The sequence below is a fragment of the Pleurodeles waltl genome, chromosome 7, assembly GCF_031143425.1.
Source record: "Pleurodeles waltl isolate 20211129_DDA chromosome 7, aPleWal1.hap1.20221129, whole genome shotgun sequence".
Lineage (NCBI taxonomy): Eukaryota > Metazoa > Chordata > Amphibia > Caudata > Salamandridae > Pleurodeles > Pleurodeles waltl.
The window spans coordinates 1,309,980,896-1,310,557,611 of record NC_090446.1 but is presented as its reverse complement, the minus strand read 5'-3'; the positions used below and the strand labels follow the sequence as shown (position 1 = coordinate 1,310,557,611).

Here is a 576,716-nt window from a genome sequence, read left to right as displayed (position 1 = left end):
ATAGAGTGGTGCAGAGTGGTTTATTGTAGAGTGATGCAGTGCAGAGTAGAGTATAGTGCCTAGAGTGCGGTGTCATAGAGTGCAGTGGAATAGAGTGAAGTGATGCATAGTACAGTGGCATAGTAGTACAGAGTAGAGTGGTGTAGAGTGCAGTGTTGCAGAGTAGAGTGTCAGTACAATGGTGTAGAGTGGTACAGAGAACAGAGGCATAGAGTACAGTGGTGCAAAGTAAAGGACAGTGGCATACAGTGCAGTTGTGTAGAGTGCACTGGCATAAAGTGCAGTGGCATAGAGTGTCATGGAACAGAGTAGAGTGGCATAGAGTGCAGTGGAATAGAGTGTATGGGTGCAGAATGTGGTAGTACAGAGTAGAGTGGTGTAGAGTATAATGGTGGCCAGTGCAGTGTTGCAGAGTAGAGTGTCAGCGTGCAATAGTGTAGAGTACATTGAACTTGAGTGTAGTGGTCAGTGTGGCATAGAGTGCAGTGGCATAGAATAGGTGTCTGGCACACCTCTTGTAGGGTTAGTGCTAGGAGGCAGATATGAAATAGGGCATCTAGGGCCAGATGTAGGAAAGGTTTAGCGACTCGCAAACGACGAAAAACGCCGTTTGCGAGTCGCTAAACCCCATCTGGTATGTAGAAATGCATTTTGCGAGTCGGAACCGACTCGCAAAATGCATTTCCGAGTCGTAAATAGGAAGGGGTGCTCCCTTCCTATTTGCGAGTCGCAGTGGTATGCAATTCCACTTGAAGTGGATGGTAACCCACTCGCACCTTTGTGACTGGACCCAAAAATAATTTTTCAGAGCAGGCAGTGGTCCAATGGACCACTACCTGCCCTGAAAAATACCGAAACTAAAGGTTTCGGTTTATTTTTCAAAGTGCAGCTCGTTTTCCTTTAAGGAAAACGGGTTGCACTTTGAAAAAAAAACCCTGCTTTATTTAAAAGCAGTCACGGATATGGAGGTCTGCTGTTCCCAGCAGGCCTCCATCCCCGTGAGTGCCCTGAGTCGCTATGGGGTCGCAAATTGCGACCCACCTCATTAATATTAATGAGGTGGGTCTTTGCGACCCCATAGCGACTCGCAGAAGGTGTCTGAGACACCTTTCTGCATCCCAAATTGCGACTTGCAATTTGCGAGTCGCAGGGACTCGCAAATTGCAAGTCGCAATTTGGGAGTTTCCTACATCTGGCCCCTAATGATTAATTAAGGTGGTTGTAAGTAAGGAGTTGACCGGGGTGAAGATGGTAGTCTGCCACAAGCGTTTGGAAATTTAGTAGCTCGCCGTCCAGAAACAAATCCCCCAATTTTAAGACACCTGCAACATGTCACTGATGGAGTTACTCTGAGCACAGCCGTCCTGTGCGAGTGGGAAAGCTTAGCAAAGGTAGTGCAGGAGCACAGGGTTTATTCGTGTCAGTAAGGTTACAGGTTCTAGCAAGCCAAGAGAAAGCTGTGCATGATTACCACAGATGGTAATCCGTAGAATGGTCAATAGGAAAGAATGAGCAGTGCATAAAGCCTTCCTTAAAAGTCTTTACTGATAAACCCCATCTCATGCAGGGAGATTGGCAGAAGGCCAGCGAGCCACCCATTGGACATGTGCAGCTGAATAATATCATTCTAAATCCAGAAGACCTAATCCACCAGCAGTCATGGGTAGCTTTAGAGTGGAAAGAGCTACCCCACCCCGCTGCAGCGATCAAATCAGATGTGTGGCGTGTCTGAAGTAGGATTGAAGGACAAGCAGGGGAAGGTTTGCAAAATAATACTACCATTGGGGTAGCACACCATCTTCACTAGTGCCACGTGGCCCACTACAGAAAGCAGAAGAGAAGACCAAAAAGCAAATTGGGCTTGGAGGGACTGTGACGCTCTGCCGAGATTTCCATCCTCCAAATCAGTGGGAGAATGTTAGATTTTAATCACTGGGTATCAAAGTTCAATCTGATATCTAATTGTATATAAAGGAGAAAGCAGTGCCATATGTTAAAGAAACACTAATTACATTTTAACATTTTTACATTTTGTTTGTGCAATTTACATCCCAAATATTTTGAAGATTCTATGTGTACTTGGCACTTAGGTATAACCTAGATCACTAATTTGGCTTTTGCTCAATTTCAAAACCATTTAAAGACATGAACAAAGCGGGAAATTGTCTTGCACAACCTTGCAAGGGGTCTTTCTTCTACTCACCCTTCACAAGCACGAACAGCGGACCAGAAGAGTTTGCCAAGGTGGATGGGTGTTGCTTGTTCAACCACTTGACAGTGCCTCTTCTGTTTCTCTCCTGTCTGCAGAGACAACTCCCCAGGTACCCAAAACCTTCCGATAATCTTGGTGGATCCATCTTGTCTGGTTTAAGGAATTGTCCTACCTTGTTCTTCTCTTCCTTATCTATCCAGTTCTTAGCGACAACCGTTTGAATCACTTGCTGTGGATCTCCCATTTGATCTCCATTTCATCCTCCTCTTTTATTATCTTTGACTGGTAGTCCGGGCTCTCATTTCTGAGATAAATGTAAAGTCCCAGACATACACTCTAGTGGTGTGAGACTACAGACAAGTTGTGGGTACCTCACATCCTGACATTAGGTGTGAGACTGTTGCCCGCACCATCAGCCTTGCATCATTAAATTATTTTTAGGATGAAAATCCATGGGCGGTTGGGGTGAGCCAGATGTTTTTGTTCAATTTGTTTAAACTAGCACAAGGTTAATTACCTTAATGTTTCTCAAAATGTTTGCCAGTGGTTTTAAAATGTTCAGAAACATAATCAAAATGCTGCTGTTACTTTCTCTTCAAAAAAGATTGGGTAGATTTGGGTAGGGGTGTTGGCCTTGACACAGTGCTGAAGGGCATTAATTTACTACTGAACAAGGGAGTAATGTGACACCGGAATGTAGCATACCAGGAGGCAATCACAAAAAGACCACAGCAAAAAAATAGTGGTACGTTAAAAATGAGTAAATACATGCACTGACAACATAGTGAGGCATGGCCTCTCTTGGGTGTGTCTGTAAAACTGACGTTTGTTCTTGAATTTTCGTCCTGAATTTGGACCCTTTGCCCTGAATTTTGTCCCTTTGTCCTGAATTTTTTACAGTCCTGTCCAGAATTTACCTCAATACCAGGTGGTGTTGGAGTGTGACTTTTATAATCAATATTAACATGAAAAGCTTGCAATGTAGTGTCGAATGAAACCACATAATGTAATACTAATGCACACGTTTGAAATGTGCCTACGGGGAGTGGGCACCAATGTATACGATGATTAATGAAACTGACTAATAATGAATTAATGATGTACTCATGTATGATTTTGTATTAGCACTAAGAGTTATGTATTAGGGCTCTGCTAAGTTACTCACTAGGCCTTAGTTAGCAGGGGTCTGGGCCCAGCTGCCTGGTCTCATATTAACTGTGTTTTCTAACGTGCAATGTGCTGCTTTTCTGAAGGACACAAAGCTGTACTTTTCCAGAAGCTAGAGATATGTGTGTAACTGTAGTAAATTCTTTCTCATGAGACCCGACTTGCTCAAGGAGACATTCTTTCCGAATGCAACAGTGTAATTCGCAACAGGTGCAAGGTCGCCTAAACTAGGAGAAGACAATGGAACTACTGACTGGAGCGACAAGTGTAACTTTTCTTACCTGACAATCTACCCGTTAAAGACGTCAATCACAGGAGCCAATAAACTGCATGAGAACTGTCTTAGGTGAAAATTCTAGTAAGGTGTGTGACGGATTATTGGACAAAGATAACGATGCACCAAATCCTGCCCAATGGAATATTAGAGACTTGTTCGACAACTTCAATATAACAGTGTGACACAAGGAGAAATCAGCCATTCTTAGGCATTCTTCCTGAAGCCATTACCTGCCGTCCCTGTGCCATTCTGAGAGACTTTGTCTTTAGCTGTCTTATACTTTAAACCATCCTCGCCTTACCCCGTACCTGATATGCACTTCTCCTCCTTATGAGGGAAAAGCCTTTTGCTATACCTTGCTGAGACTTACCTGCTTATCCTGGCTGATGGCGAATCGACTGATGTCCTGAGGACGAAGACTGACACTGTATGCTGCCCTATTTGGATGGGTAACTATCTGATGATATATATTGTCATTTTCTGTTTGCCTTTTCTTTTTCGGTACCAACTTCTCTTTTGATAGAGGCCATAGTTAGATGTTTTCCAAATTCAATTGTTTTGCATGAAGCCGAACATGCTGATGCTAATTAGAGGTTAGTAGGAGTTCACAAATATTGGATGCAAATAGACCAATGACTGAATATTTGCTTTGTTGAATAATGTACTAATGATACTCTGCTAAAGTTGAATCATGTTAAAGTCGTGCTTTGTTCAAATGTCATGACTTGTGCTTTGATAAAGTCTTATTCAAGTTGCCAAATTATACTAGTATTGATGTGCTTATTGATATTGTGACTAATAAATATTATATTAGAGTGTAACTAATAGGGAATAAATATCCTAACTCTTACTAGATTTGTATGGTTATTCATGGCTGAAAGGTCATGGTGTGTTTCATCCCTCTTATATGTTATTGATTAGTGTGATTGATTAGTTATTGCGAATATTGATTAGGTTATTGATCTATTGATTGAAATGCTAAACAGATATCTCACTCTGGGAAGTCCCCAAACACGGTCAAAAGATTCATTGGCGTAAAACGAGTCCCCTTGTAAGTTAAATTAACAAGGTTTGGATGCGTTATCCGTGGTCACCCTAGAATATATTTGAATGGAACGTGGGACTGAGCGACGCAAAATGTACTGGTCTATTGAATTACCCCTGTGCACCACTGAATTGCCCTTTGTGGCTAAAGTATTTCAATAATCTTTGATAAATGAGGTTCCTGGATTCTATACCGGATTAAATTAGATTGCTAGCCGATCGTGAGACTTCCCCCATCAAGTGAGAGAATTTTGAGGCGAAATCTAACACTGAAGCAGGGAAGCTTGAACTTGTAAAATATTCACTTTTGCAACATGCATGTAAGCACAAAACTGTCCAACATAATGAAATTTGTTGCATCATCACATTCACGTGAGAATAGTGACTTTTACAGCTGACCACTTTGGATGCTCAAAATAGTCGAAATGTGTCTCGGAGAAACACTGGGGGAAATCAGAGGATTACTGGGGGATTCGCGATATTTCTGATTCCAATTGTGATTTCTAATTTCTGAGGGCACCTTTAGGCCATTACCCAGAATTCCATGGTTCTCTTGCCCAGTGCTCCATATATTAAAAAAAAATGTATCAGGGTCCTCCTCTTGAGGCCTCCGCAGCTGGCACCACATATTGTCACTGTCAGCGCTGCTGCTGGCAGTACCTACACAACTCCTCGCCCACACAGTGCAGGGGGAGCTCCAGGGGTCCCCTAACCATAGCACCCGGGCTGGTGAGCTCCTGAGTGAGTCTAGAGGGGGCCCCTCCATGTTCTTTGCAGGATGCCCCCTTAAGTTTTGTTCCACCACTTACTGTTCGAGGCCACCAACGCTACATTGGAATGGTATGGGTGGCAGGTATTAGTTGTTTACAATGTAGTTTTGCATTAGTAAACAACTGTTGTTCTTCTCATCTTTAAAATAGAAAAAACAGCTCCACAATGTGGCAGCTGACAAGTGCCGGTGTTGGCAATTAAGTGCAGGGTACCGGAAACCACAGGCTCAAATTAAGAACTGCTCTTGTCCCTCTTCCTGGAGTTGATGCTGCCTCCATTATCAGTAACGTAAGGGGGGGTCAGCGTGGATTTCAGGTGATGGGGGGTGAATACTAGCCCGTATTCCAGCCCATTGACATTTTGAAGCCCTTAGTGTTCTTCTACTGCGCAATACCATTATGCATAGAAAAGATAAACATTCTGCACACATTTGCCATTGTTCCAAGAAAATAGGCAATTCTATTGGTCACAAAGCGGAAGTGGAGACCAAATACACCCCTTTCAGAACTGGATCAAGAAAGTATACTTTTATTGACACACAGCTAAATATTGCACACAGAATTACAAATGCGTATACGAAAAAATTGAAGCAGCTAGATGTAAAACAGAGACAAAAACTGGTTCAACAAACCTATATGCACACTTACATTCTGAGAGCTGCACTACAAGTATTTTAAATGAGCCAATAATGACTGCAGGGTCATAATGATATTTGTAAGATATAAGCATCTCTTAACAACCTGGCAGACATCTGTGGCAAGGCTAATCCCTTGCAAGAACTAACAGACAGCCTATTCATTTCTTTATAAAAGGTTGGAAAAATCTGAAACAATTTAGTAAATAGGGCTCAGAAGAGTGCAACCCAAGGATCATTTGATGTTAAATGAGAGTTGCTCAGACTTTAAGCCTATGTCCATTAAAGGTCATGATGAATTCATAACATTTCACTGCCCTTACTGGGTATAAGTCATGTTCACTGGATCAATTCAGTTCGGCACTCTATAGCACCATCAATTATGCATTCATGGATGCATCTCTGTGCTCTGCTACTGTGCCTTGATAATTTAATGCTATGTGCTATTGAACACGCCCTCTTTATACACAGAAAATCTAGCAAATGTATAGCCAATTTACTAGGAAGGTTGCTTGAGAAGGAGGTATAGTCTGAGCAGAAGAAAAATGGATAGAGGAATAACAGTCCAGGATTCGTCCTCACAAATTGAAGGCTATCAAGAAAAGGTGTGCAGTTCAGTAATAAAGATACAACTGGCCCAATAGAGAACCTCATTCTGGGAAGTGGGGCTGGTTGGACATCTGCAGTGGGTGCCCAATGAGAAACACTACCTGATAATGAAGCAAGCAACTTTGATGGATGAGGGTCTCTACAGCCTGCAAGCAATATCCCCATTGACCTGTAGTGGTTCCTGGTTTCTTTGTGTAAGGGGATAAAACAGTTGACTGACCTGTTCACAGATCTGCTTTGTATGTGTACTCCATTCCTTGTGCTGACATTCTGTGTGCATGTCATGTTTATGGCACATGTGGTAGTAGTGTTCTGTGTGTAGTGAGAGTCTGACTAATGAGATCAGTGGTTTCTTTTTGATGATTCTTTGTTTATCATGGAATAGGATAGAGGATGGATACAGCTTCCACAGATTCATTAATAGGGAGTCAATAGTGCATCTAATTACATATCATAGGGCCTCCAATGGCCCTCCACCCCCCAGGTTGCACGTCATGACTCACCAGGGAATCCCTTGGCATGTCCAGAGAGTCCAATTGCTCTTGCAGAGACACTTTTATTTGTGTATTTATTAATTTATTTACAAATTCTTATAGAATGCATGGCTACCCAGAACTGGGCTTCCCAGCATTAACAGGATTCTGCAGCTGCATGTGAGCTGATTATACGAAATGGTGGGTCTTCAGATGCTTCCTAAAACTTAGCAAATTGCCATTGGTTCTGAGGTGAATAGGAAGGGAGTTCCAGAGCTCGGACACTAAATAGGCAAATGACCGACCTCCACTTCTAGCTCTTTTGATTCTAGGGATAGCGAAGAGAGAGAGATTGTTTGATCTTAGTTCTTGTGCATTATTATTTGGGTTGATAAGGTGACTAAGGATGAGTGAACCGTGGCATGCTTTACCTTATGCGCAATGCATAAGGCTTTGAATTCAATTTGTTTGCTCACCAGCAACCAGTGGAAGTTTGCTAGAGCCGAACGTGCAGATTGCATTTTTGATAGGCCTAGCAATACTCAGGCTTCAGCATTTTGAATAACTTGCAGCTTCCTGATGACACAGGCAGGCCTGCCTAGGTAAAGAGAACTGCCATGGTCTAGGCTTGAAAGTAAAAGGCCTTGTACCATTGTTCCCCAGCCATTAGAGCATCTTTGTTGATGATTAGCAATAGGATATGTATCATCCTTTATAAACAAAGCACATAAATGTTCTTGTCAATGTGCTTTTAACATCTTCTTGGGGGATCCTACACATGGTTGACCACAAACACCAAAAATAATGTTTACACTATATGTAGAGTTACAATTCAAGAATGTTTAACTCTGGCTAGAGGAGGCGGATGATAGTCACATGTTGATGCTGTGCCCTCGGATTTCATATTTTTGGAGGGAGATTTTTTAGGTCCTATCTAGTGTGTTACAGGTACCGTTGGCGGTTTCTCCAATCTTAGTTTTATTTGGTGGTACTTTAGAATTACAAAACCTCCCGAGCGCTCATAGGAATTTGCTATTTTAATTAATACTTTTAGCCTGGCGGGAGATTTGCAGATATTGGATTTCTCCTACTCCTCCAACTCGATGGAAATGGGTGAATGCCATAATAAACATATGTAAATGAGATCTCTGTAAAACTGGCAGTAAAAATGTTAAAGAACTTTGGCAACCTTGGGTGAATTGGCTTTCTCTGAGCATTAGTTCTCCAGTTTGTTGTCCAATGATTATTTCAAATGAGGGGCGGCACGCAGAAATCCCACCCTCATGATACTGGTCTTCCGGATGTTAACTGCCTTGGACCTATCCAGTAGAGTCTGGAATACAGACCGGGTCAGATCATAATGGAGGTACTCTAAGAAATATGAGGACAAAAAATAAAAATTAAAAACAAATTAAAAAAAGAATGTTTAACTCTTAGTCAGAAAGTATCACTCTTGTTTTCAAACTTATTATGACATTCTGTATATCTAGCCATAGTATATTTACAACATATACATGATCCATATTTATAAAAAAATATTTGAAAGAGCTGATAATCAGTTCATATCCTTTTGTTCAATATATCTTGTAGTTTAGCTACGGCTTAACATTTTTTTGTAATGAATACGCCTTTTTAAAAGTAATTAATAGTCTTCTGGGTAGCATCATTTTTAGGTCAGTATTGAAGTTTAACAGATTCTAATGTTTTCCTAAAATAATCATAATTAATCTACGTTCCATACAGAATCAAGTCACAAATCTCAAACCAAGGTTCACACTTTTTCTGACCATTATTCTGTCTTTCAATAAAGACTCCCTATCAATTAAAGCTGCCTTAATTTTCGCCTCTAAAAGGGTTCTCTCGGGATAGCCTGTTTCACTAAAATTCTCAAGTGTACAGTTTCTCTTAGTTCTCAAAAGATCACCATAAGGGATATCAAAAATCTGATAATGGGGAATGACAGGAAGTGATATAAAGCAAACTATTACAAGCAGTGGGTTTCTTATAGATTCTGCTTTTCAAATGAGCATTCTCAAGATATAGCTCAATATTCAAACAATACAAAACTGCTCACACTATGCACCAAGGTCAATCATGTATTCAAATCATTATTGTACAAGATTAGAATGTATGATAGCCCTCCAGCTCAGTAGATGTTCCCTTGCAGATTACAAAACTTTCATCAATAAATCTAACCCAGAGAAGTATCCTGTATGCTTTTGACAGAGATCCTCATTCCAGTCATAAGTTCAAAATATCCCATGAATAAATGAGCACACACGGAGTCCAATTGCTGTACCTCTCCTTTGATAGTACAATTGATTTTGAAACAAGAAAATAATTATTTTTCGTACAAAACTAAATTCCAAGAACATTGAATGTGTATTTCCAAGCACTCACTGATCTCATAAATATCCCTTGATCTGTCTCTTGCCAATTTCAAAACTGTCAATCTCATTTGTTTTAGCTCTGCTAAAAAGATAACCCTTGTCTCAAGTTAGTATTCTCTATTCAATCACTACTAAGCCACTTTTCACATCAGATTCACTGATTGAGCTAACATTTCCTACAGGTATGGCTACTGTCCTAATTGTTTAATCAAATCTATATGTATAGGAGTAAACAAATCCCTTTTAAATGTATTTATTTTTTATTTTTCAGTTCAACCTGATATTGTGATAAGATTTCTTTAAGGATATCATAATTATTCTTTGTACCTTCCTCTAATGTAAGTTCTGAAATTTGTTTCTTAACGTTTAATATTTCAATATGTAGTTCTTTCATGTTATCCTCCGCTTGTTCAACCAATTGTTTCATAAGAATCCTAGACACTTCCCTCAAACTTATCTCCCATTTCCCTGATTTAATTTCATGAAGATCCTCTACAGCAGAGAAAATATTAATACGTAACTAATGAGGGATTCTATCCACCTACAGGAATTTATCTAATGTTGGTGCATCTATCCATTTAGAGGATTTTTCTTCATTAGATTCACTAACTTTATAAATAACTCTCTCAAGACCTTAGCTTTCTCTTCACTTCTCTCAACTCCACCAGACATCAAGGGCACATTACTAAAATGTCTCTAGCTAATTCCTCACATTTGTACAAAAATGTGGACATATTTAAAGTTTAAATAGATTTGAGTTCAAAACGCTGTGTCAGACCCAATTTATCATAAATAAGAAACATAAGGTAAATATGGGAAGCTCAATCAAAATCATTTTGGACATTAAAGGACACTGCATTTTGTTTATCCTCTAGTGGTGCCTTCTGTCTAGAATGAAATAATTTTAACTCTAAGGTGACAGGCGACAACTATCACCCTGTGGTGCATCTACATGCTAGACACAGCTTCTCATATTTTCCCAGGTAAGAAAGTGCTGCACCCACACGAAAGGAGACACTCTACTTAATGTGCAAATAGGAAGTTTGTTGCTAGAACACGAATCTTCGAAAAGACACGTGTTTGACCTAAAGATAACTGCACTTACCTATGAGCTCATATTTAGGGTAATTCATCTGCACTATGCCCGAACCTGTACGTTTGCTCAAGTTACCCTAGTTGGGGAATATTCCCCAAGAGAAAAAGAGAGGGCAGGGGAAGTGCACACCACAGAGGGAATGTGTTTTTCACCAGAATCTCGAAAAGAGATTCCAACCCTTTACCTGAACCCCCTTTGTGATTGTGTAGTACTTTGTTTTGCTGTTTGATTAACACACTTTAACTTAAACATAAACATTGGAATGGATTGTACGTTTCAGTGTATGAATATGTATTTGTTCTGCTTTTCAAATGTTGAGTTCTGAGCTTTTTCATCCCACGCTATCTCCCTGCAAAGTACTTGTCCACTCACCTTCTCTACTGTGAGAGTCAAGTGCCAAAAGGGTGTACTTGGCCCAGCTTGCAGTGCCATTGTACAGTGGACCCAAGGACACCACGGGCAAATGACCAGATCCACCACCGTTAGGCCCAGTAGCCCCTAGTCTGTGGTTCCCCGAATTTGGACTGACAGTGACAAAAACATGTTTCCACCATTTTTGTATGTGATGCAAAATTTTCCCATTTCTGGCTTTCCATCCAGAATAATGATCATCAATACATGTATTCAGTGCTGCAGTTATAATGGACACTGCACTTCTGGGACTTAGGGGCATATTTAAGAGCTCCTAGCTCCACTCTAATGCCACGTTAGCATAAATTGTTTACACTAATGTGGCATTAGAAGTCCCAAAACACAGTGCCATATTTACAAAGTGGCGCAATCCATGCATTCTGCCACTTTGTAACCCTTTGCGCTACATCATGTGCCAGGCATAATGTATGCAAAGGGGGCATTCCCCCGTTAGGGGGGTCGAAAAAATGGTGTGAGGAAATCTAACATATTTCCTTGCATCATTTGTTTTGTCACTTTTAACTGCTGCTCAAGAGCAGGCATTAAAAGGGGGCATGCCATTGAATACAATGGGCCCCGATGTACTCTGCAGGAATAGAGCCAAACGTTTGGTGCTACTCCTGCAGAGTACATTGGTAGCGTAAAACAAATTACGCTACTGCCCCCTACCCTGTTCCATGGTGTGCTGTATTTTAAACATGCGCACACATGGTGGTGGTAAGGGGGCGCTAAAGGACGCAAAGTGGGGCTGCACACAGTGCAGCTCCACTTTTCTTAACTAAGTGTGTTCCGTAGATGCAGAAAAGGCAGAATGCTGTCACTGTCAATCTAAAAATAATGTGATAAAGTCTCAACTCACATTCTCCAAGTTCATTAGCTCTTATTTTCAGAAAAAATATTTCTTAATCAGCTTGGATGGTACTTAAACTATTTCATGGCACTAGTGCTGTATTTCTAGCAACAGGTTTTTCTAAATAACCTCCTACTCCCTCCTTGGGATGTAACCCTCACCTTCTTCTTAAGGTCTCTCAACTACAGAATAAATAAAAGGATGGCAGAGGATTTTAGAGTGTTTAGGTACAAGTGTGGAACAATCTCTTTTAAAATTCACATGAAGTCCTCCCGAATAATGTTCAGGAAGAAATGAAAAACCTGAATAGTCAATGACTCGCAATCTCTACTATGTCGCTAACACTCTTCGTGCACTCAGTAGATGGGTAAATCGAAAGTGCCAAGAGGCTCTTTGCAAATGTATGTTTGTTCATTAGAAATAACCACTGAATAACATAAATAATAAAGCATTGTTTGCGGACTGCATTTGTCATAAGTATTTCATAATAAACCAACTTAGGGCCGACCCTTTTTGTCACACACGTCTCATAATACACCAACTCACCTTAAAGAAATATACACAGAAAGTGAATCAATGTAACAGATCACTTAACAATGTGTCATAAGGTCTCTAAATTATGGGATCACTCAGCTCATAGCCAAGCTTTCTTTCTGCTCGCTCCATCTGTTTGGAAATGGTAATATTGGTTGGCAAATGCCTCCAGAGCGACCGTCGCTCCAGTGTAAATGTATGCAGATGGCAGCTGGGAGCCTGGGTCTTTTTGCAGCATTGCCTTGATGTTGCCATGCACTGCTTGCTTGCCTGGGGTATCTCAACAACTTCTGTTCGCTCTGTTTGAAGTCATTCTAAGGCAGTGAGAGGAAACCACTGCTCCCCATTTCACAGTTGTGCAGTCTGCAGGTCTCTGGAAGAATTTCTGAATTAAAAGTCCATGTACTTTTGACAGTGCAATTCCTGAAAAACAAGCACACAGCTATGCTGTGCTCAGGGCCGGCTTTAGCGCTGGCGGTGCCCTGTGCGACAGACTTTTTTGGCACCCCCCACATGACCGCCTCCTTGGATTCCCTAACTACCACCCGGAAAATTTGCACATCATCTCTCATCAGTGCTTAATTTGTGCCGGTGGTTTGCGGTGCGGGACACCAGCACTTATTTTTGAAGGCCAGCACTTATTCTTCTGCCTCAAGCATTTCCTGCGAGCAAAAAATACAAAAAAGTGTCACAAAAGGAGAAAACTGAAAGCAGCTACAGTGAGCTGAAGGGGCAGGGAGTGTCAGTAAATGAATTAAAGAGGCCCGAGTTGGCTTCAGTATTACACTGCCTCAGTATTCCGTGGTCGCACATTAAATTGCAGCAGGTGTTAGTTTCAGAGAAGGGCTTTGGGCACTGGCATGTTTTTATTTACAAATTAGGCACTGCACTCCATAACCCCCCTTTCACATACATTCATTTTTTTTTAAGCGCTTGTAAGGCTGGCTTTACTAATCCACTCAGTTATCCACAAAAAATATAGATCTGTTCTTTGCAGCAGGTGTATTAACCCTGCACACTACTTTATGGTGAATCAAAGGTGCCCCTAGACAAAACTCCCATTTCTCTCCCTAGCAGGAACATTAATCACAAGAGTTATCTTCCCATTTTAATTGCTTCTTGAAGGCTGGACGCACAAGGAACTTATCAGCAGGTGCTTTTAACTCGCAAGTTTCTAAGTTATTGCTGAACACAGCGCCCCTATGAGGTCAGCACCCGGAGCAGGTGCACCACTCGCACCTCCCTAAAGCCGGACCTGGCTGTGCTCAAAGGCACCTGTTCATGATACAGTCTCTGGAAAGAAATTAGCAGGATCTGTTCTGTGCACAATCTACGCCACACCAGCATTCACATTTCGAATAAAATGGAGACTGGAATGCAGAGGCATCCCCATGCATCCCTAAGTATATTGAGGCGGAGTAATCAAGCCTGTCTGTCACACCATGGCTGTATCAGCTCCTAACAGACTAATAATGGAGAACTATTTTAAAGTCACGGCCACCAAAAATGGCTTAATGACACTAAACACAGATGCCATGGCAACAGAAATATAGAGAGTCTTACATTTATTGTGGAAGACAAATAGATCAGACGTAATTTGTAGCTCCAAAGAGTTCCAAAATGTATTTATGTATTTGTTAATAATATATATTTAGTTAGTGTACATTTCACCTGGAACCATCTGCATGATTTTCAACCCAACAATGAAGCATATGCCTCTATTGACAAATTGTGTTATATACACAGACAGCATGGGGTCCCTCTGAGAGAAATAGATCAACAATTATGAGCTTGAAAAACATTTGAGCACATTTATGAGCGTGGATCTTAAAGAAAAAAACGAAATAAAGCCAAAATAATGATGTGTTCTAACCTGGAAGCATGGCAGGAAGAAGCTTAGTTAGATATTCTTTCTTTTTCATTTTTGGGATCATCCAAATTTGTAATTTATTTGATTCTCATGTGCACAATTCTTGAGACAATCAACGTGTTTGAGTTTATAGAGCTGTGTACACAGAATGTGCATATTTGGAAATTGGTGCTCACATCTCACAGGAGAAAGGTGATATGAGTGAGGATAGATGTTATGTGATCACTTTTCTTTACGCTACTAACCACATGTGAATCTGTGTGTCTGACTTCCTTCAATGGAGAGAGGATTATTTGGAGAGTCCTATGTGACTAGGGGCCAGATGTAGCAAGCAGTTTTGCCATTCTGTGTCTATGGGAAAATGTGTTTGTACACATGTCCCTAGAGTTCCATTGACTAGATGAAACAATTTCAGACATTTTCTAATAGTTTTTGAAGTCTTCATCAAAAATCAGGACTATGAATCTTTTAGTAGGTATAAAAAACAATGAAAGATCAACTATGCATCTAAACACCTCCAATTTCAAGGAAGATTTGCTGGCCAAGTATTGATCTGGATTTCAACCTTATAAATTCTCGATGATGTTGAGAACATCCTTGAGAAACATAATGCTTGTCTGATCCTGTCATAAGATCTGGTTGCAACCTTCAACTTAAACAACCAGAACAGACTACTCATGAATATCGCATGGGAATCTGAGAAAGGTTCTAAATTGGATTTCATCCTATCTGTCCAATATACACCTAATAGAAACCCAACCCTATCTGGAAACTTCAACAATAGAAGGCAGAGCTATCCTAAGAATCTGCCTCTCCCAAATGCAATCCTGGATGAGGAACGAGTTTCTGCTCCCTAGTCCTCAGAAAATGGGCCTCTTTTTATATCCACTTTGTTGAAAAGAAAACGTGATGCTTTTTTATTGGACATATTGAGCATAGAAGGCTTTTCCATTTTATTCATACCCTCCACCTACTCCAAAAGATCCATTGCAGACTTGATTATTAAACTCATTCCACATTTTTATTAAAGTGGGAAAAGGTACCTATTTCCACCTACTCACCCAAAAGAAAATCTGCACCATCTCAAAAAAGCTGTACACTCACTAATTATGGTCAGACTGGACTTTGGAAACTGCATTCTAGCTGAAGCACCTCTATTGTTCATTGCCACAATCAAAGTCATCCTACACGCTGCTGCATACTCCAAGAAGTGCACTTGTTCCCAAATCTAAGCCAGAATTCAATTTAAGGTTTGTTGCAGAAACGCATATGGAAGCCCACTATACATAGCAGATCTTCTCTGTTGGTTCAAGAAGGCTAAGAGTTAGACATAGGCTCCTCCAGTGAGTCCCAAATTTTAAGACCTTCTTAGCTTGCGAGCACTCATTCTCTGTGGCAGCCACTTCAGCCTTGAACACTGCCTTCTGTCCTATGAAAGTTAACCACAATCATCATCTTTAGGAAACATCTCAAGATACATCTTTTCATGCACGTCCTGGGCTAATGCTTTGACTTGAAACATTTTGTTTCTCTAGACCTCTTCCTGCACAATGACCATTATTTGCCCCTGAAAGCGCGCCTGGTCCTTAGTAAGTAAACTTACAAGGGGATGCGTATTGGCCGATGAACCTTTTGGATCGCATGAAGTATCCTAGCTATGTAGTAATCGCTGAACATCAATTATCAATGTAATCAATCAACAACCACTAAGAGAATCATTAAGCATGAGACAATAAATCCACATTTCATAATAACCACAACTCAATTATAGGTTTTATCAATTTTATTTCTCTATTAGTTACAATACTAGGTCACCAAGTTAGATCAAACTTTATTCAATCAACTCAGAATTTTAATCGGCTCCACTACCTTGATTAAGCCCACTTCTTTACCTGTCAGGTCCAAAACATTTTCTTGCAGTGTTCCCTGCAAGTCTGCATGTAATTTCTTTTACAGTAAACATCAGGAAAAACCCAATCAATGGGTATTCTTTGTTAAAACTTTCAGTCTCAATTTCAGGTGACTGTTCTTCCTCATCATCGCTATTTGTCTGAACCTCTATTCCTGCAGTCGAACAACTAATTGAACATTTAGTCTTACACAATAAGTCCCTTCCCAGTAGGGATACTGGACTTGAGTCACAGTTTACAAACCTATGCAGTCCCTGGAAATTACCAATCTCAACCTGTACTGGATCTATGATCTGTGATCGGATTCGTCAACTGTCTGTTTGCTACTCCCACAACTTGAACTGTTCTGCCTGAAAGAGGTAAGTTTGGAACTTCTGCACTTCTCACTGTAGAGCGTGTAGCTCCTGTGTTCACTAAGAATGAGACTCTGTGACCCATCACCTTTCCCTTCACAAAAGGTCCTCTCTGATCTACTTCTACATGGCTCTTCATCCGAACTAATACTCATCCATTCATCGTTTATTTCATTCTTACTATGTAATGGGAATTGGTGCACTGTGTTATTACTTCTGTTTTGTCTCTGACCTGTGACCTGTGGAGTAAACATCATGTGTTGCTGTTCCATCGAGGCTTGAGGTATCTGCATTTGCTGTATAGGTACCGGAGGAACCTGCTGCTTCATTGGTTGCAACTGTGTCAGTTGTGCACGGAGCTCTTGCACCTGCTGCCTGGGTTGAAAATTCTGCACCTGGTTCTGAACATTCAGATTTAGTCCTCTCATTCTAGGAACTTTCACAGATTGAAATGTATTGACATCACCACCTTGCTGAACAACACCATCCTGCACCATCTTCGGACACTCCCGCTTCCAGTGTCCCATGTTTCCACACAGATGACATGGTAACATCTTTTTCATCCCTTGCACATAATTTTGAACCACTACAGTACTCAAATCCGGACCACAAGTCATGTTGACTCCACAACCCCTACCTCTCATCTGAGGTTGGAACATGACGGTTCCCTGCTGCTGCGGTAGCTGTTGCACTAAAGCTCCTCTCACTCCTGTCTGAGCTGCCCTAACTTGCATCACCATCGCTTTCTCCTTCAGCTTTTTCTGCTTCAACTCAATCTCATCACTACAGTATTTTGCATACTGCAGCAACTCATCAATTGGCTTCGCTTGCCAGCAAATCAAATGACTTTTAATCATCTGCCCTATTTCTGGTCTCAATCCTTCGACGAACCTAAACACAAAGTGCAACATGTCTTTCGGCTCAATTGCTTCTTTACCTCTGTATTCCTTGAACGCTTTCAACAATCTCTCATAATAGGTATGTATTGACTCTTTCGCCTCAAGCACTGTCCTGTCAATCCGCTGCCAGTCAATATTTTTAGGCAAGATTCTCGTCTTCAGGAACTCAATCACCTTATAGTAATGTTTCATCACTTCAGGTGATGGTGCACCTGTAACTCTAGCCCTTTCCGGGTTCACTCATTGGCCAATCCACTGCTCTCTTACATTCAACCAACAAATCAGCTGGAACCATTCTTTCCAACAAGGTATTCAGGTCTTCCCACAAACATTTAGAAAGCTTCACAAATCTATCAGTCTGCTGGTACCACTCAACCAGTTTCTCTCTCAGTTTTGGATAATCATTTGTGAATGACAGGATATCACTCCTGTGCCATGGAACATGAACAAACTGCTCTCCTGCAATTTCCCTCATCAGTAAAAATTTGACTGAATCCTTTTCTTTCTGAGCACCTTCAGACCCTTCTTGTGAATCTTGTTTCCGGTTATCCTTCTTCTTCGCCCATTTTCCTTCCCACTTTTCTAATGCTCCCCAAATCTGAGCACTCTGCAGTAATTCTTTAAGGTGCGCCTTCATTCTTGCTGACCTCATATGCTCAAAATCCTTTGCCTCAAAGTCTAACCTATAGAGCTTTATTTCAAATGCTTTTTTTTCTTAATTTCTGTCATGCTTATCTTCTAGGTCTGCCAATTTCTGGTGGATCCTCGGATACAAGTACCTCAGCTCTTCTTCTGCATAGGAGTCTAACCTATTCACTCCCATCGTCCCTTCAACTAGCTAGGTTATTTCTGTAGCCAGCCTTACACGGTTTATCTGCTCTTCACCCTTTTTGAGGGAGTATTCAGACTATCCAACCACTCATTCAATTGTTGTGCTGTCAATCCGTGTAGTGAGATATTGCTTGCATTCGGCAATGGTACTTGTTGTACCACTGCACCTGGAGTCTGCGCAGTCAAAAGCTTCAGGCTCTGACTTGCATTCTTGCCATTTACCGCATCTGGAAGTGCAACAGGGTACTAAGAGCCATTAATGGTCTGGATCCATCAAAGGTCTGACCCCTAGACGATACCACCTGCACATGATCACTCACTCCCCTCCTCATGAGGCTCTTTGACATTCCACCCTGTTCTCCTGCAATTGTTTTCTTTTGCGCAAACAATGGTACCGCTGGACCAACAGTAATCGGTAGTGATATTGCATCTGGTGCTGCTCTGACACTTGCATTTTGTGGAAGGATTACTCCCATGTTCTGATTCATCACTGGTGTCACATCTGACTGTGTCCCTGTCATTGGTGTGAACTTCGGCAAACCCTGTGGCTGTGCCTGAGGCAACAACATTGGAGTCTGCTCAGTCTGAACTAGACTAGTCACTACATTAAGAGTACTCTGCACTACCCCTTGTATCTGTCCACTATCTGTCTGCACTCGTCCTACTGTTCCCGTCACTTGTGCTGGAGCTGTCAGAACAGAACTAGTACTTGGACCCCCTTCATGCGCCGCATATGGCGGAGGTTGATCCCTCAATATCTGTGTAATAAGATCCTCAACATCTGAGTCATCTTCGTCTACATAAGTGTTTTTCTTCTTCTTATCTCTTGAACCCTTTTCACTCTTGTCATCATACTCTTTTTCATCTGACTCATCTTCCTCTGCAATAGCAGGAAAAAAACCAACACCCTGTAATGTTGTCATTCTCCACTTCTTCTGTTCTCAATCCCACCTTGCTTCTGCCAAGGACTTTTCTACCTTCCTTATTCTCCTCTGGAACTTCATCTCTTGCTGCTGTCTGGCTACGAGTTCCCAAACCGCTAAAGACTCAAACTGTGATGGTCTAGGAAGTGGCTTCGTCTCGTATAATGTCATTCGCAACTGATCCAAAATTCTCAAATTAAGGGGGTCATTCTGACCCTGGCGGTAATTACCGCCATGGCGGAGGTCGGCGGTAGCACCGCCAACAGGCTGGCGGTGCACCGCTGGGCATTCTGACCGCGGCGGTTTAGCCGCGGCCAGAAACGGAAAGTCGGCGGTGTCCCGCCGACTTTCCGCTGCCCTTGAGAATCCTCCATGGCGGCGGAGCGCGCTCCGCCGCCATGGGAATTCTGACACCCCCTACCGCCATCCAGTTCCTGGCGGTTCTCCCGCCGGGAACAGGATGGCGGTAGGGGGTGTCGCGGGGCCCCGGGGGCCCCTGCAGTGCCCATGCCAATGGCATGGGCACTGCAGGGGCCCCCGTAAGAGGGCCCCAAAAAGAATTTCAGTGTCTGCCTAGCAGACACTGAAATTTGCGACGGGTGCAACTGCACCCGTCGCACCTTCCCACACCGCCGGCTCAATTCTGAGCCGGCGTCCTCGTGGGAAGGGTGTTTCCCGCTGGGCTGGCGGGCGGACTTTCGGCAGTCGCCCGCCAGCCCAGTGGGAAAGCCAGAATGACCGCCGTGGTCTTTTAACCGCGGAGCGGTCTTTCGGCGGGAACCGCGTGGCGGGCGGCGACCGCCGTCCGCCGCGGTCAGAATCACCCCCTAAATGTTCCATGCTCTGGAAACGCTAAAGCTCCCTGTTTCTCTGTCAATTTGCACCACTGCTTTAACCAAAGACATGGCGCGACACCTCGCTCCTCCATCACAATAAATTCCGGAGAATTTTCCGGTGGGGTAGGCTCCCCAACTGTCGCCTTAATGTAAGAATCACCCTTCATGGCACTTCTGAACGCTTTGAAAAACTTCATTTTGCTATCTTTTGTGTATTCGATTCAATGAGGAAATTACTTTTACTCACAAGATTCCTTTCACCTGCTTGCTCAACCAATTGTCTCTTACTGATGGCTGCCAATCTGCTTGTGACTCTTCTCATTAACCAACCTATCCCAGCGCGGCTCACTCTGACGTCACACTCACACACTGCGGCTGACAAAGTCTTGCGGCTTGACCTCCTAAACTTCAACTCACCCGGAACTAATGCAAAATATTGCGAACACTGACCAAAAAACAATAACCAAAACAAACCTGCTGGTTTACTTCAGGGAAGGTACACAATCGATTCAGAGACCTTACGGATTTTCACTGATGGCCCTTTCGCTCATGCAGCTATTCCACCTTCTCAGTCTCCTGCATTCGCAAGCAAAATTCGACCTGCGATTTCACTCTCAACTGATCAATGGGTCTGTCCTGGTGCACATAGGACTCACCAAATCTCAGTCGAAAATTTCTCTTACTCACTTAACTCACGCACCATCTTGTTGACCACGCCCGATCAACTTACTAAACCAGACAGATTGCAACATATAACCAAGTGTCTCCAACACTTGTCAATATACACCGGAGTCTTAGACCACACAGGGTCCGTACACCACCAACAACCACGTGGGCAATTTTTGAGCACAAAGCGCTACACACATATGAAGTTTGACGACTTCCCTACTCTCATACTGCGGAGTATGCACACTCCTACTAAACCTCAACTGGAGTACACAAACTCCCTACTTCCCTCACATACGTCACAATTCACCTGCAATTTGCATAAGCCTTTGCAAGCACAATCCTACCACTTTCACACTATCACAAATACGCCGAGAACATACCCATCTTTTCTAGCGGGATCCAGGATCTGGGAACGTCATTTCTGGGCTAAAGGGGACATCATCTTTGCTACAATTGCCATTTCAGAAAAACAAAATTCAAACCTCATAAAAATGAACAACTAACCCTAACTTAAACTACCACCATAACCATTGGTCACCACATAACTAGTTCTCCAAGAAAACTAACCATCAAGCTGATACCAAAAACTTAAAGCGCGCCTGGTCCTTAGTAAGTAAACTTACAAGGGGACGCGTATAGGCCGATGAACCTTTTGGATCGCATTAAGTATCCTAGCTATATAGTAATGTATGAACATCAATTATCAATGTAATCAATCAACAACCACTAAGAGAATCATTAAGCATGAGACAATAAATCAACATTTCATAATAACCACAACTCAATTATAGGTTTTATCAATTTTAGTTTCCTATTAGTTACAATACTAGGTCATCAAATTAGATCAAACTGTATTCAATCAACTCAGAATTAGGTCATTAATGCCCACCAATAACATAATCTAATCAAAACTTAAGAAAACATATGCTCGAAATCTTCAACATAAGCCATCAAGTATGAATATAACAGCATTAATAGCACAGTTCAGCAATCAGTCCTTCAATCATTTGTCACTGTCAGAGTCACCCAAAGAATCCTTACCTAACCCAAATTAGCATCAGCATGTGGGACTTCATGCAAAAACAATATAGAAAATGTGAATTTGGAAAACATCTAGCTAAGAGAAAAACTATAAAACAGCGCAGTTGGTACCTAGAAAGAAAAGCATAAAAGTTAATCAGTCACATTGTCATAGCTACTTATCCACGAAATAGATCAGCAACAAAGTCAGTTTTCGTCCTCAGGTCATCAATCGATCAGCAATGCATCAGGCTCTCAAGAACATGAGCCCAATGTCAGAATCTCGAACTGCGTCTCTTGATGTCATCAGTTCTTCCCTCGCATCTCGAATTTGCCCTCGTATCTGAAGTTTTAGCCCCTTGTCATGACTTTTTATTAGAATTTTTCAGTCCATCCCCCTAATTCCTAATTGGTCAATCAGTTCTCCATATGTGACATTACCCAATACTTTTTACTGTACATATCTAAGAGTTCTAATATTTCGTCTTTCTCAGTTCATGGATTGGTCCACTGTACGATGTCTTCATCATCCGGCTCTCCAGGTATCGAAAATGTTGCATGTTCCTCTTCAGTCAGTGTCTCTATTGTTCAAGTCCTGGAAAAGTACATTCAGCCTACTCTACACATAATTGTATCAAATTGAGTTCATCATCTTCTGTCCGTCGGTACATGGCAGAAAATTCTAGCTAAGCACACAGTTCACGGTCAGTTCATAGACATCAGCAACTTCTACATTGTGCGTTATTTAATTCTGCTTCTGCATGAGGCCTGTCAAGTAGGCCACGGCTTCGGCTAAGTTAGCTTCTACGATATAATGCAAAACATAGGTTATACATCTCATTATGGCACATTACTACATCATTATTATTACACATTTTCATTATTTCACGCATTTTTAGTTCTTTTAGTACAAGTTTGTATAAGTGGCTGACATACCCGTGGACACATTTTAAAACACGCACATTCATTTTCTCTACAATTAATTTCTCTATGAACTTTTATAAATCATAGCATATACACATTTATTAATAATTTCTAATTAGCATATCTGCGTCAACGCCCCGTCTACTAACCCCATGCTATGAAATATCTCTTTGTACAGAGACCTACATAGTTTATAGTGGAGTGCTATAAAAAATGTTTCATATAAAAGAATGTATACAATACATAAGCAAATAAATAAGGCACTGCTAATGTTAAGGTTTGCTGCTTACAGTCCTTTTTTGGATCTCCATTCTGTTTTCTTCAGCAACTACTAAAAAAAGGGTTTTTCATTTTCTTAGCTTTAGTGAACACAAGTCCTTGAGAATGGTGACTGGAAGAGGGTAGAATCTCCCAAGCAAAGTAGCTGATAAAAGGACGGGCTAATCTCTAATCAAACAAAAAGAATCAATTTTATACTCTGGGTTTCTCTCAATTGACACTCAACCACAAAAAAAAGGCCCATGGAGTCCAACCAGACTGAGGAGCACCAGCACGTCTCTACCTTTGACAACCATAACCTTAGATCACTTTAAAAAAAACTGGCTTCAAATAAAATCTGGTCACCCAATGATCTAGGGGGAGCTTGCAGTCTGACAAATAAATCTAACATCTTCAAATGCATTTGAAAGCACCTTTACCATCTATCTGCTTGATCGCTTGTTTCTGTCAACATCCCACAATCACCAAACCCTCCAGGGGAACCTCGTCTGCCTTGGTGAGGATATGGCCTGAGCCTGTCCACTAGCCACATTTAATTGTCTCTCAATGAAAAGTTGTTTTCTGGGTTGATTTAACATGTTATATATGGGTGGGGTGACCTATTACCATCAACATGTGTGGTAGTGTGTGATTGCCATACCGTGCCAAGGATGTATGCTATACCTTGAGTATGTGTATTAGGAAATGGGATCTGTGGTGTGCCATTATCCTCCTTGTCTTTAGAGGGTTAACTTTCCAGAGTGGTAGAAAGTTTCTGACACCAGTCTGCCTGTAAAGGTCCCTGGCTCACATACGATTACCATGGGAACACATTTGCTGAGGTTGTGGGTTGCCATGGAGCTCCAAGTCTGTGCTATAAAAGTCTCTCTTCACTGTAGATGGGAAGGTGACTTCCAGGACCCACTGCATGTGCGGCACCTCAAAGCACAAAATAAGCACGTACACGCTCATGCCCACAATATCGTATGATGGCTACTTACCTGCAAACAATGTGCTCTAGGACAGTCATCATATGCCAACTCAACGATAAGCAGCAAAGTAATTAAGGCACAGCCATCCACCCAAATAACACAGTACCAATATCTTTAGCAAAATCAAACACATTTTACTCTCACAATAATCATCATTAACCATGTCAAATATCAACCAACAGTACAGAACCAAACACAACTGGTCACTGGAAATTCCACAAGTGTACTATTAATGGGTGCCCAGATTAAGATCAGGACCACTGGAATTATGCATCAGAAGAGGGACAAATTATGCGTCAAGGTTCAGTAAATAATGCAGCAAGAAAAGCACATTTTATGATAGTTTTAGTTCTTTATTTTGTCACTTTTTCCACTTGTTAACATTGTCTGGGCATTGGTTGCGCCTTATTAGAACCAGTTTAACACACATATATAGCAATAATCAACAGAAAGGTGACCAGTCAATCTTTGTAAAGAGCCTTTCGCTGTGCAGCACCACATGTTGCTGCATTTTTAGTAACTTTTGAACCGTTTGAGCTACAAAACAATTTTTTTGCTAAAATCTGCAGATTATGCAGCAGATGATGGATTATGTGGCAAATTCGTAAAATCTCAAATTATGCAAAAAATGCCATGGCCGCACAATTGCATAATTCCAGTGGCCCTGATTAAGATTAAGAAGATGGCACGGTAACGTACTGGTGGTAGAAGGAGCTATACAGCTTCTGTCAGAAAAACATACAGACTAAAAAAAGAGCTCTTTCATTCATTAATACAGAGGCTCTCAGATGATGGCCTTGTAACAGAAAGCTGAGGTCTAAGATACTGGCACACATTTTGTAATGTTCAGCAACATGCTTACAGAGCTCGAGGAATCAGCTCTCTTATGATGCACCCTTTCAGCAGCTATTCACAATCCATCACAGTTTGTATCCAGGGGATATTTCAACTATGATACACATAAACATTAGAAGGAAACTAAACGACCACTCAGATCCAAACCTGGAGACTTGTAATTTTTCATTTAGGGGCATATTGAAGAGCTCCTTAGTGCCCCCGGAGCGTCACTTTAAGTGACACTCCAGTGGCGCTATGCACTGCACGATATTTACAAGGTGACGTTAACCACTTCGCTGCCAGGCCTTTTCCCCCTCTTGTGCCAGGACTTTTTTTGCCTATTTGGGGCAGTTCGCGCTTAGGCCCGCATAACTTTTTGTCCACATAAGCTAACCAAGCCAAATTTGCGTACTTTTTTTCCAACATCCTAGGGATTCTGGAGGTACCCAGACTTTGTGGGTTCCCCTGAAAGAGGCCAAGAAATTGGCCAAAATACAGGGAAAATTTTGTTTTTTTTAAAAAAAATTGGAAAAAGTGGCTGCAGAAGAAGGCTTGTGGTTTTTCCCCTGAAAATGGCATCAACAAAGGGTTTGCGGTGCTAAACTCAGCACAGGATATGCCCCAAAACACAACGTGGACATATCACAGAAAACAGAGCTGTTTTTAGCAAAGTGACTACCTGTAGATTTTGGCCTCTAGCTCAGCCGCCACCTAGGGAAACCTACCAAACCTGTGCATTTCTGAAAACTAGAGACCTAGGGGGATCCAAGGAGGGGTGACTTGCGGGGCTCGGACCAGGTTCTGTTACCCAGAATCCTTTGCAAACCTCAAAATTTGGCTAAAAAAACACATGTTCCTCACATTTCTGTGGCAGAAAGTTCTGGAATCTGAGAGGAGCCACAAATTTCCTTCCACCCAGCGTTCCCCCACGTCTCCCGATAAAAATGATACCTCACTTGTGTGGGTAGGCCTAGCGCCCGCGACAGGATATGCCCCAAAACACAACGTGGACATATCACAGAAAACAGAGCTGTTTTTACAAAGTGACTACCTGTAGATTTTGGCCTCTAGCTCAGCCGCCACCTAGGGAAACCTACCAAACCTATGCATTTCTGAAAACTAGAGACATAGGGGAATCCAAGGAGGGGTGACTTGTGTGGCTCGGACCAGGTTCTGTTACCCAGAATCCTTTGCAAACCTCAAAATTTGGCTAAAAAAACACATGTTCCTCACATTTCTGTGGCAGAAAGTTCTGGAATCTGAGAGGAGCCACAAATTTCCTTCCACCCAGCATTCCCCCACGTCTCCCGATAAAAATGATACCTCACTTGTGTGGGTAGGCCTAGCGCCCGCGACAGGATATGCCCCAAAACACAACGTGGACATATCACAGAAAACAGAGCTGTTTTTAGCAAAGTGACTACCTGTAGATTTTGGCCTCTAGCTCAGCCGCCACCTAGGGAAACCTACCAAACCTGTGCATTTCTGAAAACTAGAGACCTAGGGGGATCCAAGGAGGGGTGACTTGCGGGGCTCGGACCAGGTTCTGTTACCCAGAATCCTTTGCAAACCTCAAAATTTGGCTAAAAAAACACATGTCCCTCACATTTCTGTGGCAGAAAGTTCTGGAATCTGAGAGGAGCTACAAATTTCCTTCCACCCAGCGTTCCCCCAAGTCTCCCGATAAAAATGATACCTCACTTGCGTGGGTAGGCCTAGCGCCGGCGACAGGAAACACCCCAAAGCGCAACGTGGACACATCCTAAATTTTGGAAAAAAACAGAGGTGTTTTTTGCGAAGTGCCTACCTGTAGATTTTGGCCTCTAGCTCAGCCGGCACCTAGGGAAACCTACCAAACCTGTGCATTTCTGAAAACTAGAGACCTAGGGGAATCCAAGGAGGGGTGACTTGCGGGGCTCGGACCAGGTTCTGTTACCCAGAATCCTTTGCAAACCTCAAAATTTGGCTAAAAATACACATGTTACTCACATTTCTGTGGCAGAAAGTTCTGGAATCTGAGAGGAGCCACAAATTTCCTTCTACCCAGCGTTCCCCCAAGTCTCCCGATAAAAATGATACATCACTTGTGTGGGTAGGACTAGCGCCCACGAAAGGAAAGGGCCCAGAACACAACGTGTACACATCACATTTGTTTATAAAAAGCAGTGCCTACCTGTGGATTTTGGCCTGTAGCTCAGCCGACACCTGAGGAAACCTAGCAAACCAGTGCATTTTTGAAAACTAGAAACCCAGGGGAATCCAAGATGGGGTGACTTGCGGGGCTCTGACCAGGTTATGTTACCCAGAATCCTTTGCAAACATCAAAATTTGGCCCAAAAAACACTTTTTCCTCTCATTTCGGTGACAGAAAGTTCTGGAATCTGAGAGGAGCCACAAATTTCCTTCCACCCAGCGTTCCCCTAAGTCTCTCGATAAAAATGGTACATCACTTCTGTGGATAGGCCTAGCGCCCACAAAAGGAAATGGCCCAAAACACAACGTGGACACAACATATTTTTTCACAGAAAACAGAGGTGTTTTTTGCAAGGTGCCTACCTGTGGTGTTTGGCCTGTAGCTCAGCCGGCCCCAGGGGGGGGGGGGGGCAGAAATGGCCAAAATATAATTTTCCCCCAAGGGGAGCGAACCTTGCCTAAGGGGTCGCTCCCCACCTCAATAAAAAAAAATGAAACAAAAAAAAAATTAAAAAAAATTAAAATGGTCCCTGGTGCCTAGAGGTTTCTGCCCCCAGGGGGGGCAGAAAAGGCCTTTTCAAAAAAATGCCCCCCCTGGGAGCGACCCTTGCCCAAGGGGTCGCTCCCTTTTGTCAATTTCAAAATAAAAAAAAAAATCCCTGGTGTCTAGTGGGGTTTCAAAAGCCGGATTGCAAGCAATCCGGCTTTTGAAACCCTCGGAGGGACTTCAAAGGGAAGGAAATACTTTTCCTTCCCTTTGAAGCCCCTCCGGGCCTCCCAAGTGATTGAAAAAGAAATGCTTTTGCATTTCTTTTTCAATCGCGCTGGAAGCAGAGCTTCCAGCGCGACGAGGGAGGCCCCTGTGACACATCAGCGCGCGCGCTGACGTCACAGGGGGGGGGTGGGGGGGGTCGGGGGTGGAAGGGGAAGGGATTCCCCGGTCAGCCCTGACCTAGGGGGGTGGGGGGGTGGCCCTCGGAGGAGCGCTAGCGCTTCTCCCGAGGGAAGCATTCAGGACGTAATGGTTACGTCCATGGCGCCACACGGGCGCTGCCATGGACGTAACCATTACGTCCGTGGCGGGGAAGGGGTTAAGCACATTTTTGCGGCTAAACGCCACCTTGTAAAAATGGCCCCTTCACATGCAGCACTTTGTGTGGAAGGGGCGTGCAATTGGTGTTGCTGTGGGTGTGCCACAGCAACACCCATTGCATTTTGGTGCTGCCCCAGATTTGCATGTTTTCGTAAACCTGAGGTAGTGCCAAAATGTAACAGGGCGCAACGAGGGGAAATGCAGTAGGCCTGGGCACCAAACCTGTGAGTGCAGCTATCCCCAATGGGGTCGTAAATCACAACCTACCTCTTGAATAGTGATGAGGTAGGTCATTTGCGATTCTATTGGGGATCGCAAACAGTGTACTTAATACTGTTGACCATTTTGTTTTACGACTTGCAATTTGAGATTCCAAAACAGATCACAAATTGTGAGCCATAAAAAGGTCTTACATCTGGCCCTCACTGCTATAATGTGCATGAAGCAGGGAAAGGGTGCAGTAGTACAGGCTGCCCCTAGGTGTCCCTAGGGACCTCTTTTGGCTGCATAAGATACTGCACCCTACAATCTTGATTTAAACACATCCCCTATTACTTCTGGGTGCCATGCTTAATTTTTCATTAATTAAGCATGGTACCCATTTTGCGAAAAGTTTTAGGCTGCACATTCAGGTTATGAAGGAGGGCAGACAAGAGTAATATGCTGTTAAAAATGAAATAATAGGAGGTTGCGCTGTATGAAACTTCACGTAGTGATGTTAAGCACTCTTCCAGTTGAGTTTGCGCTACATGAAACTTCACATTAAAAAAAAAATAACAACAACCGGGAAAAATCAAACACTCATGGAGATTGAAAGATTGAGTAAAGCATGTGAAATGTGAGCAGGAACAGTGTGGTTAAGTTAACTCTTTTGTACTTGTAATATGCTGTCTGAAAAAAACATGCAACATTTACTGTTGTAACGTGCACGAAGCAGGCAAAGTGTGCAGTACCACAGGCTGTGCCTAGGTGTCCCTTGGAACCTCTTTTGGCCGCATAAGGTACTGCACCCTGCAATGTTGAATTCAACACATTCCCAATAAGTTTCGGGCACCGTGCTGAAAAATGGAGCGCAATGCCCGTTTTGATAAAAGTTTTACACTATGCTTTCAGGGTATGAGGGACGGGAGACAAGAGAAATATGCCGTTTGAAAATAAAGATAAGTATGAGGTTATGTGGTGTAAAGCATTCTTCCGATCGAGTTTGTGCTATATGTGCAGTCATGTAAAGTGCTCTTCATATCAAGTTTGTGGTATATGAAACTGCACATCCTCATGTAAAGCGCTCAGACACTACAAAAAAAACTGTGGCATGGCCAAAACAAGGAACATGAAGAAACAACATACAGCCACGCAGCGTGAGGCGGCGATGCAAAAGAAAAAAATAATGCACCACACTAAGCTATTTGGCCAGTCGTGCAATAATCCATTTAAAAGGGTCAGTCTGCAAGGCGGTAACAAAGCAGCCTCAAGGTGGGACAAAGGTGAAGCGTTTACCTATGAAATCAGGGGAATTTTGAAAAGCAGGCAAGGAGCAAATGAAAGTGATGGGAGTGAGATGGGCATGGTTAAAGCCCACAGATGTAAAATAAAACATGTTGAGGGACAGCGCTTGAACGCAGGGTTGGCCTAAAAAGTGGCCCATGTTTGCAATTTAGGACACTCTTAAACCTGTAAGGATAAACTGTATAAATGTTGTGCAAGGTTTGGAAGATTTCTGGATTTGAACTGCCTGCAAGCAGTGTTTGTTTTAATATCAGGGAAATCGAAGTAAATACTGTGGCCCAACTGCCCTAAAACAAGCCAACAACAGCAAAAAAAACACACACTCAGATGTGTCAGACAGCCGTTGAGTCACTGCTTGATTGACCTGTAGGCCAGTTTGACCCTGGGCAGAAGCCCAAGTGGCACAGCCAAAGGCGAAGAGGGGGAAACCAAGCACACACAATGAAAAGGTGGAGAACAGGGGACCAACCCAAAAGAAGTCCATAATGGTGAACAGCACAAAACTCAGTTGGAACAACCAAAGACCATGGGAATGCTACGAGAAGCAAGGGTCCAGATGTACAATGCTTTTTCCTTGTTGAAAACGGCCTGATTCACAGAATAAGGCCGTTTGCAACCAGGAAAAAGCATTTCTGGGAGTACAGACCCCATTTTGTGATTTGGTAATTAATTCTCGAATCGCAAATGTTTTTGCAAGTCGCTTTTAGGAAGGGGTGTGCCAAGGGCATCCCTTCATAATAGGGAGTCACATGGCCATGTAAGATTGTTTTGCAACCGTGAATGCAGTTGCAAAACAATCGCAGTTACCACTTACTTAAAGTTGGTGGTAAGCCATTCGTAAACAAGAAGGGATCCCCACGGGGCCACTCCCCTTTTGTGAATGTAAGCAAAAATATTTTTTCAGAGCAAGTAGTGGTCCCACGGACCATTGCCTACTCTGAAAAAATGAAAAGAAAACATTGAAAAACGGGATGCATTTAAAAAAGAAATGAACTGCTTTATTTAAAAAGCAGTCACAGACATGGAGGTCTGCTGTCCCCAGCAGGCCACCATTCATTTGAGTGCAGCCTTTCGCAATGGGATTGCAAATTGTGACATACCTCAAGAATATTAATGAGGTATGTCATTTGCACATTTCATTTTGCAAGTTTCTAATTGTAATTTGCAATGAATCACAATTAGAGGCTCGTAGAATGAAATGGTCATACAATTGGCCCAGGGTCCATGGCTCAATGACAAACCAAACAAGAGGCCATTGTAAAGGATGTCACAAACAGGAACCTAAATCACAGGCCCACCAAAGCAGGCGATGCACCCCAGGGGCCAAGACAGCCAAAAAAAGCTTAACAAGGACATTGGCAACTGACAGACCCAAGGCAAGACCACAATAAAGGCATACATGCAGTGAGAAACACCACATGAAGCACCCATGACAGTGAAGAGGCTTCTGCCCCCATAAGAGCCCAGAGGCTTGCTAGTGTGAGCGCTGGATTTCTACTAATTAAATATTTTATGTATTCTGTACTTGAATTTGCTTAGAAAATATATTGACGGAGAAAATACAGTGCAGCCTGAAAATGTGCCTACTTGAATGGCCACCATGTAACATGTAATATTCTTAATAAAAGCATGCTAATGATTATTTGAGCGTTATTTGAATATCAAAATGCAGCAATATGTTATACTTACAATTAAATGCTATGAATCTGCTTAAATTTACTGCAGACCTCACGTTAACGAGATCTAAGCCTTAGTATTACACAGCTTCATATTGGAAAATGCAACGTCAGAATAAAATGTGATCTCATACTTGCTGAATAATAAAACGTTTTGTTTAACTAAAAAGGTTGACCAAATCATTTAGTGTAGCAAAAATATCTTTCCTGTTTTCACGAGAACTGCTTGTTAGGAAATGTTAGCTAGAAACAATGAATGTTCTAAATTGTTGCAAACCTCAACTAGAGATTTGTAAGAAAGAGATGTTCCCAGGAATTAACATTGGATGTACTGACGGAAGGAACAGAAAGATACAAATTGATCCTTGAAGAGTCGAACGATGTGCGTTGAGGAGAAGAGACAATCATCAACGTGTCAAAGACTGTCTAGTTATATTTTAGATTTAGAATATTAATTTTATTGGACTAAAAGCTATAATATGATTTTCTGACCAATGACAACATGGGACAACTTTACCCTAACCGCACTGCACTCAGAAAAGTTGGAGTAGAGAGAACTAGCATGGCCACTCTTATGAGCTCCTCCTCTGGGTCACTTCGATACTTTCTGCTGAGGGCTTACTCTACTGTTATGTTTGTGCTCCATGCGTGATGCTGGTGCTTACTCTTGAGCTTGATGCTTAGAGCTCGATGCACCTTTGCTACCTGCCTTAGACATTTTCTTTCTAATGGTTCGGAGAGCTTAGATTCCCCGATTCTGAACCATTACGCCTTTATGTCCCAATGCTGATGCTGACCTAACTGATGTCCGCTTGACAAAGATTAATCAACTGCTTGTTGGTCCATAAAAGGGCAGGTATATTTGAAAATGTCTTTCTTGTTGATTTGTCTTTTGTTTCTAGCTACCAACTGCTGCCTTTTGATCGAGACATAGTTAGATGTTTTCCAAATTTATGTTGATTAAGTTCTTTTGCATGAAGTTCAAACATGCTGATGCTAGTGAGTTTCCTGCATTCAACTAAATTGTTGTCTGATGTTACTCAATTGCTGAATTTCAATGTAAGCTCTTACTATTGCACAATTACTCTTATTGCTGATCTGTACCTTAGTATTAGAAATAGTAGTCGTTAACGCATTAGCTAAGTTGAGATTTGGTCAACCAGTATTATTATCATACTTACATCATGCAGTTTTGAGACTAATTTACGTGAGACTACCATTGTTAATGAAGGGAAATACATTTTCAATTTGATACTAAAGGTTTGGTTATTCATGGCCTAATGGGTCATGGTGTGTAAAGTTATTGGCTCCAAGAATCTTATTGATTTTTTGGGTGATATTCATGTGGTATGCAGATTTAGTGGTGCGAAAATCTTAAACGAGTCAAAAGGTCCATCGACCTAAGAACGCGTCCCCTTATGAATTAACGTAAATAAACAGATAAGGTAAGACGCGCTCACAGGAAATGGCAGCAGAGCATGATGGTTTGTCTCTTTAGGAGCACATCATTAAAAACAGTTTGAGGTTTGTCTCCTTAGAGACATCACTACAGAGTCCTGTAGATAAGATAAGGAGACAAAGGTTGATTTGGTTAAGATTTTCCGATTCAATGACACAAAGTAGAGAGAAAATGTATTCCTAAAAAGCCTAGGATGACTTTCCCAGGTCCTCTGAGTTTGCCTAGGCTTGTTTGAAGATGTTCTCAGCGTTCTATTGACAAGGTGAATTAAATAGATTTTGCGCTTGCACAACTTTTGCGCACGCAGGTGACTTGAGTTGTTTGTCAGAAGTTAGGGAGTTTGCGTACTCCAAATGAAGTCGTAGAGGGAGTTTCCATACTCCAAATGAAGTTGTAGAAAGAGTGTGTGTACTCCGAAGTGTGAGAGTAGGGAAGTTGTTGAACTTCACATGTGTGTAGCGCTTTGTGCTCTAAAATTGTCCACGTGGTTGTTGGTATATGGGCCCTGCGAGGTCTAAGACTCCGGAGTATATTGAAAAGTGTACAAGACACTTGGTTTATTGTTGTAATTTGTCTGTTTAGAAGGTTGATCTGGCATGGTCGACAAGTCAAAGTGTGAGTCAAGGTGAGTGAAAGACATTTTTCGACTGAGATCTGGTGAGTCCTATGTGCACCAGGACAAACTCACTGATCAGTTTAGAGTAACATTTGCAGGTCGGATTTTGCTAGCGAATCAGGGAAACTGAGAAGGAAAGAGTATCTGCTAGAGCGAAAAGCCATCAGTAAAAAATCTGTAAGGTTTCTGAAGTGATTGGGTTTTCTGGATTTTGTTGAAGTGCTCGCAATAATTGTGCATTAGTTTGGTGTGAGTGTGAGTGTGTGGAAGACAAGCCACAAGACTTTGTCAGCCGATGTACGTATGAGTGTGACATCACTGGAGCCTCGCTGGGATAGGTCGGTTAGTGAAAAGGGTCGCGCATGGATTGGTAGACAACCATGAAGCGCAATTGGTTGAAAAGGTAGATGAAGAGGATCTCTGGATTAAAAGTCACTTCCTGATTATCAACACAAAACAAATTTGCGAAAATTAGGTTTTTCAAAACTTTGAAGAGTGCCTAAGATGTGTATATTCCACTGACAATATGGGAAGTTACTCCTCCAGAAGGTACTCCTGCCTATATAGTATTTGAGGAGCGGGGTGCTGCGCCATGCCTTTGGTTAAAGCAGTGGTGCAAACCGACAGAGAAAGATGAGGGTTTTACGTTTCCTATTCGTAGTACCTTTAATTTGAAAATTCTATGGAACCTGAGGAGGATGATGTACGAATTAAAACCCCTCCTGAGACCAGCTCAGTTTGAAGTAGTAGCAATCTGGAACCTAGTAGCCAGACAACAACAGCAACTGAAATTTGAGAGGAAAATGAGAAAAGCAGAGAAGACACTAGCAGAGGCTAGGTGGGACAGTGACCAGAAGTTTTGGAAATGAGACACTTTACAGGGAATCAAATTGTTTCCTGCAATTACACAGGATAGTGAGAAAGAAGGGAGGAAAGCTACCAGAAAGACAGATAGAAGCCCTTCCATGAAAAGAGAGCCAAAATCCAAAGAGACTAGGAAGGCTTTGACTCCTGACAAGGAGTCAGATGATGACAAATTCCTTTTACAGTTACTGAGAAATCATCCCCCTCCATATGCAGCACAAGAGAGTGGACCAAGCACTAGTGTAAACCCCTCTGCACCAACACTGGTTAACATGACACAAAGCCTGATGCAGAGTAGTCCTAATCTACCTACTGCATCAGCAACACAAAATCTGATGCCACAGCGAGTATTCCCAGAACCTACCCAGATGTGCCTATTGTAAATGCTGCAACCAGTTTAATGGTGCCGACAGGACAGGTTTACCAGAAACCACCATTCGTTCAGATGGAGTCTACTTCGCACTTACTGCCTCAAATGCAGCCCCAAACGATTAAAACTATACCTCTATAACAGAAACACAGACAGAGATGTTTGTATTGATGAGCCAGAACACAGGAGTGATGCACCCTCAGAACTCAAATGTTTGACCAAGCCCAGGTGCAGTGTCAGTACCTGTTACCATTCGTCCAGTCATACCATGGTTTTTCCAGGGAAACAACAGCACAAATGGCCAGGGGATCCTGAGTCAGAGTTTAGTGGGAGGAGGACTCAATGAGAGTTCCAGAATAGTCTCTCCTGTGGGACAGACCTTTGGTGGAACAGGATCATTGTTAGACTTAAGTCCTTACAGAGCTCCTCGAAATACTGAAGCAGGGTCACACATCAGTCCCAACCTGAAGTTAATGACACCACAACCTTCAAAATTAACTGTACAGCAGTTGCCAAGTACTCAGCCCAAAAACATTTCACTGCAAGGTTTGGCAGCTCAACAATTAACTGAATGGTTAGAAATGTTGGGTAGCCCCCGAGATGCTTCTAGAGGAGGAAATTATCTAATCTATACTTGGCTAAAGATGGAAGCAGATGAACTCATCTCAGTGTAAACCAACTCGAGTCATTCACTGAAGAAGAATTGTGTTACCTGTGCCCTTTGATTACAAAGGGAGCAGCATTGTGCACCAAAACCTAGCAGAAATAGCAGACAAATATGATATAGACCTTGAGAAAATTAAACATTTGAAAAGGAGTAACAGATTAGAGTTTAACGCAAAAGACTTTGAACACATGAGATCTGCAGGAATGAAGGCACACCTCAGAGAATTGCTTCAAAGCATTCAAACATGAAGAGCTCTAGATAAATGGGAAGGCAGATGGGTGACGAAATGTGACAAAAAAAAAAAGATTTTGAAATTCCTCAGGCAAATATACTGTAGGCTGAGGAAGCAGTAAAAATATTACCGAAGAGTGAGATTCCAAGAGGGAACTTTGTTACCGTCCCTTGGAGCAGAAGTGATATTTTGTCATTTACCAATGACTACCGTAGCTTGAGAGAGAAACCTGTAGAATGGTACCAGCAGGCGGATAGGTTTGTGAAACTTGCTTAGTGCCTAAGGGAAGACTAAAGCACTCTATTAGAGATAGTAGTCCCAGCATACTTGTGGGTGGAGTGCAAGAGGAGTATAGATTGGCCGACGAGGGAACCTGAGAGAAATCCAGGGAGGTGCAACATCTCCCGAGGTAATTAAATATTACTATAAGGTGGTTGAATAGAACATTGACTGGCAGCGCAGAGACAGAACAGCACAGGAAGCGAAAGAGACAATACATGCATACTATGAGAGATTGCTGCAGGTGTTTAAGCATTACAGTGGTACAGAAACAATTGAGCCGAAAGACATGATTCATTTTGTGTTCAGATTTTCTGAAGGACTGAGACCTGAAATCAGTCAGATGATTAAGAGCCATTTGATTTGCTGTCAAGCAAAGCCGATTGATGAGGTATTGCAGTACACAAAATACTGCAGCGATGAGATTGAGTTAAAGCAGAGAAAGTTGAAAGAGAAGGCGATGGTGATGCAGATTAAAGCAGCGCAAACAGGGTTACAAGGAAGCTTTACACAACAGCAGCAACAGGGAAATGCGCTGTTTTAAAACCTAGGCAGATGTAGAGGTTAGAGTCACTGGAAATGCCTTACCAGCCAACATTGGTAGAGTACATTGCTGATTTGTTGATCCCATCCAAAACAAAGGAAGAGTGCAAGTACAATACTATTGCCTTACTGAATCACTTAGGGGAAAAATGGTTATAAAGTGTCCATAACAAAATTACAGTACTGTCAGAGAGATGTGAAATATTTGGGACACCTGCTTGAGAAAGGAATTCGAAAGGTTTCCATAGAAAGGGTTGCAGCTATATTGCAGATGAATCCCCCAACCATTCAGAGAGATCTTAGGATGTTTTTGGGAATGGTGGGCTACTCCCGCCAATGGATTCCAAATTTTTCATCCATTTCAAAACCCTGCAAAAGCTGACTCACAAGGAGATTTCTGACCCCATAGTGTTAGATCAAGACTGTATGAAAGCATTTACAGAATTGAGAGAGTCTGTGTCAAGCATCAGCTTTGGGTATGCCTGATTACACAAAACCCTTCATGTTGTTTTGTCATGAAGGTGATGCATGTTCTTTGTCTGTCTTGACTCAAGCACATGATGGTGTAAATCGCCTGTAGCCTATTTTTCAGTTACGTTGGACCCAGTTGCAGCAGCCTTACCAGGTTCTCTAAGGTCCGTAGCAGCAGTTGAGCTGAGTCTCACTCAGAGTGAGAGCATTGTGATGGGACACCCCCTTACAGTACTGGTCCCTCACTCAATTGAAGTGTTACTCACCAGGTCAAAGACCCAGCATTTAAAAAGTGCTCGATTGACTAAATACGAGTCCATCATCCTGGGGTCCCCATATGTGTCAATTAAAAGATGTACAGTGCTTAACCCAGCAACTCTACTCCCGAAGAATGAGAATGTTGAAATTGACAAAGTGGATGACTCTGAACATGACTATCTAGAGTTAACTGAATTATGCACACAACCAAGGCCCCATTTGAAATACTTGTTTGGAAAAGAATGATCAGATTGTCTTTGTTGATGTCTCCTGTCTGAGAGATATGGGTGTATTGAGAGTAGGATATGCTGTATGTACTATCTCTGGGATTCTGGAAGCGTCCTGGCTTTAAGGAGTAAATTCTGCACAAGTGGCAGAGCTGGTATCTCTTACTAGAGCGTGCCATGTTTCTGCACAACTTAAGGTCACCATTTATACAGACAGCCAGTATGGATTTGGAATAGTCCATGATTTCGGCAAATTGTGGTTGCAGAGAGGTTTCCTAACCTCTTCTGGTTCACCCGTAAGAAATGGCGAGAGAATTCACGGGCTGTTACAAGCTATTCAGTTGCCTGAAAAGATTGCTGTGGTTAAATGCACCTGAAATCGCAAGAGTTTGTTTAAATGGGAAATGGATAGGCAGAACAAGTTGCAAGGTTTTGCTCATTGAATTGTATATCATTTAAGAAGAAATGGGAATTGCTACCTGATGACGATGAAATGAATCCTAGTTATGCTTTGCATGTCATAAATACACTGAAAGAACTAAAAACTTTACAGGACAATGTACCCAAGGATGAGAAGAGGGAGTGGGTCAGAATGAAATGTGTTCAGAGAGAAGATGATATCTGGACCTCAGAGGAAGGACTGGTGGTTTTGCCAAGTAGGTTACTGACTCAATTAGCTAGATATTATCGTGGTCAAGCACATATTGGGAGGTATGCCATGGTTCGCACTTTCAAGCAACAATGGTTCAATCCGAAATTTAGACAGGTTGCCGAAGCAATTTGCCATAGGTGCATGATTTGCCAGCAGATGAATGTGGGAAAAGGAACAGTGGCTAATATGGGCCATATTGGAAAAGCTGAAGGGTCACTCAGCAGAATGCCAACGGATTTCATTGAAATGCTTGCATGTGGAGGATTGAGATATGTGTTGGTGATTGTATGCATCTTTAGTCATTGGATTGAAGCCTACCTCACACAGAGAAATGACAGCCTCACAGTAGCAAAGTTACTGCTTAGGAAACTGATACCACGTTTTGGGTTTCCGGTCTCTTTTGAATCAGATAGAGAAAGTCACTTCGACAATGAAGTAATGAAATTGCTATGTTCAGCTTTAAACATTGAGCAGAAACTGCACTGTAGTTACCGCACTGAAGCATCAGGACTTGTGTAACAGATGAATGGTACCTTGAAATCAAGAATGGCAAACATGTGTGCGTCCACAAATCTGAAATGGCCTGATGCATTACCATTAGTTTTAATGTCAATGAGAAGTACATCGGACAAGAAAACATGACAGTCACATCACGAAATCCTCAGGGGCAGAGCAATGAGGTTACCAGCGGTTCCTACAAATGCTCTTGTGAACGTTACAGATGATATGGTGTTGGACTACTGCAAAGGCTGGCTGATGTGGTTCGCTCTTTCTCTCATCAGGTGGAAGCTACCACACTGCAACTGTCACAAGGCCAAGGACACAATGTGAAAGCAGGTGATTGGGTTGTGATCCGAAAGCACATGAGGAAATAGAGCTTGGAGCCTCGGTAGAAGGGCCCCTACCAGAAAGTGCGGATCACAACAAGAGCTGTAAAGTGCACTGGACTTCCAAACTGGATCCACGCCAGCCACACTCGGAAAGTACCAAGTCCCTTGGATGAGGTAACAGAGTTGTTGAGAATACCAACAACGTCCAGGCAAACTCCAGGCTTGGAGAGAGGAGAAAACAAACTGGAAACTGTACCTGAGAAGACCACATCCAACGCAAACACTCCTGTGAGAGACAGAGTGAAAGAAATACAGGAGAGTGACAATGAACCAATCTCAACTGAGGTAACAGGAGAGTTTGATCAGAGGACGGGTCTCCCAGAAGCAGACGATCTTGAAAGACCAACAGAACAAATGACAAACCCTACTGGGGAAGGAGTTGAGGTGGATCCAAGCCAAAACAATTTGACTCCTCCGCAACCGGTTGCAGGTACGTCAAAAGAAGATATTCCAAACCAAAGAGGATCTGTAAGTCCAGCACTGAAAAGAGCAGGAACGAGAGGACCACTGCAAGGTAACAAGTGGCCAGAATCAAAGCTGAAGGCAAAGAAAGCAATCACAGTAACAACAATCGAGGAAGAAGTTGATACCATCAGAAGGGAAGGCTTAAGTGAGGGTGAACTAAGAAGAGATCGAAAACTAAAGAAAAAAAGATTTGCAAATCGAAGGTACTCAGGTCCTGAATGGGCGTATGTATCTACCAGCAAGTGGCAGAAATAATTTTCGTCTTTTGGTTTTGATCGAGATATTCCAGGTCAATATTTCTGGATGTGAAAAAACTAATAAACTGAACTGTTGTAAAGCCTGTAAAGTGAGGAAGTGCAAGACAAGGAGACTGTTGAAAATTTACCTGGAAAAGACATTTTTGATAACCTAATTTGACAAGCTGCTAAAGTGGTCTTGAGAAGAAAAACTACCTATTTTTGAAAAGGGTCCTGGAAGAAAGATTGAAGGCTGTAAGTAATTGATGAAGATAAGTTGAAATTTTTGTTTTGTGTTTTGATTTTTGCTGCAGAGCCACACATTTTCCATTGCTTCTAATTTCTGATTCTTTACAGACCATGGATAATCATAGCCAGCAGGGTAATAAAAATAGATGCTGCAAAATATATGGGTATTGGTTTGGGGATTGTTTGTGTGTTTGCGTGCCTGATATTGACAGTAGGTGTAACTGTTCTTGACAAGAATGAGGCCAACCATACCACAGATATAGAAACCACTACTATACTCTCAAACATAAATAAATGTAGGTTAGATGAAAAATATCTACATGTACACAACACTCAAGGAGAACTTTCTTCTAACGTTTTCCATCACTTATTGCATGAATATGTTGACACAATGAAGGTGAAACAGTGTTGTGTGTGTACACACATTCCTGCCTCAATCCAGGAAGGAGTAACCTGTCATAGTTTGCCTCTAACTTACGGCATAAGTTGTAGTCTTTTACTGACAGGATTTTATAACCTGGAGTATATCCAATAGTTCTATTCTAACTATTTTAATTTGTCCCTATAATTAAGTAACTGAGTAGAGTAGCTAAGGAAAATAACATAGAAATAGTAAGAGGATTCTTTGAACCTACATTGACATTTGGAACTGCTTATGCATGAAAACAATTTAACATGCTTGCTTACACCTATAGAAAAGAGCTTTTTAGATCACACAGAGGACAGGAGAAGGGCATTAATAGCAAAAATAGAAAAAGGGTTAGTGATAAGGACACCAGGAAATAATCATGCATTTAGTGGCATCAACACACAAGGGAACTTAGCTTTAGATGCGCAGCATGTAGGAAAGCTTTGTGTATACAGGCCTAAACCTAGAGTTGATAAAGTGTTTGTGGGAATGAGTGAATGCAGACATGTGTTTTTGTTTCAGTATAAATGGACATTTATGTTGAATGGTCAGGATCCAGCAGTTCCTGGATTTTATTACATCTGTGGGCCAAATGCATATTACCATCTCCCTAGTGGATAGTATTGCATGTGTTACTTAGGGACAGTTTTCCTGAAAATGTACCTACTTGAATACTTGAACAAATTACCTAAAATGACTGAATTACATCATAAAAGACAAGAGCGAGAATCCGTTTCCAGCACTGTTGGAGACATATTTGGAGCAATGATTCCTTCATTGGGAGTTGCTTTGAATGCCATAAAAATACGGAAGTTGTCTAATATCGTGGATAACGTGCCGAAGTATTATTCAGGAGCCATTATCCTAATGGATACAGAGATGGCTGTGGTAAGAGCTATGACTCTTCAGAACCGCCTTGCGTTAGACATCCTTTTATCAAAAGAGGGCGGTGTTTGTAAATTGCTGAGTCCGCAACATTGTTGCTCATATATACCAGAAAGTAGTAAAGAAATTAGAGGCCTTATTAACAATCTAACCAAAGATAAAGCTGATTAGAAAGAACTAACTGAACCTACTTTACGGAAAAATGTTGGCAAAGGAATTGCTTCCTTGGGGAATTGGCTTGGCAACCTGGGAAAAGGGATATTAATGAAGATGATACAAGGGATTATGATTATTGTAATTTTCTTAATTGGAGTATGGGGAATACGTAAATTGTACAATGTGATTAAAATGAAAAGATTGAAAAGGGATAGGAATCAGAAGAAGGAAATAATTAGAATGGAAAAATTGTTTAGGGAAACTTCAAAGGGAAAAAGAATAAATAAAAACATGAAAGAGACAAAATTTTGAAAGAAAACTGTATAACAAAATAAATTTATTTGGGAAATGTAAATGTGATGACATATTTAGTCATCACAGGAGGATTGTAAGCACTGGATTTCTACTAATAAAATATTTCACGCATTCTGTACTTGAATTTGCTTAGAAAATATATTGACATAGAAAATAACGTGCAGTCTGAAAATATGCCTACTTGAATGGCCACCAAATATTTCACGCATTCTGTACCTGAATTTGCTTAGAAAATATATTGACATAGAAAATAACATGCAGTCTGAAAATGTGCCTACTTGAATGGCCACCATATAACATGTAATGTTCTTATTGAAAGCATACTAAAGATTATTTGAACCTTATTTGAATATGAAAATGCAGCAATATGTTATACTTATGATTAAATGCTATGAATCTGCTTACATTTACTGTAGGCCTCAAGCTAGTGAGGTCTAAGCCTTAGTATTACACAGCTTCAAATTAGAAAATGCAATGTCAGAATAAAATGTGATCTCATACTCACTGAATAATTAAATGCTTTGTTTAACTAAAAAGGTTGAACAAATCAAGAACTGCTTCTTAGGAAATGTTAGCTAGAAACAATGACTGTTCTAAATTGTTGTAAACCTCAACTAGAGATGTGTGAGAAAGTGATGTTCCCAGGAACTAACATTGGATGTGCTGACGGAAGTCAAGGAAAGATACAAATTGATCCTTGAGGAGTTGAACGATGTGCGTAAAGGAGAAGAGCCAATCATCAACGTGTGAAAGACTGTCTAGTTATATCTTAGATTTAGGATATTCATTTTATGAGACTAAAAGCTATTGTATGATTTTCTGACCAATGACAACATGGGACAAGTTTTACTTAACCGCACTGCACTCAGAAAAGTTGGAGTAGAGAGAACTTGCGTGGCCACTCTTATGAGCTCCTCTTCTGGGTCACTTCAATACTTTCTGCTGTTATCTTTGTGCTCCATGCGTGATGCTGGTGCTTACTCTTGCGCTTGATACTTAGAGCTCGATGCGCCTTTGCTACCTGTCTTAGACATTTTCTTTCTAATGGTTTGGAGAGCTTAGAGTCCCCGATTTTGAACCATTACCCCTTTCATGTCCCAATGCCGATGCTGACCGAACTGATGTCCGCTTGATGAAGATTAATCAGCCGCTTGCTGATCCATAAAAGGACAGGTATATTTGCAAATGTCTTTATTGTTGATTTGTCTTTTGCTTCTAGCTACCAACTGCTGCCTTTTGATCGAGCCATAGTTAGAGGTTTCCCAAATTTATGTTGACTAAATTCTTTTGCATGAAGTCCAAACATGATGATGCTAATCTGACGTTAGTGAGTTTCCTGCATTCAACTAAATTGCTGTCTGATGTTACTCAATTGCTGAATTTCAGGGTATTCTATTACTATTGCACAATTACTCTTATTGCTGATCTGTACCTTAGTATTGGAAGTGCTAGTCGTTAACGCATTAGCTAAGTTGGGATTCTTTAGGAGGTTTGGTCAACCAGTGTTATTCTTATACTTCTATCATGTGGTTTTGAGACTAATTTACGTTGTACTAGCATTGTTAATCTAGGGAAATAAATGTTCAATTTGATACTAAAGGTGTGGTAATTCGTGGCTTAATGGGTCATGGTGTGTAAAGTTACTGACTCCAAGAATCTTATTGTTTTATTTGGTGATATTCATGTGATGTACAGATTTAGTGGGGTGAACATCTTAAACAAGTCAAAAGGTCCAAAGACCTAAGAGCACTCCCACTAGCTAAAAGCAGAACAAAATGTGCCAGGAAATGGAGGTCTTAAAGCAGCTTGGGCGTCAGAAACAGTCAACAGGCCCAAGTCAAGAGGGGACCACAACACAACATTCAAGAAATAGAACACCCACAACAAAGCAGAAGGGAGCTCACAGTGCTGTCCTGGTGGGCGGAAGCACAACTTGAATGACGCGTGTGCATCTTTAATATATTTTATTTCCTGAAGCTGGCGAAATAGCTAAAGAAAACTTCTTTGTTTCATGCGTGACTAATCATAGCCACTCATTTAGATAGATGTTGGAGAGCAGCCAAAATGGATTCAACAAAGAAGCGGATGTGCTGTGCGTGAAGGCAAATGTAAGCGTCTCTGTGAAAGACGACGTGGCCTGGACAACTGAAACAATTACAGAACTCTGATAAAATAATATGTTTGATTTTTTATTTTTAATATTTATGCGACTCGACATTCATCCAAGGGTATCTTGACGCCAGAACTAAATGGTTGAAGATGTGTCGATGCAGCTAACATGCAGGAAAGAGCCAATTTTTCAGAAGTGTCCTAATTTAAAAAAATAGGAAAACTTCCCCTACCCAGATAAAACATCTTTTATCGAGCAGTGGTCCAGTGGAGATAAAGAAGTGAGAGGTTCGCTCATGGGCGAGTGCTAAGGGAACTAACTACTGCGCCGCGCTTTCTCCAGAGTCCACTCTAACCTAAAGCGGAAGTCCTTCCTTAGTCTCACGTTAGGAAGAGCTGCTGTGCGCCTGTTATCACTGATTAACCTTTGTCTCAGTCTTCCAATTAGCACGCTACCACTCGACAGCTCCTAATATTCAATTATTATTATGGAACAGAACATTATCCTTTCCAGGAATACCGCGAGAGATAAGGGGCGCTTTTGTAGTACGTTGGTTTCCTGTACCAATGTTTCTAGTAGTGCTGTGAAAGGTGCACGTGTTTAACAGATTGATGTACAAGGTATCTCAGCGGGGCCAATAGTGGTGGGGTGTGGGGACGAGACGAGTACTGCCTTATGCAGGCGTCCAGCTAGCCGTGTGGGGCAAGAAAGCATGCCTCCCACGTGCTAACAATGGTTCAGATCCCGCACGGAAATGCCCACTGCTGTCTCCAGTGCGGTACTTGTGTGTGATACCCTAGTGCATTCTGGGTCCTGTAGTGTTGTTTTGCTTTCATTGAGTGAATTAGATTAATGTACCTGAAATCATTGATTTGTAACTAAAGAGCTCAAAACTTGAGAGAGCGTCCGTAACCACCAGGAATGACCTGAAAGCTGTGCTTAATTTGTGATTGTTGTTTCCGGTGCTGAGCACCAGCACTTATTTTTGAGGGCCGGTGGTTGTTCTTCTGTCTCAAGCATTTACCTCAAGCAAAATACACATATGGGGAAGACGAAGGAAGAGAAAAACGAAAACGCATCACAATGGGAGAGAGCAAAAAGCTGCTAGAATGAGCTGAAGGGGCAGGGAGTGTCTGTAAATGGATTAATGAGGCATGAGATGGCTTCAGGATTACGCTGCCTCAGTATTCGGTGCTCGCACATTTAATTGCAGCAGCTGCGTGTTTAAGAGGAAAGCTTTGGGCACCCGCACGTTTTTGTTTACAAATTAAGCACTGCCTGAAAGCATGTGCAATACGGGTTGACCTTTGGGCCTCTCCTTAAATTAAGATTATACTTATTTAAAACTGGCGACCTCTTCGATGATGACAAGGATCTTAGTGACTCTTGCCCGCCACTCTAGAGGGTGATCCTCACAGAGGTGAGTGGGAAGCCTTTCAGCTGGTGACCAGTCTGGATTGGATAGGGCGACCCCCCCAGGGTCTGTGTGTTACCCAGAGCTGGATGCACCACTGGGGCCTTCCATTGCATTGGGATATGCCATACTTTCTTCCCACTTGATAAACCTTTCTGAGAGCTAGACTGCTCCATCCCATTTAATCTATAGGAAGCCCACAGTACAATGTAGACTACATTGGGAAATAGGTTGATGGTGAAACAACACATGTATATTACTAGATTTCAGGACAAGTCTCACTGGGAGTTGAATTACACATTGATGATGGTGTGAAATATTGCACCCTGCATTACTAAGTAAATTATAGGCAAAGATTGTTTCATTTTACTGTACATATGTTCTGTCAATCTTAAAAAGGCAGCTGGTATAGAAAAACGGAAAAACAGCCTCCTGAAGCCCAGCAGCAAGATGATAACAAACACAAGGGGATTAAATACAAGTGTCCAGTGATGGGTGGTAGACAGCAGGGTGGCACCAGCTGAGTGATTGGACATCCTTGCAGGGAAAGCTATAGATTCAGTGGTGGGATGGCTGTATACATACATACAAGTGCTAACCAGTTCAAAGTTACATTGGGACCAAGTTAACAAAGCAGTATTTTTGCTTAATTCAATGGACTACTCGTTTCTAGGGTCAAGCATGAGCTAGCGCATGTGTGTTGCTTGCGACACACTATTGTACACAAAAAGGGCTTGGAGCCCACCCATTGCTTACCATTTGTTGGCTTTGTGTCAATCTTCTTTGCAGCCGCCGTAATTGGCCAATGAAGGCAAATTGTAATTTCCAATAGTTTCTGTGGAGCAGAGACCAAACACAGATTGATTCAAGTTAATTTGTGCCTGTCTGCTGCTCTCAATGTAATTAAGGAATTCTTTCTTCCCCCTTCTCTCTCCCACTGCCTGCTCCTCCCTCCATAGCATTCGCACTTTTTTTCTTGTTAAACTGACTGTTTCTCAGGGGTGGAGCCTAGATGGCCAAGATGGCAGACACACTCTTCTGAGTTCACACCCAGCTTTGGTGAAGGAGTGATCTCCTGGGTGCTAGAGTGCCCTGCAGGAGGTTTGTCTGGCCCCAGGTAGAAGGGGTGCAGCGTCACCCTCAGCGACCCAATTGCGGTGGAGATCCTGTTCGGCCATGGAGATGGGCTGCACCTACGGCAATATGGCAGCCCGGCTTAAAGACTGGGCCAGCACGCACCCGGCATCCGTGGCAGGTGCTACAGTGTCTCTGAGTGATGATCTGCCAGATGAAGGAGGCAAATGCAGCGGTCGGCCAGGGTAGCCCCTCTAGGTATGCAGGGCAAAGGGGGCAAAGCCTAACTCTGGCGCTTGAGTTCAGCCAAGTCAGCAGTGAGGCCCTGTCAGGCCAGGAAGCCTTGTGATGAGGCCCTCGAGGAGGCACACGATGCACGGCCCCCCCGGAGGGAGCATATATTATGCATACTTGACAATTGGAGTGGGGGCCACATAGGATCTGATGAGCGCCCCTGAGGAGTGCACTGGGTGTTCTGGGGTGCCTCCCTGGCTGCTGAGAAGGACTTGGTGTGGGAGTTGGACACCTGGCCCCAAAGAGACTGTAGATGTCCCTTTCTCTGGGTCAGAATCACAGTAACAATACCTGCCGCCCATCCTCCAGGATCTGACTGCTCACGCTGCCTCCCATTGATGACTCCGCAGGGCAAGCGGGTCAGATTCCCATCCATCACCTGTTCTGGGAGTTGGTGGCCCACAGTGAAGAGAGGTGGGCTGCAGAGCTGAGGCCCGCTTGCAACAGGACTCACCCCTGGCTGCAATGACAAATACTATGGGTCGTGACAAGGAGCTCCTGAAGGGGGCTGAGGGCACCTCACCAGAAACAGTTTTGGAACAGTGGGGCTCCTCCTGGCTCAAAAATCTTTGTTAGGAGCATTGCCTCACCCTATGATAGCTTGATTTCTGAACTACTAGGACAGGGATGAGATCCAAAAGGGGGCAAGGGAGAAGGACCACCTAATGCATCAATCTGGCCACATTCTGATTTTCTCATATTACAGTCACCAGGTCCAATCCGGGCAAAAGTCCTAGGATCAAGTGAAGCAGAAACCTTGCAACCTGAATCTTTCCTATATGCTCCTTTAGCCTACATGATTGTGGGTGCTTTACGACTCCAAGTCACACTTCTTTGACACCCCAGATGAGGCACAGGCCTGGCTCACGGAGTACTGTCCTCTTACACTGCACCAGCTTTGCTGGTGGCAGACGACCATTCCCTCACTCCTGGGATGGTGAGGACCTTTGCTGCAGTGCAGTAAATGATCCAGATGGCAGAAATAGGGCTTGGTTGACACCAAAGCCTCCACGGAATCGGAGAGAGGACGTCAGAAGAGGAATGAGGCCAGTGGGCCACAATTTCAAGGGATGCCCCAGGGTACTACCACTACTGATCATCCTCTGGTGACCCGATCAGAGCTGTAAAACTATGGGTGACTCTAGCGTAGGGGTGTGCAAAAAATTCTACCCTGCCGGTGAAGTTCACAGAGTTTTGCCCACTCCGTGCACCACTTACAGCGCGGAGTTCCAGCACAGCTCCACCAACTGCTTTGTGGCAGAGTTTTTTCTTGCATGTGGTTCACCAACATTTAGTTGGTGAGCGCATGTGAGAATTTGCATCCCCTAGCACCATTTTTGGGTGCTAGAACACCTCCCGGTGACAGTTCTCAATGCAGGCGGTTGCAGGAGATTGCAACCGTTCGTGTTGACAAAGCTGCTGTTCGAGTCACAAATCAATTGGAGCAGCTGAAAGCAGCAGTGCCACTACCACTAATTTTACAGTGAGGCACAAGTTTGCGGTGTTAACAATTAGCCTAAGCAGTGCAACATGCCCGAATTTTGCCAACTCGTGAACTGCACAGACTCTCGCAGAGCTTTTATGTAACTCCGTGGAGCTTCGCAGAGTGAAACTCTGTGAGTTCCATCCAGGCCTAGTCTGCTGATGGCCATGACATACACCTGCGTACTGCACACTAGCACCATTGTATACTACTGATATACCCGTGCACATCGCTCCTCCTGTGGAGCCGGGGCGGGATTATTGTTTTTGCTACTTAGTTACAACATTACCATGTTTGATCTGGTTTTAGTTTGGGGGTTTAGGTGACAGATGCTTATTCAAGAAGGGAAATATAGGGTGAAGGAAAGTTAGGGGGAAGGGGTCTGTTGTGGTTTTCGGGCTATTTTGCCCACTTTAGTTGTCCACATGCTCTCACTACCAAGCAAAAAAATTCACATACCAACATACCCCACTCTGTGAGCCCCACTGTGGGCTCCAATGCTGTGGCACCTTTCATGATATTGGACAATATGTGCCTTTCCTTGTCCTCCGTCATTATCATCCACAACGTGGAACATTAATGGGCGTCAGTGGGCTTCTGGACCGAATTAAGAGGGGGGCAGTAAAGCAGTTTGTGCATCAACCTGATGATTCAAATGCTCCAGGAAACTCACCTCCAGGGCACTAACTGCCCATTCCTGACCCACAAAGATTATGACAGACTATTCCATGTTGGTTATTCCTAGGTCTCTAGGGGGGTAGCCATACCCTTCCATAAAACTCTGCCCTTGGAAGTTTCCGGGGTCTATCGAGACACATTGGGAAGTACATGATTTTTGAGGGCTCCTTGGAAGGTCCCCTCAATAATTTGTCATGTGTGTATGTCCCACCAGCACTGGCCCGGCTCACAATAGAGAACCTTCAGGAGCTCATACTTGTCCTGCCCCATGGGGTGACGATCCGTGGGGGAGACTTCAATTATATCATGACTGAGCAAGACTGCCACAGGCCTACAGTGGCATCACAGAGGAGAGGGAGAGGGTTGTCTGACTAGCTACTGGATTGGGACTTAGTGAGATGTGGAAAATATGGAATCCCAGATGTCAGGGCCACACACATACTTCAGGGGTACATGGGCTGCTATCACACCTCACCTACCTTTTACTCTCGGCCCGTCCTCGTGCACATCACTGGTACCACTGTACTACCCTGGGGATATCTGTCACGCCCCAGTGACAACACACTTCAGTGCCCCTCCTTCTGGGGACAGACCCATATGGCATCCAAATGCTTGGTTCTTGGTAGAAGAACACTTCTCCTCCAACTTGGCCATGGAACTAAAGGCATTTTTCAATATAAACAGAGACACTTTAGATTCCCCTAGCGTGCTGTGTGGAGCCTCCAAGGCCTCCATGCAGAGGAAATTTCCATTCCTATGTTCAGGATAAGGGTCGCAAAAGGCTGGTGAAGACCATAGAACTCGAAACTCCATATTGTCCCAAGAGCATAGAGCACGGGGGCTCCAGATGGAACAAATGCAATGTCACCTGGCCTTAGACAGGGCCTCCCTGCACCAGTTGCTTAGAGGAGGCCTGCAGCTGCTGGATGGCTTCCACCAAGCAGGCCTATGACTGAGCGTACAAATCTGGTCAACTTCTTTATTGGTTAGGTACTGAAGACACAGAGACCAGGGTAGTTTCCAAAGTGACTGATAGGAATGGGGTGACAGTGGAGAAGGCCACTGAGATCGCATCTGCCTTTACTCAATATTACTGGAGTCGGTATGCAGAACGCACCCGCTTGGCTTGTGAGACCAGTGCTCCCTTGGTTGTAGACGTGCCATTGCCTTATCTTTCAAAAGCTGACAGAGGTGACATAGATTGACCACTCACTTTGAGGAACTGGGCAAGACTCTTTCTGACCTTAATTCAGGATAAACCTCGGGCTGGACAGATTTACGGTAGAGTATTATCGTAAGCTCTGTTCAATGACCTTCCCTCTGTCCTAGATACCTAGATATGTTTGCAGAAGTGGGCTTTACAGGATAATTTTAATTGGAGATAGATCTAGTGCTGCTGGTGGTCTTGCCAAAACCAGGCCCTCCCCCAAATCAAAGCGCCTCATACCACCCCATCTCACTTATTAATACGGAGGTCAAGCTTTATGCTAAGTTGTTGGCTAATCGTCTCCTGAGGTAATTGACCCACTTCAACAACGCAGACCGGTGCAGTTTATTCCACACCACAGCACCAGACACTGTATGATGAGAGTCCACCTGCCACTGCCGTATGTTCGCTCAGTTGGCGGTTCAGCGGTGGTTGTGCCTATCGACTTAGAGAAAGCTTTTGATACCCTGCTTTGTTCGTTCCTGGAGGATACACTTATTAAGGTGGACTTCGGCCCACAATATTGGGCGTTTATCCGGGTCGTATAAGCAACTCAGCAGGGCCTGGTTAGGATAAATAGTGTGGTATCCCCCACATTTTCTATTCAGCAGTGCACCTGGTAGGGTTATCCTTTGTCCCTCCTCCTATTCTTGCTTGCCATTGAGCTCCGAGCAGCCTGGGTGCACTGCACCAGGCAGGTATGGGCCATCATCTGGGGATTGGCAACGGAGGACAGGATTGCTCTATATCCTGACAATGTATCCCCGTTCCTCTCCCAGGCTGTTGTGATAGAGCCTAGATTAATTTACATCCTGAACACCGATGGCTTGGCCTCTGGACTGAGGGCTAACTGAGGTAAGTCTCTCTTGGTCCCCTTGTGGGGTGCTTGTCAGGATGAGGCCTAGCAACCTGGGATCCTCGTACCTCGTGTTATTTTCCTCTTCCTGGAAGTGAACATATTATGGGAATCAGAACTCACATGGAGTTTGAATCTCCGACCCTTGATACATAGGTCCTTGGAAGACATGCCCAGGTGGGATAAGCTGCCCCTTAGCCTTGTAGGCAGACTCACGCTATTCAACATGATGATACCCTCTCTGCTGCATTACTTTCTTCAAAACTTCCCCTTTCATATTCTGTAAGCCTGGTTTAACACCCTGGCTTCACTAGTAAGGCAGTTCCTGGGGGCTAATAAGCCCTCCCAGAGTCACCTTTGGTAAATGCGTCTGCACCACCTATGACTGAGGACTCTCCATGATGGATATCCATCTATAATATTAGGCGGCACACATCCTGATAGTAAACAATAGCTATGATTGGCCTGGAGAACATAACACATATTTTATATGGGGCACCTATCCCTGAACGGCAGTCAGACCTGACTAAACAAGTGTTCCAAGTCTGGAGAGCTGCACTGCATTGGACAGGTTGGGACCGACGACTTACACTGGAGACTCCCCTGTGGGAAGTCCAATGGTTGGTGTGTGAGGCGAACCTTGAGGGCTTCCGAGGGTGGGACCAGCTTGGCATTTTGCACCTGGAAGATATATGGCACACTGGTCATATTCGCTCCTTTCAAACCCCCCATCCTGAGTTCCATATGCATAAATCTCAATTCTTTTGATACCTGCAGCTCAGACTCACTCTTTCTGACTATCACAGCCACTTTGGCGATGTCCCGCAATTCAGCTCACTTAAGGTTTGAGAACTTACGGAAAGGGGGTATCTAGCAAATCTACAAAACCCTGGTTGCACACTCCCCTGACCAGATGGGTACCTTGAAAGCATGGTGTGCAGAATGGGTGGCCATATGGATGAGACAGACTGGTGGGACACCATTATGGCGCCCGGCGTGCTAGCGAGCTCCACACAGCTCAGGCTCATTCAGTTCAAATATCTCCACCAAGCATACCTTACACCTTACCACCTTTGGAAGGCCTAGGTTTCTTCTTCACTTACATGCCTTCGATGCCGAGAGCCTACAGGGGATTTCTTCCAGATGGTTTGGCACTGCCCTGTTATACAGCAGTACTGGTCATGCATGCTCTCCATATTCCACAAAGTGGTTGGATCACATATCATGATAAACCCTAGGCTTGCTATTTTGAGTATTCTTGAGAACATGGGAGGTCCCCGTGGTGATAGGACATTGCTTGGGATAGTACTTTGCTAGCTAACAGGGAAACACTGGAACTCCTCTAATGCTTTTTTCATTGTGACCTGGAAGAAAAGTATGGACTTGTGCATAAAACTGGAAGATACTATGTATACTGTACACTGGTATCCTCTTTAGCATAACAAGGTCTGAAGCAAACAGTGGGCTTCCTAAAGCCTAGAAGGGCATGGCTGATGTAGGTGGTGGAAGACTCTGTGCATTTTACACCTGTGAGACTGATGGGGGACGTAGGTTTCAATGTGAAAGGTTGTATAAATGTGCTTCTTCTGTTAGAGCAACATGTTCTTATAAACTGGCTGTTTCTCTTCACCTGCCGGTTTGTAGTGCTTTTGCCAGGCTCTGTTTTGTCTGCATACTTCCTTTTCACCTTAAGGACAGCTTGCAGAGGTACTTTTAATATAGCACTACCTGTCTCCATGGCTACTTCAGAGCGCTGATCGGTTAATTAGCCATATATTTCACTCCCAATATCAATGCTATTTCAGGTGACCTGGTATTGCAAGTCTTCTGTGTCTATTTTTAAACGTTGAAGTTCGGGAATTCTAGTGATTAATCCAGTAACCTTAGTCAGCATGCTTGGCGAAAATGTATGTATTCTGGTTGTGTACTCAGTCCTGATTTATATGAGACATAGGTTGGCATTTAAAACATAACGTGATCATAAATGTATGAACCAGGCTTTGAAACTACACCGACAATCACTTAATTTCGAGGGATATTTGGTCACATGGTTGATTGTTATGCTAATTGGCAACTTGGTTGATTGTTGTTCACACTTAACCCCTTGAGGGTTAAGGTTATTGTGTAACCAAGGAGGCAGTGCTCAACACCTGATGGCTTAGCTTAACAACCTAATGGTTTCCGGGAGATGTAGTCTGGGATGGTTTCAGTCAGTACATCAAAAAATAATGCTTTTGTAAAGAAAACCCCATATATGCAGCATTGTGTCCTTAGTTGCATGGAGTTGTCTGGTAAACGTTTTGTGTGTGCATTGTTGGCATGTTGAGAGAACTTATCCTTTATTCTGAAGGCAAGGTATCTTGAGACATCAACCTCAAGGTCATGTAGCATTAGTACTGAGTGGTTGTTGGAAGAATCGTGGCCTGAAAATGAGCTACAATTTGCAGGCGACAGTGGGTACGATACAGACAAGGTGGGATCACAGTGGAAGCTTCTGTGAGCGACATGTCTCTCATCTATCTCACACCGTTTCTTATTTTCTTTGGATAAAAAGTTAGCTTTATCATGCTCCCTTCTAGGCCTTAATTAATTTAAGGTCCAATCCAGTCTACCAACAAACTATTCTTCTGAAAGGCCAAGCAAAAAGCACCACAGGATTTAATCAACCATATTTGACTGCACCCCCAAATGCTTTGGACCCTGCCCCCTTCTTCAGAACAGCTTTCGAGCCCATTTTTTGGAACATTCTCCATACTAAGGCTTGATGTCTGCTCGAATTCTCATTACACCTAGAGACAGAGCATCCAAAGAATTTTCTCTTTCTTTTTCTATGCACTGGCTTTGACTTAAAGATGAATAAATTAAAAATAAAAACAAAAACTGGAAGGAGGCAGTAATTATAAGAGCTATGTGACAGCACTAGACGTCTGTTAGGGGTGAGTCTTCTGGGAGCCTGGACCAGCTGCATAAATGGAGTGTGTCCTTGGCACGCTTCAGTGAGAAGTAAGGAGCCCGTAAGGGGCTACAAGAGTCCTGATGTTGGTGCGGACGCATGGATTCAATATTACTGATTGAATTAAGTGGATTTTATAGTGCTACGAATCATCAGATATACGTGTTTTTGCTATACTGTTTTATATAGCATCAAGAAGCTGTTTGGTGAGAAATACTGTACAGCATGGCTAAAACTCATTGGCAAAACCAATAGGTCCTAAGGGTGGGACCTGTTGGCTTTGCCAATGCTTGTGTAATGTGAGATACTATTTAACTCTATTTCCTTTTAGGTCGGAATACTCTGAAAGTGCACCTTCAAAAAGGTGGGCGCACACCAGATTAAATCCGGCAGATACCGAGGCAGACGTTCTCAAGCGATGCAGTGCAACCACACTGTTTAAAACCCAGTCGGACCTCTTCTTTCTCTATATGGAAAACATTTTTCATCCTTTTTTGAGTCAACTTTTTGGTAACAATAATAAGTTTACATTAACGTCTTAACCAAATATTTTTGTTTTTTTTCTGAATTGTTACCCACAATTGCTCAGAATTTCTATGCATGTTTCTGATTGGAGATTTTTAGCCTCTGGTTCTAAATAGCTGCCCTTTTTGGTAATGTGAGAGCTGAGATTTTATTGTAACTATTTTGTCTTTACATAATTATACTCACATACTAATGTATGAGTTGATTTAATTACAAATTGATGTTTACGAAAATTGTGACCTACTTAATAGCCGCCAACTAGAAAAAGGCATGCATTTGTTTTCTCATGCTAAGTTAACATTGTGATGAAAATATTCTGTCTCTTTAAGAGCGTGTTCTTTGCTAAAATAAATGCTGAAATAAAATGAGTATTTCGTGGCCTCTGCTAAGCAGAAGCAGATGCAAGGTCACTGTGCAATGTTATCTATATTAAATGTTTCTAGTGTGTTCTGTTTTCTTACTGCATTTCCGCAGCCTAATAGACTTCATTCATTGTATTCGCATATTTGCTTGTAGTTATGTTTCTATCTTATGTTTTTCCCTTGAGGAAAATGGTGAAACGAGAAAATGTTTCCATATTTTGTAATCACTATCCTGTGACAGCGTATTCGGAAGATGCCAAACAATGGGTCCACAGAAGCAACGGGAGAAGAGGATGTACAAGTGTATTAGTTTGAGTTTCGTCAATGGAATAACAGCAAATAGAAGAGGTTATAGCTAATGTTTTATATAATTTTGATATCTGTTAATGTTCTGATTGGACATAATTTTCTCAAATTTTGTTATAACCAATCATTAGAATTTAACAAGTTTAATTTAATGTTCAATCACCATTGGTTCAAGGTCATTCTTTTGGGTCTCTTTTGATCCATTCTTCATTGGTATTCTCTTGTATCCTGAGTTCCAGAGATCTTGCTTCTTATGATCTGTCACTTTGACATTTCATGCTTTGCCAGTTAGTCTACTTACATACTGGTGTTTTATTATTTTCTGACTTCACTATGTCTGTTCATTACTGAAGAAATGCCTTGATGGTTTAGTAATCTTGTAGTCCAAACTCTAAACCATATCCCTCACCTTGTTCCTGTTCTGATGCTGATATCTGATGTTGCTGTCCCCCTGATGAAGTAGACATTGTTGCTTAATACCTTAGAGATTGTGTAAATGTATGAACTGTGTTTTGATTTTGTCTTTTGTTTTTCGGGTACCAACAGCTAATATTATAATACTGCTGTTATTTTGTGATAGCGCCTTAGCTAGATGTTTTCTAAATGCATGTTACTAAATTCTTTTACATGAAGTCCAATATGTTGATACTAATTAGTGGTTAGTGAGGTGTTATTCTCATACACATGAATGGTCATTGATTTCCTCTTGTTTTGTTATTTCAATGTATTCAATTTCTTTTGCTCAGATTCTATTGCTATGGTTTTGTGTATTAGCCATTGAAGTATTACGTTTATTTACATTAATTAAGCTTAGATTCATACGCCGACAAAATCAGCCTTTATTGTTTCTTTACATGTATCATTTGAGTTTGAGAATTATTTTTGTGACCTTAGCATTGTTAATATAGGGCAATAAACCTTTAACTTCTTAACAAACTGGTGTGGATACTGACGTTCAAATTAATTATTAAATGCTTAATTTGATGTTTATGGCGTATTTCCTATGAAGTTTTCTTTAAAGCAGATTCATTTCGGTTCATCGACCCAGAGTATGAAATCCACTATCTAGTCTGCTATGATTAAATATAGCCAAGATTTCTGCTTTAACAGTAATACCTCTGTGTTGAATATATTCTTCTGTATCTTTAATGGCCATTGCACGCAATTGTGTTAATTGTCCCTATGGTATTTTTTTTAAGATGAGATCCAGCTGGAAGCTAATCACCTGACCTTTTGTGCAATTGTAAGTTTCAGAAAAATTACTTTTCTTCTTAGTAAGTTTTGCAAAGTAACATAATTTGTTTTGAGTTTTTCATTGTTTCATTTTTGTAGATGCTTCTCAGTATGTTAGTCCTGACGATCAACCAAAAAGACTGAAGATGATGATCTGTAGATGTATACTGCTCAGTGGGAGGGCAAGGCTGAAAATCCAAAGAGTACCTGCTAACTTAGAATTTTTCCACCAATATTTTGGTTGCACTTTAATGAACTGTTGCTCTTACCAAGTGCTTAATTTGTAAACAATAAAATAAAAATTAAGTGCCAGTGCTACTGTCAGGATGCGACATCAGTTTGCACCAACCAATTGCCCATACCAGCGCTGCCAATGACCCTCTCAACACAACTACTAACCATCACACTACTGTAAGTGTGACAACTCAGACTATTCCAGGCAATTCCAGGCCCCTAAAACTATAAGAATGGTTTGGGCAGCAAGTATTAGTCATTATCAATGTATATTGGATTAATAGGCAACTATTGTTGTGCTCATCTCTAAAATAAACAAACAGTGCTACCATGTGGCAGATTGTCAGAAATTATGGTGCTGAGCACTAGAAACATCGGACTCAAATTAAGCACTGCTCGTATCACTTACATGTATTATCATCAATGTGTTTGTTTTCAACTGTCGAGGCGGGGCCACTCACCTGAAAAGCAGGATGTCTGCAGGGGCGATGGTATGCCCCGACCTCCTGGAACACCTCTCGGCACTTCCTGGTGGACACAGAAACCTCAACAGGTGTCCCAAAAGGAAAGGGGGAGTGGAAGAGAAAGAGACAAAACACTGCCACGTCTTGCCGGTCCAGCCAGGCACCCTGTATCTTCGGGGGGCAGGTCATTGTTGACAGAGTGATAGTAGAGTTAGTGCTCTCAACTTCCTTGAAACTGAATGTCTCTTTCTGATATGGGTATGGGAGCGGTAGAAGAACACTGGGATGCTCCAGCACTTTTCTTGGATAATAATAACTGTTGGCACAATTACTAGCACTGCATTACAAAAAAAAACAAACTGAGAACCATAACAATAAGTACTGTGACACTAGGGCTGGCTTCACAGAGATTCACTGTTGCACACTGCAATTGGAACTGTGGTAACACTTATCATGCACAAGAAAGACAAACAAGGGCATTAATTATATCACATATAACTTTCCTGCATGTATAGGGTTAAACTAAAAGGAACAAAAACAATCCAAGAAATACAAATGTTCACTCTGGGTTCAAACAGTTAGGGTGGCACAGTTTGGTTTGGTTTCTTTGTGCGTGTGAAAAACCCTTCAAAAAGCAAATTCCTCAAACCTGAAACACAGGCATGAATGACACAATTTAAATCCAAGAGTTATGCTATTAGAGAAAGAAAAGTCACGTAAATGCTCTTTTAAAATTGCACTGGCACTTTTTGTAGTACTTGAGCTCAAGCAGATTTCCTGAAGCACATTTAGGCAAGTAACACAATAATAATGTAGAATGTTCAGAAATGCATTTGTCTCTTTAAGATAAGCACTCTGCCAAAATACGAGGTCTGATATACACCAGCTATTCTAGGAAAGCACGGCGCTCAAAGAACATACTCCCTGGAGAATACTAGTCACTTGGCTGCAGTCATTTCCGGAGTGCTGGAGGAACGCCTGGTGCCAGCTGGTACAGGAATGAAGAAAAGAATTGCCTCAAAAGTCCTGAATACGGGGATGACAGCAGGGGCTGGACTGCCAAGTTAGGTGGTGAGATCAGGAAGCAAAACAAAGTCAAGCAGGGAGGCATGCTTCACTCTGCTATTTGTAGCCAATCAGGAAAGCAGTTGAGTTTCCACATGTGGATCAGTCACCACACCCAATCAGAAGCACATGTCTACACTTGCTCACATTAGCAAACAAGCATTGATAAAACCAATTGTGTAACACAGCACATTATGTTTACTTAGAAACATGAAGGTTTAACCAAGAACAGAGATATAATTTAACCCTAATCCCTGGGGATGCTGACAGATAATGCAGGAGGCATCTTGGGGATTCCTGTCAGTCCTCCCCACCAAGGACCCTCTCAAAGGGCGGGGCTTGGAAGGGTGCAGGAGATGGAATCTTTTAGTAAGACATGGAGCATGAACTGTGGACGCGGGTTCCCAGGAATTGTCCATAGCCTTTCCAACTCAATAAATAGTGTAGAACACCGTGGACGCACCTGGAGTCATGAATTTTAGCCACTTCGAATTCCTATTGCCCGTGTACTTTCACCGGGGGAGGTGGTGGGGCATCGCGGGTATCGGGAATAGGGATGGAGTAACGAAACATGAAACACGGGATGTACCTTGAAATCATCTGGCAATGTCAGTTCTACTACCACAGGATTGATGATTTTGGCAATAGGAAAGGGGCCTAGAAATTGGGGTTTTAATTTTCTGGATCCTGTAAGATGGAGATTTTTTGATGAGAGCCACACCTGATCTCTTATCTGATAAGAGGGAGCAGGTTTCCTTCTTTTGTCTGCTTGTTTTTTTACTTGAGCTTGGTAGAGTTTTAAATGGTGTTGTACTTGTTTTTGAATCTGTAACTGTTTATGGTGTTTCTGTACTGATGGGACTCTTGTGGATGTTTGGGACCCAGTGATAGGTAGCATTCTTGGGTGCAGATTAAACAAACAGTAACATGGGCATACTCCTGTAGCCATGTGGACACTGTTGTTCTATACAAATTCAACAAGAGGTAAAGCCTTATCCCACTCAGTAGACCATGTATCAATGTAACATCTCAGGATTTGCTCCAGCGATTGGTTGACACTTTCCGTCTGCCCATTCATTTGTGGATGATATGCAGAGGACAATCGGACGTCCATACCGACAGGAACAGAAGCTACTCCAAAACCGTGATATAAATTGGGGGTCACGATCGGAAACAATTGTGGTGGGCAACCTATGAAGCCGTACAATGTGTTGGACAAACAAATCAGAGAGCTTGGAAGCCGTAGGGAGGCATTTTAATGGAACAAAATTAGCCATTTTAGTTAGGTAATCTACAACCACCCATATGACAGTGTGTCCATTGGAAGCTGGGAGATCAGAAATAAAATCCATATTTATGGTATGCCATGGGCCACCGGAATTGGCATGGGAAGTAACAATCCTGTGGCTGGAGTATGTGGGGTTTTAGCCTGAACACAGGTGGAACAAGTCTGGACGTAGCTTCTGACATCCTGCACAAGTGTGGGACACCAAAACCATCTTTGACAGAGATCTAACATCTTTTTCTCACCCGGGTGACCTGCAAGGACAGAATCATGTCCACAATGTAATACTCTATCCCGTAATTCTTTGGTAGGGATGTACAACTGATCAGCATGGTATAGTAAACCCTCCTTTTCATCCACATCAGTTGAATAGGGAACCTTGTGTTGGGCTACCCATATTTTCTCAAGGAACTCTTGGGAAGTTCACACAGACACGATTTTTTCTGGGGGTATAATGCTTCTGACCTGTTCTAGCACAACATCAGAGGAGAAACCCATCCTAGACAACATGTCTGCCTTTTGTTGTGTAGTACCTGGCCTATAGGTGATTACGAAGTCAAACTCGTTAAAGAATAGAAGCCAGCGTAATTGACGAGGTGTCAGGGCCTTGGTCGCTTGAAAAAACTGAAAATTACGGTGATCTGTGTAATTAGTTACGGTGTGTCTAGCTCCTTGTAGGTGGTGACGCCATTCCTGGAAGGCAAGCTTGATGGCCAGAAGCTCCCGCTCCGCCACCGTGTAATTTTGCTCTGCAGGTAGCAATTTCTTTGAGAAGTAAGCTACTGGATGGAAATGCCCAGACTCAGGATCTTGTTGGGACAAGACACCACCCACTGCCATTTGGGAAGCGTCTTCTTCCACAAAAAAATGGCTGAGCCGGGTCGGGATGATGGAGAAAGGGTGCTTTAGTGAATGTGTTTTTGAGATGTTGGAAGGCTTTCTCTGCTTCTGCATCCCAGAGGAACTTAACCCCCTTTCGTAGGAGACAATTTATGGGAGATACCACGGTAGAAAAGTGGGGTATAAATCGCCGATAAAAATTTGCGAAGCCCAAAAACTGTTGCACTTCCTTGATGGATCTTGGGGCTACCCAATCAAGGATGGCCTGTACCTTGAACCTATCCATGGAAATTCCATCGGGAGTGATCACATATCCCAGGAATTCTACAGTTGTAGCTTGAAAAACATGTTTTTCCAGCTTGGCGAAGAAATGATGCTCACGAAGCCGTTGTAAAACCGCTCTTACATGCCCTATATGTTCCTCAGGATTGTACAACGGAACACCGACTTTAAAAACAACTACTGCCTTAACAACGAGGTCGGAACACTGACCTCGTTCTTACTACTAATGATTTTACCACGAATGCCTTAGCAACGATATTTCGTTGTAAAGGCATTCCTGATAAAAGCATTAGTAATAGGCACCATTCACCCTACATCCCTCACCCCACCCCCCCAACCCCACCCCAAAACCTAAAACCCCCTAACCACCCACCCCCTCCCCAAAACCAAAAACGCCCCACCCCCCCAACCCCACCCCAAAACCTAAAACCCACTGACCCCCCACCCCCTCCCCAAAACCAAAAACACCCCACCCCCCCAACCCCACCCCAAAACCTAAAACCCCCTAACCCCCACCCCTCCCCAAAACCAAAAACGCCCCACCCCCCAACCCCACCTCAAAACCTAAAACCCCCCACCCCCTCCCCAAAACCTAAACCCACCACTTACCTTAGTCGACCCCTTCTCACCTGCGTCGTCCTCCTTCGCCAACTCCCTTCTTTGTACCTTAACCACGCATGTTCGTTGTTCAGAACATACGTAGTTAAGGCACAAAATAACGGAGTCGTGGTTAAAAAAAGCGTTGTTGCGCTTTCGTTAAACACGACTTTCGTAAAAAGAAAGTCGTAAAAAAGGATGTTTCCCGTTCCTCAGTGGAAGACGAATAGATCAAAATGTCGTCTATGTATACCACTACACAGATACCCAGAAACTCCTGCAGCACTTCATTGATGAAAAATTGAAACGCTGCAGGAGCGTTACACAACCCGAATGGCATCACTGTGTACTTTAAGATTCAAAATTTAGTTTGGAACGCCGTCTTCCACTCAGCCCCCTTCAACACTCGGATCAAGAAGTAGGCGCCCCGGAGATCGAGTTTAGTATAAATGGTTGACTGACGTACTTGATCTAAAAGTACTGGGATCAACGGAAGTGGATACCGATTTTTTATGGTCACTTTGTTCACTGCGCGATAATCTATACAGGCGCGCAGCTCGCGATTCTTCTTGGGCACGAAGGACAAAGACGATGGTACTGGTGACGTTGAATGACGAATGAAACCCTTAGCCAATAGATCATCCAGGTAGTCTCGCAGGAATCGATTCTCAGGCTCAGAAAGAGCATACACCCTACTACATGGTAAGGTTGCCCCTGGAATCAAGTCTATACGACAATCGTATGACCTATGTGGTGGCAGCTGGGTGGCCTTCTGTTCACTAAAGGCATCATGGAAGTCTTTGTACGGTGCAGGCATGGCCAGTGTGTCGTCCGGCTTGATAGCCTTACTATGTGTGGACCCACAATGCAAGGGTGTCACTAATAATGGTTTGTCTTGGTAACAGGCGTGCCAGCAATGTTTAGAGACTAATGTCACTGTCCTTGCTGCCCAGTCAATTTTGGGATTGTGTAACTGAAGCCAGGGTATCCCTCAAATGGCTCCAAATACTGGGGTATCTATGAGGTCAAACTGAATGTGTTCTGTATGGTTGTTTGCACAAAGCATGGACAAGGGTGTTGTTTGATAAACGATAAGCCCGGAGGACAATTCTGAGCCATCCATGGCTCTGACTGGTTCAGGGACGTCTTTTCTGACGGTCGTAATATTTAGGTTTTAGCCAAACCCAAGTCTAAAAAGTTTCTGGTAGCCCCAGAGTCAAGCAATATGGGAATGACCTTACAAACCTGAGGGGACAATACTAAGGTCACAATAAGAGTTAGATATCGAGGTATTGGACTGGTGGTATTAGACAGAAGATGTGAGACCATATTGAAAGAAGCGCTCAATAAAATAGTCTCAGAAGTTATCGAGCCAGTTAGTTTTCCACCTGGTCAAGAAGGGAGAATACAGGCCCTGTTACCGCTCCGATGGCTTTCTTTGGAGCAGTAGGCTTGTTAGGACATTCCCGAGCAAAATGCCCTGCCTTATCGCAGTATAAGCACAGTTTAAATTTTTTCCTACATTCTTTCTCTTCCTTAGATAGTGGGCCCTGCACACTGCCAATTTGCATGGGCTCAAGTGTATCATGAGTGGGAACGATGGACTCCTTTTTCTCAGTTTTGAGCACCACTAAGCGTGTGTCACCCCGGAATTTTTCTCCCTTACGTTCACTCAAGCGGTGATCCAATTGTACCACCAGGTCAATGAACTCGGAACACTCCGTAGGAGGTTCGACAATTTGGGCTAGAACATCCTTGAGATCGTCCCCAAGGCCACAATAGAAGAGGGAGGTCCTCTTCTCCTCGGGCCACTCAGTCTCTGCCACCAACCGATTGAAAGAGGTGATATAGGACAGTAGATCCTTGTTTCCCTGGTGCAAATTCAGCAACTCATTGTCACTGGCTTGCATGAAGAGGTGTTTGGCGAACAGTTTCCGCAAGGCTTCCTTGAACTGGTTGAAATCATACAGTATAGGGTCATTGCGCTCCACCAGCGGAATAGTCCAATTAGCTGCATTGCCTCCCAAATAAGAGATAATAAAAGCTACCTTTGCAGCATTGTTGGGGAATGCAGCTACCTGCACAAAAACTGTAGCTGGCACTGGTTAAGAAAAATGTTGAACTTGGCACTATCTGCAAAAAACCATTCAGGAGGAGCTAAGGGCACAGGGGTTGGTGTTGTGACCATTACCTGCATGGGTTGTGTGGTGGAAGTCGTTGGGCCTGAATCGGGTCTAGGAACATGATTAGACGGGTCAAACCGAGGGGCCTGTAATACTGGAGATCTTTGTTTTAGTTTGACTCCTCCCCAGGGGGTGTCTTGTGGTTTATACCGCTGTAGTTCAGTGTGCAACTCCAGGTTCTCTTGCTTTAAGGAAAGAACTTCCTTCTGTAATCCCACCAGGGCCCTAGTTAAATCTAATAAAGATGGAGCTTCCTGATCAACTGGTAAAGCCTGTGCTAAATCTTTGAAAGTACCCATTGAGGAATCCATCACCCAGGCAGCCCTGTATGTTGTGGCTTGACTTTATGTTGAGGCGGGCCACTCACCTGAAAAGCAGGATGTCTGCAGGGGCGATGGTATGCCCCCGACCTCCTGGAACACCTCTTGGCACTTCCTGGTGGACACAGAAACCCCGGCAGGTGTCCCTAAAGGAAAAGGGGAGTGGAAGAGAAAGAGACAAAACACTGCCACATCTTGCCGGTCCAGCCAGGCACCCTGTATCTTCGGGGGGCAGGTCGTTGTTGCCAGAGTGATAGTAGAGTTAGTGCACTCAACTTCCTTGAAACTGAATCTCTCTTTCTAATATGGGCATGGGAGTGGTAGAGGAACACCGGGATGCTCCAGCACTTTTCTTGGATAATAACTGTTGGCACAATTACTAACACTGCATTACCAAAAAACCCAAACTGAGCATCATAACAATAAGTACTGTAACACTAGGGCTGGCTTTGCAGAGGTTCACTGTTGCACACTACAACTAGAACTGTGGTTGCACTTATCATGCACAAGAAAAACAAACAATGGCATTAATTATATCACATATAACTTTCCTGCATGCTTAGGGTTAAACTAAAAGGAACAAAAAAAATCCAAGAAATACAAATGTCCACTCTGAGTTCAAACAGGTAAGGTGGCACAGTTTGTTTAGGTTTCACTGTGTGTGCGAAAAACCCTTCAAAAAGCAAATTCCTCAAACCTGAAACACAGGCATGAATGACACAACTTAAATCCAAGAGTTATGCTATTAGAGAAAGAAAAGTCACGTAAATGCTCTTTTAAAATTGCACTGGCACTTTTTGTAGTACTTGATCTCAAGCAGATTTCCTGAAGCACATTTAGGCAAGTAACTACAATAATAATGTCGAATGTTCAGAAATGCATTTGTCTCTTTAAGATAAGCACTCTGCCAAAATACGAGGTCTGAAATACACCAGCTGTTCTAGGAAAGCGCGGCGCTCAAAGAACAAACTCGCTGGAGAATACAAGTCACTTAGCTGCAGTCTTTTCCGGAGTGCTGGAGGAATGCCTGGTGTCAGTTGGTACAGAAACGAAGAAAAGAATTGCCTCAAAAGTCCTGAATACGAGGATGACAGCAGGGGCTGGACTGCCAAGTCAGGTGCTGAGATCAGGGAGAAAAAAAAGTCAAGCAGGGAGGCATGCTTCACTCTGCTATTTATAACCAATCAGGAAAGCCGTTGCGTTTCCACATATGGATGAGTCACCACACCCAATTAGAAGCAGATGTCTACACCTGCTCACATGAGCAAACAAGCATTGGTAAAACAAGCATTGATAAAACCAATTGTGTAACACAGCACATTATGTTTACTAAGAAACGTGAAGGTTTAACCAAGAACAGAGATATGATTTAACCCTAATCTCTGGGGATGCTGACAGATAACGCAGGAGGCACCTTGGGGATTCCTGACATCAACTTCTCTTACAATCACACAAGCACTAATGCCCTGTGTCACATTCTGCTATTTAGTTACAAGTTTGTTCCTGATATAACGGGCGGAATTATGCATGTTGTGCTGTTTGCACTGCTATTTAGTGCAGTAGCGCAAGCAGCTCTGAAAAATCACTGAGAAATGCACCATGCGGTGAGCAAGAGTGCGCAGACATTCAAGTTGATTTTGCTGCCACTCAACTAGAAGGTCTACTTGAGCAGTGGCAATTGTACTCTAGAAACAGCCCTCTGACCGCTTGCAACTACTCGCATTAGAAAATGGTGCTAAGTGATGCCAGATATCACTTGCATTCACATTTCTGGGGCCTCCCAGGAAAAAGTTCTGCCACACAGCAATTGGCAGGATTTGGCCGTAACTCTCTGTTACAAGACTGACGCAGAATTGCCAAGTTCTGCCAATTCCTAGGGTGTAAGGCAGTGGTCTCCAAACTTTTTAATGCCATGTCCCCCCTAGCTAAAAAATAAAAATCATTGGGCCCGTCAGAATTTTTCACAATTATTTTTTAAAGATGGCAATGTTTAAATATGTCTAGACCTATTTAAACATTGCAGTTAAGTACTGTTACCTTTTTAAAAATGCAATAAAATGCTTCTGCCTAAAACAAAGGCCTGTTATCTGAATAATGCTTCTTTTGGCCAGAGTCTGGGATCCCCCCTGGGATCACTTGAGGCCCCCCTAGGGGGCCCCGCCCCCCCAGTTTGAAGACCTCTGGTGTAAGGTATCATTCCACCCCTCCTACTTCAGACTCGCTGTGTGAACACCTATTCATTTATTGTATCACAAACATGCTCCTTTAAAAGATGCCTGAAGTGTGATTTGCTCCTGAGGAACCACTGCTTTTGTTATTGTATTATTTACCCAAGTATTTAGCAGCTTACACTCTTAAAGACTAGTGTCTGATATGACACCTAGTTAAGGATCTCCGATCGCAAACTGATGGAGAACTCCAGGTCTTGACTGTTCTGGTCTGCCAGAAGTAAGGTTGACCCCTTTGAGTAGCCATGATGCTGCAGACGCAGCAAACATTCAAGCAGTAAAGTGCCCTCCAGAAGGAATCCCAAAGGAGGAAAAAGCTTGAGAGCAAAAAACTTCCAACAAGGCAGTGAAATTCCAGAGGAAGAAAATAGGATAAAGAACCAGAGGGATCCATGCAGAGGGAAGCACAGGATAGTATGACATGACTTTAGGAATAATGACTTGAATTGTTGGAGAAGAATAACTAATAGAAGCAGGAGCAATGAATACTAGGGAAAGAAGCAGAAAGCATCGCAAAACAAAGAATAGGCTGGATAGACTTCTTTATATAGGCCCTAAAATAGCAAATTAGTAAGAAGCCATCTTGGTTTGGGAAAAGGTAATGGATGACAAAGCAGGGGCAGCCATCATGGAATGAGCTTTGTTTGAGCCAAAAATTCCTCCTAGGGAATTTTGGGAAGGAAAAAACCTGGGAAATGGAGGCACCAATTGCATCCCCCAGGAACAGCCCTCCTCAGGCCACATGAAGAGGCACAACTACACCGGCGGGACAGCCACTGCAAGGTGACTGTAGGCATGCAGCACAGTGACCTGCTGGTGCATTGCCCATGCTCCTTGACAGCATCCTGCAGAGTGTTCCGCATGCCTGATAAGAGCTCAGGCATCAGGATCAGGCAAAATGCAAGAGCAAGATCCCCACAACTAGAGAACTCCGTAATGTATGGCATTCTAAGAAACAATAACCAACCCCACTTCTCACTCCCACAGGCACATCTTCCATAACCAATTGACAAGAAAAAACTTTCATTACACTTTTCTGACAATTAACACTCTAATATTCTAGTGTTCTATTACAAAGAACTTAGGCTAGAATGAAGTTCAGATTTTGCAAAATACATCATGAGTGGCACTGGTACCCAGTGAAGTTGCACAGAGCCAACAAGAGTCCCTCAACTTAGTGCTGGAAGTATAAACACCAAGAATGTGACATACCTCATATTCAGTGGTCTTGCTCAAGCCTGGCACAACAGCAGTCACAAATCGGGTCTTTTCTCACTATATCCTATGGTTCCCAATTCCCAATTACAGCCTCGCTAATTATGCTACATAACATGTCGGGGATTCCAGAAGTAACATCCCTCAGTGTTTGTTTATTTGCAAATCTGTGCATTTTACAGCTTTGAGAAATTCAACAGTACTGACTTATACCATGAGGTAAATAGACATGTTTACCATGGCAGTGCATGAACGTATTACTTGTACACTTAATTGTAAAGCGGATATTTTTGGGGCCATGTGTGGTTGATTTCTCAGTGACTCACATCTATAACCTATGAGCTGAGTATGTCATATGCAGTAAATAGGCACAATAACCTAATCTGAGAACCCAACAGTATTTGTAAAAAACAAAAATGACATTGCCTTATACATTAAAACAATCAAAATATGTTACCATAAAATAATATGGATTTGTTTTTTATATATAGATTTTTAGAATTATATTAAGTTGATATATATTTTTAAAAAATCTAAGTGAATTCATTTATTTTAACATTGTAAGAAATTGGGTTACTGGTTGAAAGGAGTGAAACATTACTCAAGAAGGAACCACCATTCTTGTCAGGGTGAGGCACCTGCAAACCCCAAATTAACCTGTGCTCAAACCTCTGTTATCTTGGTATTCAGCAGTCAGGATTAGCTTAGAAACAATGGGTAAGGTATTCATGCAGCATTTCAAACAGTAATAATGTGAAAACACAACAAAGAAAAGATCCCACTTCAACTTAGAAAAGAAATATAGAGTGAATTTGAACAAATAAATAAACACCAAAATGACAAAAATCCAACCAGTTGATCCGTAAATATGCAAGTTTAAAGATTTCAGTGAAAATAATGTAAAAAAAGCACAATGCATGAACTGTGAACATCTGGTCACACTAGACCGGGACAAAGTCACAATTTCAGGCCGACTGTAATGGAGCACGGGCCCGCTACAGGGACCCAGTTAGGCCCGATGAACAAGAGTACCTTAAATACTAGTTGCGAAGAGTTGTAGAGTCCCGTGTTGAAGATGCATTACTCAGCTGAGTCAATGCGAGTTCAGAGATGTGTTGCACAGTGTAGGTCCTGAGGAGTTGTGAGACCACAAAGGAAAGTCTTACGTCATTGTCAAGGATGCCGTTGATGAGGAGGGCTTGCGAAGTGAAGTCCTGCTTCGAGGATGCATTGCACGCTTGCTGGTTCAGAGAAAGCTGCATGGCTTTCCATGTGAAGTCCTGCATTCTTGTTGAGGCTGAAGTAGAGGAGATGCTTGTGAAGTGAGGGCCTGCATTAAGGATGCATCATGCAGCGGTGGCTCCAATTGAGGCTGCGGGCTGTGATGCAAGTCCTTGTGTCAGGAAAGTCCATTCAGCAGTGGTGATGAGTTTCTTCTGCTTGGGGCTGCACCGTGCAGCAGAGGAGATGCGTTGGTTCTGCTGGGTCCACAGATGGGCTGGCAGAGCATCTTCAGTTCCACTTTCAAAGGTCCATGATTGGAGTGGCACCACTTGGCAGGGTAGGACTCACAGATGACAGAGTCCAGTTGCTGGTTTGACGGTTGGAGCCTTCTGTCGTTGAGGCTATAGTCAGGAGGCCAGACAACTAGACCTTGGAGTCACTCTGGGGTCCTAGGTGCAACAGATGCAGGTCCAGTCCTTCTCATCCAGGCAAAAGGGCAGCGGGCAGCAGGTCAGCACAGCTGGGCAACAGTCCAGTAGAGTGGCAGCCCTTTCAGCAGCAAAGAAGTCCTTCTTCCTGGCAGAGTCCAGAGGTCCAGAAATGTGCTGAAGAGTTGGGGTTTGAGGTCCAATAGTTACACTTGGTGCCCATTTTGAAGTGGAAGAAGCTTCTGGAGGTTTCCACCCCCGGAGGTGTCAGGCATCCCCATACTCTCTGTTCTGGCCCCAGCTTGTCTGGGGTAACAACAAACCAGTGTCAGGCCCCCTGTGTGAATGCTCAGGCAGAACCTTTGTAATGGGCAAGTGTTGTAGTGACAGCTCCTCCCCCTCATTAACTCAGAGTGGCCCATTCTGCCAATACCCCTTTTTCCAGCCACTCACTTAGACCCTTCCACATTTAGTACTAAGTAGTAAACCTACATGTGTGAGGATTACCCCTACTCGAAAGATAGGAGAGGGTGACATTTACACTCATAGGTTTGTGAATTGCCCTTTATGGTAAGTAATCAGTAATACTGTAGTACTACTTTATGTACTACAAAATACAGTTTGTGAATAGGGTCCTTAGTGAAATGGCCTTGTCCCTATTCAGATCTTTGGGGCATGGGCAAATTTTAAACCTGCGAAGGTGGGCAAAGTCAGGAAATGTTGACAATCACACAGGTGATAGATGCTTTGTGACTTTGCAAATCTCATGAATCTTATGAATTCCACAGGTATAATGCAAAAAGTCACACATCCCAAAGCCAATATCATAATCTCGTTGATGAAGCGCATCTATCAGAGTTGTCATCTATACCCGGTCCTTTTTCAGACTGAACCACTAGCATTTCAGCTGTAAATCTCCCTTGAGGTCAGGGGTAAAGGTGTTATCATGAAGACGCATGGGGACTATATGCAGACAATATGTCAATTTGCTGTTCACCACCAGCTGCATATTAAGAGTGAGTTATGTAGCCAAGAATCTTGCCTAGATATAGTCACAGGAAGATCCACTTCATCTCGAGCAAGTATTAGTTTTCAAGATCAGTAATTGACAAAGAAAGAGTGTTGTTTAGCCTATTCTCTGCTGTCTTGGAATGTAGCGGGTCTTCGCCCAAAACATATCGAACATGAGGGGGTCCTTTTTATTAACCAATTTGAAATTATCTTGATCCAAGAGACATGGTTATTACAGCAAGTTTTTAGACATGGTTGCACCAATTTAATTGCAGAAGCAATCCGGTCTAAAGCTGGTTGTACCTCTGGGGTTTTATTGATAAGGATAAAGAACTTGGTAAATATGTACATAAAAAAGATAGAAATAAATAGTAAAGACATCTTGGGCCTGACTTTGAGAAGAAGTAATGATTGCAAGGTAAATGTGGTAATGTATACAATTGGACAGTACACAGAAGTAAAGAATCATCTGTAGGAAGCTGGCCTGGTGTGTGGTGAGCACCTATGGTGTTATCACCTTATACCAGGTCCAGGTATCCCCTCTCAGTGAGGTGTGGGCAGTGTCTAGGAAGCCAGGCCTCTCTGGAGGTAGCTGTGGATGAGCAGCCACGACTTATCTAGGAGACATGAAAAGCTTATTCAATACCATTGTAGTCACACAGCACTTACACAAATGAAAGAACCACACAGTGTCACAAAATAAAGGTACTTCATTATGGTAACACAGTCACCAAAATACTATATAGGCAGCACCTCTACTGGAGGTAAGTAAACACACTATTATATACACATTAGGAGTCAGGAATTAGCATAGAATATAATAGAAAACATTGAAAACAATAGTAAGTACTGAATGCCCTATGAGTGGACCAAACCATATACTAAGAAAATGGAATGCAAAAGTCGGGTCCCCACCCAAGTAAGTGGAATTGGTAGAGGGGAGCTGGAGGAACTAGGGTTCCCAAAAGGTAAGTACCAGAGTGCCACCCAGTGACTAGGAGAAGAGAAGTAAGTAGTTGGTTCTTCCCAAACCCACCAAAAGGACTTCAGAAGAGGATTTTGCAAGACCCAAACAAGACTTCAAGAAACCAAAGGTGGATCCTGGTACAGGAAGACCTGTAAAGGAAGGGGTCCAAGTCCAGTTCAAGTTGGAGTGTCCGGTTGTGGCAGGAGCCACTACCCACCTGTCTGTGGATGCAGGACCTGGTCGACGCTGGACAAAGACAGTCGATGTCCCACACTAGAAGAAGGGTTGCAGTCAGTCAGTGGTGTGCAAAAACCACCAATAAGCCTTGGCACAGCTAATGTTGAGGAAAAAGAAATGCGGAGCTGCCGGGGACCAGCAAGGTCCTGGAGGACTCAACCCATGAAGGGGAGTCCCAGGTGACCCTCAGCAGTGAGGAGAGTCACAGGAAGAGGCAGTGGCCTCAACAGACGACCCAAAGGCAGCAAGCACAGGAGTCGCAGTGAGGTCCACGAAGCACACCTTGGAAGGAGTCCCACGTCGGAGAAGCAGGACACAGAGGGCTTTGCTTCGCAGGGAGGAGTGCTGGGGGCTGGGGCTACATGGAGCCTGAAGATCCCTTGGAGAAGATGCCAACAAGCCTTGGTAGCTGCAATAGATGCTGTTCATGGGGGTACTGTCCTGCGTGGACAGGCAAAGGCTTACTTCTCCCAAGTTGGACAGCTGGTAGAGAGGACCAAGGGGACCACTCCAGACTGCCACCCATGATGAAGGATCCACGCAGCTCTGGAGGAGAGGAGTTCCACGCAGCGTTTGTCGTTGCAGTTGGTGCCTGCGGATGCAGGGGAGTGACTCCTTCACTCCAAGGGAGATTCCTTCTTGCTTCTTGTGCAAATGTAAGGCTTGTCACGCTCAGAGTACGCACAGCCGGGGCAATGTTGCAATTGCTGGAAGGAGCTGTGGGACCAATGTTGCAAGCAGAGTTGTCGCTGTGGGTGCAGATTGTCGGTTCCTGGAGGGTCCAGTTGCAGTTCCAATGGCCAGAAGATGAAGTAAACGATGCAGAGGGATCCTGCTGGAATCTTGCACTTTGAATCTGAGGACCCACTGACGAGGGAGACCCTAAATAACCCTGGAATGGGGATCATTCACCTAGCAAGGTGACCACGTATCAAGAGGGGGCTGTGATGTCACCTGCCTGACCTGGCCACCGGGGGTCCCTTGGCTGGTGCAAACTAGTTTATGAAAGGAGGGCACCAAATGTGCCCTTCAAAGCATACCAGTGGCTTGGGGAGGCTATCCCTCCCAAGCCATGTAACAACTATTTCCAAAGGGAGAGGGTGTTGGCTACATCTCTCAAAGGAAATCCTTTGTTCTGCCTTCCTGAGCATGAGCCGGTCAAGTAGCAGAATGACAGAGACTTGTCTGTAGGATGGCAGGAGTGCAAGCTGCCTGGGAAAACCCTGCAAACACATAAAAGCAAAGCTGGGGGTCCTCTAAGGGGCCCCCAAAGTGCATGGAATCAAACAATCAATACTGGCAACAGTATTGGAGTATGATTCCAACATGTTTGATACCAAACATGCCTAGGTTCAGAGTTACCATTATGTAGCTGGTCACAGGTAGTGACCTATGTCCAGTACATGGGTAAAATGGCTTCCCCGCACTTACAAAGTCCATCAGAATGGAGCTGGAGTTCATAGGGACACCTATGCTCATGCTGGGGTGCCCTCACACTCTGGACTAGGAGGGGCTGCCATAGGGTTGACTTACAGTGACCTGGTGCAGTAACCTGTAGTGAAAGGGTGCATGGACCTTTTCACACAGGCTGCAATGGCAGGCCTCAGACACATTTTGCAAGGGCTCACATGGGTAGCATAATATATGCTGCAGTCCATGGGGAACCCCTGGTGCCCAATGTCCTGGCTACTTAGGTACCATGTACTAGGGACATTGGGGCACCAGTATGCCACTTGTGGGGTGTACTAAGTCAGGGACAACCAAATTTAGGGGGAGAGAGTACAGTCACTGGGGTCCTGGTTAGGAGGATCCCAGTGAACACAGTCAAAACACACTGACAGCAGGCAAAAAGTGGGAGTAACCATGCAAAACAGAGGGTACTTTCCTATATCATCCAAATTACAATTGCTTGTCCAACATGTGGCTGAAAGCATAGATAATGCGCCTCTCATTATCACTGGTGATTTCAATACCACTTTTGAGCCCCAGTATGGCCTATCATTAGCAACTGATATGGAGGACGAGGCAAGTGGACTTCAGAGGCCAGCCTCTAGACCTCTTCAATCTTGCTAAAGCTCTGCAATGCAGCTAATGGAGGTAATCAGCAAAATAGATTACATTCTTTTAGATCTTGGCATGTGGAAACACGCCATAAATGTGATTCTGCCTAGTCCAGACAGTGACTACAATGCTCTCAAATTAACTCTAAAAAATGGATTTCTGAAGAAAAGCTCACACCAGGGTTATTATTCTGAGACTGTGCTAACTTTAAGTAGCACTATAAAGACAATAAAATTGTCAATATCTAGTCTAAATGGTGATATACAATCAGAAATGTATACAAAATTTCGTACCATAATGGATTCCTGTACTCATGACTCTTTTGACATGTCCTTATTTGTGGGCTTGCATAGCGAGTTGTTTAAGGCGTTATGTCTAGTGTGCACCAAAGAACCCCCAAGAAGTAAGAATATGACTCCTTCTGCACTGTCTTGGTATTCATGTGAGTGACGAAAGACCAAGGAAAAACTAATTAAGACCATTAAACTGGAAAATCGAGAGTCAATCAGAACCTTCCATGCCAACTATAAGTCAACCACTGCTGTCTCCAGGCAGGAGTGGATTGATTCTAACTGAAATGCACCTGCCTTCTGTTTCGACTTCAAGGACGTCGTTAGTTGCTGTCACATCCAGAAGCTCTTGAAGATTCTGGTGAACTATTGTGACCTCTGCCTCATTGTCTAGCAGAGTCACTGCCCATGTCCTGTTCTTCAGTAATGTTCACATTATGTGTGGCATGTTTAGCCAAAATTGCTGCAACCTTTTTCTTTTTGAATTGGGGTTTTTGTTGTGGAAGTTTCTCTCCTTTTTCGTGAAAATCTCTGAAGAGCATTGTGACTCCTTGTTTTAGTTTCACTTACTCATTTCAGTGTTCTGACCACCCTTCCCTCTCACTTCATTTTTCATGTGAGTCCTGAAAGGAACAAGATAAGCGAGTATCAGTTTACTGATATCTGTCAGCAGTTTAAAAGTTTCACAATTTCTAATGCTGTATCTTTTTTCTGAGGTCTCCGAATATAGAGATTCTCCTCTTTGTTTTTGTTTATCTTTGTTCTTTTTTTTGTTTATCCCAGCGTTTTTTAGAACCCTCTTGTGCTTGCTTGGTATTATCCTTACTAGATTTACTTTGTAACTGTGCTTTACCTGGTCTGGTCCCCAGAGTATTCCGACATCTACTAGTCAGCAATAATCTTTGGGAACTCTCATTCCTGATCTTGTGGAGGAATGTCTCGGAGCCACTGGCGTACTGGCAATACTACTGCTTTCCCTCTAATATTACTTAATATAAATGAGGATACTGTGGCAAAATTGTCCATTGATTGCATCCCCAAATCCAGGCCAGGGGCGGCCCCATGCTAATCTTGAATTTGTTTTAACACTATAGGAAGATTTGCAAGTGTTGGTGTACTGTGTGGTTGTGTAGAATGCATCAAATACTGTGCCCCAAATGGCAAATAGTTATCTACTGAGGGAACAATCCCAAAGGCCAAGCACATTGTAAGAATTCTATGTTTATCTTGGGGTCCAATATGGGGAAACACTGCTTCCAGCACATTTATTTTTTGTGCTATCCAAAACATCATGTTTGGTGGAAACCTTACCCATTACTGAGTGCACGGTCTCTGAGTTTAACCCGATTGTAGCCAAATGTGGTGGTGCTGGAGCAACCCTTACTGGGGCGCTATTTAGAGTCCTAAATTTCAAATTGTATTGTGTCTACATATATCTACTAAATTATTGTATAAACAGTGTATATCTGCTACTAGCATGTTTTGTACATTGGGATGTGGTGTATATGTTGCTAATTCTGGCCATGTAGGTCCATCATTTCTTAGGGACCTAATATAACGTTTTGTATAAAGTGTTGGAGGGCACCTTCAAACCAATTCTACTGCTCTTGATAAGAAATAGTATTTCTAAATATGAATAAGCTCTGTATTGTACAGGTACATTTGCTAATGTGTAATAATGAAACTGGTCTATGTCTACATCTGCTGCTGGAAAGGTGGCCCAGAAATAGAAAATTTCTGTTTTGTATGCTGCATGCGCCTCAACTACGAACATAACACCTCACCCTCATCAGTGAACCAAATAGCTAATAAATATTGTATGAGAGGCTGACAGAAACACCAGTTTGGGGAATCCTTTTAAGGTCCAAGCTTGAACAACCTATTGACTAAGAAATGTACTACATATTTAGCTGAGGAGGATTTTTCCCCAATTCCACAGACATCTTCATATAAGGTATTTAGGGTACCATTAACCCCTTCGCTGCCAGGCCTTTTCCCCCTCAGGTGCCTGGCCTTTTTTGGGGTATTTGGGGCAGTACGGGCTTAGGCCCTCATAACTTTTTGTCCACATAAGCTACCCAGGCCAAATTTGCGTCCTTTTTTTCCAACATCGTAGGGTTTCTAGAGGTACCCAAAATTTGTGTGTTCCCCTGAAGGAGACCAAGAAAGTAGCCAAAATATAGCAAAACTTTTGTATTGTTTTCTAAAAATGGGAAAAAAGGGCTGCAGAAGAATTTTTGTGTTTTTTTCCCTGAAAATGGCATCAACAAAGGGTTTGCTGTGCTAAAATCACCATCTTCCCAGCTTTCTGGAACGGGCAGACTTGAATCAGAAAACCACATATTTTAACACAATTTTGGCATTTTACTGGGACATACCCCATTTTTACTATTTTTTGTGCTTTCAGCCTCCTTCCAGTTAGTGACAGAAATAGGTGTGAAACCAATGCTGGATCTCGGAAAGCTAAACATTTCTGAAAAGTAGACAAAATTCTGAATTCAGCAAGTGGACATTTGTGTAGATCCTACACGGTTTTCCTACAGAAAATAACAGCTGAAATAAAAAAATATTGAAATTGAGGTAAAAAAAAACAGCAATTTTTCTCCACGTTTTACTCTGTAAGTTGTTCCTGTGATGTCAGATTTTTGAAAGCAATATACTGTTATGTCTGCTGGACTCTTTTGGTTGTGGGGACAAATAGGACTTATAGGTTCATCAAGAACCCTAGGTACCCAGAGCCAATAAATAAGCTTCACCTTGCAATGGGATTTCATTGTATACCGGGTATGCAGCAATTCATTTGCTGAAATAAAAAGAGTAAAAAATAGGTATCAAGGAAACCTTTGTAGTTCCAAAATGGGCATAAGATAGGGTGTTGAGAAGCAGTGGTTATTTGCACATCTTTGAATTCTGGGGTGCCCATACTAGCATGTGAATTACAGGGCATTTCTCACATAGATGCGTTTTTTACACATAGTCTTACATTTGGAAAGAGAAAATGTAGAGAAAGACAAGGGGCAATAACACTTGTTTTGCTATTATGTGTTCCCTCAAGTCTCCCGAACAAAATGGTGCATCACTTGTTTGGGTAGGCCTAGGGCCTGCGACAGGAAATGTTCCAAAACACTACGTGGACACATCACATTTTCCCAAAGAAAACAGAGCTGTTTTTTGCAGAGTGCCAAGCTGTAAATTTTGGCCTCTAGCTCAGCCGGCACCTATGGAAACCTACCAGACCTGTGCATTTTTTTAAACTAGACACCTAGGGGAATCCAGGATGGGGTGACTTGTGGGGCTCTCACAAGGTTCTGTTGCCCAGAATCCTTTGCAAACCTCAAAATTTGGCCAAAAAACGCTTTTTCCTCACATTTTGGTGACAGAAAGTTCTGGAATCTCAGAGGAGCCACGAATTTCCATCCACCCAGAGTTCCCCCAAGTCTTCCAATAAAAATGGTACCTCACTTGTGTGGGTAGGACTAGTGCCGCGAAAGCAAATGCCCCAAAACACTATCTTGACACATCAAAATTATCAAATACAAAACTACCTGTTTTTGCGGGGGGATCTGCGTTTTTGGTCCTGGGCTCAGCTGCCATATAAGGAAACCTACCAAACCCAAACATTTCTGAAAACTAGACACCCAAGGGAGTCAAGGGAGGTGTGACTTGCATGGATCCCCAGTATTTTCTTACCTAGAATCCTCAGCAATTTTTCCCACATTTCTGTGTGGGATCACCGCACGGGGACAAATTTCCAACCACCCAACAGTCCCCTCAGCCTTCTGGTAAAAATGATACCTCACTTGTGTAGGTGGGCCAAGTGCCTGTAGCAGGGAAGAGGCAAAAACATGTCGATATTGAGGGGGAACCAAAGCGGATCCAAAAGGGCAGTTTGAAAAAACATTCTTAGGCTGACAAGTGGGGCAGAATTTTTATCGGTACAGTTGCAACAATAATGGGTGGTAGGAATTTTGTGGAGTCCTGCAGATTCCGAACGTTCCATCAGAAAAATGTGGGAAAAAAGTGTGATTTCCAGCAAAAGTGGAGGTTTGCAGGGCATTGTGGGTAAGAAAATGGTGTGGGGTGCATGTGTAGCACACCACCCTGGACTCACCAAGATGTTTAGTTTTCAGATGTGTCTAGGTCTTGTGGATTTTTCTATATGGCAGTTTCCCAAAGTCCAAAAGGTGCAGCACTCACCATTTCAAGTTGGACGATTTTGAGAGTTACCCAAGCTCTCATTGCCGAAATGTAAAACCAAAACCCAAAATAATCAAATGTCCTCTTGCTTGCCATGGGATAACATGTTTTAGTGTGCAGGGGAGAGCTGAAAGACTGTTACCCCCTTCAGTTGGGGTGGGGGAATAACCATGCCCATACTGGTTGGTAGCCAGTGGCATCTAGTAGGCTTTCTGCCCCCTTGGGGAGTGGATCGGGGGCAATTGTCCCCTCTGCCCACCAGTGGACAGAACAAATTTGTCCCCATTTATTTAGGGTGGGGGTGTGGCTATACCCCCACCCTCTTTTTATGAAAAAAAACTTCCCTGGTGTCTGGTGGGGTTTCTGCCCCCCTGGGAGGCAGATGAGCCTTACAAAAATAGGACGATCTTCCCCCAAGGTGGGCAGAGATGGCCTAAAATAAATTTGCCCCCCAGGGGAACGACCCTTGCCTAAGGGGTCGCTCCCCATCTGTAAAAAATAAAAAAAATCCCTGGTGCCTATTGGTTTTCGGCCTAATTAAAATAGGCTGATCTGCCCCCAAGGGAGGCAGAAATGGCCTAAAATAAATTTGCCACCCCAGGGGAGTGAACCTTGCCTAAGGTGTCGCTCTCATTGCGTGAAACTAACCTACAAAAAAAATACACGGTGTCTAGTGGTTTCTGCCTCCCATGGGGGCAGATTGGCCTAAAAAAAATAGGCCGATCAGCCCCCAAGGGGGGGCAGAAATGGCATAAAAACAATTTGCCCCCCCCAAGGGAGTGACCCTAGCCTAAGGGGTCGCTCCCCTTATCAATGTAAACAAATTAAAAAATAAAATCCCTGGTATCTAGTGGCTTCTGCTCCCCTGGAGGCAGATCAGCCTAATCAGAATAGGCCGATCTGCCCCGTGGGGGGCAGACAAGACCTAATGAAAAAACTGCCCCTGGGGAGCGACCCTTGCCTAAGGGCTCGCTCCCCTTATGCCAATATATATATTTTTTAATCCCTGGTGTCTAGTGGCTTCTGCCCCCCCGGGGGCAGATCGGCCTAATCAATATCGGCCAATCTGTCCCCGGGGGGCAGAATAGGCCTAATAAAATTATTTCCCCCTGTGGAGTGACCCTTCCCTAAGGGGTTGCTCCCCTTATCAATGTAAACAAATAAAAAAAATCCGTGGTGTCTAGTGGCTTCTGCCCCCATCGGCCTAATCAATATAGGCCTCGTGAAATTATCAATATATCAATATAGGCCAATCTGCCCCCGGGGAGCAGAAAAGGCCTAATGAAAAAACTGCCCCCTGGGGAGCGACCCTTGCCTAAGGGGTCGCTCCCCTTATGACAATTTAATAAAAAAAAGAAAACGTTGGTGTCTAGTGGCTTCTGCCCCCTTGGGGGCATATTGGCCTAATCAATATATGCCGATCTGCCCCTGGGGGGGGCAGAATAGGCCTAGTAAAATTATTGCCCCCTGGGGAGTGACCCTTGCCTAAGGGGTCGCTCCCCTTATCAATGTAAACAAATAAAAAAATCCCTTATCTAGTGGCTTCTGCCCCCCCGGGAGCAGATCGGCCTAATCAATATAGGCCGATCTGCCCACGGGGGGGCAGAATATGCCTCGTAAAATTATTGCCCCCTGGGGAGCGACCCTTGCCTAAGGAGTTGCTCCCCTTATGCCAATTTCATTAAAAAAAATCCCTGGTGTCTAGTGGCTTCTGCCCCCCAACCCCCCCGGGGGTAGATCGGCCTAATCAATATAGGCCGATCTGCCCCCGGGGGGGCAAAATAGGCCTTGTAAAATGATTGCCCCCTGGGGAGCGACCCTTGCCTAAGGGGTTGCTCCCCTTAGGAAACAACACAAAAAAAAGACAATCCCTGGTGTGTAATTGATTCTGCACCACCTCGTGCTCGGCACCCAAGGGTTTAATATGCGAGAGATAGATACGTTTTGGAGATCCATTACATTTGTGCCTGACTAAACATTGGTGATGCCATGTTGTAGGACATTACATTGGGGGTAAGACTGCTAATTTTAGGGCAGCAGCACCACCGAGTGTGGGAGACTGAGTTAGTCCCACACCAACTAGAAGCTTTCAGCTTGAATTCGTCGGCTGGCTAGCAGCACCCCACACAAACCTTGAAAGTAAAGGTGATGTGTAGGAGCCTAGAAACATGACCCTCTGACTCCTCAGGGAAGTCATGATGGACAGATTATACCCCTTTCTCTCAGTTACACAAAGTCTCACACATTATAAGACAGACAGAGAGATGCAGAGTAAGTTTCAATATTAATTGAAGCAATTGCGTACGATGATAAAAAGCATGAGCTGTGATTATTAGGCAGATGAAACATCATACAGTGATAATTGTAACGATAAAAGAACAGTCCCCCCCATCCTGATCTAATCATACGGTCTAGTGTTACCTACCTACACCCTAATGTCTAAACCTGAGAACATAGTGGTGTTAGCCCTTCTGCCTGTGACTTTGGAAGGAACCCTGACCCCATACTTGAAAGGTGGGCAAGGGTCTACCTATTGTCTGCTGGCAATCTCCTGATTGGCTGGAAAGACGAGATCAGGATCAGCTAAGCTCTCAACAAAGTGGTGTTCACCCTCAAGGGCCATGGCTGGAATGCCCTTTATTCTCCTTAGGCCTATGCAGTGTTTATATAACAAAACATTGTGTTCTAAGAACAGGTCTCACATGATGATCTGCCTATCGTTGAGGTTTGACTCTGTAACTCTTGGAGCGACAATACTGGGTAAACTATTGTGTACGAAACATGACAGACTTAAGCAGGGCACAGAGTGAAATGTCTGCAAAGGACTGATAAATGTAAAACACAAACAACTATGCCTTCTCAGAAAGGCAGCTGATTAAAATAAAAAAACAGCCAGGCTGAAAAGCAAGCTGTACTAAAATATAATAAAATGAATTAACAAATAAAATGTGTATGTATGTAAAAGGACACAGGCTCCGTGCCTAGAGCTAAAATAGGATGCCCAATCTAGGGTACAAAAGGAACCCACCACAGTACTTGAAGCTCTTGCAAGGCCATCTGTTTATGGTGTTTGTGAATATGTGAGCAGTCCTCAAGGGCATTTATGGTCCAACCTTGCTTAGTTGTGGATTACTATCGAAACATTAGATAGCCTAAATAGATGATGCACAAATACCTATGCACAAGTTAGGTGGGAGCAGGGGACGAGCTTACAAATTGCATACCTATCAAACGGGGTGTCCGACAGGGGTGTGTGATCGCCCTGTCTTAATATTCGCTCCACATGAATGATGTGATAAACAATTTTTGTTCATGCATTCCTAAATTGGGGCCACATTGTTATTTGCAGATTATACCTTATGTTATCTTGCACACCAAAAGGGCTCCAAAATCTGCACAGTAAATTTGTTGACTTATGTGCTCTTTGAGGCCTAGAGGTAAACACCTCAAAGACAAAAAGTATGATTTTGAGACCCCATAAATAGCATAGATGAGACTTCCAATTGACGGAAGTGACATTGCAAACTATGGAAAACATTGACTACTTGGAATTTAGGTTGGATAAATCAGGTACATGGAAGTCCCATCTCCAAAAAAGGAAATGACCCTACTACATAGCGCTTTCGCGGTTAACAAGAAGTATAAAACAACCACCCCAAGATCCATTATGCAAGGTATGAATTGTTATCACATACCATGGCTCAGTTATATCAAAATACATCTCAGCAACCTAGGGATGAGCTTCTACTGGAACAACCTGACACTGATAAACAACAGTACCAGATTAAGGATCAAGGAGGCATTTTTGAAAAACAAAATAATTGTGAGCCAAAGCACCACAAAGACAGAAGGTCTGGTTGATTATTTTTTAACTTTTAGACCAGCTTTGAAATCTTTATGGGTGTGTATGTACCTCCTCATGCACGAACCTTCTATAAAAATTTAGATTGGGCATATTGAAAATGAACAGATTTACAAACAAGTGTAAAACTAATCTAGTTAGATCAACACACTGTGCACTTTGTAAATATGCAGATGAGGATATGGATCATTTATTGTTTTTTTGTCAAGCATATGTAAAACCAAGAAGGTCTTGGGTAAGGCCTCTCTGTAATGCTCTGGGGATAAGGAATTTCAAGGTAGCCCACTGAGTTTTTAAGTCCAATAGTAACCGTAATGTATTCATAAGCAATTTAAACTCAGCATGGCTAATACGGAAATCTAGGGACCTTTTTCTTTAAACTGACAACTATCTGCTCCTTGTTACATATGGCAATATTTAACTGCTGAGATATATGTATTGTTTTTTAATGAATCTGTATTGCGCACACAGGATATAATTGTGAAGGTATATATATATATATTTTTTTTTTATATGAGTAATTGTTTTATACTTTTAGTAATCTGTCAGCAGGGTTTTATATGAATTATGCTGCAGGATGAAATGAGCGATTATGTTTTATTAATGTATTGTAATTTGAAATGGCTTATTTGTGTGATCTTTTATGGGTGTAGTCCCGAAATAAACAATCATTTGCAATACAGTGGGTCTCATGTTTGCGCGAGTTAGAGCAATTAGCGTTGTAAATTCCTAACTGGACTTTTCTTGCCACTTAAATTGAAAATGAAAAGTAAAACAGTTGACATAAGCGAGCCTATTCAAAGCACCATGGCCGCCATGAGCATGAGCGCGAAGGAGAGACACAAGAAGAAAAAGAAGCCACTTGTAATCAAACATATCAGCAATCGTGCAATTATCCATGTAACAGGGGCAGTCTGCAAGGTGGTAACAAAACCGCCCCAAGGAGTGACAAATGTTAAGCATTTACCAATAATAACCAAGGATTTTTGAAAGGCAAACCCAGGAACGAGTGAAAGTGATTGGCGTGTAGTGAGTGTGGTTAAAAGTGTGGTTAAAAGCCCCCAATACATACTCGCTCAACTAAAAAAGGAATTACTACTACTACTGTATGCAGACAATGTTCTGGTAGAAGTATTAAGCAAGGAGTCACTTAAAGATCAACATTCGTCCCTGCTTTCCTAACATTTACATGGAGCACCTCGGTTCACACTCAAGACAGCCCAACATCTCTGTGCAGCTGACATGCAGCTTTATATAAAAAACACCTCTCCAATACATGGAAGGCCTGAGTAATTCACTAACAGCACTCAGATGGTGAATGTCTCTTCATCATCTCCAACTGAACCTTTTGAAGACAAAATTCTTCCTCATTGCTTCACCAAGCTAATTTAAGCATAACTTCACTTAACTATGGCATCTCCCTTCTAAAAGACACACCTATGCCCCACATCTCTTTAAAAACATTTTTCAATGCCTCTGCACTTCAGATATCTGGCACTAAAAGATATGACTATATTATGTGAAAGCTGAATTAATTACTAATGATTTCATTTATTATGGATTAAGAATTTGCATGGAATTAGGCTAACATAGAAAATAATGTGCGACTTGGAAAAAGTGCCCACTTGAGTGGCCGCCAAGAAATACGTAATGCTTTTAGTGAATGCATATTATTAATTAGTTAATGTGCACGTGTAGAGAAAAATGTATTAGTATGTCATATTAACGATTTCATGTTATGTATTTGTTGTATTAACTTTAGGCCTTAAGTTAGTGAGGTTTGGGCCTAGTCTGCACAACCTCATGTCAAGCTGCCATGTTTAATAAAATAGTGGAAAATGTATTGTATGACTAGACAATTAATGCTTTCATTAATTAACACTGTGCTGACCAAACGATTTGCAGATGTCTTTAACTTTCTCATGAGAATTGCCTGCTAGAATGTCTTGTACTAGGAAATGCTACTTTCCAGAATTTGATGCGTGCGACAGCGATGTTCCCAGGAACCAACAATGGATGCACTGACTGGACTATGAGAAGAGTTACCTGACGAGCCTGACAATGGGAACAGGAGAAGAGGAGCACATCATCAACATGTGAAAGACAGTTTAGTTATGCCTTAGATTTTGGTTTCAGTTTCTATTGGGCCAACTGTAAACATACGACTTCCTGATCAATGACAATGTGGGAAGATTCATTAGGAAATTCTAACTTAGCCTGACTGCACAGAGGGGAGAGAGCTCTTTTCTATTCTGATTTTCCCCGTAGTGGTTTTGTTTGAGGTGCTGAACAGTTCCTGATGACTTTAATTTTCTAACATTGACTTTATTGCTTAAATTGCTAATGGTGGATGCTGATCCCTTAGAGATTGCTTCCCAAAATGGTTCAGATAGCTTAGAGCCCACCCTGTCTGAGCCATTCCCTTTCACTGCCCTGTTGCTGAAGTTGACCAGACAGATGTCCAACTGACGAAGAGAATCACAGCTTGCCGATCCACTGAGGAGAGGTATAACAAAATCTTATTGTCCTTGTTGTAGGTTTGTTCTTTTGTTTCTAGGTACCAACCACTATTTTGATAAAGCCATAGTTTAGATGTTTTTCCAAATCAACTTTAACTAAAATTGTTTTGCACGAAGCCCAAACATGCTATTCTAATTTGAAGGTTAGTTGGGGAGTTGTGGAAATGTTAACAAATCGTAATTATCAAAGTGTTGATCATTTCACCTGTTGAATCTAGATGTATGTCATTTCTATTGTGCAGTTATTTTTGTGATTAATTTGTACTGTGACTCTTGAATGCTTAATGGTTATTGCTTTGGTTAAATTGAGATTCTTTAGAAGATTCGGTCAGCCAGTGTTATTCATGGAGAAAAATTGACGTGACATTAGCATTTTTAATCTAGGAAAATAAACGTACTAAATTTATAATAAAAGGTGTGGTTATTCATGGCCAAATGCGTCATGGTTCGTAAAGATTATTGACTCCAGATTAAATGTTTGTTTATTGGTTATGGTAAAAGGATTGTCGTTAAAGGAGCAACTTACAGTGGAATCACTCCAACCGTAGCCAAAATGTCTATTGAACCTCAAATGTGTCCCCTTATAAATTAAACTATAAAGGACCAAATAAGGTCCAATGCGCTCACAATTATCACAATCCTTTTTGCTCTCTTATGCCTTCCCAAAGAAATAAGAGCTTATTCAAGCTGGCTGGCACAGTACATAAGATGCACACATGACACCTCTGAAATATCTGTTATACAAACTAGTCATCTCTGTAGCTTGTGTGCTTTAAGAAGTCCAGGTGTTATCCTCCTGGAAGTTTCAGGCTTCAAAAGATCAAGAACACTGAAACCACCGCTTTCAAGTGATGGACCAAGAGTCTGGAACTCTATGCCTCCAGCCATCAGGACAAATCCTTCCTATTGCAATTCCAAGAGGGTTCTTAAAGCCTTGTTATTCCAATGATTTTTTGAAATGAGTGTATCTACCTGAGAAATTTCTTGTATTGGAGTGGGGGTCTCTCAACCTGAAAGTACTAGTATAGGATTTTAGATGGGACATAAAATAGTCACTAATGGGATGTAGCCTCTACTGTTACTTCGGGACCCTCTATCTCTGAATTCATTCTTTAGTCCATACATTGGACTACAGTACTTACTCATTATTTACTCTTGCTCTCCATGTGAAGTGGACCCTGGTGGGTCTGGTTTGTGATATACAAAGCTGCAAATAAATAAATAAATGATTAAATAAACTTCTTTACTGTATCACATTGTCTCTGGTCATTTTCTGCCAAGCTGTTCATCTTTTCCTTTTTCAGTCCAAGTTTAGGGATATCATCTATGGAGTGCCACAGTACTCATTCCGCAGTCCTACATTATAATACATAAAGGCTCATCCAAGCCTTTGGTTTTTCATTAACAACTTATGCGATATTACCCCTGTAATCATCAACCTTGACAACTGTCTTTCTAAGAATAGGAAACAGTTTCAGAATTGTATCACAGAAATTGTAGCTTGGATGTGTGCCAGCTCTCAAGCTGGACGCTGACCAGATAGAAGTGCTAAATGTAGGACAGACGGACAGAAAAATGTAGCGAATGCTTCAAAGCTTGTTTTGATTTTTGATCGCTCACTTTCTGTTTCTACTTATATTAGTAACATGTCATCTTCTTGCTTCTTTTACATTCATATCCTACACAAGATCCTTCCCTTCTTTTCACATTCTACTCATTAGGTAGTAACCCAGGATGGTATTGTCGCTCAGTTAATGTAATTCACGTTAACTGGAAACTCCATCTTATTTCATTGTGAAGACTCTAAATGCTTTGGCCCTGCTCAATTACAGTTTTGCTCGCCATACGTACATTTCTCCTTACTTACTTTCCCTTCATTGGCTGCCTGCGATGAAGAGCATAATTTAAAAAAACAGTGCATTTGACTGCTGTAGGAAGCTGGCTCTGTGTATACTATATCAAAGTAAGATATAGGCCCTCATTATAACATTGGCGGTAAAAACCGCCTACCTCCCCGGTGACAGCCGCCAAAAGACCATTGCCGCGGCTACCAGCCATCTGCCATATTATGACCACAGCTGGATTTCCGCCATCCTTCTGTGTACTGTGGCCATGCCGGCGGATGGCGGTAAGGTGGCACTGCTGCCAGCAGCAGCGCCACGCCAATAGACTGCTGCCGGCCGTATTATGAGAATTAATACGGCCTAGCGGTGCTCTGCTGGGAGATGCTGCTGCTGGCAGCAGCACCCTGTCCCATCTCCTGCCGGAGGACCCACTGGACACAGCTAAGTGGGTGCTCCAACAAGGGAGGGGGTCGGGGTGTTGTGTGTTGTATGTCTGTGCATGTGTGGGGGTGTGAGTGCGTGTATGTTGAGTTGTGCGAATGTGTATCTGCTTGTATGTATGTAAGTGTGTGTGGATTGTGTGTGAATGGATGTATGCATGCGTGGATAAATGTTGGAATGGGTGTGTGTATGCATGGGTGCATGTGTGAAGGGAGGGCCGTGTATGAAGGGGGTCTGGAGAGGAAGGGGGGAACCTGTGGAGGTGAGTGGGGGTGTGGAAGACCCCTATCAGTGCCAGGGAAGGGATTCCCTGTCACTGATAGTGCCTACCACCATAGTTTTCGTGGCGGTACAGAAGCCACGAAAACCATGGTGGTAGGTGGGGTCATAATCCCGCAGGCGGGCAAGTGATGGCTGCCGGGCTGAAGATTGATGTCTCAAGCCCGGTGCCCATTACCGACGTGGCGGTCGGTGTGGTACATTGGCAGTTTGGCTTCAGCCAAACTCCCAATGTCATAATATGGAGGAAAGTACCGCCAGCCTGTTAGCATTACTTTCCTCCATATTACCGCCGACCGCTGGGGTCATAATGACCCCCATAGTGTGCAAAGAGTCCAGGGGTTCCCCAGAGGCTTAACAGAGGCTAAAGTAGATAATGTTAATGCTCTCTTTTGTGGTAGTGTGGTCGAGCAGTTAGGCTTATCAGTGGGCAGTGCAAAACATTTGTTGTACATACACAAACAATAGAAGAAGCACACACTCAATGACTGAACTCCAGACCAATGCTTTTTTTATATCAAAAATATATTTTCTTAATTTATTTTTAGAACCACAAAATTCAAGTTTCAGGTACGTACTTCAATAGATTCATATTTCACACAGTACTTTGTTTGAAATGGTTAAGTTATACAGTTTTTGAATTATTTGGCAATAATCTGTTTTAAAAATGGACACACAGCGATTTTCAGAAACAGTTCTTGGGGGGAAGAAATATTAGATTATTTTACAGGTAAGTACAACACTTACAGCTTCAGTCTCTGGGTTTTAGGAAGTCCACCGGTTGGGATTCAAGTTAACTCCAAACACCCATCACCAGCAACACGGGGCCGGTGGGGTGCAGAGGACTAAGATGAGCAAATTTAACGTGGGCTTCTATGGAGACAGGAGGTACTCGGACTCAGGTCTGCTTGCAGGTAAGTACCTGCGGCTCGGAGGGCAGGCCAGGGGTGAATGAAGGAGCACTGGCAGGGCCACAAGAAGGCACCAAACACACACCCTCAGCGGCAAAGAGGTGGCCGGGTGCAAACAGGACATTGGGTTTCCAAGCTGGTCTATGAGGAGACTCTGGGGGTCACTCGGAGGCTGCAGACGAGGTCCAGGGGGGTGTCTCCGGCACACCACCAGTCAGATAGGGAGGAGGGCTGCCTGCTGAATATAGATGCACCAGGTGTCGATTTCTCCAAGGCCTGGGGGCTGCAGGTGCAGTGTGTCTTTAGGCGTCGGATATCTTCCTTGGAGCTTCGCGGTCATGGGGGCCCTCGGAATTCCATCTGCAGGAGTCATTGTGGAGGAGTGGAGAGGTCAACCCAGGGTGTACACTTGATTGCAATCACCTGGGGACCCTCTCTTGCAGGGTGAACCACCTAGACAAGGGCCGCGGGCGTCGGGTGCACAGGAGTCAGGACTCACGCATCCAGAGTGAGGTGGGAGTCCTTGCTTTTAGGTTTTTCTTAGACAAAGCCACTGTCCTCAGGAGTTCTTGGTCCTTTTGGGTTCAGGGCAGTCCTCTGGAGTTGGGCAGAGGTCACTAGTCCCGCTGGACACGTCTCTGGTCTTTTGCAGGATATTTGAAGCAGGAGACAGGCCAGTAGGGCTGGGGCCAAAGCAGTTGTCGTCTACCTTCTTCTCTGATTGGGGTTTCAGCTAAGCAGTCCTTCTTCTTCTTGTCAGGTCGCCAGGAATCTGGTGAGCTGGGTTCAGGAAGGCCCTTAAATCCTAGATGTAGGGGTCAGAGGGCAGTAGCCAATGGCTACTGTCCCTGAAGGTGGCTCCACCCTCCTTGTGCTCACTCCCTTAGGGGATGGGTGCACAAACCTAATCCTATTGGTCCCTGTCCTCCAAACCAATATGGAGGATTCTGAGGGAGGGGGTCACCTCAGCTCTGGACACCTTAGGGGTGGTCCTGGCTTGGGTGGTCACTCCTCCCTGTTTTCCCTAATTTTCCCGCCGGACTCTCCACCAAAAGTGGGGCTTTGTCTGGGGGGCAGGGAGGGCAGCTCCACTAGCTGAAGTACCCTGGGGCACTGCAATCCGAGGCTTGAGCCTTTGTGGCTAACCGCCAGGTGTTACAGGTCCTGTAGGGGGGAGGTGTGAGGCACCTCCACTCAGGACACGCTTTGTTTCTGACCACAGAGTGCACAAAGGCACCCACCCCATGTGGTCAGAAACTTGTCTGAAAGTGGCAGGCTGGCACAGACCGGTTAGTCCTACACTAGCAGTTTGGCTAACATACAAGAGGCATCTCTAAGATTATTTAAGGTTTTTTGCAATAAGTACCACACTGGCATCAGAGTGATACCAAATTTCCCAGTATTCAGTGAAGTCATTATGGAGCTGTGGAGTTCGTAATGACAAACTCCCAGACCATATACTCAATATGGTTACACTGCACTTACAAAGTCTACAAATTGACTTAGGCACTGTAGGGGTATATTGCTCATGCAGCTATGCCCTCACCTGTGGTATAGTGCACCCTGCCTTAGGTCTGTAAGGCCTGCTAGAGGGGTGACTTACCTATGCCACATGCAGTGGTTTGTGGGAATGGCACCCTAAGAGGGGTGTCATGTCAACTGTCTTTTTCTCCCCACCAGCACACACAGGCTGCAAGGCAGCTTACATGTGGACATGTGGTGGTTGAGGGGTCCCCTAGGGTCGCATAATACATGCTGCAGCTCTTAGAGACCTTCCCTGGTTACAGGGCTCTTGATACCATGGATACCTTTTATAAGGGGCTTAACTGTGTGCCAGGGTCGTGCCAGTTGTGGAAACAAAGGTACAGTTTTTGGGAAAAAACACTGGTGTGGGGGCCTGGTTAGCAGGATCCCAGTGCACTTTCAATCAAAGTTGGCATCAAAACTAGGCAAAAAGTGGGGGGGTAACCATGCCAACAGTGGCATTTTCCTACAGCTCCCTCCCGGGGACTTTCAATAAATTGGTCCTATGTATTTTTAATCTTTTATTCATGACTTCCACTCCATAGGAAGTTTTTAAAACCCTATGCATCTATCTTCGTGATGTCCATTTCAGACATGTTCAAGTGGTACAGACTCTCATGTTTGCTTTTGCAGCTGCTCCATCCATCCCCAGAATGAGGCAATCTAAACTTGGAAGCCGTTTCATCTACTGCCTTAATGCTAAATCTTGGAATCAACTACCCATCTCTGTACTTACAATTTCGCTTTATCTTTAGTCACTTTATAGTTCGTCTAGCCTTTTTAATGTATTCTCGTGGTTGCCACTTTGTATTCCTAGTGGCAGGAAAATAAATCACATTTAATGAAGCAATCAATAATCAATCAAATACTATGCTGTTGTTTTCTCTCTTAGGTTTTCCTCTTTTCCGCCTCTCAAGTTCCGTTGGTGTTGAAGGACTAAGGGCCATATGTAAGAAAGCTTTTTCCCATAGACGCAGAATGGGTCAAATCCTTTGGTACATCTGGCCCTAAGTCAGGTGTCCTTTTCTTCTAATGCCTCAGAGCAAATCACTGTCACTTTTTTTACGATTCTGTCTATTTTTTCGATGATCCTCACTCAAAACATGGCCCTTTTCGATACATTAAAATTACATGTACAATAGGATTGCTTTATCAGTAATATACACCCTATCACTGCCAGAATGCGCTTAAGGGTGATGTCGCTCCAAAAGCTCTCTCTCATTCATATCTTCTCATTCTTTTACCATCAGAAAGGGGCTACCAGGTACTTATGTTTGCATAAAATCTTCTGAATATGAAAGTTGAGAGACAGCAGCAACAAAATATTGATTATCTAACACTAAGTTCAGATCAATCAAATCAGAGTCCAGAAGAGCCACATATGCCAATTCTGATTAATATTTTCAGAAAGACCTTTTTGAAGAACTAAACGTTGGGTTCTCTCAGCTCAGTCAGTCTCCATAGCTAGTTTCTTGGCATGGTTTGTAAATCATTGTATGTCTATACCCTAACTCGAAATCATACAGTACTTGCTCTGCAGACAAACATCTGTTTGGACGAAGTGAAAAAGTAATGTAGTCATTCAGAGAGGAATTATTAGCAGAGGCAACTCCAAGGACAACTTAGCACCAGTGAGGCCATTTATGATGTAAGGCACATTGGCTCTGAGAAGAAGGTGAACAGTACCAATAGGTCATCCAGAAACATGGTGAGTGTGAGAGGATTTCTATCAAATTTGGGACCTCCAGGACTCAGTTGTAAGTGGTTGCAAAGTTGGATTACTGCATTGTTAGAGTTTGCACAAGAGTTAATTCTTATTTTGTAAGGTTTGTGCCTGAAACCTCTCCGGATGAAGAGCTGATAACAACCCCTCCATTTAACCCATGTGAATAGAGGGACCAAATTCTCCGGCATCACGGTACGTCAGGCGCTGCTCATAGAGGTCAATTAATCTTCGGTGTCAAGATGGCTTTGAAGTTAGTGCTACCCTTCCTGATGCACATTGTCTGATCCTATAGCAACACAGATTACAGAAAACCACTCACTGGAATGAAGTGCCGTAAAACTAGAAAGCAAAAATTTAAGGCATTCACATTTTTTGGTCTACTAGTTCCAGCAGAACTGGTACTTGCAGCTTAGTATTCAGGACTTCAATTATCAGCACAGGTTTTCTGCATTGACTGTTCCTAGGCTCTAACATGCAGGACTAAAGCTTGCAGTTCTGGAAATTTGATCACAGAGCTCTCTGAGAAACTAACAGCTTTATGGTTCAAGGCAGCTGTGCTCCAACAATATATTAAAATAATACTGGGGGAAGAATACACAAGAATTGTAGCCGCCTGCTTGTGGAGCTGAAACTCTAAGTGCCAGCAATACCTCAATCACCACGACAAAGAGGAATGAGAATCACAAAGAGGTGGACAAAGGCATGATTTACAAGGAGAGCAGTTTTGAGAACAAAAGTAAGTGAGCAAGTTGTGTAGAAACACAAGCAAGTATGGAGTATTGAGAAGAAGCTTGTGGGGGCACAGAGGCAATCCTTAAAGAAAAAGAATATTCCTGCATCAGTAAAATTGATCGAAGCATCGGCAGAATTCCACATCCAGAGTTGGCTTGTGAAACCCAATGTTTAAGCAGAATGGATGACAATACTTTTCTACGCAAGGGTAGACAACAAAAGAGCCTTACAATTTAAGAAAGGTTTTGAACCACCCCCAAATTGAACAGACAGTCAAATACCTGTGAGGGTTGCTTTAGAAGATTCTGGATGACCAGATTTAAAGTCCTTTTCTTTTGCTCTTTGGTACAAAAGACATTCAGGCGGTCATTCTGACCCTGGCGGTCAAAGACCGCCAGGGCGGAGGACCGCGGGAGCACCGCCGACAGGCCGGCGGTGCTCCAATGGGGATTCCGACCGCGGCGGTAAAGCCGCGGTCGGACCGGCAACACTGGCGGTCTCCCGCCAGTGTACCGCCGCCCCATTGAATCCTCCAAGGCGGCGCAGCTTGCTGCGCCGCCGAGGGGATTCCGACCCCCCCTATCGCCATCCAGATCCCGGCGGTCCGACCGCCGGGAACCGGATGGCGGTAGGGGGGGTCGCGGGGCCCCTGGGGGCCCCTGCAGTGCCCATGCCACTGGCATGGGCATTGCAGGGGCCCCCGTAAGAGGGCCCCTACAAGTATTTCACTGTCTGCTTGGCAGACAGTGAAATACGCGACGGGTGCCACTGCACCCGTCGCACAGCTTCCACTCCGCCGGCTCGATTCCGAGCCGGCTTCATCGTGGAAGCATCTTTCCCGCTGGGCTGGCGGGCGGCCTGAAGGCGGCCGCCCGCCAGCCCAGCGGGAAAGTCAGAATTACCGCGGCGGTCTTTTGACCGCGCAGCGGTATTCTGGCGGCCCCCGACAGGCCGGCGGCGACCGCCGCCGGTCAAAGTCGGAATGAGGGCCTCAGTCTCTTCTTTGGCTATCTTTGTAATCTAGGACTTTCGCTCAACCTAGCTAAAAATGTACCTTTAGTCTATTGACTTAAGGCTGGTAAAGATCATGTTTAGAGAAACTACAGTACAAATGCCTTCCAGCAACATATGTCTCTTCCTTACTTGCTGGCATCAAGTACTCTTATCTTAGAAGGGAACCTGGAATCCTGTGGCATTTGGTTCAATTATTGGAGATCCTCAACACTAGACTCTACCATTCCCAGACCTTTGATCAGACAATGAGCTACTCTTACTGTGCCATTGTTCTCAGATCATCTCAGAAAAGTCAGAAAAGGCAGCAAATACCTTGAATGAAAATTGTTGGATAATAATGACACCCATCTGGACAAGCTGGTCTATCTTACCAAACTAAAACAAAGAACTCTAAGCCAAGTACTTTCAATTAAGTATCAATTAGATATAGAGATGGCAACACAATCCAACCAGAGATGTTCTTTAATCTATAGAAAGTTGACCTCTCCCACTACAGGCTATTCTCCAATCTCCTTTTCCCTCAGCTGTACTATGATGTCTCAGACATCTCACAGTCTAAGATTGAAGAAGCTCTGGACTCACTCTCACCAATAATAATGAAATGTTTTTCCTCCTGCTGAAGATTTATTTAGGAAAACATTTGAAACCCGTTTTTCTGGCTCTCCCTCCCCAAAACTCATGTCCCATAAAAATACTGAAAGAACTTAGGCCCGTATTTATACTCCGTTTGCGCCGAATTAGCGTCGTTTTTTTCGACGCAAATTCGGCGCAAAACGAACGCCATATTTATACTTTGGCGTTAGACGCGTCTAGCGCCAAAGTATGGGCAAATAGCGTCATTTTTTTGCGTGAACGCCTTCCTTGCGTTAATGAGATGCAAGGAAGGCGTTCCCGTCTAAAAAAATGACGGCGACGCAAATGCGTCGTATTTATACTCCCGGGCAAAAATCACGCCCGGGAGGTGGCGGGTCAAAAAACCCCGCATTTGCGCCACTATTTAACGCCTGGGTCAGGGTAGGCGTTAAGGGGCCTGTGGGCTCAAAATGAGCCCACAGGTGCCCTCCCCTGCCCCCAGGGACCCCCCCTGCCACCCCTGCCCACCCCAGGAGGACACCCAAGGATGGAGGGACCCACCCCAGGGACATTCAGGTAAGTTCAGGTAAGTATAATTTATTTTATTTTTTTTAAAAAATTGGGTGGCATAGGGGGGCCTTATTTGTGCCCCCCTACATGCCACTATGCCCAATGACCATGCCCAGGGGACAGAAGTCCCCTGGGCATGGCCATTGGGCAAGGGGGCATGACTCCTGTCTTTACTAAGACAGGAGTCATTTAAATGGCGTCTGGGCGTCGAAAATAATGGCGCAAATCGGGTTGAGGCGATTTTTTTGCCTCAACCTGACTTGCCCCATTTTAAGACGCCCTAACGCCATTTTCCCCCTACGCCGGCGCTGCCTGGTCTACGTGGTTTTTTTCCACGCACACCAGGCAGCGCCGGTCTGCTAGCGCCGGCTAACGCCATTCCATAAATACGGCGCCCGCATGGCGCTTCAGAATGGCGTTAGACGGCGCTACATTTTTTGACGCTAAACTGCGTTAGCGCAGTTTAGCGTCAAAAAGTATAAATATGGGCCTTAGTTCAGTAAAATCCTGAGAACTCTCTGCAGCTTTTCTCTTTCTGTAGGCTATGTCCCACATAGTTGGAAAACCATCACCCTTACCACCCTTACTAAGAAAAAAAGCTACTGCATATCCTTCTGTTCTAATCAATTACAAGCCAATTTCTCTTCTTCAGATTCCATCAAAAACCACTGAATGCTTTGTGAACAGACAGCTCTCTGCCTTTATTGATGTGTATAACATAACATGCTTAACCCTTTCCAGTATGGATGTCTGGATTCTGTGCCTCTTTTAGTAAGGAAGTCATCCTAATTTGTGTTGCCAATGATATTCACATGATTTTTGATGCAGGTGGAGAGCCTGACTTTATTCTCTTTCACCTCACCACCGCTTATGACACAGCCTCTTAGACAGTGCACTTTAATAGTTCTCATTTCTTAATGCTATTTCTCAAGCAGTTTTTTGACCCTTTTGTAGCTCTTTTAATGCCATTTTTGGGCGCCTCAGGGCTGTATCCCTCAGTCATGATCTCCCAAGTGCCTGTGTTTTGCTCCTCTTGCTGCCTTGATCCCGTCCTTTGACTTCACTTTCTATCATGCAGATGACACACAACTCACCCTTTGACTCGGCTCTTATCTTGAACTGATGCCCTTTCAATTTAAACACTGTGGCAGAATGCAGCACACATAAAAAGAGGAAAAAACAAGGAGAAATAAATATATTTCTCCTTGTTGCCTCCCCCGGAAGCCATAAGGTTTTGGCACATCCCTAGGTTTACAAGGTCTTGTATATCTTGGGATGCATCAACATCCATGGATGTTGCGTATGAGCACCCACCACAACACCCATAGAATGCCTCCCTTGCGCAGAGTACCAACCTCTAAAAAGTGATGCAACTGCAGCACAAAGGACTCATAAATATGCCCCTATGTGTATGTGTGTCAGCTCTTATTGGATGAATACAAACTCACCCCGTCTCAATTCTGATAACACTGAGATCCTTGCTTTTTGTAAATCCTTAACTTGAAACTCTGGTTGGTGGTCCCTAGAACTAGGGGCCAGATTTACTGAAAAGTTGCAGAGCTCAGTGCTGCTGCAGCGCTGAGTCACTTTAGAAACACAGGGATGCATTGTATTTACTAAAATACAGTGCACCCCTGTGTTTCCCCCTGCGCCAGCACTAAATTCAGCTGCCAGTGCAACGCAGGCATCCTTGCATCATAGTGCAAGGGTGTCTGCATTGACGGGATTGATTGTTTATGTGCAGGATTCCCTTCCTGCACATAAACAATCTGCAATGGTGATTTGGCACTTCTATGTGTGCTGCATAATGCAGCACATATAGAAGAACCAAATCGTTATTTTTAAATGACTGTTTATGTACAGGAAGGAAGACCTTTCTGCACATAAATAATCATTCATGGGCTTTTGCTCTTTCTATGTGTGCTGCAGAATGCAGCACACATGGAAAAAGCAAAAACAAGGAGGAATAAAAGTATCCCTCCTCATTGCGCCATGCTAACGCCACCCCTGGGGTGGTGTTAGATTTTGGTGCTGCTACAGATTTACATTTTCTTGTACATCTGGGTCCGCGTCAAAAGCAATGGGTGTTGTGGTGGAATGCCCACAGCAACACCCATTGCACGCTCCTCTGCTGCAGAAAACTGCGCCAGAGGGGCCAATTTTTCAGTGTTGTAACAAAACAAAACTGGAGGGGGGCTCACTGTACAGGGCCACAAGAAGGTCACAAAAAGTGATGCTCCGGTTGCCTTGAAATTTGGCCCTTGGTCCTTCTCTACCCCAGGACATTTGCACACAACCTTCTTCTCAAGGTTCTACCGTTTCTTCCTTGAACTTTTGCAAATGGGTTGTACAGGCACTCATTTTTTCTCACCTGGATTACTGTAACTCTTTTTATCTGTTTCCCCAGGCCACCTAATTTCCGAGCTTCAGTACAATCAGAATGTGGCAACTATATTAGTGCTCGATCTGAATTATCGCTCTCAAAGCTCTATCCATCTCAAATCATTACATTGGCTTCTGGTGAGAAAAAACATGGCATCTTCAAAGCACTTTCTGTTGCAGTGTGTGGCCATGCTCCAATCTATCCGAAAATAATTTTCACCTTCTACAATACCCCTCTTCATTCCTCAAAAGTCCATGCAGTGGTCATTATAAAAATGTAAAAAGTGCGAGCAGGATGTCGGGCCTCTGCAATCACTATGGCTAAAGACTGGTTTGGGCTCCGTTTTTTAATGTGTTGCCTGAAATATCATCCATTCATCTGAAAGCTTCTGAAAACTCATCTCTCTTCCAATTCATTTCTTTCTGCTGTGCACTCTAACTTGTCAGCGCCGTGACACCTGAGAATTACAAACCCTCTACTCATTCATTCAATGAGGCAGGTCCATTCCATAAGTCCAATTCTTAGATCATCAAATTATTGTTTCATTGGTTACTGAGTGCGGTCTCGGCACAGGTTTTGCTCAGCCCCAAATTAAAAAAAAACAATATTACAATTCTGCTTTTATAAATGTATGTCCAAAATGAGAATAGGTTAAGGCCTGGGAGAAAATTTCGCAGTTTTTACAAGTCTCTAGAACACAAGAAAATAAGAAGAAGTGCATGTAGCAAAGGGAATTATGGCTCCCCTGGACTAAGACATTTTCCCATAGGCACAGAATTGCAGAAAAACCCATCGATACACCAGACCCTATGTGTGGTTATCTGGTTAGAGATACAGCAATGCGCTTGTACTTGTGGAAGGCCTGTGGTGATGCCGGCAGACGGAGCAGAATCACCACGCACCATTGCACATCGCAAGGAGGTGTTAGTAGCTGGCAAGGGCATGTGTGCCAGAAAAGACCGTTGGCCCTGACTGTGACCTGAATAAGCTGACCAGGTGTGGACAAAGCTTTTAGCCTTTTACCATAAAAGAGTTTACATTTGCATCATACTGAGGTATTTATGAGCAGTGCTATTGAATTTCTATTATGCACATCTGCAATGCCATGAAGGGCACACTGTGCAAGAGATATAAAAAAGTCACTTTCTATGACAGGTTAATTGCTAGAGCCCTTTATAAAGGGAAGAGTGTCAGTGTCAACTTTCTTAGCAATAATGGTACCAATCCCTGCTCAGTGTCCCCTCTTTTCCGCAGAAGCACCACCCACATATTTAACAAAGATGTTTGTGAAGGACCATAAGGCTCTATTTTTAGGTCTCACCTGAGACAGTGCATGTATTGTCGCTTGCAAAACATTTTGTTACTAACTAAAAGGGGCTTGGAGCCCTCATATTGCTTACCATGTGTTGGCTTCATCATCACTCCTATTTGATGGCTCGTGATTGGTCAGCATGTGCCAGTTCCACTAACCACCGCCACCCTTGGCACCTCTACCACCCTTTAACCTAACCATCACCACCCTAACCACCACCACATACACCACAACCCCACTCTAACACCACCCTAACCACCACCCTAACCACCACCCTAACCACCATCCTAACCACCACTATCCCAATCACCACAATCACTAATCACCACTACAACCACCCTAACCACCACCAACATAACCTAACTACCATCACCACTCTACCCATACCACCACCACCTAAGCACCAGTAACACCCTAAACACCACCACTCTAACCATCACTCTGCCCTAACCATCACCACCCTACCCTAACCACCACCACCAACTAACCCTAATCACTACCATCTTAACCACCATCCAAACTACCACCACCCTAATCACCACAACCACCACCACCCTAACCACGACTGCCACCACCCTAACTACCATCACCCTAACCTAACCACCATAACCACCCTAAGCGCCACCACCACCACCCTATCCTAACCATAAGCACCCTACCCTAACCACCACCATTCTAACCACCACCAACTGACCCTATTCACCACCACCCTAATGACAACTACCCTGTCATCGCCACACCATAATCACCAACATCCCACTCTAACCACCACTGCCCTCCTAAACACCATTACCACACTAACCATCACTGCCACTGGTTTAACCACCACCACCCTACCTTAACTACTAACACCTAACCACCACTAACAACCTGTGTACAACTACCACCTACCCTATCCATTGACACCCTTACAACCACCATCCTAACCACCAGCACATCCTTCACCAGTGCCACCTTCACCACCTTCACCCTAACCACCACCCCAACCACCAGCACCACCCCACCCTAAACACCCACCTTAACCACCACCACCCTACTGGCCAGTGCCACCCTAAACACTACCTTGAACACCACCACCCAAACCAATACCACCATTCTAGTACCACCCTCACCACCATGATGGTCAACAACCTTACCACCACCATCCTGACCACCCTCTCACCATCCTCATCACTACTACACTTACCACCACCAACAACCTAATCCCCCTACCCTAACCTCTACCCCCCTTTCAATCAGCATGGCTCTCAATTCCTTCATTGTTAATAACCATTTTAACTAATTACTTGATTGTTGTCTTCATGGAAAGTTAGTTTACTCTTGAGTAACTTAATCTGTGATGAAACTATGCATCTATCTGTCTTGTAAAGCTAAATAATATCAAAGATTAAGAAACATTTATACCTCATCTATAACTATTTATTGACCTGTCAGCCTTATCTATGGCAATCAGTATGTGAACGTTGATAAGGAAATCTATGGTAGGATGTTGCTTTCATCCCTAGGGCTAGTGGTCGCTGGGCAAATTCCCATTTGCATAAACTTCAAATTTGATTGCCTTGTACATTTTAATTGCTGTGCAGATGGAATAAGAAAATGTAATGTTCATCACATTATGTGATACACTTTTAAAAACGCTGCCAATCCTGTTTCGAAGATTAGTTGGGTGGGCTTTCTTTCCTCTTTTTATTTTTGTCACTCCCATGGAGCATGGACCTATTCTTGTGTCCTTCCACTCCTTACTTTTCAGACACTCCTTTCTTTTTTTTTGGTTAAGCACTCCATGAGAGTGCTGTGCATGTCTTCTCCAGCTGTCTTCCTCGAGTATGTCTCTTTGCCACTCTGCTCCATGTTGCCACTGCCTGTGCACTTCTCCATCATGCCCCTCTGTGTTGTGCTTTCCCTTCTGTGCTTCTCCCCCCCATTGCTTCATAACCCTGTGCATCTCCCCAACGTTGTGCTCTCTCTCACATTGCACTTCTATTCCCCTGCACTCCACATTGCGATCTGCATCCTGTTGCGAAGTTCTCCTGCTGCCCTCTGTGTTGCCTCTGACGTGTCCTCTACCACCCTTCTCTCCACCCGTGCCCTCCATGTTGCTTCCAATCCCACTTTTCCTGTTGCTTCCCACAATCACTTTAAAAAAAGCACTTTGACATTACCTTTTTTATTTACCAATCCAACTTAGCTCAGTAAATAAAAATGAAAAAAGCCCCCGCACAGTTTATAGGCGTGTGCACACATGGTGCATGTGCCTACAAAATGACGCTGTTGTGGCTGCTTCATAGGACCTTTATTTTAATTTACTGTTTAGGCATGCTGCACAGCATCGCTAAAAGTCACTGGCAAAGCCAATCGTTCCTGGCTTTGCCAATGCTTATTAACTAAGTAAAAGTACCTTATAATAAGTGCCCATATTGGATGCTGGATCTTCCTATTCAGGTAAAACTACAGGCAACTATTTGAGAGACCACATGGATTCTATGGTTAATCATTCAAGGTATTTGCCATGCTAGCTCTCATGATAACAACAGAGAGTTTGTCTCTTGCATAAACGAACCTTAAAAGAAAATCTGGATCCCATGTCCCCAAGGTAGTTTTCACCAGCCTGGCCTTTATTTTGTCAATAAATGAGTCCTGTCTGGCATCTCATTAATCCATGGTGATCAAAACGGAAGGACATCCAGGCTCTTTACCCCAGGTTCCACACTTTTTGTGGCCCCACACTCATGTTACAAAATGTATTAAAAAAAGCAAGCCTGGCCTGCTATATTATGATTCAATTAATGTGGCCACAACATAGGCAGCTCTAAATATTCTGGGACATATTTACAAGATACTGGTGCGTCAGCACTGATGCACCAGTTTTCTTGCGTCACCCCTGTCCCACCTAATAACACCATGTGTGCGCAGTATTTACAATACGGTGCACCATGGCGGTCGTTAGGCCAATAGTGTTAGAATTTTTTATTCTATTGTGGCGCTTTGCTGCACTAGCACCAAAAATATTGACGCTAGTGCAGCAAAGTGCAAGCATGCTCATAGGTTACTATTGGTGCATCATTTTAACGCCTGCTCTGAGCATGCGTTAAAAATTATGTTAAAAATTTCACAGTGAAATCTTGTAGATTTCACTGACCCATTTTTGTGGGCCTCCCAATGTTGGAATGCCCCCCTGCACACATTATGCCTGACACAGTCATAATGTGGAGCAAGGGGGTGCAAAGTGGTGCAACACAAGCAGTGCACCACTTTGTAAATAAGGCACTGCAAAAATGACTCCTTAATGCCACATTAGTGTAAAAAAAATGATGCTAATGTGCCGCAAGGAGGCGCTATTGGCTTGTAAATCTGCCTTTCTCTTTCCTCATTTTCCAGTGAATATATTTGTATAATGATGATATGCATTTGATTACAAGCTGGAATGGGCCCTGCAAAGGTTTTTGCCTCGGGCCCCACAAAAGCCTATGACAAGCCGTCACTGATTCGTATACTTTGTCCATGTCTCACACTGTGATACCCACCGGCCCCTGGCACTGGAAGCATGGGGATGCTGCATACAAACTGCAGCCCATCATCTTCTGCGAGCCCAGGTTGGTCTGATGCACTGGTAATGCTAAAATGGCGCAGAGGGTGAGGAGAGGTAGGAAACGTATTCAAGGGCTTATCTTCAGAAGGGTGTATGGGGTGGAACACCACCCCGCCCACCAATAATTTTTCAGAGCCGGGTTTAATGAGGCCCTAATCGGAGTAGTCTGGTAGTAGGTGGGTCCTTTCCTCCCCATCACTTCATTGTCGACAGCACTGCTTTGAGAGGGTTAACGTTTGTCCGAATGACAAGCGTATGACTGGGCTCCAGGGTGGCCGGAAACAGGTATACTTTCGCTTTAAATTGTTGTTCCAGCACCGCAACCCCCTGCTTAGAACTTACTCTGTACGGGTGTCTCCGTGTGACTCAATGTGCAGGCGCTAATGGCGGCGCAGGGGCTGTGTGCCAGGTGGTGTGTTTCGGGTACTTCTCAGCGCACCAGCTGCCAGTGATGTGTGTAGGGTCGGATTTCACTCTGTGCCCTCTGCGTTAGCTTTGGTTGCTCCCACACCTTTGTCTGTAAGCACATCAGGCCCGCGTGCCAGTGATCTCTGGAGACACCTCAGCTCGGGATATAATCAGCCTTGCATCCCTAATCCCTAAATAGCTCAGGTGCCGCCTTACAGATAGCATATCCTTTCAGCCATCCTGCCTGCATGTGAGGTGATGTAGGTGCTTAGCAAAGTCCTGACATTGAATCATTGTGGTCCTATCCAGAGAAGGGTTGGCAGAAAGGTTAGTCAGAATGTGCGACACTATGAAAAATTAGTTTTGATATCGAGCGTTATGCAGCAGTGGCATTCTTAAGCTCTGTAAATAGTGGATGTTTATCATGCTCGTCATTACTCAGTTATTAAGTGCACTCACGAGTCATGTTTCAAAGTGTAACTTCTAGTGGCAGGTTTGAAGCTTCAAAAAGTAACTTGAAGGGTTAATGCGCCTGTTACCAATACATTCCATATAATGTTAGGTCAGACATTTGCATTCTATGTAAGATGGATCAGTGGGGTACTGCTTGTGTTGCTCTACGAAACCTAGTGTACCTTGTGCGTAACAAGTAACAGTCCTGGAAAAAGAGCTCAGTGAGTTATACACCCACTGCAAACAGCTGCATATAACATGTAAGGCAGAAATCTGTATCCTTGCTAATTTTTACTGAATTGGCTTAGATGGGTGCTAACAAAATGTTAACACATTTAGGCGGTGATTCTAACCGCGGCGGGCGGCGGTCGCCGCCCACCATGCGGTTACCGCCAAATGACCGCACCGCGGTCACAAGACCGCGGCGGCCATTCTGGCTTTCCCGCTGTGCTGGCGGGCGACCGCCAAAAGGCCGCCCGCCAGCACAGCGGGAAAGACCCAGCAACAATGAAGCCGGCTCCGAATGGAGCCGGCGGAGTTGCTGGAGTGCGACGGGTGCAGTAGCACCCGTCGCGAATTTCAGTGTCTGCAAAGCAGACACTGAAATTCCTTTTGGGGCCCGCTTACGGGGGCCCCTGCAGTGCCCATGCCATTGGCATGGGCACTGCAGGGGCCCCCAGGGGCCCCGCCGCACCCCCTACCGCCATCCTGTTCCTGGCGGGAGACCCGCCAGGAACAGGATGGCGGTAGGGGGTGTCAGAATCCTCATGGCGGCGGAGCGCGCTCCGCCGCCATGAGGGATTCTGCAGGGCAGCGGGAAACCGGCGGGAGACCGCCGGTTTCCCGCTACTGACCGCGGCAGAACCGCCGCGGTCAGAATGCCCAGCGGTGCACCGCCAGCCTGTTGGCGGTGCTACCGCGGTCATTCGCCCTGGCGGTTTTTACCGCCAGGGTTAGAATGACCACCTTAGTATTAGTTGCCTATATCAGTATCCCTAAGTGGAAACCACTCTGGCAATTACAGGTTTTTTTGTGTCTCAATCTGGAATTTTATCAGGCCTGCAAATATCAGACCCAATAATCTCAGGTCCTAAAACACCAGGTATGGACCGGACAGAGTAGTTAGTGGGGTTGAGGGACACTGCAGCACCTTGTCCCCCCTCTCCCACTGAAGCTAGCAAAAAGTTATTCGCCTGCTCTTTCCTCTACTCGTGGTCTTTCCTTTGCTCATTGTCTTTGCTACTTACACCATCAGGCAAATCAAAGCCCCCACATCCATTTACCACTTGTTTAAATCTGGCGGTAAAGGGATGAAGATTTGAGTCCATTACTTACCACGGAATATGGAAATACACATACATAATTGGACCCCGTACTCCTAGGTTCACATGTGATTTCCAATTCTAGGGAGAATAATTTGTAATCCTGTATTTTGGTACTGGAACATAAATGGTCTAAGTACAAAAAATGTCAGTTTGGATTGTGCTGTATAAAAGCTAACTATTAGTGTATAAACACATAAGCATGTTTCTACTGACTGGTTCATGTTCCTGCCTGCACTGCCTGCCTCTGCTGCTAGTATGTGGTCCCTGAGTGAGCTCCACCTGACATATACTCAAGAAGTGGGAAGAGGAAACCGATCACACTACCCTAGTATTAAGGACTGGCCTGCTGCTTGGCATGAGAGTTCAGCGGATTAATGCGGTTGTTGCAGAACATCCTTGTGCAACCTAAAGGAGATAAGTTACGATAATGGAAAAGCAGAAGGGATTTTTATGCCATCTGCAAACAGCTGCATATACCATACAAGGTAAATTAGGTGTATATTGACGTAGGGACTTGTGTAGCTCTTGCACCACACAAAGTGGTGCAAGAGTGATTCATGCCCAAAATGAGATTTATGAAGCCACGCAGGGCCACCTTGCGTGACCCTGAGTGGCTTTATGAATCTCTAGTAATGCAACGCAGTGCAAATTGCCGTGTTGCACTACTCTGTGCTAGGGAGGCATTTCTGTGGGTGTTGCGTGGGTGTTCCCACACAATATCCATGGATTTTGATGCATTCCCAGATGTACCAGAAGTGGTAGACCTGGGAATGAGCCAAAAACCTTCGCCTCCCCATGTCATTTCTCCTTGTTTTTTCTCTGTGTGCTGCATTTCGCAGCACACATATAAAAAGGAGAAAGCCTCTCAGCATTGTTTTATATAGGAAGGTGCCCCTTCCTGCACAAAAACAATCCGGATTACAATGGAGGCACTCTTGTACCATGGTGCAGGGGTGCCTGTGTTCACGCTAGGCAGCCCATTGTGCGTCAGCACAGGGGAAAGGACAGGAATCTGCTGTATTACCTTGAATAGGGCACATTCCTGCCCTCTCCTTGTGACGCAGCGCCACAAGGTGGCTTGCTGCGCTACACCACAATTTCATGAATATGCCCCAGGGTGTTTTGTGAATGTAAGGTTATTAAAATGAGTTCTGTTGGATGGTATTAACATTTATTATAGCCTATTATTACCCTTTGTAAGCTAGCACTTGGTTCAGCCAGCTGAAGGCTTGCTCAAGAAACATTCAGTGATCTGCAGGTCAAAATTTCAAGCAGTCCCCACCCTTCTGGAGACCAACCTGGTTTAATATTATCTTATATATGGTGGAAAGGTGTAACTGTTAGGTCATGGACAGGATATAATGACAACTCGTATGCACATCGGTCAGAAATGCAGCAGTTGCGCTATATTAAAAAATACACCTTTAAGGTCTGTCTTCTGTCAGTGTATGACAACACAATGTGTCTTTGTTCCATTGATGGGCTGCTGTGTCTGGAGGCGTTGTCTATTTGGCCCTCTAAAACTTGCTGCCAGTCTAGTAAAATATTCAACAACGAGAAGTTTGGCATCTGCAGCCTGGCGGGAGCTGCTGCATGTGTTTGCACTCTCCAACTATAGGTACATAGGTGGAAGAATTTTTGGGCAGTCTCCAAAGGTCAGGTCAACAGTAGCTGCTGCAATCAGCATCAGAACTGCTCCGAGTTTTCTCCAGCACTGCTTCCGGTCACATGCAAAACCCATGTCCTTCTCAGTTGGGTATGCCACTTTGCTTGTGGGAAATCTCAGACTCACATCCTTCTCCCCTTCAACATTGGCTAAGTCACGCCCCCGAATTTACTAAAGAGCATCCCTTAGAAGAGGGCAGGAGTTGAGCAATGGCCAAGGTATCAGCAGTAAAAAGCATTCTGAGAGACAGATGGTCATTTTTCCAGTCTGAAGAGAAGCAGGCAGCACAGCCTTCCCAGTACACCTGGGAGATTCCTTAAGGTATGTCTCCACCAAAGTCTACATCACTTTTGATAATATGCCCTTTAAAACACTTGTTTTTCGGGGAATTTCAGGTGACCATTGAATGTCTGCTTTTTTCTGATTTCTCATACCTTCAACTTTCCTTTGAGTAATTATTTTATTATTTGTTTTAAATCAGCCTGGTTGCCAGCCTTTGAAGCTGAAAACGGGTTTCGGTGTACATAATAGTCGTTTGGCACTGTACAGGCCCTAATTAAAACTGTCAAATCGTGTTTTGGCAAACAATACCAATGCAACGTGAAAGGGGTCTGTTTCAGGCAAAGCTATACCAATTCATTAATTCATAAAACGAAAAAATAGGAAAACGTGTGCTTGCATCTATTTATGAATTTGGCAACTATGCCTAATCGTGGAGAGCTGTAAAACGGATATTAAGAGTGATATTACAATATTTTAAAGAAGGGTGAGGTTTTTAATCTCGTCAAACTCCTCACGTTCTTACGTCTCCCGACCCGCGCCATGTCTCTCCATCCTCAGCACGACCGAGGGGTCAAGACGGTTTAGACCATATTGGAAATAAGGCAGTAGGGGTCACACCGAATCGAAAACACGAGACTTCGGTTTCCATGAACATTACCAGCAGAGGGCAGTATATCCCAGGGAATAATGCAGAGGCCAAGACCTGAGCTACAATAGCAGACCATAATAAAACAATATAAAACAGGCACTTTGGATTACACAATAAAAGAAGTTCAAAGCAGTTCGTGAACGAATTCATGTAGTTCTGAGAGCTCCTTAAGAATTCAGCTATTATCAATGTATCTATAATACGAACATGCTGGGGAACATTCCAAGGTGACCTTACGGTAGGGCTGAAAGTATGGATATTTAGGGTGAAGACCTCAAACCCTACGTTATCGGTCCTTCATGTAACATCAGCCCATACCCATGTATGCCAAACAATTTTTTGTCACACATCTGAAAGCACATTGGGGTCAATATGATGGAAATTAATACTTGGAAACCTTCAGTTACTCTTACGTTGTCAAAAGATGCTTATGAGCAGTTCAGTGCAATGTCCGATTTTTCTGCCATCGTCTGCAGAGTGGGCCCTTAATGTCTGCTCTTCATAGATGATAACCATTTTTTAGGAGACGGCACCACCACCATTACAGCACCAAGGCTAAACAGATGGGCCTCTCTCATTAGCTGACCCCTATGAGGTTCCAGGTTGTGTTCCAGAGTAGAAAGCAATGAGAAATGCCTATTCTACCCCAGTTAAAGATCAAGCTGCAAAAGCATCCTTTTCTGTGCTGGTATTTTGCTGTAGCCTGGCTGGACTGGGGGGTGGGTTGATAGAGGGGTCTCTACAGTGGGTTCACGAAGGTTACCAACAGGGCTGAGGATCTGGACACTGGGTTCATTGACTGGTCTATGTCTGTATATCCGGTCTATCTCTGTCTGTGATAGAGTGGAGGTGATGTTGTTTTAGGTTTCAACCCTATTAAGTCACAGGGTGATGTTGTAGGTATGGTAAGGTATGAAAGGGAGATCCAGGGGGGTAAAGGAGGTGAGCTGGTGGTGTCACAAAATTGTGCATGTTTGTGGAATTGATGGCATTGTGTCTAGTAATAATTGATGTTTTCCGGGCATTGAATACTCCAGACAGTGTGAAGTAGATATGAAGACCTAAGATATGAATACAGACACCCTTCCCATTATCGTACAGATTTATGCGGAGTCACATTTTTACTTATGGTAATGGGTGGTATCAAGATTTTACGTGTAAAGAATTTTAGACAAAAAAAGAAGCATCTCTCTGTAAGGATATGCTACTTGGAAAAAGATTGTCTATCTTGATGGTGCCTAGTCTGCACCTGTAATTTTTACTTAATAAGGGATTCTGAATTTACACTAGGGTTTCGTGATATTTTACTATTATCTTCTGAAAGGCTAGGGCACAGGAGCATCTCTGATATTGTTGCATGCATTGTTGAGTCTGATCAGGTAGTATGATTTCTTCTTTTTGGTTGGTCTTCTTTTGGATTGGTTGGACACAGTTTTAAATAAATGTTGACTTAAATGGTTATCTGGGGAAATTTGAGCCAAAGAGCAAAGAGCATAAAAGGAACAGAATTATACTGAGGAGCAAAATGACATAAAAAAAGTGCACAATATTTCAAAAAGCAAGATTACACTAAGATGCAAAACATATCAAAAAGCGGAAAAAGCAGAATTACAAGAAGAAGTAAATTGCTTCCAGGAGCAAGATTAAATGGAGGAGCAGGAATTGTAGTAATGAGCAAAATTGCGTAAAGGAGTACAATTGTGTCAAGTAAACATACTACTTGAAGCAGCGAGATTATGCGAAGGGGTAAAGTTATGTCAAGAACCAAAATTTACATGGAAGAGCAATATTATCTCAAAAATCTAAATTACTTGAAAAACAACATTACACGAAAAAGCAGACGTACATCATGAAGAAAAACTCTATGAAGGACCAACAATTAGCACACAAAGGAAGAAACGCTGAACTAAAGAATAGCAGTGCGTGGGATGCATTATGGTGTTTAATTCCAGAATCTGAAAGCACATCGTACGCAATCAACATGAACACAGTCTGAATCATGGACTGGCATTATTTCTGCACACTTACATTTCAAGAACATTCCTGGGGAGTGACCTCCAAAGCTCCTTTGTCTTCGGTAATGTCACGTTTATTTCTCCATTTTCATTCCTAGCCCACATTTGCCCAAAGTGATTTACAAATAAAAAGATGGTGCAATTCATTCTGTACAACAGCAGAAAAACAGCAGAATGTTGATGCGACTCAGGGGGCTGAAAGAGTAGAGAGGAAGCAGGGAGAAGCAGAGTGGAGATGTTTTGAACAGCTTGGTTTGCGAGGAACATTTTGACGCATAATTAGCTACGAAGTCAGATTACCACCACTTCGCTGTCTTCATCCAAATTAAGGGGGTCATTCCTAGATTGGCGGGCAGCGGTCGCCGCCCGCCAAGCGGGAACCGCCAGAAGACCGTACCGCGGTCAAAAGACCGCAGCGGTCATTCTGAGTTTCCCACTGGGCTGGCGGGCGACCGCCAGCAGGCCGCCCGCCCGCCCAGCGGGAAACCCCCTTTCACGAGGATGCCGGCTCTGAATGGAGCCGGCGGAGTGGAAGGGGTGTGACGGGTGCAGTGGCACCCGTCGCGATTTTCAGTGTCTGCATAGCAGACACTGAAAATCTCAATGGGGCCCTGTTAGGGGGCCCCTGCACTGCCCATGCCAGTGGCATGGGCAGTGCAGGGGCCCCCAGGGGCCCCACGACACCCGTTACCGCGGTAAGGGGGTCGGAATCCCCATGGCGGCGCTGCAAGCAGCGCCGCCGTGGAGGATTCCCTGGGGCAGCGGGAAACCGGCGGGACACCGCCGGTTTCCCGTTTCTGACCGCGGCTTTACCGCCGCGGTCAGAATGCCCCCGGAAGCACCGCCAGCCTGTTGGCGGTGCTTCCTCCGTCACCTACCCTGGCGGTCATAGACCGCCAGGGTAGGAATGACCCCCTAAGTCCTTTGGGAAAATGGAAACACCAATGTGTTCATGAAAATTGAACTGATTATTTATAATAATTCATTTCTGCCTGTGGAGGTTTTATCTGATTTAGCAAAGAGTGGTAACCTGTAATCGCCAGAAAATCAGTGGTGAGATAATTGTTTACCTAAGTATCATCGTAGAGTTCTCTTCCATAGGAATTGAGATGGGGTAGGTCATAAGTTGTTCCTTCTTTTATTTCTAATACATCATATTGGTTTTAGGCGTATGTAAGTACCATTTGTATGTCCAACAATGTGTCCATTAGCCTTTGCTAATTCATGAAAGAATTCTACAGCCCATATTTATTAAGGGCTTTCATTGTCCTTGTGTGATGCAAATCATCGCAAGCCCTTAAAAGGGATTTGCAAAATGATGCAAGGGACTATTTGAGCTCTCTTCCATGACCTTGGAAAGAAAAGTAATGCAACATATTGGCTTGTGCTGCCTTGCATTATATTTTGTTGTGGTAGGCATTCCATGGGAGGAACATTGACATTTCCATTAATTCACCCATTGAAATTGATGCTATTCCAGAGTTACTCACAATATTGAACCTGGGATTGTGCCAAAATGGTGCACCTACCACAGAGAGGCGTAATGAGGAGAAATATGTTTGATTCTCCTTGTTACTTCATCTTTCTATGCCTGATGCATCCTGCATTATGCATAAAAAAGGAAATTAGTTCTTAGGATTGGTGTGCCTTCCTTCAGAATAACAATCCTGCCTGTAACACTGGCACCCTTGCAGCAAGGCACAAGAGAGCTTGCATTGGAGCAAGACAGCCTCAAGTGCACCAGCACATGGAGAGAGCTGAAAAGTCACATATTCCAGCAGATATGGCACGCTTTTAGCTCTCTCCAATTCACGGAAGACAGCGCATCCACCTCGCTTGCTGCCTTGCGCTGCATGAACTTTTAGTAAATAGTGCCACTGCATGTGTGGAAGCTGGCAGAGTCCAGAGTTGCAGATTTTGCATATGCTTTACAGGGGCACATTTCAGGGGGACGGATCCCAAATATGGGCTATTTGATAGTAGCACATAGAACTTCGGTAAGGAATATTGTTGACTGCTATTAGGGGACTCTAAGGTATGGGGTAAAGGGAAGTGACAAAGCCAGCTGAGAGGTCATCTGGGGATAAAAAGTCTTTTGTATCTTTGCAGTACCTACAGAGTCTTTGAATGCAGGGCTAAACTTAAAAAACAATTCAGCCATCAGCCACCTGTGTACAATACTGTCACCATTTAACAAAGCAAATTAAGCATGTAGACCAACCCCTAGCACATCACTGCATGCCCACAACCAAGGAGTACGCATTCACTTTCCTTGATATGTAACATTCCAGCTAAAACTGGGAGAGAAGGGGCTGAAGGGCAAGTGGAATGTGCTCACCACTCGATGTTATGGACATTTCACATCTCCCTAAAGCTACATGGAGACAATAGTATCGTACAGGCATTTTTATAAGGGGCACTTCAAATTAGACTTTGCCAGGCTGATACAGGCATGACTCAATGTTGATCAGGTGTGCTGTGCTGTGTTTGGGCCTCACCAGTCAGATGCAGATGCAGTCGGCCCCATTAGAGAAAAATAACACACAATGGAGGTCTAACACTCAGGGGCATATTTACAAGCCCCATGCACCATTGGTGCATCATTTATTTGTGATGCACTGGCGACGCATAGTGCAGACCCATATCTACAAGGTCACGCAAAGCCACTTTGTGTTACTTTTCATGGCCTTGTAGATATGGTGAAAAGCAATGCAGCACAAGTAGTTACGTTGCCTTACACTGCGTCAGGGAGGCATCCCATGGGCGTTGAGGTGGGTTTTCCACACAACACCCAGGGGTTTTGACGCATACCCAGATTTCCAAGAATCTGCAAACCTGGGAATACATCAAAACGTTATGCCTCCCCAGGGCAGGTGCAACAAGGAGAGTATCCTTGTTGTTTCCTCTTTCTATGTGTGCTGCATGATGCAGTAGACATAGATAGAGGATTGTTTTTGCAAGCTGTTTTTATTGAGTTTTAACAGCCATATTATCAAATAGAGATTCTTCGACACATCATTAAATCAATGATCCTGCAAAACTGACTGCTATTGTGCTGTTCAGGTGCATTAGCAAGATACAGTTATGTACACACAAGTTGCAACCTTCGATTTATGAATATCATTTCAAGGTTACTATTCTGAGTATTATGCCTAACTTTGCCCCCCTACACACAATAAATGAGAGTTTTATGAGAGTGCACTTACGGTTTTAAGAGCTTAAAAAGGGAATGGGCATCAGGGATGTGGAGTGTAAGATCCTGGGGAGATTATAAGTCAGCCTAAGTGAGGTGTATGAGGTCTGGAGTGGAATCAGATTTGGAGTAGGCGGAGTGCTATTGTGTGGGTGGGGCAGGCCATGAGAGTAAGGCCTTCGGATAGGAACTGTACAAGGGGTCCCCAATTGTATTCAACCAATCAATCAGAAATGTGTAAAGTGCACTACTCACCCGTGGGTGTCTCAAGGCGCTGAGGTAGGGGGGCTGCTTTTGCGCGAACAGCCAGGTCTTGAGAAGTTTCCTGAAGATGAGGAGGCGTTTGATCTGACACAATTGGGTGGGAAGAGTGTTCCATGGCGGTGAGGTGCGAGAATGATCTGCCGCCAGTTGTAGTTCTACGGACGCGTGAGACAGTTGCGAGGGCGGCGGAGCGGAGATGCCGGGTCGGGGTGTAGAAGGAGAGCCGTCTGTTGAGGTATTCTGATCCGGTGTTGTGCAGTGCTTTGTGAGCGTGGGTGAGGAGTTCAAAGGTAATTCTCTCGTTGACAGGAAGCCAGTGCAGGTCTCTCAGATGGCCTGTGATGTGGCAGTGGCAGGGGATGTCCAGGGTGAGGCATGCAGAGGCGTTCTGGATGCGTTGCAGTCTCTTCTGGAGTTCGGCCATGGTTCCTGCGTAGAGGGCATTTCCGTAGTCCAGTTTGCTGCTTACGAGGGCTTGGGTGACTGTTTTTCTGGTTTCTGTGGGGATCGATTTGTAGATCTTTTGGAGCATGCAGAGGGTGTTGAAGAAGGAGGAGGAGATCGCGTTGACTTGCTGGATCATGGATAACGAGGAATCCAAGATGAATCCTAGGTTGCTTGTGTGGTCGGAGGGAGTCGGAGTGGCTCCGAGAGAGGCAGGCCACCAGGAGTCATCCAATGCGGAATTGAGTTTGAGGCAGCTGTTATTCATCCATTCGGCGATGGCCTTCATTCCTTCTTAGAGGTTGGTCTTGGCGGAGTCCTTGGTGAGAGAGAGGATCAGGTGGGTATCATCGGCGTTTGAGATGATGTTAAGGTTGTGTGATCGGGCGGTGTTAGCAAGCGGGGCCATGTAGACGTTAAAGAGGGTCGGGCTGAGGGACGAGCCCTGGGGTACGCCGCAGGTAATTTCGGTGGCCTCTGAGCAGAATGGGGGAGGCGGACTCTCTGGGTTCTGCCGGTGAGAAAGGAGGTGACCCAGTCCAGGGCTCAGTTGCACATTCCTGCATTGCTGAGGCGTGAGCTTAGGGTGTGGTGGCAGACGGTGTTGAACGCGGCTGAGAGGTCCAGGAGGATGGGCTGCGGTTTTGCCGTTGTCCAGTATGGTTCTGATGTCATCGGTGGAAGCGATGAGGGCAGTTTCAGTACTGTGGTTGCTGTGGAATCTGGATTGGGAAGGGTCCAGGGAGCAGTTCTCCTTGAGGAAGGGGGTTAGTTGCCCGTTGATGGCCTTCCCAATGACTTTTTCCAGGAAGGGGAGCAGGGAGATAGGCCGGAAGTTCTTGAGGTCCTTTGAGTCCGCCTTGGTTTTTTTGAGGAGGGCGTTGATCTCAGCATGTTTCCAGATCCCCGGGAAGGTGGCAGACTCAAAGGAGCTGTTAATGATTTTCCGTAGTTGAGGTGCGCTGACGGAGCTTGCTTTGTTGAGGATGTGGTGAGGGCAGGGGTCAGGTTGTGAGCCGGAGTGAATGGTGTTCATGATTTTGATGGTGTCATTGATGGGGGTCTAGGAGAGCAGGAGGTTGGTCGGAGGTGAATCTGTGGTGTTGGTGGTTGCCGGGGGGGTCTGGCTGAAGCTGTTGTGGATGACTGCAATCTTGTGGTGAAAGTAGGAGGCTAGGGAGTTGCAGAGGTCTTGAGATGGCGGGTTGTTATTGGTGTTGGAGCTGGGGATGGAGAGTTCCTTCACTAGTTAAAGAGCTCCATGAGGCTGTGTGCGTTGTTGTTGATTCGGTCTTGAAGGCGGTTCTCTTGGTAGTTCGGATGAGTTGGTGGTGTATGCGGATGGTGTTTTTGAAGGCAGTGTGGTTGTCCAGAGTCTGCTCTTAGCGCCACTTTCTTTCAAGTCTGCGGCAGGTTTGCTTAGATTCGTGGAGGTCGGCGATAAACCAAAAGGCCCTTCTTCGGTGCGTCTGTTGGAGGGATTCTTGATCGGGGCGAAAGAGTTGGCACAGATGTCGATCCATTGCCTGAAGTTGCAGGCAGCCGCGTCAGTTTCGGTGGCGTCGATGGGTGGATTCCGGGAGAGGGTCGCGATGAGTTGGTATTCGGTGACCTTGTTCCAATTGCGGTGGGGGATCCGTTGTGGGTGGTGGTGTGTTGTGGATTTCTTGAAGGAGAAGTTGATGCAGTGGTGATCTGTCTATTCGAGTTCAGTGGTGTGGCTGAAGGAGACGTGATTGCTGGCGGAAAAAATAGGGTTTGAGTGTGTGTCCTGCGGAGTGGGTTGGTGTTGTGACGAGTTGTTTAAGGCCGAGGTTGGAGAGATTGTCGAGCAGGGTGGTGGTGTTGTGGTTGTGGGTGTTCTCAAGGTGGAAGTTTAAGTCCCCGAGGAGTATGTAGTCAGTGGGTGTGAGAGCGTGCGTGCTGATGACGTCGGTGATGGAGTCGCTAAACTGCTGTTGGGGGCCAGGCGGCCTGTAGATGATGGTCCCTCGGAGGGTGGTGTTTGGGTTGGTGTGGATCTGGAAGTGCAGGTGTTCGGCAGTGCTGAGGGTGTCTTCGGTGCTGGTCGTGATCCTGAGGGTGTTCTTGTGGATGATAGGGATGCCTCCTCCTGGTTTGTTGGGGTGGTTACTGCGGGTGATCTTGTAGCTGTCCGGGATGGCTATGGCGCTGAGGAGAGGTTCATCCAGGTCTTGGTCAGGAAAGCGACGTCTGGGAAGGCTGAGTCGAGTATATTCCATAGCTCTACTGCGTGCTTGTGGACGGAGCGGTTGTTGAGGAGGATACATCCGAGATGGTTGCGTCCTGCCTTGGTGGGTGGGTCATTGGTGTGGAGGCTGGTGAAGGTGCAGTTCCGGCAGGAGAAGGGTCCGCGGGTGGTCAGCGGGGAGGCTTGAAGGGAGGAAGGAGAGTGACCGGTGTTGAGGGCGCGGAGGGTGGTGGCGTCATAGTGAAGACGTGTGTGGCGGGGTGGGTGGGACAAGAGCCAGGAGTTCTGGCTCTGGGCGCAGTCCAGGCACAGGTGGGCTTGCCTTTGGTACACCTTCGGCGCGCTAGCAGTGCGCAGGCAAGGGCAGAAAACGGTGCGAAAAAGGTGGTGGGCCCAGGGGGCAGCAGCGGCGGGGGAGAGTGAAGTGGGAGAGAGAGAGAGCGGAGTGAGAAAAAAAGGAGAAGAGTGAGCGTGAATAAAAGGAGTACAAAAAGGGACAGACAGGCGGAATGGAGGGCAAAGCAAAAAATAGGAGGAGAGAGGCAGAGGGCAAAAGGAGCACAGCAGGGACAGACACAGAAGTGCAGCAGAACAGAGGGCAAGCAGACAAAAGGAGGAGGGAGGCAGAGGGCAGAAGGAGCACAGCAGGGACAGACACAGACGTGCAGCATAACGGAGGGCAAGCAGACAAAAGGAGGAGAGAGGCAGAGGGCAGCTTAGTGGGAAAGCAGAGCTCTCCCACTAGACACCAGGGATGAGGCACAGGCAGAAGCCTGTGGGTGGAAAAGGGCCTCAAACTCCTGACAGGAGTCAGGAGTTCAGAGGAGTGAGGGGTGAGAGGCTCTACTTACCAGGTGGAGCCACAGGAGGCAGAGCAGTGCACTGACCAGTTCTTGTGGGTGTCTATTAACACATCAGCCATTCTTTTCATTGTGAGACTTTGCCAAAGTCTAGTGTGCCATTGTGAAAGAGATGGGGCTGCATACTTTTTACAGTTTGCCACTATGGCAGTCTTAGCCGTCCAAAGGCAGGGCCACAGAATGGAACGATCACTAGAGGTTTGATGCTTAAGGGTATCATTCTGTAGACCCAGTAGAGTGCAGCCCATTGTAGGAGGGACCAGGTAGCCTAATATCGTTTTGATCTGTGCTAAGACTTTGGACCAGAGGGGCCTAATAGTGGGACAGTCCCACCATATATGTTTGAAGTCTCCCAGCAGTCCGTAACCTCTCCAGCACAGCTCTGAAGTATTGAGGTATATTAATTTAAGTTCCGTGGGATATAAGCAGTGGCGGCCGGTAATTTTAGGAGTGATGGGGGCGGGCGGTAAGCACACTCACACTCATTCATTCACACATGTGGGCACACGCACATCAATTCACAACACTCATCAAATATTCAAACATACATGCACGCACCAAGCATTCATTAAAAAAAACACACACACTTACCTTCAGCTCTGCCTCGGAGGTCCCAGGAGTGTTGGGACTGCTGCCTTCCCTCACTGGCTGACCTTAGGTCAGCCAATGAAGGAAGGCAGCAGTCTCAACTTTGTCACAGAGTGGGATGGCGTCAGTGAGACTGCTGACCCCACCCCACTCTGTGACGAGGTGTCACTGATTGATACTTGCCCTGGACGCTTCAGGGCCTAAATGTGAAGCACCCAGGTCAGAGTCAATGGGTGACGCTTCCCCTAATCACCGAGGGGAAGGGCCTCGAGGCACCTTTGCTGAGCTGACTAGGTCACAGCCATAGGAGCTGTGACCTCTTCAGCCCAGAAAAGTTCAGCTCAGGCAGCCAGGAGTCTGCGCAAATCGTGCATGTCTCACTCCTTGCTGCCTGAGCTGAAAATGAAGAGTGTCTGTCAGGCTGACCTTTGCTCAGCCTGACAGGCACTCTTCATGAGGGGCAAAAGGTCGGGTGCGTGGCCGAATTCAGCCTCGGGAAACCTTCACAAAACAACGAATGATTGGAATTTTGCGCTTTCCATGAAAAAACCTACCCTTAATCAAGGATGGTATGTCTCAGTTCCTCTAAATCAGTGTGAACTGTTGTGAGTATAGCCTCACCATTGTGTGTTGTCCAAGCAAAAAAATGTTTTAACACAGTGATCGATTGACTTGTTGTATAACCTCTGGAGAAGATGTCATTTAGTCCTGATGAAGAGCCAATTGATCCACTTGGACGTTAGTGGGCGCAAGTACTGGATCATTGTTTCCTTAACTCTAACTGTGTTTTTCATCTGGACCAACGCGTCCTCTTACTAATACAATTGTTGATTAGGGAAGCGTTAGAGTAAATTTTAGCATTCTTTTCTTTCTCTCCAACTTTTTTCACTTTCTGGCAAAGAGGCCCCCACAAGGGTCCCATCAGACATTGTAGTGCCAGTCTGACGTGGAGCAAGCCCAGTAATGATACATGAGGGCCTTTGCTTCTGATCCTTAAGACACCTTTTGTGTTTGGAACAGTGCATTCTGTTGGTTGATTCATTATGGGTAGGGATACGTGCACTGGACCAGCTAAAACTCCCAGTACCCCCCCCCTTCTTTGATTTAAACATCTCCAAAATTACTGCCATTGTTTAGTAGATACATTGGTCTCCAGAACAGTGTTCCAAAATGTAATATGGCATCCAAGGAGATGATCCTTCCGATGTATCCTAGGGCCTGTCCAGAGGAGGGCCAAAGAAGGAGAGTCAGCGAATCTCCCTATTCACAGCACTGTCAAGGAGCACGGCAATCCCCCGCAGTGACAAGGACAGTATGAGAGGAGTATGTATACCAGTCAAGAGATGCGATTTCCACTGATCGGTCCTTCCACTATCTAGTGGCAGTCCTATCTGTGCAGGTCAATAATGTTCCAGGGGGAAGCTCAACAGTAGCATTCTCTGGAGCCAGTCACTCCCCTTCTCTGTGGGTTTGAAGGTGGCTCTCTTTTTGACTATTCAGGCTGCTCGAGTGTGTTGAACATGCTGTTGGGATGTAATGGGGTGAGAAACCCTTTTTTCCCTGGAAGGGATTCATTTTGTAGAGTATTCATGTGGAGTCGTGGGTGGGGGAGCCGTGGACCTTACAGAGCACTGTTGGTATGAACAGGGTTCAAGGTGGCCCTCCTTCTGGTGCCCCTAATAGGCTTAGAGTGCAAGGCCCAGTCTCCCAGCGGCCTATCCAGCTGAGGAGTTCAATCTTTGATGTTGGGATCTCTTGGGCAAAGGACGAGGCTCTCCTCGAGGCGATGAGTGAACAGTTTGGCCACCATTTTAAAGTAAGGCATAGGCGATCGATAACCAGTGGTACACAATGGAGATGAAATGCTTATCTTCCCCCGCACTTCCTGGTGTGGTGCTGAGGGAATGGAGTCATCTTGAGCAGAGCTGGCAGTGAGTGGTAGAGTAATCGGATTGCGGGGAATCAGGGTGGCATGCCGGGCAAAGTTGCTAAGTTTTACATCAGCAATGGAAAAACGCCCTTGCTCCCTCAAAGTAGTGGGTTGCTGAGCGCTGGCCCTAGAGAGGCGGTCTGGACTCTCTTAGTATCCGCAGGTGGGTTACCTCTCATCTCCTCGTGCACTGTCCCATATTCAACAGACGGTCCTGTAAGCCTCTGAACAGCCAGGATTGCGCTCCATCGTAGGCCGCCAAGTGCACTTTTGCAGTTTACAGTAATTAAAGGGAGCGGAAGGTTCTCCTGGGCATCTTCACACCTCCGTGGCTCGTCCCCATTGTCTGGGTGTCAACTATGGTGTTAGTAAGCAGAGATTACCATGTTTAAAATGACAATGCTGCATAGCCTCTCTGGATCACGTCTGAGCTGCCATGATGGTTGGAAACGCCTCCCCAGCATTGTTTTTGTGCAGGATGGTGTCCCTTCCTGCACAAAAACAATCCTGCCAAAAACATAGACACCCTTGCATCATGGTGCAAGGGTGCCTGCCTTGGCACTAGGCAGCAATTTGTGTGCCGGCCCAGGGAGAAAGGGCACACATAAACCATAGCTTGTAAATACAGTGCGTTTCTGCCCTTTCAAACTGGCATAAGGCAGTGCAGCAGACAGGCTTGCTGAGCTGTCCTATGCCAATTCCTTGTAAACATGTCCCTACTGGTTTTAATGAAATGTCGTATAAAAATATATGTATGATACATGAAAGAAAAGCAAGAGGGATAAGGGAACGCAAAAGAAAACAGAATATGAAAAACTATCACAAGAGTAGTAATGTTAAGGAAATTGAGACCTTATGGAACCAGTGAACAAGGGAAAGTGTCATTGCATGATTTAGATTCAAGAGCAACCAAAAAGAAGGGTGAAAAAAAAGTGAAAATGTTTTCACCCATTTTTTTAAGTTAAAGAAAATAATTCAAGTGAAAAACCTACAATTAATAGTTATTAAGGAAGAAAAAACGTGCAAAACCTTTAGCAGCAAAAGTCTCCCTTAAAAAGAAATTCTCCCACAAAAAGGAAGAAATTTCAGCTAACTGTACAAATCTTCCCATTTTTAGAAAGTTCTGAAATCACAAAGGAGGCACAACTACGCCAGTGAAAAAACACATGTTTGTTTTGCACAGCCATAATATATTGAAAAAAGAAGGTAACTCTGCTACAGGGAAAGCAGGGAATTTCACCAGAAGCTCAGGCAGCTTAAGCGTCTGTAAGGATGGTGCACACGTGAGGCCGGTCCATGGTTAATGGGACATAATATGTTGCTCTGCACGCCCAGGATGGTTGGGTCAGGTTCAGTCACATGTCAAGCCTATGCCTAAGAAAAGTCAGGAGGTCCCACATAGACTCACACATATTATGTCTATGATTCTGAAATCCAGGAGGGCTGGGGAAGATTCTATTAAGTCCAGCCTATGCCTCCAAAATAAACAGTAGGGCTGGAGTTGATTCAATTACATGTCATACCTATGTCTCTGATTGACCAGGAGGGCTGGAGTTGATTCAATCGCATGTAAGGCCTATTTGAAACTTGACTTAATTTTCTTCCAGTTCATCATGGCTTGCAGAGGTCCCTTCTTCTGACAAATCTCTCGATTTCTTGTAGCACACACTGCTGTTTCTACAACGTGACGGTACATCCAAAATGTCAGTGGTATATTTTTTCCGATTCCAAATAACTTTAGAGAAACTCCAGCAAAATAACAAAAAATGATATGCATTGTAACAAATTTTTAAGGGAAAATTATACAGTACGTCACTTTTTTGGCAAGAAATTTCCACCATAGGCAAAGCTGTGAGAACTTAATAAGCTTTGCAACTTCAGGAAGCTGTGCAGGTCGACAAAACCACAAAGCTGTGGCTGGTGGAATTTTAATTGTCAACAGTCCTTCTCTGATCATGTTTTTTCATACAGTTGCCACATTGCTGAGAGGAAAAATATAGCATTTCTGGAAATCTCAGTTTTAGGTTTTACTTAATATTAATTTGGCATTTCCAGCAGATGCTTTTTTCTGTGCGTTGTCATTTTGTTTATAATATTTAATAACGTTTATTATCATGACCCGAAATTCCTAGAAGAATCACTGTTCTTGGCTTGAGCTTTGTCAGAGAAACTCTGCACTGGATTTTTACTGAACAAGTTCTTGCTATGTTAAGCCGTAAACTTGGCATTTTTTCAGTAGCATGCCGTGTTAAAAGAGCCAGCTTGCTTGCTGTCTATATCAGGGGCATGCACATTTGCAGAGCTTTCTTGCAACGTTTGCCTAGTTCTATGAAACGCCTTTCTTTGTAGATTCTTGCCACTTCGGGTTAAAATTGTGACTTTCAAAACAAAATGTCCCTGCATAAGATATCCTACATAGAAAACATCTATATTCTTTTATTGTGCAAAGTCACTATGTATACTAGAACTATGCAAAAAATACATCTGCAGATAAAAATATGTGCAAACATTTGCAGTTGTTCTTACTAAACTGCAGGAAGTCGTTCTGAATATATTTTCAAGCCTGACTGGAAAATTATGTCTTTAGGAGACAGAAACGATTTTATATGGTTTTTTTAAAGCAGTTGATTTAGCGGGAAAACGAAAGCCAAGGAGACCAAAGCTTGGCGAGGGTCAAAAATAAGTGACTTTGACAGCAAAACAAAAAGCGTTGCATACCCCTACTTTGTAAAGTGAGGAGGAGATGGATCTAAGAAGATTAAAAGGGTTGTGGGTGGCAGAAATGACGGCTCTTGAAAGAGATTCCAAAGAACAGCGATGGAGGTTGAGGAAGAGGCTGTTGCAGTGGTCCAGATTGCTGAAGAGTAGTGACATTTTCTAACTTTTGGCAGAGGAAGGTGATGTGAAACACATCTTGCCGGAGTTGAAACTTGGCTTGTGGGTGCACTGTTTAGGCCAAAAATCTTCCCACTTCAGATAATGCAGATTAAAGAGAGTCCCTGGGAACCGCTACGACTTGCACTGCCGTCTTTTTGTGTGTGGGCCTGACCTCTAAAGGCGGTCCTCATTGAGGGGGGCTCTTGTCAGAGAGTGCGGGTCTCCGCAGTCACTCCAGAGCCTGACCGCCAAGTGAGGAAATCTCTGAACCCAGGTCTTCTGTGAGAGATGTAAAGTGGAATAAAGAGGATTATCTGTCGGAAATGTGTTTGAAGGTTCAGAAGGGGCCAAAGCACATTGTCGAGTAATCCGATTAGTTCCTGGGGATCCCTAATCCTATTATGTAGGGGATTTCAGGGCTGGAAGTGACTGAGGCCGGGAGTGCTTCTCACCCATCTTTACAATTCCATCACAGCTTCCTTCCCTCTCCCTCTGGATGTCTCTATTCCTTCCAACTGATTCCAAAACATCTTCTGAGGCTTTCCCTGAGGCGGGTGCTGTTGTACATTTAGCCTGCAAATTAATTTGCATTTATTTCATTGTAATTATAGAATCAGACAGTGTTGGACTGGCCTTTGGGACAATTTGGCAGTGCCCAAATTGCTGGTCTGACAGGTCAGTATGTGTCACAGTTGTTTCGCTGATTGTGACTCTGTTTTATGCTTTGGTGGGTAGTTTTTATTACTGATTTCCTTGCTAGTAAAACAAACATAGCCGGCAGTAACCTGATGTCCATAGTCCTTCATGCCTTGCGAAACATTTATACAACACACCTTTACAAGTTCAAATCTACCCCAATTTGCACACATGGACCATGTGTTTTAGCTATCTAATTGACTAATGACAGCCACTTTTATTTTGGTACCCATGCCTATTGTCTGTTCCAGTCTGAGCCTTGATTCTGCTCCATCTCAAGCAGATTTTAGCAATTTAATTGACCATTTATATATTGCCAGACCACTGACCAACCAAGAGCTATTAAAATTGAACTCTAGAGATCCTGATTCATTTATTCAGGATTGTGGTAATGTGCTGCATGTCGCCTCTCGGGTGTTTCAGAGCAGTAAAACAACTTCAGCACATTTTGGTAACCCAGAAAGATGAGAAGTGGGACTAAAACCTGGAGTCTGCAGTCTAGATGCAGATCTTTGGTGAGGACTCAATCCGCTGCTTTACATTCAGGTAGCAGGCATCATTGCAGGGAAGGACAAATAATAATATGAGTATGTGTACAGAGTATGTGTGTGTGTTTGTGTAAAAATAGTACTACAACTAATACTGCCAGTACTAGAACAAATAATACTCATAGCCTCATCGTCACCTTCGGGTCACGTTAAAAGGACATGCTTCCCAGCTTATCAAAGGTACCTCCGTCACACATGTAGCATGGACAAGCTCCCGCCTGACCTGATGCACACAGCTCCTCTCGAGGGAGTGAATATAGGGGCTTTAGCTGTTCAGACGTCGGTGTGAATTAGGGGGCGTTGGCCTCTCAGCTCACGATGGGGAGAGGTGTTTTGTTGTGAGTGTTTCTTCCTTTGCAGTCACTTGATGTGGATTCACCGCGGTGACGAGGAAGAGTTACTTCCTGTGGGTGAGAGGAGGGGGGCCCTCATTCACACCACTGCCGAGTGGACAGTGTGGCCAGCAGATGCCGCACCTGCCCTCTCTTCCCACGTCCATTGCTCGGTACAATGTTGGCCGGAGGTGCCGAAGGGAGAAGGAAATCAAGCACTCGAGAGCCACAAAGCGCTAGATGTGTGAGGGCAGTTTATGGGCCTAAACGGCATATATTGATTTACACAAAGGTGCCTTCTTTTCTTGTTCGAAGTATTTACCCACAAAGCAGAAAACACATTGTGACCCTCTGCGAGCCTAGTTCCATCGGTGACCTTCTTATAATGTGGAAGCAGCGTGGACATTAGACACTTTTTAACAAATTCCGATGGGCCAGACAGGTGTCCTCGGACTACTCATGCGAAGCCTTTTACAAAAGCCCCCTGTTTAAATAATTTCACAATTTGCATCTCACTTCCTTTTTTTGTTATGTAGCTAGCTCGTCGAAGGGTGAACACCTCTTACTTTAAATAATATTACTAATAACAACAACACATAATGCATAACACTCAGTGCTCTTTCTATGCACAATACCCTCTGTTTAATCTATAAATGTAAAATGCAATTACAGTCATGTATTTTGAATTTTCAGTGAAGTGTCTTAATGTTAGTTATTCAGAGGACTGAAATGTGGATTTATGTATCTAACCTTCAACGCAGAGTTTTACTCACACTACATTATTCCTTATTTGCAGGTGCATTCTTCTAAGTATACAGTCAATGACAGGCATATTGTGTATGTGAGATAGTGGGGTATAGGAGGATACTTTGACAAGGACAAGGAGCACTAGACAATTAAGAAGAAAAGACTCCTGTTTGTGCACTGTGCTCCTAGAAGCACTTAAAGTAGTCCTGATGTTCGACTTGTGGGATAAGGACTTGTTGTGTAGCCATTTTAGTTATAGCTTCATTCATGTTATTTTAGCAAACTAAGCCTGCCGCTGTGCACTTTAACCAAGATATATTTTATTCAGCTTCGTTTTATTATTTTAACAATAGCCACATTTGCGGTCTTGTTTTATTTTCTTTATCTAACTGTTCTTTGCCTTGGCTAGCACTGCGTTCTTAAACAAGACATTTCTTTCACTCTATGCTTTTCTCAAGGCTGCAGTAAAGATAGGTTGGTGGCAAAAGTGGTATGCTTTTGTCTCTAATGTTCACAGAAACATACACACTCTTACGTGGGGATCTTTTCTTGGAACATCAGCTATTTTAGTATAACAACACTGCCTTGAACCTTGTACATTAGAGTGAGATTCCAGCCAGATGACCATGACTGTATGCTGATTGCTGAGTGCTTCGCTGCAGCTGCTTAAGTAGACTACAGGCCTCTTGCTCAGGTATGAGGGATGATGTCTTCCCAGGGGAACCTGAAGGGCAGAATTAGAGCTTAACATGTGCTCTAACATAGCCTAGGTAGGAGCTATTTTTAATGATCTTAGTGACAATATGATAGCATTATTTTTATGTTTCACTCTCAATCACAATTATAATCCTGTGATGCTTCATCGTCCTAGTTATTGCAATTCGTGCTTTATTATCTAAGATACAGCTGCTTCAATAAAATCTTATTGAACTATACTCTGCCTCTGGTTGTCCTTGCATACGTGAGACTAATGTAACTGAGAGAAACGGATGAGATCAGAGTGACCATGATTTCCCTGCGGAGACAATTGTGTCATGCGCTCGGTTGCCCAATCATCCCTGCTCTTGGGTGGAGATGAGGCACTACTAGTTAGCCGGAGCAAAACCTGGATTAGGCCAACAGGTGTCACCTGTAGTGGGTTCAGACTCAGTCCCCCACAGTGCAATTGATTCTGCGGACCCAATCCAGTAGTCTCATTAGGATACTGCAAACCTATGCTACAGACTTGATGAGAGTTGCCTACTTCAACTGTGCCAGGAAGATGGAAACTACTGGTGTGGATGGTGTAAATGTCTTGAATGTTCTGTAGATTTAATTGATATTCACTTAGTTAGACAAGGGCAGATTCTCTTTAGCTTCTGATGAGAGCAGATTCCCTTTAAGACTAGGAGGGGTATTAACCTCTCTACTCTGTATCCCTTAGTGTGGCATTATGCTACACAACACCTCTCAATATCAGAACTTCTACTGAGGTTTCTGTTATGCTGACATTTTCCTATATTTCCCTGAAACTTGATTAGGATTTCCCCTAGTTTAGTTTAGATGAATTAGGTTCTCCAATGATTAGGCAAAGGACTGCAATTTACATACTGATCACCAGTTATTGTTCCTTATGTTTTGTAAGACTGCAACAGAAACCCATGCATGCCTTATGCTTGTACTGTTTAACCTTTTTGATGCTTTACTTCACCTTTGGTGATTTAGTACTTTTCTAGCATGTTTTTGAGATTCATTTACATAAGTTTGGCCTTTAATTTGTGATAAACATTTTAACTTTATCTGCTGTCTCTGGGATTTAATGTGTGATCAAATAGGTTACACTGTTAATTGATTTGAAGTGTTGTTTTTATCTCCCATTTACACCTCAAGACTCCTACAAAGGCCTGTCGGAAGAAGGGAAGCAAGAATAAGGGCCCAAGTGTCATCACCGCCAAATACTCTTCCAAAAGACACCAGCTGGTGCTCATGTAATGAACATCACAAGTCCTCACCTGAGGCATATCAACCAGTACTCCTTTGTGATTCAACACTCAGTTTTCACCTGAGCACACCAACCAATGCTCCCTTGAGACACAAAGCACCCAGTCCTCCCTGTGGCACATCACCTCATAATCCTCAAATATGTTTTTCTAGTGATCCTTAAGAGAATATCACTGGTGCTCCCCTGGTACATAGTTCCCCTGTGCTACCCAGCTGTACATCATTTCGTGCTGTCCTCAAATACATCACAGATTTGTGCCTGGGTTTCAACATAATCCTGTGGTCAGTTCATGTGTATGTGGTCCTGTATGCCTACTGGACTCTGCAACAGTGGGTGCTGCTCTATATGCCTTCTACATGTGACACCATGTACTGGGTGTCTCCATGTGCATGCAGTGTACTAAAGCCATACCAGTAGGGGTTGTTAATACCACTTTCAAGTTATGGATACTGTCTATGCCTCCAAGTGCCGGGTTCAGTTGATCCTTTCATGCCTTAGTGGCATTGATGCTCTTATTTGGCATAGTTTGGCGCTATTCAAAGTCGTCCATCCAAAGGCAAGGGTGCGTAATAGGTGGTTCACAGAGGCTGATTCACAGGCAATGCAATTATTTTGGTGCTGGTGCAATGGAAGAACATCTCAGGCAAAGTTGTGCTGCTTAAAATAATATTATACATTATCTTATTATTTCATGATGATATTATTTATTAATTTATTTTATGTTATATAAATGTATGAAACCAAGACCAAGAAAGACCTGTTGAAGGAAAGAAGCCTCATAAAGATTTCTGAAATGAGGGGCCCATGAGGCGCCTTGGGACTATATAGAGATTCTGCTTGCATTAATTGGGCAAATGTAATTTTAAGGCACTGCTGCCACTATTAAGCATCAGGATAAGGAACAGATACATGGCTGAAGATCCTGAAGGTTAAGGACAAACATCGAATAATCCTTGTGAGTGAAAGGGATGAGACCAAATACTACTGGGTCGAATTGGTATTTGTAGAGCCGTTGGAGGCACGAAGCACAAGTCCTGATTTTCCTTAACATTAAAGTGGTCGCCAACGCCATTTTGCTTTCCTTGGCTAGCCATAGTACTAAACGGTCTGCTTCTGCCATATTAAGCCTCACTTTCTTGCTTGGCAGTAGTAAGCGAGAACTCTAGTAACTTACTCAGAATAGGAACTTTACATTTTTGTATTATTTTGAAGGTCGACTAAGCTTTGTCTCGTGGACCCCAACTACACCTGCAACAGTTCCGTAGTATCGATTTCAGCTGTGTGACTCCATGCGTTTTCGTATATGGAAACTTATACATTTGTTCTATGTGCATGTAGCAATTATGCTCACTGGTTGGGGAGGTGCTGTTGTGACTCACAGACTCTTGATTTTTCTTTTAATAAACTTGTTCAGGCTTCAAGTAGGCGTGAGGCCAGATTACTTTCTAGACACAGGGTATACACTGAAGGATAGCATGAACATGGAAAACCAGTAGGGTATCCATTTCTTTCAATCAGATGGCCCTGCCAGGGACCTCTCTGACTCAGCGGACAGCTGCCCTCCTTCAGAAAGGCCATTTAGGCGTACCTTTTCACAAAAAAAGACTTCGGGTGGTACATGCGCTGGTTCGTAACTATTAGTAATTATCTACCCCTCAGTCCTGGATGCAGTGCTCCTTCCTGCTGTCTGGCAGAGCTGCGTCATCTAATACCCCCGCCATTAGCGGCTCTAATTCTGCACCCCTTTCCTTCCGAGGTCATAGCTGGGCTGCCCCTAGAGCTTAGCGCCATCTGCCGCACTTGAAGCCTCGCTGACAAGCAGAAGAGTGTCGCTTGTCGTATCCTACTTGGAATGTGTTTTCATTGTATCTAGGGGGCAGGGCCTATTTTAGCGTGCCTACAGGAAAGAGTGCGCAGTGATATTGTATCTAACTGTGATGATTTAAACTCGATTGACCAGGAATTCTGGAGTGTGCAGGCAGCACCAATGCGCCTTGGGGTGTTTCCTCTAAATAAGACATTGCGGCGCATTCTTTCAGCCTCGTGTTGAGTGCAGGAAAAAAGAGGTTAGCCAACCACTACATAATTTAATTTAATTTAACACTAGCGTGTTAGAGGAATCTAACGTGGCTGTATACCCTCACCAAAGTACAGTTAAAATTCTCACCCATATAACAAAGAAATGAGACGTTGAAGAGTGCATTCCAAAAGTGGGTGATGATGAGGAGCAGAACTAATGATGATGTATACCACTGTGTGTGGGTGAAGGGTGCCCATCCTTTTAAGGGAAAATCTACAAGTCCAATTAATATACTAATAAGCATTGCGGCCCAATGAGGCAGAAGCCGTGTGTCTGTTAGGCAGAACCTTAGTACTTTTTTGTGGTTTTCTGTAGACGTAGGTTGTGGGAGGAAGTACTGATGTTTCTTAAAATCCTCTTGTTCCCCCTCGTGGGACTGAATATCGTAGGCGCACAGCAAATGGAAGTTCAGCTACTGCCTGCTATCTGTGTACTACAGCTAGCACTAGGAAGACCCACAGCACAGTGGGTCAGGACTAGAGCTCCAAAACTGTTCAAAATGTTTCTGATGTTCAGACATTTGTCTAGGCTATGCTACGGTGGTTTCTAATGGGGGGCCAGCAACATTTCTATACAACTTCAATAGTGCTCAAACTAAACCAGCTGATTGACACTGAACATCAAAATTAAAGTACATACCCAGGACTTCCTGTGTTTACTCCTCTAGCAGCCTATCACCTCTAGTGTGATGTTTAAGGTGCTCTGCCTTATTTATTTTGACTATCGGAGCTATGGTCCACTCTATATTAACCCCACTAATAAATACATGAACATGTCTAGGGACTGTGATCTGCACACAATAATTACCCAATATAATTAATATAGGCCCTCATAACAACCCTGGCGGTTGGTGGTAAAGCGGCGGTAAAACCGGCAACAGGCCGGCGGCAAAAAAATTGAATCATGACCATGGCGGAAACCTCCAACATAGACAGCCGCTTTAACACTCCGACCGCCATGGCGGTACAAACAAACAGCATGGCGGTCACCGCCAACAGACAGGCGGAAGACAATGTACCGCCCACACTATTATGACAGGCCAATCCGCCACCTTTTCCAGGGCGGATTCAACGCGAACAAAAACACGGCAGAAACAGGACTTGGAAGGGAAAACACTCACCTCTACACACCCCACGAGGAACCCGGACGCCATGAAGCCTGAACTCCAAATACTCCCTGCGATAGTCTTCCTGCTCCTCTACCAGGAGCACGACCGACAGCGGCGGCGACCACAGTGAGTACAGCACCTACAACACAGGGGATGGGGGAGGGAAAAGAGAGTGACACACACACGCAACACCCCCACCCTCACCCACAACAACACACACACCAACACATGCTGAAACATTACATTTACACCTCCCAACCCCCCTGGAAGAACGCAATGACAAAAGGAAATTATTTAAACAATTGTAATCATGTAAAATCCATTAGTCAAAACTTTATATACACTATAAACAAATACGTACACCAAGAATTCAAGTCCAGGTACTGCACCTATATAGTCCGTGGACCACTGAGCCACAAATGCATAGGCGAGGCCCACATTCGATACTCGATTGAAATGGAGAGAACACTGCAGGGGCATCAGATCGAAATAAAACAGGCACCTCAGGGGGAAGCGAAGGGTGGGCACCTCAGCCGGATGAGTGCACGACGCCAGCACTACGAGGGGGCTCCATGCCCATTGATGTATCCTGGGGAGTGCAAAGCCACAGTCTCCCAAGTATCTCCAGTCGGTGGGTTGCCCACTGCTTTATCCTGGGGAGTGCAAAGACACAGTCTCTCAAGTCTCTCCAGTGGGTGGTTTGCCCACTGCTTTATCCTGGGGAGTGCAAAGCCACAGTCTCTCAAGTCTCTCCAGTGGGTGGTTTGCCCACTGCGTTATCCTGGGGAGTGCAAAGCTACAGTCTCTCAAGTCTCTCCAGTGGGTGGTTTGCCCACTGCTTCATCCTGGGGAGTGCCACGGTCTCTCAGGTGGATGCCTTTCTCCACTGGTTCTGGAAGGGTCTTGGTGCCCAGAGTGCTTCATCCTGCCAAGGACTGAGGTAGTGGATGTGATTCTCCACTGGTTCTGGAGGGGGCCTTGTGACCAGAGTGCTTCATCCTGCCAAGGACTGAGGTAGTGGATGTGATTCTCCACTGGTTCTGGAGGGGGCCTTGTGCCCATAGTGCTTCATCCTGCCAAGTTCTGAGGTAGTGCATGTGAATCTCCACTGGTTCTGGAGGGGGCCTTGTGCCCAGAGTGCTTCATCCTGCCAAGGACTAAGGAAGTGGATGTGACACTCCACTGACGGTGGGGCAACATCGAAGCTGCCCAGGCCCCTGGAACTGACCACCAGCCTCGTACGAATTACCACTGGGGATGGCAGCCATGTCTGCGGTGGTGCCACTGGCTCAGGAAGTCGCGTGGCCGCTGGCGGTGCTTGCAGTGGGGTTGTAGTGTGGTTAGTTTTACGTATTCATTGCGCTTCAGCTTCAGGCTTTAGGCCTTTGTGCACTTTGCCCTGAATATATTTTATTCATTTGCTAACAGCTTAGAGCCTCTGTGCACTTTGCTCTACATGCTTTTTATTAGGCTTCGTACTGTTATTTTTCAAATAGCCAGTTCTACGGTGTGGTTTTTTATTTCATATCACACTGTTTTGCCTACTTCAGCACTGGAGTTCTCCATAACATATTTACTCTGTTCTTCAGTCAAGGATACAGTCTGGTACATTGCCGATAGACGTGGTAGGAGTTTAGACTTGGCATTCCTGCGTAGGGACATTTTGTGATCACGATGACATGTTAGTTATAAAATCACTTCCTTGTCCCAATACACGCAGGAGGGAGATTCCGACCAGGGAACCACAACTAGACGCTGACTGCCTCGTTGCAGATGCTGAACCAAGATCACAGGTCTTTGCTCAGGTATGAGGGCTGATGTCTCCACAGTGATTCTAATAGGCAAGCTAGAAGCTTAACATGCTGTGCTCTAAATAGAACAAACAGAGGGAGAGTAGAAACTGTTAGACAATATGATAGCTTTGTTCTTATGTTTTACTCTCCTGGTGACTATTTCAATCCTACTGTGTTGTATCGTTCTGGTTATTGCGGCTCATGCCTTAATATCTAAAATACAGTCGTTTTATTAAAACATTATATAAAACTTATACTGTCTTTGTCATTTGTATATGAGATCATATTGGAAATAAGAGAGTTGGTTTGGATCTGAGTAACCACGACTTCCCTGAGAAGTTCCAAAGATGTCATGCGCTCAGCTGCCGAATCATTCCTTCCACATGGGTGAAATGAGGCACTGCTAGTTAGCCGGAGCAAAAACCGGATTTAGGGTGACAGAGTTCTTTACACGTGGGTCAGACTCAGTCCCCCACACCGTTATCGATCCTGCTGCCTAGAAATCCAGTAGTCTCATTTAGAATAATGAGAGCCCACGCGACAGGGTCAGTAGCGGCGGTGCTTGCAGCGGTCATTGGGGCAGCAGTGCTTGCGGCAGTCATTGGGCCGGTGGTTCTGGTGGCGGCCTCACTGACTGCGGTGCAGGTGGCTGGCTCACTAACTGCCGTGCAGGTGGCTGCCTCACTGACTGCCGTGCTGGTGGCTGGCTCACTGACTGCTGTGCTGGCGGTGGTGTCAGTATCAGAGGTGCTGGCGGCGGGCTCACAGACTGCAGTGCTGGCGGCGGTGTCAGTAGCGGCGATGCTGGTGGCGGCTCACAGACTGCGGTGCTGGCGGCGGTGTGAGTAGCGACGGTGCTGGTGGCTGGCTCACTGACTGCGGTGCTGCTGAAGGGCACAGTGTCTGCAGTGCTGGTGAAGGGCTCAGTATCTGGGGTTCTGGCGGCGGTGTCCATGGCGGCGGTGCATGTGGCGGTGCCGGTGGCGGTCTTCTCCGCTGTGCAGGTTGGCGGCGACGTTAACTTGCCTTTCTTTTTCAGGCCCTTCCATACCTTTGATGGTGGCTCAGCTGTCTTGCCACTCCACTCCCAACTATTGTCTTGGCTGAGCCCTTGGTGGCAGGTGTTTTGGCTTTCTCCCTCCGGGATGTGGGCAACTTCTTCTGTTTTGGAGGTGGGGGAATGTCCTTGGACTCGCTCCTTGTGACACTGGCAGCCCTGTTGCTTGGCGCACTCCAAAATCCGGATATTGCTGGCACCACTGTGCCCGGTGATGTGGTGGCTGAGGTGCTGGGTTGGGACCTGGAAAGGCGGGCCCTAGGGGACGGACGGGGGGGAAGGTGTAGGGAAGAGGTCAACATTTGAGAGGAAAAGCTTTTTTGACACACTGGGATGGTTAGATGGAGGGGGTTTGGGAGTGGAGGAAGAGGTAGTGGTTTTAGGAGGTGTTTGTATGCTGACTTTGGGTGAAGGCGCATGGGCTGGAGGCTTTCGTGAGGTGGATGGCTGTTGGGTGGGTGTGTGACTTCGTTTGTGTAGTTTGGGAGGAGGGCTCACAGTCACACTGAGAGAGGACACAGGGGATGTGTGAATGGTAGTGGGGTGGTGAGTGCACGTGAGCGGTGTGTGGTGATGGGTGTGCTGGTGATGGAGGTAGTGGCTGAAGATGTAGTGCATGCAGGTGTGAGTGAAGACGTGACAAGGAGGGAGGAGGGAGACGTGGAGGAGGGGGACACAGTGGAGGCAGTGGATGTTGGTATATGTGCATGGGTATGATGCTTGTGTGAGTGCTTGTGGGATGTGTGGTGCTTATGTTTGCCAGAGCCACCCTTGTGTGTTGAGGTGTGTGCATGCTGGTCTGATGGTGTGCTTGGGATAGGCTGAGGTACTGGGGATTGGGTCTGGGTGGAGGAAGTTGGAGGGGGGAGGTTGGACACAGGGACAATGGGTGCCATCAGTGCAGAGGCCAGAGCCTGAAATGCTCGCTGTTGGGCTGCCTGGCCAGAATGAATGCCCTCCAGGTATGCATTTGTCTGTTGCAACTGCCTCTCTACACCCTGGATGGCATTCAGAATGGTAGACTGCCCAACAGTGAGGGATCTCAGGAGGTCAATAGCCTCCTCACTGAGGGCAGCAGGGCTGACTGGGGCAGGGCCTGAGGTGCCTGGGGTGAAGGAGATGCCCACCCTCCTGGGTAAGCGGCCACGGGACACACGCTGAGGGGCTGCTGGGAGGGCTGTGCTGGTAGGGGGGTGGTGGCTGTACCTGTAGATGCGGTGGGCACAGAGGAGACCGCCACCGCAAGCAAGCTCCCATCAGAGGAAGAGTCGTGTCGCTGGTCTCAGCTCCTGTCCCTGCCGTGGCGCTCCCCTCGCCCTCCGTCCCACTGGTGAATTCAGACTCTGTTGTCTGGCCCTCCAGGGCCATGTGGGATGCAGCTCCCTCCTGCTCCGGTGGCACAGCTCCTCCACCTGATGATGCTAATGCACAAAAGAACAGGGAGACCACAAAAGGGGGGTGGAAGAAAGAAGAAAGACATGTTCAGTGCATACAATACCACTACCGTCGGTGGACACTACAGACACAGCAGCCCTCTACACTACGCCATGCACTTAGAGTTCCCTAATTAATCACAGGGACATGGGGTACATGGCCTATGCCCGATTGCTGCACACATGGAAGTCACAGGAGCCTTACTAGGTGTAGATGGCTCTTACCACCGGTGGGGATGGGCTGCCACTTAGCCTGCCCCACAAAGGGTCCTTGCCTACAAAGCTCGCCCTAGCCTACGGGAACCCACTGCCCACCTCCCCCACCCAGACACCTCCAATGCGCGCAGAGTCAGCTGAATGACAGTGTACTCACCCCCTTGTGGCTGCTGTGATGCCCTCAAGTGCCCATCCAACTCCGGATACACCACCACCAGGATCCGGAACATCAGGGGGGTCATGGTGCGACGGGCACCCCTCCCACGTTGGGAGGCCATCCCCAGCTGGTCCTCTGCCGTCTTCTTGCTCCAGCGGCGAAGGTCCTCCCATCTTTTACGGCAATGGGTGCTCCGTCTGTGGTGGACCCCCAGGGTCCGGACGACCTTGGCGATGGCACGCCAAATATCCTTCTTCTGGTGGGCGCTGACCTAGAGGAATAGTACAGGGGAAAATGTAAAACTTTTACCGTCTGGACCGTCACAGTCATTGTCCCACGTTCCCACCCTTGCCCTGAAGCACTCACCGTCATCATGCAGGCCTTATCTCCCCCCGTATCTTCCATCCACACCATTCCAAACAGGCATTGCCCATACAGCATGCTCATAGTGTACTCACCTGTTTGTCTGGAGGACCGTAGAGTAGCGTGTACTGGGGGAGGACCTCATCCACTAATTTATCCAACTCCTCCGATGTGAACGCAGGGGCCCTTTCCCCAGACACATCAGCCATCGTCGCTTCCAGACTGAGGTCACAGCAGCAATTGCAGTGTATGTCCTCTCCTGTCAAAGATCAGGTATCAAGTGAGTGAACAGAGAGAAAATGGCGGTCACGTCCGCGGCGGTGCGTACCGTCACCACCGGCATACATCGTCATTGGCTCCTGGAACCCATAGGGCCCAATGTTAACCAATGCAGGATTGTGCCGCGGTCTTCGACCGCCTACCGCGACGGTGTACAACGCCAGCGCAGTTACCTCATATCCCCTTGTCCCACATTACAAGTTAGGCAGCCGCCATTTCAGGGGGCCACATGGCATAAATATTTTATGCGTCACACATATGTGCCTTGAGACAGGCACATAGCGTATTAACAAATGTGTGCAATAAAATTATTTTTTTACTACCTCAGTGTTGGCTGACTCTGTGCTCGCTGTTCTCATCCATAGAGCACGTCCGCTGGGGCAGGTGAGGAGATGGCGGCATCCTCCGGTGTACAGACCGCTGGTGGACCAGTCGACAATGGAAGAGAGACATGTAATAGTCACCTACAGACTTGATTGTGCCACAATCCAGGAACTGTGTGCCCAGTTGGAGCCAGACCTGATGTCAGCTATCCGCCATCCCACAGGAATCCCCCCTCTAGGGCAGGTCCTGCCAGTACCCCATTTCCTGGCAAGTGGGTCTTTTCAAACAACAGTGGCCATAGCATCAGAGTGTTATCTGCCCTGCTGAAACACATGCTCAGCTACATCGTGTTCCCTCAGGTGGAGGATTTGCCTACAGTGAAAGGTGACTTCTATGCCCTGGGACATATCCCTGACATCATGTGGCCTTGGTCCCCCCCGCAGGAGTGAACAGGTGTACAGAAACCGGAAGAGCTACCATTCAATGAATGTGCAGATGGTGTGTTTGGCCGACCAGTACATCTCCCATGTGAACGCCAAGTTTCCTGGCTCAGTGTATGACGCTTATATTCTGAGGAATAGCAGCATCCCTTACATCATGGGGCAGGTCCAGAGGCACCGTGTGTGGCTAATAGGTGAGGACAAGGACCCTATACCCTGTGAATAGTTGTCCGGGTCTGGGGCTGTCCCTAAGGGTTAGTGTGTGTCTAACAGATTTCCCTCGACATTTGCAGGTGACTCTGGGTGATCCAACCTGTCATGGCTACTGACCCCAGTGAGAAATCCCAGGACAAGGGCAGAGGAACGCTACAATGAGGCACATGAGCGAACTAGGAAAGTGATAGAAAGGACCTTCGGCCTCCTGAAGGCCAGGTTCCAGTGCGTCCATATGACAGGTGGTTCCCTATACTACTCACCAAAGGTGTGCCAGATCATCGTGGCCTTGCGACGACAGGTGCCTTTTCTGCAGGAGGATGGTCCAGAAGGAGTTCTTGTGGCAGCTGAGGAGCCTGTGGACAGTGAAGAAGAGGAGGCAGAAGAAGAGGACATAGACAACAGAAACAACGTGATCCAGCAATACTTCCAGTGAGACACAGGTAAGAAGACATCACTGCCTCCTACATCTGATAACATTGTTAGACCTATCATCTGTCTGTCACTTTCACCTAGTGTATGGACCCTGAATTGTCACTTTGCCTTTCCATTTCACAGATGTGGCTCCCACTGTGTGACCTCTGCTATGTTACCTCATGGACTAGAGCTGTGTGACATAGGTATGTTGACAATAGAATGGACATTGCTATTATCCTCAGTTATTGCAAATACACATTTGTGAAAGCACAGACTGACTCCAGATTGTTTTGTGATTCAAGGGTGTTTATTTAAGTGCTAAATAGTGGAGGGGGTTGTAAAATGGTCAGGGGTGATGGTGGAGGAATGTCCATGGCAGAGTCTAGTTATTAGTCTCACAGGTGCATTGTCCAAAGGGGCATAGGAAGTGGAGCTAGGGCAGTTTAAGGATGGACAGGGTGACAAAGTGGGACAGAAGGATGACATTCAGGGTGGTCTCATTTCCTGGCGGGGGTCTTGGCATTGTTCTCTGTCTGGATCTCAGGGACCACTTGCGGGGTGGTTCTCCATCTGCAGGGGGTGGGGTGCTGGTGTCGTGGTCCTGTGGCGGCGCCTCCTGTTCACTAGCACCGGCAGAGGTGGTGGGCAGTTCATCGTCCAGGCTAGTGTCAGGGGCCCCTTGTTGTGCCACAGTGTCCCTCCTGGTGTTCACAAGGTCCTTCAGCACCCCTACAATGGTGCCCAGGGTGGTACTGATGGACTTGAGTTCCTCCCTGAACCCCAAATACTGTTCCTGCTGCAGCCGTTGGGTCTCCTGAAACTTGGCCAGTACCGTTGCCATTGTCTCCTGGGAATGATGGTACGCTCCCATGATGTCGGAGAGGGCCTCGTGGAGAGTGGGTTCCCCGGGCCTGTCCTCCCCCTGTCGCACAGCAGACCTCCCAGTTCCCCGGTTTTCCTGGGCCTCTGTCCTCTGAACCGTGTGCCCACTGCCACTGCCCCCAGGTCCCTGCTGTTCTTGGGTTTGTGGGTTTGCCTGGGGTTCCCTGTAGTGGTGGACACACTGCTGATTGACATGTCTTGGGGACAGAGGGATGGGCCCGCTGGGTGGGTGCTATGCTGGTGTTTCCTGTTAGGGGAGGCTCTGTGGAGGCCTGTGACTGTGTCAGGGGAACCGACTGTCCCGAGGTCCCAGATAGACCGGGCTGGTCATCTAGATCCAGTTAGACAGAACTGCTGTCATCACTGTGGGCCTCTTCTGTGGGGGGAGTGGACATGTCTGGAACCTCCTGTCCGGTGACGTTGTGTAGGGGTCCTGCAGGGGTGTAAAGGCATGATTATTGCATCTGTGTGTGCCATGGTGTGCAGTGGGTGGGTGACCCTGTACCCCAGAGCTTACATTCTTGTGTAGGACCATGTGTGATAATTGTTTTGGGGTCTGTGTGGGTATGTGTAGTGGACATGCTTTGGTGATGGGTGTACATGCTTTGTTGTTGCATGCAGGGCTTGGTGTTGGGATGTGTGGTTTGTGATAATAGGACATATGTGAGGAGTTGGAGTGATGGGGGTGAGGGCGAGGGTGTGGGTATGTGTTGGCATGCAGGTAGGGTGGGGGATATGGTAGTTAAAGATTTGACTTACCAGAGTCTATTCCTCCAGCTACTCCTGCGAGGCCCTCAGGATGCAGTATAGCCAAGACCTGCTCCTCCCATGTTGCTAGTTGTGGGGGAGGAGGTGGGTGTCTGCCGCCAGTCCTCTGAACTGCAATGTGGTGTCTTGAGACCACGGAACGCACCTTCCCCCGTAGGTCGTTCCACCTCTTCCTGATGTCATCCTGTGTTCTTGGATGCTGTCCCACTGCGTTGACCCTGTCCACGATTCTGCACCATAGCTCCATCTTCCTAGCTATGGAGGTGTGCTGCACCTGTGATCCGAATAGCTGTGGCTCTACCCGGATGATTTCCTCCACCATGACCCTGAGCTCCTCCTCAGAAAACCTGGGGTGTCTTTGCGGTGCCATGGGGTGGTGTGGGTGATGTGTGAGGTGGTGTGTGTTGTGATGTGTGAGGGGATGTGTTTGTGTGTGTTGTGTGAGGTGCGTGGATGTTGTGTGGGTGATGGTGTTGAGTGCCTGTGGATACTAGTTTGTTGATGGTGGTGTCTCTCTCTGGCCTTCTGTCGCAATTCTGGTTGTAAGGGATTGTGGATGATGTGGGTGTGTGTTTTATATTGCATTGGGTGTGTGGGAGTGGTGTGTGTATGTGTATCAGGTGTGTGTATTTCAAATTGTCCAATGTGGTTGTGTTTTGTAAATGCGTGTGTATTTTGAGCGCGGCGGTGTGTACCACCATGGTTTACCGCGGTTGAAAGACCACCGCGTGGATTCGTGGGTCGTGATAGTGTGGGCGTATTCCTGTTGGTGTGACGGTGGAGGTTTTTTTATCGCCAGTTTATCACTGACGTTTGGTGTGGCGGACTTGTGTAGGTGTCTGGATTTTGGCAGATTCCGAGCTGTGGGTCGTAACAGCTGTAGCAGAATTCCGCGGCTGCGGCGGTGTGTTGGCGGTCTTCTGCACGGCAGTAAGCGGGATTTACCGCCAATGTTGTAATGAGGGCCTTAAACTCTGATGGTTGGTCCTTAGCAACATTGGGATTGTAAACCTGGAATGCCTTTACCATCAAAAATATATAAAATCATGCCCTAAAAAGAAAACGTCAGATGTGCCCAGAACACTCTTCGTTTCAAAATGCCATGTCCATGAATTGAAATCGTTAAAGAGAATAGGGTGCACAGATGTTTATCCCAGCTATAGAATTTTGCCATGCTGTTGGTAGGCCATAAAAGTTAGTCTACATTTTAGCAGCATTGAAATGGCCCAATCTATGACAAACCTAGACACTAGTTACATTGCTCTGCAGCATATCCCTAGGCAGCTGTGGAGTTGCAAATATAACACCTCTGTAATTAAGATGCTGTGTTTCCCATTTGGCCCATTTATTATGACGTTGCCAGCTGGTGTCAGTGATTCTCCATTTATGTTACTGACCCATGTAAAATCCATATGTCTCTTTTAAAGGGACTCTTTCTGTACTCACCTAATGTGTTGGAAGTGTGTGTTTTCCTGTGCGTTTTGGAACACAGTGCATGTGTGTCAGATGGCTACAGGGTCAGAACCATCACCCTACCCCCTTCTGACTAGCAGCATGTGCATGTGGCAATCTGACACATGCACCTGTTGGGATGAGAGGGATTCTTGTTGTTCTTCAAAGACTAGCTCAGGTCAGGGAGTCTAGACCCTGACTCAGATATATGCATCTCCCCACTTGGGGATAGAAGAAAGCTCACCATGATGCAGTTAGCATATGTGACAGGTAATGACAGTTTGAATCATCATTTGAATGTGACTGTCAGTGATCTTCTGGTCCAGCTGCCTCAACTCTCAGCTAAAGGTATAAGCTCAAGCAACTGAAGAGCTGTATTGATCTCTACCATTTACGACTCCTAGTGCTGCATGGAAAGGTGCAGGAGACGCCTTTCTTTTCCAGGCTGTTGGCAAACTTGATACTCATTCCATGGTTTTGATGCTTTTTGCAAACCATTTGACAAGAACTGCTATTCCAGATGACGCCATTAGCCAGCTCAACAAGGCCTAAATCGTTGGCCCAGAGGTCATTGGAGCCCACCAGAATCACCTTGTCAGAGGCAATGGAAATGAATGATGGTAGCATCACAGTGCCCCAGGACTGGTAGTCTGATTGGTGATCACAGGATAAAGATCCTATATTCCACACTGGTCCCTTACCTGGCTTGGACCTAGGTGCCTTGAATGTGTAACCAAACCAAACTATGGACTCTACTTAATCATGTCAGGCTGCACAGGGGTGGAGCAACTAGCTTTCACCTGCATTCCAGTTTCTGAGTCCCTGAAAGGGTAAGTTTTGTGTAACTTTGGCCTACCCAGGCTGTGATCAATAATCTTTTACTCATGTTGGACATAGTCCTAATCCTAACAATTAGCAAGAGGTGTGCTCTTTGATTCTGTGAAAGTTCTCCCTGTGTGGGGGGCTCAGGTGGCTCAGTGGACTAACGCATCTACTGCAGGGATTTTTGTATGACCTTGTGATCCCTAGTTTCACTCAACCTTTCATCCGTCTGAGTACCATTGAGTTGGATATCAAAAACATGTTATTTCCAATGTACCCTTCAGGGATAACATTTACTTTCCAAATACACATGATATGTTTTCAAATACACCTTTTATGTTAGAACCAAGTAGGCCAAAAGGAATTTCCTCCCAAAGTCCAAAAGTACTTAATCCTTCCGCAGTCACATTGAAAGCTTTCAACCATGACCAGCAGTTGATAAAGTACAACCATCTTAACTTCTTTGTGTCATCAACTTCTTTTAGCAGGTAAACCTATTTGCTCAGTTGCTCAGAGAAAAAATTGGTCACATCAGTACCAGTAGTCTCTGAGAACCCCTGACCCAATTATAAGATCCTAGTACTTGGACTTTTATTTAAGATTTCTGAGGCTTGCGCCAGACTCTATCATATTGTTTATTTCATTAAAATCCCAATAAGAAGTTAAGAAAGTGTGGTGGGGTTTATTTGTGAGCCCTCAGGTGTAGAAAAGTACCATCTTTCTTGGCATGTTACCCCCATTTTTACCTGTATGTCAGTATGTTTTTGCATGTCTCACTGAGATCCTGCTGGTCAGAACCCCAGTGCTCATAGTTTATGGCCTAATGTGTGTGTCTGTATAGTGCTTAACTATGTCACTGAGGCTCTGCTAATCAAAACCTCAGTGATTATGCTCTCTCTGCTTTTACATTTGTCACTATAGGCTAGTGATTTAATTTACCAATTTCAATTGGCACACTGGACCCCCCCTTATAAGTCCCTTGTATATGGTTCCCCAGGGCCTTGGGGTTCAAGGAGATCCTTATGGGCTGCAGCATTTCTTTTGCCACCCATAAGGAGCTCAGACAAGCCCTTTCACAGGACTGCCACTGCAGCCTGCGTGACATAGTGCACACAATATTTCACAGCCATTATCACTGCACTTAAGTAACTTGTAAGTCACCTATATGTCTAACCTTCATTTAATGAAGGCTAGGTGCAAAGTTACTAAGTGTGAGAGCACCCTTGCACTAGCAAAGGTGCCCCCACATAGTTCAGGGCCAATTCCTGGAACTTTGTGAGTGCGGGGACGCCATTACACGCGTGCACTACATATAGGTCAATACCTATATGTAGCTTCACAATGGTAACCCCGAATATGGTCATGTAAGGTGTCTAAGATCATGGAATTGTCCCCATTCCAAATCTGCTATTGGGGTGCCAATTCCATGCATCCTGGCGGTTCCACCATAGACCCCCAGTTCTGCCAAACCAGCTCTCTGAGGCTTGCAATGCAGCTACAGCTGCTTTCACCTCACATACAGGGTTCTGCCCTCCTGGGGTCTGAGTAGTTCAGTCCCAGGGAAACAGAACAAAGCATTTCCTTTGGGAGCAGGGTGTTACAAAATTCCTTAGTGCACAGCCTGACCCAGGTCCCCTGCACTCTATCCTGGGACGCTCAACTTACTGAGGCGGCATGGGACCTTCCTTTGTAGTGCTGCAGCAACTGGATTTTGGACCTCCTTTGTCCCCATGTGCTGTGACCCCCGTGGGTGCTATTTGGTGCTCTGAAGGCTCTCTGAAGTGCTGAGAGCCCCTGCTTCCTCCTCACATAGAGTTGAGGCCCCCAGGTCCCTCCTAGGTCCAGATAGTGCCTACTTGATGCAAAACACAACTTTGCCAGAACCAAGGCTTGTTGGAGGAATCCAGCGCCAAAACTCATCTACATCCAACTTCACTCCGTGGGACATCCAGTGCATCATGCAGGAACCCGTTGACATCTTCCTAGGGTGCATTTCTGCAGTCTTCGTTCAACTGGGGACTCTTCTTTTGCACCCTCTTCTGGATTGGCAGGGGCTCCTGTCCTTCCTGGAACTTCTTTCGACTTCTTGACTTCTCCTTACTTTGCAGGTCTTCAGGTCCTGGAATCCACCATTTGTTGTTTGCAGTCTTGGTTGGTTCTTGCAATAACTCTAATCACGTCTTGTAGTGTGTCCTAAGGAAACTTGCAGTACTTAACTCCTGCTTTTCTGGGCTCTGGGGTGGGGTAATTTACTTACCTTTACTGTATTCTTACTCTCCCAGCGATTCTGCACACACTGCACTTGTCTTGGAGGGGAATTCGTGATTCGCATTCCACTTTCTTAGTATATGGTTTGTGTTGCCCCTAGACCTATTTTCTCCCATTGCATTCTATAGCATTTCCTATTGTTTGCACCATTCTATGTCTAATTACTTACCTTATTTTGGTGTCAAGTGTATATATTGTGTATATTGTGTATAATACTTACCTCCAGAAGGAGTATTGCCTCTAAGATATTTTTGGTGCTGTATCACCCAAATAAACTACCTTTATTTTGGGTAACACTGAGTTTTGTCTTTACTTGTGTATAAGTACTGTGTGACTCTAAGTGGTATTGCAGGAGCTTTGCATGTTCCTAGTTCAGCCTAAGCTGCTCTGCTATAGCTACCTCTACCAGCCTAAGCTGCTAGAACACTACTACATTTCACTAATAAGGGATAACTGGACCTGGTGTAAGGTTTAAGTACCCAAGGTACCCACTACAAACCAGGCAAGCTTCCTACACCAGGGGTGACTTTTGAATTTGATACTTGTGTCCTCTGTTTACATCAACCTTTCCACACACACCGCTGAATCTAGATAGACTTTAATATGAAAGACATTTAGGCCCATACTTATGCTCTGTTTGCACCAGATTTGCGTCATTTTTTTAAAGCAAATTCGGCGCAAACTTAACTCCATATTTATACTTTGGCGCTAGACCTGTCTAGCGCCAAAGATATGGAGTTTGAGTAATTTTTTGTACATGAAAGCCTACCTTACGCTAATGACATGCAAGGTAGGCGGTCCCGTGCACAAATTGACTCCAAGGCATGTGCGCCTTATTTATCCTCTGGTGTCAAAATGACGCACAGGAGGAGGCGGGCCTTAAAACATGGCGCACTGGGCACGGCCATTGGGCAGGGGGGCATGACTCCTGTCTTTGCTAAGACAGGAATCATTTCCATGGGGGTTGTGCATCAAAAAATGGCGCAAGTCAGGCCAGAGCCAATATTTTTTACTCCAACCTGACTTGCACCATTCTTTGGCGCACAACCCCCAGTCTTCCCTTCGCTTCCGTTGCCAGGTTACCATCATTTATTTTGATGTCATTCCATAAATAAGGTGCCCGGCTGGTGCGTTGGACTGGCGTTAGCTGGCGGTAAACATTTTGAGGCAAATCTGCCCTAGCGCTGATTTGCGTAAAAAAATATAAACATGGGCCTTAGTACTCTCAAATTCTCACAAGATGCTCAAATCATATGGAATTCTTACCCCATTCTTTCACTAAAATGAAGGACATGGCCCTTGTTAAAAGGATGATTTTGTCATATATTTTCAATGTTTAGTGGTAAAGACTTAATACCATCATTCTCATCAATTTTTACTGCACTGAAGTAAAAGTGTTATTTCTCGTCAAGCAATAATCTGGAATGGGCAGTATTAGTTATTGAGTGGTTAATAATTGTATGATGCTCCTCCTGACTCAGCCAGTCCGCATTGTATGAGCTTAACTACTTGACCAGACTTCTTAGGCAAGTAGATAACCCTTTGGAGACCAAACTTCAATTTTTTACTTTTTGTTCCCGGAAGTATCCTGGTAAATATGAAAATATACAGTTTCGCCTTTGATACTGCTAAGTAGTCCCGACCACCCCGTAATTTGTTAAAAATCGAAAAAGCAGCTTTTCAGAATGTGGCATACTACAAAAAACTTCATAAAATTAAATATTGGTATTTTGTAGATAACTATGACAACACTTGAAGGATCTAAACGATCATTTTGCTTTTCCCTAAAAGGATCAGACATTAGGACAGCCTTCCTCCATAAGCCACTTAAGAGCTGCCAGTGGAAAGGATTTCCTGGAGTGAAAAAGCAAAGACCATGGGGCATATTTATACTCTGTTTGTGCTGAAATTGCATCATTTTTATTGGCACAAATTCAGCGCAAACGTAACTCCATATTTATATTTTGGCGCTAGACTCGTTTAACACCAGCATTTAGGAGTTAGCATCACTTTTTTGGATGCGCCAAAACACCTTGCGTCCGATTGCGGCAATGATATGCAAGGTAGGTGTTCCCGTCCAATAAATGACGCTAACCCCCCTAGCGCCATATTTAACCCTGACGCACAACTAAGAAGCGAAGCGAAAAAATGAGGTAAACCCCGATTAGCGTAAAATTTTAATGCCTGGGTCAGACCAAGCGTTAAAATGAGCCCCACACACCACTACTTAAGGCAAACTCACAGAAAGCAACATTGGCAATCCACAGGACAAGATGGAAGTGTTACTGCTCCAGCTTGGGACATAATGCAGAGGACAGCAACCACAACAGCACCCTCCACCACTACCGCAGCAACCACAAGCACCACCATGGCACCCACAAAGGCAACGTAGAAGGCAGGAGATGATATTCCGAATAGGACAACCCTCCTTTGCCTCAGGGAACAAGACCTTATCATCTCAACCGGCAAGCCATGCTGCCCCTGCTGCACCACATTGAGCCAGAGATCACAGCCAGGCTGCAGACATCACATAACATACCACCTGTCACAAAGCTGCTAGCTGTCCTGCATATGCTGGCAAGTGGCTCATTCCGGACAACTGATGCACTGGTTGCTTCTGTGTCACAGCCATCTTTCCTGGTCTTTCTGCCGAAGGTATTAGATTCAATCATCTCCCTGACACCCCGACACATCTGCTTCCCAAATACCCAGCAAATGCAGCAGGAGATAAAACAAGGCTTTTACCAAATTGCTGGGATTCCCCATGTGCTGGGTGCAATGGACTGCACCCATGTCTGAGTTGTCCCACCTGCAGCAACAGAACACTTATACAGGAACTGGAAACATACACATTCCATACGCATTCCGTAAATGTGCAGGCTATAGTGGACCACGGTGGGCTACTTATGAACATTTTAGCCAAGTATCCTGGTAGTGTCCATGATGCCTACAAATTCAGGCACTGCAGGATCAACGAACACTTCCAGGATGGCTAATATTGCAATGGCCTGCCTATGGATAAGTCAACAAAACTAGCAATATACACACAACACACCAGCTCTGTAGGACACACAAGACATACACCAGTCCAAAAACACATGGCCAGGGTAATACAGATGTGCGGTTAATAATACATATGCACGATGCTGTAGCACAGCACAATCAGTGCACAGCACAAACACATACATCCACATGTACGTAAATCACCCACAACTTGACAGGCACACTACGTGAAGGACAGGCAGAGCTATTTACCCTTTCCTTACAGACACTTGAGCCTTCTCTTTCCTTTCCACTTGGTCTTCTGTGTGTCCTCCTGGCTGGTTCTTGGGTATATGGGGTCACTCTCGGGCCTCTCCTTTGCCACCTTTTCTGCTTTAGCATCTAAAGTTGACACTAATGCAGGGTTAAATTGGTACATACCCATTTGCGACATGTTTATGTGGCTCAAAACGGTTAGAGTCAGTTTTGCAGCATTAACGTCAATTTGCCTTATGACAGGGCATAAGGGTTTACGTCAACATTTTTGACTCTAACCATTTTTCAGTGACATCATGCGTCTTAGTATAAATAAGATGCCTGGATGGCGCTAGAAAATGGCGCAAGCCAGCACTAAACTTTTTGACGCAAAACTGCATTTGCGCAGTTTTGCGTCAAAAAGTATAAATATGGGCCCATGTCACCAAAAGTGAACACAAATATGTCAAACAGAAGTCAGAATTTTAGAGTCCCTAGTGTTCCACAGAGTGGATGTCTGCCCACTTGGCACAGCGGACCCCGGTACTTAGTTCTAAATCCCATAGAGGCTCATTGCAAGAATAAAAAGGCCTCAAAACCAAGTAGCCAGATTGCGCTTAAGCTCTTGAGGATGCAATTACATTGATGTAGCCCCAAAAATATTTAATTTGCTCCTGATAATTGCAAGCTTTTAATTCACAGTTTTTGCACTATGCATAACGTTGGTTAGGGCAGAGGGTAGGGGTACCTGCAGATGTTGTGCTACACTACCGTGCACTGCCTAGGAAACTGTCAAGGAAACTTATTGGATGCAATAACATGCCTCAAAGTAACTGAAATATGGAGGGAGATCCCTGTGAGTCCTCGGCAACAAACCATAGAATGTCCTGAACATTTACCCCAGGACAGCATTGAAGAACACCTCAGCAAGTACCTGAAAACTGAGCTTTTAAACTTGTCCTCAATTTGCCTCTTGGAAAAGGTGGCTGCTAATGTGGATCATGAACATTCAAACAGACTCTGTACCTCTTTCCTGCTGTACGAGCAATGCCTGCAACACACCAATCATAGCTGTCCAAAGATGAGAACACATATTTATTAGAGACAATAGGTGAAGATGACAATTGCATGAATTAAAACATGCAGTTCTCCTGGACTACATATGCATGAAATTCTCTGTCAGTATCCATTGTTTGCAGGCGCATTCAACATTTGTGATTGTGCACAGGTAAAACAAATATAAGATATATCCGAGATCTGCAACCTTGGCCCAGAAACCATAGTTTGCTTCAAGCTTAAAAGAGACAAAATGGAAAATAAACTAAAATCTAACAGAAACTCTTTCAAGCTGTTAAAATGTGCATCAAGAAGGTATTGTTAGATCTTTGAGGTTTCCAGCTATTAAACAGAGCTTGGGGGCTGGAACATGAGTCAGTTGGTGGCTACCTGCAGATTGGGCTTAGTTTCCTGTCTAGCTTAATCGCTTCCACTTATTCCACTGTGTTAGACCTGGCAGCTCTTGGCATGGTTTCCCTGTACTTTTTTGCTTCTGACCACTTGTTTTTGGATTCTGTGCTGTAATTAGTTTTTGCTGGCTAGGATACTCTGGCCACTTTACCACTGCTAACCAGTGCTAAAGTGCAAGTGCTCTCTGTCTAAATTATATTTGTAATTGGTTTATCCATTATTGGCATACTTGATTTACTACTCAGTCCCTAGTAAGGTGCACTAGAGGTGCCCAGAGCATATAAATTGAATGCTACTAGTGGGCCTGCAGCACTGATTGTGCCACCCACATGAGTAGCCCTGTAAACATGTGTCAAACCTGCCACTGCAGTGTTTGTGTGTGCAGTTTTGCATTGCCAGTTTGACCACTTGCCATGCCCAAACCTTCCCTTTTACTGCATGTATGTCATACCTACGATTGGCTCAAGGCAGGTCCATGGGCAGGGTACAAAGGTAGGACATCTAATTATGTGGTTTACATGTCCTGATAGTGAAATACTGCCAAATCCGGTTTTCACTAGTGCAAGGCCTATCTCTCCCATAGGTTAACATGGAGATTGCCTTGAAATATATTTTAAGTGTAGTTTCTCATTGGGAGCAGATAAGGAGTATGGGGTCTCAGAATTCACAATTTAAAAATACATCTTTTGATAAAGTTGCTTTTCAGATTGTCTGTTTGAAAATGCCACTTTTAGAAAGTGGGTATTTTCTTGCTTAACCATTCTGTGCCTTTCTTGGCTGCTGAATCTACATCTGGGTCAGACTAACAGCTGGACCGCCTGTGAATTCACTATAGACAGTAACACAGAGGGAGCTGAGGTGTGACCTGCATTTCCTGATGAGTCTTCCTGGGCTAGAGTGGGAGGGAGAGCTGTCACCTGCACTTCAAAGGGCTGTGCCTCTCCTCTCACAATACAGTCTCCAACCCCCTTAGTGTGTGTCCGGGACAGGGCAAGGAAGAGGCAGGTACTACAAAGACTTTCCTTCGAAGGTTGCCTACTTCAAAGGCAGTAGACTCAAAACCCCAGACATTTAGATTACTTCTAGATCAAGAGGAAACTCTGCCAAGGAGAAGAGCCTGCTGCTTGAGAAGGACCTGCCACTCTGCCTGTTGCTTTGCTGTGCTGGCCTGTTGCTTCTGCCTGAAGATGGAAAGGACTGGACTTTGCTTTCTGAAATCCTGCTTGTGAAGTTTCCCCAAGGGCTTGACTGAGCTTGCCCCCTGATCTGAAGTCTCAGGGCCATCGAAAACTTCATCTGCCAGCACCTGGGCTCTCTTGCTGAGACCCCTATCCTGCCAAATAGTGTCATATCCAGTGCCAGAGCCCTTCAAAGGAGAAGCTGTGTGAACCCAAGGTGAAAACCCACACACCAGAGCCTAGCAACATAAAAATTGATGCAGGGCCTGCACCGCAGCTGAAAAATTGATGCAACGCCAGCAAAATCGACGCATCGCCAGTTCAATGCAGATTCATAGCTGCAGTGCATCCAGATTTTCCACGCATCATTCCTGGGTGTCAAAATCATCGACATCACCACACGGACCTGTGGTGTCCAGAAATCGCCATACCCCTTCCCTGCAGAGAAAGAATCAACGCATTACTTACCCAGCATAGAAAGGATCGACGCACGGCCTAACTTGCTAGAGAGGAATCAACTCATCGCTTGCTCTTCTGAAGCACCGTGTATCTTTATTTTCGAAGCATACCAGGTACTTTTTGCTAAAACATGCATCCCTTGATTTCTATGGATTAAGACTCCTTTTTTACTTTAAAAATTCATATCTTGTTTGTTTATGTTGGATTTTGTCATTTTGGTTTCGTTTGGCTATTTTTCTAAACTGGTGTGGAGTCCTTTTATGGTGTTTTCACTGTGTTACTGTATGTGTTTGTGCAAATACTTTACACATTGCCTCTGGGAGAAGTCTGACTGCTTGTGCCAAGCTATCAAGGGGTGAGCAGGAGTTATCTGAGCTATGTATCTCCCTTACCCTGACTAGAGTGAGGATCCCTAGTGGGACAGGGTGTGAACTGACTGCCAACTAGATACTGCATTTCTAACAAACTGAATGAGGAAAAAGTGTTTATATATTATGCTCCTGAACTGATAATTTGAATGTCTTGCATTATTCTCATTAAAAATGCAAATTTATCTGTATAGGATTAGATCAGAAAGAAAGCCACTAGTATTTCCACATATAATTTCAATAATTGTGCATCACTCAGTAGACTATCCAATCAAGGAACAAAGCTGCCACTCACTGGGCAAGTTAGATTGATACCATCACTGGAGAGAACCATGAACCTAATCTTATTCATGTGTATAAGAAGCATGATGCCATCCATGAGCGGCAGAAGCATGCTACCACCTGCTATTAACAAGCAGGATACCACACATTGATCAAAGAAATCACACGTATCCATAAGTTACGGAAGCACTATAACACCTATTGTTCAAAGAAAATGCTGCCATTCAGAGGGGATAGAAACAGGATACCATGCATACAGGAGAGGAACACAGAAGTTGTCCTGAAAATCGTCTAATTTCAGCCAACTATATGTTCCTTTCCTTTGTAATTTCTTCTGTATCACTTTGGTCACACTTGGATGACTTGTTTGATATTTGTTTAACTATGTTTCTCTAGTAGCCTTTGAACATGGGCTGTGCTTGCTCAGTCTAGTACACTCTGTTGTCCTATCTTATTCACAGTAACCATGAGTCGGGCAGGGCTTGTTTGAGCACTGCATGCTAAGATTGTTTAAGTTGGTATACGTAGCGTTCTTTTGTTGTTTGCACTGTGTAATTTGAATGCACTGCAACATTTGTTAAAAGAAACCGTTTTCCGGGCCCAAACCTTCCTTTTTTATACATTTAAGGCTATTAAGGACCTCAGGTAAGTCCTTAATAGCCTAGAGGGCAGGCTGCAATGCATTTAAAAAATACAACATGCACTTTTAAGTTTTACATGCCCTGATAGTGAAAACGTCATAAATGTGTTTTTCACTATTGCAAGGCCTACTTCTCCCATGGGATAACATTAGAGTTATCTTATTACATTTAATGAGCTGTAACTTCTAAAAGGGAACAGGTAAAGAGTTCATGTTTGGTGTCTTTGAAATTGTAATGAAAAATCCTCTTTTATTGTAAAGTCGGATTTTCAATTATAAGTTTGAAAATGCCTCATTTAGAAAGTTGACATTTTGCTGCCTTAGCCATTTAGGGGCATAATTAAGAGTGGCTTGTGCCGACTTTGCGTAACGTAGTGTGACCCAAGGCCGGCATAAGCAGTAAGTCATATTTAAATATGACGCATCTGCAAAAATGCATATTTTTTAAAGGTCTGCATGGGAATAAAAACTGCACTGAATCCAGCTGTGTCATGCAGGAATTAATATATGCAATGTAGGTGTTCCCCCCGCAAAATCCAATGCAACTGTAACACAGTGGTATTTATGAGTTCAGCACTGCATCACACATCGTGGAGTAGTGCAATGCACAGCTAGAAATGCACCAGAATTGCTGTGCATCGGCAAGCAAGGCATAGGAAATGACACAGTACCTACAGGATAGACACCCACCATCATAGTACAATCTGCCAAGCTCAACTACTGAAACTGGAACTAGCTAGTAGACCACCCCCACATAGACAGTGAAAGAGGAGGGAGTGTGTTTTCCTGCAGTCCATATCCATCATTGACCACAGGGAGGAAGCAGTCATATAGTTCTACAGACGCAAGAGAGAGTCAAACATGGAATTTCTGGAGAAGACTGGGCCAAGTCTCCAGCCAGCAAGTCCAAGTAGCAATAACATCGCAGCATGTGTAAAATTGATGGCTGTGCTCCACAGGCTGGTTATCAGGTTCCTTACAAGTCACAACAGCCAGATTGGTTGAAATTTAACAGGGAGCATTTTCTGCCTTTTTCCCATCTGATCTGTTCTGGAGGCCATCATTAACTCATTCCCCAGTACATTCGCTTCCTCAAAACCACCCAACAACAACTGGATACCGAGTAAGGCTTCTACACCATTGCTGGATTTTTTAGTGTGCTTGGTGCCATTGATTGCACACATGTGCAATAAGTGCCTCCTGCTGCAACATCCCACCAGTACAGAAACCAAAAGCACACCTACTCCATCAATGTCCAGGCCATAGTGGACCAACAGGAAATGTTCATCAATGTTCTGGCAAAATATCCAGGAAGTGAACATGATGCGTACATCTTCCACCACAATACCATCAATGAGAGGTTTCAGAATGGCAGATATGGAAATGGCCTACTCATTGGTAAGGAAAGCAGAAATATATAATATACTAACTTGGAAGTTGTAAAGTATGACATTATAGACATCTCTGTGTTTATATATGGATCACTTGTCATGTGCACATAGTGGAAATAACTTACTCAAACATGTAGTAAGTGATGCCCCATTGTGTCACTCTCTCACTAATCCTGCAATGGAAGTAGGAAAAATCCCCCCAGTGACAAGTATTGTATTATCTTACACTGTGTGGATGGACAGAACCACATTTTCTGGAATGTAGAACAAATCAACAGACAAATCATGTGGTCCACAATTAAATTCAATGTGAGTAGAAAGGATACATATTAGCAAGTTTGAGATGAGGGTATGTGCACTGGTGTTTCATATCTGGATTATTACTTAAAGTTCCAGTAAAATAACGGGTGTTGATCAAATCATGTTTTCCTAAGTATATGTGTCACACATGGCAGCAAATATATAAGCTGAACAATGAATCACGAGCAAAAATGGAAAAAGAAGTTCTAAATTTCATATATGTCCTGCACTGAACACAAAACATTAAATCATGTGTAAATGTCAACTCTAGGTACACATGTGATACCAAAAAGCAGAAAGTTCACCTATTTCTCAGGCATTTCAACATTCTAGTACAAATATATAAATAGATAATAATCCACATTGACATACTTCATGAATGTCATAGATAAACAATTTAGTGGGTCAAGTTACCTACAATTCATGCATCTCAGTCCCTCAATGTAAACTGGCATAGTCAGTGAATGTGCTGTGGAATGTCATACACTAGGAAATAACATATGAGGAAATGCAACCAAGGTAAAAGTGTACTCATGATACAAATCTGAACCCTCTCATACTAAATCAATGATGTCCAAATCAAGGCATATAAGTACAGCATTACCTAAAAGGCAACATCAACTACATACATGTGAATACAGAAAGTGTTGTGTTCAGGTCTGTAGTATAAAGTTATTTATATCTATGTTAAATTGTCCTAAATGAAAAAGGCCTACATTGCCATACCTATTTTTCAATCTAAGTTCAGCACTTCAACTTACCATACAAAAAGCATTAGCTGATGTATGAAAATTTCCAATTTGAATATCCATGTCACATGCTGACAATTGGTTACATTATCTAAGCAAATAGTCATGCTAAATTAATTTAACAAATCAAAGGCTGTGTAAATGTCATGTAGGCAAGCAAGGACGTCATATGTGAAAAAGGAAAAATGTATGTGTCAGTGTCAAACATGTTGGCACTGTCACAACCTATATAGGGCTAAATGTATGCAAGATAATCGGACCATAGGTTTGATACTTTGCAGACATATCGAGTGAAAATCACAAATAGCTGTTAAAAACATCCTAAAGTACTTATGATAGTAATCTGCTGCCTAAACATGAAAGTCAGCATGTAGATGTATTCTATGTGTCACACTCCGGACAATATGTGCAAAGACACAAAGTTGTTAAACATACATGTGTAAAGCAATGGTCCACAGGACCTAATACATATCTGTTAAAAGTGAAAGAAATGTGTATGAGCTTGCCTGCATACATAACACACATAGTTATGTCTAAGTAACAATGTAAACAATGAAGTAGATTAACCTTATCTTCTGTGATCCCTCTGCTACAGGAAATCATTAGTAGGATCCTGGCATATCTTAGATATTTTTGTAGGATCCTCGCCCACAGGCGCAACGCAATTTGTTAGCAGAGCACTTTTATAGGAGAGATTGCCTTCTAGATCCTCTCGTCCTTTAATCTGTGGTCCTTTGGAAAGGTTAAAAATAGAACGACTTGACTGGGTAAAATGGCCCAAAACATCCATAGGTCGACATGTTTCAGCCTCTACATGCCTCTAAGGGTCAACAGGCTTTCTTCAGGACCTATATAAGTCTAGTCCCTACAATATACTAACTGGTATCACCAATTATCTCAATTCTTGGGGGTGTGACACTGTCACACATACAAATATGAAGCATGCATGCTAATATAGACCACTACTGACTTTTTCCTCTGTATCATACTTTGTGTTGATTATTTTTAGCTCCATAAGGTGCCTGGGGAGCTGATCCATGTATTGACACATTCAATACATGGAAGTTGTCCTGCCATTCACCTACTTGGATTTCCCAAGCCTTTGAGGTAAATAACAATGTTCAAAATTATTTCCTGATGGTATTTTCCACTTTTCAGGTGACAAAGAATATGAGTTGCTGCCATGGTTCACTACCTTATTCCACAATCCACAGATGGAAGGGGGAACAAAGTCAACTGTGCTCTGAAAAGGCAAGGAATGTCGGTGAGAGAACTTGTGGTGTCCTAAACTCCTGGTTCCGCTGTCTGGACAAATCAGGCGAAAGACTCCTGTACTTGCCTCCTATGGTGTGCAAAATCATCCTTGTGTGCAATATTACATAATATCTGTTTAAAAACCAATGTGCTGTGGGACTATGAGCTACAAATCCCACATGAACAGGAACAGGATGTAGACAATGATGCAGACACAGAGCACACAATGGCAGGTTGGTGGAGTGGCACATTTTTTGCATAATGAATAGAAAATGATGACAATACTGACAGAAAATATTTCAAGTTGTCATCCAATAAATCTTTTTTTTAATTCACCCATTGTGTTGTGTTTGTGTGAAAGTCAAGGTATGTATCTAGTCACACAACTCAACTAGATGTAAACCTCAACGTGTATGAATCTTGATTTCTGAGCTGTTGATAAACATGGGGCCGTATCTCCAACTAAGAACAAATCAACACAGCAAGCCAATGTAATGCACAGCACTGCATGAAAGGGAGAGGGCAGTATTGCCCATATCTAGATAGATATGGGGCATCCCTGTCCTACCTCTGTACAGCACAGCAAGCTGTCTTACTGTGTTCTGCTGCATCAAAGTGTGTTTAATATGGCACTCAATGTATGATGGATCACAAATCTCCCAGTAAGTCAGTCCCTGAGGCAATCACCTAATTGTAGCAAATACCATCACAGATCATGGGAGACAGATGTCATGGCCAAAGGCCTAGTCTCAGGTGTACATGTCAAAATTACATTAGTAAAACAATGCCTTCATGCATGTGTTGGGATCAACTAAAGAGCACACGTACCACCTTTCCAGAGCTGACTGATGAAAAAAGACTACATTTGCCCACACCTGATAGAATACACATTTACCATGCTTGACACAGCAATGCAAGAAGGCACAAAGGCCCATAAAAAACATGATAAACTTCTGAAGTAGCAATGTGTGGCATTTTTCAGAAAAGTAAGATGTTTGCCAATGTCACATCACACCAGGAAGACAGAGATGGGTAATGTGTGAAGCATGTATGTTAAAATGCAGTCACAAATAGTTGTGGACATACACAGTTACATTAAATATGGTGCAATGGAGGTGTTGGGTAGGATATTTCCCCTGCATTGTAGGAGTTGTGATCCCTGGCTTGTGCCCAAATGTGTTTATTGTTGTCTGGATCACTAATGCTGGTATATTCCCACAGGGGAACCTGAAATATGTGTGCGTGCCATGATAGAGGCCTGTGTCATGAATTGCAGTCTTGTTGGACCAGCAGGGCCACCCAAAGACATACCCTCATAGTTGTTGAATGCTACTGCTTTCCCCAGCGGTAAAACAGAGCAAACACAGGGGTGGAAGCATACTCTGTAGTGACCAGTAGTAGTGAACATGTTCACTCACCTCTTCTAAAGATCTGCTGCTATGTGTTTCAGTCACCCTTGCCCACCATCAGGTTGATCTTGAAGTGTGTGCATGAGGAAATCATGTGCATAGTACATGTGCCTGTGCAGGACATACACAATGCATAGGGTGAACAGTGTGCACATGGTTAATGTGTGTGCTTGTAATGTGTATTCAAAGTGACATACTTTGGTACGGTACAAAGGTACTGTAGCACTGAACAGTGTGCGTAGACTGAGTGTGTGTGCTGCATTTCATTATGCTGGTGGTAGTATGATACAGGTGGATTACAGTACTGGTCACTGAATGTGCTGTGACTGTACACTGAGTGCAGAAGTGCCTGCACCATTATATACCATGGAGGACCTTAGGTTCCTTTCTGGGTAAGGTCATGGTTGCCTGGGGAAAACATGAGGATCAGAGGAATCCAAAAATATGGAGTATGATGGTCCACCAAAGGGGTGGGACATCCAATGGAGTATGGGACAGCCAGCCTGTCTCTGTGCTTTGCTAAGTGTGTGTTGAATCAGTGATACATCACAAGGAAGGGGCCTGGACACGTCTCAGGAAGAGAGAGATTGGGCTTAATAGTGAACCTAAAATAGTGGGGCAGAGGGCCCAGGATCAACTTTTTAATTTACATAAGACTGTGGCTGACATCCAGGTGTGTACTCTGGTAACTCATATGAATACTGATGTGGGAGCAATCAGCTCTGGAGTCCTGCCTTGCTGTGCTGCCCTTCTGCCTGGTGTTCTCCTGGCGTGGTGATAAGGACTGCAAATGCATCCCTTGAACCCAGATTGACTCCAAGGGCAATCAGCCTGTTATGAAGTCTTCAGGGAGACTAAAGGCTTCCATCCACCCTGCATTAACACCTGGACCCTGCCACCTGTCAGTCTGCCCTGCTAAGTTATGCCACCCCGCCCAGAACTCATGGAAGTAGGCCTAAGGTGTTTGATCAAGCAGAAGCCACGCTCCTTCTGTAGATCCAGCTCATCACCTCTGTTGTGTGGGTGATTTGCCCCGGTTGTGAGAGTCAGAACCTGCGCATTGCCTCTGTCGCATGGGTTGGACCCAGCACATCACCCCTGTTGTGCAGCTCAAACCCAGTGCATGAACCTTAGCGTAGCTGCATAAATGCAACTGCACAGTGCATCACGCAATGTACATTTGGATGGCATTGCGTCATAAAATTTGACACAAATGTCAAAGACGTGCTGGTTATACCCAGGAAAAGATGCAATTGGTGTGGCAGGCTGCAAACTAGGAAGTGTGAAAGTTCAAAATATAAAAAAATACCAAAAAAGGATATATTTGTTTAGGCTTCTTATTGTAGTTAATATGTATTTAGGATGTAGTTGATGTTTGTATTGTACTGAGCTATGTTTTTTAAGGGGATGGGGGATGATGTTTAACTTGTCATGTGTCAATAGTGGTTAACATAGGTTACATTTTAGATAGGTTAGTATAGGTTAACACTCTTGCACCATTGTGCAAGGAGTTCTGCATTGTTGTGTGGATTTTAATTGTGCAGGAAGTAACACCTGTCTGGACAGCGTCCATCATAATTTACTTCTTGCTTAGCCTGCCACAGCAGCCATCTCACTTAGAAAAAGCTGACAACAATAACTTTGCTTACCATATGTCTCCCATTTACTTTATGTTGGTGAACTCACACTCAACACATGTGAGGGTTTTTTGGGACAGAGTAACATAAGCCATCTATTTTGGTCTCCGTTGAATTATTCAACACTTAACAGGATGTACAAGGGAGGCCAGGTGCATCTGCATGTCTTGGTCACTCTCATTTACAGTATTGGGTTGCCCTTGTGCGTCCTGCTGTGGCAAAAGTACAATGCTTATTCATGAGGACTATGGGCATGGCTACCTGGCTAGTATCGGTACAATCATCTAGAGTTTTGTACTGTTTATTAAGTTTTGTGAGCAGTGATGTATTCACATTTAGAAACAATGTTGTTATCTTTATTTTACAACGTTGATGTTGACGTTGGTTACAATGTTTTGATCTCACATGCTTCAAGCATCTCATTTATCGGTGGCAGGTTTGTGTGTACATTTTCACTGTGTGTCTCTCAAGAAAATGCTCCTTGTTAATACTTTCTGACATGACATTGATTGCTCATCATAACATTGCAAGGGTTGAAATTGGTTAATGTGCACATGCAAAGGCAGCATGTGCAATTAAATTGAGCTCTTTCTTATTCTGCTTAACAAAAGGTGTTATAGTTACAATATGTAGATCTTTGAGGAACAACCATAAACATCTCAATAAGCTTTCAAAACTTCATATTTATTTTCTTCTAGAGGTTTCTATCCTCACATTAAATCATGTGAGTAGGTTTATTTTTAAAATGTTTTACAAAAACATGTCAAATCAAATAGGTATTGTGTATAAAAATACATTCGTTTACACATGTGACAGCACATTTGCATGCAAGTAGTGAGATCAATGAAGAGGAAAACATTGCCATTATCAGGTGCTAAATAGGATTTAGGGGCGCACGTAGACAAAATAAAGTACAGCACAAAGAGTACTGTTGTGGGTTACAAAGAGGGTTGCATGATATCCTACACAGGACAGACTGGACAATTGGCCAGCATGCATTGGAATGTTCGTCATTAGAACGCCACATCTCCCCCCTCTTATGCTTATTCTGCCTCCCCTGGAAGTTGTGGGATTTGAATGGGAGGCAGCTGAGAGATGTTACTAGCCTCAGGCATACACACATCAGAGGCAGAAGATGTGACTCCTATGTTCCTAACAACATTTGTGAGTGCCCTTTAAGGCAGTATGGTAGTTCTTGCCAAGGGTGTGCTAGTTGGTCAACAAAGCAATGGGACTGCTATAGAAGGCAGTTGTTGTGGCAATGAAGGAGTTTATTTTGACCTCCAGGATCTGGACGCATGTATTAATGGCCCCCAGCTGCCTGAAAACTTCACTGGTGCCAGATGCAGAAGGCTGGTGTTGTTGTTCCTTTTGCAGCATGACACCAGCAATGTCAGCTAGGGACTCATCAATCCCATGGAGCCAAGTGTAGGTGTCAGTGATAGCCTCTGTCAACCTCTTATTATGGCTGAGATACCTACTGACTCCTTCAAGAGTACCTGCCCAAAAGGACCTCATCAGCCATCTCCTGCCAGACTCCTATAACTCACCATTGAAAAGTAAATTTGTGGTCCTCAGAGTCCAAAGCTGTGATGTCATAGGTTGATGGTCCATGTCCAGTGTGTGTCGGTTCATCTGGAACCTAACAACGTCGCCTTCCCATGCCAGTTCCGGAAGTGAATTGTCAAAAGTGTCCAGGACCTGCCGGAAGATGTATTCATCCATGGGGGACAGACAGGATGGTGTCCACAATAGGTTGAGCATCAGGGACAGACTGATCTCTAGAAGGAATTGTTTGTCCCTCAAGAAAGAAACAGAAATATGTTAAGAGAATTTCATGATTGATTATGACATAAGTCATTTCTGTTACATTGAGACAATATTTTTCTTCACTTTTAAGTACACAGGGACATGTGGAATATATGTTTCCACAAGTGTATTTGGCCATGTTGTACTATTGTTGCTTATCACAAGGCAATACATGTATGTTGTTCTCACAACCTCAGTATTCAATAGGGGGTCTATTTGTGTTAATTTCAGACAACACAACACGGCCCTGTAGCTTGCTGCCCTGCCTGAATGGGTGAGAGCAAGAATGGGCCACATTTTACATGTTTGTACTGTCTGCCTGCACTTTTGCAAATTTGGTTTCTTAGCACCACTACAGAGACCATGGCACCATGTAGCAAGGTTGCCTGCATTTGTTCTAGCCATCTGTTTGTGGCCCAGCACTGACCAAGAGATGTCAAATATATTTATTTAGGATGGATGGAACTCACAGAGTTTTACCCAGTGGAATTCTGCAAAGTTACATAAAAACTCCTCAAATTTCCACAGAGTACCACCAATCCCTTTTAAATAGGTGAAGGTAATCATGAGCATTGATGTACCTCCTGATAACAACATGCTTGCTGAATGGTGTTCTATTTGCCTTGATATCGGTTCAGAGAGAGCCCTTTGTGATTAACCAGTAATCTCTGACGGGAGCTGCGACACACACAGGACGGTGATTTAGTGAGTCAAAGTGGTGACACAGCAGCAGAGGCTGGCAGCATCATTTCCCTGCAGCAGTGCAGGGCTGCGAGTGTACCCTGTATGCCCCCGTCCCCTCTCCTGAAGCTCTAGGTTCACTCTGAAAACCAACTCTTTTCTGAAGATGTGTCCTGCCCCAGCTGCTTTAGTGTTCTTGCCCACTCCAGCCCTGGCCCGCCTGTGACACAAGGTGGGCTGCACTGTGGGGGTTGGGGACATCGAAGAGCCGACAAATGACAAGACCCCAAAAGGGCCACAGATAGTTCTGTGAACTTAGGAGTGGGTAATCCCAGGCAGCAATCATCAGATCCCCTCAGCTGTCCTCCTCCTGCAGTGACTGATCCACACTCACACAGTGCCCACCACTGTGAGGGCATCCTCATCACACACCCTCCACTATCTTACCTTGTGCAAGGCTATTAGCAGTTGGTGAACAGTTGTCTCATCAATAATTTTATTGCAAATGTTGCAGTGACAATATGAAAGATGGCATAGAATATGTCATCAATTATATAATATGTGGAGTAATTAGCTGTAGATGATGAAGGTGCAAGTTATAGTTACCTTAGGGCGTGCGTTTTAGTTAATTGAAAGAACTCTAACTATAACTGCTGAATTTCTATGGTTTTGTACAAGTAAATTCAGAACCTAACTATAACGCCCATGTTACCTATGTTTTTTTTTCAGTGAATGTCTATGTTTTTTAAGGTATAGTAATTATTATTATATGTGAATCCAGCCACCACAGTGCATGGCCTGGTCTGTGGCCAGGCCCTGAGGCGAACACCTTATAAGCATCCAACCTTTCACAGCCTTCTCCCGTGCACAGTAGGGGTTGCCCGCAAGGGCTGGCCTGCAGCTAGTCCCAGTGGCAAATCCCACTAACCACCCAACCTGATCCTATGTATGGCCCTTTGTTCATACATGGGGGAAGTTGGCTGCGGCCCCTCTGGGAGTCTGGATAGGTGTGAGAAGCTGTATCAGGGGTTGAGTGGCTGTCAGAGTGTTTGTCTGGGTGTGTACATCAGCGTTTTAGTGGGTGCGTCAGTATGTACGCGGGTCAGGCAGTGGGTGTATGAGGGTGTTTGGTCTGTGAGTGGGTGTGGGACAGTTTGACTGGATGGGTGAGTGTGCGCGTAACAGTCTGATTGGGTCTGAGTAGGTGTGTGAGGGTCTGACTGGAGCTGTGAGTGAGTGCAGGAGGGTCTGAGTGGGTCTGTGAGTGGGTGCGCAAGTGTCTGAGTGAGTCTGAGAGTGGATGCGTTAGTGTCTGAATGAGTCTGTGAGTGGGTGCGTAAGTCTCTGAGTGGGTGTGTGAGTGGGAGAATTGATTGAAAGAGAGACAGAGAGAGAGAAAGAAAGTGAGAGGGAGGCAGAGAAAGTTTTTTAGGCTTTGATGGCTGATATACTTAGAATGAGCTATTTGTGTACTATTTAAAATTTAAAATATTAAAAAGTATTCATTCAAAAATATAATAATTTGTACTTTTTTAAAAAAAATTTAAAAAGGGTAACAAACCCCCAATGGGTCTACCACCTCCACACTGAGCTACAGCCTTTTCTTTTTTTCTCAAGGGCTTCCCCGCAGTCACTCCTTATTTATTTATTCATTTTTTTAAATAAAAGGCCCTTAATGAGTCACCTGATTCTGCGGGGGAATCCTTAAGGCTTCCCTCGCAGTGCATTGCTTCAGCAAGCAGGGAGCTGCTTTAACAGAAGCTCCCTTCTTGCTGAAGCATTTCATCTCTGTCCCCTGCATGTGTGCAGGGGACAGAAATGAAAGCTTCAGATTTTGACAGCAGGGCCTGCTTTACAGCTCCGCTGTCCAAACCCACAGTGTTTGCTATGGCTTGGCTGCAGCCACATATGATATAATAGAAGCCCCTGGGGGTGGGGGAGTTGTGGTCCACAGGGCACGGGGGCCATGGGCCCCTCATTTATAAAAATGAAAGCCCTGGGGATGTGGAGGTCCCCAGTGCAGCGGGGACCTCCACATATAAAAAAATGAAAGTTCTGGGGGGTGGTGGTCCTCTGGTCTGTGGGTGGGGGCCAGGAGGCCCCCCCATACAAAATTTGTAATGCCCCTGGTACCTTGCCCACGCGGGGGCCTATAAAAAAACACGAATGAGACACTAATTAAATAAATATATATATGATATTATATTATAAATAAATAATAATTAGAAGAAAAGAAAAATCTCGGGGGATGCCTTTGGGACCCCCTCATCAGTGCTAAGGGGTCAGGGTCTCTCTACCCTGGCCCCTTTTATTTATTGTTTTACTTTTTTTCTGGGCTCAAACCGAGTCCCAAGATGCCTGTCAAAACTTCCTGGTTTGAAGTGTAGACAGCCAATCAGGGCTGTGCATTTCCCTGAACAAGCTCATCTTTGTTCGTGAATACTTCGCAGCCAGAGATGTACAAATTTGAACTTCCCTAAACTTCTGAAAATCTACTGAATGGATTTACACCAATTAACAAAAAGCACAACCTGCGTACCGGCAGTTAGCTTACTGCCAAATTTGGTGTAATTCTGTCAGTGGTTCAGGCTATAGATGTGTTGACTCCACATTTTTGAGCCCCCTTTTTCTCAGCCCCCGCTTGGCGGATGACCCCGAAACAAGAATCACTGGGACACTTTTTTCTAAAAGTTTTGTGAAGATTCGTCAAATGGGGCCAAAGATATTGGCAAGTAAAAAAACTATTTTTCTATGAAAACATGGTCTTAACTACATTTATATATATATATATATATATATATATATATATTTATATATATATATATATATATATATACATATATGTATAAAACCAACTTTAAAGTAGCGTTAGGTGAAATGTTTAGTAACTAATTCACCAGTTATAGATATCTTAAGTAACTATAACTCGTGCTCTAAGGTAACAATAAGTCATGCACTCTACTATAGGCTTGGCAAGGGGCCACACTGTCCCACCATTATTAAATGATTGTCCCCAGTAGATGGGGTTCAGGGGGCCTCGTAGAGGCTTGGGGAGGGGGGTCACATGCTTTCCCCCCCTTAAACAAATGCTATGACTTCCCTTCCAGCGCTGGCCCACCAGAGTTTTTTTTAATGTGCAGGAGTCTGCTCTTATTTTGTTTTTTAATTTTGCAGCACATGTTCCGATCCTCTGCAAATTCATGCCAAAATTAAAAAAAAATCATTTGTGGCCCCAGAAAAGGTCCCAGAGGGACCCAATTGCCAGGCCTAGCGGGCAGCGTATCTGTCCCCTGCCTCCTCATGCCTTTTTTTGTGTTTTTCTCAGGACCAAGTCCCGAGTCCTAAGATGGTTGCGCTGTAGCTATGTCTAAAGTTCCCATGGGAAAATTAATGGGGAAAACACATTTTGGGACCCTTATGTTTCCATATATATATATATATATACATATATATATATACTGATTGCCAAGTGGAGGTAGGCACTAGGCACTAGGTAGTTATAGAAACATCTGTTTCTCCATAGACTGAGTATATGTTGGTTTGCTATTAACTTTGGCCCTGTTTGATGAATCTTCTCCAAACTTTCCAAAAAAAGTGCATCCACCTCAGCTCTTTCCTGGAAAGTTTCAGGGTGATCCATCAAGCATGGCAGGGGTCAAGAAAAAAGGGGGTCCCAAAATGCAAACAGCCCATGCGTTTTTCATAGACCTCTTTATGACAGGTTTTAGCAAAAACCACTGAATGGAATTACACCACATTAGGCAGGAAGCTAGATATTGGTCCACAGATTGTACTTTTCGTTATGGTGTAAATTCATTCCGTAGTTTTTAAGAAATGTAGTCACAGGAATAAAAAGACGACACAACTTCTATTGGAAATATAGTATAGGTTTTATCACAACATGGTCGGGAGGTCAGACCGCTATGTGGAACTGAAACTGAATTAAATTGCAACATAACAGGCAGTTTCTTTTATAGTCTCAAAACTGCAATGTGTTTTTCATCGTGTTAGCATATTAAATCAAGCACATGCTCAAGCAAATTGTTATCTCTTATAATTTCAGCAAGAAGCAATACCTTTCTGCAAAAACATCTACCCACATGTTACAGGAATGTGACTCAAGTGCACATGTTATTGATACATTTTCATGTACTCTACATCACCGGCATCCTTGACTGTCTTGTGCTTTGAAGCCTACGAATGCCCTCCTCCTTACGCATCTACTGTTCTGCAGTGTTTAACAACTTGCTTATCTTTTTCCTGTGAGTCTACTTTGAACTATTTTATTTACATATTTTCTCAGAAACGTGTCCTTACAGAACGTGACTGTGGTGCATGCTGTAACTTCCATTTGTGCTGATTATTATTTATGTCTATCTACTATAACTCATGTCTACTTCTCCCCAGGCCTCCACTCTATTCTTGCTTTCTATTCAGGCATTGTAAACTTGGACCGTGCTTTTCCTTGACCGCATACATTTCTAGACTTCTTTCTGCAGATGCTTGCATTATCATGGGCAGGCCTTCTCTCTTTTTTACATTCTCTATAACAGAAATTAAGGGTAAAAAATAATTGTACATTTTGGCAGTTGGGTTTGTACTGGCAGCCTCCCTCGAGAACGCAAAATAAAAAAATGGAGCCCTATGATTGATTGAGAGCCCCATTTTTCTTGTAAGCCTCAACTCTGTCACAGGAGTGAGAGGCTCCCAGGAGTCTTGCAAGAGGGAGTGCTCTGATTGGCTGGCTGTTGGAATGCTAGAAATGAAATGGCTGCCATTACTGTTTACAGAGAAAAATTGTATGTGTTGTGCAAATTAAGTTCAAAAGCTACATAAGAAGGCAGAAGAAGGCCTGCTGTCTCCCTAGAGTTAGAGAGGAGATTTCTAAGGGATAACTACTGTGAAGATAATAAATGTATATTGTTTTTAACTAATCGTTTTATCTCATGGGACTCTTGTGGGATCGTGAATAGTTAAAATGAGTAGATGAGTTTTCAATGCACTCTAATAGTAGAAATGGATATTGTGGTCACTGTTTTTGAGAGGAAGTGAATAAGAAATATGTGCTGTGATCAGTAGATGATAAAGTCTTATTTTTAGAAAAAGTTACGATCTTGTGAGACTCTTGTGGGATCATGAAAAGTAGAAAGGAGTAGGTCATCTTTGAATGTACTGTGTTATGTACACTTGCTGCTGTGGGAGGAGTCTTACTGGGGATGGTGTTTATCAGAGGCTACTATTTATACCCATTGGCTTGGTGTGAGTAGAGTACAATCTCTTCCTACACCCTACTATGCACATCCATTATCAGAGAGAGGGGTGTTAGTAGGGAGGACAGCCCCTGGACAGAGAATATTATGCACACTTGCATCTATGAGAGAGGCCTCAACAGAGAGGGCAGTTTCTCTCCAGACAGCCTACTATGCACACCCGTCATCTGAAAGAGAGATCAGAAAGGACAGGCTAGTCTATGCACACATATTACTATGCTAATCCGTCTTCTGAGAAACAGGTCTGACAGGAGAGGTCAGTAATTGTACATACCTTAACATGCACACCCGTCATTTGAGGGAGGTCTGAAAGGAGAGGCCAATGCATGCACACACCTTACTATGGTAATCCGTCATCTGAGAGAGGTCTGACAGGAAAGGCTAGTACATGTACACACACACTAATATGCACACTCGACATCTGAGAGAAAAGTCTGAAAGTAGAGGCCAGTCCATCCACACACCCTACTATTGATGCCCTTCATCTTAGAGAGAGGTATGACAGGAAACATCAGTCAATCCACATCAATCCACACAAGCACGCCGTTGAACTTTGGAATCTACTCGACTCAGCTTCCCCAGACGTCACCGTCCTAACCGAGACCTGGATGAACCCCTCCTCAGCGCCCGACCTCGCCATAACCATGCCGGACGGTTACAAGATCGCCCGCAGGGACCGCATCAACAAATCAGGAGGAGGCAACGCCATCGTCCACAAGAACACCCTCAGAATCACGACCAGCACCGAAGACAGCCTCGGCACCGCTGAACACCTGCACTTCCAGATTCACACCGACCCAAACACCACCCTCAAAGGGACCTTCGTTTACAGACCTCCTGGCCTCCGATAGCAGTTCAGCGACTCCATCACCGACATCATCAGCACGCATGCTCTCGCATCCAGAGACTACATACTCCTCGGGAACTTGAACTTCCACCTCGAAAACGCCAACAACAACAACTCTACCACCCTGCTCGACAACCTCACTAACCTCAGCCTCAAGCAGCTCATCACGACACCCACCCACTCCGCAGGACACACGCTCTACCCCATTTTCTCCACCAGCAAACACGTCTCCTTCAGCCACACCACGGAACTCCACTGGACCAACCACCGCTGCATCCACTTCTCCTTCGAGAAACCCACAACACACCATCACCCGTAACGGATTCCCCACCGCAGATGGAACAAGGTCACCAAATACCAACTGATCACTACCCTCTCCCGGAACCCACCTATCAACACCACCGACACTGACACAGCAGCTCACAACCTCAGGCAATGGATCAACAACTGTGCCAACACTTTCACCCCGATCAAGAATCCCTCCAACAGACGCACCAACAGAAAGGCCTTCTGGTTCACTGCTGACCTCCAAGAATCTAAGCAATCATGCCGAAGACTCAAAAGGAAGTGGCGCCAAGATCAGACACTGGACAACCACACAGCCTTCAAGAATGCCATCCGCAGACACCACCAACTCATCCGAACCACCAAGAGAATCGCCTTCAAAGAACACATCGACAACATTGCACACAGCCACAAGGAGCTCTTCAACATTGTGAAGGAGCTCTCTAACCCCGGCTCCAACGTCGACATCCCGCCATCACAAAACCTCTGCCACTCCCTGGCCACGTTCTTCTACCACAAGATCACAGGCATCCATGACAGCTTAAGTACTCAGACCCCCCCATCAACCACCGACACCACAGAATCACCACCCACCAGCCTCCTGCTCTCCTGGACCCACGTTAACGACACCATCGAAATCATGAACACCATCCACTCTGGCTCACCATCCGACCCCTGCCCTCACCACATCTTTGACAAAGCAAGCTCCGTCATCGCACCCCAACTCCGGAAGATCATCAACAGTTTCTTTGAGACTGCCACCTTCCCGGAAAGCTGGAAACCTGCCGAGATCAACGCCCGCCTCAAGAAACTAAGACAGACCCAAAGGACCTCAAGAACTTCCAGCCCATCTCCATGCTTTGTCAACAAACAACTGACCCGTTTCCTCAAGGAGAACAACACTCTGGGCCCATCCTAATCCAGGTTCCGCAGCAACCACAGCACCGAAACCACCGTCATCACCGCCACCATCGATATCAGGACCATACTGGACAACGGCGAAGCCACGGCCCTCATCCTCCTGGACCTCTCAGCCATGTTCGACATCATCTGCCACCACACCTTACTCACACGCCTCAACGACGCAGGAATCTGCGACAGAGCCCTGGACTGGATCACCTCCTTCCTCACCCTGATCCTCTCCCTCACCAAGGACCCTGCCACCACCAAGACCAACCGCCTCAAAGGAATGAAGGCCATCCCCGAATGGATGAATAACAGCTGCCTGAAACTGAATTCTGACCAGACTGAGATCCTCATCTTCAGCTCCACCCCCTCCACATGGGATGACTCCTGGTGGTCTGCCACACTGGGAACCACACTGACACCCACCGACGACACATGCAACCTGGGATTCATCCTGGACTCTTCACTATCAATGACCCGGCAAGTCAAAGCCATCTCCTCCTCCTGCTTCAACACCCTCCGCATGCTTCGGAATATCTACAAATGGATCCCCACGGAAACCAGAAGAACGGTCACCCAAGCCCTCGTAAGCAGCAAGCTGGACTACAGCAATGCCTTCTACGCAGGAACCACAGCCAAACTCCAGAAAAGACTGCAACACATCCAGAACGCCTCTGCACGCCTCATCCTGAACATCCCCCGCCACTGCCACATCACAGCCCACCTGAGAGACCTACACTGGCTCCACGTCAACAAGCGAATCACGTCCAAACTCCTCATCCACACTCACAAGGCACTGCACAGCACCAAACTAGAATACCTCAACAGACGGCTCTCCTTCTACACCCCGACCCAACAGCTTTGCTCCGCCAACCTTGCCCTCGCCACCGTCCCACGCATCCGCAGAATGCCATCTCCCATCTCGCGGCCAAGACGTGGAACACTCTTCCCACCCACCTGCGTCAGACTAAGGAACTACTCACCTTCAGGAGACATATCAAGTCATGGCTTTTCGAGCAGTAGCAGCCCCCCCCAGCGCCTTGAGACCCTCACAGGTGAGTAGTGCGCATTACAAATTCTCTGATTGATTGATTGACGCCTGTCATGTTTATGTTTAATACTCACACATATTCTAGAAAGATTTTGCAAACTATCATCTACATTCTGGCGTTCTTACAAAATAATGTCTGAACACAGCATACATTATAAAATCTTTCTACCATACATACAGTATAATAATGAATTTACTGTAAAAAAAACAGAAATCAACTGAAATAAAAAGTAAGGTTATGGTTAGGTGTAATTAAACTATCTGGTTTTCTTTTTTTTTTTTTTAAACCTTAGAAATTCACTGAAAAAGCAAAGGTTAAAGTAACATTATAATTCACCTAACTATTGTACTACCTAAACCTTTGTTTTTTCTCAGTGTGTATATATATATATATACATATATATATAAACACTTAGGCCCTCATTCTGACCTTGGCGGGCGGCGGAGGCCGCCCGCCAAAGTCCCGCCGTCAGGTTACCGTTCCGCGGTCGAAAGACCGCGGCGGTAATTCTGACTTTCCCGCTGGGCTGGCGGGCGGTCTCCTTCAGACCGCCAGCCAGCCCAGCGGGAAAGAGGCTTCCACGATGAAGCCGGCTCGGAATCGAGCCGGCGGAGTGGAAGCTGTGCGACGGGTGCAGTTGCACCCGTCGCGTATTTCACTGTCTGCGCAGCAGACAGTGAAATACATGTAGGGCCCCTCTTACGGGGGCCCCTGCAATGCCCATGCCAGTGGCATGGGCACTGCAGGGGCCCCCAGGGGCCCCGCGACCCCCCCTACCGCCATCCGGATCTCGGCGGTCCGACCGCCGGGATCTGGATGGCGGTAGGGGGGGTCAGAATCCCCGCGGCGGTGCAGCAAGCTGCGCCGCCGCGGAGGATTCAATGGGGCCGCGGTACACTGGCGGGACCCCGCCAGTGGTGCCGGTCCGACCGCGGCTTTACCGCCGCGGTCGGAATCCCCATTGGAGCACCGCCGGCTTGTCGGCGGTGCTCCCGCGGTCCTCCGCCCTGGCGGTCAAAGACTGCCAGGGTCAGAATGAGGGCCTTAGTTTGGCATTTCTCTCTCTGCACCTAATCGCCAATGGTGCTGGAATGGGACGCACGCCACCTCGTCTTTACTTAGAATACAATTCCTTAAAGGATCATTAAGGCTCCAGCACTCCACGATGGTTTAAAGGGTTTATTATAACAAAGCAGGAACGCGTTTCGGCGTGACCGCCTTCTTCAACCTACGGGCCGCCATTTTGGCCCCCTTTATATATCCTATGTAGTAACATTCACTTAAAGCAATACACGGCCTTTGAAAATATAATAACAACTATGATACACTCCATGTGAAAAAATTTATATGAAACAAGTGACCAAATATAATAATAAATGTGGCATAATATACAAGTATATATTGAAAAATCACTAATAAATATTTACAAATCTTGGTAAATCTTAATGAATCTAATTGAATTAAATATTTCTAAATTTATCACAGAGAAACTATTGCGTATATGATATTGAAGATATTATATTGAAGAGATCCACCAGGTCCAATCAAATTTATATGATTGTTATATAGGGCATTATTTATTTGGACAATCGTTAATGGTAAAAATCTCATATGACCGTTCACCATCTCATAAAATAATTAACACAACATAATAAACTTGTTCATGTCACTGATTATGAATTATCCGTAATTAAATTGACCATATTAACCTAAATGTATATATAACTCTTCACTTGAATTAAGCCCCACTGGTTCTCTTTTGAGCATATGCCAATGTTGTCGTGCGGGATTTTACTCTAGTGATACTGTTCTCTAAAATCTCATTAGCATTACCCCTCTGTTTCAATCTTTTTAGAGAACAGTATCACTAGAGTAAAATCCTGCACGAGGGAACAGTTGTTGTTCACTACAGACAATAAAGCCAATTCATCGGAGATTAAGAAAAATAAAAAACGAAAAGATACAGGGATTGTGAGATTCATTACCACATTTAATACTGCTCATGACTCCGTAAGAAAGTTATTGCAACAACATTGGCATATGCTCAAAAGTGATCCAGTTATAGGCACACTAATAAGCAATAGGCCGACGATAACTTACAGAAAAGGAACATTGATGAAGGATATTTTGGTTAAAAATGATGTGAGACAAGAGAAACCTTCGAACAAGAGTTGGTTAAAGACACAAGATGGATTCTTTAAATGTACCAAATGTAAGGCATGTAGGAATGGGGAAAACATAAAAACCATTGAACTAACTCATAGAATAACACATACTATCAAAGGCAGATATGACTGCAAAAGTGATTATGTAATTTATATTCTAAAATGTAGTTGCCCAAAGCTATATGTAGGTAGCACAAAACTTCAAGTACACAAAAGAATTTTACAACATCTGAGGGCCATAGTCAATAGAGATGAGTCTTACCCGGTTGCCCGACACATGCATGAGTTTCATGGAGGTCGCGTAGAAGAGGTCAAATACAGTGTAATAGATGGTATCAGTAAGGACATCCGTGGAGGAGATAGGGAAAAGCATCTGAGGAGATTAGAGTCCAGATATATATTGGCATTCGATTCAAGAGAACCAGTGGGGCTTAACTCAAGTGAAGAGTTATATATACATTTAGGTTAATATGGTCAATTTAATTACGGATAATTCATAATCAGTGACATGAACAAGTTTATTATGTTGTGTTAATTATTTTATGAGATGGTGAACGGTCATATGAGATTTTTCCCATTAACGATTGTCCAAATAAATAATGCCCTATATAACAATCATATAAATTTGATTGGACCTGGTGGATCTCTTCAATATAATATCTTCAATATCATATACGCAATAGTTTCTCTGTGACAAATTTAGAAATATTTAATTCAATTAGATTCATTAAGATTTACCAAGATTTGTAAATATTTATTAGTGATTTTTCAATATATACTTGTATATTATGCCACATTTATTATTATATTTGGTCACTTGTTTCATATACATTTTTTCACATGGAGTGTATCATAGTTGTTATTATATTTTCAAAGGCCGTGTATTGCTTTAAGTGAATGTTACTACATAGGATATATAAAGGGGGCCAAAATGGCGGCCCGTAGGTTGAAGAAGGCGGTCACGCCGAAACGCGTTCCTGCTTTGTTATAATAAACCCTTTAAACCATCGTGGAGTGCTGGAGCCTTAATGATTCTTTAAGGAATTGTATTCTATATATATATATATATATGTGCAGGTAAGTATATTTAAGGTAAGTGAAACCCATATATGTGCATATATATATGTATGTTGGAGGCTGGTTATTGGTAGAGGCAAGCATGCATCTATCACCTATCACTAGCAATAATGCCCCAACACGGTTGGGTCCAGTCAAGGTCCCACAAAGTAGCCCCTGGCTCACCCCCTGGTAGCAGTCAGGCTTGACTTAGGAGACAGTTATGTAGAGCATTTAAATACACCAATACAGTAAATAAGAACAACACAACATAGAATACAAATCCCACATCAATTTATAAAAATAGTATATATTTTTATCTTTAAACTGACACCAAAATGACCAACATCCAATACAGGGAAAATTAGTTATTAATTTTTTTAAGACTAAATAAAAAAGTGCTTTCTAGTGATTAGGCATCAATAGCGCCAACCGTGGACCTCTGGTCGGGCTCTTAGGTGAGACTGCTGGTTAAGGGATGACAGCACTTTTGTTTGTAGGCAGCTGAGTCACTCCTACAAGTCACAACTGTCGGCCCAACCCTCCCGGCTCAAAAGCAGTACTTCACCAAAAACCCAAACAGTAAAAGGTGCAGCCTTATGCATGGACTCTAGTTTGCGACATCTCAGTGGAGTTGTGGAGGAACTGAAGTTGCCCTTTTCTCTACTTAGCAACAAGTCTCAGTCAAACACAGGTAATGAAGAGGATGCAGGAACGTTTTCAATAGGTTTATTGAAAAGACTGCAATCTACAGTAAAATGAATGAGCTGCAATGATTAGGATAATGAAAAATGAAAGAAGCATAATTGTGAAGATGAGAATCGTGAACACAAAGACCTTTACCATCTTACAAAAAACGTGAGATGTGAAATCCCTAGCAAAGAGAACCTAATCTTTAACCTAATTAGAGCTAGGTATGATAAACCTAATCTGCCAGTACCATGTCCATGAGAAGCACCCTCTAACTCTTGTTACCTTGGAATGAGGTCTCTAGGTCAGACTCCTTGGACACATGAAGGCTGATTTCTGCAGCGAGGTGACGTGGAGCATAGATGGCATCTGGTAGGAATCCCTCGGATAACCTTGTCTGTGTGAGATGTATTTATACAGATCTTGTTGGACTCCTGACACAGGTATGTTCCTAAACAATAGATAAGGGGACAGACTTGTGGCGGCAATTACGTAAACAATTCCCAAAAAGTGTACTTTATGTTCCTGTCACACGTAAGTGAGAAAGGGACATGATGTGAATATCTGCATACATCACTTGATTATGACGCTGACAGAGACGCCTTCACAGAGTGGCACTGATAATGCAAATCAAAACAATTCTTTAACTATACACAATAGCAGCCATCTTAAAAGAAATAATAAAACTCATAGGCTAAGACAGAGCAAGCTGAGTAGGTTAAAAGTCCCTAGGTGACAGGGGCACAGGCCTGCACCAAGAGGTTAAGCTAATCTCCTGAGACCCAATAAAAGCTAAATTGGATTCACTACAGTGCTTGCCTGGGAAAAAGTCAAAGTTTGAGGCTGCCCGCGATGGAGCCCTGCTCAGATACACTGAGTGGAAGGCCTTGGTCAAATTTTGACCTTCACACTTAGAAACTTTTCTGGAGCTTTTCTCTCTCACTGTCGTGCAGTCATCCTCAGCAAGTGGACTGCCTTTCTAAGAGGCCCCAGTCAAATCCTGGAAGTCTGGAGCTTTCACTGGGACGAACCTGAAATACTGGCTGCATCACGGTTGAAAGTAGATGGCTTGACTCACAATGGCGAGTCGGTCCACTTATGGACTTTTTTCCAAATGTTATCCAAACTTCTCCAAACTTCTGGATGTCCCTCCAGAAGTTCTCCTTTGAGTCTGAGAGTGGCCAAAACACAAATCCAAGGGTCTAGGAGCCCTGAGATGGTCCATGTAAGTTTGGTAGTTCAATTCCCACAATGCACCTGGTGCAGGCAAGCTCTGTTAAATTGTTGCTTTCAGGGACCCAACTCCTGAGTCCTTTGTGAAGCAAGGCAAAGTCATTTGGGCTGTTGTTCCAGTGTTCAACAGGAGCAGTACTTCAGTGTGCAGTTAACTGGGTTGCAGACTAGGGTTGTAGCAGGGCAATTTTTCTTCTTGTGGTTTGAGGCAGCAGATCTGAATTCCAATGCAGATCAGCCACTTTTATTCAAACATCTTGGGGAGGGCAATCAGTGGGCATCCTTGTCAAGTGAGCTGCAGGGTGCCACCCTGAAGCATGACAACTTCCTCGAAAGTGTGGCATTTTCTTGATCCATAAAGCACTGCACTTGAACACTCCAAGATAGACGAGTTTTCTCCAGAGAAACAAGACCTGGCTACACCAACCCACTGGTGTAGCTCATTTCCATTAACTCCCCCTCTGGACATCTGTGAAATCCCTTACTGAGCTCACTATCTATCTATGGGTTACAGGGTGAGAGGGCAGGCCTGGCCGCACACCTTCCTGACTGATTTCCCTTTGAAATCTCCACTTGATTTACCCATCCTCTTTCCTGGCCTGGTCTCAGCATCTGCCTACCTCCCACATCAGATAACCTCTGCTCAGTGCAGGCCACGTAGCACCTTATCAAATCAGCCTAGTTAATCCTGTTAGGGCTGACCAGTCAGGAAAGACCACTTGCAGGCTGGAATCTGGCTTGTAGAAAAGAAGATCTTATAACTTATTTTCTGTATTAGTCATGATGATTTCAACAAAGACAAGTGGTTGGATTTATCATTGCCATTTATTTGAGTCTTTCATTCCATATTTGGCTCCTTCTTAGCAATATTTATGTGTATGTAAAATATTCCCATTTTAGCCTATGGAGCTAACTTTCTACAATGGGATAAAATGAAAGGTACAGTTTTTTCCGCACCAGGGCATATAACACATCTTTTATAAGTATATAGTTACATGGCACCCCACCCCTGGGGCATTTAGGGGAGATCTTGGGGGTGACATATTTGTAAAAATAAGGTATATTATCATTTTGGAAGTACCTTTAATTCCAAAGTCGAATTTGCATTCATTTTACTTTTCAAAGACAGTCTCTGCCTTAACCATGCATGTGCTGAACAACGCACATGCGTGGTTAAGGCAGAGAAGAAGGGAATCAGCATCGGGAGAGGACGCAGTCAGGTAAGTGGGACTGGGTGTAGTTTTTAGGGTAGTTTTGTTTTTAAGGCAGGGTAAGGGGGTTGGGGTAATTTTGTATTTAGGGCGGTAGGGCAGTGGGTTTTTAGGGGTGGGGTGGGTGTCAGGGTAATTTTGTTTTTAGGGGCGGGGTGGGGGGCAGGTAATTTTGTACTTAGGACAGGTGGGGAGTGGGTTTTTAGGGGTGGGGTGGGGGTAATTTTGAATTTAGGGCAGGTTGGGGGACAGGTTTTAAGGGGAGGGGTGGAGGGTCGGCATCATTTTGTATTTAGGGTGGGTGGGGGGTCAGGTTTTTGGGGCAGGGGTTGGGGTAATTTTGTTTTTAGGGGTTAGGGGTCAGGGTAGGACGCAGTCAGGTAAGTAGGGCTGGGGGAGAGTTGGGGTCGTTTTTATATGTGGGGTAGTTTTTGGGGGTGGGGTGGTTGGGTTATTTTTTTTTAAGGGCAGGGGTGGAGGGTCAGATAGTTTTATTTTTAGGGTGCGGGTGGGGGGTTGGGGTAATTTTGTTTTTAGGAGTGGGGGTCCAGGTAATTTTTTTATTGAGGGTGGGTGTGGGGTGGGTTTTTAGAGGCGTGGGTGAGGGGTTGGAGTTATTTTGTATTTAAGGTGGGTGGGGAGGTTTGGTTCTTAGGGGCAGGGGTGGAGTTCGGGGTATTTTAGTTTTAAGGGGCAGGGTAGTTTTATTTTTGGTGGTGGGGTCAGTTTTTTTTAGGGTGGGTGGGGGTCGCTTGTTTTAAGGGCAGGTGGGAGGTTGGGGTAGGTTTTAGGGCTCAGGGTGAGTAGGGGTATTGGGGTAGTTTTTAGGGGCAGGTGGGGGTTGGGGTACTTTTATTTTTAGAGCGGGTGGGAGGTTGGGTTGTTTTATTTTTGGGGTGGGGGCAGTTTTTAGGGCGGGTGGGGGGGTCTGGCAGGTTTTAGAGCTCAGGGTGGGTGGGGGTATCAGGGTAGTTTTTAGGGGTGGGTAGGGGGTCTGGTATTTTTATTTTTAGGGCAGGTGGGGTGGTCGAGGTAGTTTTATTTTTAGGGCAGGTGGGGCGTCAGGGTAGTTTTGTTTTTAGGGTGGGTGGGAGGGTGGGGGTAGTTGTTTTCATAGGGCGGGTGGGGGGTGGCTTGCAAAACCACGCATGCCGCTCCCAGACATGCCTTTACTAAGCATGCCTTTACAACAAAAAGGCATGCATGGTAAAGGCATTCATGGAAACAACGTGGTTGTTGTTCCGATCGCGTTGTTCAGGCATGCTTGGTTGGCACATGCATTGTTCCCTCATACATCCATTTGACTCCCCCTTGCCCTATTATATTCTAGGACTTATATTGCCAATTGGACCATATACCTTTTACTAAGAACACTGGTCCTGGGCTTGTTTAGCAGAGCCCAGGGCACAGTCAAGGTCAGTTACCATCAGTATCAGTCACAAACATTGGGGTGAACACACTAAAAGGGTGTCTTTCGCACTATATATACATAAATAGACAGCGAGATATAGATATATAGAAAGATATAGATAAGTATAGACAAATAAAGATACATAAGGCATCTGCATGGTAAAGGCCTGTGTGATAAAGGTAAAAGGCAATGTATGGTAAAGGCGATGGGTGGTAAAGGTATGCATTTTAAATGCATGCATGGTTATTTCATTTCACCATAAAAACAGTGTGTCACATAAGGCAGCATAATGCCAACTATTGTACAAGGGTGCATGTTACCGTCATTACACCCTTCGTTCAGGGACATAGCACTCCAAATGAGCAAGAATCCATAAAACCTCTCAATGTTAAAGGAAGCATGGCCAAGTAAGTATGACAGCAGGCTTTTCTTAAGGACCACAATTAGCCTTGGAAGCATGGCTCTACTCATTAGCCCTGCAAGAATATTTTGTTATTTTTATGCAGTTTTTATATAGTATACCTTGGCCTAAAGGCATTAGAGTCCTTTACATGAGCACCAGATTTCACTTCACCAGTTATTTTATTTTATAAATTCATTTTAGCCAAAGGGAGATTATATCATTTTCCCAGAATCACAGGATGAGCTGTCACAGGTAGTCAAACCGGGTTCCCAAGTTCCAAAGTTGACACCTCTGGTCATTGGGTCACATCTACCCCCTAGAATAATACAAGATTTTTCTCAATGAAGGATCATGTTGTCCAATTGTGAATTAATCCAATATCACACATGGATCAAGGAAGTACCATACTACCCATTGGTTATGGATGCAAAATTGAAACCATTATTCAATGAAGAACAATATTACCCATTGGCCAAGTAAGCAGGGCCGGCTTTAGGGCGGTGCGAGTGGTGCGGCTGCACCAGGTGCTGACCTGGATTGGGGGGCGCTGACCTCAGGGGGGCGCTGTGTATAGCAAAAACTTACGAAACTTGTGATTTAAAAGCACCTGCTGAAAAGTTCCTTGTGCGTCCAGCCTGAAGGAAGCAATTAAAATGTCAAGGTGCCTCTTGTGATTAATGTTCCGTCTAGGGAATGTGATGTAAGTTTTGTCTAGGGGCAGGTTTGACTCACCATAAAGTAGTGGAGAGAGTTTATACACCTGCTGCAAAGAACCGAATTATGTTTTATGTGGACAGCTGAGTGGATTAGTAAAGGCAGCTTTTACAAGCTCTTTAAAACAAATTTATGTATGTGAAAGGGGGACTGTGGGGACGTGAGGGGCACATTTGCTGGGTGGTATTGAGGGAATCCGAGGAGGTTGTCATGGGTTGGAAGGGTGCGCCAAAAAAGACTGTTGCACAGGGTGCCACCAGCGCTAAAGCCGGTCCTGCAAGTAAGGATATTACCTCTCTTTTTTATTTATGACAGATGAACAATATAATAAATTAGTCAAGGGAGTACTATACAACCCATTGGGCAAAAGAAAACAATGCCATCAATTTAGAAGAGAAGGAGCATAACCGTTTATTAAATAGAGAAATAAAAGCTGCAAGATAACTCCAAGTAGCGTGTTTATTCTGGACTCGACAATTACAGCCACCTTCAGTTTGCATTTCTGCAAACCTACTCCAACTGCCAAACTATCACAACCAAAGCAGAACAAGACATAAGCAACACAAAGGACTACACCCAAGAAACAACACATTCACTGGTGAATGGGGAATGATGCCATACATTTTAGAAGGAAGCATGATTCCTTCCATTGGGTAAGAGAGCTTGACACAATCTGTAGGGTTGTGGCACTTTAGGCCATCCATCCAATAGTACGGGGCACATGCTTGAATTTTCCTGTATGTTGTGTTTTGCTAAAGACAAGTATATAAATAGTAAAAAAATTTCAGGCTTGGCCAGAAGTTCAGCTAGACGTCTTGGCCAATGGAGCATCTATGCTTGTCTTGATGTAAGCACACGCATGGTCCTTCATTCGGTTAAGAACAGGGGAATTAGGACTCACAAATTACACTTAAAACACTCCACGAGTAAGAGACCATTATCACTACACTACACAAACTGGTAGGAAAGAAAGAGAAGTCTCATTTCCTATGTGATCTTCTGTGTAACTTTTCTGTGTAACTGGATTGATAAACACAATAGCGTTGGAGGGATGTTCACAGGGTGTCATCACTGTAATAGTTAGTCCCTGCTTCACAGGGTGTCATCACTGTAATAGGTAGCCCCTGCTTCACAGATATATTGTGTTCACCATACACTATAGATAGCAAGACCTGTGAGGGAGAAGCTGGAAGCAAGCACTTCTGGTGCAGCCTCTAAAACACAAAAAAGCAGGAGCTTTGGGCCAGATGTAGCAACCTTTTGCGAGTCGCAAATGGCCCGAATCGCAATTTGCGACCACGCAAAATTGGAAATGGGATGCAAAAACCCCATTTCCGAATCACAAATTGCGCCGCGAGCCATTACCGCCTCGCAAAAATTGCGACCCCATTGTGCGACCCGCAAATAGGAAGTCGCAATTTGCGAGTCGCAAACCATATGCAATAGCCACTCGCAAATTGCGACTAGTCGCAAAAAGCCCATTTTGCACTTCCAATTTACCACTAACTCAGAGCATGTGGTAACCAGAACCAAAGTATAAAAGGAGACCCAGAAGGCACCTGGGTAACTCAAGATGGCGGAGATATATGTGATAGCAAGGAGGAGGAGAGCCCACGCCGCACAGCAGATGAGGAGGAGGAGCCAGAGACAGGAGAAGATATACAGAACCAGAAAGACACTTTTCCAACAAACTGAGGAGGAGATCTATGATAAATACAGACTCAGCAGTGCAGCAATATTAGAATTAATAGATCTACTCAATCCGCAGCTTCAACGCCAGACTGTGCGTGGCAGCGCCATCCCCACACATGTGCAAGTGCTATGCTCACTGCACCTCTTGGCCTCGGGTAGCTATCAGGGGGTCATTGCTGTGGCAGGTGGGGTATCCCAAAGTGCACTCTCACGGTTCTTCAGATCATTCCTAGATGCCATACTCACACACATGTCCAGATACATATACCTACCCAGGAGTGAGGCAGAAATCAACAGCACCAAGTTGGAATTCTACAGGATTGCCAACTTCCTGCATGTAATAGGGTGTGTAGACGGGACACATATACAAATATGCCCTCCTGCAAATCTGGAATATCTGTTCCGCAACCGGAAGTGTACCCACTCACTGAACATCCAGGTGGTATGTGACGCCCATTATGTTATAACTGACATGGTAGCCAAATTTCCAGGGAGTACACATGACTCTTACATTTTCAGGCACAGTGGGATACACCAACGCCTAGAACGTGGGGAGTTTGGAGACGGATATCTCCTAGGTATAGCTGAATACACCTTGCAGACATACACACAGGTCAATGTGGAACCCATCCATGCCCAGCTAACATTGTTCATTTTTGCCCAACAGGTGATAGTGCATATGCACTACGACCATGGATACTTACCCCATACTTAACACCCAGCAATGAGACAGAGATGCGATACAACAGTGCACATAGGAGGACCAGAAATATTATAGAGAGGACCTTTGGACTGTTGAAGGCAAGATTCAGATGCCTCCACAGAAGTGGAGGTGCCCTCCAGTATGCCCCAATAACAGCCTTCAAGATTGTTGGCGCATGCGCTATACTGCACAACATTGCCACCAGACGTGGGCTACATCTCACCCCTGAAGACCCAGATTCGGAGGATGACGAGCAAGAGCTACCACATCGCCATCATGGGGATAGAAGCATTGCTAATCAAGGCAGACAGAGACTGGCCCACATTGCAAACCAATACTTTGGAAGGTACGTGCTAACTGTCACCACACACACTAATGTCACACACAAAGAGCCCAGGTGTGAAGTGGAACAAACAAGAACTTTAATGAAGTGAACCAAAAAACTATAGAAATGAACTATTGATCAGGGGCTGTAAAAGTCCACCTGCTATGAGGACACATTAACCTCATGTGCCTCCATTGTTTGTCAGTGCGTAGCTCACATCCTACGCCTGGGACGCCCAGCATGGCTGGTGCCTGGAGCGTCTGCAGACCCCTGCCGTACACTTCCACTACGCAAGACCCTGGTGTCTGTGGCTGAAGCACTACTGATTGTAGAGCCCTCCTCACTGTCTTGCGGCGTGTCTGCCGCGTTCCTAGCCACCTGTCGTGCCTCCATCATGTCCACAGCGTGGCTTATGCGTCCCAGGCCGCGAGCCACATTGCTGGCAAAGTGGCCCATGTCGACCTGTAGGCTGACTGTGCGGCGTGACAGCACTGTGGTATTTACAGCCAGGCGGACGATGGAGGCAGCCATGCGGTCTAGTCGGTGGATTAGTTGGCGGTCACGGCGCCTTGCACCCTCTCTCTCTGTGACAAGTTCAGCCACTAGTTGCCTGATGGAGAGCGCAAGGTCACCTACATTACTGTTCAGGTGTTGTAGCTCTGTGTGGACCTGTGCCAGCCCTGTTGTCTGATTCCTCTCCATTCACCGCATGGCCCCTGAAATCAGTCTCATTTGTTTTGTTTGCAGGTGCTGACCTTCGATGAGTGCAGCCTCAGCGGCGGACATGGAGGAGTCCCCTACATCTCCCTGTGACACTGCAGGGACAAGGACACGTCGCCTGCGACGCGGTGTGCATCTGTGTCCTGTTGGCTGGCACTGTGGCTGGGACCGGGTGCTGGGTCTATCTCCACTATGGCCACTGGTGCATCTGGAGGGGACTGTGGTCGGGTGGTGCAGGTCCCTGTGGTGGCTGCTCCTGTGTCCTGTGCTGCCTGGTGGCTGACCTCTGACCCCTGGACGGTGTGGCTGGTGGTGGTGTCTTGTAGGAGACCTGTGGGACATAGGGAACACACTGTCAGTATCTACCATCTGCTGTATGCTTCCTAATAAACTGTTGCCTATCAGCTGCCTACTGGACTACATTGCCCATAATGCACCATTCTGGTGGTTGCTACTCTGAAATGGAGCTATTTTGGTTGTGCATGCTGCTGTGTACTAGGTGGGTGGGGGTATGGCAGATATGGGTGTACATGCATGTTTCATGGTACTCACTGGTTGATGGTCCTGGCGCTGACGTGTCCAGCTCTCCTATTCCAAACACTGCCTCTGGCTCCTGGGTCTCTTGCACTCTTTCCTCCATGGGTGTGGGTGGTGATACGGTAGATGGGCCTCCTCCAGTGCCCCTCATCTCCCGGAGGTGCTCTGCCACCCTCTCCTTCGTCCTGGAGCGCAGGTCATACCATCTTTTCTTAAGTTCATCAATGCTCCTGTGGCTCACCCCCATTGAATTCACCTTCTCCTGGATTTCCATCCAAATCCTCCTTTTCTCCAGCTCAGGCACACTGAGGGCTGCTCTTCCAAAGAGTTGATCATGGTGCTGGCAGCATTCATCCGTCAGCACCTCCAGTTCCTTTTCAGAAAATGTGATCTTCCTCTTTCTGGCTGATTCCTTCATTGTAGCTGCTGTCCCTCCTGTTGGCTGTTCAGCAGTTGGAAATGGGTGTGGTCCTCCCTCCTCCCAGGTGTATTAGTAAACTTCCTCGCTGTTATGTCATCATCAAGAGCCAGGAAGTGTTTTCCAGAGTGTTCTGCTGCACCTGCATGCAATTTGCGGCACAGTCGCAATTTGCGACACCCACTCGCAATTTGCTTGTTCGTTTTTAGCGAGGTCGCAAAAAGCGACCTTGCAAACAGCAGACTCGCAATCTGCGGTGCGACTTCATTTGCGAGTCGCAAAATGAAGTCGCTTCTTCTTGCTGGATACCTGTTTGCGAGTCGGAAATTGCGAGTCGCAAAGACTTGCAATTTCCGACTCGCAATCTTTTTCCTACCTACATCTGGCCCTTTGTATGGTATTAGCATACATGCCATTAGACCCGATTCAGGCGGGAGACCTCCCGAATTGCAGGACCAAAAGTGGCTTTATTTTAAGGTGTCTCTCGACAAAAACTGCCTCTACTGCAATATAGGCCAACTGGGAAAACACATTCCCTCAAATCTATTTTCAAAATCTCTTACTTCCCAGTTTGAAAATCTTGGCATATATGTGTGCGATAAACTGGCACAGCTTTGTGGCAAGGCCCATATATAATTCAGGGGATATCATATAAAATGTGAGGGTGCAGATGGTTTGTGTGCTAAGAATTCCAGAGACAAAGGGTAAAAAAATAAGACAAAGGGTAAAAAATAAGGGATGAATAAGACGCCTTAAAAACTAAGGACAAAATGAGAACAGAAAATAACTAAGCAACACAAGTGAAAGAACGTTAAGAAAACATAGTTTACTTGATCGTTATCGGATCTAATATCTGACTAGAGACGGTGCCTGACATGATCTTGTTCCGTTCACAATGGATAAAAACCGAGAGTATAAAAGAATGGAAACAAAGCGGTTTCGTACATAAAAGAAATAATAAGCCTGACCTGGAAATCATAAAGCGTGAAATAAGCACCCATGTGGAACCCGAGCGTCTCGTTTTCACAAAGGTGGCTGCAGATCAGCGAGAAGAGACTTTAAATTTGCTATTTCATCTGCTCTCTTAGGCGGTAACAAGACCCTGCCCCTGCTGCCATTTTGCATGAGGGTAAGGAGCGCACAGCAGATGCTGATTTCACGGTTCGGGGGCCTTCGCGGCCCACGCTGAATTAATATTGGTCTCGGTCAGCAGAAACAAGGCAGGGTTCACCTGCGACACATGTTATCCTGGCCTGGCCCCCCACTCACGCTCAACCCTCTGTGCGCCTTTCACCAGAACGATGCATTTTATTTCAACATCTTGGAAACCATTTGTGACTTCTCTTCCGTTTTACTCTATGACGCCAAAGCTGAGCTGTTTCCCTTGGATGTTGCTAATGGGAACGGATGTCTTTCTTGTTCGCATGATCTTGTTTTGGGCCATTCAACGATCCGTATCAACTCTGCTCATGGCTGGCTGCACTTGGTTGTGGCCTAAAGAAAACCAAACATGAAGTCACTGGTTTACTTTTGATCCCCAGAAACGGCCTCTGCTCGCAAGCTTCCGGCTATTTACGGGTGAACAAAAGGGGTTTACGCTTGTGGGGGCAACACATAAACCATATGGCACACAGCAGAGGAAGATCTGCCAATCAAATATGTTCCCTATGGGCCACCCGTTGCTGCAAACAAGTCTTGGATAGGATCAAATGTACAGTAAACTCCCTCTCAGTTACTGGCCACAGCTGGTTAGCAGAACAACATGTGATGAGCACTTCATTTTAGATGTTACTAGAAAAGGAGTTTGTGCCAATCCCACAGGGACATCATGGGGCCTTTCAAAAGACAGTCTTTCCATATAATTGTTGTGTGTCAGGCACATCTGCTGGCACATTAGTGAGTGGATTGGAGTAGCTAAAAGTGGCGCATAATCGCAGTGGTCCAGGAGGAGTGTACACCTTTGAGGAGGTTGGTTTGCAGGGGTTGGGCCACAGACCCCTTATACATTTTCTGCAAGACAATGAATTTCAAATGGAATCATGGATTTTCATATGGAGAAAGTGGAACGTTGGATCTTGACTGGTAAACTTGAGATTACATCCACAAATCCATATTTAATATTCAGGAAAGTTAAACAGTTTTTTAGAAGTATATGGCCTTACAAATAATCTAGAACCTAACACAGCTTTCGGGATGACAGCTACAGGAAGTGTTTGGGTTTCAAAGGCTTGACACTTTCCTCTTTTCTGCAATGGCTTTCATCCCAGACTGTTCATTATGTGATATCCTGGGCAAGTTTTTGGATGTTAATTCATCAAAGTGTCAAGGGTCGCAGAAGTGACATTATGCCTTATTTGACCCCTGATGACATAATTGGGTTGACACTTCAACTCTTAGAGCCCCATTTCCGCAGCAGAGGAACTATGAGCAGGTACAGGGAGAAAATATGGCTCTTAAATTCTGTTCCAGAAACTGTCTTTGTGACCACTGAGACCAGGGCGTAGCAACAGAAATGCTCCAGGTTACGCCGCAAAGATGCTCACATCTATGTTGCACAACTGGCCACTCTATCTTTCAAAGAAGATGTTACATCGTCTTTTGACATGTTTCCACGCTATGGGATGTGGATATCAGCCTGCACTTGGAATGACTCGTGGTCATTTAAAAGTAGAAGTTCTATCCTTGACAGTCGGCCTTTGTCAATTGTTGCAAATGCCCATTTGGTGCATGAAAGACCATTGTGCACTAATTGGGCATGTTGATAAGGAATATTTTTTCAGTGGAAAAATGTCCCCAAGAAGCTGGTTGGGGCTTAGTCTAAAGCCTGCAACATTCATTTGCTTGTTTAACCAAGGAAAGATTTGACCTGGAGTATGAGCAGTTTTTCTGCTCCCCAGATGTTATCCCTGCAAACGGATCTTTTGACTCATGTTATTTCTCTGAGACAATAAATCACAAGGAATGGTGCCAAAGACAATAAAAGGACTCTGCAGTTGCTTTTGAGGACGGAACAGATGTCAAAGACATTGAGATGAAACTTCAATTACTATTGCAGGCAGGTGGCAAACACAAAATGGTGAAATTGTTGGGAAACCTTCACTTCAGATGTCAGCCATCCAGTCAACTATTTGTAGTTACCAGGTGGCTGTGCTTACCAGCTCATGATGCAGCATCAGCTACAACTTCCTTGTTGTCCCTGCCTGGTCTTCTGAGAGAGAGGTTGATGAGCACTCGTTTAAGATGCAAAATTAGGTTGCTTGATGCTTAGTCAAAGATCTAAAAGAGTGGACAGGCCAATGGCGACAACAGCTTATGGGCAGAGGGGCAATGATTAAACAGGTCTGATCCTTAAATCCAGAGAAATTCAGGCTACCAATACAGCTAAGTGACATAAAGCTTTGGGTTTAAACACACCTGTGGAGGAAGACCTCTTTCAGGAGGTTCTGTGAGGATTGGATTTCTGTTACAAGTAGCAGCTTTTCCAACTGAGGAAAAGTGGTCCCACTCCACTAACAAGAACCATTAGCATCTACTTCAATATTGGGAGGTCTTCATAGATTATGGTCATGGTTAATACCTAACCTCAGAGAACAGGTTTTAAAGGAACCCTACCCTGCATACATATCACCTCCTCCCTTACCTAACTACTCTCACCTATGTAACATCTACATCTTGTCCCAAAGTCTAAAGAGTCTCACACAAGAAATCTCACAAGATCTTAGTTTTGTCCCGTAGGTGTAAATGAAAGTGTTTCATGGAAGCTAAAAGTGAAAAAGGAAGAACATTTGATTTTTTTGTACATAAAACATACCATGTAAAATTGATACCAAATGTTTGAAATACGTGTCTGCATATGACAATGTTGAGATTACCTGATTAATAGGACAGCACCTAAGGTAATCAAACATAATAATACAAACAGAATGCTCAACTCTTTTAACTCAAGATAGTAGTAACATAGGAGCACAACAAGCACGGAGCAAGAAAACTATGTGATAATCCGTTTTCCAAATATTAACATGGCCTGCATCTTCTATTCTAATCTGACTGTATCTGCCAGGAGTACTGCTGGTCCTATCACCTTTCCATATTAAGCTCATCAGCCCACAGATGCGCCACCGTACAATGTAACACCAAAGTTTACTCAACTTGGATGTAGATGCACCTCAGCTTTACCAATTAGTTGATGAAGAGACTCTTTTAAAGTACTGTATTGGGTTTACACTGCTCCCAGACTTGAAATTTTAGTGTCACCTTCTAACAACATGCCCCTTTCGACACTAAGGCTCAGAATTAATAACATTTGACACAGTGCAAAGCAGTAGGACAACTTGCTGCAATGCGTCAAATGAAGAGAGCAGAAATGTGCTGTAATTACTTACATATGGCTCCTTCCTGCTGTCACTCTGCTGTAGTACACTTGTGACTGTCAAGTACCAACATAGTCACCCTTGTGCAATGGTGCAAGATTACTTATGTTACAGCCAGGTTTGTGACACCTTCCTGCACAAAAACAATCCTCAGAGGCATTGCATTCTGCAGCACATGTAGAAAGAAGAAATAAGGAGAAATAAACATATTTCTCCTCGTTATGTCTCACCTGGGAAGGTGTAGCATTTTAACACATTCCCAGGTATACTAGTTTTAGTAAATCTGGGAATGCACCAAAAGCCATGGATGGATGCATGGGACCACCCACACTCTGCTGATGGAACGCCTTCCCCACAAAGAGTAATGCAACACAGCAACTTACACTGCCTTGTGTTACTTCAGATTTGCTATGACACTCAGAGCCACATAAAGTGGCTCTGTATGGCATAATAAATCTTACTTAAGGACTTGTGTTTCCTGCGTCACCTTGTGTGATGCAAAGGCAAAGCAAGCCATTGATACATCTGGTCTTTAATGACTGCTTCTGTCAAAATCAGTCAGAGAGTCATATCATTAACTGTCCACCATTAGCCACATCATCAGGTGAAAAGAAGAAATTCAAGACAAATGTCCTCAATGTACACCCATAGATGCTGATAGTTTTCAATTACTGTTGTCTAATCAACAACACAATAAGGACTAACCATTATACAGCCATGAGACTGGCATCAGTTTTAAAAAGTGCTAATCCAGCCAAGGAAATAAACGTATACACCTCCATTAAAATAATGATTCATATCAATCTTGTCCGTCTGAACTCCTTTGACAAACATTTTCACCTACTATAACTCATCTTCTTTATGATGAAAAACAATTTCCTTTCTAATTCAATGAAGCAGTCTCCTCACATCAACAGCCTGTCATACTTAAGTCATCAGTGTACATCTAATATCATCCTCGCAATCAACCTCCACTTACTAGGGAGTGATCATCCTGGACTTCTCATGAGCTCAAGGCAATTGATTAGAGTAATTGAACTATGGGAGCCCAGCAGCTGGCTTTCTTTAGTCCTATTCTCTCCCTTCTGCAAGCCATCCTACTGTACCTCATCCAGCTCATCCAGGTAACAGTTGTGTAGTGCACTTTATATATATATATATATATATATATATATATATATACACACATACATATAGGTTACTGGGACGTTATAGTTAAGCTTACATTTTAAGTGTATGAAACCAAAGAAATTTACCAGTTATAGTTAGAGCTACCTCAAGTAACTATAACTCGTGCCCTAAGGTAACTATAAATTGCACCCTCCCTATGCACTGTTAATGACCCCACAAATTATGGCACTCATGACATCTTTGATAGCATCATTGATATATCAATGCAATATTTGCACTAAAATGTGTGACGAAAAAATGTGCATGGCGGGGGGGCCGCACAGTTTTTCATTATATATAACTTAGAGCACGAGTTATAGTTACTTGAGGTAACTCTAACTATAACTGATGAATTTCTATGGTTTTGTATGTTTAACATGTAAGCCTAATATAAATTCCCTTTAACCTTTGTCTTTTTAAGTGAATTTCTATGTTTTTAAAAAAAGAATTATTTCCTAACTACAACCTCCCTGTAACCTTTGTTTTTTTCAGTGAATTTCAAAAGATTTTTTAACGTATAGTAATTTTTATTACTATACGTTAATCCAACCACCGCCATGAAGGGCCTTCGGCTGTGCATGGTGAGGGTTGCCCACAAGACCTGGGCTGCAGCCAGACCTTACACCCAACCCTCCCTAACCACCCAACCCCGTGGTGTGCACAGCCCTTTGTCTGTGGGCGACGGGAGGTGGCTCGGCCTCTCTGGGTGTGAGAATAGGTGTGAGAGGATGTATCTGGGGGTGAGAGTAGCTGCGAGACTGTCTGTCTGGGCGTAAGAGTGCGTACATTAATGCTTTAGTGGGTGTGTCAGTGAGTGTGCAGGTCTGTGATTGCATGAGGGTGTCTGTGAGTGGTTGTGTGACAGTATGAGTAGGTCTGTGAGTGGGTGTGTAACTGTCTGAGTGGGTCTGTGAGAGGGTGCGTGAGGGTCTGACTGGAGCTGTCAGTGGGTGCAGGAGGGTCTGAGTGAGCCTCTGAGTGGGTGCACAAGTTTCTTAGTGGGTCTGTGTGTGGGTGCATAAGTGTCTGAGTGGGTGTGTGAGTGTGAGAAATTGATTGAAAGAGAGTCAGAGAGAGAGAGAGAGAGAAAGAAAATGAGAGGGAGAGAGGGAGTTTTTTTAGGCTTTGATGTATGATATACTTAGAATGAGTTATTTCTCTACAATTTGAAATAAAAAATGTATCTGTCATTTTTAAAAACTAAAGAGGGAAGCAAGTCTGGCTGGACTCACACCCTGAATGCTCAGTGAGAAGGTCTAGCGACCTTCACACTGAGCTATTGGTTTTTCTTTTTTGTTTAGCCCTTTATGGGCTATCTGGGACCGCGATGAAGCCCTTCACTTGTGGTTTCTCCATATTAATTCTTTTCTTTTTTTTTATATGTTGCAGAATGCCCTTACGGGCTATATGGCACCGTGGGGGAAGCCTTAAGACTTTCCTTGCGGTGCCATTGCTTCAGCAAGTAAGGAGCTGCTTTAGCAGCAGCTCCAGGCTTGCTAAAGCATTTCATCATCAGAGCACACACACATTCATACACAACAACCCCCACCCTCAACCCCCTCCCCTGATTGAAGCCCGACTTACCTTCTTCGAGGAGATCATCCGACTGGGAACGGGAAGTGGCGCTGCTACCGCCAGCAGTGCCCTGCCAGCAGGACACTACCAGGCCATATGAATGGCCATAATACGGCTGGCGTTGTCCTTCTGGCGGGGTGGTGCAGGTGGTAGCACCTCCCAGGCACCTCGCCCGCCAGAATGGCTACTGCCGGATTTCTACCCTAATTGTGGCGGATATTCGGCAGTGTCCATATTATGGCGGGCGGAGGACCGCCAGCACTGGCGGTCTTCTGCCGCGCATGGCATCGGCGGTCTTGGGAAAAGGCTGCCGATGACATAATGAGGGCCTTAATTTCTATATTGTTCACTGTTAGTTGCTGCAAAAACCTCAGTGATTGAGAGTTTCCTTGAACAATATTAGAAAGGAAGTGGCAATGAAACTTAGCAAATTTATCAAACAACATTTTGGATCGAGTGCAAAGCCAATAACAACATTCTTCAACTGATCCTTTCAATCAGCTTCAAAGAAAATAAGCAGGTTATTCATTATTTTTTAGGAAAGAATGTCAAAGACAAGGCAGGCATTCATTGATCGACCTTGGGACTGTGGGGTGACAAAGGCAGCAAGGAGATTCTTTCATTCGTTCTTGGGAAGTGAGTTATAAAGGCAGCTGGGAGAACCTTTATCCTGTCTGGTCTTGATAACTGGTCCTGTAAATAATATGGGGAGGACTGAATTGCTATTTGCTGGAAAAATGGCTAAAACTATTAGGATATTCTTAAATCGATCTTAGGGATGCATGCCAAACACAGTAGAGGGCTTTTAATTGACCATGAGGTAAGAATGTTAAAACCATAATCAGATGTATTGGTAGGACATTGTGGGCGAGTGGTAAAGATGTTATGGATGGGCATTCTTCAACTGCAGATACGTGCAAATGTAACCAAAGGGCAGCAAATGATCATTATGGAAACCAAATAATTTATTTTAGATTTGTACACCATGGGAGTGGCTCGAATCAGAGCCCTGCATCTCTACAAGGCATGTATATGTTCTTGAAACTTGTCTGGAGGGCTCCAGAAGCAATCCAGAAGAATAAATTATTTTATCACAGTCAAACTAGCAATTCAGAGCCTCCTTAATCCAGAACGACTCTATCCAACGTGCCCACTTCAATGACCATAGCCAGCCTCTGCTTTAATGTACTTCTGAGTAGTTAGATGCTGTAGAATCGTAATGTGAACTGTTGGTGTGCATATAGTTTATGATATTGTATTTGTTCTAAGCAGCATTGTGCAATTGGAGCACTCTAATTCCATGATGGCAGTGGCTTCATGCACAATTATGCTAAATTGCAAACAGTAATGCAGTAATCTAATGTGTACTGGGCAATTGCTATGTCACACTCAAATGGAAATACTTTGTATTGGGAAATTGCATTGCAGTAATCCTATAGGAATCGTAGTGTTTGTATACGAGATTCATTGGCACAGTGTAGCACATTAGTGTATCCTGTGGATTTCGCATATTATTGTGAATATCCTTATGTTAACTTTATAGATCTATATATGACAGAGCAGGACCTCTACAAGAATTAAAGCAGTACATCTACAGGAATTCTACACATAGCAAAAGCCCTCTACTGTATTCGGAAGGCATTTGTTTTGTTTACATTAGAATGTTATCTTTTAATATTCATATGTGATTTCTTTGGGTATTTGGGACACTATCATGCACTGATCCTAGATTGTTCACATTGGCACACTAAAATGTCAATAGACTTTTAATGTGCATGAAATGAGTTGTAAAGTTTTACAAAACTCAACTTATTGAAAATATTTTTTAAACTCTGGCAGAGTTGCAATGTGCATATCTGGCACCACATATTGTTGTTGTGCATGCATCTAATTCCCCCTTGCTGGAAGTCCCAGTGTAGGACTTGTGAAAGGTGGGAATGAAAGGTACACTGATGTAGAGCAGTGGCTATTGTGATTCCCTACTATCACTCAGGTCTAGAGTGCCAAAGGAAGCACACATTTGTTTAGTCTGAAGTTCTCTCCATCTTCAGCGGGACATTCAAGGCGATGCGTCGAATACAGCAAACCTTCTCTATGGCAAAGTAAATTTTTACAAAAAATTATGACTTTTCAAGGCTTTGCGCATAAAGGTATTTATTTGGATAGCACTTTATACCAAAGGGTGGCTGGAAGGGAGCAGGTGGATAGGAGAACCTGGAAATCAGCAGCGACTTCTCCATTCGGGCAGAGGAGCATCGTCTATTAACTAAAATGCCCACAGAAAAGCCCCAGAGATGAAACATAAAATGGTAATAAAGTTAATTTATTACCATTTTATTTTTCACTCACCCCATCCTGAATCGAGTGTCAGGACGGGGTGGGGCCACTGCTGCTCAGTGGCAGCAGCAGGGAGAACTGGAGGGCTGGGCACTTATGTTTAAAGTGTGCATGTCACTTTGTCCGGCTGTCTTGCCATGGCCAGCCAGACATACATGTGCACTTTAAACCTCTCTAACACAGCTGTCTTAGACAGCTAGTTTGAGAGCAAGCACAGGCCTCCAAGGCCCTGAGAAGCACTGCGAGAGCCGACTCCCTCCAAACCTGGTGCTTTTCTCATGCTGGCTACCAGTATGAGAGCTGCACCAGGATTGGTTAGGGGAGTTGGCTGGGGCCCACGCTGGAGCTTGGGACGAGAGGAGAAGACTGTGCGGGACCGGAGAGAGGAGGACGTCTTGTGCAGCAGCAGCAAGCAAGGTAAGTGACTATTTACTTTATAATTTATTTATTTTGGAATATATAATATAGGTGTTGCCGCCTTACATGTAGCACGTATATCTAATAGAGGTGCCTGACATGTAGCACGCATGCATGCACCCACCCACCACCCATTTGCCCGCTCCACCACTGTCCGTAGTTGCCAGCTGCCACTGCTGGAAATGAGAACCAATTGAGAAGAAAGAAGTGGACAGAAATGAGGAACCTTAAGGATAAAGATGTCTTCCTGAACATGTTACTGTTTCAGCAGTTAGGGACATAGTGCATCATAGGTATGAAGTCTTCTGCACCCGACTGACCTACAGCAAGAGGGAAAGCGGAGATGAGGTGGGAGAGGGTGGCAGGTGAGGGCAGGACAACCAAAGAGGGAAGGAGGCAGAAGGAGGATGAGTGACAGTTAAATCAAAACCTTGGACGTCATTTAGGGTCACCAGAAGTCGTGGCTGCAACCCCTGGCTTGCCCCTTGTATCCCTTGGCACTTCATTTGCGACCCTTGGTCTCAGAGGTGGAAATTCAGCACCAGGAACACAAGGAGCAGCTCGTCCTTCTGAAAATCGGTTAGTGCTCCAACCTCCTTGCTTTTGTCATTTTTTTAAGTTACAGTAATTCTGAATAATATATAGTTCATTACCAGTGTAATAAAAATGTAACACAGCTGGAATATGACCCTCTATGGCAGCACAGGTAAGTAAAAAATACTTTTAAATGTATGTTGCGTGCATGTGTGCACGTGAGAGTGTGTTTATGTGAGAGCGAGCGTAGTATTTGTGATTGTGTATGTAAGTGTGAGCACGTCTGTGCAAGTTAAAGTAAAAGTCAACTGACTTGTGATGTCACTTCCGCTACCCCTGGACTTTCAGTGAACAGCCTTGACAGAAAGTTAGAAATCATGGTTCAAGAGGAACGAGAGAAAGCCAGTGTATACTGACCATAAGTATACAATTGCCACCTTCCGTAGAATCTCAACAACACCGACCTGTATCACAATGCTGCGATATAGGAATAGCAGAACGTAGGCACACCACACCAGCGTGGTAGTGCAACATTCCTACACATATTGGATATATTTTTCCCAGTAATCTAGCCAAGAAAGGAGTTCTAGTCTAGTGGCTCAGTCGTCCAACACAGGCCCTGGCAGACTGACTTCTAATTCTGCCTTCTTCACTAGACCAAATTGTGTAAACCTGGGAAAGTCAATTTTCCCCCGTAGGCATTAGGTGTAAAAAAAAAAAAAATGAGAACAATGTGAAACAGTACCATATACAAACAAGCATTTGCAATGCAACGGGTCTCGCATTTCTCCGAGTTAGAGCTATTAGCAGTTGTAAACTCCCAACCGGATTTTTCTTGCCACATTAAATGGAAAAAAAAGCGCAATGGTGCTGCTACAGTTCACTCGTAGTGAAACCTATCAGCAAAAGTGCAATTATCTACATAACCAGCAAAAGTGCAATTAACTATGCAACAGGGTCGATGTCATGCAAACCGCTCGACTTCTGCCAAGCGAGATCGCGCTGTGAAAAAAGATAAAAAGTAGTCCACAAACCGGACAGAAAACAGCGAGCCTTGTATGTTTTCAGTACTTCGTCGCTGCGCTCGAGTAGGGCTAACCACCAGAAAAGGCATGACGTATGCACGCCTTCCAATAATAAAAGGAAGCAGATTTTAAAAGGCAAGCCCACGAACCAGTGAAAGACACTGAAGTGACATGGACAGGGCTCTGAGCCCTTTTCTAATTACTAACGTGTCTTGCAAGTGATACGCATGCGCAATCACATGCGATGCAGGCTCGACCCTAAAAAGAGAAAGCCTGACCTTTTGCATGTTTTTTCCTCAGTTTATGGCATGGTTTTGACCCCTTAATCAACATCATAGTCCATTCTGTAAATGCGTTAAAAACATGCCCCAGCTAATGAACGAGGAACGAGCAAGAGAGAGAGAGACGAAAATATGGTTTTATTACTTTTTGTACTTTCGTTATCAAACACTGAAACAGTACAGCATGCATCATTAGCTCTGAAAGACAACCGCTGCCGCATCTGGTTCATATTCAAAGGCACAGCGAAACAACACAGCTCCTGACAGAGGGAGCTTCTCCCCTGACTAGAAGTGTTCTCTTGCACAAGCGTCTCTGCCCCCAAACAGGAAGTGGAAGAGCATCCCTTGAGGAGTACCTAAGGCTTGCTGGTATTCGTTAAAGCAGCTAGTAAGAGCATAGAGTCGCAAAGAATCAGGTGGTATGGTGGTGAGCGAGAGGATTGTTACCAACTACCATTGAGGGGCTTTGGAGTACAGAATCCTATTACTTTTCTGTGACCCTGGCTCATTCAGTGACGATATGTTATGTTATGTTATGTTATGTTATGTTATGTTATGTTATGATCTAGCACACGTTTTCACATTAGAATCGCCTAGCAGCAATGGAGTCTGATTTTCGGTTGTTTGATTTGGATTATCAGTAGTACACTGGTGTATAACATGCTGCTTTTGTGTGATTGATTCAATGTGTGTTATGGTGGTGGAACTGGGTACGCTATGGAAGACTTGATGGTCCATGGTAACCACCACTTTGAAGTGAAGGGACAAAAAAACGGAGTGCAGTAAGTTTTTATACAGATTGTGAGGTTCCTCACAGGCCATCACCTTTGCAAGAACTCTAAGACTGAAGCAGAGTTAGAGGCATGTCAGGAGCTCGTAACATGTGATTTACTATAACCTAGTCTCCTGTCTTTTGGGGAAACGGCCTGGCAGCAAGCTACCCATGATCACTATAGGTCTGTCAGTGCTGCCAAGAGCAAGGTGTAATGGAGGTCCTAGGAGTGTGTTTCCTGTGGTGCCTGGAAATGAAACTGAAGGGAAGTGGGGGGTCCGTATGGAGAGGAGAATTGAAACAGGTTGCAAATGATTTTGCCTGCACACAGTCTGAATCTGATCTAGGCACAGCCTGGCACTGTGGTGTCACCAAAGAACACTTGTCAGCTTGAAGCAGTGTGAGGAGCAGAGGCCAACCAGGAGGGATGGGGATAAAGGGAGAGATAATTTAGTTGATCCAGGATAAGGCTGGATAATGAGATCCAAAGGCACTGGAGCCGCTCTAACGTCCAATCACTCGTTGCAGGTCACAAATCAATGGTGTGAGCTGAGAACCTTTACAATCCATTCACACTAGGATGGGAAGAAACAGGATCCGTTCAAGAAGAACTGGGAATCCTAAATGTTCATTCACTCTAGGCAGTTCATCGAAAAAGTGTCCTGCGTGGTCCAACCTCCTGGAAGACCAAGCGAGTTTCAGCAAGAAAAGGTTGGCTCTTATCTAGATAGGAACACCTCCATCTTGAACTACTTTTCTGCGTCAATGATAGTCAAAGTGTGGCTCATCTTCAGACCCTGCCAAAGTCTGTCAGACCGCCTTGCACTTCCCGCGCCGACTCTGCTGCTGAAAGCGCCGAAGTTTGTAAGCCCACACGTCACGCCAAGGCAAGGCCATGCTGTTCTTGTCCAACACCAGTCGGGCGGGATCTGGGGATTCTTCATCATTCCCGATGATCAGGTAGGATCGGCCCACCTGGACCCGCAGGCAGTCGCAGGCTAGGTCCTGCTCGGGGACCCAGAGTGGCTGGTCACCCCGTCTGATTGGCACCCTGCGTTGGCGGTACACTGTCAGGACAGTGGCTGTGAACTGCCACCACTCGCCCGATTTTTCCATGGCAAGGAGCTGAGCTCGAAGGACTGGAAAGAGAAAACAAAAAACACACAAGACTTACTGGATCGCAAGCAATCGTTTCAATAGCTTTCAAAGTGCATTCTACCCAGAAGTGCTGCAGCTATTATGGACCCTTATAAACCTGGTAGCACAGTGCATAACATTTCTAACTGCAACTGGAGGTAAAAAAATGACGGAGAACTTGATTAGCTGGAAAAATTTAGCTAATAAATGACAAAGTAAAAGAAGAGAGAAACAATCTGCAGGCAGATCAAAGTATATCGATAGAAAAAAGAAGTAAAAATTAGAAAGAACGACTGAGGCGGGAAAAATATATGAAAAGGAGTATGGAAAGCAGGGTCATGACTAGAAAACCAGAAAAGAGGAAAATTAAGAATTAGGGAAGCAATAAACAAAACGAAAAGGTTGAGAATAGAGAGGGAGAATGGAGTGTAGTTGTCAGGGAGAGGGAGAAGAGGGTGTGAATGATATAAACGCATGAGAAAGAGGGGAAAAGAAAGAAAGAATTAAACAAGGACAGAAAGGAGGAAGAAAATAAGGAAGGAGAAGAGTTTGAAAGGAGAGAAGGAAAGAATGATTAAATGATGGAAGAAAGAAATCAAGGAATGAGTAAGGAAATTAGGAAGGAAGGAAGGCATGATGGGGAAAGTTAGAATGTTGTAATAGAAAGAGAGGGTAGGAGACAAGGAAGAAGGCAAGTGAAATGATGTCTTTCACTTTGCATGTGGCCTAAAAGCGGTTTATTGGCAGGAAGACCTACAAGGGAGTACTGCTGCTGGCTCTCCTTGCAAGTGACAAATGCCCTTGGAGACTCTTGATGGCCAGTTCTTCTAAAGAATCCAGAACAACTGCAGGGGGGACTGTACACACAGCATAGTATGGGGTTGGGCCACACACTCCGCTGATCTCACAGCTGTGTATGAAATCTGACCAAATGGAAGGCGAAAGAGATGCTATTTCAGTAGGAGCACAGAAGGGATAGTAGGATGGAAAAAGGGAGGAGGGGGAAGGACCATGAAAGAAATAAAGGGAGAAGGCAGCGTGGAAGGGAAGGTGACAGGAGAAAGGGAAAATAATTTAATGGACAAGGGTATTAGGAGGTTACAAGCAAAGAAGAAAAGAAACGTACAGGAAGAGGGGAGAAATGAGGCTGCTGTTGGCAAGGAAGGAAGGATTATTAGAAATAAAGGAATTACAATGAAAAAATACAAATACATGGATCATGGATAAGTGAATGTGTTAGAAGAAAGTAGAACGCAGACTATGTGGGAAGAAAAAAGGAGTTAAATTGGCCGCATGGAGAGGAAGGGGGAATAGAACAAGGAAGGGCAGGGGACTGGACCCCTACCTTGTTGTGGCATGGTGACTATCCTGTATTCTGTAGATTTACTTACAAAACCTTTTAAAAATAGCACTACCCATAGCTATGTAATTGTATCTAGGGCAGTCAGTTAAATATAAGTAAATATAAATATATGATTGTGTGAAACCGGGTAATGTTTTCGTGAGCTATCACCAAATTTCTGAAGATTACACAATACAATAAGAAATCTGCTTTACCAGCATCTCAAGGAAATTTTTTATCCGAAGGGTATACTTTGCACAACAAGGTCGGCCATGTGAGATACGTTCAAGTACAAAATGGCTCTCAAAGGAGACACTTTCTGTATGAACCAGACCCATGGCTGAAAAGTATGTGGAATAATATGATGAGGAATTTTGGGAACCTTGGCAAATTTCACGTAAAAGAAAATTCACAAATTTTGCCTAAATCTAACACATAACCAATTTTTATATTTCACTGGAAGGCCTTATACCAACCCTTTACAAAGCTCCAGTGAGCCTGCGTGCCACTGATGTGTTTTATAAGGGTGCTGGATGAAAAGTCCTATTAGCTGGTACATTAGCTGGCACAGTGCAGAGATCTAGTTTCCGTGCAGAATAATGCAAAATGGTAAGATAGTTTAGTGGATTTAGGACCCACTGCAGACATCTCACGCAACTGAATCACACCAAGGCCAGCTCAACATCTCATCATTTCAAGGGGAGTAAAAGAAGCACTAGTGATTTAAGTAATCACATAATGACATCTGCTATTGACAGTACAAGAGACAGGACGATCATGATTTGCACTATAGAATGGCTAATATCGATTTTGTAATGTGCTTCTTGAAGAGAGCTTTCTTTACAACCAGGCTGCTAGAATATGCAATAAAAACTGATATAAAAATGTTATCAATTCATTTTTTAACAGACTCACAAAGGTTGATGAATAATTTTAGTAAATTAGTTTTTAATTTGTATTTTAAATAGCACCATTACTAAATGGGTGGGATGCATACTATCAAAATGTGTACACATGACAACTAAATTGGCTCGAGGTGTTTGAATGTGCGCAAGAATTTGCAAGAATACATTTTGAAAATGTAAATCCTACTGTTTTCTATTGTGCATGACGAGCTACTGACAATTCTTAGCCCATTGGGCACTAAATGTTGTTGTCATATAGAAACACCTGCCTCTCCAAAATGAGGCACATAGTTTAGGATGTGGTGCTTCACAATAATGGATGATTATGAACCAAGATGAATTTGTCAATAGGAATGTTCAAACTTATTATATGGAATCTCTTCTGGTCATATTGTGTCCTCCTCACCACTATGCATGAGACTTGCAAGCCGTTGGAAGCCCCAGAGAGCAATCTTTCACCTTCAGAATGGTGATGTGCCCTCTAACCCATCACCCTGACAGCTCCAGATGGAGGTCTCCCTCTATGACATTAAAAACTAAAAGGTGGGTAGAGATTCACTTTTGCCTTTGGACCTACATGCCCCTTAAGAGAAAAGCAGCTTGTCTCGCTCATTTACATTGTACTCAAATCGCCTTCTGTCCATCGCACTCCTGATCTTCTCCCGACTCTTTCCTCTCCCGTCTCACTGCCTTCTCTGCTTCCAGTCATGCCTTTATTATGGGTTTAGGCACCTCCTTTCGAAGATTTTCCTTTCTAAGCCTACTTTTACATCGATATTGGAAAATATGATTTGTTTTCAATGATGGGAGCATTGATTATGGCCCAAGGTTCCTAGAGCTACCGATGTATTGTGTACATTTGGAGCCAGTTAATTTTGCTGTACTCTCTTTGCTAACGAACTACTTCATTACATTTCTTCAACAAAGTCGGGAAAAGGTAAAATGGCAAACTGTGCAGATGTAATCGAACCTTATTGCTGAAATTCAAAAAGGTTCAACAAATACCATTTCATAATGCCCTTGTAGAACAGGACGCTGAACAGTTGATCTTTTTAAAATGAAATTATACCCAGAAATTTGTCGGATTGACATTCCTTTCGTAATCGATTAAAGAGTTTAACATTCTTACAAAAAGTATGAAGGTAGAGTTGGTTTTAGCAATACTTTTCCAAAAGTCTGATTTTTTTCATAATCATTGCAGTCAGTAGCTTGCCTTAATGAGATCTCGGAAAAAAGTCCTTCACGAGGGACTTTCTCCAAGGGAAACAGAATCAGGCATCAGAACTCTTCTTGTTAGGTATATCTCTCTTCATGTAGACCTGCAAGGCCGAGTCTCATTTTCTAATCTGAAAAAATCATTGCATGTGAAATTATATGTAATGGAAAGTGCAATATTAGTTGTAAGTCCATGATTGAGTGTTTATGTAGTCAGTATGTGATGGAAAAGCTATAGGAATGAATTTCAGACGATGTTCACCTGTACTGCTACTGCCTTACTGCTACTGCTGTGACAAACTTCGCAAACGTGGACACTGCTATCAAGGGCATTCTTACACTAGATGATGCCTTTCAGACACCAAGTATAATAAGGGGGGGGCACAAATGTCCTATTTCCTATTTAAATAGAGAAAGCAAAGCATCTCCTTGGCTGGTGGCGGAGTGAACTAATACTTCACCATAGTTGTCTCTCCTTGACTCTTGTCTAAGCAGCAGCCACTATATATATTTTTGTCTCCGGGATGAGCAGACCTTCGGATACTTCCCTATTCCTTTCTTAGTTTGACATCTAGCCACCCCAGTCTTTCTCTTTTATCCCACTTCGCCTCTCAGCTTTGGGATTCCCCTAGGAGTGAAACATTGTGATGGTTCCTGGGACAGTCACATTTCCTGGGGCATGCACTCCTGGATCTTGCTGTCTTCCATGCAACACCAGGCCTCAGTTACATCGGTATGCTCTTGATGTGTGCATCACACATCGATCACCTTAGTATGCATTTGCTTGTTTCTGATTCACAACAGCAAGCCTTCAGAAATGTAGGTGGATAATACAGGCTTTGCTATAATAGCAAGACAATCATTATATCTATTAAAAACGTGCAACATTTCAAAGGTCCTACCTTGTTTTAGGCTAATACTTATTTTTGTTGCTTGAGGTTGACTCAAATTAAGGCTTTTCTTTATGTATTTACAGAAAAATAATAAAGATCTATGGGCCAGATTTACAAGGCCCTAGCGCCTCCTTGCAGCACACTGGCATCATTTTTTTAATGTTATTGTGGCTCAAGGAGGGAATTTTCGCAGCACCCTATTTACAAAGTGTCCATGCATTGCACCACTTTGCGACCCCTTGCTCCACATTATGCCTGTGTCAGGTATAATGCGTCCAAGGGGTGTTGGGGTGGGGGCCTTCTGGCTTTAGGAGGCCCACAAAAATGAGGCAGAGAAATCTACAAGATTTCACTGCATCATTTTTTGCATCATTTTTAACACCTGCTTAACATATGGGCCTCCTTGCACTTTGCAACACTAGCGTCAAAATGTTTGACGCTAGTGGAGAAAAGAGCCACAATAGTGTCAATAATTCTGACACTATTGGCCTACCATGCACCGTATTATAAATACAGTGCATACCTGATGTCGTTAGGTGGGGCGGGGGTGATGCAAGAAAACTGGTGCCCGTTTCTTGTAAATCTGGCCCTATATTTCCTCTTTTTACATTAGTTTGGCCTCTACTTCACAAGTCACCAACTTGTTGATCGTTATATGTACTCTGCGTTCTTCCTCTGTAAGCCAATATGACAACAGTGTTTCATGAAGAGGGAGCCAGAGAACAGATGGGACAAAATGCATCTCCAGATCCCACCATCTATACTTCTTAGAAAGAAGTATTATCTTTGCATCACCGTGTATGTAGGCCCAAGTGCCCATTGGTCTAGGCACAAGGCGGTTTTCTGTTTTATGCAAATTCATTCTTCACCATATTGAAAAATGGAACAACTCATCCAAATAGGAATTAATCAATACAGTGTTTGCGGGGAGCATCCAAGGATTTCCAGACTATCACACAGCGGCCCACAGTCTGCTTATAGTTCCCTCAATTCTTTTATCTGTCTTTCCTCTTGACACTTTACATGTGCCTCATCATTCATTAATATTATGCACCTCTTGTGACTTTTCTATCTTCTCTCTGTCTTAGCTTACTACACACTGTTTCTTTTTCTTATTTTTCTGCACCCCTTGCATTGTTCTCCCGGCCATTCTATGTTTTCTAAGATGTGCCAGACTCCATCACCTAGACACCAGCTGACTGCAAGAAGTATTGTTAGTAATTCTTTAAACTATAAATAGAATGTTCTCTGGTTCTGCTCAGAGAGTATAACTCTCGCACCTCAGGCTATTGGCTGTTGGGTGACTCATTCTGTTTCCTATTGAGTGCTTGCATTGCAATGCACGAGGTCCTATTTTACATTTGAAAAATATATTCTATCGTCACACGTACTTCTTACATGCATCATTTACAGAATGCAACCTTTTTTGTATTTTTTAAAGTCATTTTTTGTCTGAACTGGAGTGCAAACCATTATCACCACAGCATTTTCTGCCATCATCACTGCCACGACTATTATCGCTACCACCACCACCATTAGCCGCACCACCATTAACTTCACCAACACCAATGGTGTCTCACACCATTACTAGTACCCTTATCAACACCATTGCCACCGCCATTACTACCACCACCCCAAATATCCACAGCACCATTACCAAAACTATTACCATTACAACCACCAATGAACATGTGCATGCCTGTGTTTGCCTGCTAAGCTGATGCTTGTTTCATATTGTATGTGCAGAAAACAGGACTGTGGAAATACCATTTGTTGGACTTGGCCCTTTCTGCAGGGTCATCCTGAAACTTTTGTGCTTCACCCTCCTGTTTTATAAGCCTGTTTTTATTGGCTATCAGGACTCTGCACACTTTACCACTGCTAAACAGCACTCGCTAAAGTGCTTGTGCTGTGCTAGAATTGTATTGCACCCAATTGGCACATGTAATTTACTTGTAAGTTCCTAGTAAAGTGGTACTACGTGTACCCAGAGCCAGTTAATTAAATGCTATTAGTTGGCCTGCAGCACTAATTGTGCCATCCACTTAAGTAGCCCTTTAAACATGTCTCCGGCGTGCCATCGCAGGCCATGTGTGCAGTTTCAAATGGTCATTTCGACCGGGCAAATTAAATATTTTGCTAGGCCCAAACCTTTTTCATACATATAGGTCACCCCTGGGGTAGGCCCTGAATAGCCCATAGGGCAAGATGCACTATATTTAAAAAGTTGGACATGTACTTTTAACTTTTATATGCCCTTGTAGTGAAAACATCTTAAATCAATTTTTCACTACTTAAAACGCTACCTCTCCCATAGCATGGCAATGGGTTAGCATATCACTTTTAATATCTGCAAACTTTCAATTTGGAGCAGATGGGAATCTCAAGTTTAGTGTCTAAAGAACTGTACTTTAAAGACCTCTTTAATGGTAAAGTCGGATTTTAAGTTACAATTTTAGAAATGATACTTTTAGAAAGTTGTCAGTTTATTATGCCAATCATTTGGTGCCTGCAGCTCTTTCTGGGTCACATGATTGGGTGCAGTTGGCAGTTGTATTTCATTGGGGGGGACGAGATGGGCACAGCCCACTTGCAACTGAATTGGCTATGTCCCGCTTTCACACAAAAGATTTGTCACCACTGCATTGTTCATGCAGCCCGGTTGCACCCATGGCAGGGGAGTCAGGTAACTTCTGAGACTTCAACTGAATTCTCTAGAAACTTCCTCTACTTCAAAATGGGCACCAGTTAAAAATATTGATCCCTCAGACCCAACTCTTCAGTTTTTACCCTGGACCTGTGGATACTACAGAAGAAATGCAGTGCTGCTCTGCTACCAGACATACTGCCACTCTAGTGCCCTGCTACTCTGTTGCTATGTTGAATGCTGCCCTGCTTGCTAAGAAGGAAGACTGGGCCTGCACCATTCATACCTGGCTGAGGTGATTCCAGAGTCCTCTGACTGACCTTGTATTGTGATCTACAGTGACCTAACAACCTCCAGAGGCTCCCTGCATCTCCCCAGCTGACCTGCAGACTGGACTTGCAACTGGACCTGCCAGAACCCTGCTGGCCTCTGCTGGGGTGAGTACCTGACCCCATGAGGTGCCCCTCAGGTTCTGGACCCTTGGAGACAAATTTACAAAATGTTGGTGCAGGGAAGCTTAGCATGTCATCTTGCTGCGCTGCCCTGAGTCAAGGGAAAGGGCAGGAATTTGCCATATCTATACGATACAGAGCATTCCTTTCCCTTCCAACTGCCCTGGTTTCATTTTGGCTGCCTATCATATCGCATATGTAGGCACCCTTGCACGATGGTGCAAGGGTACCTGTATTGTCGGCTGGATTGTTTTTGTGCAGGAAGGCACACTTTCCTGAACAAAAACAATCCCATGAGGCATTTTCCTCTTTCTATGTGTGCTGCAGAATGCAGCACACATTGAAAGATGAAAAAACAAGGACAAATAAAAATATTTCTCCTCGTTACGGCTCACCTCAGGAGGCATAAGGTTTTGGTGCATCCCCAGGTTTACGTGGTTGTGGTTTTATAAATCTGCGGAAGCGTCAAAAACCATGGATGTTGTGTGGGAATACCCTCTGCAATGCTCATGCAACACCTGCCGAGCGCAGAGTAAGGCAACACAGTGATTTACACTGCCTTGCTTTACTCCAGATTTATGAGGCCATTCAAAGCCACAAAATGTGGCCTTGCCTAGCCTCATAGATATGATTCGGTAGTCTGCATCCCTGGAGAATCACAAAAAGGGACGCTCTGGCCATGCAAGGGGCTTATAAATATGTTCCTTGGTGTGGCCTTAGTTGAGCTCCACTCCAAACAAAAATAGAAATCCTAAAGTTTTGGGCTCTTTGCAAATATGAACAGGCCCATTCTTGCTACGATCTTGCCCCCTGCACTGCCGCCAAAGTGAAGTTCTGGCAGACCCGACTCTTCACACCACAACAACCTTCAATGACGCCCAACAGTGTGAGAGCTGCACTTTGCACTACAGCATCAACAGCTTGCAGTGACCATCAATGTGAAGCTCTTGCAATAACCGTCCGTGACACCCAACAGGATCTTTGTGCTACAGCAATCCCCATCCACAATGCCCAACCTGCTCTTCCAGCTACATTGACAACCGTCTGCAATGCTCTCCTTGTACCCTCGTGATCCCTTCCACCACAAACGGATCTCTTTGTACTAGACTTTGAAGGTAACTCTTTCAGCTGGACTAACATGGTCCTTGTATCCAGGCCATGCTCCATCACTGATGGCCTGAACTTGTGACTTTCACCCTGTCTCACACTACCAGATAACCATGAGTGGCACTTTGTGCTTTCTAGGTCTTTTACTTACCTGAAATCTTTAAAACTGCATATCTCGAGTTCTACTGATTGGATTCTAGTCATTGTGGTGTCAAATCATTTATTAAATCTTACTCTATTTGCCTAATTTGGTGTCAGATCTTTCTTGTGTTGTGTTTTCTCTTTATTACTGTTTGTAGTACTGCATAAATACTATATACATTGCATCTAAGTTAAGCCTGACTGCTTTCGTACCAAACTACCAGAGGGTTGAGAACAGGTTAATATGTGGTTGCTTGTGTTTCACCATGATAGAGATTGTGGTTGCTGCTTGGGAAGGATTTCACCCCCCTCAACCAGTAACCCAAAAGCTAAAACAAAGCTGCAGTACAAGAGTGTGATGTCTCATGATTGGGGGTAGTTGCAAAAGAGTTAGGTAAGGAACTCAGAAAAAGTCACTCCAGGTTTCTCTCATTGCAGCCCGGTTCTCTGGGCAGGCTTGGATGGTTGAAATCTCTCTTCAGTCAGTACTCTTACAGTGTTTAGTGCATTTGACCCCTATCTCGGTAGTGGGTTTTCCCACATGTGATGGTGCTCTTCCTCACCTTTTGTGTCCCGGCAGCCTGCCAATTGATCACTGAAGAGCATTCTAGCACCCTGGGTGCAAGTGGGGAGCAGGTCACACTTCAGTGCTCCCCATAGGCAGACAGAAAGCAAACATCCTTTTCTTCTCTTTTTATGTTTCTGAAGGTCGAGGAGTGCACCTGGTGGTGCGATCTTACTTTTTTCAATGGTCTAAACAGTGATTGGCCCAATCACTTCAAAATTTCCATCAGAACACAACGTTTATATTCCACACGTTTACTGTCTCGCGTTATAGTAAACCTTCCAAAAGTCCAATATTGAATATGGTGAAGTTAGGCTCCCCTTTCAGAAATATGATTCCCACTCACACAAAATCTAGTCTTACAGAAATGAGGAACTATCCCTTCTTCTAGGACCAGTTTCCTCTCCTTCTGAGGACAAACACAAATTTCTTCTGAGTGGCTCCTCTGAATTTTAAAAGCTTATATCACATGTGTCTCATTAAAGCTTCTTCATGCAAAAAGAAAGGCTGTTGCTCTATTGCTCCAATCCTTTGTGATGCCAGATGTTGATGTCTACTCCCAGCTGGCTCATCCCAGCTAGGTGTTCTAATGTGTTCCCCACGTCAATCCTCCTGCCCTTAGATGTGCTACACTGTTTCCTGACAGCACACCTCTTCACACAAAACTGGACTGCTAATTACTGCAGCAGGAGGAAAGGAGAGACAACAAAACTATGGTGCCTCTGTTTGACTTCTAAGCAGCAAAGCATACTAGTTTTAAGTGTTATCTTTCCACTACAGGCATGAAAAACATATATACTCACAATTTAACTTGATTTGTGGTATATTAGTAAAAAATACATTTTAAACAAGTTTATATTATTTTACTGGATGAAATTATAATAATAACAAGGGCTTGCGGTTTTATGGTATTAATTTTCTTACATTTCTGACTATTTATCCATATTTATTTTTTGCTCATTGTTTCTGTATTTATCCATTTTTATTTCGTGTTTACTGTTTAAATAAAGCTGCAATGGGATTTTTTCCACATTTTTTTAACCGATAAATGTATATTTGCACCTTAATGTCCAAAAGGTTTCAGCGATATACAGTGCTATGCCATTATCTGAAAACACTTGCACTGTGCAATAGCATAAATACCTGTACATCTGCTCTTAATGAAGCTTAATTAGGAAATGTATTATCCTTTTTCAACACCCTTACCTCTCAGTCTGTACCCCTACTGACCTGGCACTCGTGATTGACAGTAGTGAAAATCATCCATAGAAGGCCTACTTTCCCTATTTTTCTGTATTCAAAAATATATACAGAGAGGAAAAAAATAGTTTTCTGTCTGTATTTATCTGTACAAATCCGTAAAAATGGAAAACTGGGAGCCCTAATAATGATATACTTTTATTAACTGTTAAACCTTCTCATAGGAAAATGCAATTTGGCAAACAGCCTTTGTTACCCCTCGGTGCGCAAAATCTAAGAACTCGTAGGGAAGGAGACATTGCTGTAATAGGGAACTCTATTTTATTCCCCAAAACTATTCACTTACCATTGTTGCTCTCTCAGAAAATGTGAGCTTTCGTAACCAAAAGGGGCAATCAGGTTTTTTTATTTTTTATTATTTGCTCCTGACTAGGCAATGGTAATGCCCTTTATTAGGGACATCTCAAACAATTACTCCTTCAGAGTTAGGGAATACAAAATCAGGTTGCTTGATTAATAGTTGGCTTTCCACTTTCTCTTTAGCCTCCTTAGCTGTTTGCAGTTTTTTTGTGGTTTCCAGGCAGTCCTTTGTGTACTAGCTGGCTTGCTTGTTTGATCTTCTCTTTTTACTGAGTTTGATGGGTGATAGGGAGTCTGTGCAGTTCATGTTCCAGTTATTACAGTTGTTGACGACCTTGTTGATTTTGTCGGCAGGGTTAGGTAGGCATTGAGCCATTCTGATTCTGAGATTTTGCTCCAGCTGGGGATGACTAGGCTGACATTGGTGTATGCGTTGGTCTGCAGATAGTATAAACTGTCAATCTACTAATTTAACAGTGATTTTTAGGTGTTTTAGCGTATAATTAAGGCTCTGTTTATTGTAATGGTCTCTTTACTGAAATAAACATTTCAGAGTTGGTGGAGTGTCTATGTCTCTTGCCAGTGTCCCAAAGTTTCTTTGGGAACATTATAAGGCACTGCCAGTACGCAACTTAAAGCATTTCACTATAAACAGTCCGTAAAACTGTCTTTGTCAATGCTTGTTTAGATTTTCTGAGCACTTTTTGGTTTTCCTTTATTTTAGTGCTAAATTCTTTCCTCTTCATTCTATTTAAGGTTCAGGGCCTATCCTTTTCTTTTGCGTATCATTGTCTTCAGATAAGTTTATTCACCTGGATCAACTACATTGAACTGGGACTGCTGCTCCCACATTGCACTGGTTTGGGAAATGGAACTCTAGGTCGGAAGCACGATATACTTGGTAAGATGGAGTCATCTGGTAACATTACTCTGGTGTCTATGGCCAGGGTCAAGGCCTAACTCCATACGAGTTTCATACCAGTACAGAAAACACACAAGCAGCATGCAGAACGTTTACAAGCTTAATGTCCAGATAAAGTTAGACTTAAAAAAAAAACAGTAGTTGTATTTGTTAAATACAACCAAAAGGTCAAGGATGGAAATAGGCTCAATCAGCAAAAAATGAACTCCTATCTAAACATTAAAAATTTTTCGAAAGAATAAAAATAAGTCTGGGTGGGATACACATCTCCCAAATACATCACGACACAGTCAAAAAGAACATGAGGAATAATTCCAAACACTAATATTTAAGTAGAAAAAAGTCCTTCAATGAGTCTAGTTGGACAAAGTCCACAGACAGTTGTGGAGTTAGGCCAGCCAGTAGTAGTCTTTGAAACCTTTGCCAGATTTCCATAGGCTGCAGTTCTGAACCGTATAATGTTATTTTCTCTTTCTGTGAAACTTGTACCAGTCTGGAGCTGGCTACCTCAGAGTGCAGTTCAGTTTTTATAACCCTCAGAAAAAACTGAGCTTGGCGAACAAACTTATTAGCTAGCATTCCGCAAATTCCCCGGGAAAGGACCTGTGGCAGGTCTTTGGATTAGCAAGATGCTCTGGCATGGACCAAGCTCTCTTTGGAGCTTCAAGCTTGCAGTAATACTAAAATTTATAAAAAGAAACTTAAGACCTGGCTATTTGTGCAGAGCTAGGGCTGGTTATGCATTTTGAGCTGATCTACTGGTACATGCCGGGCCACTTATGAGTAGCTGTGCACGCTGTAAGTTGCCTCTTCATCATCATCAACTGCAGGGCTTGCTGAAGATCACCCTGCCCTGAGGGCTGAATTGCTCAAGTGCTGAAGCATTCAAAATATGCAAATTGATCAAGCACTAATCACACCTGTCCTTAGGACCTTTGCAGTTGGATAGGAGAGCTAGTTTTCTACCAGCCACTGGAAGTACAAACCAATCTGCCAACTGGAGTGATGCACCGCTAAGAGGCAACATGGTTTGGGGATTTCACAGATCCCATACAATGCAGTGTCACATTATTATGGCACAGGCTTCACGGTGACCAGCCAGGGAGGACCCAGAGCCACTTTGGAATCTTTTAATACATCATTTTAGTAGAAGGTCCTAGAAAGACAGAAGAACTGTTAGAAGTGAACCAAAATGGCCTGACTTACTAGTTGCATGGTCCTGGGGTGACTAACAGTTCTCATACCACAATGGTACCAATTACGAGTAAACCCCCATGGACTGAGGAATTACTGTCTGGGGCTGATGTGTCCGTCCGTAAAACCACATGGAATCCCTCGTTCCATCTGGGTTCCAGCTCCCATTCCTCTCCACTAGTTATCTTAGCCCTGTGGAGACAGACGCCTGCCCTCCTTGTGTGATCACAAAAGGGAGCTGACTGATGGAAGAAGGCAGCTATCCCAGAAGTTTGATACTGAGTCTGTGCACAGTCCCTCTACAGATAAAACGTTATGAGACAAATGTAATTAGATAATAAATTCAGCACGTTTTACCAATGCCCTTCAGAAAAAATCGAAAAGGATTTAAAATTGAATTAATCCCATATATGTCCTAAATTAATCACAGATGCTCAGCTCTCATTGAGGTTTAGAGATAAAAATGTATTGATATGGGCCGTTCTTTACACATAGCAGGTAGGTCGCGTGTAAGGGATGTGCTGGTTTAAGCCAGCACAACACGAAGTAAATGTCTAAAAATGCACTTGCATTGTCACTTTGTGGCATCTTTAAAATTCACACTCTTGCCTAGCTGAATCGGTGGCTACATTTTCCTCACTCAAGCAGATGTACGAATTATAGTTACATTATCACTGATAAAAACACAAGGGGTGCTGGAAAAAGAAGCCAGGTCAGAAACCGGAAGAAATTTCAAAATGGAGGTACAAACGTCAAAATATTTTGGTTTTCAGCGGAGGCAGATGGATGCCAACGGCACTCCACTCTCCGTCATACTGGGAATGCCCATCAATCATGCCACTGCAACCCAGGTGTGAACCCAGGAGAGAGTACATCTGCAAAGAACATACACTTATCGCAGTTCATGCTATCATCACTCCTAGTAGGGCCATCCCAGCACTGGCGAAAGGAAAACAATGCATTGAATTGACTGTGGTGGGAGCAACCCTGCATAAGTGAGAGAAAACACAGAAACGGGATACAGAGAGAGGGCAGAGGAGCGGGGGGAGGCCACGGGTGAGTGGAAGGTAGCTCTGCTGACGTCTCCTCTTACCATAGTCTTTCTTGCAGTACTTCCTCAGATTCATGTGCACCCGGCTGTGGGAAGGCTTGCAGTACGACTGACATTCCGTTCCTATACAGAGCTCATAAAACACACAAATTAGGAGTGCAAATAGCAATATTTCCCGTGGTTAATGCTAAGTTACCAATTACACAACCATTAAAGTGATATGTGAGTGTTCCCTTCCGTGTCATAAAATATAATTCTCTTTGGACAGTTACAGCTCACCCACAAGCTAATTCATCCAATTTCCTAGAGTTGGTCCTCTGCCACCTCTCGGCTGCCCTCCTACCTGTGTTCCACTCCATGGGTGGCCCCACTGTGGTCGGTATGACTTCCTGGATCCCTAGAAGAGAGGAAGAGAAGAGTGGCACGATCTGAGACATGAGTCGATGATGACAGGATGCTCATCTATGGATGATCTGTACAGTCTGAAGTACTTCTCTCGGGCACTTTCAGTCCTGCCTTAGATGCTATAGTCTATCAGTGTTCTATTATAAAACTTTTCTGTTTGAAACTCTGCTAAATAAAGAAATGCAGAGACGTCGCACAGAAGGGCAGAGACCTGTGTTTAACTTGCGGGTTGCTGGTTTTGATTCTAAGGCCCTAATTTAAGAAAAGAGATGCTACATCCAATGCAGCGCCACTTTTCTTGCGCCCCTTAGTGCCCCCTACCGCCACCATGTGTGTGCCGTATTTAATATATGGTGCCCCATGGGACAGGGTAGGGGCAAAAGCATCAACATTTTTGGCGCTACTGATGTACTGTGCAGGATTAGCGCCAAATTTTTTGCGCTAATCCTGCAGACTACATAGGGGCCATTGAAAACAATGGTATGCCCCCTTTTAACGCCTGCTCTGTGTAGGCATTAAAAATAGCCGCTAAAAATGGCGCAGTGGAATCTCTGAGACTCCACAGAGCCATTTTTGCAGCCCCCCTAATGGGGGAACGCCTCCTAGCATACGTTATGCCTGACGCAAGCATAATGTGGCACAAGGGGTAACAAGGTGGCGCAATGCTTTGTAAATATGGCGCAGCAAATTTGGCCATGTTGGGCCACATTAGCGTCATAAAAAATAACGCTAAGGTGGCGCAAGGAGGCGGTAGGCTCTCTTAAACCTGGGCCTAAACGCACAGACCTAGCGGTTTCTTCTTTAGAGATGCAATTAAACGAGTACAAAAGGGCACATTATGAAAATGTTTTCTGGTGTAAAACAAAACAAAGCCTTTCACATCAGCCTTGCTGTTCGCATAATGGAGAAACAGATGATGTTAGAGATCACAATATGTAAATATTTTTGCACCAGAGAACAAACGTAGGAACCAGACCACGAAACCAGTGTAAAACCTAAATATGACATGTGTAATATTAATCACTTTACAAATTTCATAGTTTTTAATGAAAAAAATGTGGGCCATCTGAGACACTAATTTCTGGAGGAAAAAACGGAGGAGAGTGATTTTGCTAGAAAGATAGGGCAAGCGTTATGCACTATTTATAGAGCAGCTGAGGCATCTACCAGTGTTTTGGGAGTGGCCTTCATGTGCCAGACTCTAAATAATCCCCTTTCCTCCATTTCTGAAGATTGGAAAGAGGATGAGAGTACTCTAAAGCTGCTCAAATTATGACCAAGTAATCACCAAAAACTAATGTGAAATTGATTTGCTTCATTTTTGACATGGGCTCCATTTAATAACACATGCCTAGGGTGGAATTTAATATTTTTTATTCCATTACATTTTTTCTTTTAAATATTTATATAGCGCAGACCGACACATGAAGACAGTGGAGCACTTTATATGTAACAAAAGAGCACAGAGGCATTGTATCAAAAGAACAGTAATATTGTGGAGGAAGCGGTTAATATTTTACAGAAGGCAAAAAAGGGGTGCATATTTTTGGTCCTTTTGGAATGCAAGGAGATCAGGATTTATTCTCTTGTGGTCAGCGATGGAGTTGCACAGTCTTGTAGCAAGGCATGAAAATGTTTGCTTTGAGATTGTATCTTTTCTGGCTTTAGGGATTCCGAGAATTAGTTGGTTCCTGTTTCTGGTATTTTCATGGACACCTGAGAGTTTGCGGATGTTATTCAAGTAAGATGAAATGCTGCTGTGAATTGTCTCAGGAGTCATGCAAGCAAACTTGAAATTGATTTTAGCCTCTCAAGCGGGAGCCCATTAAAATGTTTAAGGATGGAAGTGATGTAATCTGGGTTTTTGGCTCCTGAAACTAGCTAAGCAGCAGCTGATTGCATTTCCTCCATTAAGGTTTGTCGGAATAAGACAAGTGCCTACAGTGTGGGTGTGAAATCCAGGGGCACATGGAGGCTGTCAGCTTACTGAGGAGATGTAGCAGATAGGAGGCAAATGTACCTAGGCTTGTGATATGATCATTTAGGATAAGGTTGTGATCAATGATGAAGCAGAGAGACTACGGGGCTGATTTAAGGAAAGTGGTGCTGCACCCAGTGCAGCGGCACTTTCCTTGCACCCCTTAACGCGCTCTTACTGCCACTATATGTGGGCCATATTTAAAATACGGTGCACCATGGCCCAGGGTAGGGGCAATAGCATCAGAATTCCTGACACTATTGATCTACTCTGCAGGAGTAGCACCAACATTTTGCCGTTACTTCTGCAGAGTATATAGGGGCCATATTCAATGGCTGCTCTGAACAGGCACTAAAAGTGCCGAACAAATGGTGCAAGGAAATCTCTCAGATTTTCTTGCGACATTTTTGGACCCCTCTAACAAGGGGACGCCCCCTTGCATACATTACGCATGGCACAGGCATAATGTGGCGCAAGGGATCACAAAGTGGCGCAATGCATTGTGCCTCTTTGTAAATATGGTGCGTGTAAAAAGCCACTCTAGCACCACCTTACTGTGAATAAAATGACACTATGGCGGCGCTAAGGTGGCACTAGGGCCTCTTACATTAGGCTCTATGTTTCAACCAAGGATGGATAAATTCCTGGAGGAGGGAGGTTGTAGATTGGTACAGAGACACTGGAGAACAGGAGGAGGAATTCCATTTTGGTTGGGCTTATGTTCAGAGAGTGAAGGCATCCAGTTGGTCACATCCTCTAGAAATATTTTAGAGTTATACTGTAGAGCCTGAGATTCAAAGTTAAAGTTGAGTATCACCAGTGTGGAGTTGAATACAGAAAGATATATCCTGAGGTATTCTGGCCAGTCATTTTTTAATCCGTGCAATTTTACATATTAAGGTCCATACTTATAGTTAGGAGTACTTCTCCAAATGTTGTATAGAGTCTTTATATAATCATCATCATCTTCTTTTTCTTCTTTTTTTGTATTATTGATTATAATTATTATTATAATAATAATAATAATTATTATTATTATTATTAGTAGTAGTAGTAGTATCTAGTGGGTAACTGTGTATTATGTTGAACCAATGCTATAAAGCGTTTCTGGTGATGAAATAAACCACGTTTGTTATTAGTAAGTTACCTGTAATGTATTTGAGATATTTTTTTGTTTGGATGCAGACTGCGTAAAATACAGTAAACACAAACATGATTCTTTTAAAACAATAAATTAAAGACCGGAACCCACTGTTTGGAAATTTAAAATAAAAAGGAAGGAAAGTGTTTCAGTTATTCAAAAAGTGAGGTTTTAGTGAGTTAGTGTTTTGATGATTTAAGAAACACATTCTCTCTGTTGACTTAGAGGTATTTTAAACTTCTGTCTGCAATAGAAAGCTTTACAGTGGGCTCTGAAATCAGAATATTCAGAGTTTACCTTTTATGACAGGAAGCCGATTAAACAAATGCCTCTAGGTCATAAAATACAGTATTCACAACAATGGTGGCAAATCCACAAATGTTGTAAAAAGTTACATCCTTATGACATCATTCTTGAGAACGTGGGTTTTGAATTAACCCTGCTTTTTTTGCACTAAAATCTGCCATACATGTTATGCTACGACTACTACTAGTTATATTAACATTAATAGTAAAAGAAAAAACAAGTTATCTTTAACAGGATGGATTGAAAAATATCCAGGATAAACGGCTCCACAAGCCCTCACTCAGGCTAATGGCCATTGCTTAAGTGTTATACTTCTTGAGGTCCCTCCAAAACATCTGCAGCAGTGGTTCATGTGAGATGCTTCAGATATGGCACCGGTAAAAAAACACCATTGGAATAAGACAGACGGTTGATATAAAGCAAATAGAGGGAAAAGGCACGGGAGTCCCTCCTATGATGTGGACTAAGGATGTTACAAGCTGATCATTGTCACAGGAACACATACATAGGGGACGTTGACCTGGAGATGATTTGGGCAGAGGTACAGAAGGTGTACATACAAGGTACCAGAGAGGGTGAGCAGTCAGACTCAATTGAGTGTCATACAGTATAGAAGACCACAGCTTTTTATCAGTGACTTAGAGAGGGTGTGGTATGGTGCTTGGTAGTGACAAGAGCTGTAGGGTACTTTTTGTTTACCTTCTGCTATGTGGTGTTATCTGTGTGTATACTAATTCCAATCTAAATTCCTCATGCATATATTAACGTAAAAATCCAGAGGAAACAACCAGATACGTGTCCAAGTACATGCAGTGGAAAAACAGTACACACCAACTAAGTAGGAAAGCGGAGAATTGCACAAAAACGACTGACTGACAATTAACCCATTTATCTGAGAACCGAACATTTAAACTAAATTAACCGTATGAAAGTGCTGCAAACAATTTTGGTACACGGCAATGTGAGGAGGTTTACGGGTGACTATGGAAGAGTTAAAAGTGTGGGAACATTGGTGGAGCTGTGAATATAAAATAATCTACAAATGTGTATTTTCCCTATTTTCAGAAACCTATAATACAGACAAATGCGTACATTACACAAAAATAAATCACCTCTCTTTGAGATTAAAATGCAGCTCTATACAGTGGTTTTGACCTGCATAATGTCCACTTGGAAATTAAAGAAATATTTGTGATGAACCCAACTCCTTCATATCCTGCACATGCACTGACACAAATTACATGGCACATCTTATTGTGAATCATGCACGTATTACTAGATATTTGTCAATTTTCCAGAAACATGAGCTGGTTATTTCTGGGAATTTATAAGGTGTATGGATCAGTGAAGCCTACAGGCTCTTCCTTCTCATGTCTTTTGAGGCATTTGTGTGCTCTTTACCTAACCGTGGTCTCAGTGTTCTCTTCATCGCTCTATTGGATGGAACTTATTAGGCATTAGCTTCATCCTGAGAGTGGCCAACATTTGAGCCAATAATAGTGGTTATTTGGCACGAGCTTCTTTATAAATGAGCCAAAGTTTGTGTTAGCAATAGCGATGAATGGGTATAGCTGACTAACCTTATCTTCCCCCTGCAGGAAATCTGGTTTAAAAGTTCATCAGCCTCAACCTCATCAAGCTCATAAAGTTGGCAATGTTTTCCTTTCTTTTCTTTCCTGTTTTTTTGGAGACTAACAAAATGAATTCTCCCAAATCACATTTTGCAGGAAAATTCTCGTTCTGAAGAAAAAACATTATTTAGTGAAAGTCTGCAAGAGATGGTGTGAACAGTTGACAAACTTCTCAACTTCCCAAAGTAATAATTTGTGACTCGCAGTCATGATTGACCACTCAGAATTTATAATTCACACAGCCATAGTCGGTCCCACGGACAACCAGGCAACAGACCCGTTGGTAGCCTGGCATCCTATGAAATTCACCAACGAATGCATGTCGCTACAAGTATAAATAGCCATATGTTTAGTCCTTTGTTTCATTATGGTCACATGTGTGGTTGGCCATGATCTAATGATCTAGAGATATAAACAGTGTTTGGATTCTTGCTTTTGCTTTCCTCTGAGTGGCACCCCTTCTTTGCTGCAGCCACCTAAACAAATGACTGCAATAGCAATTTCTGTGAATGCCTTTGCGACCGGTGTTTTAACTTCATGGGCCGCAGTATTTTGGGCGGGTGAGTGGATCAGAGAGGTCCCGGGCTCGGCCAATACCAATGTCAATGATAATGACGCTGTTAACTACTACACCACTGAGTCGAACACTATTACTGTTCCCTGGAAACCACATGTTACAGCCAGACATACTTATTCAAGAGCAATTACGTTTATTTTTTATTTATTAACGTGTTCTGTAGTATGGAACTGAACTGGGAGCACAGAGGCATTACTGACTATAGAATATTTAGCAATGTTTGCATGCTATGTTACTGGGAGATCACTGACACAACTGAGGGTGCCTATTCCGTGCTGTGACGTCGCAATGCTGTAAACCTAAAGTTTATGCTCTTGTTGCATCAATGAAAGATTGTATGTTAAGATGTCATCCCCCTCTTCCCTGGGTCTCTGCAATGGCACCAGGGTAGCAGTGGAAGAGCCTCCTCTGGTGTCAACAGATCACAGGAAGGGTCTGGATCTACAAGCTCCTGCATACTCCTGTTGTACCCCTGATCTCTGGGAGTAGTGTTAGAATGGCCAGTGATGTTTGGTCCCTCTGCATTCCCCTCGTTTAGCCAGCATTTCTACAACCCTGAGGGAAGGGCTAGAATGACAGGAGCAGTGGCATTACATTACACCCGCTCCACCATCACCCCAGGTTTGAATAGTCTCATGAGAAGCAAGGGATCTGGACCATGCTCAGCAACAGCGCCCTCTGCCTGCTGACCACGGAAGCTGCTCTCTGCTCTCTAGTAGAGAGGGAGAGGGAGCTGGGAGCAAAGCTCTCAGAGAGTGGTGCAAACACAGGCCCAAGCCAAGAGACGGAAGGAAGAAAGATTTCCATTTGCAAAGAGTTGCAGAGTTTTGGTTTAAGTCAGGCTGGTGCCTCCATCAGAGGTCTGACATGCTCTGTGTATACTGAGAGTCTGCAGAAATGTGGACTTTGTCAGCAGTCAGGAAGACTGATTATCGTAGATGGATTTGCAAGTAAAACCAGTTTACATTAAAGGCGAGAAGGGCCTTCAGGAATGGCAGTGAAGAGCACTCAGGCTTTGGGTAATGTAGATAAAGCAACAGGTGTGAAGGATAAGGTAAGAGGCGGCATTGAGGGTCGCTTGGAGTGGGATTAGTATTGTTATCTGGAGAACTAGGAACAGGGATATAGAGAGCTAATTCCGTAAACGACATGACCCTACAAAAAACACTTGTATATGTTAAACGATTGCTATCGGGGAGCGCCTGTGGGAATGTAATGCAGCAGTATTTGCAAAGAGGAAGTTTGAGGTGCATAGTTATTAAGTGGACAAAGTACAAACCTGGAGTTCCCCTTAGGCCGAAAGGCACCCTATTGTATCTTGACTATGCCTTTATCAAAGTTGTTGCTTGTGTGGAGCGGAGCAGAGCATTTCCTTTAATTTTTGTGACTTGATTCTTTTGCATTAGTAACATTATGGGGGTGATTCTGACCCCGGCGGGCCGGCGGTGCCCCACAGGGCATTCTGACCGCGGCGCTTTGGCCGCGGTCAGTGCAGGAAAACCGGCGGTCTCCCGCCGGTTTTCCGCTGCCCGTCAGAATCCTCCAAGGCGGCGCAGCATGCTGCGCCGCCTTGGGGATTCTGACACCCCCTACCGCCATCCTGTTCCTGGCGGTTCGCCCGCCAGGAACAGGATGGCGGTAGGGGGTGTCGCGGGGCCCCTGGGGGCCCCTGCAGTGCCCATGCCCATGGCATGGGCACTGCAGGGGCCCCCGTAAGAGAGCCCCGCAAAGTATTTCAGTGTCTGCAACGCAGACACTGAAATACGCGACGGGTGCAACTGCACCCGTCGCACCTTCCCACTACGCCGGCTCCATTCGGAGCCGGCGTCCTCGTGGGAAGGTCGATTTGCCCTGGGCTGGCGGGCGGCCTTTTGGCGGCCGCCCGCCAGCCCAGGGCAAATCCCAAAATACCCTCAGCGGTCTTTTGACCGCGGAGCGGTATTTTGGAGGGGGAACATTGGCGCCAATGTTAGAATCACCCCCTATATCTTTGTTTCTTTATGATGAAGTATAGCTCTGATAATGTATACCTGGGTCCTTTGCATTTTGGAGTGTCCCTATGGCAATAATGTGTATTTGTATATGTACCATGGAATATTATTCTAGAGATATTATGGCCCAGATTTAAGAGGGCCTAGAGCCTCCTTGCGCCACATTAGCAGCACTTTTTAATGCTAATGTGGCCAAACGAGGCCAAAAACGCTGCACCGTATTTACAAAGTGATGCAATGCACGCATTGCGCCACTTTGTAACCCCTTGCGCCACATTATGCCTGCACCAGGCATAATGTAAGCAAGGGGGGCATTGGATGCAGCGCCACGTTTCTTAAATCTGCCCCTTTGTCTTTCCATGCGTTCAGTACAGCACTGCATTGGTGGTGCCTCACCTGCAATCTGGTAAATCGGAATAGTCGTGTGTTAGTGATATGTTTTTATATTTGTATTTAGTTAGATTATGATTTTATTCCTCCTTGATCAGGTAGTCCCACAGTGATGCTATGTCTTTGCCGTGGGACAATTCAGTATTCCTAGAGCAATATATATTTGTATCTGTACAGCGGAGAATTCACATCGCAATATTAAATAAATTAAATAAATTATGTTGGTCACCATGGTAACGCAGTGTCTTTGTCTTTTCATGGACCATGGGAATATTTCTATGATATCAGTACGTGCTTGTGTCTGAACATGGAAGCATTCCTTTAGTAATGAGTTGTTCTACCTGCTCAGTAAAGTAAAAAATGATATGTCTGTGGAAGTTGGTCAAGCAAGACTCTAATGCCAATCCTATGCCATTTCAACATTTGCAAACAGAATGTTTGCAGATGACTTTGGCGGAACGATAGCTTGAAGTACAAGACCTAACCAAAATAGGAAGGTACCAAAGGATAACAATTTGTCATCACTCACGGACACAAGGGATGTGGGCAGTGCGGCTCTGCTGGTAACCCTGGTCACAGCGGTTGCAGGTCAGGCCCGTAACGCCACTCTTGCACTGACACTGGCCGGTGGTCTGGTTGCACATGCCGGTGAGGGCTCCAATAGGGTGGCACTGACATGCTGAAAACGACAGGAGGAGAATTCAATCAACACAAAACGTGAAAGCATATAAGTGAACACGCACACACAGCTGTCAGGCAGTCTATCAAATTTCTTTACACTATTTCTCCTCTGTCCCTCACACCTTGAGCCATATTAGACAAGGTGACTTGGGGGTACAACAGGCATTTGCTATTATAGAATGGGCCACAGACTCTTGTGTGGCCCCTTCTGCAATACAGATAGCACTGGTGCACATATAGCGCCAGCGTTATCATCGGAGGGAACTCTCTCATTTGCATAGGGGTGTTGCCCATGCAAATGAGGGAATCTCTTTGCCTCTGTGACCATGCCATATTATAGATGTGGCAACAAAGACAAAAAAGCCATCAGGATTCACACTGACAGTGTGCCACAAAAAGGTGGCGCATTGTCAGTAAGTTCCCTGATGGCAGCCCGGTGGAGGGGGTGCCATGGAATCTCCAGATATCCCCTTGCAGGCGGGTATAGTCACTCACTCCACCCATTTACAAAGGGATCTCTCTCAGTTCTTAAAAGTGCAGGTAGGTTGTTGCCTGCACGGTGAAACATGGAACAGCTGCTTCAAGGCCACTCTGTGGGGGTAGTGCCTTGGATTCTAGTACGGTGCACGCTCCTTATTTACGCAGGATGCATCTTTTGAAAAGTATGCCTGGAGCATATTTGTAGTATGGCCCCTGGTGCTTAAGACATGGTGGAAGGTCATAATTTTGTCCATTCATGAATGTCTGATTAAGCCAGAACTTAGCCTAGTGTCATATTGATAACCTGTGCTATGGGTGGCTCTTTAATAGCAGTATTTGAAGACAGAGGTGGTCATTCCGACTCTGGCGGGTGGCGGTTGCCGCCCACCAGACGGGAACCGCCATTTGGCCGCTACGCGGTCAGAAGACCGCTGCCGGCATTCTGACCTTCCCGCTGGGCCTGCGCCCGCCGGCCCAGTGGGAAGGAGGGCTGCAACAGAGAAGCCGGCTCCGAATGGAGCCGGCAGTGTTGCGGCCGTGCGACGGGTGCAGTTGCACCCGTTGCGCTTTTCACTGTCTGCTAGGCAGACAGTGAAAAGCCGGCCGGGGCCCTGTTAGGGGGCCCCTGCACTGCCCATGCCAGCGGCATGGGCAGTCCAGGGGCCCCCAGGGGCCCCAAGACACCCGTTCCCGCCAGCCTCTTCCTGGCGGTGACAACCGCCAGAAACAGGCTGGCAGGAAGGGGGTCAGAATCCCCATGGCAGCGCTGCCTGCAAGCAGCGCTGCCATGGCGGATTCGCCCAGCCGGGGGAAAACCGGCGGGAAACCACTGGTCCCGGTTTTCTGACCGCGGCTTTACCGCCGTGGTCAGAATGGGCATGGAAGCACCGCCAGCCTGTTGGCGGTGCTTCCGTCATTCGCGACCCGTCAGAATGACCCCCAGAATGTGTTAACTACATATACATACAATAAGACAGTAGAACTGATACTCATCAGCAGACAGAAGGATAAGGATTTCAGTGATTCTCTCGAAAGCAACTAAACTAACAGCACTTTGTGAAGATTTGTAAGATATTCATGCTCTTATTTACTAAAGTCTTGTGCAAGCATTTGTGTGACGCAAAGCAATGCAAAACAAACCATTAATTCACTAAGGGCCAGATTTAAGAAGCCCCTTGTGCCACCTTGTGCCACATTAACATCATTTTTCTGATGCTAATGTGGCGTTAGGTTGGCAAAAATGCCACGCCATATTTACAAAGTGGCGCAATGCATGCATTGCGCCACTTTGTAAATCTTTGTGCCACATTATGCCTGTGGCAGGCATAATGGATACAAAGGGGGCGTTCTGGCGTTAGGAGACCAAGAAAATAGGCGCAGTCGAGGCTCCCATTGTTTTCAATGGGCCTCCTATCACTTTGCAGGATTAGCGCTAATCCTGCAAAGCGGCAAACTAGTATCAACATTTTTTACACTGGTTTGCTAACGTGCGCCATGGTGCACAATGGTGCGCAGAATCATAAACATGGCACACACATGGTGGCGTCAGGGGGCACAATAGGGTGCAAGAAATCTGCCCATGAGTGTTTTGAAAGCCTTTACACATAGTAATAAGCTCTAAATAAATAAATACAATTACAATACACTACAATAGCACTAAATTGCGAAATTGCATTGTGTTGCACAACTCCTTAGTAAATAAGGGACTTATGGGTTAGTTTAACCTTTGGCAGGCTATACTTCATTCCACCAGGGCAGCGGAGTGATGTACTCCTTTGCCCCAGTGGACTACATCCTGACATGTTTACAGATCTCTGCCTTCTTGGTGGAAATGTCTGTGCCATCAGTGGCTCCTGATCATGGTGGCTCCTCTGAAGACACTGAAGATGTTTGGAGATTGCTGCCTGCCTGGTAGAAATATCTGTGCCCTCAGTGGTTCTGGTGCACGGTGGCCCCTCTGAAGGCACTGAAGATTCTTCAAGATCTCTACCTGCCTGGTGGAAATCTCTGTGCCATCAGTGATTCTCCTGTGCACAGTGGCTCCTCTGAAGGCACTGAAGCTCTGCTGTTAGGGTTCCATATTATGTGGGCGTGCAGGGGAAAGCCTGTTGTTTTTTGTTTTTTTGTTTTACTTCTTTTAAAAAAAAACAAGCTTCAAAAACAAATTCCCAAAGTGTGAGATGCTGGATAAAACTTCACACCTCCAGCTCGAGTCAAAACTAGAAGCATGCTCATACCTACTCCAAAGAGACATACATATTCAAGCTGGAGAGACATACTCACGCTTGCAAGCTTTGCGGCTGGTGATGGGCTTGCTGAGGTCCCGTTTGAAACCTTGCTTGCAATAGTGGCAATGCCGGCCTGCTGTGTTGTGCTGGCAATTAGAGCAGACCCCGCCACTCTTGCGGCCGGAGAGCTTGTAGAGCTCCATGTTGAAGCGACAGCGATGGGAGTGGAGGTTACACTCGCAGGCTGGAATAGAAAGGCAAGTTTTTTAAGTTTTACCCCATTGAGACATAAGCAGCACAATGACATTAGTTTGTCATTCTAGACTCCAAAAGTGATACTTCATACTTTTGCCTTCGCAAGAGAGTGAATGTACTGCCGTTCATTGTGCCAGATTGCTCATTAGTGTGCGTGCCTTATGCAAAGCAATACTTACCAAAAAATATATATATTGTCTCTACCCTTAAGCTTTCTGAAAAATTAACACCAACCATTATGCCAAAGCAAATACAGCTTGCAAGGAAATCACTATTTGTGAATTTCATACACTAACAAGCATTTGCAATGCAATAGGTAGTTAGAGGTATTGGTGTTGTGAATGACAATGTCTTTTATCTATGTGTTTTGGTTTAGAGTGCAGGGGAAGTATGCCAGGTGCCATAGCGACCCTCCCAGGCCTGTCACTGCAGGAGAGAGGACACATCATTGCCACCATCTTCAGAGTGTTTTTTGCCTAATTCCTACAGACTGGCTGTGACACTCTAGAGATGCAACCCTTTCTAGTGTGTTTACCTAAACTTTTCTGGCATTTACCTGAAAATGAGGGGGTCAAAAGAGTTAGGAGCAAAGAAAAGGGGGCAGCCATTTATTTCTGTGTGTTAAACTTTTAAAGGAATTATTCAACTATATTGGCAATACCATCCTAACTTTTAAAAACATTGACTGTCTACAAAGTGAATAACAGAAGTGGCAGCTTAACTGAACAGGAGGCTTCAAATGTGTGCAGATTGGTGAAACAGAGCTTCAGTGGTACATGGGCCGACAGCATAGGTTCCAAAGGTGTAACATCTTTGATCTTGGGTCAGTGTTTTAAATGGAAATACAGAAGGGCCATTACTCTATATTCATTTGAAGCACTGCCTTGGGTTAATAGTCTCATGATAGCCCTTGTCTCAGAACTGGACACTGTAGAAAAGATGTGTGTACTTCCATCTCCTGGGCCTTGACGGTATCTTTTTGGTGCATACATTTGTGCACTGGCTGATGGTTTTGAAGTGAGAATTATGTCTGTTGGGGTGGCTACTCAATATTTGAAGTCTTGGCCTTGCCATCTGAACCATTTGGAGTAGAGCGGGAAGCCTGGGTTTGCACGATAGTGTTATTTTGCGTAGACCAGTGGTGCCCAATGAGGCTCCTACAGGCCTGGTTCATTGGCATTTTTTCAGGCTATGAAAAGGATTGATTCAAATGTTTGCTTTTCTTGGAAATCCATGGTAGGTCAAGAACCATGTTTCTTGATACCCACACAAGAACAATTACGGGAAAATAAATTATATGGAACTTATTTACATAGTGGTTACCCTGCAGGCTTGGCATGGATCCTGCCTTCCCAGTCTTTTAATGGAAATGCGTGTTCTATAATGACATGCAATAAAGTGCTCTAATAACCTCAACTTATACCTATAATATGCATATAACACTTAAGAACCGCCACATAAAAATGAAATAAAAATGCTGCTGTGCAGTGCACTGCTTCCTCTGTCACCTCGTGTTCAATAAATAGGCCACTCACTCTATCAGTGCATGAGGTCACTGACGTCTCTCCTCTCTGAGTGAGAATGATGACAGAGGCCCAAAGCAAGTATTTCCAGCAAGTAGAAGAATCCAGTGTTCAAAATATCTGAAAAGAAAGTACTTTAGGCCCATACGAATTATGAAGAGAAAAGGTATCCAGACCAAAGATGCTACGAAGCAGCCGTGGCTTTGCAGCTCAAGTGTCGCAGATGACTGTTTCAGAATGCAAAGACATGCAACTAGCAAATTAGGACAAACGTCTGTGTACAGAAGCAAACAAAGACTGTCTGACCACAAATCACCAGCTTGATTTTAAATCGCAAGTTAGAACTACAGAAGCAAAACTGTAACATAACTATTCACAAGGAGAAGGGGGCATTTGGCTGCCACCAGGCCTGGAGTCATGGCTCCACCAGTTATATTCTACACTTGTGTGTGTTGTTTTCAGATCCAAGGGGCCACAATCACTAAGAAAACCTACAGTCTTAAATTTACTCCTACATTAAGGGGGAGATTTCTGATTCTGTTTTAGAATTCTCAAATAATCCTGGGAGTCTGCCGCAGTCAAACCTTTTCAAAAGTACTCACAATTGTAAGCAGCTACACATACATAACTGCTAGAGAAAAACAATTTCATATGAGAAAAAAAAGATTATTAAGACATTTACCTTTTCTAAATTTGTCCCCATTTTTCACTGAGAAAATGTTTTTTTCCCAGTGAAGAAGCAAGATCTCCTATAACTCCATACATTTTGGGGATGGTCGCCCTCATTCTGTTACTGAGAAATGATTTGCTTCTGTCTGTAACAACAGTAAGTCTCTAAACATTTCCAGGCTGAGAATGTTTGTGAGTAGTTACCAATTCCAGTGTGCACAAACTCTCCATGGCAACCCCACCGTGGAATGCACACTCCACACCCATGAGAACAGATTTACTCCAACCTAATGTTACATAATACAAGTGTTATAGTATGTGTGTGTAAATTGAGTTATAAGCTCAAATTCATATTCCACTTTTGTAAATCATGCCATTTACACAAGTAAGTTGAACCTATACATGCAAATAACTGGGAATCGGACAATGAGTGCTGTGGGGGCAAATAAGCCCAATTTTCTGCTTTCAGGGAAATCATTTGACAAGTAAATCTCATGGTGCCCAATTACATGCTAGGAAAAGCTTTGCATTCAATATATACCTGTAGACCAGGATGTGGACATTGATCCAGCCAAGAGTGGCCACTTTCCACATTACTGCGGTGGCACTGGATACCACAGTGGAGGTACCTTATGTTATATCACACTGATGTTTAGTCTCCTTTCTGGTTTTGACACAATTTGGTTGTGTGGCACAGTCGTAAATGAGAAATCGCACAGACATTTTCCAGCTGGCAAGCAGCTCAACATGAATTGTAATGATGAATTCAATATTCTGAACCATGGCGAGGCACATACTGCTCCGTTGCTTTTAGCTTGTCTGTCCCATTACAGGCTGGGAAAACCATGTGAGAATTAATTTGGCCCAGCCATTCAATGGGCGTTCTGTTGGAACAGCTGGGCCCGGAAGCAGTGCAATTTTCAGCTCCTTGGGTAAAATAGAACTGTGCCAGTGGTGCGGTCCCCATATAGATTTTCAAGGTAATTTGACAATTTTTTTCACCTAACCACTAAGTGACTCGATTAGGCATCTTCTTTACGCGACAGGGCGTGGTTAGACCATATACCCTCTGAAGGAGAACTTGTGCATCCCGAAATGCATGCAGCATTAGTGTACTTGTGGTGTGTAGTCGTAAAAAACACAATAAGAATAAACTAAGACAGTCAGTGACTAAGCTCTGATCTCTCCTAAAGTCAAAGATGTCCAGAAATAGTCTGGTCACGTGACAGGAATATTTGTGTGCTTTGAAGACGCCTTGAACTGCTGCTCTGAAATAGATCATGTTGTGGTGATGGTGAGAACGGATGTGTCCAAGTCTGTGAGTATAAATAGATGTTGCGCCAGGCACAAATTCTCAGTGTCTCACAAGTCCTAAATAGAAATCATGTATTATTTTAAAGAAAATGTTAATTCTTGTTTTAGAAACCTAGATTGCATTATGTATATGTAGTGCAGTCGTAAAGATGGATTAATCTTCATAACCCCATCACACAACTAATGCAATAACAATAATAATAAAATTATAACAATAATTTATGTAGCCCACATTGGGCATTCAGCGTCTCCTCTTGGTCCATGTTAGTAAGAGGAAGGACCACGGGAATTAGGCAGTTCTGTGACTCTGGCATACTATGCAGATCCTTTGCAGAAGTCATCTGGTCACTTTTTAGTTGCTGACTCTTGTGATCATGCGTTAAACTGGTACTAGTAAAGGAGAAATCTTTGCTCAGACCGTACTGTGTGTTAAATGACACACCCCGGCTCCACATCCTGTGATTCTGGGCAAATCACTTAATCTCCCCTTGCTAACAAAAATGAATGTGTTCTTGTGTAATGAAACCAGTGCTATTGGGTTCACTCTAAATGAACTCTATTTGAATAGGCCCAATTTTACATCCAATGGCTAGATGTTTTTTTGCTGTCAAGCTTGAGGATGCAAAGTGCTTGGGTCTGGAGTGATGACTCCTTTTCGACCATTTTGGAGACAACACTTTTCAACATCTTCTTGCCTAGAACTAACCTATGTGCTTGGTTGGTGACCATCCAGAGGTTATCAAGAGTGTGTGCTATCACCTAGGATTAAGCTCTACTCAAGTTAATTAATGCTCCCACTGCAGAGGTTTTATCAGAATGAGAATATCACAGATTACAATCCAGACACAGCTTTTCCACCTCTTCATCTCTGCAATCAATTTGATGCAAATGAATTATAGCGATTTTGTTAAGAATAGCACCTGCTGTGCAGAGCTATGAAATGAAAGAATCTGTTACCAAGTGCTGGACAAACAAATGAGTTATGTCCTGTCTGCCCAAATAAACACCAGACAAAGAACATAGGGGAGAGGATGTGGCGTCAGGACCAGAGTTTCCGACTTTGAAACTGGGGAACACGGTTTGACTCTCGGCTCCAGCTCAACATCCTGTGATTCTGAGCAAAACACTTAGGGCCTCATTACGATTTAGGCGAACAGAAAAGCCTGTCCGCTGTAATTCTGATGGGGAAGTTGCCGCCATTGTGGCTACCTCTCTGCTGGGCCCATTAAGAGTTTCCCGCTATGTCGGTGGGAGGAAACCTGAGTATCTGCCCACTGGCCTAGTGGGAAACACCTACAGCATTGTCTCCGGCTCGTAATCAAGCCAGCTACAATGCTGTAGGGCCCAGGGTGCAGTAGCACCCTCTCAATGTTCACTGTCTGAAAAGCAGGACAGGGGGGCCCCTGCACTGCCCATGCCAAGCACATGGGCAGTGCAGGGGCCCCCCTGGACCCTCCTGCACCCCTTCTCCACCAGCTTTTTCATGGCAGCAGTGCCCTGGCAGGTTAGGACCGCCACAACCGCCAGCCAAATCCTGGCAGTGCTGACAGTCCGATCGTGGCAGAACCACCGCTATCTTAATGTTTAGTTTTAGTTTAGGAGATTTATAGAGCGCATGGCTACCCGAAGGCTTCCCAGCGCTACAAGGTAGGTAGATCTCGTATAATGTGGTGCTCGGTCGCAGTGGTCCGACTGCCACCGCGAGTCTGGCAGTCAGTAGTTCGCCAGACTCATAATGAGGCCCTTAATCTTCCCTTGCTACCAAAAATGAATGTGTTCTTGTGTAAGGTAACCAGTGTCATGTAAAGCACTGTAATACCTTTGCATCATGTTTGCGCTATATAAAACTGCAAGAAAAATAAATAAACAAGCAGGTGCAATGCAATATGGCTCGCATATTTTTGTATTAGAGCTGTTGGCTCTGTAAATCCATAGCTGGACATTTCTTGTCGCATAAATTGGTCAACCCTATCTCATAATTTCCTCTTTTCCTGCCATATTTTGGTGGTCACTGGCATCTACTGACATCAGAAATCACAAGCCCTTGAGAAGAAACAATTCAAAATAAGGCTGCAAAAGTATTTTCTTTTTATTTTAACAGAATGAAGTCCTGCAAATGTTCTTTTCTGCATTTCAACAAAGCTCTAATGAAGTTAACAACAGCACAGCTAACTGTGGCTATTTATGGCCCAGGTGTAGGAAGTTGGCTCTGTATGTGCTATTTCAAAGTAAGGAATAGCATGCACAGAGTCCAAGGGTTCCCCTTAGAGGTAAAATAGTGGTAAAAATAGATAATACTAATGCTCTATTTTGTGGTAGTGTGGTCGAGCAGTAGGCTTATCCAAGGAGTAGTGTTAAGCATTTGTTGTACCTACACATAGACAATAAATGAGGTACACACACTCAGAGACAAATCCAGCCAATAGGTTTTTATATAGAAAAATATCTTTTCTTAGTTTATTTTAAGAACCACAGGTTCAAATTCTACATGTAATATCTCATTCGAAAGGTATTGCAGGTAAGTACTTTAGGAACTTCAAATCATCAAAATTGCATGTATACTTTTCAAGTTATTGACAAATAGCTGTTTTAAAAGTGGACACAGTGCAATTTTCACAGTTCCTAGGGGAGGTAAGTATTTGTTAGGTTAACCAGGTAAGTGAGACACTTACAGGGCTTAGTTCTTGGTCCAAGGTAGCCCACCGTTGGGGGTTCAGGGCAACCCCAAAGTCACCACACCAGCAGCTCAGGGCCGGTCAGGTGCAGAGTTCAAAGTGGTGCCCAAAACACATAGGCCAGAATGGAGAGAAGGGGGTGCCCCGGTTCCGGTCTGCTTGCAGGTAAGTACCCGCGTCTTCGGAGGGCAGACCAGAGGGGTTTTGTAGGGCACCGGGGGGGACACAAGCCCACACAGAAATCTCACCCTCAGCAGCACGGGGGCGGCCGGGTGCAGTGTAGAAACAAGCGTCGGGTTCGCAATGTTAGTCTATGAGAGATCTCGGGATCTCTTCAGCGCTGCAGGCAGGCAAGGGGGGGATTCCTCGGGGAAACCTCCACTTGGGCAAGGGAGAGGGACTCCTGGGGGTCACTTCTCCAGTGAAAGTCCGGTCCTTCAGGTCCTGGGGGCTGCGGGTGCAGGGTCTCTCCCAGGCGTCGGGACTTTAGGTTCAAAGAGTCGCGGTCAGGGGAAGCCTCGGGTTTCCCTCTGCAGGCGGCGCTGTGGGGGCTCAGGGGGGACAGGTTTTGGTACTCACAGTATCAGAGTAGTCCTGGGGTCCCTCCTGAGGTGTTGGATCGCCACCAGCCGAGTCGGGGTCGCCGGGTGCCGTGTTGCAAGTCTCACGCTTCTTGCGGGGAGCTTGCAGGGTTCTTTAAAGCTGCTGGAAACAAAGTTGCAGCTTTTCTTGGAGCAGGTCCGCTGTCCTCGGGAGTTTCTTGTCTTTTCGAAGCAGGGGCAGTCCTCAGAGGATGTCGAGGTCGCTGGTCCCTTTGGAAGGCGTCGCTGGAGCAGGATCTTTGGAAGGCAGGAGACAGGCCGGTGAGTTTCTGGAGCCAAGGCAGTTGTCGTCTTCTGGTCTTCCGCTGCAGGGGTTTTCAGCTGGGCAGTCCTTCTTCTTGTAGTTGCAGGAATCTAATTTTCTAGGGTTCAGGGTAGCCCTTAAATACTAGATTTAAGGGCGTGTTTAGGTCTGGGGGGTTAGTAGCCAATGGCTACTAGCCCTGAGGGTGGGTACACCCTCTTTGTGCCTCCTCCCAAGGGGAGGGGGTCACAATCCTAACCCTATTGGGGGAATCCTCCATCTGCAAGATGGAGGATTTCTAAAAGTCAGAGTCACCTCAGCTCAGGACACCTTAGGGGCTGTCCTGACTGGTCAGTGACTCCTCCTTGTTGCTTTCTTTGTTCCCTCCAGCCTTGCCGCCAAAAGTGGGGGCCGTGGCCGGAGGGGGCGGGCAACTCCACTAAGCTGGAGTGCCCTGCTGGGCTGTGACAAAGGGGTGAGCCTTTGAGGCTCACCGCCAGGTGTTACAGCTCCTGCCTGGGGGAGGTGTTAGCATCTCCACCCAGTGCAGGCTTTGTTACTGGCCTCAGAGTGACAAAGGCACTCTCCCCATGGGGCCAGCAACATGTCTCTAGTGTGGCAGGCTGCTGGAACTAGTCAGCCTACACAGACAGTCGGTTAAGTTTCAGGGGGCACCTCTAAGGTGCCCTCTGGGGTGTATTTTGCAATAAAATGTACACTGGCATCAGTGTGCATTTATTGTGCTGAGAAGTTTGATACCAAACTTCCCAGTTTTCAGTGTAGCCATTATGGTGCTGTGGAGTTCGTGTTTGACAAACTCCCAGACCATATACTCTTATGGCTACCCTGCACTTACAATGTCTAAGGTTTTGTTTAGACACTGTAGGGGTACCATGCTCATGCACTGGTACCCTCACCTATGGTATAGTGCACCCTGCCTTAGGGCTGTAAGGCCTGCTAGAGGGGTGTCTTACCTATACTGCATAGGCAGTGAGAGGCTGGCATGGCACCCTGAGGGGAGTGCCATGTCGACTTACTCGTTTTGTCCTCACTAGCACACACAAGCTGGCAAGCAGTGTGTCTGTGCTGAGTGAGAGGTCTCCAGGGTGGCATAAGACATGCTGCAGCCCTTAGAGACCTTCCTTGGCATCAGGGCCCTTGGTACTAGAAGTACCAGTTACAAGGGACTTATCTGGATGCCAGGGTCTGCCAATTGTGGATACAAAAGTACAGGTTAGGGAAAGAACACTGGTGCTGGGGCCTGGTTAGCAGGCCTCAGCACACTTTCAATTGTAAACATAGCATCAGCAAAGGCAAAAAGTCAGGGGGCAACCATGCCAAGGAGGCATTTCCTTACACAACCCCCCCCCAAACGAAAGAGGATGAGACTAACCTTTCCCAAGAGAGTCTTCATTTTCTAAGTGGAAGAACCTGGAAAGGCCATCTGCATTGGCATGGGCAGTCCCAGGTCTGTGTTCCACTATAAAGTCCATTCCCTGTAGGGAGATGGACCACCTCAACAGTTTAGGATTTTCACCTTTCATTTGCATCAGCCATTTGAGAGGTCTGTGGTCAGTTTGAACTAGGAAGTGAGTCCCAAAGAGGTATGGTCTCAGCTTCTTCAGGGACCAAACCACAGCAAAGGCCTCCCTCTCAATGGCACTCCAACGCTGCTCCCTGGGGAGTAACCTCCTGCTAATGAAAGCAACAGGCTGGTCAAGGCCATCATCATTTGTTTGGGACAAAACTGCCCCTATCCCATGTTCAGAGGCATCAGTCTGCACAATGAACTGCTTAGAATAATCTGGAGCTTTTAGAACTGGTGCTGAGCACATTGCCTGTTTCAGGGTGTCAAAGGCCTGTTGGCATTCCACAGTCCAGTTTACTTTCTTGGGCATTTTCTTGGAGGTGAGTTCAGTGAGGGCTGTCACAATGGATCCATATCCCTTCACAAACCTCCTGTAATACCCAGTCAAGCCAAGGAATGCCCTGACTTGAGTCTGGGTTTTTGGAGCTACCCAGTCCAGAATAGTCTGGATCTTGGGTTGGAGTGGCTGAACTTGGCCTCCACCTACAAGGTGGCCCAAGTAAACCACAGTTCCCTGCCCTATCTGGCATTTGGATGCCTTGATAGAGAGGCCTGCAGATTGCAGAGCCTTCAAAACCTTCTTCAGGTGGACCAGGTGATCCTGCCAGGTGGAGCTAAAGACAGCAATATCATCAAGATAAGCTGTGCTAAAGGACTCCAAGCCAGCAAGGACTTGATTCACCAACCTTTGGAAGGTGGCAGGGGCATTCTTTAAACCAAAGGGCATAACAGTAAACTGATAATGCCCATCAGGTGTGGAGAATGCTGTTTTCTCTTTTGCTCCAGGTGCCATTTTTATTTGCCAGTACCCTGCTGTCAAGTCAAAGGTACTTAAGAATTTGGCAGCACCTAATTTATCTATGAGCTCATCAGCTCTTGGAATTGGATGAGCATCTGTCTTGGTGACAGAATTGAGCCCTCTGTAGTCCACACAAAACCTCATCTCTTTCTTTCCATCTTTGGTGTGAGGTTTGGGGACTAAGACCACTGGGCTAGCCCAGGGGCTGTCAGAGCGCTCAATTACTCCCAACTCCAGCATCTTGTGGACTTCCACCTTGATGCTTTCCTTAACATGGTCAGACTGTCTAAAGATTTTGTTTTTGACAGGCATGCTGTCTCCTGTGTCCACATCATGGGTACACAGGTGTGTCTGACCAGGGGTTAAGGAGAAGAGTTCAGGAAACTGTTGTAGGACTCTCCTACAATCAGCTTGCTGTTGGCCAGAGAGGGTGTCTGAGTAGATCACTCCATCTACTGTGCCATCTTTTGGGTCTGATGACAGAAGATCAGGGAGAGGTTCACTCTCTGCCTCCTGATCCTCATCTGTTACCATCAACAGATTCACATCAGCCCTGTCATGGAAGAGCTTAAGGCGGTTCACATGGATCACCCTCTTGGGGCTCCTGCTTGTGCCCAGGTCCACCAGGTAGGTGACCTGACTCTTCCTTTCTAGCACTGGGTAAGGGCCACTCCATTTGTCCTGGAGTGCCCTGGGAGCCACAGGCTCCAGAACCCAGACTTTCTGCCCTGGTTGGAACTCAACCAGTGCAGCCTTTTGGTCATACCAAAACTTCTGGAGCTGTTGGCTGGCCTCAAGGTTTTTGGTTGCCTTTTCCATGTACTCTGCCATTCTAGAGCGAAGGCCAAGTACATAGTCCACTATGTCCTGTTTAGGCTCATGGAGAGGTCTCTCCCAGCCTTCTTTAACAAGGGCAAGTGGTCCCCTTACAGGATGACCAAACAGAAGTTCAAAGGGTGAGAATCCTACTCCCTTCTGTGGCACCTCTCTGTAAGCGAAAAGCAGACATGGCAAGAGGACATCCCATCTCCTTTTGAGTTTTTCTGGGAGCCCCATGATCATGCCTTTTAATGTCTTGTTGAATCTCTCAACCAAGCCATTAGTTTGTGGATGGTATGGTGTAGTGAATTTATAAGTCACTCCACACTCATTCCACATGTGTTTTAGGTATGCTGACATGAAGTTGGTACCTCTGTCAGACACCACCTCCTTAGGGAAACCCACTCTGGTAAAGATACCAATGAGGGCCTTGGCTACTGCAGGGGCAGTAGTCGACCTAAGGGGAATAGCTTCAGGATACCTGGTAGCATGATCCACTACTACCAGGATATACATATTTCCTGAGGCTGTGGGAGGTTCTAGTGGACCAACTATGTCCACACCCACTCTTTCAAAGGGAACCCCCACCACTGGAAGTGGAATGAGGGGGGCCTTTGGATGCCCACCTGTCTTACCACTGGCTTGACAGGTGGGGCAGGAGAGGCAAAACTCCTTAACCATGTTGGACATATTGGGCCAGTAGAAGTGGTTGACTAACCTCTCCCACGTCTTGGTTTGTCCCAAATGTCCAGCAAGGGGAATGTCATGGGCCAATGTTAGGATGAACTTCCTGAACAGCTGAGGCACTACCACTCTCCTAGTGGCACCAGGTTTGGGGTCTCTGGCCTCAGTGTACAGGAGTCCATCTTCCCAATAGACCCTATGCGTTCCATTTTTCTTGCCTTTGGACTCTTCAGCAGCTTGCTGCCTAAGGCCTTCAAGAGAGGGACAGGTTTCTTGTCCCTTACACAGCTCCTCCCTTGAGGGTCCCCCTGGGCCTAAGAGCTCAACCTGATAAGGTTCAAGCTCCAAAGGCTCAGTTCCCTCAGAGGGCAGAACTTCTTCCTGAGAAGAGAGGTTCCCTTTCTTTTGCTGTGTTGTAGTTGGTTCCCCAACTGACTTTCCTGTTCTCTTGGTAGGCTGGGCCCTTCTTCCAGACTCCAGCTCTACTTGTTCACCCTGTGCCTTGCACTGTGCTCTTGTTTTCACACACACCAGTTCAGGGATACCCAGCATTGCTGCATGGGTTTTTAGTTCTACCTCAGCCCATGCTGAGGACTCCAGGTCATTTCCAAGCAGACAGTCCACTGGGATATTTGAGGAGACCACCACCTGTTTCAGGCCATTGACCCCTCCCCATTCTAAAGTAACCATTGCCATGGGATGTACTTTTCTCTGATTGTCAGCGTTGGTGACTGTGTAAGTTTTTCCAGTCAGGTATTGGCCAGGGGAAACCAGTTTCTCTGTCACCATGGTGACACTGGCACCTGTATCCCTCAGGCCCTCTATTCTAGTCCCATTAATTAAGAGTTGCTGTCTGTATTTTTGCATGTTAGGCGGCCAGACAGCTAGTGTGGCTAAATCCACCCCACCCTCAGAGACTAGAGTAGCTTCAGTGTGGACCCTGATTTGCTCTGGGCACACTGTTGATCCCACTTGGAGACTAGCCATACCAGTGTTACCTGGATGGGAGTTTGGAGTGGAATCTTTCTTGGGACAGGCCTTGTCTCCAGTTTGGTGTCCATGCTGTTTACAGCTATGACACCAGGCCTTTTTGGGATCAAAGTTTTTACCCTTGTACCCATTGTTTTGTGAAGAGGCTCTGGGCCCACCCTCCTGTGCAGGTTTTTGGGGGCCTGTAGAAGACTCTTTACTATTTTTAGTTTTGGTTGTCTCATCATCCTTCCCCTGGGGAGTCTTTGTGACCCCTTTCTTTTGGTCACCCCCTGTTGAAGTCTTGGACACCCTTGTCTTGACCCAATGGTCCGCCTTCTTTCCCAATTCTTGGGGAGAAATTGGTCCTAGGTCTACCAGATGCTGATGCAGTTTATCATTGAAACAATTACTTAACAGGTGTTCTTTCACAAATAAATTGTACAGCCCATCATAATTACTTACACCACTGCCTTGAATCCAACCATCTAGTGTTTTCACTGAGTAGTCAACAAAGTCAACCCAGGTCTGGCTCGAGGATTTTTGAGCCCCCCTGAACCTAATCCTGTACTCCTCAGTGGAGAATCCAAAGCCCTCAATCAGGGTACCCTTCATGAGGTCATAAGATTCTGCATCTTGTCCAGAGAGTGTGAGGAGTCTATCCCTACACTTTCCTGTGAACATTTCCCAAAGGAGAGCACCCCAGTAAGATCTGTTCACTTTTCTGGTTACACAAGCCCTCTCAAAAGCTGTGAACCATTTGGTGATGTCATCACCATCTTCATATTTAGTTACAATCCCTTTGGGGATTTTCAACATGTCAGGAGAATCTCTGACCCTATTTATGTTGCTGCCACCATTGATGGGTCCTAGGCCCATCTCTTGTCTTTCCCTCTCTATGGCTAGGATCTGTCTTTCCAAAGCCAATCTTTTGGCCATCCTGGCTAACTGGATGTCCTCTTCACTGGGGCTATCCTCAGTGATTTCAGAGGTGTTGGTCTCTCCTGTGAGGGAACCAGCATCTCTGACTATTATTTTTGGAGTCAGGGTTTGAGGGACCCTGTTCTCCCTAGATAGGACTGGTAGGGGGGAATTTTCCTCCAAGTCACTATCCTCTTCCTCTGAGTTGCCACCCTCAGAGGGGTTGGCCTTTTCAAACTCTGCCAAAAGCTCCTGGAGCTGTATTTTGGTAGGTTTGGGGCCCATTGTTATTTTCTTTATTTTACAGAGTGACCTTAGCTCCCTCATCTTAAGATGGAGGTAAGGTGTGGTGTCGAGTTCCACCACAGTCACATCTGTGCTAGACATTTTGCTTCTAAAAGTTGGAATACTTTTTAAGAATCTACAACTGGTTCTAGAATCTAATTCAAACTTTTACAAACTTTTAAACTCTAAAAGAAATGCTAAACAGGATCTAACACAAGGCCCTAGCAGGTCTTTTAAGAATTTAGAAAACTTTTCAAATTGCAAAAATCAATTTCTAATGACAATTTTGGAATTTGTCGTGTGATCAGGTATTGGCTGAGTAGTCCAGCAAATGCAAAGTCTTGTACCCCACCGCTGATCCACCAATGTAGGAAGTTGGCTCTGTATGTGCTATTTCAAAGTAAGGAATAGCATGCACAGAGTCCAAGGGTTCCCCTTAGAGGTAAAATAGTGGTAAAAATAGATAATACTAATGCTCTATTTTGTGGTACTGTGGTCGAGCAGTAGGCTTATCCAAGGAGTAGTGTTAAGCATTTGTTGTACCTACACATAGACAATAAATGAGGTACACACACTCAGAGACAAATCCAGCCAATAGGTTTTTATATAGAAAAATATCTTTTCTTAGTTTATTTTAAGAACCACAGGTTCAAATTCTACATGTAATATCTCATTCGAAAGGTATTGCAGGTAAGTACTTTAGGAACTTCAAATCATCAAAATTGCATGTATACTTTTCAAGTTATTGACAAATAGCTGTTTTAAAAGTGGACACAGTGCAATTTTCACAGTTCCTAGGGGAGGTAAGTATTTGTTAGGTTAACCAGGTAAGTGAGACACTTACAGGGCTTAGTTCTTGGTCCAAGGTAGCCCACCGTTGGGGGTTCAGGGCAACCCCAAAGTCACCACACCAGCAGCTCAGGGCCGGTCAGGTGCAGAGTTCAAAGTGGTGCCCAAAACACATAGGCCAGAATGGAGAGAAGGGGGTGCCCCGGTTCCGGTCTGCTTGCAGGTAAGTACCCGCGTCTTCGGAGGGCAGACCAGAGGGGTTTTGTAGGGCACCGGGGGGGACACAAGCCCACACAGAAATCTCACCCTCAGCAGCACGGGGGCGGCCGGGTGCAGTGTAGAAACAAGCGTCGGGTTCGCAATGTTAGTCTATGAGAGATCTCGGGATCTCTTCAGCGCTGCAGGCAGGCAAGGGGGGGATTCCTCGGGGAAACCTCCACTTGGGCAAGGGAGAGGGACTCCTGGGGGTCACTTCTCCAGTGAAAGTCCGGTCCTTCAGGTCCTGGGGGCTGCGGGTGCAGGGTCTCTCCCAGGCGTCGGGACTTTAGGTTCAAAGAGTCGCGGTCAGGGGAAGCCTCGGGTTTCCCTCTGCAGGCGGCGCTGTGGGGGCTCAGGGGGGACAGGTTTTGGTACTCACAGTATCAGAGTAGTCCTGGGGTCCCTCCTGAGGTGTTGGATCGCCACCAGCCGAGTCGGGGTCGCCGGGTGCCGTGTTGCAAGTCTCACGCTTCTTGCGGGGAGCTTGCAGGGTTCTTTAAAGCTGCTGGAAACAAAGTTGCAGCTTTTCTTGGAGCAGGTCCGCTGTCCTCGGGAGTTTCTTGTCTTTTCGAAGCAGGGGCAGTCCTCAGAGGATGTCGAGGTCGCTGGTCCCTTTGGAAGGCGTCGCTGGAGCAGGATCTTTGGAAGGCAGGAGACAGGCCGGTGAGTTTCTGGAGCCAAGGCAGTTGTCGTCTTCTGGTCTTCCGCTGCAGGGGTTTTCAGCTGGGCAGTCCTTCTTCTTGTAGTTGCAGGAATCTAATTTTCTAGGGTTCAGGGTAGCCCTTAAATACTAGATTTAAGGGCGTGTTTAGGTCTGGGGGGTTAGTAGCCAATGGCTACTAGCCCTGAGGGTGGGTACACCCTCTTTGTGCCTCCTCCCAAGGGGAGGGGGTCACAATCCTAACCCTATTGGGGGAATCCTCCATCTGCAAGATGGAGGATTTCTAAAAGTCAGAGTCACCTCAGCTCAGGACACCTTAGGGGCTGTCCTGACTGGTCAGTGACTCCTCCTTGTTGCTTTCTTTGTTCCCTCCAGCCTTGCCGCCAAAAGTGGGGGCCGTGGCCGGAGGGGGCGGGCAACTCCACTAAGCTGGAGTGCCCTGCTGGGCTGTGACAAAGGGGTGAGCCTTTGAGGCTCACCGCCAGGTGTTACAGCTCCTGCCTGGGGGAGGTGTTAGCATCTCCACCCAGTGCAGGCTTTGTTACTGGCCTCAGAGTGACAAAGGCACTCTCCCCATGGGGCCAGCAACATGTCTCTAGTGTGGCAGGCTGCTGGAACTAGTCAGCCTACACAGACAGTCGGTTAAGTTTCAGGGGGCACCTCTAAGGTGCCCTCTGGGGTGTATTTTGCAATAAAATGTACACTGGCATCAGTGTGCATTTATTGTGCTGAGAAGTTTGATACCAAACTTCCCAGTTTTCAGTGTAGCCATTATGGTGCTGTGGAGTTCGTGTTTGACAAACTCCCAGACCATATACTCTTATGGCTACCCTGCACTTACAATGTCTAAGGTTTTGTTTAGACACTGTAGGGGTACCATGCTCATGCACTGGTACCCTCACCTATGGTATAGTGCACCCTGCCTTAGGGCTGTAAGGCCTGCTAGAGGGGTGTCTTACCTATACTGCATAGGCAGTGAGAGGCTGGCATGGCACCCTGAGGGGAGTGCCATGTCGACTTACTCGTTTTGTCCTCACTAGCACACACAAGCTGGCAAGCAGTGTGTCTGTGCTGAGTGAGAGGTCTCCAGGGTGGCATAAGACATGCTGCAGCCCTTAGAGACCTTCCTTGGCATCAGGGCCCTTGGTACTAGAAGTACCAGTTACAAGGGACTTATCTGGATGCCAGGGTCTGCCAATTGTGGATACAAAAGTACAGGTTAGGGAAAGAACACTGGTGCTGGGGCCTGGTTAGCAGGCCTCAGCACACTTTCAATTGTAAACATAGCATCAGCAAAGGCAAAAAGTCAGGGGGCAACCATGCCAAGGAGGCATTTCCTTACACCAGGTAAAAGGGATAAGCAATGCCCTGTGTGCAGATGTCCTGAGTGCTGGCAGGGAGGGGCCCTGGAGGAGAGACTCCATATGTGAGGCTAAGGAAGTTTCACATCATTGCTTCTAGGTTTAGCTACATTACACCAGAAAGGGTATATTGTGGCTTTTGTGAGCAGTGATCTCAATGACCGGGTGTTTCTTTTGTAAAATAAGTTTAGTTTAGGAGCCAGAGGTGAGAACAGCACTAGAATAAAGGCAAAACAAATTTCAGCAACATGGGAGGAGGTGGGAGGAATAGAATGCTGCAATAAATCGCAGGCAGCTACCAGTCTACAACTCCCACAGTGAAAATGGAGCACCAAAGAAATGCCAAAGTAGTCCATCACAGCAACAGATAAAGAAACCAAAGTGGAATAATACAGTAGTTGGTCAGTGCTCTGAAACAGAAAAAGGAGGTGAAAAAGTCACTACTGACCACTAGCGAGCAACAATTTTTAAATGACACTTCAAGCAACAAATGAAATGGCCTTAAACCATAAGAAGTATACTAAAAGTGAGGTCGAATACTGACACTCAACCTAAAAAAGCGCTCCAATACATTTGTGTCGAGCTACATAAAACTGCAAAAAATAAATAAATAAAAAAGACCCTTCAGACATCACAAAGAAACAGCAAGATGTCCAAAAACAAGGAAGAGGAAGAAACAACATACCGTTATGAGCTCGAAGCGGCGAGGCCCCAAAAAAAAATGGTGTGTCACACTAAGGTACATGGCCGATTGTGCAATAATCCATGTAACAGGGTCAGTCTCCAAGGCGGTAACAAAACAGCCTCAAGGTGGGACAAACATAAAGCATTTACCAATGACATCAAGGGATTTTTGAAAGGCAGGCCCAGGAACGAATGAAAGTGATGGCCATGAGATGGGCATGGTTAACGCCCACAAAATAGATTACAACATGTCCAGAAGAGCAGAGCTTGCGCGCTGCTATGCTTGACCTAAAAAGTATCTTCAAACCCTCTAAAATTACATTAAAGTCTAGTCATGGCTTCCTTTTCTTTTCGACATGATGAAATGTTATGAGATGGGAAATGTACTTGTTTCAAGATATTCAATTCAGACTCTTTGCTTTCTCCCAGTTTTCCAGTAATTGCTGCTTTACTGATTTTTTTAGAAATCTGTGCTTTTATTTCCATCTTAGATAAAGAGACTCTGTAAAACATAGGAGAGATCTTGTGTGCATTCAGGCTGTCATGCAACAAAACCAGGCGGTGGGCATTAATAATGTTAAAATCATATGCTTTCACTCCAAAAGGAAGAAACATCTTTTACACATTGCACTGAATACCTATTAACAGGCTACTCTCTTTGAGGCTTTACTTTATACTCCAAGGCTGAGTTGCCTAAACAAGTAATTGCACAAGTTATATATTAGGCACAGAGGGTGATTTGCTACCACGTGTTTATGCTATAGACACAATGAAGAATAATGGGGTGCATGTTGTTCCCACGCAGATGCTAACCGGCAGTGCAAACCGGATGGATCAATCAATCAGCCATTTGAAGAGTGCGTCACTGTCACCCCTTGGGGTATCTGGGGTGCGCTGTCACTGTCGAAAAGCTAGGTCTTGAGTCTCTTCCTGAAGTCTGCCAGTGAGGGTGAAGTTTGGAAGGGGAGCAGTAGGCCATCTCAGACCTTAGCAGCAATGTAGGAAAAATAATGGCCACAGCTGTGGCTGTGCTGGGTTTGGGGAGTGTGTGCAAGAGCCAGAGAGGAAGAGCACAGGTGTCTGGTGGGTATGTGGAAGTGTAGATAGAGGTTGATGTGTTCCAGTCGTAGATCGTGTAGAGCTTTGTAGGTGTATGGGGATCTTAAAATGACATATCTTCTGGCGGGGGAGCCAGTGGAGATTTCTGAGGTGGGTAGTGATGTGGGTGCACCTTGGAAGGTCCAGGATAAGTCTACAGTGGTGTTCTGTATTGTCTGCAGTCTCCCTAGGAGCTGGGAGGCTATACCAGTGTACAGGGTGTTACCGTAGTTGAGGTGGCTGGGGATGAAGGCCTGGGTGACAGTTTTCCCGGTGCTGGCTGGGACCCATCTGAAGATTCTTCAGAGCTTGCAGAGGGTGTGGAAGCAGGAGGAGGTGACCCCGTTGATCTGCCGGTTCATGGTCAAGTTCACTGTCGAGCATGATGCCGAGGCTGAAAGCGTGGTCTGTAGGCAGGGGGGTTGGGGTGGATGCTGGTGTTGTGGCAGGGTGTGACTTTATGCAATGCTGCTTACATTAAAATTGAAATATTTCAGTTGTATGGTTATGGCCAGCAGCTGCCAGTGTTCCCATAATTGAATATATTCAAGTTAAATGTTAGTTACAGTACATAGAAGCAGCCTCTGCTGCTTTACCTATGAATAGGGGATGGGTCATATGAAGATCCCATGCCTATTGCACTCTCTTTCGTGCTGCAGTAAAAACATTTGAATAATGCCCAGTAATTATTTAGGTACTACACTATTTCACAGTGGGACAGTCAGCTAGATCCTCATTTCTATAGTGGGTGTAGGCATATAGTAAAGCACATAATGTAGGCACCCCAACTCCATTGCATAAGTTTTCCGCTCCCCTTATTTACCTGAACTTACCACTGGCTTACTCCAATCACGTCGTCTTCACTTTACTTCCTGTTGCCGTCTTCGTCTTCTTCCCCAATCTTGCCGTTGAGTTGCCTGTGGACCAAGAACTCCTTCCTGTCACCTTCCATTGGATGCTGGCCAGTGTCCTTCCTCTGCTACGACTCTGAAGGTACTTCTTTTTTCTTCCTGATGCTGTCTTCTTTGTTCCCTGATGTCTTCTTGCTTCACTGAGGTCTTCTCTGTCTTCTTTCTGGCAGTTGATATGATTATGGAGTCTGCTGGGACAGTGCCTTTAACATAAGCAGGATCCTTGGAAGAATAATTGTATTTTTTCTTAGCCTTTGGAGTCACTGCTCTACAAGTGGCTGGCTCTTTAAAACCTTATCCTGGTCCAGGATTCTTGAAAGCATAGGTAGAAACAATTCCTTGCCTGATTGGGCAGCATTGCTTCCAATAAGAAGCATGCCTGTACTTTATCCTCCTGTAGCTGTACATTAAACCTGTCAGCTGAATTCTTTATTACCTAATTGTACATCCCAATATCATCTGAAGGTGAGGGCCGGATGGGTAAGATTCGACTCCCTCTTTATGTAAGGCTGTTTCTATGTCTTCCCATTGTGTTTCGATGTATTCACCTTCCTCTAATGCCTAATACATCCCTGTTTGATTTTCTTCCTCTTCATTAAAGAGCTCTTTCTCCTCCTCCTGGGGTGTGAATGGAGGCTATATTTCTTCAACTTCAGTCTCTGATGTCTCGGCGCTGAAGTCGTCTAACTAAATTCCTTCTTCTGAAGAAGAAGCGCAGATATTTTGGCCTCAAGTTGCTTCCTTTTCTTTTAGAAATCAACAGCCTGTTCTTCAAGGTTCGAGCTTGGGGTCTTTCTTTTTGATGTTGAAGTTTCTTTCGATGACGAATCAGTCATCAACCTTTGGTGTTCCACTATTGACTGGTGTAATTTCAATGTTGATGCATCTTTTCCCCGAATGTCCTAAAACAAACTGTTTTTTTCTGAGTTTTACCTCCACTGGAGTCCCCATTGAGGGATCCACAAGACTCCTTATCATGGGCCGTGCATGCAGGCGGTGAGTGTTTTGAAGTCGAGACTCCCTTAAGTGTCCATGAAACAAATTTTTTCAACTCATGCATTTTTGAGGAGGCTGAAGTATCTCTCAGTGCCAGTTTTCGTCTCTTCTTTGTCACCTGTTCCTCAACATCAATGATCTTGCTATCATCCACCAATGTTTCTCCTTCTGCCCCTTCAGTGATGTTCTCTTCATCATTACTCGAAAGACCAAGGTTTCTCAGGGATGGTGTAGACTTCTGTCCTTGCCTGTTATGATGGGCCACTCTTTGCTTTGCTCTTGCCCTCAAGGTTTTCGGTGCAGAAACTGAGCAGGTGTTGCAGTCCTCGCTTTGGTGGTCGACTAGAAGACAGAGGTTGCATACCAGGTGTTTGTCCTCCCGCATGTACTTTTGGTGACAATTTTTGAAAAACTGGAGCAGCATTTTTTCCATTACTCCAAACAGTGCACCCCCTGAATAGGCATTCTCTGAGATCCATTGAATAAAATTCTAACTTCTCGCCTAATTTCTCTGTTGGTTACTGCTTCCCGATGGTGTTTTTTAATTTTGATGATCTTCTCAATGAAATCTTCTGGAGGTTTTCTTGTGTTGGAAACTTCTCTGCAAGCATCCTGACCCAACAGCGGGAAAAAAAGAATCTGAAGATGGCTACCAAAGGTGGGAATATCTGGAGGAAGCAGGACGACGTCACAAAGGGACACCAAATGGAGGTTCCATCGCCATCCACGGTTAAAAAAAAAACTGAAAGAGAGGAAGGACTAAAAATAGTGAAATACTGGAAATTTCTGGACCCAACCACTAGATATTGGAATTATGCATAGCATATGAATCATGTGAATCCAGAAAAGATTCATGCTGCAAAAAAAAAGTATATATATATATATATATATGTATATATATATATATATATATATATATATAGTTATAGTTAGGTTAGTTAGGTCTGCATTTCCCTAGGAAAGCCCTTTATTGGTTGCTGATAACTTTTGCACCGTTTGACGAATCTTCACAGAACTTTCCAAAAGAGTGCTCTTTTTTGCTTAGTTTCTTCATGGAAACTTTCAGGGTGATCCATCAAGGAGAGGCCGAGAAAAGATGTTGGACAAAAAGGAAAATCCACATGCATTGTACATACACTTTTTTGGAAAGTTATATCATGAAAGCTGCAAAACAGAATTGCACCAAATTTGTTAGGAAGCTAGATCTTGGTCCAGAAAGTGTGCTTTTTGTGACTTGATGTAAATCCATTTGTAGTTTTTGAGAAATTAAGGTACAAAATATTTGAATATATCGACGGTTGGGTTGGATGGACTTTTGTGGGAGTCCAGCAAGCACAACTCAAAAAATAGAGCATTCTGATTGGCTGAGCTGTGTATTTTTTCGTGGGTCACCTCGCTCCTGCTGGAGAGAGGGACTGGCAGGAGGGAGAGCTCTGACTGGCTGGCCACTACATGAATAAACGTGGTGAGATGCCATTACAGGATTCCGGGACTGAATGGGGTTGGCGTTACATATGGTAATAAAATAATACTTTAAAAATAAACTAGGAAGTCACTGAAAAATCATTGGTTAAACTGACATTATAGTCAGGTGAAAATTTTAATGACAATGTAATATGATAAACTCAAAACAACACTATAATTCATAAGTTATAGGTATCTCAAGTAACTTTAACTCACATCCTCTCCATGCACCACTTGTGACCTCATATATTACAACACTCATGACATATTCTATGCTATGATACATAACATAATTGCAGCAACCAAAATGACATCATTGATGACAGCACTGTGCATGGCGGAGGAATCTTGTGCCTTTCTGTGCTTTCTCTTGATTTGGGAGACAGTTTGAGTGATAAGCTGTAGTTTTGTGAACGTGCATTTACAATAATATTCACTCCTTCTGTGGGATGTCAAGACTCATTGCCTGGCTGGTTGGCTTGTTCTCTGTGTTACAGGTCTGCAGAGTTGCCATACCACCATACCTCTCACACTTACACCCACTTGGAAACACCCTTACTCTCCAAACATGCACATTGCCCCCAAAAGGCTGGATGGGATTGCCCACCCTCAAAGCCATTGCACTGGTTCATGCTTTTTACTTAACATAATTTTCTATGGGACCAAATGCCAAAAACTACTTAATATCACCATACATGGTGGCGCATACAGTTGATCAGTATGATTATCTACCTTGCTGCATCAAGGCATGTCTACTTCCAGTCCCTGAGCAGTGTCAGGCCTGGTCTGTGCTTGGGGGCAAGGGTGTCCACTTGGAGTTTTGGGTGCTTCGGTTTTAGGAAGCATGGTCTGGATTGGCTGGTCCCTTTCACTTTCTTTGGCCACTATATGTGGCTTCGGACCTGGCACGACACCTTGCACTCTGTTGCAGTAGATTCTTAGGTCTTTTCTGCTATGCAGTTTCATTGACCTGGCACTGGCATTGGGGATGTTCTTAGCCTGGCTGTTCTGCCTTTGGCCTGTGGGTGGGAATCACACTTCTGTGATTGGGGTCATATGTTTCTCTCTGTGTTTAGCTCTGTGACAGTGCTTCTCTCCCATTGATTAACGGGAAGATGGATGAGCCCTATGCTCAATATTTATGTGTTCTTCAAGTCACAAGTTTAGATTGAGGTGCAATCCTCTTAGCCTTTCTGTTTCTTCTGTTGTTGGGACACTGTTTCTGCTGCCTTCTCCATTCGTCTGTTAAAAAATTCCTTCTTAGGTCTGTTTGCTCTGTGTGTGGTTTGCATCCTGTTTTAAGTGGGTCTCTGTTGACCCCTCTATCCTGTTTTAAGTGAGGCTCTGTGTTGGCCTCTCTCCATATTCTCTTACATATTGCCTCTCTGTGGGTAGAAGCCTTTCTCATCTCACAGAAGATTGCCTTCTGGATAAAGGATCTATATGGGTTATTCCCTGTTCTATCACTTTTTTCATCTGGTTGGGTTTCTAGAAATAATGGTCTGGCTTGGCCTTCCTGGTTTGGATCTTTTGTTACGCCAGATCCTATCTCTTCCACAGTTTTCTACAAAGGCTTGGTGTCTGAGGCAGCTGACCTTTTCTGCCTGGGTCTCAGTTTGCTGTTCACCTTCTTCCCACTATTCTCCTCTTTGTTGGCTATTCTTTATTTTCAGTTGTGGCTGATAATTGTGTCAGGGAAGGGGGCAGCAGGACACACATTCACCTATATACACTCACTCACTCACACCCATGCATTCACAAACACACACCCAACCATTCACAACACTCATGCACAGCAAATTCAAACATTTATACATACACACACGCCCCAAACATTCAAAAACAAAACACATACCTGCTCGCAGCTCCCAGAGAGGAAAGCCTTGGAGGTCCCAGGTTGGTTGGGACTGCTGCCTTCTTTCATTGACTGATCTTAGGTCAGCCACTGAGAGAAGGCAGCAGTCCCTGACTCATCACAGAGTGGGATCGGGTCAGTGAGAATTGCTGACCCCACCCCACTCTGTGATGAGGTGTCACTGATTAACACTAGGCCCTGGGCACTTCTTGGCTTAAAACTGATGTGCCCAGGTCTGAAGAAATATGTGCCGCTCCCCCTTGTCACTAGAGGTGGGCCTCAAGACTCTTTGGTCACAGCCATAGGGTTGTGAAAACCTCAGCTTGGCAAAGTTCAGCTCAGGTAGCCACGAGACTGGGCATTAAATGCATTTAAAGCTCATGGATACCTGATCTGAACAAGAAGAGCGTCTGTCAGGCTGACCTCCGCTGAACCTAACAGACAGTCTTCTTCTCCCAAAAAAGGTGAGGAGGTGTGGGCCCTTCGCCCCAATGGATGGGACACAGCTGCTTATTCTGAGGAGACCAATGTCATCAGTTTTGATTCCCCCTTTGCCTCTCTAGTTTAGGTTCACAACTTTCCTGTGGCTGGTGGTTGGTGCTCCCATCTTCTGACTCCCCTCTTAACCATCTGCAGTCTCTCCTCTATTTAGCAGTTGTGATGATGGAATTGAAGTCAAGCACTTATTCCAGAATGATAGTGTTGTCTTTTGAGTTTCGTGACATCTCTCTTCTGTTGTCCTTTTTTTTTTTACACAATCTGGCCACACCTTTATGGGTGGTGCCTGAGGGACAGATCTCCACCTTGCCATTTGGTTTCCTGCATGTCAGTTCCTGGAGGGGTTAGTCCATTCTTCCTTGTCAGGATTTCTGAGTTTCTTAGAATTCAGTGGTTGTAGTCTTCCATGAGGCTAGGGTTGCAGTGTGGCTCACTCAAGATGGAACCTGTTGTTCCCTCTCTTTCCCTTCCTGGAATCTCCCTTGTATTGCTTAGATGCCTGGATTTTTCCTTGTAGCCTTTGTTTTGTGGTCCACTGTCTTGGCTTTTCTCAATGGTTGCTTTTCTGATTGATGCCCTTGATATCAATTGGTCCCTTGGGAGTACTGGAGTCTTTGATCATTGCAGCTTATTTGTTATTTCCATGCTAGGATTGTCATTCATCCTGTTTCTGGACTTGCCTTTTGGTTATCTTCTATAATGTCATCTTTGTATGATTTCTACTAGTTCTGTCCTGACACTTCCTTGGATGTGGATCCTCTTGGTGTCTGCCAGATCCTTCTCTCCTACTCTGCTTATTCCTACCAGCAGACTGCTTAGGGTTTGATTGCCATGCCTGCTGCTTTCAATGGGTGGCTTTGGATTTCCTTTTAGTCTCGCCTCTCTTATTCAGGATATATCTGTCCCGATGAAACGCGAGGAACTAAGGGCCAGATGTGCAAAAATGCAATTTTGAATTTCTTAAGTAGCAACTTCATAGAAATCGCTATCTAAGAAATGCAAAACGCATTGTACAGAGATACTGATTTCCCAATAACAATTCCTACAAAGTAAGAATCATTATTAGGAAATCAGTATTAAGAAATCCCATTGCATTTTAGTCAATGGGCTGATTTTGCATTTCCTAAATAGCAATTTATTATTAAGAAATAGCTGTTTAGGAAATGCAAAACGAGAGATGGCAAAAGGCCCCCCTTGGTGCACCCCAAAAACAGAGGTGCACCTGTAGAGCGCACATATGCACAAGGGGCAAGTGTGTGCTCTATTGCAATTTTTTTTAAAGCACGTTGGGGTGCTCTTTTTGGTTACCACCAACTTCAAGTCAGTGCTAACTGCATCTCCTAAATGCCTATGTCGCATTTAGGAAATGCTTTGTACATCAGAATAGGAATCGCAAATAGGGAATCCATATTTGCAGTTTCCTATTCTGGGAATCACAAATTGTGATTTCTGCAAGGTATAAATCACAATTTTCAATTCCTTAAGGGCCTTTGTACATAAGAAAAGGCTGTTTTGCATTTCTTAATGACCCGAAATACCGATTCAGACCGTTAAGAAATGCAAAAGGGCTTTGTACATCTGGCCCTCAGTTCCTACTGTGGTGACTCCTAGGTGTTATTGCATGTCTTTTTAAGTCTAGGGTACCACACTGCGCAAAATGTCTGGTTGCATAAACCTATTATCAGCTTACCAAGAACTTGTAGTGTGCTTAAAGCCCATCCTTTGCTTACCGTTGGTTGACATATCGTCACTCTCATTTTGGTTACTTATTCATTTGCTTGCTTTGTCCATCTTTTATTTCCTGGAGTACACCCTCTTGAATTCCTCTGCTCACTTTTAAGGAACTACTTTTTTCTTTTTGCTTAAACACTCCTCAAGGGCTCCTCCTTCTGCTTCTCTCCCATCTCCAATCTGTGCTGCTCTCTCATTCATGTTTTTTAACTTCACTATACCCCTCTGTTCGCTCTTGTTTATTTTTGATTGCATGAGTGCATGTGCTTTCAGTTGTCCATCTTTTGTGCTTCTCCCTCCTTCCTACTCGGTGTTGCTTTCACTATCTCGTGTGATTCACCCCTCCCCGCCCCTCCCCCCCAACCACCATGCGCTCTGTCTTGCTGGCTCTTGCCCATTCGCCTCTGTGGTGTTCTTTCCCTTTGTACTTCTCACCCATGAGAAGAGATCCTGATCTGTTCAGTTTGACCATGGGACGCTAGCAAATGCGAATACTACTGCTGTGCGCTGAATCATTGGAGTCCCACAGGTGATGTTGTGAAGGCCCTGCATCTATTTTTTGTTGAATCTGTTTCTTGATTTTCAAATTTCATCGAGTTGTTGTTAAAACAAAATCTAAATGCAATTATACAAGACCCTGCATCTATTTGCAAATTGCAGCCCTTAATACAAATTACTGTAAATCATTTCAGGTTCTTCTTTTACCTCCTTCTTACATACAATACAAACTCTTTCTGAATGTTCCCAGCTCAAGAAATGCTTTGTGCTGATGATGACCCCTACGATAGTAAGGCTCAAAACGCTGCTGACAATTCCGACAAGTGTTTATAACACTGTCTATGTGCTTAAATCTTCAGGGCCCAGCAATTGTGCATTACAAAAATCAGTTGATTGTCTCATTGCCTTTTGTTTTGATGCACAATATTGCACTGTGTCACTCACTGTCTGATCACTTGAGCGCTGATGATGAGCTACAAATTAGGCCTGGCAGAACTCGCCTGGTTTCACTTCCCAGAATACTGCAGTTACCTAAAAACTCAGCGAGGTTCTACAGAGTTCCACGAGTGCCAGAATTTGGGTATGTTGCACTCCTCACACTGATTTATAGCATTGTGGGCTTTTCCCACTCTGTAAAATCAGTGCCAACTGCACCACATGGCGCTCCAGAGACTGTGGCTTCTTCCTTCAGCTCGAGTAGATTTTCTACTTGAGAGAAGAGCTTTCTCAATGCAAGAGGCAGCTTTCTCAATCCAAGCTGATGTGACCTGCTGCAACCACCTTCATTGAGAAATTTCTCCAGGAGGCATTCTAGCTTCTGAAAATCATGCTGGGGGATGCAAATTCTCACTTGTGCTTGCCAACTTGACAATGTCAAACCGAGCACTAGAAAAAACTCTGCCACACAGCGCTTGGTTGAGTTTTGCCAGAACTCTGCACTCCAAGCATAACACGAGTAGGCAAAACTGCACAAACTCTGCCGGTGGAGAGGAATTTTTTGCCCACCCCTACTACATATACAGTATTCAATGAAGATGTATCAGTGGGTCCGTTTTCTTTGTAATTAGCATTGAATATTTGTTTGCTGATCAAGGGTTGGAGCTACAATGTACCTTTACCTTTAATTGTTTCTATTGTGATTGTTCCACTAGCAAGAAGCACCTTAGATTAGGGCTTGTATTATGGACGAAGGGGACAGGCTACGAAGCAAACAATGGAACAGCCAATAGATCTAGTCTTGGTAAGTTGTAATTTGTTTTAAAATAAAGGATAACATGTGCAGACATATGCTATGCACAAACAATCTGGCAAATATGAAAAAACATAAAGATAAGGGAATGGCCCAGCATTGAAGCAAACTCCGTTTAAGACAGCTGTGCACATTGGATGAGGGAAAAATATTGTCGTTCATAGCGCACGACAGCCAAAGTATGAAGTGTGTTCACCCATTGCCATGCTGTGTGCTATGTTGGGTAGAAGCAAAATGTGAATGGTACTTGAACAAGCTGACTGAAAGCCCCTGTATGTATGAATGCATGTATGGATGGATAGATAGATAGATAGATAGATAGATAGATAGATAGATAGATAGATAGATAGATAGATAGATAGATAGATTTATTTTAATTATTACTTTTTGAAAAGCATGAAACTGGTGAGACAATTAAAGCAAACCTGCATGTAGGCCAAACCTGTGATCAGGAAGCCTAGGATTAGGATTAATGCATATTATCGATAAGTAATCGTGAAATGGCTAAACGTGGCCTCACGTGCACTGCAAGAGTGTTGGTCTCTCCAGAGCGGAACTCATTTAGCTCGATTTCAGTGTGACAGGAGGCGCCTTGTTTCCAGGGTATCCTCTATTCATAGAACGTGGCTCTTGCCATCTCAGTGATCAACTGAACCCGCATGGGGTGAAGAGACTTTCACCTTAATCTGGCCAGGGAAATCTATAGCCATCTGGAGCTGCTCGCATTTTCCCAGTGGGAATGAGTTAGAGTTAATGTCATGAAATTAGACCACCATCAAAGTTTGCAATGAGTGGAACTCTGTGTTTGCATGAATAGGGATGCCGATGACGCATGACCCACCTGCAGAGACAAAGTGACATTTAAAAGGCCAGTAGGGCGGAGCCAGAGACAGCAGAATGACAACTGTGCCTGACGGGTGACGTAATCAGCTTTCTTGAATGCTGTGCAGCATGAACCCTGTTGGCCAGTTAGCAACAGACCATTCATTTTCAGCATTTAGCTTTCATCCAGTATAGATATTTTGGAATGTATAGTCCTGATTATAGCACTGTAAATTAACCGCTACAACTACACAGGGCAAATAAATATCCTTGGATACACCAAGTTAATCACACCGCTGATAGGAAGGTTTATGAGCTCTAGGTCTGTGCCACCCAGCGCTTCACAAGAGGCCCTGGCAGAGCCTTCTGGGGACCCATCAGTATTCTATGAGGCCGTTCGGTCTAGTCAGAGCAGGAGTGCAGAACTTTGTAAGGTTTTCGAGGAAGGTAAGGGCGTACATAACAATGCCACATGCAGTATCTGAACCGGATCTAATTCTAATTTTGAATTTTCTAAGATCTAAAATTGCTCTGTGTTAGGATTACACATTTTGTCTTAAACCTGACACCAATTATACCAGGTAAAACCTGTCAGAATTTGGACATGGAAAAACCTCCATTTCCGAGTTTTACATCTCAGAACAGAGGAAAATATGTGGGACTACTGCGTTATCACGCATTCTAAGGTGCAAAAATCCGCATGGGGGAAGAAATACCCCAACAGTTAAAGTTCGGATGCATGGCATTACCTCTGCAAATAACGGTCCAGTTGTAAAGAGACCTTTTGCCCCAACCCCGTGTTCCTCGGGAATACGGCGTCAGTGTAACCACATCTGAAATTGCCCTTACTGTGGGCAGCAGCAATTTCGGAATTCATTAATAGGAAGAATTCCAAATCATCTCGTGGATTTCCCAAGAAATGACGATTCGCACCAGGATTTGGGAATAGTGCATCGAATTCTAGCATTAATATCCCATTTTTAGCCCTAGTACATTTTGCTTGCTTCAAATGTCATGATTCAATTATACCTGTAGGGATCCATTCCAGTCGAGGCGTCCTACAGTTTAGGGTTTGTGTCAACTGTTTCCAGTCCAGCCGTAAACCTTTCATCTCAAGTTCAGGGACTTGCAGGAGGCAAGTCTGAATTATTATCCATGTCTCTAGCGGCTTTCTCCATCATAACACAATCTGTGGAGGTGTTGAGAGTTGTATGCCTGCTCCACCCTTCTCCCTGCCCCATCACTATCCCACCCTTTTTCTAATTCTTGACTCAGATTAACCATAAAGGCCCACTCCCAAAAGCCACGAGGTACTTTGACCTTCTCTTATGCTGAAAAACGTAACATCTGCAATGAAAGCCAATGTGATCCCCTGTGATTGACGAGGGCTCCAAACCCCACAATGCACTTCATGATAAAGCCCTTTCAGTCGCTACCCCCTTTGTTCTTATTTCCGCCTCTTTTTAAAGGACAGGTGGTTTTCTCAATAGGCTAAGATAACGAGGTTAATGGTTTTTCTTGAGAGGTTATCTGCGGTGTTGATTTTTTTTTAGTACACCCAACTGAGAAATCTGCCTGTAACCTATAGGTTCTTTAAATAGTGCGTGTGCAGCTCGTTCATGTCAGCTACACACCAGTTACACATGGTTTGTCTTTTTAAAAATTGCTAAGGAGGGCTTATCAGGGGGCACTCATGTCAGCAATGATGTGCTGCTCCCTTACTCAACTCACAGTTCACAATCGCTTGCAATGGGTGAATTTATCCCAGCTAAAGGAATCAAGACTACAACTACCAGAATGCATGTGTACGACATGGAGTCAGCTAGTAACCCTTTTTTACAATAAATTGGATTTGTGCAGACCCAACATGCTATTCGGGTATGTTCAAGACACGTTAAATGCATGGGAGTCAATTCACCAAAATGCCCTGGGTAGCGGAGGTGACATCACGTGTCCTTAGACCTCCACTTTCGATCACAGACACATACTTACATATACACACAAATTCACACTTACACACACATTCTCTCACATAAGCACACTATGGGGGTTATTCTAACTTTGGAGGAGTGTTAATCCGTCCCAAAAGTGACGGTAAAGTGACGGATATACCACCAGCCGTATTACGAGTTCCATAGGATATAATGGACTCGTAATACGGCTGGTGGTAAATCCGTCACTTTTCCGTCACTTTTGGGACGGATTAACACCTCCTCCAAAGTTAGAATAACCCCCTATCACCCGGAAGCACGCACACAACATACATTTAAAAGCATTTTTACTTAACTCAACTGCCATGGAAGGACATATTCACATGTGAAAGCTGCAACTGTGCTCCTGCTACTGAATTTGCCACCTCTGAAGCCAGCGGTCCCAAAGGCAGTGCCAGGTGTCGCAAAGGGCAATCCCGGGGTCGCTGCTGCTACCCCTGGGGACCCCTAAATGAGGTCCACGATTGCATGCATCTTTATTATGAGTGTTTCTATGCATTTACCATGATTTACTGAAACGTTGCATCAGGTTGTATCCCTTTTAGGTGCATCCCTGACACAAAATCTATTTTGAATTTTACAAAGCCATGCAAAACCCAATTTGCATGGTTTTGTGTGCCTTTGTTTAAAAAAAAAAGAATGCATCAAAGTGCATAGCACTGCCTTAATTTACTGTGCGTTTGGAAGCCTTTACATGGGTGTTCCCATTCATCCATCCATGTATTTTGATGTTAACCCATTATTTACTAAAGTCAGTAAACATAGGTTTGATTCAAAATAGTATACCTACCCAAGGCTGGTGTAACTTAGAGAAATACTCTGTTACTGTTACTTCCTCTTGGCATGTGTGCTGCAGCCTCTAAAAATAGCTCTTGTTCACATAGGTATCCCTTCAGAGACTCCTCACAAACTTTCGTAGTCAATCACCAGTAAATGTGGCACATGCTGAATTTTGAGATGGCAGGGACTATCTTCCTCCATGTCTTCACACACATTAAAGAGCTCTCAGGTTTCCCAGCCTGGTGTGTAGTAACTCTTTCAAGCCAGTATTTTTTCTTTTAGTCCCATTTACTCCACAATAAAAGCAGAACTACAAGTTCCACGATGCACATCAAAATCCTGGACTCGGAACATACTTACACATGGCCCTGGAAAAGTTGACAGTTCTGACACTGTTTCCTGTCCAGGGCCTTACCATGACGACTAACAACCTAACACATTCAGGGTATTGTAAATCTGGGTTCCTTCAATTGATCCTGAATCATGCCTGACAGGAATGATTTGTGAATGAACAGTTCAGGGCTGTACTTACAGCTAGGGTGACCACCTGTCATTGAGGCAAAATCTGGACAGGACTGTAAAAAAATCAGGACAAAGGGTCAACATTCAGGACAAAAATTCAAGACAAACGATCAAAATTCAGGACAAAAATTCAAGAACAAATGTCAATTTTACAGACACATGAAAGAGAGGCCATGCCTCACTATGTTGTCAGTGCATTTATTTACTCTTTTTTAACATAGCACTACTTATTCACTGTGGTCTTTTTGTGATTGCCTGCTGGTATGCTACATTCAGGTGTCACATTACATCCTTGTTCAGTAGTAAATTAATGCCCTTCTGTACTGCGGCAAGGCCATCACCCCTACCCAAATCTACCCAATCTTTCTTGAAGAGAAAGTAACAGCAATATTTTGATTATGTTTCTGAACATTTAAAAACCCCTGGCAAACAGTTTGGGAAACATTAAGATAATTAACCTTATGCTAGTTTAAACAAATTGAACAAAATCAGCTCACTTACCCCAACCGCCCATAGACTTTCACCCTAAAAAAAAAGTTAAAGAGGCAGGGCAGATAGTCTCACACCTAATGTCAGGATGTGAGGTACCCACAACTTGTCTGCAGTCTCGCAGCACTCGAGTGTGTGTCTGGGACTCTACATTTATCTCAGAAATGGAAGACCGGACTACCAATCAAAGATAATAAAAGAGGAGGATGAAATCAAGAACAAATGGGATATCCATGGCAAGTGATTCAAAAGATTGTTGCTAAGAACTGGATAAATAAGGAAGAGAAGAACAAGGTGGGACAATTTCTAAAATCAGACAAGATGGGTCCACCAAGACTAACGGAAGGTATTGGGTACCTGGGGAGCTGTCTCTGCACACAGGAGAGAAACAGAAGAGGCGCTATCAAGTGGTTGAACAAGCAACACCCATCCACCTTGGCAAACTCTTCTGGGGCAATGGTCCGCTATTCGTTCTTGTGAAGGGTGAGCAAGGTTGTGCAAGGCAACTGCCCGCTTTGCCCATGTCTTTAAATGGTTTTGAAATTGAGAAAAAGCCACACTAGTGATCTGGGTTATCTCTGTCAAGTACACATAGAATCTTCAAAATATTTGGGATGTAAATTGCACAAACAAAATGTAATATTTTGAAAATAACATATGGCACTGTTTTCCCCTTTGTATACAATTAGATCTCAGATTGAAATGGGAACCAGTTACCTTTTGATATCTAGTGATTAATATCTACCATTCTCCCACTGAATGCAGGATGGAAATCTCGGCAGAGTGTCATGGTCCCTCCAAGCCCAGTTTGCTTTATGGTCTTCTCTTCTGCTTTCTGTAGTGGGCCACGTGGCACTAGTGAAGATGGTGTGCTACCCCAATGATAGTATTATTTTGCAAACCTTCCACCCTCGTCCTTCATTCCTTCTTCAGACATGCCACACATCTGATTTGGTCGCTGCTGCGCTGTCGCGTAGCTCTTTCCACTCTCAAGCTACCCATGACTGCGGGTGGATTAGGTCTTCTGGACTTAGAGTGCTATTATTCAGCTGCACAGGTCCAATCGGCGGCTCGCTGGCTTTCTGCCCACCTCCCTGCATGAGATGGGGTTTACCAGTAAAGACTTTTAAGGAAGGCTTAATGCACTGCTCATTGTTTCCTACTGACCATTCTACGGATCACCATCTGGGGTTATCATGCACAGCTTTCTCTTGCGTTTCATTGTGCTTCCTTGTGAATACATTTAGCCCATTTCTTGCCATTGGCCTTGTGGTTTGTAACTCACATTTAGTTTTTTTCAATTTGCTGGCTTTATTTGTTTTGAGCTATGCAGCTTGATTTTGTCCCTTCCCTTGCCAAAACCTTATTTAAAGTATCCTTCAGGGTGCTCCCTTTCTGTAAACAGGTCTGTAAATCTTGTTCTTATCTCATCACATTTGCTGTGCATTCAAAGAACAAAGTCAAATGTCAGGTTCTGCCTTCGGTGAGAACTTAGTGTTTACTTTTCTTTCTCTGACTTCAAAGTGAGAGGATTTATGCAACAATCGTGTTGGATACTGGGGTTAGGAAATAGTTTTTCCTATCACACGATAACATTTAAATATATTTCAGAATATATCAGAATTAGGAGTACAAATGAAGCAAATTTTGTTAATTCTGAGCTGTGCTGGAGACAAATACCTTTATATGACTAAAACAAATCATTGCATTAGATGATGCAATTTCCACACATCATCGTCTGTGCACAATATAGTTTGATTTGAAAAACTGTATATCTGTGCAAATGTAATGGTCATTTCAGTAAAAAATTTGTTGTCTGTAATGGCAGTGTGTTACCACACCATGCATACTCCACTCTGCTCTGCACCACTCCACACCACTGCACCCTACTCTGTGTCCCTCCATGCCACTCCACATTATGCCACTGCACTCTATGCTACTTCTCGCTATGCCTCTCTACTCTACTCTGTACCACTCTACTCTATGCCAACGCACTTTACGCCTCTCTACACCACTGCGCTCTGCTCTTCTGCATGCTATACCACTCCAATCTAGGCAACACCAATCTAGTCCACACAACTCCACTTTATGCCACTCTGCAACACTGCACTGTACTCCACTGCACTCTAAGCTAATACACCCTATGCTAGTGCACTTTACTCTGTAACACTCAACTCGATGCCCCTGCACTCTAAGCACTCTACATCAATACACTGTACGTCACTCTAATTTACTCTGCACCTCTGCACTATATGCCACAGCACTCTACACCACTTTACTCTATGCCATCACACTCTATGCCACTCTATGCAACTCCACTCTACCCTGCACCTCTCCACTCCAAGCCACTTCACTCGACTGTGAAACAATATACTTTATGCCACTGCACTCTGTGCCACTGCATTCTATGCCACTGTACTCTACTCTCAAACAATCTTTTCTTCGCCACTGCACTCTATGCCACTCTGACCACTGCACTCTAGTTCAATGCACTCTACACCACTGCACGCTGACACTCTACTCTGTAACACTGCACTGGCCGCCACTATACCCTACACCACTCTACTCTGTACTACTACATTCTGCACCAATACCACTGCATTCCATGCCACTCTACTCTACCCCATGGCACTCTATGCCACTGCACTCTAAACACCAGTGCACTCTAAACAACTGCACTGTATGCCACTACCCTTTACTCTGCACCACTGTACTCTATGCCACTGTTCTCTGTACCACTCTACACCACTGCACTGACACTCTACGCTGCAACACTGCACTCTACACCACTCTACTCTGCACTACTGCATTCTATGCCCCTGCACTGTGCATCACTGCACTCTCCGCCATTGCACTCTAGGCACTATACTCTACTCTGCACTGCACCACTCTACAATACTCCACTCTGCACCACTCTACGCCACTGTACTCTATGCCACAAGTCTACTCTCACTCTATGACACAGCTCTACTCTGCATTACTGCACTCTTTGCCAATCTATTGTATGTCACTCTACTCCACTGCACTCTATGTCACTCTATCCCATGCCAATCTATGCCACTGCACTCTGCGCCAATGCTCTCTAAACAACGGCACTGTAGGCCACTGCCCTCTACTCTGCACCACTGTACTCTACGCCACAGCTCTCTGTGCCACTCTACTCCACATCACTGACACTCTACTCGGCAACATTGCACTCTCCGCCACTGTACTGTACACCAACTTCTCTGTACTTCTGCATTCTACGCCACTGCACTCTATGCCACTCTACTCTGCATCACTCCACTCTACGCGACTGTACTCTATGCACTATACCCTACTCTGCACTGCACCATTCTACACTACGCCACTGCACTCTCTGCCACGCAGGTCTACTCTGCACTCTATGCCACTGCACCTCTCTGCACTACTGCACTCTCTGCCACTCTATTGTATACCACGCTACTCCACTGCACTCTATTCCACTCTACTCTGTCCCACCCCACTCCATGCCACTGCACTCTAAACCACTGCACTCTACGCCAATGCACTCTAAACAACAGCACTGTACCCCACTGCACTGTACTCTACTCCAATCCACACCATTATGCCTCTAACCTTTAGCCATGCTGAACAGCAGCCACTCTGGTGTATAACATGGCTAAAACACATTGGAAAAGCCAATAACTCTTGCATAGACGAGACCTTTTGGCTTTGCCAATGTTTGTTAGTACTATGAGGTACCGAGGTCCCTGAAAGAACTGTGAATGTGTAAGTCCTTATTTTAAAAATGCATTAAATGCCTCATCAGGGGTAGTAAGCACTAAATAAATACAATTACATCATGATATAGGCTGCTACAAAATGCGCAAATACATTTTGGTTAAATAAAAAAAGTGCTTCTCAAACACAGATTTTAATAATATACAGTTTAAACCTAGTACCAACATTTTTTATAACTGTCCAATAAACCCACACACTCCACAGCCCAACTTGGAATACTCTTATAGTAGCTCTCTAAAAGAAAATATCTTTGCTATCAGAAACCTCAAGTGACTCCTTTGGTTAAAGTCAATGCAGGTTTTCAAACCCCTTTGCATTTGCAGATTTACCAGTTGCCCACATTTGCATTTCTTTAGGGAGGGAGACACCCTGGCAAGAAGGCCTTTTCTTATCTGTCTGCCCCTCCCCCCCTCAGAGCATAGGAGACTCCCTGCCTTTCAGTCCAGCTGGGAAACTTCATCTGCGCATAATTTCACCCTGCCGTCCATTGTCCTTTTGGTGAAAGGCTAAAATTATGAGCAAATGCCGTCCGTTAAGCCTTTCATCACAGACAACGGATGGCAGGGCGAAATTACGGGCAGTCCATGAAATTTACGGACAGGTGGTCACCCTACTTACAGCTGTGACGGAGGACCAAGTAGTCACCTTTTTGGTTATTGACAGAACTATTTAGCTGCAAACTGCATATTAAACCCTGCAACTCTCCTTCCTTTACTGAATGCTTAGAATCACAGGTAAACCTTGTAAATGATAATCATGAAGGATAATGTAAATTTTTTTTGCAAGATAACAGACCGCAATAGTCATACTAGTTTATTTGCCTCACGTTCCCAGTGTCCAGTAAGGTGAATCATTGAGTTCAGCTCTTGCTGTTGTTCCTAGCGGATCATGAGCTCAACTCCTGGCAAGACTACCCTAAACTTCTATTTCCCATGCTCAGTATATTCAAGGCCCTTACACTGTGTTATAATAATCATATTCTTTACGGTATATAGGATATCAATTTGCTTGATTACCATAATTCGTAGTAGAAGACATATCTGATGTGCAATGAGGTTCCAGCGCTGTAGATATTTGTAGATGTTGCACAGGAGGCCTTATTGATTGCTGCAAATTATTTTAATTGGGTTCTCAAGGAACTAGGCATGATTTCAGGTTGACTGTTTTGTGATTAGATTGAATTAAGGGCAAGAAGAACATATCTGCTTGATTTCAAATTCTTCAGAATTTCTGCAGTTGCCTACTGTGCAGGTTCATCAATACCACAAGGAGGCAGAACACCATTCTCTTGTGACTTTCTTGGAGATGCATTTAGGCTATTCTTTATGCCCCATGCTTTATACTACTTTTCAGAGGTTTCATAAACTTAACCAAAATGAACTAAGTTGGTATAACTCCTGAAAAAGTTCAATTTGCACAGTTCTGTTTAGTTACTATTTTATTCATTTAAATAATTACAAATATTATAGTGTCTCCTGATTGATAGCTGAGAGTTTTAGAAGAATACACCATCAAACAAACAACATATCATTAGAAAACTTAAGTTCAGAGGTATCTCTAAATGCATAGGTCATTGTATCTTCAGAGCTGCAAAACATAGCCTCGCAGACTCTGTCATGCTGGTATTGGATGAGGAAGGTTCTCTAATCTTCTGATAGGCTTTATAACCCCTACCTAAAGAAGTCAAGTGCCCTGTTTTGAGCTAAGCAGACAATTGTTCAACGTTTGCACAGCCCAGCAGACACCGTTCTAGCACCCAGAGCCAAAGGACTGTTGTCTGGGCAACTTTTAAAAAGTTGGCATTTTTCTGCCTTAGCCATTTTGTGCATGTAGCCTGTCTCTAGTTGCACATGACTGGATATAGCTGACAGTTAGGCTTTGTGTAGTCCTCTTAGACAGTCACACACAATAGAGAGCTCAGGTGTGCCATCACTGGCAGGACAGGAGGGCAGAGCTGGACCCAGCCCTTCTTATACATGAATAGGTGTTGTCCTGCCTTCACACAAAGGGCTTTAGTTAGCATGGAATCATGGCAGAGAAAGCAGGGTGCCAGGGAACTTCAAAGGGAAACCTCTAAAATCTTCTCCCCCACTTTGAAGGCACAGCGGGGCATAAATACTGAACATCAGACGCCATCTATTCAGTACACTTCGGAAATTGTGGATACTCTGCCAGAAAGAAGGACTGCTGTACTGCTAAAGGACTGCCAATCTGCTGGGCTGCTGCCTTGCTGTGCTGGACTGTTGCCACCTTGCATGGGGGGAAAGGATTGGACCTGCATCTCTTGAACCCAGAAAGTCAGATTGAGTCCATGTGTTAAGTTGGCTGGCCTCCTGATCTGAAGCCTCAGGGACACAACCAGCATCCAACTGACGTGCTGCAGCACCTGGATTCTGCCATCTGTGAGTCTACACAGGTAAGCAGTACCAAATCAGTCCTAGACCCTAAGGTGTTCTGCCAGCCCATCTGTGGATCAAGCGGAATCAACACATCTCCTCTACTGCGCAGCACAACCTCAAGCAAAACAGAGACATCACTGATACTGTGTGGATCGGAACTACAGTAAAGACCTGCAGTGCATCTCAGACCATTGCTGTATCAGAACCATCCTCAGTGCAGGCTATTGTATCCCTTATAGACAGCTCAAAGACTATGCCAGACTAGGCATCAAAGCCGACGCATCCCTCTGACTGCACGATGCACCTTTGACCCCGGACTTTGCTTTGCAAGCTTTTGGTTTAAGGATCCATGACAATGTTGCAGGAGGTTGCACCTCAGCCTCACTGTATCTTGGATCCGATGCATCAATTCAGCTAGACGACACATCTTTGACGTAGATCTCCTCAAAGCTCCAAACCAGGATTTAAAGTACTTTTTTCAGGAGCCTAAATTGGTCCCCACAGCTGGCCCATGCTCCATCATGGTCTGCCTGATCTTGTGCCTTTGTCCAGGTTGGTGCAACCAGATATCAACAGTTGGAGCTAAATTCCTTTTGATGCTATGTTTACTAAAATCTTTCAAATTGATTATATCAATTTTTTCTCAATCTGTTGTGGGATCCTTTTGTGATGTGTTTTTACTGTGCTACTGCATTTAGTGTTGCACAAATATTTTACACATTGCCTCTGAGTTAAGCCTAACTGCAATATGCCAAGCTACCCGAGGGCTGAGCACAGGTTAATTTAGGGTTTTCTTATGACTTCACCCTGAGAAGAATTGTGGTTGCTGCTTGAGGAGAGTTTCACACTCCTCATCCTACAACCCAATTAATTACAATAGAGTGTCATAACATAACATAACATTTATCAAGAACTCCTCATAAGCAGTTGTGTCTACCGTGATGGTATCTACCTACTTTGGAGTGCGGAGCTCACCTATGATGAAGCATGCCACATTAAACTGTGGGTGAGGTGACCGCTCCAAATCTCTTAGGATACTTGCAGGGTTTCAGAGGGTGACACAGTGGTTTACCCTTCTTGCCAGATCGTAAAACTTGTGGTATTTGATAATTGCTCCTAGAGAGGATGTGAATGGGTCTTTTACCACTCTCCCATTGTGCACACATTCATTTTTTTTCCTGTCAGAAGACAGTTGTTCATGGCAGGTAAGGTCATATTCAGAGTCTTCTGTGGATACCTCGCCTTGGTCCTAGTCTTAAGGTGATAGTCTGCAGGTCCAGAATCTAGGAAGCATCGCAGGCCATGGAAGGGTTAGCAGTCTAGGTCTTCTCTTTCTTGTAATGTAATGTAAGGTGGATTTATGGAGCGCTGCTTGTCACCTGTGAGGGTATCCAGGCTCAAAGAGGACACAACATCTTTGCTTTTTAGGCAAGCGAGGCAAGAACAAGCTTCATTTAGAATCACAACAATATTCAAAGATTTAGGCACCATCTAGAAATGGGTGGTGGCAACAGAACAGAACACTCATACACCATCAGGCTTGCATTGTGTTTACCGCGATGAACTCATTAGGATGTATTTCAAAGGTGTATTGAGGCACTTTGGCTGCTACTGGCCCTTGTCTGACGATGCATTGAGGTCCAGCACTGGTACCCAACTGAGTATGAACTTTTTTGCCCCTCTCAGAGGAAGTAAATGCCACCGTGCTCAGTCAGAATCAGACCCTATTTCAGAAGGTGGCCATGGTCAGTGTTGTTCTACTAGGGAAACATTTTTTCAGAACTGACCTGTAGATCCCAGGACATTTGACATTTTCTAGTAAGCTTAATCCCAACAGGTAGAACAGTTCCAAGAAATTGGTCTTGCAAGCCTCCCTACTTCTCCAAATTTGAATGCAAGGATGCGGCACCACAGAAGGCCAGAAAAATGCATCACAATGTTAGTTAGGAAATATTAATTACTTTTGTTCAACCTTTAGACCAGTGACTAGACATTGACATATACTAATGAGTTGCAGTGAATCTAAAACCAGCACCTACACTACCTTTGCTGGCTACAAATTAAGGGCATGATTTAGATTTTTGCAGCCGGGTAACTCCATTACGATGGTGATGGATATCCGATCCGCCGAAATATAAATCCCATAGGAAACAATGGAATTCATATTTTGCCACACAGGATATCTGTCAACATTGTGTGGGAGTAACCTGTCCCCCGAAATCTAAACCAGACCCTAAGTCTCCTAGACCAGAGCTACCACAGAAGAGTTATGAAAATGAAGGTCCTCTTTACGAGTCTGGCGATCCTTGGACTGCCAGACTCGCGGTGGCGGTATTACCGCCGCCAGGCCAGGTGGTAAAGACTTCCATATTACAATCTTGGCAGTTTGGCCGAACCCAAACCGCCAAAACGCCGCCCGGTATTATGACTCAGTAGACTGCCAGCTTGTGTGTGGCGGTTGCACGGTTATGCACCCGGCAACATGAATCTCCATTCCTGTTGCTGAAAGACACACCCCTACACAACCTCACACCTACATTCAGGCACCCCCATTCATCCACGCATTCGCTTACATACACCCCACACAGTTGCACCCAAACATGCACTCAGATACACCCATTCACTCGCACACACGCACTCAGACACATACACTCGCACACACGCACACAGACACCCTCTTTCCTCCCTCCGTATTCAGACAAATATACAGGCACTTACACACACAACACCCCCCTCGCCCCTCAGCATACACGCACTCAAAAATGCACACACAGAGAGCCCCCCCAGCATTCATACACACATGCAGACAGCACACATATTCATACTAACACCCCCAATCGCTCTCACACTGACATACACACACCCCCACTCACACATAAACCCCCCACTGCATTCATGCACACCCCCACCCCCTCCACGCAAGCATTCATTCACACCCCCATTCGCACACTTCCATACAAACACCCTCCAGATGGACACTTCCATACAAACACCCCCACCCAACCGCACACCTACACACAAACACCCCCACTCACTCGCAGACTTGCACACATGCACCCCCACTCGCATGCATCCAAATGCATACATCTGCTCACTCTCACCCCAACACCCCCCTCTCCTCTGCTTTTGTTAAGACACACACACCCTGCACGCACACATACATACACACATGTACACACGCTTGCTCATAGCGCTACACATACACGCACACACCACACACATGCACGCAACATTCCCTTTGGATGGTCCACCTACTTGTCTCGGCAAGGTGGACGTCTGGGAGGGGATGGCTCCCGGCGTTCCCACCGCCAGCACCGCACCACCGCCCAGGAAACTGCAGCGCCGTATTACGTATCGTAATATGGCGGACGGTGTCCTGTTGGTTTGGCGGTGGAAACGCCTCTCTTCCGCCGTCGACCAGGCCGGCAGTGTCCTATTTCTACCCGTAAACAGGTGGAAATCCGACATAACTCATAATGTGGTGGTCTTCGGACCACCAACACTGTTGGTCTTCTGGCACCTGTGGCTTCGGCTGTCTTGTGAAAAGACCGAAGTCGTAATGAGGGCCTAAGTCTGCCTTGGGTAGCTGTTACAACAATCGTATTCAATACTCTGGGCAGGGAGGTAGAACACACTGTTCATTACTGATATGTCCCGGTGTTTCCTGTAAACCAAAGGGCCTGTAGTAAAAGCATGACATAGCACACCAGGGAAGCATGGCCTTCGTGGCTACCAACACATCAGATGGACAACTTCCATGGAAAAATCAGTTTAAGGGCCAGTGTGTACTTCTAAAAAGGCATCTCACAACTTATCAAATCTAGCAAATGCGTTGAACAAATTTCTACCTGATCAGCCATCAAATGGCAAGGTTTAGAATGTTGGATATGAACACTTTGCATCTAGTCAATTGATATTTTGTTTTCACAAAATACACTGCACATTATGCCCTCACTTTTGCTTACTAATCATTTTTCCTGATTTTTTTTCAAACTTTCTAAGTTATTTAATGACTTGTTTCAGGAGCATATGTTTTATTTTAAATCAGCTGTATCATTGTATATGGTATACACAAACACCGTCTGACATAAATATATGACCTAAATAAAGTTTTCAAAAATATCTTGGCATTGGGTGTACATTTGCTATTTGAACTCCAAGTGAGCGATATATTTTTAACGCCATTTAAATCTTAGGTTGTCAGGCTAATCAATCCTTCCAATACAAACAGAAGTAAAAGTATTTCTGTGTTAACTGTAGGAGCTGTTTGCATTATTGAGTATAAAGCTATGACTCATGCAGGGCTCCCAATGCAATGAAATCAACACACTAGCAAAAGAGATTTCATATTTTAAGATTAGGTGTAATCTGATTCTATAAAACAGGTTTACCTTACACCTCAGCAAATGCTTCCCCTTTCCCCAGCCCTGTAGCCTACTTACCTACACACTCGTGTGCATTGCTCGGTGTGGCTCTCTGCCAGGGACGGTCATAGTAGAATGGCTTGCAAGTGTCACACTCGGGCCCAGCTGTATGGTGTTGGCACTGGCATGTCAGCTCACCCTGGATGATGACACATCGCGATGTATGTCCATTGCACTTGCACCTTCCACCAACCTGGAGCTCGGACACACCATAGAAGGCTGTTTTCCTGCGGATACCCAACTTCTTGCCAGTGTGCATCCTGCTGAAGACCACCCGGATGTCTGTGGCAGTCACCCAGTCCTGGAGCACGGGGCTGTATTCAAACCGACGGGCAGATGGACGCCCATCCAATGGCATGAATGCCACTAAACCTCCAGTAAGTGGCTTCACCCCCGTTTGGTAGTCAGTGCAGGTTGCCTCATGTTGCATTGGCTTGGTGATGGCACTGACGGTGGCTTGGCCATAGACCCGCCGACAGTTTGTTGAATAGTACTGAAAAGGTACCCAGGTCTTGCCATTGTCCATAGACTTGTAGATGGCCATGGAATCCGGACGTGGGGAGCAGAAGCGGATACTGAGGTACACAAGCTCAAACCGGCGACCAAGTGGCAGTGTCAAGTTAATGCTCTGAGGATACTTAACCCCGCCTTCTGACCTCCAGCACGTCTTGGCATCAGGATCAGTGACGTAGGCTGCTGGGTATGAAGTCTCGAGGCTTGACTGATCACACAGCAGGCACCGCCGTGACGTCTGGTTGACAGGTTGCAAGAAATAACAGAGCTTCTGGGGCCACCGGCCACAGGTACTGGTGGCCGTCACCTCCCGCCCCTGGGCCACATTGATAAAATCGGGGATGCAGTACTTGGGGCGCTGCTTGGCATCGTAGCAGGCGTCCTCCAGTGTTTTAGGCTTGGGGGTAGCTCGGTTCGACTGCTGGTCCTGCTGCTGACTCCCCCCAGGCACCAGGCTCAGCAGGGATATATAAAAAGGGATAATCAGACCCCACAGCACTCGAGGCATGTCAGACTGGTCAGGATGTTGGGAACATCACCTAAGTGAAAGAAAGGAAGAAAGACGAAGACAATGACAATGTTTCAAAGTACTTTTGACATCCATAGGCCTATACACAGCATGAACATGTTCAGGGTACTTCTTAATGGGAGATGCGCCCCTTTCTCCCTCTCTTCCTGCATCCCTTGCCTTTTGTTTCTCTCGTCTGGCTTAAATCTTTCTCTTTTTCACTTTCCTCCCCAACTTATTTTTATTTATTTTTTCATCCTCTTCCTCACTTTGCTCCCTCTTCAAGGAGTTTGCGCTTCACTTTCTCTCTTCTTGTTATGAGTTTTTTTTCCCCTCCTCGTAGATAGGGTAAGAATATATGGTTTTATTTATTTAACTTTCAATTTCTCAAAGGTTGTATTGCCTAATGTTGTTTACAATGTGCAAACCACGTTTGCGATTTACTCATAAAATAGTTCTATACGAGAGCAGTACACGTTTTTGCAAATAACTACGTTTATGATATGCGAGGCTAAAAGCCACATGTGTTTGAATGATTATTATTAATGCTTTTACGTAGCAATGAATTGTGCTCATAACATGGGCAAATCAAATACTCTTTATTCGTTGCCACGTACGCATGTTTGCAGTGTTTTCTCTTGTTTGACATTGGCCTCGTTAATTCTCACGTTAAAAATTATCCGTCACAAACTTGTGAATATTAGATTGTCTGGTGATGCATTTCACACCTTCAAAATGTGGGAAATTTAGTCAAGTGCTTTTTATTTGCAATGACACGGAATAAAAACTCAGGTTTTTAGCAGATCTAGGTAGGGAAATCAGATGCTGAAGGGCACTGTGGTGGACTGGCAAACGCTCTACTCGTGAACTTTGAACATTGACAACGAGTAGGCTGCTCTCTCCATGGCTAGCCTGAGGAAATTGACAAGGGACTGGGACAGATTTCTAAATAATGCAGAGGAAAGGATGCAGGATCCTACTATCTCCTACTGAAAAAGTTCGGATATTTTTCTAATAATTCCCTGTGCTAATGCTTACTCATCGTTACTAAAATTATGTGTCCTTTTTCAAGTTCTAGGTTAGCTTGAGTAAAAGTTTCTAATTCTGCGGTTCTTGTGCTTTTCTACATTACAAAGGATGCAGATCAATCTGCAAGGGATTCTGAAAGACTGGAACATTCTCAGGACTCATGCAGCCCTCATGACCGTGCACTGAGGGCCAATGAGACTTGTTTTGCGTGTTCTGCGGGCTCACAGGCATTCTCGATTCAGAGCATCAACAAGTTATTGACTTGCAATGGTCACTCTTCCCTCTCATTCTCCCATTAGATCTTCTTCAATTTATTTTCACCTTTTTCCTTTTAAATATGCATACTTTCTCTGTTCTTAATTTCTCTTTCTGCACGCCTATCTTTTATCGTCTGTTCTTTGGCACCTGTTCCTAACCCCATTTTCACCATGGTTCATCCTCTTCTATCTGTTTTCTATTTTTTTCTTTCATCAGAACCGTTTGGCCACCATTTGGTCACTTTTCTTTAAGCAGACTTTATACAAAGTTCTCTATTTTCTGCTCATATTATAGTGAGATAAAAAGCCAAGCCTAGTGCCACTAAAATATGTTGGTTCTTCAAAGCAGCTTTACAAGGTTTGAAATGAACTGGAGAGATTAGGGATGGCTCCAAGGGTGGCATGGTTTGTTGCAATACAACAATCATTGGTTAGAAATGTCCAGAACAATAGAACATTGTTAAACGTATCTATATTTTGTTAGTAAAACAAACTATTGAGTAAGATAATCAAATACAGTGGAAGCTGAAAGAAAATCTCTTAACAAATGAATTAAATGGGATCCATTCCAACTGAGGACCCATAGAACATTGTGTTACATAAAGTATAAATGTAATTTAGGGCAGGCCCTTGGGGCGAGACTGCAACATGTAAGTCTTTGATGGAGCCTGTCCGGCAATGCTGGCAGGGACACTTACCTTCAGATTGCAAAAATCATGGAAAAGTTCCCTTTGAGTCTGGGCTTTTGGTAGAATAATTTATCAAAAATACAATAACTTCAATATGCCTCCGCTGCTACGCTACATTATAGTCCAGAGCTCAATTGACATAGGCTTATTTGGGCGTATAATTTTGCCAAGAGTGGGTAGAGAACTAATCTGGATGAAGTTTAACTCCTCCATTTGGTGCAGAGTCAAAACCAGATTAAGGGCCTCATTACGAGTATGGCAGTCATTGGACCGCGTACTCGCAGTAGCATCCAACCGCAGCAATCTTGGCATTCCGACCAGCAGATTATGATCTTGGTGGTCATACCGCCAGGAAAGGGCCACCACCATCACCAGGATCATGGACCCTGACGGGTTGGCGGTTGTGCAAGTTGTGGTCAAGCATGGTGGTGCAATGTCAGCACCACTGTGCTGATCACAACTTACCTTTCCGCCAGCCTGTTCATGACGGGGTCACTGCCGTGAAAAGGCTGGTGGAAAGGCAAGAACAGGGCCACAGGGGGTTCCCTGCAAAGCCCATGACCATGGCTTGGGCAGTACAGGGGCCCCTCTGTCAGCACACTCAGAATGTGCACTGTTTGCCATGGCAGATAGTGTGCATTCCTAGTGTGCTGCTTACATTGACAGTGCAGCGGCATTGGCCTCAGCTTTCCCTGAGAGCCAAAGTCAATACTCCCACACTGACAGTGCCAGTCGGCCCGCAGGAAACTCATGATACGGTAGTTGAACTCATAACACACAGGTCATAGTGGCGGTCCGATGGTCAGACTGCCACAGTCCTAATGAGGTCCTAAGTCTTCTTGATTCCTGTTGGACTTTTGCTTATGCAGGGTCATCCCCAGTCTTTTTCGCCTCCTGCCTCCTATTTTTTTCTGACATGTTGCTGTTGGCTTTTCAACTCTGAGCACTTTACCACTGCTAACCAGTGCTAAAGTGCATATGCTCTCCTGTTTAAATTGTATGTAAGTGGTTTATCCATGATTGGCATATTTGATTTACTAGTAAGTCCCTAGTAAGGTGCACTAGAGGTGCCAGGGCCTGTAAATCAAATGCTACTAGTGGGCCTGCAGCACTGGTTGTGCCACCCACATAAGTAGCTCTGTAATCATGTCTCAGACCTGCCACTGCAGTGTCTGTGTGTGTATTCTTACACTGTAAATTCGACTTGGCAAGTGTACCCACTTGCCAGGCCTAAACCTTCCCTTTTCTTACATGTAAGGCACCCCTAAGGTAGGCCCTAGGTAGCCCCAAGGGCAGGGTGCAGTGTATGGATAAGGTAGGACATATAGTAATGTGGTTTATATGTCCTGACAGTGAAATACTGCCAATTTCGTTTTCACTGTTGCAAGGTCTGTCTCTCTCTCATAGGATAAAATGGGGGCTACCTTTAAATATGATTAAAGTGTAGATTCCCCTAGAGAGTAGATGGACATGTGGAGTTTGGGATCCCTGAACTCACAATTTAAAAATACATCTTTTAGTAAAGTTGATTTTGAGATTGTGCGTTTGGAAATGCCACTTTTAGAAAGTGAGCATTTTCTTGCTTAAACCATTCTGTGACTCTGCCTTGTTTGTGGATTCCCTGTCTGGGTCAGTTTGACAGTTGGGTTGTTTTTCACCTCACACCAGACAGTGACACAAAGGGAGCTGGGGTGTGATCTGCATTTCCTGATTAGCCATCTCTGCTAGGAGGGAGGGGTGGAGTGGTCACTCTCATCTGAAAGGACTGTGCCTGCCTCTGACAATGCTGTCTCCAGCCCCCTGGTGTGTGTCTGAGGCCTTGCCTGGGCAAGGCAGGATTTCACAAGAAGGTGTGAGTCCCCTTTGAAGAAAGGTGACTTCAAAGACTAAAATGGGTATAAGAAGGGCACCCAAACTTACAAACTTTAGAAACACTTCTGGAACCAAGAGGAACCTCTGCCTGGAGAAGAGCTGATAGCTGAGGAACAAGTGCTGCCCTGCCTGTGACTGTGCTTTGTGGAGCTTTCCTGCAGTGCTGCTTCTGCCAGAGTAAGAGGGCAAAGACTGGACTTTGTGTGCCTTCCATCTTGAAGAAGAAATCTCCAAGGGCTTGATGTAGAGCTTGCCTCCTGTTGTTGAAGTCTCAGGGATAGCAAAGACTTCTTCCTGCCAGCACCTGGAGTCTCTGGAGAGACTCCTACTCTGCTCTGTGGTGCCCTTCCAGTTCCTGGGACCCTGAAAGGAGAGGCTGGCAGCCTAAGGACAAAAATACACGCACCGAGCACCGTGCGGAGAAAAGATCGACGCGAATCCGATCGCGGCTGAGAAAACGACGCGACGCCGGTTCCGCAGCTGAGAAACGACGCCGCAGGAAACGCGACCGAAAAACCGACGCCCGGAGCAGGAGAAACGACGCGCAGCATCGCTGACGGAGGCTGAGAGATCGCACCCTGCGCCGCGGGACTTTCGGATCGTCGTGTGGCTGGCTTTTTCAACACGCACCGCCGTTCCGAGTTGTTTTCGACGCACACAGCCGTGCAGGGTTACTTTCGACGCACACCGCCCGTGCGGGGTTATTTTTGACGCAAACCAGGTACATTTTCACGCTAGCAGCGCTAGTGTGGTGTTACAACTACCTAAAGACTCTTTTTATTTTAAACCTTTAAAAAATCATAACTTGACTTGTGTATGTTGGATTTTTGTCGTTTTGGTCTTGTTTTGTCTAGATAAATATTTCCTATTTTTCTAAACTGGTGTTGTGTCATTTTGTAGTGTTTTCATTAAGTTACTGTGTGTGTTGGTACAAATACTTTACACCTAGCACTCTGAGGTTAAGCCTACTGCTCTGCCAAGCTACCAAGGGGGTAAGCAGGGGTTAGCTGAGGGTGATTCTCTTTTATCCTAACTAGAGTGAGGGTCCTTGCTTGAACAGGGGGTAACCAGACTGTCAATCAAAGACCCCATTTCTAACATTGGTGACCAGCGGTCGGGATTGGACTTGTATTTGTACTTGACATACAGTAATTAAGTGTACACTACTGTTTTGATCTCAGACCACTACGTGACCACATACTACTTGTTTGGTGATCTTTTGATTTTTCTCTTAAGGACTCTTTTTATTCTACTTCCATGATTTTGCTGATCCCTTGACTGATTCTTTTTACTTCATTGGGAAATTATTTTTTTCTGCCTTTTGGAACTTTGCACTTGTGACCATCATGTCTCAATCTGGAGATGCAACAGCTGGAGCTGAGTTTGAAATGGAGAAACTGAAGGAGTACTCAGTTGCTCAATTGAAACAGTTCCTTAAAGATCTTGACTGTCCCACTGAGAGCTCCACCAGGGAGGGGGAGCTGCAACAGGCACAGAGGGCCTGGGTGACAATCAAGAAGGCTGGAAGGCACACAGAGGAGGAGAATATGGGGGAAGTGCAGAGGATACACAGTGGTGTAGTGGAGGAACCTGTTACGCCTGGGGGGAGGGTCCCCAGGAGGGGTGGCAGGGTGTCACCCAAGGGTCTGACTCCTGAAGAGTTACAGGACAGACAGGCAGAGAGGGAGTACCAATGGGAGATGAAAAAGCTCAATTGGGAGTTGGAAGAAAGGAGGAGGAACTTAGAGATTAAAAAAATGATTTATGCTTACGAGCTTAAATTGAAAGAGCTGGAAGTCATGAGGGCTGAGTCCAGCTGGAATGGTGGCAGCAACAATTGTATATCCAGTGACGCTGCAGAAGTGCACATGCCCAGAGAGGTGGTGCCCTACTTGAAGGAGGGAGTTAACACACGCCAGGAGGTTCAGGGGTATGAGGTAGCTCCAGTGATGCACAGGGTCCCTGAGGTGGATTGGGGAACTGGCATGGGGAGTCATATTCCTACTGGTGGGAGGGACACTCTACTGACTCTAGGTGAGAGTGACAGGGAGAGGGGTTCCCCCCAGGTAGAAGTCCTGGTTATGGAGTGTGAAAACATCCCAGAAGAGTGTGGGTTGAGTGTCAGGGACAGTCAGGTACTGTCTCACCAGTCTCAGGAGGGTGATGTGGGGTGCTTTTTCAAGGCAGAGTCACTGGATGGTTGGGTGAAGGGTACTTTGGTTAATTCATGTGAGGGGCTGAGTGATGTAATTGCTGGAGAGCATATGTCTAGTCCTTATTTTCCAGAGCTATGCCAACACCAGGTGGAGTGTGAGTTCTCTGACCCCAGGGAGCTTACAATGGAGGCAGACTTCTGGGTGAGTACCAGAGAGTCTGAAGAGGCATTTGGGGGTGCTCCTGAGAGGAGTGGTCTAGGTAGTTCCCAACCAGGTGAGGTAGGGAAGGATTGTAGTGTCCCAGGTAGGTCCCAGTGTAGTGGGATGGGTGAGGGACCCCATGTCCAGTCTCAGAGGAGAGGGAATGGGGATGGGTTGAGGCCCAAGGTGCCCGAGATCCGGTCCCAGGTCCTGGAGGGTTCCCTGCGGGAACACCAGGAGGGGAGCCTAGCCTGTACCATAGGGCCATCTGTTGAGGGAGACCCCACAGTGTCAGGAGAACTTGGGGGGGCGGCTGTAGCCAGCGTCCCACCAGTTCTGGTGTCTGGCAGTACCACTCCTAGGGAGGGGGTGCAGAAGTCCAGACAGAGGGTTGAGAGGGGGTTGCGGACCCCAGTGGAGAACCTGGAGGGTCAGGGGTCAGCTCTGAGAGCAGAGCCCCCCATGAATGACCTTGGTGAGACCATTTCTGGGTTGGGGGGAATCCAGACTCTGTCAGATGGGCAGAGGTCAGGAGACCTGCGCCAGCCAGACTCTTGTGTGTCCCTTCGGGACAGTGTGTCCCTTGAGGGGGGTAAGTGTGCCCCCCAGGAAGTCCTGGTGTGCCAGGCAATGGTTCAACCGCAGGGTGGTGACTCTGGGTTGAATGATCAGGTTCAGGGGGTAAACTCTGACCTGATGGGGGGTAAATGTGCTCCCAAGGAAGTCCTGGTGTGCCAGGCAGTGGTTCAACCGCAGGGTGGTGACCCTGGGTTGGATGACCAGGTTCAGAGGGTAAACTCTGACCTGGTAGGGGGTAGGTATGCCCCCCAGGAAGTCCTGGTTTGCCAGGCAGTGATCCAGTCTGTGGGTACAGACCCTGGATTGGGAGGCCAGGTTAAGGGTGTCCCCCCTGACCTGGAGGAAGGGGCTACTGCTAACAGTGCCCCTACCATGCTGTCTTCTGGGGGGGCCACTCCTAGTTGGGTGGTTCAGGACCCCAGAGGAGAGGGCAGGGGGAGGGAAGCCTCACCCCTGGCCCTGGTCCAACCTGAAGGTACAGACCCCAGGTTGGAGGATCAGTTGCAGGTTAACATCCCTGCACTGGTGGAAGAATAGTGCAGGACTGCTTCTACAAGCACCCTGACAGTTTTTGACTCTGGGGGTGCCGCTTCTGCAGGGAGGTTACAGAGCCCCAGAGGGGAGGACCAGGGTCAGGTTGTCATCCCTGACCTGGTCGAAGAGAGAGTGGTCAAAGGGTGCCAGGCACCTGGGGCTACCACCCCCCACTCTCCACAGTCACAGTGGTTAGAGAGGCCTGAGGTCGGGCTCTCATCCCTGACAGTTGTCTGGGGCCACTGTGGCTTGCTGTCCTGGTGGACAGAGTTGCCCCTGGGGGGGGGAGGACGAGAGTCACACCCCGGGGGTGGAGTGGGCAACACCACTGTGTTGGCCCTGGTGGTACTATCTGCCCATTGCAATACATCTGTGAGCAAAGTAAAGTTAGGTGTTGCACAGATGGTGTCTGTAGATGTGGAGAAGGGTTCCCCATGGGTTAGCTTAGTGGGCCCTGAGAGTATGGACAGAGGGATCCAACTGGAGTCAGGAAGGCGTAGAACTGGAACATGCCCCTGCTGTTGTGGGCCTGGGTCCCTGTTCTATCGCCCCAATCAGGGAAGTACATCAAGGTATTGATTGTTCTCCCCTGGCTTTAGGCTGGTAGGGGGTCATGTTGGACTTTTGCTTATGCAGGGTCATCCCCAGTCTTTTTCGCCTCCTGCCTCCTATTTTTTTCTGACATGTTGCTGTTGGCTTTTCAACTCTGAGCACTTTACCACTGCTAACCAGTGCTAAAGTGCATATGCTCTCGTGTTTAAATTGTATGTAAGTGGTTTATCCATGATTGGCATATTTGATTTACTAGTAAGTCCCTAGTAAGGTGCACTAGAGGTGCCAGGGCCTGTAAATCAAATGCTACTAGTGGGCCTGCAGCACTGGTTGTGCCACCCACATAAGTAGCTCTGTAATCATGTCTCAGACCTGCCACTGCAGTGTCTGTGTGTGTATTCTTACACTGTAAATTCGACTTGGCAAGTGTACCCACTTGCCAGGCCTAAACCTTCCCTTTTCTTACATGTAAGGCACCCCTAACGTAGGCCCTAGGTAGCCCCAAGGGCAGGGTGCAGTGTATGGATAAGGTAGGACATATAGTAATGTGGTTTATATGTCCTGACAGTGAAATACTGCCAATTTCGTTTTCACTGTTGCAAGGTCTGTCTCTCTCTCATGGATAAAATGGGGGCTACCTTTAAATATGATTAAAGTGTAGATTCCCCTAGAGAGTAGATGGACATGTGGAGTTTGGGATCCCTGAACTCACAATTTAAAAATACATCTTTTAGTAAAGTTGATTTTGAGATTGTGCGTTTGGAAATGCCACTTTTAGAAAGTGAGCATTTTCTTGCTTAAACCATTCTGTGACTCTGCCTTGTTTGTGGATTCCCTGTCTGGGTCAGTTTGACAGTTGGGTTGTTTTTCACCTCACACCAGACAGTGACACAAAGGGAGCTGGGGTGTGATCTGCATTTCCTGATTAGCCATCTCTGCTAGGAGGGAGGGGTGGAGTGGTCACTCTCATCTGAAAGGACTGTGCCTGCCTCTGACAATGCTGTCTCCAGCCCCCTGGTGTGTGTCTGAGGCCTTGCCTGGGCAAGGCAGGATTTCACAAGAAGGTGTGAGTCCCCTTTGAAGAAAGGTGACTTCAAAGACTAAAATGGGTATAAGAAGGGCACCCAAACTTACAAACTTTAGAAACACTTCTGGAACCAAGAGGAACCTCTGCCTGGAGAAGAGCTGATAGCTGAGGAACAAGTGCTGCCCTGCCTGTGACTGTGCTTTGTGGAGCTTTCCTGCAGTGCTGCTTCTGCCAGAGTAAGAGGGCAAAGACTGGACTTTGTGTGCCTTCCATCTTGAAGAAGAAATCTCCAAGGGCTTGATGTAGAGCTTGCCTCCTGTTGTTGAAGTCTCAGGGATAGCAAAGACTTCTTCCTGCCAGCACCTGGAGTCTCTGGAGAGACCCCTACTCTGCTCTGTGGTGCCCTTCCAGTTCCTGGGACCCTGAAAGGAGAGGCTGGCAGCCTAAGGACAAAAATACACGCACCGAGCACCGTGCGGAGAAAAGATCGACGCGAATCCGATCGCGGCTGAGAAAACGACGCGACGCCGGTTCCGCAGCTGAGAAACGACGCCGCAGGAAACGCGACCGAAAAACCGACGCCCGGAGCAGGAGAAACGACGCGCAGCATCGCTGACGGAGGCTGAGAGATCGCACCCTGCGCCGCGGGACTTTCGGATCGTCGTGTGGCTGGCTTTTTCAACACGCACCGCCGTTCCGAGTTGTTTTCGACGCACACAGCCGTGCAGGGTTACTTTCGACGCACACCGCCCGTGCGGGGTTATTTTTGACGCAAACCAGGTACATTTTCACGCTAGCAGCGCTAGTGTGGTGTTACAACTACCTAAAGACTCTTTTTATTTTAAACCTTTAAAAAATCATAACTTGACTTGTGTATGTTGGATTTTTGTCGTTTTGGTCTTGTTTTGTCTAGATAAATATTTCCTATTTTTCTAAACTGGTACTGTGTGTGTTGGTACAAATACTTTACACCTAGCACTCTGAGGTTAAGCCTACTGCTCTGCCAAGCTACCAAGGGGGTAAGCAGGGGTTAGCTGAGGGTGATTCTCTTTTATCCTAACTAGAGTGAGGGTCCTTGCTTGAACAGGGGGTAACCAGACTGTCAACCAAAGACCCCATTTCTAACAATTCCAAAATCTGGTGCACTAGACAAGGTTGCTGAGCAGTCACGTATGCTGTCGTCCTCAGCAGCTTCAAGTGGTGCAATCATTCACCACAGGCAATGAACTAACTCCACTCAAGCTCTAAATGAGGCTGGGAGAGGGGGTAGTTTGGGAGCTAAACTACACACGGTTAACTCTATATGTAATAAACACTGTAGTAGATAGGTAGACAGTGGAGGGAAAGTGGGACTGTGCAAGAGGGCACGTCTGAAACCTCTCAGGAGATGGTGGACAGGATAGAAGTAAGATCAAAAACTCCACTTTCAGCAGAGACATTAGGCCCTGAAAAGTTCCGAGCCTATCAACTGGATCATGAACAGCTATTACTCTGAGCTATTATATTTTTTTAGCAATCATACTTTTATTGTTATCTCCCTGAGATTTTCACCGTATTCACTATTACGACTGGATTTCCCATATCTGTTGTCTAATTCAATTAGTTGTCGAGGAGCACTTGGATTAAGCCGCAGGGATGTGTGGTATTTCGCCCAGTACGGGGTGATACTGTAAAATAGTGACCCCACACAATAGTCAATGGGTTTGAAATCACGTTTAATGATCTTGATAGATGGAAATGGGATTCAAATTCTGCCAAGTATACTTACTGAAATATAAGCTTGATGCTGTCATGGCGTTGTCTCCTTTTTTCTCCTTCCTGTCGGATTCACCTGAGATACACTACACTCAGCCATAACATGGATAAAACCAAAGATAAGGTCCCGCCTTTTCCCTTCTAACTTGAACTATTTATTTTTAAAAAGTTAGTAGAAGAGAGTTTAAACAAATAAGGACTGTGGGGAACCAACATATCAGGAGATATTCACTGCTAAAAAAATTAAACATAATATAAGAGGCATATATTGTACAGTCTGCTTTAACCCCTGAATATGTTTCATGGCACTACTGAGAGATAACAGTGCACATATTATACTAAGGGCCAAGAGTGGAACAGGCATGTGCATCAGCAATTTGAGCTCTAGGGAACTATAATACTACAAAAGGGGCAGCAGATGCTTGCACAGCCACTTCTGTAATATGGATTGGGCTAACACTAATTGTGCAAAAGCGTGATCTCGAGGGGCCATTACCTCATTTGCATGGGGGCTTGGTACCATGTAAATGAGAGAACGCTTTGCCTTTTCACCTATGCCATACTGCAGATGTTAGCACAAAGGAAATCCGCAGGTGCACTGAATGTGTGGCACATATATGTGGGGCACAGTCATTGACCCTCCAAGAGTATTCCTTAAGTGCGATGCACATCCGGCCCATGGAGCACCCAAGGCATTTCACTGTAGGAGGGTGCAGTCAATCATTGTGTCTGCCAGCGGGGGGATCTTTGCCCCCTTTAAAGGAAAAGATGAAATGCCACCTGCACTGAAAGGTAGACCAGAGACTTCAAACAGCCTGTCCACCTTTCACTAATGTGCTGTTCACAGTCCAGGCATAGGTTGGAGCCTGAGCTGTGAAGAGTGCACTTGATGCAATATGGCACACTCTCCTGGTCATAAATTCACTTATATGTTTTACGGCTGAGGCTTTGTTTACATATATTGTACTCCATGCACAAGAGATAGTGATTTGATATTGTAATGAGAACTGTTCTTAGCATGATCTTGTATCCACCATATACATTTGCAGACACATCTGTGTTTCAGCAGCATAAAAAGTACTTTTGTTATCCAACACTATTTTTCTATCATAATAAAAACAATCCGTGGTCTAACTGCATTTGTAGTGTGTGAAGAATTACTATAGTATTACCATTCCCATATTACAATCTGCTATTCAGAAAGCTACAGGCAGTGACCTCTGTCTCCCCTGCATCTTCTATGCGCATCTCTCCTCGCCTAAGTATGTTTTAGGTGTAAATGTGGGAGAGACCATGCGGTTGGAAGGAAAGTGGTGAATAATTACTCAAAAATGGAAGGGGTTTATGGAAATGTAATGAGGAATTTAGCGAGGGAAATGCTAATATAAACATACCACCACAAAAAAGTAAGATCCTAGCTACTCACATACTACACTACTAAAGTTAGTGCAGCCCTACAGGTCACAGTTACAAGTGTTCTCCATCACATTTCTGTAGTAAGACTAGAACCATGCTATTATTAGTTATTTCAACACACTCCAAAGAAACTAAAGAAGGCACTGTCATAAAATAACACCCTTAAAATATGCGTCTTCAAATAACATTAGTTAGGTGTTTTTTTGTTGTTTTTGTTTTAAAGTTGTTGCTATATATATATATATATATCTTTATATTCACTTAAAAAAACAAAGGTTACAGGGACATTATAGTTACGTTCTGAATGTACTCATACAAAACCATAGAAGTTGAGCAGTTATAGTTATTTCAAGTAAATATAACTCATGCTGTAAGGTAACTATAACTCGCGTCCTTGACATTATTGCAGCGAAGTCCTTAAAAACACCTAACCCTGCACCACACTCGGCCTTTGGCCGTGCGCAATGCAGGTTGGCCACAGGTCCTGTCTCTGTCAGTGGATCTGTGAGTGGGTGCATAAGTGGGTCTGAAAGAGGGTGTGTGGGTATGAGTGGGTGCCTGAGTGTCTGAGAGGGTGTATGAGTGGTCGCATGAGTCTCTGAGTGCATGCATGAGTGAATGAATGATGTTGGGGTTATCCTTTCAAATTTGTCCATAATCAGGAATATTTTGCGAATAATTCAAGAAATTCCTGAAAATGTGTAAATTTTTGTGAATATCATACATGGTGATGCAAAATTATTTTGAACCCATACTTTGCCCCTAAATACACCTATTTCACACTCCTGGGATCAGGTTACCTTCACCCTGACCCCTTATGCCACTTTCAATTAGGGTTTTCACCCCTGGGGACTGTGTCCCTTGAAATAAAAGGACAGCTGCAACTTTCTAGTCTGGTTGCGGTCAGCCAATTACAACGCATGCATTTGTGAAAATTCATGTATTTTCACAATATATTCACAAAATAATCTGGAATGTGCCACAGCCAGAGATATCTAAATTTATTTTCCCTTTAATACCTCCAAAACTACTGAAAGGAGACTTATCAAAGTCTGTAAAAGTTTTCTTTTCCCTTAAACGCTCTCTGTGGTTTGAGTACATTTCAGCAATACAGGACGTAGGCTGCAAGCTGCAGGGCCTACACAAAAGATTAGTCAAGAGCTAGGCAATCTGCTTTTATTTTAGATAATGGGATATGCTTCCTAACCACTGGCTTGTCTCTAGCAAAAGAGCTGCACCTCAGCAATAGCCTTTTACTGCTTGAATTTCATCTCAAGCTAATTGCTGTTGTTCACTCTGTGCTATGCTCCACTCCCCTCCCTGTGTTGCTCTCTCCCACCATGTGCTTCTGTGCTTGTCCTCCCCCGTGTTGCTTTGTCTCACTGTGTGCTTATCTGAGCCACCTGTGCTGTTTCTGTTCCCCATGCTGCTCCTTCTCCACCCATGTGTCTGCTTTGCTTCCCTGCCCACCTGCATCCCCAGTTTTGCTTCTGCATTAATCCCTGACATTTTTCCCTCTTTTTACTTAGAGATCTAACACACATCAGTAACTTTAAAAAAAAACTTTGTCTTTTTGTAGGCGTGTGTATGTATGTGTGCGCTCCTACAAAATGACACACCCATCAAGCCAATATTTGTTTTTATTCTTTAGCCATGCTGCACAGCATCAGGGATGATGTGCAGCATGGCTCAAAACCACTGGCAAACCGAATAGGTCCCAAAACCGGGACCTATTAGATTGCCAATATTTGTTTATCATATCCTTCCCTGTACTATTCCCTACCCCTAGCACTGTCCTTCCGCTTCTTATTCCCCTTCAAATTTACCTTTAAATGAAGATACCCCTATACTACTTTCTCTTACCCTAACTCGTCTTTTTACGTTTTATTTCAATTCCTTACGCCAAGCTTTGTCATTTACCTGTGCCCTTTGCTATCTCTCTGTGTGTTTTCATAATCTTGTTTTTTTGCCTTTGACAATTTCGTCCCTGGCATTGTTAGTCTGAGATGTATCACCTTCTGCTGACCGTTAAGTTTTTGCTTATTTTCTTCACTTTCTATATAATTAGGGTGACCAGATTTTGAGGAGCAAAAATCGGGACCAGTCAGACATAAAAGAAGGATTAAAGACTTTACTCTCACTTTTATATCTGGCGTGTCCTGTTTTTTTGCATAGCTGTGTGAATGTATGTCTATACGTGTGTGTGTGTATATATATATATACATATATATACACACACACATGTACACAGACACACACACACACATTTACAAGATTACATACAGAAAATTAGCTCTGGCTTGACCTCCCACCCTGCACCCCCAACTTGCCCCCCCCCCCCCCACCCCACCAGCCTCTCTCTGCTCTCCGCTCCCTCTCTTTGCTGGGAGCAGACAGGGGACTGTGTTGCCTGACAGTAACAGATAAATTACTTTCATTATTTGATACTTTGTGGGCATCTTTAACTTATCCTTCCCTAGATGATCTGACCTTTGTCCCAAAAACCGGGACATTTATTCAATAATCTGACCTTTGTCCCAAAAAACGGGACGTTTATTTAAAATTAAGAGAAGCGTCGGGGCACCGGGACTGTCCGGGTAAATCCGGGACGTCTGGTCACCCTATCTGTATAGAGCTTCAAACACAAAATCTTCCTTCACCTACATGTGGCTGGTTCGTTTTTACTACATCCCTTTTTGGGATACTCCTATCCAACTTTCCTCTTTATTTCCCCCTTCTCGCCCCCCTGAGCGCCTCTAGGATCTGGCATTGTTTTTTTATATTTTACTCAGAATAGAGATGTGAGAAGAATGGCTGTGCCACGCTGGCCGAGTTAAACCGCCTCTTCACAGCACAGGCACGGACTGCATTAGCCCAGCTGGAGGAGACAGGTGGGACATGAACCTATTACAAAAGCAGGACAGGCGCGGCGCGTGACTGGGACGAGCTGTCTGACGGCGCTTCTGCGCGTGGACTCTGTGAGCCTGACATAGTCTGGGGAAGCCCCGGGGCTTGTTTGTTTCTTTTACTCTGGTCAGCCTTCGTGGCACTGAAAAACTCCAAGACATTCTGGGGCAGGTTCACAAAGGCACTTAATGTGAACTTTAAGAAGTACTCAAGAAGTACACTTTTACCTATTCATGCATAAATCTGTGAATTGACCCCCATACATCTAAATGGAAATGTTCAGGAAATTTGTATACAAAGTTCGTTCTTTTATTAATAGAAAGCTGGACGTTTCGGGCCAATTCACTATCACGTGTAAGAGTAGGTAAAAGTGCACTTATTGTAGTACTAATTCCGATACTCATAAATTTTTTGGTGTGAATTGGACCCATTGTGTCCGAACCCAGGCCTGTTATTTTCACAACAAAACAATACTCTTACTAAGTGCATGCATCAGCTTTGGAAGTTTACTTACATATGGTTAAAAAAGTACTTTTGGCTCAATGTCCAGTGCAACTTTTCACCATCACATCAGTATTTGGTTACATGCTAAACATTTCTGCTGGAACAGTACTAAATCTTACATTTATCAGTTATAACAAATAAATGAGAATATATAGGGTACACTGACATGTTATACGCATTTGTATACCTATACTTTGCCATAGGGAGACTTGGTAGGCAGGATGGAGATTGCTGCATGGTAAAGTACAGGGAAAAATAAAAAAAGTTTATTTAACTCAAAAATAAAAAGTAAAATAGTTTTATGTTAAATATTAATGTAAACTCATTTTATATACTTACCTTAAATGTAGGAGAAAATGCTACAGCACTATTAAATTAATTGAGAATTACAATTTCAATTAGTGAAAATATATTAAATACAATTAATTTAGTTTCTGATGTTTCGAATTAAAAACAAAAATCCTATATAAACAAATATAAAAATATATAAACTGTTAATGTGCATAAATAAAGTATTGTGTTGAATTATTTAAAATTAATTTAATTATTTTTAACTTCAAATGGTTTTCTCATTATTTTTTAAATTCATAATTGGTTATAAAAATATTTTATAATTGAACAATATGCGCTATTTGTATATATGTTTAGCACTCATTTATGTCTATTTATATTTTTTGCTGTTTTAAATAATTTAATTTAATTTAACATTATTTGTTGCTGCCCCATGGAAAGCCCTTTGCAAAGCTGGACTGGTCACCTTTCTATTGCTTATTGTTATATGTTGGTGTTAAACTGTTACTACCGAGGTGCAACCAATGTCCATACAGTGCTAGCAAGTTTAAATATGTTGAAATAATGTGCTGCATTATGCCGCATAATTTGGCCCTCTCCTGAAACATAATTCCAGTGGCCCTGCCTATTCCTGATGACTGTTAGAAATAAAAGACTGAGTATAGAAAATACTTTTTTTCTCTGTACTGGATTGATCCTTCAGGAGGATGAACAAATTAATGTTCTATTTGCTGCCTATGATGGCAACTGATCGAGCATTTTCGAAGACTATGAGTAGGACAAAAACTAATGGCTGAAAGGTTGTTAACACTGGCACAAAATGTTCCCTCAAGCTACACACTCATATTATGGAAATGCATCCCATCTCTAGTCAGGCTTTTCAAAGAGGGGCTGAAACGGTGTAGTATTAAAATAAGTGATAGATGAAATGTTTCAATTAATCTCAGCTACTAGTAATTACCAGGAGCTACATTCTAGTGCTTTGTTATTTTTCACACCATGCCACCTCAGCTTGTAACCAGTCATGTGTCCATGGATCTCGACCCTGCTCCAATGGGAACTGCCCATCCTGAACTGGTCAGGCCAGGTCCTTCCTGAACTAGAATACAAACAAACCCAGTACCAGTTGATTTAAACATGGCAGGCTCTAAACTGAGGTGGCATGGTGTACAAAATAACAATGGAGTGCGAAGTGTCCCAAGTAATTACCAGTGACTGAGATTAATTGCAAGCATCCAATCCATCACTTTTGTATATACTTTAGTCTGTCACCCAAAGTGGGACTGGTTTTCCTCTCTTGTCCTGAGGTAAGCTCAGGACAGGACAAGAGAGGAACAACCTAGATATTATGAGCAATCCTTTAGTCCCCCAAGCAGTTCTCACATCTTCAGAGCCTGAAGACACCTACACTGTTTGCCAACACTCTTCATCTTTATTTACTATACTCCAAAGCCTGTATGCTCTGCACACTTCTCATGCGAATCAAACTTGCAGCATTGTGCTGTGTACTGCAATCTGCTCACAGTATCTGTCCATAAAGAGCTGGACTGGGAGCTAAGAGTATGCATTAAACATGCATAATATCAATCCTTTGTCGCACCAAGAGAGTACAGCAAGCAAACTTGACCCTCTGTAGGTCAATTTGGAAGGCTCTCTCCCAAGGTTTTTTCTTTTTTCAATTAGACCATGCATTTTATTTGAAAGTAATTTTTCTTAATATGGCAAAAACAGTCCGTTTTTAAGAGAAACTCATGAACTATTTCAATACTTCTCTGATTGTTACAGTACCAAGAAGTATTATTTCTCTGCAGCAGCAAATCATGATTTTGGGCCTCATTACTCACGGGGAGGAAGCCATTGCCATGATGGTGACATCCCTCTGGAGTATGCTCCTGCTGACCGACCGGAACATTGCATTATGCTTTTTCCACCAGGCTGACCAGTAGGAACAGTTGTAGGATATGGGCCTCGGCTCCTTTAAGGGAGCGGAAGCCAATATCCTAGCACTCTAGCACCCTCAGAATGCGCATTGTCTGCAGTGCAGACTGTGCACATTCCGTCAGTGCTGGACACAGGGGGCCCTGCACTGCCCATGCTACCCTTTAAGGGAGCCGAAGCCAATATACTAGCACTCTAGCACCCTCAGAATATGCTTTGTCTGCAGTGCAGACAGTGCACATTCTGTCTGTGCTGGACACAGGGGGCCCTGCACTGCCCATGCTACCCTTTAGGGGAGCCGAAGCCAATATCCTAGCACTCTAGCACCCTCAGAATGAGCATTGTCTGCAGTGCAGACTATGCACATTCCGTCAGTGCTGGACACAGGGGGCCCTGCACTGCCCATGCTACCCTTTAAGGGAGCCGAAGCCAATATACTAGCACTCTAGCACCCTCAGAATGCGCATTGTCTGCAGTGCAGACTGTGCACATTCCGTCAGTGCTGGACACAGGGGGCCCTGGCACTGGCTTTCTGTCAGCCTTTTGATGGCGGGTTCCCCATCATGGAAATGGTGGCGGAAAGTGGGGGTGTAATCAGTCAGGCGGCACTGAGTTCAGCGCTGCCCTGGCTGGTTACAAGCCTGACCGCCGTCATCCCATCGAGGTCTATGATCCTGGCAGGATGGTGGTCTTTAGGCACGTCCGCACACCATAGTTGTAATTGGGCAGTCGGAAAGCCTGGAGTGCAGGGGACCGACCATCAATGGGAGTGTGGTGGTCCTCGGACTGCCACACTCATAATGAGGCCCTATGACTTTGACCAAGGCTACCTTGTAACCCAGTCATGTTCTACAAGCCACCTCATGCTGTCTTTTCAAGATAGTTGTTCTTTCTAGTCATATGACTAAAGCCACAGCCTTTATTGGACACTGGAAAGTTGGTGAGAGGGCTCAGCTATAGAGTGAGCGTGTGAGGTCATTTCCTCGGGCACAAGTCCAGCGTTATAAGCATCTTAGCGAGGGAGGACACTTGATCTTGACGCAGGAGGACATTGGACTCTCTGAGATATTGTGATCCTCAGTTTGCAGGGCGCGAGTGTGAGGTACCGATCCTAGCCCCAACTGCGGCCTATCTCTTCGCCTTGTTAAGGGTTGATAGGCGCATAGAGATCTGTCAGCTTTGCTATGTATGCTCATTACTCATTGCTTTGTGATGACAGATCCATCTGCTGCGTATCAGAGTCTCCGCTCGTCCAACCTAGTGCGATGACACTGCCTGCGTTGCAAGATGCACGATCCCGCTTGCGCTTATTAACCTATACATGTCAGCGTGGAATGTTTGACCAATCTACTTAACGGACAAACGTCTTACAGCTCCCATGCTGAGAATACCCTCCGCATTGCAACAGACTTCCAGAGGCCCTTCATGTTCCTTTCATATGGTTGCAATTTTTAAATATCTTTTTGGCGGAATACGCTGTGTCTGGTCCCGAGGGGAAACCCACCTGCGTTATTTCAAGACATTCGTGGGCTATTTCAATGGCCATTACGTCGAAACGTTGCCAGCTAAAGTCGCAGTGGGCACGCGGAGTGCCCCTTTGGGCGCGCTGAGCAGCAAGGCCTAAATATGAAAATGACGACGATCCGGAAGCGGGCCGCGACCTCTTCTCGACAGGCCTGGGGGTGCGCAGGCGGCTCAGGGCTTGTCGAAAAACACAAGTCAAGGCCCAGCGAGGCTGTTGACGGAGGAACCCGATGCTGCCGTTGGGAAATTGAGCATTAATATGGCGGTGACCCCGACGGGCCCCTATTAGCCTTTTTCGCAGTTCCAGTTGTCTTTAGGCCTTATAATAATAGCAATGGAAAGTCACGGGTGTAGAAGGAATGTGGTTTCTTCGTGTCCTGCCTGCCTGTGTTTTTAAAGAGTGTCTGTCTTGATCCTTCAGCCGGCCAAGGAAAACATCCCCTGACAGCTATTTGGACCGGATCAACCTGTCGATGTCGACGGAGTGTGTATTTAGACAGCCTCAGACGCGCCATGACTAAATGACATGGTCGGTTTGAGGTGCTTGACTGGTGATATCGCCACCTGGGGAAGGCAGCTGCACACAGGAACATTTCACGGCAAGCCCGAAGATTCCGTGACAGGCGTGTGCTCTGAAAGGCACAGTGTTACAGCAAACACGACATGTGCCCCAATTCAAGCAAGGAAAATCCTCTCCCAAAACCCCACTTCCTGGTTGAGCAGTAAAAGAAATCCACATCTGGGGGGCATTGGACCCCCCACACCTTAGGGCCCCGGAGCCACTGCCCCTGCTGTCCTATAGATAGCTAGGTCCCTGGAAAGTATGGCAGGGCTGGGTTCGGATCAGCCAGGTGTCGGGCGCAGCTCTTGTTTGTGGCTGACTCCAAACTTTAATGCATTTAAAGGTGGCCAGCCTACCCGCAAAGCTGCTAATCCTCGACAGTCCTAAAAAAATATACACGTAGTCGCTTCTGCACGTGTATTCAGCTCATATACATTTACCTGACCACTTTGCCATTATGTTAGTCTTGTCTCATATAACTGTGCCACCTTATCAGCGTTAGAGAAAGTTGTAGCCTATTATCACAATCCAGTTCAGTAAAATAAGGCCCAGTCGAAGAAGCCTTGTAGGATCCACCGCCTTTATTTTAACATTTTCCACGCTGCGCATCATTAGCAAGTATGTAACGGCAACCCCTTTGGAACATATAGGGATTGAGGAACGCAGGGGTGACGTCATATGTTGTGCCAAGGATAACACTGTTTGGTCAAGAGGGAAAATCGAGGACTGCAAGCCTTCTAGCTCCAAAGACAACAATTTAGGGCAATATTGTTAACTTCGTGTATCACCCATGCACACAGTACGGTCCATAGTCTTCAGTAAGAAATCAGGCACATTTTTGTTTTCATTTTGACTTTTGATCGTTCACCTAAAGGAAAATAACTCTGAAACCCAATGCTGGAAATATGTTGCAGAATATAAAAGTCTGTCATGTGATAGTCGTTTACCACAACTCCAACGGCTTCAAAAAAGTCAACAGGCTTCCTCGTGTTTATGTCCTATTTAATGACAGCCATTCATTTATGTAAACGAAAAAGTACAAAAAGAGTGAATGTCGGAAAGGAAATTACATTTCAAGAATTAGAGGTGACAATGCACTAAGGTAGCTAAAATAGGAGTGAAATTCAGACCGAGACAGGTGTGCACAAGTCAAGAAATGTAAACTGGGTTTTAAACTGCAGGGACATATGGAAATTATGTTTACATGTACCTTCGAGCATGACTCAACAGTTTGTGAGCACAACATATATTCTAATTGGACTAAGGTCATATTGAACTACAGTTTATTAGTGTCTCTAGCAGAGATGCTCAGAATTGTATTTCCATGGGCATAATTTCCCGCTGTTGCTAACTTCCCAGATTTATTAATTTTCAAAACGTTCGCTCCTCAGTCAATTGCAAAAACTTTTTTAATTTAAATGAAACTCTGTAGTACGTAAACGTTTGAAACAAACTAGAGTGTGCCACATTTTTTTTTAAATGTAGAAAAGTTGTTTGAACGTATTAAGCAGTTTAACGTTGTTTAATTTAAAAAAAGTAATTTAAAATGTTGGGATTGTTAATTACATTTTTTATCGAAGTTGAATTTGCACATTTTATTATCAATCGCTCAACTGTAATATTTTTATTATGTTTGCCACTGAGAAGCCAATTTTGGTTTAACTCCTCGTTTAGTAAACTAGACATACAAAGAAGCATAACTGGATATTAGAATGGCACGTTGAATAGTATGCAAGAGGCTTTGGCATGAATGCAAACTCTGTTAGTTTTGATTCCAGGTTTGTAGGCCAAGAAATGTATTCCTCACTTCATATTTTATTGTCGTGGTCTCAAATCCGCCCCTAGAATAAAGCAAGAATAACCTACAATAAATTGACTTGAATCGATTCTGCACATGTAATCCACTTTCACTCACAAACAATACAGTTATATGGGATCACCTTAGCCCGCAGATTCTGTAGATGTTTCATCTTTCCTTTCAATGTATGATAAGATAGCTTAGCAGTTTGATTAACTCTTGTTGAGAGCTATAAGCAACCTGCCTCCAGCTAGGAGGCCATGCGCAGTGCAGGCATAGGCCACAGGGCTTGGACTCTAGCCGGGCCTGCACCCAACCACCCGCCGCATGTGGCCAACCCCATTGCTTCAGGCAGCCATACTCCAGTTGCACACCTGCTTTGGCTATGAGGAGCAGGGGTATGACTGTAAGGTCTGGCCTCTAGACAGGGCCTGATCTCAACTTCTCCATCGACTGGAAATCCCCTGCTGCCCATGGCCTACAGTTTCAAGCTTGCATGAATCACAGTACTATTGGTGTACAGCGTGAGAGGCACTACCACAGGCTTATTACAGTACTTCACTGGCAGCCATGTTGGGTCCTGCGGATGTACTGCAGTACTGGTGCAACACAAACAAAAAATATATATATTTTTGAACCTTGGAGGGAGCCTTCTGGGACCCACACACTTGTGCCAGGGGGTCAGGATGCCCCTATCCTGCCCACTCATATCTTTTTTTTTTTCCTACCTTCAGGGCATGGGAACCAAGCTCCCAAGTCCTGTACTGGCAGGTTCAACATTTTTTCCGATTTGCAAACAACTACCCAGAATTCTTGGTGTCGTAGCTTGGGTACCGGTTCTGCTGTACCTAAAAGGCTGAGAGCAGAAAAAAGTTCCCATGGTTCACAGCATCCTATTTTTCTTTAACTTACAGAACCAAGCGATTCCCAGCGAACTCCAGCAGCAATAACCGTCCAGATACACCTAATTATTCAACTGCTTCAGGACCACTCTGAGCACCTCTTTAAGCCTAAATGTCTTGAAAACGTCTGAACACATTTACACCAAATGATGAAAAGCATGCTGAGTAAAGTTCTTTCTGCCATAATTGGTGTAATTTGAATTACACCATTTTTCTGTGTCGTAAGCAAAATTGCTAGGGAAATTAACATGGAAATCAGTGTTTTGGGCCCAACTTTTTCCTGCCCCCTTGGCCTATTGAATCACCCAGAAACCTTCCAGGAAGGAGCTGAGGCGGATTACGTTTTTTTTTTTTTTTTTTAAGTTTCATGAAGAGTCATCATACTGTTCCAAAATTATTAACAAAACAAAAAAAACCTTACCCTGTGGAAACAACTCTAACCTAACTATAACTATACATAACAGCTAGAGCTGTCTATACGTCAAACCTACCAAACGGATGGCAAGCGATCTGGATAATAACATTTGCTATGTACAGCATTTTACATCTGCAAGCCTTTCACTGTGATGCAGCATTACGTAAGTGCCACGAAGCCATGCTAGGGTATTATAGCGCATGCTTTGGTATTATAGCGGTATACAAGTCTGTGACAGCCTAATATGCGATTTAATCAGTTTTGCCGGTCACAGCAAAGCTCCGCTGTCTTCCCTGTGTTCGTCATCTTGCTGATTTTATGAAGCAGGTATGTGTCCACCTTTCTGTGTCCTCCAGGACCTCAGTGTAATCTTGAACAGTTTTGATTGTGGGCAAAAATCTTCTGTGATATTAAACACACACTCTTTATAGCACTAATAATTGTCCACGGTGTTCTAGTGCCCCTTGTTGTTAGCAACGTGGTGGAATGGAATGTTGTACTAGTAACTTCAGTTCAAAAACAGACCATGTAAATATAAGTTAGCCAAGCTACAGCCTTTGCATCTATGATGTGTCTTTTTCACTGGTGGTCATTTTTGTAAGTCAGGCAATCTAATTTGTAAATCGATCATTCTTGCAGTAGATATAACCGGTACAGAAAAAAACACTTTCCAACTCTTTCCAGAGGAAAAAGCAGACACAATGGCTGCATTCTGTATTCTCCCTATCTGGATAGGGTTTAATCATTTGTTAGTGACAGTATTTGGCCACCTACTGTTCTCCACACATTATTTAGTTCTAGTTATTTCCCCAATCTTACGAATGCAAAGTATTCCTTATTATGAAGCCCAGCCCTACAATTGTTGGGTGACAGGGGATGTTAAAACTAAAGGGCTACACATAACAGCTTTGATACTTAGAACATATTTTTGTACCCAACATAAGGAGTCAGGTTTTGGGAAAGTCACAGTCAGCCAAATGGCGAGAGTCTGTACAGGCAAAAGCGGCAAAAGCACAAGAACCTTCCGTGCACCACCCTGTACCCCGGTGTAATGAAATGGAAGATATTTTCGGTTTCTACACAGAGCGAAATGCAACATGAAAGCCTCATAGGATGAAAAAAATGCAGAAAAAGGATTTGATTTGCACAAAGATGTTTGAAAAAAGGCACAAATGGTAAGGAAAAATGTGATGACTCAGAAAGTACAAACATGAGATCACGCGCATGAGATGTCACTGCTGTGCTGCCATATTTAGACACACCAGGGTGTAGTTCTCGCTCCATTTGACACTTTGCTTTACAGAGTGGAAATAATTAGTATACCATTAAAGCGTTAACCAGTCTCTCTTGCCTCACCCCCATTTTGCCCACAACAAGTTATTTCTCTTTAGAAGCTTTAAAGGGATCTTGCAAAACATTTTTTACAAAGTGTGCCTCCCTGCTATTTTTGCATCTTCTTTTAATTTGCTTGACTCTCAGTCTTCAATATATTCCCATGTTTTCCAAACATTGCTCCCTTTTTCCCCCTGGTGTGATGCCACATCTAAATGTTGATCCTCCTCTCACTAATCCCCTTGTGGCCTTTCTTCTCGGTTTTCCTCTTTTCTTTATTTACTTCTTAGCTATAAAAGAGCCATGCCCCATAAAGAGCCGCTTGTTGTTGCCTGTGCTCCTTCGCTTCAAGTTTCTCTCTTTTTACGACCTAAATCTCTCCATCCCTCTGTAGACCCTCCTTGAGCTAATCCCTATTCAGCAAGGAGTGTAGACGAATAAAGCAGCATTGACTCCTCATATCGATTGGTGGCACGTATACGGTTCCTGCTTTTGTTGCGGCCAAGATGGCCGCACAAACACCAGATGCCTAAGACGTGACCCGACTTCAACTGTCCAGTTCATTTCATAGAACGCACTTCAACTTAAAGTTGTGTCTTTTGAAAAACACAAAATATTGAGGCAAAGTACAGAGGTCGAAGAATGGTAAAGCTTTGCTGCAGGAAGGGACCAGAGAAACTGGATGTTCCCACAGCTTGAATCCTGAAAAAACAGTTGAGCGCCAACACAGCGTTGCTGCTTATTTTTGTCTTCCTTTATAGTACAAACTGGGGACTTTTTCAGAGAAAGTTAAAATGTACACAACAGCAAGGACTACTGCACAGAGATTTCCTAAATATTGGCACAGTATTCCCGATTCTTATCCATGCCTGTTATGGTAGCATGTTTGACTTGGCATCAGAAGTCACAAACTGGCCATGTGGATGGAACTTATGGTGTTGGTTGTTTATTGTGTAATACAATTGTACTGAGATGGCCTGGAATAGGTCCAACGGTTTAACTAGCTAGAAGAAATTAGTGCACAACGTACAGGTTAATTACCTTGCAGAGTCCTGTTCCAATGTGCAAGATGCACAACAGAACTCCCTTTTTCTGGTTTTTGACTCTAGGCACCAAAATGTCTATTCACAAAGTTAACTTTGCACATGAGTAAATGTAAAGGTGTAAATTTACTCCTACAATTTGAAGTAAATTTACTACTTTTGGCTATTAACCATTTCCGGGTGTAAATTTTCCACAAAATGTATACTTACAAGTGTCCACCCACTGAAACAGACAGTGGAAACAAACGCATAAGTGTAAAGTTACTACAGCCAAAAATACCTGGAGTACGTCTGGCACCACACATGGCCAACCACTGGTATTGCCACAGAATATTATGGAGACAGGCACTTAAGATAGAACCCCATAGTGAACAATGTAAAAATATTTTTTAACTGTTTTAAACACATATGTACATTTTATTTAATGTAAAATAATTATATATAAACACAAATCAATATGTTATGATGAGAGATTTAAATAACTTTTTTAATGTCAAAATAAATGTTACTTTAAATAAATGATTTAAACTAATTCTTTACACAATGTTTTGTGATTTGTAATACACAATAAGTAAATATAAACATTTTACTTCATGCAGGCTTTTAAAATAAAACTTTACAATTTATAGCTTTATACACCTAGGCAGAGTCCTCTACCACTGAGGCAAATACCTCCTAATGTTAAGGAATAGGGACAATTTCAAAAGTTTACTAAACTTTAAAACATTAGTAAAACATATTTTTATGTTAAATAATAATATAAACTAATTTTATATATTTGTTTTATGTGAAGAAGAAAATAAAGGAATGATTCAACGTTATTAACACTTTTGAATTAAACAATTAACTAATTTATATATATATCCCACCTAAAGTAAAATTATGTTTGTATTTAGCTCTTATGTATTAAAATTACAAAACTTTATATATAGAAGTGAATTACATTAATTCAATTATTAAAAAATAACAATTAAATTTTTAGATTGAACAAATTAAAATATTTAATAATAAACTACTTATTATTTTTATTTATATTTTTAACATTAATTTCATGTTATATATACTTTTAAAAAGTCAAAATAAACTAACTTATTTTAACCTTTTTCCTACGGGCTTGTATTTTAATTCCCTGCCACCATCATTTCTATGGAAGGGTGTTGCAGTACCACTGGTTGTCCAGGAGTCAGACTGGACTTACTCCACGTCAGAGCCAGAGTACATTTACTACAGTTTTAGGTCCTTGCAGGCTGGAGTAACTTTAAAAGTATATTTTGGGACTAGTAATGGGCTTAATCTTTTGTGGATGGTGTCTGTCTTCCCCTAAACCCTCCTTAGCCCTCTCTAAACTCTTTCTTATTCCTCCCTAGCTCCTCCCATTTAATAGTAAGTAAGTAATAGTAAGCATTCCCCTTTTTCCAGCTTCTCACGCTGTCACTCCCACATTTAATACTAAGTAGTAAAATTACATGTGTAAGGATCTCCTTCTTAAAAAAATAGGAGAGGTGGAGATTTACACTTGTAGGTTTGTGAATTGCACTTTGTAGCAAGTAAGTAGTACTACTGTAACACTGCTTTACGTACTACAGAATGCAGTTTGTAAATCAGGACTCAGGTATTTTATGTCACATTGTGACATTACCACTTTTTATTATAAATACAGCCTACTCTTCTATATAGCCGGTACTACCAACGTTTTCCTGTTCTGCAGTGCTGCAAAAACCTTGGCTCGCAACTAAACTGTACCAAACATATAGCACTGCTGGATTCAAACCGATGATCTACAGGTTGGGCATAGACCTTCAAGTGCAATCTTAAGCCATCCAGCTATTTTAGTACCTTACATATGGTCTGAACTACAATTTGTGTTTCGCTTCTGCAGAGAAACTCAAAATTATATCTCCAAGGGCATATTACTCCACAATTGAAAACTTTTCAGTTGTGTTAACTCTCAACCCGTTTCATTCTTCGTCTATTTCCAGCATTTTTGTTAATTGAAATGAAATTCTGCAGGGCCTGAATGTAAGAAATAAGCTGCCCTTTGCAGCGTGGCAGGAATCTGCACGTTCTCAATGGCAAACCCCAGAAAGGTTTCTTTGCCTGCAGATAATGTTAGGTCCCCCTGCATGCTGTGCAGAAATGAAGTGCGCAAACTTGTTCCAGTTATCTTGTTACCCATTTGGCCTGGAACTGAGTGTATCGAATGGCTTCGCTGGTGTAGGTGTTCCAATTGGTGCCAAGATTTACTGTGTACCACACAGACAACTGAACAGCTTGGGTTTTCCCTGGAATTGTTGGCTGGTGAGCGAAGGTCCCTCGGAGCACTGGAGTAGATCGGCACCGCAATCACAGCTGGACAACGCAGCCATTGCATATTAATCTGCTTCACACAATCTCCTGGTGTCTCCACCTAATACAGCTGAGCAATGCTATCTGCATTGCTACAATAATGAAAGTAAAATTCCTGGCGCCCAGCAAGCAAGATGTAGAGTAGGGATCCAGAATAATCATCTTCGCATGTGACTTTCAGTGGACTCTGGCATCTTCTGTCCAATCTCGGGTACAGTTTTATGTGTAATGTGTTCATTTATTGTTTGGAAGGGAATATGGCCAAAAGCTACATCACTAGCTATGGACCCTGATAGCCTTAGTTCTAGTTCTGTTTCACCAATTTAACTTAAACCTAAGTGCTGTGGTCTTCGAAAAATAAAAGTGTTTCACTGTGCTTAAGATATTTTATTTGCCAACAATGGGAGCACTTAAGGACACGTTAGCATAATTATTAAACATTAATTAAACACTGAATTTACTGTTTCCTATCAATGTAAATATGACTTACATGGCAACTGACCCCATTAAAGAGCACAGAATCATTCACTGTTCACTATATAAGAAAACCCAATTGTGTATAAGAACAATTTGAAAGAAAAATGATTCTCCCTTCTAAAATGAATTTCAATTTTAAGAACATTTCTGCTTCAAGAACTTCCCTCTAGGTTTTGAAGTATGATAATTTCAATGAAAGTGAACCCTTCAGGAAAATTCCTTGGCAATGTCCCTTTCCCTTTTGTTGTGGCAGTACAGTCCGGTACCAAAGATTAAATAGCTGGCTGTTAATCCTACAGTCTAATGTGCATGACCACACTACACAGAACATGCATTGAACAGGGAGGTATTTCTATTAAAGTCTTCAACGTAAGGATATAGTATACGTTTGCTGGGTGTCCTCAAACGTATACTATCCCCTCTCTAGCAAGCTCGCACCAAGCTGGGTCATTGCATCCTTGCTTAGAGAACAATGCAGGGACACTACTAACGTGAGAGTGGCACCAGCACTAGGTAGAAGTTAATCTACTAAACCAAAAACCTTGGAACTATTTGAGAAAAGATCTCAAACCACCACTTTTAGGAGGGCACCCAACTTTATCTAAGCACTCAGCTAACATCAACAAGAGTAACTCAAACACTATTTTCTTAATACTAAGGTATGATCAGCAGATCTTTTTTGGATGCTGAATCTCAACCAAAACAGGTAACAAGCTAATATAGGTTTGAGTGAGAACCATACCCAACCATCATATATTCATCCTTTGGTTAAGCTCATACCTCCACCAAGCCTTCACGTTTACCAAGGCACCAAAACTTCAAATTCTCAGTTCCACCTTGGTAGTTTAGGTCCCAAAAATGCCCCAAGCCAATCTAGGCAGTTAGGTGCTTCCTTCTGGTTTCCTCCCACTTTTGACGATTGTTCAACTATCATTGGACACTAGATTAAAACTGTATTTTGTTTAAATTAGAGTCATCCAATTGAAGTTTGTACCCAGGGGATCCCTTACATTAGGAACCATATGAACATGCTGTAAAAGAATTATAGGCAAATCTGAGAGGGTGAGACAGGGAATAGAAACAGCCGTGCACTTTCATAACTACAGCTTCTTGGTCTTTAGAACAAGAGAAAACCTTCAGTGATGCTACACTTCTTGGTACTTGTGCAGACCTAAAATGTAGAGAGCCTACATTTTAAAACCAAAGTACTCTAACCAAATGTTTCCCACGATCTGCAACTACCACCTGAAAAGACGATCTCTGTCTTCTCCTTTCACTTCAGAATGTGCAATTCAGAAATATCTTTAAAAGGCTATATCTTGAAAAACTGTTAAATAACCCCTCTACAGACATTTAATGCAATTTCTGAGGTTCAACCGTGTGAAATAAGTAGGGCCAATCATCCTGCTTGCCTACCATAAAGGTAATCCAAAAACTAGCCCCTGTCTGCTAAACACTGGAAAGTTTTGATTAACAGCAAACAGAAAGTAGGTAAGTGTTGTATATTGATCCTAGGCTCGTGGGCTTCAATATTTATTTGTTGTGAAGCTGCTGCCTGTGCTTCATACAGCACTTGATTGACCCTTAGGGATGAATCAGCATCAATTACCATAACTTCCTTTTTTGAACACACTTTGTACCACAATTGTGAGACTTTATTTGAATGTAAAAAGCAAGTATTCTAGACAAGTGAATGGTACTTACTTTATAAAATCTAAAAGATATTTATTATAGCACTATTAGTCGTAGTAGCAGTAATTGATAACATTTTTTTCGTGATCGCAATAATAACAATGATATTACTACTATTATTAGCACTAACGATAATAATAAGATAATAATAATATTAGTAATCATACCAAAATGAATAATAACAATAACAATTAATACACTATTACAACTAATAATAATAATTTGCATTATTATTATTAGTAGTAGTAGTATAACCATTGTTATTGTTATTATTGTTATTCACATTTTATAAAGCAAGTATCATTTAGATGCCTTCTTTTTACATTACTTTGTATCTGCAACAAAGCCTCACTATTGCAGTATAAGGAATGTTCATAAAGGAAGCTATAGTAATTTGTATCAATGTTGAATAGGCACCAAGAGTCAAACAAGTATTGTATGTATTAGTATGTATATTTTGTGACCACAATTACATATTTATTATTGGTAATAATATTATTCATAATATTAATGTGTCTGTAATAATAATAATAATAATAATAATATCACTAATAATAATACTGTTTTGGTGTTAATAATTATGTTTTCAGCCTTATAGTAATAATATAGTTATTTTAATTATTGTCAGTGATACTAGTGGAAGTAATGTTGGCATTATTGTAGGCAATATTACGATTCTTAGCATTATTGTTGTTGCTGTAATTGAAAATAATCACAGCTAGTGGTTTTGCTAGTAGTTGTAGTGATAGCAGTAGCAGTAAAAGAACTGGTATCACCAATAACAACAGCTTAGTGGTATAAATATATTCTTAGTAATGCACTGAATCAGGAGAAGTGCACCCTTGTGTCCTTGTGTAATGTAACTGGTGCTCATGTAAATTCTTTTGGGTCGAGTTTGCGCTATATAAAAAAAAAAACACAAAAACTGCACCCCAAGTTACGCACTTCGGGCACTATCTATTAGTGTGTTGGTGTTTTCCACAGCAGCAATTGGTAACACAAGATTCATTTCTACAGCTCTGAGAGGATGGTAGGTGCAAACAGACTTGTGTGAGCTCCTACAGATAATACACCCAATTGTTAAAAAATTAGCGTTAGGAATTTATTCTCTAACTCCCACTGCTCCACTGTTTTTTAGGACAGACAACAACATGCTAAAAATCAGTGCTTGAAACGGAAAAGTACGGGTACTCTGTACCATGGTGCCTGCTTGTCTCTGAGAAGTGCCGGTACTCTCCAATTAAAAGTATTAACTTTTCTTGAGACGTGCAAGCACTCTCCCTCTCAAAATAAAACAGTGCCGGGACTCAGAACCTGACAGTACAGGCCCATTGAAAGAACTACTAAAAATGAAAAAAACACTATAGGGTAAAGTGAACGCACCCCGCGTGGTGTGACGAATGACTTGACAAACAGACGAGCCTACGCAGAGAGGCGCTCACTGGCCGGATTACAACCTGTAATGGAATTAAATAACACCGGATAACTTTGATTTCTGGGGCCGCTGGGGCCCGTGAAATACGAGCTGCGGTAGATCTTTCAGGCGCCGGGGAGTGCGGAACCCATGGCCCTGCGGATACTGACGACTTCTCCATCAGACCGATGTTTCCATCTGAAGAATTTATCCCACTGACAGCTCCAGAGAAGCGCCCTCAGCCGCTCTGCGTGATGACGCTCCCTGTGTTTGCTTTAAAAAGCCTCATGCGTGTAAAAAGTTATCAGTTTGTGAGAATCCGGCATCTCCTTCCCTTTCCGTAGGATTTCATGCTCTGGCATAGAGTATTATTGTTTCTCCGTGTGCCAGATGTTTAGCCTTTGTGAGTGAAAGAAAACGATAAATCACCACAAACATGGAGAGAGAACAGCGAAGACATGTTTTACTGGTTAAGAGTGTGTGTCTGTGTAATTCCTCTTCTGTTCCTCTTCTGTTTGTCCCCTAAATCCCCCTCCTCAATCTCTGTCTCATCCACTCTCTTCCACTTGCTGCTAGAATCTCTCTCTCTGATCAATTGTATCATATTTCACTTTCAGGCGCGAGCTCGCTCTTTTCCTAGTCAAACCTCCCCCTTCTGTATTCTCAAATCATTATCTCAATATGTCTTACACTTTACACCTTCATATGATCTGAGTGCTTTCTCAGCCAACTACTGTGGTAAATGCTATACAAACTCCATGTACGTCCAGCCAAGTATTACGTATATCATGTATGCCCATACCCTCGCGGTGGTGGTATTTTGGTGCAGTAATACCGCCCGGAGATGTGCTGAAAGTGTTATATAAAAATAGATCGACAATTCTCACATGGCTGGGTTTGTGTTTTGTCTTGCGAGGTATTTTATCCCGCTCTGTCTTGAGGTCAAAATGAGGAATGACGTGGTAATACTTTTGTTCCAAGGTCAAAACTCGAGATATTGCAGCTTTTTCCCTGCAACCATTTTGTTCTCGAGATAGCCTGAGAAAAAGAAAGAGATGCAGAAAAGGAAAGACAAGATAAGAAAACACGGCAGGAAATCAGGGATAAAAAAGAAGTTACAAAAGTGAGGTAGAGGCAGATAGTTATGGAAGCAAGATGCGTAAAGTGGATCAAGATTAGTTAGCCTTTTTATTCATCAACCTAATCATTAAGCAGCACTGCACTGGAGCAGGGTACTAGAATTTAAAGTAAATTCTTTTTTTTTTACACATTATGCACTGGTGAATAGTTGGGCATCTAAGGAGACCATCTCAAGACCCCCTTTTAAAGCTCATGTGAGCCAATGTATAATACTGCTTCGAATGTGTGCTTACTCACTGCCCCCTCAGTGCTTAATTTGAGCCAGTGGTCGCTGGCTACTATTGTAATATGCATTCAGGTCTGACTGAGAAATGCCAACGCTCCCCATCCCACCCAACCCCCCCAACCACAGTTTGTAACTCGAGTTTGTGATTCCAGACTTGGGGCTAGGAACACAGATGCATACTTGCAGGCAGCAACTAGTTCCTGGTAAAACTGTGACTGTATTTTTGTGAACCTTAGTATTTCCACAGCTACTTCCAGTAACGATTAATAATACCCACGTGTGCTCGAGAAGGTGTAATTTGTAGCACCAATAGGCCTAAGGAGATGAATGAATGCTGCATGGAAAGCTGGAAAGCAGCTCTAAAGACACACTGCCATCCATCTTGCACACACTGCAAGGGCAGCCTATCTCATTCTCATAATGAGGGTAGGATAGTGGCGTAACACAAAATGATGCGGCCTCCATAGAATACCTCACAGATATTTGTGGGCTATAAACTGAATGGAGGCCCCCCCTTCATGTGGAGTCCCCTGTGTTGCAGGGGGTCTATATTACGCCCCTACGGAGTGGTCAGAACATCCCCTAAAAGAAAATATAGAATGCAATAAAGAAAATCATTTAGGAAATCCATTGAACGGGATATGCTACCAGGCTCTCACTTTGAAAACACTTAAAACAAGCATTTGCAATGCAGTAGGTCTCGCGTTTGCTCAAGTTAGAGCTATTCGCTTTGTAAAATCATAACTGGACTTTTCTTGCCACTTAAATTACATTGAAAATGAAAAGTAAAACAGTTGACATAAGTGAGCCGATTCAAAGCGCTATGGCCACCATGAGCATGAGCGCAAAGGAGAGAAACAAAAAGGAAAAGACGTTCACTCGCAGTCAAACGTTTCGGCAATCGTGCAATTATCCATGTAACAGGGGCCGTCTGCAAGGCGGTAACAAAACTGTCCCAAGGAGGAACAAACGTAAAGCATTTCCCAATGATAACAAAGTATTTTTGAAAGGCAAGCCCACGAATGAGTGAAAGTGATGGGCGTGCGGTGGACGTGGTTAAAAGCACACAATACTTATAACAGGTCAAAGCGCTTGCATGCTTGACTTAAAAACGAAAAAAAAAGAGTGAGTCTCAATAGCGCAGTAGGACTGCCTTGTTTCAGGCATCCTTGGCTTACCAGTATTTTTCTCCTTGGTGGTTTTCTGTTATACGTTGCTAGTGGAGGAGTCCAAGCCTTTTTAACGATGTGAGACTTCCACTGGAATTCAATTACTCCATCTCTCTGCCAATTCATGAGATGGAGGGCGATCTATATATGGATATTTCCCTGAAAATATGCTGTTTTCTCGACTCTAACTTTGCTGCGTGAAGCAGCACTGACAGTTTTCCCTGTTAGCAATTTCTATAGGCCCACATGATGTGACCTTACCTAGCCTTCTTCAGTGTCTGTGGCCCTCATTATGACTTTGGTGGTCTTTTTACAAGACCACCAAAGCTGCGGGCGCGAACGACTGCCACATTACGACTACCGTCAGAATTCTGCCCGAAATCAGGCAGAAATCTGAGAGCAGTCATTCTGGCAGTCAGCGGGGATGAAGCAGTTCCACCGCTGTCACCCCTACACCAAAATTACGACCCGTAATACGGTGTGGCGGTGTCTTGATGGCAGGATAAGTGATCGTCTGATAGGGGAGTGAGTGTCGTGGATGGGGGGGAAGTGGGTGTGTGTATGTTGGAGAATGCGGTGAGTACATGTGTGCGGTGTTGAAGGTGGGGAGTGAATGGGTCTATGCGGTGCGGGAGGAATGGATGCATAGGGGTGAGGGTGGCGTGAATGTGGGTATGCGCCGGAGTGGGGAGGGAGGAGGGGAGAGTGAATGCATGCATGTCAGCGGTGTTTGTGTGTGTATGTCAGTGTGAATGAGTGTATATGACGCATTTGTCTGGGTGAGAGGGGTTGTGTTTGTTTGTGTGTAGAAGTGTGTGAGTGCATGCATGCAGGTATATGGAAGTGTGTGCGAGTGTATCCTGGCGACAGGAATGCTTGTTCCTGTCACCAGGATGCAAGACCGCCAGCTTTTTCTGGCGGTGCGACTGCCAGAAAAACGCTGATGGTCTCCTGTTTCGTAATACTGCTAGCCTTCAGTCTGGCGGACCACTGAAAAGTGGTGGGAAGGGTGGAGTATCGGCAGTTTGGCTCCGGCCAAACCGGCGAACTCGTAATTTGGCGGTCTTAACCACCGGCCCGTTGGTGGTGAGACAGCCACAGCGGCCCGTTCAGTCTTCAGACCGCCAGGGTCGTAATGAGTGCATGTGTCTCCTTAGACGTTCATTCAACAAATTTCAGAGGTAGTGGGCATAATATCACACACCACTTGGCTTCAATGAGGTTACAGGAACAGGCATCATATAACCTCTGACCGTTTATTGTCCCTGGAAGTGATAGCAAGATCTTTGGCCTCTTGATGCCATTATAAAGGTTAGAATATCAAAAGAGGCAACCCACTAATATAATATTAAGCCTTCAACTCTGTGAACGGCACAGATTGTGGAAAAAATGAGTGGAACTCAATATACCACCAAACTTGCTAAATGGAATTCAGCTCTTATATTCTGACAACTGGGCCAGGGTAAACATTGGCTACAATGGAAGAGTCTCTGTAAAAATTCCGATAGGAAGAGGAGTAAAGCAAGGCTGCGTCCTAACCCCAATATTGTTCAATCTATATCTTGCAGACCTGTGTGCACAGCTTAACTCTGCCAGTTCCCATTCCCCCAACTCTAGCTACCAACTTCTAACCGCACTTCTTTATGCAGATGAGATTGTCCTCTTGAACTTATTAGGCGCAGGGCTATTAAAAATTACTAAACACCCTGGATCAGTACTGCAAATCCAACAAGTTGATGTTAAACTTAGAGAAAACCAAGGTAGTTATCTTTGGCAAGCGCATAATAAAGAAAAAGCAGTGGCTCCGTGGAAATCAGCTTGTGGGCAGAATCAGTAGCTACAAATACTTGGGCGTCTGCTTACAAGAAAGGTGGTCTCACCACCTGCATTTAAACACCCTGAAGGCCAGAGTGGAATCACAACTTGCAGCTCTTCAAAAACTATCAATGAAACTGCAAAGCCCAACCTGGAGGCCGCTCCTCACGGTGATCAGAGCAAATTCCTGCCCTCCCTGACATACAGCTTAGAATGTTATATTGGCAAGTTTAATGCTTTCGTGAACATCGCTCAGAGTAAAGTTTTCCGACTTCTCTTCAGCCTACCAGCACAAATCAGACTGGAATTCGGGCTATAAGACCAAGCCCTGGTACAGAATGGAGCTATTCTCAAATATGCCTCTCTATTAAGACAAGCACCCCCAAACACACTAAAAGCACTAATGCGGGAGGAATCAGGCCTGAACTCGTCAGGGATTCAATTTTGTGGTCTGACAAAACTGCCTTAGCAATCAAGCAACTTCAGGCAGGAGAGCTGTGGCAAAAGTCCTTACCACATAAAACATTTAAGAAGCTAATAAATAAACAAATCAAACAGCTATCATGGATCAAGGACAAAGACAAGTTCAGGTCACAGTCCCACTCATGGATGACTATAAACACACAGAAAACACCAACAGCACAGGCATAACTGGGAGAAACTCTTAACAAATTCCTATAAATAAAGGTGCTGCACGCCAGGTTGGGTCTTCTCCCCTCACCAGACATGGTCCCAAAATGGCACAATCCCTCACAAAACGGGAGATGCAGGCTATGTGCATATCATCAGGAAGACTTTCTACACCTTCTACGCACATGCCCTGCACTGTCACCCTGGTGCAAACAGTTCCTCAAAAACATGTTTAACACAAATAGCATTTGATCGTGCAGACAAGCCATTATATTTTGCCTCAAAGGCTTGACACCTCAGCACATGGCATGTGTAGCAAAATTTATATTAAAGGCAAACCTCCTTTTTAAGCATGGGTTAACAAACTCTGGAAACTGAGGGAGACTCTCTCGCTCAGCCTAGATGCAGAACATTACGGTCAGCACGGAATGCGAGAGGCAGTTTTTAAGTAATCACAGCCCTGATGAAACAGCCATCCTTTTAAGTGGACTTCTACCCCTTGGCTAGTGACTGTTGTTTTACACTATGTGAACTTGAAATACCGTTGGTTGTTTCCGGCCTACCAATTTTACCATTTATGTAAATTGCTCATTACAACAATTTTTTATTAATTATGCAACAAAGGTTTATCTATCTAACATTATAATTACTAACAAAGATAAATGCCGATTTTAACTGCATCATGTTATTGAAATTCTATTATACCTAGGACACTGACATGATGAGTCAGGGGATCGGTTGCACATCTATTGCTGAATGTATGAGAAACCGGTGTTTGTTTGAGGAGGAGACTATATTGCCAAAAAAACACAAAACAGGTTTTGTTCAAACATGTTCACCATATATCAATAAATGATGAAACATGGCAATGCGTTGCTTCAAAACGTGTATGTTTTTCCACACAGAAAAAACAATAGCAAAGGCTTGCAATAAGACGATACATGCTTAATGCTATCTACTAAAAGGGACTGTGAAATAAAATGTAGATTTATATAGCGCAGCTTATCACCCATGAGGGTCTCAAGGCGCTGTCCATGGGCACAGGAGATTAAGCGATTTGCCCAGAATCACAAGACATTATGCCGGAACCAGGATCTCCAGCTCCCGAGGTGGTCGCTCTGAGCGCTGCTCTACTGTGTGTGTATAACATACGATCTTGAGTTTCTATGTAAAGATTGAAAAGACATGAGTTACCGCTTACGATCTGAAATAAAGTGGAACCTTTTTATTGATAACCTACTGCGGGAATCTGTGCACGTATTTAAGGCTGCAAAATAGGAGCATTTTTTTATTTGATTGCTGAATTTATTTAAAAAAAATGAAAGCCTAACGCCTTGTGTGCCAGTGAGAGCTACAGAAAGTAGGCAGTGTTCATGACTACTGTGTTTACTCTCTGCGGTTGGCACTGCTTTAGCGACCTCCAAGGTCATGGAACTCAAGGTTAGAACCAGAGGCACCAAAAGCAACCCGGAGGCAGCATCTGCGACTTCTGCAGGTGTCTAAATAATGTCCACGTGTGTTTTACTATATCTAATTATATATCTTCACAACGTCAACTCCTTTGCATGTAATAGGATTTCTGAGCATGCACAACCTTAACAGGTTTTTATGCCTGTGTACAATACATTAGTCTCTGGCTGTATCGCGTTTCACAAAACCTGTTTTTTTCTCACAGAAAAAACATCTTTCTCTATGAAGAAACCTTTCCTGCACAACCAAGTACAATGTGGATGTGTTCCAAGCTCCATTCCATGTTGGAAACACAATTATTCCTACCTTTTGTAGAAGAACATTTCTCTCTCTTTTAGGGTGGCAAAGCACAAGGAAAGAGTTTATGAATTTCCCATCACCCCATCCTACAATTTCTTTTCCAGCCTGAAACCCGGCAGAAAACACAGCCTGCTTAAGAAGAGCTTTGTGGCAGACTATATCGATTTCCCTGCTTAGCTCGAGAAGATCATGGTGTGCAGCCAAGCCCAACCTCCCTTTCCGAGGCCCAAGACAGCCTCTTCTGGCCGGTCGACTTCCTATTTACTGAAGCCCTTTTTCTGTGAAAGTGATTCTTCATAACATCCATTTGCTCTACAAAGGCCAGAAAATTATGGCCCAGATTTAAGAGGGCCTAGCGCCTCATTACGCCACATTAGGGTCATTTTTTATCCCAATGTGGCCCAACGATGCAAAATCACTGCACCAGATTTACAAAGTGCCGCAATGCATGCATTGCGCCACCTTATAACCATTTGTGCTGCATTATGCCTTCGCCAGACATAATGTATGCAAAGGTGCGTTCCCCCGGTAAGGGAGCTGAAAAAATGGCACAAAGAAATCTAAAAGACATCTTTGTGCCATTTTTTCGGCATTTTTAACGCCTCAGAACAGGCATTAAAAGGGAGCACAGCATTGGTTGCAAAGGGCTCCTATGTACTGTTCCGTGTTAGCGCCAACATTTTGGTGCTAACCATGAACAGTACAATAATAATGTCAAAAATGCTGGTGCTATTGCACCCTACCCTGCGCCATGGTGCACCGTATTTTAAATATGGCACACACATGGTGGCAGCAGGGGGTGCTAAGGGGCACAAGGAAAGTGGCGCTGCACTGCGCGCAGCACCACTTTTCCTAACTCTGCCCCTATATGTGCCACAGACCCACTCATCCATTCTCTAGATTTGACTCCCATACAGCCTCTTTTGGTCTCCACCTGCCTTTTCTTCGCTCATGTTATTCTTTCCCCATTTCCTTCCATTCAATGCTGAATCTTACACTGCTGGTATCCATCACCTAGCTGGTCTGTTTCCATTACCTCCTGAAGGTTGAAAGGGGTGTCTCAGTTTTAGCCAATGCACCTAAACCCCCCTTTAATGAGGCTCTTTTCTGCCTTTTCTCTTTTTCATTTGTGGGGAGGGGATAAGAGAAGAGAGGGATTGGAAGGATAGAGATGTTATAGCCAGATACCCCAAAACTTTTGGTCAATTTAAATATTTCAATATAATTAGGATGCACACTGCGGAGTAAAGCATATATATGTGCTATGAGCAAACAGTGAAGTGAAGCAGCCAGCAACAGATAAGCCTGCTCTTAACAACTCGTCAGAAGTATAACAAAATTCTTCCATTAGGATGTGTAATGGAAGTTTGCTGTAGAATTTTGGATATACCACCAAAAATCCTCATTCACCCGGAGATTTGCATTTAGTTTGATGGCTCTAAAGTGGAAGGTGGAAATTCTCTGCACAGGAACGAAATGGTTTAGTTCTATATAGACACTTAAAGATTAGTGTCCGAAAATATACTTTAAGGCCTTTTCACTGTAAGGTCTTGCTATTTTACATTAAACCTTTACATGATCTTCTTTTAAATATCATGCACAAGACCTTATTGGCCATTAAGACCTACTTAAAGGTGACCTATTAATATTTAAAAGAAGGGATTAGGGCTGCTGAAAAGGGGTTATTTTAACTGGTTGAATTTGCAATTTTAAAACTATGCAGTCAGGCTACAGTACAAGGCCTGCAGGCATGTTTTGCACTGTCTTTATAGTTGTGGCACAGTGTGTGCTGCAGTCCACTAGTGACACTTAGCTTAGAGGCCCTGGGTACACTTTGTACCATATACAAGGGACTTACAATTAGGGTAAGACTTGAAAATATGCATATTTTTCCATCTCCTGAGCGTCAAAAATCATATTTCAGCAGTTTTTCTCCAACATACATTGCCATATAAACCTGGCAAATTTTGTGGGAGAGTATGGGGAGGGGACTCACTGCATCTGTGCAAAGCTGGCACACACGTTTCAGCACCAATTTGGACACAAAATGTATTTTGCGCTGAGGTGGGAATTTCCAGTTCACTCAGAATGAGGGTTTAAAATGATATTTGGGTGAAAGGAGTCATCCAAGAAGAAAGTATGCACATAAATATGCAGTTCATGTGACCACTCCTACTGGGGATTAGTCATTTTTGAAGTGTTCCAAATTTTCGAATATATAAATAAGAGCCTGAGACAAAGGGGTCCCAAGAAATTTTCGCAAACGTGAAACCAGGATTAGAACTCTTGAGGAAGGCTTTTCCTTCAGTTTCTCCTATATAAGAGTATGTGTAAAGAAAACAACAGTCTGTGAGTTTTCAAAGAAAAGACGAGAGAGTAAATATTGAGACTGGGAAGGGGTAAAGAACAAATCTTCAAAGACAAGAAAGAAAGAAGAAAGTTTAAAATAGAAGAATTAAAAAGAGGAAAAAGAAAACAGAGAACAAAAGAATCGGCAATGACAGAGGGAAAGGAATAATGCACTCGCTTGTTATCTAAATGACCGACAGGAAACGTTTTTCAGCAGAGTGAATGCTGATATAGGGTGAAGGATAAAAGAACATGTTTATTGGAGTTGTTGCTGTTCGGGGCCGACAGGTTTGCAGGTTAAAGTGTCTCTCTTTCCCTGAATGGCGGCTGGAGAACTGAACAATAATAAAGGGCGGTTGAGGAGTAGGAAGTCTGATTAGATAAGTGCGTCAGGTGCGGGGTCAGAGTCTGACAAATGGGCCTCTACCTGATAAGGTGTCTGCCTGGTTTTGAACTCAGGGTGAGCCTGTATTGGAAACTGTGGCAAACCAAAGAGTGTTTAGACAGAAAATCCGAAACAAAAATATTGTGGGACAAAGTACTGGGTCAAGAATACCGAGGACAAAAATGTGGCGAGGGTACGTTTGTATAAGTGAGCACAATTTTAATGTATGTAACTCCACATAAATGTACTTTCAAAGTTTATATATAAGTTCAAATTACGTGTATATATGGAGTTAAGAATGGTAAATTTATACTTACCTATGCACAATTACCTTCTCGAAGTGTTTGACACAATATTCTGTCCACATGAAATAATTGTTTCCGATATTCTGTCAGTGATCCAGGGCATACAGAACAATCAGTGGTTTTGTGCAGTTCTGTGTTGTTTTCCCAAAATTATGGATATATGGCATTTGTCCCATAATGCACCATTTGTTGCATGAGTCACAGGCTTAAACAATAAAAAAGTTCTAACTAAAACAGATCAAAAGTTACAGAAAAAAGTGCACAATGTGGTACCGCACAATGATTGACTTAATTACAAAAGTCATCTAAACAGCTTTTAGTTGCCATTGCTGCATTCAGGTGTTAAATTGGTGATAATGAGGTAAAACATTTTCCTACAGAGCATTAAGCAACTTAAAATGTTAAAATAGTGAACAAATACTGGTACACACCCTGCGGCATTATGCAACAATTTTGCTTGTTTCAACGTCTACTTTTTTCAACCCTGCCGCGTAGTTTGGTCTTCCATTGTGGCTAAGTTCACACAGCCTTGCTTATATGGGCATTGAGAGTAGTGAGCGGCAAGAATACGTGAATAGGGGGAACGGAAAGTATAATGAAGCGGCAAGGGGAATGTGATGAGGGAGCAAGTGCGGTATGCTAGGTGGAATATGAATAGGAAAGGTGCAGTGATGCGGCAATTAAATTCTGGTGATTCACCTAAAAATGTGTGGTAATGCACTGAGAACTACAGAGAGTTTGGAGATGGGGCATAGTGAGGCAAAGGGAGTGAGGGAAGGGACCCTAGAACACCAACGGTGGTGTACTGAGGTGCAAGATGGGGCAAGGACAGTCTGAAGAGGTGACAAGGGACAAGGAGTTTGCATTACGGGTCAGGTAAGGGTAAGCAAGAATATGGCGGCATGAAGAAGGGAATAAAACTATGCAGCCCCTTTAATGAAGTTTGAGCCACATTTGTCACAGTAATGCATTCACCCGTTTTAGAAAAATAAGATTTATGCTCGAGATTTGTAATTATGTTCCAAACACAAGTGGATTGATTTCAATTAATATCTAACAGGAGCAGCACAAAGACACGACGAGTTTAGAGAACCACACAATTATAAAGAAACTGAAGCAGCAAAAAATATAACAAAACTAGAGCAGCATAATTACGTCAGGAGACTAGAGCTTCACAGACATGTATGAAAACTAGAGAAGCGCATAAGGACACTAGAGCATCACCATAACACAAAAAGAACATAGGGCAGCACAAACACATGCAGAGCCTAGAGCAGCATAATAATATAAGGAAACTAAAGCAGCACAAATACATAAGGAAATTAAAGCATCACACACAAAAGGAATTTAACAGCACCACACACACATAAAGAACCTAAAGCATTAGAAACGTATTTAGAAAACTGAACACAACACAACCACATAAGGATCCTATGCAGTGCTTAATTTGTGGTTGTTGTTTCCGGTGCTGAGCACAGGCACTTAGTTTGGAGGGCCAGAGCTTATTCTTCTGCCTCAAGTATTTTCTGTGAGCAAAACACACATATGGGAAAGACGGAGGAAGAGAAAAATGAAAAAGCGTCACAATGGGAGAAAGAAGTAAGCTGAAAGAGTGAGCTGAAGGGGCAGGGAGTGGCTGTAAATGGATCAGAGAGGCCCGAGATGTCTTCAGGGTTACCCTCCCTCAGTATTCCGTGTTCCCACATTTAATTGCAGCAACTGCATGGTTCAGAGGAGAGCTTTGAGCACCAGCACGTTTTAATTTACAAATTAAGCACTGATCCTATGCCATTGCAGGCATTTAAGGAAACTAAACAAGCACAAACACATAAGGCAGGACAAGCAAGAAATGAAACTGGTATCAGTGCTTTAAATGGTCTGGTACTGTCTGGTACTGAGTCCCGACACTTTTTTTATTTTGAGATATAGTGTACCTGCACATCTCAAGAAAAACGTAAAACGTTTAATTGGAGAGTACCGGCACTTCTCAGAAACAAACAGGCACTCTGGTACAGAGTAGCTGCACTTCTATTTTCCCATTTCAAGCACTGACTGGTGTCTTGTACAGCAGCTAAAAGAGATGGGTCTGAGAACCCCCGTTTTATAGTTACAGTTTGTAGCGACTGTACCTGAGAAGGCCCAACATCTAAACTTAGGTGCTTTAACACCAAAGCTTGGGAGGAACTTAAAGAGTGTTGGCCAAGCACTTATGCATCTAATCGGATTTGTAATGACAGAGTCGAGGAGACCTGTTAAGTCGCTAAGAAGTCATGTAAATAAGCAGTGTAGATGTAGCTGAGCTGCTCGAAAGGAGCTACACGGACGCACATTTGTGCTACCCCGAGTCCATCCTCAGCAATCCAAGCTGAAGTTTGGACTCAAACTCAACACCGTGGAGGGGAGAGTCGACGTTTCAGCACAACAGAATGGAACACAACTATAGGCAGGAAATGTCCATTTGCTCAGAGCTGTGACCTGGCATTTCAAATTTCAGGTCTAGTTAGAATATGCCAATGTGGCTCACAATGGCTGCATTAGTCAAAACTGAGATGCACAGCAATATATGGGCGAGTGTTGGACTGAAGGCAAGTCATCTGCTATTTTTCGTATGCGACGTTGAACGATAGGACTATTACTGCTAAAGCGTTGACTTTACAACTTGGAAAACATTAGATTTTTTTTTAGCAACGTTTTTCTAAAATATTTATTTTCATAAAACAATATTCACATCATATATAATCATCGAAGGGCTACACATATACGCAGAACCAATACAACTACACTGAAAAACACGACTTTTTAAAGCATCTTCCTATCATATCTTACAAAGATGGGACTGGTTGTGCCGAAATTAATGAACGAGTTACATATACAACGCAAAGCGTCACCCTAGAGCTTCATGGCTCTAGAATTGCTAGCGACAATTAATCCCCTTAACAAACCCTTGCAAAAAATACGTGAGGATCTTCTAATTAATTGGAAATTTTGTTTTTTTGTAGAGGAAGGGAGAGGGGAAGGACATTCGAAAGAGAATGAGCCACTGAGGAAAAGGAATGAATTAATTACTGATAAAGCACATGGTTACCCTAAAGCTTTTTCTACCTGAAAGTAGCAGCGTTAATTCTCTCTTGCTCAACCTCCTGACACAACACTCAAAATATTTCCTAAAATTATAGCTATGTGTGTAGGCGGTAGAGAGCGGTTAAGTCTTATGTACTCAAGTCTACGTTTGAATGTATCGTTATATACATTTAAGTAACGTTTCATAATCGCAACAAAACCACAGCAGTCGCCCATCCAGTTCCTTCTGGCCGTATTTTCCGGAGTGGATTTAATAACATGAGGCGTCAGTAGGGGTGCACATATCCGTACGTCAATCTCTCTCAAATGTGACGTTTTCCTTTGCTGCCTCTGGTACATCAGCTCGCGCTCCTCTGTACATTTCACGCGCCTGCATTTCTACTTCCCAGTAATGGATCGAGCTGCCCTCGGCCTGGGGCTGGGCTACTGACATCTGCAGAGCGGGGACCCTCGCTTCTAGACTGAAGACTGGGCTGTAACATAACACTGCAAAGAGAGTTTACTTTGCCATGGTGGGCAGGGGTGCAGCAGGGCAGCGGATACTGTGCAGGCACCCCCCCCCCCCCCCCCCCCCCCAGAGATGGTAAGCGGAATACCATCTGCCCGTCACCTGCGAGCCCCACAACAGGGGTCAGAAAAGAGTTTATCTTGTCTCGAGTTGATCCAGTTACTGGCCTGTGCTAGCTCGCACAGTTGACTGCTTACCCTGGGTTTGCACCCTGGAGCAGTTTTGTCCTGTAAACTGGCAATATTTCGCCACGGGTGCTTGTTGGAGCTGGAAATAGATGTGTGGGTTTCAAGTGAGAAAACTTTAAAATTGTTTCTTCACATCTTTGAAATTGGATGGATGTTGGCAGTTTTCTATCTCACAGGAATGTAAATGATAAATAAAATCTCCAAACATAAAAATTCACAAACTACAAGCAATAATCATAATACTCACACGAAATAAAGAAAGTATGGGAAGAAAAAAAATCAACATCCCATATCACTCTTGAGGCTGGCTACTCTGCTGAGAGTTTTCTGTAAAAGAACAAAACTAGTCGAGTTATCTTTATAAATTCGTGTCACAGGCTCAAACGTGAGAACAGCTAACTCTTTGAGCTGGGGCCTGACTTCATAATGACACATCACATGTTCGAACTCAACTAAGGCAACTCTGTTGGTTACAGCACCTGCTACAGAGATCTGTATGTAATATGCATGTCACAGGCTCAAACCCCAAAGGGACCATTCAAGTCCATCATATTCCATTGTCAGTGAGTGAGAACCATTGAGCTGAACTGTTGTTACAGCTGTTTTTGAAGTGCCAAGATACTTTTCACTTCAGAGTTTCCCTATTTAAAGACGGTGCTCAGTGCAGAACAGTTTACCAGGTATGAAGTGTACCAAGCTAAAATATATAAAAATAGCTATACAACAAAGTAAGAGACAGATGTGCTAACTCTAACAGTCACAAACCCTGCAATTCACAAAATCACTGGGCTTGTGACCAAAAGATCCATTTCTAATGTACAAACCCCACTTTACAAGTCAGATTTTTTTTCTGACACATGAAAGGGGCATTCCTTCCGAATTGCGATTTACTATTGAATTTATCGGTGGTCTGCAACTGCAGCTACAGTGGCGAACCATTAACCAGTTAGGGCCTGCTTAAGATTATGGCAGAGAGGGTACTCCGTCGCAAAGGTGACAGATATCCCATCCACAAAAATCTAAATACTATAGAAAACAATGATATTTACATTTTGGCATATGAGATATTCATCGCAGTTGCGAGGAGTAATCTCTCCACCGAGAGCTAAATCAGGCTCTTAGTGACTCCACACAAGCGGTGTTAGCTGAATATTAAAGGAAAAGAGTCGCTGGGCTGCTTTTAAAAATATATTTTCAGAATGCATGCTTAGGGATGTTGGTCTGCTGTTCCTTGTAGGCCACCATCCCTGTGATTTCAGCCAATCAAAAGGGTTGCACATTGCAACATGCCTAATGAATATTAATTAAGCCAGTCATTCAACGACCATTCACAGGCTGGTTAGCAAAATCCAGTTCCTTTTAAATAAAATCATTGTGTAATTAGTAACCACTTTCTGTGATGGAATATTAGTACAGCTGGCCCTATATCTTTCAGTCTCACCAAATTGACAGCTCTTTTATTTTGGTGTTGGACTGCCTAGTAAGGAGGTTTCATGATTAATCTAGAGGTGACATGTTTCATGTTAAATTTAGAGGTTACATGTTTTAAATTTGGAAGCACGACGGCTGGTTGTAACCTCGTTTTCACAAATGAAAAGAAAAGAAACTAGTTTTGTTATGTAGAGCTCTTGAGTTAATCTTTTTACACGTTTAGTCCATTTTTTGCAAAACAGAGAAACCACTTAAATCGATGATTTGAATCCAGACCGGCATGGTGTTTTTTAATGACATTCATGCCATCACGTTGGCCAACAAACACTTTCATCTTTTTTATTTGCACTGGATACACTGGTCATCCTGATGCCTTTAGCTACTTCATATGAAGAATAAAGAAGCATCTCTCCCTTCTCACCAACAGAAATAATAATCTCTAACTAATTACTTGAATGCTAACCAGATAAGAGCACAACTCTGGTCCTCTTGCAGACAGACTATGTAACAGACTCACGCTTCACTCGGTGTAGCACCCTACCAATGTGCAAAAGTGCTTCAACTCCGAGTAAGGCATAAGAAATGCTACATGCATGAATTAGCAATGTGGCTCTTAGTAACGCCAGGCGGAGAAGTTTTTCAACTTCCACGATCAATCAACCACAACCTAAAGGTCGGCAGCAAGATTCTAAGGTGTCCATTATACCTTATGCTTCGGCTTTGATTACAAAGGTCCTACAAACTGGAATTAGGAGAATCCCTAATCCAACCACGCTCACCTCGCTGCAGGACCTGAGTACCTGAAGGATTTGTGGTCTTGGAATTAGAGGATATATAGAACCTCTTTTTGCTTATTGCCAGAGGCCCAGCTCAGCCCTCCACTGCTTAATTTCCTCTAGTTAAAGCAGCAGAAGGAAAGGCATGACATGGCTTGATCCTGCCTGTTGAAAGTAGGCAATCGCCTAGTTCCTAAGAGCTTCAGGCTTGTTTATACAAGAGAAAAGAAACACTTATTTCATCCCATATGACAAGACCTGGCCTTACCAAATAAAGAAGTCTCTGCCTTTCAGTTCAACTTCCCACCACTAATTGCTTGTCTGATGGGCTGGAATGGCCACAAGAAGGCAGTTAGCACCAAAATACTATGGCTTCAGATGCACTCTGCACCCAGCATTTTGCCAACAGTCCTTGTCAGTGTCCAGCTAGCCAAGGCCTCTCCGCCTTACCCTCTTCTCTCAGTGGTACGTACTTCTCCTTCCTGGTCTAACCTTTGCAGTTACTGCTTTTAGGTTTTTCCCACTTGTCATTCTCTTGCATGTTTGGTCTCTATATTTACTCCTGCATTCCTGGAACTATTTTAAACACAGACAAGACAGACAAATTCTTGCCAGGGCAAGTCGGACAGAACACTGCAGACAAATCTAGTGCAACAACGACCTGCTGTAGAGATTACTAAAACTGCTTATGACAGCACACAAACATACCAACTTAAAAAAAATCACTGTGTGAGAAGGAGGGGGGCCTCGGAAGGGGTAATGTTGCATTCTGGGGACTGCCTGAGACCCACAGCCATCCCCCGCTCAAAAAGAACAAAAGCTTGCTGCGTGCGCCCCCCAACCCCCATGCCCTGGGGTGTTTATCACACCCCTTAATTGATATCAGCTGTTTAGAGACTTCAAAGATGATATGAGCCCACACAGTGCAGGGGTTTCCAGCTCACCTTACCTATCACTGTGTGAGCTCAGCTCCTCTCCTAGTGACCATGTGAAGGGAGCCGATATTGTGAGAAACATGGTGGTATCCTCAGTGTTGGCAAGTCTGTGCACATCTTGAATCACATGCCACATGTATAATAAATACAGTACACTTTAGGCAGAGCATTAGGCACACATTCAACAAAGCACAATCTAATTGGGCATTACCTTCCTCACAATGATCTCCACCAGCACGCACATGCCTTATCGTACGACTCATCATGCTAAATACTGAAGTCCTATCAGACATCCAACAAAACCCAAATATGCGAATAACTGCCTGTCTTGGCAACCAACTGCACACACTACTGCCAAATACTGTAACACACATGTTCTTCTGTGAGGCAATGTGCATGCCTACCATCCAAGCCATTCCGTACAGCTTAGTCTCATGAAGTGCGCGCGTTCACCTCACTCACATTACTGCTTGCAAATCTCCACAAGATGGCAGGGGTGGCTCCTCCGCAATACGGGAGGAGTGTTGCCCTCCCGGCTACGAGCCAGCAGCTGTAAAATGAAATGATATTTCATTATTTTTTTATTTTACAGCTCCTGGCTCAGCCAGCAGCATGTGCGGGGAGGGGCGGGGCTGGGCCACAGGAGGGGGGTGGGGAAGGGGAGTGGAGTCTGTGCACTAAATGCGCATGTGTGTTTGGCTGACTGTCTCAGTCCAGCCAAATACACATGCGCACTTTGGTTTCTCCAACCCGGCTCTGTTATACAGCCAGCTTGGACAAAATTGCACAGGCTCCAGTGCCCTGTCGGAGCGGCAGACCGAGCCGCTCAGGTTAATCCTTGTGCTGTTCTCACGCTTGGTTTAGCATGAGAGCAATGCTAGGATTGCTGGACGTCTGTGCTGGTGTTCCAAGGAAGGCTGGGACACCAGAAGAGCAGAGAAGAGGAGCGAGGCGGCAGCGGTGGGAACGGGTAAGTTTTTTTTCCAATTATTATTTATTTCCCCCGCATCCGTCGCACCCCCCGGCCCCCTTGAGATTTGCGGCAGCCACAGCTGCAAGGTGACCCAGTCTCTGCTAGACAATGGAAACCTTAAAAATATTTGGAAAGTCTGCCCAAAATACCAAAAGTGCTGAAATGGCATCTAAATGGCAAATTGTGCGCGTTACAAAAGACAAGGGCATATAATGAAATATCAGAGTACAAGATAGCAGGATCAACTATTACAGCAGCACGTAAAATATGTCACGCGGACGTTTCTCTCTATCGGTTCAAAGGAACTGAAATCGCCTAAAATAAAAAATAAAAAGTAACTACAAAAGTACTGCAACCGCCACAGTTCCAAATATCGCCTAATGCCTCTATTTAGTACTTGAATTCCCCAAATCGCATTTCCGACGTCTTGGTTCCTATTTGCATTCCTCAGATTGCACTCCCAGGATTACGATCAGAACCGTTTTCAGGAATTCTTTAGAATTTCATTTGTTTCCTGTCAGTAAAGCATCAGGATTCCATCTCTTTGGTGATGAAAGGTACCCGCTATCTCATAAAAGTATAGACACGATCGCAGCTGCCCTCCACCAACAAAAAAATTCCAAAAATGTCAATGCGCTGATTATGTATTCCTTCGTTCTTCACACATCTCTGACACACACCTTTATTAAAAGCAGAGTTCTCTGCTTTTTAATTTAAATCGGATTAGTCTCCTCTGGATAAAGCAGGAGATTATTTTTGGAGTGATCATAAAAAGAAATTTGATTAATTGCACAGGACAAAACAGTTCTGTTGATGACGCTGAGTTACTGATCTCCATGTTCCTTTCGAAAACTCCTAGGAAAATTCGTCTGTTTGAACAATCTCACCATAACACGAGTTTCTCTTCAGAGTTCTTAAGAAATTGTGCTGCTGGCTCGCCAAGCAAACGAGGGATTGTTTTGCAACTCAGAAATATTTATCCAAATGCTAGGGCACTGCTTCCACCTCTTATCTTTAACTTTTGAAGAGTAACTTTGTTTAGCTTATTAATGAATCTCAGAACACGCTTAGTCCTAGTGATTTTTTTTATCTCTCAGTACCCTGGTTCCAGAATATACTCTGTAATCAGATGGTAGGAAGCTGGGCTGGTTTATCTCGCAGCAATCAAAAGGTCCAAATTTATGGTAATGACTGTCAGCCTGCCCTGTTTTTCAGTTTCACATTTTAGGTCTGGCTTTTGAGACAACATTATGTGCTTTGATATCCGACTTTAAAGAAAAAAATCGATAATATAAATAAATAGAGGATCGTTGGGGTAGCTGTCTTCATCTATTGGCCTGCTGAATTGACATTCACATTTTGTTTCCACCCTCCACATCGTGGGACAGTGGATCAGCCCATTTTACCGATTGGTTCACTTCACTTCGAGTGACTGCACAAATCTTGTGCACTTTGTTCTCATCTGCTTAAAACAGTTCCTTGCTCCTCCAGTACAAAATTCTTTCAGTGTTCTTTTTTAAATGTTATTTTTGCATTTTAAGTTTTTAAAAATAGCTATTTGGGGGGGGGGTAGGGGTGACTAGCATCCATGCAAGGTCGTGGCTCTTCTCTAAGCCTTCGACAGGCCGCTGCAACATCGAACTGTTTCCCCGATCCCGACTGCGAATCCGACACAAACTCACGTAGTCGGGCAACAGAACACTTAGATGAGCAACTTTTGTGAACCTCCAGGATGCTGAGACCTTGGGAAACTGACCTTCTACAAGTACTGCTGCATTCTGCTGTGATCTGCGTGGCTGACAACATGGTGGCGCCAACCCTCCCGAAAGAGAACTACTACAAAGGTACTGTGTGCGCTTCAGCATGAGAAACACTTTTGGTTTACACTATCTGCTCCAGTCCCAGTTTCAGGAATTTAGGGCCAGATGTAGGAAACATTTGCGAGTCGCAAATGGCCCGAATCACAATTGGCGACCCGGCAAAATCGGAAATTTCCGACTCGCAAAATGCGACGTGAGCCATTACCGACTGGCAAAAAATTACGACCCCATTTTGCGACCCGCAAATAGGAAGTTGCAATTTGCGAGTCGCAAACCATATGCAATAGCAACTCGCAAATTGCTACTAGTCGCAAAAAGCCCATTTTGAACTTCCAATTTACCACTAACTCAGAGCAGGTGGTAACCAGTACCAAAGTATAAATGGAGACCCAGAAGGCATCTGGGTTACTCAAGATGGCGGAGATATATGTGATAGGAATGAGGAGGAGAGCCCACGCCTCACAGCAGAGAAGGAGGAGGAGCCAGAGACAGGAGAAGATATACAGAACCAGGCAGACACTTTTCCAACAAACAGAGGAGGAGATTTATGATAAATATAGACTCAGCAGTGCAGCTATACTAGATTTAATAGAATTACTCAAACCACAGCTACAACGCCAGACTGTGCGCGGCTGCGCCATCCCTACGCATGTGCAAGTGCTTTGCGCACTGCACCTCTTGGCCTCGGGTAACTATCAGGGGGTCATTGCTGTGGCAGGTGGGGTATCCCAAAGTGCACTCTCGAGGTTCTTTAGGGCATTCCTAGACGCCTTACTCACACACGTGTCCAGATACATATACCTACCCAGGAATGAGGCAGAAATCAACAGCACCAAGTTGGAATTCTACAGGATTGCCAACTTCCCCCATGTCATAGGGTGTGTAGACGGGACATATATACAAATATACCCTCTTGCAAACCTGGAATATCTGTTCCGCAATAGGAAGTGTACCCACTCACTCAACATACAGGTGGTATGTGACGCCCATTATGTTATCACTGACATGGTTGCCAAATTTCCAAGGAGTACTCATGACTCCTACATTTTTAGGCACAGTGGGATACACCAAAGCCTAGAACGTGGGGAGTTTGGAGACAGATATCTCCTAGGTATAGCTGAATACACCTTGCAGACATACACACAGGTCAATGTGTAAACCATCCATGCCCAGCTAAAATTGTACATTTTTTGCCAAACAGGTGACAGTGCATATGCACTCCGACCATGGATACTTACCCCGTACTTTACACCCAGCAATACAACAGTGCACATAAGAGGACCAGGAATATCATTGAACGGACCTTTGGACTGCTGAAAGCAAGATTCAGATGTCTCCACAAAAGTGGAGGTGCCCTCCAGTATACCCCAATAACAGCTTTCAAGATTGTTGTCGCATGCGCTATACTGCACAACATTGCCACCAGATGTGGGCTACCTCTCACCCCTGAAGACCCTGATTCTGAGGATGAAGAGCAAGAGCTACCACATCGCCATCATGGGGATTAAAGCATAGCAAATCAAGGCAGACTGAGACGGGAACACATTGCAAACCAATACTTTGGAAGGTATGTGCTAACTGTCACCATACTCACTAATGTCACACTCAAAGAGTCCAGGTGTTAAGTGGAAAGAACTAGTGATTTAATTAGTGCAACCAAAAAAACTATATACATTGTGAACAGTTCAGGGGCTGTTAAAGTCCACCCGGCATGGGACACATTAACTTCATGTGCCCCAACCCCAGGACAGTGTGGAGCTCAAACCCTATGCCGGCCTCGGCCAGCATGGCTGGTACCTGGGGTGTCAGCAGTGCCCAGCCCTTCCACTGTGCAACACCCTGGTGTCACTGGCAGAGACACTGCTGATGGTGGAGCCCTCCTCGCTATCTTGCGGCATGTCGCCTGCGCCCCTGGCCACCTGCCGTGCCTCCATTAAATCAACAGCATGGCTGAGTCGGCCCAGTCCACATGCCACGCCACTGACAAAGTGGCCCATGTCCACTTGGAGGCTGACCGTGCGCCTAGAAAGACCAGTAGTGTTCACGGCCAGCCTTACTATGGATGCTGACATTCGGTCCAGCTGGTTCAGTAGCTGCCTGTCCCGACGCCGTGCACCCTCTGTCTGCATTAGGAGCCCAGCCACAAGTAGTCGCATGGAGAGTGCAAGGTCTCCCATGTGTGTATTGATTTGTTGCAACTCTGTATGCACAAGCTGCATGCTACTGCCTTGATTGCGCTCCATGCACCGCAATGCCCCTGTAATCCTCCTAATCTCTTGTGTTTGCAGGCACTGACCCCGTAGGAGTGCGGCCTCAGCACGTGACATGGAGGCGTCCCCTGACTCTGCCTGCCGCTGTGATGATAAACTTTCACGTCGCCTGCGACGCAGTGGAGGTTCCGTTACGTCTACTGTGGCACTGTGGCTAGGACCTGGTGCAGGATCACACAACAGTATGCCAACTGGTGTCTCATGAGGGGACAGGGTGTTGGTGGTGCAGGTCTCAGTGGTGGCTGGTCCTGATCCCTCTGTTGGCTGCTGGCTGACCAGTGGCCCCTGGCTGCTTTGGCTGGTGGGGCTGTCTTGTGGGAGACCTGTGGGACATAGGGAACACACTGTCAGTATCTACTATCTGTTATCAACTTCCTAATAAACTGTTGCCTATAAACTGCCTACTTGACTACATTGCCCATAATGCACCATTCTGGTGATTGCTACTCTGAAATGGAGCTATTTTGGTTGGGCATGCTCCTGTGTACAAGGTGGGTGGGGGTATGGCATTAATGAGGGTACATGCATGTCTCATGGTACTCACCGGTTGATGGTCCTGGCTCAGATGTGTCCAGCTCTCCCATCCCGCATACTGCCTCAGACTCAAGGGTCTCCTCTACCCTTTTCTCCAGGGGTGTGGGTAGTGGTAATATGGACGGTCCCCCTCCAGTGCCCCTCATCTCCCGGAGCCGCTCTGCCACCCTCTCCTTGGTCCGGGAGCGCAGGTCATACCACCTTTTTTTGAGTTCTTCTATGCTCCGGTGGCTGACACCCAGGGAGTTCACTTTCTCTTGGATGTCCATCCATAGTCTTCTTTTCTCCACCTCTGGCACGGTGAGGGCTGCCCTTCCAAACAGTTGGTCATGGTGCTGACAGCGCTCCTCGGTCAACACCTCCAGCTCTTTCTCTGCAAACTTGAGTTTCCGCTTCCTTGGTGTCTCTGCCATGGTAGCTGCTGTTCTTTCTGTTTGCAGTTCTGCTGTTGAAATGGGTGTGGTCCTCCCTCCTCCCAGGTGTATTAGTAAACTTCCTGGCTGTGATGTCATCATCATGTGCCAGGAAGTGTTTTCCAGAGTGTTCTGCAGCACCTGGTTTCAATTTGCGGCACAATTGCAATTTGCGACACCGACTCACAAATTGCGTGTCCGTTTTTAGCGCGGTCGCAAAAAGCGACCTCGCAAACAGCGGACTCGCTATCTGTGGTGCGACTTCATTTGCGAGTCGCAAATTGAAGTCACATTTTCTTCTTTCATTCCATTCAGTGAGTCGGAAATTGCGAGTCGCACCGACTTGCAATTTCCGACTCGCTAATTTTTCCCTACCTACATCTGGCCCTTATTTCTGGATGGGCCAAGGGTGATTTTGGGTGGGCCAATGGGTGCCCAATTTTCAGCAATTCTGGAGGCAGTCTACAACCTAGGCTCTGGTGTCACTGCAACTGCTGCATCATTGGCAGGTAAACCCCTGTCTCCTCTTTCCCAACACACACTTCCCCACTGCAGCTTGCAACAGATATGAGCTAAGGTCGCCACAGGTCTGTTTTCTTTTCACAGGCATGGCCAGAGTTTTGTCTCAGACAGTAGAAAAATAGAGAAAATCATATAAAGGTGGAATTGTTCTCCCTATCAATACAGAAGTAAAACAGCTATTATTAAAACTATGCACTATAAAATGTATTCTAGAAATTTCTCGTTGACCCCTGACTGATAATTAAAGTAAACAAAAGCGAAAAAAAATCATATTTGCCAACATGGAGGAAGCACTTAACAGGTGCTTTCTCTGTGGCCCCTTTTGCTGATACTGGGAGGGCCAAAGGTCATGTTTTGATGGGCCTGGCCCACCTGGCCCACCCGCTAGAACCGGCCCTGATCTGCTTGGCCCAGTGAACGCGTTGTGAGGACCAAAGCCTGCATTAACAAGTGAACTTCCAGCGCAACTGCTTTGGTGTGTCTCCTGCTGCGTGGCGCGAAGACCTCCACCCCCCCCCCAAAAGATCTGCTACAGAGGTACTCTAACCGTTTCTTCACTTGCACAACCAACCATTAGTGCCTTCTACAGACAGCAGCAGTCTTCTGCAACTCTTCGCTTCTGCCTACAACATGTAAACACCTACTACATTTAACAGCCACATATCTCAGTGAGCACGCTGTGAGGCCCTGACTCCTTTTTGCACAACCCTATTGCGACACTCACGACTCTGCGCGAAGACATCCATACCTTGGATCTGATGGTTCTGGACTCTGTAAGTTACTATGAACCAGCACTAAACCATAAACACAGTTTATATGGAAGCAACGTACTCCACCAATGAGGCAAGTTGTGGTTAAACCCACAGGAGCTGACACATGAGTACCAAAACTGACAATGCTGATTGTGCCATATTGTGACATATGTGATTTAATCTCCTTTTGCAGAATTAATGCGACCTCTAACCTCCTCATGCGAAATTCATATGATCACTCAACAACTGCCCTCGCAGCAGTATATGCTACATTAACCCATATGCTTGTATAATGGGTAATTTTTAACCTCCACTCTCAGTTTGAAGAACAGCGAGTTATTATACTAATATCGCTTCACATACCCTCCACTACAATAATTCTTAGTGCGTGCGACACCCTTATCACAAAATAACCAAGCTCCTTGCTAAAGAAAGTCAAAGGTACTGACTGCTGGAGTCTGTTTGAAACAACTTTAATGAGCACCTTACTCAGTACAGGAGACAGAGAATTGCAAAATAACCAAGCTCCAATTACAAGAGAACATTCTGATAACTAGCAAACTGTTCTAGTCTTTAAGCCAGTGGTTCACAACCTTTTGAGTTCTGTGGAACGCAGGGACCCCCACTGAATCATTATTGGAATCTGCAGAAGCCCCACTGAGTCATTACTGAAAGCCGAGGGCCTAATCTGTTAAAATGAATACATTTTCTAAACAGTCGCAGACCCCCTGAGGAGGCTTGGCGGACTCCCAGGTGTCCCCGGACCACAGGTTGGGTACCACTGCTTTAAGCACTACCTAACAACTAATGCTTACCTGCTTTCACCTACACTTCCTTTAGCATGGCAGAAAATAGGGGTTCATAAATTACCTAAAGAGAAAGAGAGTAAAACAGGCCTAAAAAGAATGAAACATGAAGCCTTGAAACTTGAATCACCATTTTAAGAGAAAACGGAACATCAATCAACTCTGGACATGATAGTTAAAAAACTGACTGATGTCCATGATATCGCCTAGAGCACAAAAACCAATACCAACATGCTCCAGACAGAAGTGGCCTCTATCAGGAAAGATCCCAAAGAATTGAATTTGAGAGTCTTAACTGAAAATAGAATAAGCAAGACAGAAGACCATCTGGCCGCACAATCCAAGCAATTTCTTAAGAACGGCAATGTCCTTTCTACTCTTAAATGTGAGCTCACTGAATTAGAAGACCTTAATAGGAGGGTGGAAACTCAGAATATTTGGCCTCCCAAAAGGTACAGAGGAAAATGCCCCTTCCCGGTTATTTTACTTGAAAAATTGATTCCAACAACATTGGGAATTACATTTACTAAAGACTTCAAGGTTAAATGTGCTCACAGAGCGCCTTCTGATAAACACAAAAATACGTCCAATCCACAACCCCTGATCTTTCGCCTACTGCACTACCAGCACATCAAGCTTATCCTCTCATACATGAGAATACACAAATCAATAGTCTGGCAAGGCACAAAGATCAACATCTCCCAGGATTATGCCTGAGACATGGTTACCAAAAGGAGGGGCTTATTAGCCCTTAAGGAAACCCTGATGGACAGAGACATTCAACACTCTTTAATAGGTCCAGCAAAATTCAGGATGAACTATGATGGCAAAACCCACATATTATCTGAACCAAAGGAGCTATGTGCCTTTCTGGACAATACTTACAAAACTCAAATGGAAGAATCTCAAAGCGGTCATGGTTGAACATACCCTCTGACACTACAATATACAGCCCACACTTATATCCCCTCATGAGTTTTCTGTAAAACCAAGATGCTAATTTAGGCCCTCTCAATGAGCATGTTAGCCCCTTGTAAGGCTTCATAATTTCCATTTGATATATATTCTTGTCTCTAATGCTAACTCTACCCTCTAAATTAATTGAACATACCAATGATGACATTTTTATACATGTTTGAGCACCATACCCCTTTGAAATACTCTGTGGTTGGTTCTGTGACTAATACATGCACTATAAGTTGATAAATGTGATATAGTTGACCTCAAGTATTGTGCTTTCACTTTTTCTTTGTAGCTTACAAGAAAGGCCATAATTACCAAGATCCTTATAGGATATTGTCTTTAAAAGTTACCCTCAGCAGAACCACAATCATTACAAGCCTGCAAAGGTTGATTTAGGAAGGTGTCCTACCAACTTGCCACCAAATGAACTCTCCTTTGAATGTTGCTTGTCAGTTCTGCGATTGTATGTTCCAACTGTAATTACTTATTACTTTGCCACTTGTGAATCACTTTGTCTCAAAATCGAAAAGCCATGCCCATACTTTGATGCCTACCAGAGCCATACCACATTTGATGGTTTTCCCTCTTTTTTCAATGTGTTCCTGCTATTGTCAATGTTGCAGCAGCCTGTACCTCCCTTGTGTTTGCCTAGTTGCTCTTGCAAGTGACACCCACTGCCCCATACTTTATACCTGACCACTTAAATTTCCCCCTCCTTGTTAGAGGACAATGACCCCCCCCACATCCCTTACTCTACCCCACACATTAAACATAAATCCTATCCTTGTGCCTTCCCCAAGTCATGTGATCTTTATAGCCAATGAGTGGCCACCTTCACACTTGTGGTCCTCCTCAAGCTCAAACCATTCACAAGTTCATACTATAGCAATGACTGACCAAAACACATCATTACTTAAAGTGAGTTCCCTTAGTGCCAAATGCCTCAACCACCCTGTGAAGCTTAGAAAGTTCTTTGACTAGTGCCACACACTTAAGGGCAATGTAGTTTTCCTACTGGAGACCAAAACTGGATATAAAGAGGCCCTCTCCTTCCACATGAAATGGGTAAAAGACATCACCTGCTCCCCTGCTGTGTCAAAATAACAGAGTCCTTACTCTGATTTCAAAAAATTCAGGTCTTTCAATCATCACATCAGAACCAGATAATGAAAGATGTTGGTTAATTACATGTTTACAGACTAACAACTCAGAACTCTATGGAGAAAAAACGTATGCCCCTACCACAGATGAACCAAAATTTTGGGACGAACTCTCAGCAAAACTGGCACTCTTATCCCCAGAGGCATGTATTATCTTTGGTAGAGACTTCAATCTGCCAGTGGACCAACTTCCAGACAGACAATCCGCTTTCAGATATAGAATACCCAGATCCCATAAAGCACTACATGCCTTTTGTTAGCTCATAAATTATTGGACGTTAGGAGATTCCATAACCCCAAAGGCAGTGATTTTACATTTTTCACCCCCCCACATAACTTGTTCTCCAGAATCGATTATATCTTAGCTGACTCTTCTCTTTTACAACACGTCACCTCAACTTTTATAGATCCTATAACAATCTATGACTATGCAACTATCACTAACCATCTCTCTACAGCTTCTCCCCACCCTCCGAAAGTAAAAAATTGGAGAATTAATGAAAAAGAATTGGAAGACCCAAAAATGATTAAAGAACTCCATGAAGAGTAAGCACAATTTATCCTAATAAATACAAACTCAGTACCCTCTCCAGTAACTCTATGGGACTCATTAAAATGTTTCTGTAGTGGTCAAATTATAACAAGGATGGCTCCCAAAACAAATTATTAAATCAACCTTTGAACATTTGACATCAGAAATAAAAATTAAAGAAAGGGAATACCGGGAAAGTAACAACAAGAATAGACTATAAACCCTAAAATGCCTTAAGTATGAATTAATCTCATTAGTCAGCAAAAGGGCACACCTTTGGACCCATGCTCAAAAAGGCAAAAAGCTATTTTATTTAAATAAAGCTGGGAAATCCCTAGCTGCCTACCTTAAATTTAAACAAAACTCCACCGTCATTCAGGCAATTAAAGATGACCGTAATGACTTACAAACCTCAACAGACTCTATAGTCAAGGTTTTCCAATGCTTCTATGATAAACTATACACTCCGTCTACCAACACCCCCTTTAATGAATGCTTAGACTTCCTAAATTCTCTCCCCCTTTAACAAATTGACAAATCTGATTGCATCTCAATAACCCACCCAATAACCAAGGAAGAGATTATACCCTTGATTAAAGCATCCCGTCTGGCAAAGCACCCTGACTGGATGGCTCAACGATTGAATTGTACAAAACTTTCGCTCCCTCTATCCTTGACATATTGTAGTCAACCCTTTCGCATTTCGTGACTACCGGTTCAGTTTCAAGACCTGCCTCAGAGGCAACCATTGTAGTAATACCCAAAGAGGGGAAAGACCACTCTGATCCTAAAAACTAAAGGCTGATTTCCCTCATTAATATGGAAGCAAAGATATATGCATAAAGTCTGGCAAACAGACTTGCCCCCTTGATCACAAAACTAGTACATCTGACACAATCAAGATTTATTAAAGGCCGCCTAGTCAGTGACAATATCATTCTTTTTTCTCGTATCAGTGATAAAGCTAGTAAATCTAATTTCCCCCTAGCAGCAACCATAGTCCTTGATGCAGAGAAAGCATCTGATAAAGTCTCATGGCCATACCTGAAAGCCGTCCTATCCAGACACAATCTGGGAAATGAATTTATTGTGATGGCCATGGCACTCTACTAAAATTCAGTGACCAGAATTAGAGTAAATGTAACCCTATCCCAACCTTTGCCACTCCAACAAAGATCACGTCAAGAACGCTCCTTGTCAGCACTACTACTCTTACTCGCCAAAGATCCGCTTCTCCTGATAATAAACAATTCAATAGACATCCCAGGCATCTTGGTTAATAATGTTCCATACAAAACAGCAGCATGCACAGACAACATTCTCATATTTACAACGACTCAGGATCTCGCTACTAACACGATTCTAAGTATTATCAACTGTTTCTCCCAAGTCTCTGGTGACTCGCTGAACAGGAACAAAACAGAGATTTTACCTCTGAATATGAACTGTTATTCCTCCATATCAGCTCTTCCAACTTTCAATGGAAAAAAAAAATCAAGTATCATAGGATCTGGTTCTGCAACAACCTGTCTGAGTCTATTGCCATCAATGAAAATAAGACCCTTAACAAAATTAAAGATCTATTAGCTACATGGACTCCTAAACACACTTTATGGTGGGGTAGATTTGAAACCATCAAAATGATCAGTCAATCAATCCGTATTTATAAAGATCGGCTACTCACCCGTGAGGGTCTCAAGGCGCTGGGAGAAGGGGAGGTGAGGGGCCTCATCCGAAGAGCCACGTCTTGAGGTTCTTCCTGAAGATGGTGAGACACGGGCTTTGTCTGAGGTGCAGGGGAAGGTTGTTCCAGCTCTTTGCTGCAGAGTAGGTAAAAGATCATCCTCCGGGCGGTGGGTTTGCGGATGCGAGGGACGGTGGCCAAGGCCATCTGGGTGGAGCGGAGGGGTCTGGCGGAGATGTGGAAGGTGATGCAGTGGTTGAGGTAGGCTTGTCCTGTGTTGTGTATGGCCTTGTAATGATGATATCCCCATTGATTAATTTTTTATCCAGTATGCTCCCACTTCTCCTCTCACCAGACATCTTTCTAACGATCGATAAAGCTCTCTCTAACTTTTTCTGGGAGGCCAAAATCCTAGAATTAGCTTTAAAAAGCTAAGGATACCCACAGCATCCGGGGGTTGCAACTTCCCAAACTGTGTCTCCTACCAGACAGCCTACCTAGTAGCTCAAGGTGCAAGGTGGTTCGTAACTGATCCAATTAAAAAACCCATCTGGGTGGCAATAGAATCCTCGCTTTGCCCCCTGTACTCACTACAAGCCATACTAACAATGCATTCCACCTCTTTGCCCAGCCCAAAAAACCTTCAGAGACACTATTTCTGCCATTTTGTCCCTAGATACAATGCATACTACGAATATCTATAAATCCTTCTTCTCCTCCTTCTGGAATAACATGAAACTGCAGACCCCTAAATCTATATCCATTGGCCCGACATGGGTTGCAAAAGGGACCCAAACAATACCAATCATTATGACAAATCCGAACCATTACCCTTTACTACTTTACAATGTAAATTCGTCCTCTCGAGCATAGACTTTTATGACTTTTATGACTTTTACAAATTATAACTAAAATCTCCAAGCTGTGCGTACTCCATAATTCACCCATCCTTCAAAAACTACAAATGATATTACTGGAATGTGATGCAGCATCTAAATTTGATAAAATACTTACTTCCTAAAAAATCTGTGTCAACTTCCTCTAATGCAAAAATGGACTTCATACTTCCATGCAAAAGGTCTTACCCAACTTAATAAAGAAACTTGGTCACAAATTGGATCACATCCTCTTAAAGACAAATGAATCCCTTCTATAACTCAAAACAAATTCTTCTCTGCATACCTTCTATGCAAATCTTTCACAGCTCAAACGAATGGAGTCCAACACCTAGTGGACCTGTGACTCTTCCACAGGCTACGAGGAACACGTGTTCTTTTCTTGCCCTCAATTACACCCTTACTGGCATAATATCACCTTACAATTACAGAAAATCTCAAAAAAGACCATACCACTATCCTTCCCACTTATCATATTAGGCTCACACTTTTCTAACACCTCAATTCACCTTTCTGAGCCAGATCTACCCTTATTGGATCTTTTACTTACTATTACCATCAGGTTATTCTAGTAGGCTGGAAATCTAACAATCATGTCTCATTACACATCCGGTGGGCCTGGGTTACTTATCTGAGAAGAATGTATATAAATCAATCACCTAACAGACACTACCCTTCTACCTCCCAGCGCATATGGGAAACGTTAGATCGCTATTGCACTTCTTCTTCATCTGATAGGGAAATCTGATAACACAAACCTTTCTCGAGCTACTGGTCACTTTCCACTGCTATATACCTCACACTCTGGATCACATGACTCTGCCCTACTGCTCCCCCTCAACCACATATGACTATACCAATGTCATGTACATCCTATACCCCTTGACCAGATCTAACCCCAATGAACAATCTAGGTTATCTAGTGGTTATTGTTCAATACATGCCTATTAGATCATGTCTGTTGCACATTATATGTTCATTATAGGATGTGCAGTATGTTCAATATGCTCTTTGCGTCTCCCATGTTTTTCAGTATTGGGTTTATACCACTTGTAATATTGTGCTCTCTGTTGTGATATACTACATGTTTCAATGATATATTCACCTCCTACTGTCTCCCCCATCCACTTCCCAACTTGTCTAATGTTAAAAATGCCAATAAAAAACTTTTGAACAAATAAAATAGCTATTTTGCCCCCACATCAGGGCCCTCATTATGAGTCTGGCGGTCCATGGATCGCTAGACTCACAGTTGCGGGTGGACCTCTGCGGTAGTGGCGGTCCGCCTGCCGTATTATGACTGTGGCGGAGCTCCCACTTTCGAAGTGCCGCCACCACCAGGTAACCTGGTGGTCTCAGTGTTTCAAATCCGACAGGGCAGCGCAGCAAGCAGCACTGCCCTGGGAATTATGAGTTCCATTCCACCAGCCTTTCATTGGCTATTAACACCATGGAAAGGCTGGTTGAATGGGGGGCTCGGGGGCCCTCTGGGGGTCCCTGCACAGCCTATGCGATTGCCCCTGAATTACGGGCAGTGAAATGTGTGATGGGTGCTGCTGCACCCACCGCACAGCCACATTGGCATTGGCTCCATTAGCAGCCAGTGTCAATGTAAAGGCCCTGTTTCCCGCTGGGTCAGCGGCCGGAAACACTGTTTCCACCCGCCAGCACAGCGGGAAACTTAAAATAGGCCCGACGGAGACTTGACCGCACTGGCAGTCAAATGGTGGCAATGAGTTTAGGTGTCAAGTTAGATAGTGATGTATTTCTTGGCTCCTTTTTAGGTCGAAGCCTCCCAGACAGTGACATCTTGGGGACATTCAGAAAGAGTCTCTGGGAATGCATTCAATCATTGGCTTTTTGGTTTGTAACTCACTTAATCTTACTTTCTATTTGCTGACTTTATTTGTTTTAGGCAGTCCCGCTTGAGTTTCTCTCTTCCCTTGCCCAAACCTTATTTACAGTATCCTTCCAAGTGCTCCCTTTCTGTAAATAGACCTTTAAAGTTTGTTCTTATTTTTCACATTTGCTGTGCATTCAACAACAGAGGTCAAATATCAGGCTCTGTCTTCTGAGGGAGCTTGGTGTTTACTTTTCTTTCTCTGACTTTAAAGTGAGAGGATTTATGTGACATACATGCTGGCTACTGTGGGTAATTCTGAAGTGTGGTGGGAAGAAGTAATTTAACACAACCAAAATAAATCAATTTACTATATGATGACGTTTCCACACATAGTTTGGGCGCTGTATACTTTTATCACTAAAACTATATGTCTGTGCAAATGTAATGGTCATTTCAATTGAACATGTGTTGTCTGCAATGGTAGTGCGCTGCAACACCAAGCCACTCTACACCACTGCCCTTTACTGTGCACCACTCATACTATGCCACTAAACTCTACGCTACTCCACACTTTCAATCCAATCTACTCTGCACTATTCCACTCTATACCACTCTACTCTATGTCATTCTACTCTGCAATCCTGCACTCTACTTTGCATCACTCTACACCATTGCACTATACCCCTTTCTACTTTACTATGCACCACTGCACTCTTCAAACTGCAGACTACACCACTCCGCTCTCCACCACTCCACTCTATGCCACTCCACTCCATGTCATTCTACTCTGCAATCCTGCACTCTACTCTGTACCAGTCCACTCTATGCCACTCTAATCTACTCTACACCACTGCACTCTACCGCACTGTACTCTTCCCTGCACAAATTCCACATTGCACCCATGCACTCCAATCTACCATGCACCATTCCACACTACATCAATTCACTTTACTTTATTCTGAAACAATCTGCCCTGTGCCACTCCACTCTACAGCTCTGCATCTATGTGGCACGACTTCACTCTGTGCAACTCTACTCCACTGTACCACTTTACACCACTGCACTCTACTCCACTATAATCTACTCTGCAACACTCTATGCCAGTGCACGCTATACCATTGTGCTCTATGCCACTCTGTTCTACTCTGCACCACTGCACTATATGCCACTGACCTCTATGGCACTCCACTATGCATCACTCTGCTCCACTGCACTCAACAACAGTCTACTCTGCAACATTGTATCTCTGCCAATGAACTCTATGGTACTCTTCTCTATGCCACTGCACTCTTTGTCACTGCAGTGCACCACTCTCCTCTATGCCATTCTATGCCAGTGCACTCTACCCCACTGTATTTTGCATAACTTCACGTTGCACCGCTCCACTTGACACCACTGCACATTATTCCAATTCACTCTAAGCCACTCTAATCTACTCTGCACCACTGCACTCTATGATACTGCACTCTACTCTATGTCACGGCACTTTATGCCACTTTACTCTACTCTGAAAAATTCTACTGTATGCCACTTTACTGTACACCATTGTATTCCACTCTGCACTATTGCGCTCTACGCTACTGCGAGCGGTGGCTCCTCTGTGAAGGCGGAGGAGTGTCGCCCCACTGCTTTCAGGAGAAGGAAGAATAAAATGATAATAATAAAATATTATCATTTTATTTTTACCTGGAGCCAGGTTAGGTTGGGGTGGAGGTGTAGGAGAATTGAAGGAGGAGTGGTATGTGCACCATAAGTGCGCATGTCTGTTTGGCCGGCTATGTTGGGCAAGCCAAACAGACATGCACACTTAGCGTTTCTCCACCTGGCTGTATTGCACAGCCAGGAGGAGAAAGTGCACAGGGTTCCACTCCCTGTGTGAACACTGAACCAGGCCGCTCACACCAATCATGACAAAGCTGCCATGCTAGTGACAGAAGCGTCATAATTGACTGAAGGGAGTGTGGGAGCCTGTGTGCTTCCTGGAAGAGGACAAGACTGCTCAGGACAAGGACAGAGGAGATGAACCCGTCTCCCAACAGAGAAGGTAAGTGTTTTAAAAAAAAAATTGTATCCTCCCACCACGCCACCCCTGTTCAGTGGCTGGCGCCACTGGACACTGCAGTCTATGCCACTGTATACTACTCTTCAACACTCTTCTTACTTTATGCCACTGCACTCTAAGCCACTGAACTCTACATCACTGAGCTCTAACCACTCTGTTGTACTCTGCACCCGTGTACTCTACACCACTGCTCTCTATGCCACTTTACTTGGCACCACTCTACTCTGCAACACTGCACTCTCCTCCACTGAACTCTCTACCACTTTACTCTGCACCACTGTACTCTGTGCCATTGTACCACTGCACTGTATCCCACTGCACCATTCTACTCTACACCACCCTACACCACTGTAATCTACTGTGCACCACTGCACTCTATGCCACTACACTCTATATCACTGTACTCCACACCTCTGTGTTCCACTCTGCACAACTCCACTCTATGCCACTCCACATTACCCTGCACCACTCCACTGTACCCTTCAACACTCTACTCTTTGCCACTTCACTCTACTCTGAAACACTCTATTCTACACTACTCCAATCTATGCTGCTGTACTCTATGCTGAGCCACTCTACACCATTCTACTCTACACCACTGCACTCTACATCACTCTACTCTAAACCATTGTACTCTACCCAATGTACTCTGCACCACTTTACTCAAAACCATTGCACTATATGCCAACACCTCTGCACCACTGCACTCTATGCCATTATACTCTACTCTGCAACACTTTACACCACTGCACTCCACACTACGCCGCTCTACACCATTGTGCTCTATGTCACAGCACTCTGCACTATTGTACTGTATGTCACTGTTGTTTACAGCCCTCTACACTGCAACACTCTACTCCGCTGCAATCTACACTGCAATGCACCACTCCACTCTACTCTGTGCCACTCTACTCTGCACCTCCCTATGCCAAAGCACTCTATGCCAATTTACTCAAAATCAATGGACTGTATGCACCACTGTACTTCACACCACTTCACTTTAGGCCATCCTACTCCATTAGACTCTACTCGATTCTGTAACACTCTACTCCACTCTATGCCACTCCACTCCACAACACTCTACTCCACTCTGTGCCACTCTATGACACTACTACCCTCTATGATACTCTATGTAACTCCGGCTATGCAACTCGATGCCACTTCACCCTTTTCTATGACACATAACTCCACTTCTCCACTCTATGTCACTCCACTCCATCCCACTCCACTTTAGGACACTCTACTCCACTCTACACCACTCTATGACATTACATACTACTACAGTAATCTCAGTTATACCACTCCACTCTATGACAATCTACTCCATTCTACAACACTCTACTCAACTCTAATCAATACCCTCTACACCACTCCACTCTGCTCTACACCACTCCACAACAATCTATGCCACTCCACTCTATAACACGCTACTTAAATCAACTCTATAACACTCTACACCACTCTAAGCACTTCCACTCAATGACACTCTACTCCCTCCATGACACTCCACAACACTATGCCAGTCCATTCTACACTACTCCATTACACTCCACTCTACTCAACTCTACTATACACCAGTCCACAACTCTTTAGATCACTCCATAACACTCCATTGCACTCCACATTACTCTCCTTTATGCCATTAACTTTTAGTCATGCTGAACAGTTACCAAAGTGGTGCACAACATGGCTAAAACATTCGGAAAGCAAATAGCTTGTGCATAGAAGAGACCTATTGGCTTTGCCAATGCTTGTTAGGGCTGGTGGTAATCAAGACCATTTATGTTTACTAAAAGTATATGAATGATATATTTGTAGGGTCCTTCAGTCAGCCCTCTTGGTCTATTGGTATGTTGGTATGTTGTTTTGTCATTCACATTTTTCCCCTCCAGAGGGGGTGTGGATAAGCTAATGTCAATGTGATTGACAGCATTCTTCCCTTAAGGAGAAGTTGCTGCCTTCAGTGGCAGGGACTACTATAACAATGTGTACATTTTGAGACAAAAAACTATTGTTTGCTACTTTTTTCCGAAATTGAAGAGGGCCCAACATCTTTCACAAAATTTTGCAAAACCCATGGCAAACCAAGCATTGACAGTCAAACGTCGAACAGCCTATGCCAGACCTAATGACTTTGTTAACACATTTTAAAGTGGAAGTTATAAAATGTTTAAGCAACATTGTAGCTGCCTGCAATGAGAGATCTTGGTTGAGCGAGGATTTCTTCTTGTCGTCATCACAAAAAATAATATTAGGGCACAGACATGCATGTTATTTTTGTAAATCACTCGTAAAAGAAGCCACATCAGTGAATGTTGTTTTTCAAATGTAGCATTTTTATTGCAAGCAAATTGTCACCACATCTACGTAGGGAACTGTTTCCGCTTCTCTTCCTTTTATTTTTGTGTCATATGCTTGTAATAAAAAATGTAAAAACTGAATCATTACGTGTGGGCCTGCAATACTGATTGTGCCACCTACTGTAGTACCCCCAAATAACCATGTCTCACGTCTGCCATTGCAGAGCCTATGTGCAACTTGGAACTGCCATTTCGACCTGGCAAAACAAAACTGGCCCTGGCAATGGTGATCTCTACTTTTTAGCAGGGAGGGGAACACAAAGTCTTACACACATACATTCACACATGCACCCACACACATCCATTCTCCACACTCATTCCCAAATATTCATGCATACACGCAACAAACATTTAAAACAAAATCATGCTTACCTGTGCAGCTCTGCTTCAGAGATCCCAGGAGTGTTGCGACTGCTGCCTTCCTCTTTGGATGGCCTTAGGTTAGCCAATGAGGTAAGGCAGCAGTACCCCATTTATCAAAGAGTGGGACGGGGTCAGTGAGACTACTGATCCCACTCTGTGATGAATTTCAGTGATTGACACTCAGCCCTGGACACTGTAGGGCTTAGAACCAAAGTAGCCAGGTTCAAAGCAATCAGTGACACTCCCCATCATCATGAGGGAGAGGGCCTATATTTAAAAAGCAGGACAAATACTTATACGTTTTACATGTCCTGGTAGTAAAAACAAATCTTACATTCATTTTTCACTACTGCAAGATCTATCTCTCCCATAGGATAACATCGGAGGTGCCTTATTACATTCTGTAAGTGTAATTTCCAAATTAGAAGAGATAACTCCTTCAAGTTTGGTGTCTCTGGAATCACAATTTACCTTATAGTGAATTCAGATTTTAAATTGCAATTCTGAAACTGCCACTTTTAGAAAGTTGGCATTTTCTTACCTTGGTCAATTTGAGCCTGCTGCCTGTCTATGATCACATGTCTAGGGTAGGTGACAGCTGGGCTTTGTGTATTCCCGGCAGACAGCTACACACAATGGGACATGACAGGCCATCCTGGATGAATGGGACGGAGGATCTAGGCACAGCCTCATTTACACCTGAATAGACTGTGTCCTGCCCACACACAGGGGGCTACATACCACCCTGTAGTGCGTCTGGAGTCAGGACAGGAAGGACAGGACCGCTATGTGCATTTCTGGACTTGTGGATACTCTGCCAGTAAGTTGTACTGTACTGCTGAAGACTGCCACTCTGCTTGACTGCCACTCTCTCTGAGGGAGCTGCTGCCTTGCTGTGCTGACCTGATGCCTTCTGCCCTAATCCCTGTGGAGGAAGAACTGGACCTGGAACCCATCCTAAAATCTGGACCCCCAAGTTACTCAAAGGGATAGTCTGCTGGCCTCTTGATCTGAGCTGCAGGGTCCTGACTGGCTCCCCAGAGCTCCTGGACTTGTCTTCAACAAGCTCCTGACCTCCAAGAGGCGCCTTTCAGGTCCTGGGTCCTTGGAAGTGCTTTTTAAGCTCTTAAAGTCAAGATTTTCGGGCTCTTCTGGTATGGGCCAGTTCGCTCTGGAACCTTGTTGCTTGCCCGGAAGTCCAGCCTAAGCAGTCACAAGGTCATCTCTTTGCACAGCAAGCAACATCAGCCCACATGGATCACCACTGCAGGGTTCAAGCCTGTCCATCTGCGATGTCTGGCCTGCTCCTCGCGCCCCACCGACCATTGCCAGTGGCACACTCCTTGCTCCTTGTGAACTTTCCCCTCAGAAATAGGACTCCTGGCTCAATTCTTCAGAAGGTAAAACTTCAGCAGCACAAATCTGGGACTGCATCCGACCCATGCTTCATTGCATTCTGCTCGGACTTTTGACTTTGGCTTTGACTTGTTCCAGCACAACCAGATAGCCACGGTTGGTGCTTTGTACTTATAGGCACCACATTGCAGTTTAGTCTTTAAACTTTCCTTCCTGCTGATTGGATTTTTGTCATTTTGGTCTTGTTTTATTTATTACATTTTGATCTATTGTTCTAACCTGGTGTGGAATATTTGAAAATGTATGTTTGGCGTTTTGTCTGTTTTACTGTTTGAAGTGTGTCACAAATACTTTACACAATGCCTCTAAGTTAAGCCGGACTGCTCTGTGCCAAGCTAGGGGGACCACAGATTAATTTAGGGTTTGCCTGACACTTATCCTGACTAGAGTTGTGGTTGCTGGTTGACCAGGGGTCATACCCCAGTCAATCAGTAGCCCAATTACTAACAATGAATATGCATGAAATGGTCTCACTGACACACATGGCCCCTAGTCAAAGTATTTTGTTCAAACCATAGTATCTGGCTCTATGGACATTAGACTAAAAGCAAGGAAGCTGGGCTTGGGGGTGTCTGGTAATACTGCGCAAGTTGTTTACCTTCCGTAGCTCACAATGATTTTCACTGGTCAGAAGTAGCTCTCGCTACAGAAAGGATTGGAGACAGCAACTAGCCCTTCTATGACAAGTGCCTGGGAGAAAACCAGGAGGGACACAAGCAGGAAGGCATAGAAAGGGCACGTGGATAAGGCACAGGACCACGCAGGGGGTGAAGAATTGTAAAGGTGCAATGGGGGGATGTATGTGGAGGGCACTATCAGAAAAGCACATGGAGCAGAGACAGAGAACTACAGTGAAGCATAGCCAATGAGGCACAGGATAAAGGCCAGGGAGTCACAGCGCAAGCTGTGGGGACGGTACATAAAATGTCATAGGCCCCAGGACGGTACAGTACACTACAACACAAGTGGGGCACAAAAAGGGACGAAGGGGCACGACAGTACTGTGTGCAGGTGAAGTGTGTAAGATCGGGAACCGTGGTGCGGTAAACAAAAGAGAAACACATTATTTGACTTATTGCTATATACTGCTTCCTATCCCTCACACCTGATTGTTGAGTGGTGAATGATGGCCGCCGCCTCAGAGCCACACTCACAGCGGGCAGATATCAGCAATGAGTGGAGCCCTGGGGCCACCACATCAGGCAGCGCAGCTGCTCATGTGCTGCGATACCTGTCACCTCCAGCAACGAACCCTCAACTCGAATTGGGCACTGCGCAAGGTCCACTGAGCAGTTGAGAGGGAGTCTTTCATTTTGGCCCCTTCCCCTTCAACCCCCCACCCCCAGGGGATTGCACTGTCCACCAACATACTCGCAGCCAAAGCTTGCAAGTTTCCCCGTTTCATGCAGAATAGCTCCTCCAGTCCATTTTATTTGCTTTGCATCTGGAGACTTGTAGTACTAACTTATTTTTTGGGTTAATCAGGACTACAAGTCCCAAAATGCAAAGCAAAAACTTAGATGAGTAATCACGCATTAAATGGGATAACTTCTGAGCTCTGCCTGCCGCATGACAGAATCTCTGGCAATGGCGCCAGGCAAGTGGCAGTGGGTCACACCATTTGCAGCCAAGTCTAGACCTCAAACAAATAAAGCAGTTCACATGCTCACTTAAGAACCCCCTTAAAACATAGTCACAAGCTTTCATTCCAAGGAGCCAGTTCTTTTTGATCTGCTCGTGTGTACCCCGAACTCCTCCTCTATATGCACATGAATGGAAGGAAGGGCCTCTTACATCCATACACACCAGCCACTCCGGATTTTGATTCATTCTTATGGCTCTTGACTTCAGAGGAGCATTCACTCTTTCTCAGTGCCCTTTTGTAGAAGCACACAGAAGCTTCTGAAGCAACTGCTACTTGTCTCCTTTCCCTTCTAAAACAGAACTTCACAAGGTCATCTCCCTTGCAGACTCAGTCACAACACATGCAACAAAGAGGTAGAAATGTTTCCTTCTTTTCCTAGTTAGTCTGAAAGGTATAAAAAAAATTGAAGGTTATGCTCTGTAAGCTTAACATTCAAATTAGTCAACTTTTCTAACCTCTTTGGCTATCACAAACATTATTTTGTATTAAAAGCAGTCATGTTTACATGCAATCAGGCCTGTCTTAAATATAACATTAATTATTGTGAGGATTTGGGGTGTGGTGTATGCAGGGCCACTGGAATTATGCAATTGTGCAAGTGTTTTTTTGCATAATTCCAGATTTTCAGCATTTGCCGCATAATCTACCATCTGTCGGATAATCTGCAGATTTTAACAAAAAACTATATTTCTAGTGCAAACTGTTCTAAAATTACTAAAAGTGGAGCGACATGTGTTGCTGCACAGTGAAAGACCCTTTGCAAAACTGGCCTGGTCACCTTTTTGTTGCTTATTGCTACATTTGGGTATTAAAATGGTACTAACGTGGTGTAACCAATGCCCAGACAGTGTTATGAAGGTTAAAAATGTTCAATGATAATGTAATGTTATTACAAAATGTGTTGCATTATGCTGCGTAGTTTAGCTTTTCCTGCCACATAATTTACTGAACCCTGCTGCATAATTAGACCCTCTCATGCCACATAATTCCAGTGGTCCTGACTATATGGTATGGCTGGTAGCCCTACCATGCAGTACACTTTCAAATACTATCTTGGGTCTAGACATGTACATTTACATAACCTTAAACTAAGCCCTGAGTAGCTGTGGCTGCAAGCAGTAAGGCTTAGCAAAGAAACAATGGGTAAAGCCTTTAACAATACCAAACAACAGAATAAGAACAACATGAAAGAAACAAGACACCAAGTTTGAAAATATTATTTGATTTTTATGAATCTTTAGAGTCCTCGATCATTAAAATCCACCAGAGGGTTCCGGAACCAAGCAAGCAAGCATTGGTCAACAAAAATGTTAGAAACTTCAAAAAGGTTAGTTTAGCAACTTCTGCTAGAGTTGGGCAACCACATTTGGCAGGACAGAGGTCCAAGGGGCCAAATAGGATACTTTGGATAGTTACCTGGCCACCAGTGTGTTTTTAGAACACGATTCAAACTTTACAAGATAATCTCCATAGACTATAATGGAGTGGTCATGATGCTGAAGGATGCAGCTCAAAGATGCTCCTGGTGCTGTGCTGTCCACGTGGTGAAGTTGGGTTGAGTCTTCTGTCCACAGGTGAGTAGGAGTGACTCTGTCCATGGATTTTGGGGTCTCACAAAGTCTACTTTGCAGGGTTCCAAGTGCTGCCGATGCAGCTCTTGCACTTTTGCAACACAGCTGTTATGAGGCAAATCTTTGGTGGAGGCTGGTGTCCCTCTCTGGTGACAAATCCATGCACAACCAACACTTACAGGTTCAGCAAACATGGCATCAACTTTTGGCTATCTCTGAATTGTCCTTGGGGGTGCCCGGTGTCCAGTAGCTGAAAAACTCCTGAGGGGCTACCAGAGGTTTGACTTGGGCTCTTTCAGCTTTGATGCCCTGAGTGCTTTTCTGGAGGGCCAGCCAACTGATCCTTGGAGTCTCTGCTTCGGACTGGGTCTATGGAGTAGTGTTTCCCTGAACTAGGCATGCAGAACAGGGTCAAAACTCTACTAGTCCAAAGTTCAGCAGCTTCAGTCGCTCTGGCATCACAGCCTCGCTTTGACCTCTTCCAATGGGTGTAGAGTGTTTTTCTCATTTCCAGGTCCAGCAAGTACTGAAGTCTCAGGTACCAGGGGTGCCCATTATATCCCAGTAAAGGGCCCTGAGAGGAGAACGCGGTCACTAGCAAATTAGCTAGTTTGTCGCCCTCCCCTCTGGTGACACAGTTCAGGTGATGTGTGGTATATGGCCATCCCAGGGCTCGACATTCTTGCTTCAACCAACATTGAGAATCCTTCCTTGACTGTAAGGACCTTAGTAGCCCACCCACAGAGGTGTTGCTACTACCGGGCTACATGCCCCTGGAAAACTGGTATGTGAACTGTTTTCCCTCCTCCGCCCCTCGCTCTACTCTGTCTGCAGGAAACAAAAGGCATCCTGCCTTTGAGTGTTGTCACAGCAGCCCTTCAAAGGCTGCTTCACATTTGAAGCTCACCTTTTGGGCTAACACCCTGGCCATCCATCCAGTGGGGAGAGGTCACACCTTCCAGTGCTGTAGCAGCCTTTGTTCCTGCCCTGGGAGTCATTTACACATCTACCTATGTGGGAAGAAAGCTGCCAGTGTGTGTCAGTGCCTTAATGAGGCCACTGGATTAGCTGGGGCACAGAGTGGTAACTTCGTAAAAGTTGATTACCTTTAAAAGTGACATTAATTTCGACTTGGCCATCAATTTGCATTTAATGCCATGATTAATTTGATACCTTACATGTCCCACTTTGGTAGTCCCAGTCAAAAGTTAGCTGGGTAGGGATGACACCCTTTAATCTTCAATGGCCAATGGGACTACCAACTTTACCCAGAGCAAAAAACAATTTGGAAGTGTTGCTGCTAACACATAACGTAAAACATATGTCTTATTTAACAAAATAGAGCTACCTGCTGTAGGACTCTATAGGCCTTCCTTAGGGGAGACATATATAATGTTAAAGGATAGGGTGGCATTGCCATATGTTTAAATGGCAAAGTTAAAGTTGAACTGAACAGTGAAGACACTGTCCTTCCAGTCTGCAGTGACAGGCTGGGGGCCATTTTGTATCTTGTCACATGAAGGGTGGTAAAGACAGTACTGCAGCACTGAGTGGACACTCTTTAGACTGCCAGGGTTGTTATGGCAGTCTTAATGACCACCAGGTTCGTGGTGGCGGTCTGAGCGCTGCCAGAGCAATGGTTCAACCGGTTTGGCGGCAGTCTGGCCGCCACATTACGACCGTGGCAGGTGCGTCACAGTCAGACCGCCCTCTTACCTCTACAGGAGGGGCTGGCGGTGCTGGTGGTCCTAATCCTCCAGTGTATTACGACCCCCCTCTCTGACAGCTTTTACATGGCGGTAGCACAGAGAACTTGTAATAGGGCCCACAAGAAGGCGGCCGCACTGGCGGCAACCTGACCACTGGAGTTTGGCGGATGGCCATTTCCATCCGCCAAGTTCATAATGACCCCCTCTGTCTTAACTGCCCTGGGTACTATATACTAGGGAGTTATAAGTAAGTCAGACCATGTCAATTCGGTTTATACAATTCGACGTATACTTTGCATGGTGTCAGAACATTGTCACTGAAGTCTGGTTAGCAGGTCTCAGTGCGCTCTCAGAGTCGAAAACCAGCAGCTGATAGTCAAATTGGGGGCAAAAAGTAGTTGGAAACCTGCCAAAAGCCTGTTTCTATACAATTATTATATTACAGAAGCCCTGCCACACATGAAACCCCTGCTAGTAATGCCAAAACTCCAAGATCACATCAATGCTGACAATCTCCTGCATGACTACAAGTCTGGCTTCAGATCACTCTGCAGCTTGAAGACAGCCACATTAAAGTCATCGACGACCCCCACCTAACCACAGATAAAGGTGAAGAACCATGCCTTCTTCTTTTGCAGGACCTTTCAGCTCTCTTCAGCACCATCGATCATCCCACCCCCATCAACTCCTTTGAGTTTGTAGTGGAAGTCATGGTAGATATTCTTCACTGGTTCGCTTACTTATCTAACTGAGACCAGTAGATTCACATGGGCACTCTAGCTCCAAGAAAATTCCTTCTTTAGCAGAATCTCCGAAGGTTCCATCTGTGCCATCATCTTTAGCCTCTGCATGGAGCCGATAGCAATTAAATTCACTGCTACCTCAAAGACACATGGCTAAATCTCTGTTCTCCACTCTAGATGTCGATAGCTTCAAACATCTCTTGCAACTCCTTCAGACCTGGATGTTTAGTATGTGCTTACTCCCTTGAGGGCAGAATTCCACTATTTGCTCAGAACACAAAACAACTAATACATATCTGGCTCAACAAAATGGATCTGGACAGATTAGAACCCAAACTTTCACTAAATGCTAAGTCACTTGGGTTTACTATGGAAATTGACCTTACTCTCAAGTACCACATTGGGAAGAAAGTCAGTATGGATTGTCACCCGCACTTTCTCATAAGAATAGTTAAACCATTCCCAACTACCATTCAAGCTGTTGCACTAGAGCATGTGGATGGTGGAAAGGTTTTGTACCATGGCCTCTCAGATTCAACATGGCAACTACCCCCACCCCCCAAAAGGCATCCTAGATGCTGCAGCGTAAGATGCAGCACACTTCATGAAAGTCTTCATGAACTATGACTACATCAGCTCAACTGTGGATATTCCACCTCCTCCCCTTGCCAACCCACATTTTCTTCAAAGCCATCTGCATAATGTGCAAAGACATCACAGCCCACACCCATGCCAATCTGTCTGATGAGCCCACTACCTCCATTGTCTCTCAGTGCACCTGTAGAAAGGACACCAAATGAATGGCGGTGAAAAAGTCAAAAAAAGCAAAAAACAAGGCAACAAGCTTTGTCTATTTATGCTCTCCGGATCTAGGACAATTCAAGAAAGAGGAAAGGACACCTCTTTAAAAAACACACTGCATCATAACTAAGTGACACTCCACCGCCACTCTCCGAACTTAGCATATTGAGTGTGTCCTTGCCTTTGATCTCTACACACTCCAGTGCATTTTGGCAAAACAAATATGACAGACATATATAAGTCTGCTACCCTACAGCTGTGGCATACGGGATTTCTGCCGTCAAGGCCACCCAGAAGGTGGCAGGGCAGAGTGTCTCAGTGTCAGCCTGTGAATGCGTTTTAGTGTGCCTTGAATTTCTGGATTTGGGTGTGGTAAGTATGGCTGACAGGACAGGTATGTTGTTCGTATTCATGTGTTCCCAGTCATTCTATTTTAGCCGATATTGTTTAAGGATGTGTTAGCAGGGCCTAACACGATTTTTAGGTTTCGAGTTTCCACTATTAATTCATGTTACTGTACTTTTTAGTGATATATTTCCCAGGATTCCACATATGAAATGATTTGTTGATATGTGTATACTTCAATTGAAATGCTATACCATCCTCTTCAAGGTAGAGGAGATTTTCAGGGCTAATTCCTATGTTTTGCTGTTTCCAAACAAACCTGCAGAAGTGGCAGTTTCTTATACATGCCGTAAAAGTAAATGAAAAAAAACAGTTTGATCCGTTCGTATGTTTTTTCCCTGTGGTATCACAATCATTCCGTGTTGACGCAATGTAGGTTCCTAGCGGATGGAGGAGTTACGCCCCTCCCCCCCACCCCCCCCCCCGCCAGCAGCTGCAAACTTTTTACAATAAAACCATAATAAATGCATTTTATTATGGTTTTATTGTGAAAGGGGCAGGGCCATGGGCAATGACAGGGAAGGAGGGGGCATGCACAGCACTCTCCCTCGTGTGCATGTATGTTTGGCTGGCCGTCTCGGGCCGGCCGAACACACATGCGCACAGGGCTCTCTCCAACATGGCACTGCGTTGCTGGGTTGGGGAGAGCAGGCAGAGGCTCCCACTCTGGCTCAGAGTGCCCAGCCAGGATGCTCCATCCAATCCTAATGCTGCTTTCATGCTGCCAGGAGCATGAAAGCAGCATTAGGATTGGCCGCAGGGCAGGCTGGGAGTCTGTGCCTGCAAGTACTGGAGCCAGAGAAGCAGAGCGGCGCAGCGAGGAATGTACGCTTAAAAAAATATATATATATATTTATTTTTTATCGTTCCCCCGCCATGTGCCATGCTGTGCGCCGGCGCCCCTTTTCCCTCCCACGAGCTGCGTCAGTGCTCCAAGAATTCTTAGTAAGTTTGCAAAGCGAATAAGTTTGAACATAAATTTGGGCGATGCACTTGTTTATCTGAGCTATTGCAGTGCATGCAATACGTATTTTTATTTGATAATGATCAATCTTGACATCTATTTATGAAATCAGTTGTAACTTTTCTTCTCAACGAGCAAACGTTCAACATCTGTCATCAAACATGGTTTAGGGACATTGCAGAAGACCGCGATCATTGTTTACTCTAATGTCTTCTAGCCGCCTCTTATTTCACCAATTGGCCTCTGTAATTGCTTAATGTATTAAGAATCGGAACTAATTGAGATAAGACATGGTAATATTGAACATCTGTTACAGGGGGCACGGGTCTTGCTTTTTACTGTTCTGGCGTATTATGTTTTTTCATAGGAGAAGAATTGTTAAATATGCTATTTTCTCAGAAACGAAGTAAATATACTTTAAATGACTACACCCAAGAAAACGAGTTAGAGAAAAAAGTGCTATAGTGCCGGGCTCGGAATCGAAAAAGGCCTGTACGGCCGGGGCACATTCTCTGTAACACTGAAACTTTTAGTTGGATTTGGCAATACTCATTCACTTATCTGTCCAGCATTCCAGACAGGCTGGTGGAGCTGGTGGCAAGTAAAACAGCTGAAGGCCCGGTGCCTGAAAAAGGCTAGTGGGACAGCGTAAAACTGGTGCTACACCAGCCATTGATTCGCCAAAATGGCAGGGGATAGCCAGCCATACTTTTTCAGAAATGTGAATTTGGGAGGGGCCCTTTCAGCTTGGCCACCTCTGACCGTGGGGGATGAGGGGGCCTTTCTTACGCCATTGTCCCTCACCTGAGGATGCAACAGCAGCCATGACTGAGGGCCATGTAAGGGATCATAGAAGGAAATTAGCCCCTCCCTCGTTGCAGGAGTAAAATGAGGCCATGAACTGCTAACCTTCCTCTGAGTGCACTGCAGGGGTTTGTACTGAAGTTCCCAGAGCACGCACCCACACTTTGGGAAATAGAGGTGTTTTGATGGCAGTGACCAAGATCTGGAGCTATTATCACTTTATTGTGCAAGTCTTACCTTTCAGGAAGATTAGAAAGACTTATCTGTTCAATTTGGAAATATTGTCCCTTGCACTTTTTAAAAATTTGATTCTGCACTAATACTTGTGTATTACTTTAGTTAGGTCAACATCAAGGTGCTTTGGTAAACGGAAGCGTTGTAAATACAGTTAGAAATTAATTGGCAGCGATTTACACATATATAAAAATTGATTTATATAAGACATGTTAAAAGTTTAGATTACTTAAATGTTTTTGAGCATGAGTAAGGTAAAAAGATTCCTGACATGCAGACTATCCCATTTTGTCACTTCTCCAAAACGGCGGTCATTGTGCACATCCCATTCGACGCGTAAGTATTTTATTCATGTCTGTAAACAAAGGCTGTTAGTTTTCTCGAGAAATGCACTTAAGGAAAAGGTAACAATGACTTCTTCTCCGCGACAAGACCGTGAAGGCCGAAACACATACTTCAATACAGACGGAATGCTTTTGGCATGGCTATAAATAAACACTGAGCAATTCAACTCAGCAAGTGTATTCCTTTTATGCATTGACGCGTTCTGCCTGCATACACATAAACAGTACTGACTTTGTGATAGCACCTCTGTAGTTATGGTTAAGTCAGTAGTTGTATGTCACAATACTGTGGTAAAAATATTGTTAACCCTAATATTGTGAAGATAATTATGTATGAACATAGTAGATTTACAATTCTTAACTTCACAACATCTTATTTACAGACCTAGAAAAGTCAAAACTCTCACTCTCTCTCTCTCTCTCTACATATATATATATATATATATATATATATATATATATATATATATATATATATATATATGTTACCTAGTGGCATTTGCCACTAGGTATAGTTAGGACCATGTTTCCATAGAAAAAGTGTTTTTTGACTTGCCTATATAATTGGCATCATTTAACAAATCTTCATGAAACTTTCCAAACAAAAAGGTGATTCTTCTTGTGCACGGAAAGTTTCCGGGCGATCCATCAGGCAGGGGCTGAGAAAAAGGGGGGGTAAAAAAAAAAGTTGTTTTTCCTATGTTAATTCCCATAGGACCTTTAGGCATGACTACAGCCCGAACCACTGGGCGGAATTACACTAAATTTGGCAGAAAGCTAGCTTTTGGTACGCAGATTATGCTTTCACTTATTTGGTGTAAATCAGTTCAGTAGGTTTTGAGGTATTAAGGGAAATCCAATTTTTTATATCTCTGGCCGCAATGACTCCATGAATAATGATGAGCTCGTGCAGGAAAATGCACATCTCTGACTGGCTGCCAACACTTCGAACCAGGAAGTGTTGGCAGCCATTCCTACTAAAAAAATTTTTAAAAAGTAAAGGGGCCAGGGTAAAGACACCCTGACCCTTTAGCTCTGGTAGTGGTGGCCTAGAGGGACCCCACAGAACTAGAAAGCATTTTATTTTGCCGCCATTTGCGGCCGATCCAGTGATTTTTTTTTTTTTTTAATGGGCTCCTTTTCTTCTTTTCTAAAGAGGCCCCGGTTGGGCCAGGTCCTAGGGACATTGATTTATAAATGTGGTGGTCCTGCCAGGCGTCCCTCCCCTGCAAAACCCGGGGACCACCACCTCCCTAGGGCATTAATCACAATGTGTAGGGGGGCTGCACTGTCCCTCACCGCTGCCCCGGGGACCACCACCTCCCTGGGGCATTGATTACATTGTGTGCGGGGGCGCACGCCCCCTCCACAGCTGCAGAGACCACCATCTCCCCAGGACATTAATCACATTGTGTGGGGGAGCAATCATGCACCCCTTACCTCTGACCCCCCCACCCGCTGCCCAGGGGAGCACCACCTCCTGGGGCAGTTTTAAGAAAAAGAGATCGGGGTCCATTTCAGACTCCCTGCAGCCCCACCGACCACCCCCGGGGATATGTATGTTGGGGGTCGTATCCTCGCCATGCACTGCTAATTACCACAGATAATACAACACTCATGACAACTTTTATGACATCACTAAAATATAAATGACACATTAGCAGTCAAATTATTCAATATAAAAACTGTGCATGGTGGGGGCCTAGAGATAGTTACCTTAGGGCACGAGTCATAGTTACTTGAAAGAACTCTAAGTGCTGAATTTCTATGGTTTTGTATGAGTAAATTCAGAACTTAACTATAATATCCCTGTAACCTTTGTTTTTTCAGTGAATTTCCAAGGTTTTTTTAAATTCTATTTCCTAACTATAGTGTCCCTGTAACCTTAGTTTTTTCAGTGAATATATATATGCCATAAAATAATTATACTCATCTGCAGCACTTAGAGATATAGGGGGTCATTACGACCTCGGCGGTCTTTTCAAAAGACCGCCGCGGGAGACAGAATACCGCCATTGCCGGCGGTATTTCTGTCTCCCTATTATGACATTTCCACTGGGCCAGCGAACGGTAACACTGTTACCGTCCGCTGGCCCAGCGGAAATGTCACATCAACATTGCAGCCGGCTCGTAATTAGCCGGCGGCAATGCTGATGTGCTGCAGGTGCAGTAGCACCCGTCGCGCATCGGGCAGTGAAATGCGCAACGGGGCTATGCCAGGGGGCCCCTGCACTGCCCATGCCAAGTGCATGGGCAGTGCAGGGGCCCCCAGGGGCACCCCAAGTCCCCTTACCGCCGACCTTTCCATGGCGGACAGGCCGGCAGTCGTGGACTCATAATCCCCAGGGCAGCGGTGCATGCACCGCTGCCCTGGGGATTATGACCGCCAGGCAGAATCCTGGCGGCAAAGTGGAGGGGCCAGCGGTATGGCCGTGGCTTTTCCGCCACAGTCATAATTGCTGGCGGAACACCGCCAGCCTGTTGGCGGTGTTACCGCCAACATACCGCCGGCCGCCAGGGTCGTAATGACCCCCATAGAGTCCATATCCAATGTACCTGGGTGCTCATCCATGTCTGAGTAGACATCTGATGACATCTCAAATTGAATCACTGATGATATCACTGGTGACGTCATCCACAGAACCACTCACATACCCACTCATATGCCCATACAAACTCTTGTACATCCATACACACACAACTTCTCACATACCCATTGACAGACCAATAACTACTCAAACACATACTCACTCACACAGCCACTAACATAACCACTCACTCACCACAACATCACTAACTCACTACTTACACACTCATACAGCTACTCACACACCAACTCACAGCCTAAAACAGCCACTCACACACCCACTTATACACCCAAACTACCATTCACATACCTATGAACCGACCCATACAGCCACTGACATACCCACTTACTCACATATACAATAACTGACACACCCACACAGTCAGCCATGCAGTCACTCACACAGACTCACTAACCAATAAATCACTTACACAGTCACTCACTCACACATACAACCACTCACACAACCACTCCCTTACCAATAGAACTACTCACAGATCCACTCACTCTCCCACGTACTCACTGACACAGCCACTCACATATACATACAGCCAGTCATATATCCACCCATTCACCCATAAGTCACTGAATCATCCACTAACTCACTGATAAAGTCACTACCACACTCAGTCACTCACCTATAAAACCACTCACGTAGTCACTCAAGCACACATCCACTCACACACACACTCAGTCAACCAATGCAGCCTCTCACAGAGCCACTTGCTCACCCATACTGTTACTTGCACATCCAATCACTCTCCCATACAGCAACTCACTCATTCACTCACTCACCACTAGACACACTCACTCACCAACTCACACATCCATACAAGTACTTACAATCACTGGATGACGCCATCAGTAATGTCATTTGAGATGTCATCAGTGATGTCACTGAGCATGTCATGAGTGATGTAATATGTGAGGTCGTAAGCAGTGCATTACAGGGGCGCAAGTCATAGATAGCTGAGGTAACTAAAACTGCTGAATTTCACTGGTTTTGTACGTGTGAAATGTGAGCCTAACTATAATGTCCCTGTAATCTTTGTTTTTTCAGTGAATTTCTATGTTTTTTTAAAATTCTACTTTTTAACTATAACGTCCCTGTAACCTTTGTTTTTTTCAGTAAATTTCTATGGTGTTTTTAAAGTAAAGTAATTTTCATTTCTATATGTTAATCCAACCACAACCGTGTGCAGCCACAGCTGTGCGCAGTGGGGGTTGGCCGCAGAGCCTGGCCTGCGTCCAGGCCCTGCGGCCAACTCCTATAACCACCCAACTCCGTGCTGTGCACGGCCTTCGGCCATGCGCAGCAAGAATTGCCTAAAATACCTGCAGCCAACCCCTATAACCACTCAACCTATGGCTGTGTGCAGCATTGGTTGGCAGCAGGGCCTGAAGCCAACCCCTATAGCCACCCAACACCACGCTGTGCAGGGGCTCCAGCCGTGTGCAGCAGGGGTGGCCACCAAGTCTGGCCCGCAGCCCCCCTCCCCAGGCTGATCTCGGCCCAGGGACCCCATCTCTTGGGGCCCAGCCTTATTCTTTTAATTTGTTTTGAGAAGGGCCACATGGCCCACCTCCCCATGGCCAATCTCAGCCCTGGGGACCACATCCCCCAGAGCCAGCCATGTGACCTGGGTGCCCCCCAGGACACCCAATCACAATATTGGAGATCTTGGGGGGAGCCTGAAGACTCCTGCAGTCCCAGCCGGCTCCCCACCTCCTGTGGGAGCCAGCTTTGCCATCACAGAGATGGAGCTGCTCTCTGTGACAGCATTGTTTCCTCTGTTTCCTTGCCTGCATCTCCGTGCCCAGGGAAATAGAGGAAACCTCTGATCGCAGTGAGGGAGAGCTGTTTGACACTCACTGTAAGCAGAGTGTTTGCTGTGACTTGGTGGGAGCTGTCAAAGCAAACAGCTATGTCCCAGGGGTGGGCACCCTGGGACATAGCAGGGGCCAGCCCTGGGGGGTGGCAGTCCCCAGGTCCATCAGTGGCTCCAAGAAGGGAGCCGCACAGCCTCCCTCAAACATCAGTAGCCATGGAGAGGTGGTGGTCCCAAGAGCTGCCAGGGGTCAGCAACGGACCCCCTATTTCTTTTAAAATTAACCCTGGGGAGGCGGTGATCCCTGGTAGCTGCGGGGTGCCTCCCTGTTAAATTTGTTTAAAGCCCCAGGGAAGTGGCAGTCATTGGGGCTGCGTGGGTGGAGGATGAGAGGCCATGCATTACATTTGTTGAAAGTGCTGGGGAGGTGTTGGTCCCTGGGGCTGTGGGGGGCGACAGTGCCCCCTGTTGGAGTTGTTAGAAGCCCTGGAAGGTGGCAGTTCCAGGGGCAGCCCCCCCACATACTATATTACATTGGCCCTGGGGAGCTGGTGGTCTCCGGGGCTGCAGGGGGGTCCGCTTGCCCCCGGCACAAAACAATATCATTATTCCAGGAAGGTAGCGGCCCCTCTCCTTATTTCTTGCATGTCCCTGGGACTTAGCCTTCCCGGGGGCTTAATAAGAATCTGCAGATCCGGATCCATGGATTTTCATGATGTTTTAAACAAATGCTTTTAAACTTTGTTGGGGTTCCTTAGGGACCCCAGCTCCAGAGCTAAGGAGTCAGGGTGTCCCGGTGGATTTGTTTAAGGCCCCAGGGAAGTGGTGGTCCCTGGAGCTGCAGGGTGCCTGGGGGACCCCCTACATTACATTTGTTGAAAGCTCTGGGGAGGTGGCAGTCCCAAGGGCTGTGGGGGGGCAGTGACCCCCCCCCCACTGGAGTTATTTGAAGCCCTGTGGAGGTGGCGGCTCCTTAGGTTGAGGGGACCACCTGCCCCCCCCACATTCCATATTACATCGGCTCGGGGAAGTGGTGGTCGCAGGGGCTGTGGGGCCACCACACAGTCCCCTGGCACAAAACAAAATCTTCACCCCAGAAAGGTGGCTGTCCCCGATGATTTAGGAAGCCTCTGGGACTTTGTCCACCCGGGGCCTTAATGAAAAGGGTGTTGTTTTTTTAAATGACGGAAAAATCAAGGCTCTGTGGATTTTCACAATGTTTTTAAAAAAAAATGTTTTTAGAGCTAAGTGGGAAGGGTGTCTCTACCCTGACCCATTTATTTTTTAAACTTTTTTTTGGGACTAGGTTGAAGCTGAGTCTCATGATGGCTGGATGAAGTGTTGGCAGCCAATGGATATCTTCACATGGACAATCGGATCTGCAGAGGATCCTCGTCCCTATATATCTATATTTTTAAACTCTAATTTCTCCAAAGCTATGAACGGATTTACACAAAAAGAGTGCTTTCGGGACCAAGATCTAGATTCCTGCCAAATTTGGTGTATTTCCATTCAGCGATCAGACTGTAGTCATGTTCAACATTTTGAAAAATCCCAATGACATAGAATGGGGGATAAGTGTTTTGGGACCCCCTGTTTTTCTTGGTCCCTGCTTGACAGATCAAACCTGAAACTTTCTGAAAAGCAGCTGAACTGGCAAAGTTTACGTTTTGAAAATTTTATGAAGATTCATCTAATGGTACCAAAGTTATTGGCAAAACAAAATGTTGTAACTATAACTACTTAGTGGCGACCACCACTGGGTAATTTCTCTCAAAATCTAGATAAAGCCAGTGCAAATTTCTTTTTCTGGCTTTGTCTGTAGGAATTTGGAGAGAAATAAGGAAGCTGGGAATTTTATATACATACACATATATATATATATATGTATATATATATATATATATATAAAATATAAGTAGGTATACATGGAGTTAAGTAGGGTAAACCTAGATTTTATACATGCATACTTAACTTCATAATATTCTAGCATTCATTTTTTCATGCTATTCTGGCACGTCAATATTAAAACCTGCTATATTCTGGAAGTAAATCAATTAGGTCTGAATTTCCATTTAAAAATACATTTTTGCTTCCCTAATAACTTGATGAATCTTCATGAAACTTTCCAGCTTGAAAGCACATGCAGCTATATTTTGGCATATTACGTTTCTCCACCCAGGGAAGTAAATATGAAACAGTGGTTGTCTATGAGTAAGGCAAATTTCATACCATTTCACAAACATACTGTAGCCAAAACAAGTGGCCATGGTCAACGTTTGGATGCACAGGTAATTAGTTGCACTGACTGTTGGGAACAGTGGGATATAAGGTCTAGAGATTTGAAAGCAGTGTACAATAAGATATCAAAAAATCACTGAAAAATTGTTAGGGTAAGGTTATGGTTTTGTTTCCTCATCAATACATGTATCTATCTAAAAAATACATTCCCTGAAGAAACACAGTTAAACCAGGAAACAAAGCCTCTGAATTCTTGAAATTGTCCAATTATGGCTATGCCATAATGTTGAAATGGATAAATGATATTATATTTATAGAGGCAAACTGCTACCCCTGTGCATCTTGGAGGTAAAGGACTCAAGGACCACACCATCACTCCAACAATATAGAAGAGAACGAAAGACCTGGATGTTCAAATGATCATTCCTCTCATGCAGCAGCATACAGCTCCAACGCCTCAAGACCCTCCCAGGTGATTTGTAGCACTAAATGTTTGATTGATTACATGGAATGCTATTTAAGAATAATCTTCATTCACATTTAACATTGTCTATTTGATGTCACTTAGAACTCCTCAGTGAAATACATCTGTTATACATCTATAATTCTTTATGTAGCCCACTGTCGAAGGCTATACCAGCCGTTAAAAGCCCTCTACCCAAGTTATACTCTGTGGTCCCACCCTATAACAACTGAGGGTTCCTTTAATATTTGGTATAGCCCAAGCCTGAAGGGCTATAATGCTATTAGAACATTGCACCCATTGAGGGCATAATATTGTAAGCTGTACAGGAAGAAACAGAAAGACAAACAATAAAATGTTGGAACAGAAGGTCTGTACCAGCCAGTATTGGCACTTGGCAATGCCGTTGTCTTCAGTACACAACATTCATTGCTGCTCCAATTAAGCAATCTTGGCCACTTTTAAGTAGTTATTGTTCAAAGTGAAATTAAAAGGCTGGAGATGATGCCTGAGATACCTGCTCGAATATGCTCAATAGTTAATTGAGAGTTCCCAACACAGTGGTTAATATTGCTTTTTTAAATCAAACCCCTAAAATGTGGGATGAAGTTCCCAGAAGTGTTTGTTAGATTGTCTGTTTTCATGGTATTATTAAGGTTGAAGTTTACACGAAGCATACCTTTTAAATTCTATTTGGTGATAAGACCCCACTGTATTGCCCCATTGCCCCATTAAAATGCATTATAGTTAAAACCTTGTAGAGAAAGGATCCTATAGGAAGGATGATATCAGATGGTATGAACAATGTAAAGCAATTGTTGGTGGTGCCATACTTATAGGAATTGTGGTGTACCTCTGCTGGGATCTGATAAGCTGTGAGAATATGGTTGTTTTTCAAAAGTTGCCATTAAAAATTATGGTTAGTTGTTAAGAAGCTAAAATGAGGTAACATGTTTCTGTAAATTCACACATAGTTTCCACATCCAGGGGAGAAAAGCAAATATGTCATCCTGACTAAACGGAGGCTTTTTGTTAAAGCCAGTGATCTCCACCAGCTTCACCACAGAGTTCTAATGAACATACCTACTGTGCTATGACTAAAGCGAGACAATCCTTCATGACATGTTATTAAAATAGGAGCTGATGAATGTGAAATATTTACTAAAGAGAAGCCTGAAGAAAATTAACAGTGAGGGGTTTACAGTTCCAAAAGAATTATCTGGGAAAATATGGATTTTACTTATTTAAAGCGTAACATATTTGTAAAGTCAAAAAACAGCTAATGAAAGAGATCGGTACCAAAGTCCAATATCCATGTTCCTTTGCTGTTTCATCAAACTATCCACCTTCTGTGTCCCTTCATATCACCTTAATGTTAAATTTGCAAAATTTGCAAAAATGCAATTTTGGCAGACATACGTTTTTAATATTTCAGTTAAATGCATGGGAGTCTTCTTCTGTTGGGGAAGGGAGCTATTTATAGACAGGTGTTTATGTCTGAAATTAATATATTTGTGGGCCTTTGGTTAAGGACTCCTCTGAATGAGCTGCTGCTTGGATACTTCATTCTTATTTTTACTTCTTCCACTTTGGTTTCTGAGTAGTTGCATATCTCTAATTGAATGTACTCTGGTTTCAAAATAATTTTTATTGTGAGTTAAATATAGGAAAGTAATTTATAAATCATGCTTAAAATATATATTTATTGTCTACAATAGATTTCCCTCTGTATACTTTATAAAATACTATATTTAAAGATAATTATTTAAACCAAATTTTAAAATAAGTACCATTGTAAATGCGGTAGAGCAAAGAGGGAACCATTTTATACCACAGAGAAAACTGTCAAGGACTACACAGTTTTCACAGACAGAGATCACTAAATATATAATTCAATCACATTGAAATAAATGTTTCTCGGGAACTCATTTATTTCCAAATCTTGTTGCAAAAGAGATTAGAAACATTTTCATGTTTATATTCAACCCCCTGCACAGGAAAGTGAATGATTTAAAGCAGTCTCCTTGGGCTGGGCTAACAGAAGCTCAAGATAGTGGCTCCTCTTGTGTGTGCCTGACAGCAGCCCCGGTTGACCATCTGTGATCTGTCCTCCAAAAGATCCTGTGCCAAAGCACAGTGGAAAAAGGCAGAACCCATTGGCCTACATTGGAGAACCCCAGCGAGCGGGATGGTGGCTGTTTGTTGTTTCCTCGTGCCAATGGCTATCTGAGGGTTGTTGCTGACAGTGCTTTGAACTGAGGTGTGGAAACCAAACCGTGGGTCTGGTGAGCAGAGTGTGAGTCTGGCTGGCCTGCAAGGCATTCCCTCGGACTATCAGGGGAGGAGAGTCAATGTGCCAGGCCTACTTTGTACCACGGTTTCACTGGGGCTGTGATGGATCTTTACGGATTGTGGTGGCTAGTAGATCTAGCTAGAGGAGAATAGTCCGTGCCACCAAGTGCCTGACATTTGCCCCGGACAAAGGGAGCCAACTGGATGAGCTCAAAAGAGACTGCTACACCGCCATTTATACTAGCAGCTCTTCACAATATAGCTGTGATATCTGACTCCCTGACTGGTCTGTGGTGGCTACAGTTAATGTGCTGGACCAGACCATTCCTGCGCAGACTACTGTGTCAGGAGATGACAGATGAAAGGCAGGAGAAGGAGGACTTTTTTGATCATTGAGTCAAAGCAAAGATCACGGATAAGGAAAATGCCATGCCGAAGGCCCGTGGGGGACTGGACCTTGCATAAGGATAGCAAACACTTTTGCATTTTATTAATGCAATGTATGTGGAAATGGCGAAGTTCTTGAGAAGCATTGAGAGGGATATGATATCTATGAAGAGAAAACTGAAAGGATAATGAACAGAGTGGGAGGGGTTTTACAAAAACATGAATGAACTAAAGTGGTTTACAGCATTATACTTTTGGCTTCTAGAGTGGAGCATTCTACAACGGGCTCCTGATGTGTTGTGGGTGTTTGGGGGTTTTGTCCAAATTCCAGCTAGATCTTTTGTGGGATGAACTATGTACTGTAGAGACAGAGGGGAGCAAAGAACTATCTGTAAGAAACAACAATGGATCATCAGGTGGAACTATTTTGGTTACTATGGGCTGCGGTAATAAGAGTAAAGGTGGTTCTTGAATCCATACGTTTTTCCTCTTCTCAGACCTCAGCTCAAGGATATTATATAGGAAACACACTCTTGTGGAGATTAAACACCAGCTGGTAGCATAGGGTATTACTTCCATGTGAGCTGAGTGTAGGTTTTGTAGGTAAACTGCTTGTGTCCTCCCAAGCATTTCTTGATAACATACTCAAAGAAGCCTCAGAGTAATAGGACACGGGCTTGTACTGCATTGGATCTTGGGAGTTACTTTGCAGAAGGGGTGGGGCCATTTCCACTGGACCTGTGGCCCTCCCACTGTTGCAGTACATGCCGCATTTAATTGTTTGTCTCTCCACTTCTCCTTCCTTTAGCCAGCAGACATTCTGAAGAGGTATCTGGATGAGTATTTTCGAAGATGAATTTAACTCACGCTTTGCACACTTCTCTTTTTTTGAATATCACATGGGCACCTGGGACTAATATTGACCTGTGGCATCTAAACTGGGTGTAATTCTCTGTCTCATGTTGTGATCTTAATAAAAGATTGAAGCATTAAACAGTCTTGTGCAGACGCATGACCCTAGTGCTGGCACATTCTGTGAGCTAGGTGCAGACATTTACTCATTCTTTCTGACTCAGTGATCTAAACAGGCAGCTATCATGGGAAGAAGACACAGTGATAAGTAGGTTGTACATTTAATAAGCCGTGTCTCAGGTGCTGGGTATTTATATGTTGGCAGATTTCAACTGACTAAGAGTCAATAAAAATGCAGCATTTTGGTAGTGTACAACTGTCTGGTTTACAACACAGATTATAACACAACAACAATTTGCACAATTCTCTTTTTGTGAGGTCATGGAGCGCAGCTTTTATGGCTTTTCATTGTTGCATAAAAGCACACATCCTCTGGACACCACCAAAGGTCTAGAGTCATGAACTATGGAGCGTACAAAAAATGGGTGAAGTAGGTTAGACACCTGAAAGACTTCTTATTCTCTACCAGGGTACCTAATGTGTTACTAATGAAAAATAATCAACTAAGAACAACGCAGCCTTTTCTGCTTGCTTCTCTTTTTAGAGCTAGTTACACAGTTGAGATTGTAACAGCTGACTCAACAATCAATCAATCAATCAAAATATTTATTAAGCACGCTACTCACCCGGAAGGGTCGCAAGGCGCTGTGTGGGGGGAGGGAACAAAACAGAGGGAGATGCCGATTTACTGTTCAAAAAGCCATGTCTTGAGGTGTTTTCTGAAGGTCAGGAGGTCCTGGGTCTTGCGTAGGTTGGTGGGGAGGGAGTTCCAGGTCTTGGAGGCAAGGTAAGAGAAGGATCTGCCTCCGGAGGTGGTGCGGTTCATCTAATAACCTCAAAGAGAAGGTTAGGAAATGGGCTCGAATCATGCACCACAATGGACAAAAGAGAGGCTGTGCTGTCTGCCTATTAATCTAGGGCACGGATTTTTCCACTCAAGGTCCTGTGAAAGATTTCTAGTTCTCCTGTAAATCCACTTTGGCGCTGCATAGAAAATGTTCTATTACTCAAAGGGTGATACGCTCATGAGTCTATTGTGAGCAAAATACAAAATCCTAAATGTGCTACAAATAACAATGAAAACAGTGTCTCTACTGTCTGATCAGATCTAGGAGGTCTCAAACAGAAAGAAAAATAAGCAAAATACTATTAATAAAATAAATATTAATATATCAAAAAAATACTAATAAAAATATGTTAATTATATTTATGCTAATGATAATAGTCAAAGGAAAAAAGTATATAACTTCCAGCACTCAAATTGCTATTAGTGCTGATAAACATAACTGCAATAACAATAATAAAAAGGTTAGCGATTGAAGCACTTATTGTACATTAATAATTGCAATTCGCTGAAGAAAAACACTGAGGTTCTGATTTAATTTTATTAACATGTGCAAAACTCATTGGATGGAATTCCTGTCAAGATATACGTGGCGTATCTGACTCCTAAATCACAATGAACACATGGAGGGGAACATATTGCAAATGATACATTTTTTTAGTTTAAATCATGTGGAAACAAGAGATCTGAAAACTGCTGTGAGGGACGTTGGCTCTGGTATGAAACTATTTATCTTTTATGTTGCGCTCTTGCAAACCGTGAAATAATATACCATAAAAAGTAGGACAGACTTGAACAAATGTTGGTTGGGACCACTGAAAAAGCTGCACCCTGATGGAAAAGAAATGCTAAGAATGAAATAGAAATGACTAAAATAATTTAATTCATAATAAACAAGGAGGAAAATTATTCTGCCTAAAAAGAAAAAATCATAAAATAACATTTGGGGATTGAAATATATATAAAAATAGGGTTAAGGGGACAAATATAGTGATAAACGTAAGGAAAAGTGAAAAAACGAGATGGAAACAGCGTTGTGAAAAAAACCATATGTTGGAAACAAATTGTATTAAAATGAGAACGTGATGAAGGGTGAAATTGTGACGTGAAAGAGTCGAGAATAACAGAAAACACAAAACTTTGGTGGTATTTATTTTAAATAGGGATTGGGAGAAAGAAAGCAGTGGCAGAGATTAACGGAGTGGCCGTGGCATTTTCTCGTGTAGACTTAAGTGTGACCAAAACATGGAAAGATACATTTCCTGTTCAGCAATCATAAAATGCGCAACTAATTGTGAGCATGAACTTTCCAGCACATTTTCTCACTGTCTTTCTTTTGTTCGGTTTTGTTTCTGTCTCTGTACTACTCATTTGTTTAATTTTTTTGTGATATGTTCATTTATGCAATTCAGACATTAAACGACAGACATCTTAAGATGCGATTGGAATGAATGCAATATTTTTAAGGCATATGTGAAAGGTGATATTTCAAAATATGATCTAATAGTGTAACGTACTTTGAGTAAAAAAGCTTTTAAATATACAGTTTCAAGTACCCCAAATATATAATTTAGCAAATGTATAATTATTAGTTGTAGTAGTAGCAGTGCTACTATACAGATGATGTTGATGATGTAATAATAATAATAATAATCACACCACCATGTTTATGTCTCTTCATAGCACAACTTTTGCCATCTATAAAACTGTAAATAACAAGTTTCTGTTCCCGGTTTGGTCCTACTGCCTATATTGATGTTGATTGGTTTTCCTGGACCCTCTGGATGGAGTTCTTGGGTTGGACTCTGCGACCCAAGTCATTTAAGTCGTACGCTTTGGAGTGCATACATGGGGTGTACAAGAAGATTCCGAGGCGCTTAGGGCACGTGGAGTGACATTGTGAGGAGCTTGAAGCGCATGGTGAGAATGAATGAGGGGCTCTTTTGGGCAATCAGTGGAACACCTGGCACCAGGACCTTACGTTGTTAGAAGCTTTGGACCAGTGAATGGCAGGGAGGAGTTGGAGACACTATAATGGACATTTTAAAGTGCTCGGTGCACATGGACAGAGTATGTTGAGTTTGGGACACATGGGTGGCACTGAGGAGCTTGAGGCCCATGGATAAGCTGGTTGGAGCACATCAACATATGCTCGAGGCCCCTGGATCAGCGCTCAAAGAGGACAGGGGAATGAGGGATTGACTTCCCAGGCTTTAGTAATTTGCTCAGAACCGTTCCTATACCTTTCATGTAAGGTCTACTGTTTCTGTATGGTTACTTTGCCGCATGTTGAAATGGGAGAAGAAGACTCATGTGAAGTGAGGGAAGGGGGAGGCAGATAAGGAAGAAACAAGCCTTCTCTTCAGTGTGCCTGCTACCTGAAAGAAATGAACATGCGTGCAACTGGATAAAGTAAAAGGTGCTTAGGAGGCAGTATACACCTTAATTGAAGGAATCTGGAATTTGTCCTTTTAATGGAAACCTATCGAAATGCTTTACACTCGGCACAGTCAGCATATTAATAAGAACACAACTTTTGAAAAACACTGTAAACATTTAAACAATGTTTTGCTGCACATTTTGCAGCAACCTATTTGCACTGTGTGCCACCTACCTTATACAGTGGGTGATACATTTTTTAAACTAATGGCCTTCTTATTAACAGTGCTTTCTGTCACAGACTTAAAACTCTTAGCACTATAAATGTCTATATATGTCTCTATTTCATCAGTGCACCAGCCGGAATTCAAATTACTGACCATCTGCTTACCCCCACAGATATTTGAAGTGATCACATTAACCAACTGAGTTGTCCTATTAGAAAAATGCATGTCCACAGATAAATGTAAGTTACTTTTATTTTTCATTTAAGGTGTGTGCATTATATTTTATCTGCAGTTACCTATAGGTAAAAGATCAACAAAAAAGATACATAATATTTTGTTATTTAGGCGTATTCATAACTCGCCCCCCCCCCACACACACACCCACACACCCTTGACCACTCCCCCTTGTACCCAGGATCACAGTTGCCACCCTTGTATTTATGGACTTCGACTGCTGCCCTGGACAGTCCGCGTGAAGTGCGTGGGGCAGGTGGACAGACAGTGTGTGATGGGACTAGGGCGCAGTGCCATGATTTTGGGGTTCAGGGTAGGACGGTGACGATCATGAGCCACAGGGACAGGCAGTTGAGGAACCTGGGGACATAGGTGGGATACGCCATGCACGTCCATGAAGCGCTACGCCTCCCAGCGCCCCATTTCATCACCAAGCACCAACAATTCATGTTCACAATGCGTGTCATTCACAGGGTGAACCCCACCTTCCAGCCCAGTGCATCCGGTGTCACAACAAGCTGGTGATATCAATATGTACATAAATTATAAACATATAGATAATTAATACCTCCGGAATCCGGCACCAGTTCCCCAGAATGTGTCTGCTGCCGGCTGTGATGCTGATTTTGGCAGCCACTTCTATCTAAGCTTTTCAGCATGGAACATCTGCTCTCCGAAGCCCGAGTGCTGGCGCTAAGCAACTTATAAATTTCAAATACGCACATAATTGCACTACCGAGCGCCAACTCCTGAAACGATGTGTTCCTCCCCGAGCTGGAAATGAAACACGGAGCTCAGGGCCGCAGGGAGACAGGAGAGGGATTTTCATTATTTATTTATTTATTTGGCATTATTTTAGCAGGGAATGTGATGGGAAAACCATACCAGGCCCCTTGCAGGGAAAGCATACTTCATCCTCGCGTCTCTCGCCGTGCGGGGGCGTTTTCATTGAGTGGTATTTAATTGAATCTCCTCCACGCGGCCAGATGGACAGAGCAGGCACCAATATCACAGAAGGTGTTCCTAGAACAGCAGACTGGCTTCCCCACGTCTGTGGGATTTATAGGGTAAGATATTGCACAGGGTGAATGTGGGGTTCCATATAACCTGCACTCGGGTTTTTACCTCAACCTGCAGCTACATGATCAGCATAGTAGGAAAAACAAGCATTGCTAATTTAATGGCTCTTGTGTTTGCTCAAGTTAGAGCTATTAGCGTTCTAAATTCCTAACTGGACTTTTCTTGCCACATAAATTGAAAATGAAAAGTAAAACAGTTGACATAAGCAAGTCAAGTCAAAGAGCTACGCCCGCCGTGAGTGCAAAGGAGAGACACAAAAGGAAAAAGAAGTTTGCTTGCAGTGAAACATATCGGCAAAAGTGCAATCATCCATGTAACAGGGTTGATGCCCAAGACAGTCACAAAACCATCCCAAGGAGGGACAAACCTAAGGCATTTACCAATGTCATCAAAAGAATTTTGAAAGGCAAGCCCACAAACGAGTGAAAGTGATGGGCATGAGGTGGGTGTGGTTAAAAACCTACATAGATACCAACACGTTGAGCTCCTACGATCGACCTAAAAATGATTCTTTTCATGTAGCATTATATCTCACTTCTGCATTTATAAGCGCTGTGTTGCAATTAGCCCATTTTTAATGGAACTCGTACGCACAAAAACAGTAAATGCAACTTCCTTCTGTGGTTTCCATCTAGTCAAACATCAAGGTATCTAAGCATGTCCTGTAAAAGTGCACACATGACACTCCTTGTTCCCAATAGCATGATCTCATAAATGAAATCCAAGCACATCTTACTAATTCTATGAGAAACCTAGTACAAGAGAGGTGTGTTTCTGTTAGCAATGGCCACGCTAAGGAAAAGTTCAAAAATACATTCTCTTTTTTCCTACCTACATATTTGCTTGTTGGTGGAAAGTTATATGTTTGTTTTCCAAGTAAATGATTCTATTTGTACACATAAATAACTTTCCTAGAGTTTATATACATTTATGCAATTAACCAAAATTGAAAGCTATTTATTAAATAAACTGCAAAGATAACACTTGCACATGGAACAATGTACTATTGTTTGTGTAATATGTCTATTTAAAAGTTTCCATTCTGTGAAACTTTTTTGAACTAGCTACACATTGTGCAATGCTTATATTTGTTTTAATGTTTGCCTTTTGTGAGCGTTTTTTGAACTTGCTGCATTTTGTGTTTAATTGTGTGGCAATTTTCAACTATAATTACAGACATTTTAGAAATTCCACTATTTCAACAGAAATATTAAAAACTCTGAAACTTTACAAGTACAGTTTTCAAACACCTCGTCTATCCTTTGGGGTAGGTCTAACTACTCTCAAATGAACTGTGGAATGATCTGATATTGGAAAGATTATAAAGGGCAAGACTGAAGTTTACATGGGTCATTAGGATTGTTGGGTGGTTGGGATGAGATGGGGGCATAATTTGTGTAATAGTGTGCAGTGTAATCTTGCAAAATTGGCCAAATATTCCCACAAGATTATGCAGAATTATGCGAGAAAAGTAATTCTGCATTTAGCGTTATTTTCTTAGCACAAAATGCCCCCTTGCGTCCAAAATGGATGCGAGGATGCATTTTGTGCTAGAAAATAAGGCTAGATGCAACAGAACATAAATGTGCACTTGGGGTTGCATCTTCCCCCAACTTACTCCCAGCATTTAGAGCTAGTTTTTTAGTACAAATGCAGCTTGACATCCAAAATGGATGTAAGGATGCGGTTTTTGCTAAGAAAATAGCACCCACCAGTGCAAGTAGCCGCTCATGCTTGCTAAACATGCTTTTGTGGTAGGACTTTTTCCACCAAATTACTCTTAAATAAGCGACGGGCGTAACCACGTTGTTATCTGTAATTCCACATCAAAGAGTAACATGGAATTACTGAAATTATACCGATTACTCCAGCATAATTGAAATTTGTCTAGTTGGGATTCCCAAGAGTCATCCTTCTTTTTACACTAATTCTATGAACATAATAATTTGTGATTGCATTCACATATATCACTCTTAAAGACACCTATGTTGTATTTTTGTTTTTTGTCAAATTGAATTGGTTTTCCATTACTTAATTTGCAAACTTCATAAGTAGATATCATTTTCTGTTTTGAATTCTTATATCACAGAGACATTTTCCTTTTACATATCTAATTAATTTTCCTAGATTATGGCTACTGAATAAATCTTTTGGAAAGAGTACTTAATATATCTCGAAAGACAAACATACATAGCATAGCAGAAGCTGCTTTTGAGATGTTTTATAGAATGTTAAAATATGCATAATGTTGACTGCAATGAAAAAGACGCCCACCAATGCCATGCATCCGTAATAACTCAAGACTCCTGAATTTAAACAGATGATAGGTATGGTTTCACATTCACTAGTGGAAATGCTTATTTTTTAGGATGTTTTCTTTTTCATTCAGCTGGGCAATATAATAAAATATAATTTGTTATTTCTCTATGGACCTGCTTTAGCATCCCTCGAGCCCAAACTGTATTATAAATTAATTCACCAAACGTGACATCTAGCCCTGCAGTGACATGATGTTAGCCGCTGGAGTTGACATCCCCCAGCAGGAGATGCAATCCATTAGGAAAATATACAGGCTCACCTTCTAATAATATCAGGGCTGTGAAGCACAATACAAAGCTGGAAATCAAAAATAAGTAATTACCTTTTTGCAGCAAATGCAATTATTAAGACATTTGGTTGCATGTTGTTATTTTAAAAGGGCCCAGTCATGGTATGTGTTGCACGCATTGTTGTACTGTCCGCCTCAAATGGTGTGAGTACTTAGATCAGGAGAGTTACCTCAAATATACAATCAAAGAGAGCGCAACCACAATGGTAAGCCACAAACAGCCAAGCCTGCATGCAGCAAACACATAGCTTCCAATTCCTTAATATTTGTTCTTCCAACTATCCGACTTCACCCTATTGGTCAATCGTGAAAGGAGATTTTAATTCCCATTATTTATGCGGGAGATGGAGGGAGAGAGGTGTTACAGCAGAGAAGGTATAATGCACAACTCAGTTTTAGCACTACTTTTGTCTTTAGTCATGGTTATAAAGCATCATTTAGTTGTCCCTCCAGAGGGAGCGTCTGGCTTACAAAGTAGACACCAGACAGGAGGAGATCACTTGCTGTCCTGTAGACCTGATACAAGTGGTCAAACAGACAAGTACATCTTGAAGCTAATGGCCAGTAGGCCATGCTGACCTATGAATCCTAGTTAAATGCTCTGTGGGAGGGCAGTGTTTTTACAACCTCCCTGAATAGAAAGTGATTGTTTTGCACTCAGATCTTACTGGAAACAGCGTTCAGGGTATAGTTACACCACTGCCAGAATCCGGGCCCCCAGCCTTTTTAAATTAAAATTACATCTGGATTACATGAAAAGAGACACATCTCAAACAAGTCAATAGCAAACATCTAGGAACTGCTGTGTAGTCACGCTCTAAGGCCAGAATCTTATATTGGATTCATGAGGTAAACATCAGTCATTGAACATGGGGCATACCTTGAGCACAAGCGGCTGCATCACATAAAGAAAGTGCTGAATGTATTAATTTAAGATAGGCCTCTGCCACTGATCTGGGCTGCTGGTGCTTTTAATAGTTGAATTGCTCTAGAACTAGTATTTTAACAGTGGTGAATGGTGTTGGTTTCTAGATCATTAAAAATAAAGTACTATATTTGCCTAGAATTGTAGAATAGTTTGTTGACATTCCTAAAGTAAACAACAAAATAACAATGCAACAAAAGCATAAAATGGCACAACAAATCAGTCAAAACAGAATGCACGACAACCACCACAGTACAACACACAAACTCAATGTAATAAGCTGCACAAAAACACAATGGCACAAATCACCCCACAACAAATAATAATAAACATTCTTGTCACAAATTATCAACTATACATTTCTGATTCCATAATAGGTGGTAAAAGGTGTTTGCACTTAGCATTGCCATACTTACTACCAAGGGCAAGCACTGACACCAGTCAAAATGTTTTGTCACCCAGCCCCTCATCCGGAGCCCTCTGGTTTGTGACTGTAAGGGTGGAGATCATGGTGTTGAGCCTGATACCATCCAGTAGCATTCACCAATACCACTCCAAGTTATTTGTCAGTATTACTGATTTTCTTAAGACTACTAGCTATTGACTTATTCACAAGGACATGCATGCAAGGGGAAGAAAAATGCAGCTAATGGCAAAAGTAAACTAAGCTATCCTTGCCCATTAGCAACCGAATTTATTGTTTTATATCTACCGGGAATTCCCAAATCGATTCTTGGCAGACATAAATGATTTTACGAGGGCAGAGATGGCCATAGTCATAAATTCCACTATATGGGTTGGAAGAGTGTTTCAAGGCACGGTTTTCCTTGGATGTTTTGGAATGCCCATAAGCATGGACCATTCCCAAAAAAAGATCTGGCCCCTTTCCATCCTGGAAATCGTCAAACATATACTCCAACACAGGGCTCAAGTAACGCCTCTTCCAGGATGGGAAAGAAAGGGAACCATTCACTGATTAGGTAGATGTTTAGGGGAAGGGATTTCTCCTAAGGAAAACATATTTTGCGTGCAGAGAATAAACAAGCAGGTGTTTTGCTGCCAGCCTTGTGGTCTTGCCAATGCGTCTTTTATTTTGTCATTGCTTTTGGAAAACGTTATTGGTGGAGGGAGTAGGCAGACCCTTTCCAGTATAATAAAAAACTACACATTGCCATTGTAGCAGTGTGGGTCCTGAATATTGAGTCAAGGCTATTCTGGTCCACTAATATTGCCGACAAAAATGAGGGATGAAATATCAAACAGCATGAATTGATTTTCTATTCCTAAATCCACATGTATCCACCTTACAATATATATATCTTCAAGATACATGGAGGTGGAGTTAAGAATCGTAAATCTATTCTTCGCTCTGTACACTTACTTTTCAATATTTTAGCCCTCAATATTTTGACTATGATATAAGCGTGGCATGCTTGTCTTGTCCTCGGTATTCAACAACACAATCATTTTAGCCTCTAGCTTCATTCCTTGTGAAAGAGCAGAATGCGGTCAGTCACAGTTAAGTAGCCAATGGCTCAAGTAGGCTTTCCAACTGCTCTCTGCCATATGCTGTAATAGAGGGAAGAAAACGTGAATGCCGTACCAACAGACCAATGGATGTCAGGGACCTGCTGAAAATACCTTTATAGCAAAATCCAAGGTCTTGGCTTATGACACAGCTAAAAGGGGAAACAATGTGCATTTATGTAAGGAGCTTTACTCCCCCTGCCTTGACTTCTCTGCTATGGAGAATGCCACCTGTCCTTCTCACTAGTACACCTGTAAATCTGCACTTGACTGTACTTTCCATTTGTACTACCAGGAATCTTGGTGACCACAGAATACATTTAAAAATAATAAAAATATGTGCTTTTCACAATAAATATGTCAGCCCTTAAGTTGGGCGCTTTGGTGGTCACTCAGTCTCTGCATTTGTACCTCGCACAGGAAGCCTAAAAGCATGGACTTAGAGAAAAAACAAAAAATACAGCAGTTAGCACCCTCCACAGGGGACTGTCATTTACACCCCACCTCCTGGGCGAATGCGAATGACTGCTGCACATTCTTATTAGCATCACTACAGAATAAATGTCCTGCTAGAGTGCTTTTTGTGCGACACCTTCCTGCTGCCACTTCCACACAAAGAATTAATAGCTCCTGAAAGTTTGGTCCCAAGAGTATCCTTCCCTGGATCCCATGAATATGCGAACACTGGTATTACCACGTTTCCTTTCTAAAGGTCAAGTGCCACTTGGTGTACTGAACTAATGTTTTGGAATTGTTTATAAATTATGGCCCCCACTAGAAAATGAATTGATATCTTGCCTGCTAAACCTTCCAAGTACCAAAGTGCTCTTCTGACTGTACAATTTAAAATACCTTGTGTGGAAATTGTGTCCATTTAAAGTGTGCAATATCTGAAATGGTACGCTGTAAATATCAAATGCAAAACACACTTTTGAAATGCGGCTTATTTTTTCTTCTATGTCTTTTGGGTGTGGAACATATCTGAAAAGAGTTCTGGCAGATCACTTTGTACAGACAGTAAACTGTACAATAATAATAGGCAGGTTCCTATATTTAGATTGTGGATTTGCTATGATAAATAGCATTAACAATTCATAAACAGAAATGTATTCATTGAATACGTTTTACTACTTAAAGGTTGTCTTTCTGTTATTAAGTAATAGAGATCTGCACCAAGTTAAGCTGTAATTTTTCACTTTTTACAAGGAATGCAGTCCTAAATATTCTAGAGGTTTTAGAGCATTAAATGGATGGATAAGGAGCTCAACGAAGTTGTCATTAGATGGGTATGTACTTTAGGATACAACAACAGCAGGTTAACGTACAATTTGTGCTTGTTTAAATGCTTATTAAAATCCCCCACCATGTGTGTGAAGAATATTACCACGTGGCTGGTATAGAAAACGTTCAAGTCCTATGAACCAGTGTTACACTCCAACAGTCAGAAAAATTCCTTATTGTACCGAGAAATATACAATTTTAAGGACTAATGGATTTCTATTGCAATGCACTTTAACCTAGATATATTTTATTCGGCTTTGCATTATTTTTACAATAACCATTTTTACAGTCTTGTTTTATTTTCATCTATCTAATTGTTTTCGCCTAGCCCAGCACTGTGTTCTCAAATAAGACATTCTTGATCACTCTGTGCTTCATTCAAGGCTACAGTTCGGTACATTGTCGGTGAACGTGGCAGAAGTTTAGTCTCCAACATTCGTAGAAAATTCACATCCTTACGTAGGGACATTTTCTCAGAATATCAACTGTGTTGTTATATAAACACTTCCTTGTACATTACACGTTAGAGGGAGATTCCAGCCAGGGAACCGCAACTGTATACTGACTGCTTCGCTACAGATGCTAACGCAGACTACAGGCCTTTACTCAGGTATGAGGGTTGATGTCTTCCCGGGGGAACCTGACAAGCAGAATTAGAGCTTAATATGCTGTGCTCAAATTATAACCTAGATAGGAAATAGACCCTCGATTATAGTGACAATATGATGGCGTTGTTTTTATGCTTCACTCTTCTCATCACCATTTTAATACTGTCATGTTGTGTCGTCCTGGTTATTGCAGCTCACGCCTTGCTATCTAAGATGCAGTCATTTTATTAAACTAATGATTGAAACATATACTGCTTCTGTTTGTCATTTATATATGAGACTGAATTGTAAATGAGAGAACCAGATGCGACCTGAGTGACCACGACTTCCCTGAGTAGCCTAATATGTCATGCACTCGGCTGCCCAATCATCACTACCCCTGGGAGAGATGAGGCACTGCCAGTTGGCCGGAGAAAAACCCGGATTTAGAGGGACAGGTGTCACCCGCAGTGGTTTAGACTCAGTCTCCCACACCGTGGACGATCCTGCTGCTCAAAATCCAGTAGTCTCATTAGAATAATGAGCCTACGCGACATAGTGTCATGACCGTATACCCTTGAGGCCTATTAGTGTTAACAAAGTTATCCAATAATTTGCTCAGGTTTTCTGCCTTTATCGTAGCTTTTGAAAATGAACATATCAGGCTTATGGCAGCTGTCATAAATGTTCCTAAAGAACCAATCTACAGACATACAGCCTTTATCATTGGCTTGTTATCATAACCACCTTCGTACTACTGAATTTTGCATCAACTTTCCTTCAGACATAGAGTCAGAAAAATGTACATATAAAAATGTACATACACACAAAAATAAAGTTGACAAAATAATATTAAGCCCCTCATAAGAGGGTTGTCAAGAATAATCAAAATGCAAATTTTCTACCTGCATGGTTGGTTAAAATGGAAATACAACACCAAAGCCCTTGCCTACTGCAGCCTATTGGTTTTAACATACTATTTCCGCAACAAATAACTCAGGTCTACTGCATTTGTCAAAATGTTTCATAATAAACAGATAAGATCTATAGCCTCTAACAAACCTTTTTCCAATTAACTATCAGGCCTATAGCCTTTATCAGTGGCTTTTCACTATAACCAGTTCAGGCCTACTATATACCGCATAAGCTTTCCCGTAAGCCAATCACTGGTATATAGCCATAAAATAATAAATATGTACAAAATTAAAGTTGACAAAAGAATACACAACCCTTTAATAAATACAATAACAGTATTCTTAAACTAACAGCAAACCCTTGCTTAGTATGATAATCTGTGAAAGTTAATGTAGGAAAATACCTGTGTAGAATCTTTACAGAGTGAAATGGCAATCCATCCTTAAAGACCTATTGGTCATTACATATGCTTTTCACAATAAATACGTCGGGCTTACTGGCTTTGTTTAAGTGTTCATTATTAACAGATCAGGCCTGAAGCAATGATCAATTGTTTGCCAATATAACTAACTCAGTTCTATTGTATTGAACATAAGCATTCCCACACACAAGGCAAAACACTCTTTTTTCACTTGCAGCACTCAATCTCTGTCCAGTAAAAATCTATACTGAAGAGAATCAACATTTGGACAGAGCCAAACTCCCTTTCTTATTAGTGCTTCTTAAAGCTCTTTTTATGTTGATTATATAAGGTGTGCCTACAGCTGTGCTGTCAAGCCAGTCCCAAAAATGACTTTTACTGAACAGCCCTTTTGTCAGACATGTCTGGATCCAGATGGAGCCATAAATATAGATAACTGGAAAGCAGGCATCAGGGAGATATTGTTACATAAAAAATCAAGACTTTTTTTTATAAGTAGGTTAGCAGTAAAAATTATTGAGTTGCACAAAAATAGGAAAGGCTTTTTTCTAATAGATAAAAGGGATCTGCATGACATTTTAAAAAGTTTGAAAAGGAGAGCAGCATACGTAGGTCTTACTCTGAAGGCTTTTGTACTTTGGGAGCTTTTATCTGCCGGTAGCTAGTGGAACCATGGTGCCACAGTAATTGCATGCGGCACATGCATAGGTAAATCTAGCCTTCACAACTCTCTGCCAGCGGGGATAGCTGCTCACACTTGTCATGTGGATTCCAGCCAGTCACAGCCTATCATTGATGTAAACTTCTTAATTGGTGCTGATGAACTTCAGCCCAGTTGTAGCCCTGCTCTCATTGGACCAACTACCAACCGCCCACTTTATTGCTCCTGGTTAAGCAAGTCTCTAAGGAATTCAGCCATGAGCTTCAGGGAGTTAGCATATAGCTTGCAATGCTTAGAGGCACTCTACACAAATGTTCTATATGTTCTATATATGATTCCAAATTATGGTATAGGCAGTCTACATCTCTTGCCGTTCTGGAGACATTGACCAACTGCATGAGGTTCATTCTAGATGGTAATAACCTCACACTACATTTTCGATGCCACTATTGGATTACAGTTTATGGGTAACCTAGTTTCGAGCGACCCATTCAGTCTAAGTATACGTATGTATTTAAAATGACATCTCAGGCCTGGTTACAATTGACCTGCAATTGCGGGTGCAGATCGTATGGTACTATTTACTGTCTGTGCAGGGTGTAGAAAATACTGGTTGCATAATTTGCACCTGAATCCGAGCCTGAGAACTGGGAACGAGTGAGTCCCAGTTGAAACAAGTCGGTCTTTCCAGCTCCTTGTTTCGCTTTCCCCATCTGTCGCGTCTTTCCTTTTCTGCACCATTATTCCCTGTCCATCAAAATCACATGTATCTGTTGCTAAAGGAAGAATATGTGGCTAAGGAATGCACCTTAATACTAATTAACAGCAGTCTTTGTGTGCTCAGGACTTCTGGGAAGCATTCAAATTTAAACAAAAAGATGCGAAGAAAAGGAAACGCTGCAATATTCTCGCTGGCGAGGCGCATTTCGCAAAGAGAACTATTTCAGTTCATCACGCTCAGCCTGTGACCTTCAAACATGCCATCTGGAAGCTGTAAGACACCCATTCTGATGTGTTGAAGGATCAAACCAAGTTTATTGGGATGGTAGGGCCTGGAAGCAGAGAGGGCGGTCTGTGGCTCGATGTCTGCAGAGGCAGCAGTCTGAAACTAGACATATATCTTGTCCATTCTTTTGATGGTTTGAAAAACAACCAAAATATGCCTTGTATGTGGTTCTGTAGAAGCCAGCTGTGAAAACGGCCTCATTCCATTGGTAAATAAATCCCAGATGTTGTCTTTGCGAGGAGAAACCTGTTGCGAGCTCATGGCTTCCAGAAGCCCACAGCCCTCACTGTAATTTGGGGAAATGTTGAGCATGTCCTACGGTTGGTGGGATCCACCTGCTTCAGATTCCTAAGTCCTGGCTGGAGGTTGAGCCATTATCCATTCATGTCCTGAAAGGAAAATAACTCTTGTCTAGAAACATTACATATCCTGGCAGTCAACAGAAAAAATGTAAATTTGGCACTGTGTTAGTCACGTATGAATGGGGCACTGCTAGGTACACAGCAGTCAGTTTAAGGTCCTTAGGTATTGGAAACACTGTTGAGGTACTATGTGGTAATACCGTGGGTGTTTTTTTTCCGGGTCAATTTTCCCCTGTGAATGGCAGGTGGCGTTTGTGTTAAGAAAAATTCTCAGAATGAAAGGAAAACGTTCATAAATAGATGCGCAAAGAGCAATTGCAGCGGTTATTCCTGGATGCAGACATTTTACTTAACCACTGTTAAAACAGGAGACTGCTCTCAGAACAATTTTGGCTCCTACTGACAAAATTGTTGGAGGAGGATGGCATCTGCTCTTATATGCTTACAATGTCAATAAATTATCTTCAAATTGGGAAGTTCACAAGTGTGTCCTACTTCACTGAGCAGTGGCAGATGCGTGATAAGCAAAACTCTGCAAAAAGAAATTATTATTATTTATACTAGTTTTGGTCAAGGGGAGAAAGTTGTAGGTGGTGGCGAATGCCTCTAAAACGTCCACATGTAGTTGAACTCGGACTTTCATTTATTCTTTTTTTTTAAACGAAGGGAATCTGCAGGATTTACATAATTTTTTTATCTTAATTCTGCTTCCTTTTTTAATGCATTGACAGAACGAATAGGGTTAGGTTATACCAATTATTGTATTTAACAAATAAGAAAGATTTGTAATAAGAAGGGATTTCTTTCAACACTCACAGCTTTAACTTGATGATTCTCAACACAGAAAATCTCGTTACAGAGAAATAATTTGATAGCTGCAAGGGGTTTCCCCTGAGCATCCTTTGTGCTCTTTCATTCATCCATTTAATTGAAGTTCTTTACACTATACTTAGTATAAATATGATGTGATCAATCAAACAACTCCATCGTTTTCGCATATTAAGAGGGACACGGCAGGGATAACCAGAAACACTTGTCATCTCTACTGCCTTCATAGAACCCTTTCACAGACGAGTCACTTCTTTACTCACAGAAAGGAAGGGCAAAGCAGAGTAGGGATCATGCTCTTTCATCACCAGATGCACCACAGGGCCATGTTCCTTCCTCAACTGACTACTACCCTTTATAGGCCTGTATTGAGACAGCTTTAGACGTGTCCTAGAGTTACTGAGCTCCACACACAAAGAGTGATCGCTGACAAGAGTGTCATTCTTATACTGATTATCCACTATCGATCAAATAACTGTGAATCATGACATATGGAGTTTCTCTTGTTCATCAGCATATGTCCATTTCATTGGTACACTCGGTGAATGAGTCTGCATAGGCGTGGACACATCTTTCCCTTTTGAATTGCAGTGGATGCAAACTGTTGTAATACTATGGATATATCTAGTGACTTCATTTGAAATGTCATTAGTAATGCCACCAATGGTGTAATTTAACTTCATGAGTGATGTGATATGTGAGGTCATAAGCAGTGAATAGTGAGGGTGCAATTTATAGTTAGCTCAATAAAATATAACTTGCAAATGTAAACTTTTTTTTTTTTTTTTTTAGGTTTTATCTTAGTTTAACACCTAACTGTAATGTCACTTCAACCTTTGGATTTTACAGGGAGTTTCTGTTTTTCTTTAATATAAGCTTAGATCATATTATCATACCTAACTCGAACTTCCCTTTAACCTTTGTTTTTTTTCCAGTGACTTTTTGTTTTTTTAGCTCATATTCAGCCAACATCCCCACTGTGCTGGCCGCAGGGCTTGGTCTGAGGCATGTTCTTGCACCCAACGACCCATGGACATCCAGCCCCCACTGTGCATAGCCTTCAGCCATGTACAGAGAAGGATGGAGCATCTTCTGCATGATCTATGGTCATGTGCAGTGGAGGTTGGCTGCAGAGTCTTGCTTCTGGCTAGGCCTTGAACCCAACACCCCAGAGGTGCCAGTACCACATTTTCATTGTTTAAAAATGTTTTGGGGTACCACATTACTCCTGCAGTATCCACCATACTAGCTTTCTCCCCTTGGTACAGCTGTATCATATAAGCTTCCACTGTTCTTAACCATTTGATTAGCACAGTGCCATCCACGCTCAGCTAGGAAAGTGAAAAGCCTTTTTTAATTTTTGCAGCATTGGCTTTAAGCATAAGACTAGCTAGTGCAATGCAGGTACATCTGAAAAATTACAAAAGTATTTTATCACTCCAGGCACAAAATTACAGTTTTGTTTTGTTAAAATACTATTAAAGCAACCTACAATGAATAAAAGAGCCTCCTAGCAAATGTTAGTCGCTCTTGTTAAAGCTTGTCAGAGAAGCATAGCTTTGTCCAGATACCAGGGAGCAACCAGCATTAACCCTACAGTGCCGTTCACCCCTAAAGATTTTGCTGCAAACATGGCAAAAGTCTTTTTCACTTTTGTAGGTTGGGTGGTTGGTCTAATACTTAAAAACTATTTCCGAAAACAGTCAACTGAGGTGAGCAGTCGTTTTGAAAAGTGCTATATACAGGAACACATCCTCATAGGAAAAGCATTTCTTGGTTTGCAAATAACTTTGGCACGGTCTGATGTCTGACAAGTCTTAAGAAACTTTCCAAACAACGTCATCAACCTAAGCCCCTTCCTGAAAAGTTTTGGGGTGATCCATCAAGTGGGGGCCAAGACAAAGAGAGGTCCTGAAACACATTTTCCCCATTCATTTTTATATAGGAAATTAGACACAGCTACATTCAAACAGCTGAATGGAATTACACCAGATTTGGCCGAAAACTATATTTTGGTCCAGAAAATGACCTTTTGTGAGTTTTGTTCGAAAGCACTAAAAATTCTACACACTTCTTACCTTGAATTTCAACTAGCATAAATTTCACACAGGCGAGATTAGTGTCACCCTATTCTGTCAGCTCCAGAAAACCCTTTATTTGGCTTGAGCTGAAAGTATTAAAGTTCAGTTTTATACCTTTTTGAAAATGTTTAATTTCGAGAAAATATTTGACCAAGCATATTACAGATCATGGGGACCTTTAAAATGGTGTATGATGAGGCTATCAACAGAAAGCATTCATTAATTTGTACTTACATTACTTGCTCGATGTTATCGGACATACTAGGTTCCTATACAGCGGTGTGTTCCTGTTCTGGCAAGGTCCAGCATAGTGGCAGAGCTGAGCTTTTCTGTGCACAGTCACAAAAGTGTGCATAGCCTTTGTTTGAATGCAACAATATTACCATTTTGTACATCCTTCACATAACATACCAATTGATATGTCCAATTTCTGTACCCCGCGTACATTTACTTCAACAATTGCATGGCAATAGAAGTATGACTGTAGTGTTATGGGCCTTGTATATATGCCTCTGTGGTGTTGTGATGACATGAGTCAGATATTGTGTTCCGGTTAATCCCTACATCTTTGTGTTCATTCCTGGATATGTCATTTACCACTTCTTGTTTTAAATTTGTCAAATGAATATCCGTAGTAAGTTTTTTGATGCTATATTTGTCACTACGCAGGAATGAGTGATTTTTTGGTATTGGGCATTACTACTTGCTCGTAGGTGTCTTAGCTTAGTGACATGCCTACTGCCTACATTTGAGAGCTAGACTGTGCATGGCATTACCACATACAAGAGCTGGGAGTGATGGCATATCTGACTTTTCTATATGGATGTATTGTGTAGAATGCACGGTAGGTGTCGTGTCTAGAGGGCTGTGTTTCTGTGTGGTGTGTTTTGGTGGCGATTGCTATTGAAAGTAATGTTAGCCATCTTATGGTATACCGGTACTGTGTTCGAGGTATGTACGGTGTCCTGCAAGCAGAGGCTGATACACAAAGCTTTCTCCAAACGAAGGTTGGTTTGACACCAGGGTAATATTGTACACATGCCTACACTGCTTGCAATTCATAGAAGTATAATAATTATACTCACAAACACTGCATATAAGGGGCTGATCTATGCAAGGCCATTATGCTCACATAAATTCCAACACAGATTGAACAAGTGGCCATTCCCAGAGGAGAGGCAAGGAATTCGCCAGGGGAAGGCAACACACATTTGGTTACAACTCACAAAGTTGTAACTTTTTTTGCGCTATTTAAAAGCATCTTGCCATAGACTTTTCACACTTGAGCACCTAAAGAACATTTCAGTGAGATGGTGCAAGTAGTGCAGAAAATGTGAAGAATTGCACCAATCAGCCTAGTTGTATGAGGAAACCCTTGTGGGGTCTGGCACTGCATTTCATCATTTTCAAGTCAATAAAATAAGCATCATTGAGCATGACGTTAGTATCACGTGATTATTGTATATATGAGAAGTGGCTGCACGAGGCTCGTGTGAATGAGCAGGCCCCTTGTGGAGTCTAGATGTATGCAAAGCGTTATTACTCAGTGCAGACCTCTGTAGCTCCTGATAGCTAGGCTTCATGTAAGTCGGAGAGTTTCACACTTAACCTTTCCCTGTGCATTTTTCCTTTCATTGTGCCCAATGGCAATACGTCATACTTCCCCGTCTTACAAGCAATAAAACATTGTCCCTTGCCTTTCTACAGCCTTTTGTCTTAGTCTGAAGATATGTAGATCGCAGCTTCAAAACCAGCATTTTGTACACCGTCTGTGACTCAGTCCTACCACGCAAAATGGTGCCAAAGGGCGTAAAAAAATAGTTCAAATGGAGAGTGACGCTAGAAACATTGAGAAACTCCAAAATCTGACATGGAAATTGCATTCCTCCGAGAACACTCCTTCCTTTCTTCTGCTCATTACATATTACTGTGGTGAAATACCAAATAAAGTTCAGTACATGCCACGATCGGCTATGTTTGCAATCAAATGCATGAAAAACGTGTCGTGATAGTTCCATTATGAATGAGCAAATATTTTATTGCAAAAATATCTTAAAAACGAGTAAACCAAGTTGCATCGACCACATCACCTTTCCAAAACTTACTCAGACTCCGTAGGGCACAGGAAGCCCTGGAACCATTTAAAGCCATTCTTAACTACTAAGGTAGTGTTGTGCTATTATATTAGCTAATTGGGTGCTTTATTACAGCTGTATAAGAACAACTGCTTATTGCTGGAGGACTATTGCGGCAATGAGAGTGTGAAGCACACTGTGCGGATTCTAAAATGGCTCCTGGTTTTTCTATGATCTAGTGGCGCCCACACCTCTTTGGTGTTTCACTCAGGGATGTTTTAAGGCATGGGCAAAGTGGACTATGGCCCAGGCCCCCAAGCTTTTCAAAGCAGATTTAAAATAACCACTTTATTTGTTTTTTGTTTTTTAGCAAGAACAGTCTGCCCTGCCAGCCTGCTTGGGAGATAGTGAAAGTAAGAAAAAAATACTTCTATAATCTGTTTATATTCAGGCAGCACTGTAACCTTTTAAAGTGCACAGGCCCAGCCCAACTGCACAGGCCTTTGGATTTATTCAGCATCTGCCACTTATGTAAATTAAAGACAGTCATTGTGTGCTCGGTCTGTGACTGCAAAATACTGGTGGATCTGCTACCAGCAGGTACAATCACAGCCTGCTACCAAGTGAGTCTGAATACCTGCATGGGCGCCAATTTACCTAAATGCCAGGGGTAGCGGAAGCCACATTACATACCACTGGACCTTTACCTTCACTCACACACTCATGATTACACATACACCACGCCTACACATACTCTCTGTCACATGCACACTCCCACCTGCAAGCATGCACACACATTACATATGTGATGAAGCAGAAAATGAAGGTTTTACATTTATTAACGCATAAACGTAGTATGAAATAATCATGTGTGACTTTAACCGAACTAATAAAGATTGTACGGGGACAAAATGTGCCCTCAGAGTAGTTTGCCAACATTTATAAGCGTGCTTTATATAACGTGGTGTTTTAGAATTGCACTAATCCGACATAATCGTAAACGTATGCTATGATTTGCTCGTTTGAAATGTTTTAGCTTAGCATTACTTTAGTGCAGGCTTCGGCCTAGTGGCCTGGTCTCACGGTTTAGATGCTCGTATTTTTCCAATGTGCAAATAAACGTGTATTTTTGCTTGAAGCTGTACTTTTCCACTGAGATCGTTCACATGCTTATCTTAAAGTTTCGTGCCAGCTTGGCATTTTTCTCTTTACTCCAAGGTCGATTTGCAGGTGCGGACAATGGAGGCTCTGAAAGTGAGCTAATTGGTATAAAATGTTGCAACTTGCGTACCCATCTCCAAGGATAATGTATGCTTAAGTAAAAGCTTGAGAACTGTCGTTTTTGATTGGACAATTTGAAGCTAACCTATGAACCCTCCAATGGAAGACCCTACTGGATTTGAACTGTTGTCTATAAAACCCAGGTGCACGAGAAGAAAAGGGCATTGCATCCATTATTGGACATCCCGCCATTTTGCAGACTTCGTAGCTATTATGGCCCCCTTTGCTGCAACGCCATTTTGAAAGAGACTTTGATGCTTTCTCTAATCGAGAGAAAGAGACTTTGATGATTCTTGCCCTAGAGACTTTAACTTTGATCCCTTGCATGAAGTAGTAGTTTTACCTTGCCGCCGTGAGGCAATTGCCCCGTCCACCCCTGCCCCCTTTGCCCCGTCCCATGCTGATCGAAACGGTACCCATGCTGATCGAAGAACGGTACCTGTGAGACGAAGACTTCCTTGTATGCTGATCGTAATTGGTAAATATGAAAGGAAATTGTAAAATTGCATTGTGTTTCTTTTAGGTAACCAACTGCTGATTTTGATAGGAGCCCTAGTTAGGAGTTTTCTAAATTAATGTTGCTAAATTGTTTTTTTTGCATGAAGTCCCACATGCCGATGCTAATTTGAGGTTAGACGAGGATTCCTTATGTCGCACGATGCAATTTGAGATCTTGTTATGCTGACTAAATGTATGCAATTAGTTCGTTACAGATTATAGTTTTAGTGATTTGCATTGCTATTATCGAATGCCTTGTGATTCAAATGCTACATAGACTGCACTTGTTTCGCCGTTATGGACAGCTATTAATGTTCATTTACGTTTATCATTTGGTGTTGAGACACATTTATATTGTGCTAGTTTTGTTAATATAGGGAAATAAAATTCACTAACTTTGCAATAATCTGGTGTGGTTATTCCTGACTGAAAGGTCAGGGTTCGCCGAAATGTATTCTGGATTAATTGTTAAGTGTTATGTCGATCAAGGTATTGCTTATGTTCGTTATTGATTATTGATTTGATGAAATTGATCGATTAAGAGTACGGAGAGTCCCACTTAGTCAAAAGATTAATCGGCCTAAAGAGCGTCCGAATACAGGTAAATTATTAGTACGGACCGCTCTATCAGTAGATGGTAGCAGAGGACGGTTACGTCTTTTGGGACCCTGTACTCTTAAAGTACATGGTGTTGAATTAGCGCTTACGCCCTTTGAGACCTCATTCGAGAAGTTGAATTAGATTTTTCTTGGATAAAACTGATTGACAGAATGATGATGGGCTAGGTCCACCGCGACTTTCCCGGGATCTCGGAGCTTGCGAATGGAGAGAACGGAGGTGTGGAATCAGCGTTGGCAGTACTAGTGATGGTACGAGTGAAGTTAGGGTTTTGCGCTTGCACAGCTTATTGCCGCAGATTGTGTGAGAAGGTTGCGAGGAATTTTTATTTTTAGAGGATAGCGGAGGTGCGACTCCGAGTGTAGAAGTAGAGAAGTCGTCGAACTTCATAGAAATAGCGGAGGTGCGACTCCGAGTGTGAGAGTAGGGAAGTCATCGAACTTCATGTGCGTGTGGCGCTTCGTGCATAAAAAGGTCCACGTGGTTGTTGTTGTTGAGACGGGCCCTGCGAGGTCAAGAGACTCCGGAGTATGTTGATCTATGTTGTGGTCTGGGCGGTTTAGTAGGTTGATCGGGCGTGGTCAACGAGTCGGTACGTGTGTTGAGGGAGTGAAAGGAACTTCGACTTCGGGCTTTGACAAAAATTCTAAGTGCACTAGAATAGATCATTGACAAGTTGAGAGTAGGTCTGCGGGTCGGATTTGCTTGCGAAAGTGGGGACCAAGAAAGATGGAATAACTGCCGAGGCTAGTGAAAAGTCCCTAAGGTCCTGAAGCGATTGTGTTACCCTTCCTGTAGTAAACCGACAGATCTGTTTTATTTTTGGTAGCTCGCGATACATGCGAGAAGTTGTTACGAGAGGAGCTGAGTGAAGGAGGACTAGCCGCGAGGCTTTGTCAGCCGCAGTGTGTGTGAGTGTGACGTCACTAGGAGCCGCGCTGGGATAGGTTGGTTGCAGAGAAGGGTCGCGCACGGATTGGACGCAGTCCGCTGGGCTCGATTGGAAGGGGAAAGGCAAGCGAAGAGTATTCCGGGAATTAAAGTCACCTATTGATTACTAACTTTGTGAAACAAAAGACGAGAAAATGAAATTTTTTAAAGCATTGAGGAGTGCGATGAAGGGGGAGTCTTACATTAAAGCGAGCGTAGGAGAGGAGACGCCGCCCGAAGGCACACCAGCTTACATTGTAATGGAGGAAAAAGGGGTAGCTCCGTGCCTTTGGCTAAAGCAATGGCACAAACTGACAGAGAAACATGGGAGCGTCGCGTTCCCGATTCATGGGACATTCAATATAAGGATCCTAGAGAATTTGAGATTTACGATGTACGACATGAAGGTACCTCCAAGGCCAGCACAGTTTGAGGGTCTAGCGATTTGGGAACTGATGGCTAGACAGCAACAGCAAAATAAGTTCGAGAACAGGATAAGAAAAGTAGAAAAGACACTAGCGGACGCTAGGTGGGATAATGCACAGAAGGTGTGGAGGTCAGATGTATTGCAGGGGATAAAATTGTTTCCGGCAATTACTAAGGAAGAAGAGGAGACAGGTAAGAAAGCTACCTGTAAGACAGACAGGAAGTGTTCCAAGGATAGAGAGGACGAGGAAAAGTTGAGAAGAGAAGAGGAGTTAGAGGATGAGGAGTTGATAATGCAATTGCTGAACGACCGTCCACCACCTTATGCAGAGAGTGGACAAGGTCCAAGTACCAGTTCTGCTCCTCCGGCACCGGTACAGAACAGTGAAACCCAGAGTTCAGGAGCATCATCGGGATCTAAGGACCCGAGTCTACTGTTCACCCCGCAGATACCGCAGGTTAGGAGAATATATCCAGATGTGCCCATGTTGAAACCAGCAGAAAATTATCAGCCGCAGATGCCAGGGTACTACAGCAGTGACAACAGCGCGGGAATGATTCTAGATCCAACCACAATGGGGGGACAGAATGGTCACAACCCAACATTGGCACAAGCTGAATCAACCCAGTTTTTGATGCCTCAAAAGCAGATGCAGGGGGGAACAGCACATGCTCAAATGACGGGGAGCCAGATGAGCATGCCGGCAATGATGACCCATGGTGTGGGAATGAACATGCCTCGGAACATGGGAAATGGACAAAACCCAGATGCGATATCGCTACCCATTACTGTGGGTCCACCGGTACCTTTGTACAGTCAGCCTAATTTAGGTATGAGCGGTCAGGGATCAATGCTGCAGAATGGGACAGAGAGGAGGTGCATAGAAAACACTCCAGGGATAACTCCGATAGCGGCTCAGCCAACTGGATCTGGGACCTTGATGGAGTTTAATCCCATATGTGCTCAGTCGACACTGGTGAGGTCGAGTCCCCCACTGATAATACCCCTAACATCGAATACTGAAAAGTTGCCGCAACCATCAATGGCAGTCGATGTGAATGCTACACTGATGGGGTTGAATGTGCAACAGCTGACACAATGGTTCAACAGTCTAAATTCCACACAAAGTTCAGCCAGTGGGAAAGGAGAAGACTATATGAATAGGGTCAGGTTGAACATGGAAGCACAAGAATTGGTGGAAGGGACTATGGGTGTGAATAGGTTAGAGTCCTACACGGAAGAAGAGCTGAGGTATCTATGTCCCAGGATAACAAAAGAAGTGAACAAGGTACACAAAAGCTTGCAAGAAGTAGCTGACAAAAACGGGGTTGATATAGACAAGACGAAACACTTGAGCAGGAGCTATAGGTTGGATTTCGGGACCACAGATTTTGAACACATGAGGTCAGCAGGCATGAAGGCGCACCTTAGAGAACTGCTGCAGAGTGCACAAGTGTGGAGGTGCTTAGACAAGTGGGAAAGCAGATGGGTAAAGAGGAAGGAAAAGAGGAGGGACAGTGCTACAGAGCTCAACGAGAAAAGACCACAGAGTAGCGAGGCAGTAACCATGTTACCAATGAGGGAGACAGCAGGGGGAAAATTAATACATGTACCATGGCACAGAAGCGACATTCAGTCATTTACGGATGATTTTCCCAAACTGAGAGAGAAGCCGATTGAATGGTATCAACAGACTGATAGGTTTGTGAAGCTTGCAAAATGTCTCTGGGAAGACCTGAACACTCTCTTTGAGATTGTGGTTCCGGCAGATTTGTGGGAGGATTGCAAAAGAGCTGTAGGTTGGCCGACAAGTGAACCAGAGAGAGACAGGGAGACGGGTGCACCATCACCTATGGTGATGAGCTTGTACTACAAGGTGATTGAGCATTTGAAGACGAAAGTTGCCGCGAAAAATGTGGATTGGCAGAAGATCGATAGAACGGCCCAAGAGGCTAAAGAGTCGATTCATAGTTACTATGAGAGGTTGTTGAAGGCGTTTAAGAACTACAGTGGCACAGAAACAATAGAGGCGAAGGACATGCTTCATTTTGTGTTCAGATTTGTGGAAGGGCTGAGACCAGAGATAAGCCAGATGATAAAGTCGCATTTGATTTGTTGGCAATCGAAACCGATTGATGAGGTGTTGAATTACGCGAAATACTGTAGCGACGAAATTGAGGTGAAACAGAAAAAGCTGAAAGAGAAGGTGATGATGATGCAGCTTAAAGCAGCTCAGACAGGTTTGCAAGGTCTGCAAGGGTTGCAAGGGTTCCAACAACAGGTACCGCAACCGCAGCCGCAGTTGCAGGGAAACATGGCGTTTCAGCCACAGGCCAGAGGCAGAGGCAGAGGAGGTTTTGTGAATAATGGTCCGGATTTGAACACTGTTGTGACGGGTGTGCAGGCAATGAAGAAGGTGATGCCGTGTCACGTGTGCGGAATTGTCGGTCATTGGAAACGCGAGTGCCCGATGGTGGTGCAGGAAGGTGCAGGTGCAGGTGCAGGTGTTGGTCAGCAAAACAATGATGTCAATGCATTTCAGACAATGAGGGGACCGAAAATGAGAGGTCCAAACCCAAATTTTCAGACCGTAAATCAGTTGCAGGGATTACAACCTATGCAGCCGCAGCAGATGCAGATGCCTCGTATGCAGATGACGCAAATGCAGCCAATGCAACAGCAGTTAGCCATGGTACCTAATCAGCAAATGCAAATACCTTTGGCACCAATGAGTCAGCAGCAAGTGATGGTTCCTCCACAGGTCTCGGGTCAGGTAATGAGTACAAATGGCACCGTACAACAGTTCCCATTACACAGTGAGAATGGAATAAACAATGTATGGGAGAGAGAAAGTTCAGAAGAAGAAGGAGATTGTGTGCTTGCAGCATCCTTGGAAGTTGATCAAAAGGGTCCGTACGTAGAGGGGAGAGTAATGGGTCATCGTGTTTCGTTCTTGGTTGACACAAGAGCCACACGTTCAACTGTTAAGAGCAGTGAAGTACCAAATTTGCCACTCTCAGGGAGGACAGTTCAAGTGGTGAGAGTAGCAAACAGGCACCTGACGAACCCAATAACAGATCCGGTACCAGTCAGCATCGGTAACTATCAAGGGGTGCATCAGTTTGTGGTATGTGACTCAAGCCCGATAGCACTGTTAGGGAGAGACCTATTGTGCAAATTGGGTTGTTCGATCATGTGTTTGAACGAGGGAATAACAATCCAGACGAGCAGTGATGGGGAAGAAGAGGACAGTGTAGAGGGGGATGAGATGGAAACTGTCGATGAAGAATATCCTTTGATTTGTCTTTTCCCGATGATAACTGAAGAAGATATTCCAGCCGAATTACGGGAAACAGTCGGAAAGGAAGTGTGGGATATGACAGGGAAAGAGGTGGGATTGATGAAAGGAGTGGAACCAGTGAAAGTGACTGTAAAGCCCAATGCAATTTTTCCCCAGACCCCACAATACCACATGGCACAAGATACCCTCATGAAAGTTGCCCAACTTATTGATGAATTTGTAAAGCAGGGAGTACTGAAAGAAGTGTTGAGCAGTCCATGTAATTCACCAATAATGGGACTAATAAAGCCAAGTGGAAAGGTCCGACTTGTGCAGGACTTGAGGAAAATAAATGACATCATAGTCAAGTGTTGCCCTGTCGTACCAAATCCAGCTGTGATAATGTTTCAAGTCCCTTGCGATGCCGAGTGGTTCTCAGTCATCGACTTGTCACAAGCATTCTTTTCTGTGCCTCTTCATGAGGACAGCCAATTCCTCTTTTGTTTCAAATTCCTAGACAGAGTATACAGTTGGTGTCGAATTCCTCAAGGGTTTTCTGAGTCACCGTCAATCTTCAATCAGATCCTAAAGAAAGATTTGGAAGCATTAGAATTGCCATTCGAGTCAACCCTTGTACAGTACATTGATGACTTACTGGTTGCATCAAAGACAGAAAGTGGCTGCACAGCCGATACCATTGCTCTGTTGAACCATTTGGGAAGGAATGGACATAAGGTGTCTCCTTCCAAATTACAGTTTTGTCAGAAGAAAGTGAAATACTTAGGTCACCTGATAGAGAGAGGGTCACGGAGAATAATGAAGGAAAGAATAACGAGTGTACTTCAAATTAGTCCACCCAAGACAAGGAGGGAGGTGAGGAAGTTTTTGGGAATGGTGGGCTACTGTCGCCAGTGGATTCCCAACTTCTCGACTCTAGCAAAGCCTCTACTGAAACTGACCCAGCAGGATGCCTTGGATCAAATTGAACTGAAAGGAGATGAGATGGATGCTTTTGTTGAATTGAAAGAGTGCATGTGCAGGGCTCCAGCTTTAGGTATGCCTGATTACACAAAGCCTTTCACATTGTTTTGTCATGAACGTGATGCATGTTCTCTGTCTGTCTTGACTCAGGCCCATGGTGGCGTAAACAGACCAGTAGCGTATTTTTCAGCTACTTTGGATCCGGTCGCAGCAGCACTTCCAGGGTGTTTGCGCGCCGTAGCAGCAGTTGGTATCAGCCTCACTCAGAGTGAAGGAATAGTGATGGGACACCCAGTAACAGTCATGGTCCCTCACTCAGTTGAAATACTTTTGACCCGCTCCCGAACGCAGCACATGACTGGAGCAAGACTCACAAGGTATGAAATGATAATTCTGGGCTCACCGAATGTGCAGCTGAAAAGGTGCACTACGTTGAATCCAGCAACCTTGCTTCCTGGAGAAAATGCTGAAATTGAGAACGCTGAAGACGTCGAGCATGACTGCCTTCAGGTGACTGAATTTTGCACAAAACCTCGACCTGACATTAAGGATACTAAGCTTGATGAAAATGACCAAATTGTTTTCGTTGATGGTTCATGTCTAAGAGATGGGATGGGAATTTTGAAAGCAGGATATGCTGTATGCACTGTAACAGGTGTCTTGGAAGCGGGATGGCTTCAAGGAGTCTATTCTGCACAAGTAGCAGAACTTGTAGCCCTTACAAGAGCATGTCAACTGTCTGCATTGATGAAAGTTACCATTTACACTGATAGTCAGTACGGGTTTGGGATTGTGCACGACTTTGGACAACTATGGTCACAGAGAGGTTTCCTGACTTCTTCAGGATCCCCAGTGAAAAACGGGGAGAGAATAAGGGAATTGTTACACGCCATTCAAATGCCAGCTGAAGTGGCAGTGGTAAAGTGCAGTGCTCATACAAAAGGACAGGACTATGTTTCTCTGGGAAATGCATATGCGGATCAAGTCGCAAGATTTTGTGCCTTGAACTGTATATTACTCAGGGATGAATGGAATTCGATAAGTGAGCCAGAACTCGAACCAGCTGAAGCATTTGCCTTAAAGGTCGTAGATACAATAGATGAACTAAAAGCATTGCAGAATAATGTCAGCGAGGATGAGAGAGATTCCTGGATTAAATCACAGTGTATAAAGAGACCAGACGAGTTATGGGTTTCGAATGAGGGAAAATTTGTTTTGCCAAACAGTCTCTTATCACAGCTTGCGCGGTTTTATCATGGGCAAGCTCACCTAGGGAGAGATGCCATGATACGATTGTTCAAAACTGATTGGTTTAACCCCAGATTTCGTCAAGCTGCAGAAGCAGTTTGCCATCGATGTGTCACTTGCCAGCAGATGAACCCAGGAAAGGGAACAGTTGTGAACGCCAGCCACATTGGCAGGGCCAGTGGGCCATTTAGTAGGATGCAGATAGACTTCATTGAGATGCCTGTGCATGGAGGTCTGAAGTATGTGTTGGTGATTGTGTGCATTTTTAGTCACTGGATTGAGGCATACCCCACACGTAGAAATGACAGCCTTACAGTTGCAAAGCTATTGTTGAGAGAGTTGATACCACGTTTCGGATTCCCGATCTCTTTAGAATCAGATAGGGGAAGTCACTTCAATAACGAGGTGATAAAGTTACTTTGCGAAGCGCTGAACATTGAGCAAAAACTGCACTGTAGCTATCGCCCTGAAGCATCAGGATTGGTGGAGCAGATGAATGGTACACTGAAATCAAGAATGGCGAAAATATGTGCATCGACAAATTTGAAATGGCCTGACGCATTGCCCTTGGCGCTAATGTCAATGAGAAATACCCCTGATAGAAAGACTGGATTGTCTCCGCACGAAATTCTCATGGGCAGGGCTATGAGACTTCCTGCAGTTCCCGCAAACGCGCTTTTGAATATTACAGATGATATGGTGTTAGACTACTGCAAAGGACTGGCTGACGTGGTTCGCTCTTTCTCTCACCAGGTGGAAGCAACCACCTTGCCACCGATCCAAGGTCCAGGACACGCACTGAAAGCAGGTGACTGGGTCGTGGTAAAGAAGCACGTGAGGAAGTCGTGTCTGGAACCCCGTTGGAAAGGCCCTTTCCAAGTGATCCTGACGACAACTACCGCTGTGAAGTGTGCGGGGGTTCCCAACTGGATTCACGCCAGTCACACAAAGAAGGTGTTGTGTCCCACAGATGAGGAAGTTGAAGCGCTAAAACTACCAGTGCCTGATAAAACAGTGCTGAGACAGAACAAAACCGAACTGAAAGCGGACAGGCAGAAGCAGGAGAGGGAGAGATATTATTGGAGGACGAAGAGACAGACTCACTTGGGGAAGACCAAGGAGAAAGTTCAGACAGCGACGAAGAAGCTGAAGGTGACAAAGAACCTGAAGCAGCTGAGGGTAGCAAAAAGCCTGAAGCAGCTGAGGGTGACAAGGAACCTGAAGCAGCTGAAAGTGATACAGAGCCTGACGAAAGTAACAGTGACGAAGGGCTCGAAAAAGGTGAAAAAGCAGGAGAGCCTGATCAGAGGAGGGCTTTCCCAGAAACAGACGATACAGAAAAAGAAAAAGAGAACGTGATCGATTCCCCAGGAGGAGGGGACAAGGCAGAAAAGAACGGAACAGTTCAAACTTCTACAGGAAAGGTCGCAGGTCCAACAAATGGACATGGTGCAAAGAGGAGACTAAGTATATCACCAGTAAAACAAAGGACTGGAGAAGGTTTGAACGACGGAGAAAGGCCAAAAGTGAAAGAGAAAAGAAAAGAAGTGTCTGTCGTGATACCAATCTCGAGTGAAGAAAAAGACTTGACAAAAGAGGAAAGTACCAGCGAAGCAGAATCGAAAAGAGAAGCAAAATTGAAAAGGAAAAGGATACCAAACAGGAGATATTCCGGTCCAGAATGGGCATATGCAGTCAATGATGATTGGACTGACGAGTTTGTATCTCTAAGCATCGAGAACGAAGAAGAAGAGATACCAATAGAAAAGAAAAGTTTTATGGCCTCTGTTGATTGAAAGGGTGATAAATGACATTGCCTGCTACAATACAAAGTGATAAAACCAGCTGAGACATTGCTAAACCGGATGAGACATTTGCTAAACCGATAAAGACTGAGTTATTGCCGAATTGAGACAAATGCTGCTAACCGACAAGTGACTGGCCTCCTGAAGAAAACAGTGTGAACATTGCGCTCGTTCAGCTTTGTAACTGAATTGCTAAATAGTTTCATTTATAGGTGCTTCTAGCTCTCTGATTCTATACAGATCATGACGCAAAATAGTAGAAGGAAATATTGTAAATATGTGTGTATAGGCTTGATAATTGCATGTGTACTAATAATAATGGCAATAGTGCTTGCAATGCATGGAAAGAGTGAGAATGAGAAAATTGACGCTTCTACTTTTGCTCCTGTTACTGTCACCGAACTAACCGCACTGAAAAGACTAGAAATAGATGAGAGACTCTTGCATGATAAGAAAGAGCTTTCATATAATGTTTTCTATCGCTTGCTAACGGAATATGTTGAGACTATGGATGCGAAAGATTGTTATGTGTGTACACAGATACCGACATCAGTAAAGGAAGGGGTGACATATCACCACATGCCTCTTACATACGGGATTACATGTAGTATAGTAATGTCTAGGTTTTATGGTCAAACTAACATACAGTATTTTTACTCAAATTATGATGTTACCTTTGCATATGTTCCTATAATAGCGCAGCTAAGCCAGATTGCTAAAGATTGGGATGCTAAAATAATGAGGGAATTTTTCGAGCCAATGCTACCTTTTGAAACGGCCCACGCTCATAGGGAAAACCTTACCTGCTCGCTCTCTGCAGTAGAAATAAGCTTTTTAGATCGTACAGATGATAGAAGGGCACAAATGAATGCGAAATTAGAAAAGGAACTACATAAGAGGACTTCAGTAGATAATTATGATTTTGCCGCAATAAAGACACAAGGGAGAATAGCTTTAGATGCTTGGCATGTAGGGAAATTTTGTATATATCGAGGTGAATCTTATTATGACAATATTTTTGTAGGAGCGAGTGAGTGTAAACATACGTTTATTTTTAAGGCCAAATGGACATTCATGATGAACGGACTTGACCCTGTCATTCCAGGTGTACATTACATTTGTGGGTATAATGCCTATTATCGTCTTCCAAAGGGATGGTGGGGGAGATGTTATTTGGGTATAGTGTTCCCAAAGGTTTATCAACTGGATGACCTATCGATGATTAAAAAGACATCTGGATCCCATCGTATCCAGAAAAGAGAGACCGCAGCTGCTGTGGTAGGAGATATATTCGGAGCCATGATTCCTTCACTGGGAGTTGTGCTGAATTCCATCAAAATAAGAAAGTTGTCTACTATAGTGGATAACATGTTGACAAAGTTTTCAGGTGCTATAATCCTGATAGATGCTGAGCTTGCAGCGGAAAGAGCTATGACTCTTCAAAATAGGCTTGCTTTAGACATTCTTTTAGCAAAGGATGGCGGTGTTTGCAAAATGCTTGGTGCGCGCCACTGTTGTACATATATTCCCGACAACAGTGTGAAGATTAAAACTATGCTTGCTAATCTAACAAAAGAAAGCGCAGATTTGAAGGAATTGAAAGAACCAGGAGTGAGGGAGAAGGTTGGAAAAGGACTTGCTTCAGTGGGACATTGGCTTGGGGGAATTTGGAATGGAATATTACTAAAAATAATACAGGGAATTTTAATAGTACTGATTTGCATATTTGGAATTTGGGGAATAAAAAGGGGAATAATAATGATTATGGAAAGAATTAAAAGAAGGAAGGAAGAGAAAATAATGAAAAGAATGGCAGAAGAATACAAGGCGAAAACTAGGGGAATTAAAAGGAAAAGAGAACTGACAGAATTTTAATGGAATAAAATTTGTGGGCATGATTTGGTGTGATGACAAGTAGTCATCAGAGGAGGGATTGATGAAGCAGAAAATGAAGGTTTTACATTTATTAACGCATAAACGTAGTATGAAATAATCATGTGTGACTTTAACCGAACTAATAAAGATTGTACGGGGACAAAATGTGCCCTCAGAGTAGTTTGCCAACATTTATAAGCGTGCTTTATATAACGTGGTGTATTAGAATTGCACTAATCCGACATAATCGTAAACGTATGCTATGATTTGCTCGTTTGAAATGTTTTAGCTTAGCATTACTTTAGTGCAGGCTTCGGCCTAGTGGCCTGGTCTCACGGTTTAGATGCTCGTATTTTTCCAATGTGCAAATAAACGTGTATTTTTGCTTGAAGCTGTACTTTTCCACTGAGATCGTTCACATGCTTATCTTAAAGTTTCGTGCCAGCTTGGCATTTTTCTCTTTACTCCAAGGTCGATTTGCAGGTGCGGACAATGGAGGCTCTGAAAGTGAGCTAATTGGTATAAAATGTTGCAACTTGCGTACCCATCTCCAAGGATAATGTATGCTTAAGTAAAAGCTTGAGAACTGTCGTTTTTGATTGGACAATTTGAAGCTAACCTATGAACCCTCCAATGGAAGACCCTACTGGATTTGAACTGTTGTCTATAAAACCCAGGTGCACGAGAAGAAAAGGGCATTGCATCCATTATTGGACATCCCGCCATTTTGCAGACTTCGTAGCTATTATGGCCCCCTTTGCTGCGACGCCATTTTGAAAGAGACTTTGATGCTTTCTCTAATCGAGAGAAAGAGACTTTGATGATTCTTGCCCTAGAGACTTTAACTTTCATCCCTTGCATGAAGTAGTAGTTTTACCTTGCCGCCGTGAGGCAATTGCCCCGTCCACCCCTGCCCCCTTTGCCCCGTCCCATGCTGATCGAAACGGTACCCATGCTGATCGAAGAACGGTACCTGTGAGACGAAGACTTCCTTGTATGCTGATCGTAATTGGTAAATATGAAAGGAAATTGTAAAATTGCATTGTGTTTCTTTTAGGTAACCAACTGCTGATTTTGATAAGAGCCCTAGTTAGGAGTTTTCTAAATTAATGTTGCTAAATTGTTTTTTTTGCATGAAGTCCCACATGCCGATGCTAATTTGAGGTTAGACGAGGATTCCTTATGTTGCACGATGCAATTTGAGATCTTGTTATGCTGACTAAATGTATGCAATTAGTTCGTTACAGATTATAGTTTTAGTGATTTGCATTGCTATTATCGAATGCCTTGTGATTCAAATGCTACATAGACTGCACTTGTTTCGCCGTTATGGACAGCTATTAATGTTCATTTACGTTTATCATTTGGTGTTGAGACACATTTATATTGTGCTAGCTTTGTTAATATAGGGAAATAAAATTCACTAACTTTGCAATAAACTGGTGTGGTTATTCCTGACTGAAAGGTCAGGGTTCGCCAAAATGTATTCTGGATTAATTGTTAAGTGTTATGTCGATCAAGGTATTGCTTATGTTCGTTATTGATTATTGATTTGATGAAATTGATCGATTAAGAGTACGGAGAGTCCCACTTAGTCAAAAGATTCATCGGCCTAAAGAGCGTCCGAATACAGGTAAATTATTAATACGGACCGCTCTATCATATGAAAGCCGTTTTCACTTATGCAGCTGCCAGGTAGAGTCATACTCCAGCTGATTGTACTCACTTTATTACACTAATAGTGAATAATAGGTTCACTAGGTAAAACGAGGAAAGTGCAGGCCGAGCGTCCGAGCTGCCTGTGTTCCTGGCACTGATTTTGTCATCTCTGAAGCCAGGGGTCGCAAAGGCAGTGCTAGGAGTCACAGGGGACAAACCAGGGGTCGCAGATGTGACCCCTGCTGACCTCTAAGTGATCATCAATACCTGTTGCAGGCAGCACAGGCATTCATCAGCACTGTATGCCCGAATGGTGATGACTGACTAGCTAAAACACACATTGTGGGTGAAAGGCTTGGTGGGACCACAACTGTTTCTGCTTTTCTGATGGGTTGGCCGTGTGCCAATGTGTAGTGCGGAGTGGCATTATTTGCTGTCTCCTTTACTGCACTGACCACGTGAAGCAGCTGCTGTACTGATGCAAGCACAGCCAGTGCCACCGGAGTCAGTGTTGCCTCACGAAGCATCCTCCATATTCACAAGCCAAAATGAGGAAACCCCTGCCCACGGCACATATATAGCAGGTTTGTTTAAGCCACTAGTTTTTGTACCTCTGTGGTGCTGAGAACGACTATTTGCTCCAGGGTCAGGCCCAGATGCAGGCTGGACAAGGAAGAACGAAGTTAATGATACAACCACAGTCGCTAAGGGCATGAATGAGCCTAAAATGGATGATCAATTTCGAGTAAGGGGTGCCAAATTGTGTTTGGCCCGAAGCCCCAAAAATCCTTAAGATATTCCCGATTTCACTGCAGTAAAATATAAGCAGCAAGCAAGGACCTCCAAGAGAAAGGAATCTGAAGAACGGCAAACCCCATGAATCAAGTGCCAGGAGATGTGCAATATAACAGAGCAAGTATTACAGATGGAAACAGAACTGAATCGAACACAATGCATTGTGGGAGGACCAGTGCAATATATATGTTTACCGGTTAGCACTTACAGTAATTAAAAAGAAGCAACTGAATTTGTAGTGCACACTTTTGAAGTCTAATACAAAATCATTGCAATTAAAACAAGCACTGGCAAAGCCAATAGGTCTGGCTTTAGCAAGCTGGTGTTTAATTGTTGCGTGTACATACCACAAAGTGAAAAGAAAAAAGAATATGCATTCACCTAAATGTGGCTGTCTTGTTATTCCAATAAAAAAAAAAAAAAAAATACCGATGTGTCATTTTTACCAATGACGTTTATTAAATAACACCATTTCATTTGTACCATACATTTTAATATTATTATTTTTGAATAAGACAAGTATATATCACAGCCTAATCAAACACTCAAATTGCAAGGAGTTACAATTTTGTGACAGGAATTTTAAAAAGCTGACAGAAAATAAAACACCTTCTTACTGGGTACTTGATGCGCAGGCAAAACAAAGTGATAACATTTTAAACTAATATAAAATATAATAAAACACACTTGGAATCAGATTTGTCACAGAAGAGAAAAAAATGTTTTAGGTGGATATGAGCAATATGCACTAGGAAGCCAATGGGTCAAGTGGGATCACTCATTGCTCCATGCAATATGCTCTAGTATGAGAAAGCAAAATGGGAAAGACAATTAAACAGACCAAAGAATGAAGTCAGAGCCAAAGAAAACTCTCTGTGTCTACATTTTGTGTATGAATTGCTTGGAGAAACAATAGACTGGGGAGATAACTTAGGCAGTCTCAAAGGCCAAACCTATAAATGCTAATTTGTTTACTGGAATGGTATCCTGTGCTTCAAGGGAATACTGCAAATGCAAATTGGGTAAGACACTGTAAAGACTGGAAGCTAATTGTGGCACTGCTGCATGTTTTATTGTTAATAGAAATTGTGTTCCTCACTGGGTGTGGCTAGCGTCTGTGCAAGATGGCGGCGATCTGCTGCGCTCCGCAGTGCCCGCTGCCTCATCAAGCTGATTTCATCTATCCTAATTGGATCTGTAATCCGTTGTTTGACAGCACCAAACTCACTATACTCTAGGGAATGTGAATCAGTGGCCCGTTGTAATTTCAGAATAGCGGAAGCCCCTTATTTCAGCAGACTCCCCATTCCCCAGCAGCAACCAAAATGGCACCCCCATAAACACGGTACACCTCGTCGCCAGTCCCGGAGACTCTGCCTCTATAGAAAGCTACTGCTGCCCTACACAACAGAATCTATTATGGAGAGCCTTGTTGCTATCCATGTCACATAAAGATTACTCCGATCACCTTGCACGCTGATGGATGCCAAGTGCACTGAGGGCGCTTTAGCACCTTGATTCCTCCCTTACTTGTGAGTACCTCTAGCCAAACTTTTACCTGGTCTGCCATGCAGCAAGTAAGATCCTGCCTCACATCTCTTCACCTGAGTGCTAGCACATTGCACGGCTCCCGGACACGATCAGAGCCCCGATCTCATGCTTTTAAAAATTTGTAGCGCACATATGCACAGTCTGGTTGCCGCCTGTGTTCTCTTCTATGTTTTCTGCTATTGTAGTATCGCCATGAAGAGACATGAAAGACTATATACCAAGCTCTGAGATATACTGTGATTGCATCTCTCACCAGGAGATCTAATGACTGTCCTAGCAAAACTAAAGCGACTATTGCCAGCAAAGTCAGCTTCTGGTCAACTTCTGAATAAGTGATTGAGGTATAGAACTCTGAAAGCAATACGGTCAGTCCCATCCTCATGTTCGCATTGAGAAATTAACAGATTGATTGCTTCTGATTAGTCTGACCATTACTGGGGATACTGCAAGTTGACAAGGTCTACCTCAAGCTTTGAGCTCTCCTTGTTTATCACAACTCAACAACTTGGTCTCATCAATTATTATCTGCGAGCAATCCTCTTATTCTCTGTCTGCCTGTGGCTTAGTGAGCCTAAACTATTTCTCGCAGGGGAACGTTTAATATGGCGTATTAAATAAAGCACAAACCAGTTAAAGAAAAGGAAAACAAGTTTGGCTTAAAAAGGACCGAAAATGACATGCCGTCTCCTCACTCAACCATTAAGGGCAAATAGGGTCACCAATCTACCCTGGACATAATCTTAAAACAATTAAACCATGTCCACGACATTGCCCAACGCACTAAAAGCAACACTGACATGCTCCAAACGGAAGTAGGGGCAATTAGGAAAGAACTTAATGATCTCAACTTGAGAGTCTCAAACGCTGTAAGTCATAGCATGTCAGAAGACTGGCTGTCTGCCCAATCTAAACACCTTCTCAAGAATGATAATACCCTCTCTATCATGAAACATGAAATAGCAGACTTGGAAAACTGCAAAAGAAAATGGAACCTCAGAATCTTTGGACTCCCAGAAAGATCAGAAGACAAAACACCATCTAGGATCACGTTCCTTGAATTGTGGATTCCATCAACTTCTAACAAAGACTTTGCAATTTAATGTGCACACAGGGTGCCCTCCTTTAAGCACAAAAATATGATACTTTACCCACTGCAATATCAACATAGCAAACTTATTTTGTCCCACAATCATAAAGCAATAATTTGGCAGGGTGCCAAGATTAACATCTCCCAGGACTACGCTGGAGATAGGAAAGGTTTCTTGGCAATGCAAAACTCATTGTTGGATAGGGTATTGCAACACACCTTTATTGGACCTGCCAAACTCAAAGTAGCCTACTGGGATAAAACTCACATCTTTCAGAACCAGATGAGCTTTTAATCTTCAGGGACAGTACTTTTGAATCTCAGATGGAAGATTCTCAGAAGGCCATGGCCAAATCATGTATTGGTCAGTCTGAATGTCTCTTGTCAATCACCCCATGTGGTGCTGCTTTTTTGAACACCATTAATAGTCTCACGCTTAACTCACAGGATGGGTTCTACTACGTACGTTCTGTTTCAGTGGTCCTGGGTCCATCTAACCCGAATGTTGTATTCCCTAAGTTCTGTAGGCAAGATTGTTGTTTTCTGTAATTACTCCTCTTTAGGTGACTCGATACGGGCCACAAAATAGTTGTGAAATCCTTAGGTTGCACTGTTCTACGTTGTATCCACAAAATTATTAATGCTCTATGTTTGCGTTCGCTTCAAATCTGGATTAACTCGCCACAAGTTTCAATGTTTTCTTTCTATTTGCTTGATGGTGCGATGGGAGCACCCACTCCCACTGTTTTGTTTTACCAGTTGTTGCTTCCTGCAAGAGACACCCACTGCCCCACTCCCTCCACCTCGTCTATAAGGAATCCCTTCTCATTGAGGACTATGACCTTCCCCTTAGATGATTGTACTACCTTACCCTACAGTCATACCTCTCCTACATGTCCCTTTCCTGAGTCTTGTGACGCTTCTAACTTACCTTTGACCACTTTAGCATATTTGGCCTTCCTTGAATTTAATCCACCCAAGGCCTTAGTTATACCTAATGTCTGATCAAAAACCTTCAACTATCAATGTGGTTTTCCTCAATGCCAAAGTTCTCAACCATTCTGTGAAGTGAAGAACTTTTTATGAGTACTGCCTCTCTCTTAAAAACGACTTAGCTTTCTTAGAAGAAACTACAATTGGATATAAAGTAGTGGTGCTATCCTTCCTGCACAGGATGGGTTGCTGACATTGCATGTTCCCCTGCGATCTTCCAAAAAATCACAACGATTTCGAAAGCATCAGGCCTATCCATTATCTCATCCAAACCAGACGATGAAGGCCGTTGGTTAACTAAATTACTACAGATTACCTCCTCAGAACTATAAACCGTAAACATTTATGCCCCCACTACAGACGACCCAAAATTTTAGGCTAAATTATTAGCAAAAATTGAACTTTTACCCCCTGAAGAAACGCATAATTTTTGGCAGAGACCTAGATCTCCCAATAGACCCCATCCTAGACCGACACTCCGCTTTTAGATATAGAGCTTCTAAGTCCTTAAAATCACTGCATGCTCTCTGTACAGCACACAGTTTAGCAGGTGTTTGGAGACTATGCAACCCTACTGACAGCAATTTTACCTTCTCCTCACTACCCCACAACACATTTTCCAGAATCGACTATCTTCTAACCGATTCCTCTGTTCTCCAACACATCATCTACGCATCAATAGAACCCATTACCATTTTGGATCATTCTGCTATTTTGATTTCTCTACAGCTCCTTCCTACCCCACTGTAATTTAAAAATTGGCGTATGAATTTAGACATTCTAGATGATCAAGTAACGATTGCTGATATCCATGACGAAATTTCACAATTTATTTCACTCAATAAACATTCAGTGTCTTCTCCAGTGACACCCTGGGACAATCTAAAATGCTTCTGTAAAGGTCAAATTATATCAGGCATGTCCCGGAAAAACAGATCAATAAAATTATTCCTAAATCGCTTTTACCATCTGAAATTAAAAACAGAGAAAACGTGTTCCAGGAGAGCAACAATAAGACTGTTCTAGCAACACTAAAATGACTTAAATACAAATTCAACTCATTGATTAGCAAACAAGCACACTTATAGGTCCACGCCGAAAGAGGTAAAAAACTCTTCTACCTGAATAAAGCTGGGAAGCCTCTGGTAGCCTACCTAAAATGTAAACATGAGTTCACCCTTATTCAGTCAATTAAAGATGAGCAAAACTAACTACATACCACTGCTGATATGATTCTCAAAGTCCTCCAACGTTTTTATTCCAAACTGTATGCACCAGAAACTAATACTCACTTCGATGACTATACCGACTTCCTCAAATCTCTCCCACTCAAACAGCCAGATGATCAGAATTGCATAACCCTGACTAAGCCTATCTATAAAAATTAGGTTTTTCAAAAATTAAGAGTATCCACTCTGGGAAAGCCCCGGGACTGGATGGTTTCCCAGTTGAATTTTATAAAACTTTTAGTACCCCATTTATTGACACATTACTACCAACTCTGTCTCATTTTGCCTCCAAGAGAGCAGTAAATGGTATGGCCCCAGAAGCTATAATAATAGTCATCCCTAAAGAGGGGAAGGACAATTCCAATTCTAAAAATGTTCAACCCATTTCCCTCATCAATATGGAAGCAAAGATATATGCGAAAATTATAGCAGCCATCTTTCCCCCTTGATTCCTAAGCTGGTGCACCCAACACAGTCCGGATTCATTAAAGGTGGCCTTGCTAGTGACAATATATACCTATTCACTCACGTCATTGAAAATGCCTCCAACTGACTCTCCCCCCCCCGCAGCCACTATTGCCCTCGATGTAGAGAAGGCATTTGATAAAATTTCATGGCCCTAACCTAAAGCTGTCCTCTTGAGACATAATCTAGGGTATGAATTAATCAAGATGGCCATGGTCCTATACTCAAATCCCATGGCCATCCACTATCCCGATTACTGTTTCTGCTCGCTATTGATCCTCTCCTCCTAATAATAAATGAATGCACACAGATCCCAGGCATTACTTTCAATGATGTCCCTTATAAAATGGCAGCCTATGCCGATGACATCTTGATTTCTACTGTTTCACCTGATATTGCCCTTACTTCTATCCTACAAACCATTAAACATTTTTCCTATTTCTCTGGGTACATGCTCAGTAGATATAAAACGGAGATCTTCCCCTTGAACATAAATTCAGTGGTGGGCGGAGATCACGGAGTTCCGCATGTGGAGAAGTGCCCCCCCCCTACCACCCTGGCCTGAATGCACCTGATCTCGAAAGCACTAAGCAGGGTCAGGCAGCCCAACCCCACTTAGCTTTTCTGAGATCAGACGCATTCAGGCCAGGATGGCAATGGTATACCGTAGGCAGCAAAAGCTGCCATTTAAGGCCTCTTGTGTTGACACAGCCCACCAGCCTGGAGTCTGCTGCTCTCACACCTGAACACTTCCCTTCACCAATTGCCATCCTTCACAAACTTGTTACGGAGGACCAAGGACACCCCTGTCTTGCACCAGCCTGGCAATCGCTTCCTCTGCTCTTACACACAGCCTCTGACTGCCCTTTCTTTAGGATCCACAGCTAGCAGCAGCAAACCAGCTCACCACCAGCAGCCTGGTATTTTCACAAAGTGCCTTGCCTGGCTTGCCACTGGGCTCTAAGGCACTCTCTCAGACCACACACATCTTTAGTGGCGGGGGCTGCCGGACTACCACTCCCTACTGGCCTCAGCACTTAACCCCATAACACCACTTCCTTTCCCAGGGACTCTGGTGAGACAGGTTCTTTTCAAGTGGAGGTCTGACTGCAAGTTTTCTTTTTCCAAGCACAGACCCCCCTCATATGCAAATACGGTCCATGCCCAGTGCCGGCCCCCATGTGCACATAGAAGAGAAAGCGAAATGTATGCAAGCGGCCTGGCTCTCTACCTCCTGCTCCTGATCTGCTGAGGACAGTGATAGCCCCTCAACAGCAGCTTGCAGCAGCTCCATGCCAAGTTTTGGACAAAGTGCGCACTGCAGCCCAGTTATGGGCCACACAGAGCAAGTGCAGGCTGTCTGCGCTTGCACTGTGTGGCCCATAACTGGCTGCCGTGTGCAGGCACGTGGTGAGCTCTACTCCGCTGCCGGGGCTAGCAGAGTTTTTGGAGCGCTGAGTGTCAAAAACTCTGTTAACTCCATCAGCGGAGCTCACTGCCCACGCCTACATAAATTGCCATCCTTCAGTAGATAGCTCATCTAATTTCCAATGGAAATGCCCTTTTTACTAATAACCAATCTGGCAATGTCACAACATTCTTTCACACATTTGTGGGGGATTTTAAAGGACACTATCCAGGCATTAATCTCAATAGACTATGTGGAACCAATGTCTGCTCTTTCTTCTTCATGGCCCTTTAGAACAATAAAAATGTTGTGATTCTCTAACTTTCAAAGAAGGGCTTATCAACTATTGCCAACTTATCTGAGCATTCTGACCCACTGTCCTTCGCCACCCTACAAAATAAACATGACCTCCCAAACATAGATTTTTACAACTTTCTACAACTCAAGACCAAGATATCAAAATAAGGCATAATCCATCATTTGCCCTTTCCTACACAAACTATGTACATTAGTCTTTAATGGTCACACAGCTTTGAAACTTTACAAAATACTTGCCTCTTCCAAAATACCCCCCCACTCTTAATTGAAGGAGAAATGGGCTGCATACTTTTCTGAGAATGATCTTATTACTCCCAATGAGGACTCTCATATTTAAATAGACTCAAACCTTCTGAGGCATGATCCCATCTTTAACACAAACCACATTCTTCGCAGCACACCTCATATACTGGACTCCTACTAAACGTTTTTGCCTCAAATTAATAAACTCAGATGTGTGTTGGTCATGCGGGTCATCACCTGGCAATGAAGAACATATGTTCTTCGCATGTCCCCACTTACAGTCCTTTTGGAGAGATATCTCCTCACAACTACAAAAAATGTTTAAAGTAACCATCCCACTGTCCTTTCCTCTGGTCATTTTAGGACTTCATTATGCCATATTGACTTACTACTCATCATTGCCATCAAAGTGATCTTAATTGATTGGAAATCCACCAACTATGTATCATACCATATCTGGTGGGCTTAGGTCACCTATCTAGAAGTACACACGTAGCCCAAGCTGCTACAAGAGGCTTTCCCATCGCCTCCCAGAGCATTTGGGACACACTTGACTGCTTCTGTTATGACTCCCCTAACTGATGGGAAATCCACTGTTTTCTCAGCTGCCTGATTCATTTTGCACCAGAGCCCCTCTTCATTTAAGTTGCTTCTATATGCACACGTGATTCATCTCCTCCTCTCCCTTCCTTTTCCCTCTTACCCCATGGTATCTTAAACTATTCTAGACATTGACACTACTTACCCTGGCACTTTTAATCTCTCTTACTCAATCTTTAAATTTGGTGTTATAATTATTAGAGTATATTGTATTACTACATGCTGCCTTAATTATCATCAATGTTGAATAAATAACTTTTCTATTCTTCATAGATCTAATAGTGCATTAGTATCTTCTAAAACTGGTCAGACATGTACCTGATTAAGCTATATATATCAGTTATATGCACTTTCTGATATTCTTTTTGATTGTTTTAACATGATGAAGATACCTCCTTTTCCCTCATCCCTGTTGTCGGTCTCATACCCTTGTGTATTACCCCTGTGCCACCAAAATATTTTCAATAAAAATGTACTGAGCTAAAATAAAAAGAAATTGTGCTCCGGGCACAACCTGATCTATCCAACTTTCTGTAAGTGCCCATCCACAGCACTAAATATTAGATTTAAAGCAATCTTAAAAAATACATTATTTGTACCTAACAGAGGAAATACAGGAGTGGGTATGCCTCTAGTGGAATTTCTGTGATAGGTTTTCAAAAGGGCTAATTTTATTCAAGGTGTTTAATGCATGCTATACTTACTTCGAAAGTAAAGCACTTAAAAGATAACATAGTTATTGTAGAAGGCGCATCTCAAACATAAGACACTATTTAAATACAATTATGGTTATGAAAGTCAACCGAAATCAGATTATAGAACGTAAGATGTAATAGGATTTGCGTGTATGTATTTGGGGCACGGTCAAGGTCACGTTAAAGCAGTTGTTGGGAGCTCCATTACAGCACCATGCCAAATTTCCACAAGAGGGCACCATGTCGGAAAAGTATGTCCCTTCTTGTGTTTGTCCACTGCACACTTTTCAGGAACTACTTTTGGTTCTTTATTACGTAGCCCAGGGGACTGCAAGTGTTTTCCAGCTCTCTCCCTCTCGTGCTTCTTTGCTTCCCACGGTCTATGTTGCTCTCTCACTCATATCTGCTTGGTCATGCTTCTACCCACCCTGTCCTCCATGTTGCTTTCTTCCTTATGTGGTTCTCCTCTCTCCTCTATGTTGCTCCTTCCTTAATGTGCTTCTCACCCACCCACCTTGTTGTGTTCTCATGTTCTGCTTTACGGATACTCTCCCCACCCAGCTTTATTTTTGTTGTATTCCCCTCTCCCGCTTCCACCTTCTCGTTTCCTTTGTAGCCCCTCACCATCCTTTTTTAAAAATATTTTCTTTTTAGAGTCCAGGCAGCAAGCTTCTGCCAGCCCCTGCATTTTATAAAATGCTTTTGAATTACTTCAAATTCATTTTTATTACTTACCGAACAATCTTGGATTGGTAGATAAAGAAATGGTGCTTGTGTACTAATGCATGCACATGCATAAATCATCACTGATGTGTGTGCCTACAAAATAACATGGACACCAGTAGAAGCCACATCATTGTGCTGTCTTTTTTGTGTTGCTCATTTTGCACTGCATTGATAAAAAATGTTTTTTGCCAATGATGTACCCCATGGCCAAAAGGCATTGGCAAACGCAATAAGTCCTGCAGGCAAAACTAATTGGTTTTGTCAATGCTTGTTACATCATGTGTTTATATTATTTGAAAGTTACTGTTTACCAGGTTTTCCTCAGAGTTTATTAGTTGGGGACCGTCCCCACTGTCCTCAAATCTCCACTAAAAACACTTGGTTTGCTCAAAAAGCAAATCTTTGCTTTCACTTACTGTTCCCAAACTCTGTGAATGTTAGTAAAACAATTTTAGTTTGCCTCTGCAATTAGCAGATGCAATACAAATGATTGCCAACAAATCGTTCATGATTTTTCCAGCAATGTTATGCTTCAGGACAAACCAGTACTTTAGTGGTATTTTCTCAGGCGATGATAATGAAATTACATGAAGTTCTTAAGTTGATTTAAGTAGCACAATTAATTCTCCCACCAATTTGATTCTAAATGCTCAGCCCAGTGCTGATGAAAATTTCCTCACTGAGGACTATTACTGCCTTGGGTCAACTACCTGATTTTATGGGATTTATAAAGAATCGTAGTAGGACTAAAGGAAATCTATGACAACAGTAGATTCCTTGAATACCCATATTTTGAAATTGTATGCATGCAAATTTTCTACCTAGTGAAAAAGATGTGTAGAAATATGATGTAAAATGAACTTTTCTTTTTTGTTCACTGTGGACAACCTCACAGAACAACTTGCCAATAACACTATTAATTATGTACGTGAACAATTTGTTCCCATCTTGGGGAGGTGTAGGCTGGGAGTATTGAATCCGAATGATATCGATAGGTTACAATATCATGACCACAATATGAAGGGGAAAAATACCAAAGGTAAGTTTGTATATATTTTCTATGTCTAATTCCGCATACCTTGGTGATATATATATATCCAGGGTACATCAATGAATAGCAAATCCTTACCTCTCTCTCTGCACTTACCTGTTTAATAATTTGTTCCTCAATATTGCGGTTACAATATTGGGACCCATCGATATTTTGGATACAATGTTTTCTTCTACAGTCTCTTGGGACCACGCTAAGCCCTGCCATTGTCTGAAGTAAATTTTCAAGCGTTTCTAGGGTCATAAAGTACCTAGCAAGGCATATGTGAATGTCTTCAGTATTACACATTTGTGGATGTTGACCGACCTTTACAGATGCACTCGCCCAGGAATGTGCACAAAACAATCTGAACCATACAGTTGCAATTGTGCAAATGCATAGATACTGGTGGACTGTGTACATTCACTTTCCACATATAAAGTTCTGCAGTTGGGTATTTAGCTGTAAAAAGTGGACATTTTGTGCACCTGAATTCAAGCAACACCCACGTAGATTGCCTGAGAAGGCAAAGTTCTGTCACTCACTCAGCAGTTCACCAGGACCCGAAATATCCAATATAGCTAAGACGGGTTAGGCACAGGCCCATAAAACCTGAATCCCAAGTTTGAATCACTCAGTAGAGACCACCCATGACATGTACCAGATAAACACAGATTAGGATGAAAATCACAAGACCAGCCCATTTACAGAGCATTGTCACCGGGATAACCCTAACGACCCCACCCTCCAAACCACAACATCAAACTCGGATCAACGGGTGGTCAAATGGTCCCCCTGCTTTGGAGTGCCTCCCCCACCCACCCTCACAACCACCTCAATCAGAAACCTTCAGCCAGTCCATGGAACTTCACCAGAAGGCCTAGTAATTGCTTCCAATTTGTGCTATGCATATCATAATTTCAGTGTGTAAAAGTGCCTTATGCATCGGGTTCTGGCAATTTTAAACCAAACAAGTTCTAGTAAACTTGAGAACGCTACATCTCAGCACAACCTTCACAGCAGACAAATAAGAATTGAACGAGGCAGCTCCTGGTGGAGAGCTTGTGTGCTCCAAGGTACCTTCCTCACAGAAACCGGAAGGAAACTGGGAGCAGGATGCGATGACATACATTGAGACTGGTGTAAGAAATTAAAATCAACATATTAGTTCCTGTGGGGTTTACGTGAAAGAATAAAACCAACTTAAAATGCTGGAGACTCCAACCAGACAAGGGAGACTTCCCATTAGTGATATCTGCAAACTCGTTGTCTTTAAATCTTTTGTGTGAAGAGTTGACCTGGAAGTAGATAAAACCCACTCAGCTCTGCACATTTTAATAGAGCGAAACGGCCCCTTGGTCTTTTCCTCCTTCTCTTGTTTGAACGCCTCTGCCAGCAGGAAGGGTATGTGTTCTTTTGCCCCAGGGTAGGCGCAATTCCCACTCTTCAGTCACCATTGCAACTTCAGCAGTAATTTCTGTTTGCTGGGCCACAGTTTTGCCTCTTTTCCATTAAAGGTAAAATGAGCAGAATTTGGTTTGTTAAATGTTTTTGGATCAAGTCCTATACAATGCGAAACGTGCGGCATTCGGTGTATTAAAGGCTAATTCTGCAAATTGAAAATTCGTAATATGCGAAGTTTACCACACTTGGCAAATAAATTACTCCATAGTAAGAGTTTTTACCATCTGTGGTAAATACATCACCCTGTTCTGCCTAACGAACCTGTAATGAGAGCCTTTGAAGGCAGGCTTCAAGCTGGAGGACCATTTGGAAATAAGTCATTTGATGGTCTTTCTCACCTCAGATGACACACTTTGCTGTGGTACCTGTGAAAAGGCCCTTGAGCTGCAATGCCAACTGCTACTTATTTTACTGTCTGCATGGTTAAAACCAGGCCATTGCCGCTGCTCACAACCCCTCCATTCAGTGACCTTGCCAGGTGGCGCAGAGGGTGGGGGTTTTCACTGTTTCTGGAGGCGCTGGACGTTTCAGTAGTTCTTGGTGGGGATGGGCTGACGTGAAGTTGGGGGGTGACTGCCCTGCAGGGATATCAGTAGATTAGTAGTTTATAGGCCCAGTCTTCAGATGTGCTGCTAGAGTGTGGACAGAGTCAGTTGTAGTTAGAGAGATGCACAGAGGTAAAACTGCAGTTGCTCCCACCTCTTTATTGAAGATATATGGAAATATTTGCAAATGTACAAAGTTTAAAAGTTTTATGCTCCCCCCCAGGCTTGCATGAACACCGGCACTATTACAATAACTTAAGCTGAAGAGGTAAAATTGCACAGAAACATTCTGCGTACATATTCATTTTGGCAGGGTCTAACTACAGTAAAAAATGTGGTGAAGGTTTTCTTAAAGTATAATAATTGTAACTATAAATAGTATTTATATTGCGCTTACTGTCCATAACGGCATTCAAAAAAGAAAATCTATGCATGGGTGAAGAGGAGCTTAAGCTGGTAAACTTTACAATCGTCATTAATTGTGGGTGCAGGAACTGTGGAAAACTTTGCTAATATTAAAAAAAAGTAAAAAAAAATCAGACACCCCAAGTCACAGGGCAAGCGCTTCTTTTTTTTTTTTGATTGACTGCCAAAGCCCTGGCGGCCATTCCGAGACATCCTAGTAGAAAGTCTCCTGATTTCCCACTAAATCAAACCATCCTTGGATTGCCCTAAAAGCAGGGCACGCATCTGCAAGAAAAATATATGTGTCCTCTACTTGTGAGTACTAGGGTTCATTTCAATTGTGTTAATGAGGGGTCTTCAAGGTATAACCCTGTTAATAGATAACATATTTCTGTTAAGAGATGTCATATAGAAGGTAATTTTTGAGAATGAAGTAGGAAGCCTGCCTTACAATCCTAACTCCCACACAAACAAATCGTGTGTTCCGAGGCAACAGGTAAAATACACACATAATCCAAAAGTCCTGAGTGGCATTGACAAGATCTGCCAATTTTAACCTCCCGAGCAGATGATTGCAGAATATCACAAGATCCTCAGATTTTTCCACAATTCTGATTGACACAAAGGGGTAAACAGCAGGTGTTCTAAGAGGGGTGTCAGATAAATGGGAATGCTAACAGCATGAACACTTTGTGGACATCACAAATGCAATGACTTTCACCCACTCCCTTCATTTGGGTAAAGCGCCCCCGCCAAAGTGGGGGGGCGCGGCCCGTTAGGAGCCGGGGGCTCCGAGGCCCAGCACTCCTCTCAGGCGCGCACCTGTGGTGCGCAGGTGGCCGGACGGACTTCCGCCCCCAGGCCTCGTGAGGCCTGGGGGCAGAAGTCTTCACCGGAACGAACGCTGGGGCCACGTTGGGACCTGACTGGTTCCGGCCGCCGCGAACTGGTGGGGGGCTATTTAATGGCCCCCCCAAGAAGGCAAGCCCTTTTTTTTACCATTTCGCGGCGGCTGGAAGGGAGCGGGGTCCCGCGTTTGCTGTTCGTGTTTGCGTTTTCCTGTTTCCTCGGCGGTCCCGTGTTGGCTGTTTTCCTGGTTACTCGGCGGTCCCGTGTTTGCTGTTTCCTGGTTCCTCAGCGGATTCAAGGGCTTGGATCTTCGGCGTCGCATCCCGGGTCATGGTTGGTGGATTCACAGGAGAGTGGTCACGTAAGTATATTCCTCGCCGCATGGAGCTAGCCGGTGGTGCCTTAATTGGAGAGCGCGGCGTAACTGGGGTAGTTTATCTTCTTTTTAACGTGCAGGGCAGCGCGTAATAGGCGCTATAGTTGGTCCTGGGGAAGTCCTTGAAGCGCCGCGCTTAGGCAGGGGGAGGAAGGCACTGCAGTGTCTGGAACAGTGCCTGGGTCCTTCGTAAAAAACAACTCAGCAGAGCGTAGGAGGCGCAATTTTTAAGGAGAGACCAGGTTTTCACCTGCAACAGGGCGGCACTGTGGTGGGTGTCCACGTGGGTCAAAAGAATTTATTCTTGCACCGGATTGCTGGGATTCCGGTCGAGCCTGCATACTCACTGGGGTCGGGCAGCGCGTCAAACGCAGGTTGTTTATCCGTGTTGCGTATTTTCTCCCAATTGTGTGTTTTTTACATGTTTGAATCACTGCTTTTACAGCACTAACAGTTTACCAATGCCACATTGTTTATTGTCCAATTTTAAACGCTGGTAGAGTCTTGTTTTTGGTCGGGCATCACTGTTCTGCCTTGAAGAACTAGTCTCGCCCTTGGGATATGCACTTTGGGGGTAATGCTGTGATTTGTAGGGTCCCATTTTGCTGGTCAGCTGGGGAATATTTTGCAACTTGTACTTTTTAATTCAATGAAAACCCCACAAGCCCATAGTCTTCAGTCAAAGAAGATAATGTTTATTTAAAGCTAGGGTGGCAGCTGGGATTTTTTTACAGTTCCCCTTTTTATTTTAGCATCGTGTTTGCAATCCTCTTGTTAAATGGTAACTCCTACCTGGGTAAGTCTATCTTGAACCGACATAGGGTTTCAGCAAATAGTGAGGGTGGCCGCTGCATTCGCACTTCATTGCCTGGCTGGTCTTAGCTGGGTCAAGTTGTGATAATTGTGGTCCTTGATTCATTAGTTAACTGTGTTTGTATTCATTTTGTTGCAGGTTCATCAATAACACAATATAAAATTAAAAAAAAATAATTATATGTGTGTGTGTGTATATATATATATATATATATATATATATATATATATATATATATATATATAGGTATTTTCTTGTCATTGTCAGATTAGGAGGGATCCTTGCATACATTTGATCATGGCCCCTAAGAAGGCGAGTGCCTCTAAAAGTAATGGAAAGGATCCGGAATTATCACAGTTGTTGAGATTGGTCCTTGAGAAATTAGGGAGAGAGGAGGCAGGCGAGGTCATGGGTTCACCCGTTCGTGATGCTGGTGGGGATAGGAGCAGTCGCCCTAAGCGGTCGCACGTAGCTCCAAGCGCGGCTTTTCCCCCAGTCAAGCGCGCGAGGAAGGGTAGAACGCAGGCACCAGCCCCACCCCCCTCGCAGCCACTCACTATAGCTGCCACTACTGCTGTAGCCAATATACCTGTTGTTATTGACCTTCTAGAACCTCCACCCCAGTTGCTGCCCCTTCCCCGTGACCCAGGGCATAGCACCAGTACCAGGGTTAGAAGGGGTCTTAGCAGATATTCGGAAATCCTTGGCCTCTTTGGCACCCGCAGCACAGTCAGGGGCCCCTCCCGCCCCCTAAACAGGGGTAGCTTTGCCCGCAACAGTACCTGCAGCACTGCCTGTACCCCCCGCTCCTAAGGCTCCTGAGCATCAGGCACAGGTACAGGACCCATCCAGGCAAACATTGCTTGAAGTATCCAGGTTGTTAGCCAGTATTAGTACACCACCTGTTAACTCGCCCCCTCCTACAACGCCGTGGGTGGCGGATGATTCTTTGCAGAACACACTAAATGAACTAAAACGCCAAGTGGATGCGCTATCGGCTGGACATACAACTAACCTGCAGGCATCTGTTCTCAGCCCGAGTGTCACCCTGACACCGGGCGCTGTTGTCGCCTCACCTCCCATAGTTCAAAATGTCCAGCCTGGGGCCAGCAAGGTTCTGGTTCAGGATAACTCTACAAAGGAAGGGACAACAGATGCGTTGCTATCCAGACCAAGTAAGCTGACAGCACACGTTGCTGCAGAGGTTAAGGAGAAGATCTGGAAAGGGGAATTTGTGGATGTCTTTTCCTTGATAAGGGCAAAAAGGAGGGAGGCCGAGTCTAAAGATAAAGAACCCAAGTCTTCATTCTTTGGGGATAGGAAACCCAAGGTGGAAGAGAGTATTACAAATTGGTTATTGGGTTTTAATGTATTCATGTCAGTCTTGTTGGAGAAAAAAACGGAGTTGGGCTCCTCTTTGATATACTACGCAAATAAAATATTGAAGGCCCAGTACACTTATGGGCGGTATGCTTGGTTAGAATATGACAGGGATTTCCGCTGGGCTAGGGTGGAGGATCCATCCATTGGATGGGATCAAACTGAGGTTAATGTCTGGCTGGAATGCGTTAACAACAAGGTTTCTGGGAGGCAGCCCTTTCGGCCTCAGGCCCATAGTGAGAGGAAGGGCTCTTGCTGGGCATTCAACCGAAAGGTGTGTTCACGTCTCGCAGGTTCATGCAAGTTCAGGCATAATTGTTCCTTCTGCGGGCACCCCTCCCACCCAGAATCTAAGTGTATCAAGAAGTCTAAAGAGAGGGGCAGGGATTCAAGTAAGCCAGCAAATTGACCACCCTCTGCCTTCTCCTATTAGACGAAACACATTGCTCCCATGGTTACCGGCTTACCCAGCCTTAGATTCCGCAAAGTTACTTTTTCACGGGTTTTCCTACGGGTTCAGGATCCCCGCCTCAAATGTCACACCAGTAAATCACTGTAAAAACTTAGTCTCAGCATCACAGAACTCTTGTGTGGTGGCCAGGAAGCTGGCAAAAGAGCGGGCCCTGGGGAGGCTGGCGGGCCCCTTTGAAAGACCACCTTTATCCGGTTTTGTGTGCTCCCCTTTGGGAGTGGTGCCCAAGAGGGAACCAGGGCAGTTCAGGCTGATTCACAATTTGTCTGCCCCCCGGGGGTCATCGGTTAACGATGCCATTGACCCCCAGCTTTGCTCTGTCCGCTATGCATCAGTTGACAACGCATTGGAAAAGGTAAGGGCACTTGGCCAAGGGGCCCTGCTAGCAAAGACCGACATCGAGTCAGCTTTCCGTCTTCTCCCGGTCCATCCAGACGATTATCATCTCTTGGGTTTTCAGTTCCATGGGGAATACTTCTATTATAAATGCATGCCCATGGGTTGTAGTATATCATGTAGTTATTTTGAACAATTCAGCACCTTTCTCCAGTGGGCTTTCTCACTTCGCACTAGTCACCGCGATGTCATTCATTATTTGGATGATTTCCTAATCTTGGGCCCCCCCGGGGTCTGACAAATGTGGGTGGGCTCTCCAGGACTTGATTGCACTGTTTGAGGAATTCGGGGTTCCTTTGGCCCCCGAGAAGACAGCCGGTCCCACTACGTGCATCACTTTCCTGGGAATTGAAATTGACTCGGTGGCGGGGGAGTGTCGCTTGCCTCAGGAGAAGTTGCTGGCTTTCAAGGAATCCATTCATGTAATGTTGTCTCAGAAGAGAGTTACCCTACACCAGCTTCAGGTGCTGGTGGGCCAACTAAATTTCGCACTGAGAATCATCCCCATGGCCCGCCCCTTTTCTAGATCTATCACTCGTTCAATGTCCGGGCTGTTTGAAAAGCATCACCACACTCGGCTATCTGTGGAGGTTAAGGGAGACCTAAGGTTGTGGGAGTTTTTTCTGCAATATTTCAATGGTGCGGTCATTTGGCCCGAAAAGGCAATCTCCAGCCCAACGCTGGGTTTGTATACGGATTCGGCTGGTAGCGTAGGTTTTGGAGCAATATTGGGCCCCCAGTGGTGCAGAGCTGACTGGCCCGATGATTGGGTAAGCAAGGGTTGGACCAAGAACATAGCCTTCTTGGAGTTATTCCCTATCGTGGTAGCAGTAAATATCTGGGCGGAGATATTGAAGAATAGGGTGGTAATCTTTTGGTCTGACAACATGGCAGTAGTAGAAGTCATTAACCGCCAAGGGGCTTCATGCCCACTGGTCCTACGCCTGTTGAAGCACCTGATCTTGACATGCTTGCAACACAACATTACTTTCAGGGCTAAACATGTGCCGGAGGTTCATAACAACGCAGCTGACGCTCTGTCTCCCTCATTAATGCAGGAATTTCTGCGGTATCACCCCCAGGCGATGGAGAAGATGTCGGAGTTCCCAGAGTCTCTGTGGAGAATTGGTGCCCCGCCCTCCCAGATTTAGTAGCAACATCTCTAGCACCACGTACTAAGAAAGCTTACGAGAACCATTTTTATAATTACAGGCGGTTCTTACAGTCACAGCAGATCTCTGAACCATTCACTGAGTTCGCGGTTTGTGCTTTCCTGCAGCATCTAAAAATCCAAGGGTGCCCAGTGTTGTGCGCAATGGCTTATTTGGCGGCGATACGTTTCTTCGCAAAGATCAGAAAACTCGAGGCACCCTTGAATACTTTTATTATAAATAGGGCCTTAACAGGTTGGGCCAGGGTGGCTCGTGTTCAAGCAGATACTAGGCGCCCCATTACCGCACCCCTGCTTGAGAACATACTGGGCGCACTTCCAGGCATCTGCTCGTCCCCCGCTGAGGCTGCCTTATTCTCCGCAGCTTTTGCTGTGGCTTTTTACGGGGCCTTCCGAATCAGTGAATTGGTGGGCGCATCCAAGGGCGATCATGCGGGTGGGCTACAGTGGGGCGACATTACGTCCGGCGCTGGGTTCCTTTCGATAGTCTTGCGCAAATCAAAAACGGACCAGCTTCAGAGGGGGGCGCGTATCACACTCAGGGCTGCGCCCGGTTAACCGTTATGCCCAGTACTGCTTACGAATATTTACCTCCAGGTCCGCCCCCGGGCTGGCTCGTCCGCTTTGTTCATACACCTTAACGGGGATTGCTTATCACGTTACCAATTCTTGATGATCTTCAAGTTGGCCTTGAGGGCATTAGGCGTGGAGCAATCAGGTTACTCCTCCCATTCTTTTAGAATAGGGGCAGCCACACTAGCGGCAGGTGCTGGCTTGACGGCCACCGCAGTGAAAGGCATCGGCCAGTGGTCATCAGAGTGTTACAGACGGTACATTAGGCCTGAATTGGTGTAAAGGTAGCACTGTGCTAGTATATGAACGCCTCATGCTCTTTTCTTTTCATTTCAGTACAATGTCTCAACGTGTAGTTTGGGTTCTGGGGCATACATTTGTTCGACGGGCGGCGTACCGGGTTCAACAGCTCCGTGGGTCGAATCCGGCGATGGTTCAAGGTGTGGCGTTCCGCTGGTGTGGAATTGGCGGAGTGGGCATCACTCAGCTACAGCATTTGGTCAATATGGCGAAGGGATGTGAGGGGCTACAGTCCCCGGATCTTGTCATTATTCACTTAGGAGGCAACGACTTGGTGCGATTGGGCCGCAAGACTCTAAGAGAAACAGTATTTTTAGAGATTACTAAATTGTCAAAGCAATTTCCAAATGCTGCAATTGCGTGGTCCCACATGGTGCCACGTCGAAAATGGGGCGCAGGGATCAGGTCAAGGACTATCAATGTTTCGGTACGACGGCTGAACGCTGAGATGGCCAAACTTTGCCCGGGCCCGGGGCGGCTATGGAACATCCCCCACAAACTATTAAAGGGCTCACACATGTTCCACAAGGACCAGGTGCACCTATCCGATACAGGGACCGATCAATTCATTCATGAAATGTGGGCCTTTGCGCGTAGTTTGTTTTCTGGTGGGGAGGGCGAAGGACCTTTTGGGCCCTGGTCGCCCTAGTGGTGGAAATTGAGATATAAATGTGACTAGAAGCAACAGGGGGGGGTCCCCAAGGTGGGGCCCCCGGGAGGACACTTGGGATAGGATCCTGAAGTTCTGAGCCAACCAACGGATGTACACACCAGATCAAGGGGTAAGGGAGCTCAGATCGCTGGGTGGAACATGGGGCTCCAGCCCTTGGCCGCCCCGTTACACCCAGAGTCTGATTGGTGTTTGGAGGAGGGGGCGGAACCCGAAGCATGAGGACAAGGTACAGTGTAGTCAGGGTAACCGCCCCTCCTAGGGATACAGGTGATAGATGGGTCACCTGTGTGGTCCAATGGTGGTTCAGGACAGGAAGGGATCTGTGGTGACTGCTTAGTATTATGTCCTCGCGGAGGCATAGAACAGTGTGACATCACTGATATGATGTCACGCTGTTCTGTGTTCCTCGGTGCGGCAGTTGCTCCTCTCTGTGCCCCTTTTTGGAGACGTTTCCTCTCTGCCTTTCCGATGCTATTAAACTAAGAAGAAAGAGTACGTGTCTTCGTGAATTCATTTCCCCTTCACTTCAATGGCGACGAGGGGGAAATCCACGACATGCTAAATTGGCTTCCAACGCTCTTCGTTCTCCTTCAGACCGGCTGTTCTACACGGACGCTCCTGTGACTTGGTGAAATCTTACTATTTTTCTGCATGAGTTTTGTGGAGTGTTTATTCACTTGGGGGCACAGAGATCATGAGCACTGTGTGCTCCGCACACACTATCTGAACAAGCTGAGCTGAGCAAACGTTTCTTTTGTTGTGAAAGCGTTTCTTTTAGGCTCGCTGTCACATCTCGTCTAAAGATAATTTGAGTGGATTTTAGCACAGTTTGCTATTCGTGTGACTCTTGTGCAGCATTTTTTTTTTTTTTTCAAAACGTTAGTACTGTTGCTAACGCCCGTTTTCTCGTGCACAAAACAAATCAGTCTCCACGGCTGTTGCCATGGTGCTGACACAGCGCGAGAAGACATTGACACTGCTGTGTTTCCTCGCGCTTGAGCAAATTTTTTAAATGAGTTATTTTCTCATTTTATTCTTTATCTTACCGTGTTCTGAGGTGACTTCCCAGCGTTTCAGCAGTATCGGAAAATTTTAAAACTAAAAACTAACGACGGGCATTTACTTGTATAAAAAAAAAAAAAGTAAAAACTGAAAATGGACAATTACTGAATGTCTTGTCAATTTGGCCATCTTTGTGTGGGACAGTTGATTAAAAATTATTATTAAAGCAATAGTATTCTACAAGTACAGCACTTGGCACAACTGTGTACAATTTTTTTTTTTTTTTTTTTTGTACATTCATTTACTGCCCTATTGCACATATATTTTCTCTGTGATTCATAAGCAAATATGCAGAATGTCATTCCCCCGGCGCCTTTTCTGCAAGATCCAGGAGATCCACCTCTCGAATGGAAGCTTTGGCTTCGGTCGTTTAAAGCATATCTGGGTGCCATTGATGGTCATAAGTTCAGACCAGAAAGAAAAAAAAGTTTATTATATTATCATTTAGGAATCGAGGGACAGAACATTTTTGGTCATCTTCCAGTCTATGAACTCGCAGAAGATGAGGAGCTAGATGAGTTTGAAATGGCTGTTTCTCAATTGGACAAGTATTTCATTAAAACTAAGAACATTGTTGTCCATCGTTATAAATTCTTCACAAGGTCACAAGGTTCCAGTGAAAGCATTGACACTTTTATTACTGCATTGAAAGTTCTTGCAGGCAAATGTGAGTTTGAGAACTTTACATCGCAACTCATCCGTGATCAGCTGGTTGCCAGGTGTTCTTCAAAAAGAATTCAGGAATGTTCCATGGAGGATGCCAAGCTATTGAAGGCTTCCATGGCTAGTGCAAACATCTCTAGTGCAGTTGTTAGTACGCAAAGTGAAAGCAACATTAAGCGTTTGGAAAGAAAACAGGACAACTCATTTTTAAGAAATAGAATCAATCAGAAACTCACATGCTACAGATGTGGTTCATCCACGCACGTATCTTCATTCAAGAATTGCCCAGCTGTACAACAACAGTGCAGAATTTGCAACAAATTGGGACATTTTGCAAGAGTGTGCAAAAGCGCCAAAAAGAACAATATTCGTTGTGTGATTAGTGGTGATACAGAGAATGTAGTGGAAGAACAAATGAATGAATATGTGTTGGTAGTTAAAGATTCTACTAATGGTAACAGAGTTGTTGTTGATCCTGACATTGATGTAATAATTGATGGGAAGAATGCTAAGTTATTGGTAGACACCGGGGCTTGCATAACCATAGTGGCTCAGGAAAAGTACATGGAAAACTGGACTTCTAAAACTCTTTACCCTCCAGATGTTTTCACTGTTGCATTTGAGGGTAGCAAAATTGTTTTGATAGGTTACTTCTGGGCCTCGATAACCATCTTTGACAGAACACTGCGTGGTAAGATCTATGTAGCAAAAAAAAGGATCAATGTTCTGGGGTTGCTTCATCAGGCTGAATTCAATCTAGCAATCAAACCAGGCCGAGACAAACCTGTGGTTCTAGATGATGAGGGTTTTAGTCCAGTCAATGTTGTTTCTAATTCAGTAGAGTTATGGCAACATAAATTCACCAAATTATTTCAGGAACGACTTGGCAAGATTACTAACTATTCTCACACGATAAAACTCAAACATAATGCTGTTCCAGTCAAGCATAAGCTGAGGAATGTACCTTTAAGTGTGAGATCTGATTTATCCAAGTTGCTAAAGGAAATTAGTGAACAGGGTGTGATAGAAAAGGTTGAGGCGACTTTGTGGTTATCCCCCATAGTCCTGGCTAAGAAAAAATCAGATGACTTGAGGATGTGTGTGGACCTGAGAAGTTTGAATGAGGCAATTTGGGTGGATAGTTTTCCTCTCCCGAGAATTGATGATCTGATTGCAAAAATTGGCTCCTCTCAGTGGTTCACCAAATTAGATCTAAGGTCAGCTTATCATCAAGTAGATTTAGATGTAGAGTCAAGACATCTTACTGCATTTATTACACCTGATGGTACTTATCAGTTTTGTAGGCTACCTTTTGGCTTAGCCTCAGCGGCTGCAGCTTTTCAGCGTCTTATGTCTGATATGTTTGCAGACAATTCTAATGTAGCAGTCTTCCAAGACGATATTCTTGTGTTTGCTGATGATGAAGCTGAACATGATAAAGTTTTAGAACAAGTGTTTCACACATTAGAAGACAGAGATGTAACCCTGAGAAAAGACAAGTGTGTCTTCAAGGTCAATGAAATTGAATATCTTGGCCATGTCTTCCCAAGGTGTGGCATCAAGCCCAAACTAAGTCTAGTTAAAGGTATACTAGAAGCACCTCCTCCCAAAACCAAGGATCAGCTACTATCATTTCTGGGGCTTTGCAAATTTTATGCCAAATTTCTGAAGAACTTTGCCAAAAATACTGAGGGGGTCATTCTGACCCCGGCCGGCGGCGGAAGCCGCCGGCCTGGCTGGAACCTCCAGAATACCGCTGCGCGGTCAAAAGACCGCCGCGGGTATTCTGGGTTTCCCGCTGGGCGGGCGACCGCCAGAAGGTCGCCCGCCCGCCCAGCGGGAAACACCCTTCCATGAGGATGCCGGCTCCGAATGGAGCCGGCGGAGTGGAAGGGGTGCGACGGGTGCAGTTGCACCCGTCGCGATTTTCAGTGTCTGCATGGCAGACACTGAAAATCTTGGTGGGGCCCTGTTACGGGGGCCCCTGCAGTGCCTTTGGCATGGGCACTGCAGGGGCCCCCAGGGGCCCCACAACACCCCTTACCGCCATCCTGTTCCTGGCGGCCACGACCGCCAGGAACAGGATGGCGGTAATGGGGGTCGGAATCCCCATGGTGGCGCAGCAAGCTGCGCCGCCATGGAGGATTCCCCAGGGCAGCGGGAAACCGGCGGTACACCGCCGGTTTTCCGTTTCTGACCGCGGCTGTACCGCCGCGGTCATAATGCCCATGGGAGCACCGCCAGCCTGTTGGCGGTGCTCCTGCGTTCGTTGGCCCTGGCGATTTTACCGCCAGGGTCAGAATGACCCCCTGAATGTTTTAGAACTGTATTAAAGAAACATGTGTTCTTTTGGTCCAATGAATGTAATGACATGTTTGAGCAAATCAAACAAGAAATTGTTAGTGTTCCTGCACTTCAACCGTTTTCAGAAAATAAGAACACCATAATTGCAGTGGACGCTTGCGAGTATGGGCTTGGTGCTGTCATATCTCAAGTTTCTAATGATGGGAAGGAAAGCACTGTGGGTTTTGCTTCTAGGACTTTAAGGAAGGTGGAACGTAAGTACTCAGTGATCGAAAAAGAGTTATTAGCCTGTGTCTGGAGTATTGAAAAATTCAAACAGTATTTATGGGGTAGACAATTTGTATTGAAGACAGATCACAGACCTCTAGTAGAAATTATTTCTGGTAAAAGGGTGAAACGTTCAACAGCGAGGATCGCAAGGTTATCTGCCAAGCTGTTAGAATTCACTTTTACAGTAGAATACATACCTGGTGGGAAAAACAGGAGGGCGGATTGTTTATCTAGGCTTCCCATTGATGATAATGATGAAAAAGAATGGGAAACGGAAATTGAAGAATGTTTCATTGCCTGTGTGTCTGAAAGCACTGTTCTGTTAGATGAAAGTGAGTGGGTGAAAGCAGTACAGGATGACAGGACTCTTTGTGAAGTGATGCGTTTGGTCAAATCAGGTTGGCCCAAGGAGAGGTGTCTACCACCCGAACTACAATCATATTGGAAAGTATATGATGAGCTGTCTATTGAAGGGGATAAATTGGTCAGAGGCAAAAGGTTGGTTCCACCAGAAAGTGTAAGGAGAAGGCTGATTGCGGCTTCCCATGTGGGTCATTTGGGGTCTACAATCACACCAAAAAAATTAAGATCCAAATTTTGGTGGCCCAAAATGGATACTGAAATTGAAGACTATGTAAAGAGTTGCACAAGATGTTGTACCAGTGACAAGGTGTTGATCACGGAAGGATCTTCTGAGACTTTCGTTCCTTCTCCTGCAAGGGCCTGGCAAAAACTCGGTCTTGACTTTTTGGGTCCCTATTATATTTTGCCCCCAGACATGAGATACTTTGTTGTTATTATCGATCATTTATCCAGGTGGGTGGAAGTTGAGCCTGTTAGATTTCCCACTACTCGTCTAGTAATAGAATGTCTTAAAAAGATATTTAGTCGTGAGGGCTTTCCTGAACAAATTCTAACGGACAATGGTGTTCAATTTGTCTCAGCCGAGATGCTTCAGTTTCTGAAAAAGTGTGGTGTGAAACATATCAGGACACCTCTTTACCCTCCACAAAGTAACGGCATGGTCGAACGATTCAATCGAGTGTTAGTAGACTGTATTCAAGCCTCATATAGAAATCATCTGTCCATTGTTCAAGCTATTAAGGATTTGGTTTGGTCTTATCGCACCACACCTCACTCTGCCACAGGGAAAACTCCTTTTGAACTCATGAGAGGGAGGGTGGCATCTACGGAGTTGTACCCTTTTTGGATGGTAAAGTTATTCCATGTAGGTTGTGATCTTAAGGAACTGTGGCAGGTTGCTGAGTGTAATTCCAATGTCAGTGGTTTAAAAAGGGGAACTGGTGAAGGCATCAAGGGAAGTAAACTAAAGGTTGGTGATTGGGTGAGGGTGAAAAATCCGGTGCTAGTTAAGAAGGGATTTTCTAAGTTTAAGGATGCTCAGCAAATACGTGAAGTGCGAAAGAATGCCGTCAGGCTGGCTGATGGAAGCTGGTGGAACAATTCTCGCATAGCTTTGGATCTGGTTGCACAAGATTATTCTGATGTCTCTATCACTGGCAGTGAATTTACACCAGGCATCAATAGAGAACACAAATGTAGGAAAAGCACCAGAACTTGTCAAACACCAAAGAAGTTTCGAGACTTTGTTATGTCATAATTTTTTTTTTTGTTGTGTAATCTATCTCTTGCGTGGTCTCATAATTTATGTCATTTGAATTAATATAAAAAAAAAAAAAAGGGAAGATAGATGTGGTGACTGCTTAGTATTATGTCCTCGCGGAGGCATAGAACAGTGTGGCATCATTGATATGATGTCACGCTGTTCTGTGTTCCTCGGTGCGGCAGTTGCTCCTCTCTGTGCCCCTTTTCGGAGACGTTTCCTCTCTGCCTTTCCGATGCTATTAAACTAGGAAGAAAGAGTACGTGTCTTCGTGAATTCATTTCCCTTTCACTTCAGGATCCTGTCAGAATTGATTTATGGTCACAAAAATGCTCATGACATGTAGAAATAAAGATGTAAATATGTTAAGTGTTTGATAGGCGGATACCCAGTACTCTTGGGAATATCTAATATGCTTGAAAAGTTATAAGATGTTTAATGTTTGAAGAAACCACTTCCAACGTTTAAAGTTGTCGGTTTGTGTATTTCTGGTGGGGAGTGGGGGTTGTATGGAGGCCTCCGGGTCCTAATTAACCTAGGCCTGAACTACTCCGTTTAGGAGGTGCTGAAAGTGTAAAATACTACTAGAAACAACTCAGTTTTTGCTGGAGGCATCGTGGAGAGAAGTGTCTAGGAGGAAAACAATTTTCCATGTGAAGAAAAATGAAAGCAAAAGGTATCCTACGACTGTGGGTTTTCTATGGTATCTGCAGGCCTAGAGTTTGGCCCGAAGGCACATGCCAGAAAATTTAACAAATTAATAACTTCCCCTTGCTTAGCTGAGTGCATTTGAGCATTATTTTTTGGGGACCATGGCCAAAAATCTCACTGTGCCTGGTTAGAAGGATGGATCGTTGACAATTTTCTTTTGGAATGCGTAGGTACAACATTGCTCTCCAGGGCACGCCGCATGCCTCACAAAACAGAAAGCATAGACAGGACCCTGAACATACAGCGAACACAGGCCAAACATGCAACTGCCCAAACACTAAAGCAGCCAACAGTATACAGCTACCTGCACAGCACCAGGATACCCTCACAGGTGATAGGGCGCTATAAAAATCAACATAACATGCATAAATCTGCCGGTCAGTGGGCACACCTACCAAAAGGAACAACCCTCTTGTCTTCCTTCTAAGGCTGACGTGTTTACCTGCCAAAAGCACACGCCGTCACCCCACAAAACCAATCATATTCCTGTCTGCAATTAAAACCTCAGAACCTTCTGTGTTGTCATCCCTGGACTACCAAACGCGGTGACAAATAATGGGAGATCATGTGTTAAATTAGAAATAACAATAACAGTATAAAAAATATGTTTTTACCATTTCATGTTTCAATGTCTCAAAACGATCAGGTATGTCGATGTTTATTTTACTCCATCAGCTACTATTTAATCTGCCCTTTTGCAACAACGATATTGTAAAAGTACCAGTTATTAACTAAAAAATGCCAGCCCTTGAAACAAAACAGAAGAAAACCTAGATTGTACGTTCACATTCTTAAACCGCATTCTAGTCTACAGGTCCCCTACCAAAGGCAGCCATCCAGGAATCAAGTCGCTAGGAAGGAGTACGCACATCTACTCAAACTCATGAGGAGATGGCGCCCTTTAATAAAACGCATTTCAACACCCACGAGCTGTGAGCTTCAAACAGCGTCAGTTAACAGTCCATAAAATCCTGCAGGCAGTAAAATGACTACAGTCACCGACTTACATCTCGGGTAACACTCCGAGATGGGTCTACCGGAGGGAGCCTGTAACTTAGTCAATAGGCAATTTAGTTAAAAATCTAATAACGTGTAATCAGTCATACTACTGGTTTTATTCCTCAAATTAGGTGTATTTCGCCACCATGTGCAGTGGTTACTCAAAATTAGTTGTGGGTGAATTGAACCGGAACAAACTCAAATTGCTTAATTTTAGAGTAGTCTCAGAGTCATGGACATCTCAAACTATTTTTGAGGTGTAAAGTAGCCAAAAACCCAACCTCTGCTTTTCCGAGATGGGATGTAATGAGGCAAACTACATGCAGGATTGGGAAGGGAGATTTAGGGTTCACAATGGCTTGACCATTTAAATGGCTTGTCTCATGGTACACATCAAATCGTTCAAACCTTCGCTAGAGATTCGATGGATCCAGCAAAGCAAAAATTTAAAAAACATATTACCCTAAAATCAACACTCAACTGCAAATAACATTTGTGTTTGGGATATATTTAACATGACTGTGGCCAGAACCCAATGAGTGTGGTTAATATTTTTATTATTACAAATCATCAGTTTCGTCATTTTTGAGTTTCAGTATTTTTGACTTCTGCTGTAAGAAATAGATACATAAGATGACCATGCCCGGAAGGAAACAAAACTGCATGTTAGCGCTTGCAAGGGGTTTTAAATGACTATGGAGCCCCTCCACACAGCCTCTTTTAAATATCAAGTCTGACCCCTAAACACACTATCCAGTATGGCATCCCGGGCCTGCTCGGCTGTCCTAGAGCAGTATGTTAACTGAGGTCCTGGTAAAGAAATAGACCATGTGTGCCTGAATGTCACAAGTAGGCTAGAGCACTGGCTAACAGGATGGCGCATTGAAGGCCTTATTAGTTGTTATGTTTATATTTATACATATATATCAATGTCTAGTTTTCTGTCTTTCTTGATGCATGCACTTTGCCCATTTCGAAGCACTCCAAATGTTGACAGATATGGAAACTTGAACCACAGGGCAATCAAGTGATTGGCCCAAGATCAACCAGTTTAGGCAAGTGTGAAAGCCAGAATTCAAACTCAGGTTCTCTGTTACAACAATCAACCACTCGGGCATTAGCTTGCTCCATGTAGGTTTCCTTCCTTAAAAAAACAAGCACACCGTTAGACAATTTGGGAAATGTGCACATTTTTGAACTTTCATCATTGTTACCATTGGTACAAAAATGTATCTTAGCCTGGCAAAGGACATCAGCTATTTTACTTTACAGCACAATCACAATGTTGTAAACCCCAATACCAATTTACTGAGAAAATTCCAATAATTATATTCAGAACTGTGTAAGCACAATTACATCATGCTATTCAACCAGAAAATAGTATGTCACTTATTGAAATATGTAGGGATCAATCAATCAGCATTTGTAAAGTGTAGCACTGTCACCCCTAGGGGTATCTGGGCGCTACGAGTGCCAAGTATCTGTTGAACAGCCAAGTCTTGAGTTTCTTTCTGAAGTCTGCCAGGGAGGGGGCTGTTGGGGGGTGGGGTGGCAGGTCGTTCAAGGGCTTGGCGGTGATGTAGGAGAAGTGGCCCCCACTATGACTATGACAAATTGGAGCGGGTGCGAGGGCAAGAGAGTTCAGTTGACGGTTGATGTAGGCCGGTCCTAGATTGTGTAGAACTTTGTAGGTGTGCATAAGGATCTTGAATTGGCATCTGTTCTGGATGAGGAGCCAGCAGAGATTTCTGAGGTGGGAGGTGATGTGGGTCCATTTGGGGAGGTCCAGGATGAATCTAGCTGCCACATTATAAATGGTCAGAGGAGCTGGGAGGAGGTGCCTGCATAGAGAGTGTTGCTGTAGTCGAGGCGGCTGGTGACGAGGGCCTGGGTGATGTTTTTATCTGGACTGGGATCCATCTGAAGATTTTGCAGAGCATGTGAAGGGTGTGAAAGCAAGAGGAGGTGACTGTGTTGACTTGTTGTTTCATGGTCAGTTTGTTATTGAGTGTGATGCCTAGGTTGTATACATGGTCTGTGGGTTTGGGGGTTGGTTCGAGTTCTGCTGGCCACCAGCTGTGATCCCAAGCGGAGGTGCTCTTTCTGAAGATCACTACTTCTGTCTTGTCAGAGTTGAGTTTGAGGCAGTTGTCTCTCATCTAGTTAGCTACATTGTTCATGGCGTTGTAGAAGTTGGTTTTGGCATTGGAAGGGTCCTCGGTGAGCAAAAGGATTATTTGAGTGTCATCAGCATAGGAGATTATGCTGAGTCTGTGAGATCTGATGACGTCTGCAAGGGGGGTCATGTAGGTGTTGAACAGGGTGGGGCTGAGGGAAGATCTTTGGGGTACGCTGCATATGATGTCCTTGCTTTCGGAGGTGAAGGGAGGCACCTGGATGTATTATGTGTGACATGTAAGGAAAGAGGTGATGCACTTCAGGGAGTTTTGCTGTCTGCCGATGTTGTAGAGCCTGTCGATGAGGGTGTGGTGGGAGACTGTGTCAAATGCAGCAGAGAGGTCGAGGAGGATCAGGCCAACATTTTCTCTGTGGTCAAGAAGAGACCTGATGTCATCTGTGGCAGCGATCCGAGCGATCTTAGTGCTTTGGTTGGTGTGGAGCCTGATTGTGATGCATCAAGTAGGTAGTTTTGTTCCAGGTCTTCGTGTGGTTGGCCACTGTGTCGATGCCGGCAGTTATTGGTGCTTTCTTGGCTTCCTTGATGTGTAGGTGGTAGTTGCTGAGGGCTGCTTTATGGGTGGCTCTGTCAGACGGGTTCCTTGTAGTGCACCATCGTTTATTGAGTCAGTAGCAGTTGTAGTTGATGGTTCTGAGCTCTGGGATGTACCAGCTGGTGTGGTTTGAGGTTTTCCTGTTTTTTGCTGGTTTCAATGGGTGACTCTGTTGGCACACTTGGTGATCCATGCAGAGAAGTTCTGGACGGCTTGGCCAAGGTCTGATGATGCTTCAGGTTGGGTGGTGCTGAGGGTCTGTGTCCACTGTGTCTCGGTTACCTTGCTCCAGCTGCAGTGGGAGGAGCTGTGATGCTTGGAGATGGTGTGCTGAACATCAGAGATTGCGAAGTGGACGATGGCGTGGTTAGTCCAGGTGAGTTCTGTGATGTGGCTGAATTTGATGCTGTCGCTGGTGGTGAAGATGGCATTGAGGGCGTGACCAGCTTTTCGCATGGATTCAGTGACCAGTTGAGTAAGGCCAGTGTTGTTCAGGTTCTCAAGGATGGTGGTGGAGTTCGCGTTGTTGGGGTCATCAATGTGGAAATTAAGGTGACTGGTCTGTAGTTGGAAGTTGGTAATGGTGCAGTGGATGGTTCCTTTGAAGATGATGGCAATGCCCCTGCAGAGTTTGTTAGGGCAATCTCAGTGTATCATCTGGTAGCCACCAGGAGTTACGGTGGCGATGTCTGGACTCGAGGAGGGGTTGAGCCAGGTTTCAGTGATGCAGGCAACATCAGAAGAGAGGGCGGTGATAGTGTCCCAGATTTCTATGGTGTGCTTGCAGAGGGATCGGGCATTGATCAGGATGCACTGCAGTGGCTCTGGGTTGCTTGTGGTCATGTGGGCAGAAGTGGTGCGGGGTCCTGTGCAGGCTGGTGGACTTGTGTTGCATGGGAAGTGGCAGTGGCAACAGGTGAAGAGTCCTTTGGCTGATTATCGAAAGGACATGTGGTAGCAGTTGTTCCGGTACATGGGTTTCTGGACCGGGAGCTCCTTGGTGGTGTAGCAGCAGATGGTGGTCCAGGTGTGGACAGGCTCAGACGGGCTTGCCTTTGGCGTGCCCGCTGCATGTGCCAGCAATACGGCTGTGCTGAGGCATCCATTAAGTAGGTCCTGAGAGGACGGGCGCTGGGTGGCGGGAAGGGGGGAAACTGCGGGAGGAGGGAAATAGTGGGAAGAGAAGAGAAGAAGCAGAAAAATGAGAAGAAGAGAGAAAAAGGAGCAGAAAAACAAGCAGAAGAGAGAGAAAAACGAGCAGAAGAGAGGGAAAAGGGAGCAGAAAAACAAGCAAAAGAGAGGGAGAAAGGAGCAGAAAATGTGCAGTAGAGAGAAAAAAGAAGCAAAAAAACAAGCAAACGAGAGGGAGAAAGGAGCAGAAAATGTGCAGAAAATGTGCAGAAAGGAGCAGATAAATGAGCAAAAGAGAGGGAAAAACAAGCAGAAAAACAAGCAGAAGGACCTTCTCAATGGGGTCATGCTACAGACTCCATTAAGTAGGTCCTGGGGGAAGGGCGGGGTGCTAGGTGGTGAGAGGCTGGAATGGTTGGAGGATGAAAATGCTGGGAAGAGAGGGAAGGAGCAGAAGAGAGTAAAACAATCAGAAAAATTAGCAGAAGAGAGAGACAAATGTGCAGAAAAACGTGCACAAGAGAGAGAAAAAGAAGAAGAAAAACAAGCAGAAAAGAAGGAAAAAAGAGCAGAACAGCAGAACAAACCAAGTCAGCAGAGGGTGGCTGTGGGCAAGCTGGACAGGGCACTGTCACATGGCAAACTGACATGACGACCTGCTAGGAATGATTACATCATTGAGTGTAATTTATCTTCATACGTTGGGCTCAAAGAATATACGCTATTATTCACGCCAAGAGCTTGGAAATGCAAAATTATAATATTTAACATAGAAAAATATGTATCTATCTGGCCTACAATCTAGCAAATTAAAAACCATTATACGGCTAATTCAAGATGGCATTAATCAGTATGTTTAGTAGCAGTACAGGAATGTTACTTCTTTGCGAATTGGCCTTATGGTCTTCAAAAGTCCACTTGTATCATTGCATTAATGAAAATATTAATTGACGTGCATTACAAGCTAAGAATCAATATAGACAAGAAGGTTAAGCTAGTAAGTTACAGGAATCATACCAACTTGATTTCTACCTGTGGCTTTATACTATAGATGTCAGTATTCAAGAACTGAAAAGTACACCTTAAAGTGGGGTGGTGTTTATGGACCTTACCAAAGTCCGAAGTCATGAGCCTCAATCACACCAGTTGCGGACGGCAAGTATTCCGGTTATTGCCCATCTTGTGGACTGGTAAGTGGGATGAGGATAGTAGTGCCCCCTTTAAAGCACACGATTGGAAGAATTGTAACCAGTGTTGAAAGATCTAGCATTCACCATTGCTGTCAAACATGCCGCCCTACAGCGCTTAACCAATATTCCTAGGGCGCTTAGGAACAGAAAGCACACATATGATATTTTAGGCCTGAAATGCATGACCAGTAGGACACGTAGCAGACCTGAACTGCATGCACAGCACTAAAGGGACCACTGCTTATTTGCGAATTCACTGGTGTAAGAAATCCCAAAGCAGCCTTTCCAGGCCACAGTTGGGATAGTGCCGGATGGATATTCTAACCAGTGGCGTAGCGTGGGAGGTGCAGGGGGGGCCGGCGGCACCGGGCGCAACATCTTGAAAGAGACTAAATCCACAGGTTAGGGGGCGCAAATTACTTGCCTTGCCCCGGGTTAGGGGGCGCAAATTACTTGCCTTGCCCCGGGTGCTGACAACCCACGCTACGCCACTGATTCTAACTGCTCCCACATCTAGTCAACATTAGATTTATCGCTTACACACAGCAGAGCCACTGTAGAGTATGTAAGCATCAGCCGATAATAATACATTTGCTACACTCACCACTAACCCCGACACAAATTACATAAGATAACATTCTGCATCGATCTTAGCTTCGCTATCAGACATGATTTCTGTGGTCCAAAGAGGCCTCGCGCAGAAATAAACATAATGTAGTGTGTCAGTCTTGAGAGGTATGTTGATGCCATCTGTGCATAGCCAGACAGTGTCCACACTGGTGCGATTACCTCTAGGAGCACTCCAATCTGTAGATGCCCACTCAGGGACCCCTCACTGCCACAGGTGCTAGAGAATACTTAGTGTTCAAGCCACCCTGTGCCCATGGTAGCAGCCACTAGAATAGTCAATCCGTAGCAGGTACATGCAATGAAAGAGCCAACTCTAAGACTACACCCAATGTCCCCTGAGGAGGCGCCCAGCAATATACCAAAAATAATTAGCATAAATACCATGCTCACTCGCAACATCAAACCCTGCAAACGTACCCCAGACTGTCTGCAAACCCCAAATTGTATTGTAAAAATAGTCCTTAGCGTTGAAAGTACAAATGCTGCACCATTCGTGGTGGTAACTCTAATTTTTTTGTGAACTTCACTCACTTACTCGCTATTTTTTTACTTAGCTGTATGATTTTCTTAGTTTCACGCAGTTAAAAGTCCATTCTTTCAATGCAAATCAGCAAACATTGACAAATCTCTCCCCAGTGTCTGCTTCTGTCACCTGATATGATTTGGCAAGTGCTGTTGCCCAACACAATAAAATGTCAAGTAACAGTGCGCGGCCGAATCTAAGTGTGGTGGACATAAAATCAGCCTTTCCTCCCACTGATCAGATTTGTGAGTTTGAGCAATAGTATAGAGCAAGAAATGCGCAACAAATTCACGAAGATTCCTATTTTAATGCACATGCATGTGTGTTTCTTGAGACTCACAGAGAGCTAATGCGCAAACTGAGCATAATTCAGAAATTGAAAAAAGTATGAAAGGAGTGTGCAGCTTCTCAGACTGTGGGCCTGATTTTAACAGTCACAAAACACTTTTTGCAATGTATTAAATCCAATTAATGATAACTGGATCAAGTAAACATTAAGGAATCGCTACTTAGACGAACCATGCTAATGGCATCAATTCCACATACTGATTCCTTAAGAGATGTATTCATGTTTTGAGACCTAAATCCGGTTTTAAAACTAATATTTTGCCACCAGTTCAAAATTGCTGGTAAGCTATTCGCTTTGAAATGTTGACAAAACATGCTTTTTTCGCTCCTTAGGAAAGACCTCAAGACCGGGGGCCATATGTACAACACATTTTCCCATAAGGACAGAATGGGTAAAACCTTTTGCTACATCTGGCCCCTGGCTCTTCAATTGAGCAGCACGCCCTGCAAACAACACCTTGAGACCCTACGGGTGATTAGCCGTGCTTTAGAACTCACTGATTGATTGATTGGTTTTAACAGTAGGCAGTACTCCTAAAAAAAGATTTGCTTAACTTTTCATGTTTTTTTTAAATGCGCTATTTATTTATTTTTAGGAAAACTTGCTGCATATTATTATTTATTTATTTTTAAAAGAATACTTTATGGAAAAACAATCATAGACATGGTGGTCTGCTGACCCCCATCAGGGCACCATGCCTGTGAGTTTAGCCAATTATAAAAGGCCACAATTTGCAAAGTGCCTCACTCATACTAATGAGGTAGGTCAAATTGCGACTCATTACAATTCAGAATTTTGTTAACAGACCTATAAGTATATAGGGTGGTTTGTAGAAATCCTTTCCATTCGCAAGACGTAGGTGACCAATTTGCAACCACTTTCTGCAAATGGAAAATTCGTACATCAGGCCACTATGTGAGTATGGGAAAAATAGAACCACAAACCAACCTTATTTGCATATGCAAAGGAGTGGAAATAATGTGCTTGTTATGTCAGCCTAGGAGAGGCTTTCTCTCCTTCCCATGCTCCCCCTTCCACTGTGAAGAACAGCTAGATATGGCATGAGAGAGCAGCCCTCTGGCCAGAACAAATAAACCCAAACCATGTGCCATGTATATGGCACCATAAACCTGCACGACTGAATGAAGCACAAACTACAAAGACCCTCAAGTCGCGAGGCCGCTAAATTGCGATCCGCGCCCAAATAACTGTTTGTACTGGAGTCATAGTTGTTAGGGTTGCAATGTTTATCGCACTCGGTAAATAGCAGGCGCAATAACGAACACACCGCTTGTCTATTTTGCCAAAACAAACCTCCCAACATTTTTAAAGGGAAAAATGGTCAGTAAATACTGGAGCATTTCGCGAGGTGGCTAGCAAAAGCTGCACGTTATGCCCCATTTTGGGGACAGAACTTGAACAGGCGATATTATCGCGCCCCATAAATTCCGATCACGTTAGTGTTTTTTTGTTTTTTTGTTTATTGGGTGCGATAATTATCGCACGCAACACTGGGACACTCGTAATGAGCGCCAAAGTGGTTTGCGAGCTGTGACCTATTCAAAGAAAGCACCTGGGCACCTGGACAGGACAACGAAGAGGTGTGCACGTCAATGTACAGCGCACAACATATTAGAATAACATCTACAGGTCGAACAAAACAGGTGAGCTGCTGACGCTGGCCTGGGGCGCCTCGGGCCCAGCCTGGCGCAATTCTGGATCTGAACTGGAACAAATGGAAATAAATGGCCTTTTCGTATTTCCTGACATTGAACACTACCACTGCTGGTAATGGGCACTTATGTAAATGCAGAGATTATTTCAACATGTTTCTGATGTTATTGTTATTGAGCCCGTTCTGATCGTGCAAGAGGTGCAAAATACATATTTTATGTTATTTGTGAACATTACAAGCCCATTCCAGTTCACATGACGTTTCTGGTTGCTGCAGATAGACATTTTTGTGAGTCACCCACAAAGAGGTACTTTGGGACAATTTGTCGGTGCATTTCAGACTGGAGCATTTTACACTCAAAAAAATTATTTGAAAATCGCCAACACTCATGAATGAAGCAGTTTTTACAATATTAATTATACTTTTTATTTTATATCGAACACTTCATAACACGTTTTTTTCTATATCTAAGTGGATTAAATAATGGTTGGTATCAGTGATATTTTTAATGTTACGTAACATATCGACCTCAGGAAGATGAAACACTGAGTTTCTCTTGCCTGAAACCGAAAATGTGATCTATAATTCATACATGGTGTCAGCAGCAGGTCCTTAACTTACTAAACCATCGTTCCTGCTCTTGTTGCAACTCGGGTATGTGGGACTGGCACATAATATAGTCCACTGGTTCAAAAATGGAGAAAATCTAACTGGGTATTTTATTATGTTGCTTGCAAAATAATGAACGATGAAAAGTTTTGTCCCAAACCCAGTCTGATTGGCCACACTTGTTACTGCAACTCAGAGCAACTTGAGAAACAGAAGATGTGCAGCCCTCAGTGTGCTCCACCTTTCAGACGTGATGTTTCATGTTAAAATCATTTTGGTAAATTTTTGGTGGGTGCAAAAAAAGTCCTGAAATTTGGCCGAGTTAAGTTTGTGGAAGAACCTGCTTGTTCTACTAATGATTCAGAAAGAAGCGAAAAACGACACAAAATGGACTCATTCCTTTTTAAGTTCAGGACAGCTGGTTTAGTAAAAAAAAAATCTACATTTATTAAAACATGATGTGAGCAAGCAGAAATTAAACCACAAAAAGAGTAGCATTTCATATGGAGACAATATGGGGAGCATGTGGACCTAACTAAACGTGTTTGTTGTCAAGTCAAAGTGAAAACTACAGAACTCTCTCTCAACCTTCGAGCTAAACTCAGGGGAGAGAAGAGAAGAGAAGAGAAGAGAAGAGAAGAGAAGAGAAGAGAAGAGAAGAGAAGAGAAGAGAAGAGAATACTGACACTGCTCAACGTACATATGACTCTGGTCTGCAAGATGCAGGCAGATATCTCTTTTCCAAAAGTACCTAAGTACTCTCTTTCACAAGTACCAAGATACTCTACACTAATCTCAAGGAACATAGGTTAATCTTTAAGAATCAGGTTTTCTGTGTCTTAAAAATTGACCATCTGAAAGTAGGAGAGCAATTGTGAGACCGAATCTATGGGGCAAAAAAGTGTAAACTTTTGTTACCGCCTATGAAAATCCCAACAGATACCATTTGAAAAACTCGACAGGCCAAAACAAAAGGGCCCCCAGATAGAATGTATTTATTATTTTTTTCAAGGAAACAACACAATGTGCCCTAATTATGGTTTTAATATGCTCTGGAGAAGTGAAATCAATCAAGCTGGGTTTACCTTAGAGGCAACAATTCCGTATAAACCAGATCTGTTTTTAAGAATGATTGTATGTGGAATTTTAAAGTAGAAAATAACCATCAGCATTGCAATCATAGCTCCTGCCCTAGCCTAGTACGTGGATTCCCTCCAGATTCTGTAATTTATACTCTTGTTATGTCCATATATACAAAATGTGTGCTACATGCTATAGTTTCCTATTTTTAGTGAGTTACGTATTTCTTTACAAGGTTTGCAACTGACCTGTTGAGAACACAAGTTTAAAAAAAAAACAGATTTCAAGCATGGATGACGATTTTGACATAAATATGCTATGTATTTATTTGGGATAAAAGTTAAATCAACTGAATTTCAGCGATTTTTAAAATGTTAGGACAAATATTTTTGGCCATTCGATGTCGCACAAAACGTATACCGCGTTGATCCAGGGTACAGCACATATCTCCACGGCGCATACGAGCCAACAGTGTTTTATAAGTTTTGTGTTTGGTACAGCACACGCAGTATCTTATTTTGGACGTACTTGTATTTCTTGGAGTGCTTAATTGCGGCATTCTGGCCACTTCAGAGCGTTTTGGATGAAAAGATAGCTGGCAGATGCAGAGATAGATAGATAGATGGATAGATAGATAGATAGATAGATAGATGGACAGACAGGTAGATAGATAGATAGATAGATAGATAGATAGATAGATAGATAGATAGATAGATAGATAGATAGATAGATAGATAGATAGATAGATAGATAGATGTAAGTGAACTCTCGACCACCACCTCTCCAAGGAATCTGCACTGTGACTATGACTTCAATGAGTGAATTTGAGGGAGGGGGCTGTGACTCCTACATCTCCGGGCAGTCAGCTCTTATAAACATCCACCCATGGACCTGGAACCGACGTGTGCCAGGATGTACTGTTTCTACCAGTGCCCTGTGTAAACAGCTCCACATGCCTAGAGGGCAGGGCCGCGCTATATAAACAACATAGATAGATACAGGACACACAGACCCCTGCAGCCCCTCTGGCGCGGGGGGCTGGGCGGGGGGCAACCCTTCGACGAGGGGCTGCCAACCATACTGGAAGGGCCTCCATTCAGCTCGAAGTCGATGAGTATTTGTGCGATATTAGAGACGAGGGGCCCCTTATCACGTTAGTTTGCGTTACGCCACTGGATGGCTTCATAGATAGACAGACAGACAGACAGACAGACAGACAGGAGTTAAAACAGAAGACAACACGGAAATGAAGCATTAAAACGACTCAGTAAAAAGCGAATCATGTTTTCAGTGAATGAAACTTTCACTGATCAAACACTGCCAGCCTAGAAGAGGTGGCCTGAGGGAATAGGCGCTCTTCCATATGAATCACGCGGAATGCCAGTTTCATCGACAATATACAGATATTCCATGATTTGTGTTTTTCATTTTACCTCTTCTGTTCTTAAAACCCACGAACGGTTTGACGCTCATGAGCTATGGATTTGGAAAGAACTGTGATTCGTAAAATGAAATACACAAATCATTTCGTGCAATATAGAAAGGACAAAATGGGAAGCTGTGTGATGTGATCCAACAAGGCCATGTCAGAGCTCGAGTGACACACAATCGCTAACCCTCACCCATAGTGCTTATTGTGTCCCAGAGCCCCTGGGTGCACTCAGTGCTGGGCTGCAGGACACTGCTTCACATTGTGTGTCATGCATGTGTTCCATGTTCTAACTGCACAAAACCCATAATCCTCAGCAGTGATGTCAATTCTCATGAATTTCTCACTATCATAGATTTCTACCTATGCGCAGCTAAAATATAGCTTTCAGGATGTAAAATCAAGCATTTGCAGAGGAGAGGGATTCTTACGGATTGATAATGCTAATTAGGACTTTTGTAAGATCTGCTGACCACTTGGCCTTCAGCCACGTGATTTATTATTACTTCCCCAGTACCTGGGGATAGCATCATAGGTCATCGTACATGTTTAACCCTTATGTACCCTTTCTCTATCTAAACAGTTACCTTTCAGGGATGTTCTGAAGTGCTGGTGATGCTTTTAGTTTCTGAAGGCGACAGGAAGTTTACTCCTGCTATCAACACCTGCCACAAAGATGTATGTCCAAATGTACATTCTTATTCACAGGTGACACGCTGTGGGTTATGGTTTAGTATTGCCTGGACCGAAGGTCGAATACTTTTTAAGTGTCACCTAAAAATGAATTATTACCGAAGGAATGTGATACATGATTAGCTCCCTGCTATGCGTCTATATTACTGGGTGATGCATTTTGCTACTTTACTTCTCGACTGCTCAAAACTTGCAATTTACTTGAATTAAATAAGTGCATGTTCAGAGATCAAAGAAGTAACAGGAGATGTGCAATACGTTCAAAACCCCTGTTATTTGATATTACTGTGTATTTGTAAAGCGCAACATTCACCAATTGCTTGAACTCTTGGTGCTATGTTCAGACTTTAGTGTGGAGCTCGGATTCATTTAAATTTGTATGCAATTATATATACACACACAACAACCTACTACTATCAAGTTAGGGTGGACCACATAACCCTGACTCCAGAACATTCATTTCATTTCTTTGAACTTCATTTCGACTACTTCGCGGAGAGTACAATTTAGAGAAATTGATTTTAATAATAATAACTCGAGCATTACAAAGCGTAAAAAAAACAAAAATTAAGTTTAGCCTTAAAAAAATAAACAAATGGTGTTTGTACGGTAAATACCTTTAGCTTGGACTGTAAAACCGAGCTGGAGTGGGAAAGGTTGGGACAGTAAAGTTTGCACAGACACCATTTTACACAAATACACTACCCATTTTTTAACGCTGGTATGAAATGGTTTCCTTCAGTTTATATAAAATCACTTCACACTTTTTTTAGATAACTTATTTTGAATTTTTTTTAAGCAGAAGGAATGTTATTCCTTTACAACTGTGGGTGACGTTGAATCTGTAGATGAAAGTTATGTTTTTATTTGATTACATTTAATTTAAATTCATCATTTTGATTTATGTTTTTAATATGTGTTACACCATATGCTATAGGTTTCTTTGTAAAGAAACCTTTAAGATGACAGGAATTATTACTTTCACACTCATTCTTGCTTGAAAATATTAATAGAGGGTAGAAAGTGAACAGCAAAGCTGAATTCCTGGTCTACACAGTAATAAACTGAAGTCTTGTGCGGTCCTACTTTACGGGTTAACACTGTTTTAGGTCAAAATGAAGACTGTCTATGTCTTAATGTAGCAGATATTAGACCCACTGCTTACAAATAAGGCTGGACTGACTCACGAACCAGATACTAAAAGTTCAGTTATTTTTTCAGGATGTCTGCAATGAAATGTAAGTAACACATTAGGGCTCCTGGAGTTATGGTATTTATTTTTGTAACATTTCAGTTTGTATTTATTGGTATTTATTTTTTTGCCATTTTATTGGTATTTATCCATATTTATTTTATGTTCTAAGAGTACATGAAGTTGTGAAATGGTATATTTCCACATTTATTTAGCTGATATACATTCGCTCATACTCATACTGTCCCATTTTAGCAAATTAAGCAGCCAAATATAATAAAACACTACACTGACATGTAAATATTAGCATTACATACACATATATGTTAACATATGCATTTATTTAAGGAACTGTCACCCTATTTTAAATCCCCATGGCGTCTATCTGCTTAGTAGTTGGTCTGGAATTCATGAAAGACAACAAGGATAATCCCTCATAAGAAGCACACTTTTCTGTATTTTTCTGCTTTTAAAAATACATATAGACAGGAAATTGATTGTTTTCTGTCAGCATTTATCTGTAAAAAATCAGTAAAAACAGAAAACTGGAAGCCTAACAAATAATCAATTTCAGTGGAGACTAAGTGCAAACTTGAGGCTACATCTCAAAACTTTCCTGCATATTACTACTTGCTGGCTGTGGACTATTACTGCGTGAGTTGTCAAGCTGAGCCATCAAGGCAATCTTGGGACTGTAATTTATTTATCTGGTTAAAGGTTTTGCACCTCACCTTTCAGTTACTTCAGAGCATAACCCCTGTCTATGGCAAACGTGTGCTGCCCTTGCTTAGAGTCAGACCAAGTGACTTTTGTGTCCTGCCTGTAAGTGTGTACATCGGCATAGAGGTTTGGTCAGCTTTGTCCAAAGACCACATGCCGGGGCTGCATAAAGCAAAACAGACAAAGAGATGTCCAGATATAGCTATTTCGTGTCTCTAAAAATATTTAAAACGAAACGAAGAAACAGTCTTGCAAAAAATATATGCAAGCGTCAAGTTAGATTACATTTAAAAAAATGCCTGGAAAGTCCCTGAGCTTCGTCCAAGGTGAGAACACCGTGCTAAAAATAAAGGCTCTCGTGTACCACAAAACTCACCATTCTGGAAGCAAATCGGGCGTGCGAGATGATCAAAGAGGCGAGGGAGGGTGGTCCTTTAACGCCCCCTTCAGAGAGGGTCACCGAAATCCCAAGATCGGATCAGAAACCGGCACTCTGCTAGTTTTCCTATTTTCACCGCTTTTAAATAATTTCTATAGAAGTTCACCGAACCTCATCGGATAAAGATGCATATTTTTTTCCCTTTTGGTATTTGAGTTTTTAAAAAGTGTCCATTTGATGTAAAACTCGGAGATGAAGTGCAACCTTTGCTGCTTCCTGTGCCCGGAGTGCGCACCCCTTGCAGCGGGTGTTGGCAGATGCCGTCTTCAGCCAGGACAAGTTTTGAAGAGCGTAGGAGCCCGTCCCGTGCAGGTCTGCAGAGTGAGCGATGACGTGCCAGGGGGCGGGGCAGAACATGTGTGTGAGGGAGAGAGGCAGATGGGGAAAACCTGAGAGGTGCTGCCTGCCGTGCAGAGCTGACGTCAGCCAAAGCCCGCGCGGGCAAGGATAGCTGCTGCCACGCGGGATGAAACCAACTGCACTACCATCCTGTTATCCAAAGTCCTTCACAGAAAACACATTTATTTAGCGTTTCTATTATTCACTGAGGAGCCCTGAAAAATCTGCCGACATTGGAAAGATGAATGTTTAAGATGATGTGAACAGCATTCCGCCTAGCCCTGTGCAGTCATGCGCAGATCTCTGCAAAGCAATCTTAATAGCGTGTGTATTAGGCTTTCCGAAATCAAGTTCACTGCGCACAAAAGAATGATACACCCACGTTCATTAATATGGATACGGGTAAACAGATGGGTGGATGAAAGAGAGTGAGAGGTGGGTGCATGGATTGATAAATAGAGGGAGACAGTGATGGGTAAGTAGACAGATAGATTGGTGTTTGCGAAACTAAAGATTAAAAACCCTAACACCAGAGGAGCCCTAGTATAATGACAATAAACTAAGTCTTTGCACAGCTGAATCACGTCTAAGTACTTCGAACTAAGTGCTCATAGAAGGTGAGAAGTTGGGACTTCAGAAGTAATAATTTGTTATGCAAATGAGAGTCTCGTGTCAGAAGCCAGGCCTGGCTCAGCTCGAGGTCCTCTTGGAACCTCGAGCCCAAGAGTTGAGCTTTCACATGAGGTCTACAGCTGTCTACCATGCAACATGAGGAACGAAGTTTGAATCCAGATTCAGCTAAGCATCCTGCGAATCCTGGCATATCTCCTTCTTCCCAAAAACAAAAAGTTGTAAATTACTCTGTATCTGTTGTCAAGCACTCTTATGTCCTTGGGCAATGTTTGCAGTATGTAAAACCATCAAGCAATAACATGTGGATTCTGCCTCTCAGCCAAATCCCTAATCTCATCCTCCAAGAAATAACAACAAAGCATTAATCTCTTATGCAAGAAAGAGATTCTTATCTAGTGGCTGAACTGCAGAGTGTGTAACTGCACAATTTGGAATCAAACAGACCTTTCCTGCTTGACCAAATTGTGTGAATCTAGGCACATATTTTGTTTCACTGAGCTTTCTTTTTGTTCATTATCACAAATGAGAGCATCCTCAAATAACACAAGTAAGGATGTGCGCTTGTAAGAATTTTGGTTATAGTTGAGGGGGGTGAGAACCCCACTCTATAAATAAACACGATCCTTGTCAAGGTAAACCACAAAAATCACTAAATAAAGCTGTGCTTAAACCACTGGTAGCATGGTACAAAAGCAGTCAGGCTTAACTTAGAGACAATCTGTAAAATATTCATGCAGGGATCAAACATTAATAAAGCACAAACACAACAGTGGAAAAATCCCAAACCAGTTTAGAAAGATAGAGCACATTTTAATAAATAATGTGACACCAAAAGAAAACAAGAACCTAATCAGTAGAACCAGAGTTAGGGATTTTAAAGTATTCGGTGAAAATAGTGCCAAAAAGCATAAAGCGCCACTCGTGGGTATCTGGTTGCGCTAAACCAGGTCAAAGTCTCAAGTCCAGGCTGTCTGCAACAGAGTGTGGGGCAAATGCAGTGGCCAGGCTGCCCTGATGAGTTTACCTACTCAGATTCCAGGTGAGGCGCCTAGATGGAGCTTTGTGTTGGTGAGAGCCGTGAGGAGATTGTTAATGTGAAGAGCAGGTTGCGACTAGAACTTCGCATTAGTGATTGGCTCAGGCGGCCACTGTTTGGCACAATGGATGCTGGAGATCACAATGGTGGGAGACACAGAGGTCGTTGCTTATGTGGACAGTCATTGTATTACAAAGAGAAGGTCATCAATAGAGCTTCTCATTGGCAGGGCTCACAGAAAGTAATGTCTCTGCCCAAAGAGCCCGCTTGCATTTGCGAGGCGGCCTAAATGTCTGGATTTTACCTGGAGTTCAGGAGGAGTACACTCTCATGGGGCCTGGGTGGCACCTCTTCAAGATCAGGAATCACTCCAGCAGAGGTCAGCATCATGGCTTAAGCAGGTCCAGTTGGTTCTGATCAGCTGGGCAGTTGCAGGGAGACCTCTGGAAGCTTATAGTGCTCCTGTAGCTCAGATAGGAGGTCAGTCAGCTGACCCGTGGAGTCACTTCTGTGAAGCCTCAATTCACAGCTAGCAGGTCCAGTCATCTTTCTTCTGCCAGCAGGGCAGTCCTTCTTCCGAATCTTCCCCAAGTCCAGGAGTGTTGTGATGAGCATTTCTGAAGGGGCTATTGTTATATTCAGCACCAGCCAGTGGGTGGGGGATGCCTTCATTGTCTAACCTTCCCCCTTTCCTGGGTTTGACTCCAGTCTGCATAGGGGTACAAAGGTAATGAGTAAGGGTGACTCCTAAGTATTAAAAAAGGAAGGCTTAGACCTTGCAAAAGGCTTATTTTCCAGGTTGAAATGGCAGTTTAAAACTTCCTTGAAGTCTGCGGGAGCAGGCCGGAGACATGGTTTACAGTGTTACTGTAGTGGGTGACACAATGAAAGCTACGGTCCACTAGTAGCGTTTAATTTACTGGAAACTTTCCATGTTTCACAAGCCACCTCACAGTATCTGTCAATGTGATTCAAGTCCTCACATTGATCATGTGCTTTGTGCTACCACCAACATTGATCATCTGCCCCTTATTAGCTCACACTGTATCCATGCATTTTAAACTACATAATACTGTCTGTTCATGCATCTCAAACTACATCATGCTCTTTGTCCATGTTACCAGAGCAGGCAACAACTAATGATACAACTGCCCAGGAGGCCACCAGCAACTGGTAGAAAGCACTGGATAATTAAATATGGCTTCATTGCCAGTGAACAAGGACCTTTTTACAGGGCCCTATGAGCCCTAAGCCCATCATGCTGTGTGTCCATGTCAATTTATTGATATGGAAACACTCACTCTCACTCGCTCTCCAGAAATAAGTGTCCTTCTAACACCTTCTACTCCACTCCATCATCTACGCATTCTCCACCACCCCATTACCCTATAAAGTTATCAGGCCAATTATTTGAGTCAGACTGAGAAATTAACATGCTCTTTTTCCCTTCTACCATCCAACATAGCCATTGCAAATTCACGAATACTGGTGCAATCAACTCACCTGCTTTCCTGTAAGATCAATGACCAAAAGGCATCTGGACATCTATGAATTTAAATCAGAATCCAGCCCTCATCTGCTTTTCATCACTGAAATCTGTCTTTGCAACGGTGCAGCACCAATTTTACTCAAACCCATACCTTAGGTTTGAAAATGCTTATCCGAAATTTTTCTACAAAGAAGATTGGAGAAATACTAAGCACTGTCCAGAAAAACCCTTTATCCATGAAAACCGTTCATTACACTGCTTTAAAATGCAAATCCCTACTGGCAGATGCTCTCAATCTTCAATCTTCACCCCCTCACATTTTTACTCTCTGCAGACCACCCCATGCAGTCTTACATTTGTTGAACCTGTCGTGGGATTTACCTCAAAGCTCACACTAACATCTCAACCTTTGTCTAGTGGAAGCTTTGAATACCAGATTTGCCTAACCTACACAGTCCAATATAAATACCTCTCTCCCGCCTAAAATAATTTAATCCGATCCAGCCCCACAAAGACTGCTGGAAATATTTTACCTGCCTCATGACCTTGTCACAGTACCATGTCCCCTAGACTGAGAAAGACATAATTCAAATCTACCTCCACAATATCATGCCACCAATGTGGCATAGAGCATCTGTTAGATCTTTTAAGAAACCGGACCTTTCACTTTTCAACTCATCTACTCCCTGCCAAACAACACAGCGATAAAAGTTCAACATATCCAACTTTTGCCATTCAAGACCTCCTCAACTACCTACCTGTGTCATAAAGCTGGCCAACTGACAGCTGGAAAGATAAAAGAACCCTGGAAAGACTATGGAAAAACATACAAAGTAACCAAATAGTGTTCAGTCATCATTGCTGAATTTATAAAGACACTGTTAAAGAAAGTAAATACATTGTTACTCCCAGTGTAACTCACTAATGACCTTCTCATAGGAGAAATGTCACTAGATGATTGTGGAATACCAGAACCCAGAATGCTCTACTTAGACAGTTGTCCAGTCAAAGGAACTACATAACTTCCCAGCACATCACTTGCTGTCAAAAGTCAAAGGCCTGGAAAGATACCTTGACACATTAGTCAAAAAGGACAATCAAAATAAGTAATTGTCCTCCGTGACAGCCCAACCAAGGCATCAACCAAGGTTACACTCCTTCAATCCCCTGCCTTCAGATGATTTCTGCAACCTCAGTGATATTTGTTGCTCTCCAGGGTGATGTGCTGACTACTGCCTGGCATGTATATTCAGCACATCCTCATTAACACCTCTTCATGGATCCCAGCCTAAGCCATTATTACCCACTCATTGGAAACACTATCATTGCCAGTTGAGCACAAAATGTCGTGGTCCAAAGAATCCTTCCAATTCTTTGCCTCTGTGCATCTGCTTATTTTGGTTCCCCTACACCTGTATTCATACTTTCAGTATCACAATTGAAGCCTTTGTATACATTTTTAAGTGATTTAATGTATTGTTGTTTTGTTTTTTAAATATAGGGACAGTGATATGCTGCCCATATACACGTGTAGCTTAATCACCAGGGTGGGTTCACATTGCTAAAGAGAAACATGTTTGCAACACATTGTAAGGCATGTGTGGAGCACATTGATGTGCAGGTGTCCATTTATGCCCAAAAACCATTGTAGGGTCATCATCAGGGGTGTAGCTACCACTGGTGCAGCAGATGCAGTTGCACCGCAGCCCAGAGCTCTGAGGAGCCCGTTTCACTCTATCCCAACAGTAGCCAAAGGGGCCTTCCTTACTTGCACCAGAGCCTATGGCATCCTTGCTATGCTACTACTGGTCAGCATTGTAAAAACTGCAGGCAAAAGCATCCTCTACTATAACTGCAGCCATCCTTTTCATGTAGAGAGAGAGCCTGTGAGGAAGTAACTCATGCTGTGTGCAAAACAATTACCTTGCTACTTTGGTCCTCATTCTCCCAGCTACCGTATACTGCTGCTAAGGCAGAAACAACAGCAACCAAGTATTGAAATTGTAATATATGAGTACTTCTATAGCACTTTCCATTCCATACTTCTTGCAAGCCTTAAAGCACTTTCTGGGTGGTCTGACTGCATTATTTCTATGGCGCTTCATACCATTGGCAAGGTGGTCAAGTGCCTCGTTGTGTTCCTTTGGAGTCTGGTTGACAAGGCGCTACTGTAGTTTAGCCCATATTGGACATTTTTGTGAAGAGCACAACAGAGATTTAAAGGAGGTGCGGAAGCATGATGCACCTAATGTTGCTGCATGTAAGCATGGGGTGCAGAGGATGCAAGTACATAGCAGCTTTAGGGGGGAAATTATGTAAACTCAAGACGCCTTACAGTACAGTTGGAGTACTTTGGCTGTCCCCTGACCTCTCATTGCAGACTATGTTATCCTCTAAGACTGGGCAGACAGCATCGCAGGTCAGGCTAGGATGAGCGCATCAGGGCATTAAAACCTGACACCTGGATGAGTGGTGGTATGCAAATTGACGCGACCCTCCACCCCCAGGTAGAACTAGCAAGGGTCTCCTGAGTCTCATATATCTCACAAATAGTCAGTGGCCTTAGGATGAATAGCCCCCACCCTCTGAAGGATGATTCTCCCCACCCCCCTCCGCAGTGGCTTACGTTACGTCTTACTCGGGTCTCCTTGCCCCCTCTTTTCCTCATCACTCCTTTACTTGAACTTCTTACCCATGCAATAATATACATATTTAACTTAGGGGGAGCGTAATCAAGGTATGCTAGGTTATTTTTATTTTAGTTACTTTTTATTTTACCTAGAGGATTTTATATAAGCGGAAAATAGGCCACAAGGTTGATAGAGAGCTTGTACAGCGATTGTCGGAAACGAAAGACATACCAGTCAGCAGCCAACAATGAAATAAACAGGTTCCATAAGAACGTAGAGGGTGTAGCCTGTGGAAACGTTAGCTGGTCTCTTTTGTGGACAGAGAAGAGTGGAGGTCTAGCACATCTATTCTGATACATTTCTAACAATTAATCATTAATGAATTGGGGCCCTCATTGACACCTGGAGAGCTCGGCGTGGCTAAGAAATGTATTTCAGCTTCCGAGGGCATTTACTCAACAGGAACACGCCTTCTTTCTTGCTCAACCAGCTTGTTTATAGGCAGGATTTCTTTTCGATTTCTCTTCAAGTCACTGAGCCATCCTGCCATCTTCCAACTTAATTTATAAGTTATTATTAATTCAAAGTAGATTGTGTTAAAGCTAAGTTCAAATACGTGTCAGTATTTTTCCAGAATGCATTTAATAAAGATAAAGAGATATAAATAAATACAAAAAATTAAACTGAAAACAAAACATAGTCAACTTCAGAGAATAAGGGAGAATTGCACATACAAAAATCAAAGGTTACCTAATTTTAGAAGTTACAACAAATTATACAACAGACATGACTTAGGGCCTAATTATGTGTTGGGCGGTTGAACCGCTACATTCCAATACGGCAGCAGTGAGGCGGCCGCCAAGCCGGAGGCCTCACCATATTCCAAAGTTTCCACTGGGCTGACCAGCTGAGACATCGTATTACGATGTTTCTGCAGGTCAGCCGGCTGGAAACAGTGCAGCGAAACTGACCTTGGCTCCTTGAGGGAGCCAAGGCCAATGCCGCTTCCTTAGCGAGCCAAGGCCAATGCAGTCGCACACAGCACCTTCAGAATGCACTCTGTCTGCAATAATGTTCCAAGAGTGTTGGCAGGGGGGTGTGGTCGTGGGCAGTGCAGGGCCCCCGTTACCCTGAGGACTGCCTTTTTGCCAGCCTTTTCATGGTGGGGACCCACCATGAAAAGTCTGGCTGAAAGCAAAGTTGTGATAAGCATGGCAGTGCTGAACTCAGCACCGCTGTGGTTGACTACAACTTTGACCTCCACCAATTCGTCGGGATCCCTGATCCCGGAGGCAATGGCGGACTCCTTGCGGTCAGACCTCCAGGATCATAATCCGGCAGATGGACCGCCAGGATTCCATGGACCGCCAAACTCATAATTAGGCCCTTAGACCTTTAACAAACATACACATTGTATTCCACCGTCACAAAAAAAATTACGTTTAGGTTTCTGGAAAATCAAGAATTAGCACTAGGTGGAGGAGCAGATGTTGGAATATTGGGTGAAACTTTGTAAATATAATGCTGATTTAAGTTTTAGAATGTTTCTATATAATGAGGCTCTAATGTCTGTCGGCCCCTCTCATTTCGCTAGATAAGTGTGAAAAATGTAAGGTATTTTGCTCAAGCAACAGGCAAGTGGCTAGTGTTTGGTATAAAGTACTACTTTTTGCACTTGTTTCAATTTCTTATGTGCTTTGGACTTGAAGCACAAGTTAGGTTGGGTTTTGCTTTTGCCCAGTATGGTTTACTGATGATTGTGGCTTAATAGGATGGGTGGATGTTGGCATTATTTGTATTTCTTAGATCCAAGAATATCTCAGGCTAAAGTGGTGTGCATGACTGTTAGAAATGGGGTCTCTAGTTGGCAGAGGTATACACCCTTGTCCAAGTAGGGACCCTAATCCTAGTCAGGGTAAGTAAAACACAATCCAAATTATCCTGTGCCCACATTCTGGTAGCTTGGCACTGAGCAGTCAGGCGTAACTTAGAATGCAATTTGTAGAGTATTTGTTCAATAACTCATGCAATAACACAGTGAAAACACCACAAAAATACACCACACAGGTTTAGAAAAATGTAAGATATTTATCAGAATGAATTAAGGTCAAAACAATCAAGATTTGAAAGTACAAGTTGAAATATCACTTTTGCAATGATAAGAAGAGTATTAAGTCTTTAAAAAGCAACAATTGTCTCTTGTGTGCACAAAGTACCTGGTATGCATCAAAATTACACGCACGGAGACCACAGAGGAGGAGATGCAAGGAAAACAAAGGGTGCGCATTATTTCCAGGCACACACGATGCGCTGATTCTTTTCCACACGGCAAGGACTTGTTGTTGAATTCCGGCAAGCAGGCTTGAATCCTCTTTGTGATGTGGGGTCTTTTGACGCCCAGGGATGATGCCTGGAAATCCTGGGCGTGCAGGGCGAAGTCACTGGTACTGCGTCGATCCAGTGGACAATGAGTCGGAGTTTCTGTCTCTCGGCAGGGGCTGTGTCGATTTGCTCTGCAGGAAGTCAGGCTGCATTGTTCTGGCTCGGTGATGCTTCGATCCAGTGGACTGTGTGTTGAAGTTCCAGTCACAACGCGGGAGCTGCGTCGATCTCCACTCAGGGAGCTGGGCTGCGTCGTTCTGATTCAGTGATGAAGTGGATCTTTCACCTCTAGGCAGGCTGTGTGTCGATTTCGGCAGGCTGTTCGTCGATTTTTGCCACAGAAGGAGTTCCTTTGCAAAGGTGAAGTCTTTTCGGCCCTGAGACTTCAGGAGGCAAGCTCAATCCAAGCCCTTGGAGAGCACTTCTCAGCAGAGCCAGAGGCCAGTAAGGCAGCAGGGTAACAGCAAGGCAGCAGTCCTTTACAGCAAAGCAGTCAAGGTGAGTCCTTTGGGCAGCAAGGCAGCTTCTCTTGGCAGGTTGCAGGATCTAGTTTAGAGTATCTGTTCCAGGAAGTGTCTACATTGGTAGGGTCAGGGACCCAGTTTATATACCCAAAAGTGCCTTTCAAGTGGGGGAGACTTCAAAGAGTGGTTTTGAAGTGCACAAGGTCCCCTTTCAGTATGACCCTGTATGCTAGTGTCCCATTAGGGGGCTTGGCAGTTCATTGTGTGATGGCAGGTCACTCACTGTCCTTTGAAATGTAAGTGTCAGGCCAAGGGCCGGCATTAGGACTGGTGGTGCCCTATGCAACTGTTTACTGAGGCGCCCCCCACCCCATGACCTCGTCCTCAGTTTCACTCACTACCACCCAGCAAATGTACCCCTCATCTCTCCATCCCTCCCCTTTCACATACATTCATGTGCTTTAAAGCACTTGTAAAGGCTGGCTTTACTAATCCACTCAACTAGCCACATAAAATATACGGGCATATTTAAGAGCCCCTAGCGCCATTCTAACGCCACATTAGCATCATTTGTTTACGCTAATGTGGCGTTAGAAGGCCAAAAATGTCGTGCCATATTTACAAAGTGGCGCAATGCACGCATTGCGCCACTTTGTATCCCGTTGCGCCACATTATGCCTGCGCCAGGCATAATGTATGCAAAGGTGGGATTCCCCCGTTGGTGAGAACCAAGAAAATAGAGCAAATAATTCTGACAGATTTCTTTGCGCCATTTTTTCTGGCAATTTTGACACCTGCTTATAGCAGGTGTTAAGAGGAGGCATCTGTTGGTTACAATGGGCCTCTGTGTGCTTTTCAGGATTAGCATCAACATTTTTTAATCTAATCCTACAAAGTGCCAGACTAACGTCAAAACTTCTGACACTAGTCCCCTAACTACCACCATGTTGCACCATATTTTAAATACAGCGCACACATGGTAGTGTTCGGGGAGCACTAAGGGGCGCAAGAAAAGTGGTGCAGCACTGTGAGCAGCGCCACTTTTTTTAAATATGCCCCATAGGGCAGTACTTAATTTGTAAATAAAAAGGTGCCAGTGCCCAAAGCGCTCCTCTTAAACACGCAGCTGCTGCAATAAAATGTGTGAACACGGAATACAGAGGCAGCGCAATCCTGAAGCCATCTTGGGCCTCTTCAATCCATTTACAGGCACTCCCTGTCCCTTCTGCTCACTCTTGCGGATTTTTGCTTTCCCATTGTGGCGCTTTTTCGTTTTCGCTTCCTCCATCTTTCACATATGTGTCTTTTTCTCACAGTAAATGCTTGAGGCAGAAAAATAAGCACCAGCCCTAAAAAATAAGTGTCGGTGGTTCGCACCAGAAACAACAAGCACAAATTAAGCACTGCCATAGGGGTAAATTTAAGAGCCCCTAGTGCCATTCTAACACCACATTAGTGTCATTTTTTTACACTAGTGGGGCGTTATAAGGCCAAAAACGCTGCGCCATATATACAAAGAGGCGCAATGCATGCATTGCACCACTTTGTAACCTTTTGCGCTACATTATGCCTGTGCCAGGCATAATGTATGCAAAGGGGTCTTCCCCCGTTGGGTGGCCCAAAAAAATGACGCAAAGAAATCACAAAAATCTGTTAGATTTCTTTGCGTCGTTTTTTTCCAGCACTTTTAACGCCTTCTCAGAGCAGGCATTAAAGGGAGGTTTCCGTTGGTTACAATGGGCCTCTGGGTGCTTTGCAAGATTAGCGTAAACATTTTTGATGCTAATCCTGCAAAGCACCGGACTTGCGTAAAAAATTCTGATGCTAGTTCCCTAACTACTGCCATGGTGTACCGTATTTTAACTATGACGCACACATGGTGGCGTTAGGGGGGCGCTAAGGCGTGCAAGAAAAGTGACGCTGCACTGTGTGCAGCGCCACTTTTCTTAAATATGCCCCATAGTTCTGTTGCAGCAGGCATATTAACCCTCTATGCTACTTTATGTTGAGTTAAAGCTGCCACTAGGCAAAACTCCCATCTCTCTCTCTAGCAGGAACATTAATCACAAGAGGTAGCTTGACATTTTAATTGTTTCTTGAAGGCTGAACGCACAAGGAACTTTTCAGCAGGTGCTTTTAAATCGCACTTTTCAGCAGTTATTGCTAAACACAGCGCCCCCCCTGAGGTCAGCGCCCGGTGTGGTCGCACCGCTCGCAACGCCCAAAAGCCATCCCTGGTCAGGCCGTCCACCCTTCCAGCCCAGGATGACCCATTCAGTATGCAGATGTGTGTAGGTGTGACTGAGCATCCTGTGTTTGTGGTTTTCTGGGTGAAATGAACAAGGGAGCTATCAACCAGCCCAGACATGGATTGGAGACCGGCTGTAAGTCACAGAAGGATTTTAAGTGCAGAGAAATGCTCACTTTCGAAAAGTGTAATTTCTAAATTAGTAATATAAAATCCAACCTCACCAGTCAGCAGGATTTTGTATTATCATTCTGCCATACTAAATATGACTTGTCTACCCCTTTCTGATCTGAACCTACCACTCAAACAGTATATGATGGTAGCCCTAATGTTAGCATATGAAAGGAGCATACCTCACAGCAGTGGCAAATAAATTTAAGAGTTTTCCACTACCAGGACGTATATGTCCTGCCTTTTACCTAAATAGCACCCTGCCCTGTGGGTTACCTAGGGCCTACCTTAGGGGTGACTTATGTGTAGAAAAAGGGGAGTTTTAGGCTTGGCACATACTTTCACATGCCAAGTCGATGTGGCAGTGAAATTGCACACAAAGGCCTTGCAATGGCAGCCCTGAGACATGTTTAAGGGGCTACTTATGTGGGTGGCACAATCATTGTTGCAGGCCCACTAGAAGCATTTAATTTACCGGCCCTGGGTACATGCAGTGCACCTTACTAGGGATTTACAAGGGAATTAAATGTGCCAATCAGGTATGAGCTAATGTTATCATGTTTTTAAGGGAGAGAGCACATGCACTTTGACCCTGGTTAGCAGTGGAAAAGTGAGCAGAGTCCTAAAACTAGCAAAAACAGTGTCAAAAAGTGGAGAGAGGCAGGCAAAAAGGTGGGGGTGACCACCCTAAGGTATCAGGTCACTGAGTAACATGATATTCACAAGAACATTGATGGCTGAGAGGTTACACGTAGAACTGAAGATGTCACATGATTGGTGGGAAAAGATACAGACATTGATGAAACCTTTTCATGGGGATGAAGGACCTGTCAGGAGCTAGGACCAGATGTTATAGAAAAGTGTTTGGAATTGGATTATGGTGGTTTTTGAGAGCAGAGGTGAGGGTGGGGCGGGAGTAAGTTGCCTGGTGTTCATGAGAGAGGGCATTTAATGGAGTGTCCTGAATACTGACGCACCTGTGTGTGGTTTGTATATGGCGAGGGCATGAAAGGTCTGGAGCCTTGGGGCACCAGACCGAGTTTCTCAGTTTAATGTGTGACTACTGCTCAATTACAGGTTATTTCTTTGCATTGGGGGACTTATAGTTGTGTTTTCCCATTATAAAACCAGGACTATATGTCCAAAAAAACAAAGAAAAATACCTGGACTGGAGCAACTAATCATTCATGGATCTGGGTAACGTTACAGCTGTAGACCACAAATGTGCAGAACTGTGAAGCCTTTGAGAGAGGTAAAGGGTTAGTAGTATGGACTGTCCTGTATACAGCAGTCAATCAGCCTGCTGTGCTATAGATATATGGGTGTGTGCCTTGTGATTTTAAAAAATATACATGTGCTAAGCGTGTTATCATGTTTAGGGAAAATAAAGAAATTGAGATGAACTTTGGGCAGACTATTGTTACAGTAATCTAGCTTGCTCACACACAGCACTGCTCTATTCTCACACTTTCCTGCTGCATCTGATGTGTATGTGCAGTCACAGCTCCATACCTCATAGGACTTGCACCCTCTCAAACCCAAACGACTCAAGGACAAGGCAAGAAATTGCTTTGGGAAAACTCAGCAAGAATTATTCAGCATGGTATATTTCCATAAACTCATATATCAAAACACAGCAAACATAAATACCAAAAAGTAAAAACACATCAAGTGCCCCCCCCAGGCACGGTAATAGAGTCACGTGTGCAGGAGGTGGCATGGTTCTTGGGCCCCGGTTCCTAATGCTACATCCTGGTGAGGCCTGGTGCTTTGAAAATAGGACAATCAAACATGACAAAAATTATTCAGCATGGTACATTTCCAAAGAGTCAAATATCAAAAACACAGCAAACGTAAATAACTCAAAGTAAAAACACATCAAGCGTAAATAACTTCCAGACACAGTTCTCTGGTATGCAAACAGTTCAGTAAAGGAGTACATATTCTATCAGCGTATCTACAGATGGTATACAAAGTTCTTTACAATTGGAGCCTCTATGCACGACAGTCCAACACTAAGGTCCAGTCAACCCTTCATCTCAGGGGTACCACACAGGTGTACCCTCCTGCTTCCCTGAGGGGTGGTCCCCACTCACTGTAACCTTTTCGGGGTCCCTGGACCCACCCCTCCAACACTTGGCTGTCTCAGGAGCTACAAAAGTGTGAACAGGGGCTACAGCCCTGTGCCCTACACTGATGAACCGTTCGCCTTTAATCCAAGCTGGTATGAGCATCCTTTCTCAGAATCTGGATTGCTGTCTTTACCCTCAGTGCTGCCCTAAGAAGAATGAGATGGAGGCTCCCCCCACTATTAAAAGCAGTCTTGGTGTTCACCCCTCCGCCACAAGGGTGACCGGGGCCACCAAGTTCTTCTCCCTTCCCACCAAAACATAAGTTCTGGGTTAATGCCCATATGGTGTTGATAAATAGGTCAGTCCCAGTTCAGATAATTGGACCCCGTTGTAGTAGAAAATTGTGCTACCCCTGATCAATTTGTGGGGGATGTTTCCTAAACACCGTTGCCCAGGGCACAATATTGCCATTTCAGAGTTGAGATGCCTGACAGACACTTTAAGTGTCACAGGCTTAATGTTCTTGCCCCAATTATGGCATGGTATCATGTGTACCATGCAATGACCATTCCGGAAATGTCCCACCCAGCCAAGCGAACTCACATAAAGCACCTCTATGAGTTTTTTACATCCTAACTTCATCATATCATTACCGCTGATGTGTACAATTACTAGGTTCAGGAGCTGGAGTCCCTCACAACCTTTCATCTCCTCCACCAGCTGGCAAAACTGAGAAATCGAGAGGCCCCAAAATCAGCACTACCTGATGAAGACATCTTTCAGCACTCTTGGCTTTGGCTTACAAATGCTGTTGCAAACAGCAGGCTGCCTGTCGCAAGAAGGAGTGGCTAATCACCCACACCACCTTGGAAGGCATGTTACTACAAGAGAGCAGAAAATAAAGTGGAATCCTTACAGGAAAAATTGACAACACTCACAGCAACTCTGGACTCATGTAGTGCTGAAATCAATACAATGAACACATGCCTATCCACTTGATAATGAGATATTAAAGGCTCATCTCTTCGGTAAGAGTCACAGCCCCTATCCTAAAGGAGTGTGATGAATAACCTGTCAGGTAAACCCTAATGACCCTGAGGGTACTGCGCAATACTGCTGAAAATTGATAGCATGACAGGCATTCACAGTATGAATGAATGAAAAGTGTAGAAGAATGAAATATGGGCTGGACAGACATGAAGACTCTCATGCTCTGGGCAGATGGGAGAACCATGGGCTGCCTTGAGCTCTACTATGGTCCCCTTACCCTCTGGATAAATCTCAGACCTCCTAAACTTAAGAGCGTGTTTGTCCCAGTTAATTTGAGTGTCAATCTAATGTGACCCCCCCAAATATTCGGCTCTGGATGACCCAACTAAATTGCCAACCCTGAAGGCCCCATAGAAGGCGACAGAGAATTCAGCAGCAAATAATGCTATGTTGTAAGTAGAGCTGCACTTAGCAAAGGATGCTACAACTAAATCTGGGTGCCAGTCCTCCACAAAGATATGTTGGGAACTCTGTCATTCACTCCACAGCCTTTGGGTGAAAGTCTCGAAATTCCTGTAACTTGGAGCGAGACAAAGTGTCAGTGACGTTATTGTGAACTCCTGGCATATTTTTGACCTTAAACACAACATTCAGTTTCAAACAATGTAAAACCAGGTGCTTCAGCAACCTCAGAACCTGCCTGCAGGAGGCTTTTTGTTTATTAATGGCTTCAATTATTGCTATGTTGTCGGACCAGAAGATAAAACTTCTGTTCCTGAACACATCCGACCATTTACAAACTGCAGCCACGATTGGGAATAGTTCTAGGAAGGCGATGTTCCTGGTAAACCCACTGTCATGCCAAGCAGCAGGCCAGTGTGCCCTACACCACTCAGCCCCCAGTATGGCCCCCAAGCCTAGACTGCCAGCAGAGTCAGTGAAGAGACCCTGTGTTTGGTTGGAGATGGGAAGCGAGGGACAAATGACTCATCCACTGAATTATTGTAGGAAGGTGCACCATATCCTTAAATCCTCTGTCACTTCAGCTTGAAGTCTGGCATGGTGTTTTTTCTGAGTGAGGCATGACATAGCTCTGGCTACTGAAATTGGGGGGACCCTTGGGATAATTCTCAATGCAAATTTAAGCTGGCCCACTAATACTTGGAGCTGATGTTGAGTGACCTTTCCAAGAGTAAGGATTGAGTGAACTGAAGGCCAGTACTTTATCAGGAGGGAATCTACACTTGCCCGCAACCATGTCAATCTCAATACCTAAGAAATAGCTACAAGTGGATGGGCCTACCATTTTGTCTGGAGCTAGAGGAACTCATAATTCCTGTAAGAAGGACATCAGTGCCTCAAAGCCCAGTGGCATGCCTCTGAACCAGATGGGTCCATGATCAGGATGTCACCCAGCTTATGGATAATATTGTGGTGACAAGTTTTGTAAGTGAACAACCATTGCAACAGGGGCCTAAACTGCTCAAAATAGGTGCAAGAGAATGAACAACTCATAGGCATGCATTTGTCGTAGTAGAAGTGGCCCCTAAATTGGAAACCTAACAGGTGATAATCCTCGGGGTGCATTGGGAGAAGCCTGATTAAAGACTCAATATCAGTTTTGGCCAAAAGTGCCCTGGACCCATCCTCTGCAGCTTGAGAATGCAAGGTCAACAGATTAATATAATTTTACTGAGCAGTAAACAGGATTGATCACATCATTAAATAAAAAGCATTTAGAAGCAGAGGGATTATGAATCAGTCTGGACTGCCTGGGCTGGTTCTTTGGAACCATGCCCAAAGGAGAGCAAACAAAACCCTCCAAAGGAGGTTTGACGAAAGGTCCAGCGATCCTGCTCAATGAGCCTTCCTTATCCAGCTTCTTAGCTACCCCCGCTTGATGAGCACAAGCTCACAACAGATTTCTACAATGTTGAATAAGCAGGAATCTAGAGTAGGAGTCTGGAAGCCAATGGAAAATACAAAAAACAGTAGCTGATCCACCTTCCTATTTGGGTATGAATTGAGCCAAGGGAGCAACTTGTTAATGTGAACCCCAATGGGTAGGGGATTACTGGCCTGACGACTTAGGGTTCTCTTCCCCACTCTCTTTGGATTTCTCAATCCACTTAAACTCATGATGTAAGGGGTGTCCACAGAAGGACATGTTTCTATTTACAGGTCCCTGCAAGGGTGGCACACAAGTTTTTGTTGAATGTCCTACAAAATCCCTTCTTGTCATTGTTTTGTTGTTAACACTTTTCTAGCCGCACATTGACGTCTGTCTGATCCCAGCCAAGCATTAAGTATCTTGTTTGCATAAAATATCATAGCAGTTACTACCTTTGTTTTTTTCTCCAACATGACAGTCATATCAGTCATATAAACATTGAAACCAAATAACCAATTAGTAATCGACTCCTCAACCTTAGGTTTATTTTCCTTTGAGGAGGTATCCTTCCTATCCTTTTCTTTTGACTCACCATCCCTTCTAGTAGCCCAGATCAGAGAAAAACTGTAAACAAAATCACCCTTCAATATTTTTTCTTTAGCTTCTGTTGGGACATGAGATGCCAGCTTTCCAGGCTTGGATAGTAAAGTGTCCTGCCCACCAGTTCTGCTCACCGCTGCAGTGAACTCCTTCCCCGACCTGTCAACTCCTTTACCTGGTGTAGCCATGGAGGGCTCCTTGGTTGATAAAAAGTCTCCTGTGCTGTCCTTTCCTGCAATAGGTTCTTTTCCTGACCCACTACGTGCCCTAGCAATGGCGTTGACTTGCTTCTGCAAGTCAACGATTGCTAATTGAGACAGCAGGCTCACTACTGGAGACCGTACCCCAGTCTTAGAGTCATGGGCATCGTCCCCGATGTCCACCCCATTACAGCCTGTTCTACTGGCTTGGTGAAAGCCAAAGGCTGAATCACAGCTGCGAGCTGAGGTTGTGGGCTAGGAACCAGTGCTGGCAGCGGCTGCCCTGAGGGAGTTCCCCTTGTGACCCTCCAAGAGTACCTTCACTGACTGTCTAATTTCTGCCAAGATGAAGAGTACTGCACTGGACTGAAGAATCATAGTTGTGTGTGGGGGTTACATGTTTCCCACCAAGCTACCTGTACTGGATCCCACTGCTACAGAGACACCTTGTTCTGAAGAGCCCAAGTCCTCTTTGAGGTAAGAACATTACAGCTGTTTCTTCGCCCTCCTCCTCAGTGGGGGGAAAAAGGAGCATCGAGGGACATTGGATCCCCAAGGGTGACCTGCTGTTGTGGGTCCTAGCTCTGGCTCCAAGTCAGAGGCTGAGTTTCTAGCCCCTCCCTCATCGCCCAGTTTACAGAAGGCAAATATTAGGAATTAGGCCAACTCTGGATCACGCACCTTCTGTTTCCCCACCCGTCTACCTCTGGTTGACTTTGTAAGGCAACACGCTTCATAAAATAATTCAAAGCAACCACAATGGTGTGACCTCCAAAGTACAACCACTTACCTCTCATGTACTGGTCCATATTCCCAGCCCGGCACAGCTGAGGGTTAAAAAAAAGAGTGGGGGCAGGGGGTGCCATACTGGTGCAGCACTCCAGACCTGTTGGGCCTGGAGTGAGGGAAGGGACTCTGCTGGGGCCAAAAGAGTGTTGCTTCCAGACTCAAGGGATGAGGGATTCCAATGAAACTTTTCAATGTAACAATTGTAGTTTCATATGTAAAGAGCAGACGCCCCCGATATTCTATGGGTGGAAAGACCATCGCTCTGACCCCCTCTGAAATCCACAGATAAGACTATCAAATGTTTTTAATTAACACCGTCTCAGCGGGTAAACACAGATACAAGCTTTTTGAGCTTTTAAACATCCATTCCCCAGACACAGCCTTTTTAACTGAAACATGGATAGATGAGTTCTCGGACCCAGATATGATGGGTGCGCTTCCAGCAGGATATGTCATGGCAACATTAGACTGGGTGGGCAAGAGATGCGGCGGTGTGGCAATTACATATCACTAATAGATGGAGATTATATGTAAAACAGCCCAAATAAAAGCGCTTTCTTTTAAATATAAAATCAATCACAATCGTACGTCTCATGGCATCCTGATTTACAGACCCCTCTGGTCCTAAAGCAACATGTTTAGAGGCCACGTGAGTCTTGTACACTACAGGACAATTACACTTTTTTAGGGGGGTTTATTTTTTATTTGGATGATCTGGATATAAAGAGGAGGCTATTTTTATCAAAACTATGATGTGCTTTAATCTAAAACAAATGGTAAACCTGGCCACCCATAGGGCTGGGCACACCTTGAATGGGATCTTATCGAAACTTTCTGATCTAGCGGTGGGCACTGCCTTTTCAATTGACTTGGTCGGACCACTTTGCAATTATCTTTAGGTTATGTATTCCAGCCATGCAGGTGGAAAGTAAAACAGTGTCAGTCACATTGGTCAGAAGCTGGAATAAGATGAACAAGATAGAATTTATGAGGAGATTATAGGAAACCGAACCTTCCCTCCTGAATTATGCCAATTTCGATGCAGCAAAATATTCCAACTGGTTAATGGGGGCAATCAATACCTTAGTTCCACCCAGACCTTTTAAAATCAGAGGAGTCAGACCTCAGAACCATGGTTCAGACCCAAGCTTGCAGAGCACTGAGATAACAATGTTGACCTCAGGAAAAATTATGGAGGAGAAACTACAGCCTGGAGGAACAAAACAGATATAAAGCAATACTTTGAGAGCATAAAGCGATGATTTTAGAGGTTAAAACTTTAGACTTTACAAATAAAAGCAATGCAGCTACAAATTCCCCCCAAATAGCTTTTTAAAACAATTGGTGCGTTCTTGTCCTTCCACTGCAAATGAAATGAACCGCAGTCAGTTATTAAGTAACAAGCTTTGAGACTACTTTGTCACATTGTCCTTCTACAAACGGGCATGATTTATTTGGACAACGTACCTTGGAGCTTTGTAAGTTTCCTTTGTTCAGTACAGAGCAAGTGGTCAAACTCATTAGGACCACCAAATCTGGAGCCTCGTCCGACCCGTGCCCTCCAAATATTCTTCACGAGGTGGCTGAGGCAGTACCAGTTAGCTTACTTCACTACTGAATATGATTATGGAGACGGGGATTTTACCGAATGAAAAAAATCTCCTTCCTCCCCTTGATTAAAAACCCCTCTCTAGATGCAGGCAAGGCACAGAACTATCGTCCCATCTCACGCCTTCCTATGCCTGCCAAGATTCTCGAGAAGCATATTAACACTGCACTTTCTGATTACTTAGATCAACAGGGAACTCTGGATGGAGCCCAGTTGGGCTTCAGAAGGGGACATAGTACCGAGTCCACTTTGATAGTGGCCTCGGAGGAAATGTGTTATGGACAGCAGGGGAAAGACAAAGATGTCTAGAAAGACCGCCTGTTTGAAATAGGTGTAGGTGGTCCAGCTTATGATCTCTTTTGTTCATTTCTTTGGATAGGGAGCAATCTGTTTTGTGTGGGGTTTTTGATTCCTGGTCTTTTTTTCTGCCATGTGGTGTCCTGCAGGGGTCGTTGCTTAGCCTGATGCTTTTTAATATTTATGTAGCTCCCTTAGTTAAGTTGATCAGGTCATACTTTTTTCCAACCGTTTCTTACGCTGATGACACTCAGATTGTAGTGTCAGTTACAAGTGATGTTAAAGAGGTGTCAAATCAGTTCAACTAGTGTATTAATGCAATAGTCAGCTGGATAAGTAGCCACTGCCTAAATTTAAACTCAGATAAAACTGTGGTTTTATTTTTTGGGAAGGACATCTCCTTTTGGAACTTGACATGGTGGCACTCTGCCTAAGCCTACCAACAAAGTAAGGAATTTTGATACACAGCTATCTTTCACTGATCAATTCAACAAACTAATTTAATCTTGTTTTTTCCTACTAAGAAGTCTTAAGAAAATCTTACAGTTCATTCCAGTGGAATTACAGAAGACTGTTATAATCTCTTTAGTTTGTCAAGACTCTACTATTTTAATGCTCTGTACATGGCATTCAAAAAGGCCCCATGAATAAATTACAGAGGCTGCAGAATGCAGCAGCAAGACTTCTTATGAAGATCCCTAAATTTCAATCTGTTTCTAATGCACTGGCGGAGCTTCACTGGCTTCCGATGAGAAAGAGAGTTGCTTTTAAAGCATTCTGTACAGCTCACAAAGCACTCCATGACTCCAGCCCGAGCTATTGAAGAAAAAAAAATTGTTGGTACATTCCAAACAGACAAATGCGTTCTGGTACAGCTAAATAGGTGCCTATCCCTGAGAAGAAGAAAGTTTCTTGGGGAAGTAGAAGCTTAATTTATTCCTCTTCTTGTGTTTGGAATAGGCTGCCTAGACACATCAGGGGACAATTGGATTTGAGCATCTTTAAGAGGCAGTTAAAAACCTGGCTGTTTACCATCACATTGTAGAACTGTCGCTCCTTAGCTGGGGTGGGCGGTGAGCTCCGCTATGCTGGTAGAGCTAACAGAGTTTTTGGTACTCCGCACTCAACTTAGAGAGCGGAATTCACCCAAAAACTTTGCTAGCCCTGGCAGCGATGCAGAGCAGAGCTCACCGCATGTGCAGTGCAGCCCAGTTATAGGCCACACAGCACAAGCGCAGACAGTCTGCGTTTGTGGCCCATATCTGGGCTGCAGTGTATACTCAGACGGACGTTGGTGCCATGGATCTGCTGCCAACACCAGCTCTGGATCCAGGCCTCCCTCTGCCAGCAGCCCAGGAGCAGGGGCAGAGGGAGGCAGAGAGCCAAGCCACTGGTAATGAGGACCCTGGGAGGAACCCAGGTAAGTCCTCGTTTTTTTTGTTCTGTACACACTGGTGCACCAGAGGCCTGAAATGGCAGCTTTTGCTTCCTATGGCCCTGGCCTAATTGTGCCCAATCTCAGAAGTGCTAACAAGAGTCAGGCCTGGCAAACCAGGCACAACCCTGCTTAGCGCTTCCGAGATTGGGTGCATTCAGGCCAGGGTGCAACTAGGGCAGGTGGCACTTCACCGCTTGCAGAACTCTGCTAAATTCCATGGAGTTTTCAACCAACTCTGTGGAATTTCACGAAGTAGAACTCCGTGAGCTCTGCCCACCCCTACTCCCTGATCTTCCAGACCTCAGCTCCAAGGCACCTTCGGGCATTCATTACGCTTTATAAATTTATCAATATCAACAACAATATAAGCTGGTGGTTCCGTGACGCATCCGATCCACTCCTGTGACCGTGATGACCTCTGCTTAAAAGGAAGTGGCCAGGGCAAGATTGACCAATGACCCAGGACCAGGATACACCCCCTCATGTCACAGCCATAGTCACGTGTGCAAAAGGGGGCACGGCCTTCAGGGCCACGGGTCCTAACGCCACACCCCATTGAGGCATGGCGCTTTGAAAATACATCTTACTCAACTCTTCCTATAGGGGTCTTATCACAGACAACAGCCATTCAACCATGCATTCCTGAAAGAGCGTCCAAAAGCACAATGTGAATGAGGGCACTATGAGGCCTCATCGGGAGTATGAAATGCAATATAAATGGTACAATAAAAAAACAGTAATATATAGATTGTCACATTGTTCCTGTTTGGCGGCCTGGAAAGGAAGGTGAGGGCAAATTTTTGTGTTTTTTGCAGTCGAGATGAAAATATATGCTAAGGGATGGGGCAGTACAGCTTTTGGAATCAAATAACTCACAGAGGATTTTAAAGATTATTTTATCACATGTACTTTCTATGTGTGGCTGCCATATTCCAACCCTCTGCTTTTATTTAGCAGTTTGACTGTATTCGGGCGGTACAGTCTTCGCTCAGTTCAAAGTATGTAACTGGACTGAAGCATCAGGTCAAAACTATTTTTAACGTTACAAATTGGCGTTGTGTTTCCCGGTTCCTTGCCAGAGTAACGTTTCCAGTCCAGAGTTTTGCATTATAGAATTTGTAGTCCTCCTTCTAGAAAACTACACAACTCAGGATTACAATTACGAGAATACTAATAAAAAATCAGGAGTGAATAAACTACTTTAGCACGGAGCAGGCAAACTTGAGAACTAATTGAATACATTATTTTTAAAAAACCCTCCTCTGAAAATGAAGGGTTTCCAATTAGTAGAAATAAATGATTCATGCTATATTGAATAGCACCTCAAGTGCACTTTGTGGTGCCTGTACCACCTTATTTTAATAAAAGAACACACTATGTTCCTATTTGAAATATTTATTAAAGGCATCATTAGGAAACCAGAGAAGGTATTTATTACTCTACTGTGGAGGGACTTCTAAAATGAGAGAGACGGTGTGTGTGGTCTGTCCGTCTGTCACTTCTAATTCTAATTATCATCCGTGTATGATTGTGTTTATTGAAGGCAGCGAAGGAATCTATACTGAAAACTATAGGTGGATGTATTTCTCCAAGACCTCCTCTTACAAGTCCCACTTTTTACTATGGGAAATCATTGAAATTGTATGCTTTAGTCCAGTGTTGGAAATGGAAACAATTACTCTAAATAAATTGGGAGTTGAGGTGTGGGTGAGAAAACAGGTGGAATGAAAATAGGTTGCGTCCTGAAAGCAGAGTCTGGCAGTCAACTATACATTTTTTTTTTAAAGAAACTCTGCCACAAATAAACTGGTAGCAAAGACAAATGTACTGTAATTGGACAACAGGGGCTGCAGCTTTAAATATCTTACGGAGTTAGGGCGCCTGCTGCAGAGAGCTTTGTGTGCCCAGAAATGTTCAGGGGATAAGATACTTCTAGTGGTTAACACACTTGCTGGAGAGATCTGTGTTTGCATAGTTGCAGGTTTGATTCATAAAGTAGAACAGAGGGTTAATGTACCTGCGGCAAAGCACATCCTGCAACATGCGGTTTAAAGATTTGTATTTGATGTAAATAAGTAAGTGGGTTACTGTCTTTGACACATGGATCATTTTGCCACTTGCAGTTCACACATAATCCGTGCTAAAAGTGAGACTTTTAAAAGTTCAAATTCATCAAATGAAAACAGAAATAGAATAAAAAATCTTGCTCCTCAGAATTGAGGTATTGTGAGACCTTCACTCTCATGGGCCCCAATGCAACTGCACCTTCTGCATTAATGACAGCTGTTACCATGAGTTGCATAGCAACTCTCCAGCCTCTACCCCCCTTCCCCGCCATGACTGCCCATCACAATAACCTTAAAGAAGGGTCTCTCTCCATTTCAGATAAAACGAGCTACCACGTGTCCCCCTCTTTGCAGCAAAGATGTGCTCAGCCCGAACACTAGCAGGGAAAATGAGCCTCCATACCCTTTTAACTGTCATAATTGTGATGCAGTGAGCACTGCACAACCCTGCACCCCAGTGCTTCTGTGTCTGCTTTAGTAATGATAGCTACAGTCTTGCCAATGTGGTTGTCTCCCCTGCCTTTTGATAAAAATATAGGCTGCATCTTGCCTTATCCCTCTCCTTGACATCTGTCTGAGGACCAATATAAGGCAGCTCATACGCTGCAACTTTGCCCTCCCTTGGGTCCTTCCATCGAGGCCTAAAGCAACACTGGCAGTGCAGGGGTGCAATGAGCTCTAATATAAGAAAGCATGGTAAGTAAAGTATAATGTCGATTTTCCTAGTAATTTATGAAGGAAAGGCTTCATTTTATTAAAGATGTGGAGGCGAATATTATGCTTTTTTAGTCTTGCCGATTTAATAGCAGCAGTCAAGAAATTGAAAAACGCCAACTCCCAGAAGGCCAAAACCAAGCAGCTAGTAGTAGCATCCATAATATAATGTCCCTTGACTGCGAACAGTCCTCTTTTCTGATGCGAGGTCATTATTATTGAGAAAATAAAGGAAAAATGGAAAGAATAACAAAACATGCGACAGAGAAAGTCAACAGTTCCTTGGGAGATCCACCAGAAATAAACCCAGGCAGATGAACATCAGTAGTGGAAGGTCCAAAGGTAACACAGGAGCAACTAGGCTGATCCGTTACAATATTGGTCCGATGATTAGGATGAGGATGGTAAAGCTGGAGCTGGTAGAGAAAAAGGAGGGAAACATATGAAGATTAGAATAGCAAGAGGTGGGATAATACATGCCTCTGTGTCTTTAATTAAGACTTTTTTTCATAAATTACTAGAAAATCTATATTTTATTGCAAGACCGGAGGCTCATATTATGCTTGTTTAAAGAAGCTCATTTAGAACAGAAGCCTTATGTACTGGTTTGCAGTAAAAGGTGCGAAACACATTGTCATTAGACCAATCGGCCGGTCTCAAAATATCCTCTAGGCGGGAACCAGCCCAAAAAGCTTTGGAAGCCATAGCGCCTCTTGAGGAATGTGCTCCAAAGCTGGAAGTGTCAGTACCAGCAAGGAACGTAATCCACCTGACCCACCGAGCTAGAGTAGAAGAAGAAACTAGATCATAGGATTTTCTGAAAGTGATAAGGAGATGGGAGTGAGAGGACATTCTGAGATCAGCCGTTTTGACTTTGTAAACTTTAAGGCATTGTCCAACGCAAAGCTTGGGTGGACCTGGAAATTAAGGATAAAAAACTGAAGTTTGGTTAGTTTTTTTCCTTTTGTGAACTGAAAAGAAAACACCAGTAGGAGTGAATTGACGTGAAGTAATGTTGAGGGCTTTAACTTCAAAAAGACATTTTATAGATATTAGACATCACAACATTGTAAGTTTGGCAAATAACATTTTTAAAGATAGGTTACCATTGTCAAGCCATGAAATAATGAGTTTTAAAACAACATTAACGCCCCACAATTTACTATTTTTAGGAATAGGTTGATTTCAGAACCGTACTCCCTTTAACAGGTGGCAGATGCGAGTATGTTCTCCCACTGGTTTGCCATTGCTTAAAGGATGGTTCATGGAAGTAGCAGAACTATACAAATTTATTTTATGATAAGACTGACTTGAACTGGCTTCAGCCGCAAAAAAATTAACAATTAGAGTTATATCTGTTGAAAAGGGATTGATAGATTTTACCATACACTAGCTTGTCCAAAGAGACTAGGCTGATTTGTACACCTTAGTAGTGCCTGGGGCCTATGACTTATTAATAAATTATGCAGCTTCCATAGAAATGACAGTTGAAGATTGTGGGATCCCAAAACTTTCCAAAGTGAAAGTGTAAGAGTTTTTTGTATAGAACCAGATTGTGAGGGCGACCCAGAGAGTCCAAGAGAAGATTTGGAAAGGTTGGAATGAGCACTGGGAAATCCACAATCAGTTCTAGAAGGGAGGAAACTAGACTTGGGATTGCCAAAATGGGACCACTAGGACTTGAGTGGCTAGTTGTCGTCTGATTTGAGCTAGGACCCTGTTGATCATGAGAAACGGGGGAAATGCATAATTTGTGAATTGAGCCCAGTCTTGAGAGAAGGCGTCTGTTGCTAAGGCTAAAAGATCTGGACACCAGCTGAAAAAATGAGTAAGATGAGTATTGAGTCTGGAGGCGAATAGATCTTCATGAAAAGGACCCAATTTTTTTAAAAGAGAGTTGAAGACCAAGGGGTGAATCCCCCAATCTCTCAAATCTCTTAAGTGACGGGAGTGCCAATCTGCTATGGAATTGAGGTCTCCTGGCAAGTATTGTGCTCGTACCGAGATTTTTTGCGGAGGCAATACTCCCAAAAGCTGTTTGCCAATTCTGCTAGGGGTTTGGATTTGGTGCCTTCTAAGAAATTGATGTACTAGGCTGCTGAAATATTGTTCATACACGGAAGAATGGAACATTGTACTCGATCCTTTGTCAGGATTTTTATTGCAAAGGAGCTGGCAAGCATCTCTAAACAATTAATATTCACTTGGCGTTCCTGTGAGGACCATGTACCGCCAGTCCAGATCGAACCACATCTTGCGTCCCATCCTGTCAGACTTGCATCTGACTCTACTACAAGATCTTGAGCTAACGAGAAGATAGCCCTGCTGTTCCATGCATTTGAATGGTCTATCCACCATTGGAGTTCTGTTTGAGCTTCTGAGTCTAGAGAAATTACATCTGAATAAGTTAGACCTTTGCATAAGTGGCAATTTTTTTATCTTTACAGAGCTCGATAGTGTAAAGGACCTGGAAAGATTGCCTGTATGGAGGATGATAGGAGACTGACTATTCTTGCTAGAGATCTTAGAGAAATGCAAGCGCTCCGGAGTGTTGTATACATTTTTGACTTGATGGCTCTGACCTTTGATAAAGGAAGATGAGGAATCTTGCTTGAAGAGTTGATTAGGAAAGCTGGGAATTCCATCTGTTTGGACAGAGTAAGAATTGATTTTTCTTTGTTGATAAGAAATCCCAAATCTGAGAGAAGGGAACAAGTGATCTGTAGATTTTCATGAAGAAGAAGAAGAATGTTTTGACTCATAATAAGAGTGTTGTCTAGGTAAATGATAAGACGTATTCCTTTGGACCTGAGAAAAGCAACTACTGGTTTGATTATCTTTGAAAAGCACCAATGTGTTCAGGAGAGACCAAATTGAAACTGAAGGAATTTTCTGAATTTGTAATTTATCGGAATTGTCAGGTATGCATCTTGGAGATCTAGTCTGACCATCCAATCGTCCTGTAGCAGAGAATCTCTGAGATGGAGAATTGTCTCAATTTTGAAGTGGCGGTACGCTACAAATTGATTGAATAAATGATGACAGGTCTCATCTTTTTGCTTTTCTTTTGTACTAGAAAAATGGAACTGAAGAAGCCTGACGGATCTGGAAGACAATGTTGGATGGCACTTTTTTGAAGTAATGATTGAATTTTCTGAGATATTTGGTTGGACATTTCTAGAGAGAACTTTGGAGGCTGAGGAAACATCATTTGAAAAGGCATTTCATAAAGCTCTATGCATAACCTTGAACTGTACCTAATACCGAGGGATCTGATGTTATGCTTTGCCAGTTTTGTAGGAAAAGCAAAAGGTGACCCCCCTACTGGAAGAAAACAAAACAGTAAGCTTACCTGGCTGGAAATCAACTCTCGAGTTTTTGTTCCCTCGACCTCTGAAAATTCTGGCTCTCTGTGGGTAAAATTGTGGTTTGAATTCCTGGTAGTAGTTGTTGCCGTTGTAGTTAAAGGAACCTCTGTAACCTTGATTCCGGTAATTTCATCCAGTAGAGCGGTTCCTGACTCTACCGACCCTTGCAAAAACCTGTTGGGAAAAGGCTTTCTTTATTGATTGTTATTGATTGTTATTGATTATTGATTGTCAATTGAAGTGCAAGTGGTTAAATATTTGCTCAGTTCCTTAATAAAGGATTCCCCAAAGAGTAATCCTTCCACTTTGGAACCTGGGTCTAAAAGGAGCTAGACTTGCAAGTTTCGGATCAAGTTTTAAAAGGAGTCAATTTCGCCGTTCATGGGTTATTGCAGTTTCCATTTCCTAGAAGACAAAATGTTCTTTGAATCCAGTGTGAGATTTCTTCCAGATCTAATGACTCCTTATCCAATTTAGCTGTTTCAGCCATGTAAAAAATGGCAAGGGGGCCAACGATGTCCAACAGTATATCCTGGCATGTGGCCCAGACTTTATCCACCCCTTTCTTAGGATCCTCGCCAAACTTTGTGAAAAAGGTAAGCAATGTAGGATCTATGGTAGGAGTGGAAGCGATGTTAGATTGTAGAAGAGGTCTAGGGCATTTGGATTTAAGTTTTGCCCTGGTCTGCTTATCTAGAGGTGACCTTAACCTGGAAGTAATGTATTTTGCTACATGGTCCATAGAGGACCATTCTGTTGAGCTTGGATGATGTAACAGAGTAGGTTCAAACACAGGTAAACCCATAGCATCAAAAATAGAGTTCACAATAGGGGAATCTTGGGTATTAATGTTTTATTTTTTAACTTGTGGGGAATACTCAGTAATATTGGGAATATCCTGATCATCGTCTCTTTCATTATTTTCCAAATAATCCTCTGTGTCCAATAAATGGGATATCACCAAATTAGAGGGTCCTTTGTTGATAAGTTCAAGTTTTGATTTGCACTTGGAACGTGACATTTTTGACCCCTCCTTAATAGGAGGCCTAGGAGGAACCAAGTCCTCATCCTTGTTTGAAGAAACCTCACTGGTCATAAGTGCATTCTTTTTGTAGGGACAGACTGCACCTTTTTTGTTTTTGATGGAGTTGGCGATTTTCTTTTCCTGCTTTCCCCCGTGGAATGGGGCAAAAATGTTTTGGGCATCAAATGTGCCACAGAATTCTCTATAATTTTAGTCATTTTGCTCATAGAAGCTGATACTGCTTGCTGTACAGATGTCTGAATAAAGTAATTTAAATCGTTTTTTAAAGATTCCCCTTCATTAACATCATTTTGGGAAATTGGAGGGCTATCAATCTCCATTGTTATTAAGGTTGTTTATGTTAGCTAAAATAAACCAGGGAAAAAGGGTTAAACAAAAGAGTGTGTATGTATTTCCAAAGTCCCTACCAGGAGGAGTGGACAAACTAAAAGTTATTATGAGGCACCAAAGGAGTAGGAGAAGGCTGCCCCCTTGGGACTGGTTTCAACAATACCAAAAGAAGAAGGCACACAATGCGAAGAGTGAGGCAGATGAATGAGCTGTTCCGGTGGCAGTGAACTGCTCTGAGGCTAATTAAGACGATGAACACTGAGAGTCAAGAACGCCTGACAGAAATAAGTGCGCAAGCGTGTACTGGCTGAAAAACGCCGTTAGAGATGCGCTGCATGCGAGTGTACCAGATAACGTGGTAAGCGCTTAGGAAACATATGTATAATCAGTAAAGATTTCCAATTACATATACAGAATAAAAAATGCAAACAGTAAATGAAGAATTATGTAGAACTGTATTTATCTTGACTGTGAGCTGCAAGAAAAGAGGAGCTGTTCGCAGTCAAGGGACATTATATTATGTTTGCCGCTACGTTATTGGCTGCTGTGTTGCTCCGTTTACTCCCATTGGCTGCTTAGTTTTGGCCTTCTGGGAGTTGTGGTTTTTCAATTTCTTCGACTGCTGCTATTAAAATGGGCAAGACTAGAGAAGCATAATATGAACTTCCGGTCTTGCAATAAAATTGAGGTTTATTTGGCTCCTCACACTCTTGGGCTGTCTGTCTCTTTGTGTACAACAAAATCAAAGCCCTCATCCTGACCCCCCTTCATCCTCAACTGTTACTTGGGCCCTGTTGCCTGCGCAGCAATGGTGACCTGGGCCCTAACGCTAGCTAGGGAAAATGTCCCAATTCACCTTTTTTGTAGTAAGACAGCCATAATTGGGGTGCAGTAGCCCCTCACAACCCTGGTCCCAGTGCTACTGCTGCATTAATGGTAGTGATGGCTCTTTCTTAAAAGAAAAAAAAACAGGCATCATATCTCAAACGCTTCCTTCGGCCATTTCTTCGAAGATGCCATGTTCATTAGGAAACAAAAAACAATTATCCCACACGTAGCACACCCTCTTTTTGGGCCTTTCTTTGATGCTGTTCATGGATCGCACTGCCATCCTCAGAGTCCTGGTCTATTACTCTGAGGCCCAGTGGTCCAGATAATCAGGGTTCTGCACCGGAATGTGACTCTGTCGGTCTCCCCCCGCCATCCTCTGAAAAAACTCTTAACTGACAGGACATCTGTGTGTAAACAGAGGTCCAAGATGGCAAGATCTATGGGGAATGATGTAACATTGCTTTTTTATTTTAAAAATACAGTTCCAAAACCTTTTATTTAAAAAGCACAAAAGTCCTTGAAGGGTTGGTGACAATCTTAAAATGTCTCTGGCTGAAAGCAAAGGGGGCGTCGAGGAGGGGCTCCTATTCTAAGAAACCCAGGAAGGGACATAGAGCTAAAGAAGAAACAATCCACCAGGATAATTGCTACCTGAAAGAAATGTAAATGTGTGCAATTATTTAATCATCAAATGTAAAGGATGCCTGTGGAAGTTGGTATGTACAGTAATTGATGGGGGTATATGAAGCTTCATATGATTAAGATTTATTGTTTTCAAAAGTTCAGGCAAATGTGTTATCAGCTCAGTCCTGGAGTCCTCCTTTTAAGTGAACACGTACAAATGTTTGCACCAGATATGTATTACTAAAATATATGTTTTGGAAGCACTTAAACACTAAATCATTTTCCATGTATATTTTGAAAACACTTGTTTTATGTTAAAATCTAAATTGTTTTGCGGCCGTCTACCTTATGCTGTGTTTAGAACAATTTAACAATAATGACTTGCCTATTCAAAGTGTGTTCTGTCACAGGCTGGGACCTTGGAGCAGTACAAACAAGTCACTACTCAAACAGGATCCAATGTTGTGACTCTGGTCATACACAGAGACACCTGCAGCGAAAGCATAACCAATTGAGGTTTCATCAGGCGAAACAGTGCATTTCCCACTGATTACTTACATTTGCATTTGTTTTTCATTTCAGGTGTGTACATTATTATAAATGCAGTTGCCTGAAGGCAACAAAAGTGCTACAGAATAGTTTGTTCTTTTTAAGCAATGTTTGTCTTCACCCCATGACACTCAGGATCACATTGCTCATACTTTTTTCTGCATGTTAATGAAGGCAGACTGGAATTGCGCCAAATAAAAAGGTCCCGCTAGGCAGCCATCTTTATTTACAAGTGCTAATTTAGGCATTTGTGCCTCACAGGGAATACACCCAGGGATCCCCGTGGGGCATTTCTCACAGTATGAAGACCTCTTTTTTAAAAAATTGTCCCCCCCCCTCAATCTGTCATTATTCTAATATTGCTAACATTGTTTCTTTTTGGTTATAATGTCTTAGTAGTACTGACAGCCCCGACCACTATGTTACTTTTTAAACCCTATTGTTGTGTTTCTTCTGACCATGGACTCTTAATATATAATGCCTACCAGCATAAATTGACAATATGTGACTACTAGTCCTTGTGACCCTTATTGTCTTATGTAACATTTCCTGTCAGTTATTTACGCACTTGTATGATTTATTGCCTCTATACAATGTGTGTGATCTAAACGCTCTGGCACCCTACATTGAGATAAGTAGTGCTTTAAAAGAATGAAATGAAACAATAAATCAGTTAGTGATGTTTATTGCAATTATTTAAACAGTCAGCTACATCTGACATTCTTACAGTAAAAAACCCTGCCTCCAAATTACAAATGCTCCTAAGTGACTCACTAACAAACTGTGTGACTTCGTTTCCCTCCATTGCATTGGCATCTAAATGTTAGGCTCCAGATAGCGCCCAACCAGGTGGACACTGTTTCAAAATGAGGGCAAATGTCCCTTAAAATCTGGCTTTTGTTTTAGGCCCAGCTGGAAGTGCCCATCAGAAAGGCCACACAGCTCTGCAGGTGCTGATCGGAATGGAAACATGCGGATGCTGCTGAATGCGTCCTGGTGCTTACACATTACTCCGGGACAAATTGATAATATTTCAGTGGGGCAAGCCCGGATCCCACATTCAGCTGAATAACAGCTCGGATCGGTGATCGGATGTAACCCCCTCATTACCTGCATTGCTCTAGTTCAAATAGCCCAGCCTAAGCCATCCAAGACTAGAATTCTCTTCATGCATTGTTATTTAAAGTGAGGCCGCGACTGCATTCTTGCAAAGCTTTAACTCTAAGCCTCTGCGGAGCGTGTATTTAGTTTACTAGTGTATGCTAACAAACAATGTCAATGTTGAAAAATATTGCCTCTTATTTAAGTGCAAGACTTCATAAACTTAGAAGATGAAATCCAATTGCGTAAAATAAAAGCACAGCTCGAAACAATGAACACAATCTTGATGCAAAAATATCAGCGCCTGACATTGAAACCCTTCCAAAATCCAACTGAAACCACCTAGAGTTGGCACCTCTGAGCCCAGCCTATGCAAAGAGAAGGGGGTTCCTCTTGACCCATAAATCTCTTTTTATTACCGTTATTGTTTGTTTGCTTTTTTTACGAGGGTACTTGGGACTTTTAAAGCGCCCTTTGGCGGGCGGGGAAAAGATCAGAAGTTAATTAATGGAACACAGACCGTGTCAGGAGGGGGCCCTAAGAAGCTTTTGAGCAGGTGGCCCTAACAATCACACCAGCAAAGGCAGGATAGGGGTGGGCAGCGTAATTTATTGAGCAGAGTAAAGTGAGCACACCGCCACGGCTCGCGCACTGTGAGTGACACAGTGGGTCTCGCGGCCAGAAACGCAACGTTTGTGTTTCAAGGCCTACGTAGAGGCTGTACACCCCCCGTAGTTTGTGACTGGCTGGGCACAGCGGACGCTTCCAAGTCTGTCGGGACAGTACAGCCGGGGCAGAGTCAGTCATGCTCTACCAGGCTGTTAGTCTCTGGTCAGAGTAAGTCACGTGCCAGCCTGGTTGGTGCCTCCGAAGGGGCATCAAGGCCTGTAACGTGTGGTTAGATAGCCACATGAAATGTGGTTTTGTGTTCTCAGTGTGTCTCAAGGCCGGTAGAGCGGGACACAATCTGCCCCACGTTAAGAATACTGCTGAACCGTCCAACAGGGGAGCGGTCAGCCTCGTGTTAGAGCCAACGCGTCAGGGTCAGTGTGGGTGAGGTTCAACTTGCATTATTAAAGTTTTCTATCAGTAATTTGTTAAAAGGTGCCACATTTCCCAGCCCGATGCATGATGTGCTGCTCTAGTCCAGGTGTGTGTTTTTTTTTTATTTTTATTTAATCGGGAACTTGTAGTTCTGGTTTAAAGGACTAAACAAGACAAGTTCCAGAAATAAAAGGACTGGCGTACGCAGTGACTTGGGAAAACTGGCAAGGCCGATTCTAGACATTAAAGCGCCACCTCCTTCGTGGAAAATGACCCGATATTTGCCTTTCCATCTCTTTTCTCACTTTCTGGACCTCCCCCTCCCCTCGGCGTTCTATCCTGACATGTGCAGTAAGCATGTTAAGCATGCAATAAACCTGAAAGTACTAGACCTCCCCCCAAAATCCCACTGGCAACACTTCAGCCAAGATCATAGGCCGAAGTTTCTGAGTAGTCAAGTTTCCCAATTTCACCTCCGACCCGTCTTTTCTATGCATTCTGGGATTTGAAGTTTTGCTGACCCACATTTTAAATTCAGGGGAACAGTTGCCGGAACGCAAGGGATAAATCAGGAGTAAAGTCGCTGCTCACGGAACGTGAATGTAGCGAGCATTGCAAGTACGTTCTGTAGTAATCTGCTCTGATCCTAGGCCCCTTACATACAGAGATCCGAATTCCAAGATGAATATGGAGCAATTCGCCTGTATTTACTTAAATGTGTTGGAGCACTCGTGTCCCACGTTCATCCGTGAGTAGCCTGTTCAATCGAGGATTTCTTCCCATTATTAAATCAGGACAAGAATTAGAAAATATTAAAACATGAAAAGGATGGGTTACGCACACATGGGTCTGGGAAACGTGAGAATTTTGATCTATGTGACTTTCAGTAGCAACTTTAATGTACTTGGCTAGTAAAATGCGGTTTTTCTGCTGTTCGGCAGCCAGACTTCCTCCTTGTGTTAATTTAAGCTGGTGGTTTCCGGTGCGGGGCACCAGCACTTAGTTTTGAGTGCCGGCACTTATTTTTCTGCCTCAAGCATTTAGTGCGAGCAAAAGACATATATGGGAAAGACGGAGGGAGAGAGAAACGAAAAAGCGTCACAAAGGGAGAAAGCAAAAAGCTGCAAGAGTGAGCTGAAGGGTCAGGGAGTGCCTGTAAATAGATTAGAGGCCCGAAATGGGTTAAGGATTACGCTGCCTCAATATTCCGTGCTCTCACACTTAATGGCAGCAGCTGCGTTTTTCAGAGGAGAGCTTTGGGCACACGCACGTTTTTATTTACAAATTAAGCACTGTAGTGTTGCAAATGCAATTCGGGTTGAATTTAGAGCAGCATCTGCGGTAGAGAAGGTTACCCAGGCAGCAGTGTGTTTTTAGGTAAATCTCTTTAGAAAAATCCCGACGGTACTTTTGGGGCTAAATCTAGCATCTTGTTAGACGCAATGTAACCTACTTCGACGTTTAGATTCTGTGACCCTTTGTCTATGGCCTATTTAAGAAGAGTCGTTTAGAAAAATTCTCACTGGGTTAATGCGCCTTCTAAAGAGAGATTTATGCGTAAGCAGTATTTAACGTTTTGAATCCTGCCAAGGTTTTTCTATTATGAGGTTGATAAAATTACCATCTTTCCGGGCATAATCCGTTGTTGTTTTTTTTTAAAAAGATGTTGGAGAAAAAAAATACGTGTCAGCCCAATCACCGAATATTCGGCGGAGAAGTGAAAAAACGCTACCGAGTGATTGAGAATCGAGGGGAGGGAGTGCGTGAAACCAAAAAGCGAGTGGGTGATTTTTGGGAAACTAAACCGGGAGAATAGATGTCATGCTGGCGCGCCAAACTCCATCACACCCTGCTTTCTGTCATTTGAACGGAAGTAGTGGAGGCATTTTGTAGACGCAGGAAATCCGTGAATGGCAGGTTAAAACTGGACTGCAGAGGATGAAATGCTAAACAAACTACGGCGTGGGAAATTGTTAGCATTTTACCAGCCCGCTAAAACAGTCAAATGTTCCCTAAAGCCGAAGCTCTAATGGGGACGATGAAGGCGGGCATTTTCCAAAAGAGGCATGGCCGAAGAAGCGCTATGAATCCTTTCCTGTGGGCATGGCATACGTAAATCGTATTGTAATCGTATTTATATAGCGCTTACTACCCCTGACGAGGCGTCGAAATAAGACTGTTCAAACCACGTGACCTAGAATCCGGTGCTTCACACAGCGTGCCGCCTGACCATTAGGCGCCTGCCTCTGTGATTGTCCTATTATTACAGCCGAATTTCTCTCAAAACAGCCAACAAATGGCAAACGCAAGCCCTACTTAGGAGCTTTGTAAGTGCTTGTTACTGCCCCCCCCCCCCCCCCCCACAATCTTTGACACATATGCGACCATCGCTCATTGCAGTCTTCAGAGAGGCGCCAAACTGGATGAGTACGCAATATCATCACCTTTATGGCCCACTGATAGGAACTGTGAGAAACTTGGGCTGCCTTCAGCCTCAAACTTCTTAGCTCTCAGTTGTGCCCCGCCTTGAATACCCACCAACAAACTGAACTCACTCGGACACCTGGAGGCGACTGGGTTCATAGCCGGCAGTGTACGAAAGTAATGTTGCATGGAAAAAAGCAAATACTCTTAGGGAATGCACGATGAAGTAGAACATGTAAACAGGGACTGCATCACTAAAATGGATTACCTGAAAGTTTTTTTTAAAGTAATTGTTTAGAAATCTATCAGTGTTTTGGCTGTAAAGTTAAAGACAACAAAATGGTTCAGATAGAGACCCGGTTGAAAGTTAGGTTTTATTTATTGCTGTATGTGAGGCATTTCCTGATCTGCAGCACTAAAAGAGCTGCCTAAACCACAAAGGGTCTGACATACTCTAAAAGCCTCTTGAGATAAAATGAATAATGACATGAAATTAAATAAATTGAGAAGTTGATTCTAGAGAAACATTTGATATTTGTGCTATGCAATCCATGGAAGTGTTACCATATATACATAAGATATGCACTAATAACTAGAGATCGTAAGTTATGTCTTCACTGTATATATCAAAATATGACAGTGTATTTCCTTAATAGTCGGTAACCAGGAGAGAGAATTGGAGACATTTTCTAAAGCTCTTTTTGTTTTTTTTGGAGGGGGGGCGGGGTGGTTCTCTCTTAGTACTCCAAATACTGATATTTATTCACATAATGTTCACATCTGCAAAACAACAAATATATTACTGTTTAAAGACTATATTACACCATAAAAATTACTAACTTGATCCAAGTAATCGATGCCCTAGATTTAAGATAAACTGGAAGTTTAAGTCTAATGTTGGAAATGTGAATTAATCCTCAAAACTACTAGTCATAAAAGTTAAAAAAAAAAAGTAAAACATCAGTTGGCCAGACCATTCTATTAACTAGAATTTAGTATTGTATTGATTTTGCTACATGCCTATAAAAGATTCAGTACTCCATCTGGTTTCTACACATCCTTAATATTTGGATCAAAAACATACACTTGGACTTTAAATTTGAGTGCGTCTGGTTTCTATGCGATTAATAAGTTTCTGTGGATCCTTAGGGGGCATTGAGTTCCATGCCTTGCGTAGCAGGGCAAGAATACAGACACGCACCACATTGAGTAATGTTATGCTGTGCATTACTTTACCCACTACTATTGGTTTTCCGAGACTTAGAGGTGGGATAGTTATGCTACTACTACTGCCTGTATATTTGTTAGCTATAAATTAATTATGCAACTTGTGTACTTTAATGTTACAAAACTTTGTTTATTAATATTTTAAAATGGAATATTAACTTAATTATACATTAAACTTGTAACACTTTATTAAAGCATACAAATAATCTAAATTAATCAAAAACATAACTTTGACCAAAATGTAACAAACATTTAATACAAATGTTACTGATGGAGTTTTTTTAAACTAATACATTCATATTTAATATAACTACACACATTTTGCTAAATTCTTTACTACACATTTAATTTGAATTTGCGCTGTAACATTTTATTTTATTAGTTGTAGGTTAGGTGTATATTTTAAATTAATTTACATTTTATATCCAAATATTATTTTTAAAATGTTGCTATACTTTCTAATAGGGAGAGCTTCACTTTGGTGGCGATCTCCGCCCAAGTTGGGGAAAGGTTAGTAGTAGTAATTTTACACTTGTAAATCCTGTTGTAGGAGGCCTTGGACCCTGATTTGAGGGGAGTGGACATGAAAGTCTAGATTTAAATGTGAGCTAGCAAAAGTTACACATAGGTGTGGTAGTAAATATGCATGTGTATATTTACCTTTGTGAATAGGCCACACAAGGCCAAATCCTCAATGCTTATGGTAACCCCTCCTTAAGCATTGATTGTTCCCTGTTCTTGGAATCTCCTACAGTTCCTTCTGTAAACAGAGATGTGCAAGAAAATAAACTGCTTTGCTACTTGGGCAAATGGAAAAAAGGCAAGGGAAACAAAGAGATGTCATCCCAGGAGGCCTTTCACAGACACAAGGAGAATATTTGTCATTTCACTCATAAGGGATTCTTTTTTTAATTTTTATTGGCTCTAAACATGTTCAACTACTTCATATGAAGGTGCATAAAAAACTTTCATCACTAAACAAATGCTCTCAGGAAAACTACAATCCAGGTTGACCCACTACAATGAAAATAAAGGTTGTGTCTGGGAGACCGGATACTAGGGGTTTGCGCCTGTTCCCAATATGTCCACCTCTTGGCAGCTCCAAACTCTACTAGCTACTATAGCACAGAGTTAAAGAATGGCCAAGTGGGGGATGAGGTTTTAGGATGGGAAGAGCGGCGAAGGAGACCTTTGGAAGCAATAGTTAATAACACAATAGAAAGAGTAAGCACAATGACTTTCATAAATTTTGTTCCAAAATATTTAGATATTGATAACATGAATGATCAAGAGCTCTTCTATTACATGACATTAATAGTTCTGGATACCTGGAAAATAAAGAAGGATTATGCAAACTTTCATATGAGCGTTCTTATTATACCATATTGTGCTTTGAGCATTAAAACTGTCTCAAGTTAGTTCTCAGAGTAGAGACTACATTATAACAAGAATCAATGATCACATTAGTTTTCATAAATAAACTGCGATAGACTCATGAATGATACTGCAAGGACACACTCTGTCTTGAATTTCACAATTCATTTGACTTTAATACAAAACTGTGTATCCAGATTTCAATGCCTAGAAATGATCGCACACTCTGCCAATCTAATCTACAAGGATTAATGACCAAGAATGAATCTCGCACACTTTTGCCGATTCAACCATCAATGTTTTAATGCCAGTGAATGATCGCACACACTGCCGATCTCAACTGCAAGAGTTAAATGCCAGGAATGAATCGCACACACTGCTGCCGATTCGAACATCAAAGTTTAAATGCCATGATTACGATCGTGCGCTCTGCCGATCTGATCTGCAAAAGTTAAATGCCAGGAATGAATCGTGCACACTGCTGCCGTTTCGAACATCAAAGTTTTAATGCCAAGATTATGATCGCGCATTGTACCGATCTGAACTGCAAGAGTTAAATGCCAGGAATGAATTGCGCACACTGCTGCCGATTCGAACATCAAAGTTTAAATGGCAAGATTACGATCGCACGTCCTGCCGTTCTGAACTGCAAGAGTTAAATGCCAGGAATGAATTGCGCACACTGCTGCCGATTCGAACATCAAAGTTTTAATCCCAAGATTACGATTGCAGGTTCTGCCAATCTGAACTGCAAGAGTTAAATGCCAGGAATGAATTGCGCACACTGCTGCTGATTCGAACATCAAAGTTTAAATGCCAAAATTATGATCGCGCACGCGATCAACTCAAAAGGCCCAAAACTCTAATATGCCTGGTAACGGAGTCGGGGGCCTAACCTGACCTCCGTCTTACCGCCCTGCTGGAGGATCATCAAGATAATGAAGACAGGGCCTGGAAAAGCCTAGGTAGGCCTTTGGCACAGGAGCTCAGGAAAATGCTGATGCTCTGCACCAGGACCTCTGAATAGTGAGCATGTGGAGCTGGACTGGGTCCCTTGAATAGACCCAAGCACCGCCCACGTGCCACACCCAGTCTGACTGCAGGAAGGGATTCTACAAGGGCTCAGAATAAGGACCACACCCTGCAGTCCTGCAGCAAAGCCTTGAAAATGAGCAATACATTGCAAGCAGTATTAAATACATTTCGGGAGAAATCTCTGCAATGCAAAAGGTTAACATACTGCATCAACACACAATGCATGAATTATTAAATTACATAAGGATTGGCTTTTTGTATTACGTCGCCTGTAGAGCGCGCACTGTCCTGATGTTGACAGGTTGTACCTCTGCTGCCGAAGAAAGATAAGCATGGGGTCCTTTTGTGCCCACTATTCAAGGTGGTTTCTAGTTATCCTTTTCACTGCATTTGCAAGGATGGCAACATCTCAGAGATTGTTCTGCATCAAATGAATTAAATAGGAAAAGGAAAGGTATGATGCAGGCACTCTACAAATAGAGTCGAGTACATGCTACTGGTCCTGCATCTTCTGCTGCAAAAAGCTCTGTTAGTGATGACACTGACTTAATTGTCCCTCTAGGCAATTATAGATGGGAAGGGCATACTGTGTATGTTATGAATAAGCCACTTCTTTGGTTTGGGTAATTTAAACAGGCAAATGAGTGACAAGAAAGCCAACCAATATTAAGTAATGAACTGACTCAAAGCCCACTTTAAGTAGTGTTATTGTCCGCAACAGGTCTTTGACAACAAGGTTGATGGACAGTGTAAAAAAGGAACATTCTTCCACCAGTAATCCAGCTCATATATAGGCTAGATGTGTTAGTTGAATTGGTAACCCACCTAAACACCTTTGGTGTGACTGCATTGAGATTTTTCCAGGCGTAGTGGCCTACAGTTTTTAGGCAGCAAACACTTGCAGTTCAGGGACAGGAAGTGGGAGGAACTGGGTTTATTATTGGGGTATTATTTAACTCCAATCATCGCTCCTTAGGTACTTTCTCTAAAAGGGTGGTTACAAAATAGATGTGTGGAATTGTGGCAAGTAGAACTCGCAACCTTCTGCTCCAAATTTACAAATCTAGCTTGCACATCTCTGCATGTAACATCAGAATATTTGTCTGGAAATGTCCCCTGCATGGTATATAATTGTGTGCCCCTGCCTTGAGTGCCGAACTGTGAGTATCTCGTATCATGGTTTTTGATTTTGTCCTTAGCCTCACAGTAATCTAAATTGTGATCGGAACCTAGGCCTGTTCTTCACATGACTGATGTGTTAAACCTGTCTTGTGATGTGGAAGGGTGCACAAAGTGTGCCCACATTTTACTGACAGTAAACTAATGTCCTTGTCATGCGTTTAGCCTATGAATTAGTGGTTGCAGTGTAATGTTTTTTAGTTGTGACCAGATCTTTTTATCTGTGTCACTTGATTGGAGGACTACTTGTCCAATTGTGTAAACTTCCATCTCAGTCTACCAACCCAGATTCCAGTCCTAACATCCGAAGTGTATGTTCTGCATGTTTGTGTATGTGGCCTATGTGGAACATCAGGGCACACGTCCTAAAAAAAAGAAGTAGGCAGACTAAGCAAGTAAGGCAGTATGCAAGGGATATTATGGCATCTGACTCATACAAATTTTAACTCACATTGTCTTATGTAACACATCCTGTACATTGATTTACACACTTGTAATATTTATTGTCAATGTATATTGTGTACGTATGATGCAAAGTGCTCTGACACTGACACCCTACATTGGGATGAGTAGAAATAAAAAATGAATGGTTTCTAAAATGTTATTTGTTTATATACATACACAGCCCAATACATCTGATATTCTTACAGTGCATGCACATTTTTATATATAAGGATTGAACAAGGTGAAAAGTTTGCCTCCAATTGTAGTTTATCTTAAGTACTTGTGAAGTACATGCTGGGTGCCTTTATTCCCCCTCTATTGCATTTTCACCTATGTGTGAGGCGCAGATAGCTCTCAGCTAGGATCATACTGGGAAGAAAAGGAGAGCTGATGGCCCCTTAAATTTGGCCTTTTTCTTTGGCTGAGCTGGAGTTGAAATTTAAAAAGCACCTCACTGCCTGCACTTTCCTGCTGGGAAGGGAAAGCAAACAACGGGCATATGCTGCTGAATATGTCACAGTCAATTCAGCATGTTTTCTTGTGACCCAACTATTTGGCAGGGGAGACCGCATCCACCTGTGAAATTAGTGGGAGGAAGCCTGCGTGCACCTACGACTTGTGCCCTGTGGTACATGCATTGTGTGTGTGAGTGAGCCAGACTGTTTGACGCATGTGGGCTCCATTTTGGAAGCCCTTGGCCTGTTCCCGCACAAATATAGAAGTGAGGTTGTTTTCCCAGATAGTGACAGTGTATTGTTGACATTTCTAAAGCTGGAGGGAGGCGACCAAGGAAATGATTGAAGTGGGGCCATAGGTGACAGGGTTCTGTTAGAAATTTGATTAGGCTTTTTGCTAAGAGGACCTGCTGATTAGATTTCCGGTCCATTTTCATTTGGTAGATGGTGGGGATGAAGTATAAGACTGTAATCTGGTCAAGATGAAAGGGAACCTATAGATGAGTCCAGCCTTTTGTATTTACCTCGATCATTGTTCAGTGTTGGCTGTTAATAGCTAGGTGCAGCACGTTCACACCTTTATGTGCCTACCCTGCTGAGAGTAGCATCATTCTACAAAAAACCTTTGTTTGGAAAACGGCATAGGAAGGGGACCTGAAAGGATAACCACTCACATTGGTTCTGAAAGTGCAGACAGTGTACACAAATCTTCTGCCTAGTTTGACTGTATGAAAGTGGGAGCTACTGACACAATTGTTGTTGCAAGGGCCAGAAGTAAAAAGGGTTTTCAGATTCAGAAACTCTATGATTGCATAAATAAGAGGGTTTGTAAATGCTAAATCTTTTTTAAATGTACTAAACCATTCAACAATTTGAAAGAGGTTTTTGCAATGCTTAAATGGGTCAAGGAAACCATTACAAATTGCTTTTGGAAGGAGAGTGTTATGGGCTTCCCTTCCAAATGCCGATTTCTTATGTATTAATGTTTTGTGACCAAAAATCAGATTGCAAAAAAATCGTGTTTTCACACCAGCTTAAAGGAGGTGGTTAGCCATTCTCAAATAGAATAGAAAGACACCCCAATTACTATAAATCAAGTATTGATTAATATAATACACAAGGAATCAAATCAATGTGCATTCATAACTTAATTAGCGTTGTTTCAGAAATGAATTGGTTATTAAACATACTATGAACTGTAAACCCAAATATACATAAATATGATATATAAAAATAAGACACAAAATGAATCACACAAAAATCGAAGTGAGTACAAACAGAAAATCACATGTCCCATTAATTACTATGGAGGGTTGTCAATCAATCAGGACATGTACAGCGTGGCTAATCACCCATGAGGGTATCCAGGTGCTGGGCTCTGCTGCGATGAGTCGAAGAGCCAGGACTTGAGTCCCTTTCTGAATTCAGAGAGAGTGGATGATGTTAGTGTGTGGAGGGGAAGGCCGTTCCAGGTCTTGGTGACGACATAGAAAAAGAGGCACCCTCCAGTGTGGTTTTGGCGGATGTGGGGAGTGTGGGCAAGGGAGGCAGAGTGCAGGTGTCTGGAGGGTTGGTAGTAGTTCAGGCAGTAGATGATGTATGCAGGTCCTTGGTTGTAAAGGGCTTTGTAGGCATGTATCAGTACCTTGAACTGGCATCTTTTTTGGATGGGGAGCCAGTGGAGGTTTCTAAGGTGGGCGGGTGATGTGGGTCTATTTAGGGTGATTAAGGATGACTCTGGCAGCTGACTTCTGTATTGTCTGGAATCTCTTCAGGAGTTTGCTGGTGGTTCTTGTGTAGAGCACTTTGCTGTCATCAAGCTAGCTGTTAACTAGGGCTTGGGTGACGGGTTTCATGGAGCCATGTATAGATCTTTGCGGAGCACCCAAAGGGTGTGGAAACAGGCAGATGAGACTTTGTTGACCTAGTGCTTAATTGAAAGTTTGCTGTCTTGGATAATGCCAAGGTTGCAGGCATGATCTGTGGGTGTGGGTCTGAGTTCAGCAGGCCACCATGTCTCATTCCATGGGGAGGTGTGGTTTCCAAAGATCAGTACTCCAATTCTGTCCGTGTTCAACTTCAGTCAGTCTTCATTAGTTGGCAACGCTCGCCATGCAGTTGTGGAAGTTGGTTCTCGTGGTTGAGGGATCTTCTGAGAATGAGAGGAAATTATGTTGAGGCCATGAGTTCTGACGTTGTCCGCCAGGTGAGTCATGTTGGTGTTGAACAGGTTAGGTCTGATGAATGAACCTTGCAGGACACCTCAGATGAATCTCTTGGGTTATGACGTGAAAGGGGCTAGGCGGACTCTGAGTTCATCCTGTGAGGAAATACAGAATCCATTTGAGGGCATCTCCCTGGATCCTGATGAGGTGGAGTCTCTTGATAAGGGTGTGCCGACATATGTTGTTGAATGCTGCTGAGAGGTTGAGGAGGATCAGGGCTGCTCTATCTTCCCAGTCGAGGAGGGTTCTGATGTCATTGTGGCAGCAATCATTGCAACCTTGGTGCTGTGGTTGGTGCGGAAGCCGATCTGGGAGGTATACAGCAGGTGGTTGTACTCCAGGTGTTTGGTGAGTTGTCGGTTGATGGTCTTCGCCAGCACCTTGGCAGGGAAAGGAAGTAGAGAGATGTGGCTGTAGTTCTTGAGTTTGCTGGGGTCAGACTTTTATATAATTTTTGAGACCAAACTCTTTAGAATAGGCTAGGTACTTTTCTTGTGACGACTTTTTAAAGTTTTAGCAAAGTTAGTTTTTCTGTGCATAATAACGCACCATTGGAATCAATAGGCAGTCAGTTTTGAAAATGCATTAAAAATCGCACAGTTAAGTTACCAGTATCTTCTTTTGCAGAGTGGTCGGTGGGCACCTCGTGCCAGTTGGAGAGCCTCAGGCAGCTCCCAGTTCCGGTGAGAACAGCGTTGGAAAAGTTCTTGGCACAGGGCCACCTGAATGGCCCACTTGGAAAAGGTGCTGGATTGCATATTCAAAGTGGTGCCTGGGTGTCCCCTTGGGCTGTCGAGGTAACAAGGGGCTGGGGACCTGGGGCACACAGCAGATCCCGCAATGCAAGTCCCATGGCGGCCAGGTGCAGGGCGTTTTTGAGGTCTTGGATGCTGTGTGCAACGAAGTCCACTGGAGCTGGAGGTAAGTCTCTTTGAGGTCCACTTACAAGACAACAGGGGCACTCTGGTCGGAGGTCCGGGGTGTTCCTGAAAAGCCCCTCGACCAGGGCTTCCTCCTGATCCTTTGTCAGCTCGGGGGGAGGTGGATTTCTCCTGGTCTGACATCAGCTGACCAGGACCCAGGGTATTGCTCTATCTCGGCCACTGGCAGTCACAGCGCCACCAAACATGGTACAGCTGGAGGGCAGTTCCAGGCTGTTGTCTGTGTGTCGTCTGGTCTGGCTGTGACTTCAGGTTGCGGAGATGTCGGCGATTCAGTGAAGTATCCCTCACTGGTTTCTTGCAGTTTTCTTGCTTTTCTGGAGTGGCGCCTCCACTCAGGAGGGAGATCTGGGGTGATCCTTGAATCCTGGAGGTCCGCAGGGTTTCTTGGGGTCGGTCCAATATTCAGCTCCTCCACTGTCGCGATTGTCGGGATTCTGGTGCAGCAAGCAGGGGTCTTGGCACCTCTTCTGGTGCAGCAGGTCCTTGGTTCTCGACCTAGGGTTTCTTTGGGTCTGGTCTTCTTCTCTTCTTGGGATTCTTTTCAAATCTAAAATCTTGGTCTAGGGGTTTCCCATTAAATACTGAATTTAGTGGGGTGTTTAGGGGGAACCTGGTAGTGTCAAGTGGGACACTTACCCTTGAGTGGCTACACCCACTATAGTGCCCACTTCCTGTGGCAAGGGTCACTTCCCTAAACCTCATTCCAAGATGGAGAAAACGGAATCAGAGGGTCCACTTTGCATGCAAGCCCTTAGCGGTGGTGCAGGCTCAGCGAGGCCACTCCTCCTACCCTTTGTCTGGTTTCCCGCCTTTGCTCCTGGCAAAAGGTGGAGTTTGCCAAGGGGGAAGCACTCTGCTGCTAGTAGCAGGCCTGGAGGCTTGGGTTTCAAGGGCAGTAGCCCTGTGAAGCTCACCGCCAGTGTGTTGCACATTCCTGATGGAGGAGGTGTAAGCTCCTCCACCGAGGAAGGGCATTGTCTTATATTGGCAGTCTGAAGTGGCAGCTGGATGGAACCAGCCAGCAACTCTGCCAGTTAGGGTTAGCTTTCGCATGGGGCACCTATAAGGTGGCCCCTGGGTACATTTCGGGTTAAATCCAATACTGGTATCAGTTTAGATCTAACATTGTGAGTTGTTTGATATCAAACAACCCAGGGTGCAGAGTGGCCATTATGTAGCTGGGGAACTCGTGTTTGACCAGTGCCCAGTACATACATTAAAAAGGCTGCTCTGTTCACTCACCATGTCCTAGGTTTAACAAGGACACAGTGGGGGCACATTGCTCATGCAGCTGTGCCCTCACATATAGTATGGTGCACCCTGCCTTAGGCCTGGTAGGCCTGCTAGAGGGGTGACTTATCCATAATGTATGCAGTGTAAGGGGGACAGGGCACACAGAGGGTGTGCCATGTCGAGTTTGTCCTTTTAGTGTTGCCCCAGTACACTCAGCCCACAATGGCAGTGCTGGGTGCATCTGTGTGCAGGGCCCTTGGGAGTGGCACAATCAGTGCTGCTGCCCTCAGGTGCCTATTCTTAATATCTCCTGCCCTGGGTACTGGGCTGCCCATTTACTAGGGAGTTACAGGGCTATTTAAGAGTGTTACCAATTTTGTTCGAAGCATCACAACAGTTTTAAGGAAAGAGCCCTGGCCCAGGGAACCTGTTTAGTAGGGGCCCTGGGCACTACCAACTTCTAGAACACATCAACGTCAGGCAAAACGTGGGGGCTAACCATGCAAAAAGAGGCCTCCTCACACTACCCCCCACAAATGAAAGAGGATGAGACCCTTTCCCTTGTGAATCTTCATCTTCTAAGTGGGAGAACCTGGAGAGGCCATCTGCATTGGCATGGGCAGTACCAGGTCCTTGTTCCACTTTAAAGTCCATTCCCTGTAGGGAGATGGACCACCTAAGCAGTTTGGGATTTTCACCTTTCATTTGTTGTAGCCACCTGAGAGGCCTGTGGTCAGTCTGAACAGAAGTGAGAGCCAAGGAAGTATGGCCTCAACCTTTTCAGGGCTCAAACCACAGCAAAGGCTTTCCTCTGACACTCCATTTGTGTTTCCTGGGGAGTAGCTTTTTACTAATAAATGCAACTGGCTTGTCATGTCCATTGTCATTCCTTTGGGAGAGGACTGCTCCTATCCCCAACTCTGAAGCATTTGGACTATGAATTCCCTTGAGTAGTCTGGTGCTTGAAGCACTGGAGCAGAGCACATGGCTTTCTCCAGAGTGTCAAAGGCCTCTTGACAACCCACTGTCCAGTTGATCTTTCTGGGCATCTTCTTGGAGGTGAGTTCTGTAAGGGGGGAAACTATTGTGCCACAATCCTTCACAAACCTCCTGTGATATCCAGTCAAGCGAAGGAATGCCCTGACTTTGGTCTGGGTTGTAGGAGCATCCCAAGCCAGAATAGTCTGAATCTTGGATTGTAGAGGTTGTACTTGGCCTCCACCAACCAGGTGGCCAGGTACAGAACTTCTCCCTGCCCTATCTGGCACTTATTGGCCTTGATAGTGAGGCCTGCCTTTTGCAGGGCTTCAAGGACCTTTCCAATGTGGATCAGGTGACCCTGCCAAGTGGAACTATAGACAGCTATATCATCTAAGTAAGCTGCACTAAAACTTTCCAGCCCACCAAGGACTTGGTTCACCAACTTCTGGAAGGTGGCAGGTGCACTTTTGAGTCCAATGGGCATAACAGTGAACTGATAATGCCCACTTAGAGTAGAAAATGCTGACCTCTCTTTTGCTCCTGGGATCAGGCCAATCTGCCAGTACCCTGATGATAAATCAAAAGTACTCAGCTATTTGGCTGCCCCTAGTTTGTCTATGAGTTCATCAGCTCTTGGGATTGGGTGTTCATCAGTTTTGGTTACTGAGTTGAGGCCCTGTAGTCCACACAAAGCCTCATTTCTTTCTTGTCACACTTGGAGTGAAGTTTGGGGACTAACACTACTAGGGTGGCCCAGGGGCTCTCTGATGGTTCAATGACACCTAAATCCATCATTTTCATGACTTCAGCTCCTATGCTTTCTCTGACATGGCCAGACTGTCTGTAAAGATTGTTCTTGACAGGCAGGCTGTCACCAGTATCCACATCATGGGTACGCCCATTTGTCTTCCCAGGGGTCAGAGAAAAAAGACCAACATACTGATTGAGCACTTTCCTGCAATCAGTCTGCTGTTGTCTTGAGGGGGTGTCTGATAAGATCTTGTTATGTGCGAAAAGTCCAAAAAGCCCCTTCCTGATTAAATGCCCAATTACATTTTTATTCATATGTGGGAACTCAAAATTAAGGGGTGTGGACCATAACCCCTTCAAAAAGAATCCAAACCTTTACAAAAGTGAGAACCCACGTATATAATTTGTAAAGTGCACAGTCTTTATTGAAAAGTCCTCATATCCATTCATTTTAATTTATAAGTCCATAAGTCCATTCAAGAACACAAAGTGAGAGTTGAGCCAAACAGAGCCAGTCTTTAAAGTTGAATATATGCAGAGACTCAATATAAGACAGTTGCAGCAGACAACACTTGTTTCGCACCTTACGGTGAATCCACCTGGGGCTTTCTCAAGGCAACATGATTGTCATGATAATACAGCACATCAAAATGATCTTTGATTCTAATACCCGCAGACGAGAATCCCTCAAAAATAAAGACGGCAAGACGCGTCCTGTTTGGGCACCATCTTACCCAATACTGGATAAGTTTGGATTTAACTTTCTGAGTTGTTTGATACCAAACAACCCAGGGTGCAGAGTGGCCATTACGTAGCTGGGGAACTCGTGTTTGACCAGTGCCCAGTACATACATTAAAATGGCTGCTCTGTTCACTCACTATGTCCTAGGTTTAGCAAAGACACAGTGGGGCATATTGCTCATGTAGCTATGCCCTCACATATAGTATGATGCACCCTGCCTTAGGCCTGGTAGGCCTGCTAGAGGGGGGACTTATCCATAAGATATGCAGTGTAAGGGGGACAGGGCACGCATAGGGTGTGCCATGTCGAGGTTGTCCTTTTAGGGTTGGCCCAGTACACTCAGCCTGTAATGGCATTGAAGGGGTGCATCTTGGTGCAGGGCCCTTGGGGGTGGCACAATCTGTGCTGCGGCCCTCAGGGGCCTACTCTTAATATCTCCTGCCCTGGGTACTGGGGTACCCATTTACTAGGGATTTACAGGGGTATTTAAGAGTGCAATCAGTTGTGCCAAGCATCACAACAGTTTTAGGGAAAGAGCACTGACCCAGGGAACCTGTTTAGCGAGGGCCCTGAGAACTACCAACTTCTAGAATACACCAACATCAGGTAAAAAGTGGGGGCTAACCATGCAAAAAGAGGCCTCCTCTCACAGTAGCCACTGCTTGCTCTGTGGGCTGCGTAATGAGATCTAGCAAGTACATTCTTAGGGGAAAGTTAGACAAATCTACCTGGTCTCTGCAGAATCTTTCTCCTCAGGTTGGGGGGTGGGAGGGTCTTTAAATTATTTACTGTAGGGCTTGTAATGCCTTTGAAAATAAGTGACCTGGTCTCTTGCCTGGGAGGGGGGGTGGAGGGGGTCGGGGCATTATCAACCTCAAGTCAACTAAAGTTGGGAACTTGGAGAGGGTGTCAGACATTAGCAGCCCTCCAGTGGAAATATTTGGATGCATCCAACGCACTAGGGAAATATCAATGCACCCAATTTAGAGGTTTGTACGGTACATCGACGGTAATAAGTCTGGTAAACTCTGGCTCGGCCTACGAATAGGGAAGAAGGCCTGGACAACATCAGCAAACATATGTCTAGACTTTGTATTATATCATATCTGTTCAGAATTAAGAGCTAATGGGGACGTTAGTGGCTCTCTGTACCATAGCAAGACCTGTAGCTGAAGTAGTAAAGTGACCCGAGGAAGCCATCACTCAGCTAACGGTTTGATTGGCAAGTTTGAATACGGCCTTTAAGAAAGCACCAGTGGGGAGGCACTGGATATTGAACTGCAGCTGATGCATCAGGTATTGATTGCACCTCCTTTGTTTATATGGTACAATGAGACAAATAAACAGGGCGGCCTCCCAGGTTCTGCATCACCCAATAACTTCAGTACTTACAGACACTAACAAAAATCACATCAAATGCTCATTGTTCTGCCTTCTCATTATTAAATTGTGATGCTGAGTAGCTCAGCAAAATAATTCCTACTAAACTAAGGGCTAGATGTGCCAAGCCCTTTTTGCAGTTGAAACTGTCCGACTCGCAGAACTGAGACGTTTGCAAATGCAAAAAGTTCAGTTCATTTATTTTGTTTCAGATATAAAATCTATAAAACCACAATAAAGCAATCAGTAGTCACCAGCTTTAGCTGGAATATCAAATAATAATTAAAAGTGCAATTTATTAAAATATAATTACACAAAAGAACCAACACTCTACACATTATGAAGTTCAAATGTGCAATTAAACCTGTGGATAAAAAGCAGCTCATTGTTGCAGGTTAACATTACCAGAGCACATAAGTGCAACAGACAAGTATCATAGACCCAACTATACAGTCTAGCCACCTACTCCACTAGCATTAGATTTAGACTTTTTCAGGCTGCAGATTAATAGGGCTGATGTAATACAAGGCAAAGTCATATAATATTAGCAGGACTCCTTTGCTGATTCAGTAGGCCGCTACTGAGATTGTGATTAAGTCAGGCTGCATGAAGAAATGTGTCCCCTGTAAGGACAACCATTTCTCTAGTGTCCGCGCAAAAAGCTCTTAGTGTAAATACATAATGGCTAAAACCCAAGAGCTTGCACACTGGTTTATAGCCATTTCCCACATGCGTGTGAATTGGCAATACAAAAATATGCAAAATCGTGCAAAGTTTCATCCTCTAGTTCAGTGGTTCCCAACCTGTGGTCCGGGGACCCCTGGGGGTCCGCAAAGCCTTCTCAGGGGGTCCGCGACTGCTCAGAAAATGTAATATTATTAACAGTTTAGGTCCTCAATGACTCACTGGGGGGGTCCCCAGATTCCAATAATGATTCAGTGGGGGTCCCCGGGTTCCAGTAATGATAAAATGGGGGTCCACAGAAGTCAAAAGGTTGGGAACCACTGCTCTAGTTTACAAGAAGGGCATATACTAGACCTACAACTGTTCTCACCCCATTTTATCCGAAAGCTGTTTACAGGCAAAAATTATTCTTGAAGCACAAATTATATTATAATTTAATGTCAATCTGCCCAATTTAACTCGCCTCAATTCCTGCACCCATATGTATTCTTTAAAGTGTTCTTTAACTGATGAGCGAGGACCGGACTGGCTTGATTAGGAACCTCCCAGAGAGAGGGCAAGTCAATCTCATAAAACATAGCTTCGATAAAGGCAAGCTAAGGAATGCTCTCATAACCATTAGACCTGAGAGATACCTTTAAGTATAGTCTATACGACTTCAGCTCCTCTGTGTACCAGCGCCCGTGCCATTACGACAGTGGTCTCCGCATCAAACTATGATTGATCGGATAGCTACCTATGTCTAGACATTAGGGAAGGTGAGTAGCATTCTGAGGGAAATTTAATAAATTCCCAATCAGCTTGTTTTCAGCCGTGACCAGTTCATCAGTCTTCACAAGTCTCCATAGCTCTGACCCATCCATAGCTGTGCTTTTAGTTTTTATATTGTAAATCTCCACCGCATGTGTTATTGAACTGGCCTGGATTTTCCTCAGCATTTTAATCACACACCTTCCTCCTGCTAGAGTTTAAGGTATTCTTAATAATTTACACAGATCAATTTAGTTTTTTTGTCATAGAGACATCCAAGTATGCAAACTCCTGAGCCTGTTCCGAAGGAACCCCTTGCTCTATAATAGGGGTTCCTCACCATCACCGCTTTATAGGGGTTAAAAAAGTAGTCTTGTTGATGTTTAGTTCAAATCCCCTGCCACTGCAGAGATTTAAAAAACACTCTACTATGGCCTGCAGACTGCACAGAGTTTTAGATTTTAAAAGCATGTCATCCACAAACAAGAGAGTAGGAATTTTATGAGATCCCAATTTCGTGGCGTCATTGCCAGGTAAATCTAAAACCTTTACTAACTCATAAATATACTATGTGGAAAAAAGTCAGTGTCAAAACACACCTGTGGCAGACACCAGTCTCAATCAGTTAGCTCACTTTTGTTTCCATATCCAACTCATGCAAAATTGGAAGCATGCAATTTTATTAGGACCACCAGGAGATTATCAGGAACCCCATTTGCATCAACACTTCCCAGATTTTTGCCCTGGGGATTGAGTCAAGTGTTGATTTCAGATTAACAAAAACCACATAAAGGTGGCCCTGATCTAGCATTGCAGTTTTCCAATTGATACTACATAAACAAAGTATTTGGTCTACTGTGCTAATGCTTTTCTAAAACCGGTTGCAAACCTGAGTATATGGTTTGCACAAGTCCACTCCGACAATTTCCCCAGTACACGATGGCAAAAGAGTTTCTACGAAGCATCAATTAGGTTGATGGGTCTATAATTGCCAGGGTCATCTCTACTGCCCTTTTCAAATATAGTGACAACATTGGCTTCCTGCTAAACTTTAGGTAACAGACCACTTTCCAGAACTCAGCAGAATAACTAATAAAAATACGCCCACCAAATAAGATTCCGATGCATACAAGTACCCAGGCCCACAATCGGGAGCAGGTGCTTTCTGTGAAGCTATCACCTTTAGTGCCTCAAGAACGTCTTTGACCAAAAAAGCCATCAGATTATTTTGTGTATCAGGTGATGCAGAAACTAAGGTTATGTTTGAATATAGTAGCACTCTTAGCTGTATACGTCCTCCACCCAAAGCTCCACTTGCAGATGATAGTGGATATGAGAAACGGCATGTTGACTACCACAAGCCACAATACCCCAGAATGATTTATTATTTCCTGCCCTGGTTGCTTCCAAAACGTCATTTCACACCCTGAGTTCCCAGCTAGTTTTGGCCCAGGTCAGGATATCTTTGTAGTTCTTTGTGGCCCAGGATATTGCTACTCTATTTCCAGCTTTCATTGATCTAATTAAATTAGCCTTAGCCATCTGCAATAGGTACTGAACCAAGAGTGTTGTGGGGCATGTTTACATGCAATACTTCTGCCCCTGGTTACAAATACCAGAAGTCTGTTGAACAGCTCTACACGAAGATTGATTATTGATGCAGGATTTGGAGCTATGGCCCACTGTGGTTCCTGACATCCAGAGTGTCAGCAACCAACATGTAAATCTTTGCCAATAAATTCATATCACTAGAGACAGAGGCCCATTTTTGGGCCCACTTGTTGTTTCTAAGTCCACCCCAGAACTTAGAAGTAATGTGCAAATCATCCTGAATCTCAGGATTAGGGATAGCTAACTTAAGTGCATTACGGTCACTATCGTGACATTCACCAACCACCATGTCCATCAATATATGTAATCAATATGGCTTGTTTAATTGAGCCTCTTAAAAATGTGGGCACCACTCTGGTCAGGCATTGACCTGCTGTTACATGCTGTTAGTCCCTTACTCAAGGATAAATTCAGCAGCTGGTTGGCTACCACTGTCCACTTTTTAACCAGGTTCAGAACTAATTAGGGAATACCCCCCATATATACCTCCTCTTCTGTTAGATTGATTTACGAGAAGCCTAGAGACTCAAAGGTTGGGTTAACATCACTTGCAACAATCAATGGGACACCAGGTGGCAAAACATCAATAGCCTCCTCAAGGATGGTAGGAGTACTTTTCCTGTTATGAACATTGTAGATGTAGAGAGAGGACCACCCCTATCAAAAGACAACCCCAAGATGTCCATTGTGTTTAACTCAAGCACCCTAATCCGGCAGGCTAACATGTTCTTTACCCAAGTGTTTAGACACCTGCAGGCCAACATCTGCCTGTGATGTATTTGGGAAATAAAAGGTTGTAAACCTGGTTCTATAAACAGGCTCAATGCACCAGGTTTCTTGCAACAAACAAACATCAAATTAACCAATGAAAAAACCTCAGTCCGGATCAGCCACTTTGGATTTTAAGCTGGCAGTCAATGCAAAAACGCCTTTTCTAATGTATGAAACACAACTTGCAATTCGGTAGCACAATACTGGGTCCCAGTTTGGGTTTGCAACCTAATAAAGAATCAGTATTTGGAAGGGGTGTATTTAGGGCCTCCTATCAAAATACCAAATCGTAGTGGTATGTACTAACATTTTGCGACCTTAATGCAGTCACAAAACATTTGTACTTTACCACCAACTCAAGGTTGGTGGTAACCCATCTTCAAATGGGAAGGGGTCACCTTGAGACCCCTTCCCTTTGGATAATGTTTAAAAAATATTTTTTAAGAGCAGTCAGTGGTCCCACAAACCACTGCCTACTCTTTAAAAAAGTTAAACATTTCATTTTTTACTTTAAAACACATTCTGTTTTCCTTTAAGGAAACGGGCTGCATTCTTAAAAAAAGATTGCTTTTAAATAAAGCAATCACATATATGGTAGTCTGCTGCCCTCCACAGGTCATCATCCCTGTGTTGGCAGAGAATACTAGCGGATCATAAATTGCAACTTACCTCACTTAATGTTTATGAGTAGGTCATATTGCGACCCACTACGAATCAGTAATTTGCAAAATTACCTATTCGTACTTAGGTTGCTTTGCAAATTACCACACTGGTCACAAGAATACTGGTCGCAAAGTGCACAAAGGCCTAAAGCCTGAAGCTAACGCGCAAAGGATACGTAAAACTAACCACACTACACCCTCCCCTTGTCGGTAGCAAGTGGTTCCAATAATATAAAAATATGCCCCAGATATAAACAATACCTAAAATGATATACATATTTCGACAAGGTCAGAAGACAACAAAGTCATAAATTTAGGAAACATGTGACAATAGAGGCCAAATTCAATATAATGTCAATTTTGCAGGAGAGGAAAAAAAAAATCCAATCGTTAAACAGAAGCAATAGAAAGTAGGAGCTCCTCCACTTCGATATATGTCAATATCGGAAGATCCACGCCACAAAGTATCATGGAGCAGGTGTGTTCCAAAGCCCCAAAACCATTCAGGGCGGCACCCCGTGCAGGGCCTATGAATGAGACAAAACCATCTTCCTCCAGGAAGGGAATCTCATAAACTGCCTCACGAAGCAAACGCAACCGTAGTGCACAAGTCTGGGAATGAGCCCTAATCGGGAACATCAACAGATCAGGATCGACCACTGGAGGGCGCTGCAGTGAGAGACAGAGAGCCAGTACATGTTCAAACGAGCACCAAAGGCACCGAAACACGGGTTGCACACAATCCAAAACCGGTCGGAATGACAGAGACCAGTCACACTCCAAATGGCCCTGGATTGTTGCTCCAAAATGCTGCATCATGCGTTCACGACACAGCTGCGCTGACGGGAGCAGCAATATAGGATCTCGTCGAGGCGGGACAGCCATTGCGAAAAAATAGTAACAACAGCAAGACCCCAGCCAATAAAGCCAAAGTAATCGGGAAACCCCCAAAAATGCTTCCGAAAATAGAGTGCATAGCCGAAGGTATCAAACCGCATATGGAAGAGAAGGTGTGAGCAAAACCAATACCAACGGCTTTGAAAAAATGTGCAATACCAGCAGTGCTAAATGCATTAAATATACGTCCCACAAGTTCACCGAAGTGACTTCGAAAGTTAGTATTCAAAAGGGACTGTATTTTCGCCGATGACCTTGCCACCTGAAGTGCGTAGGTCTCGCTAGCAGATGTAAGGGCCACATGCTTTTGAAACAATAAAGCTTTTAGTGGACTCAACTTGTCGAAATTAACCTTGGAAGTAGCAATATGAGGCCAGATGTCCGCTACCTCCCTAATTTGAGTGGGGGGAAACAACACATTCCCGCAGCACGTAACGGCCTTGTTGACAACGACAACGCAAACGATTCCAGCACGCATGCCACAGCAGCGTTCGCTGTTAAGAACAATGTAACTGCCGTTAGAAAGCACCTGGATAACTTGAGGACATACGGTATTTGAATCAATTCAGTGGGACCATATATATCAAACATTACTTTATTCCACACAATCCCATCCGGAATCGGTATTGCAGAAATGTTTACATTGGACAAGTCTCTTCGAACCATATGAGACGAAAAATGTGGTTTTAACAGTCTCCACGTGTTCAATGTCAGATCGTTCAGGAAGAAAATGACCATGTATTACTAGAAAAAAAGTAACCACAAATGCCAACCACAAAAAAAGAGTCATAACAGCCATAAAAAGCCACAAATAGTTCCAAGGAAAAACAAAATATGTGCGTTTAAGCCAACACAGCAGCTTACGTGGACCTCGACCTGAAGACATCGAGGACGAGGATCTTGACACTGCATCATCAGTGTCGTTGAAGCAGCCAGAGGCAGTTCTTGCAAAAGGAGCAACTGTGAACAAAGAAGCAGATGGAGGCTCTCGCCTAGGCACGCTATAAACCACATGTTCAGAAACCTCAGTAGAACATACAGCAACTTGATCAAAAGATTCCATATTAATCGCCGTCTGTGGAACAATCGCAAGATCATCTTCCACCCTCCCCAAGCTCGGAGAGGAAACAGCGTCGGTGTAAATCACCTGCAGCAGAACTTCTTCCACAGTAGTGAGAGGGATCCTGGAACTACTGGGTGTCCCTCTTGGTCTGCTGTGCAGAATCGGCCACATGTTGTAACTTGACATTATCAATGGAAACAAAGCTATTTCCTTTGGCCCCTTGCAGCGGCGGTAAAATCTCAGTTCTCGTGCCGCTAACCCCTAACACAGGGACAGGTGCTCGATAAGAAGGACCAATCTTTCTTTACTGCGACCTTTTCACGCACTAGATCCCCAATCCTGGGTATCCAACCAGTAGGTGTTACTGGCTCATCCTTAATTCCTGAGGAGGCAGCACTTGCAGAAGAGTTATCTTCACGGAATTGTTGTAAATCCTGCAAAACAGTGACACGATCATTTATGTCAAAGGGCGTATCTGCCGCCTCCACACCAGGACCATCTAGATCAGGAACATACATTTGTGTTCCAAACAGGCACTCATATGAAGTACGACCCCCCAGTGACCGTCTAGGCAACTTATTAAGTGCTCTCTGTACTCCATACAGGTGGGCTAGCCAACTACGACCCGTACCTATAACCCTGGCCGTTAAGGATTGCTTTAAATCGCGATTTAAACGCTCCACAACAGAATTTCCCTCTTTAGGCCGATCTGCCCCCGGGGGGGCAGAAACCTCTTGGCACCAGGGATAATATTTTTTTTTGTTTGTTTTAGGTGTGGGGAGCAACCCCTTAGGCAAGGGTCGTTCCCCTAGGGGGGCAAATTATATTTAGGCCATTTCTGCCCCCCATGGGGGCCGATCAGCCTATTTTAATTAGGCCGATCTGCCCCCAAGGGGGGCGGAAACCACTAGGCACCGGGGATTTTTGTTGTTGTTGTTTTACAGATGGGGAGCATCCCCTGGAGGGGCAAATTGTATTTAGGCCATTTCTGCCCGCTTTGGGGGCAGATCGGCCAATTTTAGGTCAATCTGCCCCCAAGGGGGGCAGAAACCACTAGGCACCAGGGATCTTTTTTTTGCGCTGTCACGCAAGGGGAGCGACCTTGTAGCAAAGGGTCGCTCCCCGGGGGTGGGTGGGCGGGGAGGCAAATTTATTTTAGGCCATTTCTGCCCCCCCTGGGGGCAGATCGGCCTATTGTTATTAGGCCGATCTGCCCCCAGGGGGGGCAGAAACCTCTAGGCGCCAGGGCAATTATTTTTTGTTTTTTTTGTTTTTTTTCAAGATGGGGAGCGACCCCATAGGCAAGGGTCGCTCCCCTGGAGGGGCAAATTGTATTTAGACCATTTCTGCCCGCTTTGGGGGCAGATCGGCCGATTTTAGGTCAATCTGCCCCCAAGGGGGGCAGAAACCACTCAGCACCAGGGATCTCTTTTTTGCACCGTCATACAAGGGGAACAACCTTGTAGGCAAGGGTCGCTCCCCGGGGGGTGGGGGGGAATTTATTTTAGGCCATTTCTGCCCCCCTGGGGGCAGATCGGCCTATTGTTATTAGGCCGATCTGCCCCCAGCGGGGGCAGAAACATCTAGGTGCCAGGGCAATTTTTTTTTTTGTGTGGTTGTTTTAGAGATGGGGAGCGACCTCTTAGGCAAGGGTCGCTCGCCTGGAGGGGCAAATTGTATTTAGGCCATTTCTGCCCGCTTTGGGGGCAGATTGGCAGATTTTAGGTCAATCTGCCCCCAAGGGGGGCAGAAACCACTAGGCACCAAGGATCTTTTATTTTGCGCCGTCACGCAAGGGGAGCGACCCCGTAGGCAAGGGTGCGCTCCCCGGGGTGGTGGGGGGCAAATTTATTTTAGGCCATTTCTGCCCCCCCCCCGGGGCAGGCTGAGCTAGAGGCCAAAATCCACAGGTAGGCACTTTGCAAAAAACACCTCTGTTTTCTGTGAAAAAATGTAATGTGTCCACGTGGTGTTTTGGGCCCTTTCCTTTCGTGGGCGCTATGCCCACCCACACAAGTGAGGTACCATTTTTATCAGGAGACTTGGGGAAACGCTGGGTGTAAGGACATTTGTGGCTCCTCTCTGATTCCAGAACTTTCTGTCACCGAAATGAGAGAAAAAAGTGTTTTCTTGGCCAAATTTTTAAGTTTGCAAAGGATTCTGGGTAACAGAACCTGGTCAGAGCCCCACAAGTCACCCCATCTTGGATTCCCCTAGGTATCTAGTTTTCAGAAATGTGCTGGTTTGCTAGGTTTCCCCAGGTGCCGGCTGAGCTAGAGGCCAAAATCCACAGGTAGGCACTGTTTTCTGTGAAAAAATGTGATGTGTCCATGTTGTGTTTTGGACCATTTCCTTTTGTGGGCGCTAGGCCTACCCGCACAAGTGAGGTACCATGTTTATCGGGAGACTAGGGGGAACGCTGGGTGGTTGTGGCTCCTCTCTAATTCCAGAACTTTCTGTCACCAAAATGTGAGAAAAATTTGTTTTTTGAGCCAAATTATGAGGTTTGCAAAGGATTCTGGGTAACAGAACCTGGTCAGAGCCCCACAAGTCACCCCATCTTGGATTCCCCTAGGTCTCTAGTTTTCAAAAATGCACAGGTTTTGTAGGTTTCCCTAGGTGCCGGCTGAGCTAGGAGCCAAAATCTACAGGTAGGCACTTTGCAAAAAACGCCTCTGTTTTCTGTCAAAAAAATGGGATGTGTCCACGTTGTGTTTTGGGGCATTTCCTGTCGCGGGCACTAGGCCTACCCACACAAGTGAGGTATAATTTTTATCGGGAGACTTGGGGGAATAGCAAAACAAGTGCTATTGCCCCTTGTCTTTCTCTACATTTTTTCCTTCCAAATATAAGAGAGTGTGTAAAAAAGACGTCTATTTGAGAAATGCCCTGTAATTCACATGTTAGTATGGGCACCCCGGAATTCAGAGATGTGCAAATAACCACTGCTCCTCAACACCTTATCTTGTGCCCATTTTGGAAATACAAAGGTTTTCTTGATAGCTATTTTTTACTCTTTATATTTCAGCAAATTAATTGCTGTATACCCGGTATAGAATGAAAACCCACTGCAAGGTGCAGGTCATTTATTGGCTCTGGATACCTAGAGTTCTTGATGAACCTACAAGCCCTATATATCCCCACAACCAGAAGAGTCCAGCAGACGTAACGGTATATTGCTTTAAAAAATCTGACATTGCAGGAAAAAGTTAGAGTAAAACGTCGAGAAAAATTGCAGATTTTTTCACCTCAATTTCAATATTTTATTTTTTCAGTTATTTTCTGTAGGAAACCCTTGTAGGATCTACACAAATTACCCCTTGCTGAATTCAGAATTTTGTCTACTTTGCAGAAATGTTGCGGTGTCTGGGATCCAGCATTGGTTTCATGCCCATTTCTGTCACTGACTGGAAGGAGGCTGAAAGCACAAAAAACGTAAAAATGGGGTATGTCCCAGCAAAATGCCAAAATTGTGTTGGAAAATTGGGTTTTCTGATTCAAGTCTGCCTGTTCCTGAAAGCTGGGAAGCTGGTGATTTTAGCACCGCAAACCCTTTGTTGATGCCATTTTCAGGGAAAAAATCACAAGCCTTCTTCTGCAGCCCCTTTTTCCCATTTTTTTGAAAAAAAAGAAATTTTCACTGTATTTTGGCTAATTTCTTGGCCTCCTTCTAGGGAACCCACAAAGTCTGGGTACCTCTAGAATCCCTAGGATGTTGGAAAAAATGGACGCAAATTTGGCATGGGTAGCTGATGTGAACAAAAAGTTATGGGGGCCTAAGTGCGAACTGCCCCAAATAGGCAAAAAAAGGCTCGGCACAGGAGGGGGGAAAAGGCCTTGCAGCGAAGGGGTTAAACGACAGGGGCTGCTTGGAAAGGAATGACATATGATGAATGGCACTGAGCGAGCATGCTGTGGTCTCCCGGACTAATATCTACTGCCCCTTAATGCTGGCAGCTATTATTTACAAAGTGGAAGCTGTCTCTCACAGATAGTTTTCACTTTAGGATGCCTTACTACCCCTTTTTCCCAAGTCAGTAACAAACCAATGGTTTGCAACCTCACTTGCAGCGGCAAAGCATTTATACATTACCTAGCAAATTGCAAAGGATAGTGGTGGTGCGGCCTTTCCATGTTCCCTTCCTTTTACGATTCGTTATAGGTTGCAATTTGCAGTTTGTGAGGTAGATAGAGATTTACAACTCGCAGTGTGACTTTTGTGAGTTGTGCTAAGTTTCTTGTAGTTATCTGGAAAACTTTTGTGAATCCCAAAAGTCAAAAATATATTACCCAGACCAGAAACCTGGTGGTGCAAATGTCTAAAATGTTTGAGAATCAGGCCTATAGTGTATACCCTGCGGCATTCAGTCTGGTTGTGTTCATGCAAGTTGTTAGACCTGACAGCCTTAGGGTGGTCATTCCCCAACTTTTTTCCTGCCTCCCTCCACCTTTTTGACATTGTCTTTGCTGATTTTAGGACTCTCCACACTTTACCACTGCTAACCAGTGCTAAAGTTCATATGCTGTCAGTATATTTGATTTAATTGTAAGTCCCTAATAAAGTGCACTACTTATGCCCAGGGCCCGTAGATTGAATGCTACTAGTTGGCCTGCAGCATTGGTTGTGCCACCCACATAAGTAGCCCCTTAACCATGTCTCAGGCCTGCCATTGCAAGACCTTTGTGTGCAGTTTCACTGACACTTCGACTTGGCATTTAAAAATACTTGCCAAGCCTTAAACTCCCCTTTTTCTACATATGTCACCCCTAAGGTAGGCCCTAGGTAACCCATAAGGCAGGGTGCTATGTAGGTAAAAGGAAGGACATGTACATGTGTGTTTTATATATCCTGGTAGTGGAAACCTCCTACATTAATTTTCCACTACTGTGAGGCCTTCTCCTTTCCTAGGCTAGCATTAGGGCTACCCTCATATACTGTTTGAGTGGTACATTCTGATCAGAAAGGGGTAACCAGGCCGTATTTAGTACAGCCAAAGTGGTAATACAAAGTCCTGCTTATTGGTGAAGTTGGATTTTATATTACTATTTTAGAAATGCCACTTTGAGAAAGTGAGCATTTCTCTGCACTTAAAATCCATCTGTGTCTTACAGCCTGTCTCCAATCCGTTTCTAGCTGGGCTGGTTGACGGCTGCCTTGTGCATTTTACCCAGACAACCACAAACACAGGATACTCAGTCACACCTGCATTCACCTGCATACTGAATGGGTCTTCCTGGGCTGAGAGCGTGGAGGGCCTGACACTTACATTTCAAAGGCTAGTTATCTGCCCTCACCAATGGACTGCCAAACCCCCTACTGGGACCCTGGCAGACAGACCTGCACTGAAACGGGGCCTTGTGCACTTCAAAATCACTCTTTGAAGTCTCCCTCACGTCAGACATTTTTGGGTATTCAAACTGGGTCCCTGATCCCACCAAATAAGACACTTCTGGACCTGAACCTGCAACCTGGCAACTGCCTGGCTGGACTGCTTTGCTGTGAAGGACTGCTCCCTGCTGTTGCCCCGCTGCCCTCTGACTTTGCTGAGAAGTGCTCTCCAAGGGCTTGGATTGAGCTTGCTTACTGTTTTCTGAAGTCTCAGAGCCAAGAAGATTTCATCTCTTCAAGGGACTCCTTGTGAGCCGAAAATCGACGCACAGCCTGCCCTGCGATGAGAATATCACCACACCGCTGAACTGCAACGACGCAGCCCGGATTCCAAAGCGAATATCGATGCAGTGCCTGCGTTGCGACTGGAAATTCAATGCACAGCCCTACCAGATAGACACACAGCCGAGCCAGAACAATGCAGCCCGACTTCCTGAGTGAAGAGTTGAAGCAGCACCTGCTGTGTGCCTGAAACTCCGATGCATCGCCTACCAGATCAACACAATGCCTGTGACTTCGTCCCACACACCCAGGAATTTCCATGTATCGTCCTTGGGTGTCAAAGAGAAACCCGGATCGCAGTGAGGAACCAAGACTGTGCGCCAGAAATTGACGCAAAGCCCATTGCAGCATGGAAAGAAACAATGCATCGCCTGTGCCATACCGGAAATTCCGATGCACATCTTATTTTTCCACGCATCTCCTCCTCTGCGATCTCTGTGCGTGTAATTTTTTACGGAAACCAGGTACTTTGTGAAACCAAGAGACAGCTGTTGATTTCTAAGATTTTACTATTTTTAATCTTGCAAAAGTGACATCTCAACTTGTGCTTATTGAAACTTTCTCGTTTTGATCTTAATTTAACAGGATAAATATCTTCTATTTTTCTAAACCTGTGTGGTGTATTTTTGTAGTGATTTCACTGTGTTACTATATTAATTATTGCATAAATACTTTACACATTGCCTTCTGAGTTAATTCATCATTTTTTTAAATTGTTCATTCTGACTCCCTGAATGCGATGGGTGTGGTGAGATGTAGGTCCCATGCCCACTGTGCCACTAGAACCAAGGGTCTCCTCACTGAAAACACCCAAATAGGTCGAATCTGGTCTTGCATTGTTTGTGATCTGATTCAGAGAGGACCTGGCTTGGAATTTCAGAAGAGCTGTTCCTATTGTAGCAGGACCAAGTCTGATTTACAGATGGATGGATCTAATCTGAGGTGGTATAGTTGGCAAAAAAACGATGGAGTAGAACGCGGCCCTAAATAATTGCCGGTGACTGAGGTTAATTCAAATATTTTAGCCATGATGTGATACCCTTCCAGAAAGCCACTAAGTACTACCAATAAATGCAAAAGTAGAAACGTATTGTTTTTAATAAGCTGATCTAACTGTTTTTAGCGTCGTAATAAAAAACTGAACTGTCTGTAGAGTTATTCTCTTTCGGAATAACTCTACAGACAATCAACCATAAAGAATATATTAGGACTGTCTGAATAAATTTTTAAAGCACTCGGAACCACAAAAGGTCTTATTTCTCAACACCCAGCTAGTCATATAATGAATGTTTGGTGAGCTATCGCCGTTTTCAAGACACTGTTTTCATTAGATGTTCAAAATTTAAAACAAATGTTCACCCAGAAGATGGAAATAGATCACTTAATTAAAACAAAAATCGCCTTTCTGTATAATCTTAGAAAAACGTAGTAGATGAAAAATGATAGATGAAAAGATAGAAAAATTTGCAGGCAAATATGATATGTAAAACGTCTATATAATCCAAATATTGATATGTATTTCTTGGCTGCAGCTCAAAAATGCTTCATCCCACTGTGATGTAAGCGGAGAAGACCGATCTGCACACACTGTCCTGAACCTGATTTCCTTTGTGTGGAACAGCTAGAAAACCATCCCGAAAATGGTCGATTGTGATATGTATAATACTGAGAGAAAGTTGCACCATTAAGTGAATAGTTTTTGGGGGTATTTCCCAAATGCAGTAAAATACCACCGGAACGGTCACAGAGCTCAGCGCTTCTTCCTGATACCCTTCTATGCTAGAATTGCATCCGCTCTTCAGTGTATGGGTTTGCATTTCCATTCTTAATATTATTTGTGACACAGGACTTTTTTGTTCTCACCTACCTTACAGCACAAGCTGCTGAACGACCTATTGTGGCCCTAGAGGCTGCCCACTGCTTACCATTGGTTGGCCTTATGTAACTCTCATTTGCTTACTTGTTTTTTTTTTTTTTTTTCATTGTGTGGGTTGCCTTCCTCTTCTGTGCTTGTCCCTCCCTTGGAGCATCTAAACTGTTCTTCCACTGCTTACTTTTTGGGAACTACATTTTCCTTTTTGGTTAAGCACTCAATGAAGATGCATGCGCTTTCCAGTTGTGTACTTTACTTCCCCAACCCCCCCCCCCATGTTGCTCCTTCTCTTCCATATACTTTCCCCTGCTCCCTCTGTGTTGCATTTACCCTCATATGCCCCCCAATCTCTTTGCTTTCTTCCTCATGTACTTCTCCCTCAATAGCAGATCCCCCTCCCATTCTCCATAGCCACCTCCTTTCACTCCTTTGCTCCTCGTTACTGCCCCTCCAACTCCATGTGGCATCACGACCACCTTTTCTCTCCCAGTCACTGTGCCCTTTGCCCTCCCCTTGCTCCCATCACTGCCACTCCTTCTCCCTGTCACTGACAACCAGGGGTGGCTCGTGGTACTTAATAGGGGTGGGGCAGCACACGCAGGAAGGGAATTGGAGGGGGGAGAATTCATTTTTTTTAAAATAAAACTTACCTGTATCGTCATCGCCGTTGCTGTCACCACCGCGTTGCTCCTCTGCTGCAGGCACAAGCTCTCAGCCTGCCCTGTGGCCAATCCTGACGCTGCTCAGAGCAGCGTTAGGATTGGCTGGAGCGCCCAGCCAGGACTCACCCAGGCAGACTGGGAAGCATGTGCCTACTCTCCAGGCCGGCAACACAGTGACGGGCTGGAGAGAGCCTACTGTGCATGTGTGTTTGGCCAGCCTGAAAAGTCCGTCCAAACATACATGCGCAAAGAGGGGAAGTGTTGTGCACTCCCCCCTCAGTGCTCGTCACAGCCCGTTGCCCCCCTCTTTTTTACTAAAAAACGATAATAAACATAATTTATTATTGTTTTTTAGTAAAAGGTTTGCAGCTGCTGCTGTTGCTGGTCGTGGTGACGGCGCTCTTCCGCCCTAGCGGAGGAGCCACGCCTGCTGACAACCCCGTGCACCCTCCCGCTCTCCATCAAGCATGCTCCTCCTACCCTTCCACGTCCCTGCTGCCTCCTCACACCCCCTTGCCGGTCTTGCTTCCCATCCCTCAGGCTCACTCATTGCCCTCTCATGTTCTCCCTTTCTGCCTCTCCCACCTTTCCGCTCTCCATTGCTGACCCACCCCAACCACGTTTTCTAGGAATTTACTATTTTGATGGAGGATAAGGCAGCAAATTGCTGCGAGTCCGTCGACCTTAAAAGTGTTTTTGATGTACTTCAACCTTCTTGTTTTTACTGATGCATCTCAAATCGGTGCTTTAAAAAGAAATAGCATCCACGTAATTTTGTTGTTGGCACCCATGCATAATAGAGCAAGGGCACCTGAAAATGGCACAGTCGCATCATCACAGAGTTTTTTTTTTGCTTTTCTCCATGCGATATAGCAGCTAAAAAACGTTGTCAGAGCCAAAAGGTCAATAGGTCCCTAAGGTGAGACCTTTTGACTTTGCCAGTGCTTGTTTTGTAGTTACAGTGTTTGATTCCATTGATACTGTCGGAAGCCAGTTAATTTAATTTGCCATGTATACATGAAGAAATAACTTTTTGGGATGCTCTGAAGATACTCCGGACCCCGGCATCCCAGTTCACCTGTTTATAAGTAAATTGACCCCACCTCTCGTTTCAACGGCCTAGGAGTGACTACTCACGGAGATTTTTAGTGTTGAATACCAAACACAAACCTTGGGTGCTGATATTCTGAAAAACCACATTTCCAGTTTTGGGCTCCCATTTTGCAAATCCTCGCAATCTAGGCTTCAGTTCAGTTGGCGAGATTAATGATGACGCAGTCCTATAACTTCCAGGATATATGAAGCATGTGTGATTTTATTTAGCAGCTGTTATGTTTTACACGTGTCATGCCAGGGCCGGCTTTAGCACTGGCTGTGCCCGGTGCAACAATCTTTATTGTCGCCCCCCAGTGGCTGTCTCCATGGATTCTCTCACTATCGCCCTCCAAGGATGCCCCTCATCGCTCCATATCTCTCCTCTTGCACACACATTTAATTTCTTCTATAGCACTAATCATACCAGTGTGTGGCGTCAGAGCACTTCATTTCACACAAACATTATACAGGGACAATGAATCATATGAGTATAAATTAATGTCCAGGGAAGTTGGAAGCTAGTGAAGACTACACGATGTTGGAGTCATGTGTAATCCTTACCGGAAGACAGTGCTTTTTAAGATTGCTTGGATTTTAAATGTAACAAAGAGGTGGTGGTTGATGATACTAATACGAATTTATTTCTACCCCAACTCTTTTTAGCAATGAAAGACTTGGTAAAACACAAGGGTCTAAATCTATGCCTCGTGGTTTGCATGCCAGTCCATTGCTCACTCTGTATTACAAGGTTTGTAATTTACGAACTGTAAGTAACAAAAGGAGCTCTGTGACAAAACCAGTAGTCACTGAGCTACTTATATAAATTATAAACTACCTGCGCTTTGGAGAAGGCTCTTTAACCTTCTGTACTAATGTATGAGGAGTCCAATTGCTAGACATACTCTGATCTCTCCAGCAGGTGCATTAATCACCAGAGCTATCTTGACATTTTTATTGCTGGAGGCACGATAAACTCTCCAGCAACTTGTTTTAATGCAAAGAGAGGGCAATTTGCAGAGGAGGTTAGCGCCCAATAGGATGGCACAATCACAACTCTCCATGTGGTAATACTTGATAAAGGTTGTACAGAAGCCAGGATGGCAATCTTTCTGTGTCTAGTGTCTTCCTGATGAACAATAGATGCTGCTTTGGGCCTAGTGAAGTTTGCCTAGATCTTTCAAGCAAACCGTGCCATGCACTTGTGAAAATCGGGTGGGCTGAGTCCTGTTCTAGTACGATGTAAATTAAGGGTATCAGTGGTTTCATGGGGGCTTAGTCCAGTTTTACAATGCAGCTATGCAAAGGTTTGTGGTTGAACATTGGAGGCATATGCCATCTACAAGTCATGTTATTTGTATTTGTCAATGACCTATGCACCTAGTACTTTCTCAAGGTGCCTATATTTTTGTCCCTTTGCATGTCCTTTAATTTGTACTACAGAGTAATTACTCTGGATGAAAGACGAGGGCGCACTAAATGTGCGTTTCAATATATGTGCAGAACATTGCAATACAAATGGGTAAGAGCTTTCCTTTACTCGCGATAGACTCCAAGATGATGATTTGGTGTTTCAAAATTATGAAGCCAAACCAATTAAAATTATGTCTCAAAATTTAGTGGTCATTGAGTTAGCTACGTTTCTTCTGGCAAAAACTAATATTTATCTGTTGTCCCTTTCATTGGATTCTGAATCAGTTCAGATTTTCTGTTATTGTTCTCCTCTGCTTTTCTAGAGGTGTTAGTCCCAACTTATTTTTCTTTCCCGGTTTGCTTTGCATTAAGATCCTCCTGATCATTCATTTCTTTTCCATTGAAAGAGCTAAACTCTACTTCCTATTTCTGCTGGAATATCACATACATTGTGGACAAAATGTTGCTTCTCTTACCCCTCCATCAAAAGTTATCAAAGAGGTGATAAACAATTTATTATAATTTCAACTCTACTATTCCAAATTGTCAGCCATGGCTTTTACACCTCACCTCCGATCCTTACTCAGAGACAGTGAGAGTGGGTACTGCCCACCCCAGGTCAAAAGAGAATGAAGTCCCAAAATGAAGAACAACCACTGAGGGGGCTCCAGCCATCTCGGAAGAGTGGGCAATTTACACTTAACTTACAACTTAAAATCCAGGTAACTTCCATGGATGTGGATGGTAAGTTAAACAAAAAAACTTAATCTAAAAATAATTCTATGTTTCTCCCCAGGACCTCCACAATGTTCCCCAGATGACCACAGCCATTATTAATGTGTCTCATTGATTTACTGTTTCTGTCGCTAATCTCTGATATAGATATTTCTTTAGAAGACCTCTGGAGAACAAAGTGGGAACTCTCAGCATTGGCTCACAAATGGTCTGGCCCCAAAATCATTCATCTCTTAAGAAATCTCTCTTTAGAGAAGTGCCAAGGAACCAGGGAGCACACACTACCCTGCCTCCCATAATAATCTCTTCTCTGGGAACTGATCCCAAAAGCTCCTGAAACATTATGACTATAATCTGTTTTCTCAGAATCCACTTACAGGCTTGTGCAACATGTATCCACACACTTTCCCTTATGACGGCAGACATAGTTTCCAGTTATGTATTCAGTTTACTTATAAAGCTCACCCAGTCAACAAATAGGTACACATCTGTCATGTAGTACAGTTGCATAATTATTTCTATAATACAATACAATCACTAAAACCATAATATTCGTAGCTTTAGCATTCTGTCAGGCAACCAGACCAATCACAGAAAAAATAACCCAACAATTCTCTAGAAATGTGGACACTCCCTCATAAGACACTTAGGGCCTGATTACAACTTTGGAGGAGGTGGTAATCCGTCCCAAAAGTGACGGTAAAGTGACGGATATACCACCAGCCGTATTACGGGTCCATTATATCCTATGGAACTCGTAATACGGCTGGTGGTATATCCGTCACATTTGGGACGGATTAACACCTCCTCCAAAGTTGTAATCAGGCCCTAAGGACCTTATTTTACAAGTCTGGCGGTCCTGGGACCTTCCAACTCGCTGTGGTGGTCCGGTTTCCACATTATGACTGTGGCAGAGCCACCACGGTCCAACCGCCGGCACCACCAGGTTGCTGCCGGTCGACAGCCTGGCGGTGCCAGTGGTCTTACTCTGCCAGGGCTGCGCTGCAAGCAGCACTGCCCTGGGGATTACAAGTCCCCTCTCTGCCAACTTTTACATGGCGGTTACACCGCCATGCAAAGGCTGGTGGAGACTGGGTGCTGAGGGCCCCATCGGGGCCCCTGCACTGCCCAGGCACTCTGCATTGGCAATGCAGGGGCCCCCATGGACAGCCCCGTCATGCTTTTCACTGCCTGAATTACAGGCAATGAAATGCATTACAGGTGCTCTCGCCAAACACACCGCAACATTTCCTCTGGCTCAATTATGAGCCGGAGTCAATGTTGTGGTCTGTTTCCAGCTGGCTCAGCGGGAAACTCGTAAAAGCGCCAGCAGGCGGAAAACCGAAGTGGCAGTTTTCCGTCCGAAAGAGTTTGGCAGGCGGCCTCTGCCACCCGACAAAATCATAAGGAGTGCCTTATTGTCAGTTTTAAACTATGCTTCTTATGGGTTGTATTGCATTACAAACAACTCTGTGTTCTGATGCTTGCATCACTGGTACCCACATGCAAAATACCAAAGACCTTGAATTACAACACATAAAAATAATCTGACTATTATAAAAGATTCAAAATGTTCCTCGTGCCTTTTTCAGATTAAGAGTGTAATGGCTTAACAGAGGCATAAACACCTAATCATAGTAAGATAAAATACAAAGTTTTAACAGAATATTTAAGTTTTAAGTAATTTTATTTAATTAAGGAGTAATAACTATACAATTTGAGTTACAATTTCCCATGTGTATGATTCTACCTTGAAGTATGTTCCAAATGCATATATTCATTTAACAATAATCAATGATGGATAAAACAAATCTGATATTATGTTAGACAAAATGAGTAAGAAGAAAATACGACTAGGATGAGGCGGAAAGGTTAAGACCCGAGAATATGGAAAATAATATGGTAATCCTAGAAAGATCATAGAAAGACACATTTTTAAAAAAATAGAAACAGTAAAACCCTTAAGTAACATGAGTGCTCATAAAAATGTGAATACATGTAAAAAATAATAAAAACATATAATAACTCATTTGAACAGTATGGTGGTTTCAATACTTTTTTCGGGTCTTGGTTGATGTGTTAGATATCTTGCAGAATTTGTGGGGAAAAAGATTACAGTAGATCCAAATGCTCTCTTTGGACTGTAAGTGAGATGGGAAATACATATGCTCTGTCCAATCTGACTGCAACAAACTCCGTAGTACCATGCTTGAAATGAAACCTATGTTTTATTTTTTCAATTATTTGTAATTTTTTGGAAAGCTACTGTGAAGAAAAGGTTTATAATATTACCACTATAAAAGCAACAATTTCTGTCCTCTGATAAACTCCCTAGAAATATATTCAGAGGATTATAAAGAACATTGGAGTAAAAAATACAATTAATTTGAGACCACACATGATACTAAAAACTAGAGCTATTGAACACTTAAAAAGCATATTGTTCAAGCAGTAATAGGTTTATCGGTGAAGCAACATTTTAATTGTAGTTTGGGGTTTATTTTATTTAAGGATTGGTGCATAAAAAGTACTCTTATCAATAGAAATAAAGTTTGTGTTGCACTGGCAGTACAAGAGGAGTTATACACTTTATGATTTGAAAACATGCTCTCAGAGTAATTCAATTTTTGATTTTTGACTTTCCTCAATGACATTTTTTAACTGATTGTAAATATCTGAGGTTTTCACGTAAGAGAATAAGACACTCAAAAGTTTGTCAATTACAGAATCAAACAGATTATTATCCAGTAGTTTATTAAGTGCATTTGTTAACTTGCTAATAATATCTATTTCTTCCTACATGATTTTAGAAAGTCAAAAGAACATTGAGCAACTTCAAAAGAGATTACATTATCATTAGAATTAAGTTGGTGAACCCATAATAACCCCTTATCTCTCCATGTGTTCAAAAAGACTAATCTATTCTTTATCAAAATGTGCTTGTTATGCCAAATAGGAGAGTTAAGGAAAATAAATCTTTTGTTGGTACTAGGAAGTCTTAAAGGTGTTATTAATTTAGAGATATTTAATTTAAAACTGATAAAGACAAAGAAGATTTTCTTTAGAAAGACGAAAATTTCATGAACAAGAAATATTCAAAAAGGGATTTTTAAACATCTTCCCATAAGGGGCACACAGGTTTTTGTCTTTCTGATAAGACTGTTTCAAAATAAAGACTTTATGACATGTCCAAGGGAAATTAACACATCCACTACCGTTATTGAGTTTTAATTTAGATATTGAGATATATAATTTATTTTTATTCCACAAAACAGTAGGCAATTGTGATTCTCATTTTTTTAAACGAAATTGGGGTATTTATAGGCATCACAGAAAGTGTGCCTACATTTAAAGGAACTAACATCATTTTTATAGACTCAAGACAACCACACCAGATTAGGAAAATTAGGTTCTATCTAAAAGTTCTACTTTTTAATACTTCGTCAAGATTTAGTTTAACTGGATATTTCACTGAAATTTAACTGTAAGATTAGGTATTGGATTTTCTATGGTTTCCAGGACAATCCTGGATCTTAAAAGACAATTTATTTAAAGGGAGTACTTCTAATTAAACTTATTACCAAATACTGATGTGAAAGAAGCAAGAATTGGCATAGCCAATTGGTCTCACCTATGAGAGCTGTTAGCCATGTCAATTTCTTTTAACCATTTTGGATAGCAGTGTGGCCGAAAGGTACAAAAAATAAAACACTTATTTGGTCAGGTCTGAATGCAAGCGGCAGTGATCTGTTTTTTTTGCATTAGATTATTCTTTTCCATGACAAACAAAAGTTTAATTATCCTACCTCCGAGCTTAGGCTTGCCATTTTGGCCCTACATCAAGACAGCCCAGAAAAGGCCATGCAGAACATGGAGCGCTGTGCTGTTTGCATCTTTGTAAAATCTTGACACCTGTTGGCATGCCTTTTTTGGCACTTTTTTCTGGTCAGACAGAAGAGTAGGCGGTGTGGAGGTAAATGGGGCAAGCAACAATGGGGGAGGGACAGACTGTCCAGTCTGCCACAATGCAAGAGGAGGGTGGAACATAGGGCAAGCAACAATGTAGGAGGGAGGAAGAAACAAGCATTGGTAAAAGCCTATGAGTCTCGCCTATGCAAGAGCTTTTGATTTTGCCAATGTGTTTTATCCATGTTGAAATTACCATTACATTTGCACAGACATGCAGTTTTACTCATGAAACTATAAAATGCACAAACGATAATGTGTGGAAGTGGCATTATGTAGTGTACTGATTTGTTGTGATCGTATTAAAATATTTATTTTCAGCACACTTTAGAATTACAAAAAATGTGCTTCATTTGACCTATCCTAATTCTGAAATATTTGCACAGTTCATTTACAGGCATTTAAATTGTGCTGTGTGCTAGATAAAAGCATTTCCTATCACACCCTCAGATTGTCAGTCTCATCCTCTCACTTTGAAGTCAAAGAAAGGAAAGTAAACACTGAGCTCCCTCTCAAGACAGAGCCTGGTGATTAACGCCTGCCTTGTAATGCACAGCAAATGTTACAAGATAAGAACAAAATTTAAAGGCCTGTTTGCAGACCTGTTGTGGAAGAATACAGTAAACAGTCAGTGCTCCATGGGAGAAAATAACCAAAGCTGGATAACCTAAAATATTAAAGACAGCAAATAAAAAGCAAGCGACTCTGAGTTACAAAACACAAAGCCAATGATAAGCAATGGGCAGAATGCATTCCCAGGGAAGCGATCAGATTGTCCCCAAAAGGTCTTTAGCAAAGCAGACGACTGAACTGTCTGGTAGGATTCAACCTATAAAATGTACCAGTGAAAGTAGTGAGCAGTGTAAGCACATCGGCCAAATTAAGCACTACTTGGGCCATGTTCCAAGGTGGGACAATTGAGCATAGAGGAAGTAAAGCCAACACTTGATGACCAAAGAGAAGCAAGGAAATGAGTGACCATGAATCCAATCAAATGGTAAGCAATGGGTGATCTCTAAGTAAACAAAATGCCTCACAAGTTACAGCGCCTGTCCTGTCTCAGTGGAGAACTAAAGTATAGGGTGTGGGGGGAGGCAAACTTTCAAATAAATTGCATGTCAAACATACTGGAGGCTATAAAATAATCGGGAGTGCCTCAAAACATTTGTGTTCTGTCTGAGAATAAATCAATATTTATCTCGCAGCCTATAGCATACAGGACCTTTGCCACGCAGATAAGTACCAAGCAAGTAAGAATTTGTGCCCTTACAACGCAGTACTTTACCACACATGTAACCATTACTTATAAATTGCATATTTTTAATGTTATTCAAAAATGTGACTTTAGTACTTAGGGATGGGTCGAGGTGAAGGGAGATAAGTGTGACTCTGTGGTTCAGGTGAATAGGTAAGGAGAAGAGAGGTGAGGGTGACTTGGAAATTCAGGTGTGTGGAGAAGTAGAGGCTAGCCAGGGTAACATGAGGCTTCGGGGTGGGTAGATATAAATGGAGGTGAAGGTTATTTGAGGGCTGAAGGGTGGATTGAGATAAAGGATGTTGAGAGTGGGTATAGATAAAGGGAGATGAGGGTGAACTGAGGCTCAGGGGTGGTTAAAGGTAAAAAGGGGTGAGAGTGACTTGAGGGTTCATGAGTGGGTAGTGGTAAGGGGAGTTGAGAATGACTTGAGGGTTCAGGGTTTCGTAGAGGTTAAGGAAGGCAAGGGTAACCTGAGGTCTCAGGATGGCTAGAGGTAAAATGGGGTGAAGGTGTGATGCTGACTTGAGGGCTCTGGGGTGGGTAAAGGATGGTGGGGGTTACTTGAGGACTCAAGGATAGGAAGAGGTAAAGGGGGCGAGGGTGATGGGGTTCAGTGGTAGGTAAAGGCAGGTAAGGGTGCCTTGAGGGCTCAAGGGTGAATAGAGGTTAAGGGATGTGGTGACTTGAGGGCTCAGCAGTAGGTAGAGGTTACGGAGGTGTGTGATCTGAGGCTTGAATTATGCGCAATGTGGGTAGATGTAAAGGAGGCAAGGGTGACTTGAGGGCTCAAGGGTGGAAAGAGATAAAGGGAGTTGAGGGGGGACATTGAATGTTCAGGGGTGGGTAGAGGTAAAAGGTTGTGAAGATGACCTGAGGGTGCAGTGGTGGGTAGTGATAAGGGGGGTGAGGGCTAATTAAATAATTTGCACGATGTTCCACACAAAATGTATTATCATTTTCAGTCAGATAATTGTGAAAGAAATTATATCTATAAGCAACTTCACTATTACCTGTCTTCCTTCATTATCGTGACAAATCGATTAATGCCAAGGCTCTTAGAACAAAAATAATGTATTCGTTTTTCTTTTTAGAAACTGGAGTAGGGAAGACTCTAAATGTGTCTCCTGTATTATCTTAGCCTTAAGTATCAGATAACTGATCCAGAACTCTGTTGCTTTACTAAGGAATGAAGACCTTTAACATCCCATTAAATTATTTTCAGAGCATAATAGTAAGCCGAGCATAACAGTAAACATAAAAATATATAAAGAGATTACACCCTAAGGGCTTGAATATGACTTTGGTGGTCCTACCACAGGACTGCCAAAGCCGTGGGGAGGATGCCACTGCCATGCCGGTGACCCCCCCAAGCATATTACAATGTTCCTGCCGGGCTGATGTGTGATCCTGGAAGGGACAGTGATCTGACCATTATGAAAGTGTGGCAGTTCTTGGACCGCACACTCATAATGAGGCCTTAAATCAACTTCAGAACCAGTTAAATATGAACCCATTTTGTAAACCAAGCAGGTAATAAATAAAGACATATGCCATATACAAATACAAGAACAAAGAAAAGGGAAAAGAGAAGGGGTATGGCAAAGAGAAGTGAAAAATAGAAAAATGACATGACTAATGCACAAAGACAATATAAAAAGACTTAAACATACAACTATGATGAACCCAGTCAAATGGGGTGGTGGTGTCACACAATGAAAATGACACACGTTCACTCTTGGTAGACCAGGCAAGAGTGCATAATATCAACAATTCGAAAAGCAACAAGTTTGAAGACAAGACCTTCAAAATAGAGACATGAAAGTTAAAGACAAATATTCTGGAAACATTTTTCGGTTGTTTAACAGTAGAATTGCCAGTACTCGTATGCACTTTAAGAGGCTTAGGAATAGCTAAAGTGGCAAACAACACAAGAAGGTACCAATGTCATTAATGCAGGTTGTTCTAGGACCCGGGGGATGATAAAACAGAGCACCAGCCAAAGAGGTAGTCTGATTGATTTTTATACAGATCAAGATACCCTCTGTGCTGGAAAGAGCCATATTTGATAAGGAGTACCTCCCCTTTTTTCCTCTTTACGGTCTTTCCTAAAGATGTGATAATCAGCCAGTGTGGCTAATACACTGTGAAGGCCTTCTGAGGCAGTAAGTCAGGTCTCTAGAAGAAATAGAAAGTCTGGGACATAGGTTTTCAAGAAGGTACTAATTTCACATTTGTATTTAGTGAGAGTCCACACATTGATAAGATAACCAATAGGATGGTTAAGCTTGCTCAAGTGTCTGTTGTTGGTCAATGAAAGCGTGTTGGTTTTCAAGTGAGTACGGCGGATCAAGGAGACAGGTATCAGTGCACCCAGGACAGATATCTGTGTGGGGATTTAAGTTGTAAGGATCAGTGTTGTCTGAAGGATTTAGATTGATGTTAGTATAGCCAGCCAGTTGAGAGGGTCCTTGGTCTGCATGAATGACATAAGTGCCTAATGTGTTAAATGAGGGCAGGATAAAGTAAACGAGAGCCCAGTCGCTCCTCCCTTGACACAAAGGCTACCCTTGTGAGTTGGCCCATGGGAAATGAAAAATAATTGAAATACCAGTGAGACAGAACAAATAAAATTAATTTAAAAAAAAGCCAAAAGTTGTTAACAGATGGTGCCTAAGTAGGAGCCATTTCACTTCCTGGAAATGGTCGGTTGATAAGCAATTCTACAAGGAAAATAAGGAGAGCAACAGCGCTTAGCATCCAGAGGTTTTATTTGGTGCTGATGCACCACATTGGGGTTAATATAGCCCACCGGTGGAAAGAGCAGGTGGTCAGCATTAATAGTGTGATGAGCATCTAGGATGTTAAAAAAAACAAACAAAAAAACAAAAAAAAAGGGTATGTGGTAAATAAAAAATAAAAAAGGGAGCCCAGCCGCTCCTTTCTTGACATGCAGGCTCCCCTTTGTGAGGTGGGTACAGGGACTTTATTTAAAAAAAAAAAAAAAAAGTAAGGAAAGAAGAAAATCAATGAAAACCTGCTGAATGCTGCTGAACTATGGCGCCCCATTAAAAGACAGTTATCTCCTGTAAACATTGGGTTGCTAGGCAGCCCTATAAGAGGCTTCATCCCTATCACTAGTATCTGGGTAAGTCTCCAAATTACCCTCCATTGACTTCCTGGTGGCCCCACAGATGATAGGATTACATGACCTAGGAAGCATTAAGCAGACATATTAATAGGTTTGTGACAAACTCTTTCATTTTCGATTCAATACATAACCTTTTTTCTAACGTGAAGAGCTGTAACAAATACAATTTTGCATACTATGCTCATCATTATATGTCAAATAATATACTGTTGTACTTTCATCAAACAATTTCCATGGAAGAAATACACTTTAAATATAATTGCAAAAAGCAACCTGAAAAATAATTAGTGGATTAGTAGCTTACATTCTAAATGAGGATCTGCCCATATTAGGTCACTTGCCATCTGGCAAAGATGTTTTCAGTGTGTTCACGACTGATGTCTCTGCCTTCATCCTTACCACTGCCATCTTGCTGACGCATCTCAACATCACCTCAAGTTTCCTACTGGTAATCATCATCCGGGATAATGGGTGTGTTTCTCCACAGGGCAGTGATGTGAAGCAAACAACATAACACAACTATTTTGCAAACCTTCTCAATAAAATGGAGGAGGGCCCCTCTAATCCTATCTATGCACCGGAAGGGCCACCAAGAGCCCAAACACATTCCACAGGCCACCTTGTTCACACATGGCCTCAATAAAACTGCTAGGATAAGCTGAGTTCTCTATAAAATAGAATCACAAAACAAACATAGGTGAAATTATGTCTGGAAGGACCAAGCCTTCCTAAAACATATCACATCAACACAAATGTAACACTGCCTAACAAGTGATGTCTTCTTTAGTGCAAGGTCTGCCAACTGTTGTGGCATGGAGCTGTTGCATAGCACTAGTGAGTCATGGGTGAAGACTAGAAGAGTCTACAATGCAAGCCTACTGCCCATGGACATAACATTCAGGACCTGGCCAAGGACAGCTGAAAAAGTTGGCTGCGACATCCCGTTTGAGTCGCTAACTGTGTACTGAAAGGGGACAGTAGCACAGAAATGTAGCACTGCCATAATCTTCATAATAGGTGGGATAGCAGTCTGAGAGCCTGATTATGATCTTGGCAGATGGGACACTCCGTCACAAACGTGACAGACATCACACCTGCCGTATTACAAGTTCCAAAGGATATAATGGAACTTTTAATTCGGCAGGTGGGATATCCGTCACGTTTGTAATAGAGTATCCCATCTGCCCACATCGTAATCAGGCCCTAAATTCTTATGTTGGGCAATAGTTCATTTTCAAATTATAGTTTTAAGGATCCCGTGGTCAAGGTTCAGCCTGTACTTCCTAATGGTCGGCCTTTTCTGCATGATTTTCAGATTGGAATGTGTTTTGTACACCCTTTCATTCCATTGCCATAGCCTTCTCCATTTTCCCCAGGCTGGTGGACAGACATTTCTGAAACATGTGAATGCAATGTGTCAATATTGTATGTTTACCTACGGGTGTTGGGACTATTTAAACATCTAATTATTTTAGCCCATACAAACTAACATACATATATTACATTTTACATAAAAACTATAATTTGCTTTTATTTGAAATTATTTTTTCCAAAATGTATAAACTGTTATTGACATCTGTAAAAACATTTAGGCAAAAAAGTATGATTTCCAAAATATTTCCTATTTATTTACCTTATTTTTTATTTATTTATATATGCGTTGTATATTATTTGTTGAATATCCTTACAAGGGTGACACACATTATGCTCCATTTGGATGGGGACATCAATAATGCAGTACTGGTCCACCATGTTGTCAGGCATTACCCTTTGCTGGCAATGCAGCCTTGTGGTGGCAGAACAAACATGGTGGATCCCTGACGAGTCCACCATGGACAACATACTTCTAATTAAAATCTATAAATACCTTTTCTGATGTCCGGGATCCCGCATAGGCTAAAATGGTCCTTTATTGACAGAATGCGTATGTATATATGTATGTATATAACCAGTCTTCACTATCATTTAAGATTGCTACCTGCAAGTTATGTTGTGTTAGTAAGTACAAAAGTATCCTATTATGACACGCAGACCCACCCTTTGGCATGGGTAAGCTGTGTGGTTAACCTGATCAACATCTATACCTGACACACAAATATTTTCATTCTCGGTGTCGCTAATAATTTCATGTTTGAAGATGAAGGTTCTTTTAACTGCGCATAGATTTCAGGACATGGCGCTTTGGGAGCCAAGGGAGGCCTTGGCTGTGGAAGTTAAGTTTCCAAATGTTAAGTCAATGTGAAATGCCTTTAAAACAGTGGTTCCCAAACGTTTTAGAAGCAGAACCCACTTTTTAGAATTACAAACTTTCGTGACCTACCTAGCTTTAATGAACATGAGTGGGCGATTTTTTTTTTTTTTTTTTTTTTTTAAATGTAACTAATGCATCGTGTGGTACAGCACTGTCATTTACAGATCTTACGTTGTCCATTGAAATGACCACTACATTTGGACAGGCTTACATTTTGAATGATAAACCTATATTATACACAATTGATAATGTGTGGAAATCAGGTTTCAGTGAATATTCATTATTTGTGCACCACCGAGTAAAGTGTCTTGATTTGTTTTGATCCTATTAAATTGTTTTGTTTCCATCACAATTCAGAGTTACAAAAAAAGTGGTACATTTATGCTTTCCTAATTGCTGAATGTATACAGTTCATTAACAGGAATGTACATTTTAACTGTGTTGCAAAAAATGACATCCTATTTCTTTTCATACATCTGTACAGCAGCAAGATTGTCAAATAAGTCACTTTACCTTTCTTTCTCTGACAGCAGAGTAAGAGTAGTTTGTAAACACCAATCTCCTTGCTAAAAAAAAAAAAACAGCACTTTGCTAGAAGAAATAGGGACCAATTACGAGTTTGGTGGTAAGGTCGCTGCCGTGGAAACGGCGTTGTTCTCCCTGACCGCCAAATAGGCGGTCCACCCACCCAATCACAAGTTAAGTGGGTGCACATAGGAAAGACTACCGCCGTCACTGCCAGGAAATACAGACCGCGATGGTGGCGGTCAGGCCAATACGTCTGTCTGAGGGCGGACCACCAGTCCCACTGCCAGTCCAATCATGATGCACGTTACAGCAGATGTGACTGTGGAGGCCAAAGAGAGCACCTGAGCTGGTGGATACAGAGGGATAAAAGGCAGAAACTCACTTTCACTTACCCGTACATGTACCCTGACATCATGGAGCTGATAGTACCTGTCCTGCTGCTGCTGCTGCTGGATGACCGCCAAAACCCACGCCGTCATGGACGGAAGTGACTGTAAGTCCTCATATCACCCGTTTACATTTGCTTTACACTTCACAAACGCACAGACAGGTGCAACGTAAGGTCCATGATGGCCTTCGGACAAAAAAAAAAAATGTGTCCCTGTCCGGAACAGCCAACAATGTTTGCTCCTAAGTCACCTCTGTGTTGCCCGCCTTGGCCAGCTCACTGACACAGCACAGGGATACTCCCCCAATATCAAAATGTGTGCCTGAAACAGGGACAAGAATAGGGATGTTTGTTCACAATACACTAACACAACAGCAGGTCCACTCTAACATCATAGCAAATACTCACTTTGACACCCTCAAACTCCACACAGGCTGAGTTCAGTAATGATAGACAACAAACCTCAGTCGGGATGTAGCACTAAATCAACACACCTTCTATGCTACAGTACTGCACTAGACCTTCACACATAGGCACATCAAACAATCACATTTAGAAAATGCTGTCCTTAACAACACCCCTAAGAAATAATGCAACCCCACAATGGAAATACCCCCTGCAAAACAGGCGCCTTACAATCAGTGGGACCCCTGAAAGTTTGGGTCCCTGGGCCACAGACCACTTTGCCCATGCCCCTAAACATGTCTGTAATCAGGCTCAAGGTATAGCCAGGACATACACTAGCATTACCAAGTGCCATGTATATGTGTACTATGTGGAAGTGCAAGACATTTGAACAAACAAGTCAGTAACTGCATTCCTCACATACAACTAAAGTAGGTGTAAGCCCCACCCGAAACACATGTCAGGGACACATGTCGCGAAAAGAAGACAATAAGCCATGACAACCAACCACCGAACAGGTGTGGAGAAAGAAATGACTAACTTGCACACAGTCAACACATATCCAACATCCATCATAGGGAGAAGTGCAACCCCAATGAGTGTGTAAAATGAGCAAAACTAGCTGAACACTTTACATTTGAATAGATTACACATATACATTGATGCAACAGTGTCCCTTAACCTATGTAAGTCCTGTACTGGTCACAAAAACCATATATAAAAACCTGGGGCCATTGATCACCATTAAGGGTAAAAATAACACACCTTCAGTCCCACACCCCAATGTCACATAAAACAGAAATTAGATGGGGCAAGTGCTCACCACCATGATGATTGCTTGTCCAGAAAAGCCCATTCCACCACAATATGTGCATGTACATAACAAAGTACACCAGAAACATATGAGGAGCATAACATACCATTAGTAAGTAGACCCAATGAAATTGTGTCACATTAACAATATTAAAACATTTGGATATTCACAGAAGTAGCTAGGGGAAAGTAAAACAAGGACCAAGGTGTTCAAGAGGAGGAAAAAAAACATTAGACACCAAAGATTGTCCAAAAAACAAAACAAAGGCCAATGGTCCATCCATTTCTATATGTTGTGCACAGTGCTGTGCCGCCAAACATGCCTCTTCAGACAATGCCAGGTAACCTTCTCACAAAGGAGCATCCATTGGGCAGGGCAGGCACCTCTGGGACATTATAGAGTGGGGGACATTTAGTTGTGGGGACGGTGGACCTAGGATGGGAAAGTGTGGGTTTGATAGAGGAAGAGGTGGGTCGACGCTTGGGAGGGGGTCTCTTGGAAGGGGTAGTTGTGGACCTGGAAGGATGCAGGGATACTAGAGGTGGGTTTGGAGGTGGGAGTGGTGGTCTTGGGTGTAGGAGGGGTGGGATCCTTATTTATACTTGGGGTAGGAGGTTTGGAAGGGTTCAGGGTCAGGTAAAAGGATGGGTCCTCCACAGGGAACGTAGGTGTGGGTTTAGGAAGGGGTGTGGTTTTGGAAGGAGAGGGAGTGATTGTGACTGATCTGCCTGAGAGTGTTGTAGGTACAGAAGTGCCTGGTGAATGTTCAGCATGTATGGGTGTGTCAATTAAAGGTGGGGTGTGTTGGATGCTTGCTTGTGTGTGTCTGTGTTTTTTGGGTGTATATGAGCTGTATGTGGTGTCAGTGGTGCTTGCTAATGCGGAAGTGGTGGGAGTTGGTGTGGTGGATATTGCTGTGGTGGTAACTGCGGGTGTGGTTGTGTGTGGTGTGAATAGTTGTGACTGACAGCAGGTGCTTGTGGTGTGGTGTTGTCAATATTGGAAGTGGTGGTGGGTATATTGTGTGCATGTGTGTGTAGTGTCTTTGCTGTGTGTTGATGTGGTGGGGGAGTTGTGTGTGTAAGTGGATGTTGGGTTGTCTGTGATGGGTGTGGATGTAATGCATGTAATGGAGTATGTAATGGTGGGTATGGTGTCAGTGTGTTTGGATGAATGCCTGTGTTTTTTCTTGTGTTTCTGCCTATGTGTGGATGTGCTGCTTGGGTCTGTATGGGTGTGTGAGTGGAAATGTGTGTGTGTGTGCTTTGGGCGAGTGAGGGAACAGGGTATTGGTATGGGGAAGGGCCTGGGGAGGGACACCAGCTGAGGGGGATGGGAGGCTGCAGAGAGGGAAGAGACCAGAGCCTGAAAGGATCTATGTAGGCCAGACATAGCATTATAAATGCCTTCCAGGTATGCCACCATCTGCTGCAGATGGCTGCCTTGCCCCTGGATGACATTCAGAATGGCAGTCTGACTCATAGAGATGGACCTCAGAGGTCGATAGTCTCCTCACTCTGTGCAGTGGGTTTGACAGAGGCAGGGGCTGAGGTGCCTGGAGCAAAGGAGACTTTCCCTCTCTTAGGAACGCAGGCCCTGCCAACTGGGTGGGGAGCTATAGGGAAGGTGCTGATGGAACTGATGGTGGCAGATAGGGATAAAGATGGTACTGATCCTCTGGGGTCTGCCACTCAGCCCCCACTCAGAAGATGACGAACTGGAGCTGACATCCTCCGTGGCACTCAATGGGGGAGGAGTGTCCTTGGTGCAGGGGACTAGCATCGCACTCATAAGCCCCTTAGTGGCAGCTGGAGACTTTGGGGGTGGAACAGTGTCGGACTGGGTGCTCGAGGTACTGGGCTGGGGTGTGGGACATTTTTTCTTACAGCCAGGAGGGGAGGAGGGGAAGGGAAGATGTCAAGGCGGGCAAGTAAAAGCTTCTTAGGGCCAAGGGGGTGGGATGTGGAAGGAGGGATGGGAGTGGAGGTAGAGGGGGAGTGGTTGTAGGAGGAGGAGGTGTGCTGGACTTGGGTGCAGGTGCATGGACAGTGTGTGTGTGTGAGGTGGATGGCTGTTGGGGGTCTGAGTGTGACCATTTCTGTGTCTGTGGAGGGGGGTCAGACAGGGTGAGGGAGGACAAACATTACGTGTGGATGGAAGTTGTGGTGGTGTCTGCAAGTGAGGTGGGTGTGATGCATGAAGTGGTGGTGGTGGTGAACTGCTCATGTGGTCTGTGGGGTGCATGTCTGTGGGTCTGCTGTTGTGGTGACTGGGCAAGGCAGTGAGGGTGGCAGGTTCAGGGACTGTTGATGCAGTGCATGCAGTTGTGAGTGAGGATGTGACTGTGAGGGAGGAGGAGTAGGGGAGACAGTGGAGTCAGTGGATGATATGTGTGCATCTGGGTGTTGGCTGTGTGAGTGCTTGTGGACTGAAATCTGCTGCCTGTGTTTGTCTGTGTGAGTCTTGTGTGTTGTTTTGGGTGCATGCTTGTCAGAATGTGTGTATCGGATGGGTTGGGGGTGAGGAGGCTGGTAGTTGGAGGGGGGACAGATGAAACAGGAACACTGGCTGCCTTCAGTGAAGAGGCCAGAGCCTGAAACGATCTCTGTAGGGCCACCAGTCCACTGTGAATGCCCTCCAGGAAGGGATGCCAGCCCCTAAATGGGATTCATAATTGTTGACTGCCCTCCAGAGATGGATCTCAGCAGGTCAATAGCCTCCTCACTGAGGGCAGCAGGACTGACTCGGGCAGGGCCTGAGATGACTGCGGTGAAGGAGATGCCCAAACTCCTGGATAAGCGGGCACGGGCAACTCAGTGGGGAGCTACTGGGAGGGCGGTGCTGGTATGGGAGTGGTGGTAGAACCTGTAGCTGGGGTGGTCCCAGAGTGGTACGCCACCACCAGGGAGCTCCCATCAGAGGAGGAATCAGAGTCAGTGGTATCACCTCCTGTCCCTGCCATGGTTCTCTCCTCACCCTTTATCCCACTGGTCCTCTGGGCATCAATGAACTCTGCCTCCTGGGTCCCATGAGCTGCTGCCCCCTCACTCGCTGGTGCCCTTGCTCCTTTGCCAGATGATGCTAACGCACACATGGACAGGATGACAAAAGGAGAGGTGGGAAGAAAGGGAGCACAGGGTCAATTCAATCACAGCACCAAGAGCACAAATGGCATACACATCACTGTCACACACTGAGACTGGGCAGTATGGACCATACTGGCATACAATTGGCTAAGTACCACAGCAGGTAGGAGCCAAACACTGCCAGCTACTCACCAACTAGGACGAGCTAAGCCAAGTCTGCCATGGGAATCCACCTACCTAGCTTTCAAAAACATGCATTTCACCCTATTAACCTAAGCTGGACCACAATGCAATGTCTAAACTGGCATATTGGTGCATCCACTGACTAGTACCATGCACCCACATGCCATGCCAGGCAACAGAGATGGTTGTCAAACACACTGCAGTTACCCTCTAGAGGCTGCTGTGATGATCTTAAGTGCCCATCCAGCTCTGTGTAGGCCACCGCTAGTATGCAGGCCATCAGAGGGGTCACGTTCAGACAGGCTCCCCTCCCTCGTTGGGAGGCCATCCCCAGCTGGGCCTCTGCGGTCTTCTGGGCCCAGCATCTCAGGTTCTCCCAACGTTTCCTGCAGTGGGTGGTCCGCCTGCTGTAGACCCCCAGGGTCCGCATGTCCTTGGCGATGGCAGGCCACAACCCCTTCTTATGATGGGCACTGACCTGAAGAGGTAACACAAATAGTGGGACAACATTAACCAGACAAACCAGCCTGTCACACATATGGCCTACAAAATGCATTATCCCTTCATCAGACACATACAGTACCTCTGAATTAGTGCTGCCACCAGCCATACCACCATATGATGCACTGCCAGCACACACACACATCTCCATGCAGCCATGTTGCATGCAACGTACCCATGGTACTCACCTGTTGGTCTGGAGACCCATACAAGTGCCCATACAGGGGTAGGACCCCATCTACGAGCCACTCCAACTCCTCCGACGTGAAGGCTGGGGCCCTTTCCCCTGTTACATGAGCATGGCAGGTTCCAGACGCAGGTCACAGAAGCACATGCAGTGGAGATGTCATCCTGTGGAAAGTCAGGAATCTAGTGATGTGATAGAAAGAAATGGCAGTCACGTCTGCGTTGATCATCATTGGTTCCGATATTCCATAGAGGGCTATGTTAGCCAATGAGGAATTGCAAGGCGGTGCAGACTGCCTCCCGCCATGATGCAAACACCAGTGGAGTTAGGTCACTTCCACCTGTCCCTGAATACAGAACAGGTGGGTGCCATTTTCTAATGCTGGTACACATGTACAGATTGATAAGTGCGTCATTGAATGTTTTCACTTATACAATTCCAATGTCCAACATACAAGCATGCTCTGTGTACACTGCTGTAGTGTGTTCATGGTTCCTGTAGTCACTCCCTTCTTACTTTTGGGTCCCTTAGGTACCAACCACTGCAGAGGAATAGGATAAGGAGGCAAGAACCCGTGTACAGACCCCTTGTGGATTTGGCCACATTGGAGGACAGGCACATCATACTCACCTATCGTCTGTACAGGGCCTCAATCACAGAGCTGTGTGCACAATTGGAGCCTGATGTGCTACCTGCTATCTGTTGCACCACAGTAATACCCCGTCTTGTGCAGGTACTCTCAGTGCTCCATTTCCTGGCAACTGGCTCTTTCTGCAGGAATGGCTGCAGGAATGTCACAGCTAATGTTCTCTATTGTGCTTGCAAGGGTTTTGGCAGCCTTGCTCAAACGCATGTGCAGCTACATCGCATTCCTCCAGGTAGATGATTTACCCGCTGTGAAGGCTGAATTCTATGCAATGGGACATACACCACATGTAATTGGGGCCATTGATGGGACCCATATTTCCTTAGTTCCCCCACCCCCCCCAGGACCAGTGAACAAGTGTACAGCAATCCGAAGAGTTTACATTCACTCAATGTCCAGATGGTGTGCCTTGCTGACCAGTACATCTCCCATGTCACTGCCAAGTATCCTGGGTCGGTGCATCATGCCTTTGTCCTGAGGAATAGCAGTGTCCCACAGCTGATGGCACAACTACAGAGGCACAGAATATGGCTAATAGGTGAGCCTGAGTCCCCACCCAATGTATGTCAATGTATGCCTTCAGGAGTCATAGCCCATGCCATTGTATAGGGCTAATGTGTGTCCCTTCTTTCTTGCAGGTGATTTTGGCTACCCAAACCTGTCCTGGCTCCTGACTCCTGACCCCTGTTAGGAATCCGAGAAAGCAGGGCTGCGAATAGGTACAATGATGCTCATGGGTGTACCAGGAGGGTTGTCGAAAGGACCTTTGGGTGCCTGAAGGCTAGGTTCAGGTGCCCCCATTTGACAGGTGGATTCCTGTGCTACTCCCCCTGAGAGGGTCTGCAGAATTCTTGTTGTGTGCTGCATGTTGCACAATTTGGCCCTAAGACAGCATGTGCCCTATCTGTAGGAGGAGGGGGGTGACAATGCACCTGTGGGAGCAGTGGACACTGAGGACAGTGAGGAGGAGGAAGAGGAGGATGATATGGACAACAGGTCACATATAATCCTTCAGTACTTCCAATGACACTCAGGTAAGACTCACCAAACATTTCTACATTTTAATGTTGTGCTGTGTGACTGTAGCATATTGCAAATCGTAACCTTTGCATCCCACCTGACTGTCACCTATGGCTTACCTTATTGCAGATGTTGGTGTTGTTCCAACAGTGTACTGCTGTTATATGTACACGCATTTGTAGGATGGGTCAACATGTTACTGGGCATTTACACAGGATCATGCAGTTCATTACAGTTCTATATATTGTACATTACATGTAGATAAAGCACTATTACTCAAGTTGTGTCCAAGGGTGTTTATTGAAAAGTGGTATACCATGGGAAGTGCAATAGAGAGGGGTGATGGTTGGTAATAGTCCAGTGTAGTGGGCCAATCTGCTTGTAGCACAGGTCCAGTATCCAAGGGGCCGTAGGAAGGGGAGCAATGACAGTTCAAAGTGGACAAGTTGACACATTGGAACACAAGGGGGACAATCAGGAGGGCATTGTTTCCCGGCAGTAGTCTTGGTCTTGGTAAGTGTCTATGGTGTCTGGGTCACAGGGACCGTTTGCAGGGTGGTTCATCTTCTGCAGGGAGAGGGGTGTTGGTGGTCTGTGGGTCCTGTGGCAAGGCCTCCTGTCCACTAGCCATAGCAGATGTGGATGGCTGGTCAGTACACTGGCTAGTAGAAGGGGCCAGCTGGTGTGCTGTGTATTCTCTCATGATGTTGGCCATGTCACCCAGCACCCCTGCAATGGAGACCATGGTCGTGTTCAGGGCCTACAAATCTTGCTTGATCTCCTGGTGGTGTTCCCCCTGCAGCCGCTAGCTGTCCTGCATGATGTTTATCACCTGACCCTTCTTGTCCTGGGATTGTTGATATGCCCTCAGGATGTTAGTGAGTGCCTCCTGGGCAGTAGGTTCTCTGGGCCTGTCCTTCCCCTGGCGCACAGCGGTCCGCTGACCATCCCTATCCTCCTGTGCCTGTGTCTCCTTAACGGTGTGGCCAATGCCACTGACCACTGGACCCTCATTGTCTTGCCTGTGAGGCGTGGACTGGTGTCCCTATTCAGGTGGGCACACTGCTGATTGTGTCCTGGGTACAGAGGTCTGGGGATGTTGGGTGGCTAAAGTGGTGTTGGATACTGAGGGGGGAGGCTCTGTGGTGGACTGGGTGTGGGCTGGGGAAACCGAGTGACCAGTGGTCCCTGGTGGGCCAGGGAGTTCATCCAGATCCAGAAGTCCAGAGTTGCTGTCATCACTGGGTGCATCTTCTGGTGGGGAACTGGGTAGCCGTGGCACCTCCTCGCCGATGGGATTGGCTGTGGCACCTGTGGGGATGTAAGTTGTGTATTATGCTACATGTCTGTGACACATTCTGCATCCCTACCTTCCCCTATGTTATTGTTTTTGCCCTGCCACCTTCGTTTGTATATTGTGATGGATTGTGGGATTGTTAGTTCTCCATGCTGTGCATGCAGGGCTGGAAGGGATGTGCATGCAGTGGGTATGGCATGCAGGGCATGGCATTTAGGTTTGTTGATTGTGGTGGTACTCTGTGTGGGATAGAGTGGGGTGATGGGAGTCAGGGTGGGGGTCGAGATGGCATGCAGGTATGGGGGGTGATAGGTAGTAAATGTCAACTCCCCAGTGTCCAGTCTTCCGGCAACTCCACTGAGTCCTTCAGGATGCAGGATTGCAAAGACTTGCTCCTCCCATGCTGTCAGCTGTGGGGGAGGAGGTAGGGGTCCTCCGCCAGTCCTCTGGATAGCAAGCTGGTTCCTTGCTGCTATGGAACACACCTTCCCCCATAGGCCGTTCCATCTCTTCCTTATGTCGTCCCTTATTCGTGGATGCTGTCCCATGGAGTTCACCCTGTCTACGATCCTCCGCCATAGCTCCATCTTCCTGGCAATGGATATCTGCTGTACCTGTTCTCCAAACAGCTGTGGCTCTACCCTGACTATTTTCACAACCATGAACCGCAACTCATTATCAGTGGAATGGGGGTGCCTTCGTGGGGACATGGGTGTTGTGTGGGGTGTGTAGGTGATGCAGGGGTGATGTGTGATGTGGTGGGGTGCGTGGTATGTGGTGCGTGTTGGCTGAATTGGTAGTTGTGACGTGTGTGCAGTTTTCTTTTGGATTGTCCTCGCAAAGTGTAGCTGTCTTGTCATGTTTGCTGAGGTTTTTGGGTGATGTGGGTGTGTGTTTTATACTGCTGTTAGTGGGTGTGTGTATTTGTGTCAGGTGTGGGTTTTTGTGTTCCGGCCAATGCTTTCTTGTTTTGTTTTTGGGTGGCCATTTCTGCCGCAGAGGTGTTCAGTCAATGGTTTACAGTTGTTGAATGTCCACTGTGGTGATTCGTGGGTCGTTCGTTGGAGGGCGTTGTTTTGGTGGCATATTGGTATAGGTGGTAGTTCCGTCAGTTTATCATGTTCAGTGGATCTGCCAGACTTGGGGTTGTGGCTGTTTTCTGTTGGTTTTGTGAGTATGAGTCATAATCTGGTGGATGGATGTCCACCTCCGCGTCGGTATTTTGGTTGCAATCACTGCAGCGGTAATCGGTTTTTACTGCCAATGTCATAATGGGGGCCATAATGCCTAGCAACAGAACATCCTTAGTGTCCACACACATCCCAGATTTTCCCTAATGCTCATTTTCCTTGAAAAACATCATGATGTGATGATGGGCAAGTCATTCAGCAAAGTAGATGCAATACGTGCTGTGGCAGGGACCATGTCATATGCAAATGCACAGCTCACACTGATTAAATTTTTCTGGTGGTACTTCTCCACACAACCTGTTTTTTCTTCTTTTAAACGTTTGTTCACTGATCAAACACAAATATGAAATGCTCGACTAGCTTGATTTGCGCTGACCCGATCTTGCATTTTTTACTGAAACGTGGGCTGACTAAGCCTTAGCTCTTGACCTAATAGACTCATTACCTGCAGGCTATTTCATTCACAGATTAGACAGGGAAGGGAAATTAGGAGGTGGGTTGGCCATTCTGTATAAAGACCCTCTCAGAGTTACCATCAATCCTGTCAATATTGCTGACTATGAAGCTCTATGGGCTGCTACGTTACAGAGCCCCTGGCCTTAGAAATGGGCTTACGGACTCCCTTGCGGATTTCCTTGAATGTAGCATGCAATTTGGTAATTTTATAGTCCTGGGCGATTTCAGTTTTCATTTGGACTCACAAGACAATAAAGAGATGACTATTCTAACAATAAGTTTGAGCGTTCACCCTAAAGCATCTTGTATATGTACCTACCCACTGAGCCGGTTGTATCCTTGATAATATTTTTTTCTAATCCTGTATGTCTCCAGCTAGTTGATATTGTTCAAGTAGGCTGGTCAGATCATAGTGAGATTTGTTTTTGTCTTAATTTGATACCAGCTGATCCTCATAGACCTTGTGCGCCCGGGAAACTCGGGTCAGACTGTGGAACAAATTAATATCGACAGACCTCGTGCATATCGTTGAGAGTTCTCAGCCAATTTTGTCTGGTGACATAAATCAAGTGGTAGCTAATTTTACCAATTCGATATCAGAAGCAATTTACAAGAAGACTCCAGATAAAAAGATTAAGCCTAATAATAAACGCTTTGACACCCCTTGGGTTACTCCTGCCCTTAAAGAGCCAAAGAGGAAATATCAACGTCAGGAAAAAATCTGGAGAATGAATTGTAATTTAGAGGAAGAAAACAAATATAAGCATTTTATCCAGGAACATAAAAAAAGATAATCATGGAAAAATCTAAATACTTTTTGGCAAAGATTCATTCTGGTTTAAATTCCCCTTGAGAATTGTTTCAGACAGTCCGGTTGCTCTCTTCTCTTCCAGACTTCTTCCTTTACTCAACATCGTTGTGACAGCCTTGCTGATTTCTTTACAAATAAAGTTGAGGCAGCTTATTCTCAGCTTGACAATTGCAAGGGCAATGATGCACCTCAGGCTCTGGATGTGCTACCGGACCACCCTTACCATCTTTCTGAGTTTCCTCTATTAGCTCCAGACCGCCTGTTAGAGCTGTTTCCTCTAACAAAATCAGGGTCCCCAAGTGACCCCCCCTTGCGAGGGTGTTTCACAAAATGGCTCATACCATTGTCCCCTCGCTAACAATCTTGCTTAACAACATTTTGAAAAAAGGTCATTTTTCCTATGGAGTGGAAGAGAGCTTCCATCCCCCCTCTACTCAAGAAACCCACCCTAGACCCCAGGAGGTTAAAAGCTACCAACCTATCTGCCGGCTTCCTCTGCTAGCCAAAGTTCTGGAGCAGCATTTAAATATCTCCCTCTCAGAATATTTGGATCCAGATGAGATCTTGGATTCCACGCAGTTTGGTTTTCGAAAATCCCACAGTGCAGAGTCAGCCCTGTTGGCTTTCACTGAAGAAGTGTGAGATATCCTCGATAGAGGCGGAAAGGCTGCAGTGGTCCTTTTGGACCTGTTCGTAGCTTTCGATGCAGTGAGCCACCCAACCTTAAAATGCTGGTTGGAGGAGATTGGCATCTGGGGTGTTACCTTGGATTTGCTTAGCTCATTCTTGGAGGATAGGGTCCAGACAGTCTCAATGGGTGATTTCACATCCAAGTCCTTTTCACTTCCCTGCGGTGTTCCTCAGGGATCCTCAATGGGTCATACTCTGTTTAATGTTTAAATGATGCCTCTGCTGAATCTGATAAGATCTTTTGGGTTAAACACAGTTTCTTGTACGGATGATACCCAAACTATGGTACTCTTTCAGCGATGCTGAAGAAGTGGCTCTCTGCTACAAGAATTGTATGTTTGCTATAGTGGCCTGGATGAGCTTACTCTGTCTGACGCTTAACTCCGAGAAACCTGAAGTGCTTCTTTTCCGTCGGGACACGTATTTCTGGAACTTTACTTGGTGGCGGCCACTATGTCTTGGCACTTCCCCTATTCCTGTACCTAAGGTACGGAACCTGGGGTTTTATTTAACCCTTATCTGTCCTTCTCTGAAAGGCGAATCACCGGACATCCTTCTGTTCTTTATCATAAAAATTATTAAAATAATCCTCCCATTCATACCCCAAGATATGCAGAAAACAGTCACCTCCGTGGTGCATTCTAAGTTAGACTTCTGCAATGTTCTGTATACCAGAGCACAGGTAGGGATCCTAAACAAACTTCAGAGACTTCAAAATACGGACCTTCACTGGCTCCCTATTTAAAAAAAGAGTAGCCTTGAAATCACTATGCATTGCTCATAAACTCTCTTCCTTTTGGGCCCTCACCCATTAAAAGACCAAATTTTATGGTATACCCCTCACACAAAACCTTGCTCCGCTACTGCCAAGAAACTCATCATCCCTAAAATTCAGAAAGCTTCTTAGAGTGCTAGGGGTTTCTCCTACACGACCTGCAGTCTCTGGAACCAGATGCTTTGGCTTCCCAGAAATCAGTCCACCTTCCTGATTTCAGGAAACAGCTGAAAACAAGGCTTTTCTCTTCACAGCTGTATTTGTCCTTTCCAGTTGTATTTTACCTCTTTTGGTGATAGTAGAATGAAAGCTATACTGAGGTAGCTTGACTACTTGTCACATGTAGTGTAGAAAAGTGGGCTGGGGAGATTCTCATGGCCTAGACATCATATTAGTCCATGTGGCACCAGGAACATCACTAATCAGGCTAGGAACTAGGGACAACGCCATTCTCAGCTTGCATTCCTAGAAGCCCATACACCTTTGATGTCTGTTGTATGTTAGTGAATGAAAATGACATGAAGAGGTGGACACACTTCAGTTTTGATGGGATGGCACAACACTGCACCTTTTGGGACATGAAATAGCAATGGCCCTTTAAAAATGAGTGCAGGAACTCACATATGAAACTAAAATTGTCACATATCACTCCCTGATGCATGTCACCAGTCAATGAATGTACCTTCAAACATATTGCAGATGAAACAACTCCAGGGTAAGGTACACTGTGTAACATGTAGCTACTACTGCTGATGCCACCAGTGATGTTTGCATAATTATGTCAGTGGAAACTCTACTTATCAATGGAATGTACAGGTCAGTCACTGCTGGTAAAGTGCACTGTATGCCATAGCATATGTAATATGGGTTCCGGAGGAGATCAAACACAGTAGTGAGGGAGCATCCCTCCTGACACAATGAAGACAAGTAGTCTGTCTGGTACAACCTTCTCCCAGAACTTCAAACAACATGAGTTGATCATGGCCCTAGTCAGCCATGTGTCTGCACAAAACAGACAATTGGTAGTGGACTGGACTCTGCTGGCCTCTTGGTCATAAAATATATTAGGCAAAGAACATCACCATGCACCCACTACAAGACCTACACAATCTGGAATTCTTCCTATGTGTTGGACATGGCACACCGACAATATTTATGGGCATTTGGCTCCCTGAAAAAGAAAACCAGTTTGTAAGGTGTCACGGACAACTCTGGTCAGTACTCATCGCCTTGAAGCTGATGTTGGGCCCTCAACTGCCCATCCACCTCTGGATAGGCCACAACCAAAATGCCGGCCATTAGGAGGGTCAGCTGCTGGCACGTGTTCCGTCCCTGTTGGGAGGACTTCTCCAGCTGGATCTCTGTGATCTTCTAGGTCCAGCCCCTCAGGTCCTCCCAACGCGTCCTACAGTGGATGCCACGTTGATGGTAGCCCCCCAGGGCCCGCACCTTCCGGGCCATGGCTTTGCATATTTCATGCTTCTGATGGGTGTTGATCTCTATGGACTTGAGATGAAAAAAAACGTATGTCAATGCAACGATTTGGCAATCGTTATTGGTTGTAACTCAATTTCTCTACAACTAGCACATGCCAAATTCAACATTGAACACATAACACGTTTGCTTTACACAGGTTGAGCACTAGCAAGACATGTAGATACACTTGTGGTGTCATCTGCTGCCCAACCTCATGTCCTACACTGACTAAGCCAACATACTGCCATCATGTTGCCCAGGGCCACATACATAGACTGTGCTGCTGGCCACAAAGAAAAATTACACATTATTCTGAGTTTGATAATAGCACACTATTGGTGCTTTATTGTACAGACACCTTACCAGCCAGGTCCAATGACCAGTGGGTATGGATGTTGATAAATTGTTGAGAGATACTCAAAAGCAGTTGTGAGACAAATGATACCTGCACTGAAACTGTGTAACATGGGCATTAGGCCTGTTTTGGTAAATCATTACATCTGATAATTGAAATCCAGACCTGTAGGTTTAAGGGGCCTGTCAACATGAAATGTGACACATTGCTAATGTGGCACATGGTATGAGGCCTCAGGTCAAAGGGGTTACCTTTGTCACCATTACAAATGTATTTCCTGTAAAACAAAACCTGGCTAATAATGTGTTCAAATTATTTCAGTGCTCATACAGGGTTCGGAGATCTACAGGACAATATGCTTGGCCTCAACTCTAGTGCCATACAACCCCTGCCCCAGTCTGACCCATGGTAGTGATTGGCCACAACTCAATCTCATGTCTTGCTTACTGCTGGCAGAGCATACCGGTCCAAAGTGAACCTCATATTTCATGCATTTCAAAATGACAATTTGCAACTTTAATTAATTCCATATGTGTGCTCAAGGCTGTGTAGCATTCTGAAGGTATCTGTAAGCTATTGCTAGTTCATAGACAATATATTTTTAGAGACATGAACTGCACTGACTGATAGGAAATTGCACCTACCTAACCTCATTCTCAAGAAGTCATTTGAGGATTCACTCATAGCTCATGCAGTAAGGGCCAGACATGTGCTTGTAGAGTTAGCACGCTCTGCATGCCACATTACTCCCAGCTACCAGGAAAGCTATACATTCATATATGGGTACATGCCCCCCAATGTAAGATGGGGATTTGCACACTTCACACATCACAATGATGATGTTCAGTACACAATATATAGTACTGCCCAACCCCAGACATCATCAGCCTATGTAAGGGCCACATTGCTGTAGCCCAGTAATCAGAGTGAACATTAGATGACAGAGACAGTGTTACCAATGGGAAGGAACATTATGGATTAAAAATGAGTGACATTTCCATGTGAGCTAGTTACCTGTTCCTCTGGAGAGCCATAGAGCTGGCCATACAGCCAGCCTTAAAGGGAGAGATCCGTAGTTAACAGCATCTCTTGCTCCTCTGTGGAGAAGACATGGGCCCTCTCACCTGCTTGGGTAGACATGATTACTCCCAGAGGTCACAAATAGCTGCTACAATGGAGGATGTCTTGATACAGGAGTGTCAGAGGGCAAGTGAACTTTTTTCAAAACCGTGGCAATACCCAGTCATCAGCGTTGGCGGACACATCAATTGACCTGCATACTACACAATCACCAGTATTAGCCTATGGCTGTGTCCACCATGCACTCATTTGCCTACTGCATGCTCGACTTCCTCCAGCAGCGTCTGACACATAGGGGGACATTTTGAGCTTGGCGTACGGAAAACTCTGTCTGCCAAACTCCCGACAGGGTGGCTGCCGCCTACGCGGCGACCTCCCAGCCAGAGTTATTAAGGGTTTTCCGCTAGGTCGGCAGATAGAAAGCCAAGTTTCCGCCCGCTGGCCTAGTGGTGAACAGGCAACAGCATTGTCTCCAGCTCATAATCAAGCCGGTGGCGATGCTGTAGCCAGGAGAGTGCACCAGCACCCACACAATGTTCACTGCCTGCAAAGCAGGAAGGCCCCTGCACTGCCCATGGCAGGTGCATGGGCAGTGCAGGGGCCCTCCTGTGGCCCTGTGCACCTGTTCTCTGCCAGCCTTGCAGCGCTGTCTTAGTGGATTAGGATCTCTGCCACCGCCAGACCACCAGGACCCAAGATCCTTGGGATCTGGTGGTTCCCTGGTGGTCAGACTGCTAGGGTTGTTATGTGGCAGTTGGACTGCTGCATCCGCTGTGGTTGGACTGCAGCATCCACGGGGTTCAAGACCGTGACCACGAGTGTGGCGGTCATAAGACCGCCACACTCGTAATCAGGCCCATAATGTTGGATATGCGAGGTCAGGCAGCCACCATTTCAGCGGCTGATTATAATGAAAAATTGAGTCTTATGTTCTGTCACGTGAATTTTAACTTCCTATTCACATATGTTGATGTGGATATTGTGAGAACGCGGCCCCCGGGTAGGTTCCCGGCTGCTTACAGGAACAACGCGATACTGCGTACCTGTTTGTGGGCTCGTGCATTCCTATGGAGGCATAACCATAATTTGGGATGGGCGATCATGTGACAAGACTGACCAGACGTGAGGTTGGTGTGAGTGACCGGAGCACACTTATTAATCTGAGTCCTGTTAGGGTCAATGTAGTATCCTTAGGAGAAGTAACATGTATGTTTTTGGTCCTGATGAAGCGTCGCTGGATCCTTTGTGACCCTCGAGATGCGAAACATGTGGACCTGATATTAGAGGAAATAGGAAATTATCAATTTCCCTACTTTCACAGCAAGTTAGAGTGTATATGAGCATTACCTCTATCAGCACTCCTTATATTGTTTTTAACCTTGGCCTAACCCTATCTCTGACTTATTAAATCTGATGGTTTTGGTTTAGAGTCAATTTTACTTCCACTTTACTCTTCTCTCCTGACTACGCCTATAGTTAGCACTCACCCTTGGCATAACTACTCTTGGTAAAAAAGAAGTCCGGCTAAGAGTCCCCCTTTTTCAAGGGGAGCCCGTCGGGCATTGCAGTGCAGGTCTGACGAGGAGCTTGCCCAGTGATGAAGCTTGGCATCCTATTGGGTGTGTGAAGGCTTTCTTGCTCCTGGCCATTGAGTTCCCCTGTGTTTGTGTTTCTACTGCTGGAACAGTGCACTTCATACGAGAGTCATAGGTTATATTTGGGAGGCCGTACACTGGACCAATAATCTCCCTGTCCCCCTCTTTTTTTGATCATATTGTGAGCAACCTTCATATACTGTTGCCAATTCACACCTAGGTACCCTGTGAGAGGGAGAGGATGACAGCCTTCTGTGTACCGACCATTCCCAGACTTTCACAAAGTGGTAAAAAGGGACATCATACGCAAGTTCTGATAGAAAAGGCAAACCACACTGGACCTATGTCATCAGTTGGAGCCCGATCTCATGCCACAAAACACCAATCCCACCAGTTTGACACCAATAGTGAAAGTGAGGGCAGCACTGCATTTCCTGGTAACAGGTTCCTTCCAATACCAATACCAATACCATGGCAATCTGTGGTGGTATGTAACAATCAATGTTCTGCCATGTGCTAAGACTTGTGCTTTCTGCACTGATTCAACACCTGGACAGCTACATCTGGTTCCCCAGGCATGAGGATTAATCTAATATGAAGACTGGATTCTATGGAGTGGCCAGGATTTCACATGTGGGAGCCATTGATGGCACCCATATTGCCTTAGTACCACCATATAACAGGGAACAAGCTTACCACCACAATAAAAACTTCCATTCAATCAATGTGCAGGTTGTTTGCTTGGCTGATCTGTACATTTCCAATATCTGTGCCCGCTTCCCTGGATGTGCTCATGATTCCTTTGTCATGCGGAACAGCACCATACCCCAACTGATGTCACAATTACAATTGGAGAGGGCCTGGCTTGTTGGGTCCCTGGTGGTGTTGTCCTCTGGCAGGGCCTGTCTTCCTTGAGCTCCTGCAGTTGCAGGTGGCCCTGATGGAGTTGGACCACAGGTAGAGGTTGATGGAGCTGGGAAAGCCTGGTGGGTGTAGATGTCCATCAGCACCCCTATTTGTGAGCCCATGTTGGTGTTATGGTCCTCCAACTAATTGTGTTGGTTCCTATGCAGCGGTTTAATCTCTCTCGGTTTGGTCTGAACCTGGCCCATAACGTGTTGGGGCTCCTGGTAGACTCCCAAAACTTGGCAGATGGTGGTGTGGTTGTGTGTGTCCCCAGTGGCCTCACTCTGCCTTCCCACATTTACCCTCACACAACACCTCCCACCACGAGCCTGTGCCCCTGGCCCAGGGTGCCCACTCCCACAGGTTCCTGGCTCCTCTGTAACTGGGGTGGTAATTGTCACATCAGGATCTAGGACTGGGGGGGGCACACAATGGTAGTTACTGTGCTAGGTACACAGGTTGTGGTGGATGATGTTTACTGATGTGTTGTGGCTGGAGTGGGCGGTGTTGTTGTGGGCCCAGTGACACTCACAATTGATGTCTGCCCAGGCAGGCCAGATGGAGCAGCACCATCCTCCTCATCTAGCTCAACAGGAGTGTATCATCCCTGATGGCTTGGTCCATGGGTGGTGTGGACATCGCCTCTGTATGCATGGGCGGCCCAGGTGTTCTGCTCGACGGACCTGTTGTGAGATAGAGAACAAAGTTATTCTTGGAAGTGTGTTGGCTACATCCTGGTCTTTTGTGAGACAGTAAGTACAAACCTAGGAGAAGAAAAAGGTAGAGATTACTATTGTGATATATTTCATTGGTCTTAAACTTGTTGTGAAGACATTTGTAGACATGAGATTCATGTACTTAAATCATGCAGCTCTTTAGATGTCCTGAGGTGTTTCCTTTTTGTATTGATGTCTGCACATGACATCTCCCCAACATTCTAGCCAACACAGTGGAAATTTCACATTTCTATTTGACCATTTCAAAAGTCTAGCTGTGTAACAGACAGGCAAGAGCACAACTTGTTTGCATATTTCACATTACTCATCGTGTGGCAGGTGCTATGAAAATGGTTCACTTGTAATAAGTAGAGAGCTGAGTTGACTTCATGCCTATCTTCATGTCAAAGTCAGAATCAGGCCCTATTCTGACATTTGACCTCTGTCTTGAGGCACAGCAAATGTGACAAAATAAAAACAGACTTTGAAGTCATCTTTATTTACTACTTGGACTTTCACAACCCGCCAAATATCAGATGGCAACCCTCCAGTGGGGCACGACCCACAATTTGGGAAACACTGCTTTAAAAAAAATCACACTGCTCTTGACTTTACTAATCTCCATAAATGTCTTCAGGGACTGTGCACTCCCTAACATTTTGAAATGAACTACCTCTACATATAACACAGCTGTCTTGAGTTACTTTTAGGGTGAATGGCTACTCCATCACAATGTGATATACAGGCCATACATAGCAAGAAATGTCCTATACCTTAAAAAGCACTAGTTCTATGTTTGAGACCCCATCCATTGCATTGTCATGAGGTAACTTGGACTTAAGCAAACCACAACTATCCCTGAAAATGGATATAATTGCCATCACACGACATTGAGTGGTGGCCAAGTAAAAACTTACATGCACTTTTCTAAACACTAAGATAAACATTTTTCTGCATGGGTTGAAAGTTGTTAGACATTTTTGTGCTTCAAATGGTAATATATATTCCAGTAATCATATAGATGGCACTTCTGTCATTGTAATAAAATACTAACACATTAAACAAAATGTTGTTCACCATCAATGTATGCTCACGAAAATTAAACAAAAAACTATTGACATACGTAAGTTAGGTAACTTGTGCGGTTTAAGTCAACATAATGGCTAATGTATTTTTCTGTTTTGTTCTTCTCTTACTGTCTGTAGATCAGCCCCCACTACAAGAAGATGATCTGGCGGTCCATTGCAAAGGGAGTGTACCAGCAGGGGGTCTTTAAGCATCGGGAGCATCCACTGCCACAACAGTTGAGAGCAATGGTCACTGATTGCCATAATGCTGCACGTTCTGCCCGTGGGCTAACCCAACCTGAATGGACAGCTGAAGGCCCAGTAGCTGCTACACGAGGTAAGTGTATTCACCTTAAAACAATGCACGTTGTTCACAACCATTCTTTTTAGTTTTCATGTCATAAAAATTTAGGGGCTGATGGAGAGTATTGAGGAAGATTTACTCCATCACAAGCGTAATGAATAACTCACTGAACTTATTACAAAATGCCATAGGATATAATGCACTTGCAAAAAGGCTGATGGGACATCTGGCATGCTTATTACACGTTACCCACACAGCATACTAAAAATCAGGAAATTAAAGTTTAGTTGCCATTATAAGTACTATAGACTATAAATAAACTTTGCCCCAGATTTATTTTGGTTTTGCTGGCCAGTTATTCCATTACAAATGTGATAGATAACTCACCCACCTTATAACATGTAAAATTACATATAAGAACCCATAAGAACAATAAAGCCGATAAGATATATGTCACGTTTGTGACATAGTAACAGATGCTTCAGCATATAAATGCAGCACAGTGGCAATGCTGTAGTTGTAACATTGTCATATCTGTTACATATCGATTACTTCATCCAAAATATTTAAAAGCTGACCTTTCAGTGAGTGAACCATGAGGCACTCACTCCTATGGTGCACATAAACAGTTAAGACAGAATTCATATGCCTATTTAACATGTCTATTCACAATTCTGATTTACTGTATAATATGTGACATGTCCGATATCCCTTGGCCATGGCTTGACTTATAAATGTATACAATTATAAACCGTGTACAAAGGAATGGCCACTTGGCCTATATTTTTTACAAAGGGATTCTTTGAAAATAAGTTTCTTTACATAAGTTACACGTTGTAATATGTCTATTGAGCATTGAGATTTCGTGATCTAATATTACAAATAAAATGGTAAAATGTCATGTGCAATAGGGTTTGGATAATGTGGCTAATCATATGTATGTATTTATATATATATATACACACATATATGTGTGCAAAATATATAATGAAATGGCCACTAGGCGTGTACTCTCTGGAAGGTGCTATTTCGATATTAATTACTCGTTGTCATATCATTAAGGGTTTTGAAGTTATTTGCATCACTTTGAGATTTTTAGGACCATGAATAATATTGTTTCAATCATGCATACAGCAGACTCAAAAGGATGTGAGAGAGCATATATGTATTGTTTCTATGTTTGTTAAAGATGATGTATATATATTTAGGGTGGATTGGGCCCAATTTTTCAAATTAGGCCATGACAAAGTCCCTTTTGGGTTGAAATGTGTAGCTGAATAAAAGTTTCATGAAAAGATGCAGACGTGCTGAGTGCGTCCTTTTTCTTTTGGTGTGCAATGCTGAAGGATTCTTTTGTTCTTTATATCTGTATGTATGTGTGTATGTATGTGTGTGTGTATATATATGTATGTGTGTATATATATATATATATATATATATATATATATATATATATATATATATTAATTACCTACTGGCAGTCCGCAGTAGGTACTTATAGTTAGGACCATGTTTCCATAGAAAAAAGCATTTTTTGACTTGCCTATATCTTTGGTACCATTTGAAATTTTCCAGTTAAAGTGTGGCAGTGATTCTTGTTGCTCATCGAAAGTTTTGGGGTGATCTGTCAAACTGGGGCCGTGAAAAAGAGGGTTAAAAAAACCTACAGCTCAAAGTGCTGGATGAAATTACACCAAATCTGGCAGAAAGCTAGATTTATTTCCGCAGATTGTGCCTTTGGATATTTGGTGTAAATCTGTTCAGTAGTTCTTGATATACTAAAGGGAAAATACATTTGTATATCTAGGGTTGTGGATCCTCCTTCATGATGCTGCAAATAGCTCGTGCAGAGAACTGCAGAGGTTTGATTGGCTGCAAACATTTTGAACCAGGAAGTGTTGGAATCCATCCTGGGACTCAGCTTCTGCCTGACCCCTTACCTGTGGTTCTAGGGAGCCAGAGGGACCTCACTAGGGCACAAAAGCACCTTTAAAAACAAAAAAATGTTTCCTCAAATTTGCGACAACATTGGAAATTCACAGCAAAAATGAACAACAAATTGCAGACTGCTGTTTGTTTTTATGAAGTTCCTGGGTGGGCCAGAATCCGGGGGCATGTTGAAATAAAGGAGGAGGGTGCATGGGGCCCCGCTCCTATGGCATTTGTATGCCCCGGTGACCTCCACCTCCCTGGGGCTTAAATCATAAGGAATGCAGGAGGGCCATGTTGCCCCCCCCCCGCAGCCCAAGGCATTGGCATAATTAAGGCATCAGGGCTTTAATTATGATGAATGTGTGGTGTCTGCCCTGCCCATGCAGCCTCAGGGACTACCACCTTTCGGGGGCTTTAATTATAATAAATGAGGGGCCTGCATGGCCCCCTCGCAGCCCCGGTGATCCCTACCTCCCCGGGGCTTAAATCAAAGTGAATGCAGGGGGGCCATGCGGCCCCCTCCGCATCCCCAGGGACTGCCACCTCCCTGGGGTTGAATTTAAAGAACAAAGGGGGTCTATCACTTACCCCAGCCCTGGGACCACCACCTCCTCGAGGCTACTTCATGTTGGTGGACCTTACATTGCCCAGTGGGACTGCCACACCCCAGGGCCGGCTTCTGATATGTCCCAGGGTGCTCACCCCTGGGAAATAGTTGTTTGCTCTCACTTGGTGGGAGCTTTGAAAACTCCACCCAAGTCAGAGCAAACGCTCTGCTTTCTGAAAGTGAGAGCTGTCAAACAGTTTTAAAGCAGCTCCCTGCTTGTGGGAGCAGTGTTGGCTCCTGCCAGACATGGGGGGCCAGCTAGGACCGGAAGGGCCTTGAGGTCGCCTGCAGTCCTGTCACTCTCTCTATCTCTCTATCTATAATGGGATGGAAGAGAGAGAGAAGGAAGACTGAAGTTATTGCAGGGAGCGACCATTGCAATAACAAAGCGTCAAGCTAGCAAGATGTTTGGCACAAATGTTATACTTACGTTTTGATGGGCAGCACATTAGGGTCACTTCTGGCCTAATGGTAAAACTCTTGGACACTTAGTAGGTTGAATGTTCAAATCGTAGTATCTCATGACAGTGTGTCTGTGTATTTTGTAGTGCTTTGACTGGTAAACATTCTTAGTGATGGAACATTTAAGTCTTTTTTTTCCATCAGAATCTGTGGATTGAATGTCATTGCTAAGCATGGACACTGCACAGTAAGGAGTCACAACTGGCCTGATGATTCAAGATTCAGACATGAATACAGAAGGTTAAGTCTAGGTGAGTCTGTAGTCACTTCCTGCTTTAGTGTCTTTTCAACTATAAATATTTAAGTTAGATTCTGAAAGGTGATCTCATTCTTTTTAATTGACAAAAACATTTTTATTTTCAATTCGTCGGGAAATATCTCCAAGTATTAATCAAAGCCTAAATACTCTATCTCTCTGTCTCTCTCTTGCACTCAATTTTTCTCTGTCAAATCTTCTGCTAAATCGCGGTCTCTCTCTCTCAATCTCTCACTTTCTCTCTCTCAGGGTTGGGACGTGCGCGGCGCAGGGTTGGGTGGTTATAGGGATTGGCCCAGGGCCTGGCTGCAGGCCAGGCTTTGCAGTCAACCCACGCTGTTCACAGCCAACGGTCATGCAGGGCAGTTGTTTGTTTTACGTATAGTGATGAAAATTAATTCACGTTAAAAAAAATCATAGAAATTCACTGAAAAAAACAAAGGTCACATGGACATTATAGTTAGGAAATAGAATAAAAAAAATAAATAGAAATTCATTTAAAAAACAAAGATTACAGGGGTGTTCTAGTTAGGCTCACATTTTAAACGTACAAAACCATTGAAATTCACCTGTTATAGGTATAGTTATTTCAAGTAACTATAACTCTGGCCCTAAGGTGACTAACTCTCGCCCTCGCCATGCACTACAATTTACTCCAGACATTACAGCACTCATGACATCTTTTATAACATTGTTGATAATATCACTAACATTTGTTGTAAAATTATTCCTAAACTGTGCATGGCTGTGGTTCGAGTTATAGTTAGCTTAGGGCACGAGTTATAATTTCTTGAAAGATCTCCATAACAGGTGAATTTCTATGGTTTTTTAAGTTTACAATGTGAGCCTAACTATAACGTCCTTGTAACCTTTTTTGTTTTTTAAATGAGTGTATATGTGTGTATATATATATATATATATATATATATGAGTGTGTTTAAATACTAGTGTATTTTTAAAATTAAATTTATAAACTTCTTCCGTTTGTAATTAAAAATACATTCAGAATTTTTAGGAGTAGGATTCAAAGAGTATAGAGGCAGTGGGCAAGATGCTGCATTAATACTCAGACATTTATTGAAATACTTGTGTATTGATCTATACATATTTATTTTAATTAAAATAGATTTTATTTGATTAACATATATAATAGTTTTTAGGTGCTGAAAGTTTTTTGTTACATGGGCGTAGGGTGGAGAAAATTTATGAAAACTCAGCTAATTGTTAAAATACTTGTGTATTAATACATTTGTATTTAATCATTTTTATTTCAATTAAAATACTTTCTATGTTTTGCAAAATATTCAGTCATACATTTTATAAGCAGGATGTACAGGGTTTTTGGGGGCATAGGTTGGGAAAGTAGAATACTCTGGTGCTTATTTTAATACTTATGTATTAATTTACAGATTTATGTTTACATTATTTTTTATTTTAATTAAAACTAGTTTCAAAGCAATATGAACAATAGTTTTGAGGAGTGGAAGGCAAAAGGTCTGGGTTGTAGGGTGGGAATGGAATGTGCATGAATACAAGAGTATACATTTTAGTGGCTGTATAATAATTTATACACCGTATAAAAATAATTGAAATAAAATATTAATTAAAACCTTTACATATTTTAGCATTAAGAAAATATATAAGAACCATACATTTTATACAACATATGTAATTTTCAAAAACAAATGTAGTGATATTTGATATTTAAAAAACGAATTAAAATATATTTATAATGAAATAAACAATTATCATTGTAATAACCTACATATAAAATAACAAACAGCACATTGAAAGTTTATTTTAACAAAAATATTTCTATGTACTCAATTGAGTTAATACTTATTAATTATTTTGTTCATTTTTTTAAAATAATGTGCTAACATTTTCCCATGCTTTTCCACGAGCTTATATCGTAAAATTGCCCTTTTTTCATTTTTTTTTGCTTCATTATGTTTGATTTTTTTCATGTTTATATTGCTGGCATTTTGTTTGTTTTATGTTTTGCATCTGTTTCTACAGTAGTTGTTGCGGTCAAGCTGAGAAGCAGGGGAAAGCCTCGGTCAGGTAAGAAAAATTTAATTTTCTTTAAAAAGCAAATAGGTTACGTTATACATTGTAAGGCGGAAGTAAGAGAGTTATATTGTATTTACAGGCAAATATGTATGTATTTTTTGTTTTAACTACTTTTGAATCTCCATGAAGGTGGTTTGCTTATGCACACAAGAGGAAAGGTTTCTTTTTATTTTTTAAAGTGATTGTTTTTTTAAATAACTAGCCTTTTTGACAACCTTTTTAATAAAAAATAATTTTGATCACTTTCTTTACATTGTGGGCAGAAAGAAGATGGATTTAGTGGATCTCCTTTCTTTATCATTATTGTAGTCCATATATAAACATTCTTTATTGTTTTAGAAAATACAGGAGATATGTACAAGAGAAAAAATGCCCACGTGGATGTTTTCTCAATTGTTTTTGTTGGGTTTTTGTTTTTTTAAAAAAAGCTTTCAGGATTTTGAATGTTTCATTTAATTATGCATTTCTGGTGTTGCTGTGAAGATCTTTAAAAACAACTGTTTTAAAAACAAAATTAATATTTTTGGGGGATTGTTAATTGATTTAACGTTTTGGGATTATTGGAGTACAAGTGAAACTTGGTGTGGGTATGGATAAATTACCACCAAGACTTGAAATGAAACCATCCTCAGGTAGGGCAGAGGCTTTGTTTTTCAGAAAATGTAAAATAAATTAAAATTGAAAGTAATACCTTCCACTTGTACAATTTAGAGATTGTAAAACAGGAGAGTAGTTCATTTTGACAGAATTTAAGTAAAAAGTGTAAGATCTAGGCAATATTACCAAGGTAGTCTGCACATTCCAACATTTGAAACTGGGGGATTTTTGCAAGTAGGTTCTTATGACTTCACTTTACTTTTTTGGAAAGTCAAAGTTGCAGACTACCTGTCAAAGATTGGGTTTGTCTCACTTCCTGGAAACTTTGTTTTTTTAACATTTCCAAGAAATGATATAGGTTAGGATGGCTTTTGCCAATTGACTAATTCAAGCAGTTATGTGAAAACTCCAGGGCATTATTTGATTTGCACCTTCCTCTAACCAGGTCCAGTAATAGTTCCACAACTCAAATTGAAAACATGTTTTTTGTCTGTGACACAACCGATTTGGATGGCAAATCCAGGATTCTTCAAAATAATAAAAAAAATGGTGCCAATTTTTCTTTCTTTTCTGTAAAATACTGATTGAATAATGGAAGCGTAGAATTAGTTTACTATTTCAGGAGGTTGAAAACGTAATGCAGTTGGTCTACAAAGTTAAAACTCTAGTTTTCTACAAGATATGTAATCTTCAGCTAAGGATGCTTTTAGATTTTTTTTCCCAGTGTTCCTGGGGAAAAAAAGAAAAAAAATATCCTTCAATTTGGAAATCCTTGTAAATTTTAATGCCATTCATTTATACTTCAAAGCCAATTATTATCTCCCTAGGACTTTTACTTTTGATTTTATTACAGTCAAAAATTCAGGGTGTGTTAAAGAATGTTTACCAAGTGGCAAAATATATACTAGGGATATTGTTGTGTTATTTATAGAAGTGGGAGATAAACTCCACTCCTCTGGCAGAGTTGGTTGAATTTTGGCCACTCGTGTTATGATCGTAATGCGAAGTTCTTGACAAATTCTGCCAGCCGCCACATTGGGGGAGTTTATCAAGTGCGGCTCACCAAAAGTAAGTTGACAAGCACAAGCGAGAATTGGCATCTCCTATCCTGATTTTGTGGCACTATGGGTGCACACAGTGAGATTTTCTCACTGCGAATTGTCACTGGTGATCGCGACCGTTCATGATGAAAAAGCTGCTGCTCAAGTAGAAAAATTACTCGAGCGGCAGCAAAATCAACTTGAACAGAAGCACAAAAAAATCAACACAAGAAGCGCAACATGCCAATTTCTGTCCCTTAGCAGAACTCTGTGGAATCTCACAGAGTTTTCATGTAACTGGGCATAATTCTGCAGAGTGAAACTCCACAAGTTCCACCCAGCCCGAATTATTTATATTATTGTGAATAGTGTGAATCTGTCAAAATGGGTGGAGTGTTGATTTAAGTGTATCTGTACTTTTATCCCACACTCACTACGAGTCTGGCAGTCAAACCGCCGCCAATGTGGTGGTCTGAGTGCCATATTATGACTGCGGCAGTTGCGCCGCAGTTGGACCACCAGCACCGCCAGGATTAGTCGTCCCGGCAATCTGGCGGTCGTGGCAGACCTAATCCGCCAAAGCAGCGATGAAAGCAACGCTGCCCCGGCGATTACAATCCCCTCATCCACCAGCGATTTCATGGAGGTAACACTGCCATGCAAAGGCTGGTGGAGATAGGGTGCAAGAGGCCCCAGGGGGCCCATGCACTAGGCATGGGCAGTGCAGGAGCCCCCCTGGCCAGCCCTGTCGCAGTGTTCACTGTCTGCCTTGCAGACAGCGAACATTGCGACTGGTGCTGGTGCACCCTACGTGCTACAGCATTACCACCAGCTCTATTATGAACCGGAGACAATGCTGTAGGCCATTTCCTGCTAGGCCAGCAGGTGGAAACTGAGTTTCTGCCCACTGACCAAGCAGGAAACTCGTAATGGCCCCAGCAGGGAGGCTGCCACACTGGCAGCATCCTACCCGTCGGAATTTTGACGGATGGGCTTTTCTGTCTGCCAAAGTCATAATGAGGCCCTTACTGTGTGAGGAGGGGAGAGATATTCTCTATATATATGTACATAGGGGAATAGAGACCCCCAAGTTCACTAGTTTATCATAAAACATACCCTACTGCCGCCTTTGAACCTTTTTCTCTAGAAGAAAGGCAACCTAACAGGGTTGTTTATGAACCCTCACACACTCTATTGGTATCATGCTTCATCATTGAGGTTTCAATCTGAGCCCTATAAACCAGGGTGGGCTCAACCATCTTCCTGGGAGCTCTTTGGATAATGTTCCTAGCTGGGTATGAAAGATTAAAAACACCTAAGAACACCCCAGTTTTCCTTTCATGTAGGGTGCCTTTAGTTTGTCATAATGATTTTCTCATTGTGTATGTCATCTTGATATATTTTCTCATCAAAGACATGTTTTAGTGCCCCCTTCACGGCCCTCTGAAAAACCTCCACTACCGATATCAGCCCAAACAGCAACATAGTGTACCTAAAAATTCCAAAAGGTGCCTGTGTCAAACAGTGAGCTGTTCTCTCATCTATACAAATGCTAACTTTAGTTTGTCACAACAAAATCCCCAGCTGCCACATAATTTTCACTGCAAAATCTTCACTATATTAATCAAAAAAAGCCCTTCACAGATTCCAAAACATCACAAACTACTCTGTTAGTAACTCAGGCATCAAAACACCCATCCTCAAATGCAGAATCACAAACATTCTCATCCCTTTATTAGAAGGTCCAGTCGTCATGTGGGAGAGCGTGTTTCTTTCCACATGGTCCAGATTTGATAGCTGATACTCCTACAAAACACAGTAAACTTCCTTTCTGAACTTTCTTTGTCCACAGGTTAGTGCCTAAATGCTTACCAAAGGAATATTTGCCCTGTTGTGAAATAAAATATTTTGCCTTACATCAAGATGTGTCTTTTTCATACACGTTTCCAGATTAAACCATCACTCCACTGTGCCATCAGTGATGTTACTATCAACATATCTTTTTTTATTAAGAGTTAGTGGTCAGTTGCAACAGCAAAAACACAAAGCAGAGGAAACATTGCTTTAATAATGTCCCAGGACCATGCATTGCACCACAGCACACAGAATATAATCCAGCTATGACATATTCAGTGAATCAGTCTGACTATGTAGTGACATTTACAGTCTGATGGGGTTACATCTAAGTGGACCATCCACCCTAATAACACAGAATCAGACACATCATTTATACATCCAGCATCTTGGTCACCAATGATTAAATCCAACCCATATGGTCCAACCATCATCTCGTCTAAGGTGCAGCTGGTGTGAGACTGGAAAATCCTACCCCTACTGTTTGACAACAGGGTCAAGAGCATACTACATAAGTACATATTCATACAGGGAATCCCATACATCTCTACGTCGGCTCTTAAGGGGAGATCAAAAAGTAGTAGGTTGCCAATTGTTCCTGGCAGTATGGTAAATTGCGAAGCCATGTTTTCACTTCAGGTGGGTTTTCCCTTCCCCAGTGGCAAGCCACACACCTCTTTGCCAGCAAAAAGGCTTTAGACACACATTGACACACCTTATGTGGTATATTTATAGGGGAGCCCTACAAGGCCAATTTGGGTGAAGGTGTCACCGTTATACCAATCATTTCAGAAATTGTCGGGAATATCTGGGGCAAATGGGTGACTACAGGTCAGCACAGCCAGGCACAGTGGATAAAGTCTGCCTCAAGTGGCATCACAGCAGGCACATCTGGAATCTCGTTGCAGTCCCCAGGCACAGAGTTAAAGTGGGGTGTGGTACACTCTGTGTAGAAATTTAAAATTAATTAGCCAAAGCCAGCCATTTGTGCCCAGATCTCTGATCTGTGTGCAGCAGAAACCCCATTCCTTGGGGATTATCATTTTTCCTAAGTCTTCATTTCACGTGTCCCTAGCTACCAGTGTTACTGGTTGGGTTTGGCCATAACTTGTGTTGTCATATATAAATGAGTAACTAAGTGTCTGCAGGATCCTGCCGTCAGCAGGATATGTCAGTGCCTGACACTCAGGGGTTGCTCCCGCAAAGCAGGGGTAGTGTTCTTTGCATAGTGCACATATCTGTAGATACACAAAATAAATTTAGGGCTGACGTCCCAACCCAGTCTATCACATTACAGGCAAGTAGAAACATGCCATCTGGGAACATATCACTCATGGACTTCACATCCCATGCACCCAATCTATCCAATATGTGCGAGCCAAAGGTGCTGAGCAACAGAGAAGTGTGTGAGGGCATGGTGTGTTGAATATAACCTATCATTCTCATAGCACTTGTGTATGCCCTCCCATGTCATCTGCATGGTTGCCACTGTATGGATTTTCACACACATACACTTTGGTGCATGCCCTCTAAGCATGGTGAACGGGGCTAGGAAGGCAACACCATTCTCAATAGCAATATGTACCATACAGGGTGGAGGGTGCAGCCAATAATACACATATTTTGCTTGAGTGCAGAGGTAGTACAACTTGAAGTCTGGCGCTACTAAACTGCCCTGTTCGAAAGGTAAAGTAAGAGTTTTCCAACTGACCTAAGTCTGTTTAGATGCCCATGTGAGTTTAACCATGAGGGACTTGACAGTGTTAAAAGATTGTCTATTGAAGGGGATCAGTATGTTATTGAATAAGTACAAATGGTTCGATAGGAGAATCATCTTCATTAGGGCAATTCTACCATACAGGGACAGGAAGAGCCTAATCCACTGTGACACCTGATCTTAAATTTTTGACGTGGTAGTGCCATAATTGTCAGTGATTATGGTCTCCTTGTCTCTGCTCACCCAAATGCCCAGGTATTTGAGGGATGTACTACACCAGGGGATGGGATAGTGAAGCTGTTGCTCCTTTGTCACCGAGGTTGGGGGATGGGTGGCAAACTTACTCTAGTTTATTACTATTCCTGATAGCACTTGGAACAAGCTTCATTTCTGAATAAAAGGTGTGAGTTATGGCGGGGGTCACAAAGATAGAGGGTAATGTCATCTGTGTATACAATTAAATAGTGCAGTGAAAATGTAACTCCCCTAAGCCCATGCTGCTGCCTATTAGCACAGGTCAAATGCTCTGTTGCTATGGTAAATGGAAAGAAGGACAGTGGACACCCCCGCAGGATGCCCCCCCTAATCTCAGATGTGTCGTTGTCAAGACGTTCACTCACAGTCTGACACCATGGGTGGTGTAGAGCAGTTGAATTAAGTGAATGAAACATATTGAAAACCCCATGCAGCTCAGAACAGTAAAGAGGTATCCCCAAGCAATAGTCAGGACCTCTGTTTGTGTCTAATAGTACTACAACTGAGACCTGCATTGGAAACCTTTGGTGCAGTATTGTTGTTGGCAACTGCCCAATCGCCAGGAGAACAAGATCTCAATAAGTCCCTCTTCTCCCCTGCAGGACAAATACCATCCCTTTAAGGGAAGTTTACCTTCCAAAGAGGAGGAGCGGCTAGAGGATAACTTCTGGGTACTGACCCTGGTGTCAGGAAGAAAAGAAGGGCCAGACTTGGACACGGCGTCTTCGCAGTGGTAACCGGAGGTGGAGCAGGGAGAGAACAGTGCCGAGCGACCGGAAGAAGAACAGACGCTTGGACATCTTCGGGTGTCAACTGATGTTTATGAAGATGGTGGGAACTGCCCCCTTTATTGTGACCCAAAGCAGGAGATGACGAAAAGGAAGCAACCCGAAGCAGACCAGGAGATGACTCTAGAGGCCGTTTTCCATGGAGCTGCATCTTCCTGCCATGCTTCAGGAGGAGCGTGGCTCCGTCAGGTGTGTGGCCAGGTGGGGGGACTGGGAAAGACGCTTGCGGCAATCCAACCTCTTCAGTAGTTCTAACAAAGAGGAATCACGAGGTGGGAGGGGCTCTGTCTTGCATGTCGGGGAAGGGGCTGCGTATAAGGCTTCATACCCAATTGGGGCAATATATATGTTTCTTTATATTCTTCTTTTTCCTCCAATACCTAAAAGGGAAAGAAACCTTTCTTTTCCCCATTCCACCCCTTTGCGTTTCAGTGCACAATCAAGTTGTTTGTGCGGATGGTATCAAACGAAGAAGGAGGATCAAATACTCATTAATACTAACTGTGCTTCTCTCAAGGGACTGGCATACGGACCTCCTCCTTGGAATCTAGAAGTAGGAAGAAAAAGAACAAGCATTAATCTTCATCTGATGTTTATGTTGAAATATCTTGAGAAGAATAAATATGAAAAGTACAATCCGTAATTATAGTGCGACTCGTTTCTAAGAAGTGCTGCCAAAGCATCACAAGTGGCAATCACGAAGGGACTCATATTCACCATCTGATACAGGATGGAAGACGTTGTACAACAGCTACAGGAAGGACAGAGACAGCTGGAATGGGTGCTAGAAAAACACATGGCCCAAGCAGAAATAGACAGAATGGTCTTCACAAATGCTATTCATTCCCAAGTGGAGAATTTGACTAAGATGGCTGAGAGCCAAGGGCAAATGATGTTGGGACTATCACAGGCTAGAGCAGGAACCATCCTTGCTCCTATGGTGCAACTACAAAAATTAATGGCCAGGGAAGACTCTATTGATTTCTTCCTGAATTTCAAACGGCTGCTAGGGCCAGTGCTTGGCCTATGGAGAAATGGCTGTTTTATCTGGCTCCACTCTTGACTTCTGATGGACAAGCAGCTTTTCAGGTCGCCAATGCAAACATGACATCTGCTTATACCGTTATCAAGAAGGTGATACTTGATCAATTATGCGTGGATGATGAGACTTACAGGTTAAAGTTCAGGAGAGAACGAGAACTGCCAGGCGATACCCCCCAAATACTTCTTTTTTTAAACTAAATGATGCTGCCGACAGATGTATGACTGTCAGAACTCATTTTCTACACACAAGGTATTTTTCTACATCTTTAAAGTCATGTTCTTTTTCTGTCTCTGCAAATTCTTTTAGAAACTTCACAGGTTCAGCAGTTAAAGCTCTAAGATTTGTTCCAGTTTAGCTCATAGTGTCATCACTTGTAAGAATATGTGCCTTGATAAGAACACTGGACATCTCTGGGTCAAGTTTCTTGTACAGAATATGAAGCGTGATTAAGGACTTCTGAAGGGAAGGTTGCTGCCTTACTGGCTACCTCACTGCCAACCCCATTACGACTTTCCCACTGGGCTGACGGAGGGAAAGTGATGGCAGCATTGTAGCCGGCTCATAATCGAGCCGGCAGCAATGCTTACGCCCACAAGGGGCACCAACACCCTCGTAATGCGCACTGTCTGCACAGCACAGCAGACAGTGTGCATTACGAGGGTGCTTGCAGGGGCAGTGCAGATGTCCCCCTGTAGCCCCCTGCTCCTGTTCTCTGTCAGCCTTTTCAAGGCAGTGAAGTTGCCATAAAAAGGCTGTCAGAGAACCCGGTTGTAATCAGCAGGGCGGCACTGAATTCAGTGCTGCCCTAGCTGATTCCAACCTGCACCTCCATCAGCCCGTCAGGATCATTGTTCCCAGTGGAGACGGTGGTCGTTTGGCTGTCCGACTGCCAAACTCTTACTTTGGTGGTCAGACTGCCAAACCACTGGTGGTCATGACCGCCACAAGTTTGGCAGTCTGTTGACCGCCAGACTCATAATGAGGCCCTTAGTGTCTTTTTTTGCGTGTTCCATAATGTATCCATGACTCTGACAATCCTTGTCTTATGAACATTGCAACAAATCTAACACAATAATAACATATGTGTCATTTGACAGTGCAATAGCTCGATCGAAACCATTTTAAGCAGCCCATTCAACATGTGGCACAACACGAAGGTCAGCTTCCTCCAAATTGTTGTTAAGTTCTTGAACAATATGGCCGGTTCCTTCTGAATCTCTCTCCAGGCATGAACTCCTCATTAACAATTATTCTGCTTGCAATAATTGGAAATTCAGAGTTCACTGAAGCATCAGCAAATTTTTTGTGACTTAACATCTCCAAGTTCATCTTGTTTCACTTTTTGATGCAGGCAAAGTAATTTAATCTACCTGTAGACATTTGCCTAATTCACTCACGTTCTTTGACAGAGAGTTCAAGATAACTGTCAAAGACAATGTGCAGTTCTTGCATGGTGCACACTGACTTTATCTGTAGAATAGCCTGAAAGACCTCTTCAAAGTTTTGCATGGATGAAATCTTGACCATTCACAATTGTGACCTATACCCATAACAAGAGCACTTTTTTTAATTGAAATTCATCAGGTGAAAGGTTTCTTTTTTTTTTCAAGCTTTTGTTCAAATTTGTGCTTCACTGGTCTCCATCAAACAATGTGTTTGTTGGAAGAAGATCATGTGACAGAATGCCCTTGATAAATTCACCTCTTTCTTTTGCTACACCCATCCCTCTATGTGCTTGCAAAAGTTGTTTGGAGCCTGTTTTGTACTGGCAGGTTGGACGAAACTCTTACTTTGGTAATTACAGCGTGGAAGTTTAGCGTTAGCGATTATGTCAAACAGCTGTTTCTCTTTCAATACAAATCTCTCCTGCTACAGTTCTGCGAAAAGTTTTGATCCGCAATCCAGGACATCTAGTAGATGTGTCTTTATATTGTTATCCATACAGTGTTTGGTAACAAAGTTGTGCAGTCACACAGGCTCAGTCATTTCAAAGGGGTTCCCTTGCTGCAGCATGAAATTATGATGGCTGTCAACATGTTTATTAAAACATTCCCCTCTCCCACAAGTTCATGGTGAGAAACAGTTTCACGATGGTTCATTAATTTGGAATTTATCATCTCTCTAAAAACATAGCAAATACAAAGGACTTCATGGTGAACTAGCTGCCATTGAGCAACATATTCACTTTTACGGGTCTGACCAACAATTCCCTTGGAGCTTTTCTGTGATCTCCGGATCGTCTGTTCCAGTTTTATATCTGGAGCCAAAGCATTGAACCTTCCCTCTCTGTCTTTCACTCAAAATGTCTGTGGATGAATTTTCTGTAGAGGTATGATTTTTCCACCTCTAGCTTCTTCACTTTTTCCAAATACCAGGCCCAAAGTTCAAGTAGTTTATGCAATCAAATTTGTGAAACACAGTAATCAGTGACTCCACAGTCTTCATGTGCAGCTCCAAATCACCTTTTCAATCTGCATGTACCACGTTTTTCACTAGAGCTTTCATGTGTAAAACTCTCCCTCAGTACTTGCAAAGTTCTGATTTTTCTTCACATTCTTTGACAAACTCTACAAACCTTATTTTTCAGGTTTTCTGATTTTGAACTGCACGTATTGAACATTGCCTATCTTTGCATTATGTCTTTTTATTGAAGTGCATGCTGTGCCTTGTTCACTTCTAAGATAAGCTCTGCGAAACCTAATTGTCATTCTTGTTCCAGAAAGCACTCCAAGGCTGTTTCTGTGGCCTCAGATGTGATGTCAAAACCTTGTAATGAATTAACATAATGAGTTACGCTCAATACTGACTGGACACTTTTGCTTTCAAAGATTTCAGCCTCAAATAGTGCATTGTCTATGCCACATCCACTGAGATAACTTCCTGCACATTGCAACACAACATTTGTCATGTGGAAAACACCCATCATTGGATAAAGATTGACAAATTCTACTGCACTACTCATAGAAATGTCAGCTACAATACAGAATTACCATCATTGCAGAAAATAGGCAAGCTGGGCTGGTCTTCAAGCTGAGCATGCACATTTTGGAAATTGTTTAGAGATGTGTATATTGTTGCGTAGTCCGCTTTGTGGACCGCATAATCAGGTAAAAGAAGATCCATGTCCTCAGCCAGTTTGATGCTTCCTGGTAGACAGGGACATGTTGATGGCTTTGTTTGTTTGTGCCTGCAGCTGACACAGCTTGTTTTCCAGCAGCTACTTAATTGGTACAGTCTCGAAAGTGCACCATGGCAGTATCATGTGTTTTGGATGTTCAAGACAAAGAAGAGTTGTCTTTAAAATCAAAATTATCAAGAGCAGTCAATCTTTTCCTGGTAAAGTGACTTGGAAGTGGTGTGCTGTCAGATTCACAAGATTTTACAACATGAGCTGCTAACAAGTTCCTGCTCCATACTATGTATTTTTAACTTGTTGATACACCAATCCTGTTCATTGAAGGGATTAGCTCTCTCCTTTTACACTTGTCATATATTGTTGTGCAGTCACCATGTGTAGAGGAGTTTTCTTTTTAATGTGATGTAATTCATAAAACATGATTTAGAAAAGACATAAGCCTATTGGTTCCTGGGATTGTCTTCCACTTCTTCGCTTAGATCTTCAAAGCCATCATCAATGTTACCGGCCTTTGTTCTGAACTCAAGAACTTTAATTTGTAACAGTTTTGCTTTGCTGATATTAAACAATGATGTAAAAGGTTTTAAGACAACACCAGGCATCCTTATTGACTCCCATGATTTGCAGAGCTCTGAGGAATCACCAAATTTGTCATTGAGTCCAAAATAAAAATATTTCAGGATTTTTCTTAAAATGGTTTCTGATGATTGTACTGCATCCTGTGATGTTGTTTTGCCAGCAAAAACTCAGAATCAAATCAGATAAGAACACCATAGGTGGCTCATTATTTTTGGTAGACCGAGAAAAACAAGTTCTGTCATTGTACATTCCCACGAATCACACAAGTGGCTTTAAACCCTAATTTGCTTGCGGATCGGGTGGACATACAGATCTGCTGGGGGTACATTAACTGCGTTGTTTAGATCAGCTACTCAGCTAAAAACTTTGTCTTGGAAGAAACTAGCTGCAGATAAAAACATGTTTGCCATTTGAGACTCACATACTCTGTACTTTGCTCTTTTGTCAGTCCCTTTGGTCCTTGTTCTAGCTAACCACACATAACTCATTGAAGATCCTCTGCTTTCTTATCAGTTGTTGGAGGTGGACAGGGAGTAGCCATTGATCTTCTTGTTGTGATTCACTGGTTTCTGCTATTTTTTGACAATTTTTTCCAGGCTTTTTTCCATTGTAGTTACAGTGATAAAATATTTGATCCTGTTCACCCATCAGTTTTAATCTTTTGCGAATTTCGTCTTGCTGTACTTCTGCAGCATCTGATGTTACCTTTTCTTTTGGATTAGTTTGGCACATGGCACATTTTTCTTTGTTGAAGGAGACCTCAACTTTTGTAGTTAGTAACTCTCTGTTAGGAGATAAGGATCCTCTGCTGCCATCTGCTTCACTCATGTATGCCAATTTGAATCAATGGAAAACCTGAATCAAAAACAACATTTAAATAAATTACCAATATTATGGCTAAAACACATCAATATAGAAATGCCATTTTGGAAAATGGCAGAAGGATAGCTCTGAGGAGTTTTTTTCTGTCTCAATAAGACTACTTGATCCTCAAACCTATGTTTTGACACCAAAATGAGGAATATAGGTCTCATGTTTCCTGAAATATTGCATCATCACTGCAACACATCCGCCATTTTTAAAAATGTCATCCAGAAAGAATCAGCCCAGATTAGCAATGTCTACCCAATCTAAATTACTTCTCTAATGATTCAAAAACATAAATCAAAAATGAAAATCTCTGGACAACAATTGTTTTGGAGCTATATCAAGGGGCCAGGACTAAGAGGGGTTGTGGCTGTATTGGGGCTTTAGTGTGCATAATTCTTTCTCTAGAGCATTTAACCAGTTACCAAGAGCTCTGTGATGTTTTACAATACATATTCCCCCTTATGTAGGCTTTAAATGCTTCCCACAGAACCAAGGTGATGTAACAGAGCCCTCATTAAGTGAGAAATTAGATAAGATCTCCTCTCTTCAGTAAGCACACCATGCAAAGAGCATCAATGAATTATGGAAAGTGATTTATTTTAGGCGAATCAACAGTGAAGGGAGTAATGAGATAGAGGCCAGAGCTTCTCTTCCATGCTGGAAGAAGATGTGTTGATGTAGCAAGTGAAGGTTCTATGTTGTATGTTTCTGAGATCTCATTGAGTCCTGTGTTGATAGCATTGAACTTTATAGTCAAGCATGCTTCTTTTCTTTTTGTCAGTGTATGTTCCATGTTTCCTCCTCTAACATTCTTCAGGATTATATTGAGGACTCTCCATCTCAATTGAAATTTGGTTTTCAGCATGCAATGACTCAATTTATTTTTCGTTTTTGTCCTCATTCACCGCAGACTCCAAGCCAACTCCATTGCTTGACCTTTCACACCCTCTAGCAAATGGAGGTAGCCTATGTCAGGGGCACCACTTCTTTCTCACTCAGCCTTCCCATAGAGAAAGACAGGCCAACATGGCTGGAGTGCAGGAAGAGGTGTGTAATCATTGGTCTTCTTCTCACACCAAGACCTTGAGACCCCCTAATCCCTTCCCATTGTCCCAGGGGAGCCCACACTCTTATTTTTCTTTTCAGAGCATCCACAGCTATGTCCGTGTTTGACATGTGAAAAAGAGCACTAAGCCAATCTGTATGTGACGGGGGCACTGCCACTCATCTCCTGCACATTTCTCTTCTAGCTAGTAAAATAGAGTAAAAAAGCAGATTCCTCTCGCCTCTACTGCCCTCTCTACTCCTCAGTTCCAAGTCCTGTATTACCCCGAATATGATCAAGGGAAAGCTTATCGTAATTTTACGTCTTAATATACTCGAGAGAGTTTTATATATTTTTTCCCAGAAAAGATACAGACCTGGGCACTCCAAGAACATATGAACATCTTTTGCACTCTGCAAGCCACATTTGGTGCACTCTACTGTCTCTCCTTTTTTCATTTTGGAGAGCTTATCCGGCGAGATATAAGCTCTATGAATAGAGAAAAGGTGTTTTTTCTTTAACGAGGCGGCTTTTACTATTTCAAACTAAGTGCACAATGATTTGCATATTCTCCTGAGGCATAATGTCTCCCCAAAGTACTTCCGCCAGATTAGTGTCTCTATCCAATCCCTCCAAGATTTCCCAATACCAAACCACTGTTTTCTTGGGGACAGGAGAAGTTACCGGTAGACTATCATCCAGGATGTTCGCAGACCATAGATTTGCACGAGTGCTCCATGACCAACCTTTTTAGCTGAATATACTTCAGCCTAGAAAGGGATCTCCCAGTTTTCTCTTTTAGTTCTTCCCAGGAAAGAACATCTTCCCTGAAGAGGTCCCCCCAGACTTCTGTACCGGGATTTCTTATTGGCAAGGCTAAATCTTTAAGGCATTCTGGTGTGCCTGGGGAAACCCAGATGGGGGCATTTTGGCAAAAATAACTAATTTCTGCTGCTGATCCTAACGGATGCAAATTCATGGAGAGGCCCCGCAATATCTTCAATTTTACCCTTTTGAAGAATTTTGGATTGCTGAATTTACAGAGCAAATGGTTTGATGCCCCCTTGATGGTAGTGACCATAGCCTTGAACATGTTGCCAATTGCTATAGAGTCCAGAGAAACAAACAGCATCCTCAAGTTCCTAAGTTGGAATTCCCAGGCATAATATTTTAAATCTGGTAGTGCCAACCTGCCCTTCTCCCTCCTTCTGCAGAACTTTTTCCAAGAGATCCTTGGGCCCCTAAACACCAATATAAAGGAGTTAATAGCTTGCTGAATTTTATCTTGCGGTCCTTTATGCATTGAGAGTGGGATGGTACTGAACAGGAAATTCAACTTTGGTAAGATGACCATCTTAATCAGGTTGACTCTTCCCAATATTGTCAGAGGGAGGTGTGCCCATCTTTTCATAATCTTACTGCAATCCCCCAGCAGTTGTTGTGGTTCTTCTCTGCCAGTTGCTTTCTTACCGGTGTGATCACTATGCCTAAATATTTCATTTCCTTCTTGCCTTGCATTGAATTCTCCTTCAGTTTCCAGGACATTATTTCTGTCTTCTCGGCATCCACACGGTAACCAGATACTCTGCCAAAGTTCTCTGCTATACGAAATAGAGTGGGAAGGGCTGTTGATAAATCGTCAGTATACACTAAAAGATTGTCTGCATATAAAGCTAGCTTTTTCTCCCAATCCTTACAACTAAGGGGAGATATTATGGAGTTCTGCCTTATTTTCCTAGCAAATTGTTCTATATATAGGTTAAACAATAATGAAGAAAGGGGGCTACCCTGCCTAGTACCTCTGGTTAACTTGAAAGACTCAACAAGAGTCCCCCTAACTAATACCATTGCCACAGGAGCATTGTAGATCAAACCAGTGACCCTACAACATTTTTCACCCAAATTACAGCATCTCAAAACCGTTTTTAAATACCTCCAGTTGACTATGTCAAAAGCCTTCATTGCATCCACGGTTATAATCACTTTAGGGGCTTCAAAAGTAGTGGCCAGATCTATTGCCCCAATCAAATTAAAGGTCAATTCATGTAAGTATCTTCCTTTCATGAAACCTTTTTTGGTCAGGGTGTACCAAACCATTCACCACACTGTTTTTTCCATTTGCCAGAATTGTACCAAATAATTTGTAATCACTGTTCAGCAATGATATAGGCCTATTCAATTTGCATTTCGCCGGAATCTTATCTGGTTTCAAAATCATCAATGTAATGATAGCCCCATTCCATGAAATTGGAATGGGGGCTCCATTCTCGAGAATCCCTCTGAACAACTTTGAAAGGGCTGGAATTATTGCTTCGCCCAAGACTTATAAAATTCCATTGGGATGCCGTCTGGGCCTGCAGCTTTCCCTCCCTTGCACCCTTCTAGAGTGCTTCTTATTTCCCCTGGAGTAATTGATTTGTTCGGAAGACACTGCGTCTCTTGCTTAATACTCTGGAGTGAGACCTGCCTCAACCAGCCTTCTATCTCTTCCTCTCTTACCTCTGACTCTTCCATATAAAGTTGGGTAAAACATTTTTGAAAAGCAAGCTCAATGGCCCTGCTATTCATTGATCTTTCCCCCCACTGGTCTAACTCAATATCCTTAATGTAATTCTGTACCTGGTCACATTTACTCTTCCAAGCTAGCAGTTTCCCTGCATTTTCGCCATATTCAAAATGAGCCAGTTTACTTACTTCTCATCTTTTTCAATTCTGGCTTGTAACACATCCTGAAGCTGCTGCCTCAAATGACTCAGTTTATCGGTAAGAAGCCTTGACCACCTCCCTTTCCAAATTCTTTACTAGTTTATTTCCATACCTTAACATGTCCTGTTCTTAAGGCTTAATTCATTCCTGAATTGTTTATTTTTATAGCTAGCTAAACTCATAATTTTCCTTCTTACAACTGTTTTAAGTGTCTCAGACTACAAATATGGGGGCAGATCCCAAGTTGACCTTGAAAAACTCCTCTGTCTCTATACGTAGTTTGGAAACAACCTCATTATCTAACAATAACGAACGATCTAGAGTCCATCTCCTTCTTCCTGATTCTTGGGTGAGATTTATTTCTAGCTTAACAGCTGCGTGGTCCGATAGGTGAGCAGGCAAATAGGACAAATCATCCACTGAGCCACACAGCCTCGAATCTATCAGGAAGTAGTCCATAAGCGAGGCACGACTGTACTTTTTATTGATAAACGAAAAAACCTGTTTCGCTACGACTCTCTGCCTCCATAGGTCACACAGCCCAAATTCCTTAACCATCCCCATCAAATATCATTGAGAAAGTACCATCTTTCCTGGCATGTTACCCCCATATTTCACTGTATATATGTTGTTTTAGTTGTATGTGTCACTGGGACCCTGCCAGCCAGGGCCCCAGTGCTCATAAGTGTGCCCTGTATGTGTTACCTGTGTTATGACTAACTGTCTCACTGAGGCTCTGCTATCCAGAACCTCAGTGGTTATGCTCTCTCATTTCTTTCCAAATTGTCACTAACAGGCTAAGTGACCAATTTTACCAATTTACATTGGAATACTGGAACACCCTTATAATTCCCTAGTATATGGTACTGAGGTACCCAGGGTATTGGGGTTCCAGGAGATCCCTATGGGCTGCAGCATTTCTTGTGCCACCCATAGGGAGCTCTGACAATTCTTACACAGGCCTGCCACTGCAGCCTGAGTGAAATAATGTCCACGTTATTTCACAGCCATTTACCACTGCACTTAAGTAACTTGTAAGTCACCTATATGTCTAACCTTTACCTGGTAAAGGTTGGGTGCTAAGTTACTTAGTGTGTGGGCACCCTGGCACTAGCCAAGGTGCACCCACATTGTTCAGGGCAAATTCCCCGGACTTTGTGAGTGCGGGGACACCATTACATGCGTGCACTATACATATGTCACGACATATGTATAGCGTCACAATGGTAACTCCGAACATGGCCATGTAACATGTCTAACATCATGGAATTGTCTCCCCAATGCCATTCTGGCATTGGGGAGACAATTCCATGATCCCCCGAGTCTCTAGCACAGACCCGGATACTGCCAAACTACCTTTCCCGGGGTTTCACTGCAGCTGCTGCTGCTGCCAACCCCTCAGACAGGTTTCTGCCCTCCTGGGGTCTCTCCCTTTGGAAAAAGGTGTCAGGGGTGGAGAGGAGTAGCCTCCCCCAGCCTCTGGAAATGCTTTGATGGGCACAGATGGTGCCCATCTCTGCATAAGCCAGTCTACACCAGTTCAGGGATCCCCCAGCCCTGCTCTGGCGCGAAACTGGACAAAGGAAAGGGGAGTGACCACTCCCCTGACCTGCATCTCCCCTGGGAGGTGCCCAGAGCTCCTCCAGTGTGCTCCAGACCTCTGCCATCTTGGAAACAGAGGTGCTGCTGGCACACTGGACTGCTCTGAGTGGCCAGTGCCAGCAGGTGATGTCAGAGACTCCTTCTGATAGGCTCTTCCAGGTGTTGCTAGCCTATCTCCCTCCTCAGTAGCCAAACCTCCTTTTCTGGCTATTTAGGGTCTCTGCTTTGGGGAATTCTTTAGATAACGAATGCAAGAGCTCATCAGAGTTCCTCTGCATCTCTCTCTTCACCTTCTGCCAAGGAATCGACTGCTGACCGCGCTGAAAGCCTGCAAAACTGCAACAAAGTAGAAAAGACGACTACTGCGACCTTGTAACGCTGATCCTGCCACCTTCTCGACTGTTTTCTTGGTGGTGCATGCTGTGGGGGAAGTCTGCCTCCTCTATGCACTAGAAGCTCCGAAGAAATCTCCTGTGGGTCAACGGAATCTTCCCCCTGCAACCGCAGGCACCAAAGAACTGCATCACCAGTCCTCTGGGTCTCCTCTCAGCACGACGAGCGAGGTCCCTTGAACTCAGCAACTCTGTCCAAGTGACTCCCACAGTCCAGTGACTCTTCAGTCCAAGTTTGGTGGAGGTAAGTCCTTGCCTCCCCACGCTAGACTGCATTGCTGGGTACCGCGTGATTTGCAGCTGCTCTGGCTCCTGTGCACTCTTCCAGGATTTCCTTGGTGCACAGCCAAGCCTGGGTCCCCGGCACTCTAACCTGCAGTGCACGACCTCCTGAGTTGTCCTCCGGTGTCGTGGGACCCTCTTTCGTGACTTCGGGTGAGCTCTGGTTCACTCCACTTTGTAGTGCCTGTTCCGGCACTTCTGCGGGTGCTGCTTGCTTCTGAGTGGGCTCCTTGTATTGCTAAATGCCCCCTCTGTCTCCTCACGCAATTGGCGACATCCTGGTCCCTCCTGGGCCACAGAAGCATCCAAAAACCCTAACCGTGACCCTTGCAGCTAGCAAGGCTTGTTTGCGGTCTTTCTGCACAGAAACACCTCTGCACGACTCTCCACGACGTGGGACATCCATCCTCCAAAGGGGAAGTTTCTAGCCCTTGTCGTTCTTGCAGAATCCACAGCTTCTACCATCCAGTGGCAGCTTCTTTGCACCCACAGCTGGCATTTCCTGGGCATCTGCCCACTCCCGACTTCATCGTGTCTCTTGGACTTGGTCCCCTTGTTCCACAGGTACTCTCGTCAGGAAATCCATCGTTGTTGCATTGCTGGTGTTGGTCTTTCTTGCAGAATTCCCCTATCACGACTTCTGTGCTCTTTGGGGAACTTAGGTGCACTTTGCACCCACTTTTCAGGGTCTTGGGGTGGGCTATTTTTCTAACCCTCACTGTTTTCTTACAGTCCCAGCGACCCTCTAAGGGCTCACGTAGGTTTGGGGTCCATTCGTGGTTCGCATTCCACTTCTAGAGTATATGGTTTGTGTTGCCCCTATCCCTATGTGCTCCCATTGCATTCTATTGTGACTATACATTGTTTGCACTGTTTTCTATTGCTATTACTGCATATTTTGGTATTGTGTACATATATCTTGTGTATATTTGCTATCCTCATACTGAGGGTACTCACTGAGATACTTTGGCATATTGTCATAAAAATAAAGTACCTTTTATTTTTAGTATATCTGTGTATTGTGTTTTCTTATGATATTGTGCAAGTGACACTAGTGGTACTGTAGGAGCTTCACTCGTCTCCTAGTTCAGCCTAAGCTGCTCTGCTAAGCTACCTTTTCTATCAGCCTAAGCTGCTAGACACCCCTCTACACTAATAAGGGATACCTGGGCCTGGTGCAAGGTGTAAGTACCCCTTGGTACTCACTACAAGCCAGTCCAGCCTCCTACAAAGTCCCCCGCCATTATAATTGGGTCTGGAAAGTTGGATAGAGGAGAGAACATCCATCTATGTGGTTCTAGGTCATCACTTTTCAGGCCATAAAAGCCCACTAATGTAATATTTCTACCACTGATCTGTGCCTTAACTATGACCCAATGTCCTACTGTGTCCTATGTCACCTCCAATATCACTGCATTAATCTGCTGTTGAAATAGGACTGCCACACCCTTAGTGTTAAAATAGTGTTCCGTACAAGCACAATATTGGGCACATCTTTGAGTTTTAAACAACTTCACACATTCAGATCTAGTTAAGCGGGTTTCTTGCAAAATTAATACTTGATCTGGAGACTCCCACAAGTACTCGAGGACCCTATCTCTTCTTCCTTTAGTTTTCAGGCCATTAACATTCCATGACAGAATCTGAATGGTTCTGCCCCTGGGCCCCTGGCATTCTCTGGTGTTATCTAGCAATTTTGTATAATGTAGTCACTAGCTGAGGTGAACAAGGTTTTTTTGTTTTTTCTGTTTTCTCCCACTTGCTCCCCACCCAGTGCCCTTCCCCTGGTCCCCTCCTAGCATGATCCCACCATACCTCCCCTTCCTCCCCTCCCTTGGAGAACCTCCCCCCCAATACAGTGGACTGATGTTAACCCAATTTTAGAGCGCCCCAGGTTCTCGGGCGGACCAACCTTGGACTATGTGGGCACTTAATTTTTCTCAACATTCCCACTCTTAATTACTGCCAGTAGCTAATCCGCCCCAGTATCATCTCTTACGTTATACATCTTATTGTTATGCATAACTCAAAGTGGGGTGGGGAACTTCAGTTGTGCATTAGCGCCTAGTATTTTAAATTCATCCAAATGTCTCCCTAGCTCCCATTGGCTATTAACAGTAGTTCTAAATAGGGCTGACCTAATCTCGAATGAGAAGTATTCCCCTCTTATAGTTACTAACTTGAATGATTTGAACAATATGTCATCTTTTAACGCATATGTTTGAAAATTTATCAGGATGGGTTTACTGCTGTTGGGTTTTCTCCTAAAGGGATCTCTATGGATCCTCTGAATATCTCTTGCAATTTCCTCTTTGCTTTCCTCCAACATAACCGCAGATTTGATAAGAGAAACCACATAAGATTTCAGGTTTTCCCCACCTACTCCTTCCTGTACATTCAGAATTCTCAAATTGTTTCTCCTAGAACTATTCTCCAGCTATTTATTTTGAAGCACCTGCTCATTTCCTTTCGATATTTGAATTTATTCTTTATTTATCCTCAATTCTTCTTTCATTATTCCAACTGTCTCTTCAAGGGCTTGGGTTCTTGCTTTTAAGAGCTCGAACTTCTTCTCCAAAGCCTCACAGGCCTCTCTTATCTCTCCCTAATTTATTTTGGAGACTGCAAATCCGTTTTTAATGTCCTCTGAGATAGCAAGAATCATCAACTCCACTGAACAATTCAGAGTAGATCTGGAAGGGGGGACTAGTAGACTGCTCTGTCCCTTGGACAGAGGCTTCTGGAGGCTGTAAGCCCTTTTCTTTAGGAGGGGCGACCTAGTCCCTAGTCCCCAGTCTCCTGTTGGTTCTCCACTTGTTTAAGGGAAGATGCTGCAGTCACTGGCCTTACTTTAAAGTAGGTCTTCAATGAGGGTGTAAATTTGGTTTAAAGTTTATTGACTGAACTTCTCCTCTGTGTTTTTTTTTTTTTTTTTTTTTGCATCACCTATTTATTTTTCACTGTTAACTTCTCCTGGAGCAGAACTCCCCTCTGACCTCCAGTCATAACTAGATTCCGTTTGCCCATGCCGGTGATGTTCCGCTGCTCGGGAAATGCTATTACCATCAACTCCAAGTTGATGGTAACCATTACAAATGCATTTTTCAAATTGCCATGTAGCGCAAACATGTCCCTAGGGCATGTGTGCACTTCACACGTGCACAATTAATTTTTGGGGTGCATCAAAGGGGGCCGTAGGCCTTCAGCACCCTTGGTTTTGCTATTCCTGATTTGCGATTCCCTAATAAGGAATCATAAATTAGGAAATGCAAAACCATTCGTACCTATGGGCCTTGTAATGAATGGAGTTGCATTTTTTAATAGCGATTGCGACTCTGTAGGAATCACTATTAAGGCATCACTACTTTGTTACATTCCATTTTGCATTTCCTAAATAGCGATTACCTAAAATTTGCTGTTTAGGAAATGCAAAATGGAACTTTGATACATCTGGCCCTTAGTGCCTTATGGATCACTCTATTGCTGGTATCCATATCCGGAAGGCTATGTGGCTCCCCAGAAAGTACCAGCCCTAAGGCTTGGAACTTTTTTGGTCATGCAAGTAATAATGATGGCCTGGGACAGGGTGTGCTTAGAATGGGTCTGGCTGCGATTCTGTAATCCATGATGCCCACATTGGTTAACCCCAATTTTACACCTCCTCTGAAAGAAGAGATTTTCACCGAGTGGCAGAAGACAAATTGTATGATGATTGGGGACCCGTGTGACAGGGAAGGTGTGAAATTCTTCAAGCGGATCAAAATTGATTATAGATTACCTGGAGGTGGGGGCGATTTTGCTATCAGCAAGTACGACGCTCGGTCACACAACCCATGATGAGAACAACAGTAGTCATCCAGTACACACATTTAAGAATTGGCTTGTCACCAAATCAATAGATAAGCGCATACTATCTGATATATACAAGCAATAAACAGAAAAGCGTAGGGTGAATGGCAGATGAGTAAAAATGGGAGAAAGTTTTGGGTAGAACATTAAACCCAAAGAACGGATTGCAATTTTTCTAAGAGCAAAAGTAGAGACAGCTTGCACTACAGTCAAATAAATGTTGACAGATTCGTCCTCATATTGGTACTACACCCAAGTGAAGTTAAATGCATAGAATCCCTGGTGGGGTTGCAGGACCAAGAGGTTAGTGTTGCATCTGCTGTCGTGCTGCCCCAAGCTCAGAAGCTACTGGGAGGCAGTTTTGAATGACAAAGAAAACATGTTTCACTGCCCAGTTCTTGGACTCCCAGCCTATAGAATTCTGAGGCTTGACGAAACACTCTTATATCTTCTGAGATATTTTAGAGGGAAATTGATAACCATTTTGCTGTGTGCAGCCACAAAAGTGACATTGGAAGCTTTCGGACCAAAACCCGATCATACACAATGGCTGCCTAAGGCATGGAATATAAAAGCTATGGAGAAAAGCTCCATGACATTAGACCAAAAGAGGAAGGGATTTAAAAAAAATGCTGGGACCCATATCTGAAATTGCTATCCACTGAATTTAAAGAACTGATCTGTCCCAGATATCTTAATGAACTCCGGTTGACAGCATCAAAGGATATATAACTGTAGGTATGCGGGTATTGAAGGGAACAGTCAGTCTGATGCACAATCCATGGCCTAGAAGCAGATCAATGGCCCCGGAGACAGTAACATTCTTGAATGGTGCCTGGCTTGGAAGTGGCCAGGGGAGTGAGAGGAGAAGATGTTAGGGAAGGAGGGCGGGGACACGTTGACTTCTCTTTCCTTATTTTTTTAAGTTTGTTTAGGTTCAGGCTATGTGGTTGTAGGCAGGATCCCGTTGTCTTTACAAAACAGGTAATCAATCAATCAAAAAAATTTGTAGAGCGCGCTACTCACCTGTGAGGGTCTCAAGGCGCTGGGGGGGGAATCATGGGGGGAGGCAGGGAGGGTCACTGATCGAACAACCATGTCTTGAGGCTCTTTCTGAAGAGCAGGACGTCTTTGGTTTTGAGGAGATTGGTGGGTAGGGAGTTACAGGTTTTGGGGGCGAGGTAGGAGAAGGGCCTGCCTCCTGTGGTGGTGCGTTGGATGCGGGGGACTGTGGCTAGGGCGAGGTCGGTTGATCGGAGGTTGCGTGTGGGAGTGTGAAAGTTCACTCTTTCGTTGAGTTAGGTTGGGCCGGTGTTGTGGAGGGATTTGTGTGTGTGGATGAGGATCTTGAATGTGATTCTCTTGTCTATGGGGAGCCAGTGAAGAGATTTGAGGTGTGGTGAGATTCGTTCGTGGCGGGGTAGGCCAAGGACGAGGTGTGCGGCTGTGTTCTGGATTCTCTGGAGTTTGCGTTTGAGTTTGAGTGTGGTGCCGGCGTAGAGGGTGTTACCGTAGTCCAGTCTGCTACTGATGAGTGCGTGGGTGACTGTCTTCCTGGTTTCTGGGGGAATCCATTTGAAGGATTTTCTTAGAGTGCGGAGTGTGTGGAAGCAGGAAGAGGTTAGAGCATTGATTTGCTGTGTCATGGAGAGGGAGGGGTCCAGGATGATGCTGAGATTGCGTGTGTGGTTTGTGGGGTGTGTGCAGGCCTAGGGCGGTGGGCCACCAGGAGTCAAACCATGTGGTTTTGTTGGGGCCGACGATGATGATCTCGGTTTTGTTTGAGTTGAGCTTGAAGTGGTTAGTGGTCATCCAGTTGGCGGTGTCGAGGAGAGCAATGTGTAGGTTGGTTTTGGCGGTGGTGGGGTTGCGGGTGAGGGAGAGGATGAGTTTGGTGTCATCTGCATAGGAGAGGATAGTGATTCCGTGTGCTCGGAGGATGTTGGCTAGGGGGTTCATGTAGATGTTGAAGAGTATGGGGCTGAGGGAGGACCCTTGGGGGACTCCGCAGGTGATCTTGGTAGTGTTGGAGTGGAAGGCGGACTCTCTGGGTCCGGTCGGTGAGGAAGGAGGTGAGCCAGTCTAAGGCTTTGTGGCGAATTCCTTTGTTGTGGAGTCGTGTGCGGAGTGTGTGGTGGCAGACGGTGTCAAATGCTGCGGAGAGGTCTAGGAGGATGAGTGCGATGGTCTCGCCTTTGTCGACTTTGGTCCTGATGTCGTCAGTGCATGGGATGAGGGCGGTTTCCGTGCTGTGGTAAAACAAAATTGATTCTAAACATGTCCTACTGACACAACAGTGGCTGCTTCTTTGTCTCCCAATCCCCGACAACACATTGACTTGTGCTAATTCATTGTCTACCCTCTGAATTTTGTAAATGGTATTGTGCTGTGTGCTTTTTATTAGAAAAATCACTGACTGGAAATTGACTGATTTACTAATTTATCTAGAATATACATAATTTATATAGGATACATATCACTTCTGAGTCTTCAGTGGTATACCACCTCCCTGAGTAAGGATTGAGCAGCTTGATTTTACTACTCTGGTGCTCTAGAGCTAAAGGGATGATAATCAGTTCTCAGTTTTGGGTTCAGTAGTAAGGTGATGCCCTATGACGCCAATGGTGAATGGCTCTGACTGTTACAGTCTGAACCCAGTAACTCCTGTATGCTCCGGGATGCCTCACAAAGTTCCCAAGCAATCATTTAACTTTAATACATTATGTGTATATATATTAAAGAGCACAATAATTATGCATCAAACTACTACAAATGCAGGAACGAACTCTAAAATGTATGCATGATAGTCACTAACACTGTGATTCTTTGCTACCTACAAAGGAAGCTCTTTAGGCCTTGTCAGAGCGAGTAAATGCTTAATGACAGCAAACGTGGTAACCATACTCTCCTGTCTTAGCATCTCGAACACCCGGATTCCATTCCTATACCCCAGGGCTTCATCTTTGACCAAAGCAACGCAATGCTCTTCAACATCTCCAAACACAGTAAGAAAACGTCCTTGCAGAAAACACAAAAATGTCCTATTCCTACTTTAAACGTCAGGACATCTGTACAAAACACGTTTCGTTTTCTCACGCCTAGGTGATAGAAATGCAATGCTAGCTGGACTACCCAGCTCGTCCTAATCCCTCTTAAAGCCATTTTCATGCTGCAGTCCTCTTGTCAAGGATGCTAAGACATCACATGAAATCGCCCTTGCTGAGAGTCCTCCGTTGGATACCCCCTACAGCCAAAATCTACTTCGAAATCGATTAAAACACTTCCAGCCCTACATTTTGTTCTACCCAGTTATATGAAAGGCAACCTCTCCATCAAAGCGAAAGCTACAGTAAAATAAAGCATGCCTGCCTCTTGAAATGCAAAAACAAAGTTCGAAAAGCAGAGTCAAGAATATTGAACAGATTATATAAATCGAACTCGGACTCTCCCAGACCTGCGAGCCTTCCAGAAACTCCTGAAAAGACAACTGCTCAGACCTTGTCATTAATGTCTAAACATTTCTACGTACAACAGCAGATTAAACCTTTTCAATAATGTAAATAATATAGCTGTTTTCTTCCAAAGCTTGCGAAGAGCTCTATTGCCCCTGTGGCTACCTTTGCTGTATAGTAACATCTTTAATGAATAAAAACGTATTGATCGCTCTGTATTATGAATCCAACAGAACATCCTACACATGCTCACTACCACAGCACTCTGGCCAGCCAATTGTTCTCCCCACAGCATAAACTCACCTCATATGTCAATCATTTACACTAAAATCCTTGGAATTGTAATATAATCTCTATATTTTAAATGGATGCTATGATAAACAACAATATATTTTCTTACTTTTACCTTACATTCCTTGCTGATGTCAGGAACGTTTAGTGGTTGATAAAAATAAATATGGACTTGACTTAAAAAGCCATCTACACCCAAGTGCAACGTATATGCGTAAATTAATGTTTTCACGAACTTTGAGTTTACACTGGTAAATCCATACACTCCTACATAATGGTCCCCCAATATGGTGTAACGTTACCTGGGAGTGACTCTGCTCCCATATCCGGGTAGTGGGCTGTCCTGGGTAGGGTTGTTCTGCAAAGCATGCACACACACACACACATAACTATGAGTTTTTAGGCATTAACAAACTTTTTCTCAGCCCAGTTACACCCGGAAAGCCTTGAGAGATTTACTCCTGGTAAGGGCAGAACAAGTGACGAGATGAGGGAAAAGGTTTAGTGTTGGGGGCGGTGTAGGTGAAAGGGTTACCACATAACAAAAAATATCTTACCTCTGGAGTTAAAAATAAGAAGTGAAATTACTTGCAAGACATTTTTAAATCCACAGTGATATACTGAGTAAAGGCATGCATGTGGAAATGCCTTTACAGTTCTCTAACGTTTTGTAGGTGTACTTCTGAGAACCTGTGAATCCGAGTTTCTCCTGGTAACCTTGGAGAAGAAATTCTGTCCAGAAATTCGACAATTTACCACCAAAAACAGGTGTGAGCCTATAAGTAGAGATGTTCAAATTTCTTTGTGATTCAGGGTGTCTGCTGACCATGTTGTGTACGGTCAGAGGATAAAACCACTAATTTTGATGATTTATATAATTATAGCCAACCTTTTTTTACTCACCTATTTTACAGCTGTTTATAGGGCCAGTTAACTTATATGAATGTGGCAGCGCTAAATTCATTTTGTGGCAAACCAGAGCTCATTATGTGGTAATGAAAAAGCAATTATTTGTACAAAATGGAAACTATGGGCCTGAGTTGGATCTTGGCGGTTTCATCACCAAGCCGTGTAAGCAGCAGGCCCGGAAAGAATGTCAAGTCAGCAATCTTCTACCCACCGTGTTTAGATGTATTACGGATAAGCCAAAGACCGCCACGATGGAGTGTACTCGGTTGCGCCAGCTGCATTCTGCAGCTGATGCAGCGGACTCCAATGCCGACGCAACAGACTCCAATGCCAATGAGTAGGCCGTCGGTCATTGTCTTGACGGCAGCATCCGGCTAAGCCTATTTAGATCACACAGTTGTGCTGGTGGTGTCAGCAGCGGGACCATGATGGTGGGAGTTTGTTGTGGTACTGGTGCAGTATAGTATCATGGCTGTGGTCATTGGTTGGATGCAGGTAGGCCACACCTGTTGTATATTGGACAATTGTGAACACCTGCAAAACACACTTTAAAACACACTCCATTCCAGACCATGATCCTTTGCCACTCCACTGCAGCAGACCAGTCAGGCACCAGAAATTTCGAATCAGTAGACAGGTTTTTTTCTTTGTTTTGTTTTCCTCTTCCTCTGTGTTATTTTGTGTTCAACTTGACTTCATTTCGATATTCTTATTTTTTGGTGCAATGTAAATTTTGTTTGGTAAAAAATCATAATGGCAGAGAAGAGAAATCCCCATTTCACAGGCGGGGAGCTTACTGTCATGGTGGATGAAATAATTAGAGTAGAGCCACAATTGTTTAGAGCACAGATACAAAATACTACCATTTCCCAGAAAAGGCAAATGTGGTCCAGAATAGTGGACAGAATGAATGTTGTATCTAACAACCTGCACACACAGGAGGAAATCAGAAAGAGGTGGAAAGACCTGCAGGGGAAAGTCCATTCCCTGGCCTCCAAGCTTTGCCTGGAGAGCCTGAGGACTGGTGTTTTGTTTTCCCACCCCACTTTACAACTATTTCTCTAGAAGGGGAATGTCTTGCAGCTCCTACGTCCTGAAGGCTTGACTGGAAACCCTGATGGAGTGGAGTCTGGTTAGTTGCACTTTGCAATGCCTCAACTATTACAAATGGAGTTCTGTCCTTAAGTTAGACATTTGGAATGGTTTAACACCCTTAGCAAAACAGATGTAACTTAACTTGACAACACAAAATAACTTATTTCATACCAATTATTAGTCTCATAGTTGAACTTCTCTCATTAACAACGTACAATATGTGTAGTCAGATTGTGGGTTGGCCCCCATGGATCATCTCATGCAGTTACTCAGTCCATTGCCGTGTACTTGTACGCTGTGTTGTGAAAAAAGCTCACTTGTCTCCTAATATTGCAGCCAACAATACCTCGTGGACTTTTTGCAGCTTTTACCAACTTCTCGGAGGAAAGATACTGGGAAAAGCAGGTGATAGAATCCCTGCCTTCAGCACAGAGGAGTTGGAGCTCTTTGCCAGGCAGGACCTGTCCCTGTTCAGCCAGCTCTGTGTGACCCCAGAGGAACAGGTACTTGACTGATTGGGGAATGTCTGACTGAATAACCTTTTCCTTTTTGATTCACAGGCTATATTGTTCCTTTTTGCTAGTGGGGGAACTGTTGTGATTTGAGTTCACAGAATGATGTAGCTGGGACAGATTGGTCCATGCCACTGTCTGAAATGTCTGTGCATGGCAATATTAAGTTACCTGAAAATAGAAGCTGTAATGTGTGTCCATGTAACACAAATCCTATTTCATCATACAACCTACAGGCCACTGACTACCAGTGGCCGGTAGACAGTATACCAGTAGAATGGCTGACAACATACAGGCAATGTTGAAATGATAGTGATGTTGAGGAAAAATGTAGAGGGTCTGGAGTTGTCTGATGCTCTACTGTCAAGTGGGATTCCAGCACATAATGTGTGTTAGGCTGCTCTGTATGGTTTAAACCTGTCATGAAGCCACATATAGGTAAAGTTAGTTTATCTGCAGCAAGTTCAGATGACACTGGCTAACAATCATCCATCCCAGTCTGTCCCATTCCAACACACACTTGTTCATACATACCACAAATTCCTGCTCTCACTGACCCATAGCAGCCCTTCTATCTTGCCCTTAGCCACTGTATGTGATGCACACCATGGACTCTGACTCATTAGCGTTTAGGCAGGAAGCCAATGTAGCTGTGCATGGGATCATGTGCAAGGATTGTACAAGTGGTTTGGCCTTTAGTAGCTCAAAATGATTGTGAGTAATCAGGGGTGGCTCTCAACAGATATGTTGCATAGTTCTGACCAAGATGACGTTGTAGACCTTATTAGGTAACATGAGGAGTAGCAAGTATTTATGGTACTCTTGAGATCACTGCAAATCAGTATTTCCTAGCTGCCTGTAATATGTTTTGGGGAAAAAAATATGTTACTGTTTGGTGAATCTAGGTGTGACTATTCAAAATGTAATGTCACTGCAGTACTGCCAAACAGAAACACTCACATTTATTTTCTTGTTCTTTTCTGTCGTTCATACAGGTCAAGGTCCCTCAGAAGTGGGAGATTTGTAAGTTCATTGCAAAGAAGATGCGGACCTTGGGGGTCCACAAGCAATGCAGTGTGCACTGTAGGAAGAGGTTGGAGGAATTGCGTAGCAGAAGTCAGCTGAGGGCCAGGTTGGGCAGTCCTCCCAGCGATCCAGGTGGGTGCGCCACACCCTGACCAACCTAATGGCCCAAATCCTTGTGGTGGCTTACCTTGAGCTTGATGGGCAGTTGAGGGCCCAACAGCAGCAACAAGGGGGTAAGTCATTGTCTGTAGATATTGTATTTTAACCGCTTTACTTTCCAGCTATAGTGTATGCCATCAGTATTCTGGTTCACACACATCCAAAGCCTATGGGATTTCTGGAGCTGTAAGTTGATCAGACAGTGGCTGATGCTATGTGGTGTATTGCTTTGTGCTGTAGGTTGCTACTAGATTCCTCCTCACAAGTTAAGTACTGTTCTGGGCAGCCACATGGCTGCATGCAAACAAAGGGATTTCCAGCATGTTCTCAATGACATGAAGACCGTTTCATAAAACATGCCCATGCCATGATTGTGTCAGGTGGGATAGTACATCAAAAATGTGTGTAGTGAATGTAGGTCCCATTACTGGTAAATGTGGCAATCTGCGCAATTATATTGTAGCTGATATATATGAGTTGACATTGGTAATTTGGTGCTATCGCAATATGAAAATGTGCATCTGCACCAAATGTATTGGCATTCTGTGTACAGAGGCATCATTCCATATCTAACACGTTTGAGAGCAGTTTGTCCAGCAAACTTCTAGTAAATTAATGTAGACAGTGGCAGGTAGACCTGAGTCCTTAGTCCTTCATAAATGTGTATGTAAGCCAGTCTGTGATTATCAACATGAATTTGTCTGCCAAACTGTATTGATTGAAACAGACAGGAATGTGTTCACATTAGTGAGAGACTTGTACATTCCACAGTTACATTTTGGTGGTGTTAGAGACAATGATGATGGAGAGCAATGTGACCCATCTTGAGCAGTCAATTTTCAATCCAACACCTTGCTTTTTGGGAAAAGTGAATCAATTTTAGTTCTGTACTGCAGTGGTTCAGAGGTGTCTTCAGGCCACTATGTTTACTCAAGGAGTGGGCTGTGAGCTCCATGCCTCTGACGGAGCTAATGGAATCTCTGCCTAGAGCACAGACTTTGGCCCAAAACTCCGCTAGCCCCGCCAGTGCAGACAGTCTGTGTGCTTGTGCTATGTAACCCATAACTGAGCTGCAGTGTGCACTTACCTGACGTCGGCATCTTTGTGGAGCTGCCCAGCAGCTCCAGATCCAGCGCCAGGCCTCCCTCTGCCAGCAGACTGGGCCAGGAGGAGGAGGAGGAGGAGGCAGAGAGCCAGGACGCTGGCAATGAGGACCCCCTGGGAACGAGAAGCCAGGCAAGTTATAATTTATTCTCCTATGTGCACACGGATGCACAAAAGACCTGAAACAGCAGCTTTCACTGCCTATGGCCCTGACCTGAATTCAGACCAGGGCCGCAGGCAGTGAAAGCTGCCAATTTCTGGCCTCTTGTGCACCGACCTGCCCCATGTGTACTGACTGCACACCGGGCAGGCCGGTGCACAAGAGGCCTGAAATGGCTGCTTTTGCTGCCTATGACCCTTTCCTGAATGAGCCCCATCTCTGAAGTGCTAAGCAGGCCCAGGCCTCACCAGACCTGACCCTGCTTAGCGCTTCCAAGATCGTGGCATTCAGGATGCACTCTGCAGCTCACGGAACTCCACCTCCGCAGAATTCCACATTGTTTTAAATCAACTCCGTGGAATTCCGCAGAGTGGAACTCTGAGCTCTGCCCATCCCTACTTTACTCATGCTGTTGAAACCCTTCATCATGGAGTGAACTGCAAGTGTATAAGTAACAAAGGCATACATAATATGGGAACTGGGATGGATGATCACTGAACTTAGCGCAAGTGGTGTTTGATGTACATTAATGTCCAATTGCATTCTCTCAGATATCCTAAAACTGTTATATCTGTGTTTTCAACATCAACTGGGCAAGGAGAAGGTGACAGCAGCCACTTTGGCGGGGATGAAGCTGGTCACTGAGGGTCAGGTGTGGACACCACTGACACCTAGGGACTCAGTGGCATGGAGAGTGAGGGGCCTGGCCAGGAGGCCATGAGTTATTTGACATCTTCCTCGGAGGCCTCCCTAGTGGGGACGGACCCTGGAGCAACTGTGACACCTTCATCTTCATCCACCCCATTCCAATCTCCACACTACCTAAAAGTGGAGGCTTCACCTTTGCTAAAGACACCTCTGCCCCTGCCCTGGTGTCCCAGGCTGCGCTCAGTTAGGAGGCTGTAGAACTTTTATGGACAATCACTATTGCCCAGACCTCACTTCTAAGTGCCATCCAGGGGCTTGCTGGCCAGAACACTCAGATGCTGGCTTACCTGGATGACATTCACGGTGGTCTGTCTGGCCTACAGCGATCATTCCAGGCTGTGGCCTTTCATTGGGTGCAGCCTCTCACCCACCACAACCTCATGTCTACACTCCCACCCCTTCCCTATCTCAAATCTCTCAACCCAGCCCTATTCAAAGCACATGCAAACATATGCTCGCACCCACTACAACAGCCACAAGCTGCTTATCCTTACACCGACACAGCAAAAAACACAAACACAGACACACACATTCAGACACCACACACCCCACCAGCATAGACACATCACCCACCACTACCCCCACACACCACCAGCACACCCGCAGTCTGTGCACCCACCACTACAGCAACACCCACAGACACCACCAGAACACCCACAATCAGTACATCCACCACAACACAAACATCCACACACACTAAATGCACACCCCCAGCCAGCGCACCCGCACGCGCATGCACCAGTACACCCCACAGACACCACAGCAACAGACACCATAATCACAACACACACACATCTACATACACACACATACTGAACCCAAATGCCCACACTTACTCCCAACAGACACTTAGGGGGTCATTCCGACGGGGTCGGGGTCGGCGGGAGCACCGCCAACAGGCTGGCGGTGCCCCGCAGGGCATTCTGACCGCGGCGGTTTGGCCGCGGTCAGAACAGGAAAACCGGCGGTCTCCCGCCGGTTTTCCACTGCCCTCAGGAATCCTCCATGGCGGCGCAGCTTGCTGCACCGCCATGGGGATTCCGACTCCCCATACCGCCATCCTGTTCCTGGCGGTTCGCCCGCCAGGAACAGGATGGCGTTATGGGGTGTCGTGGGGCCCCTGGGGGCCCCTGCTGTGCCCATGCCAATGGCATGGGCACTGCAGGGGCCCCCGTAAGAGGGCCCCACAAAGAATTTCATTGTCTGCTTAGCAGACACTGAAATTCGGGACGGGTGCAACTGCACCCGTCGCACCTTCCCACTCCGCCGGCTCCATTCGGAGCCGGCTTCCTCGTGGGAAGGGGTTTCCCACTGGGCTGGCGGGCGGCCTTCTGGCGGTCGCCCGCCAGCGGGAAACACAGAATCACCGCGGCGGTCTTCAGACCGCGGAGCGGTGTTCTGTCGGGGGAACTCAGAGTTAGAATGACCCCCATAGTAAGAGACACAAATCAAAACATACACCAGACCCTCAGGGTCTCACCTTCAACCAACACATGCACAACAACCACAGCCACTCCCTCTACCTCCCAACCCAAACACCCTCCACCTCACTCTGCCCTTTTCCCTAAGGAGGATGTCATTTTTGCTCTCTCCCTGATCCCTACCACCTCCCAGACCACCCCTCCCAAATGTCAGACCACTTGGATGTCTTTGTACTCCTTCCAGATCCCAATCTACCTCTTCCACATCCCAAACCACCCCTACGAAAACCAAACCCACCCCTCCCAAACCCAAGCACCCATTCTTGGTGACATCATTGAGGTGCCTGCTATCTCTGCACCATTGATTCCCCTTCCAGAGGAGGTTCCTTTCTGTAAGTGATTGTAGGAGGCAAGTGTGGGCATACATACATATGTACAAAGTGCTTATTTGTGGAACATTCATACTTTATTTAGCTATTTTGAGAGATGTGTATCGTATTCATACATAAAAAGTTCTTTCTTATTTTTGAATCTGCCTTTTTTACCTTACCTTCTTTATGATTGTTACTGATGATGTTATTTCTGCTAATGTGTGAGCCATGCACTTCCTCTTATTTATGAGAGTAACAAACACACGTTGTATGTTTGATTTTTTTTCTAAATGCATACATAAATGTTGTACTTTAGTGATGGACATGATCATTTTGATGCAAGCATTCATCATGTTACTGGACACTCAAACCAAATTGGAGAATGCATGTACACTTATTTTGACATGCTGTGTAAATAATATGCACAAATGCATTACCCAGGGCACATGACACTTTGGGGTTCAATATTGTCTACTGTTTGACATCGATTGCAGACACCAAGGGGACATGTTCACTTCCAAGATCTCTGGCATGTTTGCAGTTTAGAGGTAAAATTGGTTGCAAATTATTTGTACACTCCCTTGTAGCTTTCTGTATTGCAATTGCTACAGTTCTGTGGTGTAGAACGATTTCTATAGGAGACACAATTTACATTTGGTTCTATTGTTTGGGGAGATTATTGACACACCTATATGATCGCAATTTTGTTTCAGATTGCTGTGTCTTATGGAATAGGTATCCAGTGCCATAAAGGCAGTTAGTGCCAGATTGGTGGGTACTACAGACATCTCAGGGTGTGTTTTTAATTTATTTTAAATCATTGCGACTCTACAGGCATATACATTGCACATCATTATACTGGTGTCTGAGGCCTGTCGGTTTTCCTATGGGTCCAGCAGCAGTATCATCGCCACTATTGGATTCATGTTGGCAGAAAAAAGGAAAAATGTAAAAAAGGTGAGTTTTGTGTTTATGTAGCTCCTAATCCACCAACTCAGGTGTGGCGGTGTAGCTGCCACAGTTGAGTTGGGGGACTGCACATCGTGATTTGCTCGGCGGTAAAAGGGACTGGTGGCGGATGGGGTTTCAGTTGTAAAGATGATGGCAGGACCGTTACCACCAACATTTAAATCAGGCCCCATGTGCCTTAAGAAAGAAACACCTGTACATGTTCTGCATCTAATATTCAGTTCATTATTAACCAATAAGTATTGGTTTTGTCTTTCATGGATGAACTGGAACACAATAATATTTAAACTTCCACTGCCCCCAAAGTAAAATACTTTGTGTAAAACATATAAAATGTTCAACTAAACAACATGATCAGGCCAGTATGCAGTTATTTTATTGAAAAGTATATGCTCTACTCTGTGCATCCATCAAGGTTTTAAAGCCTTGTAGTAGTAAAGGACTGCTAATCAGACCACAGCTGCTTGTACTCTGTATAAATAAACAACCATTGTACAACACTCTGCTGTAATTTAGCCACCTACAATCAAATCCTCACATTTGCTTTTAGAGTTGTAATTGGTAATAATTGATAGACTAGTATTCTATAAATCAAGTTTGCATCTATCTGGGGCACATGAATACTAATAACATAAAATTGCATTACTTATAACTATTTCATATTTTTGAGTTCTGCCCTAGATCAGTGAGTACATTGCAACATCATTAACTTTTCTGTCTACACTCCATCTCACATTCTAGGAAGCAGAATGAGACAACCTCTACTTCAAAGAACTACCCAAACAATAGCCAGGGAAAGGGCTGATAACTTTTAGATAGTTGAGTAGAAAGGAGCACATTTAGTTTTCTGTTGAGCTGTGTATCGCCTTTTCTATTTAGTAAGGACCTGGAAGGCATTCTGAAACCAAACGATAAAAGGCATGCAGTGTATGGGGGCTGGCTGATGAGGGGTGAAACCCCGAAACCGGTCCTAGGATGCTTGTTTCCAGTCCAGGGAAGACCTGGCCTAGCAGTTCGGGCTGGACTGTTCCCATGGGGAACAGGGTCAAGACTGATTTGCATATGGCTGGGTCCAAACTGGAATGGCATGGGCAGCAAAAAAACTATGGATTTAGGCCCAGATCACTGTACTGGGGGTGAATGTTTGACAATGTTCAGCATTCCGTCCATCACTTGTTGTTTTTGCCTTGTTGTTTTTGCTGTGTATGGGGGCTCAAGCTAGGAGATTTTCTGTGAAGTTTATGGTGCTGAACTGGGCACGCCAGTGCTGGAATTACGGGAGAGAAGTACATTCCCTACAACTTACTAAGATGTCAATTAGAGAAGAAGATTCCACACAACTCAGCAAGAGGTCCGCCATATTAGTTTTTGGATGCATCAAACCTTAGCATATTTTGGTTGCTACAAAACATATTCTAAGAAGGGGGTGGAGCACGCTCCTAAAAATATGGGAAGGATGGCTGGTAGGAATTTTATTTTTAACAGCTAGACCTTATTCTCATTAGTTGACTGAATTATCTTTTAAAGTATTATTTTATCCTCTCCAAGAAGAGATCAGCATGGGACAGAAGATAAGAATTATTTTCTGATAGGTGCAGATATTTCCTGTATTCCCACTGAAGGGTTTGCCTTGAATCTTTGGATCTAGTAGATTCTCCAGGGCTGATTGTAACAAATTGAGGATCATGTATTTCTAATTAACTAATTGCTTTTGCATTTGGAGCATTGCATACGGATGGTTTGACATTGTTTATTGTTAATTTATGTTGTGATTTCTTTTTTAGTTCTGGTCATTTTCTGTTTGTGTCTAATGGCCTTATTGACAAATAGAATATTCTTTTTGAATACAGTTATTTAATTATTCTATGGCCCTCGTAAAGCAACATTAGAAGTCGCAAAACACCTGCTGGCCTATCTTCCTATGTGAAAGAAATTAAATTTGTGGCCAAATCATTTTTAGCAAAGTAATTAAAATAACTGTGGAATCACAGAAGTCTCCAGCGTGGTATTTATAAAACAAATGAAAACAAGAGGCCTCAAAATCTGTCAGGATGTATTTCTTTGAAGGTTGTTGTAGAGGGGTAGTCACAACAATGTACGTCATTTAGGGGTCGCAAATGTATGTATGTGTAAGTGGAGGTGAAAGGACGTGATGTCACTTCCACCACTCCTAGCATTTCGATGACCTGACTTCCATGGTCACAACCATATCTTTTAGGATCTGAACTGTCTGATATGTAGAGCCTCTTCTTCTGTCCATATTCTCCTATTTATATAAGTTTAAAGCAGACCCCTCTGTATTATGCAGCCAGGGATGTCAAATTTTATGGCAAAAAAAGCAATATTTGGAATTCCAAACCCCAAAAGTAGCGCCATTTTTACTGCAGGCAGATCATGTGCCTCTCACAAAAATGCCACTCCTTCCTTTGTCTGCTCTACTGGAGGCTCTGACAAGTGTTAGCACGTCTGACCTTAATAAGTAAACTTACAAGGGGACACGAATAGGTCGATGAACCTTTTGACTCAAATTTAAGATGTTCCCATCATGACTCCAGTACATGTAGATCAATAATCAATAACAATATTAATCAATGATAATCAATAGCACTAGTAATCAATTGGAGTCAGTAATTGTCACACACCATGACTTTTCGGTCATGAATAACCACACCTTTCGTAAAAGTTAGAGTATTTATTTTCCTATATTAACAATGTTAATGTCATGTAAAATAATCTCAAAATCAAATGATAATCATACAGAAACAACACTGGCTGTCCAAGGCGACAAAAGTAACGTAATCGAATCAAAGCTTGAACCACTAAAGAATTACAGTGCAAATTAATAACAAGAATAATTGCACAAACAATATTACATACATTTAGATTTAGCAAAGAAAAGACATCAAACGTTATTCCCTATAGCAGACTTTCATTAGTAAGGATCCCTTAACTAACATCACATTCGCATCAGCATGTTGGGCTTCATGCAAAACAATTTAGTAAACACAAATTTAGAAAACATCTAACTATGGCTCTATCAAAATAGTGAGGTTGGTACCTAGAAAGAAAAAGCAAAACCAGTCTTAAAAACACATCAGTAATAATATACCTCTCCTCAAATGGACAGGCAAGCTAAAATAGTCTTCGTCATCAGAACATCAGTTTGGTCAGCAAGGCATCAGGATTCAGCATCGTCAAGCACGCCTCTTGTCAAGACGCTCAGTAAAGTAGGGGCATTACGGCGAGAAAGAAAATGGGCAAATGCGCTGTCTTCCATCAGTGCAGTGCGGCTAAGTTAGATTCCCTGAAACTACTTCCCAAGTCCCTATTGGTCAAAGATCGCATGTTCACACTTTGTCCAATAAAATTAAAACTTCAAATCTATGATTTCTAATACTACTCGGTTCACATGTCACTGATTGGCTTCTCTTATAATGTCCTCATCATCCGGCTCGTCAGGTAACAATATGTTTGCAGCTTATACTCCAGTCAGTGTCTTCGTTGTTCTTCTCCTGAGAAAGTCAGTCTTACTCATTTTACACTAATAATGGTACATTTTACAAGAACAGCATCTTCTAGCAAGCGGTTCTCATGAGAAAGACTTTTAGCTACAAGCAAATTTGGTCAGCACAGTGGAAAATCACAGTTTAATTCTTTGAGCAAACAATTTATTAATTGGTTTAGAAATTCAGATAGACATGAGGCTGCGCAACTAGGCCAGGACCTCCGCTAACTTAAGGCCTACAATTACTAAAGCTAATACATAATGCATAAACCTCAATATGATGTATTACTACATTAATCAAACATAAGCTCCATATTTCAATATTAATGAGCCATTAATAAGTAAACTTCGTGAACATTGGCAGCCACTCATCGTGATCACATTTTGAAGTGCGTGCATTATTTTTCTCTATATTACATTTGCTACACAAATCATTATTCATAATACATGAATACTTATTAATATATTTTTATCAAAATACCTGCTTTCAGCAATCCCTCCTCTGATGACTAAATATGTAATCACACTAAACTATCACTCACAAATTTTAGCATCAGCTCAAATTCTGTCACTTCAATCCCTTCATACTTTTGTTCCCTTTTCGATTTTTCTCTAAACAATTTTTCCCTTTTCTTTTTTTCCCTCCTTTGATTATTCTTTGTCCTTTTGAATTGTATTCTTTTACAAAATTTACATAATCTCCATATTCCAAATAGGCAAACCATGATAATTAATATCCCGTGTAAATCAATAAGATCCCTTTCCCAATGTTGCTGAGCTAATTTCCCACTGAAGCAAAACCTTTGACAACTTTCACCCAAACACCTTGTTCTTTCAATTCTTTCAAATCAGCACTTTCATTAGTCAGGTTAATAGGTAAGCCTCTAATTTCATTACTATTATCAGGAATGAACAAACAACAATACCTAGAATTAAACACCCTACAAACTCTGCCATCCTTTGCTAAAAGAATGTCTAAAGCAAGGCGATTCTGAAGAGTCATAGCTCTTTCTGCAGCTAATTCAATATCAATCAGGTAGTGGGTCCTCAAATTTGTCAGCATGTTATCCACAATAGTAGACAACTTTCGAATCTTTAGTGAATTCAGAACAACTCCCACTGAAGTAATCATTGCTCCAAATATATCTTCCACTAAACCAGAAGGAGACTCTCTCCTCTGTCTCGTATGATGTAATTCAGTCACTTTTGGAAACTTCTTTAAGTCATTCATTTGAAAATTCTTTGGGAAAACTATTCCCAAATAGCTTGTCCATACCATCCTCTTGTAAGACAGTAATAAGCATTTGAACCACAGATAGAAGATATCTCAGAAATCACCGGATCCCGTCCATTCAGCATAAATGTCCATTTATTCTGAAACAAAAACACATGTCTACATTCACTCGTTCCCACAAATAGTGTCAGTGCGTGATTAAGGCCTATATATACAAAGTTTCCCCACATGTTGCGCATCTAGAGCTAATTTTCTTTGTGTTTTAATTGTACTATAAGCATAATCATTCTTGTAAGTCCTTCTTTAAACCTTTTTCTAACTTCTCCTTCAATGCCTTTCTCCTGTCATCTGTGTTATCTAAGAAGCTCTTCTCTAAAGGTGTAAGCAAGCATGTTAAGTTATTGCGGTGAGCATAAGCCATGCCAAATGTCAATGTAGGTTCAAAGAAACCCCTAACTAATACTATGGCCATCTTTACAACCGTGGTGGTCGTTGTAGAAGTGGCGACAATGGCGCCAACAGGCCGGCGTAAAAAAAAATTGAATTACAAGCATGGCGGTTACCGCCATGCAAAACCGCCACTTCTACACTGTGACCGCCAGGGTGGTAACGACCGCTGAGCTGGAGACTTCGGTCTCCAGCCCGGCGGCCGTCACTAGACCGCCGGCGGTATCAGGACCCCGCACACCGCCATGGACTTCGTGGGGTTTTGTACCGCCACAAAATCCATGGCGGTAGCCACTACCAGTGCCAGGGAATTAGTTCCCTGGCACTGATAGGGGTCTCGCCCTCCCCTCTCCCACTCCCCAGAGTCCTCCTCCAAAACCCACAACCCCCCTACCACACCCCAAAGGTGGCAGGACCCCCTCTCCCCAGCCCCTCTCCCACAGAAACATCCACACACACCCCAACCCCACTACACGCAGGCTCACACCACTCATACACATACACGCAGACATACACGCAGACATACCTGCACACAGACATATACACACACATTTCCCATACACTGAACACCCCCCACATGCATACATGCACTCACACAACCCCTCTACACACGCACACCCCCATGCATGCACACAACACCTCCCACCCCCCTCCCCCAACGGACGATCACCTTACCTGGTCCGGTGATCTGCCGGGAGGGAACGGGATCCATGGGGGCTGCTCTGCCGCCAGCACCCCGTCACCAGAACATCGCCACGCCGAATCCTGGGAGGTGATTCAGTGGGCGGTGTTCTGATGATGTGGCGGTGGAGGTCGAGCAGCCTTCACTTCACCGCCGACTGCCAGCATGGCTGCTGGCGGTTTTCTGTCCGGAAAAGGGCGGAGGGCTACCAGCAGTCATGATACGGTGGACGGGAGACCAGCACCACTGGTGGTCTTCAACCTGGAGTAACCTCGGCCGTCTTTTGAAAAGACCGCTGAGGTTAAAATGAGGGCCTATATCATTATCCTTAGCTACTCTACTCAAATACCTAATTATAGGGACAAACGAAAACACAACATCATAATTTGAATAAAAATACTGACTGTACTCCTGGTTATAGAATCTTGTTAGTAACAAACTACAACTTATCCCAAATGTTAGTGGCAAACTATGATAAGTAACTCCTTCTTCAACTGATGTAGGAATCTGCATACACACATAACAATTCCTCGCATCCATTGTCTCAAGATACTCACTCAGCAAGTGACAGAAGACATTAGAAGAAAGTTCTACTTGGGCATTAGTACCCTCCTGCAAATACTTCTCATCTAACCTAAACTTTTTTATTGCTGTTAATGCAGTAGTCGTTTCAAAAGCAGTACGGTTGGCTTTGCTTTTATCAAGAACAGACCTTGCCACAATCAGTACCACAAACAAGATCCCACATGCAATCACCAGACCAATATTCATGTATTTACAGCACCTATCCTTCCTACCTTGCTGGCTAATGTTACTCATGATCTGTAAAGAATCAGAAAGCAGAAGAGAAATTTAGAAAAAGCAGCAAAAATAAAAAACAAAACAAATTCTTCTTTCAGCAGTTATTTACAGCTTTCAGTCTTTCTTCCAGGATCCCTTGTCAAAATCATTAAGCAGCTTGTCAAAAATCAGGTTTCAAAAAGTCAAATCAAGTTATCAAAGTCTTTTCCGGTGACTTTCAACAGTCTCTTTTTCAAGAATTTTCTCAGATTGTTTCAACAGTTCAGTTCCTCAACTTCCCTCAAGTGCCAAAATACCGACCTGGAATGTCTCTATCAAAACAAAAAGACAAAAATTATTTCTGTCATTCACTTGTAGTTGCATACACCCATTCAGGACCTGTATATCTTCGACTTGCTATTCTCTTTCTTTTCAGCTTTCGATCACCAATCAATTCTCCTTCACTTAGATCTTCTCTCCTTGTTGTATCCGTTTCTTCTTCAATTGTTGTTTCAACAGCTACTTCCTTTCCTTTTGCTTGTGACTCCGGCCACTTATCTCCTTTCAGTGGCCCCTTGGTCAATGTTCTTGTCAGTGTTGAACTTGAAACATCTCCTTGTTCTATAGTGTTTTCTCTTGACGGACCTGCAACTGGTTCAGGAGGAGTCAGATCACAGTGACTTTGATCCGCCTCAACTCCTTCCTCCTAGGGGTCTTTCAATTGCTCTGTTTGTCTCTCAAAATCATCTGCTTCTGAGTAAGCCCTCCTTTGACTAGGCTCTCCTGCTGCCTCAATTGAGATAGGCTGTCCGTCACCCTCCTGGAGGTCTTCTCCTTCGTCTCTCACAGGAGTGACTGAACCGTCTTCAACAGGCTCAGATCCGGTCTCCGTTCCCATTTGTTCTCCTTCCGGCCCTGAGACTTGTTCTGCTGTTGTTGGTACTTTCAACAACTCAGCTTCCTCATCAGCAGGGCACATCACTTTATTTGTGTGACTTGCATGGATCCAGTTTGGAACTCCAGCACACTTTACAGCTGTGGTAGTTGTCAGAACTACCTGGAAAGGCCCTTTTCAATGAGGCTCCAAACATGTTTTCCTCATGTGCTTCTGGACCACAACCCAGTCACCGGCCCTCAGATTGTGCCCTGGGTCATGGATCAGTGACAGTGTGGTGGCTTCTACCTGCTGAGAGAAAGAGCGAAACACATCAGCCAGACCTTTACAGTAGTCCAACACAATATCATCTTTAATTTTGACAAGTGCATTTGCAGGCACCACTGGCAACTTCATGGCTCGGCCCATAAGGCTCTCATGCTGTGAAAATCCTGTCTTCCTGTCAGGTGTGTTTCTTATTGTCATCAGAACTAACGGCAGTGCGTCTGGCCATTTCAGATTCATGGACACACACATCTTTACAACTCTTGACTTCAAGGTACCATTCATTTGTTCCACTAGTCCTGATGCTTCAGGGCGGTAACTACAATGCAACTTCTGCTCAATGTTCAATGCTTCACACAGTAATTTAATTACTTCATTGTTGAAGTGACTTCCCCTATCTGATTCTAAAGAGAACGGAAACCCGAAACATAGTATCAGTTCCCTAAGCACTAGTTTTGCTACTGTGAGACTGTCATTTCTTTGTGTAGGGTAAGCTTCAATCCAGTGACTAAAAATGCAAACAATCACCAACACATATCTCAAACCTCCACACACAGGCATGTCAATAAAATTCATCTGCATTCTGCTGAATGGACCTCCTGCTCTTCCAGTGAAGCTCAAATTAACTACTGTCCCTTTTACTCGCGTTCATTTTCTGGCAAATGACGCAACAATGGCAAACTGCATCAGCAACTTGTCTAAACCTTGGGTTGAACCAAACGTGCTTGAACAAACAAATTAAGGTATCCCTCCCAACGTGTGTCTGACCATGATGATACCTAGCCATTTGAGACAACAGACTATTAGGCAAAACTAATTGACCCTCTTCTAAAACCCACAATTCATCTTGTCGCTGTACATATTTCATTTTGCTCCATGACGTTTCTCTTCCCTGTCAACATTATTCTGCAACAATTTCAATTCCTCCAACGTGTCCATCACTTTCAATGCATAAGTTGGACATTTTTCATCCTCTTCGGGTAACAGTTCCCATTTCTCTTTGAACGATATACAGTTCATTGAGCAAAACCTTGCGAATTGATCCGCATATCCATTTCCCAATGACACGAAGTCCTGAGACTTCAGATGTGCACTGCATTTCACCACGGCAATCTTTTCGAGCATTTGAATAGCAGGCAACAGTTCTCTAATTCTCTCACTATTTCTCACTGGTGAACCAAAAGAAGTCATGAAACCTATCTGTGACCATAACTGGCCAAAATCATGGACTATTCCAAATCCATACTAGCTCTCCGTATAGATTGTAACTTTCAGCTGAGCAGAAACATGGCATGCTCTAGTAAGGGCTACCAGTTCCGCTACAAAATACACTCCTCGAAGCCAAGAAGCTTCCAGGATACCAGTAATTGTGCACACAGCATATCCTGCTCTCAGTGTTCCTGTATTGTCTCTTAGACAAGAACCATCAACAAAAATAATTTGGTCATTCTCTTCCAATCGAGTATCTGTAATGTCCGGTCTTGGTTTTGTGCACAAGTCAGTTACTTTAAGACAGTCATGCTCAACATCTTCCAATTTTCAATTTCAACATTTTCATTAGGAAGTAATGTTGCCGGGTTCAGCACTGTATATCTTTTCAATGACACATTTGGTGACCCTAGAATACTAGTTTCATATCTGGTCAATCTTGCACCAATAAAATATTGAGTTTTAGTCTTTGTAAGTAGGATCTCTATAGAGTGAGGGACCATTTTAGTCAAAGGATATCCCATCACAATGCCCTCACACTGTGTAAGGCTCTGTCCAACCGCTGCAACTGCGCGCAAACAACCTGGTGTGGCTGCTGCAACTGTGTCCAAAATAGCTGAAAAATATGCTACTGGGCGGTTTACGCCTCCATGGACCTGCGTTAAGACAGACAAAGAACATGCATCACGCTCATGAGAAAACAATGTAAAAGGTTTTGTGTAATCAGGCATACCTAAAGCCGGAGCCTTGCATATACTCTCTCTCAATTCAGTAAACGCTTTCATTCCAGCTTGGTCTAACACTATGGGATCAGTGACTTCCTTGTGAGTCAGCTTTTGCAATGGTCTTGAAATGACTGAAAAATTGGGAATCCATTGGCGAAAATAGCCTACTATCCCAAGAAACATCCTGACATCTCTCTATGTGGTCAGGGGATTCATCTGCAATTTCGTTGTAACCCTTTTTCTGGATATCTTTCTCGATCCCGTCTCAATCTGATGACTCAAGTATTTCACTTCTTTCTGACAATATTGCAATTTAAACGGGGACACTTTATGACCATTCTTTCCTAAATGGTTAAGCAAAGTAATTGTCATACTTACACTCGTCCCTTGTTTTGGATGCAATCAGAAAGTCATCTATGTACTGAACCAAGGTCAATATAAAGGCAATTCCAATGACTCTAAATTCTTTTTCAAGATCTGATAGAATATGGAAGGTAACTCTGAAATCCCTTGAGAAATTTGACACCAACAGTAAACTTGGTCCAAAAATTTGAAACAAAAGAGAAATTGGCTATCCTCATGAAGAGGAACAGAAAAGAAGGCTTGCAACAAGTCCATGACAGTGAACCACTCAGCATTGCATGGAATCTGAAACATTATCACAGCTGGATTTAGCACCACTGCCAACATTTGACCAGTGTCATTTATTTTTCTCGGATCCTGGACAATTCGAACTTTCCCACAGGGCTTTTTCAAACTCATTATCGGTGAATTACATGGGCTGCTCAATACTTCCTTCAAAAGCCCTTGTTTTACAAATTCTGCAGATGTTTGGGTGACCTTCAAAAGAACATCTTGTGGCATATGGTACTGGGGAATTTTAGGAAAAATAGCATTCAGCTTTACAGTAACTTTAACTGGCTCAACTCCCTTTATCAGACCTATCTCTTCTCTTGTCAGATCCCACACCTTCTCTTTAACCGTTTCCTGCAAGTCAGGATGAAGCGCCTTCACTGTGAACACTGGGAAAAATTCAATTAGAGGGTATTCCTCATTTATTGTCTTGCATTCTGTCTCTGGGGCTTGGTCATCTTCATCGACACTATTCATCTGAATTTCAATTCCATAATTTGAACAAGTAATTGAGCATTTAGTTTTACACAGCAAGTCTCTTCCCAGTAGGGATACTGGACTTGAATCACAGACTACGAATTTGTGCAATCCCTGGAAGTTGCCAATTTTAACCTGAACTGGTTCTGTAATCAGGTTAGTCAAATACCGATTCGCTACTCCTACGATCTGAACTGTTTTACCTGAAAGGGGCATATTCAGGACTTCAACTGATCTTACTGTAGAGCGTCTAGCTCCCATGTCAACCAAGAATGAAACTCTGTGACCCATGACT

At 43.8% G+C, this 576,716-nt stretch overlaps 1 protein-coding gene across 1 annotated transcript; it reads right to left on the bottom strand.

The window, feature by feature from the left end:
- Nucleotides 1-190,272: 190,272 nt before the first annotated feature.
- On the bottom strand, nucleotides 190,273-428,270 carry NTN5 (netrin 5). Its single transcript, XM_069200632.1, has 7 exons — nucleotides 427,918-428,270; nucleotides 260,472-261,505; nucleotides 217,920-218,108; nucleotides 215,005-215,154; nucleotides 206,400-206,453; nucleotides 206,099-206,179; nucleotides 190,273-192,064 (listed from the first exon to the last, which is right to left on the bottom strand). The coding sequence occupies exons 2-7, from the start codon at nucleotides 261,472-261,474 to the stop codon at nucleotides 191,736-191,738; spliced, it is 1,806 nt and encodes a 601-aa protein (XP_069056733.1). The 5' UTR covers nucleotides 261,475-261,505; nucleotides 427,918-428,270; the 3' UTR covers nucleotides 190,273-191,735.
- Nucleotides 428,271-576,716: the final 148,446 nt, after the last annotated feature.

Excerpts from the sequence above, each read along its gene's own strand:
- NTN5 (XM_069200632.1), bottom strand. The coding sequence starts at position 261,474 with ATGCCTCGAGTGCTGTGGGGTCTGATTATCCCTTTTTATATATCCCTG. Across the intron at positions 218,109-260,471 it reads CAATGCACACGAGTGTGTAG|CCTGCGAGTGTAACCTCCAC; the intron begins GTAAGTAGGCTA and ends TTTCTATTCCAG. Across the intron at positions 206,180-206,399 it reads ACCCATGGAGTGGAACACAG|GAACGGAATGTCAGTCGTAC; the intron begins GTAGGAGGGCAG and ends AGCTCTGTATAG.